The sequence below is a fragment of the Artemia franciscana genome, chromosome 15 (genome assembly GCF_032884065.1).
Source record: "Artemia franciscana chromosome 15, ASM3288406v1, whole genome shotgun sequence".
Taxonomy (NCBI): Eukaryota; Metazoa; Arthropoda; class Branchiopoda; order Anostraca; family Artemiidae; genus Artemia; species Artemia franciscana.
In genome coordinates, this window is record NC_088877.1 from 25,880,450 (window position 1) to 26,363,590 (window position 483,141).

At 35.3% G+C, this 483,141-nt stretch overlaps 2 protein-coding genes, 2 long non-coding RNA genes and 2 other non-coding genes across 19 annotated transcripts in view; 1 reads left to right on the forward strand and 5 right to left on the reverse strand.

Moving 5' to 3' along the window:
- LOC136036250 (probable ATP-dependent RNA helicase DDX46) overlaps positions 1-113,166 on the reverse strand; it is a 139,247-nt gene extending 26,081 nt beyond the window's left edge. Inside the window, exons 1-18 of the mRNA XM_065718367.1 lie at positions 112,976-113,166; positions 103,958-104,113; positions 95,540-95,726; positions 91,915-92,044; positions 87,741-87,839; positions 80,250-80,422; positions 76,536-76,724; positions 70,055-70,214; positions 69,552-69,668; positions 67,752-67,952; positions 66,212-66,294; positions 58,647-58,844; positions 53,651-53,845; positions 37,572-37,687; positions 20,684-20,834; positions 15,031-15,142; positions 13,187-13,324; positions 175-332 (exon numbers count right to left, since the gene is read on the reverse strand). Coding sequence (XP_065574439.1) covers positions 175-332; positions 13,187-13,324; positions 15,031-15,142; positions 20,684-20,834; positions 37,572-37,687; positions 53,651-53,845; positions 58,647-58,844; positions 66,212-66,294; positions 67,752-67,952; positions 69,552-69,668; positions 70,055-70,214; positions 76,536-76,724; positions 80,250-80,422; positions 87,741-87,839; positions 91,915-92,044; positions 95,540-95,726; positions 103,958-104,113; positions 112,976-112,995 — 2,583 coding nt within the window. The 5' untranslated portion in view covers positions 112,996-113,166. The remainder of the gene's footprint in view (positions 1-174; positions 333-13,186; positions 13,325-15,030; positions 15,143-20,683; positions 20,835-37,571; positions 37,688-53,650; positions 53,846-58,646; positions 58,845-66,211; positions 66,295-67,751; positions 67,953-69,551; positions 69,669-70,054; positions 70,215-76,535; positions 76,725-80,249; positions 80,423-87,740; positions 87,840-91,914; positions 92,045-95,539; positions 95,727-103,957; positions 104,114-112,975) is intronic.
- Positions 113,167-117,348: 4,182 nt separating this feature from the next.
- On the reverse strand, positions 117,349-475,453 carry LOC136036255 (uncharacterized). Of its 14 annotated transcripts, none has more exons than XM_065718380.1 (23): positions 475,338-475,453; positions 448,967-449,241; positions 334,023-334,174; positions 310,977-311,062; positions 277,076-277,153; positions 271,797-276,287; positions 260,305-260,352; positions 254,412-254,608; positions 194,887-195,094; positions 191,971-192,095; positions 188,354-188,426; positions 186,016-186,045; positions 178,263-178,534; positions 175,425-175,486; positions 172,332-172,510; positions 160,588-164,889; positions 148,055-148,310; positions 143,656-143,796; positions 142,785-142,899; positions 140,829-140,943; positions 134,075-134,200; positions 129,737-129,965; positions 117,349-120,796 (listed from the first exon to the last, which is right to left on the reverse strand). In XM_065718380.1, exons 2-23 carry the CDS (start codon positions 449,069-449,071, stop codon positions 120,628-120,630), a joined length of 11,559 nt encoding a protein of 3,852 aa, XP_065574452.1. In that variant the 5' UTR covers positions 449,072-449,241; positions 475,338-475,453; the 3' UTR covers positions 117,349-120,627. The 14 variants fall into 14 exon arrangements, with proteins under 14 accessions (XP_065574452.1, XP_065574453.1, XP_065574458.1 ...); XM_065718381.1 differs by lacking the exon at positions 475,338-475,453 and adding an exon at positions 457,436-457,504; XM_065718386.1 differs by lacking the exons at positions 448,967-449,241; positions 475,338-475,453 and adding exons at positions 315,406-315,652; positions 356,778-356,869.
- Positions 356,941-417,727, forward strand: LOC136036257 (uncharacterized). Its single transcript, XR_010619679.1, has 3 exons — positions 356,941-357,147; positions 414,194-414,281; positions 416,456-417,727. It is a non-coding gene; the product is annotated as an uncharacterized LOC136036257 (long non-coding RNA).
- Trnak-uuu (transfer RNA lysine (anticodon UUU)) lies at positions 374,461-374,533 on the reverse strand. The gene has a single exon. It is a non-coding gene; the product is annotated as a tRNA-Lys (tRNA).
- On the reverse strand, positions 393,456-433,168 carry LOC136036258 (uncharacterized). Its single transcript, XR_010619680.1, has 2 exons — positions 432,061-433,168; positions 393,456-394,107 (listed from the first exon to the last, which is right to left on the reverse strand). It is a non-coding gene; the product is annotated as an uncharacterized LOC136036258 (long non-coding RNA).
- Positions 428,827-428,908, reverse strand: Trnal-aag (transfer RNA leucine (anticodon AAG)). The gene has a single exon. It is a non-coding gene; the product is annotated as a tRNA-Leu (tRNA).
- Positions 475,454-483,141: the final 7,688 nt, after the last annotated feature.

Here is a 483,141-nt window from a genome sequence, read left to right on the forward strand (position 1 = left end):
AAACCCCAAACTACCCAGAGCTTTATCAAATGGTTGATTGCCATTCTAAAAATAAAATCCAGCAACTTATCTTCTGTTAAAATTTTTCTGTATTGTTTCTTGCATGAAATTAGCAATTTCAGCCTCTGACCAGTCTAAGATATGTTAAAAGTCATAAAAGAAAGCAAAACTTACCGAAATAAGTATTGGATTTGCAACTGCCTCAAACACATTTTTATTAGGAAGTGACATGGATGCTTCTTGCTTTGAAAGAGTGATCTTTGAGGCCAATTTTCTAGCCAATTCTAATTTGTCTACTGATGGTTTGGCTGCGGCGCCGGTTAACACTGAGCCTACAATTGAAAGTGCAATGATTTTCAAGTACTTTAGCTGTGGAACCATAATAGAAGTTAACTTTAACTAAGAGAAAGAATTTTTTTTTCGATCCATGATTTGGACTTCTACCCTTAGCGACTTATCACAATTTTTTATTTATAGTGAAGTTAAAGGGAATTACATCACTCCCACAGTAAAAATTAAAGCTTTTCACCGTCAAGGTTTCAAAAATTTGAAACGAAGGGGCGAATTACAATTGTACTTCCGGTGATTTTTCAACGATTTGCAACATCTGGGCTATGTTTTATGATAATATTTCACATAAGTTAAAAAAAAACCTTTATTTATCATACAATTTACCTTTAAATGTTGGTTTTTCGGAAAGAAATCAAAACCTTCCCTATTCCTTATCTATATATTAGCCTTTATGTTTCATTCTCATTTTCAATGTGCTGGAAAGGTTTCAACCCAGTGTTGTTCGGCTAGTATAGGCACTAACCTATATAGATAAACATCTTTCCATGTCTCTTTTTTTTAGTCTTACTGTATAAGGCATATTATTTACATTATAATAATTACGATTATATTGGAAAATATGACAGATGAATTAGGCAAATAAAATAAACGATAAAAGGAAAAACAAAAATCATTTTTTTCTTAAAAACAGTCAACTGCTAACATAAACAATAAGTAAATAAGTAGAAATAGCGCATAGTAAACACCACAGCTTGAATAATAGACAATATATATATATATATATATATATATATATATATATATATATATATATATATATATATATATATATATATATATATATATATATATATATATATATATATATATATATATATATATATATATATATATATATATATATACTAGAAAAACACGAAAACACTCCAATAAAGGGGATGATTTTTAGAAAATTATACCATGAATTTCAGCATATCAGATAGTCAGTCATACGACGAAGGTTCCAAGCCCCTATCTAGGAAAAGAAATTTTCGAAAAATTTGATTCTTTTGTCAAGAAGGATGCTTGATCATAGATGAGTTAGATGATGTGTTAGATGAGTTTTTCTGAGAGCCTTATCCATGGTTTTTGTGAGCCCTTTTGTCATCTTGTCCAGGTCCTGCTCAACTCTTCATGCTCTAATGTCAGATTTAGTAGCCCTTCGACTAGCATTTGTTTATAAGGGAACCAATTGGGTTCCTTTATGTCCCTCATAAGCTTCCTTTTGTGTTGGGATGTTTCGATTCTAAATCTGATTAGATAATGATCTGAGAATGACGGAGGATCAGTCGCGTGATCCTCGAATATATTTGAGCATCGTCTTTTTTGTGATAGCTATCGGAAAAAAGATATAAAAGTACTAATCAAACAATCCGAGTTAACAAACTCTAAGTAAAGAGCTACTACTACTATTACCACTACTACTACTAACAACTCACCGCAGCACCAAACTTCCTGAGGCCAACAAAGCTTACGCACGCTCCTCTACCATCCCAATCTATTCAAAGCCTCCCTCTTTACACCCTCCAAGGATGTTCCTATTTCCGTTAAATTTTTCTTTATGACATCCTCCCACCCCAACTGCGGCCGACCAACTTTTTGTTTAAACCTAGACGGTTGGCCAAAAAGGACACTCTTTGGCAATCTATCATCCTTCATCCGCAAAACGGGCCGTAGCCATCTCAAAATTTCTATTATTATTATAGACCTAGTAAGCGGGATTGAACCACACTTTTCGCACAGCCTAGTCTTTGAAATACAGTCAGTCATCCGGGTACCCAGAACAGGCAATTTTTCTAGAAAACATCTAGCAAATCTTCATCCGCTTTTCGGAGCGCCCAGGCTTCAGAGCCATATTTGACCACTGTCATCACTGTAGTTTCAAATATTCTAATCTCGGTTTGAAGGCTTATCTTCCTATTATTCTATGCTTTTTTTAACTGTGAAAGAACACTCTGAGCCTTGCCTATTCTGCTTTTAACATCTTCACTGCTCCCACCGTCTTTACTAATAATAACAGAAAGGTAAGTGAAGCTGCCACCTGATCAATCTTTCCGTTACCCAACGTCACCTTTTCATCTTCACTTATTCCTAAGCCTTAGTGAATTAGTCTTCTTAATATTAATTTTTAAACCTAATCCAAAACCCTGAACTCGCGGAACATCTATAAGTTCATTCATTTGTTCAAACTTTCTTTCCTCTGCTCTTTAAGACAAAGTCCATCAAAATGATGCATACACAGCTGGATAGAATACAACCCTGCTTAACTCCTGATTTAATACGAAACCAGCTGCAAACCTCATTTCCTACCTTAACCGCAGCAGTGTTATTCTCGTGCATAGCACTAATCACTTTCATGTATTTGTCTGGTATACCATTCAAGGATAAGACCTTCGCTAAAGCTCTTCTATCAACAGAATCAAAACGCTTGCTCATAATCTATAAAACTGAGGCTTTTGATATAAAGAGATACCTTAGGCATTTCTCAATTATTAACCTAAGAATGAAAATTTGGTCGACACATCCTCTATCTTTTCTAAAACCGCAGTGCCCTTTTCTTATAACATTGTCTATAGCATCTCTCAGTGTAAAAAGTGTCATATTACTAAGTAATTTGCAACCTATAGAGACCAGACTAATGCCTCGATAATTACTACACTCACTCTTATCACCTTTCTTATACAGTGGTGGCTTAATTAAAGCTTTCCTATGTTTGTTAGGTACTTCCCCTTTTTCGAAAATCATGTTCATAATCTCCAGTACCTTATTTCTAACCTAATAACCACCGTATTTAAGAAACTCATTTACCACGATTTCAGCACCTGGAGCCTTATCATTTTTCAATCCTTTCAGAACTGTCACTAATTTTTCCTCAGAAATAAATATTTCTTCAAAAACAAGGTATCACAGAGTTTTTAATTTTCCTCTATATCTTTTCCTGCAACTCTATCTCGGCTTAGCATATTCTCAAAATGTTCTGTCCAAGTCTCTTAACTGTTTCCTTATCACTAGTCGTGGCCCCGTTCCTATCTGGGACAAGTCCGGATTGACTAGTCCCTCTCAAACTATTAACATACCAGTACAATATTTTACTATTATGCCGTATAGCTGCGTCTTCCAGATCCTCGGCAATTTCATCCATGACCTCCACTTCACACCTCCTTAGTTCATATTGTAATGCTTTCTTACTTTTTTTTACATTCCCTTTCTTTTCCTATGATCTATCACTCAGGTAATTATTGTACTAGTCCCTTCTCCTGTCTATTAAACATAAACCTTTTTCACTAATATCCCTAGCTGCTATACCAACTTTTTTCCGTAAGACACCATCCGCAACCTCACAAATTATTTTCCTAAAATATTTCTATCCATCTTCCACATTGCCAATTTTTAAATTCTCTAGTTTAGTATTAACTGTTCCTGCAAAGTTTCTCCTAAATTAACCTTAGACACTACCAGATAATGTCTTTATTTTTAACATCAATAACAGCACTCCTTTATAACCTAGTATCTTGTATTGATCCTGCCAGTCTCCAGTTTACAATAACATAATCAATAAGGTTGGCTGTCTTACTAACACGTGAATACCATGTTAATTATGGCATTTTACGACCCAACACCGAATTGGTTATAGCTGGATTGTTATACCTATAAAATTGTAGCAGTCTGCAGCCATTACTGTTTCCTTTTCCTACACCAAATTTACCTAGGCTTGGATACCATCTATCTCTATTTCTACCGACCTTGGCGTTAAAATCTCCTAATAAAACACCATATTTCTACCTGGGACTTAGTCTATTTGCTCCCCTAACTGTAAGTAAAATTCATCTGAGTCAATAGCATCTCAGTCAGTCGGTTGGACAGGGGCATATACTACTATAACTGATACCCTGAGCTTTTTAGTCATGAAATTAGTGATTAATATTCTATTATTAACTTTACTAGCCTAAACAAGGCTTAGCAGCTTCCTTATTCATCATGAACCCTACTCTCTGTCTATGTACCCCATCCTTCCTGCTTGAGTAAATAAACTCTAAATTACCTAGTTTCATACTTCCTACCCATGGGATACGAGTTTCTGAAACCCCTAATATGTCCAGTTGGAATCGTCTGAATTCGCCAGTCAAAATGTCGATACGATAGTTATTTTTTAACGCCGCAACGTTCCAAGTTCCAATTTTCATATTTTTTTTTTAAATCATTGAAATCATTTTAGTCTTAGGACAAAAGCGACCCGGCTCAATAGTAACTGAAAGTCTAAAAATGGAATTTTGATACTATTAGATATATTAAAAAGAATTGGTTTATTATGCTGACTCCAAATACATTAGTTTCATTAAGTTTGGTCTTATCAAAGCCTGCGAGAGTGAGAAATTTTCGAAAAAAAGGGAGAAACTCCCTTAAAGTTATAGAATCTTAATGAAAAACAAACCATGAGATTCATTAGATCAAAGAATCCTACTGTAGAGGTTTCAAGCTCCTATTTGCATTTAAATAAAAAAAAAACAACAAGTTTTTCAACTGAAAATAAGGAGCGACATTAAAACTTAAAACGAACTTAAAAATATTCCCTATATGAAAGGGGTTGTCCCCTCCTCAATGCCCCGCTCTTTACGCTAAAATTTGACTCTTTCTCACAACTCTACGTTTTAAAACAATACAAAACTTTAGCGCAAAGAGAGAGGCGTTGAGGAGGGGACAACTCCTTCCATACACGGAATATTTTATGTTCGTTTTAAGTTTTAATGTTGTTCCTTACTTTCAATTGAAAAACTTGTTTTTTATTTAATTTCTGAACGTTTTAGAATTAGTGCATGTTTTGATTTTAGCTCACCGCACATGAATAATTAAAACAAAATTTGCATATTAATTTTTTGGGGGGTTAAATGGCTTTCTCATAGTTTTGATCGGGCGATTTTGATAAAAAGAAAGGGACAGGGGAAAAAGCCTAGCTGCCCTCCAATTTTTGGTTACTTAACAAGAGCTAAGAGCTCATATGGCACTTGTGACAAGGCGAGAAGAGCAAAGAGCCAAGAGATCATATGGTATGAGCTCTAACAAAATTCTATGAATCAATAGATTGATTTAAAAAGGAAAATAAGAGGCTTGATGCCGGTCAAGATTTAAAATAAGAGCTCTGAGTCACAAAGTTCTTCTAAATATCAAAATTTATTAAGATCCGATCACCCACTCGTAAGTTATAAATACCTAATTTTTTCTAATTTTTCCTCTCCCTTTTGCCCCCCAGATGGTCGAATCTGGGAAAACGACTTTATCAAGTCAAATTGTGCAGCTCCCTGACATGCCTACCAATTTTCATCGCCCTAGCACGTCCAGAAGCACCGAACTCGCCAAATCACTGAACCCTCCCCCCAACTCCCCCAAAGAGAGCGAATCCAGTACGATTCTGTCAATCACGTATCAAGGGCATTTGTTTATTCTATCCACCAAGCTTCATCCCGATTCCTACACTCCAAGTGTTTTTCCAAGATTTCCCCCTCCAACTCCCCCCAATGTCAAAAGATCTGGTCGGGATTTGAAATAAGAGCTCTGAGACATGAATTCCTTCTAAAAATCAAATTTCATTACGATCCGATCATCTATTCGTAAGATAAAAATACCCCAATTTTCATGTTTCCCAAGAATTCCGGTTTCCCCCTTTAACTCCCCCGAATGTCACAGGATCTGGTCGAAATTTGACATTAGAACTTTAAAGCACAAGATCCTTCTAAATATCAAATTTCATTAAGATCTGGTCACCCTTTCGTAAGTTACAAATACCTCAATTTTCAAAATACCTCCCCCCCCCCAATTCCACCAAAGAGAGCAGATCCGGTCCAGTTATGTCAGTCACGTATCTTAGACAGGTTTCTATTCTTCCCATCCAGTTTCATCCTGATCTCACCGCTTTAAGTGTTTTCTAAGATTTCCGGTCCCCTCAACTGCCCCCCCCCCCCAATTACGCTTGATCCGGTTGAAATTTAATGTAAGATATCTGAGTTACGAGGTCCTTCTAAATATGAAGTTTCATGAAGATCCGATCATTCCTTCGTAAGTTAAAAATACGTCATTTTTTCTTATTTTTTAGAATTACCACCCCCCCCCCAAATTGAGCGGATCCGTTCCAATTATGTAAATCACGTATGCAAGACTTCTGCTTATTTTTCCAACCAAGTTTCATCCCAATCCCTCCAATCTAAGCGTTTTCCATCATTTTAGGTTTCCCCACCCCAAACTTCCCCCAATGTCACCAGATCCGGTCAGGATTTAAAATAAGAGCTTTGAGACACGATATTCTTCTAAATATCAAATTTCATGGAGATCCAATCACCCGTTCGTAAGTTAAAAATACCTCATTTTTTCTAATTTTTCAGAATTAACCCCCCCCCCCAACTACCCCAAAGAGAGCGGATCCGTTCTGGTTATAAAATAAGAGCTCCAAGACACGATATCCTTCTAAACATCAAATTTCATTGAGATCCGATCACCCGTTCGTAAGTTGAAAATACCTCATTTTTCTAATTTTTAAGAATTACTCCCCCCCAACTACCCCAAAGAGAGCGAATCAGTTCCGATTATGTCAATCATGTATCTGGGACTTGCGCTTATTTTTCCCATCAAGTTTCATCCCGATCCCTCCACTCTAAGTGTTTTCCAAGATTTTAGGTTTTCCCCCTCCAAGTCCCCCCAATGTCATCCGATCCGGTCGGGATTTAAAATCAGAGCTCTGAGACACAATATCATTCCAAACATCAAATTTCATTAAGGTCCAATCACCCGCTCATAAGTTAAAAATACTTCATTTTTTCTATTTTTTCCGAATTAACCGGCCCCCCATTCCCCCCCAGATGTTCAAATCGGGAAAACGACTATTTCTAATTTAATCTGGTCCGGTCCCTGATACGCTTGCCAAATTTCATCGTCCTAGCTTACCTGGAAGTACCTAAAGTAGCAAAACCGGGACTTTAGGTTTCCCCCCTCCAATTCCCCCCCAATGTCATCAGATCCGGTCGGGACTTAAAATAATAGCTCTGAGACACAATATCATTCCAAATATCAAATTTCATTAAGATCCAATCACCCACTCATAAGTTAAAAATACTTCATTTTTTCTATTTTTTGCGAATTAACCGGCCCCCTACTCCCCCCAGATGGTCAAATCGGGAAAACGAATTAATCTGGTCCGGTCCCTGATACGCTTGCCAAATTTCATCGTCCTAGCTTACCTGGAAGTGCCTAAAGTAGCAAAACCGGGACCGACAGACAGACAGACAGACCGACAGACAGACAGACAGACCGACAGAATTGGCGATTGCTATATGTCACTTGGTTAATACCAAGTGCCATAAAAAGGCAACTAGAACTTCTTATTTTTTTAAGAACCTTTTTATTAGTAATAGATATACGTAACTTACGAATTAATTTACGAACTTCTATATTTTTGTTACATGTATGAGGGGGTTTGCCCCTTCATATACGTAATAAGCTTGAATTTTGTCTCAATTCTTTAAGAGTGACCCCTGATACACAAAGGTCGTAGAACAAATAGTTGAAATTACTAAAAATACTTTACCGTAAAGAGTTAAGTATTGAGAAAGAGATGAACCCCCTTATCTACGTAACAATTTCTGTTCGTTTAAGTTTTAATGCTGCTCCTTACTTCCAGTTGGGAAAACATCTTTTTATTTATTTTTTCGTTGTCTTTTTTTAATAATGCTAGAAAATCCTGCACCCTTCATAAAAATTCTCTTCCCTCATAATAAATTTCTCCATGAAAAGATCCTCTCACGTAGCCCCCTCTCCCCAACGTAAAAACAGTCCCCTGAAAACGTCTGTACACTTCCCAATAACCATTACTATATGTAAGCAATGGTCAAAGTTTGTCAATTGCAGCCTCTCCTCTGGGGACTATGGGCGATTCAATTGTTCCCAAAGACATAGTTATTAGGTTTTTCGACTATACTAAACAAAATAGCTATCTCGAAATTTTGATCTGGCGACTTCAGGAAAAAATGAGCGTGATAGGGGGTCTAGGTGCCCTCCAATTTTTTGATGACTCAAAAAGGGCACTAGAACTTTTAATTTACATTCGAATAAGCCCTCTGGCGACGTTCTAGGACCATTGGGTCGATACGATCACCCCTGGAAAAAAATAAAACAAACACGCATCCGTGATCTGTCTTCTAGCAAAAAATACAAAATTCCAAATTTTTGTAGATAGGAGCTTGAAACTAATACAAGGGGTTCTTGAATACGCTGAATCTGATGGTGTGATTTTCGTTAAGATTCTACGACTTCTAAAGGGCGTCTCTCCTTATTTTCTAAAATTAGACAAATATTCTCAGGCTCGTAACTTGTGATGGGTAAGACTAAACTTGATGAGACTTACATATTTAAAATCAGCATAAAAATACAATTCTTTTCATATAACTATCGTTATCAAAATTCAGTTTTTGTATAGTTTCGGTTACTATTGAGCCAGGTCGCTCCTTACCCAGGTCCTTCGTTACCAGGAACTGTTTGAAAATGTGGGATATTGTATTTTTGCCAGAAGAAAGATCACAGAAGCGTGTATAATTACTTTTTTCAGGGGTGATCGTATCGACCCAGTGGTCCTAGAATATCAGGAGAGAGCTAATTCGAACGGAAATTTAAAGTGTTAGTGCCATTTTTAAGTTACCAAAAAGATTTTAGGGCAGCTAGGCTCTCTCACATGCCCCCTTTTATCTCAAAATAGTCCGGTCAAAATTTTGAGATAGCCATTTTGTCGGGCATTGTTGAAAAGGCCGAATAACTATGCCTTTGGAGATAATACGACAACGCTTCTTCTACAAAATTTTTCTTATGTCTTGCTATTTCTTTGCCGACTCAGTTTTACGGGTGGAGATGTTGAGGGTAATTATCCGTGGTAAATTTTCACCAGGGTTGAATTATCTAGAGGATCTATCCGTGGGCAAGAGGAATTTTTCCGTGGAGGTGGAGCCAGATTTCCTGGCATTACATAAAAAACCATCAGAAATTAAATAAATAAATAAAAAATTCAACTGAAAGTAAGGACATACATTAAAACTTAAACCGTGTAAACTTTGAGTTTTTTTTATCATAGCCATCAAAAAAAGACAAAAAAACGAAATGCTAATCAATTCTACGGGAAACAACAAGCATTTTGTAGCATAGACATATTTCAAATAAATTTACTTCGACTATTTTAGATGGACAATCTTTCGGCAATATTTTACCATTTCAATTCAATTTCATTTAAAATTAAAGAAAGTCTCTATGTAAAACTTTAAAACGTCAATAGACAAGCAACTGCTGAGTCAATCTGTTTATTTTTCAGTAAAGCGGAAATAACGCTCCGGCCTTTAGAATGGTCCTACGCCGGCGGCAGCCTAAATCTTACTTGAAGTTTAACTGAACAATCCATTTTAATTTTGTGTCTTGTATCCATTTGTTCATTCAAAGTAGTTTCTGTTCGTTTTAACTTTAACTAATTATGTAGCTTTGTTTCTTTTTGTTTTAAGTTTTAATTTGACTAGACTCTTTTTTTTACATAACACAACAAAAATAGTATATTCCATTAAGCCTTATTTTCTACCCAACTTATTTTGAATGTTTGACAGGAATTATTATATGGTAATTTGTAGAAGCTAGAGCAAACAAAGAGATGAGAATACACTGCAAATGCGATTCTAAAATAGCACCGAAGTAATTTGAAGCATCCATCCTTTTCAGGGAACTCATTAAAATTAACATAAAAAGGCAATAGGAAATTTAGTAACAATATTATTGCTTTCCAAAGGCCCATTAAAGTCTGAACCGCGACTAACTTGCATGGACTGAAATAGAAAATTGTGATAGAATATTTGGTCATTTAGAAGTAGGAAGGTTTGTTTAACAAGGAGGAGAATTTAAAAGGTATTGAAAAGATTGAAAAATGTTGAGGCTACAGGCATTGACATTATGGTAAACTACTATACGGAATATGATGGTTCAAAATTAGATTTAGAAATAAAAAATTTTTGATCACGATTTTTTTTTTTATAAATTGCAGATACGAAGGATTTTAGAAAAGCATATTGACGAAGCATTAGTTTGGTTTCGGTAGGAAGAAAATTGCTTAACATAATGACACATATTGGACTAACAGGTACTGAAGACAATTTCCGAAGAGATGAAATAAAGGGAGAGAACGCGTCGACCAAATTTTCACACTTGAACTAGTTGCTGAGATGACCCTGAGCTATCAGACCGCTTTAGTCCAAAGCTTCCAAGATTTAACTAAGGTCGTAAAAAAGCTTTCGTGGAAGAATTGTCTTTGTATGGCACACCAGATACGTTAAAGTGATCGGTGTCATGTAAACAATAATACTGGTGGGGTCAAGGTAGGAATCATGGTTATCAGTTGGCGATTAATTGCCAACGTTATTGAAGGTGGTCAAGGATAAGTATTTACTCATGTGTTGAAATATGCCAACTAACAGTAGCACTTATGCGCCAAAAATGCTTTAAGTTAAATTAAGCCCACAAACTATAGATTTAGACCTTTTTCAAACAGCAGGTTACACTGAGGCAAGTAAGGAAGCTTTTATTTTCGTGTGCTACTGAGGAAGCCTTTAGCGTTTGCTTAAATCTCCAAACAGTCAATACCGCAACTGAACATCTTTACTTCAAAGCTGTCTGACAATTAAAATTTAATCAAGGGCTCTCCTTTGAGTCATTTTTTACTTTTAATGTCAAAAGATATACAGTTTCGTTGTGTACGATGTAAACCAATATTTAGTTCTAGTAAATAACCTAATCTAGCTTGGACAATCTCAAAACAATCATAAGCCTTTAATACCTTTGGATTTTCACTAGAACCTTGACGACTCCAAATATTTTTCCCAGTTTTGCACCTTAATGTTGCGACTGCCTTATATATTGCACATTTGTTCGACCGATGTTCCTGGTTACCAGAACATTTTGTCTTCCCGACTCTACCAGTTCCTTTGATTGTTTAAACATACTACATTGCTTCCAATTCAGGCATGGTGTTTCTTGCCGTATCCGTCTGTAGAATCGTTGAATTTAGAGATTAGGATTGGAGTAGATGTCTTGACAGTATTTTCCTGTTCTTTTACTAACCATACTTACATAATTCCTGCTATTTAGCTATCAAAAACCTGATTCAATACAATAGAAAAACAAAGCGATTTTAAGGAGAGTAGAAAATTTATAACACCCTCTTTGTATTTTTAGTTTCAAATATTCTGTCTTGGGATTGTTCAAACCGTTTATTAGTTACGTAAAAACATGTATAACACCTCGCTTTAAAAAAAGATACTGCGTGAAATTAAACCAAATGACAGATTCAATAGCCCTACGTCGAGCGTCTTGGTAGTGTCTTGACAACTCTGAATACCGATTGATGGACATTCCTAGCAATTTCCCGATCCTTCCAAAGCAATCATGAATAATTATGTTGCCGTGCGACAAAAATACATGAAAATCAAAACTATTTACCAATTTGTAGAGTGCGAAACAAGAGAAAAACAAGTTGCTTTGAAGTTGGCATTATTTCCTGTAACTTTCAAGTAACGAAATTTTTTCTGGCTTGCTAAACAGCACGAAAAAGAAACAAAACAAATTTGACTTGGCTTCCAAACTAAACTTCACTGGGACCGCTTAACAACAGATTCATGTTAAACATAAAATTATCCTTTAGAAGTTGAAATAAGCATGTATTTTTTTTTAATTACTAGAAAATAATGTTGAAAGACAATACAAAAAACCCCTAATTTTCTCTTTTTTTGCTTTTTAATGAAACTTCTGATCTTGATAAGATTTCTGGAAGATGCTGTTAAAGTAAAATTTAGGCTCGGATATAGATCGAATAACACCTGGCTGTTGTTACACTAACATGTGGGAAGAGAGTAGGAGGGTTTCCTGAAATTCTTTTCACCAGAATGTCTAACACAAGAGTTTTGCTGATATTATCCAACCTCAGCAACACTTGGTGGGAAGTAAGAACTAGCGTGCGAGTCGTGCTTTTCAGGGGTAAGGACCCAATACAACGTCTAAGGGGAGAGGGGAAGGGTCCGTAAATTCGTATCATCATGTAAACTACCACAAACGGTCTTCATAAGTTGACCAAACTTGGCTTGAAGCAAGAACAAAGAGGGTCTCTTTCTTGTCGGCAGGAAAACGGCCTGAAGAGAGTATCAGTTTTCAACCAAACTTGCAAGGAAGAGAAAGTCCCGTGTGGATCCTTACACAGTGCGACCTCTGTGGAGGGATTGAGCCCCTAAGTTTCAGCCATTATGATATCTAGCAAAAGGTTTAAGTATGGCATCTTATTTCAATTTTTTAACAAAATTCTCCTCTATTTTATTGGTCAATATCCAACTTTATTTCCCCCGGTAAAGAAACATACGCCTTCAAAATTCAATACTATAAACGCTGTTACGAACAAATAAATAAATGAAATAATAAGAGTCTTACGAGAAGAACGAATATTATTATGCATCAAACCTTTCAAACAAATACCGCATTTATTTTTCCATATTGAAGAAAAATTAGATAAAACCTTTTAAGAGAATTGTGTCTCAATATACTAGGGGAACTACTCCTTCCAAGAGAAAAGTTTCTAGCTACATCAGAGTAAGACACAGCATAACTTTTTCAACTAAAAGAATAAAAATCTGGCTGTTTAATTGTCTTATTTAGAGCACATAACAGCCCTAAGAGCTACAAATATCATTATTCAAAGGTAAAGGAAAGTAAAGCCAATAGTTTTTTTGTCTTGTGGTAAAAAAAAAAAGTAACAACAATTACTATTTTTCAGAGAAATAGGCTTAGTGAAAACATAACTCACCAGCAACTCCTGCAGGGGCTGGTTGACCGGCTGGGAGTCCAGTTTTGATTTCATGGACAGTCTTTTTCATAACCATCAACTTATCAATTTCTTTATCAATATTTGTTTCAATGTCTTCGTCATCTGAATCTTGAAGACCTTAAAAAAAGGAAGCTACAAATTTAAAATTCGAACAATATAACTGTCAATTCAGAAAGAGAGAGCAAGGGATAGAGAAAGAGCAAGAGAAAGAGAGAGAGAGGAAGGGAGAGAGAGAGAGAGAGAGAGAGAGAGAGAGAGAGAGAGAGAGAGATCAATCCTTGGCTCCTTACTATCTTTTACCTAGATAAAAAGTAAAAGATCGTAAAGCAGTAGATCTTTCGCAGCTTCATCATGTTAGAGGGAATCGAGATATTAGTTGTGCTTGTGATTCAACAACTCACGGGGGCCGGTAATCGCTTTATTCCTACTTTTTATGATATGTATACTTATAAATGGTCATAATCAAATTGCCTGACGGAACCATTACATAAATAGTCGTACCTATACGTCGTGCCGTAACGCAAGGTGCTCTTACAACCCCAATCACGTTTAATAGCTTTACTTTGGACGTACAATCCCAAGCGGTTTCGTCATGTATAACAGTAGGTATAAATTTATCTTATTGCGTATGCAGATGATGTCTTCAACCACAGCCGAACACTACTATCGTTTGAGAAAAGCTTTATCATTTTGAGTCGACAACATTCCAAGGTAATCTTAAATTTTAACACAAAAAAGTCAGACGTCGTATTAGGGTCCACTAGATCGGTAACTCTCTTAAATATACTAGCTAGCTCCTTATCCGGTATTACCAGCACCGGATGCGCGACACCTACGACAGCATGGTATCCAAAAGACTTCATTTTAATCGCAGAACTACTAGCTAAACTATATAACGCATGCGCGCTTCCAGGTTTCCCGTCCCTTGCGCCTTTTTGGCGTACTTGCCCGGCAGCGGAAACAAAACAACTCTAACAAATTTACAGCTGTAATGCATAGTATCTCTCCAAACTTCCATCTTTGGCAAGTAATTCCTGGTAACTAGGAGATACGGTATAAATAAACATACAAATGATCAGGATACGTCTCCCGTATTCTTGTTTGGAAAAACCAGCTCCCAAACTGTACCTTCAAGTACCCGAAATCTGAAACGGACAATTCTTGCCAAGTCTCCGAAAATGATTATTTTAGTTACCGAAAACTACATATAGTATTAACCATTAATGAAATTATACCAAAAGCATCACCTCAAACCTCGTAGGACTATTTATAAGAAACAGGAGACAGTCTATTCAAAGTAAGGCAACTAACACAGAAGTTTCTTCCTAAGCAAACATCACTTGAATTCTGCTTAAAATTTTTCAATGCTCACTGATCAGATTTACCTGACCTTTCCTGAGATCTCCATCTCAAAACCTCAGTTATTAGAGCCTTGTATCTGACATGTAGGCAGAAGGTTGGGCTTTCAGGCTAATACTCCCTCCCTTATCACTGGAATTTGAAAACTCAGACAACACTTTTTACTTGACTAGCCTTTCTATACAATTCACCAATTTTTGCACTTTTACAGTTTGCCCCCTCCCCTCCCCCAAAGAAAAAGTATCGGGGCGCGTACCTGCCTCATACCTTGGGTTGTTATTCTCAGCATATTTTCTACAATATCCATTTTGCAAAAATGTTGTAAATAAACTATTATTTTAGAGTGTTTGTGGATTTCTGGGTTTTAAGCTTCATATTATTTTTGTTGTTGCTTGAAATCAAACATCATACTCTCTCCGACAGCTTTTAAGTTTTTCGTAGCGTTTAATAAAAACAAAACTTACCCAGTGCAGCTTTTTGAATGTCCTTTTTACTTTTTGCCGCTTTTTCTTCTTCCACATCAAACCTGAAACCTTTGCCAGAAAATCCTCCACCAGTTCGAACTTTCTTTCCTTCCTAAAAATAAACCGAGTACGGAACAAAACCAGAATTTGCTTAAAAACAGTTTCCACAAAGGAAACTTTTCGCCAAAAAAGCTAACTAAGCAATATCTGATCCGCTTTCCAAAATTTCCCTATTACTTAAAAAAAAGGTTTGAGAATGAGCAGAATGAGAAAGATTTCACCCTTTTCACTCAATACGTATTTATGCTGGGGCTCACCTACAAATAAATATGTTTAAGCAGCAGAGCACGTTCGGGTAAATAACCAAAGTTCTCGACACCCACCAAAGAAATTTTGAAAATGGTTATTTCAACCGCTCAGAAAGAAGAGAAAGCTCTCAATAAAACTTTCGTCTAACTTCTCAAATCGACTTCTAACAAATTATTCAGCGCTTCCTTATTTTTCAATTTCAATTCTTATTTTCGGGGAATATCCTTGAGAATATATAAACATGGAATTCGACGAAGTGCTTTGATGGTGAAACCTTGATTTCTTTTTTTTCTATTCTTTTTCTTTTTGTACAGTGAGCAACACGGTTTCGAAACCCAATCTGGCTTTTCTCTAGGTTTTAAACTGCACTAGTTTGTACAAAGACAGACTGCAAAACATACAAAGCTGAAGTAATTAAAAAGGCTTTCGTAAAAAAATTAAGGTTTAAAAGGGAGTCGCAAAACTAAAACAAATATGTTATAGAAAATATATTTGTTGAAGGGAGGCTTTCGCAGGCATGCAAGAGAGGGCAAGAGCAGTTCCATTATTAAAACTGCATTTCCCAGTAGCTTTTGCGAGTCAAGATATTTAGAAACGGAAATTTAAATATCTTGAGAATAAATTAAGAATACAATGGAAAAAAATCAACCAAACAAACAAAGCATAGAGATAGATTGAAACAGATTGCTTAGTTTGAGGGTGTTGGTGTTGGCTACTAATCAAAGTTTTAAACAACATAAAAATAATACATTTCGAAATAGGACGGCCATTCATTTTTCAATGATATGGTATTACCTAAAAAACTCGATAATATAAGCCAAAGTACTAAAAATGCCAGTATATCCTCCGAAAGTGGAAGGTGGAAACATTAGCTTTTCAACTATCGCAAAGCAATTGACTATCTCAGACTGACCTAATTTTTCCCTAAAAGAAAAAATCATCATCTTGCTCCGTGGTCACTTATATTAATTAAAAAGGTTATTAGAGTATGAAATTTACAATAAAACTATCCTCCCTCCGATGCTCTAGGACTACCAGTTCTATACAGTGACCCCTTGAAAAAAAATGAACACGTTTATGACAAACAGGTAACTCTGTATTGGATTGTATTGTAAAATATGAGATTTGTATTTTTGAAAAGAAGAACTTGATACCTCGGCTACGGAAGTTTTTAGTCATGTTCATTTTCATTATGTTCGTTTTTCAAAATTAAACCCTTTCCTGGTGATACTTTCTTCAAATTTCTAGATTTATGCAAACTTTCTTTAGCTAGTAAATTTTTAAAAGTAACTTTAACCTGACTAAATTTTATATTCTTGGAATCACCATTAAAGTTTCATTTTTGAACTGTAGGTTAAATTTTGGTATCAAACTCTTTTATATATAGATTTCGGTTTCTATTAACACGAATTTGCATTCTACATTAATTAAAAAAAAGTTTTATAAAAAAGTAGTTTTCAAAGAAAAGTAAAGACCCATATTAAAACTTAAAACAAGCAGAAATAAAGTTGTTTTCTAATTCAAAGTTAATACAAAAAGAAATTACTATAAATAGGAAAATGAAACCCAGCACGACCAAAAATACAACGAATGATCAGATTAAAAATAGAGATAACAGATAACAACATACAAGCACTAAGTTCTGAAACGCTATTTGAAATGCTAAATATTGAAAACGACAAAATGATTTTGAAATTCGAAGTAAATGTTTAAGTAGACATCCCTAGCACCTTATCAATTATAGCAAAAGGCTGGAATTTCAAAAATATCTTTATTCTTGATTAAAAAGAGTGCCAGGGCCCATTTATATGGATAATTTATCCTCATTTTTATCCTTAATGTCGCTCTTTGCTATGAATAAAAAGAAACTTATTATTCCTGACATAAAAAAAAGAAAATGCGGTTTAAAAATCCAGACGAAGAAACTCAGCAACGCATCTGATTTGACGTAATTTTTCGTTTTGGAATTTGAGGTACAGGTTTGATCAGTACATTTATCCTTAATTGCAAACTCTATTACAAAATCCCGGTAGTCACAACCACACTAACATTGATTCTATACCTAGAGGCAAAAAATAACAGAAATCCATCTTAACTGACATCATTTAAACAAGTTTAATTCTGTCACTGCTCCACATTCTCCTACAGAACCAAGACAAGGCCATGGACATGGTAAAAAAAAAACAAGACAGTCCAGCAACCAGTGACAAAGATAAATTTGACAAGATAAAGGGAACATAGATTTTGTGGAAATTTTCTCCGCTTTCCTCAGCACAGATTATTAGTTTACTGAGGAGACAAAGAGTATCAGAGAAAAGTGTGCTCAGCAAAATATGACGTGCATTGGAGAACTATTGAATTGAAGAAGATTAAGCCTTCAAAATTGATTTCATGGTTACATCTTACTTTAAACCAACTCTATTGAGGATAAAGAGATTAATGATGTAGAGTTAGATTCATCAAGTTCTGACAGAATACTTAGAGAAATAAGATAATGTACAAAGAAGTGAATTCTCACTGAGATAACTTTTAAAAACTCGAAACTACGTCTTGATCTTGGTTTCAAAAGTCGTACACTGAAAAGCCCAACAATGAATACAAAGATTAAACGTGCAAAATTAGATTATTAGAGAGATGGCAAAAAACGAAAATTATCAAACAATATTAAAGCCAAGACTCTGCATGTACTGGCGTTACAATGCCAAAAAAGTGACTATAAAAGATCTAGAATACTTCAAAACGAGCTCCAAGAAAGATATTTTATACTTTGCCGACAAAGGAGACAAATGTAAATATAAATAATTTACAACGATAAATATAGTTCTTGGCTAGAAAAGTTTTATTGTACTGCTGAAATCAAGAATATAATCAGAACTTTCATCATTAAAATTTTTGCTCATCAATTTTTGTTGTTGATGTTACTACTTTAGCATTTCATTTTTTGGAGGGAAGAGAGGGGAACTTTTTTTTAACGGTGGATCCAAAAATATGCCTATTTTAACTTAATTCACAAAAGCAAAGACACGGTTCTTTCCCTTTTTTATTTGAATACAACTCAGACAAGATTACCCAACTATAAATGCCAAAAGTTCTGAAAAATCCGAAAAAAAACATAAAACTACATTTTTTATAGAAAAAAGTTATTCTAAACAAGAACAATGCAAATTAAAAAAAAGACAAAAAAGGAGAGAAATGGGGTGATTTAAGGTGAGCCAAAAATACGAAAAATATCCGTTAAAATATTCTAAAACATCAATATCGACTATAACCGCCAAGAGAAACGCAGTTCATAAATGGAATCCTTTGGAATATCACACGTAACTGCGTATATCACGAAGCTGAGATCAGATTACTTTACACCCACTGCTACCTACCAGACAAAAAGTTCAAACAATGCTAAAAAATTAAGCTTTAGGAATCTTTAAGAAAACCGCAGCCGCCCTGAAACCTCTGTATAAAGAATGAATTATACATAGTACAAAAAAGTAACAAAGCTAAAGCCAAGTTTGCTCTTTCTCAAGGAACTAGATTTAATAGCAAATTTACAAGTTCTACGAAAACTATAGACTTTCAAATTACGACAACTGACTTGGCAGCTTTCAATAGCTTTGCACGAAATTTTAGATAAAAAAGATCCACCATAAATTTTCAGACATTCTTGAGTTGTTTAAGCTTCAATATTGGGCATCTAAAATCCTTTCGGGAAACGTGATAGGTAAATCTTTTATACCTTTAAAGTGTAGAAATAGATAAATTTTTTTCCGTTTTTAAAGCACCCTGGTATTTCTAATTACTTTCTAATAAATTGGAGACATATTGAAGAATGACATATAAAGAGGATAAAATACACAATTATGAATAGAGAAACACCAGACCTGAGTTTAAAATTTAGACCTGAGACGAATTCGCCAAACATGGTTGGGTAATTGTCAGTTCACGACGGTAAGTTGCAGAACACGAGAGCAATATTTTTTTTTCTGAAATCCATAGCTCTGTTAAACTCAGATCATTTTGAAAATTTTCCACCAAGACCCCAGATTATTCTCCACTTAAGCAACCATAGAGGAAGTTCCCTCCTCCCTTCCCATTGTCTATTATGATTTGAAATTTACTGCAATAATGTTTTGCCCATTTTAATTTCTTTTTTTTACACATGTTGGGCCTTATTTAACGTTGGTGTTTCACGTTTTTTTGTTTCTTTTTAATGTATTTTTTATTTTTTCCATTATTTTCCCTCTTCCACCTTTTGTTCATTTTCCACCCCCTAATGTAGGATTGCTGTCGGTTAATAGCTTCTTTTTATCGCATCTCTTCTTTCACATTTTATCGTCTTTTAAATGCTTTTTGAATGCGTATGGATATTCCTTCCCTGCCCCTTCTCTCCAATTGCCCTTTTTATTACCTCTTCGTGTTATACTGGAGGATATGATAAGATACAGTCTAACCCTATAGCCCAATGATCCAAGGTTTAGAAAAAGAACAACAAAACGAAAACATTAATAAATTCCGTGAAACTACAATTCTATCCCATTAAACATAGATAGGCACTTATTCTGCATATCCTAAATCGTCCAAAAAACTCCCCCTGAGGTGCATTTTCTAGCTTACGTTTAGCTTTGCGATACTTAGATTTAAAAATTCATTGATTTTGCATTTATTTTATTGTTTTAACTTTTTTTTTCATTTTAATTACTCATCGTCATGTCTCATTCCCAAATTTGAATTTATTGCTTATTTCACACTGCTTTTCTTTTTTAATGTAAAATGTAAGTTCGACAGTTTTTCTGGTGAGCATTGTTTAGGAAATACAACCAACCTTACTTTGTTTTATAAGCCAAATAAAATACATATCAAAAAGTACATTTGGAAAACATTCATTGCTAAATCGGAACTCAAAACCACATCTTGGACCATTTCTTCGCTCTTGATGAAGTTAGAAGTTGATCGAACCCATGGAGACAGTCATTCAATTTTTTTTTCTTCTTTGTTTTCTCATTGGAAGATTTATTTTTGTTAGGTCTCTGCTATTTGGGCTAAAACTTTGTTTCTGACATAGTATTAAAAAATAAATAATAATAATCACAATTGTTTCTTCTTTAAAGACATTCTTACCTCTCTTTCATTTCTTTTTCATCTAGAGACATGGCCATATGATACCCCCAAAATTTCGAAACATTCTCAAAAATTTTTATACTCAAATGAGAACTCAGATAATTCTATTTTTCTTGCAGTGACGTTGTTTTGTTATCATTTAAAGCCCTTCATGATAAAAGCTGGCTTTTCCCCCATAATAAACGACCATTGCATGAACAAAAGAAAGAAAGAAAAGGCAAAGAGTGCTTACAGCTTCTTGCTTTGTCTTATAGTCCTCGAATAATTTCTTTAAATCTTCTGGCACTGGGGAACCAGACAGCTCAAGAGCTTTGATAATATCTCCAGCATTCCTTCCTTGATCTGGTTGGACAAATGTATAAGAATATCCTCGGTTTCCAGCACTGTAAAACATTTTACAATATAATATAGTCTTTGAACCAAAATAAATAATTGGAAGTCTAAAAAAGGTCTCTAGCAAGGTATAAAAGGTGTATGGCCTTTGGAAGGGTGGGGATCCAATCCACTTTCCTGTGAAAAAAATAAATGTATACTTAATTGCTTTCTGAAATTTCATCACTGAGAGCAGAGGCTGCAGCCAGAGATATAAGGCTTAATAAATTTAAAAAAATCTCGATGAGGACTGAGACAAGTATCCAGGCCCTACAAAAGCAGCTACTACTTCTCGACATAAAAGATGTAGTCTGAACCTTATTGTTCATGGTCAACCGAAAGAAGAGCCCAATAAAAAAGTTGTAAATAGCGTGATAAATCTAGTTAAAGAAAAGCTGGATGTAACTAGTGAATTGTCAATAAAAAAGAGCTACAGGATTGCTTCACGTGCGGGTAATATAACAAATAGGCGTGTCAAGCAAAATAATTGGCACGAGGAGTCCCCCGTATTTGTTTCCTTGAACTGAGAGAGTGATGTCCATGCGATAATGAACAACATTAATAAGCTAAAAGGTACTAGAGTAATAAGTTCTACAGACCTAGCCCCTGCTTCTAATACGATTCAAAATTCCCTACTCTTGAAAGAGAAATGAAACAAGCGCAACTAATCGTCTCATCTCGAGTGCATCATAAGGCTGTTAATGTGTGGCTAGAAGTTAAGAAAGTCAACTCTTCCTTTTGAGAAAAGATTGATTAGTTCGTTAGTATTATATATGCGGACAGTTATTCATTGGGTTTGTTTACAGATAAGTTGCCCGTGATCAAGGAATGAAACAAGTTGATTTTCATTGGTTTATGTCATGAATATGAAAATGACTACGAGTCAATGTCGGTGTTATTCTTTCCTGTCGATTTACGTAGTTCTTTTGTTTTTGTTTACTCTTTGTTTTCTTTTGGTTTATTTTACTGTGTTCTTTTTCTTTGTATTCTTGTGTCTCTTTTTACTTTCACCATCTTTCTTTTGTGTTTTTCATAGGCCTAAAAATCAGGTTCTGTTTTTGCACTGTTTATTTTTTTCAGTTGAAGATCTGATATTTCACGAGTCTTGTCGTTCTCTCCCATATCCAGGTTTGGTTAATGGTTTATCCCCACCTTACTGCAGAATCCCACCAGAAGGCTTGGTAAGTCCAAATGATCACGGTTGATTCTCTTGGTGATGGGACATCAAGTAGGTTGGAAGATTTTTAAAGAAACCCATTAGATTTATTAAAAATTTCGGCTGGTTGTGGTTTTTCAGATGATGATTATGATATTTTTAATAGGTCCCTCCCAGTTAACTAGTATTTACCCTCTAATGACATTTACGGCCGTGTTTATACTGGTAGCATAAGGCTGGCAAGTTCAAACTCTTGTAAGTCTGATGAGTAGCTTGGACCATTTATCTTCAGTCCTTCCTTACCACCGAGTGGGTATATTAGGTGTTTGTGAAACTTTTTTAGATGAGTCAACTAGTCATTTAGCAAATATTAATGGTTATAATTTTATTTCTAAGACTAGGAATGCTAGACCGAGAGGAGGGTTTTTTTTTATCTATAGTGATATTTCTTGTAGAATTATTTCAGATTTTGATTCCATATATGAAGGAATGGTGTTTGAATTTCTCATCGTTGAGCTGATTTCGGGACTGATCAAAGTTTTGTGTTTGTATAGTTTTGTATAGGTCACCTAGTTTTCTGGTGCAACATTTTATAAGTAAGCTGGATATATTTTCTTCTATCGCAATCGAGCAGAATCGAAAGATTATGTACATTGAGGATTTTAATATTGATATAAGTAATGCTAGTCATGCTCTTTCATCCACATATTATCCACCGTTGGCTGTTGATTTTTTGACACTTTGTCTTTTGCTGGGCCTTCTCCCAGCTTGGCGGATTCCAGCTCAAGTTGTAAGCTCGACAGCAATGATAATCAAAAATATTTTTCTTAATATTAAATTTGACTCATGTAATGTTATTGTCGATGAAACGTCAGACCACTTTATGCTTCTGATGGAGATTCATACGTGTCGGCAAGCGGTAACTCCGATCAAGACAACTAGAAGACTAGACACTGCATCTTTTCAGCGATTGAATGAATTGCTGCTTAAAATTGACCCCTCACCATGCTTAGACTGTAAGGATCCGGATCAAGCTTCACATTATTTTGTTCAAGAATTCATCAAAGCGCTCAATCTGGCTTGTCCCATGTCTTTAACCCGTTTAAGACGTTATACAACAGACCCACAAAGCCTTGGATTACAAGAGGACTACTAAGGTCAATCCAATTAAAGAACAGTCTGTATAAAAAGTATTTGTCTCATCCAGATGAGATAAATCAAGCTTCTTTTAAAGCAGAATCGCTTAATCAAAGCTCTAAGGTCTGCTAAACAGCAGTACTATTTGAAGGCATTCAAAAATGCGCATGTATCTTCTAAGAAGGTGTAGTCATTAATAAATAATTGTACCGGTAAAAAAAAAATTCTCTTCCAGATGAGATGATGACCCCGGATGGTAATAAAGTTGTTAAAGGAAAAATTAACGTTGCTAACATGCTTAATACTCACTTCGCTAAAATAGGTGAAAAGACGTCAGAAGAGTCATCACGAAATTTAGCATCAAATTCTGATGGCTTCAAAAGTTTTTTACCCCTCTCTACTCACCGATCCATATTCCTCCCCCAATGTCATCTGCTAAATTGATGATGGTACCTCATTAACTCAAAAATGAACAATCAGAAGGAACTGACGGATCGTCTACGAATTTACTGAAATCGATTACGCATAGTATAGTTAATTTTCTTGCGCATACAATTAATCTTTGTTTCAAGAATGGTGTCTTTCCTTCCAGCATGAAGTCCACTCATGTGATTGCACTGCATAAAGGGGGAGATGTAAGTGACCGTCTAACTGTAGGCCTATATCTACTCTATCAGCTTTTGGAAAGATTATTGAACATTGTTTGAATGTAAGAATGGTTGATTTCCTTGAAAAGAAAAGTTTTTTGTTTTTTTTTTGTAAGTCCCAATTCGGGTTTAGCAAAGGCCATTCCACAGAACATGCTACCTTGGGAATTGGTGTTTTAACTCCACTGCAGTTTTCTGCCACCGTATGTTTTCCGCCACCCAGGAAATCTTGCATCATCAAGAGGATTAGTTGGGTCAGAATAGACAGGTTAGGTTAGTCTATGTCTATGTCTATATATGTTTTTGTCTATATCTGTATCTATGTTTATTTCTATGTCTATGTCTGTTCTAATGTCTATGTCTATATCTATGTCTATTCTGACCTACCTGAATTAAAAGGTGGCAGAAAACCGCGGTGGCATCAAAACACTCCTACGCATCTTGGCAGTAACCCAGTTTATACATGAAGCCTTGGATAAGGATGAGATTCCAGCTACTATATTTGTAGAAATACGGAGAGCGTTTGATACTATAAGCCATATAATTTTTTATGAAAAACTGTCAAACTGTGGCATACGAGGTCCGGCTAATGCTTTAATAATGTCATATTATTAAATCTTTTATTGTCATAATTATTGTCATAATTATTAAATCATATTATCTTTTGTCATAATGTCAAAAGATAGAGTTCAGTGTATTGACGGGGACAATATTAAATCACTGTCTTCAAATCAGTCACATAATTATGGGGTACCTGAAGGTTCAATTCTAGGCCCTCTATTGTTTTTAATTTATGTTGATAATATTGGTAATTCAATTGCGGACCTGGGGCAGACCGCACTATTCGTTGATGACACAGCCTGTACTGTTTCTGGGGTTGATGAGGATAGTGTAAAACATAATTTAACTTTTGCATTTGATAGAGTAGTAGTACGGTTTACGACAACTAGGATAGCTTTAAATACTTCAAAACTAAATTTATAGTACATTCACGTACATCACGAGCCCTTCTAGATCTAAGTCTCCTGTGTCAAGTACAAAGATATCACATGTTGATATTTTTTGTTACCTACGCATACTGGTTGATTCGAATTTAAGTTGGAAGCCACATATTAATAGTCCATGATTGAAGCTTGGAAGGAATATAGGTATTATACACCGTATAAAATTCGTTTTGCCTCTGGAAGCTATGCATTCTATTTATTTTACTCTTGTTCGTTCTTATCTAAATTGCTGTCCACTTATTTACTTGAATTCTTTCAGATCCCATTTTATTCCGCTCCAAAGACAACCAAATAAGGCGCTTCTTATTTTAAAGGTTTTCTTCCTTACCCGGCATCTCTTCCAAGCAAGTGCTCTACAAAGAGTTTATATTCTTTATTCAATATTCTTCCTATTGAACTGCCAGTTACTTTTCATTCGTTATTATTATTTCAGAAGGTCCCGTTTTCTCTAAGACATAGTGTGGTTGCTGCATGGAACCAATACGAGTTTGTTTTTGATTGTCGTTAGGAATTTCAAAGAATAAGTTGAAGTCCTTCCTTTTGGATAGTTATTAGTTATTCTACTTTTATACTTATTATTTTTATTAATATGAAATTTTATTTTGTTTTTGGGTCTTTTCTCGGGTCTTAATTTTTCTCTCGTAGTCCCATTGCAACCCATTGGTTGAAAAAATAGTTTTTTTTTTTTTTTATCGTCGGGTGGGATGCCTGCTGTAGTTTTCCCTTTTTTCTTTCTTTTCTTCTTATTTTAATTAATCATCCATACATTTCGTTATTTATTACTTTAGTTGTGTTATCTGTGCAAAACGAGCTTGTCTTTCTGCCAGATATTGGTATGCTTAGCATGTTATGTATACACGATCGGAAAATAAATAAACCTGAACCTGATGGTATTTTTTAGTAAAGATGGTGGACGCAATTTAGATGTAAAAAGTAGAGTAGCCAAGGCCCAGTGTATTTTTTCAAAGTCGACACAATTATAGCAAATAGGAAGATAAGTCTGCAAACCAATATTAGAATATAGGAAGATACTGTAATGATAATATATGGTTTTGAAACGTGAGTGCCTCAAAAGGCAGGGGGAGATTTTTTAAATGTTTTACAGAGTTGTCTACAAATAGCTTTAAATACCTCTTTGACTGACAGCATGTCAAACAACATGTTGTAAAAAATGTTGTTATATCCCACTTTCTAGGGCTATAACAAACAAGAGCTAAGAGCTCATATGGCACTTGTAACAAGGTCAGAAGAGCCAAGAACTCATATGGTATGAGCTCTAGCATAATTCTAAGAATCAATAGAATGATTTAAAAGGAAAATCAGAGGCTCAATACCGGTCGGGATTTAAAATAAGAACTCTGGGACACGTCCTTCTAAATATCAAAATTCATTAAGATCTTATCACCAACTCGTAAGTAAAAACTACCTCCTTTTTCTAATTTTTCCTCTCCCTTCAGCCCCGCAGATGGTCGAATCGGGGAAAACCACTTTATCAAGTCAATTTGTGCAGGTCCCTGACACGCCTAACAATTTTCATCGTCCTAGCACGTTCAGAAGCACCGAACTCGCCAAAGCACTGGACCCCCCTCCAACACCCCCAAAGAGAACGGATCAAGTCCGGTCACGTCAATCATGTGTCTAAGACATTCGCTTATTCTACCCACCAAGTTTCATCCCGATCTCTCCAATCTAAGCGTTTTCCAAGATTTCCCATTTCCCCCTCCAGCTCCCAAAATATCACCGGACAGGGTCGGGATCCCCCCAACTCCCCCCTATGTCACCAGATCTGGTCGGGATTTAAAATAAGAGCTCTGAGACATCAGTTTCTTCTAAATATCAAATTTCAGAAAGATCTGGTCACCCGTTCTTAAGTTAAAAATACCTCAATTTTTCTAATTTTTCCGAATTACCCCCCCAACCCCCCAATTAGAGAATATTCAGTCCGGTTATGTCATCACGTATATAGGACTTGTGCTTATTCTTCCCACCAAGTTTCATCCCGATCTCTCCACTCTAAGCGTTTTCCAAGATTTTCTGTTTCCCCCTCCAGCTCCCACAATATCACCGGATACGGTAGGGATTTAAAATAAGAGCTCTGAGACACGAGGTCCATCTAAATATCAAATTTCATTACGATCCGATCACCCATTCGTAAGTTAAAAAAAAAACTCATTTTTATCAATTTTTCCTCTCCCTCCAGCCCCCCAGATGGTCGAATCAGGAAAAGGACTGTTATCAAATTAATTTGTGCAGGTCCCTGACACGCCCACCAATTTTCATCGTCCTAGCACGTCCAGATGCACCGAACTCGCCAAAGCACTAGAAATCCCCCCAACTCTCCCAAAGACAGCGGATCCGTTCCAATTATGTAAATCATGTATCTAGAACTTGTGCTTATTCTTCCCATCAAGTTTCATCCCGTTTTCTCCACTCTCAGCATTTTCCAAGATTTCCAGTTTCCAAGATTTCTGTTTCCCCCTCCAGCCCCCTACGTCCCCGGATCCGATTCGAATTGAAAATGGAGCATCTGAGACATAAGATCTTCCTATTTATATCAAGTTTCATTAAGATCCGATCGCCCATAAGATTAGGTGAGATAAAGATACCTTAATTTTCACGTTTTTCAAGATTTCCGGGATTTAAAATAGGAGATCTGAGTTACGAGATCCTTCTAAATATGAAATTTCATTAAGATCCGATTACTCCTTCGTAAGTTAAAAATACATTTTTTCTAATTATTCAGAATTACCCCCCCCCCCCAACCAACTCCCCCAAAGAGAACAGATCTGTTCCAGTTGTGTCGATCACGTATCTAAGACTTGTGCTTATTTTTCCCACCAAGTTTCATCCCGATCCCTCCACTCTAAGCGTTTTCCAAGATTTTAGGTTTTCCCCTCCAACTCCCCCCAATGTCACCGGATCCGGTCGGGATTGAAAATAAGAGCTCTGAGACATGATATCCTTCTAAATGTCAAATTTCATTAAGGCCCGATCACCCGTTCGTAAGTTAAAAATGCCTAATTTTTTCTAATTTTTCCAAATTAACCGTCCCCCACTCCCCCCCCCCCAGATGGTCGAATCAGGGACACGACAATTTATAATTGAATCTGGTCTGGTCCCTAATACGCCTGGCAGATTTCATCGTCCTAGCTTATCTAGAAATGCTGAAACTAGCAAAACCGGGACAGACAAACCGACAGACCGACAGAATTTGCGAACACTATGTCACTTGGTAAATACCAAGTGCCAAAAAAAAGATTGAGATAGATAGAACACGTTTTACAGATGAAACATGACAGATTGCAAAAGATTATTCTTTTTCGCCATCGATCTGGGACCAAACGAAAAGTAAGTCGTCCTTGCAAGGGGTGAGAACACGTCGTAAGGAAGGATTTGAGGGAAATTTAAACTTCATGAGAGTAGGTAGAAAGTGAATCTTTGACTAGTTTGGTATAGAGGAGGATGAGCTGTCTTAATGTTTGATCAGGGTGTCAGTTGGAGAGAGGGCATTTACCCCCTCCCCCCGTCCCCTATATTTTAAACGTTTTTTATATATTCATTGAAAAATAGAAAATTCCAGACCCATTACCACCAACACCCCCGTCAGACCACAAAATGCGGAATCACTTTGACGCAGGCAGATCCCTGAATATTTTGAATCACCGAACACCCAAGATCAGAACATGTCCTCCTTTTTCCACTATAAAGCCATCTGTAAATAACTGGCAATTTAAGTAATTACGGCACTTTTCCCCGGGAACTTCGCGGTTCATGTCATCCCCTAAGCATAAATATTGGACCTTCAACTATTTTAGAAAAAAACTCAAACTCCCCCCAATGTCACCAGATCCGGTTGGGATTGAAAATAAGAGCTCTGAGACACGATATCCTTCTAAATGTCAAATTTCATTAAGGCCCGATCACCCGTTCGTAAGTACTTTTCCCCGGCACTTTTCCCCGGGAACTTCGCGGTTCATGTCATCCCCTAAGCATAAATATTGGACCTTCAACTATTTTAGAAAAAAACCTCCAACTCCCCCCAATGTTACCGAATCCGGTCGGGATTGAAAATAAGATCTCTGAGACACGATATCTTTCTAAATGTCAAATTTCATTAAGGCCCAATCACCCGTTCGTGAGTTAAAAATGCCTCATTTTTTCTAATTTTTCCAAATTATGGCAAATACCATTACTTGGTAAATACCAAGTGCCAAAAAAAAGGATGAGATAGATAGAACACGTTTTACAGATGAAACATGACAGATTGCAAAAGATTATTCTTTTCCGCCATCGATCTGAGACCAAACGAAAAGTAGGTCGTCCCCGCAAGAGGTGAGAACACGTCGTAAGGAAGGATTTGAGGGAAATTTAAACTTCATGAGAGTAGGTAGAAAGTGAATCTTTGACTAGTTTGGTGTAGAGGAGGATGAGCTGTCTTAATGTTTGATCAGGGTGTCAATTGGAGGGAGGACATTTACCCCCTCCCCCCGCCCCCTATATTTTAAACGTTTTTTTATATCTTCATTGAAAAATAGAAAATTCCAGACCCATTACCACCAACACCCCCGTCAGACCACAAAATGCGGAATCACTTTGACGCAGGCAGATCCCTGAATATTTTGAATCACCGAACACCCAAGATCAGAACATGTCCTCCTTTTTCCACTATAAAGCCATCTGTAAATAACTGGCAATTTAAGTAATTACGGCACTTTTCCCCGGGAACTTCGCGGTTCATGTCATCCCCTAAGCATAAATATTGGACCTTCAACTATTTTAGAAAAAAATCTCAAGATTTTCTTAAGGTGTTTTATAAGGAGGGCTACGGGACCGGGTCGCCTAAAAAGGCAAAGGAAAGGGACTGGTTGCCCTCCAATAATTTTGATTCTTGGAAAAGGTACTAGAGCTTTCAATTCCTATTTAAATGAGCTACCCCCCCCCCCCTCCAAGTTTATACAACCATCATTTCGATTCAAATTGGCCAAGAAAAGAAGACAAACATTAAAATAAACAATACATGTTAGGCAAAAAGGTCTGGTGTAGATCTGCTGGATAATATATTATCGTTTCGATTTTTGAGGCAACAATCATTGTCTTTTGGACTAAGTGGGGTTACCATTTCCAGGAATGGTAATTGTTAGAGAGTAGATATACTTTTACTCCTGATAACTCACCGCAGCACCAAACTGTCTCTGTCAAATCCAGCTGAGTATATCCCCCCCCCCAACTCAAACTGTCCGAAGTTTCATTCTGTACTCCGTCCCGAGAATTTGATACGACCTATACATCATTTATTTTGACATCTCCCACCTCGTTTAAAGTTTCCTGCTTTTCGTTCGGCCCCAGCTAGATCCTCATAAAGGACAATTTTGGATTCCCTATCATACTTTTTATAACCTATAGCCACCAAATAGCCACCTTAACCTTTCTTTCACTAAGCCCTACACAGTAGAATCAAACCAAATTTTAAGCAAAAACTTTATATATATATATATATATTATATATATATATATATATATATATATATATATATACATATATATATATATATATATATATATATATATATATATATATATAAATAAGTTGTCTGTCTGTGTGTCTGTCTGTGGATCAGGTGACGTCATGTTTCTGTGTCGACTGACGTCATGAAGTTAGTTGTCGTCAGGTCGATGAAGCCGATGAAGATGCTCAGAGTCTATGCCAAAAAACTTGCTGCTGATAGAGAAAGTCAGAAAAGAAAGCGTGCCGAGGAATCAAAAGAACAGCAAGGAAACAGGCTTGAGGCTAAAGAACGCAAAACCGCGCAGTTAGATGAAGATCCACCTGGACAGCGAGAGTCAAAACATATCAAAACTGAAAATGACAGCGATGATGATTGGGTTTGGGATTTTGACTTGGATAAGGTCATCAATGCCTACCAGATTTTAGTTAAAAAAAACAAAGGTTCGGCGATATGTATTTCATAGTGAAGCTGAAAAATAAAGAAGAAAAAGAAAACTGAAAATAGAAAAAATGTAAAAAACTAAAAAATACTAAAAAGAAAAAACACTCAAAGAGAAATTACAGACCGGGACACAAATGACGACCGGAACAGAGGGAATATAAATAACGACCGGGACACTCAAAGAGAAATTACAGACTGGGATACCGGGATACAAGTGACGACCGGGACACAGGGAATATAAATGACGACCAGGACACAGGTATTTAAGAATATCGTTCAAAGACAAATTTTTAATTGTAAGAAGACCGTTGAAAGAGAAATTTCTAATTGTAAAATGACTGAAGAACCTACAATGGCAACACCCGAGGAAGCTGCTCAAAACGAATGTGTTCAAGCCGAAGTAGCTGAATTGGTAAAGCGTTATGTTTCAGGTTCTAGGTCCGAGAGGCTCTAGGTTTGAACCTTGGCTTTAGCATTAATACAAAAGAAGAAAAAAACTAAAAAAGGTAAAAACTAAAAAAAACTAAAAAGAAAATATATATATATATATATTTATATATCTATCTATATAAAAATAAGTTGTCTGTCTGTGGATCTGTCAGGTGACGTCATGTTTCTGTGTCGACTGACGTCATGTTTTCGAAAGACGAAATTACAGACCGGGACATCTGGACACAAATGACGACCGGGACACCGGCACATAGGGAATATAAATGACGACCGGGACACAAGGAATGTTCGATTAGCAATCACCATCAACAAAGCACCGGGACACAAATGACGACCGGGACACAGGGAGTATAAATGACGACCAGGACATTAGTAAAAAAAATTAAAAACTAGAAAAAAGGTAAAAACTACAAAAAAACTAAAAAGAAAAAAAAACCTAAAAACTAATAAAAAACTAAAAAAGCTAAAAAGCTAAAAAAAAATAAAAAATAAAATAAAATGAAAAAGGAAAAAAAAATGAAAAATAAAGGAGAAAAACAAAACTAAAAAAAAACTAAAAAAAGGTAAAAAACTAAAACCTAAAAAAAAAAACAATTCAAAAACGAATGTATATACAGACCGGGACACAAATGACGACCGGGACACCGGGACTTGACGACCGGGACACAGGGACACAACTACAACAGGGACGCCGGGGGGCTCAGGGGGATATATAAATGACGATGGCGACACAGGGAATCGTCGATTAGCAATCACCATCAACAAAGCTGAAGGGCAATCATTAGAATCATGAGGTATAGATCTGAATACGGATTGTTTTCCCATGGACCATTATATGTTGCATGTTCAAGAGTCGTTAAACCTGACATTCTATTTATATGCACAGACAATGGGACAGCAAAGAATGTTGTATATTCGCAAGTTTTACGTAGTTAAAAACATATATATATATATATATATATATATATATATATATATATATATATATATATATATATATATATATATATATATATATATATATATATATATATATATATATATATATATATATATATATATATATATATATATATATATATATATATATCTATATTCAAAGGTGGGACATAGGGACACAACTACAATGGCGCGTAACTAATATGGCGCGTAACGACTTACGCGCACGGGGGAACTTGGGGGGGGGGGGGGGCGAAGCGCCCCCACCAACTAGGTGTTGGGGTGGCGCGCGCCACCCCAACAGCTAGTATATATATATATATATATATATATATATATATATATATATATATATATATATATATATATATATATATATATATATCTATATATATATAAGTTGTTTGTCTGTGGGTTTGTCGAGTGACGTCACGTCATCATGTCGTCATGAAGTTAGTTGTCGTCATGTTTGTTATGACGATGACGTCATTAAAAGTATTTAAGAAAATCGTTCAAAGACAAATTTTTAATTGTAAGAAGATCGTGGACGGAAAAATGTTTAATTGTAAAATGACTGAAGAACCTACAATGGCAACAGCCGAGGAAGCAGCTCAAAGAGTCTATGCCAAAAAACTTGCGGCTGATAGAGAAAGTAAGAAAAGAAAGCGTGCCGAGGAATCACAAGAACAGCAAGAAAACAGGCTTGCGGCTAAAGAACGCAAAACCGCACAGTTAGATGAAAATCCACCTGGACAGCGAGAGTCAAAACATATCAAAACTGAAAATGATAGTGATGATGATTGGGTTTGGGATTTTGACTTGGATAAGGTCATCAATGCCTACCAGATTTTAGTTAAAAAAAACAAAGGTTCGACGATATGTATTTCATAGTGACGCTGAAAAATAAAGAAGAAAAAGAAAACTGAAAAAAGAAAAAAGGTAAAAAACTAAAAAGAAAAAACACTCAAGAGAAATTACAGACCGGGACACAAATGACGACCGGGACAGAGGGAATATAAATGACGACCGGGACACTCAAAGAGAAATTACAGACTGGGATACCGGGACACAAATGACGACCGGGACACAGGGAATATAAATGACGACCAGGACACAGGTATTTAAGAATATCGTTCAAAGACAAATTTTTAATTGTAAAGAGATCGTTGAAAGAGAAATTTCTAATTGTAAAATGACTGAAGAACCTACAATGGCAACACCCGAGGAAGCTGCTCAAAACGAATGTATTCAAGCCGAAGTAGCTGAATTGGTAAAGCGTTACGTTTCAGGTTCTAGGTCCGAGAGGCTCCAGAATTGAACCTTGGGTTTAGCATTAATACAAAAGAAGAAAAAAAAACTAAAAAAGGTAAAAACTACAAAAAAAACTAAAAAGAAAATACTAATAAACTAAAAAAGGTAAAAAACTAAAAAAACAAAAAAAAGGTAAAAAACTAAAAACTAAAAAAGAAAAAAAACTAAAAAAAAGGTAAAAACTACAAAAAAAAACTAAAAAGAAAAAAAACTAAAAACTAATAAAAAAAAACTAAAAACTGAAAAGAAAAAAAAACTAAAAAAAGGGAAAAAGCTGAAAAATAAAGGAGTAAAACAAAACTAAAAGCCAGGACACAGGGAATATAAATGACGACCGGGACACTAAAAGAGAAACTAGACCTCCGTTGCCTGTGCAACGGGAAGTGTTGCAGCAACTGTGCCCTACGGGACACAGTTGCGGAGCAACAGTCTCCATTATGTCCTTCAGAGGACATTTTTCTAATGCGGCTTCGATTGTTATCTTGAAGCATCTTTGATATGGTTTTATTTCGAGCTCCTACTAAACTGAGTTTGGTAAAATGTTTAGCTGATCCAGAAATAAACGAGAACAACTTGGTATAAAGAACACTTCACTTCATCTTGCATAACTTTCATAGCACTACTCGATAAAAATAAAATAGACTTCAAAATCGAAATTTAAGAAAATTTCAAAAAATCGGAACGAGATTGACTTTTCCGGAATTATTTCCGGGAAATCTGTAAGAGCTACGGAATTTCATGCTTCAGTTCTCGAAAACATCAATAAAAGTTCTATATGAGTTCATAATTATTTTATCTTTAAAACGTTTACTTCCGAAACTAGGGCCGTCTTAACTTGACGCCAATTCGAAGCATTATGTTTCGAGACGCACATTTCGGGAATTATTTCCAGGAAATCTGAAAGAGATACGGAAATAACGTCTTATAGTTTTCTGCTTAACTTTTGATGGTCTAAACTAGGAAAATATAAAACAAACCAAATTCACCAAAAAATTTAAATTGCCCCGAGGGCATGACAAAACTTCCAAATAGAAAAACCCAAAGAAGGAATTTTATTTCGGAGAAACTATTGTAAGCTCCAGTTGTTAGGAGATCGAGACCTGTCGAACCGCGTTGGAAAAAAAATTCTAGCTGGTCCAGAACAGAAGTTACCTCTAGAACGTCGAAACTTCGGAAATTATTTCTTAGAGAACGAAGCAACTTGGTATATAGAACACTTCACTTCTTCTTGCATACTTTTCATAGCACTACTCGATAAAAATATAAGAAACATCAAAATGGAAAATTTGAGAAAATTCCAAAAAAAATCGGAAAGAGATAGACTTTTCCAGAATTATTTCCGGGAAATCTGTAAGAGCTACGGAATTTTGTGCTCCGGTTCTCGAAGAGACAAATGAAAGTTCTACATGAGTTCAGCATAGCTGTATTTCTAACAAGTTTATTTCCGAAGCTAGGGTCGTCTTAACTTGACGCCAAACATCGAACGCAGAGTTTCTAAGGAAAAAACGGTTTTATTTTTTTTTTATGGAAAACTGTTAGAAATTTTAGGAACTTCTCTGGAACTTTTTTACTCTGTTTCACGTTTCCCTTCCCTCTGAAAAATCTCAAATTTTTAACTCTTACCACTTCGGAGCTACAGGTCGCTGATCACGGTGGAAAAAAAAAAAAAAAAAAAAAAAAAAAAAAAAAAAAAAAAAAAAAAAAAAAAAAAAACCTACAAAAAGCAGTAGTGTTGCTCCGCAACACAATTACAGACTGGGACACAAATAACGACCGGGAGATATAAATGACGACTGACAAAGATAAATTACAGACCGGGACACGGGGACACAAATGACGACCGCGACACAGGGAATATAAATGACGAACGGGACGCTCAAAGAGAAATTACAGACTGGGACACTGGGACACAAATGACGACCAGGATACTGGGAATATAAATGACGACCGGGACACAGGGAATGTTCGATTAGCAATCACCATTAACAAAGCTCAAGGGCAATCATTAGAATAATGAGGTATGTATATTCGCAAGTTTTACGTAGTTAAAAACATATATATATATATATATATATATATATATATATATATATATATATATATATATATATATATATATATATATATATATATATATATATATATATATTCACAGGTGGGACAAAGGGACACAACTACAATGGTGCGTAACTAATATGGCGCGTAACGACTTACGCGCGCGGGGGGCTTGGGGGGTGGGGGCACGAAACATCTAGTATAAATATATATACATATAAATATATATATATATATATATATATATATATATATGTGTGTGTGTGTGTGTGTGTGTGTGTTTATGTCACACACAACTTCTCAAAACACCTAAGTTTTCAAAGCACGCTTGACAATTGTTATAATTAGGACGTCTAGTATCTGATAATGATTTATCTTGTTATCCTTCCAAACAGTCCTTTAAAAGCAAAAATACATTATGTCACCTGACTATTCGACATTTTAAATCTTCACTACATCCATCTTCCTAATTAACAATAATAGCAACAAAGATAAAACTAATCAATCGATTAATTTTTGTTAAGCCTAATAATACTCTTATCCCCATTTATTCGAGGTAGTCTTGTTCCTGATTTAAGTCATATATTCGTCCGGTCAATCTTCCTAAATAATCCCTTCGTCCCAATTTACAATGTACTACAATATTAAATCAAATAAGTCTACAATAAGATTAATCACTGTTGATACTTTTGTCAAGATGTGACAAGAAAGCCAATTGGCTTTGTCTACACTTTGGCATTGGTAAAGCCTCTTGATTATCTAGGTTTTTCACATATCCAAAGTAAGCATGGACGACAAGGAACTTGATCGTTCTTCAACTTAGTTCCAACAGAGATATTACAAAAGATTCCAAGAGAGATTCGTAGATTTTTCCATGTTTTTCAAAACGAGAACTTTTCTAATAAGCAGAAACAGCCCACGCTGCAATCCTTTTTTGAGAAAAAGAGAAAAAATTAAATTCCGCTGGAGAAAACTTAACACATGTATGAAATGAGGAAAGACCAAATAATCGTCAGTTTGTTTGATACTTAAGTAGCGACAAGTATAGTATCTTTGTAAAATATTCGCGTGAAAGATTCAAGACAAAAATAGAATCACATCTAATATAGCATCTGGTAGCACAGTAGATTGATCTCTACCTGGCAAAACGAGGTCTGGGGTTCGACACCATCTTCCTATTTTTGCCACATTCTAAAATGTGATAAAAATCCTAAATAACATGATTTTAGCACAAAAGTTAATTAGGACTAAAACGTTAGGAAAGAACTGCAGAAGGTACCGTATATTCTTTTTTAAGGGAAATAAATTAATTATTACATCAAACATGATAAAGCCGACTTAGAACGTAATTAACAAAACGATATTATATGAGCTTTCCACTCACACTCATATAAAATATTAAAAGCGATCATGTTTGTTTGCAATCTTGCTAGTTCTCTCGTATGATTTTATAAAAGGTTAAATATTATGAGACCAAACAAAGATAATGAGGTTAAGAGTCAATTTCCACTGAGACAGACGATAGAGGGAATGAGAAAAGGAGAAGGGAGAGATGGAAAGAGAGTAAAAAAGAGAAAAAGGGAGCAAAAGAGAGCGAGAGAGAAAGAGAAAGAGAGAGAGAGAGAGAGAGAGAGAGAGAGAGAGAGAGAGAGAGAGAGAGAGAGAGAGAGAGAGAGAGAGAGAGAGAGAGAGAGAGAGAGAGAGAGAGAGAGAGAAGATCGGTTCCCCAGAAAACGCGACCCAAAAACAGGTAAAAAAAAAGTTTTTGTATTTAGGAAAAACCTTTTACCCCGATTAGCATCAAACTTTCAAGAATCTTTGCGTGAACAAAGGGGTAAAAATCTTTTGTTATGAGAAAAAAGGGTATTATGGGGCTTGCTGTCCCTGAAAAAGTCCTAAGTCTCTGAGTCAAGGAAATCTAATACAGGGTCATATTCAAATTTTCCCTTTACTTTTCCTTGAGGATCTTTTATTTTATTTCCATTATATCATAATTTTATAAGACCAACAGCGATACTGACTACAGCATACAGTGATACTGGAAGATAATGGTATTATTTTCTTACAACATCATGCGTCTAAATTGAAAAAAAGGAATTACCGGCCAGTTCTTCCAACCCGGTGCACATAGTCTTCATAGTGGTTGGGGCAATCATAGTTCACAACCAAAATTAGGTGTTTGACGTCTAATCCTCGTGCTGCAACTGATGTTGCCACCTATAAGTAACAATTGTCAATTATTAGACGTAGTTATCTTGTCCATTACAAGTCACAAATATCAAGGTCGGAATTCATATTAGGCGCCTTAGGTGATTTCTTTAAAGCTCAGGTGCAGCCTCTCAAGGACATTAAGGTTTATGTTCCATGTACAATCTTTAGTGTTTTATTGTTCTGTTCTCCCAAGACGACATATTTTATATCATTTTAAAGCTGAGATTCAGCTCTATCCATCTGTCGAATTATATTTATAAAATTTTGTGCACATGATTTTTTGGATTGAAAATACGTTGAAAATTGATCGAAAGTAGTTTAAAAAAGGACAATTTTCCTATTTATAAAGTCATTTTAGATTGTTCCCCAAGAACAAGTGGAAGTAACATCATAGTTCTGGTTCGTTGAATGGACAGATTTGAGACTAGTGAATCCAATGATATAGTTATCTTGTCCTTTTGATGCAAATTACAGCTGCGGGCTAGTCACAAAACTGTTTTGTTTTAGAGGGAACATTTATCTTAAATGACTTAACAAAAAGTAACCTCGAAGTACTTGTTAAAAAGATATCCCCAACAAACTTGTAAGGCTTTTTACCCGCCCAGACAATATTTATACATGTTGGTCAAACACATGAGGGAAAGCTTACATTTCTACATATTTCTGTTAAAATAGATTTACAACCGTCCCCCCTCCAAGTTTTCTCTTCCCTGGTTCTGAAAAGCGCCGTCTAGAACCTTAAGATCGTACGGAGGATGATTTAGAAACTTCCTAAAAATGTTGCCTTCTTTAAGTTTTTGGCGAAATTCAAAAAATTTAGACGAAAAATACAAGAATGTTTCATTTTTTAGAAGAATTCTTGATGACTATTATGGTTCTACTGAAACGAATTTGTCATATAACTACATTTAATGCAAATTCATATTATTGTACTTGAAATAACTTTCAGGTTTGTTCTTAAAAATCACAACATAAAAATATGTGAAATTGAAGTCAAGAAAACAGGTCAACAAAAATTGAGACAGAAGGATAGGGGAGGGATAGGTAGAAAGAGAAAAAAGAGGGGGAGATGTAGACAGACAAAGATAAAGAGATGTATTATATATATATATATATATATATATATATATATATATATATATATATATATATATATATATATATATATATATATATATAGAATGATCTCTCTGGATTATCATAAAGAAGCGATCAGATTTTATAAATTTCCATCTAACATTCAGATTTTCTCGCCTCTTTTTCGTAATAAGATAATTAACTACCTTAAGTTATCGTTCTGTTTAACATGAAGGGGTATATCTCATATTTTAATGATTTGCAGGAGAGAAAATAAGGTTCGGAAGGTTCTTGCAGCAGCAACTTCTTTTTTTTATTACAGGATTTTATTGTGGAAGAAAAACATATAAAAATTGCAACTTGTACCGAAATAATGGGGATTCGTTCTGTATATCTACATCTATTGATAAAATTGTAATAGCGGGACATGTGAATGAACATCCGCTGAGCCACTTTATTTTCCCGACTCGTTTTTAGAAGAAGTACCAGACACATCCCTTCATATTAGACATAACGACATTTCAGACATACTTAAAAGAAAGACAAAGGGACAGACATTGGCTTCGTAACACATTTTCTGGGCATGACATAATTAAAAAAAAAAAGGCCAATTCATTCATAAGTGCAAAGAAAACACAGCAAAGCGAAACTATTTTGGACATTACACTATAAAACCGTCAACATACTTAGTCGGCTATGTCATGCTATTTTAAAACAAAAGTTGGCTCGCTACAGGATTGTAATTATATTCATCATTCAATTCAGCATTGATCGCTAAAGGTTTGCGATAATAAAATTCGGACAACTTAAACATCTTTAATGCAGCCAAACTACGTCCTTATAATTGCAGATCGAGGTATATCTTTCTAACTGTCTTTTTTTTTAATTGTCAAAACACGTTTTTGAAGCGTGTCATTTATGTAAAACTTGCTCGACTTGGTTATGTAAAATAAATGCAAATTAAAAGTCAGGATCCACTTGATGAAGCTAAAAAGCGGAGAAACAAGTCATGCAATAATATAATATCAAACTTTTAATGAAAGTTCCTACTAGAAACCAGAGAAAACTTGGTAATTTAGCAATATTACAGCAGGAGAGCTAGCCAATAGAGGAGCACTAGAAAGGCAAGAGATAAAACCTGAAATTAAACCTCAGCTTTATACTAAAAAGTACGGTTGCAATTAGCATAAATGCTATTTTGAACATACACATATCATTGTCAATGGAATTTTAGATTAAATTGGGAAAAAAATATCACCTATATTTACCCTATTATTATACTATTTTTATCAGTGACCAATAATCGTGGATGTATGCATGTGTTCGAAAACGGATCCATATTTTTTCGGGAAAATTGGCGTCCTGGGTCTGGCTGATGTGTGGTAGAGGAAGCTTTCAATGTGAATTGTGGAGTGCCCCAAGGTTCAGTATTAGGACCTTTACTGTTTCTTGTATACGTGGATACAATGCGTTTTTACCTTCCTGATGCTGTAGTTACATCATTCGCAGAAGACACAGCGCCTACAGTGATTGGAAAATCTGTCGAGGATCTTATAGAGATAACTAATGTAGATCTGGAGAATTTATCTCAGTTCAAAATATTGAGAAGACTAATTATATGATTTTTAGTCGTATTGGTAAAGTTGTAAGTAATTGTCATCGTATTCTTTTGCAAGGTGTTTCCATTAGTCAGGTTTTTCAATGTAGATATCTAGGATTTTATTTTGATGTAAAAAAATTATGTTCATCCTTATTTAGTGTATGGTTGTTCATTGTATGCAAGCAATTTTTCTAGTCACGTGAAAAGGGTCCAGATTATGCAGAATAAAGCAATTAGAAGTTTGGGTGAGTATCTTGCATGTGGTAGTACTAGAGATTGTTTTAGAGATTTATATATTTTGAATATTTATTTTATTAAGTCTCAGTGGATTTTAATTTTTGTATACCAGGTTTTAAATGGAGTGTCTCCTAAGTATTTTAGAAGTTTTTATCGATATAATTCAAATTGTTACAGTTGACTAGTGAAATCAGGCATACAACGCGATCTGGGTTTATGATTAAACATGTAGATGTTGTTATTTGGAACTCAATTCCAGAGACTGTTAGGTCGTCTGATAACCTTGTGTTATTTAAAGTAAGAATAAGAAAATATTTTTTGAATAAATTGTAAATTATATTGGTTAAAAATTTAACCCTTTTTTTTCTTTTTTTTATGATGAGAGATGGCTGTTTAGAGATTAGATAGTGTTTCGTCTGTTTTTATGGCACTTGGTATTAACCAAGTGACATATAGCAATCGCAAATTCTGTCGGTCTGTCGATCTGTCTGTCGTTCCCGGTTTTGCTGCTTTAGGCACTTCCAGGTAAGCTAGGACGATGAAATTTGGCAAGCGTATCAGGGACCGGACCAGATTAAATTAGAAATAGTCGTTTTCCCGAATTGACCATCTGGGGGGGGGGGGGAGTGGGGGCCGGTTAATTCAGAAAAAAATAGAAAAAATGAAGTATTTTTAACTTATGAGCGGGTGATGGGATCTTAATGAAATTTGATGTTTGGAATGATATTGTGTCTCAGAGCTCTCATTTTAAATCCCGACCGGATCTGATGACATTGGGGGGAGTTGGAGGGGGGAAACCTAAAATCTTGGAAAACACTTAGAGTGGAGGGATCGGGATGAAACTTGATGGGAAAAATAAGCACAAGTCCCAGATACATGACTGACATATTTGGAACGGATCCACTCTCTTTGGGGTAGTTGGGGGGGGGGGGGGTGTAATTCTGAAAAATTAGAAAAAAATGAGGTATTTTTAACTTACGAACGGGTGACAGGATCTCAATGAAATTTGATGTTTAGAAGGATATCGTATCTTAGAGCTCTTATTTTAAATTCCGACCAGATCTGGTGACATTGGGGGGGGGGGGATTTGGGAGGGGAAACCTAAAACTTGGAAAACACTTAGAGTGGAGGGATCGGGATGAAACTTGGTGGGTAAAATAAACACAAGTCCTAGATACATGATTGACATAAACGGAACAGATCCGCTCTCTTTGGGATAGTTGGGGAGGGGGGGATTTCTGAAAAATTAGAAAAAATGAGGTATTTTTAACTTACGAACGGGTGATCGGATCTCAATGAAATTTGACATTTAGAAGGATATCGTGACCCAGAGCTCTTATTTTAAATCCCGACCGGATCTGGTGACATTGGGGGGAGTTGGGAGGGAGAAACCTAAAACTTGAAAAACACTTACGAGTGGAGGGATCGGGACGAAACTTGGTGGGAAAAATAAGCACAAGTCCTAGATACATGATTGACATAACCGGAACGGATCCGCTCTCTTTGGGGTAGTTGGGGGGAGGGGTTAATTCTGAAAAATAAGAAAAAATGAGGTATTTTTAACTTACGAACGGGTGATCGGATCTCAATGAAATTTGATATTTAGAAGGATATCGTGTCTCAAAGCTCTTATTTTAAATCCTGACCGGATCTGGTGGCATTGGGGGAAGTTTGGGGTGGGGGAGCCTGAAATCATGGAAAATGCTTAGATTGGAGGGATCGGGATGAAACTTGGTGGGAAAAATAAGCAGAAGTCTTACATACGTGATTTACATAATTGGAAAAAATCCGCTCTATTGGGGGGGGGGGTTAATTCTGAAAAATAAGAAAAAATTACGTATTTTTAACTTACGAAGGAGTGATCGGATCTTCATGAAACTTGAAGAATACATATTTACATATTTAGAAGGACCTCCTAACTCAGATCTTTTATTTTAAACGTCAACCGGATCAAGCGTAATTGGGGTGGGGGCAGTAGGGGGACCGGAAATCTTAGAAAATACTTAAAGCGGTGAGATCAGGATGAAACTGGATGGGAAGAATAGAAACCTGTCCAAGATACGTGACTGACATAACCGGACCGGATCTGCTCTCTTTGGTGGAATTGGGGGGCGGGGTGATTTTGAAAATTGAGGTATTTGTAACTTACGAAAGGGTGACCAGATCTTAATGAAATTTGATATTTAGAAGGATCTTGTGCTTTAAAGTTCTAATTTTAAATTCCAACCAGATCCTGTGACATTGGAGGGAGTTGGAGGGGAAAACCGGGAATTCTTGGAAAACGTGAAAATTGGTCGAGAATTAAAATAAGAAATCTGAGTTACAAGGTCCTTCTAAATATGAAATTTCATTAAGATTCGATCACTCCTTCGTAAGTTAAAAATACCTCATTTTATCTAATTTTTCAGAATTAACCCTCCCCCCAACTCCCCCAATGAGATCGAATCCGTTCCAGTTATGTCAATCACGTATTTAGGATTTGTGCTTATTTTTCCCTCCAAGTTTCATCCCGATCCCTCCACTCTAAGTCTTTTCCAAGATTTTAGGTTTCCCCCTCCAACTCCCCCCAATGTCACCAGATCCGGTCAGGATTTAAAATAAGAGCTCTGAGATACGATATCCTTCTAAATATCAAATTTCATTAAAGATCCAATCACCCGTTCGCAAGTTAAAAATACCTCATTTTTTCTAATTTTTCCGAATTAACCGTCCCCCCACTCCCCCCTCGAGATGGCCGAATCATGAAAATGACTATTTATAATTTAATCTAGTCTGGTCCCTGATACACCTGCGAAAGCTCATCGTTCTAGCTTATCTGGAAGTGCCTAAACTAGCAAAACCGGGACAGACAGACCGACAGACTGATCGACAGAATTTGCGATCGCTATATGTCACTTGGTCAATACCAAGTGCCATAAAAACCATCTAGATAGGTCAAAAGTTTGAGAAAATTCGTTAAAAGCATTAATTTTGAAAAAAAAAGAAATATTTATGTGAGTGAAGTCATTTCTATATACATCACTATTGAAATGACGTTGTCACACTTGTCACTCTTGTGTGGAAAAATTGAAGATTTTAAAGTTTATAAAGTGCTTAAAGAGCAAAAAACTGATAATTGCAAAAATATTTGTATATATTTGACCATGGATTACAAAAATTCAAAAACCTTAAAAAAGAAAACCAAAAGTTTGAAGCTTAGTAGAAATCTTTGTTAGAAATGTATCATTACCGAATTTCTTTTCTTATAAATATAAGCAACATCTTTTTAAGACATGAAAAAAAGTATGACTGTAGTATGAAAATACATTAAATTGCGTAAAGAGCAAAAAAACAATTCAAAAAAATGAAAATCTTTTTGAACGCAACCAGTTAGCCTATATAATATCAGTAGGAAGGCCAAAAAACGAAAATTTACAAATATTACACATAATGATTCTTTATTTTAACAAAAGATTATAACAATTCAAAAACCTTAAAAATGAAAAAACAAAAGTTTGATGCTTAGTACACATCCTTGTTAGAAATCGGACTAGCTTTAATAATCAAACATCTTTGAGCAGACCCTAGTATGAAAATATATTAATTTGCGTAAAGAACAAAAACTGGTGATTGCAAAAATTTTTCTATACATTTTAACAAGTTTGAAGCTTAGTAGAAATCGTTGTTAGAAATTAGACTTCCTTCAATAATCAAATATCTTTGAAAAGATACAGTATGAAAAGACGTTAAATTGCGTAAAGAGCAAAAAACTGGTAATTGCAAAAATATTTCTATAGATTTTAACAAAAGATTACAACAATTCAAAAACCTTAACCAAGAAAACCAAAAGTTTGAAGCTTAGTAGATATCGTTGTTAGAAATCGGACTTGCTTTTATAATCAAATATCTTTGAAGAGAAATAAGCAAATTGTCTCAAATTGTCTGCGGTTAGAAGACAAGAAACAATGAGGATTCATATAAACAAAACTGCCGCGTGCCAAGTGCCGGGGCCCGGCCCCCAGCACTCGGTACTATAATATATATTATAGCTCCCGGTACTATAATACATACTATAGCTCCCGGTACTTTAATATATGGTAGGTATTCCTGTCAGAAGTGGCTAATACATCGTTAGTCTTCTATCCAGTTTAATCATCGGGCTTTATGAATATATTGAAGTGAACCAAAGGTGGAAGGAGCCGATGGACGGCGTTGACGGTATGATACCCTTAGGCGATTGGTTTCAAATGAATACGTAGTGTAGAATAAATCTATTTTTAAACTGATCGATCCTATTCCTTCCATCATTCAGATGATCAGAAGGAGATGTGCGTCTACGTTTGTCGATCGTAATCCGTTAGTAGATAAAAACACCTTGCCGGGTGATTAACCCGGCAAGGCTTGGCCACTCTAGAGACAAACATTAAATACAGAAGATGAGGAGTGGCTAAAGGACCAAGTAACCATCCCCAGAAAGGATGACCCGAACCCCCTAAAAGAGTCTGGGTCTGACGGTTGACGGCACCTACCAAACTCATGTCCTGTCGGCAGTATTACCGCACCCAGTCTGGCTAATCGGGACCAGGTAAAGCAGTGTTATGAATAAAATGTTATAATTCCCGTCCAAACTGGAAAACAGTGTTGCTTACTGTAACATGAAGGGTGTTAAGTTACAAACCATGAAAATCGCAGCAGACCAAAAATAATAAAAACAATATTTGAGTTTAGAATATTGTTAATGACCCGTTGTTGTAAAAAAGGGAATTTTAGGCCTTCGGAACATGACAGTTTTCCTACTATAAGGTTCAGTTCCCAGTTGTTCCTGCAACAAAATGAGACTGAATCATTGTAGGGAAAATGAAAAATCTTTTACGTATCTTGATATTTAAGGTGTGTTTCCACCGTCCAAACAGAAACTTTAGTGACAATTTCTATCAACAATAGTGCTTTAGTAAATCGATAAAAAATTATTACAAGCAATTGTTGGTCAATTTCATCAACAAAAATATACATAGTTGGAGTTTTTAGTAAAGCAAGAAAAAGATTTGTATCATAAAAAAAATAGCATAAGTTTTTCATCTAAAAAATGAGAAAACGAAGAAAAAAGGAAAAACAAAAAGAAGGTTATACACAGCAAGTGAAAAAAGAAGAAAAATGCAAATATTTCGGCAGACCTCCACTCAACCATTCTTAGAGCAAAAAGAAGAATAAAACCTAGGTAAAAGTCCAGGGGACATTATAAAAAGATAAACCTAAAAAAAAAATTAAAAAAAATAAAACAGAAGCTGCCCTTTCTGAAGTAATGTAACGAGGCAACTAAATAAAAAACTTGATGCTAAATGGCAGATTTCAATTTCCTGTTGATAATTTATTTCGTAAAATGCCTTTCTTAACACCAATCTCTTTCTATGTTCAATATTATCCGAATTGGTGACTACGTGACTACCCTAACGGGAAACCTGAAACTAATTTCTGTAGAACATCTGCAACATATAAGCATAGAGAAAAAAAGGGCAATCTTTCAATTTGGCACGTATCCTACAACTTTCCAATAAGAGAGTTGAAAGAGTTTACGCAAAAAAGTACCTAATTGTCTTTGCCCACTCAATTTACCAGGACTATTATCCTCGCTGGAGCAAAAGCAGAATGTAATGGATGGCGTGATTCCCACTACTTAGAGCATTTCCATTTCACTGTTTTGTTTCCTTTTTTTAATATAACAAGGACCTTTTCGGGAAAACAATCAAAAGGAATAATAAAAAAAAAAAATAGAGAATCAAAAAGTATATAGAATTGATTTTTAATTCAATATACTTTAGTTTACAGAGTTAACCAACTTAACTGCCCCCATTTGAAAAATAAAAAATTAAGACATTTTAACATAAATACGAGTGTTTTTCAGGATGCGAGTATTGCTGGCAATTTGAATCAGTATCAGAAAAAAAAATCCTGATAGCAGTAACTTCTATAAAGCGAAGGGGATCAAAGAGAGGTTAATTCCACATCGAGCCTTACTTACAGTTACCAAAATGAATAGGAAGACTTAACGCTGAATTTATACCAGACATCGAACTAACATTAATAAGTTCAGATGATTTCTTTCGGTTCAAAAATGAGCTCTTTTGGTCACCTTTACTCAAACACCTTATATTACTAGCCTCAAGATGCCGGTCGAGTTCTATTGAAAAAATCCAATATAGTTTAGATTTCTTCATGGGAAGAATTATTTTGCTTTGTCTTACAGTCTACTACTGCTGCGTCAGAACTCAAAACACTTTTAAGAATTGTCACACATGAAGTGCAGTATGCTCACAAAGAAAAGATAAGAAGATTATTATAAGCAATAGCATGTCGGTCATTTTGTTACCAAATAAATGTCCCTATTCGGCTTTATATTTATCCGCTTTCAGTTGCTCTTTAAAATGTCCGTTTCTCTCACATGTTTGCTTTCTATGACTACTAATAAGTATTGCTTTTTCAAAGCTTTCAATCTGACTGAAAAATACTTCGGCTTTGCATTAATAAGTTCATGATGCCAGAGCGTGTTTTTAAAAGCTAGTGAATTGTTAATATGGTTAAATTTAGCCCATTCATTTCATCCTCCCCTAATTGGTCCATATCCCTTAGCCCAAGAGAGGTACTTGAATGTATTGGTACTTGAATACTAAAATGTGGTACTTGCTTTGTGTCTATAAGTTTTGACTTCATTTCATGTCAAGTTTATAGTCTTTTAAATTTGAATTTGAGTTACAATCTGGTAATTACGAGCGAGTTGTTTTCTATATACGCTTACTGCCTATTCGTTAACCTGATTTAGGTTGGTGGAAGATTATAAAGCTGAAGACGTTATCTATGTCGAAGATGATTCCTAAGGAGAGGGAGGAATATCATAGCAGTGGGTTTTTTTCCCAATGTGTGGCCAGCAATCGAAGGTTAATGATGGTTTGACCTATAAGGTGACAAAGTCTGGCAAGTTCCTAATATATGTTGAAATGTGGCACCCACAATTGTCAATCTTGGTGGCCTGTGGCCATACACCTTTAGTACTGATGCCTTTAGTATTTAGTATTCTAAGGTTTTTTCAGCACTAAAATTAAAAAAAAAACACGAAATTTTAATATAGAAGTAAAGAGCCATTAACGCTTCAAACGCGCAGAAACAATAAATGTAAGGAAGGTCAAAAAGGATAAGAAAAAATGGTCAATGCAAATCAATAATTTTATATTGATTCAAGTTACAAGCTTAGGGATGAAAAAGACACCACGTGGCAAAACGTTGCTCAAATTTTGAGATACGAAGTGAGGGTTTTCAAGAATTTCGAATTAACTTGCTTTTTCGATGCAAATTTGGCCCTTTTTGGGTCAGAATTATTGTCTTCCGGCATAAAATTTCGGAAAACAGCGATTTGATGTTGCGCGTTATATTCGATTTATGTGGTATCGTTTCATCAACCTTGTCTCATAGCGTCAATAAGCAAAATAAAGGTCATACTATTAAGTATATTTTTGTGTAAAATTATGAAAAGGCAAAGTTTTTCATTTGGGCGAATTTAAAGTATTTAGGACGGACGAAATTTAAGATAAACAAAATTTTGAAGTGATTCAAAAGTGTTTGTGCGGATTTTATAATAACTTTGTTTCCGTCATGGAAACGATGTTCCATGGCGGATGGGCACGCAAGAAAAAGGCTGGAAAGATGTTTGATAATGGTAATTGCTTGTAAAATATCCAAGAATTAAACCTGTTTTATTTTTAGCTGCATATATCTACAGAACTAGCACAAATAAACTGACTTTTGATATTTCCCTGTATTAGTAGAATTCTGAAAAATGAGCGTTTTAGAGCAAACTAAACTTTGTGGAGGTTTTTCAGAGAGCTTAAATTGTATAATAAAAGCTATATAGATATAATAGCCGGTGAAAGACAGTTGAGTCTTACAAGTCAATCTTTTATTTGCGGCGGGCTACCTAAAGACTTCTCTTTTATGTTTTCAGTAAAGCACAAGTTTTTCAGAATTTAACAAATACAGGAAAAATCCATTTCAGTTTACTTGAGCTAGTTTTCTAGGTACATATTACATAAACTGCAAAGCAGTTTCCGTTCATTGAACTAAAGAAATCTGAAACGTAAACAATGTTTTTAAACCTTCATAAGTAATTCAAATCGAAAATGCTTCAATTACTGTCACTCCTTTTTACATTAAAACTCTACTTCATGTCATTGAAGGGGAGTCTTCTTAGCCAAAACTAGCTACTTTAATTTCATCTCCTTTATCCGATTCCCTAAGGAATCGGTCTTCAGTTCAAGTCTTCAATTACGAGTTCTTTAACAAAAAATGATGACAGGAAAAGAGATGGTCTGATTTACTGGACTTGCAGAGCTTGCAAAAAAAATCTATAACAATGAAAGCTTGCTCACATTGAATCAAAATAGATTGGTGAACTCAACGTCCCATATATTATTCGCAAGACTTCTCAACTTAAAGACTGAGGTCTTTTTTTTACATGACATAAGATTGAAAACAGACCAAGGTTTAACAAAAAAAAAGTATTTCAGAAATTCCTGCCTCATATAAGGGCTATGAGCTTTTATGGGGATCAGCAGCCTGTAATAGTTTTCTGGTTTTGTTTATGAATACATCCTATCTAGATTATCCAGGAAAAGTAAGTTAACATTTACGCATGAATATATATGTTGAACGTAAATACTATTTCTTTAAATTTCTGTAAATACTAGAATCTCGTTTAGCACTGCCTCGAATTTCAAATAAGAAAGGGAATGAGGTTGGTAGCTGGTTTCGTAATAAACCAGGAGTTATGGAGGGTCGCGTTCTATTCCAGCTATATGGACATTTTGATGGACTTTGTCTTGAGGAGCACAGCAAAGGCAACATGAGAAGACGGAATCAAATGGGGAAATAAAAACTTTCTTGGACTTAGATTATTGTGATGATTTAAGTATGCCAGATGAAAGTCGTGCAAAAATGAATGAACTTTCAGAGTTTTTGCGAGTCGAGGGTGAAAGAATAGATTTGAAAATTAATGCTAAGAAGACTAAGTCTCAAAAGCTAGGAACAAGTGGAGATGAAAAGATGACGTTGGGTAACGAAAAGATGGCTCAAGTGGACAGCTTTACTTACCTAGGTAGAATTATTAGTAAAGACGGTGGGCGCGGTGAAGATATTAAAAGTAGAATAGCCAATGCCCAAGGTGTTTTTTGACAGAAAAAAAAAGTTTGGAACAATAGTAAGATAAATCTACGAACCAAGATTATAATATTGGAAGCTACAGTGATGACAATGGTCAACTATGGTTATGAAGCAAGGGTACTCCGAAAAACAGAAGAAGATTTGCTTGATGTTTTCCAGAGAAATTGCTTATCGATTGTTTTGGGTACCCGACTCACTGACCGTATCTCAAAAAGTATGTTGTACGAAAAGTGTGGTTCAATCACGCTTTCTAGGGGTAAAATGAGAGAAAGGCTCAGATGGCTATAGCACGTTCTGTAGATGAAGGATGACAGCTTACTAAAAAAAATTTCCTTTTCGACCAAACCGTCTAGGGTAAAACGAAGAGCAGATTATCCTAGGTTGGGGTTAGAACATGTTGAAAAGATGAAGGAAGGATTTAAAGGAAATGGGAACTTCCAAGGAGGGTGTAAAGTGGGAGACTTTTAACAGATTGGGATGGACGATGAGTGCGCGTGGCTGTGTTTGCCTCATTCAACCTGATGCAGAGGTGAGTTTTCAGTGATAGTACTAGTAGTAAAAGCAGTAGTATTTTCAGTTTCTAGAGTAAAATGCGAATTTCTATCACACGTGTTAAGGTGATCTGAAAAGTTCCTATGTTCATCTTCCCCAAAGTTCCAAAGTGATATTACATCATCCATGGAACGTCCCCAGTATATGTCGGTAAAAAAAAAAAAAAATTAAAACCCAATTTTAAAGATGTTCCACCTTAACTGCTGTTTCAAAACTTTCACTGTTTTAAATAGTTCCCCGCTATTTTACTTTTATTATTTGTAAGATCAAAGGCAGTTTGGTCTCCGTCGTTATTTAAAATGATTAAGTGCACCGCTTTATTCTGCACAGACTGTATCTATTTAAAATTCACAACAAAAAAAAATTTGAAAAGCGCATCACAAATATATTTTTATGCATTTTTATTACGGTTTTTCGAGTCGGGAAGATATTTCGGGAGATGGGGGGGGGGATAAAATCCCCATACCCTTCCCCCTGGATATAGCCTTGCCTGTGTACCAGGTTTAGATGAAATAAAGCACAATTTGTGCACGCAATTAACTAGTATTGACTTAGAAAAGTCTTACAGCCATCATTACGAAAGCGGTCAGAGTGGTTCAAACTCCTGACCAAAGAGGTTGAAAGTCAACATGACTTTAGTCTTCCCACTGGGCCATAAACGGAGCAAATGCACTATTTACAAAAGGTGGTTGGGCACAAAACATATACTGTTGGATAAAAGGGTTCAGAAATGGACCATGCGTATTGTCAAAGTTCTGGGTGCTTCTAATTCGAATTGTCAGATCATTTTTTATACATCCCTTCCAAGCAAATTTTTATGTATGTGTCTGTCTGGAATGGCCCCAGTAGGACACCCAATTTCACCACGAGTTATCTTCACTAATTCTGAATTCTAAGGGTGTTAAGAAGGTATCAATCGCCGGCATCATAACATTTACCAATGTTTTCGTCCACGTACGTATAAAAGAATTAGTTCCAGGAGGTGGGGCAATTACATTAGGACAGCGAAAAACAGCAATAAGACAAATGATGAATCAAACAATAAGGTTATGGAAGAAAAAAACTGAATACCACGTGGATGTGGAAATTTGAGAGGTGTTCAGTGACAATGACCAAAGGAGGCTGATGAAGGAGCGAAATAAGCGTCATCATATCACTTCTGGAGGGAAATTTTTGGACTTTTCAAGCATTTTGGTTAAAACAGTTATCTCAAATTTTAATGCGATTCCACTTGGAGCAGCGGGAAAGCCAGTCGACAAATGGAGCAATGGGGAAGTACCACGATGTTCTTCAATCAATCTTGGCTTCTATGAAAGGCACCAGACATTCTGTCTAGCGACCAAAAAAGCTCTTTCCCAAGCTACTGCGATCATAAGATCTATATAATTAGGTCCAGAAAACAATACATGGGTGACACGTCACTCTTTACTTAGTAAATATTACTACATTGACTAGGATATGCACCTAATTTGTTTTGATATGGGACATTCGTACTGCAATCTCAAGCAAAGGGGATGGAGACAGAGTATTCGTCCGTTTAGCAAGAGGGGTTGGAGAAAGGTCGCACACATGATTTACCCAAGGGGGGGTGTAGGAGACAGAATGCAAGCACAGTTCACCAGAGTGGGTAGAAGAGGAAGCATGCGCACTGTTGACCAAACAGTGTCGGAGAAGGGACGTATGAAGGTTGACTAAAGGGACTAAACAAAGAGAACAAGTGCCGTTGACTAAACGCGGACAGAGAGAGAGCGTAGTTATTACTGACTAGAGGGATTTGGAGAAGCATCATGCACATTATTTGTCAAGGAGAGTTGAAACGGAAAATGTTCACTGTTTACAAAAGGGGATCAGACGTTGAATGTATGGGAGGTTGGGCCTTTTAATCAAAGAGATTAAAAATCAGTGTATGACTCTGATTTCAACAAGGTATAATATGTCCACCTTTTTTTAAACGTATCTATGAAGCCTCTGTTTTATATAGGCTATATGTATAAGTCTGTCAGGTTGACCTTTGATCAGTTTTAACTCTCAAGAAAGGTACTAAAACTTCTAATTTGCGATAGAAAAAAAGTCTTTTTCAGGTTTCTACAACCATTCGTTGTATATGAAGCCGAAATCAGAATATATATGGGATAATTGGGAGAGAAATACTGTTTTAAAGTAGGACTTCGGGGGGAGGATATAAGGTGGGTCAGTTCGATAAGGGGTAATTTTATGCCTTTCGGTGAAAGAAGGAAGCATTTGGGGCCGATTAGGTGACAGAAGGGCCCGCATTTCTGCCCGATGCGCGGAAAAGACGAGGACTTCGAGCACTTTATGTGCAATTATAAGGAGTTGAAGGATTCGAGGGTAGAAACTAATGGGATTGGGGTAAATTGGAAAGATTGGATGGTCGGAATTTTAAAAAGTAAGTGTAAAGTGGATATTAAGAATGTGGGGAGGTACACGCGTGTAGCCATGCAGCACAGAGAGAGATTCTTTGAGGGTGGATGATAGGCTGGACAAGAGAAGAATGTTGAAAGTTACTTTATATGGTGTGCTTGAAGCATTTTTTTTTTTTTTTTTTTTTTTTTTTTGCAACCATGATCCATGTAGCTTTAAAACACTTTAAATATATTGATCATGTGTGTGACATTTTGTGTAACCACGTGAGTTTTATGGTATTATGTACCTTTTTTCGTGTTTTTTTTCAATTTTTATGCTTTTTAATAGTTATTATTATATAACCTGTTATGTGAGTTAGTATCATGTGGTATTGTTTTGCATTATTTGTTGTTTTTTGCCATGGCCCCTAAGTGGCTTTTGTTGCAATAAATATCTATCTATCTATCTATCCATAAGGGAGAAACATCTTTCATTATTAAGCTAGCGATATTACATTGATTAGGAAACAGATTCTGGTTGAATAGGAAACAGATCTGTGAAGTCAATAATCATAATTATGCAACAAAAGCTACAATTCTAGGAAAATCTCCAAGAAACATTTTTCGACATCCCGATTCTGTTCACAGACCTTGGACAGAATATGCCTTTGCAACTACAAAGTCGTAACTGAAATTACAGCACTGACAACTTAATTATTCTTATCAGAATTAGTAGCAACAACAGAGTAATCAAGTAATCAGACCAAGTAAAATCTTTCCTGCCAACTCACCAAGCCTAATCTGCACTCTAAAATAAAAATAGTTCTGTTTGGCCAAGAGCGGAGTTGCTTTTGTTTTAACAGTACATCTGTGAATATGTAAGTGATTAAACTTTGATAGACACAATTATATTCGATGGATTATGGACATACTAAACAATTGACTGAAACTCACCATTAGCTTGACGACTCCATTTTTGAAGTCAGTAATAGCTGAGTCTCTATCATACTGATCAACACCACCATGAAGTGCAATACAATCATACCCAGCTTTCATCAGGTCTTTTAATAAATCATCAGCTGCTTCCTGCTTATCCACAAATATAATTACGCTTCCTTGCTCGATGTAGAGGCCAAGAATTTCCAAAAGCTACAATGGAAACAAAACATTAAGAGGAAATACCTTATATTACAAGAAAGAAAATAACGATTATGCAAGCTATTTGCAGGTGTTGAGCTATAAGCAACATGCAAGAGAAATGGTATTCTTCAGCTTAAAAATGCTCTATTTTGAGGGCATATTGTAATATTCACTTATGGGTCTTCTGTCCCCTGAAGTTTCGGTGCCCGTTTCGGTTTCCATCCACGGTCAAGCTATCTTACCTTGGCTTTCTTTATGTACCCTCTCTGACCTTAGGAGTCTAGGAATATAAGATCTTTGATTGAAAATAAAACTAACAGAAATTGCAGAAAAGGCAGAAGTTTAGCATAGTAAGAGTTAACGTAACACTTTTTGGTACATAAAACTGTTGTTCTGCCATAACAGTTTAAAAGAATAGTATTAAGCAGTTATGTGCAATTATTCTGTGTTCTTATTTAAGGATAACCGTAAATGAAGAAAAATATAATAAAAGCATATAAATAAATGGGAATGAAAAACAAAAACAGAAAACATAATCTTACAAATATTTTGATCGTACCCTATAGTCTGCTCAACATCTGAAAAAAGGAATCAGCTTTTTAAAAAATGCGATACAAAGTAGCCTTTAAACGTCCGACAAAAATCATCCGAAATATCAGTCGAAGTATATTAAGAGACGCCTGGCGCTTGCCAACTCTAGCATTAAAGCTTTGATGCCTATCAAGAGAAACAAGAACTTGTTGACACAATTGAAAATAAGACTTTTCAACATAGTGATTGTTTTTATTGCCATATACGCTGTTATCATAGACGCTGTTATATACCATATAGACTGTTTAAAAGCTACAAGATTAAAAAACAACATAATTGATAAAATAAAACTACGACTACAAAATTACATCCAATGTATAGAAAATTCCTGTCTTCCGAAAATAGTATTCTATTATCACCTGCATGGTTCCCGTCACAGAGACCCCCCCCCCCGAAGAGATGGAAAGATAACTTCTCAACACACTACCTAGAGCAGCTTCTCAGCTTGGCTCAAGACAGATGCTCGTAGAGACGCAACATCAATAACATAGTAAATGAAGAGGCCCCAAAGCCACCTTCGAGGATGCATGGGACTTCAGTGAAGACTAAGAATTATTGTATTGTTCCAGAAAAAAAAATAGATTCCGAATCGGAGAAGCCTACCACTCAAATACTCAAGCTTTCGGAAACGGCGTATCCGCGTTTGTCACCTCACCACGGTTTGATCTGTTTGTTTTATTAATTTTATTATTTAATGTTGTTGTTGATTAATGTTATTGATAATTAATGCTATTGCTTAATGTTATTTTTGATTTTCATTTTTGTGTCACGTATTTTTTTTTTCTAAAGTGTTTACTCCAATACTTATCTTTTGATTTAAGTGGGTTATAAGTAAATATTGTTATTATACGGTATTATTAAATAACTTTGATTTCTTTTTTTAGAATGAATTCAAGGCTGCTATAAAAGCAGCAGAGTAGATAAGCATGTGGCACCGAAAGATCGAATTTGCCACTTGTATTATGTAGTTTTCTGCTAAATATAAAAATGAACACTAGGTTGAGGTAGAGGTAAGACCAAGATACTGAACTTGCAACACTCAAGTTTAACTTAACTTGAACTTGCAGCGAGTTTTGAGGCGATCGACGATATAAGATTAGTAAAAAAGTTGTCTTAAAAAGTTCAATATTATTACTTTTTTTGCAGACTTTTCGATAGAGATTGTTGATATTGGTTAAATAAATACCTCACGTCTTATTTTCCTTGTAAATTCCAAAAGTGATTTTTATGACTCGAAATCGTTTACGTTGGGGTCATGGAGGGAATGGAGTTACTTAGAGCTCAAAGTAAGATGCCCAACTACAGCTCGAAGTAAAATTTTCAGTTCCAGTGTTTCATACAAATTTGTCTGCAGTTTAAGCTTATAAGTATATCAAGTTTTAAAATGTAAAATATTTTTGTTGTATTTGTTAAGAAATCTTAGAAACTAAACAAATATTTCCTTTATTGAAAAAGAGAATATTAAGTGTTCAACTGAAAAAGAATGATAAAAATCTTCCTTTATACATAATTTTTCACACTTCGTAGGGGGAAGGGGGTAATATCCATCTCCCTCTTTCGTTCTTGGTATGGCCTAGTGAAGAATCCTTATACTGTTCTCTCAAGATATTGCTATACCAATCCTACAAACACGACTAATAGCAGACACGGCATAAGTAGTAGCAATACTAGTTTTAGGAGAGATAGTAAAAGTAAAGATACTGGTAGCAGTTCGAGCAGTAGTCACAATAGCGTAAGGAGTCAAGGTAGCAGCAGTCATGTCAGGAATAGTTAAAAACGAGACAACATAGAACAATGAAGAAAAACGAGGTAAATCTCGAGTAGTCTCAGGGGCCGGGGGGTAATAGTAGCAGAATCCTTGGTAGGAATAGCCATGTAGCAGTAGTCACAATAGCGTAAGGAGTCAAGGTAGCAGCAGTCATGTTAGGAATAGTTAAAAACGAGACAACATAGAACAATGAAGAAAAACGAGGTAAATCTCGAGTAGTCTCAGGGGCCGGGGGGTAATAGTAGCAGAATCCTTGGTAGGAATAGCCATGTAGCAGTAGTCACAATAGCGTAAGGAGTCAAGGTAGCAGCAGTCATGTTAGGAATAGTTAAAAACGAGACAACATAGAACAATGAAGAAAAACGAGGTAAATCTCGAGTAGTCTCAGGGGCCGGGGGGTAATAGTAGCAGAATCCTTGGTAGGAATAGCCATGTAGCAGCAGTCACTATGGTAGGAGTAATACCACGAGTAGGAACAGCCATTGTAGCAGTAGTTTGCTAGAAGTAGTTAGGGTAGAAACAGTCCCGATAGATGCAGTTGGGGCAAGAAAATTAGTGAAGAAATGATCATAGTATAGTTAGTGCTGGTAGATTCAACCGTGGTAGGATTCATTTTTGTAAGAGTGATCGTAGTTGAGGTTGTCATATGGTAGCAGAAGCAGAGGTAGTAGCGGTAGAACTCGTGGTAGGAGAAGTTGCAAACACAAGAAGAAAAAAAAGAAAAGAATAGCGACAGCAAAATTACAACTGACCAATAAATTAAAAGAATGTACAACAATTTGGCATCAAAAACCTAAAACGAATAGTCATTCGTTGAGGATTGGGTCAAAGTGTCATGCGATAAAATTGGTCAAAAAAAAAAGAAAGAAAGAAGAAAGAGGGAGAAAGTCATAGATATGTTAAAATATTAAAATACAATAAACCTACTAAGAATTACAGAGACCATAAGGTTAATAAAACGCTAAAACGGAGGAAAACGATGAAACGGGCACAAATAACAAAAATAGGGGAACTATCAGGCTGTTTTATTATTTTTCTGGTAACGTTGTGGGTCACAATTTTTTTCTTATCTGGAGATAAAACAGGGGCGAGAAAGAACCAAATATGGGAAAAGTCCGGATGAAGAGTGTCTTTCGGAGGAAGAGTTTTGAGTGCAAGGGTTTAGAATCGCATTTATTCAAAAACTGAGGAAGAAGAGGAGTTGTTGTAATCCCTTGTCAAAATAGAGGATCATCATTTGTAAAAATTGCATATTTTCGTTTTTTTAGGCCTTGCTACTGGCATTATATAACTGGTTGCGTTGAAAAGGTCTTCTTTTTTATGGCTTTTGATCTGTTGTAATTCTTTGTTAAATATATACAAATATTTTTGCAATTGCCAGATTTTTGCTCTTTATGGAATTTAATGTCTTTTCATACCAAATCTTTTCAAAGATATTTTATTATTAAAGGTTCCCCAATTTTTAACAACGATATGTTCTAAGCTTGAAACTTTTGGATTTCTTTTTTAAGGCTATTGAATCGTTTTAATTTCTTGTTAAAATATCGAATCATCATTTGTAATAATTGCAAATTTTAATTTTTTGGGCCTTCCTACTGACATTATATAACTGGTTGCGTTCAAACCTGTAAGCTTAATCAAGTAGTGAGCGGATTTTATCAAACAAAAAACAAATTAATTTAAAAATTTTAAGGCATTTATCTAGTTTGAATTAAAGTATTAAAATTATTGCTCAGGCATCGTAAACATTTTTGCAGTTTACATAATAACTTTGATAGATTCTGAATATAAGTTAAAAAAAAATTTCAACTTTTTTTTATGTCTAATAAAAGACATTGCTTATACTTGTAAGAAAAGAAATTCGGTAGCGATGTTTTTCTAACAACGATTTCTACTAAGCTTCAAACTTTTTTAAGGTTTTTGAATTGTCGTAATCCCTTGTTAAAATATATACAAGTATTTTTGCAATTACTAGTTTTTTGCTCTTTACGCCATTTAATGCCTTTTCATACTGAGGATATTCAAAGATATTTGATAGCTGCCTCAAGTCCGATTTCTGACAACAATTTCTACAAAGCTTCGAACTTTTTGTTTTCTTTTTTAAGGTTTTGAATTGTTGTAATACCTAGCCAAAATATATTCAAATATTTTTGCAAACACCAGGTTTTTGCTCTTTGAGCAATTTAATATAAACTTTTCCATACTTGAAAATCTTCTATTATTCCACAGAAGTGTGACAAGTGTCATGACCTCATTGCAATTTTTCTATATGACGTCATTTACAAAAAACAATATTAAGGCTTTTAACGAATTTTCTCAAAATTCTGACCTATCTAAATCGTTTTTTTAGACCAAAAAATATCAGGATGCCAATTTTCTCCAAAAAACATGGAGCCCTTTCCTTATTGTTCACTTATAAAGATAGTATGCTATTAACTGGCCCTATTTTACCTTCATGAACTTATTGTCATCTTCGATAATGAGGACGTGTTGTACAACTTCTTTGGCCACGACAGAACGACCACCAACCGTTATTTCCAAAGGTGTATGAAGAATATGCCTCGCTAAAGCTTCCATCTGCCGTGGGAAGGTAGCACTAAATAAAACAGTTTGCCGATCAGGTCGGGTGTTGTCCATGATTCTCATTACCTAGGGGGTAAAAGAAATATAAAGTTTTGAACAAAACTAACTTTGTTCAAGATAAAAACAACTCAATTTACTCAAAACGGGTGCTTTCTACATACATTTTACCAAAAGATTTGTTTCTGCATTAAAGCTAATTTTTAATCTTTCTTAGGTTTATCTGAGAAATTCAAACCAAAAAAAAACAACACAGAAATAGTGTATAGAACTAAGCTAATGAAGCAACATTTAAATATGCTGATGATCTAACCAAGCTAATTTCCACCATCGGGCGTCCATGCTTAACAAATTTACAACAGTTGACAAGAAAACCCTGATTCATTGTTGAAAAAGATAGCTTATAGTTCTCATAAGCTACTAAAACGCTGGGGGCAAATTTTATGTCTTTCTAGCTGATAAAATAAGGCATTCGGCGTTGCCTATAAAGAAAGATTGTCAAATTCCTTCATTAGGAGGAACCATAAAAAGCATGCAACATCAAGTCGCAAGGTATATTACAAAAAGGAAGAAACAAATTTCGCTTGAATGCTGTATCTAGAAGATTACACTGTATACTATGGTTCTAAACCTCAACAACTTGGCTTTCCATTTGCCGAAACCCCTATTCCGACTCTCGTGTACTCTCAAAGAGAGTATTTTCATGGCTTATATTTCTTTTCTTTTTGTTCAACTGACTCGCATAAATACAAGGGAAAACCATACTTAGGTTTCCTACTTCTGCTAAACCAAGAGTGAAGCTCTTTACCTTATAATTGGTCAAACCAATTTAGATTCTATTTATCAAGATTTTGCTTGACTAATCTGCTATTCATCATTGAATCCTTATGAAGCAATTTATAAATTTCTCGAAAATCAGAGCTGTAGTTAGGCATTGCAGCTTGCCAAAAGCCCGTTGAGGTACTTTGGCAAAGAAAAACTGTAAAACTTATAGAATAGGCTCACTAGAACGTTAGTTCAGCTACTGGTAAGAGAGTCTGGATGCCTAACTTGCAATACACGATCCATTCATTTAGACAAATATTGCGGACATAACTCCTGTTTCTCTTTGGTTAAACCATGTTCGGGAAAACTGATCTACATTTTCAACGTACAAATTTCTAACTTACAATATAAGACACCTTTTACCAAGACATCAGGAAACCTTAAAGGGAGAATCCACTGATATTCCTCTCAGATTGCGTATTAATTTTCTGGACTTTTAAAAATAGTCATTTCATCCGGCCATTTGAAATATCACTTCAAAGATTTAACCAGAAGTCAGCAAATTTCTTCTTTAAGGGGTAAATGACTATATCACTTCCTATACCCTTTAGAAATCCTGTGAACTAAGATAAAAGAGAATGGAGAACTTGTAAGGTTGTAATTACAGCCGCTGGATGAAAACTTTCTTATTGAGGAAAGTCACTTCAAAACAGGCAAGTGCCTTCTTTTCTGTACCATTAATTTAAAAAAAAACGTTCCGAAAAAGAAGTTTTCTAAAGAAAAGTAAAGGTCATATTAATCTTAAGATTAGGAGAAATAGAAACCTACAATAACTCAAACCCAAAACGACCAGAAATTAAATAAACAATCACAGCAAAAAAACATACATCAGGTACTAATATAAATGAACGAATAAATCTTACAACGAGTAATGCTTAAGTTGAATATGCAAATCAAGCTTAAAACAAAGAAAAATACTTTGCCATTGAAGCTAAAACGAAACCCAAAACGAACAGAAATTAAATAAACAATCATAGCAAACAAGCATAAAGTAGGTACTAATATAAATGAGCAAATAAATATTAAAACGAGTGACACTTAAATTGAATATGCAAATCAAGCTTGGGTTTTGCCTCCTTCTTTCACTGTAAAATTCTAAAACCTAATGCGTCATTGGCACTTTGCTGAAAACTATGTCTTAAGAGTCTTGGAAAGTAACAATAAAATAAAACTGAATTTTTGATTTATAATGCTATAAATTGCAGAAATATCATCAGTTCAAGATTTTATTTCATTGTAATTATATCTTAATTTTCAACGCTGCAATAACTGGAAAAGAAAATATTTGTAATATAATTCATTTTCAGTGAAGCACCAATAATATAGTAGGATTTTAGACTTTACAGTAAGGGAAGGGAGCAGCATCCAGACTCTTTTTTGTAGTGAAGCTATATTTGTCTTGAATAGCCATGGGAAGAATTAGTAATTTTAAACTGAATATTTGATATATATTGATATTAATTGCTGAAAATCATTAGTTCAAAATTGAATTTTACGGCAATTTTCATGTTTATTTTCAATTTTGTATTGAAGTACAAAAGAAAATATGTAATATAATTCGCTTGTTAAATGGCTTAATAATATGGCCTGATCTTAAGTTTATCATGGCCTATTCGTTAGAAAAATTCTTTTTTGGAGTTTTTTTAATTAATTTCTGTTCGTTTTTGGTTGCCAAAGTTTCAAGTTTTTCTAAATTCTCTTTCTCAAAATAATTTTTTATTCCAAAATAAATCAACAGTTTTGACAAGAATCAATAAAATTGAACTCAAAATTAGTTGCTGAAAGCTCACCAGCTCAAGATTTTATTTCACCCAGGGCCGGATTTAAAGCTTTGACGCTTCTAGGCCCAAGTGTTTTTGCTGCTCAGTTTTAGCGAGATTTTCGGGGAAATCCTCAAAATGTTAGAAATAAAAAAGCCGCGCGGCCTAGTGGGCCTATTGATGAATCCAGTTCAGGTTTCAATGCAATTTTCATTTCATTTTCAATGTTGTAACAAGTACAAAAGAAAATATTTATAATATAATTCGTTTTAGTAAAGAGCCAATACACAGTAGGCCTTATGATTTTACCGTTCAGGAAACGGTTAGTACACATACTCTTGTTTGTAGTGAAGAAAATATGTGTCTTGAACAATTTTGGAAAGAGCTAGTAAAATTAAACTGAATCCCTATGGTTTTTGGGATAGAATGTATATAATAAGTTTTTTTGGTAGGGAGTGGGGGGTGGGCATGGAGGAAGGGTCAGGGGTCAGCTCCCATGATTTTTGGAATAAAATATCGTTAATAAATTGTTGTTGTTTTTTTCTTTTTTTGGGGGGGGGGGGGGTCTGGACATGGAGGGAGGACTAGGGGTCAGTTCCCGTGATTTATCATTGATATTTTTTGGGGAAATAGGGGTCTTGGGCCATGGAGGACCAAGGGTTAGCTACTATAAGTTTTGGAACAAAATATTGCTTATAAGTTGTTGTTTTTTTTTGGGGGGGGAGGTCGCACCATGGAGGGACAGGGGTGATTTGCCATACTTACTGGAATAAAATATCGTTAAAAATTTGTTTGGGGGAGGGATAGGTCCATGCAGAGAAGGCCAGGCGTTAGCTCGCTTAAGTTTTGGAATAAAACATCATTCATAAGTTTTATGAGTGGGGTTGGGGGTTTGGTTTATCTGATCTTTCAAATACTTTCAAAATCCTCGTATAAGGACTTTATATGCCCCCTGGACATAGCATACAACACTTGCTCCAAGGCTCTGGGGCGTTGTGTTGACCCTGGAGTTTTTGTTATCCGATTTTTTGACTTTCTTAACAAAATGGCAATATTAAAAATCCGATCGGATGGATTTGGAATAAAAAGACAGGAGGGTTAGCAGCCCTCTGATCCGGGGTTAGTTGCCATCGAATCACTTTTGACTCTTAAAGAGGGAATTAGAACTTTCAATTTCTAATCATTTGAATCCCCTCCTATGTTTTTACTACCACTTCTTCCATAAAAACTTTATATGCCCCTAGAGCATAAGTTACAACCCAGGGCTCGGGAGGGGATGGGGGGGGCATTTTGAACCGAATATTTTTGTTATCTGATCGTTCAACTATTTCAAACAAACTGGTAAACTCAAAATTTGATCTGATAAATCTGGGGAAAAGAGGGAGTGTGTGTGTGGGGGGGAGGATGCCCTCCGATACCTTTTGACTCAAAAAAAGGTAAAAAGAACTTTCAATTTCAATGAGCCACATCTGAAGTTTATACGAACTCCCCTTACATAAAAAAGATATGCCCCCAGAGCAAAACTTAACACTTTGGGGAGGGGACTCTGGGTGTGTCCACCCCCAGAGTTTTTATTATCTGATTTTTGAACTATTTTTAACAAAACGGCTATCTTAGAATTTTTATCGGATGGGCGTGGGAAGGGAGGGGGCTAGTTACCCTCCAATCTCTGTTGACACTTAAAAAGTGAACTAGAACTTTCAATTTCAAACAAATGAGCCACCTCTGAGTTTATACGACGGCCCTTTTCATACGAAGTGCCTCTGGAAAAAAAAGTAGAACACTGGGGCCGTATGGCTTTTACTATAGACAACACTATCTGCCTTTGATTTCTGGTCGTTTTGAGTTTGACTTTTAACAGGTATTTGTATCTGCTGATCTTAAGTTTAACATGGCCTTTACTTTTCTTTGACAAACTTCTTTTTCAGAAAATTTAATTTTTAAATTAATTTTTGTTCGTTTTTGACTACAAAAAAAAGGATAAAGGATAAAGATCCTCCAGAGCCATTGCTGGCACATAGGGCGTCGAATCGACGTTTCAGTTGCTGGGTGTTTTTTACAGGGACAAGTAGCAAGCTTGTCGCCCAACCTTGCCGCGGCGGGGATCGAACCCTGCGCCCCATATTCCCAAGGAAAAACATCAATCCACTGTGCTCCAACAGGTTGATTTTGACTGCAAAAAGTTTCAGGTTAAAAAAAAAATCCTTATTTCAATACTAAATTTTTTTTTCAACATCTAACTTTCATCGAAGTATCAAAACTACTATTAAAGTAAAAATTTAAAAAAATAATGAAGTAAAGAAAACATCAAAGTAAACAAGGTACCAAAGTAACAATAAGCAATCTGCATAACTTACAGCCTTTGCACCGTAAATCGAAGTTGTCATGTAAATCACTAAATCCAAGTATCAATGTAACAATAAGCAAGTTCCGTAACTCAGAACCGTTTCTCCGGGTGGGGAGGGGTTCAACCCCGAAAGCAATTATTTGGCCTTTAAAGAATTTTGAAAATAATGGCTATCTCAAAATTTTGACCGGGGCCCTTTGGGGAACTGGGGCGTGGGGCAATTGATCACTTTTTAAAGAACTAGAAGTTTCAATTTCCAATTGAATGAGTCCTCTCCAAAGTTAATACGACCAGCCCTTACACAAAAACCTTATATTCTAATAATAGGAAACTTAGAAAAGTTAAAATCCTTGTCCCAGGGGCTATAAAGGATTTTTCAAACCTTAAGTTATAGAAACTTGAATTTTGGACTATTTTGAAAAAATGACCATTTCAAAATTTTGATAAGGCGCATTTGAAGAAAAGGGGCACAAGGGAGGAAGGGGACTTGTTACTTTTTGATTCTTAAAAAGGGCGAAATAAATTTTGAATCCCGGTCGAATGAACTCTCTCCAAAGTTTACATGACCACACCTTTCATAGGAGCTGTATAAGTTAACGAACCGAATTATGACTTTCAATTTCTAATCGTTCGAGTCCCCTCCGAGGTTTATACGATCACTTCTTCCATAACAAACTGTGAAAAAGTCAACTATAATTTTAATTTCCAACCATTTGAGCCCCCTCTGAAGTCTCTACGAGAATTCCCACCATAAAAACCATATAAGCCCCCAGGCCATAACTTACAATGCCTGCCCCGGCTCTGGGGGGTTGTGTCGACCGTAGAGTTTTTGTTATCTTATTTTTGAACTATTTCTAAAACAAATGGCTATCAAAAATTTTTATCAGATGCATCTGGGGAAAAAATGCACGAGAGGGTGAGGGCTAGTTGCCCTCTGATCATTTTTGAATCTTAAAAAGGGCACTAGAACTTCACATTTTCAATTGAATGATCCCCCTCCAAAGTTTATACGACCACTCCTTCCATACGAAGTGCCTGCAGAAAAAAATAATAAAACATTGAAGCCTTATGGCGGGGGGGGGGGGGGGCTAGTTGCCCTCGGCTCTCGTTCGTTTGCCTCTTAAAAAGTGAACTAGAAATTTTAATCTCCAATCAAATGAGCCCTCTCTGAAGTTTATGAGCATCCCTTCCATAAGCACCATATATGCCTAAAGGGCATAACTTAAAACGCCTGCTCCCGGACCCTGGGGGGTTGTGTCGATACCAGAGTTTTGGTTACCTGACCTTTGAACTATTTTTAACAAAATACTTATCTCGAAATTTTTATCTGATGCATTTGGGAGGAAAGGCGCGGGGGACCAGTTGCCCCCGATCACTTTTGAATCTCGAACACCGAAGCTTATACGACCAACCCTTCCATATGAAGTGCCTCTAGAAAAAAAAAAAATAATAAAACATTGGAGCCGTACAGCCTTTATTATAAGCAACGCTATAGCGTTGCCTCTGATAAAAAAAAAAGTGCTTAAAAATGTTAAAGAATTTTCCTAGTCCTTTTTCTTAACACCTTCTTTCTTTACACAAAATTCTGATAATGAATGTTAGTTCTTTCAGAGGGTGATTAACTTGCTATTAATTATATTAAATGCATGTTTCATTCTATTAAAGCTTGCCTAGGAGCACACGAAATATATTTTAAGTGAAATTTTATAGACAATTTCTGACTTAATTACAATGTTTAGTACAGTTTTCTTAATTTATTTTATTCTTCATGAAACTCCATTATTGGCAGTTTCAGCTTAAGATTAGAGATAATAAGTTCACATAAAGTTAAATTAGCTCAGTCGTCTTCGAGCCTTTATAGCTAACCGTAAATACCTAAATCTAATTTGAATACACGCCTGTATGTAGTAAATAAACGACAGAAGAGACTCGTCGGCATTCGGTATGAAATCGTTGACACGTTCCGGCCATTTCCCACAATTGAGACGGTAAATATTAATAACGAAAATCTTTCTCATTGTCTGGAATTCGAAGTTACTCTCAAAAAAGACAAAAAGCGCTATTAACTTAATCAGTAATATGATATGTCTTGCTCTAGCTTTCTAGAAACAGTCTTTATCAATGTACAAACGAAGGAGGATAATACATCTTTCTTGATAGCTTCACTAATTAATTAAGTCTAGGAGTTTTGCCCTGCTAATAATAAAGAATATCATAGAAATAAAAATGAATTATCATTATGAAACAAATTAAAAACAAAAAAACAAATTAGCTAAAAATCATGCTGGTGATTTAGAGCGTATATCATTATTCTTTTTACAACGGTCAACTTCCCCTGTTTCTCTCTCCCCTCAATCTCCTACTCGCTCTTTCTTTAGGTTTGTATAACTCTCTCTCTCTCCCTTTCTTCCAGCCTGTTTGAGGGTACCATAACGTTCAAAGGAGGGAGAACCAAATTTACTGCCCAACTGTTTTGTTACACAATTGAGGGATTAAAAACCAACCTGAGGTTCAAATCCCATGTCAAACATCCTATCTGCCTCATCAAGAACAATGTAAGTGACTCTTCTTAGATTGGTAACCCTTCCTAAAAGAAAAATAAAAAGTCAATCCCTGAAAGCAAAACTATTACGGACACAAACTCAGATCCATTTTTATAAAAACGAAGCAGAATGAACGGTCATCTATGAAAAAACAGGCTCAATAAGGATCCTTGAGGTACCTATTTGACTCTCAAACTACTTTGTAATTAATGGTAAGTAATAGAAACTGAATTAATAGATACTAACTTTTTAAATAAATATTTAAAAAGATTCTGCTTTTAATGCTGGTCCGATTATTAATTTCTTCAGAAATGTTTCACTTATAAATTCAAACAAAAATTTTTAAACATAAGTTTAAATTTGCATAGTTTCATAAATGGGGAGAAACACCGCCTGATCTTGTTGTAAATTACAATCTCAAATTCAATTAATTTCTTCAGAAATGTTTCACTTATAAATTCAAATAAAAAATTTCTAAACATAAGTTTAAATTTGCATAATTTCATAAATGGGGAGAAACACCGCCTGATCTTGTTATAGATTACGATCTCAAATTCAACAGCTGAGATTGCATATAACACATGAGACCATTTTTCTGTCACCAGAAATCTGATTGCAGTGAAGCTTGTGCAGTATCATCCTTAACAAACAGCTGCGTGGACCGTGTCATCATCAAAATGGTATAGAGGGTTATTGAAATTGTATTCAAAGTTCCGATTTGACAGGTACCGATTTAAGAGATAATGAAAGGTTGACAATTACAGCGTCTAATCAATAGCAAATTGACTGGACAAAACTGATGTTCCCATAATATTTTTGTTGGAGAAGGTGAACAAAGGTTGTTATAGCAGTTTGTGTTGCCTAGACAATATAAGTGCAACAAATCTAGTTTAACCTAATGTTCGAAGGCTTACAAGTTTTAAAAGAGAAGTTAAAAAAAAAATTAGACTAGATTTAGTTCTTTGACTACATAGATTACAAATATAAAAGAACTTACGAAAGTAGGAAATTGCACAGGATTTTTTTTTTTTTGTTCAAGTGAACGGACTTCCGAGATATTGGTGTGAGTGTATCCCTCTGTGTGAGACATCCTGTGGGTGAAAAATCAAGAGAAGACCGAACTTAGTTACGATAAAATAGTATCCTAGAAACAGTTTCCTTGGAGGATGGAAATTGTCTCCTCCGGGCATGTTCCTGTATTTCGCAGGGAGATCGGGACCGGACATACAGCCCTGAAATAAAATGTTCTCTCTAATTTCGGGGCATAAAAAATAAATGGTGTTTACTGTTATCACCATTCTCCCTCCCCTACCTTCTCAAATAAAAAGTCACGCACATGTGTCTGTATATGAGTTCAAAACTACCGTTATTTACTGTTGTTTGTCTGACCTGCATAAGTCGACTTCCATGGCAAGACAAGGAATGCCCCGATAATAAAATACCTGTAAACCAGTGTAATCATGTATATTCGATGAGGAACGAACTAAATATAATGACTTACCATTATTGGCAGCCAAAATTTCAATCATTCTCCCAGGTGTGCAAACAATAATTTCAGCACCACGTTTCAGTTCAGCAATTTGCTCAGATATCCCAGTGCCCCCATAAACACAAACGGTGTTTAATCCAATGCTTTTCCCAAATTTTTTGGATTCTTTTCCAATCTGCAAACACAGCTCACGAGTTGGTGCCATTATAAGAGCTAAAAAACAGAGTAAATGTTATTCAATGTGTTTGTTACAGTTAATGAAACCAGAACATAAGCCTACTTTTCCTTCGACGCTACAGGAGTACAAACAGTAGCACAGGGAACAAAATTTTTCATCAGTTTATATCTTTCAACGGAACTGCGATAAGGATTGAGGATTCTTCTGGACCAGAATTATTGTTAATTTAAAGATGTTTGCTCCATGGTTTCCAATCCCCCCCTTCCTACACTTCTGAAAAGAAGGAATTCAGGAGAGTTCAGGAGAGGAATTCAGGAATCACTGATTGTTTCATGGTTATACCCGAGAAAAAGAAGATACAATAGTTCCATTTGTAACAGCTTCAAGAGTAATAATTTACTTCTTTTTCACTCTAAGGCGATGAAAATTACATTTTTCGTCCTTCTACTTGAGACTTATAAGACTCCTAAGCCTAAGCATAAACTGTTTTTACGCGGCTAAATATAGATGAAGTTTTTAAATAAGTAATTTGTGTACATCATTCTGTCCAAAAACAGAAATTAGCTATATTTTTCTTTCGACAATATCAGCCTATTTGATTGCAATTGAAAGTATTACTTAATTTTCTTTAATATTACCTCACTTTACAAAACAGTGGCGACATATTCGAATGTAAAGTTAGCAGCCTGAAAATATTAACTAGAAGAGGTTCAAGTTCACGTTAAATGTTCATTTCAGATTTTCATATTTCTACTTGGTGTCATAAAATCTTCTATTAAATAAAGACGTATTACCTTTCTGATAAACAATTGAATGACAGAAATCTAGAATTGTGACTTGCATGTTATTATGTCTATGACAGGAGAGCCACGTAAAACATTAAAATATCGCACAAGACCTTCTCTGGATGAGTTGCAGAGGAGAAAAGAGTTTACCATCAACTAAATATTCAATTTTAAATATGCATTATTAGTTTGTTTGATCATTTGTTTAGCTAATTTGCAGAAATTTAGACATTACTATAAAACCATCTCACCAAAATTCTACTAATTATAATTCTACTACCAAAATCCAAATCTCCTAATTAATTTCTTTTTTTCTTATAAAGATTAATTTCTTTTTTTCATTAGTGTTGTCAGATGAAATGTAATTCCGATAATTGTCAATTGCTGTATCATCGTGTTATTAAGATGCTGTATACATTTTCCTTAATACAGTTTTCCAAGTAAAATCAAAGTCGGTGATGTGGGCGAGCTCCTAGATTCTCCTTCCGTAATTTATACCTATTAGCCTTTCGGTCTATATGAAATTCAATTTCCTCCAAATTGTTTGGATTTCTAGTGAATTTCTCAAAGAGGTGAAGATTCTAATTAGCTGAGGGAAGTCCACCTCTTCCGCAAAACATATGTTTATGGACACGATCATATTAATTAAATTAAAAAAGAGTGAATGCATTTTTTTTTTCCTATTTCACATATAGCATCTTCTTCCTGATTCTATCATACGAAAAGTATTTCTTTAATATTTTTTCGGGGGGTAAAAATAATATTAAGTATATAGCCACAAATATGAAGTTTAACAACATTAACAATTTTATTAACAAACTGAAGATAATAGAGTTTATAATCACTTACCTAGCGGACCATCACCTTCTTCAAGAGGTGGCTGATCTATGACGTGTCTAAACAGGGGAAGCAGGAAGGCCAATGTTTTCCCACTACCAGTCTTAGCAATTCCTATGATATCTCTACCTAGAAGATTGAAATTAAGGTTGTTTTAGTGCCATTAAGAAGTTAAGATTAATTTTCTCTCATCATCCTATTTTAATTTGCAGTCACCGATGCAATGAGATCAATTTCCGGAGAACCTAGATGTGAGTGTATTCAATATCCCAAAATGATTCCTTTTTTGGTTAAAAACAAGTCTTCAACGCAGTCGATTCCTCTCATAATTATCCCTCTAAGCTCTCTCTCTCTCTCTCTCTCTCTCTCTCTCTCTCTCTCTCTCTCTCTCTCTCTCTCTCTCTCTCTCTCTCTCTCTCTCTCTCTCTCTCTCTCTCTCTCTCTCTCTCTCTCTCTCACTCTCTCTCTCTCTCTCTTTTTTTTCTTTTAAACTCATTTGGGGTTAAGCAACTTACCAGACATGATTGCAGGTATTGCTTGTGCTTGAATAGGTGTAGGCTTTTCATAGTTCAATTTTTTAAGGACATCAAAGACTTTCTTGGATACACCACATTGTGCCCATGTTTTTATAGGCTTCGGACAATCTTTTCCCTTAATCTTGATACCTTCTAGTTCCTAGAAATAAAATTACTTTCTATTAAAACTTGCACAGAACACATCAACATCTCGAGTCTTCCTCTTTTTTATTGATTGATACTTGATTAAAATGGTACAAACGAGAAACCATTTGCGTAGCAAGAATGAGTTAGTAGACACATACGGATGAGACACTTGTGTGGAAGGAGAATCTGAGGATTTTGCGATAACTATTTGTCATTTTAGGGGAGAGCAGGGCCTTTCGGATTATTCCTATGAGGGAAATCATCCGTCCCCATGTGCAGGCATTGTAAGAATACTCCTGAGCCTTGTCTCTCAGTCGTTAAATTTTAAGCATAAAAATGAGCTGATGTGGGGCTTGTTACCTTTAATGCCGTACTAGGCGTTAAAGACATATCTAAATAATTTTTAAGACTTTCAAGAATTTCCTACCTTATAATTGTTAAAAGGATATTAGTTCTGTTCCCAAACATGAAATCCACAAGTCAAACAGCTCGTGGTAACGAACTGTAAGTAAGGAGCGACGCGGCTCTATATTAACCAAAACTCTAAAAAATGGATTTTTATTTTGATACCGACAGATATATCAAAAGATTCAGCTTATTGTGGTGATTTCGAATATGTAAGTTTCATTAAGTTTAGCGTAAAACGTCAAACGCTACGAGCCTGATGAAATTTGCCTGATTTTTCAAAAAAGGCGGGAAACATCAGAAGAGAGCTCATTCTAACCGAAATTAAAAGCTCTAATGCTCTTTTTAAGAGATAAAATATATTGGAGGGCAACTAGGCCCCCTCCTACGTCCCCTTTTTCCCCAAAATCGTCCGATCAAAATTTTGAGATAGCCATTTTGTTCATCATAGTTGACCATCCAGGGGGATGGTCTTCAAGTTATAAAATTTGCCCGTTGTTTACTCATAGTATTTATTATTGGGAAAAATGCATACATTTTTGGTTGGGGGGGATTTTTGTTGAGGTTTTTTCCAAGGGGAAATTTCCGATGGGAAGGGAAGTTTCTAGGGGTGAACTTGTCAGGGGGACATTTTACACTGGGGAAATTTGCCAGAATTCCTATGTAAAATTCTTTTTATATGTTCCGCCTCAATTTTACGCGTTGAGTTGTTAAGTGTAATGGTCTTTGGTAAATTTTTTCCGGGATTGAATTTTCTAGAGTATAAGGGGGATTTTTCCGTAGAGGTGGGGCCAGATTTCCTGGCATTATTTAAAAAACGATCAGAAATTAAATAAAGAAAACGATTTTTTTTCAATTGAAAGTAAGGAGCCCTCCCTTAGCACCACACTCTTTACGGTAAAGTTTGAATTTTGACCCAATTCTTAAGAACGATTCCTGAAACACAAGGACCGTTTAATTAGAACAATAAGAATTTTTTTAAAAGTACTAAAAAACTTCGGCGTAAAGAGCGAGATGTTGAGGAGGGGTCAACCCCCTTCATATATGTAACAATTTCTTTTCGTTTTAAGGTTTCATGTCTCTCTTTACTTTCAGTTGAGAAAAATTATTTTTGTTACTTAATTATCCAAAAGAATAAGGACAAAAAAAGAGGTACCAAAGGATTTGAAACCAAAATCGTTCTTATTTAGCCTATAAGCTGCCTACGTTTTTGACAGTTATCTGACAAGCCTTAATTATAATTGCACCGTTTTTAACTAAATGTTTGTAAGATGTGCCTACTGTACTAGAACAAATAGTTTTAGACTCGGGAACACTTCTTTGTGTTTTTATTCCAAGTTTTTACACCTTATTTAAATACCTACTGCACTACTAATTAAATTTTTCACAATAAATTTCCATCACCCATAGTTTTTGTTCAATGTTATTTTTAACTTTATCTCTTTAGAAAATTCAGATTGTATGTACATGTTATGAGTGTTTTAATTATTCTTATTTTAATCGATTATGCAAGCTTTTTTAAGTACCAAGGACATAAAAATAAATATTTTTTACCACCCACTTTCATCTTAGGTTCATTCATACCAAAAAACATAAATATTTTTAAAATTTTCTTTTGGTTGTTTGAAAATCATGATATTTTTATGACAGCACCACATTTTCTTTAGTATTGCAACATTGAACCGTGAATATAAATAATCAGAATTAATTATTTAAACTTGATTACACTTTTTTTCAATAAAATTCAATATTAGCACTGTTGATTCCAGAGATATATATACCTTCAAAGAGAAGCTATACCTTCAAAAGCTGTTTGGTGCATTATGCTTTTATCTTATTTATTGCAGACTTTTCACAAACATATTTTTTTTCTTAAATTTAGCAGCCTCTACAACCAAAAACTGCGTAAAATTTGGTCTATTTTTTTATGGAATTTTCTATTTTTCCTACTTTATTATGATGTGCGCGTACTTCTGTAAGTTTCAACTTAACCAATCCAGACACTCAGATTTCATTATCAGTGTACTTGTTATTTTGATGCAATTTTATATGCTGAAATAAATATTCAACAATAGTTCTTGATTATCTTATTTTATGCAATGAAGGTTGTTTTTTTTTCGAAAGATATCCGATGTTTCAGAAAAGAAGAAAATCAAAGAATCCTTACAACGAAACCGACGAAAATCAGTACGAAAAATTCAGAACGTATCCTGAAACAGAATCTGATGAATTCAACCAGCTTTCTCTATTTTAGCCCTGAAACAGACCTATAAAAGAGTTCTTTTTTTTCTTTTTTTTACTGAAATAAAACTTAATTGCTTAGGAAAAATTTGTGTAGTAGTTTTGCACAATTCAGATACTGCATATCACACATTACTTTTCAGAAATAGTTTTCAATTTTTTCTTTCAATTTCTGGTGTTTAATGGCCCGAAAACTAAGGGTGTAAAAAGTCGGAACTTTTTCTCGCCATTAAAGTTTTTCTTGTTAAATAATATATCTGTAAAACAAAACTCCAAGTCAGAACGCTCGAATTATAACCATTAAAAAGACCATTAAGCCAACTTTGTTGGAAAAAATTGGTTGTAATTTATTACAATCCAACTTTGGAAATTCTCTCGGCATTCTTGCATCTTTGCTCGGCATTCTTGCCGAGCTACTCAAAATCCGCAAGATGAGAGGAACAGTTCAATAAGTGTCCCAATGTTCAAGAAAGAAGACCAAATGGATTGTACGTAAAGTACCGAAGGATATCTTATATCCCACAAATTCAGAGAAACTAGAAAGAGCCAGACGCGACCAAACCAATTAGATGCCGTGACTAGATCCTTAGTTTGCAACAAATCCTTCATTACTGTTTTAAAAATCGTGTCATAAATAATGGGTAAAGGTGGCTTGAAATCAGGTACTTGTTAAATATTCCAATTCCAATCAAGAATTTTGATCTGTAAGATCTGAGAGAAACCGTTTTGTCTGTCTGCAGTAAGTTATAATTAGCTTAGTCTCATTGAGAAAAACTACGATGTAGGTATATTTTTATTAAATATTTAGTATTCAGAGATGAATAGGTTAGGTATTTAACATAATGTGTTCTGCGCAGCCTGCTTTCCATAATTCCCTGTTGTAGTTTCTATTGTTTCTACAGTATCATATTTTAAACGATTGGAAAATTCTGATTGCAATTTATTTAATAGGCATAAATAGTTTTCAGTTTAATATGTGAAACTTGTGCACATAAATTAAAAATAATCCCCTCTTTATTTAAACTATATAGTTGTTAAGAAACTGCAAAAAAATTTAAATCAAATAAACAACATATATTTCAAACATCAGTCGATCTGACGAATTCACCCAAAACCTTCCGACTAAAGTCACGGCCTCGTAACCAACGGTATTGAGCGGAACTTTAAATACGGCATGGTCGAAAAAAAAACATCTTTATATGGTGATATAAACAATGTTGTGTGTAGAAGTGGTCAGGTCTGGGTATTCAATCCGTGGATAATATCTAAAGTTATAAATTTGAGAATAAAGATTCATAAGAAAAAATTCGGATCTCTTTACATATGGCTTTGAGCGGCATCTTTATTTTTTTTATATCGCCCTCTATTCGGAGATATCCTTCTATATATTTTTCAAGACATTAGAAATCAACTTGAAGCAGGTTTCAGAAATTGACGGGCAAAACAATATACCAAGCCATTTAACTTTAACAGAGCAAGGTAATGAAAATGAATCAAGGTTTAGGGGGGATACAGAAAGTTTGCTCTTAAAACACAAAAATTGGCACTTATTCATGTTTATAGATAAGTCAATATCATCGAGTAGAGACGACAACTTACGCAAATTCTGAGCCAATTACAGAATTTAAGTTCACAATTAAGGGAAAATTATAAATACTTCGTCGGAAAAAGAATATTTAGGAGACAAAAATGTTTTTGCACTCTTATCAGTTTCTTTGAGCATAATACTTCGAGTTCCCTTGCCCTCCTCAGACGCAATCTAAAAGCACCGATTTGTCCTCAAAACGTCCTTATTGCAGGTATAAAATTTTGTTAACCTGGCAACACATATTTTATGTAGATTTCTAGATTTTAGAATCGTGTAGTATACACGATTAGTATATTAAAATAGTAGATTTCTAGAATTGTGAATAGATTCTAGATTCTGATTTCCGCAGTGCAAAAATATTCAAGCGGATTGGAGAAAATAATTTTAGTCCCTTTCCACTCCCCAGCACACAGTTTGAAGTCCGCTCTGTCCACCTCCCTTCCCCTATTTTCTTTCCACCAACAATTTTAGTCCCATCGCCCAAGCCTTTCCCGACATGTCGTATATTTGCTATTTCGATATTGATTTACCTCTGTCCCTTCTCCCATGTAAAAAAATTTGAACTCCATTCGGCCCCATTTTTTCCATCAGGTGTCTCTTAGCCCAAAAACTAAAAACAGCAAGCTTCATCAAGAACAAGAAGTTTTTTAGTCCATTTCCACACCCTCTAGCACCCTTCTCCCTACCAACAATATGAAAAGTTCCCTTAGCCCAAGCATAGATCCTTGGAAGTTTCAAGACAATCGTAACAAATTGTAAACTTGTGGAAGGCACGTGTCCTCGATAAAAGAAAAGACCGTTGAACCCTTATTCATGCAACATATTCGGGGAATCAAATTTTGTTTTGAGTTTTTTCTTGTGTAATGAGGTTCCTATGACTCAAGGAAATTTAGCCCTTTTTGGGACCTATTTTAGGGGCTCATACTTTAAACCATTCTTTTGTGTACAATACGGCCACTTTGGCCCAGGAATTTATAAATTTAAGTCTCAAGCCGTAAAAAAAAATTTCAAGTCGTTAAAATTTCAGACCCTTTTTTGGTCCTTTGCCTATTTTTCAGGGAGCAAATATTTTTACATTGTATTTTTCTTCTACATTGGGATCCTCTTAGGACTTCAAATTAGGACTTAAAGATAAGTTTCGCAGCAACCGGAATGAACGTATTGTCATCCCCGGAGATATATCGACTAGACTCAACTATTCTGAGGAAATTGGACACCTAACAATATTGATCACATGTCTTGGGGGTGTCAGGGGTTGGGTAGACTAAAAGGGACGCGAGACGAGGTATAGTTTCCCTCTGATTGCTTTTGACTCTTGAAAAGACACTATAGCTTTCGATATCCAATCATATGATGCCCATCCCAAATTTCTACGACCCTCCCTTCCACATAAAGTAGCCGGAAAGAAAAACAGATAGATAATACATTGAAGGGAAAAGGGTTTTTTTTACTATGGTAACACAGAGCGTTGGCTCTGATCATATTATCTAGGATTTCACACTTAACATTTATTTATAGAGTAAAAGCCAGATTCTAGAATACAGATGCTCACACGTGAAACAATATATTGAAGCCTACATATGAAATTCTTCGGAAAAGTTGCTTTTTCGGCTGAAAAATCTGGAATATTGAAAATTGAAATACATTCTTTCAGAGTAAGCCTATTCCGTAAGGGAAGGTCCTCAAAATACTAGATGGGATTCGGTCGGACTCACTTTATACAGATGAGCCTCAAAAGGTCATAACCAGTAAAAGGTCAAATCTTATGCAGTAGAATGCTGCATAAGGTTTGATAAGGAGATAAGCAAGCTGTAATCCGTAAATATCCATTCTTCCTGCATTGTAACTTGATTTTACCCTAAATTTTCAGGGAGGGGTCTTCTTATATTTCTTTTATTTAGAGGTGGAACTTTTTGTAATTGTATTTGTATATCTCGAAACTACACAACTCTCCGCTGTTCATAGAAGCAGTTGTGTTATTCAACTCTTCTTAATTCAGTCAAAACATAAACTGATTATATTTGTCTACATAATAACATAATTTGTCTACTTCAAAGATAGAAAGATCGCTTAGAAACACAAGGAAGAAAGTCAAGCTACCTGTCTGTATGCCTCAACTTCCTCTGGACTCATTCTTGCAATTTCTGGAACTTCAAGGTAAAACTTTTTTCTAAATGGCATGTATTCAATGTTTTGGTGATCGATTTTAGGAAGTTCTTTCTTCTTAGCTTGAAGTCCGGAGGCAATTTTTTCTAGTTCGTCCTCATCCCTTTCTTCTTCCGAAGAATACTGAAAATAAAATGTAATTTAGCACACAAAACATATTTAAAAGAGCAAGATCTATTACTTGGGACACAATATTGCAGCCTGGATTATAAATACAAACACTGAGACAGAAGGGGGTCCGAAGAAGAAGAAAGAAAGAGGATGCTCCAAAAAAAAAATGTTTTTAGGCAAAATAAAAATCGCATGTTCAATGCATACTAACATACTTTTCTTATTGATTGTTTTAAAAAAAAAAGGAATTAGGCTCAAAATTCTTATGTTCCCTTTTATGGCCTGACAAAAAAAACCTGAAATCTACTAATATCATTCTAACACAGATCTTAACATGTTGCAAAAGGATATCTTGGGGGCTTAAGACAAAAATCTTAGGGGGAAGATCCTCTACATCAGCTTTCATATAGGAAAGAATAGAACCACTCAGAAAATATTGCTTTTTATATTGTTTCTATTTGACCATTTTTCATCTCTATAGTTTTTTTTTATTTTTCAGAATAAAAAAAAAACGTTTGAAGCTCTGAAATTGGTGTGTACATCTTTTTTATTTTTAATTTGATCAGATGCTTCAAAAAACAAGACAACTTAAAGCCTTAAATAGAACCTTGGTCATGGGTCTGAAAGATCAAGATAGCGCTAGGAAACTTTCCTTTGCCAAAAAGTTGTGTTGCCAAGCATTTCCCACAACTATTATTTACACTGGTGGTCAGTGTCACCACTGCAACTGCAATAACATAATTTAGCAGCTAAAACTTACACATTACGAGGAGACGCTTAGACTTTCAATACACAAACTCATGCCACCTTTCTTTCTTTTCCAAATATGTTAGTTAAAAATATAAGCCCTCTAGGGGGTCCAAAGGGATCTATAGCCCCACCCAGAGTGGGTTTTAAGTAGATAATTCGTTAATGAGTAGATAATTCATTGTAACTTCTGTTCTTTTTATGGTTTCCCCGGCCACGCATTGCACCCCGGCCGAGGGCGGAGAATCAGGAGATCGGCACCTGCGCTACGCGAACCCCAATCGGTTTGCATGCGAAAGTTTGCTTTTTGTTTGCTTTCTGTTCTTTTTATGGTTTCCTTTACTTGTTCTAAACAATTTATGTATGGTTTACACTTAACTTGATTATTTATTTTCATTTCCGTTCGTTTCAGTTTCAAGTTCGTTTAGTTCAGTTTCAAGTTTCAGTTTAAAGTTTCAAGAGTTCTTTTTTAGTCTGAATAGTATATAGTTTTTTCTGATTCTGGAGCAAAAAAAGGTGGAGTTTCATCCCTCTACATTTTTAATATATGTTTGGCGGATTGTCTTCGTTTCTTTTCTAATCTAGGGGGTCGGGATGCCTCAATTATTACTTGCGGAAGACGTTATCTTACTTAGTCGCTCTAAAGACCAACATATGAAGCATAAGCCCAAATAGAGAATCAATAATTCCCAGTAATCAGCCTCGGAAATGTGACAGCGACGTGGCTAATAGTTTGTGAACCCCCCTTTCAGAAGTAGGGCTAAAATTATCGACATCTGTGAAGTACGAAAGAAGTGATGGTTTATTCCATAATTTTCTTTATGTTGAAGATATTCCTGGTTGAATATCCATTTATCTGCAACCAGTGAGATCACCTGAACTTGAGGATGCTTTGAAAAATACGAAAAAATATAGCTACGATGAAAGAAAGGTTGAGATAGCTAGGAGACATCCTGCGGCTGAAGGATTACATATTGTCAAATACTTTCCTTTTCGGCGAACCGTTTAGGGCTATACGGAAAGCAGGTCGTTCTCGGTTGGGGTGGGAGGATGTCGTAAGAAAAGACTTAAGGGAAATTGGAACTTCCGCGGAGAATGTAAAGATGGAGGCTTTAAATAGATTGGTATATAGGAGGAGGCCTCGGAGGCTTAGTGCTGCGGTGAGTTGTCAGTACCAGTAGTAGTATAGTTAAGGGAATTCCGACTTATAAAACTTTGAAATTTACCAGCGCATCGACCTAAAAACCTATCGGTCAAAAATTTATCTGAAAGCTATTAAACTGTATATATATGTCCATCGAGTTTCAAGCGGATCCAGGTTTTTTTTTTATCTTTGATTATTTCTTTGATCGTTTGATCCAGTGCTTAGAGCATGTGCTTCTTAAAATCCATCACCCAGATCCCCTACTCTCAAAGTCCTTGCTCCACAATATGCAAGCCAATCGAAGAAAACAAAACCTGCCAATGGTTCTGTTGAAAAGTTGACGGTGGAGATGGTGGTAATGAAGGAGCACCGTGCCTACAATTATGCAGGTTGAAAATCCCTATAAAACTTCTAATCCAACAAGGCATATGTTCTAATCCAACATTAACAAAATATATATTTTGCTAAAACTTAGCAGTGGGGTGAGATGTAGGAGGGACCAATTAACCATCTAGGTTCTCTAAAGAAACAAACTGAAAACTGATGCATGATTCCGATTCAGGAAATGCGTCACTGTCTATTCTGGTTCTCCAATCATACCTAGTGATAATCTTTCCGTGAATTCTTGTTCAAACAAGGCTCCACCTGCTTACCTTACTAGGGTGGTGTTAGAGGGACCACAGGCTAAGTATAATTCATCAATCACACAGATTCGATATAACTAAATGGTTTTGGTCCAAACAACGTGCAGTACACCTATCCTTCTGCTGAAGAGGTGGTGGTATGGGGTAGGAGTTGATGGGGGAGGGGGTTGGTAGGGCTAATTTACCACTTTGAATCTCAAAGTCTAAAAATTTAAAATCCTTGCATATTTACAGTTCAAACTAGAAGCAACATTTCCACTTGTTGATACATACTGGATCAGTACTCAAATTGGGTTTAAAACGTTTTCGCAATGACTTAGGACTTCAACCATTTTCACATCGAGTGTTCAAAATTCTGCTGCTAAGACTTAGGTCATTTATATGGCGAACGTAGGGTTAGTTCATTTTCACAACAGATCTGCACTTGCAATATTTTTTGTCAAGCCAGAACTCAACTGAACCTTGTGTCGTATCACCAAAATTTCATGAACAGAACTAAGCTGGTTTTACCACTGAGTCCATAGCTTGTTTGGCAATAAAATTTAAATCCTTGCATAATTCCAGTTTAAAGATTACTTTACCATACAGAAGATAATGGCAAAAATAGATCAAGCTTCAAGTGAAACTTACAATATCCAAGTATTTTGTTCTCAGTGTTGAATATGCTTATCTTCGAGCCACGGGCTCTTAGAAAAAGCAAAAATTATGTGCTAGATTCAGTTAAGGTGTTGAGAACATAACGTGATATTGTATTTGAATAAGCAGAAGATCCATTTGGAAATATATACAGAAGAGTAACTAGGTTATAGCAAAAAGAAAAATCAAACTTGAACAATAAGCTCATTCTAGCGCTACCAGAATCATTCACGTTGTTTATTACCAGTTTATAACAAACACAGAAGAGATTCGCGGTTCTAAATTAGGATATACCTATAGCTGAGTTATTTAGACAGATATTTTTCAGGCAGAAATCATAAAAGCAGCTACAGGGATTAATCTTACCTCAAGGGCGTCTTGATTTTGTTCCATTAATTCGCCTTTCTTTTTTGTCTCTGCTTTTTTAGCAACTCCAGATATTACCATGACCCCAGGCCCTTTTTTGTCGTTGCCGTGGACTTGTCTCTTCAATCTACGGGCCTCAGTTTGAACGTCCATCATATAGGCGTCAAGAGGATCTAGAAGAAAACGATCTGTACAACCATCTCGAATAACAAGTTGAATAGAATTATTTTTGACACTTTTGTCTAAAAGAAAACTCCCTAAAACAAGGAATTACAGAAAAAGAGCTATCAACCAAACGTTAAGTACTTCTGATAGCCAAATTTACTATGTCTAAAAATAAGATGTATTTGTGAATATTCTTCAATTTCATACACATAAGGAAACATATAAAAACAGTCTTGCATGTTTTCCCCTCAAAAGGTAGTCAAATCCAGACCAAAGTTGATATGAAGTATAAGCTAGTATCCTGGCATTGGGATATCCAGACGAATCTAAAGTCGTAGGGAGCAGAGATCCCTAAATTATTTTCTTCATGACATCTAACAGAAGTGGTTGTCAGATCTCAGCTAAACCTAGTTGAAGTAAAAACCAATATTAAAATTCAACTCCCTCAAGTTCCATTAATGACCCGACCACTTGGGGGGGGGGGGGTCCTTAAATACAAAATCGAGCAGAAGTTGTAATCGGATCATAATTAAGCTTTTTAGTATATAAGAGCAAGATGGAGCTTGGGTTGTCCAAACGAATTCTATTCTCTTTAAGGAAGGGGAAGGGGGTTACCTAAGTCTTCTTACTGGAACATCAGAAAGATGGTCGAGTCAAAACCAAACTTTTTTATTGTGTAAGTGCTAATGGCATACCTTATAATATATGCTATGCCTTTTAAAGACCTTATCTGACAATACCTTTGTGGGAAAGAGGATGGGAAGATCTCCCTGGGTTTTTGCGACCGGAACATCTATCAGAATGGGTTATCGGATCTCAACACACAAGATGCCGAAGGTAGAAGTAAGTGTCCCAGCAATGGCTTTTGAGAGTTGGTGCTCTTTCTGGACTTTAAAGGAGAAGAGAGTCCTTAAATTCTCATAATTACATGACCCACATAAACATATTGTTCTATTTCATCCGAACTTAGCACGAAGTCAGATATAAGTGTTCTAGTTGGGCTTTAGGAAAGTCTACCTAAACTGACTCGTTTACCCATATTCTTGTAAATAGAACGTACATTTGAAGGGATTACAATATCTTAAATGAATCTGGTGGGAAGTCAGAATTAATTTCCGAAGTATATCATTTTGGTATCAAGACATAATTCAGATTCTGTAGTAGAGGAAAGAGGAATTGTCCCTAAATGCATGTAGTCAGAATGATAACAATACGACTTTGTTAAATCTCAACCAAACTAAGTCGGATGCATAAAAAAAAGGTCTGCTCTTACTGCCTTTTTGAAGTCAGAAAAGGATTGAACCTCTGTGTGGGGGGTGGGGGTGATTCTAATCTGTCGTCGTCAAGAAATCTTTTAGAGAGGATTATCTGAACCAAACTCAGAGGGGAATAAGAGTAATTGTCCTGATTGTGCCTTTCGGGAGTTTGAACCCGTTTCAACATCTCTAGGGGATTGAACATAGGGCCCCACGATCATTCCCATTGCAACATCTACTAGAGAGGGATGCCAAATACCAGTCAACCATGGTGGTAAGTAATATTCACTGTTCTAGTTGTGTTTCTTGGGGCCTGGACGCAACCTTACTTCTGTAAAATGGGTATAAAGAATTGGTTGTTACATGTCAAACAAATTTGGCCGAAAGTCAGAGTATGCTAATTGGAAATCTATACCTGATCCAACATTCGTGGGGGAAGAAGGGGGCGTTTACTATATGGGATCTAACAAAATATCAGACGTAAATAAAAACAATGAAAAGTAAGAACTGCCATCTGATTTGCGCCTTTTCAGGTCCAGATCTCTTGGGATAACAGATGAGGGATAAAAAAGGATTTAAAGACCTCCAGAACCATTGCTGGCACATAGGTTGTCGAATGGATGTTTCAGTTAATTTCGTATAAGATGGACATTTCTCAGAAGGGGATGTCAAAAAAAAAATAGCAGAAAGGAAAAGGTATTTTTTATGCTGCCTCTTTCGTTCTCAAATTTTAGAAAATCTGCCCAAAACAAAGATTAAAACCTTTACTTAGTTTACGAATTTCATCAGCGTTCTCAAATTTTTGTAAATCTGACCAAACAAAGATTAAAACCTTTACTTAGTTTACCAATTTCATCAGCGTTCTCAAATTTTAGTAAATCTGCCAGACAAAGATTAAAACCTTTATTTAGATTACCAATTTCATCAATGTTTCAAATTTTAGTAAATCTGCCCAAACATAGATTAAAACCTTTACTTAGCTTACAAATTTAATCAGCGTTCTTAAAATTTTAGTAAATCTACCCAAACAAAAACTAAAACCTTTATTTAGCTTACCAATTTCATCAGCGTTCTCAAATTTTAGTAAATCTACCCAAAACAAAGATTAAAGCCTGTCACAAGGATTCCAGTTCCAAATTCTTCAATGTATCCTAGTTCTGAAACTAATGAACAAACAAAACAGGAAAGAACTATAATGCACAGCTATACCCCAAAACAGGTTAAGCTTCAAAACTAAGTCACTAATTGATAGGGTCTTTCTCTCTATTTAAATATACCAAGTCAATTAGATCTTTTCTAAATTTACTTAGAAAACTAGGCCGTTTTCGCCTGACTACCAGGAGGAAGAGACCATAGTAAGATTTCTCCTATGTTTAACTAGGGACAGAAAATTAGACTAACCCGATGGAGGGACCACACCTCCCGAACCATCAGGACCATCCAGTCTTAATAAACTCGACCTAGTTCATAGGATATATATATATACATATACTAGCTGTTGGGGTGGCGCTTCGCGCCACCCCAACACCTAGTTGGTGGGGGCGCTTCGCGCCCCCCCGCGCGCGTAAGTCGTTACGCGCCATAATAGTTACGCGCCATTGTAGTTGTGTCCCTATGTCCCACCTGTGAATATTTTGTTTTTCTCCTTTATTTTTTTCCTTTTTTTTCTTTTTTAGCTTATTTAGATTTTTAGATTTTTTAGTTTTTTTATTAGTTTTTAGTTTTTTTTTCTTTTTAGTTTTTTTGTCCCGGTCGTCATTTATATCCCCCTGTTTCCCCCGGTGTCCCCGTTGTAGTTGTGTCCCTGTGTCCCGGTCGTCATTTATATTCCCTGTGTCCCGGTCGTCATTTGTATCCCGGTGTACCGGTCTGTATATACATTCGTTTTTTAGTTTTGTTTTTCTCCTTTATTTTTTTCCTTTTTTTTTCTTTTTTAGTTTATTTAGATTTTTAGATTTTTTAGTTTTTTTATTAGTTTTTAGTTTTTTTTTTCTTTTTAGTTTTTTTGTAGTTTTTACCTTCTTTTTAGTTTTGTTAATTTTTTTTTTTACTTATGTCCTGGTCGTCATTTATACTCCCTGTGTCCCGGTGCTTTGTTGATTGCTAATCGAACATTCCTTTTGTCCTGGTCGCTTTCTCTTTGAGTGTCGTCATTTATTTTTTTCTTTTTTAGTTCTTTTAGTTTTTACCTTTTTTAGTTTTTTTTAGTTTTTTAGATGAAAATTTTTTTTAGTTTTTTCCTTTTTTTCTTTTTAGTTTTTTATTGGTTTTTACCTTTATGTTAGCTTATTTTTCAGTTTTTTCCTTTTTTTTTAGTTTTTTTTATTTTTTATTTTTTTTAGTTTTTTACCTTTTTTTAGTTTTTTTAGTTTTTTTAGTTTTTTTTTAGTTTTTTAGCTTTTTTACTTTTTTTATTAGTTTTTAGTTTTTTTGTAGTTTTTGCCTTTTTTTTAGTTTTTTCAGTTTTTTTTTTAGTTTTTTATTGGTTTTTACCTTTATTTTAGCTTATTTTTCAGTTTTTTTCCTTTTTTTTAGTTTTTTTTAGTTTTTAGTTTTTTTAGTTTTTTACCTTTTTTTAGTTTTTTTAGTTTTTTAGCTTTTTTAGCTTTTTTATTTTTTTTATTAGTTTTTAGTTTTTTTTGTAGTTTTTGCCTTTTCTTTAGTTTTTTTAGTTTTTTAGCTTTTTTATTAGTTTTTAGTTTTTTTGTAGTTTTTGCCTTTTTTTAGTTTTTTTAGTTTTTTAGCTTTTTTATTTTTTTTATTAGTTTTTAGTTTTTTTTGTAGTTTTTGCCTTTTTTTAGTTTTTTCAGTTTTGACGTCACCTGATCCAGTTTTTTCAGGTGACGTCACCTGATCCACGATCCACAGATCCACAGTTTTTTTTTTAGTTTTTTATTGGTTTTTACCTTTATTTTAGCTTATTTTTCAGTTTTTTCCTTTTTTTTAGTTTTTTTTTATTTTTTATTTTTTTTAGTTTTTTACCTTTTTTTAGTTTTTTTAGTTTTTTTAGTTTTTTAGCTTTTTTACTTTTTTTATTAGTTTTTAGTTTTTTTTTGTAGTTTTTGCCTTTTTTTAGTTTTTTCAGTTTTTTTTTTAGTTTTTTATTGGTTTTTACCTTTATTTTAGCTTATTTTTCAGTTTTTTCCTTTTTTTTTAGTTTTTTTTAGTTTTTAGTTTTTTTCGTTTTTTACCTTTTTTTAGTTTTTTTAGTTTTTTAGCTTTTTTATTTTTTTTATTAGTTTTTAGTTTTTTTTGTAGTTTTTGCCTTTTTTTAGTTTTTTTAGTTTTTTAGCTTTTTTATTAGTTTTTAGTTTTTTTTGTAGTTTTTGCCTTTTTTTAGTTTTTTTAGTTTTTTAGCTTTTTTATTTTTTTTATTAGTTTTTAGTTTTTTTTTGTAGTTTTTGCCTTTTTTTAGTTTTTTCAGTTTTGACGTCACCTGATCCAGTTTTTTCAGGTGACGTCACCTGACCCATCCACAGACAGACAACTTATTTTTATATATATAGAAGATATATCTATATATATAAAAATAAGTTGTCTGTCTGTGGATGTGTGGATCAGGTGACGTCACCTGAAAAAACTGGATCAGGTGACGTCAAAACTGAAAAAACTAAAAAAAGGCAAAAACTATAAAAAAAACTAAAAACTAATAAAAAAAATAAAAAAGCTAAAAAACTAAAAAAACTAAAAAAAGGCAAAAACTACAAAAAAAACTAAAAACTAATAAAAAAGCTAAAAAACTAAAAAAACTAAAAAAAGGCAAAAACTACAAAAAAAAACTAAAAACTAATAAAAAAAATAAAAAAGCTAAAAAACTAAAAAAACTAAAAAAACTAAAAAAAGGTAAAAAACTAAAAAAACTAAAAACTAAAAAAAAACTAAAAAAAAAGGAAAAAACTGAAAAATAAGCTAAAATAAAGGTAAAAACCAATAAAAAACTAAAAAAAAACTGAAAAAACTAAAAAAAGGCAAAAACTACAAAAAAAACTAAAAACTAATAAAAAAAGTAAAAAAGCTAAAAAACTAAAAAAACTAAAAAAACTAAAAAAACTAAAAAAAGGTAAAAAACAAAAAAAATAAAAAATAAAAAAAAAACTAAAAAAAAGGAAAAAACTGAAAAATAAGCTAAAATAAAGGTAAAAACCAATAAAAAACTAAAAAGAAAAAAAGGAAAAAACTGAAAAAAATTTTCATCTAAAAAACTAAAAAAAACTAAAAAAGGTAAAAACTAAAAGAACTAAAAAAGAAAAAAAATAAAAAAGCTAAAAAACTAAAAAAACTAAAAAAAGGTAAAAAACTAAAAAAACTAAAAACTAAAAAAAACTAAAAAAAAGGAAAAAACTGAAAAATAAGCTAAAATAAAGGTAAAAACCAATAAAAAACTAAAAAAAAACTGAAAAAACTAAAAAAAGGCAAAAACTACAAAAAAACTAAAAACTAATAAAAAAAAGTAAAAAACTAAAAAACTAAAAAACTAAAAAAACTAAAAAAAGGTAAAAAACTAAAAAAAATAAAAAATAAAAAAAAAAACTAAAAAAAAAGGAAAAAACTGAAAAATAAGCTAACATAAAGGTAAAAACCAATAAAAAACTAAAAAAAAAAAAAGGAAAAAACTAAAAAAAATTTTCATCTAAAAAACTAAAAAAAAATAAAAAAGGTAAAAACTAAAAGAACTAAAAAAGAAAAAAAATAAATGACGACACTCTCACCGGGACACAGGGAGTAAAAATGACGACCAGGACATAAGTAAAAAAAAAAATTAACAAAACTAAAAAGAAGGTAAAAACTACAAAAAAACTAAAAAGAAAAAAAAACTAAAAACTAATAAAAAAACTAAAAAATCTAAAAAAAAGAAAAAAAAACTAAAAACTAATAAAAAAACTAAAAAATCTAAAAATCTAAATAAACTAAAAAAGAAAAAAAAGGAAAAAAATAAAGGAGAAAAACAAAACTAAAAAACGAATGTATATACAGACCGGTACACCGGGATACAAATGACGACCGGGACACAGGGAATATAAATGACGACCGGGACACAGGGACACAACTACAACGGGGACACCGGGGGAAACAGGGGGATATAAATGACGACCGGGACAAAAAAACTAAAAAGAAAAAAAAACTAAAAACTAATAAAAAAACTAAAAAATCTAAAAATCTAAATAAGCTAAAAAAGAAAAAAAAAGGAAAAAAATAAAGGAGAAAAACAAAACTAAAAAACGAATGTATATACAGACCGGGACACCGGGATACAAATGACGACCGGGACACAGGGAATATAAATGACGACCGGGACACAGGGACACAACTACAACGGGGACACCGGGGGAAACAGGGGGATGTAAATGACGACCGGGACACCGGGACAGGGAATGGTCGATTAGCAATCACCATCAACAAAGCTCAAGGGCAATCATTAGAATCATGAGGTATAGATCTGAATACAGATTGTTTTCTCATGGACCATTATATGTTGCATGTTCAAGAGTCGGTAAACCTGACAATCTATTTATATGCAAAGACAATGGGACAGCAAAGAATGTTGTATATTCGCAAGTTTTACGTAGTTAAAACCATATATATATATATATATATATATATATATATAAATATATATATATATATATATATATATATATATATATATATATATATATATATATATATATATATATCTATCTATATTCACAGGTGGGACATAGGGACACAACTACAATGGCGCGTAACTATTATGGCGCGTAACGACTTACGCGCGCGGGGGGGCTTGGGGGGGGCGCGAAGCGCCCCCACCAACTAGGTGTTGGGGTGGCGCGAAGCGCCACCCCAACAGCTAGTATATATATATATATATATATATATATATATATATATATATATATATATATATATATATATATATATATATATATATATATATAACATTTAATCATATTCATTGTGTTTGGTTATAAAATAAATTAATTAATCAATTATAATTTGATTTTTTTTTAACTTCAAGAACGTTGTAGTGCTTTTTTAGAATGAGATTTAAATCTACTCAAACAAAGATTAAAACCTTTACTTATCTTACCAATTTCATCCGCGTTCTCAGACTTAATAGCCGTAGTTTCATCCTCCTCTTCTTCATCATCTTCCAATGACCACTTTTTACTGGGAAGTTTCAGTCCCTCTAGAATACAGAAACAAAAGTGTTTATCTTTCCCTACAAAAATGACATCTAAAACAAAAATAAGTTTCAGCGTTCAGGTAAACATTGTAAATGCATAAATATAAATATAAAGTAAGAAAAAGTTGTAAATTATGTACAAACAAATGTTTCATCCAGACAAGCGACATTAAATTTCAGTTTTCGAATTACGCAATAAAAGAGCATTACTTCATTTTATATTGTCAAATTTCCGGCTTCCCAGACATAAAACCACATCGTTCCTTTCTGTTTATAATATGAAAAAAACTTCGTTTTCTTAAAGAGTTAAAGAGGCTGCGTCTCAAAGTCGAACCTTAAAACGTACAGGAATTAGGAGAGGCAGTAGGGGGGCTGCCGCCCCCCAAACCACCACCCGCTTTTAAAGACTCTTTTGTACAGGTTTTTTGTTGTGGGGGGACTTCATTGTTACTAATTACTAGTTTCGGCGCAATGGTTCTCCTGTCCTCTTGTGTTTAACATTTTTCGAAGTTATTCCATTATTCATTCATTTCAATTTTTTGTTCATTAAAAGAGGGCCTTTCCGAAGCCAAGAGCGGGGGGTTAGGGGGCGGCAGCCCCCCACAACAAAAAACCTGTACAAAAGAGTCTTTAAAAGCGGGTGGTTTGGGGGGCGGCAGCCCCCCTACTGCCTCTCCTAATTCCTGTACGTTTTAAGGTTCGACTTTGAGACGCAGCCTCTTTAACTCTTTAAGAAAACGAAGTTTTTTTCATATTATTTCTGTACGTTTTTCTACAACCCATGGTGGATGTAATTTAATAATTCCTGTACTCCTCGTACAGGAATTAGGACTGCCTCTCCTAATTCCTGTACGTTTTAAGGTTCGACTTTGGGACGCAGCCTCTTTAACTCTTTAAGAAAACGAGGTTTTTTTCATATTTTGTGAAAAAAAAACCGCCCGATAGGGGACTTGTACCCTTGACCCGAGAATTAAAAGTCCCACGCTCTACCGACTGAGCTAACCACCTGCATGCGTGTAAATATAACTTTTAGATAACTTTTAAAAATTTCAAATTAACATGGGCTCTTATGGAGAAATGGGTTAATAAAGTGGCTAATGCGTGGTTTCTGGAAAACAGGGAAGGAGTTATCGGATCGAGCTGAAATTTCGCGGATAAGCTCCTGGGCCGTAGGGGACCTTAACTTGTGAATTTCAGCCCGATCGGACAACGTTAAAGGGGGGGGGTCGAAACTTTCGGGGGGTTAAGATTTTCCTACGAAACTTTCAAGGAAACTTACTCGGAGAATTCCGTCTCGAATGAGTCTTCGTACACCCAGATCCGATGTCGGCTGTGACCTGTAGGCGTGGCAGAAAAAAAAAGAATATGAAAATTAAGTGGCTATGCGTGGTTTCTGGAAAACAGGGAAGGAGTTATCGGATCGAGCTGAAATTTCGCGGATAAGCTCCTGGGCCCTAGGGGACCTTAACTTGTCAATTTCAGCCCGATCGGACAACGTTAAAGGGGGGCTGGGGTTGGTGGGTCGAAACTTTCAGCCAGATTTTCCCCATGAAGGAAAAGTCGGAGGGGGATGAAATTTGGCAGGTTTCTTAGTTGGAGCTCGGGCTATGAAATGCATCCCTCCCCATCCCTCTGCGACTACTGGAACCGAAGATCGCTTAACATTGTCGTGGTTCGCCTCTTTATAGAGGCATGAGTGTGCCTCCTTGACGAGTATATTTTCCAAATATACAAGATGACGTTTTTTTATCCATAATTATATGTTGGTTTCATGTCAAACACGTGCCAAAAAATCATTTTGAGCGTTTACAGAATAAAGATGTACCTTTTCAGTTATAATCAAAATGAAATGAAACTGTCATAACAGGAGGACCTTTAAGACGGCGAAAAGTTGATTTCTTTGTATAGCGTTTCTTCTACTGTTTAGTCTACTTTTTTTTCTTTTTTCTATTTATAAAGACTCCCAGAGATGAAGCGGAAATAAATTTTCATTTCATTTTAATTGCATATCCAGAATATAGATGGCGTATAATATGTTGGCGAAAGCACATTGATCACATCGGGATTTTTCGCGAGATCGTTTATGGTATGTTCAAAAAAAAAGGCGAAAATGATATCCAATCCTGTAAAACGGTTGCTTGACCAGAAATAATAGTTTTATTTTCTTATTTTTTTCAAGTAGAGAAAAGCTTAGTTGACCATTTTAAGTTATGTTTTTCATTCACGTATATTACTTCTTTTTTTTAAAGAAAGTTAAATTAAAAAAAAAAACAGAAACATGATTGTCTTTTGTAACATACCCGAGGGTATTAAACCCATAACCGTAGTAGAAAATAAAACTGCTTAAATGGCATGTCCCATTCTGATGTCAAATGTACCACAATTACAGTGAGCACTGTTTTTACATGATCCTTACACCAAGCTGAGGTAGTCTTTTCTAAATCGTCTTAAAACTACGGCACAAAAAGCAAACAATGTTTCTTATTTTGAAAAAAGTTAGACATAACATTTGTCCTCTTTTTCCTCAAATTCCGCGCAATGAGCAGCAATAGATTTGAGTCAGAGCTATCTTTAGATTGCAGAATTGCATTACAGCGCAAGCTTTGTCAGCAAATGAATATTTTTCTTAATCAAATAGTTTGATCGTAGCACAAAAGCGATTCGATCCAATCATAACCAAAATTATGGGAAAGAATTTATTGATGACAATTAATACATCAAGAGAACGGACATTCATGCTGATTCCAAATATATTTATATATATATATATAATTTAGTAAGTTTAATGTTACCTATTAGAAGCTAAGAGGCTGGAAAATGTGCCTAATTATAAAAAAAAGGGGGAAAACACCCCTGAGAGTCCAGCGATCTTAATAAAAATCATACCATCAGATACAGCATATTAGAAAACACTACTGTAGAGGTTTCAGGCTCCTATCAACAAAAAAGTCGATTTTTATATTTTGACAGAAAAAAAAATCATAGATACGTCTTTATTTATTCATTTTTTTTCAGAGCTAGTCGTATCGAACCAATTGCTATAGTAGATCAGAAGAGGGCTCATTCAAACAGAAATTAAAAGTTCTAGTGCATTTTTCAAGTTATCAAAAAGATTGGAGGACAACTAGCCCATATTCAAGCCCCCCCCCCCCCCCCCCCCGAAGACATCTGATCAAAATTTTGAGAGCCATTTGGTTCATCGTAGTTAGAATGTCCAACAACTATGCCTCCGGCGATATCACGACCCTCACAGTCCCTGGGTAAAAGGCTGTAAGTTACACAATTTTCCCATTAAATAAATATAGTATTTGTTGTTCGGACATGTAAAGAAATTATTGGAGGGGGGTCTCAGGTGGTAGAGGGGATTTCTGTGGTGGGGGGTGTTTCTACAGGAATAATTTTCTATGGGAAGGATATTTTTCACCGGGCAGGAAATCTTCCGGGTAAACTTTTTTCACACCCACAAGGGTGTGGGATGTCCAACATGATATGCAAAACAATCAGAATAAATAAAAACTTTTTTTTAATGAAAGAAAAGTATAATTTCCCAGTGTAATTTTTCAGGGTGAATTCAGCAAGGAAGGAATTGTCAGAGGAGTTTTTCGACAGGGACACATTTACATGTGAGAAATTTTCCATAGGCAAATTTCTCATGGGAGGAAATTTTCACCCCCCCCCCCCCCCCCATGGAGGGGAGGGGGTTTCCCGATGTGATTTTTAAAATAATCCAAATTAAATAAACAATTTAATTTTTTCAGCTCAAACAAAGGAGCAACATTAAAATTTAAAACGAACAGAGAATATTCCCCACATAATAGGGGCTGCCCATTCCTTATCCTACCTGAACCTACATGAGGCCTGGGAATCAAAGCGCAGAGAAGACCACCATGGATAATGAAATAAAAATTCAGAGGACATCGACTCCACGGAGGAAAAAAATAAGATAAGGAAGTTATAGTTCAAGAGAGCAGTAAAAAAATTTCACTGGACTGTTTAAGTAACTTTTGTGGAGTCAAATGATTTTCATCTCTAAAGGTACTCGACATTCATATGAGTGGCAAGAAAACAAGTCACTCACCTGTTAACGCTCCTTTTTCAACTTCCTTTTTAAATGCTTCTGCTTCTTTTTTCTTTCTTTCGGCTCGCCACTTCTCGATCCTCTCTTTTCTTTTACGCATCTCCGTTTCTAGTCTTTCTTGCTCAGCGTCCTAGAGTTATAATCATGTGTTCAAATTTAAAGTAAGATAGAAATAAAAATTGCACGAGCATTTATCAACTTGTAAAATAACTAATGCTATTCTATTGTTGAGTCTGAATAAATATGGCTTCTGGGGTAGAACTGATTCTCTTAGGCATTTAAGTAGAATAAATTATTCTTTTTATAGAGGGCTGGGAGTTATTTTGCATTTATAAGAACCTTGTCCAAAAACCTAAAACGGTAATTTTGAGACTACTAGAATAAGTTACCAGATTTCTACACACAAAATTACTGTTGCCTTTTCAAAACCCTAGACCAATTTGACCCCTTTACGCGTTTTTTATGCGAGAATATCCCAAGAAACAAATTTTATATATATGTATATATATATATATATATATATATATATATGTATATATATATATATATATATATATATATATATATATATATATATATATATATTTAGTAGTATTTTTTTTTAGTAGTATGAATTTATTAACCAAAGGAAATAACACAGACAAAATCGATCTGTAGCACACCAAAAACATTGCTTGCGAGGTTGTGTTACTAACAAAAAAGAACAAAAAATAGAAGAGAAAAAAAACAAAAAAAAAACAATGTGTTAATCTAAAATGAGCAGAAAGGTGAAACCGTGTACCGAGAAAAAAAATTACATAAATAATTCATACACAATCAAACAACATAATATCATGATCCCGAAGCAAAAAAAAGAAAACAAAAGAAAAACAAAAAAACAATGAACAATTATTTCCAATATTAAATCAATCAATCTCAATCTATTTCAAAGGTATACCTACCAAGAAACCCCAGACGCAGCACGGCTTTAAATTGATTAATGGGCAATTCTTTGATACTTGGAACAAGCTTATTCCATAGCTTAGCCCCTCTATAAATAATTGAAAAAGCAGTCCTACTTGAAACTAGGCGAGGAACCTCAATATCTCCACTTGTTCGAGTTCTGTAATCATGGATATTAGATCTATCCCGAAAAATTCCAGTAAAACATTCTGGAACGCACCCATAATGGTACTTATACACAAAAACCAGTGTATAAAAATCACGCAATCCGGTTGCAGGCATTATATTTATCATACTGTACATTGACCTGACCAAATCCCGGTTCGCTATTCCACAAAGTAATCTAATGACATTATTCTGCAGTACGCGGATTGGGCGAAGTATTGAGGGGAATGTCCCAAGCCATACAGACGAGCAATACAAAATATACGGATGAATCAGAGAAAAATATAATAACCGTATAACACTTGAAGGAAATAAATGTTTTAATTTACGGATAATCCCTAAATTCCGCGATAATATTCTACTTATAGCTTTTACATGGCACTTAAATGATAAAATTTCGTCAATAATAATCCCAAGGTACTTAACAGAATTTGACCGCTTAACAATCCCCTTCGGAGTAGCTATTTCCGTAATCCAAGGATAATAATTTGGGGACCGTGAAAAGATAACAAAATTTGACTTATTTATATTTAGGTCAAGCCAGTTTATCTTCAACCAAAGACATGTCATAGTCATTGCTGCATTAATTGTTGAGGTAAGTTGTTGTTCAGTTGAAGCAACACACATCAATGTCGCATCATCAGCAAATAAGGGTGTAGTGATCCTGGTTCCCGAAGGTGCAGGATCCACTATATCCCCTATCCTAGAAGTAGCTGCCACAGCATTTGGCAGATCATTGATAGAAATCAAAAGAGAGTAGGTCCTAACACAGAACCCTGGGGGATACCAAATTTAACAAGACTCTTACTTGAAGAAAATCCATTAATGTGAACATAATGCTCTCTGTTTTGGAGATAATCGCAAAGCTAAAGTAGCCCCTCTTAGTCCATAAAATTCACATTTTCGAAGTAGTAATTGGTGGTCAACAGTGTCAAATGCCTTAACCAAATCAAGAAACAGACCAGCTACTCTAAGCTTATTATCACGAGCTCCATTGATTGCCGAAGTTATATATGATAATGCCATCTCTGTGGTTCTCCCCCTCCTGAAGCCAAATTGAATTGGATATAACGGATTATGCAGTTCCAAATGATCATAAACTCTAGTGTTAATACACTTTTCTAGCACACGAGAAATAACAGGTAAGACTGAGATAGGCCGATAATTTCCAAGATCATTCTTATTACCGCCTTTAAAAACAGGGGTAATCTTAGCAATTTTCAAGCAATCAGGAAACGTTCCCCGTTTCAAGCACAAATTAATGAGGGAAGTAAGAATATCAGCAACATAAGGAAGCGCTATTTTTAACACCAGAAGATTGAGTGAATCACTACCTGCCGATGTATTTTCCATCCCAAAGATAATCTTCTCTACTTCATCACGAGAGAAGGGTCTCATATACATAGAAATATCAATTGGAGTCTTCATAAAAAACTCCAAGGGAGGATCATCATCAGAACATACTATACGGGAAGATAAATCTACGCCAATATTAGCAAAATGTTTGGAACAGCATTACAAATCTCTTCGGGTTTCTTCGTTGGTACGCCATTCTGCATTACTACTTTATCGGGAATAATAAAGTTCTCTGTCGATATCACACTTTTAATTATTTTTTATGTTTGTCTTTCTCATCCTCATTGCTTTTTTTCTATCATTAATACCTCTTTCAATACCTTTCGATTGCTAAAAATACTCTATCCACAAGTTCTGACAAGGTCTATTTGATAGGAGAACAGGTGTGAGTTAAATTGACAAAGTGGAACTTAATGTTTGATTACAACAACACTCTTGTCGCTTGATATTAATTTGAAGCTGTTCACAAACATTCGAGAAAAATTAAAACACAGCATGAGGCCCCTGATCCTAGTAATTGACACCTAATAGTTGTCACATAAGTATAGCATGATGTATGTAACTTATTAAAGCCTCACATGAACTAACTCAGCAAAATTAAGATTTAGAATGATATGCTTCTAAGAATACTAATAACATCCTTTAATAACACAGAAACATTTTTAAAGGATATTAATTTTTTTTTTAGTTTTAGATGGACCTAGTAGAGAACGAGCCCCAGGAAATTATGCAACAGAGTCACCCAAACATGATATCACACCCCACAGACATTAGCTTGCATATGGAGAAGCGGTTTTTGATAAAAATTGCATTTTATTTTAATATCATGCTTTTAATACTTCCAAAGGGCACTAGATATAACAATTTCCTTTCGAATGAACACTTAAACATCTCTCTATAATGTTTCAACGCCCCACTTGCGCCAAAAGAAAAAAAGGATAAGTCACTGCATCCCATGTGAAAAAGTGGCTGGGGGACTGTAATTCTCCTAGCTGGGGTCATCGGCTATGGTGATTCCAATGGTGCAGTTTTTATTTGGATCCGACACCATTTCAATGGGTTTCAAGGCTGTTTTTTGAAATTCTGAATTTTTTCGAAGCAGCCTTCAACCGCACAGCCAATTTTGAGTCGATTAACGATAAATAAAGTGTCGTTCATTTACCTTATCAAGTCTAGAAAAATCAAATTCTTCGACTTCTTTTTTCTCTTCTTTCTTTTCTTCTTGTCTTGGTTTACTACCACTTCTACTCCTTCTCTTTTTTTCAGCACTGGGGCTCTGGGACCTCCGTCGTTTCCTATCCCTTTCTCGACGATACCGGTCTCTAGACCGTGAACGGCTTCTTCTGTGTCTAAAGAGAAAAAGATTCAGAATTCAGCTGACAACTCGAATCATTGAAACAATTCAAAATGTCTTTTTAGCTACTCTTGAGATTTTCAGCTTAACAAATCAAAAAAGGTATCAAATTAATTAGGCCAATACACTAGCTTCACTTTCATTTTCATCAACTCACAGCAAATATTTGTAGCTAAGGGAATAAAATCAATACCAAATGGATGTCAATACACAGTTTACATTTGATCAAGTCAAAATCTTAAACAGCCAATCTACTTTCGTTAGTTACGTCCAGTCAGCTTGATTATTATGGCGGTTTATTTACTTTTTGTGTTTTTTTTGTCGATATTTTCATAAATAAAAATTACCTTGCTCAAAATAAAAAGCACAAGTGACACTCGAGCCATTTAGATGGCTTGGGAGGAAGAGGGAGTAGCACCACTCTTATGTCTTATTTATAAATCTTGATTAGCCTTGCAATATTACGATAAATTTTTGTGCTTGTGTTGTTGTTGCAATGACCAACAAAAAATACACTGTTCGATATGCAAATCGTTTTGACTGTATTTTTTGTGTTAATTTCTGTTCGTTTTGGGATTCCTTATTCATCAACAGCAGCATCTGTTATCTTTCTGTTTGATGTGATTATTTATTTTTATTTTCACTCGTTTTTGGTTTCATTTATTTATCGATAGTAATTTCTGTTGGTTATGAGTTCAAGTTACTATAGGACCTTATTTCTGTCCGTGTTAGGTTTAAATATGCCTATTTAATTTTCATTGAACAGTTTCTCCTTTTTTAATTATCTCTTGTTCATTTTTGACATAGTTTTATTGTTGGCTAACATCTCGAGTAATTGTAAAGTTTATTTGCTTAAGTGTTTTACTTCAATACACAGACGTGAGTAAATTCTAATTCCCATTGAGACTTAAAGCACAAAAATGTTCAGGTGGATCAAAAACACTAAATATTTCCCCCTCCCCTATAAAAAAAATCAGAAATTCCACTCCTCCTCTTCAATTCTTTTTCTTTTACAACATGAAAATTTCAAGTCCAACCCCAAAAAGCTAATGCAAAAGTGGTATTTTGATTGACTTGACGCTCTCAGTATCATTCCACATAATTTCACTGTCTCCTCCAAAATCAGAGTTCAATTTTTAGTTGCCCCTCACCTCCATCTACAATCCATGAAAAATTTCGATTCAATACATTTTGTTGTTCCCAAGCTGTCCAGTTGCACCATTTTGACAACTTGGCAGTAAATAGCGTCCTTTGATAGACTTCCGTAATAAACTATGCATGGGTATAAGTCCCATAGAATTTTATAAAGCGAAAAGGTTATGGTGAATCAGAGACAAAATTGTTTAGCTCCTTCAGCTACACCCAACTCAATATAAGAAGCCTCCTGGCCCAAACTCCTCCTTTCTTACCCAGTTACCTGAGAGTTTTCATTCTCAAGGCCGTTCATAAAATAAAGCAGATATGCTGTTTCAATGACCTCAACTTTATCGCGAAGCTGTTCCTGGGATTTCGTAAGGTTAAGTAATATGATAATTTAGATACAAATAAAAGCTTTTGATTTAGCTATACTCCTCCCCACGACACATCCCAACATCTGACGGTCTCTCCCACTCCTTTAACCCTTCTCGAAGTTTCAATCTGATACCCCTAAAGTTATGAGGGATTGCAAACATACTATTTTGACAGCCTAGAAAGGCACAGTTTTCTAGATACTTCGTTATGTAACTATGCAGATATCACGCCATAGATATGCAGATATAAGTTCCATAGAGGCTTACAGGACAAAAATGTATTAGTCGATTTGATATATAATCAAATATATATATCAAATAGATTGATATATAATCTACTCTCTTTTTCATCTTCAACAGAAAAATTTGAAATCCCTTGCCACAATCTCCCTCTTCATTTCCCCAATAGTACCTTAAAATTACAAATTCAAACTTCAAACTGTTCTTGGGATATTGCGGATACATGGTTTCAATGAAATGGATACAAAGTGACTTTTCATTTACATCTGTCCCGTCCCTGAATTCAAAATTTGAGGTCCAAACAGCCCCTCCTCTGCCCTAAAACTTCTTGAAAATTTCAGCCTGATTCCCAATCATTGATCAAAACACGATTTAACTTTATCTGTATGTTTCATTTTAACACCCTTGGTCGTTCCTAAGATATTGCGGATACGCCGTTTCAACGTCCTGTATACATAGCGTCATTTTAATTCCCCGAATATTCTCACCGAGTGGATGCACATTACTTTTTACTTAGTTATAATCTTTCCTTGACGACACAGCCTGACACTATTTCAACTTAATATCCTTAGCCGTGCTGACATATTGCAGATGCGCTACTTTCATAGCTTAGAGTCACGTAGAGTGTTTTAACTAGTTCAAAATTTCTCTCATCATTTCCTGAAAGTTATAAATCAATACCATTAGCCGTTCATGAGATATTGCAGATACACCATTTTGACAACCTGGATGCCATAGAGGCTTTTGTTTCATTTTGATACCCCCTCAGTGTTATCTGAAATTTTCAGCTTAATACCCTTAGCTGTTTCTGAGATATTGAACAACTGAGATATTGCAGAACGGCCATTTTGACAAAGTGTAAGCACAGATATTGAAGAACTGTCATTGAGAAACTGGAAGCATAAAAGTGTGTTTTTTTTTATTTATTTCAACAAAGTTTCAGCTTTCCCTTAGAAGTTCTTGAGGTATTGTGTATCCGCCCTTTTGATCTCCAGCGGGTAGAATACGTCTTTTGATTTAATTCAATATCTCCCTCTAAGGTTTTCTGAAATTTGATTTTAATATTCTTAGCCATTCCTGAGATATTTCAGACACGGCGTTTTGACAACTTGGGTAGCCTATATACAGTGTATTAGTTATGAGTAATTATAATCTTTTTATTTAGCTTAAAATCCCCTAAAAGTATCAAGTTTATACCTGAGTAGGGAATTTTAAGTGCCGCAACCCTATAGACAAATGTGTATCTCCTGATGAGCCCTTGTGTTGGGTTGTCCTCTGAATTATTTTTCCTTTTTATTTTTTAATATTTGGTAAATGGCGACTTATACTTACTTACGACACGATTGCCTGTCCATGGATTATTATTTAGAGTTCATTGTGTATGGCTATGCTGTTTGACCTATGTAATTGGATGGACGAGTAGGGTGAAGGCCTCATTCAAGTACTGATCTATATTAATTAATAAAGTAGGAAACCAGTCTTCCTTTCTCCTTCTGTCTTTTTTTTTCCTGGTGTATGTTCATTTCTGTGTTTGTGCTATTGCATTGGTGATTTATTTTTTTTATTCTAGTGTCGATATAGTGTCTTTTCATTAACTTCATTGCCCAACTCAATATTCCCTAGGAGTTCCAACTTAATATCCAGACAAACCAGATTCGCAAAATGTCTTTTGATTTAGTTCAAATTGCCCCTACTTCCAACTAAGTTTTACAAACAATTCCCTACCTAGAATAATTAAAAACAGAAACTTTACCGCGTAGTACCAGCAAAGATACCCATCAACAGCTATTAGCTTAATAACATTTTCGCAACTTTTTTTTAAGGAGGGAAATATTGCAAAACGGAGGCATTCTGGATAAAATACATTAAATCAAATTGAAAAGGCCTGAGAATCCTAAAGTGATGTTTCGAAAAAAAACTGTTTGCATAAATTTGAAAGCAATTATTTAAAACAAAATATCTTCTAGTTCAATTTCTAAATAAAAGAAAACACTTTTGGTTTTCTTTTATTTATAAATAAATTTTATTTAGAAGTGATAAAAACATTTTGCTACGGACGCATAGCGGAATACCTCTTTTTTTGCAGGTACCGGCACAGGAAAGGCTTTCATTTACAAAAGCCTTTCATGGCCGTAAAATATCATCCCCTAACTTTGTTAAATAAGGAGATGTAGCCCTATCTTTTTCCGATTCTGAATGAATGCTTCAACACTTTTGGCAGATAACCAAGAAAAGAAATGTTAGAAAAATGCTAATTAAAAGCAAATATAGAGTTCAATCAACATTTGCGCAAATACAAGTTATTTCAGGGGTGAATAAGGCTGGATAACCAGACTTTAAATGTTCAGATTGGGCCGTCTCAAAACTTCTCATTTAGCCTCTTCAATTTTGCATAAATACTTGTACACTTTTTTGGCTACGAACCAAATTAAGAGGCTTAAACAATCACTATTTGAAAATAAATCTTCAATTCGATAAACATTGGCTAACAAAACATCCGACCCAGTAGTGGCGAACATAAATTATTTCAGGACAGAATAGAGCTGAGGAAAAAATAGATCTAATATTTCGAATGTATAGTATTTAAAAACTTAAATTTCTTAAATCTAGCTCGAACCTTCTTATTTTTGTCAGTTCTCTTACTATATATATAAAAAAAGTAACTTTCAAAACTTATGAGTGTCATTACATCTACTTTTCCCCCTTAATTTTTAGTGCCTCCGGAAAATTCACTTCGTACTTCCCCTGTAAGATTGTACGGCCAGAAATGCATATAGAGAGGGAGAAAAGAAACAGTAAAATTAACAAGAGCTAAGAGCTCATATGGCACTTGTGACGAGGCAAGAAGAGCTAAGAGCCAAGAGCTCATATGATATGAGCTATGAAAAATTCTAAGAATCAATAGATTGATTTAAAAGGAAAATCAGAGGCTTAATACCGGTCAGGATTTAAAATAAGAGCTCTGAGTCACGATGTCCTTCTAAATATCAAAATTCATTAAGATCCGATCCCCCACTCGTATGTTATAAATACCTAATTTTTTCTAGTTTTTCCTCTCCCTTTAGCCCCCCAGATGGTCGAATCTGGGAAAACGACTTTATCAAGTCAATTTGTGCAGCTCCCTGACACGCCAACCAATTTTCATCGTCCTAGCACGTCCAGAAGCACCAAACTCGCCAAATCACTGAACCCCTCCCCCAACTCCCCCAAAGAGAGCGAATCCAGTACGGTTACGTTAATCATGTATCAAGAATATTTGCTTATTCTATCCACCATGCTTCATCCCGATTCCTCCACTCCAAGCGTTTTCCAAGATTCCCCCCTCCAACTCCCCCCAATGTCAACAGGTCTGGTCGGGATTTGAAATAAGAGCTCTGAGAAATGAATTCCTTATAAATATCAAATTTCATTAAGATCCGGTCACCCGTTCTTAAGTTAAAAATACCTCAATTTTTCTAATTTTTCCAAATTAACACCCCCCAGCTCCTCCAAAGAGAACAGACCCGTTCCAATTATGTCAATCACGTATCTACAACTTGTGCTTATTCTTCCCATCAAGTTTCATCCCGATCTCTCCGCTCTAAGCGTTTTCCAAGATTTATGTTTCCCTCCTCCATCCCCCTATGTCCCCGGATCCAATTCGAGTCAAAAATTGAGCATCAGAGACATAAGATCCTTCTACATATATCAAGTTTCATTAAGATCCAATCACCTAATCGTAAGATAAAAATACCCCAATTTACACGTTTTCCAAGAATTCCGGTTTCCCCCTCCAACTCCCCCCAATGTCACAAAATCTGGTCGGAATTTAAAATTAGAGCTTTAAAGCACAATATCCTTCTATATATCAAATTACACTAAGATCTGGTGACCCCAGATCTTAGGGTCTGGTGACCCCCCCCCCCAGTAGGTGGGGGTGAACCCCCCCCCCCCCCAACTACCCCAAAGAGAGCAGATCCGTTCCAATTAGGTCAATCATGTATCTAGGACTTGTGCTTATTTTTCCCACCAAGTTTCATCCCGATCCCTTCACTCTAATTGTTTTCCAAGATTTTAGGTTTCCCCCTCCCAACTCCCCCCCCCCAATGTCACCAGATCCGATCGGGATTTAAAATAATAGCTCTGAGACACGATATCCTTCCAAACATTAAATTTCATTAACATCTGGTCAACCGTTCGTAAGTTAAAAATACTTCATTTTTTCTATTTTTCCGAATTAACCGGCCCTCGACCCCCCCCCCCCCCCAGATGGTCAAATCGGGAAAACGACTGTTTATAATTTAATCTGGTCCAGTCCCTGATACGCCTGCCAAATTTCATCGTCCTAGCTTACCTGGAAGTGCCTAAAGTAGCAAAACCAAGTGCCATAAAAACGCACAAAAACAAAAGCATGGCAAACTATTGCCCGTCACTTATTACCCACCATAGCCAAGTTAGAGTGAAATGTCATGGCAATAAAAATTACCAATAACCGTTATTACCATGACCCAGAGACATAGACCCTAGGTGAACATGAAAAAAGTAAATAAATGACAGAAGACTATTAATACAACGAAAAAAAAGCTGAAGAAATAACTCAAAATATAAATGACAACAAAAGTTAATCTTTTCAGCTTTTTTTCTTTTTGAAGGTACAAAACTCTTTAGCGGATTTATGCAGAACATTTCAAGCAATATGAAAGACAGACAGCGGAGTGAAGTTGGCAAAAAATGTTACTTTAAATAAGAAGATGATTATGTGAAGATTAGTCAGCGATAAGACACAGAATAATTTGGGGGTCATACAACATCGCTATATATTTGAGAGAAACTGAAAGACACACCTGAGAAAAAATAAAACGACTTGAAATCAAGCAATGGTTTAGTAGCATAAAGATTTGCTTCCAGAATAAGGTTCATTGCTTTGTCGTATGCTTTTGAGAGCGATTTCTGATAGAAGGAAAAGGTTGGCATTCTTTTAGCAGGACAATAAGAAACGTGAGGCTGAATTATAAAATATAGCAGAATTTTTAAACTGGATAATGGGAAAATATTCCTAAGTTTACTAGGATCCCAGGAATCCAAGATATCACCATTTTAGTTCGACTATTGTGATGTATGAAAGAAAGATTTTCATCAAGAACCAAGAAACTACACCTAATGATCTCAAGTCTACAAAAAAAACCTACTACATGGATTCAACAGAGTTGAGGAAAAGTTTGAGATATCTGAGTGAACAATGACTCCAAGAATTACCCTCACAAACAAATTCACTTGTTTATACTTATCTTGGACTCTTGCAGTGCTGATTGTAATGTCGTTGGTGAAAGTAACTAGAAGGTCCCAAGGCATTGATGGCGGTCTAGATGAATTAATATTGAAAATTTTGGGATGATACCACAAACGACATAAAACTGTTGATATTTGGTTTACAATCGCAACAACAAGGTGATTAACATGAATCAAAATCAGAGCTGGCCATAAAACTGAGCCTTGCGGGCCTCAAAACAAAATTTCAGACAGTGAGCAGAAGACAGGATCCACAGAAATCCCCCTTCCATACAAATAAGAGCCAAACAAGGTGCAAACAGTCCCTCTTATATCAGAATGAGATCGTTTAAAACTTGGTATTTGGTGGGCGAACGATTCAAAGCCTTGTCGGACATCCAAAAATATAGCAGTAGGAATCAAACCAGAATTAAGCCAAATGTAAAAAATTCAAAAGAGCTGCATAGGCATGCTAAGTGGGAAGCTTCGCTTGAAGGACAAACTGGAAACCATGGAAAAAGCCGTTTATTTCTAAAATGGCAAGTAGACAGGAAAGCAAAGCCTTTTAGAAACATTTACTTAATCAGAAAGTAAAATATCGACTGACAATCAGTTGAATCACTCCTAGGTTCACCTTTATACAAAATAATCGCTCGAGCTCGCCTAAACGAACTGGGAAAGATCCCATTTTCAAAATAAACATTTACAAGTTTCATCATCAACAAAGTAATTGATGGAAGATCAATTTAGCCACCTTATTAAAGTAGAGAAAAGAGCTTTAGTTTACTTTACCTACTCAATCGTAGCTACAAAAAACGGTAGCTATTTACAAATATATCACTAAATCCCAACATGATAACATAAAATCCATAATAACATAACATGAAAATCACATAAAAATCCCAACATGATAACAATTGCTTATAGCAAAGAAAGAAGGACTCGGCACAATTGGTCATTTTTATATGAGTATATAAAAAATGACTAAATTCTATATCAAGTAAGCTAAAGCAAAAAAAAACATAGGTATTTACAAATATATCCCTAAATAACATAAAAATTCCAATATGATAATAATTGCGATAGCAAAGAAAGAAGGACTTGACATAATTGGCCATTTTTATACAAGTGAGGTAAGATTAATGTATTTCATAAATAATTATTTTGCTCGTAAATATTACTTTTTGGCCCCTAAATTCTAAAGTCGTAGAAATTTCCTTTTCCTTACCTATCTTTATCCCTATCTTTATCTCTACTGCGGTCTAAGTCTCTGTCTCTGCTGCGGTCTCGATCCTTGCTGCGATCATAGTCCTTTTCTCTGCTACGCTCTCTTCTTTTCCGTACAGGACTTTTGGATTTAGATCGACTTCTAGAACGTCGATATCTAAAAAGGAAATACAATCATAAAATATAAATAACACATTGTTCATCATCAAGTTATCTTTCCTAAATGTGGTTACTGTATTAAGAATTTCACATTTGTTGGAATCAACGTCCTAGCATTGACTTAGTAGAGAACAAAGTGTCTCCTATTTATTTATTTTTTCCCTTGCCACTTCATAAGGAAAGGGTGGTTATAGAAAATTGAAATTTGGATTAATCAATCGTAAAAGAAAATCTAATTCCAATTTTGAGGGCCAAGACTGATTGGAGGGCACATTGATCCTCCTCCGACATCAAATGTGCTCCTGTATACCCCAATGGCATCATACCAAAATTTTTAGACAACTATTTTGTTCATTATTGTTGCAAGATCTTAATTATTCCTCAAGGGTGGATATAATCACCAAAGTCCCAAGGGCATTGATCATAAATTATGTAAATTCTGTACTGTTCACACACTCTTTAGTACAAAAAGAGAACAAGGTTAGTCTCGTTGGTTCGTTTGGCCTAGAACTATATATATATATATATATATATATATATATATATATATATATATATATATATATATATATATATATATATATATATATATATATATATATATATATATATATACATATATATATATATATATATATATATATATATATATATATATATATATATATATATATATATATATATATATATATATATGTATATATATACATACATATATATATATATATATATATATATATATATATATATATACATATATATATTATTTATTTCAGTAGTCATAGTCAAACTCGCAAGTAACACAGTTGCAAGTTGTCGCTGTTGCAAGTATTCAAATGTAATCACACAGTTGTAGCCACAGGTATTTGCAGTTACAACTAGTTTTAGTTGTAAATTAATGTTGTTGTAGTAGCAGCAGTTGTAGAAGTAGTGGTAGCTGGATTAGTATTAGCAATAGAAGTTGCAAAAGTAGTAGTAATATTAGTTTGTACATAATGCCTTTTGGTTATTTCAGCACATCTTAATATAACTTGAAAGTTTCAACTTAATACTCTAAGGTGTTCCCAAGATATTGCTGATATGCCCTTTTGACAACCTGCATGCACATAGTGAGTTCTGATTTAGTTCAACATCCCATCAACGTTATCTGAAAGTTTCACCCTTATAACCTTAGCCTTAGTAGTAGTATTGTAGTAACAATGGTAGTAGTAATAGTAGCTAGAATTTCAGCTTCTTACTCTAAGATATTCCTGATATATTGCCCTTTTTTCATGAACTTTTTATAACCTATATGAATATAGTGCATTTTGATTTTGTTCAACACATCCCTCAAATTTCGTATGAGATTCATATTAATACCCTTAGTCCTAGAGTAGCAGAAGCACTAGTTGTAGTAACAGTAGTAAGCAATAGTGTGTTTTGGTCAGTTCAACATCTCAAAATGTCCTAAAAGACTTAATACCCTACCCTTTTTTAATACACTTTAGAGTGCAGTTTAATGTAGTTCAACATACCTCTCAACATTCCCTGGGACTTTTGCATTAATGCCCTTAACCTTAGAAGTAGTAGTAGGTGTAATTCTCAAGCTCCTGTAAAATCTCTAGCTCCCCCCCCCCCCCAACATTTTGGCTAGTAGCAACACTGGCACTGAGAGCACATTTTAAAGCTCCTATTTCTACTCCTTCTCTTTTTTGAAGACTTAGAAGAAAGCACAGAAGACCTATTAAATTTGGAAAAAAAAGCTTTACTTAATTTTTATTTGAGTCAACTTCTTGCTGAAAATCCCTCCTGAAATGTCTGTTAATACTGCGAAATTAGTGGGTGTTACCATCTCAAACGACTTAAAATGGGATTGCCATGTTAATGATTTCTTAAAGCATACAAATACAGCATTTTCTCTCCTCAAACTCCCTATGTCCTAAATCACATTATTTGAGGATTTTTCTCTCTTTTGTACGTCCTATCCTTGAATATAATTGTTCTGTTTGGCATCCTGGCATCTCCAACGAATCATCGGATAGAATAGAGGCAGTTCAAAAAAGGTGCCTAAGAATTATCTTCAATGAGGGTAAAGTCAAACTCGCAAGTAAACACAGTTGCAAGTTGTCGCTGTTGCAAGTATTCAAATGTAATCACACAGTTGTAGCCACAGGTATTTGCAGTTACAACTAGTTTTAGTTGTAAATTAATGTTGTTGTAGTAGCAGCAGTTGTAGAAGTAGTGGTAGCTGGATTAGTATTAGCAATAGAAGTTGCAAAAGTAGTAGTAATATTAGTTTGTACATAATGCCTTTTGGTTATTTCAGCACATCTTAATATAACTTGAAAGTTTCAACTTAATACTCTAAGGTGTTCCCAAGATATTGCTGATATGCCCTTTTGACAACCTGCATGCACATAGTGAGTTCTGATTTAGTTCAACATCCCATCAACGTTATCTGAAAGTTTCACCCTTATAACCTTAGCCTTAGTAGTAGTATTGTAGTAACAATGGTAGTAGTAATAGTAGCTAGAATTTCAGCTTCTTACTCTAAGATATTCCTGATATATTGCCCTTTTTTCATGAACTTTTTATAACCTATATGAATATAGTGCATTTTGATTTTGTTCAACACATCCTTCAAATTTTGTATGAGATTCATATTAATACCCTTAGTCCTAGAGTAGCAGAAGCAGTAGTTGTAGTAACAGTAGTAAGCAATAGTGTGTTTTGGTCAGTTCAACATCTCAAAATGTCCTAAAAGACTTAATACCCTACCCTTTTTTAATACACTTTAGAGTGCAGTTTAATGTAGTTCAACATACCTCTCAACATTCCCTGGGAGTTTTGCATTAATGCCCTTAACCTTAGAAGTAGTAGTAGGTGTAATTCTCAAGCTCCTGTAAAATCTCTAGCTCCCCCCCCAACATTTTGGCTAGTAGCAACACTGGCACTGAGAGCACATTTTAAAGCTCCTATTTCTACTCCTTCTCTTTTTTGAAGACTTAGAAGAAAGCACAGAAGACCTATTAAATTTGGAAAAAAAGCTTTACTTAATTTTTATTTGAGTCAACTTCTTGCTGAAAATCACTCCTGAAATGTCTGTTAATACTGCGAAATTAGTGGGTGTTACCATCTCAAACGACTTAAAATGGGATTGCCAAGTTAATGATTTCTTAAAGCATACAAATACAGCATTTTCTCTCCTCAAACTCCCTATGTCCTAAATCACATTATTTGAGGATTTTTCTCTCTTTTGTACGTCCTATCCTTGAATATACTTGTTCTGTTTGGCATCCTGGCATCTCCAACGAATCATCGGATAGAATAGAGGCAGTTCAAAAAAGGTGCCTAAGAATTATCTTCAATGAGGGTAAAGTGCCTAAGTTTCCCTTCTTCAGAAAGCAAATCTAGTCACCCTTAAGGAGAGGAGAGCACAAGTTTCCTTGTGTTTTGCCCACAATGACGTGCATAACCCTCGTATTACTTCTCTTTTCCCTGGTGATCTTAACCCCCCCGTACTCGCCCACCAACGTTTTGTTTGAAGAAAAATCCCCCTTCTTGCCCCAATAAGAGTTTCCACTGAAAGATATACAAAAACGTTGATCTCTCACATAGTTGAAATTTTAAATCAATACCCCCCCCCCCTTCTATTTCACTTTGACCTTGTCTTAGGCACAATCCTTTCATTAATTGTAAATGTTTCAATTTAACAGCTAATTTGACTTGATAATAAGTGGGTTTTTTTTGGTTTTTTTTTGGTTTTTTTACAGTATTTGAATTAGAATGCAAATTTGGCAATGTTTTCTTCTAGCCTGTGATTTTCTCCACCCTTTGTTTTTGTGATCCTCTACCCTTTCTGTTTTTGTTTTTGCCATTAATCTCATAAAGTTTATTTTATTTCTTGTACTTGGACTTTTTTTCTTTTTCATTTGCATTAATTTTTTTACCATTTTTATGCTTTATTGGTGTTTCTTCTACTTTTGTTCTGCTGTATTAGTTGTTTCTTTGTTTTGCTTTTTCCTTTTAGACATGTGAAGCAAATTTGGCTCTATTAGAGCTTGTGATAGTCTTTTGAAAATAAATATTATCTTATTAATTCTTGAAAGTTTTATTCACTTATCCAAACCAGCAAATTTAAAGTCATTTCAATTACTTTGCTAGGTATAAGGTGAATACACCACTCAGTGCATCTTTTTATGTGCTTGAAGTAACATCTTGCTCCTTATTATTTGCCAGTAGAGAATGGTTACCAAAAATTACATAAAGTGCTTTAAAACAAATATAATTACTATATACTATATACATATACTATATACATATATAGTATATATACTATATACTATATACACCCACACCCATTATATGCACCTATGCTACCTGGGTTACAGCATAAGCTAGCAACCTAGTAAGAGACCATCATGTCCAATACTAAGAAATGTAATAGCCCAAAACTCCTGAAAATAGTGCTGGATTAAATCAAGAAGCACACTATTAGGAACCATCTTTTCCAAAACCCCTATATAGAAAACTCACCATCCCTTGGCTTGAATAACAAAGAAAGTCTATTGACTTTAAAAACAAGATAAGTTCTTGGAACAGTGATATTCTGCATATATGGCATCTTTTTTTTTTCCTCCTCAGATAACTTGGCACTGGAACATTGTAAAGACTTGTTTAATGGCTGATTTTAAAGGAAATCGATATATCTTAAAAATCTTTTGTAATTAACAAAACTAATTTTTAAAATAAAATAATTTTTTTTTACAAAAACTGCCTTTTTGTTCAACACTGTAGTAGCAAATCATCTTGCATACAAAGATCAAAATAGGATTTTTACCATTATGCTAAGCATGTAAATATAGTTGATTAAAATACAATAATTTTTTTAGAGTTTTAACGAAAATCCACTTTGTCAATTGAAACAAGAATAATTCCTGAAAATTTTAAGTAAAATAATACACCAAAATTTTTTTTTGGCTCAACTCTGAAAATGAGCATCTCTTTTTGATAGAAAAAAAAATACAAAGTAAATCTTATTTTATTTCAGTTTTCAGTTCAGAATAAATAGTCTACATAACTACACAACAGTATTGTCATAACTTCTATTTATTATGTTTATTGCGATAAGCTTGAAAGCTTACCGTATTTGGTATTAATAAATAAATAGTCTATATTATAATGAAAAAGGCCTACATAAAGGACCAATACAGTTCATTAATAGTTTGGTTTATGTAAGTATCATCTGTATATCATGGTTGTAGAGTCAGCAGAGTTCAATAATAAAAGTGCAATGCCACATAACTCCAAAGAATGGAGTCAGATCAAAACCAGATGTACACTTTTAAAACCACCTTGTCTAAAATTCCTATAGAGGAAATATACTGTGCCTTGACTTGAACAACAAGGAAAATCTATTGGCATGAAAAACAAGAAAAGTGGGAAGAAATGTAAAACATTAATTTTCAAGTCAATCACGTTGAGGTATGCATAAAATTTTTGTGGAAAATTAAATAAAAAAGAATCATGCACTTTTAACTGAAACATGAAATAACAATATTTTGAGGTTCTTGCAAACAAAGAGCATGTTTGATATTCATCAATTATTTAAAGACCCCCTTGACCAAAAACAGTCCCTAAAAGTTTCAAATATCTTGTGTTTTAACTAAAGTTCTTTTAAAGTTATGCCTGAAGGTTTTTTCTGCCACCATCTAATTGTTAGCTTAACAGTTTTTGTTAGCATAGCAGACACAGAATTGTTAGCTAACAAGTCACAGAAATGTAATAAATTGGCAGGATATCCAAAAACACAAACAATAACTAGTTAGCTCATTCCACATTGTATTTAAATTCTATTTGTAGCTGACTATTTCAAGCTTCAGTGTATATATAATTGAGACCTTAATAGCCAACTAATTAGCTAATTCTATACTGCATCTACAACTCTATTGACAGCTGACTAGTTGTCTAATTTAAACTCAAGTTTATATATAAGTAGAATCTTAATAGCCAACAAGTTAGCTAATTCTATACTGCATCTACAACTCTATTGATAGCTGAGTAATTGGCTAATTTAAACTCAAGTTTATATATAAGAAGAATCTTAACAGCCAACTAGTTAAGTAATTTTATAGTTTATGTAGAACCTTACTGATACAGTAATTTAAGCTCAAGTTTACATATAAGTGGGATCTTAATAATCAACTATTCAGCTAATTCTGTTGTGCACACAGAACTCTACAGATATCTGGCTAGTTGGCTAATTTACTAGACTCAAACAAATAAAAACATTTATCCTCAGTTAATGACTTAACAAGTCTTTAGTACCAAGAGATATTGCAGATCATTTGTCTATTATTTTACTTGGTATTTTAATAGTATGTCCCTGACAAATATTTCATGTTTGATGCAGTTTATTTCAGGTTTTTGCCTAGGAATGCTTTTAAATATACCAACCATTTATATTTTTATATATTCTGTATAAGTGGTCACAGTTTTAACTGTGAAAATTGGCTCATGACACATATTAATTTTATTTATGACTTATTTTAATTTATTGACCTTGAAGCAGCACATTCTGCTATAATATTTTTGTGTTGCTATTTATTTGTTCTTTGTGTTTGATGCTTATTTTTTGTCTCTTTTTTTAATCACTGAACAAATATATTCTATTCTTATAAGATATGCAACCCTAATTAAATAACATTCATTACCTAAGTGTTATACAAAAAAGCAGTTTTTCAAAAAAAAAAGTAATTCTATTTAAAATTATTTTTTTGTTAATTACCAAAGCTTTTTAAATATATAAATTTTCTGTAAAATGAGCCATTAAACAATTCTCTATGATATTCCAGTGACCCACTAGCTGCAAAGAAAAAAAAAACATGAAAAAAGATGCCTTCAATGCACAATATTGTGGCTATAGCCACTTTTCTTGTTTTTCATGCCAATAGATTTTCCTTGTTGTTCAAGCCAAGGCATAGTCCACATCTTGTTCTTGAGCCTTAAACCCTCAAAAATGATATCATGGCAAAAGGGACATCATTTTTTAGGGGTTTCTAGCTCTTTTTAAAAATTTATGCAAATCTGTTTTAAATAACATTTTAACATCAACATTAAGGGTTATAATAACTACTATTCCTGAATCAGTTCGAAATGGCAATTTTTTCTTGCTAGGCCTAGCTAAGTTTTTTGAAATATACTTTCAAAATTTTGCTACTATGAGCTGTTTGGAGCCCTTTTAGGCCTTTAAGGGCTCAAAATGTGGTAAATTTATAGCAAACAGTATTACTGGCTTTTGTATAAAGTGAATATAACACTTGATGCCTTTTTTTATGCTCTTTACAAATATAATAATTTCTTCTACTGGAAATTCAGATTTAAGTACTTTTTGACCTCTTAAAAATGACCTAAATATGGGGTATAAAAAAGGCTTAAAACATTGGTCTCAAACTTTATAACATTGAATTCAAACTTACCATTTCATTATAAATCTATTTTTTTTAATGTTATATAATCCACAAGCACTGATTTTCCACAATTAAATTGGATAAATAAATTTTATCAATGTTATGGCATTTTCTTCTTCCTTGTTGCCAAAATTTCAATTAAAGCATGTGTTTTTGGTTGTTTTTTTACATAATAATAGGATATTTGAAATTGCAAATCTGTAATAGTTTAGAAACAAATTTAGGCTATATATTTGCACATCAGGGGGGTGGGGGTAAAGCATAGCATATATTAAATATGTAAACTAACCATTGCTGTATTTAATATAGTTGAATTTATAGCAAACAGTATAACTGGTGGTCATAATAGCTGGTTTTCATATTTTTGACCAAAAACGCATGCTTTTATTTAAAATTTGATGTCAAGGAAGAAAAAAACACCATAACATTGGTAAAATTTATTTATCCAATTTAATCATGGAAAATCAGTGCTTGTGGATAATATAACATTAAAAAAATGGATTTATAATGAAACAGTAAGTTTGAATCCAATGTTATAAAGTTTGAGACCAATGTTTTAAGCCTTTTTTATACCCCTATATTTAGGTCATTTTTAAGAGGTCAAAAAGTGCTTAAATCTAAATTTCTGGTAGAAGCAATTATTATATTTGTAAAGAGCATAAAAAAGGCATCAAGTGTTATATTCACTTTATACAAAAGCCAGTAATACTGTTTGCTATAAATTTACCACATTTTGAGCCCTTAAAGGCCTAAAAGGGCTCCAAACAGCTCATAGTAGCAAAATTTTGAAAGTATATTTCAAAAAACTTAGCTAGGCCTAGCAAGAAAAAATTGCCATTTCGAACTGATTCAGGAATAGTAGTTATTATAACCCTTAATGTTGATGTTAAAATGTTATTTAAAACAGATTTGCATAAATTTTTAAAAAGAGCTAGAAACCCCTAAAAAATGATGTCCCTTTTGCCATGATATCATTTTTGAGGGTTTAAGGCTCAAGAACAAGATGTGGACTATGCCTTGGCTTGAACAACAAGGAAAATCTATTGACATGAAAAACAAGAAAAGTGGCTATAGCCACAATATTGTGCATTGAAGGCATCTTTTTTCATGTTTTTTTTTTGCAGCTAGTGGGTCACTGGAATATCATAGAGCCAAGTGATTGGCTAGCTTAAATATGTCAGTCATATTAGCCACCTAGTTGGTTAGAAAGATTTTTTTCTATATAAAATTTTTGGCTATTGAGTTTTGCTCTATATAGGCCTAGCCTATAAACTACACAGTCTTATTTCACCAGTATGGTGGATATCCCTAGTAAGTACGCCAAGAAGAGTTTCACTGGAACTTTACCATTAATTTGGGTTCTGTATAGCCTAAACAGACACAGGCTAGTAAGATAACCTTCAAAACCTTACCTATCTTTATCTCTAGCCATTTATGTAACAATACCCCCCTTTCTTTCTGCTTAATGAATGTGTTTTTTCTTGATCACTAACTAATCCTTCTTTTTTCCTAGTTAAGCAGTGTATTATCTGATATTTATCACAGTTCAGCCAAAGCAGATTGCAAAAATATTTTAAATAACACTACGTGAAACTGTGCGGGGCTCTCTTTTTAAGTAAGTAAATGAATAATAAAGGTAGCGCTAAAACAGAAAACTCGGGAGTGAGAACGCAAGGCCATTTCCAACGTCCTACAAAAAGAAATATAGATTATTGTCAATGAATAGGCGATATCTAGCACAAACAGAAAACTAACATGAATAATTGAGTCAAACTTACCACAAGCAAAAGTAGGGTTAACACCCCTAAGCTCTCTTAAGGCCAGAATATCTGTTTCAATTTTTTAAAAACAGAATTAATTTTCCATTTGACAGCTTTATAAATCAAACATACTGATATTCCTAAAAATGAATATTACCTTAAATTGCAATTGCTAGCAATACTACGAATCCTATAAGGTGGGCTCCTATTTGGAGCCCACCTTAAAATTTACCAATGTTATGGCGTTTTTTCTTCCTTGACGTCAAATTTTAAATAAAAGCATGTGTTTTTGGTTGAAAAAAGCCATGTGGTTTAAGCCACATTAAGAGATATTTCTGGGAGATCTTAATGAAAGTGCATCGTTTCTATTGATCTACTAGAGGTACATGCAAGAAAAGAGATACATTTATGCATTCGGTCATTTCTGAGAGGTTATAACGAAAATGCTACGTTTCTTGTAGCCAAGACTATGCATATGCCACAGTAACAATATGTGGCCAGCCCGCTCTAGAGAGCATTTTCAGGGGGGTTATTATTAGAGGTAAATCCAAGTCGTATTAGGAGACATTTCCGAGATCTTTTAATAAAAATGCCTTGTTTCTTTGAGCAAAGACATCTTTCAGCCAACACTATGCATTCTTGGTTGACAAGCGCAAATTTCAACTATATTTTCTCTTCATATTTCGCATAATCTTGTTAGAGGTATATTTTAGCCATATCAAGAGATATTTTTGAGGGATTTTGATGAAAATACCTGGTTTCTTTGACTGGGAGTTAGATTTCAGCCCCCTTCGTCAAAAGAACCTTTTAGTACCCCCTGAGCTTTTTATGAAAATACCTAGGTTCTTTGAGCCAAGACCATGCATTCCTGATTGACAAGCACACATCTGAATAATACTTGTTCTTCGTTATTTTGAATAAACTCCATAGAGGTCAATTTAAGCCAAATTACATCAGAAAAAAATGACATCAAAAGCTCGTCTTTCCGCCCCATTACAGTCGCCACATCTTTATGTAAACTATTCGAGCTTCTATTCATTAATGAACTGGAAACTAAATGTTACACCCCGCCACGTCAATTCGGATTTAAGCGCCGCACTGGTTGTGCCGATGCCTTGACGGCTGTAGTGAGTGTGCTACTCGATGCGGATTTTTCTGGAGAGAGCATAGCCTTAGCCAGTCATGACACCAGCCATGCATTCGATTCACTCATACACGCTGCAAAGCTTCATAACGAGGTCTGAATCCCTGCATAGTTCGATCCCTACGTGATATGTACTCGAGGCTGTCCATTCGCCTAAAGCTTCCTCCCGACAAAAATTTGCCTCCCCGGCCTCATGAAAAATTGATCACCGTTTTGAAAGGTGCCCGCCAGGGAGCTGTCTTCTCCCCTCATTTGTTCAATAATTATGTTCTTCATGCACAAGATAAATGCCCAACCTCATGCATTCTTTCCTCTATAGACACCTCCTTAGTATGCTACGCCGACGACGTCTTGAACTTAAGTAGAACATTGCAAAAAGCTTCTGACATTTTTGAAACACTTAAAACCGAATATCTAAAACTTGGCCTCAGTTTTAACACTGAGAAAACCGAGATAGTTCGCTTCAATTGGCAAAAAACACCACACGTGCCTTCACTGCTTTTTGGTGAAAATCTCGTGAATACTACTGACCACATAAATTACCTTGGAGTCCCTATTGGCTCATCTCTAAGGCATACACGTTTTCTACTGATCAAACACCTCAATCGACGAATCTCCGGCTCGTATGCTTCCATAGTCTCTGCTAAATTCCGTTTTAGCCACCCCCTCCTTGCCAGCCTATATAACGCTACTGTTTTACCTCATATTCTGTACTTGGCACCATTTTGGAAACTATTCTCGAAGGCTGAACTGTCTAAACTCCGTGCGCCTTTTTTCCGTTTTGCTAAATACCTCCTACGTTTTCCACCCTGGTACAGAAACTCAATCCTCATTAAAAAGTATCACATAACCGACCCTCATGTTGCAGTTGAAAATTTAATCAAAAGACACAATATTAAAATAGTAGATCACGATTGGTATAATCTCCTTTTACAATAGATCTGTTTTCGTTTTATTCGTTTTAGTGCTATTTTGTTTGCCCTTTTATTAGTTGAGTCTCTTTCTAGTTATGTCTCTTCTGATATATTTTATATATATATTTTCTTATATTTATATGTTCGTGCTCCGTCTTTTTCATTTCGTATGATTGACGGGTTTTCAAATAAAGAAATAAAATAAATAAATTAAAGAGATATTCTTTGAGGGCTTACAATGAAAATACCCCGTTTATTTGACTGAGTGTTAGGTTTCAGTCCCCGTCAGTCAAATTCTTTTTCAATGCCTCCCAGCTTAACTTTAAACTGTAGAACCTGTTGCTCCGTGGTGATTATCGCCACTGTCGCATTATCTTAAGATAGATTAGCGCGGGATTTTAACCAAAATTAGACAGAAGAGATATGGATTTTTTCCCAAATCCAAAAACACACACACACACACATACATACACACACACACACACACACACACACACACACACACACACACACACACACACACACACACACACACACACACACACACACACACACACACACACACACACACACACACACACACACACACACACACACACACACACACACACACACACACACACACACACACACACGCACACACACACACACACACACACACACACACACACACACACACACGCACAAACACATACACACAGTCACACAAAGTCAGACACACAGGCACCCGCACAGTCAGACACACAGGCACAGAGAGAGAGAGACAAAAACAAACAGAGGGAAAAACAAACACACACACAACCACTTAAAGTCAGCAAGACATAATTATTAGGTTTTTCGACTATGCTAAACAAAATGGTTATCTCAGAATTTCGATCTGGTGACTTTGAGAAAAAATGAGCGTGGGAGGGGGCCTAGGTGTCTTCTGATTTTTTGGTCACTTAAAAAGGGCACTAGAACTTTTAATTTCCGTTAGAAGGAGCCCTCTCGCAACATTGTAGGAAAACTGGGTCGATGTGATCACCAATGGGAAAAAAAATAATAAATAAATAAACACGCATCCGTGATCTGTCTTCTGGCAAAAATTACAAAATTCCACATTTTTGTAGATAGAAGCTTGAAACTTCTTCAGTAGGATACTCTGATACGCTGAATTTGACGGTGTAATTTTCGTTAAGATCCAATGACTTTTAGGGGGTGTTTTCCCCTATTTTCTAAAAGAAGGCAAATTTTCTCAGGCTCGTAACTTTCGATGGGTAAGGCTAAACTTGATGAAACTTATATATTGAAAATCAACATAAAAATACAATTCTTTTGATGTAACTAATGGTACTATAATTCCGTTTTTTAGAGTTTTGGTTACTATTGAGCCGGGTCGCTCCTTACTACAGTTCGTTACCACGAACTGTTTGACAATAGATTGACATTTTGCCTTGTCTAAAGCTTCTTTCCTTTTCTGGTTTCTATTCCTTAAAAAGCTCTCAAGATCAACACAACACTCAAGATCAAATTCCTTTTAGACCCCCCTCTTTTGGGAAGTTTCTAGCAAAGACTAAAAAATGAGAATATCATAAAACTTCATTGGAGAACCCCATATAAAATATGAAGCAAGTTATTTTTCTAGATAGATAACTAGGTACAATCTGATAAATTTGAAAGAATTGTCCATAACAAGTAACGTTCAACTTGTAAAAAAAAAAAAAAAAAAAAAAAAAAAAAAAAAAAAAAAAAAAAAAAAAAAAAAAAAAAAAAAAATCCCACTTACTTTCAAATAATTTCAAGTCAGCTGCCATGGGGAGATATTTCCAGGGCAACAGTGTCCGCGCTTCCGTTTATATTGGGGAAATAGATCTTTCTATATTTTTATTTTGTCTTTTAATATTCTTTAATTGAAGGGTAAACTAAGCGCGCCATTTCTTTATCCTACCCTAATAAACTGTTTTCTTAAAGAAGATTGAAAGGCTATGAACTGTTTGCGCTGTATTTAAAATTCATGCAGAGGCATAGTAAATACCGTGAACTGATACATTTACACAAAAATACACTAAAGTATACCTATGCATAGATATAAAATCATCTAAATTAAACACACTGATCTAAGCTTAAAGGCACTCTGAAAAGGGTGCAACAAAAAGGTGACTAGATGCGAAGGTAGTGACCGCGCTGTGGTTAGAATCTTAGATATATAAGAGGTAGAATAAAAATAGTTGATCTTATGATACACTGAGTCAAATCCAAGTAAACCGAACATAAACATTTTCCTATTCATATAATTCCCAATCCAAGGAACAGATTATAACACCGACAATAAAGAACAGTTAATCTGACAAAAGAGAATTTTGTCAAATATACCTGTGCGTGTCGTACTATCTTAAAACATAATCAGGCTAGTATGTCTATCACTTTGAAAAAAAGCAACATAGTAGAACACTCTACTATGAAAACTTATCATTTTTGTTTGTATATGAAACATTGAAACTGCAGCTAAAACACAGATAACATCCTAGAAGAAGGATGTATTGATACTGAAAAACAACTTTAGGACTTGGTTATAGCAGATACAAACAATGTCTGTCATTTATTTTATCTTTTCTTCATAAATATTAAGCCAATAAACAGTAATCATTGTCCTAGATTCCTTTTCCGGACCGATGTACTATAGTAATAAAGGAGTAGCACAATTCAATACCGACTTCAACTTTCTTTACAAATACAATGGATGCACCAAGATTTTCTAATAAACAAAGTCCTAAGCCACTGTTCATAGCAAATTCAATGTAAATATGGATTTTAAAATTTGCTTGGCTCAATAGAATCACTGTCTCGGAAAATTCGTCAAAACCATAGCAAAGAAGTTACATGGTAACAACTAACGATATATACAGATTAACATAAAGCTCATAATATTAAAGCACTACCCTTCCTTAATAATAGTCAGAAACAGAAGTAAGTTTAAAGCTGAACTAGAAACTAAGGTACGACCACTACTTTGTGCATGTAAATAGTTTTGACCTTACGATTCGAGGTTTAAATTTTCCCCAACCCCTAAAATCTCATGACTCTTTCGCAATTTTACACCACATTTTATCAGGTATTTCAACCCCCCTCCCCACCCCAAATCAGCTAGTATCTACGCCTCTGTAACATTATTAAGATAGAAAATGGGTGACAACAAATCATCGTGCGATTCACTCATTTAGTTAATTCATAAGGTTAGAGACGAAAAAAAAAGAAAAAACTCAATAACGAATATTTGATATAAGGAAGCCAAATTAAGAAACAAAACTAAAAGCACTACAACATTTATTAGATTTAGCAGACACTTCTATTCTATCGTGAAAAATAGGAAGTTTTCCGAATCAAGCTGCTAGGAAGACTAAATTTGTAAACATCAGAACAAATTTAGAGTTCTGTCATATGAATAAGGCTCTTTTCGACATATATCCAGGTAATTACAGCACCATATCGTCTAAATGAATACACCAACTTTTCTTAAAAAAATAATGAGTTGATTATTTAATTTGAAAGCTTTGAAAATTTTATTGATTTACAGAAGACATCTTCAGAAATTTTTACTAAAAAATACTTACTAAATGGCATTTACTAAAAGATATTAAAAAAAAAGAAACAAGACATCTTCAGAGATACATCACAAAGTAATGTGTCTCTGTATCTTACTAATGTAACGTATTACTAAAAATAACAACATACGTTACTAAAAGTAATGTATCTGAATCTTACTAAAAGATTAAAAAGTTATCTATAACCTCGATAAATCAGATATGTAATTATAAAAGTGCCGCGAGTTAAGAAATAAAAAAAAATGGAAGATTGTGGACTCAAGCAATTTCCGTCACAATTAATGCAAGGGGCCTTAAAAAGGATGTTGTTTTTCCCAATTCTGAGCATAAAATGATAGTAGAGAGTGGCAGTTCAAACAACATTTTTTGTTCAAGCTTATACTCTTTTGTCATTTTGTTATAATTATTATATTCTATTTTGCATCTAGACTTTAAAGAATTGCCCTTTTTAAAAAGAATTTTGTGTTTTAATCTAATATAAACCTCTACTCATTTCCTGCTCGGATTGATATACAGTAGATAGGTATGAAGAATATCGACAATGAACAAAAGCAAAAGAGTTATTTTATCGTATATACTTGACTTGAAAATTGGTTGTGATTCATAACTTTTTATTATTTGTTATGGTTGATAATGGGTAACTTGCATTTTACAATTGTTTGGACCTTACCAAAACGTATACTAGCTAAAAAAAAACACTGCAAACGAAAGTTGCAATAGTAAAGAATAGTAATAATAATTACTCTAAATCTTTAGTCACATCAGTGTCTTAATCCGTGAACAATTAAAAGCATAAGCGTCTGACCAATTATTTTCGTCAATTCTTACCATCCTTATTATTTTTCTTTACTATGCTCTAGAGTTTTGAATAGATAAACCATATTTACATTTATTAATGCAAAACACGACATATTATAAACTCTATGCTGTAATAGCGACGAAAACCAAATACTCTAGTAGGTCTACTGACCTGTCTTTATCATTTTGTTAATTCTATTTCATTCACACTGTGATATTTAGTGCTCATGCATTTGTACAATGATACCTTAATATTGTTCACATACACTTACAGGCGCCATATACACATTTACCATAACCAGGGATGATAAACGACATAAAGACACTATCTATCAGTAAAATGAAGCATTAAAATTTATTTTCACCATGACAACCACCTTCAAATTAGTTTACTTTAGTGTTCCTATTTTGTATCAATCATCAAAGCCACTCACTACATCACAAAGGTAGCTACAATTTTATTTCAATCTAAACTCTTTTCGGGTTAAGGCGTAAATAAATAATATGACACAGAGCCTAAGGAACTTTAAAAATTTTACTGCCACCTATCATCTTATGAGATATCAAGGTAGTAACACACGGCCTCAGAATAAAATTGTTACGGGAAAAGAGTATATAATACTAAATTACTGCAACACGAAACATTGTATTCAACTATAATAATTTAAATAATAGGACTGACAGCTTTCCTTTTCCCATTTTAATTAAACCCATTAGTCACAAGAGTCCCGTAGGTTAGCTATTTTCATATTATTATTACGACAGAGCAAGTTTCAAATTTTATGTTTGTTTAGGTTGTAAGTTTTACGGAAAGATGACAGTTATAAACAATAACACCAATAAAAACAAATTACTAACGCAACGAGATTAAAGTCTTTCGACATAATTGCCAGGAAAGGTTCCAAAATGTCCAGACCTTTGGCTTGTACCAACATACCATCCGTCATCACACTTTTCTATGACACTGACTATATCCCCTTCAAGAAGCTCCAATTCGTCATCATTTTGCGGTTTGTAGGCATACATTGCTCTATATCTAAAAGGAAGTATATTAGTTTCACATTAGATCTACTTATTTAGTTTAACTTGTTCAATTATATCCTATTATATTAATGAGTTATATAACTAACTATAAGTATTGTTTTTGATACTGTTCTGCTTTAGCAAGGGGATACTGTTAATAAATGATTGAAATATTTGATTAAAAAACTTCATGGTGATACAGCTTTTTCATCATGAAACCATCAGCCAAAGAAAAAACAATGTTGGACCAAAAATTTTTTATCAATTACAGGAGAGAAATTCCTGTATACAGATAAAAAATTGATTGTGAAAGCTATTACAACTCGCACTTAGTGTTGTATTATATTATAAAGCTATTACAACACGCATTAGTTTTATAACATTGTTATAAAAATTCGACAGATTTTTTTCTGCAAATGATACCATTTACAAATCACCAAACTTCCCTCTTATGTGAATATTTCTCATATTTACATAAGAGGTCTGACACAGGGCTAGATTATCGATAAATTTTGATTCGAAGAAAGTATATGCTACACCTTTCTCTAAGCAATTTTTGAAGGAGGAATAAAAAATAAATTTAGTTAATAGTAATCACTTCTAGGACCTAAATTTCATGACTTATCTTACCTTAACTTATCTTACCTTAACTTACCGAATTATAGATCAAACTTTTTTACGTTTTCACATATTCAATATAAATTTTTTTCTATTAACATCGAATATGGGAAGTTAATACTAATCTGAAAATTTTCAGGATGTTCCAAAATATAGCCGGTCTGGGAACACCTTGTTTTTGTTAATCTACCTTATAGTCAGAGCGCCAGATTCTGTATCGTGCACCCATCCATGCCGGAAGGTACAAAAATTCTGAGGACAGATCCTAGGGTAGTCGACCATGCTGAAAACGAATATCATAGGGCGCATGTTTGCCGTTGGGGCGTTTCTGAGATATAGGCCAAAAACGCCAAATTTAGCCTATAACTAAGTGTGACGATTCAGGAATTTTTTTGCGACTGATTGGGTTGAGGAATCTGATGTAGTGTTATATAAATCGAAAGAAAAGATCTAGATCTACAAGAATATGATTTTTAAATTGAAAAAAAACACTAATTTTTTCTCTATTTACTGCAGTTTCAAAATAAGTGCTGTAAAATTCAACAAATATCTCAAAGAAAGGCTAAAAACTCGAAATTTCTTCAAGATAACAAATTTTTTTTCATATTCGAAAAGAAAGTGCATTCAATTTTGTACAATTTGAGCTATAAAAAATATTAACTATTTTTGTTTTTAAAAGGTCTGCGATTTTTTTTTTGTAGTCACTGAAATGATCACTAGCCGTATCGTGAAAAGGGACATATTTTATTTTTTTTTTCTTCAAAGGGTAGGAATACTTCAAACTTCATAACTGTTTAAAAAAATTTTAATTTTAATTAAAAATAAAAATAGGTTTAAAAAAAATGTTGACTAAAAAGTTTTTTTTTTTTTTTTTTTTTTTTTTTTTTTTTTTTTTTTTTTTTTTTTTTTTTTTTTTTAGAATGGACGAATATGTTTTCTGGTGTACTAAGGCGTCTGCAATTACCTTTTTGGGACCTGATTTGCCAGTAATACGACTGAGCTATTTACTACATAATAGAATTCTGCTTCACAGATGGATTCAGTCGGCGCATTGGAGTTGTCTTATTCGGCCTGCCCGTAAAATTGGGTAATAGTAACTGATTAGGGACCTGTTGTAATTAAAAGTAAAAGGTATCAAATAAAATTTTCACAAATATTCCTCATTTTCTTCTTCCGAGAATTCAGATGGGGCAAGGTCAGACTCCCTGCATACCCTCCTCGTTCTGCGGTAGGAGAATAAGCTGCAGCATCCTTTCATTTTTGAGCAGCTACAGTCTTTCCTGCATCTTCCACTTTTGCATCTGCAGTAAGATTCCTGGCTTGATGCTTCTTTACAGTTTGAGACGACCGCATCTACTCCCCCTTCAGCCATCTTCCATACAAGGAGAAGTGGATCTGGACTGCTCGGCCAAGTGTGTTCTGACGACAAGATTATCCATGTAGCGAATATGGCTCTTCGTATGCATGGCTCGAAGGTGTCGTCAGAAGGTGGAAGTCTTTTCACATCTTGTTTCTGGCACCGAATGTAAGCCCTTACACTGGCCAGTGAATTGAATCCGGCCTGTTTACCGTATTGTTTACAATGACCAGGAATTTTGATAGGTCGTAAAATTCTCTAAACGCGTCGACTGAAAGCTTCCCTTCTGCATCCTTGATCTGCTCCGTCACAGACACCATTTTTGAGGCAAAAGTTGGAAACACCGCGGTGTTTAAGAAAGAAGCTTTCCCGAATCCGAAGAAAAAGTTCGTCGTGTCACAACCTGGCAGATAGTGCACGAACGGTAATATAATCTGCTCCTCTTTGGACAAGTGGACTCCATCCGCCGGCTCGTGTACTGGGATAATGTAAGTCGGGAACTTCAAGAAAAGTTCACTCAGTCCTTCAGCTTGAAGCTCTTCAAAAAAATGAACACAGGCTACTGCCACGTCTGTGTCGTTGGCATGCACAACGATGCTACGATGCTACAAGCGTAACAGCTAGCGTACTTGGCATGTGTCATAAGGCGTTGGTCAGCCTCTTCGTGGCTAGGGGACAAGCATTCCTCGTAGTAACAGTGTTCTGGTCAAGTTGGACATCAGCCACGCTTGACCAGAGACACCTTGAATCTCTCCTTGAACCCACCTGAGAGAAAAAGGTTGAGTGCGTTCGGAAGCTGATCACTCATCTGCTCCCAGGTTTCATACAAAATTTCGAGGAGCCGGCTTTTAGACGCTGAGCTTGCAAGTACGGCATCCCATTCTTCAATTGTGCTAAGAGCGGAAATCTGGAGGTTTTTCCCTTTCCCTCGTCGGAGTCTGCATGCTGATTTCATAGAGATCCTCCGTGAGATTCCCAAACAGCCCGTTGTACCGATGTGCGACAATGTGGACTTCAGGAATACCCACTGGAAGATAATTCAGCAATGATAGAAGAAGTCTTTCCGCGAAGGATTTGACTGTTTCAAACCGGGCAGGCCGATATGACCTTATCTTGGACATTAGGTCAATGATGTGTACTGTAGCTGATGTTGTTTCTTTGGATTTCAAAGTGGCCGGCCAAGCTGAAAGTCCTCCTTTTTTTCTTAGCCAGTTCAACAGCACAGCTTTGTTCCCGCCCTCATTTTTCAGCCAGAGGATGTCTTGGCTGATTGTTGCAGAAGATTTTCAAAAATGAATGGAGGGAAAAGGAAGAATCTCTATTGTGAGAATCTTTGCAAGGGCTTTCTCCTTCTCTTCGCCGTAGCTCAACTGAGCAGCAATGATTCTCTTTAATGCTGTTACTTCAGAGCTCAGGAGATCGGTTTTAGGGACACCATTCACTTTCTGAGTTTTTCTCTCTGTAGGGAAAGTTCGGAGTACAACCTTTTTCACATCGTCTTTCCTGTTGCACAGAAAGTCCTCAACCACCTTTTTTCCTTTTTGTGGCTACACAAGTAACATCGGAAACAATCTTCTCATCGACCACAACTTCTGACGTCACAATATTCACTAGGTCGAAGTCCACTCTGCTGAACGGATTGCCACATGGAGTGAAAATGTCTCGAACTCTATCTCGTGAAAGTTGTAATCGCGTCGTCGTCGACTGATTGTCTTCGTGATATCGTGTCTCTGTGGATAAGTTGACTACTTGCAGGAAACCATTGCTGATGGCAGCGGAAATCGGTAAGGTAAGAATCCAAGCTTCAATCTGTCTCTCATCCATTTGTTCTCCTATTATTCCGGCCGTCGTCTTTGCATCCTTGTTCACTGTACATTCCAGTTTCTTGTCGGAACAGGTGGCAGTAAACCCGGTGTGCGTTCTCTTCACTGCGAAGTATCCTTTCATGAGCCTTCTGTGTACATCAGGAAAGGTTTGTGGCAAACTTCACATGTCATATAGGTACTGTATGAGAGATCCTGTATACTGAGGATGGTCAGCCACCACCAAGTATGGCAACATCCGAGCAGCTGCTGTCAAATGAGACTCCCAGTCACAGTTTCGTTCAGCATGATTGAATTGCATCGCTATTTCAAGTATTTCCAAGAACTACCGCCAGAAAGCAAACGTGGGTGACGCATTTCGAAGGGTTTCGAAGCCATTCATTATGGGAGCCAAATTGATTAAGGTATCGTTTGCCTTCTGAAGTACAATACGCGCGTTAGCACCGTTTGCCAATGAAGTCCTGAATAACTCAATGGCACTACCCAGCTGGTCCAGACGGGATAAGTCTTCTTGTGCTTCGGAGTAATACTCTTCCAAAGACTCCCTGTAGAGGGCTAGCAAGACCTCTTACAGTATGCAGTAGGCATTGATATCTTGGTAGTAGCCGAGCTAGTTGAGCAGGAGGTGGAAGCCTCCCATCCGTAGGATTACGTTTTTGAAGTCATCCGGGTATTTACTTTTCACTCCCTGTGCTAGTTGATAAATGAAGAGATCTTGCGTGACCACCGTATCGTCACATCCGACAGCTTTACTTATCGCCGTGAACGTTCGCAGAGATTTTTTGACTGTTGCATGGTTGTTTGGTGCTTCATGAAGGAAAAGCAAAATATTAGATTAAATATTGACAATTCAATTTCAAATCACAGATGTTCCATTTGACAAGCATTTTCACTAGAACTGGAAGTTCCAATACTAAATCTGATTGATCAATGTAACATGCCTTTTTATCAGTCCTTATAAATCTAAATTAGTCAGTATCACCTAGTTTCTTGTGATATTTAATTTGGTAAATTACTGTCATTAAGTCTCTTACTTCTGTAAAAAAAAATTTACACTCATTTTTCCAGCCAACTTTACAACACCAAAAGTGCTTTTAAAAATTCTATTTCTTTAAAAATTGTTTTTAGATCTTCCAAATTTGTGTCAGATTCTTCATTATCATCCATCAGCAAATCAGTATTTGCGTCAGAATCACATGTTGAATCAACCTGAAGTAACTGTTTTTTTTTTTTTATCTTGGCCTACCTGACTCACTTTTCTTTTTCATCTTCTGCTGATCAATTTCTTCTGCTTAGCTTATCAATCAACTTCCCGCTAGGTAGCAGGTTACTAAACAAAATTCATATTATCGGGTACACTCGCTAAAAAAGTTGCAGACCCCCCAGATATAATAATTTAAACTTTTATTCTTAGCTCAATGTGTTCGGGATTAAACGGGCTTTCTTTTTCAATCTAAAAAAGATACTTTATCTTGAAAAAATCTCGAGTTTTTAGCTTTTCTGTTAGAAATTCGTTGACAAAAATCTGACTTTTTTTTAAAACTGCAGTAAAAAGTGTACTATTTTTAATTTTTTTACAAACAAAAATCATATTCGTGTAGCCCCAAGTCTCTTCTTTCTATTGATGTAAGAGTACGCTGGATTTGACCAATCTTATCTGTAAAAAAAATTTAGAATCATCGAACCCCATTATAGGCCAAATTTGGTGTTTTTGGCCTATATCTCAGAAACGCCCCAACGGCGAACATGCACCCTACGATATTCGTTTTCAGCATAGTCGACTACCATGGGATCCACCCTTAACATTTTTGTACCTTCCGGCATGGGTACTAATCGAAATAAGCGAGATACAGAATCTGGCGCTCTGACTATTAGACTCGTCTTTATTTTATCCAAAATATTCAATTTTCTTGATTGTTGTGAAGAAAATAAGCCTAAACAGGCCCACGTGGTTAAAAGAGAAAGACAAAATTGTTCTCTCTATGTATATTAGAATTAGTATACACACATTAAATGTTATTCAGCTAAATTTTCTCTAATTTTCTCTAATAATACTCTAATTTTTCCAATTTCTAAGTGGAATTAACTGAAATAAATTTCGAGCTTCCTTCCACGTTGCTGATAAGGAAACAAGTCAATATGGTTAGAAAAGAAAGACAAAGTGACAAGATTCTTCTAAGCAAAAAAAGAAATGCAAAAAAGGATTATTTATTTGGTAGCTTTCTATCTAAAGTACAAACACCTCCCTACATAAATACATTTAATATTAGCCAGATAATTGTTTTCTCCGTTTTACGAGCTCAGTGAATTTCTAAGCGAAGTGAATAACTAATTTTCTTTCTCACTCTAAAAATTAAAAAACATCACAAGGTTAAAAAAAGAAAATCAAAATGCAAACGTTCTTTTTACCGAAGAATAAGAAAAAGGAATTTCTTAGTAAATTCCAAACTAAAGTACATGCTTCTCCCTATGTATATACGTTTAATGCTAACCAGGGCTATAAGAATTCTTCTTTGTTTTGCCTTTACTCCTTATGAATTAGCTTCATCTGACTTGGAAACAAGATATCTCAGAATTAACATAGACTTCGGACTGAAATGCCTACAGTCTGACTTTCACCATCACACTCTTCGTCCCTACTAAAACAGCTCAGTAACTAGGTCAAACAGTTCGTGGCAACGAACTGTAGTAAGGAGCGACCCGGCTCAATAGTAATCAAAACTCTAAAAAATGGGATTTTGATACCAATAGCTATATCAAAAGAATCGCATTTTAATTCTGATTTTAAATATATAAGTTTCATCAAGTTTAGTCTTACCCATCAACAGTTACGAGCCTGAGAAAATTTGCGTTATTTTAGAAAATAGGGGGAAACGCCCCCTAAAAGTCATAGAATCTTAACGAAAATCACACCATAAGATTTAGCGTATCAGAGAACCATACTGTAGAAGTTTCAAGCTCCTATCTACAAAAATATGGAATTTTGTATTTTTTGCCAGAATGCAGATCACGGATGCGTGTTTATTTTATTTTATTTTTTTTTTATTTTTTTTTTCCAGGGGTGATCGTATCGACCCAGTTGTCCTAGAATGTTGCGAGAGGGCTAATTCTAACGGAAATGAAAAGTAATAGTGCCCTTTCTAAGTGACCGAAAAATTGGAGGGCATCTAGGCCCCCTCCCACGCTAACTATTTTCCCAAAGTCAACGGATCAAAATTCTGAGATAGCCATTTTATTCAGCGGAGTCGAAAAACCTTATAACTATGTCTTTGGGGACGACTTTCTCCTCCACAGTCCCTGTGGGAGGGGCTACAAGTTACAAACTTTGACCAGTGCTTACATATAATAATGGTTATTGGGAAGTGTACAGGCGTTTTCAGGGGGATTTTTCGGTTGGGGGGAGGGGTTGGGATGAGGGGATATGCTGGGGGAACTTTCCACCGAGGAATTTGTCATAAGGGAAGAAAATTTCCATGAAGGGAGCGCAAGATTTACTAGCATTATTTAAAAAAAAACAATGAAAAAATAAATATGAAAAAGTTTTTTTCAGCTAGAAGTAAGGAGCAGCATTAAAACTTAAAACGAACAGAAATTATTACCCATATGAGGGGCTCATCTCCACCTAATGCCTCGCTCTTTACGCTAAAGTATTTTTAGTAATTTCAACTATTTATTCTACGGCTTTTGTAATTCAGGTGCCATTCTTAATGAACTGGGACAAAATTTAAGCTTTAGTATAAAGAGTGAGGTACTGACGAGAGGGCGAACCCCTCATATATGTAATAAAAATATGAGAATACAAAAGTTCTTTACGTAAGCTAATTTATAAGTTACTTATATCTTTTACTAATAAAAAGGTTCGTAAAAAATTGAAAGTTCTTGTTGCCTTTTTAATTACCAAAAAATCGGAAGGCAGCTAGGCTTCCTCCCCCGGTCTTTTTTTCTCAAAATCATTCGATCAAAATTATGAGAAAGCCATTTAGTCACAAAAAATAAATATGCAAACTTCGTTTTAATTATTCCTCTGCGGAGAGCCAAAATCAAAACATGCATTGATTCAAAAATGTTCAGAAATTAAATAAAAAAAAAACAAGTTTTTTGAACTAAAAGTAAGGAGCGACATTAAAACTTAAAAACGAACAGAAATTACTTCGTATATGAAAGTGGCTGCTTCCTCATAAACGCCCCGCTCTTTACGCTAAAGTTTTTTTTACTGTTTTAAAAGAAGAGTTAAGAGAAAGAGTCGACCTTTAGCGTAAAGAGTGGGGCGTTTATGAGGAAGCAGCCCCTTTCATATACGAAGTAATTTCTGTTCGTTTTAAGTTTTAATGTCGCTCCTTACTTTCAGTTAAAAAAAACTTGTTTTTTTTTTAATTTAATATCATGCTAGACTAACTAGAAAGAACTCCAATAGACATTTACTTCAACAGAATTTCATTTTGGCAAAGGAAAAACACTATAGATTTTTGGTGGGGAATTTTCTTCGTGTTTGATCAATTGAATTTATTGCTTGACTATTTCCTTATATCTCATCGTGTTGCCCATGAAATAGCAATCGCTTCTTAGGATTTCTGTAGGTGCTGTTTTTATGGCTTTTTTAACTAAATAATTCTACTTTTTCTTTTAGCATTGATAAGTTCATGTTAGCTAAAGCTATTTTAGCATATTGTAGTTGCAATTATTCTAAGAAAACTGCTACAGTTGTATAGATTCTCAGGATGTGTTAAGCATGAATTACAATGGGGGGATGGGCCAGAGGGACTGCATACATGGCATTTATGCAATATTTTCTGTGATGGATTAGGCCATGTTCATTCTAGATGGAACATGCTAAACGCTTTCAAGCATTCTTTGTTTTAACTGGGGTAGTAAAGAGTTGCAACTACGTGGCGTCTCCCTCACTGAAAAAAAATCAATTTTTCTAAGAAGTTTAACGAAAAGCTTAGAAACTCATTTATTAAATAAAGCTTAAACGTAATTGTAATTCCTTTAGGTTTGGTTTTGTATTGGCTTATAATTTAATAAAAGAACAGACGAATAAAAAATAATAATAACAAGAAAATAACTAATGATCGCGCAAGGTTTCCAATCTACTTTTACCTATTGAATCTTAACCCTTTTGTATCTTATTGCAAGCTGTTAAAATTGGACTTACGTCACTGGATTTTGCTCTGTTTCCTGATAGACAGTTTCAACAGGAGGTGGAGCTGGAGAAGACTCAACCGCCTTTGGTGTCCCTCCACGACGTAATGAGCCATAACTACCATAGTTATGCACTTGAGTAGAGACAGGTCTTAAGAGATGCTGGGATGGAGCATTTGGCCGGATTGTCTTGCTGTGAGTACTTGAAGTCGATAAACTTTGGGTGTATCTTTGGGGAACAACTGAAAGCGAAAGTCCTTAAGAGAAAAAGAAGCATATCTTCCCTAAAACAAAAATCTTCAGCCCCTGTTGACTGAGGGGTAAAAATTCTTACCCCTATGTATTGAAACTAGCATTGAATAATCAAGATATTTATTAGACACTGAAAGAGAGGCTTTAAAAACAATAATGGAGTTTACTAAAAAAAAGAAACTTATAATTAACAAAGGTAGCGCACGACAGCTCGTAAGGAAAGGCACAAAGCTATAAAAAATCGCTCATTTTATATAGAGGGATTCATAGATAAATCTTAGAAGTAAAGTAGGAAGAAAAGGGGGCTCTAATATGGCCTTCATTGTTGAACTTGAGACCTTATGGATATTCTGGTTAAGAATATTTTAGGTTCTTCAAAAGACATTTCAAGGAAACAGCACCTCATTTCTGAGAAATAGCAGTTTTAATGAATGAGCTTATCGGGTAAACCCAATTAATTACTTCCCAGCTTTTTTTTATGCACTATGTTAAATGGTTCCCAATCAAAAAGTCAACGTCGTGGTTCCATTATGCAACTATAATTGCAGAAAAAAATGGTAAACAATAAACGACCTTTTTCAATAGAAACTGGAATTTCGACCAGTAGTATTTTGACAGCAATGCATGCATTTAAAAATCTACTTTTTATGCTTATTCCAGAAAAAATAGTTCTTTGTCAAGATATTGTGTCTATCTTTATCCCTAAAATTACATTCGTGTTGGAGGTTTGTATAAACTTAGGAAATGGTAGGAAACTCTAAAAGAGCAATGATTTGAATGAAAATTTTGCATAAAATTCACAAAAATTAAGGGTGGTGCCGAGGTAGACTTTTTTCAAAATCTAGGGGAGAGCTATTTTTTTCAAGGAACATGCCAAAAAGGTATTTTTAATGAAAATGTAAAAAAAATATGGTTCAAAATCTGATGGAGGGGGAAGGCAAACAAATTTGCGAGCAGATTCCCCTCCCTCTCAATTAACACCAGTAAAAGGCATGAGAACTCTCTATGAATGCAAATATATATATATATATATATATATATATATATATATATATATATATATATATATATATATATATATATATATATATATATATATATACTAGCTGTTGGGGTGGCGCTTCGCGCCACCCCAACACCTAGTTGGTGGGGGCGCTTCGCGCCCCCCCCCCCAAGCCCCCCCGCGCGCGTAAGTCGTTACGCGCCATAATAGTTACGCGCCATTGTAGTTGTGTCCCTATGTCCCACCTGTGAATATAGATATATATATATATATATATATATATATATATATATATATATATATATATATATATATATATATATATATATATATATATATATATATATATATATATATATATATGGTTTTAACTACGTAAAACTTGCGAATATACAACATTCTTTGCTGTCCCATTGTCTTTGCATATAAATAGATTGTCAGGTTTACCGACTCTTGAACATGCAACATATAATGGTCCATGGGAAAACAATCTGTATTCAGATCTATACCTCATGATTCTAATGATTGCCCTTGAGCTTTGTTGATGGTGATTGCTAATCGACCATTCCCTGTCCCGGTGTCCCGGTCGTCATTTACATCCCCCTGTTTCCCCCAGTGTCCCCGTTGTAGTTGTGTCCCTGTGTCCCGGTCGTCATTTATATTCCCTGTGTCCCGGTCGTCATTTGTATCCCGGTGTCCCGGTCTGTATATACATTCGTTTTTTAGTTTTGTTTTTCTCCTTTATTTTTTTCCTTTTTTTTCTTTTTTAGCTTATTTAGATTTTTAGATTTTTTAGTTTTTTTATTAGTTTTTAGTTTTTTTTTCTTTTTAGTTTTTTTTGTCCCGGTTGTCATTTATATCCCCCTGTTTCCCCCGGTGTCCCCGTTGTAGTTGTGTCCCTGTGTCCCGGTCGTCATTTATATTCCCTGTGTCCCGGTCGTCATTTGTATCCCGGTGTACCGGTCTGTATATACATTCGTTTTTTAGTTTTGTTTTTCTCCTTTATTTTTTTCCTTTTTTTTTCTTTTTTAGTTTATTTAGATTTTTAGATTTTTTAGTTTTTTTATTAGTTTTTAGTTTTTTTTTTCTTTTTAGTTTTTTTGTAGTTTTTACCTTCTTTTTAGTTTTGTTAATTTTTTTTTACTTATGTCCTGGTCGTCATTTATACTCCCTGTGTCCCGGTGCTTTGTTGATTGCTAATCGAACATTCCTTTTGTCCTGGTCGCTTTCTCTTTGAGTGTCGTCATTTATTTTAGCTTATTTTTCAGTTTTTTCCTTTTTTTTAGTTTTTTTTTATTTTTTATTGTTTTTAGTTTTTTACCTTTTTTAGTTTTTTTAGTTTTTTTAGTTTTTTAGCTTTTTTACTTTTTTTATTAGTTTTTAGTTTTTTTGTAGTTTTTGCCTTTTTTTAGTTTTTTCAGTTTTTTTTTTAGTTTTTTATTGGTTTTTACCTTTATTTTGGCTTATTTTTCAGTCTTTTCCTTTTTTTTTAGTTTTTTTTAGTTTTTAGTTTTTTTAGTTTTTTACCTTTTTTTAGTTTTTTTAGTTTTTTAGTTTTTTAGCTTTTTTATTTTTTTTATTAGTTTTTAGTTTTTTTTGTAGTTTTTGCTTTTTTTTAGTTTTTTTAGTTTTTTAGCTTTTTTATTAGTTTTTAGTTTTTTTTGTAGTTTTTGCCTTTTTTTAGTTTTTTTAGTTTTTTAGCTTTTTTATTTTTTTTATTAGTTTTTAGTTTTTTTTGTAGTTTTTGCCTTTTTTTAGTTTTTTCAGTTTTGACGTCACCTGATCCAGTTTTTTCAGGTGACGTCACCTGACACATCCATCCATCCACAGACAGACAACTTATTTTTATATATATAGAAGATATATATATATATAAGAATCCAAGCTCATATCTACAAAAATTAAAAAAAAATTCCTATTTTACCAATCTCGTATTTTTTGTCGAGATTCTTTCACATTTTTGTTTTCTCACTGAAGCAGAAATCTTTAAATTACATCGATAACTGGCTAGCAAAAGGGTATGTTGTCAAAAATAAGCTTCACACTAGCTTTTGTAGTTTTCTAGATGAACAGTGAGTTTCACACGAGAGAAAATATATTAGTGAATATTTTAGATACATTGAAAAAAAGAAAGAAAGAAAAAAACATCGTCAAATGGCTTCAGGTATAGAGAAAACAGAAGATGCACGTGTCACTGGTGATGTGCGTCAGGAACAATAGTGGACATCTGTTATGAAAAATCACCAACATTACTTGCCCACCCATTATAATATATCATGTTAAGAGAAGACGGGCTCATTAATTGGCCCCGTTTTGTCTGGCCCTTGTTAAAAGACGCACCCAAATCTCCCCAACGTAAACAGTTTCCCACTCACTGTGAAAAAACCTATGGTACAAAATTGGGGTTTCCCAAAAATACAAATATAAGTTATAACCCTTTCAATTCCATTTAATCGATACACGCCTTGCTTCACTAAAAGCCTCAGTGGTCAGGCGCCTCCAAAAGACAATAAACTCCTTCCTTTGGAGGCGTCTTAGAGTGTAGAATAAGAAAGAAAAGGCAGAAAACTCACTTCTGATCTCTGGGATTATTAAATCGAGATTGCTCTATTAGTACAGCACATGACATTAAGACCTTAGGGTTATTCACACTGTTTCTCACTGAAGCCAGGAGAGAATAAAAATAGGCCTGCTGCTATCTGAGGAACGTCCCAAAGAGCTCTGAAAATTCATCCTCCAGCAATTACAAGAACAAGTAATTACCCATTGAGACCTTGGAACTTACTTAAACATACTACTTGAAGAATAAAAACGAGCACTCGAAAAATTTCAAATTTACGTATTATGACTTGTAGCAAAAACATAATTTTGTAAAGTACATCTGATATTTCATACCTAGCTGGATATTTTTAATGCTTTTCATATTTTCTAATGTTAAGGAAGACCCAAAGCCCTCCAAAAGAAGTATTGCATGATCGTATTTATCACATGGGTACAATTCTACATTCTTGCTTCATTCTTAAAGTCAAAAAATTATCCCAATGACTCATTTCTATAAAAAAAGCCCATAAGTAATACAATTTTAAAAGCATTTACCAAGTCTAAGCTCTTCAGGCTCATTAAATGGTTCGACGTAAGCTACAGGAAATATGCCCTTCCGTTGTCCAATTCTTCCTTCAAACCAATTATTGTCAACTTTTCGTATCACGATTACGGTTTCGCCTGGAAAATGATATATAGAAAGAAAACGGTACAGGGTGTACCACCCTAGAACTTGGAAGCAATCTTATATTTATTGAATTTGGAATTGCAGAGTAGCGAGCTAGAGAGGACGCTCGTGAATTATTGATGCATATATTTACACAGGGGAAGGATCGATAAATGATCAATTTGCCATTGATTAGTACAAAAGCTAATAAAATATTTTGAAAAGTGGAAAACCCTCTTTACGCTAAAATTTGACTCTTTCTCACAACTCTACTTTTAAAACAATAAAAATTTTAGCACAAAGAGCGGGGTGTTGAGGAGGGGACAGCCCCTTTCATATACGGAATAATTTTTGTTCGTTTTAAGTTTTAGTGTCGCTCCTTACTTTCAGTTAACAAACTTCTTTTTTTTTTATTTAGTCAGATAAAAAATGAAGTAGACTATTAGAACCGCCTGGTCTTAAACCCCTATATAGGAAACGTACAGTCCCTTGGCTTGTGCCATGTTGGCTTGAATGCCTTGGCCATGTTGGCTTGAAAATCAAGAAAAGTGGATGCAATCATGATATTCTTCATTTACGGCATCCTTTTTTTCCGCAGCTAGCATGGCACTGGAACATCGTAGAGAGTTGTTTAATGGCTCATTTTAAAGGAAATTGCTACATCTAGTGGCTTTTGCAATTAAAAACAAAATAGTTTTTAAAAAGAATGATTTTTTTTATCAAAACTCCATTTTTCTATAGCACTGTAGTAGCTTATGTTATTAACATCTTATTGCATCCGAAAATGAAACATATTTACATATTTATGTAAAATGCAGTAATTATAATAAAGAACGAACACTAGCCTATACTAACTGAGATGTTTGATATAGTATATCATAGAAGACTTATGAAATGTAAGTTACATATAAATGATAATAAATTCATTAATCCACTTAAAAAATTATATAAGGGATCGGTCTAGTTAATTATAAATGGGGATTATGCAAGTTTTATCGGTATCATGGCTGTAGATATGGCTGAAACCTAGTAAAGAACAAACTATGGAATATACTGGGCTTAGTTTGATGCTTCATTCTCTGAAGTTTGTCTCTAGCTATTCCAAATAAGAAAAAGCCAGCCATGGAGTTTTTTCCTGTTTGTAATTTTATGTACATGAAGGAACGATATAGTCCATTATAAATGGTGACTATGTAAGTTTTATCAGATACAGCTGAAACCTAGTAAAGAACAAACCACGGCACGTAATAACTAAAACTTAAGATAATACAAGCTTCTTTTGAGAAGTTTATAATAAAGAACGAACTCTTGACAAAAAAACTGAGCAATGTGGTTCATTCATATCACCTCCATTATTTTAACTAGGAGGTAACTGGAACGACTTTTATTTTTAAAATTTTAAATTTAGACTTACATAAAGAATCGATTAATAGCAGTTTTGATTAGACTTTAAATTGACCAATCTATAAAAATTGCCTGTGACAGGAAATTGCTACATCTAGCGCCTTTTGTAATTAAAAACAAAATAGTTTTTAAAAAAGAATCTTTTCTTACCAAAAACTCCATCTTCCTATAGCACTGTAGTAGCTTATGTTATTAACGTCTTATTGGCATACGAAAATGAAAATAGTATTTTTAATATTATAAAAGTATGTAGATATATTTATTTATTAAATAAAATTTTTTTTTTAACTGAAACTAAGGAGCGACATTAAAACTTTAAGCGACTAAACGACATTAAAACGAACAGAAATTGTTCCGTATATGAAAGAGGCTGTCTTCTCCTCAATGCCCCACTCTTTACGCAAAAGTGTTTTATTGTTTTTAAAAGTAGAGTTGTGAGGAAGAGTCAAACTTTAGCGTAAAGAGCGGGGCGTTGAGGAGGTCCTTTCATGTACGGAATAATTTCTGTTCGTTTTAAGTTTTAGTAATAAATATCTAATTTCTTTCCAAAGAAAAATTATTTAAGAAGTTCTCCGGTGACAAACCGCTCATTAATCAAACTTTAAGAGCGCTTAATTGAAAAGGAAATAAGTAATTCTACTTTAAGAATTAGGTTGAAGAGTTGTTTACCAACGAACCCAAAAATTGGTATTCAGAGGTAAAAAAGTTATGTGGCAGGAGTCTAGACGAGCTTGATCTCAACCTACCTGAATCCCAAGAAGTTAGGGCTAATAATCTTAACATGTTCCTCGCTTCCATCATCCAGAGCCTTTCGGCATTGTCTTATCAATTACCTACAGATGAACCTCCACCTGCATTCCCCTGCATATCTCCGTCTGAGATCGAACGAAGAATTGGGAAACTACGATAAGCAACTGCCCTTTAAATATCCTGTTTCCTTTTACAAGTGCTTTCAGTGACTTCCTTTCAAAGCCCTTGTCTGTTCTTTTCAATGAGATTACTGAGTCTGGCCAATATCCGCAAATTTGGAAAAAGGGTTTCATGAACCCCTTGAAAAAGAAAGACGGAAAACCTGGTTTTGAAGGTGTTCGTCCTATTTCAGTTACTCTTATGTTCCCTAAGCTATATAAAGGATTCTTTGCAGATTGGCTAAAACAATAAATCTTACCTCTTACTTAACTGAGACAATTCGGGAACCTCAAGTCCACTTCTACTTCCGATTACCTTGTTTTCTTATCGACACAATTGGGAAAATTCTCGAAAAACCTAATTGCTGGCCGAGTTTAATTTCCATTGACCTTCAAAAGCATTTGACCTTGTTAACTCAATATTTATTTTGAGAAACTTGTAATTGATTTCATTACTGATTCTTTCCTTGTTAAATTGGTTGCCTTCTTTTTATCAAATAGATGACAAGTAATCAATCAATCAAATATCTGAATGATTATTCCAGTCCCCTCCCTGTCCACAATGGAGTACCCCAAGGTACTCTCCTAGGTTCCCTCATTTTTTCTGTTACGATAAATAGCCTCGCTAAGTTCCCGACAGAGAGAAAAATGTGGATGACTTAACGGTTGTTGAAACTGCTACAGAAACTTATTAAGTAACCCGATGAGTATCCGAAATGATATTGCAGATGACGCTGCGAACTTAGACATGAAAGTAAACCACTCTAAACATATGATAATGCCAAAATGTTTCCTTAAACTTCACCCCTTTTCCTCAACTCTATCCCCCAGATATTTCTGTGTCATCCTTTAAATTACTTGGGGTTAAAATTTCCTCCAATTTAAAGTGGGATATCCATGTTAAAGCTATTGTCCATAGAGTTAATGTGTACATGTCTCTCTTTAAGCTCTTGAATAAATTTAACGTCTTCCCATCCTATCCTTTAAGGATCTATACTTCCTTTGTCCGCCCACATCTTAGATATTCTTGTCCAGTTTGGCATCCTGGCATCTCCCACGATGGATCAGAAAAAATCGAATCAATTCAAAGAAGAGCCCTGAGAATAATTTTTAAAGAAGCTAAGGCACCATAATCGGTTCTTCTAAAAAAGGACAAGCTGGAAAATCTTGAGCACAGGAGAGTAACGTTTTGCCTCCTTTTTGCAAAAAATGAAATAATAAACCTTCGCACAGAAAACGTTTTCCCCTAAAGACACTCCCCACCCAAACACCGCTTGCCAAGTGCTGTTTCTGAACCCGTTTCTATCTACTCCCGCATCCTCGCTTTACCTCCAGGTATGAAAAAACCTTTGTTCCCTTTATTACTCATAAAATAAACCGCTAGTCTTCCTCTTTCATTTTTTTTTGGTTCTGGTGATACCCAAGTTTTATGTTCGTTTGATTCTTTTGTCCCCCCTCCCTTTTTATATGTTCTCTTTTAAACCTTCTTAACATAAAATTTATTTCACTCCTTTTTAGTTTTTACCCTTCAGCTTTCTGACATTTTGCAGCTTAATATTTTTGACTAATGAATGCATTCAACATTCTGATATTGTTAATTTGGTACCGTTTTGCCAGTTTTTTAGTTGTTTGCTGTATTTTTTTTTTTTTTTTTTTTTTTTTTTTTTTTTTTTTTTTTTTTTTTTTTTTTTTTTTTTGTTTCATGACTCTGAAATACGAATTTGACCCTTTGGGGCTTGTGATTGACATTCTTTGAAATAAACATCTTATCTTATCGCCAATGATTCAGTTTTCATACATGATTCTGGTGCATCATGCCTACCTTTCAAACAGTTCGTGGTAACGACCTGTAGTAAGGAGTGACCCGGCTAAATAGTAACTGAAACTCTAAAAAACGGAATTTTGATACCAATTGTTACATCGAAAGTATCGAATTTTATTGCTGATTTCAAATATATAAGTTTCATCAAGTCTTACCCATCAAAAGTTACGAACCTGAGAAAGTTTGCCTTATTTTAGAAAATAAGGGGAAACGCCCCCCAAAAATCATATAATCTTAACAAAAATCACACGATCAGATTCAGCGTATCAGAGAAACCAACTGAAGAAGTTTCAAGCTCCTATCTATAAAAATGTGGAATTTTGTATTTTTTGTCAGAAGATTTTTTGTCACAGATGGGTGCTTATTTGTTTTTTTTTCCCCAGGGGTGATCGTATCGGCCAAGTGGTCCTAGAATGTTGCGAGTGAGATCATTCTAACGGTAATTAAAAGTTATAGTTCCCTTTCTAATTGACCAAAAAATTGGAGGGTACCTAGGCCCCCTCTCACGCACATTTTTTTCCCAAAGTCACCGGATCAAAATTTTGAGATAGCCATTCTGTTCAACTTAGTCAAAAACCTAATAACTATGTCTTTGGGGACGACTTCATCCCCCACAGTCCCCGGGGAGGGGCTGCAAGTTACAAACTTTGGTCATAGTTTACACACAGTAATGGTTATTATGAAGTGTACATACGTTTTCAGCGGGACGTTTTTCGCGTTTGGGTGGGGATGGGTCTGGTGAAGGGGGTTACATAGAAGGATCTTTCCATGGAGGAATTTATCATGAAGGAAGAGAATTTCCATGAAGGGGGCGCTGGATTTTCTAGCATTATTAAAAAAACAATGAGAAAATAAATATTTTTTTTTCAACTGGAAGTAATGAGCAGCATTAAAACTTAAAAACGAGCAGAAAATATTACGCGTATAAGGGGGTTCGTCTCTCCCACAATACCTTACCTTGCTCTTTAGGGTAAAGTAAAGTAATTTTTAGTAATGTCAACTATTTGTTCTATGGCCTTTGTGATTCAGGGGTCATTCTTAAGGGATTGGGACAAAATTCAAGTTCTAGTGTAAAGAGCAAGGTATTGACGAGGGGGCGAACCCCCTCATGTACGTAATAAAAATATACAAATTTAGAAGTTCATTACATAAGTTAATTCGTAAATTACGTATATTTATTAATAACAAAAATGTTTGTAAAAAAAATTAAAAATTCTAGTTGCAATTTTAAGTAACCAAAAATTAGAAGGCAACTAGGCCTCCTCCCCGACCCCTTTGTCTTATCAAAACATCCGATCAAAACGATGAGAAAGCTATTTAGCAAAGAAAAAAAAAAAATCAATGGTCAAATTTCGTTTTACATATTCATGTGCGGTGAGCCAAAATCAAAATATGAATTAATTCAAAAACGTTCAGAAATTAGATAAAAAGTAAGTTTTTTTTACTGCGAGTAAGGAGTGACATTAACTTAAAACGAACCGAAATTGTTCCGTATATGAAAGTGGTTGTCCCCTCCTCAACGCCTCGCTCTTTACGCTAAAGTTTTTTATTGTTTTAAAAAGTAGAGTTGTGATAAAGAGTCAAACTTTAGCGTAAAGAGCGAGGCGTTGAAGAGGGGACAACCCCTTTCACATACGGAACAATTTCTGTTCGTTTTAAGTTTTAATGTCACTCCTTACTTGCAGTTAAAAAAGCTTGTTCTTTTTATTTAATTAGCTAAAAAGCTGACGGTAAAGAGAAGCATGCTTTGTAGGCCTGTTGGGGACCATCTTTTACACCCATCTACACATAATTAGCTTCTCTGCGTGATTCCAGTTTTAACTAAAAGCAATGCGTTCACCTGTTCTACTAAAATGCATCAGTGAAGAATAGGCCAATCGAATAATCTGAGACCCTTTCCCTTGTGACTTTGTTGGTTATCCTCCCCCCCCCTCCTGGAATCTCATCTTTTGGATCATTCAACCATCTGAGCGAATTTACTATCCCAAAATTTGGTCCACTGACATGGAGGGTTATGGGGTGTCCGGGGGAAAATAGAACACGGGAGAGTATTGGGTTTTCTTCCAATGCATTTGCTTCTCAAAAGTGTCTAGAAATTTCAATGTCTTATCATACGTTCCCCTCCCAAAATTCTATGACCATTCCTTCTAAGCAAAGTAACGAAAATAAATAAATAAATAATAATACATAGTAGAAGGCTCATTTACTTAGTCAAAGTTGCTGTGTTAAATCTGAAAAGATAAAATTAGTTTAATAATTGTTCACAGAATTAGTTCTATAATTTTTATGCATAAGTTTTAACCTCTCCCGAATTTATACAAACATACCTTCAATGCAAAGGAGCCAGAGAAAAAAAAACGAACAAAATAAAATATCCCATCAACTCAGAAAGGACACAATTAGTCTTAAAATTGTTTACAGAAGTTTTTACAATATGGAGCACTTCTAACTGGAAGTATGTTCTACAAAATCCCAACATTAAAGTCAATTTATCAACATCTATTATACCTTTTATAAGTGACAGCTCCATTGGACTTTGAGCAACAAAGTTATATTTGACTTTAGCCCTGGTCTCCGTCGGTCTCTTATTAGCGGTGGCTCGAATACTATCATAAGGGATGATCTAGAAAAAAAAAAGTAATTAAGAACAATACTGCAGTATGCCCAAGCCGAACTATAGTGACATAGAGAAAAAAAGTAATTTTTATGGTTAACTAAACATAGTCAAGAATGGTTTAGAAGAAAGCCACTTTGTTGGCTTTAAGAAACTTACTGTGGTGATGAGCTGATATACTATGATTGTATTAAAGGCTGCAACCTAGTAAAGACTAAACCACAGCTCATAGTAGCTGGAACCTAAAAGCGTGCTTTGAAAGATTCTTACATATAAATTCAAGCGTCTGATTATGGACTAGGCTAGCAGAGGGTGGCAATATGAGGTTATAATAGTGAGCACCATAGGTTTGAGCCCAATATAGGGGAGGGACGAAGGTGTATGCAAGGCGAGGGAGGACAGCTACACGCACATGTGTATAACCTTTGTTTATTCATTTTTACTATGTAGATTTATTTGCAATTTACCTTGAAGTGTTAGTTACAATTTAGTACAGTCTCAGAGTTTTGCTTCTGACATAGTATTATGATAAACATTCTCAATTTTTCCAATTATCAAAACCTTCCAATTAATGTACAAATATTATATGGACCACGGAATCAAGTCCAACTTGTTCAGCATCTTATACATTACCAAAACAGTTCCAATAAATAAAAGCTTTCAAGAAAGGTACAAGTTAAATCAATATGTATCTTGGCCATTTAACGAATAGTCGTCCTCAGCAAAATAGAAGAAGTACTAAACAAGAATAACAACAATAGCCTGCTATCGAAAACTTTTCGTCAAAAATCGAATTAAAACTAAAAAGGAAAACAAAATTAAAAGAGGCTCAGCATGATTACAGAATCAGTATTTCTAAATTGAATAGATTAAAAGTTGCTCTTCTCCAAGTCTAACCTTGATTCTATAAATATACGCAGACAGAGATCATCCACAGTTGACCCAGCTCCAAATAGGTACCTCGACAAATCTGTGGGGGAAAAAGGAGAGTGTGGAATGATTTGCCCCCAACAACGCATTGCACTACCAGCCGAAGAGAGTGAATAAGAATATCGATACCTGTGCAACGCAGACTATTGGTCAGCATGCTGCAAAATTTTTCTTTTAGTTTGTTTGACGTAGGCATTCAGGAGGACTTGAAAAAATAAGCAAAAGGCAAGACTTTCAGGTTTTTTCTTGTATTTCAATTATTGAAACGTGAATACGTTAAAAACCAACACCCACCATTCATTACTTCAGCTGTCTCTGATATACCTCTTTTATCAAGGAAAACGATACAGATTACAGATCACATAAAACAGGACACAATATATTTTCTTTTTTACTTACAGCCCATTCATAATGAGCTTTTAGTAATACTGAGAATTAGCTAGCACTAATTTGAACCAATCAGATTTTTTCATAAAATTTGTAAGCCAATCAGATAATTCAACGAAAAATCTTGCTCCTATTGTGAATGGGCACTAGCCTAATTGCATTTCAACGCTTTGTTGGCGTTAAATAATAGCGACACAGTACTGAGTGAACGAATGAGTTTTAATCCAATAATTAATCCCCTAAATAACACCACTAAATCGGCAAGCAAAACAATGTCAAAACGACTATTGCCCCAAGATGCTAGCCCATTTTTGGGCTTCGCACCTAATTATGACTGTGACAAAATCAAAGGTCGTTTATAGTAGTAAAACGCACCAAAATGAACTCAGTTCACTGACATTCTCAAGGATTTATTAATTACGAAATGAATTTTCTGGATTATTAATACTCATCTTAAAATACTGCTTATATGCAGGGCGTAGCCCTCAACCTATAAAAGGAAATAACACTTGTAGTAGTCAAATTGAACTTACCTCAACATAATTTACAGGAAATATTCCAATAGCTGCGTTGTGATCTCCTTCGTACCAGTTTTTGTCTATCTGTCTTCTAATAATGACTATATCACCTTTCTGGAGGGCAAGCTCTCTAGAAAAAAAACGCATTAAATTATTCTTAAAGTTATCTTAAAGTCTCTTGAACCTGTTAAACTTATCTTAAAGTCTATTTACAGCCCTTATCAAAGGAATAAAAGGACGAAAGAAAAGAAATACAAAATTTATCTTTCATTACGAGACGCACTGACAACTCTCGAAGAAAGATATTTCATTCACCAAATACTTCATAAAGCTTTTATTCGAAATAGAACTGGTAATTATTTCTATAAAAAAATGTGTTAAAATACATCACAAGCCAGCTCATAGAAAATATCTCTCATTTTTCTTTCTTATTCTCTCAAGGGCTAGACAAAACCATTTATTTTTGGAGGGGCAAGGGTTCGTTACAATGTTGAATTAAACAGAGATATACTTCAAATAGCAATGAACAGCTTAAGAATTTGATTCCAGTTCTAGTTCAGATGATGTCTCTCATGTTTCATTTCTTACAAGCAATCAGCACATCTTTGGAACGGTGAAAAAAAAATGCAAAAAAAAAAATGTGGATAATATCGGACCCAGACATTTGGGGCGAGTTAAAAAAAAGAAATATTCAAATAAGATGGCCAAATGTCTGGCATTTCCATTTAACTTAACTCAACTCTCTCCCCTCCCCTTTTGTCTCTCTCTCTCATTCACTCCTCAGCTGTTACAGGTTTCTTTGCTACAAAATAAATATAAAAACGTATATCAATAAAATAATTAAATAAATTAGACTTCAATTGGATAACATAAAAAATTAGCTTACCTAGGACTTTGTGGGAAAAAATTGTATAATGCTCTGGCAACAACTTTTGGCTCTGGGGTTCTATCCCTTGACTTCCCTCTGGGCGAATCTTCCATGAAATTATCATAGCGGTTAAGAGGTACGGGAGACTTTTGGCTAGGTCTGAAAAATAAAAGAATGCAATATTCTTTTCATTATTTATCCTGGACATTTAAATATTTATCCAACCAAATTTTCATTCAAATAAATAAAAACAAGTTGAAGAACAAAAAAAAGAAAAGTTTTATTTCCATAATTGGAAAAAAAAAATCAAGATTTCATAACGGAACTTAATTGAGATGGCATATCACTAAGATCAAGTTAATTATCAATTCGATTTAGAAAAACTTACCAGATCCCAAGTCATTTTGAGAGACTCACCTCACTCTTTGATAAGAGAAAAAAACTATTTGTAGCAAAATCTCTTACTTTTAGACTATATCAGTTCATACTGTTATATAGATATAAATCAAGTTATATTCGTATGGTTTTAGGTGCATGCTGGGCATTGGGGGGGACAGCTGAAAGCAAAATTTTAAAGAGACACCAGTACCCTTATCTTAGAATATATATTCAATCCAACATTTTAGTTCTCAAGCAGAAAAGCTTAAATTAAGTTTACAAATATTTCTACAATTAAAACACGATGCTAGTATGTCAATTAAAAAAAAAAGAAATAGACTTAAGAGACATTTCACCAAAAATATTCAAAACGAGAGTAAACAGGACTATTGAACCTAAAACTAGCGGAAATATAGCCGTAATATAATATATATCAAAGCGAACAAAAATTATTACGAATGAATAAATAAAACTTGAAAGGAACAGAAATTAAATGAATAATCAGGTCGAGCTTAAAACGAATAGAAATTACCCCCAATAAGAGTAACGCTGCTACTCCCTCAAACCCCTAAGGGACAGAGTGTCATTTGCGCTGTATTGAAACCAAAAAGTATTTTGCAATTTTTCTTTATCATTATAACATAGAAACATTAAGCTTCCATAAACTTGTTTATTTAAATTCTTCAAAATTAAAAGGCTCTTACCTTTAGACAATTTGAAGGGGCAATAGTTGCGTTCTTAATGATGGTAGTTTCTGTCGATTTGAAGAGCATGAACTGACTATCTGTTTTCTGTTTAATTTCTCTTTGTTTTAGGTTAAGATTATTTATTCATAGTAATTTCTGCTCATTTGAGGTTTTAACTGTCGCTCTTTTCTTTTCTCAGAATTTTTTGGGGGAAACCATTTTTTTTTTAATTAACCCATAAAAATGTAGTCTTTACAGAACAGCTCTAATCCTGCTCCTAGAAGGACTAAAATTACAAACTAAATTACAAGGAAATCAAGAAATCTCACTTGTTAAAGTAACATTTGCGACGTATACAAATAAGCCACATAGTATTAATATCATATGAATAAAATAATCACTAAATATACCACAAGAATCACTAATTAACTCACATAGGGAATGGTTGAACGAACAAGGAAGTACAATATCCTTCATGTCCTAATTCTCCACCCCCCCCCCCACATCCCCCAAGAGCAATAAATGTAAGGTTTTGAGAATTAAGCATTTTTTGTCTGTCACAAAGTGTCGCTTGTTTCTCTGACCGAGAGAAATTGCACAAAAATATTCCCTAGTGGCCTCACCCCTCACAATAGTCATCCCATATTCACAGCTCCGCCCCTAGATTAAAAAAAAACACATTAACAAATTTTTCGTATCTTCATTTTAAGAAAATCGAAAAAAACTGGTCCTAGATTTTGAAAATAACTTTTTTGTATCTTCCGTAAAAAAAAGAAAAAAGTATATGCATCCACGCCCTGACAACATTTCCATGAATTGGTGGACTGCTTGGTACACTGCTTGGTGCAAAATAATAATAATAATAATATAAAAAAAAAAAATCAGAACTGAAATCTAATTTATTGGATTTCCAAGGCACCAAAATTAGAAAGCTGCTATCCTGACTTTACATGCCTTTGGGTTCCGGAATTAGCAAAGTACTACTCCGGATTTAGATTCAAAAGAGCACCAGCCCAGGTATCGAAGACCCAATTTTAGCGGTAGCCATCTAATGCAGGGCTTCTTAAGCTATGGGTCGCGACCCCATTTGGGGTCGTGTAGCAAAATTATGGGATCACGAGTGATAAAAAAACAATCTAAAAAAATGTTTTTTAACTTGTAAAATTATTGTTATAAAGAAAAATAACAATCATCGTAGATAAATATATCATAAAATCTTCTGGTTCGGAAAGACTGTTTATACCAGCATTTCTATTCCGATCACTATAATATCTTGTATAAATTTACTATGAATCAGAAGATGTTATAGAAATTTATAAAAAATGTAGATTTATTTTTGTCAATCTCTTAAAACCGAAATAATCCTGATAAATATTATCAACAAAATTTCTAAGTGTTATTTCGAAGAAACTATATAAACATTTCGTGTTATTTTCATTCAGCCATTATATGATTGTGAACGAAGTGCATTTTATTCCGAATTAGTTAGTTTAACCCTTTCGCGACCGACGGGACCTTACAGTCCCGGCATGTAAAAATCCTTTGGGCGCTTCTTAATTGATTGATGGCACCAGAATTGAACGATGTGCTTCAGGATGCTGTTAAGGTCATAAATTTTATTAAGAACCATGCTCTTAACAGTCGCTTATTTTCAAATATATGTAAGGATGCGGAATCCAACTACACAACTTTGTTATTACATGCAGAAGTAAGATGGCTGTCAAGACACCAAAATTTAAAAAGATTATTGTTATTAAAGGACAACATCGATATATTTTTAACTGAACGAAAATGTGAATTTGCTGCTTTTTTTCAAAATGACTTGTGGCTATCCAAGCTGTGTTATTTGTCAGATATTTTTGCGAAGTTAACCGATCTTAACTTGTCTCTTCAAGGAAAAAATTGCGATATATTTACTTCAAACGATAAAATTAAAAGTTTTTTTTAAGAAGATCAGCATTTGGAAAAGTAGGATCGAAAAAAATTCGTTTGAAATGTTTTCTAGTGTCAACAATTTTGTATTTGGGAAAATTCATCATAAAACTTTTATTGCAAAAACTATTGTAGATCACTTAAAAGCGCTAGATATACAGTTCCGAGCTCAGCTTTAACACACATTAAGTTCCAATATCGTGCAGTGATAAAAAATGTTGAAAAGGTCTTACGTTCAGCAGTTTCAAACATTACACCAAGATTTGATTTTTTTATGCAGTAAAAAACAGGCACATCGATCTCATTAAATTTTTAACGTAAACTTTAATTTAATATTTACCACGCAACTACTTGGATATATTCAAGAGATTTAAGACGATCAGAAACCACTTTTGTTTTTGAAACTATAATAAAAACATTTCTATAACATTTTGTGAAAATTTCAATTTCAGATTTTTATACGTTTCAAAACGAATTCTAAATTTATATATTTTCATATGCATATGTATATTGTTACATAATAAATATATCATCAAAAATATTAATTTATTTTCCTTTTATATTTGTTGGGGTCGTTAAGAAACTCGTAATCATAAATGGGGTCGGGAATTACACAAGTTTAAGAAGCTCTGATCTAATGGGTTCCATCTGACACTCGAATAGCCAGCCAGATATTAGCGTTTAGAGAGATTTTACACATGTAAAATCCAGTTCTTGGTTCTTGGTTCGCTTCAGTTCGAAAGTACCTCCCAGAAAAAAAACAAAGATGCTGTCTGAAGATACACTCCTTTAATTTTTGTCCATTACCTCTAAAAAGCCAGCCTTGTTTAAACCAATGTAGGTTAGTCCAACTAGACCTGAGAATAGACCTAGGTTTACACTCGTGAAATTTATGAGTCTCGCATTCTTGAAAGCTATAAGCTACACTGACACTAGAGGTCAAACAATAGTTTTTCTTTTTTTTCTGATTTTGAATAATAGACATAATAAAGAATCCTCATTCAAAAATAATAGTTTGCAAAGCAGAAATGATTATATACAAAACATTCTGTTCAATTGTTGACAAAAAATTGATAACTGCTGTTAAATAAGATGATTACAAGATTGACATATTTCGGTTATCAGAGTTTTATTTGTTTAAACTCAAATTTCATTTGTTGAAACATAAAAAATTATGATCAATTGTTGAAAAAAAAACTGACAAGTGTTGTTAAATAAGATGAATACAAGATTGACACATTTCGGTTCTAAGAGTTTTATTTGTTGAAACTCAAATTTCATTTGTTGAAACATAAGAAATTATGTTCAATTGTTGAAAAAAAATGACAAGTGTTGTTAAATAAGATGATTACAAGAATGTCACATTTCGGTTCTCAGAGTTTCATTTGTTTTTAAAGGAGAAAATGTTAACAATTACTCACAGGAGATTATCACCGTGTCGCCTCATTTCAATATCCTCCAATTCTTTCAAGTGTTTTTTTCGTTTGCTCTCTTCATAGACTCTCCTCATATGCTCTGCCTGTCTTTCTCTAAGCACCGCCTCCACTGCAGGGTCATCAGCATTGTCCCCGGGTAGATCACCGTATGGTCCTCCTTCTGTTGGGGTTCGTAGATTTCTGACTGCAGTTTTGTAACCAAGTGTAATTTCACGCTCATCAAAGTGGTAGTTACCTCCTGCTGAATGATCTTATATTAAATTCTTACTGTAGGATGAAAAACAAGTAAAAATAGCATAAAAAGTTTCAAATTAAAAGTGTTATTAAAACTCATAAACCATATCAAGAGAATGAGGGATGGAGCCAAGATTTTTTGCGAGGTACAATATATTAAAAAAAAAGATAACACTTAGATAAGTTGTCTTGGAAACAATGCGATAATTTACAAAAAAAGGAAGACAAGATTGGGCAGAGCAAATGAAGTGATATTAAAAATTTGTCTACAGATATCGGAGTTCCTCAATCTGAAAAAAAGTCCAACGTTGAAAAATTAGCTACTTTATGTCCAGTCAGATAAAATATCATTTTGAAAAACCACAAGAGTAAAACATAAACCAGAAAATACCATAGACCTAAGGTTTCTTTTTCTTTTAGCGTTTCGGCTTAAGTCAGACAAACACTAAAGTACCCTACGGTTTGGAATAGTGTGAAACAACAACTAGAAAAAATCAACTCTTACATATCAACAGATTGAAATATCAAAAAACAAGCTTTCGCATACTGTTCAATGAGCTCCGAGTATCTCAGGTGACGATCTCCTGATACTCTGTCTTCTCCCATCCGCTCCGGATAGGGCTGATGATTGAGTGCAAATCACCCGAGACTACATGTGTTTTCCCCTGGACACTTCTAGGTGCCCATTAGAGGCTTGACAGACTTTTGGATTGTCTTGACGTAGACACCACTTTAGACCTTGCCCAAACAATAACCACTATTGAGACTCAAACCAGCGATGCTTCGTTTGTGACTTTGGGGTGGTAACCACTTTAGTCAAGACTCATAGTAACTAAATATATCAAGAACTAGAAAATATCAAAATTCTTCCCTTATGGGCAAGAATTACTTATGTCAAAATTGATTGTCCAACAAACTGGGCATTTTCTTTTCATATCTTTACGGCTTTGTTTTCTTTAGTGAAATGTTGGCTAAAAAATGTTGGCTAAAAATATTATAAGATTTTCTGCTTTATATACTATTTTGACCTTGCCAGGGAGTATCAAGTTTTCATTGTAGAGCGTAAATCAATGGTCTCTACTTGAAAAACGTTTTCGAGCACAGACTGTAAGTTTCAAGACTTCCAACCGTCGGCATTATGCTAAGAAATTTGTTGAATTTCAAGATAACGCATAAAAACTAATGCTGAGCAAAAACGACGATACGAGTAAGAATTGTCTTAATTAATTAAAAGTTTCCCCTGTTTTTAAATATTTCTGTATAAGTTGCGCGATTTTGAGTAAAAAATAATGCGATTAGAAATCTAGAAAATTCTTACACCGATTTAGAACAAGTCCTGAATAATATTCCTCAAAAATATATCTTTCTTGAGATACTCAGATTATAAGGGTATACTCGTACAACATATCTCAAAGAATTAAAGTAATACCTGTGCCATACAGTGACAAGAAAACATTAGTAAATTATAAAGTTTTCAGTAATAAGGATCGGAAAAAGAGCCCTACCAACTTTTGTTATTTTAAATTGGGATTCAGTTTTAACTTTAATGGTAGGCTAATAAACAAGAGCTAAGAGCTCATATGGCACTTGTGACGAGGCGAGAAGAGCTAAGAGCCAAGAGATCATATGGTATGACCTCTAACAAAATTCTATGAATCAATAGATTGATTTAAAAAGGAAAATAAGAGGCTTAATGCCGGTCAAGGTTTAAAATAAGAGCTCTGAGTCACAAAGTCCTTCTAAATATTAAATTCATTAAGATCCGATCACCCACTTGTAAGTTATAAATCCCTAATTTTTTATAATTTTCCCTCTCCCTTTTGCCCCCCAGATGGTCGAATCTGGGAAAACGACTTTATCAAGTCAAATTGTGCAGCTCCCTGACACGCCTACCAATTTTCATCGCCCTAGCACGTCCAGAAGCACCGAACTCGCCAAATCACTGAACCCCTCCCCCCAGCTCCCCCAAAGAGAGTGAATCCAGTACGATTCTGTCAATCACGTATCAAGGACATTTGTTTATTCTTTCCACAAAGCTTCATCCCGATTCCTCCACTCCAAGTGTTTTTCCAAGATTTCCCCCTCCAACTCCCCCCAATGTCAAATGATCTTGTCGGGATTTGAAATAAGAGCTCTGAGACATGAATTTTTTCAAAAAATCAAATTTCATTACGATCCGATCATCTATTCGTAAGATAAAAATACCCCAATTTTCATGTTTTCCAAGAATTCCGGTTTCCCCCTCCAACTCCCCCGAATGTCACAGGATCTGGTCGGAATTTGAAATTACAACTTTAAAGCACAAGATACTTCTAAATATCAAATTTCATTAAGATCTGGTCACCCTTTCGTAAGTTACAAATACCTCAATTTTCAAAATTACCCCCCCCCCCAATTCCACCAAAGAGAGTAGACCCGATCCAGTTATGTCAGTCACGTATCTTAGACAGGTTTCTATTCTTCCCATCCAGTTTCATCCTGATCTCACCGCTTTAAGTATTTTCTAAGATTTCCGGTCCCCCCAACTGCCCCCCCCTAATTAAGCTTGATCCAGTTGAGATTTAAAATAAGATATCTGAGTTACGAGGTCCTTCTAAATATGAAGTGTCATGAAGATCCGATCACTCCTTCGTAAATTAAAAATACGTCATTTTTTCTTATTTTTCAGAATTACCCCCCCCCCAATTGAGCGGATCCGTTCCAATTATGTAAATCACGGATGCAAGACTTCTGCTTATTTTTCCAACCAAGTTTCATCCCAATCCTTTCAATCTAAGCGTTTTCCATCATTTTAGGTTTCCCCACCCCAAACTTCCCCCAATGTCACCAGATCCGGTCAGGATTTAAAATAAGAGCTTTGAGACACGATATCCTTCTAAATATCAAATTTCATGGAGATCCAATAACCCGTTCGTAAGTTAAAAATACCTTATTTTTTCTAATTTTTCAGAATTAACCCCCCCCCCCCAACTACCCCAAAGAGAGCGGATCCGTTCTGGTTATGTCAATCATCTATCTAGGATTCGTGTTTTTTTCCCACCGGGTTTAGAATAAGAGCTCTGAGCCACGATATCCGTCTAAATATCAAATTTCATTGAGATCTGATCACCCGTTCGTAAGTTAAACATACCTCATTTTTTTTAATTTTTCAGAAATACCCCCCCCCCCCCCCAACTACCCCAAAGAGAGCGAATCAATTCCGATTATGTCAATCATGTATCTTGGACTTGCGCTTATTTTTCCCATCAAGTTTCATCCCGATCCCTCCACTCTAAGTGTTTTCCAAGATTTTAGGTTCCCCCCCCCCTGCAACTCCCCTCAATGTCATCAGATCCGGTCGGGATTTAAAATAAGAACTCTGAGACACAATATCATTCCAAACATCAAATTTCATTAAGATCCAATCACCCACTCATAAGTTAAAAATACTTCATTTTTTCCGAATTAACCGGCCCCCCATTTCCCCCCCCCCCTTAGATGGTCAAATCGGGAAAACGACTATTTCTAATTTAATCTGGTCTGGTCCCGGATACGCTTGCCAAATTTCATCGTCCTAGCTTTCCTGGAAGTGCCTAAAGTAGCAAAACCGGGACTTTAGGTTTCCCCCTCCAACTCCCCCCAATTTCATCAGATCCGGTCGGAATTTAAAATAAGAGCTCTGAGACATAATATCATTCCAAGTATCAAATTTCATTAAGATCCACTCACCCGCTCATAAGTTAAAAATACTTCATTTTTTCTATTTTTTGCGAATTAACCGGCCCCCCACTCCCTCCCAGATGGTCAAATCGGGAAAACGACTGTTTCTAATTTAATCTGGTCCGGTTCCTGATACGCTTGCCAAATTTCATCGTCCTAGCTTACCTGGAAGTGCCTAAAGTAGCAAAACTGGGACTGACAGACCGACAGACAGACAGACCGACAGAATTGGCGATTGCTATATAAATAAAAAAAGAACAAACTACTGTAACAAAATCAGGAATATACTATATCTCGAAATCGAAATATGTAAAATATACTTCTGTAACAGCTAGTGATGGAAACAACTCCACCTGACATGGCTTTTCAACAGTTTTTTAAGTAAAGTCCCTATTGTAAAATATCTATTTTTTTTCTAAGGAAAAGAATTAAATTAGACAAATATGCAGTCATTACCACAACTGCTCCCTCCGATCTGGATTGACCAATGTTCATTTCCAAGCTTAAAATCGTAAAACTAACGCTCAGTTTTTCATTTACACGAAAAATTCTAACTTCGAGATGCAACAGTATAGTTTCTTCTTCTCTTGAGAAGCAAAATCAGCGTCTAGCTTAACCTTGCAGGGGCGTAGCTAGGGTAGGGGGCCAGAGAGTACACTTAACACTGTGCACTGCATCTCTTGGGGTATAACGTAAATAATATTTTGCTGTGTATTTATAACGTAAATAATATTTTGCTGTGTATTTAATGAGAGATAAGTCCACTTACTATGTTAGAAGAGGGAGGGAGAGAAAACTGATATTGCTCCTGACGCTGGAAAAATCTAGTTACACCTCTGTGGTCTTGATTCAACTTTTAGAAACATAATTATTTTGGCACTAGGAATTAACATGTATCAAGATCTATCATAATAGTTTGTTTCACCTGTTAAAATATTTTATTTCAATCCTTCCGGCTTATCAAATAATAAAATCTTGGCAATACTAAGACGGGAGGTTCCTGAAGGTGGGAATTTGGTGAAAATTACGTGAAAAAATGCTAAAAGTACGGAATTTTAAGAAGACCTAGCCAACTACTAAAAAGCTTTATATGATTAGGGCAGAGTACATAAAGTAGGTTACTTTTTTGAATGGTGATTGCCAAAGCTTTGTGATTAATTTAATCTTTAACCTATTCAGGGTGAACTTCAGCTGAGAAAAGGGATAAATTTTATAACTAGTGGGATCTGTCCTTAGTTCTAGGACAGAGAAATATACGTAATTCATTGTATTTACAAAAGTCCTACACGTGTAAGACAAAGCAACACGATTTCTCAATTTAGTTCTATCTAAATTACTCTTAAAGTCTAAATAAGCAATCATATTAAAGGGAAAATGACCCCCTCCCCCCATAAAAAAGATTTCTGCAATTTTTCAGTATTTTTGGGAGATTTTAATAGAGACTGTCTGTTTTGGGACGCTTCAAAAGCGAGGAGCAACTCAAGCAAATAGTAACCGAAACCCTCAAAAAACTAGATTTTCTAACAACATATAATTCAAAAAGTCCGCTTTTATGGTCATTTTACTAAATTAAAACTAAAGTTGTCCGAAACAAACTACGAGCTTGAGAAAATTTACCTGATTTTCTAAAAGGGAAGAAACATCTCTAAAAGAGGAAATGATCTTGACTAAAATCACTGCCATATCGAGCATATTAGAATACCCTAATGTAGAAGTTTTAAGTCCCTATCTGTACTAACTCAAAAATTATATTTTTTCTGTGAAGAATAATCACAGGGCCGTACTTATTTGTTCTTTTGTTTGTTCGCTTCTTCCTCAGGAGGGTTCATACCGAGCCAATGGTCCTAGAAAATTAAAAGAAAGTTCGTTTGGACAGAAATTAAAAGCTCTGGCACCCTATCGAAGAAGCAAAGCAGATTATGGCACACCGAAGTCCCTTTTTCTGTCATTTTGTGGCACAAAACAACAGTCTTGCTCGAAAGAAGGATAAAAAGATATCGATCGAAGACCCTTATATAGCCAACCAGTTTAAAATTATCGAAGAGTTACATATTGCGAAATTAATTTGCAACCTCACTTCATTCCCGGGAATATTTTTGACAAAAGCTGTAATAAGGGTGCTTCGGGGGGCTCCCAGTTTATTGTAGAACTTTGATTCTGTGTAAAATAAAAGACTACATTCTTATGCTTACTCCCACAAATGATGGACAAGGGGAATCCTGCGCACTATACCGTGATTTTTGTTCAAAAAATACCAATACAAAGCTTAGCCTGTCTACCAGGGAAAGGAGCATAAAGTAAAAAATACCTTATATAATGTAATACATATACCATGAACAACGCTAGGAATATTAAAGACCAAAGTGTAGCAAAAAAATCACTGAACGACCTTAACGTTTACTGGCACTTTCTCGCTGTTGTTTTCCGTTTCAGTGACGGGGCAATAGAGCGAAAACGAAAGAAAGGAAAAACCTAATCCAAATAGATATCCCACCTTTTAATGGTTGAGAGAATACGAATCTTGGGTTTATTATTCTATGCTCTTTGTTTTTAGAACAAAAACAACTAGCTCAGTTGAAGAAGGAATTGCACATAATTTTTCAAAATAGTTGTTGAGTCAAGTGTATTCTTGCTATGACAGCCGAAATATCTGCAGTGAAATCATTTACATTTAAGTTTCTAGAGTGCTGGAAAAACAATTTTATGCTATTATTTCTCGACCCTCCCACTTTACATAATTTGAAAGCCTCGGGGGGAATAACGGAGTCTATAAAACAACAACATTTCTTTCTCGGGATTCCGAAGAAATTTTTATACAAAGAAAATTGCTAACAAAAGAATAAAGAAGCTATTCCTGTTCAGACGCTTTTGAGTGAAGTATACTATGCTAAAGTCTGAAAATCGTGATTATGCCATTTTAGACCGTGTATTCTCTTACCTAAAACAGTTTCAACGCCGTTTACTTTTAACATTCAAGCGAATGAACGATACAAAGCTTGTAAGCATTTGCCCCCTCCTGACTAGACAAGATGATATTGCCAGAGCTCTAACCTTTTTTGGATTGATTTTCAGATGCTTCCTAGGACCCTATTTATGGCATAAAGCCATTTCAGAGCCAAGATTCAAGCACTGTCTGTAGTAAAGAGCCATAAGCCTTCAATTTGTTTTATTCCAGAACCACTTCATATAGACAAGCTTATCATAGAAACTTCAGATGGGATTCATCCGAATGAAAATGGAAATTTCTAGTGCCCTTTCTAAGAGTCAAAAGTGAAAAGAGAGAGGTAAGACCAGCCCATCTCACTTGCCCTTTTTGACAGACATGTTGTCAAAGGGTGTACCTGCAATATTTCAGGAACGATTAAGGGTAATTCTAATTAGATTGAAACTTTCAGAGAATGTTGAGTAGGAGGTTGGATTAAATCAAAACTGACATTAAAAATTTAAAATGTCATTAAAATCAAGCAGTTGCGGGCATCAAGCCATGGCTAATTGTAGAAAAAGACAAGACAGATAGTTCGGGTGAGAGGCAAATATGGCATAAGCCTTTTTTAGGATTGTATACAAATTATGTCATTTCACTTGTTGATAGATACGTCTATCATCCATCCGTCTACACAAAATTCCTAGGGCAGATGTAAGGTAGATAGTCATATAACTAAGGGTACCCCCCAGGTACAATAGAGAATTACCCGTTCCTGGTAAAAGAATAAGTAATCATTATTCCATGAAAATCAATAGTAGATCACATGATCTTCCTTTTTCCTGGGAAATAGCCGGACACCCTTTCTTTGTCATACTACTGAAATAACAAACCTTTGTCCCTAGAAAAATCAATAGATGTCTTGACTTTATCACAGTTCTGGTCCTAGAAATTGCGGGAAAATCCTTTGTTTGCAAACAGCAAAAGGCTACGTGTGTGAAGCACGAAAATATCGGGATTATGATGAATTTGGACCATGTCCTTACTTGAGTGGGCCCTGAAGTTTTTTCCTTGTCCTCTTACAAGTCCTATTACGTAACAACCAGAAAAATAATTTGTATAGGTAAACAAACCCTATTACGTAACAACCATGAGTAAACACTCTATTATGTAACATACAAGGTAAAAAATACCCTATAATGCAACAACCAAAAGTAAACAAACTCTATTACGTAATGTACAGGTGTACTATATCCTTACAAGTGCACTATAGTATTACTTAAGACCCAGGTGTGCGTAAAAGCATCTTGAAGAATTGGTTACTCCTATCGTATACCCCCTATCTGGCTGCTCAAAAGCAGAGAGGGGATACTACTAAGGCAGCTTTAGCCACTGATGAACAAGGCGATTGAAGAAAACCAGCGTGTAAGAACTCGTGTAGATAGACTATTTGTCAAAGAAAAATTGCTTATTTTTCAACCCTGTGAAAATTTCATCATAAAGCTCGCAGTTCCAAATAGGTCCGTAGGCAAAATGCGAGCTAATGTAAATAGAAACAGCTTAAACACTCCAAAACAAAAGGAAATAGAAGAAAACGTAGAAAATGGAACTGGAAGTCAGAGCGACAGTGGTTCACGTGTCAGCATAGTATGTAATTTCGGTGACCAGAAGAGAGAGCATGAATTTGGGGAAATCACTAGTGCAAATAAGCTACACATATCTGACGACAGAAATTTTGCCAGAAAAGGAGTAGCTTTTGGAAGAGTAACTCAGTGTGATGCCTCAACGAGAACTCGAGGACGGTGTTCGTTTACAAGTTCCTCTATCGAATCATATCCCTGCTTTAACAGGTCGAATCCACCGTCTTATGCTAGAAATAACTACTATCAAATAAATTACTCAAGCGTAGCCGATATACCAAGGGGGTCTTACCTAAAGAAGGCATAGGAGGAACTAAGTCACTTAAAAACGGTGTCGATAACTAAATGGAATGTGCAAGCTCAACAAAATAAAATAAAAGGTGCGTTTCAAGTAATTTTCACTAAGTGGGATGTAAAAGTTTGACAGACATTTGGTTTTGGAACAAGAAGATAACCAGGTACCTTGCATAAGAGAAAAATCGTTCGTTAAAGTAGTTAGTATACAAAGCAGTTCGGAAAATTTAGTACTGAACAAAGTGACTTGCCATGATGGTACGAGTGCAGTTATATTGTGTGCTTATATCTCCTCCCCCCCCCTCATATAGCTCCTATGCTAGTGAATATTCGTGGAGTATTCTAGAGTTTGAACTAGAAAGTGTAAAAACAAATTCCATCGTGATTATTTGATAGTTAAAGCTTATACGTTATTTATGCCGGAGCTGGTTGTTTCTCCATCTCTAGAATATGCTAGTGATACAAGAAGCATACAAAGAAGCTGCAAAGATGAGAAGAAAAAAGTTTAATGTTGGAAGGGAAAGCTCCGACTAAACAGAAAAGCAAGCAGGCCGTAGTTCAGATTGAAGTTGGGACTACAATCTAAAAGTATATGAGATTTGACAAGATTCAGTAGGCAAATTGCCGACATTTTCGAAGAATAATATACTGAAAAATTAAGAAATTAAAAGACATTAAAAGCCATTTCTGTTTGTGATTTTGGTTGTGTTTATGACGTCAATGTATGTGCTTAGGATTGAGACAGAGGCATGATATCACATATACATCCAAAGGCTTAACAGTTCTCATATTGATAAGGAAATTGGGGCCCAACTCTTTGCTGCTTTGTTTGTAGTGATATAAAAATTTAGCCCACAACAAGAAAATTACTTTTTGAACCATCGGGAGAACAATTTTTTTCTAGCTGTTTAATTCTCCTAGAAAAGCCAATGAAAGCATATTACAATAGTCTTTGCAAGAATAAAAGTCGTTCATGAGATGAATCATTTCGGAAATTTCGAGGAACCAACAACTTCTTTTGCTGTGGAACAAATTGGAAAAAATGCTGTGCTATTGACAGGATAATATTATAAAATCATCTTAATAGTAACTCTGAGCAAAAATGAGTTGGATCCAAAAGTCTGGACTGGATTCATTTGTCACATCCTAATTCGCTGTAAAGATCGCTGTCATATAGTAGACCCATATACCTCATATAATCCCCCCAGCTCCTCTCAAACGAAATTTAAGTGAAGTAGGGCAGATATTATGCACTTTGTTGAACCAATAACACTAAGATTTTCGATTTGTATGAATGGAGAACACGGGGCATCTTGGGTTTCACTTCGATTCAGTTTTTATGCTTATATTTTTGTTGGGCGGAGGGTAATAAATTTTTTCCAGGGAGCGACCAACCCTGGGAACTGATCTGGCCCTCTCAGTATTCTTATGGTAACTTTTTAGCAGAAAAAAAAAGGCATGTTAGACCTTGTTTGTGCTGGAATTACACAAAGAGTTTCAGTTGGTATAACTGAATAGTCGAAGGGGGTCACAGGCGATTCCAATTTCTCCGCATATATAGTTGCAAAGTAGAGGATGCTCCACGATATTTGAACTAAATTCCTGCCACAATTTTCAATTTCCATGATTGGAGGAATAAAGCGTTTCCAAGGCCCCTCCCAGCCTCACTTCTCCTAATTAGCTGTTAAATAGACACGTTGCACCTAGTTTGAAATAAATTCGCCTAACGGTATTCAAACGGTTACCAATGGAGATAGAGTTTCATACTTGGGCTTACCGCTATACCTTCATTCGTTTCCGTAACATTTTAGGATAAAAAAATATTGCCTCCTTGCAAGTGGTTATAAATAATAATTTAATGCAAAGGCTAGGCTTTGCAATTATCAGTGAAGTATTTTTGTCACAGCCACATGATAATAAACATAGCATAAAAACTGACCATTAAATATATTAGAAAAAAAGTAGTGGTTATTTTTTGAGACAAAGTGGCAGAGCCTTTGCTTGCAGGTTTACATAGCGCATTTTTTCAAATAGCAACTTACATTGTGTTAGGTTTTATGTGTTAGAACCAGGGTATTTTCTAGAGTTGGTGGTGCCCAGGTCAAAATTAACCACACCCCTTAAAGTGATAAAAACATATCGAACTCTGGGATTGTTTTAAAGGAACACGCCATCATTATATGCTGTTTAAAAAAAATGGCTGTAGTCTAATTCTACGTATTTTTCCACTTCTCAAAAAGATTCTGCTGATAATAGGACACAGAATTCTTGTGTATAAACCATAGGTTACATACATATTATCTACAATTCCTGATCGTAAATCATTCGTAGGGACGTTTGAACAGTTTGAGTTAAAACTTTTGTGGCAAACATAAATTTTAACGTAAACTCACATTGACCTTTCCTGTATTGTTATTTAATTTAGAAAAATAATTTTTTGTCAGGTTTATTGGGTATTTTGACAAAAAGAGGGTAAATATACACAAACGAGATTTGTTTTCTTAAATAGCGACATTGAAACCTGAAAACAGCAAAGATTGCGGCTTTTCAGCTTATGCAACAAATATCTATAAAATCAGCTAAAATAAAGTGAGGGGCGATATTTCCCTATATTTATAGAGTTAGGCAAAACTAGTGCGTTATTGAGAACGCACAATCGAAACACAAAAAAGAAGACTGTTTTTCTGAGAATCAAAAACCCACTAAGTAGCCCTCAGAAAATAACAGACTAATCTTAAAGGCTCTCAATATTCTTTCGCCGTCCAGAACATCAAAAATTTGGAATACAATTTGAACAATCTCAAGAAGTTCAACAAAAGAAGAAGTGTGACTTAAAGTAACCAAAAAATTATTAAGTAACATACAAAAGTAACAGACTTATAGAAGAAGATACTTACAGACTTACAAAAGAAGAAGTGTGACTTAAAGTAACCAAAAAATGATTAAGTAGCATACAAAAATAACAGACTTATAAGACTTGCTGGTTTCATCGGCGTACAATCAGGAGGTAGTGAAATTATAAACTGTAAGATCGAACTTTAGTATTATTTGAAATCAGAAACTAGTGAATCAAAACGTGAACTTTGGAAATCTATTTAACTCTTTAAGGTCAGTTAATTCTGTCAGGAACATACGCAGGGCCTTAGGCCCCCTCCCCATATACCCTAAATTTCCTAGCTCCCAGGGTATGTCTTATCCATTTCTTGTCTTATTGGATCCCCCTTAATAAAACTCCTGCGCGCGTGCCTGATTTCTGTTTAAATCACTTAGTACTTAAAGTTATAAAGCAAATTCCTGAAGTTGGTCTATTCTCCTAGCCGATAAGTATATTATCTTTCCGGGTGATTTTCTTGGGATTATTTTCCACAGTGGGGAGGAGGTATTTTCCATGTTAGGGGGTATTTTCTGGGGTTCGAACACCTATACCCCCTGAACATACAGACTGAAAAAATCGAGCTTAGCGTAAGTAGAGACAATGAGCTTATATTAGCTAAAGTAGAAATATTTGTAGCTTATATCACGAGGTAGTGTTACCTCGTGATATAAGCTACAAATGTGATAATAAAATACTAACAAGGATTTCAGACGTTGATATTAATTTACATTGGAACAACTTCATTTGCTTTAATATTGATTTTCTTGTAGCTTTCCTCACATATTGTGCAAAAAGTAGTTAATGTATTTTGCGAATAACAACGCTTTTTGAATTTGATTAAATTAATAATAACCTGCTTTAGAAGTGCTCCTTGCTGGAGGTCGTGGTCGAGCCGCATTCAGAAATGATTTGAACATTTCAGAGCATGGAATCACTTCTTCAAGTGGAAGAGGAGGCCTAGCAGGTATTTCAAACTCTGGAGGCTTTGGTGTATATCTGTACGCTGGTCGGTGAATAGTAGGGTCATAAGCATAGATTTTTGGGAGCTCCTCTTTTCTCGCCTTTTTCTTTGACCTGTGACAGCTATCAGATACTTTATTTTTTATTTTTTCCAGTTTCACGTCTATATTCGATACATATGATTTACATTTTTTTAATGTATCATCTAGTTGACCTCTCGTAGTAGAACTGAAAGGTTTTAATTTTTTCATAAGTGGTTGAAAACTCTCAAGTTCATTTATTGTTGGTGTAGAAGTAAATATTTGCCCCATCAAAGATAATTTTTGAGTCTTTTTTTCATAGTCCTGACAGAGCCTTTGTACTTCAGTCTTGCATAGAGTTTTTTGTATACTATCATCTAAAGATGGTGGGGCAGAGGCTGTCGAACCAATGATATCATTAGTTTTAGACTTAAATAATTGTTCTGCATTTACATGGCTAAGGCCCAGTTTACCTGGGATATAAAAGCCATTTGGAGTCAGTTTTTCAAGCTTAGTTCCGTTGCTTAAATTTTTAGCGCAGCTCCTGTCAGAGGATCTAGTTGCTTGATTTACCGCAATAGGACTTGGCTTGACTTTATCACCAGAAGATCTTCTTGCAATATCGATAGGAGTTGATTTTCCCGATGAAGGAGGAATTTGCGCAGAATCAACGTCATGCTGGCACTTGGCTTTGTTCTCAGAATTTTTCTTATCAATCCTACTTTTAATCCATTTGAGATCTGCTACTTCGTGATTTTTGATAACAACCTTCGAATAGGTTGTAGTCGACTTAGGCTCAATTATTTCTTCTTGAGCCTCTTTCATCGATGTATTAATTTTCATTCGGGGAAATGTGCCAAAATGAATAGGCCTTGAATCACTGAACTTATTTTTCAATTTCTCAACATCACCAACCTTGACTATATTTAGATAGGAGCGGTTGTACTTTGAGTCTTGGTAAGTGGAAGTGTTTCCCGGAGACATGCTTCTAGCTCGGCGACTTCGTGGAGAGAAGTTTCTTACTGGTGATGTCTTTCTGCTAGAAAGTGGAGTTACTTTCCTTGTTTCAGATGTGGGTGAAGAAAAAATTGTTCTATCTAACAGATCTACTGAAGAAACTGATTTTTCCGGAATATAATGAGGCTGAAATAAACCATCGATCGGAAAGGTTCTTACAGATGCATTAGCTACATATGTATTTTCTCCTGACTTTTTAGGTGAATTAATATCCTGTAGATGTTGAGATTTTGATTTACTTGAGCTTTCGTGATTATCCAGTTCTTTATGGGAACTTTGTTTTCGTAGAACATACCTTAGGTTTTGAATATTTGATACAGCCCTGGAGCCTCCGTATTTCATACTAAGTTTACGATTTAGCTCTTGGCTTAAAGATTTTGATAGCTCGTTTTTTTCAGCTTCCGTCATTTCAAAATTATTTGGAAAATAGTTAACAAACCCAGTACCTTGCTTACATTCTTTTTCAAGTACAAGCTGAAAGTTATTATGAAAATCTCTTAAAATATCCATTTCCCCTTTGTTCTTTGATGAATCATAGTCAACATTAGCACAACCAGGGATTTCAGAATCTTTTTGTTTTTTATCTGGCTTAAATGCATTTGAGTAAACTTCATTCAGTCGATCCTTTAAAGAAGACACCTGATCAGACGAGAGACTACTCCGCAGTCCAAACGAAGAGACGTACTTTGATTTTGTGATCGATTTCTCCAGCATACTACACACGTCCTTCAATTCATTCTTGCGCAAGGTTTTCGGCTCTAATCCTAAATAATTGGTTGGATTGGTTTCAAGCTGCTCTCTTAATTCAGAAACAGAATTGTCTTTCATGCGGAGCGATGAATCTCCTTTCCAGCGGAGTCTGTTGACATCTCTCGCAAAAACAAATATTTCTTTTTCATCTTGAGACTTCCAAATTTGTGTTTTAATGTCTTTGAGCTCATTTTCCGCCTTCTCTTTCTTTCGCATTCGGCTCCATGATTCAAAATCGATAATACCATCACTATTCAGGCAGTGCAAGTCGCTACAACTTGCTGCCTTTTCAAGATTACACATCTTCTCAAGATTTGAATACAGAGTCTGGAGCTTAGAAAATTTGTCATCTTTCCTCCCAGTCTGGCGTAGCTGAATGATATACTGCTTGTATTCTTCACTATTCTTTGGTAATGGAGAAACATTGGTACTGCATCTGCTTAGCAAACTGTAAAGAGAATCACGACGAGATGGTTTTACAACTGAAGTTGGGACGGTGTTGAACTTTTTTTTGCCGAAAGGAAATTCATTCCGAGCTGGAATGACCTTACTGTTTTTGCAAGGTGGGGAAGATTCAGTTTGAAGTACCATTTCTTTAACCCTGTTTTGTTCTTGATTTTTCTTGCCCAAATCGTTCGCAAACATTTTCGAAGATCTAAAATAATGAGGACTGAGAAAATCTTTACTTAGTTTTTCTGGTTCTATTCTATCTTGAATTATTTCAAAACCTTTTCTTGTTAATATCTCCTTGCCAGCTTCCGACCAGCTGTCACAATCTTTTTTTGAATTTTGAAATATGAAATCATCTTTCTGTTTTTCCTTCAACTCGTGGTTTGGTGCGTATTCGTGACTCTTAACGAAATTTTGGTTTCTTTCAAAAGGAATCTGCATGCGCACTTTGTGCTCGTAGGGTTCCTTTAGAGAATGATACAGTAATACTTTGTGTTTCATTGTTTCATCATTTTTAGGTTTACCATATTTCGAAATATGTATATCATCTTTAGTTTGAGCTTCCGAGTTTTTTGTTTTATCTTTGGTACATTTCTCTTCACGACTAGCTTTAGCTTGTAATTTTTTTATGACTAGCTCTAACTTTTTACTAACTCTCGCGGGAGATACATCTCTGGAGCTAGGTTGCTGTAAATTCTGGGCAGATGAGTCGTCTTTTGAGAAACTGTTACGAAGAAAAACAGATTCTGAAACTGGTTTTTTCCCCATAAGAAAAGAGTTTAAACATGGATCAGATTTTGCGTTTAATCTACCACTTTTTCCCAGTGGAAGATAAGATTTTACGAAAGTGCTTGGTGCATCTGATGTAGAATCTCTTACTTTAATATTTTTAATTGTCTCTTTTGTACCCTCTAGTTCAATGTATTCATGTTTTTCACCTTTTGAGATAGGGATTTCCGTCATAGAAGCCGCTATTACGGTCTTTGGCTTGTCTTCAAGATTTTCTAAATTGAAAATGTCGTCAATATTTGTCTCTATAAGCGTTGTACCTCTTTTGATATATTTTTGGTTGTCTGATACTTCTGGTTGTTTTTCCTTTTTTTCTGATTCCTCAAGCATCTCTCTAAACTCTTTGTCCAAAGTTTTACTATTAATTAGGTCATCAAAGCTTTTCGATGGTTTTAAAATGTTACTCTTCCCACACAAACTGTTGAGATTAGTTTCTTTTCCACGACCGAGTATTTCAGTAGCTTTTGGTGAATAGGTAACAATAATTTGTATTGTTTTCTTTTTTTCGTTTGGCCTGTCACACATACTTTCCTTTGATGATGACAATGGGGCATTAGTAGCAATTGTTATTTTCTGATCTTCATTATTATCTCTCACTTCCTGAATGCATTCTTGAATTTGTTGGCTAATTAAATCCAATTCTATTTTTTCTCGTCTCTTCTGAAGCATTATTTGGATTTCATCGTTTGAAACATGATTTATAGTTTTAGAATCTTTTGCTATTTCGTTTTTGGCTTCAGGTTTCAAGTTGTTGCCAAATACTAATATTGATTCCATGTTTCTACCATTAGGGGTTGTTTCACCCACACTTGAATTAAAAAAGATTTCTGGCTCACTTTCATCGATAAACGGTATATCAGGTATAATCGGGGAAAATGTTCTCTGTGGTAAATCCTTACCGAAGTCAGGGAAACTTAGACTAGGAGATGGAGATCTCCATTCACTACTTTCAGCCATTACAAACTGATTTTTTCTATTGTTGTAACGTCGAAAGGATTTTGAATATCTAACCAGCGACGGAGGAGCAGGTGGTGGATTTATATATGGAGGTGGCCGAGAGGGGTTTACAAAGAAGAGGGACGCTCTACTTCCAGGATAACTGGTATTATTTCGTCTGATAAATTCTCTTCGCTGCCTCACCAGTGACTCTTCACTTGAATAGGCCACTCCTATAAGATTTACAAACCAGGAATAAATGTTCGACTCAGTCATGGTGCTTGATGTGCCTCTTTCCACCAGAAAGTGATTATGCTGAGCAGAAACTTGATCACATGCTATATTTTACACGCAACCCATACAATAAGCGGAAAAAAGTGAATAACATGCCATCTCTAGTGTTCAATTCAATTCTAGTGCTCTACTGTGAAAATAAATATCCCTTAAAATCGTAAGATCCGAGTACAAAATATAATTGCATACGGGGATGCTTCACTTGGATCCGGCAAAAACTATATTTCAAAAATACATTTTACTCAGACTTATGATTTTAAAAACGTTTCATATAAAAAAATCGCTACTGTTTGCTAATGCATAGAACTTCCGTCTCTATACCAATTAAATAAAAAAAACATGTTTTTTTTTAACTGAAAGTAATGAGTAACATTAAAACTTAAAAAGAACAGAAATTATTCCGTATATGAAAGAGGCTGTCCCCTCCTCAACGTCCTGCTCTTTACGCTAAAGTTTTTTATTGTTTCAAAAAGTAGAGTTGTGAGAAAGAGTCAAACTTTAGCGTAAAGAGCGGGACGTTGAGGAGGGGATAGCCCCTTTCATATACGGGATAATTTCTTTTCGTTTTTAGTTTTAACGTCGCTCCTTACTTTCAGTTTAAAAAAAACCTTGTTTTTTTTATTTAATTTCTAAACGTTTTGAATTAATGCTGGTTTTGATTTTGGCTCACCGTACACGAATAATTAAAACAAAATTTGCATATTAATTTTCTTTTTATCGATAAATGTAATTATATATAATGTAATTATATAAATGTAATTATATATGTAATTATAGGTTATACGTAATTATACGTAATTAAGATTGTATAAAATGATGTTAGTTAATTTGTTAATTGACATGTCTATCTATTATCCGCACGTAATTCTGGAAAATCCAGCACCCCCATTAAGGAAGTTCTCTTCCCCCATGATAAATTCCTCCTTGGAAAGATCCCCCCACCACCAAAAAAATCCCCCCTGAAAACGTCTGTACACTTACCAATAACCAACACTATGGAAACAATGGGCAAAGTTCACACATTGCAGCCCATTCCCTGGGGACTGAGGGGGATTAAGTCGTTCTCAAAGACATAGTGATTTGATTTTTTGACTATGCTGAACAAAATAACTATCTAAAATTTTGGATCCGGTGACTTTGGGAAAAAATGAGCGTGGGAGGAGGTCTACTTGCACTCGAATTTTTTGGTCACTTAAAAAGGGCACTAGACTTTTAATTTCCATTAGAATGAACCGTCTCGTGACATTCTAAGACCACTGGGGTGATACGATCTCCTGGGAAAAAACGAACACAAATAAACGCACATCCATGGTCTTTCTTCTGGCAAAAAATATAAATTTCACATTTTTGCAGATAGGAGCTTGAAACCTCTACAATTGGATTGTCTGATACACTGAATCCGATGGTGTGATTTCCATTCAGATGCTATGACTTTTTGCGGGTGTTTCCCCTTTTTTAAAAATAAGGCAAATTTTCTCAGGCTCTTAAATTTTAATAGTAAGACTAAATTTGATGAAACTTGTATATTTAACATCATTATAAAAATCCGATTCTTTGGATGCATCTATTGTTATCAAAATTCCATTTTTAAAGTTTCGGTTGCTATTTAGCCGGGTTGCTCCTTACTGCAGTTGGTTGCCACGGACTGTTTGATATACATACTCGTATCTATGTACAAAAACAAGGAAATTTGATATTTGAGCTGTAATTCTCGCTATGAAATTGACAAATTAAGCTTAAAAGTTAAATTTGATAACAAAATGTAATTTGAGCAGTTGGACTATTATACTCAGAAAACCCCATGAATTGAAACACCGCTTGTGAAAGCTGTAATAAAATCTACAGGATAAGGCTTTTCAGAGAAATGACGAAGAAACTATCTGACTACACTGGAAATTAAGATTCCAGAAACATACATAAGGCATGCTATCGATTATGCTTGTTTAAAACATATAAATAGAAAATAAATTTGATTACAGGAAATAAAGAAATACAACAAAATCATAAGAAAGGAAACAAAATAACTGTATTGCATGCCAAATGTTATCAACTACCCTAACTTTCTCACAGCAACAAAGAAGAAAAATTTCGATTGGAAAAAGGGAGGCATAAAATTAGATTAATGTTGTTTTAGACGACATTTGGAAGATTGCAGTAATCACAATACGGTTTCATATTAGAACAGGAGGAAATCAACTATTCTTCTAATATTCAAATAGTAGGGTAGAAAATATTCTAAAACACGGACTACCGTGTTTTAGAACTGACGCATGATCGACAAGTCCCCTGGACTCGCAGGCGAACCAGGAAACTTATAATTTTCTAAGTGTTTTGATAAACGGCACGGGTAAAAGGCTGGAGTAGCTATGACTCTCTTATTGGAAAAATACTTGTGTATTAGCTTTTGGAGAGGCACGTCCGCCTAGAGTCTCAAGCAGTTCACCAAGTTTTAGAATTGATATTTTACCGTCAAGTGGAACTAAATCACTGGCAAACAAGCGTCCAATACAAACCCTAATAGGGCTCGCCTGCGATTCCAGGGGACTTGTCGGTCATTTGTCAATCCTAAAACACTTAGGTAGTCCGCCTGAGATTCCAAGCGGACAAGCCTATTAGGCTTAGGTCACTTGTTCGCCTGTGAGTCCAAGCAAATTCAGCCCCCCTTTTGCATACAAGTCCAGTGGAGATTGTTTGTCATGAGTCACCCCAAAAACATCGGTCATTCCTTAGTTCTATCACTATCTGTCTTAGTTCTGCCCTAGGATGGATGGTAGACTCTCAATAAACAAGCGAAAATAATATCATTTTTATAGAATCAGGAGAACGGCTTATGCCATATTTGCCTCTCACTCAGACCATCTGTCTTTGCTTTATTTCCAATAAACCATGGCTTGATGGCACTTAGATTTTAATTCAAAAATCAACGGACTTGATACTAGTAAGATTCTTCTAATTTCCAAATAGAAGGAGTAGACTTTGAATCGGCTTCCTTACGAGCATTTAATATTACATAGCATTAATAAGAAAAGAGAACACACACATAAATAAAGAAGAGGTTGTTGAAAATGATTAAATTTCGGACAAAGATAGTCATCTGATAGATAAGGTTAATTCTACTGTTAGTAAATATGCGTTTTCAAAAAGATTGTTCAAATGAATAAATCAACCATGCAGGTTGAAAAATGTGCTAAAACAAAAAAATTTTACATGAGATGAGAAAATAAGTATGTTTCTGGCTTTTTGACTGCTATTCAGAACCAGATGTTTGAATAAAAAATTAAATATCTAAAAATTAAATATCTATCTTTAATTAAAAAATTTTAATAAAAAATTAAATAAGAAATTTAATTTAAATTTAAGTATGTTTCTGGCTTTTTGACTGCTATTCAGAACCAGATGTTTGAATAAGTAATTAGTTGCCAATGATGCTAAAACTACTGCTACTGCTAATAAAAACTTACTCTAACACAGGGTATATAGAGGTAAACAGAGCTATACAGCTAGTTTTACAATTTCAAATAGCTAATTTTTGTCGTCATTGACTTTATGAAAGTCAAATTTTCAAATTATCAATTTAGAAGAGATCAATTTATATTTGAGGACAAGCCCTATAAGATCTAGAAAAAAGTTTATTGAACACGGCTAAAAAAATAACGTTTTTTTGCAAATCTTTGGAGCAAACATAGTTGATTTGGATCAATGCCTCGGATTTAGTGTAAGTGATAAAACCACTCTTTTGTATTTTGAACTTAAATAAAGTCTTCATGCAATAGTCTACTATTCTTACCCCCACCTTTTAGCTTCAACACGCTTGCAAGAAGCCTTTCGTCCCATAGTTACTTAAGGTATGGACCTCATATATCAGTAGCAAATACGCTGTCGCTGTGATTGGACCCGATGAAATAAAGCCCAAGCTAGCTATGGAGAAACAGCACACTCATCAAGCTTTTCAAGAAAGGAAATGCATTGAAGTGCAATAAATGGAAGGGAATCAGCCTCCTTTCTATCCCGGGGAAACCTTTCTCACAGATAATCGTCAGTCGCATCCAGACAGCGTTAGATAAGCACTTGAGATACGAACAACATTGCTTCCGCCCATCTCGCTCCTGCTCAGACCTGATACATGTCTTGCGCATGTTGCTTGATGAATGCAAAAAAAGTAGGCAAAAGATGTAGTGTCTTTGTGGATTTCGAAAAAGCCTTCGACTCAATACAGCCAGAGTCGCTGTGAAAAATCCTACAACACTGCGGCATTCAAGATAAACTGGTATCCCTGAGCATTGCCCTGTATGAAAATACAACGTACTACGTTCGGACAGGGTATTTCAGTATCATGTCTTGTGTCAAACAGGGATGTGTCCCCTCCCCTTTGCTTCTTGTCCTTGTTATCGACTATGCGTTCCGAGATTGCACAGGGTTTGGGATCTAAATATGCTATAATAAACGACTAGTAGATCTTGATTTCGCCGACGACATCACCCTGATTGAGGGAAACAAGGAAAGGCTCCATGAGCTTCTCGATGTCATACGAGAGAAAGCAAGTCTTTTGGAACTGAAGATTAGTTCGGACAAGACAAAAAGCATGGCAAAGAGCGACTCACCACTTGGCATAAAGTGCAAGGACAATTCAGTAGAGCAGGAAGTGGAATTCAGATACCTCGGAAGTATAGTCAAACGAACTGGATCTAGGATAAGACAAGCCAGTGGAGGTTTCAATCGACTAAAGCAAGTTTGGCGATCTAAAAAGTACTCCCTGAAACTAAAATTGAGGCTGTTCAAGAGTAACGTCCTCTCTACCCTCCTCTATAGCTGTGAATGTTGGAAACAAGACGATTCTCGTCTTGAAATGGAGAAAAGACGATTCTCACTTTCGAGAATAACTGTCTTCGCTGGATACTGAACATTAACTGGAGGGACCACATAACTAACCAGACAGTTCGCGCTAGCACGCATCAGCCCCTGATAACAGATATCATACGCCAACGAAGATGGCGCTACATGGGACACGTTATCCGTATGGTGGAAGATAGACTCCCCAGAACAGTAATCGAGTGGGAACCAGAGGGAACCTGAAGAAAAGGAAAGCCAAAAATACACTTCGTTGTACGTACCAGTGGGACCTGAAATTTATCAATTTGACAGTCCAACCCCAATGGGAAGACGTCTTGGCAGCAGCACATATGAAAGATGATTGGCAGTTCTTTTTGGATGCCCTGGATGCCTCTGGTGGCACAGGAGGAATTAAGGTAAGGTAAGATCTAAGGTAAGTGGTAAACTAAGCTTGTCCGGATATGGCATGCAGTTTGCGATATGTGAGATATTCATATATCGGAAAGAATATAGACCTATATTGAATATATATAGACATATATGGAATGAAGATAGACCTGCTATCTTCATTCCACATGCTATAACTGGTATGAGCCTAGATTTATATCTGGGACAATGGTACAATAAGAATCTAAATTTTCAAACTATTCCTGCAATAGAGAAAGGGTGATCTAGAACCTTGGCAAAACGTTTTCCAAACATCTTAAAGAGCTAAATTATATAAGGAATAGCAAATCAAACCTCAGGATCTCAAACTTAGAGCGTGTTGACTTTGATTTTGGATACAAATCTTGAATTTGAAAAAGATTCACATCATAATTTTGGAACTACCAAAGAAGAAGTATTAAGCTTTTTCTTTCATTAATCTCACAAGTAGCTATAATTTTAATAATAAATTTGAAAAATGAAAATACCCAACTTTCAGAAGGATCAGAGAAGAGTAACAGAAAACGATATAGGATTGTCAATAAAACAAAAAAATAATATTTTGGGAGGCAGTGGACCTTTCCTCAATATTTCACTTCAGTTCGCTACATATTTTCAAAGAGTTGTTTCGTCATGTTGAAGAAAGTTCGTTGAAGAATCAGAGCAGGTTATAAGCAGTGCATGTGTACAATCAAGAGCAGTGCAATAACACATATAGTTAGCAGCTGTGGAAAAGGAGCTTAGGTTTTCAATGTAAGAACAAAATAAAATAATTAATTTTAAGCTCTAAGAAGAAAAAAATGAAATCCAATTTGACATTTCTTATAGCACAGAATGTATTTATCTTTCCCTGCCTTTCCTTTTTATTTTTACCAATCTTGGTCACAGTATTCTAAACTTCACTATACCGTAAATTTTACCCCTTAAATAATACTGAAGCTCTCTCCCTTTTCTAGGCATTTAAATGCTGGCTTAAGATACAGGCTCCGGGCTATTTTTCTTTAGAATTACAAAATTCAACAATATAGGAACAAACCAAGAAAAATTCTCAAGAAAAATTTGTTTTTTCGAGCCTCCTTCCATATATAAAACTTGTACATCTTCTTGTCCATAATTAAGCTCAATTTGGCTTTTGGAGGGTGTATCCTCCCTTTTTTTGAAAATTAGGCAAATGTTTTCAGGCTCGTACAGAAACTAATACAATCAAGTGAACAATGAATTACGGGAACTGGGATTCAAGTTATCAATCGTTAAAAACAAGCATATACAACCATTGTTTGAACTTCGTACCGATTCTATTTGATTCCTTTTAAATAATGCATTCCAAGGGAGTTTAAATAGTATAGAAGGGATTACAATTTTCCGCAGAAGTTGAAATTTAATACACTCGCGTGTGTTTTTCTAAGGAGGGAGGAATATATTGTCTAATAAATAGTAAATCTCTATACAAATATTCAAATTATTAATTTCGTGCCCCCTTCTTGTTTATCAAATAGATGTAACAGGACTTCATACATTTGCGCTAGAAGAGGGATAATATGAAAGAAAAGTGAAAAACTGAAAAATATAATCCATTAAAAACTGCCAACTGAATCTATCTGGTAAAAAATGAAAAAGAAACATCACTGCTTTAGACATTAACGAACTAGCAGTATAGTGTAAGAAATGCATAAGATTTTCGGTCGTTATTTGGGTATTTGTTTGGTTATTCGAGTAAGGATAGACTACTTAAGAGTAGTCTAGTACGGTCTTAGTTAAATTGAGGCGAAAACAATTGTCTAGCATTCAACAGCCAAGATTTATGTTTAAATATTATGTTTCCTAATTTCCAAGGAAACGCACCATATGTTTTCAGCAGAATTAGTCCCTTTTTTATACAGGTTTGGTTTTAATATTACAGGATAGAAGATTTCTTATTTTCATCAGCTAAATTTTGGAATGAAACAGTATCTAAGCAAACTGAAAAGTACAATGAATATTTTTAGTTATAATGACGGTTAGGAAAAACAAACTCTAGCCCTTTTAGCATAATCTATATATTAGTTAAAACAAACTTTCTACTTTTGTTCATATTCAAGACTGTCAAATTGAATTTTCAAATTCATTAGGGTTAATAGACTCTCACCATGCTTTTCAGGAAGAGATTTTCTTAATCCGCATAAAGGGACTTCACCTCCTTTTTGAATTTCTTTATACAGGTATCGAGCTTCCTTGTTATCAGATGTAGGAGTTTGGATTCCACCGTCGTTACGCTTTCGAAAAAAGAGTTGAGAATCACTTTCGTAGCCCGACTCCTTCAAAGCACTGCAAACAATGTATTTATTATAAAAGTTTTGAAAAGAATATGCTTTGTAACACTGTCGTAACACTGAAGAAAGTCAAGAATACGTTTAGCTTCTATTACTATTAAATTTTAGAAAAAGAAGTTTTTTAAACGGAAAATAAAAAGCAAGGTAAAAACTTGAAACGAACCAAAATTACTACGTATGTGACGGGAATTTTCCCCTACTCAATACCTCGCTCTTTATGCTAAAGTTTGACATTTTGTTCCAATTACTTAAGAATGACTCCTGAAACACAAGGGTCGTTTAATTGGAATAGCAATCTTTCTTAAAAGTGAAAAAGAAACTTTATCGTAAAGAATGAGGTATGGGGAATGAGGTCTCTATTCGTCTTAAGTTTTCATGTTGCTCCTTACTTTCACTTGAAAACACTTGATTTAAAAAAAATTAATTTCTGATCCTATTTTTAATGGTACCGAGAAACCCAGCTGCCCCTTAATGAAAAATTCCCTTCCCCTATGAAAAAATTACCCCTCCCCCCGAAAAGTATCTGTATACTTCGAAGTAACCAATGCTATTCGTAAACAATACAAAAAAGTTTATAGCTTGAAGCTCATCCCTCGGGGGATGTGACCCCCTACATTCATCCTACAGTCATCCTCAAATACATAGTTATTAAAACTTTCGACTATGCTAAAAAAATGGCTATCCTAAAATATTGATCAAATGACTTTGAGAAATAAAAGGCGTGGGAGGGGGTCTAACTACCCTTCAATATTTTTGTTCAGTTAAAAAGTGCAATAGAATTTTTGATTTCTGAAAAAATGAGCCCTCTCCTGATCATCTAAGACCACTTGTTCAATACAATAACCCCTGGACAAAAAAAAATGAAAACGCATCCGTGATCTAGCTTCTGCTTAAAAAAAAAAATCACACATTTTCGTTTATAGGTGATTGAAACCTCTGCAGTAGGTTTTTCTCAAATGTGGAATCTGATGGTGACAATTTCATTAAGAACACTAACTGTTTTAGGGATGTCCACCATTTTTCTAAAATTTGACAAATTTTCTCAGCCTTATAACTTTTGATGGGTAACAAAGAGCTTGATGAACATTATCTATTTTGCATAAGCATCGAAATTCGATTCTTTTGATGTGTCCGTTGTTCTTAAAACTGTTTCTTAAGAGTTTCTGTTACTATTGAGCCGCACCGCTTCATACTCGCTGCTCGTTACCACGACCTGTTTGATTGGGACAGTTGTAAGGTAAATACACTAGCAAAATTCAGCGGAGTGTAGCAAAGACTTGTTGCATTTTATCGTGTGAGAGAGTTTTCACTTTAGTCACCAGTCACAGCACAAGGAACTCGAAGGATGGAGGGAGGGGGTACCAAAAATGCGAGACACGCTCCAAAAACATAAACATTATATAAACAAATATTAACCTTTCTACTATTCTCTTTTTTAAACCCTAGTTAATCATAGAAAATACGTAGGTAATAGTTATTATAGTTAGGGTTTTAAAAATACTTTTTTTAAACTCTAGTTAATAATAGCCCATAGAAAAGTGTCTTAAGAAAGAGCAATCCGTAAAGTAAAGTATTTTTCGTACCTATGGTTATCATGGACAATGTATAGTTGTAGAAAGTTGGGTAAGGGCTAATTTAATGGCAAAATATGAATTCCAATGCTCTTTATAGAATTACAACTGATTCCGTCTTCTTACACCTCCCCCCCCACGCATCAGGTATACCTAGTTTTATATCCCATAGAAACTAAAAATTCAAGATGCTCATTTTACTCAGGCAAATTGAAAGATCTAAAAAATATTCCCCGTAGGTCGACATGACAAGTGAAGCCCCGGATGAAGCCCCAACCTTCATATTACATTTTAATAGAAAGCTAGACATCTTACCTTCTTGTGGAGATCAGAATAATAAAAATAATCTACAATTTGTATGATTTAAGGTCCAAAATAGTCACAAATATGGCCATGAAACCTCCGAACCTCCCTCTTCTAGAATTCACGGGCACAAGGATGTTATGCCTATTTTGATTCACGATCACGAGGCCGAAGACCGAGACAAAGTCCGTTGACTTCTGATTACAATCAAGTAGTTGCGGGCATCAAGCCATGGTTCAGAGACCTTTTGGTTGATGGTGTATGCGCTTCGTTCAAAACTCCCTTAGCGTTTGATTTTCACCAAAACTGATATTTTGAGGCTATTGATTGTAAATCTGAGGCTAATATTGCAATATAAAAGTCCAAAATCAAGACACATAAGCAAATATCTGTTAAATTTTCGCTTGGGCTCAATGATTCCTGAGGGTGTTGGTTATATGTTATCTGGATTTTAGGTATACTTTAGCATTTAAAATTTTGACCCACATTACAGAATCCATATAGTAGTTGAACAACCTAAGTTCATACGTCAGCCAAAATTTAACGGATATCAATGGATTTTTCCGACTGAGGGCCGAAGAGAAGGAATTTACTCCAAATAAAAAAAATTCAATGATAAAATTAAAAAACAATCCCAGATTCAGAAAAATTATTAAATATTATTTAAGTTTTAAATAGTAAATGCTGTTATAATTTAAGTTTTATTGAGATCAACGTTACAGAGTTTTACGAAAATAAAAACGATATCTTTTATGTATTTATTAAAACAAAACAAAAGAGTAGAACATCTTAAAGAAACTAAACATTATGATTAAAAATATGACGTATTTAGTAGTTATTACATTTGGGCCCGTGACACTTCTCATAGTAATTCAGCCAATTATCTGAATGCCGGCTTTAGATAAATTAAAAAACTAATTTTCACAAAATAAGAATGCACACCCAACCTTTCATCCTCATCGACGATTATGTCATCTTATCCAAAGAATCTGGACTAAATTAGAAGCATAAATTTTAAATTAAAAGATTACTTACTAAGCAGTGAATGAATTTGAAGGAGGCTGGTATCTTCCACCTCTGTGAGCAGACGAAGGCGCCTGAAATTACAAAAAATATCTTAAATAGTTATTAAATATTAAGAGACATTTCAGAAACATTTCAGAAAAACAATAGTTCTCTGAGTGAGCAACTATAAGCAACTATAAAAAGAAAGCGTTTTCCTCTATTTTTAGAAAAATACAAAAAAAGCTTCACTAAGAAACAAAGAATCTCTTACCATCGCTTAAGTGAATAAATGGTTCATATATTGCTTTATATTAGGTTATATATATGGTTAAGCAAGCAAATCTAAGACGTGGAGGATAAAAAATTGCATAAGCTTACTGCAAAACTCTCATGGAGAGGGTCGTCCTGTAAATTTGTCAGTCTGATGCAAGTCTTGGAAATACCCCTTTACAAGTATTATTATTTACAACAGCGTTTTATTGAAACTTGAGCAAATAAACTGCGAAAAATGTAGGAATATCTTTTTAAGCAATATGTATTCCAAAATATTAATACCATATCGACTTTGAAAGCTATCTCAGTTTTGAGAGTTTCCATTAGCAAACCAGCAAATTGTCATGTGCGGTTTTTAGAAATTCTTCTTGAAAAAACCCTATTTTATAAGAATCATAATAATTTCGGTCAATAAAAGTTTTGGAGAATGTTTGCAATTCAAAGAAAACTGAAACAAGTTTCCTTTTTTGATTCCGAGACTCATTTTCTACTATTTCATGTCTACTATTGCCCAGTTACATAGATGTCAACCTTTACTTCTTTTCCTTGATTTCATATGTTTTACGGATAAAGCAAACATACTAACATTGAAATAGGTAAATCGGTAACCTTTACTTGATTTTATTTTAACTTATACGCTTTCTTGCACAGTTTTTACTTTTTTCTCTTCTCCATGGTTTTGCCTCAAATGGTCTCAAAGGTCCATAGATGTGCTTTTCTTTTTGTTTCAACTCAGTCCTTTCATTATCGCCGAAATATGTAGAACATTCAAATCCCTTTTGCTCCATCTCTAAGATTCGATATCTATTCTTTAATTGTATGTCACGTTGTTCGGAGCATATGTCTTGGCTCGGCTTATAGTTTCCACTCTTTTACCGCTAAAAGCAATTTTATAGGGTTCTGATTGATTAGTTTTTTACTTTTATCTTTTATTTTCTTGTGTTCTTCTTACTTATAGTGTTAAATTTATGGTATTTAATTTAAATTTATATATTTTCTTGCTCCTTCTTAGTATCTGCTATTTTGCCCTGACTTGCTGGGGATGATGCTGCAGAATATCTGTTTCGCATATTCCGTTGAATTAAAAAGAAACAAAAAAAACAGTAAGCGGTACTTGTTAATTATTCAGAACACACTCGAGAATTTTAATCTATAGATTTGTAATAACCAGTTTCATATTTCATAGCCGCAAGACTTATTAAGTTTGACAGAATGCATTAGACTTGTATGGTTCAGGTTATATATTTTCACATTAGGAGGGGGAGGGTAAAGTTTTTGGACAGCGTGAAGTTGGAAAACAATTCTTACTTCATAATATGTAGAATAATTGTAGCTAACACATTTTGCATGCAGACTCGTTATACTTTATACTACTCCCTTATACTATGGTTGCGATTTATAATCTTGGAAATTTTGTAAAAAGCTTTTTAATTTAAATGTGTATAATTACAACAAAGGAAACTAACTATAGTTTCCACCATTTAATGAATTACAGATTTTTTGTATCTAACATGATAATATAACGCCATGCCAGGCTCTATCTGGCCATACATTCGAAGGTGGCGATAGCTTCTCCTCTCAAATATGCAAGTACCTGCTCATCACAAATCCTGATTTGGGGTCACTAAAGAGCAGAGATTACCAGACCAACTTCTTTCGATAGGGTAAATAATTGATTTCACAGAGTAGCTGCATCCTGGGTATGAGTGCTACTGCCTCATACTAAGGCTAAAATTGCTTTGTCCGCATTTTGGGCATCACTATAAAAGGGTTTCAAGCAAAGGATAGTGCGATCAAGTTGAGAGTTGAGCAGGAACCTTCAATATACAGATCTATTTGCCGAACTTAATAGAGCTAAAATGCGATGGTCAATGTCAAGCTTCCCATCATAATTTTTAGAAAATTTTCGCAGTACAAAATTTAAATGTTTAATTCTTCACTTGATACGAAAAGATTACCCTTCGGGGATTCCATTTCCGGGATGACAAACCCACCAACCTTGATTCATCTTAAAAGTATTTACAAAAATTTTCACCTTGTTTGCTGCTTTGATTCTGTAGTTCAGGCTCGTCACAAAATGATTTTTCGAGAACTATTGAATGGAAAAGTAGGCAATCTTTTTTTTAGTGCTGGAGGGGAGCATTGTATCAGTAGTGTAAATTCTAGAAGCTATATTACTGATTTGTCTGTAAATCTTTTTCTCATTCTTTATCTTTGGCTTTTCATTTTAGTTTGATTAAATATTAGAAAAATTAACGCCCCAAAAACAATGATTTCCCTGAGCAGAGCTACCATAATAAATTCCTGGGGCATTTGAACCAAAGAAAAACTCATATGCGCCCTGTAAAATCCATAAATATTCAATCCTTATACTTCGCATAAGTGCAAAGTCGCCACACTCACGAGAGGTTGATTTTTATATTTGCATTTAAGGAGTGTAATGACATTTATATGCTTACAGTAGCTTATTATTACTTTTTTAGTAATAGAGGAAGAAAGGAGGGTGGGATATCGAACTCCCAACCACACCTTCTAATTACATAGTTTGAAAAGCCCCAATCACAGCCCCATCTGAAACACTCAAATCATGAATACCTGAAACCTTTGTTGTTCTAATTCTTTTTCAGAGACCGATGATTTTCCTGGAACGTAGTCTTCGATTCTTCCAGGCTGGTTCTTGTATATAGGACTAGTATTTCTCTGAATATCTACTTCTCTGCTTGCCCCACGTGAACGTCGCCTGTCAAGAGTTCCGTACCGGGATGATCCAGCGTCTGAGTCGTAGTCAACGTTCTGTAGCTCTGGCTCGGAAACGTATCCGTTTGATACTCCTCGACCACCACTTGGACGATAGGGATATCTATTTCCTGAGAAACGAAAATTTCAGTTGCTTTATAGATAATTTTATAATAATTCATTTGCATTGATACATTAATACATTTTAATAGACTTTTACACAGTATTTGTAACATTGACAAGTAAAAATGAACTTCCGTCCATCAAATAAAATAAATGAATATAAGTTTAATTCAAATTTAATGCGTAAACTTATAAGAAGACCAAATTGTAGCTAACTCCTCTTTCCCTTTATTTTCTACTCAAAGATACAGTTTATGAACATCTTATCCTAGATCTATTTCTACCGATTTCATTTTGTTTTAAGTGGACGCTATCTTTGATGACTAATGTTTGATAAAAGGAAGAAAGTATGATGTCTTCGACATCCAGCTAGGTCATTAATACTTATCATATATTAAGTTATTTTATTTTTATCTATTTTATTACTATTTGTTGGGGGTGGAGGGAGGGGTAAGGATGGCTGGTAGTGATTATATATGTAGGGTATTGTAAAGGGTGATTTTTATCAATTCAATTTTATAAACTTCGCGTCTGTTGTTAATATGTTTGTTTCTTTTACATGTTTTGTTAGAATCAGAGGCGGTTCAAACAACCAAGGCAGATAGCTCGCGCCTCATTGGGACAGATGTCTAGAAAATATTGGTAGCAGTATCGGAAAATGTTATTATTGGATTCTATGTATAAACAATTTGTAGCTTGTTTTGGAATTGCCTCTTTTCTGGATATAACTTTGACTTTCCAAAAAATAATAGGAGGCTTAATCATAGCGAGTTGATAACAAATGAAAAGGAATTTGGTAAGGGGAGCCTGTTAGCTGGAGACCTTAACTTAGAATGAGAGTAAAAATGGATTGTTGTTTTCCTTTTCTGTTTCTCAATTTCACTCTTCTTCTAGTCTGAACAGCAAGACATTGAGTCTTGCTACCTGAAGACAATTGATAATATTCCACGGAATATTTTATTTTCCTTATACTATTGCTGTATTTGTTAGTTTGTTGTTTATGATCTTTAATTTTGGTTTCATAAAATTATATTATGAAGAGTCAAATGAACGTTGTTCATACATTTCTAAATTAAAATATATGTCATAAAATCTTTTATAACGAAACAGTAATTCTCTTAACAGTAAAACTTTTGAGCCTTGCTAATCCTTTTGTTGCTTTAATTCTATCTTTAGTCTCAGGTACAGGTTATTTTTTTTCTTTTTTATTCTAAATATCTGTAATTTACTTAGCTATTTCTCCAGACTTTGTTTAAATCGCTATTGTCAGCAGTCATAACAATTCTAGGAATGCTAGCAAGGACCTAACATTCTAAGAATCCAGCACAGATGTCTCTTTTTTTGGCCTGATTCAGCAAGCGAAGGGAGTCCTTAATAAACTCAAAGAGAAGCTTTCAAAGATTCCATGTATTACAAATTCTGAATTTTATATTTTCCCTTGATCACCCATAGTTAAACAAACACAACGGACCTAAATAATGTCAAACAATATGTAATGAGAGACACGTCTTGTCTTTCAGTAATAAAGATATACAAATGCTTTTTTACCACTATGACTAGTAACTGAGTAACTGTCACTATCTTTTTTCAGAAATTGTGTACTAGTGAAACACTATTTAGCAGAAAGAGCGCGGGATTGCTTTCTTTTCTTGTTTTGTTTATATAAGACAACGACTAGTCATCACACGGGGTATCCAAATTTCTGTTCGAAGATTAACATCTCAATTACTGTTGTCTTGAGCCAAGTCCCCAGCGAATTGGAGTCAGCAGCTATCCCGTCATTTACCAAATCCACGAAAGCAGCCAATCAGATCAAGTCATTCTGAGCAGTATTCAATCAGTTTTCGTTTGACCGCTTGGTGGCATTGTCATTCTAACAGAAGGTTTAAAATAGAAGGTTTAATACAGAAGGTTTATCTATGTATATGATAAACGACCATTTGTATACCTCAACTACTCTTGAAGTTAACTAAATACTGTAGCAGCCGTGGTGCGTCACACTAATTGTGTTTTTGTCTGCATAACAGATTTGAAGAATGTTTCTTATTCAAGGGTACTGAAAAACTTCGGCACAATGAAGATGAGAGGCTTTGGAAGCGTGAATGAAACTCTTCGGGACGGATCTGCACTCTATACTGTGACACAGGAAGGTAAGAAAGGTCAGGCTAGCTTTAGAATCCGGTCCTCAATACTGGTAGCCCAGCTGAGGGAGATTCAACCTCTAAGCTAATCATGAATTAACTTTTGGAGCGTTTTTTTATGAAGAAATTTTAAAAATCTTAATAAGAGAACGACTATACGTAGAAATTTGACAACTAGTTCTGAAGAACTAATTCTGGCTGTAGATGCATTCCTGCAAGCTTTGTTTACATGTGAAGACTGGAAAACTACTCCTCGAGAAGCAGCTTTTCGTTATTATTGCCAAAAAAACTTATATATGTGGGAATATTGGATAAGTTCTTTTATGTCCAATTATAAATCTCTTTACTAAATCTGAGAAATAGAAAGGATAAAGTTTATCATGAAAGATTACACCACCAATGAAGAGAGTAAAATAAGCCATTCTGAGGCCAATTTGACCATATAAATTTAAGGGAGAACGGAAAAAGAACTTAAAAGAAAGACTCAATACCAACTCTTAGTTTCAATAAGCACTGAAGACCTATCAAGAATCTCATTTTCTGGCACAAAAAGCATTCTCTTGAGAGCGTTTTAGAAGAGACTTGCTCAAATTGGCTTCTAAAAATTACCAAGTGTTAGGGGTTAAAAAAGATTTTCGTCATTCATAGACGTTAATCCTTATGAAGGGTCTGTTTCTGTATAAGCGCAAGTAAGACGTCAACTTGTAGTTTTTAGCCATGAAATGCAAAGCATACAGTGCCATCTATATATATGAATTACAAGTAAACTGTCACCGTTACTTGGCGGAATTATTGGACATTTTTATTGTCGAACATTAAAAAGAAATACGGAAAACATGAGAAGAAAGTATTAGAAGCAATTGCTTGGGTAATGGGCAATGTTGAAACTAACAAAATTACTTTAATATTGCCATCACAGAAGCATTAGGCTGCGTTAATAAAAAAAGCACTAAGTTGCATAGTCGGCTTACAACCACCTCTGTTAAACTCAGCAGTTTAGTCAAATCCATTCTCTCAAATATATTTTAGTTGGTTCAGAATAACCATCTTCAAAATTCTGGTCTTCTTTCTTTCGGGATGTGGCTGAATAATAAAGATTGGTCTGATATTTTTAGTTTAAAAAATCTTGATGAGAAAATGGTTACGTTCCACAAAAAGCTAACTGATGAATATCAAATTTGTTTACCAGAAGAAAAGATACAAAAGGTGCTCCATTGATCAACCCTTTATTAACCAAACTTATAAATAAAAACACTAATTAAAACCAAATTGAAGCTTTTCAAAAATGATTGACTGGATGAAGCCAATAAACTAAGAAAATCATTCCAGCATTGTCTGACCAATTACTAACAGGAGTCCCATCCCCTTCTTTTCCCACTGTTTCCCGTCTGAGATAGAAAGAAGAATTGAAAAACTAAGAAAACAAGCATTTTTCCTTTGGATATCACTTTTCCTATTGCTAGTACCTTCAGTGACTTCTTTTCTAAGCCCTTGTCCTTCCTGTTAAACGAGATTACCGAGTCTGGGCGAATTCCAATAATTTGGAAACTGAGTTTCATAGCCCCTTTGACAAATAAAACTGGAAAGCCTGGTTTATCAGGCGTTCGTCCTTTTACTCTGACTCCTATTGTCTCAAAACTTCATGAAGGATTCCTTGCAGGTTGGGTAAAGGAAAAAATTCTACCTCTTACTGATCTGAGGCAATTCAGGAACCTAAAATCCACTTCTACTTCCCACTACCTCATTTCTCTTATTGACCAAATCAAAAAATCCTCGAAAAGCCTAATTCCTGGCTAAATTTAATTTCCGTTGACCTTCAGAAAGCATTTGACCTTGTGAACCACATTATTTTAATTAAGAAACTTGTTAACGAGTTCAATATTGATCCCTTACTGGTGAAATTGGTTGCCTCCTTCTTAACAAATAAATCGCAGGTTGTCAAACACTAGAATTATTATTCAAATCCTCTCCCTGCCCACAATGGCATACCCCAAGATGCTCTCCTAGGTCCCCTCCTTTTTTCAGTCATAATTAACAGCCTTGCGAACGAATCTCCTGACCGATGGAAATTTGTTGATGACCTAACGGTTGTTGAAACTTGCTTCAAAAATTTAGTAAGCGACCCTATGAGCATCCTCAATGAAAGTGGAGATTTGGCCTTGGACTTAGACGTGACAGTAAACCCCTCTAAGTCCATGGTAATGTCGATTTGTTTCCTCAAAACCTCGCCATACTTTCTTAATCCTATCCCTCCTAAAATTTCTGTGTCCTCATTTGAACTACTTGGCGTCACAATTTTTTCAAGTTTAAAGTGGGATATCCAAGTTAAAGACATCATCCATAGAACTAATGTGTATATCGCCCTCCTTAATGTCCTAAATAAATTTAGCGTCCCCCCTTCCTACTCCTTAAGGATTTACACGCCTTTTGACCGCCCGCATCTCGAATATGCTTGTCCAGTTTGGCACCCTGGTATCTCTCACGAAGAATCGGAAAAAAAAAATGAATCAATCCAAAACAGAGCCTTGCAAATAATTTTCAAAGAGGGCAAGGTGCCATACTCTCTGCTCCTAAAAAGGCTGGTTTGGAAACCTTTGAGTGAAGGAGGGTTCGGTTGTGCCTCCGTTTTACAAAAAATCCAATAACAAACCCTTGGACGATAAGTATTTTTCCCAAAGGTCACTCCCCATCCAGATTACGGATGCCTCAAGCTCTTTTTGAACCCATCCATAGTTTGTCCCCAATTCGTTGCGTTACTTCTAGACATGAAAAAAAAAAACTTTGTCCCCTTCATCAAAGATGAAATGAATAAAATATCAACTAGTTTCTCTCTTTTTTTTGTTGGCTGATGGTGCTGCCCAGGTTGTTGTACTTATTTGCTCTATTCTCCCCCCCCCTCTGTTTTGCTAGATTCCATTTTAATTTTTACATATTTTATATTTCGGTCTCTTTTTGTGTTTATTCACTTATTTCTGCCCCTCCCCCTCCTTTTGACCAGTTTTTATCTTTTCAACTCTTTTATTGACCTTATACAGTTAAATCATTGATACTTCTTAATGTCCCTTTTAATTTATCTATACATATTTATGTCTTGTTGTTTTTTGTATTTGTTTGCTTAGTTTGTCCCCTCCCCCTTTTTTATGTCCCTTTTAATTCTTTTTCTGACTCGTTTTTGTTTAAGTTTAGTTTGGCAAGTTTTTATCTTTTTAATTTTTAATTGACTTATTACAGTTTAATTATTGACTCATAAATAATTATTCGTTATTATTTTCTTTTTCATTGTTGTTTTTTGCATTTTTGCCAGTTTTAGTGCAACTACGTGATTTGTCGACTCTGAAGTCCAAAATCGGCGCTTTGTGGGTTTGTGATAAGGATTTTTTTGAAATAAATATCTTATCTTAGAAATAAATATCTTATCTTCTAGAAGATAATTACATGCTTCTGTTTTTTCGCTGTACTTTTTTCTTTTGCTGTACAAATTGCGTTGTCCTGTTGTGTGTACCCAGTACAAAGCAACAAAAAAACCTTGACTGGACAAAGAATCTTCCTTTCTAACAGCCAAAATAAAAACAAAAATTTAATTTCATTATTCTTCTATCATGATGAATTTATGCCCCAAAAGCATGATAGTTTCTGAATTATCACAGTCAAATTAAGTATAATTCCACTTGCATTATCAGCCGTACAGTCCAAAAAAAAAAAATCGAAATAAGCTGAATCAAGAAATTTAGAATTATATTTGTGCCTTGAACACCAGAAAGGAAATATATATACACACATTGAAGCTTCAAGCAATTAAAAAGAAAGAAATTCGCACCAGGAATGCAAAGTAGCAATTTCTCAGCTTTTTTCCAATTTTTCTTCTTAGTTTTACTGCTCGCCATTGTGTACAAACAAATAAGAAAACAATTTTCTATATTGTTAGCCTTTATCCTTTAAAAAATATTTCTTAGGGTAAATGAAAATGTTATTGCTTATATTTTGGACTTTTACCAGAGAAAATTTTTGAAGTAATCCAAACTCAGGGACGGAATGTAAAAAAAAGAAGAAAAAAACACGAAAAGTTTATGGGTCTAAAATATACGATTTTTAGCAACATAAAAAACTGAGCAAGTAAAAAAAGAGAAAGGCAATTTTCAGTTGAGACCGGTAGGGTGACATTTAAGCCTTAAAAAAAGGGATAGGGAGGGGTTACAAGATTTTCCTTAGTGGAACGAGAGGCGAAACAACAAATCAATACATTTTAAGGCCACCATTTCCCATTTTTTAGACTGGCATTCAGAAAAATTCGGAAGAGCTTCTCCCCCACTAATTCAGATAAGCATAAGAAGTTTGAAACTAAAACAACAAAAAGGACAGAAAAATAACATATACACATCAGGGCTTCATAGAATATGCCACATTCGCATTGATTTAAATTTAAGTAATATTAAATAAGTTCTTCAAGCATGCCCTGTTTTTAGGAAGTAATACTAAACTGTGGTGTCTATTACCATAGTTTGGGAATGGGATCATGAAATTTTAGATGAAACGTAGATTTTTTAGTCCCAAAAGAAGGGGACAATTTATTTTGTTTTTGAGATTGGGTGTCCCTTTGAACAACAGAGTGGTGACCACTCATTATTCGTCCTGCCCTGTTCAAGCTTTTTGCTTCAATTTCTTTTAAAGAAATCGTCAAAGGTGTCATTTTAATAGTCTCATCTCAGTCAAATTGTCCGAATACGATCTTTTTCAATAAAGAAGACATGTCCAGCCCTCCTAAGCCGGTTTTCAGATACACATACTGAAAGGAATAGAACCCCTTCGTTCGAAGGGAGCTACATTTGGCACTATTACCGCAATAATTACAATTTTCTTTTCACGATTGCGAAATGTGTGCCTGAAATGTAATAAAGATATCCCTTTACGTGAGGTAAAGGGCCGAGACATCATTAATTATAGCCGAGACACAGTTAGTTTAAGATTGTTTAGAACGGGAAGAGTAGAAACCTCACGTAACCTGATAAATCAAATGAATTTTACAGGCTTTGCGTAATGCTAATGTAACTACAACAGGTTTAAGCTTTTGGCGATGCTGTTTTCTTAATAGTTTTACCTTAATTTCATATGAGGTCACCCACAGGATAACCCAGAACATAATTAACCATGCTTACATTCGAATGAGTCCTGAATATAAGGGCAGGGTAGCCCACTCATGAGCATCCACCGAGAGAAACCGATCTTGCCAAGAATAACCCAACATTTACATGCACTGGTGTGAAACAATAGGACAGACGAAAGCTTATAACGTGACAGAGAAAGTTATGCGAAGATTTTAGGAAAGATTTAGCTAAACAATTTATGTATACCTCTTTTATATTTGACAATCACGTAGTCGTCTGAAAGAAAAATGAGTAACCACCATAAGCTAAAGATCAAACTTACAATATAAACAAGCTTTTAAGAGTAACTAAACATAACCTTAAAATTACAAATAACCTGTAATTGACAAATTCAAAATTTTCGAACGGTTAAGAACCCAAATACTACTATTTTTTCTGATCGTATTATGTTAGTTCTATCTAGGGTTTCGAACTCATTTTCGTTTTTTATCTGATCCTAATTCTCACTGATCTATTCCTCTGTTTATTAACTAATTAGTGTATCAGCAGGGCCACCAATCAATCCATCTATCTATTAGCTCGTTGTACACTCAGACATATTATATAGATGTTTATTCAGATAGAATAAGTCAATCATTAACAATAAAAGAAAATTTGTGTGTCCACGTATCTATCTATCAAGCTTTAACTTAACTTTCACCCTTTTTTTGTCATTAACAATGCCTTTGACTCTTAAAAAGCGCACCAGAACTTTCAGTTTCCAGTTGAATGAGCCCTTCCAAAGTTTCAACTAGCGCCTCTTCTAAACGATATGACCAGAAAAAATAATAGACAAGAGCCACGTCGCTCTTTACTAAGTGCCTCTAAATGGGGGCACTTGGTAAATCACTGCTTTTTTAAAGAATGCGTAAAAATTGTCATTTCAAATCTAATTTCGCAATAATTATTGCGTTTTTATGCAATAATTATGCAGTTTTTAAATTCCAGTAGACTCAAAAACAGTAATTATCCCTGCAAACAGTGGCAGTTCTAAGCCTAGCCAGGAGGGCTAGGCTTATCCTTTCAGTCTCTCTGTTTCTGTGAACCATTCCCAAAACGGGGAAAGGTAAATGACATGTGGTAATGCCACTGCTTTGTACAGTCTTGCCAAAATTTGTCGATTGTAAAAATACTGAAGGTAAGTTTGATTGTCTCAGATTGACCATATCGTTTCGCAGTGACTAATTTAGAGTTAACAGAGAGAATATCATCATCTGTTGTGGCAAGAGGCACAAACTTGGCGATCGCGAAGAGCTTTTCCTAACGAAAAGAAGCACTTATATCAGGGGAGGATTTGAGAAAGTTGGCAAGAGTAGCTGCCAACTTGGGGCTGTTCATGTAAGCAACCAGGCCGGATTTAGTCTGTTGGATATGATCAATGCCTCCATCACTAGCGTGTCTTTCGACAAACTGCTTCTGCTTGGAATAGGAATCTATTTCTAAGGTAGACACATTACTGATAAAAACCCAATGTAAAGATTTCTCGGGCTGAGGGACACGAGACCAATCATTCTGAGACGGAAAGATAGATTTACAGTGTTCCATAACACTGTCTATCTTATCCGTGCATTCGTTAACTTTCACGCACAAGGTCGTAAAAGAGTCTTGTGGAATTTACGGTACTTCGGATAATTTCCAGATGGTGAAGCGGGTCTTAAACTCAAGGAGTGAGCTCATTAATTTCACAGTATCATACATTTCACTGGCTAGGGTTTCTCTCGAAGCTTGACAACGTCTTTCCTTCACATACAGCTCACCAAACTATCAGCTCTTTCGTTCATTTTTTCGTGGTTTTCACGGATATCATCTCTCGTAGAAAACCTCACCGCATATTCACTGTTGCATCTTTTGTTACGCTGTCTTGTTATCGCAGCGCCGTTTCAATAAAGTTCAAAACCGGCACATAAATATAACTGTAGCCAGCCATGTTTGCGTTACTACCGTAACTATTCCGCTATCAGTTCGCTAGCAACACAAGTCGTTACCTGTAGGTCAGGTTAATAATAATCCAAGAATATTTATTTCAAGTGCACGTGTCGAGTGCTGAATGAATACTCAAATTGCTGAAATCACCCAGGAACAAGGGAAGCGTAAGGACCCCCTACTTGACAATATAGATGGCGAGCCAGTCTACTTGAAAAAATATGGCGCTAATAAAAATATCCAGAGCGAAAGACCTATTCTAGGGACTGGAGAAAATCTCTCAAACAATTTTAACAATTAATCTATCATTAGAGGGTATAAATCAATGTAAAAATAACCTCAAAGCAATGTAATAGCCTTATCCCATTAGCAGCAAACAAGCAAGCTCAGCTGCAACTGCAATAGATGGCGATGTCACCAAACATGATATGTTTGATGACATATGGCTTGAATTTTGTTTTATTAAAAAAGTTTTCCAAACTAATTTCTAAAATAGGGTCAGAAACTGAGATTTGAACTCGAATACTAAACTGTGAGATAGTACACATTAGGCGGGATTTTCACCGCTTCTCAATTTCTAGGAACTAAATTAAAATATCTTTGAACTCTGGAAAATGATTACCTTGTCTAGGCTGTTTGTGAAGGGTGTCATACATACGACGATACCATTGATGCTTGCTTTCGTCTTCAACGTTCTAAAAAATCAAAAAAATATGTAATGAAATGTTTTGTGTCTATTTTGGGTTGATGGACATGTAATATAGAACATTGTGACTTAATTGATAGTGACGAACTAACAAGATATGTTATTCGAAAAAGTGAAATGAGAATGACATAAAAAAGTTGTTTATAAATGTTAAAATAAAACATCAGTTTTGGGACACTCGACACTCATAATAAAGTGGAGAGGCATAGTCCACAACAGTTTTTAAACAAAACTAACCTATAGCTTCATTCTACTCTCTTGAGACATTAATACAGGTACATAACAGCAATTTTCATGGCTTGCACCTGCACTATTTAGGTTCAGACTTAGATGACAAATATTAACCATTCAGTTCTTCTTTCTTACAAAATTGAAACTTACAATTATTTTCACTAAAGACAGATCTATAGTACTCACACCTGCGTTAGATTTTACCATACAAGCCGCGTATTTGATTTTTATGACATTTAATATTAATGCGTTAGGACGCTTGAGACCTACAATATACGGTAGGCTCATAATGCTCGTGAAAAGATAAAAGCGAAAAGGCACTAAATTCTATCGTTTTTCACGCCGTATCTTGCACTGTTCGAAAATAAGTATCTTGCAAAAATATGAATCTTTTTCAAGTAGTAAACCTAAACTCATTGTCAATAATATTTTATATCAAGACATTCCATTTTACCACATATAGATTGGTGTTCCCACCTCCTCGGCATTGCCTGAGTATCATAAGTGCTTTATTGAAAACCAAATAAACAGCCTAATGTAAAGTATTATTTGCTCGGTAAATTCTTATAAAATTTACTACTACTACTACTACTAACAATTCACCGCAGCACCAAGCCGCCTGAGGCCAACAAAGCTACGCACGCTCTTCCTCCATCCCATCCATTCAGAGCCTCCCTCTTTACACCCTCGCAAAAAATCTCATTTCCTTTAAATATTTCTTTATGCCATCCTCCTACCCCAACTGAGGACGACCAGCTTTCCGTTTAGCCCTAGACAGTTGGCCGAAAAGGAGAATCTTCCAATGGCCATCCAAGGATGGCCATCTGCCATCCTTCATCCGCATAACATGCCCTAACCATCTCAACCTTTCTCTCATTAAAGTCCTAGAAAGCGGCATTGAACCACACTTTTCGCACAGCCTAGTGTTTGAAATACGATCAGTCAACCGGGTAACCAGAACAATCCGTAGGCAGTTTCTCTGGAAAACATCTAGTAAATCTTCATCCACTTTTTGGAGCGCCCATGCTTCATAGCCATATTTGACCACTGTAATCGCCGATATTGGTGTGATCACCAATACCATAATCTTGGTTTGCAGACTTATCTTCCTTGACTATTCTTCTTTTAACATCTTCACTACTCCCACCTTCTGTATTAATACTACCGAGGTAAGTAAAGCTGCCCACCTGATCAATCTTTTTGTTACCCAACGTCACCTTTTCATCTTCACTTATTCCTAGCCTTGGTGACTTAGTCTTCTTAACATTAATTTTCAAACCTATTCTAGCACTCTGAATTCGCAAAACCTCTAGGAGTTCATTCAGTTGATCACACTTTCATCTTGGATGTTTAGATCATCAGCATAATCTAAGTTCAGGAGAGTTTTTCCTCCCCATTTGATTCTGGGGTCTCCCTACCTTTCCTGTGCTCCTTAAGAAAAAGTCTATCAAAATAATCTATATAAAGGGGGATAGAACACAACCCTGCTTAACTCCTGATTTCATACAAAACCAGCTTTTAATATCATTTCCTACTTTAACTGCAGCAGTATTATTCTCGCATATAGCACTAATCACTTTAATGTATTTGTCTGGTATACCATATAAGGATAATAGCTTTGCTAAAGCTCTTCTATCTGCAGAATCGAATGCTTGCTCAAAATCTATAAAATTGAGGACCAAAGGTGTTTGACAACTAAGGCACTTCTTAATTATTAACCTAAGATCAAAAATTTGGTCGACATATCGTCTACCTTTTCTAAAACCGCACTGTTCTTGTCTTAAAACTTTGTCTACAGTATCTCTCAGACTATAAAGTATCATGCTACTAAGTAATTGGCTACCTACAGAGACCAGACTAATGCCTCAATAATTACGACACTCTTCTTATGCAGTTGCTTAATTAAGGTTTTCCTAAATTCGTTAGGTAATTCCCCTTTTCCAAAAATCATATTCATAATCTTCAATAACCTATTTCTAACCTCGGAGCCACCATATTTAAGAAGCTCATTTACCATAATATCATTACCAGGAGCCTTATTGTTTTTTAATCCTTTTATTGCTGTCGCTAATTCTTCCTAACAAAACAAATCTTCCTTCACATCCAAGGTATCACAAACTTTTTCATTTTCCTCTATATCTTTTCCTGCAACTGTATCTCGGTTTAGCGCATTATCAAAATGTTTCACCCATCTTTCTTTAGCTGTTTCCTTATCACTAATTGTGGCCCCGTTCCTATCTTTCACTGGGACAAGTCTGGATTGACTACTCCCTATCAATTTATTAACATGCCATTAGAGTAATTTGCTATTATGCCGTCTAGCTGCATCTTCCAGATCCTCGGCAATTTTATCTATGGCCTCCACTTCACGCGTCCTTGGTTTATATTTTAATCCTTAGTTCATATTTTAGTTTATATTATAAAATTTGAAAGGAAAAGAACACTCACGAAGTTTATTACATATTAGACTAAAAAAAAACTATACCGATTGTAAACAATCTACTGATATTGAAAAACGGAGTACTTGGAAGTCAAAACAGTGTTTAAATTTTTTTTAATTTATATTTAAAAATGTGTTCGTAATAAATTACGAACTCTTTTTTTTCAGAAAAATTTACATTTATATTTTATTGAAACAAGACAAGACCTGGAATGAAGGGTGTTTTAGAATTGTATGTCAATATGCATATATTAGAATTGTATATCAATATGCAAAAAAAAACAGCTAAATACTTATTTCAGGCACAACAGCTTGACTGTAGTTAAATATCTTTTCTAGAGACATGAACAATACTTAAACAACTCTTATGAGTACATTGTATTCCATATAACTGATTATGTATATGTTTATACAGTACAGTCTCTGAAATTAGGAAGCAACATGAATAAACTTTCGATAGTTGGATACTAAATGGTAAAAATCAGGATTTGTCCGTACCGCCATCTCGCATGCTACTTAAAAAGACCAATGTTGCTCCTAAATAGTTTTGTCAGAAAATTGTTTTCTAGATACTTTACAAGTCCTGATTCAACACATTTATTCCTAGTGAATAATGTATTTGTTTCGCATAGGACATGCAATATCAGGTTCTCGATGATGTTGATTCTGAAAGTTTAATATACAATAGTATTACCATCACTACACCCCCCCTTTCTGTAAATTAGGATTAAAATCAGATTATTTTAATACATTATCATCAAAAGTCCATCCTGGAGTTTTGTTTTCTATTGAAAAGAGTCCCTTCTCAATCCTCATGCTCTTTCCTCATTACCATGAGCGGTTTGATAAACAAAATACTTACATTGCGCAGAGCAACTGGAATACCCTCTCCAATGACTGGGCCAACACCTTGATACTTTTTCGGGGTAAGTTCGATGATTCGCTTTCCTTCTTCTTCGCTGTCGTACTCCCTTTTGATTGTATAAACTACAATAACACAAAAAATAACTTTCAAAGTTATTGTGATAAGATAGCTTTGTCTTAAATTTAAGAATTTAAAAGTTAAAAAAAAATGTTTGATTAAACAAAATAAAAGGGCGATATTAAGACTTACGAAGAATAAAAATTATCTTAGACATTACAGGCACCACCACCCCTTCAATCCTCACTTTTACTCTATATGTGACTAGTAGTACCTTGAAAGTATATCAGAGGGCAACAAATATAGTCAGTTGATAATTACTGGTAGACAATATATCAATTGGCTTTCAAAAGATTTGAACTGAAAAAAAATTACCTTTTAAGAAGACGCAAGAGTAGAAGTGTTTACAAATATAATTGTTATGGTGAAAGTACTGTGCAGTTTGATAATAGCTAGAATAATTAAAAAAAAATATTTCTTTTAAAGTGAGAAATAAAATATCAATCTGCTAGTTTCATTGTTAAAAATAAACGACATAGGAAATTACTGCAACACAATTATAATCTAAAAGTTTGATCTGTAAACAATAAGTTAATATTGAGCAGATTTAAATATAATTAAAAGTAATGTGTGAAACTTGTTGAATTTCTGCAAAACTTTTGTTCATTTTCAAAATCATTTTCAGGATTATCCCATAAAATGAGAGAGGAAGCTTCCCCCTTCAACCCAGTTCCATACTGTATGCACTATAGCTTCATTTTTGTGTCCAGTACTTTGAGAATAAGTGTTCGGTTAGTTTTGCTTGCTTTTCACAATAAAGTAGGATCAGACCTACCCTAAATACGAGACTGTTACTATCATTAAATTTCAGGTCTATACTTGTCAGGAACACACACGGAAGGGGAGGGAGAGCTTTGGCACATACTCCCCCATAATTTCGACATTTTACGATTGTTACTACATTTTTTGTATCTCCGAGCAATTCTCCAATTTTGGGCCATTTTTCAAAGTATTGACATTTCCTTTCCCTCCCCAGAGGGAAAATCCTCAGTAAGCTATCTGTTACTCATAACTACATATTTTTGATTGTTAATTTACTTATTTTTCTTATTATTCATTCAGCATTAAACAATTTTTCCCTTTTAATTTTTGTCATTATTTTCTTTAAAGTTTTGTTTTTAGTTTTTATATTTTTTTTAGCTTTCGTCTGACACCTCCCTGATCCTACACGCGAAATATTCATGTGGATATTCGTGTTTGCTTTCATTTTTTGGCTTTACTCACCTAAATTCCCGTTTTAGTTGCAGTTTGTATTTAATCAGCAGCAGAGCTTTTCGGAAGGCAGATGTAAAAAAGAAAGAAAAAACCACAGCAATACTCTTACGAGGATTGGAAAAATGGGAAATTCTCACTTTATAGGATGGTTCCAGTGACCAGTTGTGTAATATCACATGACTGTCTCGAGAGTCAAGGGTTTTGGACATTAGCCGATTACAGGTAGATGTAATTCTTGCGAAAAAAGGACATGGATGAAAATCTTCCAGGGCCAGTGATGGAGCACAGGGAGTCAAATTGACGTTTCAACTGCTGGGTTTATTTTACAGGAACAGGTATTAGGCCTGCCGCCCAACCTTACGGCAACGTGAATTTAAACCCGGGCCTACTATTACCAAGCAGAGAATCCATCCACTGTACTACCACAGGGTTAAGAAAAAAGGCATACTTGAAATAATTTTTTTTTATACATAAACTCATTAAAGTGTCTGCAAGGACCCAATGAGGCTATACTACTCAGATCTACAACAATCTTATTACGGCAACGAGAATTAAAACCCTGGCCCCGTTTTGCCATGCAGAGCAAAAAATTTTTTTAATACCTAAATTGATATAAAATTTCTGCAAGGGCCCAATGAGGCGATACCACTGGAATCTATAGCAATTTCATTACGACAACGAGAATTGAAACCGGGGCTCGTTTTGCCATGCAGAGAATCCATCCACTGTGCTACCACAGGGCTAGGGAAAAAGACTTACTTAAAAAAAATATATGCCTAAAATCATTAGAAATGTCAGCAAGAGCCCAATGAGGTGATACTACTCGGATCTATAACAATTTCATTACGGCAACGAGATTTAAAACCTGGACATCGTTTTACCATGCAGAGAGTCCATCCACTTTTCTACCACAGGATTAGGCAAAAATACATACTCAAAATAATTCTTTTTTATGCCAAACCTAATTTAAAGTTTCTGTAAGAGCCCAATAGGGTGATACCACTGGAGCTACAACAATGTTGTGTAAAATTCGTAAAGTGTGTTCATCTTCAGGCATTGATGGCTACAGACTTTTTGTAAATGTCTAAAAAAAATTATCTGAATTATTTGGGAAAAAAGTACGTGAGGGGGGGGGGGCTACTTGCCCTCTGATCATTTTGGCTCTAAAAAGTGAACTAGGGCTTTTAATTTCCAATCGAATGAGCCCCCTTTAAAGTTTACACGACGACTCCTTCTATATGAAGTGCCTCTGTGAAAAAAATTACTAAAACGTTGGAGCCGTGTGGCCTTTACTATAGGCAACGCTATAGCGTTGCATCATATATTGCAAAAAGCTAAACTTCACAATATTATATTCTCATTTTGTTGACTTTACAATGAAACTAGTTTTAGTTAGCAAGAAATACCCAGATATTTCTACTATGACAATTTGGAAAAAAGCTGGCCAGTATATTTTAGAACATCTTTACCTATGGTTTTTGTAAGCAGATTTGAGCCCCGGAACGCAATACCTATGTACAGACCCAATCCTTGTTGAAGAACCTAATAAGCAAGAAATAGATAGCACTAAAAATGGCTTACGAGGTTCAAAGTTATTTCTATATGGTGCAGAATCTTCCTTTTTTGGCTCAAGATAAGCAGCTCCTTTTGGCAATTGTCCTTCACGAGCCCTCTGAAGAAGGGTTACAGTCGGGTTTTGAGACCTTGGTAAGTGACTTGTTGGTGACGATGGTGTATTTGTACTTCTAATTGGAAAGCTTCCGCTAGACGGTGTTCCTGGCGAGAATTCCTAAAAAGGTTAAGGGAAGTTTATTATGAAGCATTAAGCTTGCATTTTTCATTATATGTGCTATATCAACTAACTTCCAGGAAACACAGAAACTATTTTTCTACTACTTCAGACGTAAAGGTTTTGGAAAAAAAAAAAAAAAAAAGCTTAAGGCAGGAAATTAAACCTGTTCCGATACACATACTCCATATATTACAGAAATTTCAACTGTTTTTTCCACTCAGGTGCTCAAATTGTTTTTCATCAATCCTATCAAGAATCCAAAAGAAATAAAGATTAAAGATGAATTCCTTAATGTAAAGAAGTTTTAGAGAAATTTTTACAACTGCAGTAAAACTACTTCTTAAAAGCATTGGGTTTTCCTTTTCAAGTTGATTTAAAAAGTTTTTCCACAAAACAAATTTTCAAAGAAAAGTGAAGAATGAGCAGATATAAAGTCAAATAGCCTTCCAAGCATAAAAATACTAAAAATCACCATTAATAAATAAATGAAAATAAAAACAAACTTAATTACAAGAAATCAACGAGCCTAACTCAAAACGAGCAAAACTTAACATGAGTAGAGCTGACAAACTCCACATATTCTCAAAACCCGAAAATAATTTGCACTTTACTGAAAAAAAATGACTGTAAATTGTCAGTTTAATAAACATTCACTGACATTTATCACTTAAAGTTTTGTTTTTTTTATTTATTAAAGTAAAAAATGAAAACATTTAAAATATATTTTGTTTTCTGTTAAGTAAAAATTATGTTCTGGCTAAAAAAAAGTTTAAGAGATACTTTTGTACTTTAAGTTTTATTTATTTTTTCTTCAACGCCCGAAGACTTAACTCAATTTAGGTACCTTGGGCCATGTGAAGTGTGGCAAGAAACTTTGATCCATTTCTTGGAACAATTGAAAGCTATAATAGGCAACCTCTTAAAACACTCAAAACTGTAAGTTCCAAAAAATAAATTTTGGCCCCCCCCCCAAAAAAAAATGGAGGACATATTGATTATAGAGCATCAAAATACGTTGCTTCTGCTTAAAATTAGCTTTATTCTGTGTTGCCTGAAACCAAATAAATGCTGTTAAACAAGGAGCACAGTGCACACAACAGTACACTAATGATTCTCTATTTTGACAAGGGATTTCAACAATTCAAAAACCTTAAAAAAGAAAACCAAAAGCTTCAAGCTTAGGAAACATCGTTGTTAGAAGTCAGACTAGCTTCGATAATTAAATATCTTTGAAAAGACTTTAGTATGAAAAGACATTAAATTACGGAAAGAGCCAAAACTGCTAATTGCAAAAATAGTTGCATATATTTTAACAAGGGATTACAACAATTCAAAAGCCTTAAAAAAGAAAAATCATTTTGAACTTGACCAGTTATATAATGGAAGTAGGAAAGCCCAGAAAATAAAAATTTGCGAAAATTACAGATGCTGATTCTCTATTTTGACAAGAGATTTTAACCAATTCAAAAACCTTAAGAAGAAAACCAAAAGTTGGAGGCTTAGTAGCAATCATTGTTAGAAATTGGATTTGCTTTAACAATCAAATATCTTTGAAAAGATACAGTATGAACAGTATGATACAGTATGAAAGATACAGATGCTAAATTGCGTGAAGAGTAAAAAAAAATGGTAATTGCAAAAATATTTGTATATATTTTAACAAGGGATTACAACAATTCCAAAACCTTGAAAAAGAAAACCAAAAGTTTGCAGCTTTGTAGATATTGCAGTTAGAAATCGGAGTTGAGAAGACTGCAATATGAAAAGACAGCAAATTGTCTGCGGTTAGAAGACAAGCGATAATGAGAATTCATAGATAGAAGCCTGCCGCGTGCCAAGTACCGGGGCCTGGCGGCTGGTAATTGTAAAAATATTTGTATTTATTTTAACAAGAGATTACAACAATTCAAAAACCTTAAAAAAGAAAACCAAAAGTTTGAAACTTAGTAGATATCGTTGTTAGAAATCGTACTTCTTTTAATAATCAAATATCTTTGAAAAGACTGTTGTAGGAAAAGACAGCAAATTGTCTCAAATTTTCTGCGGTTAGAAGACAAGAAACAATGAGAATCCATATACAGAAGCCTATCGCGTGCACTAAATGCATATATATATATATATATATATATATATATATATATATATATATATATATATATATATATATATATATATATATATATATATATATATATATATATATATAAAAATAAGTTGTCTGTCTGTCTGTGGATGGATCAGGTGACGTCACCTGAAAAAACTGGATCAGGCGACAAAACTGAAAACTGAAAAAACTAAAAAAAGGCAAAAACTACAAAAAAAACTAAAAACTAATAAAAAAAATAAAAAAGCTAAAAAACTAAAAAAACTAAAAAAAGGCAAAAACTACAAAAAAAACTAAAAACTAACAAAAAAGCTAAAAAACTAAAAAAACTAAAAAAAGGCAAAAACTACAAAAAAAACTAAAAACTAATAAAAAAAATTAAAAAGCTAAAAAACTAAAAAAACTAAAAAAACTAAAAAAAGGTAAAAAACTAAAAAAAACTAAAAACTAAAAAAAACTAAAAAAAAGGAAAAAACTGAAAAATAAGCTAAAATAAAGGTAAAAACCAATAAAAAACTAAAAAAAAACTGAAAAAACTAAAAAAAGGCAAAAACTACAAAAAAAACTAAAAACTAATAAAAAAAAGTAAAAAAGCTAAAAAACTAAAAAAACTAAAAAAACTAAAAAAAGGTAAAAAACTAAAAAAAATAAAAAATAAAAAAAAACTAAAAAAAAGGAAAAAACTGAAAAATAAGCTAAAATAAAGGTAAAAACCAATAAAAAACTAAAAAGAAAAAACTAAAAAAAATTTTCATCTAAAAACTAAAAAAAACTAAAAAAGGTAAAAACTAAAAGAACTAAAAAAGAAAAAAAATAAATGACGACACTCAAAGAGAAAGCGACCAGGACAAAAGGAATGTTCGATTAGCAATCAACAAAGCACCGGGACACAGGGAGTATAAATGACGACCAGGACATAAGTAAAAAAAAAACTAACAAAACTAAAAAGAAGGTAAAAACTACAAAAAAACTAAAAAGAAAAAAACTAAAAAAAGGCAAAAACTACAAAAAAAACTAAAAACTAATAAAAAAGCTAAAAAACTAAAAAAACTAAAAAAAGGCAAAAACTACAAAAAAAACTAAAAACTAATAAAAAAAATAAAAAAGCTATAAAACTAAAAAAACTAAAAAAACTAAAAAAAGGTAAAAAACTAAAAAAACTAAAAACTAAAAAAAAACTAAAAAAAAGGAAAAAACTGAAAAATAAGCTAAAATAAAGGTAAAAACCAATAAAAAACTAAAAAAAAAAACTGAAAAAACTAAAAAAAGGCAAAAACTACAAAAAAAACTAAAAACTAATAAAAAAAGTAAAAAAGCTAAAAAACTAAAAAAACTAAAAAAAGGTAAAAAACTAAAAAAAAATAAAAAATAAAAAAAAACTAAAAAAAAGGAAAAAACTCAAAAATAAGCTAAAATAAAGGTAAAAACCAATAAAAAACTAAAAAGAAAAAAGGAAAAAACTAAAAAAAATTTTCATCTAAAAAACTAAAAAAAAACTAAAAAAGGTAAAAACTAAAAGAACTAAAAAAGAAAAAAATAAATGACGACACTCAAAGAGAAAGCGACCAGGACAAAAGGAATGTTCGATTAGCAATCAACAAAGCACCGGGACACAGGGAGTATAAATGACGACCAGGACATAAGTAAAAAAAAAAACTAACAAAACTAAAAAGAAGGTAAAAACTACAAAAAAACTAAAAAGAAAAAAAAACTAAAAACTAATAAAAAAACTAAAAAATCTAAAAATCTAAATAAACTAAAAAAGAAAAAAAAAGGAAAAAAATAAAGGAGAAAAACAAAACTAAAAAACGAATGTATATACAGACCGGGACACCGGGATACAAATGACGACCGGGACAGAGGGAATATAAATTACGACCGGGACACAGGGACACAACTACAACGGGGACACCGGGGGAAACAGGGGGATATAAATGACGACCGGGACACCGGGACAGGGAATGGTCGATTAGCAATCACCATCAGCAAAGCTCAAGGGCAATCATTAGAATCATGAGGTATAGATCTGAATACAGATTGTTTTCCCATGGACCATTATATGTTGCATGTTCAAGAGTCGGTAAACCTGACAATCTATTTATATGCAAAGACAATGGGACAGCAAAGAATGTTGTATATTCGCAAGTTTTACGTAGTTAAAACCATATATATATATATATATATATATATATATATATATATATATATATATATATATATATATATATATATATATATATATATATATATATATATATATATATATATATATATATATATATATATTCACAGGTGGGACATAGGGACACAACTACAATGGCGCGTAACGACTTACGCGCGCGGGGGGGCTTGGGGGGGGCGCGAAGCGCCCCCACCAACTAGGTGTTGGGGTGGCGCGAAGCGCCACCCCAACAGCTAGTATATATCTATCTATATATATAAAAATAAGTTGTCTGTCTGTGGATGTGTGGATGGGTCAGGTGACGTCACCTGAAAAAACTGGATCAGGTGACGTCAAAACTGAAAAAACTAAAAAAAGGCAAAAACTACAAAAAAAAACTAAAAACTAATAAAAAAAATAAAAAAGCTAAAAAACTAAAAAAACTAAAAAAAAGGCAAAAACTACAAAAAAAACTAAAAACTAATAAAAAAGCTAAAAAACTAAAAAAACTAAAAAAAGGCAAAAACTACAAAAAAAACTAAAAACTAATAAAAAAAATAAAAAAGCTAAAAAACTAAAAAAACTAAAAAAACTAAAAAAAGGTAAAAAACTAAAAAAACTAAAAACTAAAAAAAACTAAAAAAAAGGAAAAAACTGAAAAATAAGCTAAAATAAAGGTAAAAACCAATAAAAAACTAAAAAAAAACTGAAAAAACTAAAAAAAGGCAAAAACTACAAAAAAAACTAAAAACTAATAAAAAAAAGTAAAAAAGCTAAAAAACTAAAAAAACTAAAAAAACTAAAAAAAGGTAAAAAACTAAAAAAAAATAAAAAAAAAAACTAAAAAAAAGGAAAAAACTGAAAAATAAGCTAAAATAAAGGTAAAAACCAATAAAAAACTAAAAAGAAAAAAAGGAAAAAACTAAAAAAAATTTTCATCTAAAAAACTAAAAAAAAACTAAAAAAGGTAAAAACTAAAAGAACTAAAAAAGAAAAAAATAAATGACGAAACTCAAAGAGAAAGCGACCAGGACAAAAGGAATGTTCGATTAGCAATCAACAAAGCACCGGGACACAGGGAGTATAAATGACGACCAGGACATAAGTAAAAAAAAAAAACTATCTATATATATAAAAATAAGTTGTCTGTGGATCTGTGGATCGTGGATCAGGTGACGTCACCTGAAAAAACTGGATCAGGTGACGTCAAAACTGAAAAAACTAAAAAAAGGCAAAAACTACAAAAAAAACTAAAAACTAATAAAAAAAATAAAAAAGCTAAAAAACTAAAAAAACTAAAAAAACGCAAAAACTACAAAAAAAACTAAAAACTAATAAAAAAGCTAAAAAACTAAAAAAACTAAAAAAAAGGCAAAAACTACAAAAAAAAACGAAAAACTAATAAAAAAAATAAAAAAGCTAAAAAAATAAAAAACTAAAAAAACTAAAAAAAGGTAAAAAACTAAAAAAACTAAAAACTAAAAAAAACTAAAAAAAGGAAAAAACTGAAAAATAAGCTAAAATAAAGGTAAAAACCAATAAAAAACTAAAAAAAAAAATGAAAAAACTAAAAAAAGGCAAAAACTACAAAAATGCTATGATACATGGAGCCGACGGCTATCACTTTAATATTAAATTGATGAATCCAGCCACTAACAAAGAAATGAATAAGAAATGCAGTGCAATGCATTATTATTCCTATAGACTAATGATTTGGCAGGATGAAGAAAATTATATTTTAAAATGCCGTGAATTGTTTTACCAATTCGTCGTTGATATGTATGCTAAAATTGAATCAGAACGTTTGCTATATATCCACCTTAATCAGACCAAGCTCCGCTCTGAACAATACATTCATTTGCGAGATGCAGTTACAAATGACGGTAATAACACAAACGTTGGAAGATTAACAATTTTACCTTCGTCATATGCTGGCAGTCCCCGTCCTATGCATGAATATGCTCAAGATGCTATTGCGTATGTTCGTCTCTATGGTCGTCCAGATTTATTTATTACATTTACACGTAATCAATCTTGGGACGAGATACTGCAGCTTTTACTTCAAGGACAATCGGCGGTTCATAGACATGACATTACGGCCCGTGTCTTCCGGCAAAAGTTGAAATCACTGATAAACTACATAGTAAAACTTGAAGTGTTTGGGTCAGTGCGATGCTGGATGTACTCAGTGGAATGGCAAAAACGAAGTTTGCCACACGCACATATACTAATCTGCCTACATAAAAAAATTACTTCGAACGAAATTGATGATGTGATTTCCGCTGAAATACATGATGAAAATGTCGATAAGAGGTTACATGATATTATTATAAAAAATATGATACATGGACCTTGCGGTGCACTGAACGAAAATTCACCATGCATGGCCAAAGGAAGGTGCACAAAGCAATATCCTCGACTTTTAGTATCCAACATAATTACTGGCAATGATGGTTACCCACAATATAGAAGAAGATCTACTGAAATGGCGGTAAAACAGCAATAATAAAGAAGCGTAACGGTACCACCTACTTCGAACGAAATTGATGATGTGATTTCCGCTGAAATACCTGATGAAAATGTCGATAAGGGGTTACATGATATTATTGTAAAAAGTATGATACATGGACCTTGCGGTGCACTGAACGAAAATTCACCATGCATGGCCAAAGGAAGGTGCACAAAGCAATATCCTCGACTTTTAGTATCCACAATTACTGGCAATGATGGTTACCCACAATATAGAAGAAGATCTACTGAAGATGGCGGTAAAACAGCAATAATAAGGAAGCGTAACGGTACCACCATCGAAGTAGATAACCAGTGGGTTGTTCCATATTCCCCATTATTATCAAAAACATTTAATGCACACATAAACGTTGAATACTGTAACTCCGTAAAGGCAATAAAATACATATGTAAATACGTCAACAAAGGCAGTGACATGGCAGTTTTTGGCTTGCAGCCCGAAATCAAAGATATCGACGAAATCGTAAAATATCAGGCTGGAAGATACATAAGCAGTAATGAAGCTGTTTGGTGAATTCTTTCATTTCCGATACATGAACGTAGTCCAGCTGCTGTTCACTTAGCGGTACGTTTACAGAATGGTCAACGTGTTTATTTCTCGGAAACCAACGTGCAACAAAGAGCCCTGAATCCATCGGATACAAAGTTAACCGCTTTCTTTTCGCTTTGCAAAAATGATTCTTTTGCAAAAGAATATACTGCTGTATACTGAAGTGCCTTCGTATTACACGTGGAATACTAAAAATAAAGTATTTGAACGTCGAAAACAGGGTATGTCAGTCGACGGCCAACCTACCATCTTCAAAGATACCAAGATAGGAAGACTCTACACCGTTCACCCCAATCAACATGAATGCTTCTTTCTACGCCTGCTTTTGGTGAATGTGCCCGGTCCGACATCCTTTGAGTATTTGAGAACTGTAAACGGTTCTATACATGACACTTACCGTAGTGCATGCCAAGCTCTGAATTTATTGGAGAATGACCAACACTGGGATACCTGCATCAATGACGCGTGCGAAACGTCAACCCCAAGTCAAATTCGTGCATTGTTTGGCATCATTTTAACAACTTGCTCTCCATCAGCTCCAACAGAGTTATGGGAAAAATATAAGTCAAAAATGTCCGAAGATATACATACAAATTAACTGCGTAAAACTTGCGAATATACAACATTCTTCGCTGTCCAATTGTCGCTGCATATAAATAGATTGTCAGGTTTACCGACCCTCGAACATGCAACGTACAATTGTCCATGGGAAAAACAATCAGTATTAAGATCTATACCACATTTTTCTAATGATTGACCTTGAGCTTTGTTAATGGTGATTGTAAATGCTAATCGAATTGGGAATTGCAATCTTTTAAATTGAAAAGGCAGATCCGTTGGAATCATGGGAATGCGAGGAATAAGAACAGCCTCACCCTCAAAAGGCCCTGTCAAGATTGTGGCCTCTATTAGGTTTTCCATTGTTTTTTTTTTACGGCAAGTCGCGTGTCATTGCAAAGCTTTGGTGGGTTGATATTTCTTAAAAGTATTATTGGTACGCCTATTTTTAGTTGTAGCACGTGTGGTGGAAACCCTGAAAGGTATATGGAATTTAAAAATTCAGATGGATAATTAACCGCTTCATTTGGTTCATAAACTGTGTCGACTGACTTTTAAAGGACTGCCTGGTCTCGAATCTTGGTCAAAACAATATTGTTGATTTCGTGGACGTCTATATTTTTGGGTGCGAGAATCGCTCTTTCACTTAGCCATTTATTATTTTTATAATTTTTTAGAATATTCGGAAATACTTTTTCAATCAATTCATTGTTGGACGTCACTAAATTACAGAAATCAGCAGGTAGTTGTATACGTCCTGAAATTGAGTCTACTGGGAGCTTTCCGTTTCCAATTGCCAGCAATTGATCTGAAAATGTTTGACCAGAGTCATCGTTTTGCAATCGGACACGCATATTTGTAGTTAATTTTAATATTTTTACGTGTGCCCATAAATTAGAATTTTTCAGGCAAGCATTCATTTCGTCTGCAGGAGTTGATCTAGGTATTATAGGTAATGTTTGCCTGAAATCCCCCGCAAGCAATATTAATGTGCTGCCAAAGGGTTTCGACTTCCCTCTCAAATCTTTTAAGCATTGATCCAGAGCCTCGAGCGATTTTTTGTGTGCCATTGTGCACTCATCCCAAATAATAAGTTTGCATTGCTAAAATACTTTACCCATCCCAGATAATTTGGAAGTATTGCACGTGGGAGTTTCAGTAGAATGCAAATTCAGAGGCAATTTCAAAGCGGAATGAGCAGTTCTTCCACCAGGCAGCAATGTTGCGGCTATTCCGGACGACGCAATTACCAACGCTATATCATTTTTTGATCGAATTGATGCCAGAATCAGTTTTATCACAAACGTTTTACCAGTACCTCCTGGCGCATCCAAAAAGAAAATTTCTCCAACGTTGTTATCGACACAATGCATTATCGTATCATAAATGTCTTTTTGTTCCGATGTTAACTTGGAAATGTTATTTTGTACATACAATAGATCACTCGTTGAGACTTTGTTCACGATCCAATTCTACACGTGTCGAAACAGCAGCGATACGGTTAGGTGAAGGCATTCCCAAATCCTGAAGAGGTTTGTTTGCCCTACGTACGCACAAATCTTCTGTAATAACTAAAGTGTAGTTATAAATTTCTGATGTAAAATCAAAAGTCATATCTGACGTCTCTAACTGTTTTCGATGGAGTATATCTTCGGACATTTTTGACTTATATTTTTCCCATAGCTCTGTAGGAGCTGATGGAGAGCAAGTTGTTAAAATGATGCCAAACGATGCACGAATTTGACTTGGGGTTGACGTTTCGCACACGCCATTGATGCAGTTATCCCAGTGTTGGTCATTCTCCAATAAATTCAGAGCTTGGCATGCACTACGGTAAGTGTCATGTATAGTACTGTTTACAGTTCTCAAATACTCAAAGGATGTCGGACCGGGTACATTCACCAAAAGCAGGCGTAGAAAGAAGCATTCATGTTGATTGGGGTGAACGGTGTAGAGTCTTCCTATCGTGGTATCTTTGAAGATGGTAGGTTGGATAAATTTGCCCCTTTACTTTGAAAGTAGACATAAATTGATCTGGATTTTCGATTTGGGCTCCAAACGACGTCATTTGGAAACATGAGTTGTATTTTCTGATTTTTGACAAAAAACGCTTAGATTCTGACGTAGTTCCAGTAAGGAAAGTCTTCAATGGCTCTGGTGGTGCAGCCAATAGAGGAAGTTTAACTTTTCCTGAAGCGCAACACATTCCCATTGTTTCACCATTGAATTTCAAGGCCTTGCAATAGGGACAAATCTTAGACATTGTCCCGATTTGAACACATCTAATCAAGCTATAATCATCGACTTTGCTGTACCTGAATGCCAGGCGATAACTTTCAGGTTGCTCTGATTCCTCGGCACGCTTTCTTTTCTTACTTTCTCTATCAGCAGCAAGCCTGATTTCTTGCTGTTCTTGTGATTCCTCGGTACGCTTTCTTTTCTTACTTTCTCTATCAGCAGCAAGCCTGATTTCTTGCTGTTCTTGTGATTCCTCGGCACGCATTCTTTTTTCACTTTCTCTTTTAGCAGCAAGTCTGCTTTCGCGTTGCTCTGGTAGTTCCTCAGCACGCTTTCTGTTCTTTCTTTCTCTATCAGCCTCAAGCCTGTTGACGACAACTAACTTCATGATTAAGTATCTTTAATGACGTCACCGTCATAGCAAAAATGACAACAACTAACTTCATGACGTCAGTCGACACAGAAACATGACGTCACCTGACAGACAGACACACAGACAGACAACTTATTTATATATATATATATATATATATATATATATATATATATATATATATATATATATATATATATATATATATATATATATAAATATATATATATATATATATACATATATATATATGTATATATATATATATATATATATATATATATATATATATATATATATATATATATATATATATATATATATATATATATATATATATATATATACTAGCTGTTGGGGTGGCGTCCAACACCTAGTTGGTGGGGGCGCTTTGCGCCCCCCCCCCAATCCCCCCGCGTGCGTAAGGCGTTACGCGCCATATTAGTTACGCGCCATTGTAGTTGTGTTCCTATGTCCCACCTGTGAATATATATATATATATATATATATATATATATATATATATATATATATATATATATATATATATATATATATATATATATATATATATATATATATATATATATATATATATATGTTTTTAACTACGTAAAACTTGCGAATATACGACATTCTTTGCTGTCCCATTGCCCTTGAGCTTTGTTGATGGTGATTGGTAATCGAACATTCCCTATGTCCCCGTCGTCATTTATATATCCCCCTGTGCCCCCCGGCGTCCCCGTTGTAGTTGTGTCCCTGTGTCCCGGTCGTCATTTATATTTTTTTTAGTTTTTTTTCTTTTTTCTTCCCTGTGTCCCGGTCGTCATTTGTGTCCCGGTGTCCCAGTCTGTAATCTCTCTTTGAGTGTCCCGGTCGTCATCTATATTCCCTGTGTCCCGGTCTGTATATACATTAGTTTTTGAATTGGTCTTTTTTTTAGTTTTTAGTTTTTTACCTTTTTTTTAGTTTTTTTTTAGTTATACCTCATGATTCTAATGATTGCCCTTGAGCTTTGATGGTGAGTTGATGGTGATTGCTAATCGATCATTCCCTGTGCCCCTGTCGTCATTTGGTTTTTACCTATTTTTAGTTTTTTTTCTGTTTTCTTTTTAGTTTTTTTTGTAGTTTTTACCTATTTAGTTTTTTTTTTTTAGTTTTGTTTTTCTCCTTTATTTTTCAGTTTTTTCCTTTTTTTCTTTTTTACTTTTTTTTATTTTTTTTTATTAGTTTTTAGTTTTTTTCTTTTTAGTTTTTTTTTGTAGTTTTTACCTTGTTTTAGTTTTTTTTTTAGTTTTTTTAGTTTTTTATTTTTATTTTTTTTTGTAGTTTCTCAGACCTAGAACCTGGAACATAACGCGTTACCAACTCAGCTACTCGGGTTTGAATACATTCGTTTTTTGAATTGGTTGATGAAATAAATTTTTGTTTTTAGTTTTTCTTTCTTTTATTATTTTTTTTTGTAGTTCCTTTTTTAGTTTTTTTCCTTCTTTTGTATTCAGGGTCGAACCTCTCAGATCTATAGCCTGAAACATAACGCTCTACCAATATTAGTTACGCGCCATTGTAGTTGTGTCCCTGTGTCTTTTAGCTTTATTATTGGTTTTTACCTTTTTTTTTAGCTTTTTTAGCATTTTTCTTTTTTCTTTTTAGTCTTTTTTCTTTTTCAGTTTTTAGTTTTTTTAATTTTTTTTATTAGTTTTTAGTTTTTCTTTCGTTTTAGTTTTTTTTCGTTTTTACCTTTTTGTAGTTTTTTTTAGGTATTAGTTTTGTAGTTTTTACCTTTTTTTAGTTTTTTTTCTTTTTTAGTTTTTAGTTTTTTAACTTTTATTAGTTTTTTTTTTTAGTATTCTAGTTTGTTAGTTTTTTTAGTTTTTTTCCTTTTTAGTTTTTTTAGTTTTTTAGCTTTTTTATTAGTTTTTAGTTTTTTTTGTAGTTTTTGCCTTTTTTTAGTTTTTTTAGTTTTTTAGCTTTTTTATTTTTTTTATTAGTTTTTAGTTTTTTTTGTAGTTTTTGTCTTTTTTTAGTTTTTTCAGTTTTGACGTCACCTGATCCAGTTTTTTCAGGTGACGTCACCTGATCCATCCACAGATCCACAGACAATCCCAGTTTGTATTTTCTCTTTGAGTGTCCCGGTCGTCATTTATATTCCCTGTGTCCCAGTGTCCCGGTCGTCATTTTTGTCCCGGTGTCCCAGTCTGTAATTTCTATTCAAACAATCCCTGTGTTTCAGTCGTCAATTATATATCCCGCCTGTGCCCCCGGCGTCCCCGTTGTAGTTGTGTCCCTGTGTCCCGGTTGTCATTTATATTCCCGGTCGTGATTTGTGTCCGGGTGTCCCAGTCTGTAATTTTTCTTTGAGGTTCCTGGTCGTCATTTATATTCCCTCTGTGTCGGTCGTCATTTGTGTCCCGGTCTGTAATTTATCTTTGAGTGTTTTTTATTTTTAGTTTTTTTAATTTTTTACATTTTTTCAGTTTTTTTTTCTTCTTTATTTTTCAGCGTCACTATGAAGTACATATCGCCGAACCTTTGTTTTTTAACTTAAATCTGGTAGGCATTGATGACCTTATCCAAGTCAAAATCCCAAACCCAATCATGTCTGTCTGTCAGGTGACGTCATGTTTCTGTGTCGACTGACGTCATGAAGTTAGTTGTCGTCATTTTTGCTATGACGGTGACGTCATTAAAGATATTTAAGACATATATGTTCACGTAGAAATCTATTAATGTTTAAGTTTAAAATGACTGATGAACTTACAATGGTAAAAGCCGATGAAGATGCTCAAAGAGTCTATGCCAAAAAACTTGCTTCTGATAGAGAAAGTCAGAAAAGAAAGCGTGCCGAGGAATCAAAAGAACAGCAGCGATACGGTTAGGTGAAGGCATTCCCAAATCCTGAAGAGGTTTGTTTGCCATACATATGCACAAATCTTCTATAATAACTAAAGTGTAGTTATAAATTTCTGATGTAAAATCAAAAGTCATATCTGACGTCTCTAACTGTTTTCGATGGAGTATATCTTCGGACATTTTTGACTTATATTTTTCCCATAGCTCTGTAGGAGCAAGTTTTTAAAATGATGCCAAAAAATCCACGAATTTGACTTGGAGTTGACGTTTCGCACGCGTGATCAAAAGATATGTGTAGAATTGGATCGTGAACAAAGTTACAGTACGAGTGATGTATTGTCGTATGTACAAAATAACATTTCCAAGTTAACGTCGGAACAAAAAGACATTTATGATACGATAATGCATTGTGTCGATAACAACGTTGGAGAATTTTTTTTTTGGATGCGCCAGGAGGTACTGGTAAAACGTTTGTGATAAAACTGATTCTTGCATCAATTCGATCAAAAAATGATATAGCGTTGGCAATTGCCTCGTCCGGAACAGCCGCAACATTGCTGCCTGTTGGAAGAACTGTTCATTCCGCTTTGAAATTGCCTCTGAATTTACATTCTACAGAAACTCCCACGTGCAATATTTCCAAATCATCTGGGATGGGTAAAGTATTGCAGTAATGCAAACTTATTATTTGGGATGAGTGCACAATGGCACACAAAAAATCGCTCGAGGCTCTGGATCAATGCTTGAAAAATTTGCGAGGGAAGTCGAAACCCTTTGGCAGCACATTAATATTGCTTGCGGGAGATTTCAGGCAAACATTACCTATAATACCTAGATCAACTCCTGCAGATGAAATGAATGCTTGCCTGAAAAATTCTAATTTATGGGCACACGTAAAAACATTAAAATTTAATTACAAATATGCGTGTCTGACTGCAAAACGATGACTCTGGCCAAACATTTTCAGATCAATTGCTGGCAATTGGAAACGAAAAGCGCCCAGTAGACTTAATTTCAGGACGTATACAACTACCTGCTGATTTCTGTAATTTAGTGACGTCCAAAAATGAATGGATTGAAAAAGTATTTTCGAATATTCTTAAAAATTATAAAAATAATAAATGGCTAAGTGAAAGAGCGATTCTCGCACCCAAAAATATAGAGGTCCACGAAATCAACAATATTGTTTTGACCAAGATTCGTGACCAGGCAGTCCTTTACAAGTCAGTCGACACAGTTTTGGAACCAAATGAAGCGGTTAATTATCCATCTGAATGTTTAAATTCCGTGGATCTTTCAGGGTTTCCACCACACGTGCTACAACTAAAAATAGGCGTACCAATAATACTTTTAAGAAATATCAACCCACCAAAGCTTTGCAATGGCACAAGACTTGCCGTAAAAAAAACAATGGATAACCTAATAGAGGCCACAATCTTGACAGGGCCTTTTGAGGGTGAGGCTGTTCTTATTCCTCGCATTCCCATGATTCCAACGGATCTGCCTTTTCAATTTAAAAGATTGCAATTCCCAATTCGATTAGCATTTGCAATCATCATTAACAAAGCTCAAGGTCAATCATTAGAAAAATGTGGTATAGATCTTAATACTGATTGTTTTTCCCATGGACAATTGTACGTTGCATGTTTGAGGGTCGGTAAACCTGACAATCTATTTATACGCAGCGACAATTGGACAGCGAAGAATGTTGTATATTCGCAAGTTTTACGTAGTTAATTTGTATTGTATCGATCTATCTATCTATCTATATAAAAACGAGTTGTGTGTATGCATGTTTGTTTGTTTGTAAAAAGAGCGTTTGCATATGACGTCATTATTAGTACATACGGCTTTGTATATGCACAGACAATGGGAAAGCCAAGAATGTCGTATATTCGCAATTTTTACGTAGTTTGAAACATATATATAAATCTATCTATATTCACAGGTGGGACACAGGGACACAACTACAATGGCCTGTAACTAATATGGCGCGTAACGACTTACGCGCGCGGGGGGGCTTGGGGGGGGGGTGGGGTTGCGAAGCGCCCCACCAACTAGGTGTTGGGGTGCCCCCCAAAAACTAGTATATATATATATATTTATACATATAAATATATATATATATATATATATATATATATATATATATATATATATATATATATATATATATATATATATATATATATATATATATATATATATATATATATATATATATATATATATATATATATATATATATATATATATATATATATATATATATATACTAGCTGTTGGGGTGGCGCTTCGCGCCACCCCAACATCTAGTTGGTGGGGCGCTGCGCGCCCCCCAAGCCCCCCCGCGCGTGTAAGTCGTTACGCGCCATATTAGTTACGCGCCATTGTAGTTGTGTCCCTGTGTCCCACCTGTGAATATAGATAGATTTATATATGTGTTTCAAACTACTTAAAAATTGCGAATATACAACATTTTTGGCTTTCCCACTACTGGGAGCTTTCCGTTTCCAATTGCCAGCAATTGATCTGAAAATGTTTGACCAGAGTCATCGTTTTGCAATCGGACACGCATATTTGTAGTTCATTTTAATATTTTTACGTGTGCCCATAAATTAGAATTTTTCAGGCAAGCATTCATTTCGTCTGCAGGAGTTAAACTACGTAAAAATTGCGAATATACAACATTCTTGGCTTTCCCATTGTCTATGCATATACAAAGCCGTATGCACTAATAATGACGTCATATACAAACGCTCTTTTCACAAACAAACAAACATGAAGATCTATACCACATTTTTCTAATGATTGACCTTGAGCTTTGTTAATGGAGATTGCAAATGCTAATCGAATTGGGAATTGCAATCTTTTAAATTGAAAAAGCAGATCCGTTGCAATCATGGGAATGCAAGGAAAAAGAACAGCCTCACCCTCAAAAGGTCCTGTCAAGATTGTGGCCTCTATTAGGTTTTCCATTGTTTTTTTTTAGGCAAGTCGCGTGCCATTGCAAAGCTTTGGTGGGTTGATATTTCTTAAAAGTATTATTGGTACGCCTATTTTTAGTTGTAGCACGTGTGGTGGAAACCCTGAAAGATCTATGGAATTTAAAAATTCAGATGGATAATTAACCGCTTCATTTGGTTCCAAAACTGTGTCGACTGACTTGCAAAGGACTGCCTGGTCTCGAATCTTGGTCAAAACAATATTGTTGATTTCGTGGACGTCTATATTTTTGGGTGCGAGAATCGCTCTTTCTCTTAGGCATTTATTATTTTTATAATTTTTTAGAATATTCGGAAATAATTTTTCAATCAATTCATTTTTGGACGTGACTAAATTACAGAAATCAGCAGGTAGTTGTATACGCCCTGAAATTTAGTCTATCGTATCATAAATGTCTTTTTGTTCCGACGTTAACTTGGAAATGTTATTTTGTACATACGACAATAGATCACTCGTACTGTAACTTTTTTCACGATCCAATTCTACACATGTCGAAACAGCAGCGGTACGGTTAGGTGAAGGCATTCCCAAATCCTGAAGAGGTTTGTTTGCCATACGTACGCATAAATCTTCTATAATAACTAAAGTGTAGTTATAAATTTCTGATGTAAAATCAAAAGTCATATATGACGTCTCTAACTGTTTTCGATGGAGTATATCTTCGGACATTTTTTACTTATATTTTTCCCATAACTCTGTAGGAGCTGATGGAGAGCAAGTGCACGAATTTGACTTGGGGTTGACGTTTCGCACGCGTCATTGATGCAGTTATCCCAGTGTTGGTCATTCTCCAATAAATTCAGAGCTTGGCATGCACTACGGTAAGTGTCATGTATAGTACCGTTTACAGTTCTCAAATACTCAAAGGATGTCGGACCGGGTACATTCACCAAAAGCAGGCGTAGAAAGAAGCATTCATGTTGATTGGGGTGAACGGTGTAGAGTCTTCCTATCGTGGTATCTTTGAAGATGGTAGGTTGGCCGTGGACTGACTTACCCTGTTTTCGACGTTCAAATACTTTATTTTTAGTATTCCACGTGTAATACGAAGGCACTTCAGTATACAGCAGTTTTTTTTTGCAAAAGAATCATTTTTGCAAAGCGAAAAAAAACTGTTAATGTTGTATCCGGTGGATTCAGGACTCTTTGTTGCACGTTGGTTTCCGTGAAATAAACGCGTTGACCATTCTGTAAATGTACCGCTAAGTGAACAACAGCTGGACTACGTTCATGTATCGGAAATGAAAGAATTCGCCAAACAGCTTCATTACTGCTTATGTATCTTCCAGCCTGATATTGTACGATTTCGTCGAAATCTTCGATTTCGGGCTGCAAGCCGAAAACTGCCATGTCACTGCCTTTGTTGACGTATTTACATATGTATATGATTGCCTTTACGGAGTTACAGTATTCAACGTTTATGTGTGCATTAAATGTTTTTGATAATAATGGGGAATATGGAACAAACCACTGGTTATCTACTTCGATGATGGTACCGTTACGCTTCTTTATTATTGCTGTTTTACCGCCATCTTCAGTAGATCTTCTTCTATATTGTGGGTAACCATCATTGCCAGTAATTGTGTTTGATACTAAAAGTCGAGGATAGCTGTTTCCTTGCTGTTCTTTTGATTCCTCGGCACGCTTTCTGTTCTTTCTTTCTCTATCAGCCTCAAGCCTGTTTCCTTGCTGTTCTTTTGATTCCTCGGCACGCTTTCTGTTCTTTCTTTCTCTATCAGCCTCAAGCCTGTTTCCTTGCTGTTCTTTTGATTCCTCAGTACGCTTTCTTTTCTGACTTTCTCTATCAGCAGCAAGTTTTTTGGCATAGACTCTTTGAGCATCTTCATCGGCTTTTGCCATTGTAAGTTCATCAGTCATTTTAAACTTAAACATTAATAGATTTCTACGTGAACATATGTCTTAAATATCTTGAATGACGTCACCGTCGTAGCAAAAATGACGACAACTAACTTGATGACGTCAGTCAACACAGAAACATGACGTCACCTGACAGACAGACAGACACACAGACAGACAACTTATATATATATATATATATATATATATATATATATATATATATATATATATATATATATATATATATATATATATATATATATCAACTTATTTTATATATATATATATATATATATATATATATATATATATATAGAAGATATAGATTTCTTATGGAGGAGATCAAATTTTGAGCCCCAAAAGGCTACACAGTTTAAAGGAACCTAAATTTTAAAACATTGTCCTAACAAAAACTTTTTAGTGAAATAAAATAGCCATCTATAACTAATTTTAATATTATTTCAAGTACTCTCAATATTGCAAATATATAATGAAAACAAATTTGTAGAAAGTTTAATGAACCAGAATCCCCTCAAGAATGATCTCAGTTTGACTCTGACTTCAATTTTGTTTTTTCGGTTTTATTCAATATAAACCTAAAAAATATTTTGTAATTCTATAATATTCGATGATGAAACAAGATTCCTTGCGACACGGAGGATTGAACCTGCTTCCATAGACTAGGTTACACAGTCTCATCCACTACGTTATCTCAAGGTATCATAAACAATGATTCTTTTATAACTTTATTAATTTACTTTAATCAGTAAAATTTTAATTGTTTATGCACATGTTTTAACTAGGATGAAATTGAATACGTAACATGGTGCCCTTTTTTTTATCTTCTTACGTAATTTAATAATTTCTTTTGGAGGAAATTAAATATTGAGCCCAAAATGCAAATTAGTTCATAGGAACCAGAATTTTTAAACATATTCCTAAGAACAACTGTGTAATGAGAAAAAATAATAATTTATAACCAATTTTATTATTATTTCAAGTGCTCTTAATTTTGTAAACTATAATCGAAACAAATTTAAAGAAATTTTAAAGAGCCAGAATCCTCTCAATAATGATTTCAGTTTGACTGTAACTTCAATTTTGTATTTCGTATTTTTTTTTCAATGAAAACCTAATAATATATTTTGAATTATAACTCATAACGGCATATTCCTTGCGACACGGATGATTCAACCTGCCGCCTTTTGTTCAAGATGCACAAACTTATCCACTTTGTCATCGCAAGGAATTATAGACAATATTTCCTTTGTAACTTTATTAATTTACTTTTATCAGTAAAATTTTAATGGGTTATGTACATGTTTTATCTAGGATGAAATTGAATGAGTAACATAGTGCCTTTTTTTTCTTTCGTAATTTAATAATTTCTTTCGCTGCAAATTAAATTTTGAACCCTAAAAGGCCAAATAGCTCATAGCAACCAAAATCTTAATAGATATTCCTAACAAAACTGTGTAGCGAGAAGAAATAACCATTTATAACCGATATATATATATATATATATATATATATATATATATATATATATATATATATATATATATATATATACTACGTAAAACTTGCGAATATACAACATTCTTGGCTGTCCCATTGTCTGTGCATATAAATAGATTGTCAGGTTTACCGACTCTTGAACATGCAACATATAATTGTTCATGGGAAAAACAATCTGTATCCAGATATATACCTCATTATTCTAATGATTGCCCTTGAGCTTTGTTGATGGTGATTGCTAATCGAACCTTCCCTGTGTCCCCGTCGTCATCTATATATCCTCCTGTGCCCCCGGCGTCCCCGTTGTTATTGTTTCCCTTTGTCCCGGTCGTCATTTATGTCCCAGTGTCCCAGTCTGTAATTTCTCTTTGAGTGTCGCGGTCGTCATTTATATTCCATGTGTCCCGGTGTCCCGGTCGTCATTTTTGTCAGGTCGTCGTTTGTGTTCCGGTGTTCCGGTCTGTAATTTCTCTTTGAGTGTCCTGGTTGTCATTTATATTCCCTGTGTCCCGATCGTCATTTGTGTCCCTGTGCTTTGTTGATGGTGATTGCTAATCGAACATTTCTTGTGTCCCGGTCGCTTTCTCTTTGATTGCCCCGGTCGTCATTTATATTCCCTATCTATATATATAAAAATAGGTTGTTTGTCTGTGTGTCTGTCTGTCAGGTGACGTCATGTTTCTGTGTCGACTGAAGTCATGAAGTTAGTTGTCGTCATTTTTGCTATGACGGTGACGTCATTAAAGATATTTAAGACATATATGTTCACGTACAAATCTATTAATGTTTAAGTTTAAAATGACTGATGAACTTACAATGGCAAAAGCCGATGAAGATGCTCAAAGAGTCTATGCCAAAAAACTTGCTGCTGATAGAGAAAGTCAGAAAAAAAAGCGTGCCGAGGAATCAAAAGAACAGCAAGGAAACAGGCTTGAGGTTAAAGAACGCAAAACCGCGCAGTTAGATGAAGATCCACCTGGACAGCGAGAGTCAAAACATATCAAAACTGAAAATGATAGCGATGATGATTGAGTTTGGGATTTTGACTTGGATAAGGTCATCAATGCCTACCAGATTTTAGTTAAAAAAACAAAGGTTCGGCGATATGTATTTCATAGTGAAGCCAGTCAGTCGACGGCCAACCTACCATGTTCAAAGATACCACGATAGGAAGACTCTACACCGTTCACCCCAATCAACATGAATGCTTCTTCTCTACACCGTTCACCCCAATCAACATGAATGCTTCTTTCTACGCCTGCTTTTGGTGAATGTACCCGGTCCGACATCCTTTGAGTATTTGAGATCTGTAAACGGTACTATACATGACACTTACCGTAGTGCATGCCAAGCTCTGAATTTATAGGAGAATGACCAACACTGAGATAACTGCATCAATGACGCGTGCGAAACGTCAACCCCAAGTCAAATTCGTGCATTGTTTGGCATCATTTTATTGTCGTCATTTTTGCTATGACGGTGACGTTATTAAAGATATTTAAGACATATATGTTCACGTAGAAATCTATTAATGTTTAAGTTTAAAATGACTGATGAACTTACAATGTCAAAAGCCGATGAAGATGCTCAGAGAGTCTATGCCAAAAAACTTGCTGCTGATAGAGAAAGTCAGAAAAGAAAGCGTGCCGAGGAATCAAAAGAACAGCAAGGAAACAGGCTTGAGGCTAAAGAACGCAAAACCGCGCAGTTAGATAAAGATCCACCTGGACAGTGAGAGTCAAAACATATCAAAACTGAAAATGATAGCGATGATGATTGGGTTTGGGATTTTGACTTAGATAAGGTCATCAATGCCTACCAGATTTTAGTTAAAAAAACAAAGGTTCGGCGATATGTATTTCATAGTGAAGCCAGTCAGTCGACGGCCAACCTACCATCTTCAAAGATACCACGATAGGAAGACTCTATACCGTTCACCCCAATCAACATGAATGCTTCTTTCTACGCCTGCTTTTGATGAATGTACCCGGTCCGACATCCTTTGAGTATTTGAGAACTGTAAACGGTACTATACATGAAACTTACCGTAGTGCATGCCAAGCTCTGAATTTATTGGAGAATGACCAACACTGGGATAACTGCATCAATGACGCGTGCGAAACATCAACCCCAAGTCAAATTCGTGCATTGTTTGGCATCATTTTAACAACTTGCTCTCTATCAGCTCCTACAGTTATGGGAAATATATAAGTCAAAAATGTCCGAAGATATACTCCATCGAAAACAGTTAGAGACGTCAGATATGACTTTTGATTTTAGATCAGAAATTTATAACTACACTTTAGTTATTATAGAAGATTTGTGCGTACGTATGGCAAACAAACCTTTTCAGGATTTGGGAATGCCTTCACCTAACCGTATCGCTGCTGTTTCGACATGTGTAGAATTGGATCGTGAACAAAGTTACAGTACGAGCGATCTATTGTCGTATTTACAAAATAACATTTCCAAGTTAACGTCAGAACAAAAAGACATTTATGATTCGATAATGCATTGTGTCGATAACAACGTTGGAGAAATTTTCATTTTGGATGCGCCAGGAGGTACTGGTAAAACGTTTGTGATAAAACTGATTCTGGCATCAATTCGATCAAAAAATAATATAGCGTTGGCAATTGCGTCGTCCGGAATAGCCGCAACATTGCTGCCTGGTGGAAGAACTGCTCATTCCGCTTTGAAATTGCCTCTGAATTTGCATTCTACAGAAACTCCCACGTGCAATATTTCCAAATCATCTGGGATGAGTAAAGTATTGCAGCAATGTAAACTTATTATTTGGGATGAGTGCACAATGGCACACAAAAAATCGCTCGAGGCTCTGGATCTATGCTTGAAAGATTTGAGAGGGAAGTCGAAACCCTTTGGCAGCACATTAATATTGCTTGTGGGAGATTTCAGGCAAACATTACCTATAGTACCTAGATCAACTCCTGCAGACGAAATGAATGCTTGCCTGAAAAATTCTAATTTATGGGCACACGTAAAAATATTAAAATTAACTACAAATATGCGTGTCCGATTGCAAAACTCTGGTCAAATATTTTCAGATCAATTGCTGGCAATTGGAAAAGGAAAGCTCCCAGTAGACTCAATTTCAGGACGTATACAACTACCTGCTGATTTCTGTAATTTAGTGACGTCTAAAAATGAATTGATTGAAAAAGTATTTCCGAATATTCTAAAAAATTATAAAAATAATAAATGGCTAAGTGAAAGACCGATTCTCGCACCCAAAAATATAGACGTCCACGAAATCAACAATATTGTTTTGACCAAGATTCGAGACCAGGCAGTCCTTTACAAGTCAGTCGACACAGTTTTGGAACCAAATGAAGCGGTTAATTATCCATCTGAAATTTTTAAATTCCATAGATCTTTCAGGGTTTCCACCACACATGCTACAACTAAAAATAGGCGTACCAATAATACTTTTAAGAAATATCAACCCACCAAAGCTTTGCAATGGCACGCGACTTGCCGTAAAAAAAAACAATGGAAAACCTAATAGAGGCCACAATCTTGACGGGGCTTTTGAGGGTGAGGCTGTTCTTATTCCTGGCATTCCCATGATTCCAACGGATCTGCCTTTTCAATTTAAAAGATTGCAATTCCCAATTCGATTAGCATTTGCAATCACTATTAACAAAGCTCAAGGTCAATAATTAGAAAAATGTGGTAGAGATCTTAATACTGATTGTTTTTCCCATGGACAATTGTACGTTGCATGTTCGAGGGTCGGTAAACCTGACAATCTATTTATATGCAGCGACAATTGGACAGCGAAGAATGTTGTATATTCGCAAGTTTTACGCAGTTAATTTGTATTGTATCTATCTATCTATCTATCTATCTATATAAAAACGAGTTGTGTGTATGCATGTTTGTTTGTTTGTAAAAAGAGCGTTTGCATATGACGTCATTATTAGTACATACGGCTTTGTATATGCACAGACAATGGGAAAGTCAAGAATGTTGTATATTCGCAATTTTTACGTAGTTTAACTCCTGCAGACGAAATGAATGCTTGCCTGCACACGAAATAGAATTTTTCAAAATTCTAATTTATGGGCACACGTAAAAACATTAAAATTAACTACAAATATGCGTGTCCGATTGCAAAACAATGACTCTGGTCAAACATTTTCAGATCAATTGCTGGCAATTGGAAACGGAAATCTCCCAGTAGTGGGAAAGCCAAGAATGTTGTATATTCGCAATTTTTACGTAGTTTGAAACACATATATAAATCTATCTATATTCACAGGTGGGACACAGGGACACAATTACAATGGCGCGTAACTAGTATGGCGCGTAACGACTTACGCGCGCGGGGAGGCTTGGGGGGGCGCGAAGCGCCCCACCAACAGCTAGTTATTTTTATATATATATATGTCCCAGTGTCCCGGTCAACATTTGTGTCCCGATGTCCTGGTCTGTAATTTTCGTCAGTCGACTGACGTCATGAAGTTAGTTGTCGTCATGTTTGTTATGACGATGACGTCATTAAAGGTATTTAAGACATTCGTTCACGGAAAAATGTTTAATTGTAAAATGACTGAAGAACCTACGATGGCAACAGCCGAGGAAGCTGCTCAAAGAGTCTATGCAAAAAAAACTTGCTGCTGATAGAGAAAGTAAGAAAAGAAAGCGTGCCGAAGAATCACAAGAACAGCAAGAAAACAGGCTTGCGGCTAAAAAACGCAAGACCGCGCAGTTAGATGAAAATCCACCTGGAGATCGAGAGTCAAAACATATGAAAACTGAAAATGATAGCGATGATGATTGGGTTTGGGATTTTAACTTGGATAAGGTCATCAATGCCTACAGCTTTAAGTTAAAAAAAACAAAATTTCGGCGATATGTACTTCATAGTGACGCTGAAAAATAAAGAAGAAAAAGAAAACTGAAAAAAGAAAAAAAGGTAAAAACTAAATAAAACTAAAAAGAAAAATCACTCAAAGAGAAATTACAGACCTGGACACAAATGACGACCGAGACAGAGGGAATATAAATGACGACCGGGAACCTCAAAGAGAAATTACAGACTGGGACACCCGGACACAAATGACGACCGGGACACAGGGAATATAAATGACGACCGGGACACAGGGATTGTTTGAATAGAAATTACAGACCGGGACACCGGGACACAAATGACGACCGGGACACTGGGACACAGGGAATATAAATGACGACCGGGACACTCAAAGAGAAATTACAAACTGGGACACCGGGACACAAATGACGACCGGGACACAGGGAATATAAATGACGACCGGGACAGAGGGACACATCATTAGAATAATGAGGTATAGATCTGAATACGGATTGTTTTTCCCATGGACAATTATATGTTGCATGTTCAAGAGTAAGTAAACCTGACAATCTATTCATATGCACAGACAATGGGACAGCGAAAAATGTTGTATATTCGCAGGTTTTACGTAGTTAAAACCATATATTTATATCTATCTCTATTCACAGGTGGGACACAGGGACACAACTACAATGGCGCGTAACTAATATGGCACGTAACGACTTACGCGCGCGGGGGGGGCTTGGGGGGCGCCCCAACAACTAGGTGTTGGTGTGGCGCGAAGCGCCACGCCAACAGCTAGTATATATATAAAAATAAGTTATCTGTGTGTGTGTGTGTCGAGTGACGTCATGTTTGTGTGTCGACTGACGTCATGTTTGTCAACTGACGTCATTATAAGGATTGACCTGTATGCGTCATGAAGTTGTTTGTCAACTGACGTCTAGTTTGTTGACTGACGAAATTACAGACCGGGATATCGGGACACAAATGACGACCGGGACACCGGGACATAGGAAATATAAATGACGACCGGGTCACTCAAAGAGAAAGCGACCGGGACACGGGACACAGGGAATATAAATGACGACCAGGACATAAGTAAAAAAAAACTACAAAAAACTAAAACAAGGGTGAAAACTACAAAAAAAAACAAAAAGGAAAAAAACTAAAAACTAATAAAAAACTAAAAACTGAAAAAAAAAACTAAAAAAGAAAAAAAAAGAAAAACAGGAAAAAACTGAAAAATAAAGGAGAAAAACAAAACTGAAAAAAAAAAAAAGGTAAAAACTACAAAAAAAAACTAAAAAAGAAAAGAGAAAAAAACTAAAAAAACTAAAAAACAAAACTAAAAAAAAATAAAAATAAAAACAAAAAAACTAAAAAAGTAAAAACCAAAAAAAAACTAAAAAGAAAAAAAAGGGGAAAAACACAAAAATTTATTTCATCATATACCAATTCAAAAACGAATGTATATACAGACCGGAACACCGGGGCACAAATGACGACCGGGACACAGGGAATATAAATGACGACTGGGACACAGGGACACAACTACAACGGGGACGCCGGGGGGGGGGGGCACAGGGGGATATATAAATGACGACGGGGACACAGGGAATGTTCGATTAGCAATCACCATCAACAAAGCTCAAGGGCAATCATTAGAATCATGAGGTATAACTAAAAAAAAACTAAAAAAAAAAAGTAAAAAACTAAAAACTAAAAAAAAAGACCAATTCAAAAACGAATGTATATACAGACCGGAACACTGGGATACAAATGACGACCGGGACACCGGGACACCGGGACACAAGGAATATAAATGACAACCGGGACACTCGAAGAGAAATTACAGACTGGGACACCGGGACACAAATGACGACCGCTACACAGGGAATATAAATGACGACCGGGACACAGAGACACAACTACATCGGGGACGCCGGGGGGCACAGGGGGATATATAAATGACAACGGCGACACAGGCAATGGTCGATTAGCAATCAACATCAACAAAGCTCAAGGGCACTCATTAAAATCATAAGATATAGATCTGAATACGGATTGTTTCCCCATGGACATGTTGCATGTTGCATGTATATGTTGCATGTCCAAGAGTCGGTAAACCTGACAATCTATTTATATGCACAGTTAATGGGACAGAGAAGAATGTTGTATATTCGCAAGTTTTACGTAGTTAAAAACATATATATATATATATATATATATATATATATATATATATATATATATATATATATATATATATATATATATATATATATATATATATATATATATATATATATATATATATATATATATATATATACATATATATATATATATATATATATATACATTCACAGGTGGGACACATAGACACAACTACAATGGCGCGTAACTAATATGGCGCGTAACGACTTACGCGCGCGGGGGGGCTTGGAGGGGGGCACGAAGCGCCCCCACCAACTAGGTGTTGGTGGGACTAGCGCCACTAGGAAGCGCCACCCCAACAGCTATTTATATATATATGGATATATATAGATATTTGTTATAATATATATATATATATATATATATATATATATATATATATATATATATATATATATATATATATATATATATATATATATATATCATGACGTCATTAAAGGTATTTAAGAAAATCGTTCAAAGACAAATTTTTAATTGTAAGAAGATCGTGAACGGAAAAATGTTTAATTGTAAAATGACTTAAGAATCTAAAATGGCAACAGCTGAGGAAGCTGATCAAAAGACAAATTTTTAATTGTAAGAAGATTGTGGACGGAAAAATGTTTAATTGCAAAATGACTGAAGAACCTACGTTGGCAACAGCCGAGGAAGCTACTCAAAGATTCTATGCCAAAAAACTTGTGGCTGATAGAGAAAGTAAGAAAAGAAAGCGTGCCGAGGAACAAATAAAAAAAGGAAAAAAACTGAAAAATAAAGGAGAAAAACAAAACTGAAAACTAAAAGGGTAAAAACTCCAAAAAAAACTAAAAAGGAAAAAAACTAAAAAAAAGGTAAAAACCAAAAAAAAAAAATAATAAAAAGAAAAAAAGGGGAAAACACAAAAATTTATTTCATCATAAACCAATTCAAAAACGAATGTATATACAGACCGGGACACCGGGATACAAATGACGACTGGGACACGGAATATAAATTCGACCGGGACACAGGGACACAACTACAACGGGGACGCCGGGGGCACAGGGGGATATATAAAGGACGACAGGGACACAGGCAATGTTCGATTAGGAATCACCATCAACAAAGCTCAAGGAAAATCATTAGAATCATGAGGTATAACTAAAAAAACTAAAAAAGGGTAAAAAACTAAAAACTAAAAAAAAGACCAATTCAAAACGAATGTATATACAGACCGGGCCACCGGGACACAAATGACGACCGGGATACCGGGACAGAGGGAATATAAATGACGACTGGGACACTCAAAGAGAAAATACAGACTGGGACACCGGGACACAAATGACGAACGGGACACAGGGCATATAAATGACGACCGGGACACAGGGACCCAAGTACAACGGGGACGCCGGGGGGCACAGGGGGCTATATAAATGACGACGGCGACACAGGGAATGTTCGATTAGCAATCACCATCAACAAAGCTCAAGCGCAATCATTAGAATAATGAGGTATAGAACTGAATACGGATTGTTTTTCCCATGGACAATTATATGTTTCATGTTTTTGAGTCGGTAAACCTGACAATCTATTTATATGCACAGACAATGGGACAGAGAAGAATGTTGTATATTCGCAAGTTTTACGTAGTTAAAAACCTATATATATATATATATATATATATATATATATATATATATATATATATATATATATATATATATATATATATATATATATATATATATATATGTATATATATATATATATATATAAATAAATTTTCTGTGTCTGTGTGGGTATGTCTGTCGGGTGACGTCATGTTTGTGTGTTGACTGACGTTATGAAGTTAGTTGTCATCATTTTTGTTATGACGGTGACGTCATTAAGACAATGGGACAGAGAAGAATGTTGTATATACGCAAGTTTGACGTAGTTAAAAACCTATATATATATACATATATATATATATATATATATATATATATATATATATATATATATATATATATATATATATATATATATATATATATATATATATAAAAATTGTCTGTGTCTGTGTGGGTCTGTCTGTCGGGTGACGTCATGTTTGTGTGTTGACTGACGTTATGAAGTTAGTTGTCATCATTTTTGTTATGACGGTGACGTCATTAAAGATATTTAAGACATGCGTTCACGTAGAAATCTATTAATGTTTAACTGTAAAATGACTGATGAACTTACAATGGCAACAGCCGAAGAAGATGCTCAAAGAGTCTATGCCAAAAATCTTGCTGCTGATAGAGAAAGTAAGAAAAGAAAGCGTTCCGAGGAATAAAAAGAACAGCAAGGAAACAGGCTTGAGGCTGATAGAGAAAGTAAGAAAAGAAAGCGTTCCGAGGAATCAAAAGAACAGCAAGGAAACGGTGCTGCTGATAGAGAAAGTAAGAAAAGAAAGCGTGCCGAGGAATCAGAGCAACCTGAAAGTTATCGCCTGGCATTCAGGTACAGCCAAGTCGATGATTATAGCTTGAGTAGATGTGTTCAAATCGGGACTATGTCTAAAATGTGTCCCTATTGCAAGGCCTTGAAATTCAATGGTGAAACAATGGGAGTATGTTGCGCCTCAGGAAAAGTTAAACTTCCTCTATTGGCTGTACCACCAGAGCCATTGAAAACTTTACTCACTGGAACTACGTCAGAATCTAAGCATTTTTTATTACAGATCAGAAAATAAAACTCATGTTTCCAAATGACGTCGTTTGGTGCCCAAATCGAAATCCAGATTAATTCATGCCTACTTTCAAAGTAAAAGGGCAAATTTATCATAAGGCAGGGTCCCTTCTACCATTCTCAGGCGAGAATCATAAATTTTTACAATTGTACTTCATCAGTGATAGAAATTCTGAATTGAATGCACCGTACGAAATTTCTCCCACCGTTGAAAGGACAATCGTTTCCCAATTGCAACATCTTTTCCACGAAAATAATAATTTAGTGCGTCTGTTCAAAACAGATATCGATTTGATGCCTACTGATACGCATAAAATTGTTATTTCCGCTGACAAAACGCCTCCCGGCCAACATGTGCGTAGATACAATGCTCCAACTATCAACGAAGAGGCAATCATTATGGTCAGTGATCAGTTTTTACCTCGAGATATTATTCTTCATAAGCGAAACGCTCAGTTGTTAAGAATTGCTGAAACTCATCGATGCTACGATGCCCTACAATATCCTATCATTTTTTGGGATGGAGCCGACGGCTATCACTTTAATATTAAATTGATGAATCCAGCCACTAACAAAGAAATGAATAAGAAATGCAGTGCAATGCATTATTATTCCTATAGACTAATGATTCGGCAGGATGAAGAAGATTATATTTTAAAATGCCGTCAATTGTTTCATCAATTCGTCGTTCATATGTATGCTAAAATTGAATCAGAACGTTTGCTATATATCCACCTGAGTCAGACCAAGCTCCGCTCTGAACAATAAATTCATTTGCGAGATGCAGTTATAAATGACGCTAATACCACAAACGTTGGAAGATTAACAATTTTACCTTCGTCATATGCTGGCAGTCCCCGTCATATGCATGAATATGCTCAAGATGCTATTGCGTATGTTCGTCTCTATGGTCGTCCAGATTTATTTATTACATTTACATGTAATCAATCTTGGGACGAGATACTGCAGCTTTTACTTCAAGGACAATCGGCGGTTCATAGTCATGACATTACGGCCCGTGTCTTCCGGCAAAAGTTGAAATCACATAGTAAATTTTGAAGTGTTTGGGTCAGTGCGATGCTGGATGTACTCAGTGGAATGGCAAAAACGAGGTTTGCCACACGCACATATACTAATCTGGCTACATAAAAAAATTACTTCGAACGAAATTGACGATGTGATTTCCGCTGAAATACCTGATGAAAATGTGGATAAGGGGTTACATGATATTATTGTAAAAAATATGATACATGGACCTTGCGGTGCACTGAACAAAAATTCACCATGCATGGCAAAAGGAAGGTGCACAAAGCAATATCCTCGACTTTTAGTATCCAACACAATTACTGGAAATGATGGTTACCCACAATATAGAAGAAGATCTACTGAAGATGGCGGTAAAATAGCAATAATAAAGAAGCGTAACGGTACCGCCATCGAAGTAGATAACCAGTGGGTTGTTCCATATTCCCCATTATTATCAAACACATTTAATGCACATATAAACGTTTAATACTGTAACTCCGTAAAGGTAATCAAATACATATGTAAATACGTCAACAAAGGCAGTGGCATGGCAGTTTTTGGCTTACAGCCCAAAATCAAAGATATCGAAGAAATAGTACAATATCAGGCTGGAAGATACATAAGCAGTAATGAAGCTGTTTGGCAATTTCTTTCATTTCCGATACATGAACGTAGTCCAGCTGTTGTTCACTTAGCGGTACATTTACAGAATGGTCAACGTGTTTATTTCTCGGAAATCAACGTGCAACAAAGAGCCCTGAATCCACCGGATACAAAGTTAACCGGTTTCTTTTCGCTTTGCAAAAATGAGTCATTGCAAAAAAACTACTGTATACTGAAGTGCCTTCGTATTACACGTGGAATACTAAAAATAAAGTATTTGAACGTCGAAAACAGGGTAAGTCAGTCGACGGCCAAAGAAAGCGTGCCGAGGAATCAAAAGAACAGCAAGAAATCAGGCTTGCTGCTGATAGAGAAAGTAAGAAAAGAAAGCGTGCCGAGGAATCAGAGCAACCTGAAAGTTATCGCCTGGCATTCAGGTACAGCAAAGTCGATGATTATAGCTTGATTAGATGTGTTCAAATCGGGACAATGTCTAAGACTTGTCCCTATTGCAAGGCCTTGAAATTCAATGGTGAAACAATGGGAATGTGTTGCGCTTCAGGAAAAGTTAAACTTCCTCTATTGGCTGCACCACCAGAGCCATTGAAGACTTTCCTTACTGGAACTACGTCAGAATCTAAGCGTTTTTTGTCAAAAATCAGAAAATACAACTCATGTTTCCAAATGACGTCGTTTGGAGCCCAAATCGAAAATCCAGATCAATTTATGTCTACTTTCAAAGTAAAGGGGCAAATTTATCCAACCTACCATCTTCAAAGATACCACGATAGGAAGACTCTACACCGTTCACCCCAATCAACATGAATGCTTCTTTCTACGCCTGCTTTTGGTGAATGTACCCGGTCCGACATCCTTTGAGTATTTGAGAACTGTAAACAGTACTATACATGACACTTACCGTAGTGCATGCCAAGCTCTGAATTTATTGGAGAATGACCAACACTGGGATAACTGCATCAATGACGTGTGCGAAACGTCAACCCCAAGTCAAATTCGTCCATTGTTTGGCCTCATTTTAACAACTTGCTCTCCATCAGCTCCTACAGAGCTATGGGAAAAATATAAGTCAAAAATGTCCGAAGATATACTCCATCGAAAACAGTTAGAGACGTCAGATATGACTTTTGATTTTACATCAGAAATTTATAACTACACTTTAGTTATTACAGAAGATTTGTGCGTACGTAGGGCAAATAAACCTCTTCAGGATTTGGGAATGCCTTCACCTAACCGTATCGCTGCTGTTTCGACACGTGTAGAATTGGATCGTGAACAAAGTCACAGTACGTTTGATCTATTGTCGTATGTACAAAATAACATTTCCAAGTTAACATCGGAACAAAAAGACATTTATGATACGATAATGCATTGTGTCGATAACAACGTTGGAGAAATTTTCTTTTTGGATGCGCCAGGAGGTACTGGTAAAACGTTTGTGATAAAACTGATTCTGGCATCAATTCGATCAAAAAATGATATAGCGTTGGCAATTACGTCGTCCGGAATAGCCGCAACATTGCTGCCTGGTGGAAGAAATGTTCATTCCGCTTTGAAATTGCCTCTGAATTTGCATTCTACAGAAACTCCCACGTGCAATATTTCCAAATCATCTGGGATGGGTAAAGTATTGCAGTAATGCAAACTTATTATTTGGGATGAGTGCACAATGGTACACAAAAAATCGCTCGAGGCTCTGGATCAATGCTTGAAAGATTTGCGAGGGAAGTCGAAACCCTTTGGCAGCACATCAATATTGCTTGCGGGAGATTTCAGGCAAACATTACCTATAATACCTAGATCAACCTGCAGACGAAATGAATGCTTGCCTGAAAAATTCTAATTTATGGGCACACGTAAAAACATTAAAATTAACTACAAATATGCGTGTCCGATTGCAAAACGATGACTCTGGTCAAACATTTTCAGATCAATTGCTGGCAATTGGAAACGGAAAGCTCCCAGTAGACTCAATTTCAGGACGTATACAACTACCTGCTGATTTCTGTAATTTAGTGACGACCAAAAATGAATTGATTGAAAAAGTATTTCCGAATATTCTAAACAATTATAAAAATAAAAAATGGCTATGTGAAAGAGCCATTCTTGCACCCAAAAACATAGACGTCCACGAAATCAACAATATTGTTTTGACCAAGATTCGAGACCAGGCAGTCCTTTACAAGTCAGTCGACACAGTTTTGGAACCAAATGAAGCGGTTAATTATCCATCTGAATTTTTAAATTCCGTGGATCTTTCAGGGTTTCCACCACACGTGCTACAATTAAAAATAGGCGTACCAATAATACTGTTAAGAAATACCAACCCACCAAAGCTTTGCAATGGCACGCGACTTGCCGTAAAAAAAAACAATGGAAAACTTAATAGAGGCCACAATATTGACAGGGCCTTTTGAGGGTGAGGCTGTTCTTATTCCTCGCATTCCCATGATTCCAACAGATCTGCCTTTTCAATTTAAAAGATTGCAATTCCCAATTCGATTAGCATTTGCAATCACCATTAACAAAGCTCAAGGTTAATCATTAGAAAAATGTGGTATAGATCTTAATACTGATTGTTTTTCCCATGGACAATTGTACGTTGCATGTTCGAAGGTCGGTAAACCTGACAATCTATTTATATGCAGCGACAATTGGACAGCGAAGAATGTTGTATATCCGCAAGTTTTACGCAGTTAATTTGTATTGTATCTATCTATCTATCTATCCATATAAAAACGAGCTGTGTGTATGCATGTTTGTTTGTTTGTAAAAAGAGCGTTTGCATATGACGTCATTATTAGTTCATAAGGCTTTGTATATGCACAGACAATGGGAAAGCCAAGAATGTTGTATATTCGCAAGTTTTACGTATTTTGAACATATATAAATCTATCTATATTCATAGGTGGTACACAGGGACACAACTACAATGGCGCGTAACTAATATGGCGCGTAACGACTTACGTGCGCGGGGGGGGGGGGCACGAAGCGCCCCCACCAACTAGGTGTTGGACACAGGGACAACTAGGTGTTGGCGCGAAGCGCCACCCCAACAGCTAGTATATATATATATATATATATATATATATATATATATATATATATATATATATATATATATATATATATATATATATATATATATATATATATATATATATATATATACTAGCTATTGGGGTGACACTTCGCGCCACCCCAACACCTAGTTGGTGGGGGCGCTTCGCGCCCCCCCAAGCCCCCCCGCGCGCGTAAGTCGTTACGCGCCATATTAGTTACGCGCCATTGTAGTTGTGTCCCTATGTCCCACCTGTGAATATAGATAGATATATATATATATATATATATATATATTTTATATATATATATATGTTTTTAACTACGTAAAACTTGCGAATATACAACATTCTTTGCTGTCCCATTGTCTGTGCATATAAATAGATTGTCAGGTTTACCGATTCTTGAACATGCAACATATAATGGTCCATGGGAAAACAATCCGTATTCAGATCTATACCTCATGATTCTAATGATTGCCCTTGAGCTTTGTTGATGGTGATTGCTAATCGACCATTCCCTGAGTCACCATCGTCATTTATATATCCCCCTGTGCACCCCGGCGTCCCCTTTGTAGTTATGTCCCTGTGTCCCGGTCGTCATTTATATTCCCTGTGTCCCGGTCGTCATTTGTGTCCCGATGTCCCAGTCTGTGATTTCTCTTTGAGTGTCCCGGGCGTCATTTATATTCCTTGTGTCCCGGTCGTCATTTATATCCCCCTGTGTCCCCCGGCGTCCCCTTTGTAGTTGTGTCCCTGTGTCCCGGTCGTCATTTATATTCCCGGTGTCCCGGTCTGTATATACATTCGTTTTTTAGTTTTGTTTTTCTCCTTTATTTTTTTCCTTTTTATTTTTTTTCTTTTTTAGTTTATTTAGATTTTTAGATTTTTTAGTTTTTTTTATTAGTTTTTAGTTGTTTTTTTCTTTTTAGTTTTTTTGTAGTTTTTACCTTCTTTTTAGTTTTTTTAGTTTTTTTTTTACTTATGTCCTGGTCGTCATTTATACTCCCTGTGTCCCGGTGCTTTGTTGATTGCTAATCGAACATTCCTTTTGTCCCGGTTGCTTTCTCTTTGAGTGTCGTCATTTATTTAGATTGTCAGGTTTACCGACTCTTGAACATGCAACATATAATTGTCCATGGGAAAAACAATCCATATTCAGATCTATACCTCATGATTCTAATGATTGCCATTGAGCTTTGTTGATGGTGATTGCTAATTTAGTTTTTTTTCGTTTTTTCTTTTTACTTTTTTTTTAGTTTTTATCTTTTTTATTTTTTTTTATTTTTATTCTTAATTTTATTAGTTTTCTTTTTCTCTTCTATTTTTCAGTTTTTTCCTTTTTTTTAAGATTTTTTTTTAGTTTTTAGTTTTTTTAGTTTTTTAGTTTTTTTATTAGTTTTCAGTTTTTTTTGTAGTTTTTGCCTTTTTTTAGTTTTTTCAGTTTTTTTTTTAGTTTTTAGTTTTTTACCTTTTTTAGCCTAACCAGGATTTGAGCCTGGGACCTTCATTCTCCGTTCTGACACCCTCTCTCATCGAGTGACTACTCCAGCATGTTCATTTTGGTGTTTTAAATGGTATATTATTAACCAAATTAATGTGTTTTACAATATACTAAGCATCGTCAAAGCAAAAATGACGACAACTAATTTCATGACTTCAGCCGAAACATGACGTCACCTGATCCACGATCCACAGATCCACAGACAACTTATTTTTATATATATATATATATATATATATATATATATATATATATATATATATATATATATATATATATATATATATATATGCTTATGTAAGATTTCTTTTAGTCCACTAGCCAGGTGTTTTTTATCCACTTGGCGTTTAACAATTTCACTTTTCCATAGGACTGTATTTCTTACATTTTCTTTCTTTTTTTTTATCGAAGTTTTTACAAAAGCAGCAATACAATCCTAAAAATTAATTAAAGTCAATAGGAAATCCATAGAGAGATTTGTCTTCCCCAAATGCCATGCAAGAAATTCCATTCAGACGCAGTAAAAACAAGCGCCGATACAGATTGAATGATGGGTAGAACCTTCTAAATTCTTTAGGACACTTCTGAGTAAATTACTGCTCATTTTGACATATCTTAAACACATTTAATGATATGGTTCTTTTCATTATTTGGCAAGAGCTACCTTTTTTAAGCTTTATTGGTTTGTTCTTACTTCCGTTAATGAGCAATAAATATTCAAAAGAAGACAGTATGGTTTTAAAAAGTTTATATCCCACCTGTAGCTTTCTAAGAGTTCTGAAATACATCAGCTTGATCGAACAACAGTTGGAGCATTAAAACCAATGCATTAAAACAACCATTTGCTCTTAGAAACAGCTATTAAATTACAGATATATTTTAGTTCTTTGTTTAACAACGGGAGGACTTCACACAAGAACAATCACACAAGAGACACCCAAAGGGGTAAGGAGCAGATCGTGAAATTACTTGGGCTCTAAGGTTAGAAGAGTCCCCAGAAATGTCTTCTTACGACATGACTACAGCCAATCTCGTAATTTACTTTAGAGCATGTCTGGGAAGAGATATAGCCAGGAAGGGGGCGGGGTACAGATAACCATCTTCAGGGAAAAGAGGCTGAGAGTGTAGTAAGAGGATCCCCAGAAAAAGAAAATATTAAATGAAAAGTTGAAATATGCAGTACAAATATAAATCAACATAAGAAAAGCTTGAAAAGAAGAAAAAACAAGGATGTTTACAGCCCGAGAAAATGAAAATTCTATGCAAAGATTTTGGCCGAAACCTCCGCTCGACCATCTTCAGAGCAAACAAAAAAAAGACCTTAAGAAAGCAACCACTAAAATAAATAAAAAACAATCCGTAAAAAAAACTAAAATAAAAGAACATTTCGAGTTTATTTTCTTTAATGCTTTTTTAAAAACAAATCGTTTACCAGACCTGGTATCATCCAGGTCTAGGCTGTTAGGCAACCTAGGAAAATGTTAGATGATGGCAGACTCTTAAAGAGCGATTGACTTTTAAAAAAGTATGAAATAAAATGAACTCAGATTTAATTTCTTGATTTGCAATTCATTGTTTGATCTTCATTTCAGTTATTGGCGCTAGGCGTGCATTTGACTCAATGGTACATGGAGCCATGCTCCTTTTTACGGCTAAAACAGGTGATCATTCCTCTGTTATTTGCACCTTGAGAAACTTATATTCGCGGCTCAAAGTAGGCATTAAAATTAAAAATCCATTTAAGTTGCCATTTTTCAATTCATATGATCTAACATGTGCTCCACGAAACAAACTTTCCTGTTCCAGTAGCCTACCGAATGATCTGAATTGTTTTGTTTCTGTTTATAAAGGTACACGTCAAGGTGCTATAACGTTACCTACTCTTTTTACCATCAGGGTCTTAGACACTCAATCAAAATGCATATTTTCGTCGCTATTTAAAATGCATATCCTCATGCATTGAGGAGGGAACAAACGTGACGCTAATTGTTCTGATAAACGTTGCGATGTCTTCTTTCTTCTTTTTTTCCTTTTCAAGAATGTTTCATTATAGAAGCTTCCCCGATTTCTAACAACCATCTGTACTAAGCATGAAACTTTTGTTGTTGTTTTTTTAAGGGTTTTGAATTATTTTAATCCCTTGTCAAAATGTCAAATCATAATTTGTAATAATTGCGGGAAGTTTCGTACTTGGGCTTTCCTACTGACATTATATAACTGGTTGCGGTCAAACCTGTACGCTTAATCATGTATCGAGTGGATTTTATTTAACAAAAAAAGAAACTAATTTCAAAATTTTCAGGCATTTTTCTAGCTTAAATTAAAATATTAAAATAATACTTTGGCATCGTAAATATTTTTGCAGTTCACATAATAACCTTAGCGATTCTGAACTGAACATTAAAAAAAATTCAACTTTTTTAAAGACATTGCATATGCTTGTAAGAACAGAAATTCGGTAATAATATTTTTCTAACAACGATTCCTACTAAGCTTCAAACTTTTAGTTTTCTTTTTTAAGGTTTTTGAATTGCTGCAATCCCTTATTAAAATATATACAAATGTTTTTGGAATTACCAGGTTTTTGCATCTCATAAACATTGTAACTCACGATTGGCTGATACCATGCAGAAAATTCTATGAGAAATTCTAAGCGCTTGCATGATCAAACAGTTCGTGGTAACGAACTGTAGTAAGGAGTGACCCGGCTCAATAATAACCAAAACTCTAAAACATGGAATTTTGGTACCAATAGCTGCATCAAAAGAATTACATTTTAATAATGATTTTAAATATATAAGTTTCATCAAGTTTAAGCTTACCCATCAAACGAGCCTGAGAAAATTTGCGTTATTTTAGAAAATAGGGGGAAACACCCCCTAAAAGTCACAAAATCTTAACGAAAATTGCACCATCAGATTCAGCGTATCAGAGAAACCTACTGTAGAAGTTTCAAGCTCCTATCTACAAAAATGTGGAACTTTATATTTTTTGCCAGAAGGCAGATCACGGATGCGTGTTTATTTGTTTTTTTGTTTTTTTTTGTTCTTTTTTTCCCAGGGGTGATCGTATCGACCCAGTTGTCCTAGAATGTTGCGAGAGGGCTCATTCTAACGGAAATGAAAAGTTCTAGTGCCCTTTTTAAGTGACCAAAAAAATTGGAGGGCACCTAGGCCTTCCAATTTGGGAAGTGTACAGGCGTTTTCAGGAGGATTTTTTGGTTGGAGGCAGGGGTTGAGAAGAGGGGGATATGCTGGGGGAACTTTCCATCGAGGAATTTGTTATGGGGGAAGAAAATTTCCATGAAGGGAGCGCAGGATTTGCTAGCATTACTTAAAAAAAAACAATGAAAAAATAAATATGAAAAAGTTTTTTTTCAGCTGGAAGTAAGCAGGAGAATTAAAACTTAAAACGAACAGAAATTATTACCCATATGAGGGGCTCACCTCCTCCTAATACCTCGCTCTTTACGCTAAAGTATTTTTAGTAATTTCAACTATTTATTATTCTGCGGCTTTTGTGATTCAGGGGTCATTCTTAATGAATTGGGACAAAATTTAAGTTTTAGTGTAAAGAGCAAGGTACTTACGAGGGGGCGAACCCCCTCATTTATGCAATAAAAACATGAGAATACAAAAGTTCTATACGTAAGCTAATTTATGAGTTACGTATATCTTTTACTTATAAAAAGATTCGTAAAAAATTAAAAGTTCAAGTTGCCTTTTTAATTAACCAAAAATCGGAGGGCAACTAGGCTTCCTCCCCCGCTCTTTTTTTCTCAAAATCATTCGATCAAAATTATGAAAAAGCCATTTAGCCAAAAAAAAATAAATATACAAATTTCGTTTTAATTATTCCTCTGCGGAGAGCCAAAATCATAACATGCATTGATTCAAAAACGTTCAGAAATTAAATAAAAAAACAAGTTTTTTAAATGAAAGTAAGGAGCTACATTAAAACTTCAAACGAACAGAAATTACTCCGTATATGAAAGGGGCTTTTCCTTCTCAAAGCCCGCTCTTTACGCTAAAGTTTTTTACTGTTTTAAAATGTAGAGTTAAGAGAAAGAGTCAAACTTTAGCTTAAAGAGCGGGGCGTTGAGAAGGAAAGCCCCTTTCATATTCGGAGTAATTTCTGTTCGTTTTAAGTTTTAATGTCGCTCCTTACTTTCATTTAAAAACTTGTTTTTTTTTTATTTAATGAAATAGAAGGTACAGGGTGGCACGCGAGCTCTGGCTAAGTCATAGATATCAAACAAGCGTAGGTAACTCTACATGGGACAGTTGAAATGTCTAACTAGGGCTCATATCCATGCATAAATTAATAAGTAGGGAGAGAGGAAACCTAGCTGGTAGTGCTACTATCCCTCTCTTCCTAAAAAGAATACAGAAACAAAAGCGTTTTTACTCCCTCACCTTTCCTCGTACAAAAAAAAAACTAAACATCAATGCAGCTATTCAAAACATAATCCGGGGAAAATTCTAGAGCGGTATTAAAAATTGAAATGGAAAGAAATAATCATGTATTTCAGAGGACTGTTATCAAGTCGAACTCCCTTTCAATGTGGCAACATGACTTGTATTTTGCTGGAAAACAAGCTACTTGGAAGACCTATACGTTTTACGGTTAATGTCCCTAAATCCATTGCAATGTTAACTTTCCTATGCTATCAAAATAAATCCTCTCTGTCCCGCCATGTCAGCAAAATGAATTTTTGCACAAGCGATCTTTGAAAAAAGATCTAAAATTTTGCCGATTTGTTTCTTTCTGATTTATTTCCCAGAAAAAAGAAAAAAAAATCTAAAGTTAAACCCTGTAGCTTTTTGGAAAAAGGTCGGGAGCGAAAGAAATGGAAAATTTGAAGAAATCAGAAGCACTATAAATTCAGAAAAAACTCTTAAAATGAATTGGCAGTTTTGAAAATTCCATATTTTTTCAATTTATTCCTCCAGGATTGTCTTTGTGTTTTTACATTTTGGACTCTTGTAGGGCATGAATAAAAGCTATAAAGTCAAATTTAAATTCAAATTGTAACTCTTTGTATTTGGTGTGTTCCAAACTTTTCAGCTTTCTAATCCGTTTCTTTTATTCTATATTTATTTATGAAACAAATTTAACCTTTACTTTATTTATGCTGTTCTACAAAGTTCCACTTTACACCCCTCCCCAGAAACATAACCAAGTTAGTACTATGTTTCAATGGGTGGAATATATCAGGCAAAAAAGGAAAATAATCGAAGCTTTTCTGGAAATCATGATTATGGTCCCAAGTGCTACAGACCTGATATGAGACAAGAGGAACTGGAAGTTGCAAAAGCCACATATACAGAAATATTTCTTAGCTATGATCAAGCTGCTTTGCGGCAGATCTATGAGAAGACAATAGGCTAATCTTCCACTGAACAATGGATTTATGAAAGAAACAAAAATTTCACAGGTACTTTTTTACATCGGATCACTTCTCGGAAAGAATTCATCAAGACCGGCCCCACTATAAGCGACAACTGGAATGGCAGCAGCAACTATGGCTCGGCTTGAATGGCAAAGGAAAGTCAATTAGAAGAAGTAGCTATTTCATTATACGAAAATAAAATCGACAAGCAGATTACTAAGGGTGTCGGACTTTTTGTCCACTCAACGTGCCAATATCTCGTCGCTTCTTTGGATAGAATATTCCCCGATGGAAGACCAACTGAAGTAAAGACAATGCATAACCTACCACAATAAAAACCTATAGAGGACGGAGCTCGCATGAAAGGCCTAATAAAGGGATTCCTTCTTCGGGCGACCAGTTCAGGGTCCATCTAAAAGAAAACCACAAAAACAACAGCCAAATTCAAGGCCAGCTTGAGATCACTAATCAAGAGCAATGTCATTTGCTGATCTACAATAGTCAAGAAGACTGGAAAATAATAATAGTTGAACGATCAAGGTAGTATTTGGCAAAAGAATTTCCAAAACTTGAGTGTTTTGGAATGATCGCCTGTTGCCAGAAATAGTTGATTCAAGAATGGATACGACCATAGAAATAAGAGAACTAGCATATGTCATAACAGCCATAGACCAAAAACAAGTAGCCATTTCTAATCTTAATGAAAAGCGAGCATCAGGTTCTGATAAGGCAATCAGCGAGAAACGGAAAAGTAACAAAGATTTGTCAGAAAATGAAGATTTGTCATTGATTAATTGGTTGGATTTGGACTCTGAACAAAAGAGTTTTATTTTTATTTGTTATTATAAAAGGATATATAAACATGATGAAAAATCTCGCTCTATTGAGTTATTTTTATATCTTATCAAAACTTCTCTGTTTCCTGGAGATATAATAACCGTTACTGCCGATTTTATTACCTCTGCTGAATGCGAGGATTTTTATGGCACTTGGTATTTACCAAGTGACATATACCGATCGCAAATTCTGTCGGTCTGTCCGTTTTGCAGGCGTATCAGGGACCAGACCAGACTAAATTAGAAACAGTCGTTTTCCCAATTCGACATCTGGGGAGGGGGGAGTGGAGGGACAGTCAATTCGGAAAAATTAGAAAAAAAGAGGTATTTTTAACTTACAAACGGGTGATCAGATCTCAATGAAATTTGATGTTTGGAAGGATATCTTCCTAACTTACGAACAGGTGCTACGAACAGTGTCTCAGAGCTCTTGTTTTAAATCGCAACCGGACCCGGTGACCTTGGGGGGGAGTTGGAGTGGGAAACCTAAAATCTTGGAAAACTCTTAGAGTGGAGGGATCGGGATGAAACTTGGTGGGAAACATAAGCACGTCGGAACGGAACGGATCGGAACGGATCCGCTCTCTTTGGGGGAGCTGGGGGGAGGGGTTAATTCTGAAAATTAGAAAAAATTGGGTATTTTTAACCTACGAAGGAGTGATCGGATCTTAATAAAATTTCATATTTAGAAGGACCTCGTAACTAAAATCTCTTATTTTAAATCCCGACCGGATCCAGTGTCATTGAAGGAGCTGGTGGGGTGGGGGCGGAAAAGGCTTAGAGTGGAGAGAACAGGATGAAAGATGGTGGGAAAGATAAGTGCAAGTCCAAGATACCTGACTGACATAAACGGACCGGATATGTTCTCTTTGTAGGAGTTGGGGGGGGGGGGTAATTTGGAAAATTAGAAAAAATGACGCATTTGTAACTTACGAACGGGTGATCAGACCTTAATGAAATTTGACATTTAGAAGGATTTTGTGCTTCAGAGCTTTTATTTTGAATTCCGACTAGATCTGGTGAAATTGGGGGGAGTTGGAGAGTGAAACTGGAAATCTTGGAAAACGTGAAAATTGAGGTATCTTTGTCTTACGAATGGATGATCGGATCATATGAAACTTGATATATTGAAAGATGTTATCTCTCAGCGTTTAACTAGAATATTAAGCTTTGTTTTATAATTCTAAAAAAAAATTTTAGCGTAAAGATCGAGGTCTTGAGGAAGAGGCAACCTTGATAATGCTCCTTACGTTCAGTAGAAAAAACTTTACTTTTTTAATATGATGTCCGATTGTCTTTAAAAAAAACACTGGGAAATCCAGCTCTCTCTCCATAAAATAAAAATCTGGTACTTGCGTATTATACGCCACTCACTCAAGTTTACGATGTGTAAAAATTGAGAACAAACCTGTTTCTTGGTTAGTTTCTTCGTTACTTTTTAAACAAATTTGGGCTATATATTTGAACATTAGGGGAGGGGTAAAGTATAGCGGATCTGCATGCAAAATGTGTTAGGTACAATTATTCTGCATATTATGTCAGCTATGAATTGTTTTCTTACTTCAAACCCTCCAAATACTTTACCCCCCCTCGCTGATGCGCAAATATATAGCCCAAATTACATGTTTTCCCATCTATTCTTCACTTGTCTTTGTCTTGTCTCACGCTAAGCTGAAAGAAACTAGCGAAGAAACCGATTTGTTCTCGAGTTTTACACAGCGTAAGCTTGAGTGAGTGACGTATAATACACAAGTACGAAAAATCCTTCCCCCTACGGAAAATAAAAAGAAAAAAGACTCAAATAAAATTTTCAAATTGGAAAGCCTTATTTTCGACGAGGGGATATTTACCGTGGTGGGGTATTTTCCTCGAGGGTCGTTTTCCTCAGGGGGTATTTTCCAGGGGGTGGGGTATTTTACGTGGAAGGGGAGGTTCCTTGGATGTGGGGGTATTTTCCACGAAGGGATATTTTTCGCAGGGGGTATTTTCTATGGGGTAAAGACCGGGGGTTAAAGCCTAGAATCGTTTTTCACAGTTGAAAAAAAATTTGGAAGATTGTGGTCAAGCATGGTTTTGGAACGTAGGGACTTTGAAAGAAGACAGAGAAATTTTTGTCAAATATTTTCCAGAGAAACAGTTTACAGATAATTTTAGATACCTGTTTGATTGACCACATGCCAAACAATAAGCTGCATGAAAATAGGGTTTGATCCAACATTCTACGAAAAAGGAAGAGATTTCAGATGGCTAGGACTGATTTTACGGGTGAAAGATGACATATAGCCAAAGATTAAATTTTTTGGCCATCCATCTGGGGCCAAACAAAAATTAGGTCATCCCCTAAAGGGATGGGAACAGGACATTAGGGAGGATTTGGAGGAAACTGAAACTTTATGAAAAGGGGTAAAGAATGAAGGTTTGAATAGATGGGAGGGATGGAGAAAAGGGCACAGCTGAATTAGCATTAGGTGGCTTTGTGCTGCAGGGACTTATTTGTAGTAGTAGTAATATTATGGGTGTTTTTCATTTTAACTATAGTATTTACAGGAAACCCGTCCATAATGATCGATATCTACTGTGATCCAGAAACAAATTTTGAGTGCGATAAAAACAGAACAGAGAACAAAAAAAAATAATTAAGAAAAAGACAAACTAAACGAGAGAATAGAACGAAAAGATAGACTCGATATTTCGGCAAAGACTTACTCAGTCTTCGCTGAAGACTGATGTCCTCAGTGCAAAAGAAAAACTAACCTAATGAAGTAACCAAAACAGATGGAAGAAAATGACCGAAGAAAAACAAGCAACAAATGGGAGATCATTCAAATATTTGATTGGGCATGAATTCTTTCCCGCAGTTAATGCAAAATGCATTAGCTAATTTAGGCTTTAACGATTCGTAACGCCTGAAAATTTGGCTCTGAAAGGCTCAAAAACTTACGGGACATGTGGACAGGGGCGGTTTGATTTGAGACAAAAAACACTTTGAAGTTTGAATGTATCGATATAAGACAATAAATCTGTTGTTTTTTATTGTTTTTTTTTTTAATTGGCTTAGACTTACAGGGTATGTAAACAGTGAATAGTGGACCTCAATGACTTAAAACCCAGGCTCAATTTTTATTCTGCCTAAGATCAGCTTGCAATTTACTGAGTATGCGCACTGGGTAAGACAAAAATAAAAGCAGAAAATATACTGAAAAAACAAATTGGTTGTATCGATCTTCGAGACTCCTAAAAAGGGAAAAAAATGTCCTTGTTCCTCTCTAAATGACCCTAAAATGTATTCACTGCATTAAGTTCTCTTCTCTCTTAAATTCTGTTTAGGTGACGCACATATCTTTAGGCTATCACCACCAGATCAAACCCAGGTCACCACAACTATCTTGTAGGGTAGCTGTTTTCCAAGTTTAATGTAATTTCTTCAGGCAGACATCTCAATGAAAAACTTTCAGTTAGATACCTCAGGCATACATCTCACTGAAACACTTTTAGTGAGAAACTCACTGATACCTAGCTCGTGAAACAGGCTCAAGGACACATCTGTGTGTTTACGTAAACACAATCTCTGGAATATTTGACGGATATCTTTTTCTTCACTGTAACACTGATGATGCCGATGAAAAAAAAAACCCAACTAGATGTGCTCAGTCCTAGATTGTTTAAATCGCGAAAATGTATAAACGTGCTCAGTCCGGGGAAGTAAGTTTGATTGAACTGAATACGTTTATGCTTAATTAAAAATGGATGAAATGGGACTAGGTACGTAAATACAAAATCTCTAGCTTCAATACTAATTGACTGAGAAATTTCTTAAATAGACCAAACGACGCAGAAAAATTAATACTAGATGGCACTCACAACTCCATTTCGCGTAGAACTTAATACGTTTATGCATGACAGTACGGAATTATAACAAAATAGAACACGAAAAGATTGTTTTAATAGAAATAAAATGGCAGATTGAGATTCAAGTATATCCAAGTCGTCTACGTGATGGCTTCCACTCCCTAAAAGACAAAAATTAGGCAGATATTTATTCCCCAAGACCGCCTCCCCTTCACATCCACTCAAAATGGTATAGTAAAACATTTTGAACTTTGCTGTAGAAACCAAGGGCTAATCGAACATTTTCCCAAAATCTTCAAATTTTGGTGACAATTTCGATTACAATGAAAAAATTTAGTTTTTAGCCTGAAAAGCAGAAAAAGTTCTGTCAATATACCTGCTTTTAAATAATAGCAAAAATATGTCAATATAAAACGAACAGAAATCAACTAAAATAATATTTTCCAAAAAAGTATTTTGAAGAAAAATCAAGAGCGATATTAAGCCTAAAACGAGCATGAATAAGGCAGTGTAATAACTATGACTTAAAACGACCCGAAATTATTATGAATCAATTAATGAAACACAAAGCGAAGACAAACTAAAATGAATAATAACATTAAACGCTAATGTCGCAGGTACTATAATGGATGTTTAGATGGATCCTAAAACAAACAGAAATCGAAATGAATAATCTATTGAAACTCAAAACGAACAGAAATTACAACTGAAGGCAAGAGCCTTCTTGGCGCATTATAAAAAACGAAACAAGTTTCAACAGTCCGTCTCTTGGCATTTTAATACTGAAAATAAAAGTTGCTGATGACTCTAGGAAGAAATCAAACAGTTCGTGGTAACGAACTGTTAGTAAGGAGCGACCCGGCTCAATAGTAACCAAATCTCCAAAAACAGAATTTTGATACCAATAGATACATCAAAACAATCGGATTTTTCTGCGGATTCCAAATATATAAGTTTAATCAAGTTTAATTGTACCAAGCCTGAGAAAATTTGTCTTTTTTTCAAAAAGGGTGAAGAGCCCCCTAAAAATCATAGAATCTTAATGAAAATCACACCATCAGATTCAGCGTATCAGAGAACCTTACCGTAGAGATTTCAAGCTCCTGTCTGCAAAAATATGTAATGTTGTATTTTTTCCAGAAGAAAGTTTATTGTTTCCAAATTCCAGAAGCGTGTTTATTTGTTATTTTTCCCAGGAGTAATTGTATCGACCCAGTGGTCCTAGAATATCGCGATAGGACTATTCCAATTGTAAATTAAAAGTTCTAGTGCCCTTTTTAAGTGACCAAAAAAAATTTGAGTTCAAAACCCTCCCACGCTCATTTTTTCAAAGTCACTCAACCAAATTTTGATATAGCCATTTGTTAAGAATAGTCGAAAAATCTAATAACAATGTCTTTGAGGATGACTTAATCCCCCATGGTCCCCGAAGGAAAGGCTGCAAGTAATGAACTTTGCCCATTGTTCACTTATAGTATTGCTTATTGGGAAGTATAGGGACATTTTCAGGGGGGATTTTTCTGGTTAGGAGGGGTTCGGGGCGGGGGTTACGTGGGAGGATCTTTCAATTTAGGAAGTTCTGATGGGGGAGGGGATTTTTCTATGAAGGGGGTGCCGGATTTCCGAGCATTATTTAAAAAAAGATGAAATTACAAGTTTTTCAACTGAAAGTAAGGAGCAACATTAAAACTTGAAGCAAACAGAAATTATTACGTATATGAGGGGATTCATTGACTAGGGGGTAACTAGGAGGTGAACCACCTCATATACGTAATAATTTATGTTCATTTTAAGTTTTAATGTTGCTCCTTATTTTTAGTTGAAAAAACTTGTTTTTTTACAATTTAATATTATCAGAGCGGGTGATCTAGCATTGCCTGTAGTAAAGAGCCATAAGAATTCAATGAATTATTCACTTTTATTTTTTCCCGAAGCTACTTCATATGAAAGAGGTAGTCGTAGAATCTTTGTAGTGGGTCATTGAAAAATTTAAAGTTCTAATTTCATTTAAGCTTCTAGTCAAATCCTTTTTAAGTCAAAAGTAACTTGAGAGCTACCCCTCCCCCTACGTCCTTTTTAGATACCCCCGCAACACGGAACACAATTTTGAGGTAGCCATTTTGTTCAAAGCAGTCAAAAGGTCCAATAACTATGTCCCCGGGTATCCCCCCAGAGCACCTTAGACATTGATCGTAAATCATTCAATTTACCCATTGATTACACATAATATTATTAGTGGGAAAGGGAGGAATGTTTGATCCTGGGTGTTTCCGAAAAGGCTAAGGGTATTGACCGTTTCTTTAGGGTAAGGGTAAGGCAAACCTCCATGAAAGGTTGAATTAAATAAAAAAAATATCCTGTCCATCCAGGTTATCCAAAGGACTTATTTGTAACATCTAAAGAATGGCTAAGGTTATTAAGTTCGAAATTATAGGGAATAATGAACAAAATCAAGAGACTCAATGTGCATCCAAGTGCTCAAAAAGTGTATCTGCTATATCTCAGGAATTGCTCAGGGTGTTAAATTGTAACTTTCAGATAATGTTAAGGGGAGATGTTCCACTAAATAAAAATACACTAAATGCATCCTGGTTATCAAGAGAGCGTATCTGGCTGACTCTAGTTTGATCTCAGGAAAAGATGTGTGTATTATTATAAGTTGAAATGTTCAGAAATTTTTAAGGGAATGCCAAACTAAATCAAAAGACATTTTTCACATTCAGCTTGTCAACACGGCATAATCTCAAGATAGGTCAAGATTATAAATTTGAAATTTCCCGAGAACGTTGATGGGGATATTGAACTAAATCAAAAGACACTATGGGTATCCTAGTTGCCAAAATGAGATATCTACAATATCTAAGGAATGGCTATCAGGTTGGTATCAGGTATTAATACAGGTTATATATCAGGTATCAATGGTATCAGGTTGAAACTTTCAGACACTGCTTAGGGAGACTTTGAACTAAATGAAAAGATACTACGCGTATCCGGGTTGTCAAAATGGCGAATGTAAAATTTCTTAAGAACAGCTAGGGTACAAAATTTGAACTCTCAGGGAATGATATGTGACCTAAGAAGTTGCGTAATATTGAATTTTTCAAAATGAATACATATTCGTAATATTAACCAGTAACAAAACTTTGGCAATCAAAAAGGAGCTAGGATTCTTTAAAAAAGAACTCCAAAAACAAGTTTTTCACGGAAAAGTAGTAAAGAGCCTTATTAAAACTTAAGACGAGCAGAAATAAAGTACTGTTGTAATTAAAACTTAAAGCGACCAGCAATTATGATCAAAGAATAACTGAAACGCAAAACAAATATAAATTAAAATAAATAATCATATCAAAAATCAAAATAACAGATGACAGATATCTGTTATAAAGATAACAAGATACTGATGAATAAATAAATCCTAAAAGAAGCTCCGCGGGCTTAAAAGGATTTTCTAGGATTCGTAGGAGGAATCCTAAAAACAAATAAAAATCACTATAAACAGTAGGTTGGCTACTGCTCTCCCCCTATCCGTAAACCCTCTAAAGTCTATTGCGTCATTTGTTCTTTAATGAAAAATGAATATATTTTTCAACATTTTTCCATAATATAACATTGACCAATAAAAAATGACTGTCCCATAAAATCTTGAATAGCAGAGATTTCCTTTCCAAAATACGTGTAGTTTTTAGAAAAAGCTAATGACGCAATACACTTTTGAAGGTTTACGGTTAGGCGATGGGGGGCATTCGCCAAATATCTTTTCGTAATAATTTCTGATTGCCTTAATTTTCATTTCAGTATTCATTTTGATTTTACTTGTTTTAGGATTTATATTCATCTATATGAGTATCTCTTATCTTTATATCCGATGTCATTATTTTAATTTCTTTCCGTTTAGGTTTCATTTATTCTTTGATAGTAATTGCTGGTTATTTCAAGCTTCAATTACAATGGGACTGTATTTTTGCTCGTCTTAAGTTTTACAGGGCTCTTTACTTTTCTTTGAAAAACTTATTTTTTGGAGTTTTTCCTTAAATAAATTATAATTGGATTAAATCCTGTTTTCTTAGCTGCTTTGCAGCAAATTCTCATCCATACTTTATATCTTATAGAATAAATTCCTTTCAAATATATAGAAAATCAAGTATTAAATAATTTATTGCTTCGTCAGTTCAAAGTACTGTATCAACTAACTAAATTGATTGCTTTAGAATTACCAATATAGATTCTAAAAGCTTTATGCAGGCATTAATTTTCAATTTATTTGTATGAAGTAAAATCGAAAGCAAAATTCTAATAAAAGGTGTCCTTTTAACACTGTATCCTTGAATTGAAAGCCCCTTATATATAAATTTTAAGAATATGTTTTCTTTCCTGCACTCTTGATCACGGTCATCTCTTTCTTTCTTGATGTTGATATTTTGATAAATAAAAACTATACTTTTTGAAAGAACATTGTTTTCAGTAATGCGCAAGTCACACCCAAGCCTTTTGTTATTTTTGACAGTGGGGGGTACTTCACCCTTGTTTGAGGTAGCTCTTATTTTATCTCTTGATTAGCCATAATCAAACACACTATTGAAAATAAGAATCGTTTTTAGCAAAGCAGAAATGACGCTCTGAACTTTGGAGGAGTTGGATGACCCTACTATTGTCTTTATATTTGATGTGATATCCCTTTTAATTTCTATTTTTCGGGGTTTTATTAATTCATTTATAGCCATTTCCATTTGTTTTCGCTTTTAAATTTGCCCTTAATTTTTTTTTTACTTTTTGAGTTTTTTTCAAATCAATTATTAACAAAGAAAGCGGGCACAGTTAAGATTAAAAGTAGAAATAGTCTAGAGGAGGGAAGGGATTCGACAGGAGAAAACTTTATTTTTGAAAAAAAGGAATATAATATTTAGATCTAGGATTAGGATACTACAGATCAAGGTAATTAAAGTGACACTTTTAGTGATTGCAACTTGGAAAATGACTGAACAATCGATGACACAAAAAGCCATGACACAACGCTTTAGTGGCAATCTGCCTGGACACTGAATGACATTGAATAAAAAAAAACAATTTTTTTTTAACTGAAAGTAAGGAGCGAAATTAAAACTTAAAACGAACAGAAATTACTTCGTATATGAAAGAGGCTGCTTCCTCATCAACGCCCCGCTCTTTACGCTTACAGTTTGACTCTTACTCTCAATTCTTCTTTTTAAAACAGTAAAAAACTTTAGCCTAAAGAGCGGGGCGTTGATGAGGAAGCAGCCTCTTTCATATACGAAGTAATTTCTGTTCGTTTTAAGTTTTAATGTCGCTCCTTACTTTCAGTTAAAAAAAAACTTGTTTTTTTTTATTTAATTTCTGAACGTTTTTGAATCAATGCATGTTTTGATTTTGGCTCTCCGCAGAGGAATAATTAAAACAAAATTTGCATTTTTTTTTGGGAAAAATGGCTTTCTCATAATTTTGATCGAATGATTTTGAGAAAAAAGAGCGGGGGAGGAAGCCTAGTTGCCCTCCGATTTTCTGGTTAATTAAAAAGGCAACTAGAACTTTAATTTTTTTACGAATATTTTTATTGGTAAAAGATTTACGTAACTTATAAATTAGCTTACGTAAAGAACTTTTGTATTCTAATATTTTTATTACATATATGAGGGGGTTCTCCCCCTTGTCAGATCCTCGCTCTTTACACTAAAGCTTAAATTTTGTCCCAATTCATTAAGAATGACCCCAGAATCACAAAAGCCGTAGAATAAATAGTTGAAATTACTAAAAATGCTTTAGCGTAAAGAGCGAGGTATTAGGAGGAGGTGAGCCCCTCATACGGGTAATAATTTCTGTTTGTTTTAAGTTTTAATGCTGTTTCCAGCATTAATTTTAATGCTGTTCATGCTTATTTCCAGCTGAAAGAACTTTTTCATATTTATTTTTTCATTGTTTTTTTTTAAATAATGCTAGTAAATCCTGCGCTCCCTTCATGGAGATTTTCTTCCCCCATGACAATTTATCGATGGAAAGTTCCCCCAGCATATCCCCCTCTTCTCAACCCCTCCTCCCAACCAAAAAAATCCTCCTGAAAACACCTGTACACTTCCCAATAACCATTACTATATGTAAGCACAGGTCAAAGTTTGTAACTTGTTGCCCCTCCCACGGGGATTGTGGGGGATTAAGTCGTCCCCAAAGACATAGTTATAAGGTTTTTCGACTACGCTGAATAAAATGGCTCCGAATTTTGATCCGTTGACTTTGGTAAAATAATTAGCGTGGGAGGGGGCCTAGGTGCCCTCCAATTTTTTTGGTCACTTAAAAAGGGCACTAGAACTTTTCATTTACGTTAGAATGAGCCCTCTTGTAACATTCTAGGACAACTGGGTCGATACGATCACTCCTGGAAAAAAAAAAACAAAACAAAAAAACAAATAAACACGCATCCGTGATCTGCCTTCTGTCAAAAAATACAAAATTCCACATTTTTGTAGATGGGAGCTTGAAACTTCTACAGTAGGGTTCTCTGATACGCTGAATCTGATGGTGTGATTTTTGTTAAGATTCTATGACTTTTAGGGGGTGTTTCCCCCTATTTTCTAAAATAGCGCAAATTTTCTCAGGCTCGTAACTTTTGATGGGTAAGACTAAACTTGATGAAACTTATATATTTAAAATCAGCATTAAAATGCGATTCTTTTGATGTAGGTATTGGTATCAAAATTCCATTTTTTTAGAGTTTTGGTTACTATTGAGCCGGGTCGCTCCTTACTACAGTTCGTTACCACGAACTGTTTGAAACATTGATTTTTACATGCTGGCAGGCGTAATATGAAGAAAAGGCCAAACAAAATGCAGGAGGTTCTCGAAAGGAGGGAGGAGGGGTCGCAAGAAAAGATTTACATTAAGCAGGAATTCCATAAGAAAAAGTTAAAACTGATGTCCTGATGGGATGGGAGGAAAAGGAGTGTAGCTGTGCTGGTCTCAGGCGGCTTCGTGATCCGGAGAGTTGCCAGTAGAAGTTGTACCAATAATTTAGTAGGTTATAAAATTAGAAAACTGCATATATATATTTATTTTTAAAATTATAAAAAAGGGGTGTTTATGTAATGTCAACGAAAGACACTTAACAGGCCAGTGAAAAGTGCGACTGGGATTTTTACATGTTTTGTGTTTGTCATTACCTTTTTCAGTTTGTCAACTGTCATGCTCAATTTCAGTGCTTTTTTATCGTTGCCATGATTAAGCATCCATTGTTTCAACCGACGCAAAATGTATGCGTGTGAAGAAATATGAAACATTCAGGGGTTGCAGGCTTTTTGTTTGCAATAGCTAGAGGATATTGTGTTTAGCAAATGGACTTTTTTTTCGTCGGCTCTAGTCTACTCTTTTGGCTAAGAAGCAAATCTATACATAGGCTACAAACAAAATAAAAAAGTCTTTTGAAGGACTATTCACCAAAAGAAGTTTTGTTAACTGAAAGTAAGGAGCGATATTAAAACTTAAAACGAACAGAAATTACACTGTATAAATAATGAAAGGGGCTGTTCCCTCCTCAATGCCTCGCTCTTTACGCTAAAGTTTGACTCTTTCAACTTTACTTTTAAAACAGTAAAAAACTTCTTGAAACTTCTACGGGAGGGTTCTCTGATACGCAGAATCTGATGGTATGATTTTCTTTAAGATATAATGACTTTTAGGGGGGTTCCCCCTTATTTTCAAAAATAAGGCAAATTTTCTAAGGCTCGTAACTTTTGATGGGTGAGTCTAAACTTGATGAAACATATATACTTAAAATCAGCATTAAAATGCAATTCATTTGATGTAACTATTGGTATCAAAATTCCGTTTTTTAGAGTTTCGGTAACTATTGAGCCGGGTCGCTCCTTACTACAGTTCGTTACCACAAACTGTTTGATAAGTACCGAATATGCTTTTGGGCTTAGATGGGCAATCAAGGAGTAAACTAACTTCTTTTTAAACAGATAAACCACACCTCGTTTATGCATGGTTCAAAGTATCAAGGACAGTAAAAATGAATTCTGATTTTTTGAATTTTTGGAAATGATTTTTGGAAACCTTCGCAACCATCTATATTTTAAAAGTTGGGAAAAATCTAGGAATGAATCTTTAATGAAAAAGACCTTCATATGCAATTTATAGTTCTTGATAATAGTGGGCACTAAATAAATAGAGAAGAAATGTGGATGAAAAATAAAAATAAAATGCGCTAAAAACATATGGCATCAAACATCTTAAGATGGTTTAGCTGTTCTTTGAAGGTGTAGTTGTCCTTTGGGGTTAATATTGTTAATAATTGAATTTTACCCTGGAAAAGCGTAATCCAATTGAATTAAATAGTTTTGCTCATTCGTTTTCGTGGTTCAGCGTTGCAATACTGACAAAAATATGGTACTGCCCGACAAAGAAAATGGAGATTTTCAGGTATGAATGTGTTTGGAATCCTTAAGATCTGTCCAGGGGGGGGGGGGAAAGCTTTTTTGATATCTTCGGTACTTTAAGACTACTTTCAAAATTGGAGTATCCTAATCACGATAAGCGAATGCGGATACGGAAGTTAAGTGTTAGATTAAAACTAATAACAGATTTCAAGCATTGGAAAATTGTTGTAAGTAAGTAAGTTTATTTGTAACCCGCAATGATATAAAATTAATGCAGAGTAAAAAACGAAAAAACAAAATAATATAATCCACAAGGAAATAAGAAGGAAAATACAACATAAATAACATAACAGTATCCACTGAATCACCAATCCGGAAAAAAATAAAAAAAAAATAAGTGAGAGGATCACTGGCAAATATCTTCTTCGTAGTATTAGTCCTCAGATTATTAGCCATTTTGTCAAGCAGCAGTAGAGTGTCGATAAGTCCAAAACAAGAAGTAATCCTGTGATTTTTATACCATCTTGATACATATAGCAAGAATTTACAGTATTTAAAATAGCCTCACTTTAGCTGAAGATGGTCTTTATCCCGCATTAGAGGCTGAAAACCGAGAAAAAAAAAAGAATTGTAGGAGAACAAAAACTATGGTAAAGTTGACATAAGCCTCGGTGGCCATGCCATCCTTTGTTAGCCAAGGTTTTACCATATGAGATGCGAATACGTTGCAGAGCACTAGCAACCAGAGACGAGCATGTAGTCGAAAGTGTACCCAAACCATTGCAACTTTGAGACACATTCGAGTAGCATTGTACCCACACGTAAAGGAGGAGCAGGGTTAGAAATATTAAAACACAGAAATTCGCATTTTGAAGAATTTACTAAAAGTCCAATCATACTCAAATCATTAATCAGAACATTTATATTCTTTGTGCGGCCTGACCTAGTATGACTAACTAGCAGTACGTCATCAGCATAGGCAATGTGACTAACAACAGCATTTTCTAAAAACACAATAGGAGACAGCATTCACAAACAGCCCGCGAGCACAGTTTTAAAAATACATGGAGACAGCACACCACCTTGCCTGACTACCTTCTTTACTAAGACAGGCTCATATGTATTAGACATTCGTTTTAACCGAACCAACGAATTGATTTTGAGCATTGACCCTAAAATTTGTCTTTTCTAATATGTTAATTTTTTGCTTTTAATGCGCTATCCATTAAAGTCAAATGTAAAAAGTTAATTTGTATAGATAATTTAGAATCAATGGTTTCTAGCACAAGAAGTCTGCGCATTCAAAATAGAAACGCTTGGGGGGTGGTGGAGGATTTTGGAAATTGGGGATTGTAGACCTTCGATGCAATTTTGGGACCATGAAAAATCTATCGGCTATCGCAGGAATTTTCACGAACAAGCAATTTGACTCAAAACTTTGTGTCATCTTGTTGCCATATCGAATTACACAATTGCTGAAAATTCTACTTTTCTGTGTGCGATATATTTCGTGACTTAAAAGAGGCTTAAAATTTTGAATTTACAGAACCCAAAATTTTAGTGGGAGTGCAGACAGCAAATATAAGTTTCAGTGTTTCGGCTTTTTTTTTGTTATTTTTCAGATATGATTCTAAATTTATTTAAAGTTTAAAGTTACTTTTCCAATGCTTAAGTATTGACGTTATCTTGTCACCTTGTCGTCAGTGTCACCAGAAGCCTTGTACGAAATAGTGTAGACAAAAAATGTGCCGTAAGCACCATTCTTTGAGTGAAAATGCGCCGAAGATCCAACTTTTCAAACACGATTCACAAAAACTAGGGCCTAGTGGGTCCCATCTAGAAGCACTGATTACCCCTATACCAGAGGCGTTCAATTAGGGGGGGGGGGGGCTCTGGTATAGCGGGGGGGGGGACTCTTGTATAAAATTATGTCCCCTCAGAATTTTATAATTACTTCTTATTAATATTTCACAGCTAATTCCTATTTTAGTTATGTACTACATTAAACCAGCGAAACTGGCTAACTGGTCGTTTTTATTTGTCGCCCCTATGCTTTGTTTTTTCACAGCTATTAAACAGCACTGTTACTTTCCGATGACCTTGTTTTGAAATGTCCCGTCTGTCCCGCTCTTGTGCCACCCTAATTCTACCAGTGGGAGACAACCTTGCTTTGAACGGCCTAAGAGCTCGTCTACGCTATTTTATTACCAAATCCTCGACCAGAAATGTGATTTCAAGTAGGTTCATTCAAAACTAAGTTTCAGCTGGTCTGTATTTCTTTATTGTAATCAAACTATGAGTAAAAAGTGACAGCAAACTTCAGATTTTTTGCGGTGAAAATACGGAAGAAAAATGAAGCAACTGGTAATAGTGTCAGCGCTCAAAGTGTTGGGCTAGTGGGGATAAATTCCCCCATCTGTGACAGTCTTTCGGGGACAAGCAGAACAATAAATGGCTCAGGTCAACATGAAAGTTCAGTCTGCCTCCCTGAACCCCTTGCGAGTTCCAGTAGCAGTAGCAGTCAAGACACATAACTATAAGATTTATGAATGGATTGAATGCTCACCAAAAAACTTGAATGTGTTTTGTTTTGCTTGCCACCATTTTTCTATGGGGACTCTAAGGGCTGGAGAAACTGCTGAAAAACGAGCTTTCATGTCAGCATGGACAGAATTTAAGGCAATTAGTACTGGTACTGCGAGATCTATAGCGAATACCTTAATTCAATCCAGATCTCAAGAGGTTCAGGAAAATATAGATCATGTGAAATACATTTTTCACGCTATTTGCTTTCTTGGCCGTCAGGGTTTTTCTTTGAGGGGTAATAACGAATCAGAAGCATCTGCAAACCGGGGAAATTTGTTGAACTGATGGAGGAAATGTCTAAAGGTGACGAAAAGTTGACGGTCAAGTTACAGCGCTAGTCACTATTGCAGTCATCAATACCGAAATGTCGCAGTTACATTGATAGGAAATGCCTTGCGCCAAGACATTATTTCAGAAGTGAAATATAGACGAGACAAAAGATGTTTCTAGAAAAAAACAATTAGCGATCCAGCTCAGGTACATATCAAATGGAAAAGTAGTGGAGCAACCAATCAGCTGCAACCACATGCACAAACCTCATACGTCGAAAGCTTATCCACTTCAATTTGTGAAACTATAGAAAAGCTTGGTTTAGATTTAATGCTGTGTATTGCCCAATGTTATGGCGGCAAATCTGTTATGAGTGGGGAATGTAACGGAGTTCAAGGAAAGTTTAGGGAGAAAGGGCCTAATGTAATTTATGTACACTGTCGTGCCCACAAATCAAACTTGGTTTTGACTGACTGCCTAAAAATATCAGCGACATTCGGAATTTTTCTCTGTGGTACAAAGACTGCATTCATATCATGCAGCAATACTCGACACGAGCTATTTGAGGAATCCCAGCGTATTAGCGGGGAAAAAGTCTTGGAGCTTGAGAGGACCATCCAGACTCGCTGGTTTTACGCAGTCCGCTCTATTTCGAAGGCGAAGGCAAGATTTGATTGTATTGTTGCTGTTCTTGCTGCAGTCTCTGATAGTTCCAACGGCGAGGCAGCATGTGAAACAATGCTGCCAATGATGGTCCAATTCGACCAATGATGGTCGAATACTGAACAAAATCAACCCTGTCTCTTTTATCTCAACTTTGCACATAATGGAAAAAGTATTAGTCATTGTAAATTGTTCATCAGGGCAACTTCAATCCGAAATTTTGTTGATTTATATGGCATTTGCACTGATTCCTGGGACATATAAGACACTCCAAAAGCTGAGAAACCATAACGAATGGAACAACTTAAGCAAAAACATATCCAAGTTCTTGGCTTTACAGGATATCCAGGAATACAAATCTCCACACTCTAAAACCAGCGCTCGATGAAAGAAAATTCGAGCCATTTCCATTTGTCTCAAAGACTTTCTTTCGAACTCAACAACCGGTAAACACAATACCAGTCAGCCAGTTCAATCAGACTCCGGTAAACTTCTATACTTTGAGGTAATAGAGCATTTCACGAGCGAGATGGACCAACGTTTCATACAAAATATGCCTCTGCTCGACGCTTTATCTGCCTTCGACCCCTCAAGTTCCGATTTTCTCGGACTTTCGAAAGTGCAAAGGCTTATGTGTATTAATCTCGACATTATGTCGAGATTAAGAGATTCTCGATGTCGATGACCATGCCATAGAATCCCAGCTTTATCTCACAAATCTTTCAAAAAGGATATTTCAAAATGCATCTTCTTCGAGCTATCAAAATCTTATCCAGCCTCCCAGTTGCCTATTCTGTAATGCTAAAACTGATGAAGCTAGTTGCTATTTTGCCTGTGACCTCTGCCAGTAATGAACGATTTTTCTCAGCATTAGGACGTGAGAAGGACTACCTGCGATCGATAATGGGAAACGACAGAAACACTGATCTCATGATAATGGCCGTTGAAAAAGAGGAGGTAAAGAATCTGGATTTGGATAGATTAGTCGACGATTTTGCTGAGCAGCGAAGTCGCCGCTACCCACTGTTTTAGGTATGTCTGTTCAATATTTTTTGGCATCTTCATTAAAAAAAATAATCCTCGCCCCCCCCCTATATTTTTGTGAATCGGCGCCACTGCCTTATACAGGCCACTTCAATTGTGCAGCAGCCGGTTGGGAACCGTGAAACATTTTCTTTGACAAATATATTTTTCTAAATCCATTCACTACAATGCATATAGTAAAATAATTGTCTAAATAAATTCTTTGAGTTTAAGTTTATTTAGTTATCAGTAAACTGTTGGTACTCTAGCCTTTCGGAATTTCGAAAAGGTTCAGCATCACCATTGTTTTGGTAATTCATGTTCGTTTTTAAGTTTGGTTTTATGGTTTAATGCAGTTTCCGTTCGTTTTACATTTTATCTCTTTATTCATAGTAGTTTCTGCTCTTTTAGGTTTGACTTCTTATAAAAGCTAATTTCTGTTAGTTTTGAATTTGCTCTTTAGAATTCATCTGAAAACTCTTTTTATTCAACATTTTATAATTAATCGTTAATATTACATATTTAAAAAAACATAACTAAAAGATAAATACAAACAACAAGTTTTCACAAGATTTAACAACAAGCTATTTACGTAAATAAGAGAAAACCACAACTTACAGTCGAACGTTGACGTGGTAGCGAGTTAGTGTCAAGTTTAACTGGTCTGAACTCTTTTCTTTCCAAAGAAGGGCTTCGGAGTCTTGATGGTGTCCAAACTGGCTCAATTGGGTCTTGTGTCTCGTTGCGTTTGTTATTTTGTTCTTCTGTTTTATTAGTGTCTGGTGGTGTGTGGGATTGTCCCGGTGACCACACACCTGAAAGATTTGATGCATAGAAAGTGAGGGATGCAGAAAAAAAAAGATTGACAGAGGACGTACACAAATCCATATGCAAAAATAGACATACACACTTTGGAGACTCCAAATTGGAGAACTTACACATAAAACTTATTAAAACAAAGTTTTTACTGATATAATTCATACACTATATTAGTTGGAACTCTAGAACACGCATAAAAACCAAATGAACGAAAACTTAGTTTGAAGGGGTGTGTGTGAATTCACCCAAAAAGCAATAAGCACACAAACATCACAGAAGACCCCCATTGTGGGGGATCAGTGTCACGTTGAACCCCACACAAGCGTCAGTTTTACGAACCAGCGATTTCCTGACTGTATAGTTTTGATCTCAGACAAGGCTGGATTAATATATTTTAAAAAAGACAGAATTTTCCTGACGGAAGTACGGAGACAAGTTGAAGCTTAAAACGAACAAAAAAGCTGAAAACCAAAACGCAATGAAATAAAATACTATGACAGTTTTTAAGAAAACTATCAAATAACAAACATCTCCCAGTCGCTGTTTACTTGGAGGCGGTACATTTTATTCATATTGAATTGAACAGTAAATCGAAGCTATGAAAAGAGTATTTACAGAATAAAAAGCACGCCATTGAAATCGTCATTGTCGAAAAGTAGAGGTTTATAGTCCCCATCTTGAACATTAGACAAGGGAAATCACATTTTTGCATGGCTAACAATAAGATTTCTAATTTTTCACTCCTTTTTTTTCTTTTTTCATCAGTGGTGAATCATCGAAGCAGTTGCCGCAGAAAATTTGGAGACGGCGTACTTAACCAGAGATACAAATATATTGTCTCTTTTTTAGGTGACGACGCAACTAGCGCCACAAAAAAGGAGTCTCTACCATTTTGTGCCGTAATGAATGCGAATTCTGAGATAGCCAATCGGTTTGTCTTGATTGGAAGCCCCAAAACGTAAGATTTACAGTCCCTATCTAGAAAACCACAAAAATACAAATGGAAATATAATACAAATTAGGAAAATCAGCGATTTTTTATAGGAACAGTGATAAACCTCGTGGTTTGTGCAGCTTTTGCTGCTAAATTAGTATTTTACTGATCAATTTGTTTAAAAAACTGGCGTAGTCAATACGTAAAGTGGGTTGTCTCTCCCAAAAATAAAATTTTCAATTCTCACATCCTCTCAACTGATTTCAATAAGCCTCGTTCAAAATTACTAATTTTTGAGCTTTGGACGAATTGGGCCTCCTCCCGAAAAAAGTTTAATCCGAACGAAACTAACAACAACGCTCCAAGGGACTGCAGATGTGAAGTCATGGTAAAAACGACATAAATGCCTTAAAACTGTTTTCCGTAACTTAAAACTGTAAAGCTTATATTAAAACAGTTCTCACAAAAATAGCCGTTATATGATTATTTAACAGCAACAACAACAAAAAAGCCACTAACGTGTATTAGCGCAAATCAATCATCAATCAGACAGTTCGTGGTAACGAATTGTAGTAAGGAGCGACCAGGCTCAATAGTAACCAAAACTCTAAAAAACGGAATTTTGATACCAATAGCTACATCAAAAGAATCGCATTTTAATGCTGAATTTAGATATTTAAGTTTCATCAAGTTTACATTTTTAAAAGTTTACAAGTTTTTTACTGTTTTAAAAAGTAGAGTTGAGAGAAAGAGTCAAACTTTAGCGTAAAGAGTGGGGCGTTGATGAGGGAGCAGCCCCTTTCATATACGAAGTAATTTCTGTTCGTTCTAAGTTTTAATGTCGCTCCCTACTTTCAGTTGAAAAAACTTGTTTTTCTTTTATTTAATTAATTATAAGAACTGAAGATCTTTTCATAAATAGCGACGAAGACAAGGTCAGAATCGCTTCCCGCTTAACTATTATTTGGCATTATGTACCAACTTTGATGGGATGGGACTCTTCCCGAGAACAATATTCGGGCTCGACAACATAATAGTCTACATTTCGGACGATACTGTGCTTGTATTCAAAATTGTGTTAAGAATAACCCCACATAAAAAGTGCAACGGTTTATCCTGCGTAACAGCAACTCAAGCTTAGGAACACAAATATACTTCTGTCCTTTCTCTGTTATGCGTGAACTGTCTACTATAAACAGGAGCGTTATTTGATGGGGCCAAAACACTGAATTTCATTTTTTATTTTTATTTTTAAGAAACTTGGCAGATAAGGACAAAACTATCCAAAAATGTAAGTTAAATGGAGATTTCTTTAGTTTTGGCTCCGAGCAGATACTTATTTCTTGCACCTACCCTACCCTTCCTCGAGAAAAATTTATCTTAAGTTTCTAGCAGCAGATTTACGTTCAATTGATTTTGTACCAAATTTAAGGAATAATCTAAAGACGGTCAGTAAACTAGGAAATACAATTACAATGAATTTAGGCTTCCTTAAGTTCCATTCCAAGGACATAAAAAATACTTCATGATTTAAGTCTCTCTTGAATAACAAATATTGGACGAATGGCTAAATAGTCTATACTTAATGTACAAATTTTACCGAAGACATATTCAAAGGCGCTTAATGCACTATCTACATTAAGCAAGTCTTTTAAGACTAAATTACGATCGAAGGTAATCATGCATCAACTAAAGCTATCAAACACACATCCCTTTCATGTGGTGTAACCTAATCCAGGCGCGTGCAGGGAATTAATCATGACTTGCCATTGCCGAAAAGAACAAACAACTGTCACATTATACTTGCAGTCTGGAATTTATTTATTACTTTGAATAGACGCTCAGATAAAAAAAAAATCTATTAAAAAACATGCCATCTAGCATTAATGATAAGTATAATAGGTAAATAAGTAGTATTTTAAATAACCACAGGAAAAAGAAGCTTTTATACAGTCGCAGGAATAGCTGCCAATTTTGATTAATGTGTTTCTTGTTAGCGTAGTCAAAAAGGGGGGAGGAGTAGGGGGTAAAGATATCACCTAGAGCTGGTTCAGTTAGGCCATTTCAAAAGTTGAGTAGCTTTACGACTTCCCACCCCCACAGAAAAAAAGTTGTTTGCAGTCAGAGTTCGATTTACACAAACTAGTGTCCATTTCAGATTCATAGAGTGAACGAAGTTTTGTGACAATAGTTTAAGATGAAGTATTTACATTTGAAGTACCGCACTGCGAATGAGATTTATTTGTTGAAAGTGGTTAAGTGGAAACTTAAACAACTATGCATATCTTTAAAAATTAGGAAATTCAATTTTAATGAAAAAGACGTCCATATGCAGTTACGCCGTTTTTGATATTAGGGAGCGCTAAATAAGAAAAAAAGAAACTTGGTGAAACCCACGTGCTTGAAAATCAAAATACATGTCACCAAAGAGCTTAAGAGGGTGTAGCTTTCCTTTGAAAGTGTAGTTGTTTTTTGGGAATTAATAGATTTATAATGTTTGTATTTTTACGGTCTAAAAGTCTTGTTAAATTTAGCTAGATGGTTTTGATTATTTGTTATCACAATGATTTGTTATCAATGTGGCAACAGTGACGAAAATATTATAGTGCCCTAGTAACTGTAGAGTTTTGGAAATTCGAAGGAAACGGCTGAGAAAATCGCTGTTTTTAGGTTGAATCGACCTAAGGCGAGTCCAATGGGTGCAAAAGTGTTTTTTATTTTTATACATTTGGTACTTCAAGGGATAGAATTTCCCTAACCTTGTCGGAATGGTCAGCTTCGTGGAATGTTTACTTTGCTAAATCCTAATTTAACAGCAAGAAAAGATATAAATCTTTTCTCTTTTAAATATATAAACCTTTTTCAAAGAAATAAATATAATAAACTTTGTCTAAAAAACAACCTTGTGAGGATTACTAAATGACTTGTAACCCGTTGGCATATTATAAATAGCCAAATAACTTTCAGTACTTTTAGATGAATTTTAAAAATGAAAACAAAATGAGATTTTCCCAAGTAGCATGTGCTCCCGTTAGAATTGAAGCTCAGATCCCAATCTCAGGCTGTTTAATGGTTTGCACGAAACTTCAAAAATAAAGATGACAAGTATTGATTCTATTCAACCAATTTAGTCTAATGCCTAAGGCACTCTTTAGCTACACCTATATAGCCACACACCTTCCTAGATTTATGATCAATCCTTTTTCTTCTTTAATTTCAATGTCACAATTGTGCTATAGAAGCAGAAACGTTAAATGGTGAGAACTTGGTTCGAAAAGCCTATATCAAGACTCAATTGTTCCTAAGCAATTTATTTTCGTTTATTTTTTTGGATTCAGTATACCAACTGTATTCAACGTTTCATTTTGTTCTAATTCAGGTAAAAATGCCTTACATTTTCTGATTGGTCAATCATAAAAACTGCAGATGAACCAAGCCCGTCTCACCGAATTCCTAACGGGATACGTCAGGCTAGTTTCTTTTCTGCTAAGATCTTGCTTTTCTGAGCTTTCGTCGCTCTGCTCAAATTTTCGTTTCTTCCTTAATCAAAGAGCTGAGATATTAGAGCTCGCTGATCGCAGTCAAAAGCGATTATATCTTTCTGGACAGGACATGCAACAAAGGACTTTGACGATGTGCTGGTCAAAGTTTTTAGACCACAAATCGGAGCAGAATGAACATCTATTTTCAGAAAAAACGGCCTGAGAAATAAGACCAGATTCCTCAGATTTTCCTTCCAAAAAATTGTTCTTTGTGAAAAGATGTCAAAAGTGAGCCTACTATACTATAGGCACCATATTCATACCTACTATTGCTTTCATTGACAATTGTGACTACAGTACGACTGTATTCACGTCACCATTTATGGAATAACAAGTTACTAAATAATCTGTAATTCCGAAGAACGATACATATGACGGAATGTAATAGCTATAATTGAAAATCGTAGATCGTGATTTCAGCAGGGGGAGCGTGGATAGCCCTATGCAGAGTAGATTTTCTATTAGAAAATCAATGCTTAGTGTACTGACTGCTCTAGATTAAAGGTACCTAAGAAGAAAACATCTTAATAAAAATAAAAATAGTAGGCTACCATTGGATTCTTTATTTTATGCTCTTTTCTGATATCATGCTCACGTTCGAAAAGAAAATAAAATAAGGATCTAATAATATAACTTTAGTTACGTTAAGATGGTTCCTTCCGGGGAGCCCTTAATCTAGAACGGTACTGCATGGTTTATATTACTTGAGAAATCGAGTATAAGACAGTATAACAGTTCTACGTCATAGAACTACGTCGTTAAGTATAAGTATCTAAGTCGAGTATAAGAATCTTCTCACCGTGGGTTGCCTCTTTCGGCCACCCAGTGTGTTTCTTGGAGCACCAAGTTTGCCGAAAAGTTTCACCATGTGTAGCATAGTCCCCGCAACACTTGGCACAGTTCCGCTAAGCATGGCATACTTTCGCCACCAGGAGGCAAAAGTCTGCCGGTACACGGTAGCAGCGTGGCACTTCCCATTTGGTGCACCTGATTTCCGAAAGTCGGTGACCCATCGTTCTTAGCCATGCACTTTCGTTTTGTTAGACAAAAGACGAATAGACTTACTAATTTGTAATCGAAAAGTTTATGGTATGATGAAAGGCTAGTGTACAATTTACCTGTGCTGTTCAATGCAGAATATCTACCATCCATATCTATCCAAAAATCACACCATGCGATAAAAAGTTCACACACAATATTTGTCACTAATTTTTACCTTTCCGTGACCTTCGTGACGTCAAAGGACTTGTTAATAATGTAGAGCCTGGAACGGGCATATTAACATATTAAAACACCGGAAGGAATGACAAAAAAAAGTTCATAGGTTTGCACACAAGTAGTACCACTGATGAAATTCTATTTAGGAACGCGGAATTCTGGAGTCAGGAGTATTTTGGCAAGAGGCGCTAGAGGCCATCTCTTTGGGACAGTTCCAATATCACGTTTCCGAATTTTCCATTCATTTCCAGGGAAGAAAAACTATAACCACAACTAGTAAGCCAATAGACATTAAGATGACATTAGTAGCCAGAATTTTGTTTTAGAGAAGACGTAACTTATTTTTGGAGGGAGTACAATCTTTTGCAAAATATTCATAATTACATATTCATTTGAAAGTATCTGGATCTCGTAGGAACGGTTTCGGTTACGTAACTGAAAAGTGGGATTTCTGCATTGTTCTTTTCTGTTATTAAGAAAGGGGAGTTCAAACCCTGGGCTCCCTCCTCACCAATGGATACAGGCCTCACTGAATTTTCATTATACGATCACTCAAAATGATGAACAAAATTGGTCCTAGGATTCATATCAACTAAGTAAGAGAAAACTGATTAAACTATAAGGCATAAGTAAATACTAAAACATTCTGGTGCAAGTTGAAAGAAGAAAACTAATATGACAATAACAGGGTCGTACCTAGGATTTTTGTCGGCTGGAGGAGGAGGAGAAGGGTTACAGAAAGTTTTTTTTGGGGGGGATACAAGAACTTTAAAAACACTTTAACAATTTGTTTATTTTCATTTTTGTTTCGTTTTTATGAGTCGGACAAACATTTGGGGGGTTCAAACCACCTACCCTCCACCCTGGATACGGCCTTGGACAATAACAGGAATAGATACGACCGTAGAGGGGTTGTTCGGTCCGCATCCCCCAGACATCTTCAGATTTTGCCACGATTTCCTTTTTTTACATAATTGATTATAAGAAATGTTTTTTTAGAAAAGTCAAAGAAAAATAAGAGCGATATTAAACCATAAAACGAATAGAATTTAAGCTACGTAATAAATCAAACTTAGAGCGAAAAGAAAAAAAAACTCTGAATGAATAAGCAAAACCTAAAACAAGAAAATATTAAAAAATAGTGACGCCAAACTTAGAATTACATGGGTGAGTAAATGGAACGTAAAACAAACATATATTAAAATGAAAATCGACCCAAACTTAAAACGAATAGAAATTACCACAGATAATAAAGAGGCTAACACCCCCCACATACTAACTAAAATTAAGAGGGCCATTTGTACTTTAATTAAAACGGTTTCTATTTAGAACAGTGTTTTTTTTTTCAAACGGTTCGTGGTTACGAGCTGTATGCAAGGAGAGACTCGGCTCAGTAGTAACCGAAACTCTAAAAAATGGAATTTTGATGCCGATAGATATATCAAAAGAATGAGCTTGTTATGCTGATTCCAAACATATAGGTTTCATTAAGCTTAGAGTTAAACATCAAAAGCTACGATTCTGATAAGATTTGCCTGATTTTCCAAAAAGGAGAGAAATATTCCCTAAAAACGAAAAATCTTAATGAAATTTGCGCCATCAGATTCAGCGTATTAGATAATCTTATTGCAGAGGTTACAACCTCCTATCTGGAAAAACGTTAATTTTCGTTTTTTTTTGTCGGAAGATAGATCACGGATGCGTGTTAATTTGTTTGTTTTTGTTTTTTTTTGTCCCAGGGATAATCGTATCGACCAAATGGTCCTAGAATATAGGGAGAGGGCTCATTCAAATGGAAATTAACGGTTTTAGTGCCCTTTTTAAGTAGCCAAAAAGATTGGAGGGTACCTAGGCTTCCTCCTCCACCCCCCTTTTCCCGAAATCGTCCGATAAAATGTTGAGATAGCTATTTTGTTCATCATAGTTGAAAGCCGCAATATCTATGCCTTTAGTTATAACATGACACCCCACAGCCCAAGGGAAAAGGTCTTTAAATTATAAAATTTACCCATTGTTTACGGATAGTATTTGCTATTAGGAAGTATGTATACATTTTCTTTTCCACGGGGGGAATTTGCCATGGGGAAGAAAGTTCCAGGAGATGAACTTGTCAGGAAAAATTTTACACTGGGTGAATTTGCGAGAATTCCTATACAAAATTCTTTTTACATGTCTTACTTTCTCTTTTCTGTCTCAATTTAACGCGTGGAGTTGTTAAGGGCGATTGTCCGGGGTAAATTTCCACCGGGATTGAATTATCTAGATCATATTTCTATGGGTAGGTGGATTTCTCCGTGGAGGTGAAGTCAAATTTCCTGGCATTATTAAAAAAAACGATCAGAAATTAAGTAAAAAACAAGTTTTTTCAACTCAAAGTAGTGTTTCAACTTAAAGTCAACATTAAAATTTAAAACAAACATAAATTATAATATGTATGAAGGGCTTAAAGTACTAAAAGACTTTAATGTAAAGAGTGCGGTGTTGAAGAGGGGGTAACCCAGTTCGTTTACATAATAGTTTCTTTTCGTTTGAAGTTTCAATGTTGTTCCCTACTTTCAGTCGAAAAAACTTGTTTTTTTTGTATTTAATTCAACAACTGCAACAAACAAGAAAATCACAATGCTGCTCAAAGTTTACAAATCAGAGCTTCCAAAAATCTATGTTTGGCTGCCAGTCCCTCAAAACCTCAAACAGGGGTAGGGTTATTTGCCCTTTAATGGAAAAGGTATGTATTTTCAACAGTTTGAATTTTATTAGTGAAAACATTAAGAAGAAAATTATAATTGTTAATCAAAGTTACGAGAACTAAAAATTAATATTTCTTAAAATAATTATATGTCTGATATCGAATTGAATTTTACTTTTTAAAAGATATTTTTCTCGTCAAAACTTTTGCTTTTTATTGCATATCATTCAACGGTATTTCATCATTGACGCCTAAATAAAACTTATAAAAGGAGTAGGGGCAATTTTTGAAGCAATTGGTTTCGTTTTTTTTTTGTTTTCTGAAGTATTTTTGAATTCGCTAATCGGTAAATGGTTCAACAATTTATTTTGTATATGCTTGAAGACAGTATTGAATTTACTACTTATCGGCATAATGGAACCTAATTGATTGGTTAAAATATAATGATATAAAAAAAGTAATTCTGAGAAGTCTGAATACTTTGTAGTTTTTAAATGTTGTACTAATATTAGAAAAACCGTTAAACCGATTAAACAGTACTCTATTTTAATAAACTGAAAATTACATCCTAGCCATTATGAATGCTTAAGGGGTGGTGGCTCTCTGCGTTTGTTTGTGGTTATTTATGTTTGTTAATTAATAAAATCCAAAATGAACAGAAATTAAAATGAATAATCACATCAAACGTAACGAAAATAGAGACTGCTACGGATGTGGCGTCCGGCTTATTCCCCCGGAAAATTCTCCCCATGGAAAATTCCTGCAGTGGGAAATCCTCGTGGAAAATTCCCTCTGACAAACTCCCCTCAAAAATTCTCCCCACATGCAAAATTCATCAGCCAAAGGAAAATTGAGATAAATAAAAAGAAGGAAGAAAAGAATGTATTCAGGAATACTCCAATGAACTGTGAGGAAGGGGCGATCTGGGCCAATAGTACCCAAAACTATTAAAAAAGTGAATTTTGATCACAATTGATGCACAAAAAAGTTTTTTTTATGCTGATTCTAAATATATAAGGTTCAAGAAATTTGATGTGATATATCAAAGGCTACGAGCCTGAGAACATTTCCTTGATGTTTTAAAAAAGGGAGAAAACACATCGAGAAAGGCAAGTGACCTTAAACAAAATCATACAATTAGATTCAGCATCTCAAATAACCCTACTATGAAGGTTTAAGGCTCCTATTGACGAAAATTTGGAATATTATAATTTTAACAGAAGAAACATCACGGGTGCATGTTCATTTGCTCACCTCAGCAAATGAAACACCTCAGTCTTTACGCTAAATTTTGACTTTTTGTCACAACTCTACTTTTTAAAACCATAAAAAAGCTTTAGCGTAAAGAGTGAGGTTTTGAGGAGAGGACAACCCCTTTACTATACGGAATAATTTCTGTTCGTTTTAAGTTTTAATGTCGCTCCTTACTTTCAGTTAAAAAACCTTGTTTTTTTATTCTATTTCTGAACGTTTGAATTAATGCATGTTTTCATTTTAACTCTCCGCTCATAAATAACTAAAAACTAAATTTGCATATTAATTTTTTTGGCGAGATGGCTTTCTCATAGTTTTAATCGGAAGATTTTGAGAAAAAAGTAGCGGGGGAGGAGGCCTAGTTGCCCTCCAATTTTTTGATTACTTAAAAAGGTAACTAGAACTTTTAATTTTTTACGAATGTTTTCATTAGTGAAAGATATACGTAACTTACGAATTGACTTACGTAGCGAACTCCTATATTCGTATGTTTTTATTACGTATATGAGGGGGTTCGCCGTAACTTACGAATTGACTTACGTAGCGAACTCCTATATTCGTATGTTTTTATTACGTATATGAGGGGGTTCACCCCTTCGTAGATACATTGCGTTTTACACTAAAATATAAATTTTGTCCCGATTCCTTAAGAATGACCCTTAAGTATATTCCTTAAGAATCACAAAGGCCGTAGAATAAATAGTTGAAATTACTAAAAATACTTTAGTGCAAAGAGCGAGGTATTACGAGGAGGTGAACCCCTCATATGCGTAATAATTTCTGTTCGTTTTAATTTTTAATGCTGCTTCTTACTTTCATTTGAAAAAGCTTTTCAAAGTTATTTTTCATTATTTTTTTAATAATACTAGAAAATCCTGCGCCCCTTTCATTGAAATTCTCTTCCCCCATGACACATTCCTCCATGGAAAGATCCTCCCACGTAACCCCCTTCAACTTCTCCCCCCCCAACCAAAAAAATCCCTGTGAAAACGTCTGTACACTTCCCAGTAACCATTACTATGTGTAAACACTAGTCGAGATTTGTAATTTGCAGCCCCTCCCACGGATACTGTGGGGGAGTGAGTCGGCTCCAAAGATATAGTCAATAGGTTTTTCGACTATGGTGAATAAAATGGCTATCTCAGAATTTTGATCCGGTGAGTTTGGGGAAAATTGAGCGTGGGAGGGGGCCTAAGTGCCCTCCAATTTTTTGGTCACTTAAAAAGGGCACTAGAACTTTTAATTTCCATTAGAATGAGCCCTCTCACGACATTCTAGGACCACTGAGTCGATACGACCAACCCTGAAAAAAAAAAAAAAAAAAAAAAACAAATAAACACGCATCCGTGATCTGTCGTCTGGCAAAAAATGCAAAATTCCACATTTTTGTAGATAGGAGCTTGAAACTTCTACAATAGGGTTTTCTGATACGCTGAATCTGATGGTGTGATTTTTGTTAAGATTGTATGACTTTTAGGGGTTTTTCCCCCCTATTTTCTAAAATATAGCAAATTTTCTAAGGCTTGTAACTTTTAATGGATAAGACTAAACTTGATGAAACTTATATATTTAAAATCAGCACTAAAATGCAATTCTTTTGATTTAAATATTGGTATCAAAATTCCATTTTTTAGATTTTCGGTTACTATTGAGCCGGGTCGCTCCTTTTGTTACCACTTGTTCGTTACCACAAACTATTTGAAAGAGTTCTGTTTCGTGTCTAAGAGGCTTCAGAAATTGTGAATCAATAAAACCAATTTTGGTCCGCCATATTCGGCCTTGGGGTTTACTGGGATTTATTTGGGTCCCTGTCTACACGTCCTCTAAGTATGAAAAAAAAATCGATGCTACCAAATTATTTCCTCACAATTGGATGTCCTCTTCGGCTGAGTCTACGTAAGTTGAAGTTTTAAGCCAATAAGAGGAAAAACAAGAGCTAAGAGCTCATATGGCACTTGTGACGAGGCGAGAAGAGCTAAGAGCCAAGAGATCATATGGTATGAGCTCTAACAAAATTCTATGAATCAATAGATTGATTTAAAAAGGAAAATAAGAGGCTTAATGCCGGTCAAGATTTAAAATAAGAGCTCTGAGTCACAAAGTCCTTCTAAATATCAAAATTCATTAAGATCCGATCACCCACTCGTAAGTTATAAATACCTAATTTTTTCTAATTTTTCCTCTCCCTTTTGCCCCCCAGATGGTCGAATCTGGGAAAACAACTTTATCAAGTCAAATTGTGCAGCTCCCTGACACGCCTACCAATTTTCATCGCCCTAGCACGTCCAGAAGCACCGAACTCGCAAAATCACTGAACCCCTCCCCCCAACTCCCCCAAAGAGAGCGAATCCAGTACGATTCTGTCAATCACGTATCAAGGACATTTGTTTATTCTATCCACCAAGCTTCATCCCGATTCCTACACTCCAAGTGTTTTTCCGAGATTTCCCCCTCCAAATCCCCACAATGTCAAAAGATCTGGTCGGGATTTGAAATAAGAGCTCTGAGACATGAATTCCTTCTAAAAATCAAATTTCATTACGATCCGATCATCTATTCGTAAGATATAAATACTCCAATTTTCATGTTTTCCAAGAATTCCGGTTCCCCCCTCCAACTCCCCCGAATGTCACAGGATCTGGTCGGAATTTGAAATTAGAACTTTAAAGCACAAGATCCTTCTAAATATCAAATTTCATTAAGATCTGGTCACCCTTTCGTAAGTTACAAATACCTCAATTTTCAATATTACCCCCCCCCCCCAATTCCACCTAAGAGAGCAGATCCGGTCCAGTTATGTCAGTCACGTATCTTAGACAGGTTTCTATTCTTCCCATCCAGTTTCATCCTGATCTCACCGCTTTAAGTTTATTCTAAGATTTCCGGTCCCCCCAACTGCCCCCCCCAATTACGCTTGATCCGGTTGAGATTTAAAATAAGATATCGGAGTTACGAGGTCCTTCTAAATATGAAGTTTCATGAAGATCCGATCACTCCTTCGTAAGTTAAAAATACGTCATTTTTCTTATTTTTCAGAATTACCCCCCCCCTCCCCCGCAATTGAGCGGATCCGTTCCAATTATGTAAATCACGTATGCAAGACTTCTGCTTATTTTTCCAACCAAGTTTCATCCCAATCCCTCCAATCTAAGCGTTTCCCATCATTTTAGGTTTCCCCACCCCAAACTTCCCCCAATGTCACCAGATCCGGTCAGGATTTAAAATAAGAGCTTGGAGACACGATATCTTTCTAAAAATCAAATTTCATGGAGATCCAATCACCCGTTCGTAAGTTAAAAATACCTCATTTTTTCTAATTTTTCAGAATTAACCCCCCCCCAACTACCCCAAAGAGAGCGGATCCGTTCTGGTTATGTTAATCAAGTAACTAGGACTCGTGTTTTTTTTCCACCAAGTTTCATCCCAATCCCTCCACTCCAAGTGTTTTCTAATTTTTAGGTTTCTCCCTCCCAACTCCCCCCCCCCAATGTCACCAGATCCGGTCGGGTTTAAAATAAGAGTTCTGAGCCACGATATCCTTCTAAATATCAAATTTCATTGAGATCCGATCACCCGTTCGTAAGTTAAAAATACCTCATTTTTTTTATTTTTCAGAAATACCCCCCCCCCCCAAACTACCCAAAAGAGAGCGGATCCGTTCCGTTTATGTCAATCATCTATCTAGTACTTGTGTTTATTTTTCCCACCATGTTTCATCCCGATCCCTCCACTGTGTTTTCCAAGTTTTAGGTTTCCCCCTCCCAACTCCCCGCCCCCATCACCAGATCCGGTCCTGATTTAAAATAAGAGCTTTAAGACACGATATCCTTCTAAACATCAAATTTCATTGAGATCCGATCACCCGTTCGTAAGTTGATAATACCTCATTTTTCTAATTTTTCAGAATTACCCACCCCCCCCCAACTACCCTAAAGAGAGCGGATCCGTTCTGGTTATGTCAATCATGTATCTAGGACTCGTGTTTTTTTTCCACCAAGTTTCATCCCAATCCCTCCACTCAAAGTGTTTTCCAATTTTTAGGTTTCTCCCTCCCAACTCCCCCCCCCCCAATGTCACCAGATCCGGTCGGGTTTAAAATAATAGCTCTGAGCCACGATATCCTTCTAAATATCAAATTTCATTGAGATCCGATCACCCGTTCGTAAGTTAAAAATACCTCTTTTTTTCAGAAATACCCCCCCCCCCAAACTACCCAAAAGAGAGCGGATCCGTTCCGTTTATGTCAATCATCTATCTAGGACTTGTGTTTATTTTTCCCACCATGTTTCATCCCGATCCCTCCACTCTAAGTGTTTTCCAAGTTTTAGGTTTCCCCCTCCCAAATCCCCGCCCCCATCACCAGATCCGGTCGGGATTTAAAATAAGAGCTCTAAGACACGATATCTTTCTAAACATCAAATTTCATTGAGATCCAATCACCCGTTCGTAAGTTGAAAATACCTCATTTTTCTAATTTTTAAGAATTACACCCCCCCCCCAACTACCCCAAAGAGAGCAAATCAGTTCCGATTATGTCAATCATGTATCTGGGACTTGCGCTTATTTTTCCCATCAAGTTTCATCCCGATCCCTCCACTCTAAGTGTTTTCCAAGATTTTAGGTTTCCCCCCTCCAACTCCCCCCAATGTCATCAGACCCAGTCGGGATTTAAAAAAGCTCTGAGACACAATATCATTCCAAACATCAAATTTCATTAAGATCCAATCACCCGCTCATAAGTTAAAAATACTTCATTTTTTCTATTTTTTTCGAACTAACCGGCCCCCACTCCCCGCCCCCAGATGGTCAAATCGGGAAAACGCCTATTTCTAATTTAATCTGGTCCGGTCCCTGATACGCTCGCCAAATTTCATCGTCCTAGCTTACCTGGAAGTGCCTAAAGTAGCAAAACCGGGACTTTAGGTTTTCCCCCTCCAACTCCCCCCAATGTCATCAGATCCGGTCGGGATTTAAAATAAGAATTCTGAGACACAATATCATTACAATCATCAAATTTCATTAAGATCCAATCACCCGCTGATAAGTTAAAAATACTTCATTTTTTCTATTTTTTTGCGAATTAACCAGGCCTCCACTCCCCCCCCCCCCAGATGGTCAAATCGGGAAAACGACTATTTCTAATTTAATCTGGTCCGGTCCCTGATACGCTTGCCAAATTGCATCGTCCTAGCTTACCTGGAAGTGCCTAAAGTAGCAAAACTGGGACCGACAGACAGACCGACAGACCGACAGAATTGGCGACTGCTATATGTCACTTGGTTAATACCAAGTGCCATAAAAAATGATCCTATTTTGAGACATTAAAAGTCGATACAACCAAATTGCTGTAGCTTTGCCCCAGGTCGCTTTTGCAGAATTTGAGACAAAAAATTCAGCAATATTTTGTTAAATATTCAAAGCCCAGTATCTATAAGTATATATACATCTATAAGTATCTATAAGTATATAAGCAAGTATTTTTTGGCCCATTTTTAGGTGAGCCAAATTTCTTTTGATCAACAAAATTTCGGGTGACCTAATTTTTTTTATACGAATTGGAGTCTTATTGGCCTAAGGACTTGCGAATACACGTTCTAAGCAAAAAAAAGCTTTTGGCCTACTTAAGGCCAAACATATAAATAATTAAAACAACAAACATTTGCGCCCCTTTTCGAGTCAGCATGATTTTTTTTGGTTTACTGAGGTCTATATATGTAATTCTCAAGCTAATCAAGCAAATTCTCGGCTCATTTTTGGACAGTGTTCTGGAATAAACCAATATTATTTTTCATTACCTTTTTTATGAATTGGAATCTTTATTTTCGTGGGCCTTGTGCCCCTCAACTTTATTTTTTTGTACGTGAAGGACGACACCTTAACCCAGGAGCCTACCGATGTAAGCTTCAAGCTAAAAGGGAAAAAGGTTGTTTCATACAATTTCGAGTCCGTTTTTCACCTTTCACCAGGGATAAAGAGACATTCTTTATCTCTATTTTTCCTGTACATTCTGATTTACTTGGCTTCAGGGACTTAAGTGTTAAGACTCGTACTCACGGATTTCGAGGTTATGTTACATGAATTCTCATTTTTGTCACGTATTCATGAAACTAAAAATCACAAACATAAGCCTTCGGACTTTGGGGCATGTATAATTTTAATTCGATATGCCACAGAACATGGGTTCTGCATGTTTTAAAGAAAAACCATTATTAGTTGATGATGTGTTTTGTATTTTTACGTAATTTTTATTAATTAATCCCTATTCTTAGGGACAATTTTTATGAAGGCACAAATTTATGAGTGACTAAGTATTTTGAAGTTCAAATCATAAAATATAAATAAAATAAGATATACTTGCAAAACGATTAGACAAATGAATGGTAAAGATCCCCACAACTGCTTACGACCCGTGAAAGAAAACTAGAGGCTGTGCTAGATTGATTCAACATATGGGTGATCTACACATAAGGAGAGATAAAATAAATCTTTAGAAACTTGGTTTTTCTAGCTTAATACTTGAACAAAACACAAGATATACACAGTTTCTCACTGACAAGCTTGTGTTAGTAATTAAAAAAAAAAAGCAAAATCAGCAGCCAAACAAGAACTGAGAATGTACAAAAGCACACACCTACAAACCTAACCTTGATTAAAACGTGCTCTTAGCTCAGAATCAATCTCATTCAATAGAAGACTAAAACTTGCTTCAATACCGAGTTCATACCCTGACATATCATCAATGAAGGAGGTAACACATTCCTCCACAGTCTCATCTGTAATTTAGATTTTTTTTAATATGTATAATGGACAAAATTAAAATGTCAATATTGCCACTTGTGCTTGTGTCATCACAGCTAATAGTAGTAGCTTTGGTAATATAGATATTTGGTTATTGTTCCCTTAATGGTTTATAATAAAGTAATTCAAAGCATTCTTCTGGTATATATTAATGATTATTTGAAGCTTAATATAATATTAAGATTCTAAATAAGCCATTTCGGAAGTCTGAGATAATTTCGAGTTTTGATTATACATTCCTAAGTTTTTCTGAACATGGCCGAAAAGAAGAGATTTTGAACTCCATAACCATATTGCTTTAATAATAACCATAGTAGAGATGTGTAAGTTGAGATATAATTTTAATAGTAGAATATCTCAAAATCTTCTAATAAACTCCCAAATGAAGCCCTGTTGTATAATTAGAAATCCTAGCACATTTACGAAAAAGGTATGGCAGTACTAACCTCTTTTTCTTTGCACTATAAGTTTACAAGAGCTATTTAAATTAGGGGAAACAATTAAAGAGTTGACATAGCTTAAAAAACCAATTTAACTCTCAGTTTTCATTCCCAACTGAGTGAATAAGCAAATCCGGTAAAATATCCCCTGTCCTGTTTCAAAAAATTGTCTTTCAGGCTCGAGAGATAAGTAATTTTCAATAGCGATCGTTTCTGGGGTAGCTAAAGTCAAGGAACAAGATGCAGCAAGGTTTTAGAATATACTCAAAGTTTGTCATTAGTTTAAATAGGCCCATGCAGACTCACCAATACCTGGTAACAACTTCTGTGCTTCTTGATCAAGTTCACTCAGGGTTAAATTAGTCTCCCATTCCTCCAAAGGTGTCAAGCAGTTAGTACTTCGAGGTAATTCACTATCAAATTTATTTACCTTATTTAAGTTTCTCTCAGAATTTGTTTTACATCTATAATCTTCGTAAAGAGATTGACGAATGGCTTCATCAGCTTCTAATGATACAGGTCTACTTTTACTACTTCCAGAAGATGTGGATAGGCGCATCTCTTGCTTAGTCGTCTTTAACCAATCCGAAAGCAGGGCCGCTTTAAGTCTGCTGTTTTCCTTTTTGTGTGTACGAGGAAGTGAGCCAAACATAGACCCTGATTCTGAAGAATCACTAGGAAAATTTGAACCGAAAAATATATTCTGAGGCAAAGAGCGCCTTGGTGGAGGAGGAGGTGATTTTAAAGCTGGATTCAAACCTCCAGATCTTAAAGGTGATATTCTCCCATCAGAGTAAAAGCTACCTTCTAATGTGGTGATACTTGATATGGATGTCTGTCTAGAATGTGCTGGCGTTCTTTGATTAATTATATCTTCAACAGGTGGTGGTGGTACTGGGGGAGGAATTTGAGTATAAATTTCTTCTCTTTCAAAATACTGCTGCGTTCCTATGAAACTTTGATTGATGTCTTCGCAAGTGATCCGTGAATTATGACGGGAATGATTATGACTGGAACTATTGAGATTTGTCACCGGTGAAAAATTTTGGCAAAGCCGATTGAATAAGATTAATTCCTTTTCGTCAGGGTCCGAAGAAGGAGAGTTTGGCCTAACGGGTGGTAATGGACTATTTTCAGCAGAAGAAAAATCCAAATCTGAGTAATAAATATTTTCAAATTCAAAGCATTTGTTTCCAATTCTGTCTTCTATTAAACCGTTGCTGGGTACACTTGGAGCAGAGGCATTCCTTTGCAGAGCAAAATTTCGTCTTCTTACAGCTGGTGGACTAAATGCACCAAAACGAAAACGTTTAATTACCTCAGTTGAACTTAGTCTGGGAGGAGGCTTAGGGATTTGACTATCACTAGAAAACTTCACTGTCTTACTAAAACTTTCTGACATTGATAAAGTTCTCCTATTCTCAGAGCTTAGATTAATGTTGCCAAAGTTATTTTCGGTTATAATGAAGCTGTCATTGCCAGAGTTTTGATTTGATACTTCAATCAATTCGCCATCTTTTATACTAGATTCTTTGTATTTGTCTGTCAATGTAGATGGTGTTTTAATTTCTTGTAAATTAAATGCGAAATTAGGATCAACATCTTGTACTTTGGAGCCAGAAGAAGCTGGTGCCAAGGCATTTGCTGCCAAAAGAAAATGTGACTCAGTATCGTGAAATTTTTTATAGTTGTTCAGAACAGGTGGAGGAACTTTAATTGAGTCTTCCCACTTCAGCTTAGTTTCTGGCTTTTTTAAGATTACCGCGCGTTCCTGCTCTTGCCAAAATTTCCGTAATTCACTCACAACATTCTTGTGTGATAAACAGTCCATTTTGTTGGATTTTTCAATATTTTCATTTTTAGTCATGTCATCAAAACTAGTAGGTTTCCTAACAGGCTGTGGACTCAAACTAGGATATGGGCTTCCGAAAGACTTACTTTTAGTTAAAGCAAAATTGCTTTGTTTAGCTTTTGAAAAAGTAGTAAATATTTTGGTTTCTTCTTGACCCTTCACGATTGGAACCTCAATTACCGTACAAGGTGTCATACTTCGCGAGTCAATACTCTCACAGCTTGCATCAATAAAACGTCTAGGAAGCTCTGTTGAAGGCTGATCTCTACACAGGGAAACTGGACTACTGTCCTTTGACGTATCCTGTAGACCTGGTAAATGATTCAGGGTATAAACATCTGCAGTACTGGTTTCCAACTTAGAATAATCAATGGAATGTTCATGAGTAGTGGTTTGCGTATCGTTTATTTTCTCTGATGGACAATATTCCTCTGTTTCATTATTTGACGGAAGGGTTGTTAAACTATTGCTTGCATTCCCAGGAGAATCAACAGCTACAGAGTGGCCATAAGCCAATTCTTTGGATTCTTGTGGAAATTGCAATTCATTAGGAATTTCCTTGAAAATTGTGCTGGTCTTTTGCTCTTCTTTTTCTTCATTTAATTTTTGGCAAAATTCACTTAATTGGTCTTTTGATTCTTTCGTATTGGAACTGAGTATCGTTTCTATTTCTTTATTTGCCTTGTCTTGGTGTAACGGTAATTCTCTTATAGACACTTCGTCAACTTCTTTGCCCAGAAAATTTCGTTTAAGAGCCTGCATTCGATTATATACTACCCTACAAGGATTAGTTGTGTTTTGCACATTTTGTCCAATATCTTTTTTATTATCATAGTCAGATTTTGAAATTTTGTCATTTTTATGGTCATTATCATTGTTGGGACCGGCATTTTCAAAATCAGGTTTTTCAATCACTTTGTTATTATCTCCACTTTGAGCTTCATTGCAAGAATTATTCTTGAACATTTTTGAAAACGAAAAAACAGAGCGCTCATTAGATTCTTTTATCTTGTCTTTGCCAAAATTAAATAGCTTAGTAAAACTTCTTCGATCCGAAGCTGAGGATTTCACCGGTTCATTTGGCAGTGACATATCGTCGTCAAATTGTTTTGTTTGTGACCTAATTATACCGCTCTCACCTTCGTCACCAATTCCAGTTTCTGAAGAGTCATTAGTTAAAGTGACGACAGGGAGAGGCAATAAAACATCTTCGCTATCTCTGTTAGAAACTATTCCCGCTTTCTCTTCGACGTCTTCGCGGAACCCAGATAGTTCAGCAACAGGCTTTGGAATTTCTGAGAGTAACAAGCTACGGCGATCGGGACCATTTTGGCAGAGTTTATCTAAATGAGTCATAAGGTCACTTGGACTAACATCATTAAATGTTTCAGAAGCAACAGAATAAGCATCTGATTCATCACTATTTTCAATTATAATTGGCTCAGCTCGTACAAAGCCAGACTTTGATGAAATGTCAATTGAATAGTTGTGTTCACTTTTTATATAAGAATCAAAAGCTTCTTTAAGCTTATTATAAGCTGTCGAACAGCAAGAACTGTTCGTGTCAATATCAAAAACTTCTTTATTTATTAGTGACAATCTTGGCTGAGGGGTTGGTTCATAGCGTGTTTTAATTTCTTCGATCGTAATTGTTTTTTCGTTCTCGTCTTCACTTGGATATTCTAAAGCATCAAAACTTGAACCAGCTTCACAATTTGAAATTTCTGATAAACGAATTGACTCTTCTTCAAATTGTATTGCATCACTTTCCCCTTCTGAAAGGAAAGATTTTGTAGGCGAAAACAGAGGTTTCCGAGTTTCTAAAAGGTGACCGTCTAAAGTTTCTTCGTCTTCCTCTGAAAGGGATTCAAGAGCAATACTACCTCTATTACTTAAAACATCAGATAATGTATCACTAAAATCACGACTACTTCGAATCTCAAAATCACTCACGTCGCTACCTTCTTCAGGTATAACATCCAAAAATCTCCTTGGAAAATATATTGGAGTTCTTTTTTTAGGAGCTGGACATTCTTCCTTGGATAAAACATTGTCGTATTCTTCAATATCAGATTTTTCAGTATCTTCATAGTTGCAGTGAATTTCTCTAGTCATATCTGTTTGACAAGTGCTGTTAGAATTTTCTATTTTTTGCTCGTCAGTTTCAGATTCTTGTTTAATAGAGTCCAATAGTTTTAAAAACTCAGTAAGTTCATCTATCGAAAGTCCATTTTGATTCCCTGATTTGGAAGAAACTTCACCCCCATCTGCCATACCCCTCTCACCTGTTTCAGAAGGGCTTTCAGAGGAACCAATGTCTTCTTTTTGCATAGGAGCAGAGATTGCAGGCATATGGGCTGGATACCATGCTGTTGGAGGCATTGGTGCAACAAACCGTTCCTGACATGTAGGTGGACAGAGAATAGATAACGGTTGTTGACCATATGGACATTGTTGGCACGAAAAATTGTGGGACGGTGCATACATTGGCAGTGGAGGAGGGACAAAGGCTGGAGCCATATGAGGAAGTGTGTAAAATCCCCTAGTAACACATTGGTACTGATGTGTGTTACAACATACTGGAATTGCAATGGCTGGCTGAGCTTGTTGTTTAATATCATCACTTCGTAACTGGGACTCTATGTCACTAAGTATATGGGAGATCCCTTCAGTTGTGGCTTGCAACTCAGTTCTACTTTTACCTTTTACCGGAGGATATTTCGGGATTAAATCATCGATATTTTTGCTTTTTTGAACGTTCTCATTAACAGCGTCTTGTGGAATAATATTCCTAGGCTTTATTTTAAGAGCTATGTGGATATCATCTTCCTCGGAGCTTTCAATTTCAACTTTGCCTAAACTCTTACGAAAAGTCACTTTTTTCGCTCGTGAATTTCGATCGATGCTCGACTCCCTTTGACCTTCAAGGTTAGCCAAACTCCCAAAAGAACCTAATTGAAAAAATGAAACTTTTCAAAACCACACAAATTTACAGTATTATTTTCCCTAATCAATTAAAATAGATTATTTTGTTGTTTATATAATTCTTCCTAGCCATCAGTTTGAGGTTTTAAATTTTCCTTTTATTCAGCTTCCGAATAAAATATTGAGAGACGAAATTCTTTAAATTATAAATGTCTTCAACGTAAGTTATGTTCAACATGACCATAGTTTATTTATGCGAAAACTACAACAAGTTGAAAAATCATTTTACTACACGAAAAAAAAACCGTTTTGATTAGTAATTCAAAAGAAAACTTCAGACGAAAAACGGTTTACATTGTCACATTGTCATGAATTTGACTATGTATATAATATAGGGGCAAAAAAAAGCCAAAATTAGTTTTAACGAATATTTGGGGCTTGGATGCTACCCAAACATCCCTTTTTTATTGACTCAAGGGAAGAAAAAAGCTCTATTTTTTTATTTATCAGAATGTTTTCAACAGTAAATATGGCTTATTTTTAGCTTTAACTCAGTCAAGAATCTTTCATAGCAAAACTAATACGACGCTAGCTTTCAATAAACAGTACAAGTTCGTGAATGAATGTGCAAATAAAGCGTAGCTAGCGAGGGGGAAACCCTGAACTTTTCAGAGAAAACCCCTTTCAGAAAAATGTGAAACTTTACGTCTCAGAATACGTTTTTTCAATCAGTTTTAAGGCCCCATATTCAAGATTGTGATTTTGTGCACCTCTATCTGCATAGCGATGAACAGCAAAAAAAAAACAAACTCACCCTCGATTAAATTATCTTTTGAATCATCTTGCAAACCCAATTCGTCTCTCTTTTGGATCTTTTCTTTTTCTTTGCTTTCTAGAAGAAAAAATAATAGTAATACACTTAGCTTATATGTTAGTAATCAAATAATTCATGGCAACAAACCGTAAGTACAGAATAATCTATACCAATAATAACCAAAGATCTAAAAATACGAAGTTTAGAAACTAATTGTAAATAAAAGTTTTCATTTTACACTCAGTTCAAATATCTAAAATCTGTAAAATTTACAAACACAGATTAAAATTTATTACCATAAATTTTTTTTGCCTAATTTTGGAGAAAGGAAGGCTAGAATACTCGAAAAAATGGCAGATTTTGATGATAATTGCACCATCCTTAGAGCCCTATTGGAAAATTTTTGGTCACAACCGAAGAGAAATTGTGACTGCTTTTTCGCTTTTTAAGATCTGCCTTATTCTTGGGTTTCATGCGAAGGGAAAATACTTAAATTAAGATTCAAGATACTTATGAAGATTCAGAAGTGAATGAAGGGCAGCTAGACCCCATTCCACACCCTTTCTCCCCCGACGTACATCTCAACTAAGCGTCAAACCCTGTCAAAATTTCAAGATAATCATCTAAATCAGAGAGGTGAACATACAATAAAAGGCTGTGAAGGTAACATCATTTAGGCGGCCCGCAGAGTAAAAAAGCTAAGTTATAAAGGTTTCCCCATTTATCTAAGGCATATGCCTTCATGTTTTTCTGAAAATGTCTTCAATATATCTTTTTCTGGCCACTTGGTACGTTTGGTGTCGTCTTAGAAACTGGAAAGTTATCAGCTAGGAAATCATAAATCATGTTAAAATGATAGGAGGCAGATAGGACAGAGGAGGGGCTAACAACGTTTTGTCTTCAGTTTGTTAAGCATTTTTGCACTAGTATCTCCACAGGAGCTTGTAATCTATGTGCGGTAAGTATTAAGGTAAATCAAAGTATTAGTACATGGAAACGAAAAGTCCCCAATATGTCTAGAAAGGGTTAGGCTATCATTTTGAAACTGACAAGGAGTGTTGAGCAGAAGACGGGGGAGAATATTAGACCTTGAATTGTGACAGGGGGAGGGAAGAGAGCTAAATCGGAAGACACAACGTGCATCCAGGTTATAAAAATAGCACATCTGCATAATATCAGGAATGGGAATCCAGGTAGAGTTGGTGACACTATGTTCACCCAGGCCAATCTACTTAGGGTAAAGTTACCTATCAACAGCTATTAGTATATGAACACAGCTACAAACCAAATTGAAAAATTTGAGAAGAAGTTCATATAAAAGCAAAGTAAATTCCAGAAGTAAATAAGGCTGGTTCAACAAACTTTGAAGTTTCCGATTATGCAAATCTAAAACCTTTTCTTTACAAAATTATGGCCCCTCAGTCCCTTGCCTTAGAAATATGCAGACTTTTCAAGTTGGCACAGATACTTGTAAACTTTCTTGGCTACAAACCAAATTAAGAAACTGAACCAAACGCTCATTTGAAGTAAGTAAATCTCCATTTTGAAAAACATTCGTGAACAAAATATAGATTGCGGAACCGTAATGGCAAATACCAATTATTTCAAAAATTAATAGAGCTAGATATTCAATAGATCTAGCATTTTAATATATAAAAACTATTATATTATCAGTTTCAAACTCCTTGCGTGTCGACTTTGGGTGAAAAAAACCCTCCTTTTTATTCTTGTGCTGCTTTTATAATAGCCAGTATAAGCTTAACAGTACCCTACAACTTTTTTAATATTAAATTATAAACGAACTAGCTGTTGGGGTGGCGCTTCGCGCCACCCCAACATCTAATTGGTGGGGGCGCCGCGCGCACAAGTCGTTACGCGCCATTGTAGTTGTGTCCCTGTGTCCCACCTGTGAATATAGATAGATATATATATATTTTTAACTACGTAAAACTTGCGAATGTACAACATTCTTGGCTGTCCCATTGTCTGTGCATATAAATAGATTGTCAGGTTTACCGGCTCTTGAACATGCAACATATAATTGTTCATGGGAAAAACAATCTGTATTCAGATCTATACCTCATTATTCTAATGATTGCCCTTGAGCTTTGTTGATGGTGATTGCTAATCGAACATTCCCTGTGTCCCTGTCGTCATTTATATATCCCCCTGTGCCCCCCGGCGTCCCCTTTGTTGTTGTTTTCCTGTGTCCCGGTCGTCATTTGTGTCCCGGTGTCCCAGTCTGTAATTTCTCTTTGAGTGTCGCGGTCGTCATTTATATTCCCTGTGTCCCGGTCGTCATTTTTGTCCCGGTCGTCATTTGTGTTCCGGTGTCCCGGTCTGTCGTCATTTATATTCCCTGTGTCCCGGTCGTCATTTGTGTCCCGGTGCCTTGTTGATGGTGATTGCTAATCGAACATTCCTTGTGTCCCGGTCGCTTTCTCTTTGAGTGTCCCGGTCGTTATTTATATTCCCTATGTCCCGGTGTCCCGGTCGTCATTTGTGTCCCGATGTCCCGGTGTGTAATTTCGTCAATCAACAAACATGTACCACCCCAACACCTAGTTGATGGGGGCGCTTCGCGCCAACCCCCCAAGCCCCCTCGCGCGCGCAAGTCGTTACGCGCCATATTAGTTACGCGCCATTGTAGTTGTGTCCCTGTGTCCCACCTGTGAATATAGATATATATATATATATATATATATATATATATATATATATATATATATATATATATATATATATATTTAACTACGTAAAACTTGCGAATGTACAACATTCTTGGTTGTCCCAATGTCTGTGCATATAAATAGATTGTCAGGTTTACCGGCTCTTGAACATGCAACATATAATTGTCCATGGGAAAAACAATCTGTATTCAGATCTATACCTCATTATATTCTAATGTTGCCCTTGAGCTTTGTTGATGGTGATTGCTAATCGAACATTCCCTGTGTCCCTGTCGTCATTTATATATCCCCCTGTGCCCCCCGGCGTCCCCGTTGTTGTTGTTTTCCTGTGTCGCGGTCGTCATTTGTGTCCCGGTGTCCCAGTCTGTAATTTCTCTTTGAGTGTCGCGGTCGTCATTTATATTCCTTGTGTCCCAGTGTCCCGGTCGTCATTTATATTCCCTGTGTCCCGGTGTCCCGGTCGTCATTTTTGTCCCGATGTCCCGGTGTGTAATTTCGTCAATCAACAAACATGACGTCAGTCGACACACAAACATGACGTCACTCGACACACACACACACACACACACACAGACAACTTATTTTTATATATAAACGAATATTTACTTTTATTTGATAAACTGTCTTCGGTAAAAAGGTAAAAGATAAATGATACGGCGTTAGACTTTACAGTCCCTACAGGCGGTGCTGATCTCCGTTTCTTGGCCCTTCACCCAGGAAGTGCAATGGGGGGTTGGGGACCAACCATCTTGGAGAATCAAAATCATATTGAGGAGTGGGGGGGGGTAGATGATGCTTAAACTTTTTCAAGGCTATACTACTGGTTACTAAGCCTTTTAAAGATATGAGTAGGATTACTACTGTTTTCTTTTTCAATCCATTTTTTGCTATTAGTCGAAACAACAGTATTCAGCATTAAAGTGAGTTAACGAAGTTCCAACACCAGGTTTCATAATATAAATTCCTAAATGAAGTAGCAAAATTAGACTATGTATTAAGATCGGTTAAATTTTGGATTTTAGTGTTTAATTTTCTATCAACAAAAAGAGCATTATAGATTCAGAGTAAATTTTGTGACAAAGGCTGAATTTGCTTTATCTTAACTCCCCTAAGAAGAAGAAAAAGTAAAGAAAAAAGAATCGACGATTTTGGTTTAAGAACATAATACTATTCTAAGTTGGCCTAAGAACAGAATATGTTCACCCCTCTAGACAAATCTTTACCTTTCAAACGGTTCGTGGTAACGAACTGTAAGCAAGGAGCGACCCGGCTCAATAGTAACCAAAAGTCTAAAAAATGGAATTTTGGTACCAATAGCTACATCAAAAGAATCGCATTTTAATGCTGATTTTAAATATATAAGTTTCATCAAGTTTAGTCTTACCCATCAAAAGTTACGAGCCTGAGAAAATTTGCGTTATTTTGGAAAATAGGGGGAAACACCCCCTAAAAGTCAGAATCTTAACGAAAATCACACCATCAGATTCGGCGTATCAGAGAACCCTACTGTAGAAGTTTCAAGCTCCTATCTACAAAAATGTGGAATTTTGTATTTTATGCCAGAAGGCAGATCACGGATGCGTGTTTATTTGTTGTTTTTTTTTTCAGGGGTGATCGTATCGACCCAGTTGTCCTAGAATGTTGCGAGAGGGCTCATTCTAACGGAAATGAAAATTTCTAGTGCCCTTTTTAAGTGACCAAAAAATTGGAGGGCACCTAGGCCCCCTCCCACGCCATTTATTTTCCCAAAGTCAACGGATCAAAATTCTGAGATAGCCATTTTATTCAGCGTAGTCGAAAAACCTTATAACTATGTCTTTGGGGACGAGTTACTCCCCCACAGTCCCCGTGGGAGGGGTTACAAGTTCAAAACTTTGACCAGTGTTTACATATAGTAATGGTTATTGGGAAGTGTACAGGCGTTTTCAGGAGGATTTTTTGGTTGGAGGCAGGGGTTGAGAAGAGGGGAATATGCTGGGGGAACTTTCCATCGAGGAATTTGTCATGGGGGAAGAAAATTTCCATGAAGGGAGCGCAGGATTTACTAGCATTACTTAAAAAAAGAATGAAAAAGTTTTTTTTCAGCTGGAAGTAAGCACCAGCATTAAAACTTAAAACGAACAGAAATTATTACCCATATGAGGGGCTCACCTCCTCCTAATACCTCGCTCTTTACGCCAAAGTATTTTTAGTAATTTCAACTATTTATTCTACGGCTTTTGTTATTCAGGGGTCATTCTTAATGAATTGGGACAAAATTTAAGCTTTAGTGTAAAGAGCGAGGTACTGACGAGGGGGCGAACCCCCTCATATATGTAATAAAAACATAAGAATACAAAAGTTCTTTACGTAAGCTAATTTATAAGTTACGTATATCTTTTACTTATAAAAAGATTCGTAAAAAATTAAAAGTTCTAGTTGCCTTTTTAATTAACCGAAAATCGGAAGGCAACTAGGCTTCCTCCCCCGCTCTTTTTTTCTCAAAACCATTCGATCAAAATTATGAGAAAGCCATTTAGCCAAAAAAAAATAAATATACAAATTTCGTTTTAATTATTCCTCTGCGGAGAGCCAAAATCAAAACATACATTGATTCAAAAACGTTCAGAAATTAAATAAAAAGAATAAGTTTTTTAAATGAAAGTAAGGAGCGACATTAAAATTTAAAACGAACAGAAATTACTCCGTATATGAAAGGGGCTTTTCCTTCTCAACGCCCCGCTTTTTACGCTAAAGTTTTTTACTGTTTTAACATGTAGAGTTAAGAGAAAGAGTCAAACTTTAGCGTAAAGAGCAGAGCGTTGAGAAGGAAAAGCCCCTTTCATATACGGAGTAATTTCTGTTCGTTTTAAGTTTTAATGTCGCTCCGTACTTTCATTTAAAAAACTTGTTTTTTTATTTAATTGTCCTAAGGATCAGAATTTTATTTGTCTACGTCTGATGACGACCATCAATTCAACAAACAGCAATTCTTAAAGAAAGATAAAAAAAAACAAGTTTCTTCAACTGAAAGATAGTAGCAATAAAATAACTTAACAGGAACAAAAATTATTCCCCATATAACGAGGCTTCCCCTCCCTCATCCTTCACTCTTTACGCTAAAGTCATAAATCTCTTTAAAAATACTTCTCATTCAAATTCAGTGGTCCCTGTGTTTCAGGAGTCGTTCTTAAGGAATTGGGTTAACATTTTAGCGTATAGAGCAGGGGATAAGGAAGGAGAAACCCCCTCATACGAGATAATTTCCGTACTCCTTACTTTCAGTTGAAAAAATTGTATTTTATTATTAAAATCTGACTGTTTCTCAAATCATACCAGAAAATAACCCCCAACCCCTCTGTAGAAATTACCCTGAAAAATTCCCCCGAAAAAATATACCACCCTTCCCCACGAAATTCTTCCCATGGAAGATCCTCTGTCTCTCGGACGAACAACTCCCGTATATTTCCCAATAGCATATAAATATGTAGACGATTAGAAAATTGCATAAATTGAAGCCTTTTCTCTAGTGACAGGGATGGGGGGTACATCATCCCCAAAAGCACAGTTATTGGACTTTTAAAGAATCTTGAACATAATGGCTATCTTAAAATTTTGATCGAATATCTGTGAGGGGAGCTTGGAAGGGGGGCTAGTTACCCTCGGATCTTTTCCGAATTTAGAAAAGGCATTGGAACCTAGAAATTCCGTTCAAATGAGAAGTCTTCTAATCTTCTAGGATCGTTGGCTCGATAGGAGAACCGAAACGCACACACACACACACACACACAAAAAAAAAAAAAAAAAAAAAAAAAAAAAAAAAAAAAAAAAAAAAAAAAAAAAAAAAAAAAAAAAAAACATCACGCATTCGTGATGTTTCTTCTTGCAAAAAATATAAGATTTCATACTTTTGTAGATAAGAGCTTCAAATCTCTACAGTAGAATTCTTTTATATACTGAATCTGATGGTGTGATTTTCATTAAGATGTGTTGACTTCTTGACGTTTCACCCCTTTTTGAAAATAAGCCCCCCCCCCCCGAAATGATTGCCTGACTTTTAAAAACCTAACAAAATGAATATAACTAAATTTTGTTGCGTTTCTAAAGTTTCTTTTTGTAAGCCCCCCCCCCTGCCGAAAAAATTCTTCAGTGAAAGACCCCTCCCCCAAAAAAAACAGGATCCGACCCTGGTTGCTAAACTCTTCAGCGTCCCGTTGTAAATATCACGACATGGTCAGCCCTAAAAATCAAGGGGTTTCGAATGCTTATTTTGATTCAATAATTCAAATTACTTCCCAAAATATTAAATAGACAAAACTGGGTTACCTGAAATAGGCTATGAGCTAATATTCTTTTCCTCAAATGAAATTTATAATACGCAACAGAAGCAGAGATAGAACTGATTTGAATTAAAAGGGTAAACATGCAATTTCATAATTTTATTCTTTCTTTAAAGGAGGAGTTTCATTTGATGGAAAACAAGATTAGCACTTTTTGTGGACGAGCAGCCAACCAAGCATACAGTTGACATTCGAGATAAATCCTAACTAGCCAGCGGAACCTAAACCCTGGATATCAGCTTAACCTCAAATTGTACCAAAGCAATAATTGCATAATAAAATCTCGTTTCTACTGCCAAGTAAATGCGAGATTTAAAGTTACGAAAGCGAGGAACAGCAAATAGTATAGTAAATTCATCATGATTTATTTTAAAATACGAGAAATGATGGGGACATTCGTGAAGGTCTAATGTTTAGGGTTGAGGATAATTTGATTCTTGGATCTTGCAATAGATTGCGCACAGTGGAGAAGCACAGTGCATTTCAGGTAAAAATTCGGACTTGTATGGCCTTAAAAAAAAAAGAATTAGCCCGACCAGCTGTGAATGCAAAAAGAAGACTTCTGGTCCACCAACTCCAGACACTAGATTTTCCCAATTATACCTGACATTCTTTACGTCCAAGAAAAAATACAGATGAGGTAGCTGTACTTTTCTTTGCATACCAATGCTCTGAAATTTTTTTTTTCAAAACCATAAATGAAATACTACTTATGATTGACTGCTAGAGTATATAAATGTAAAGATATAGACAAATGGAGGTAAATCAGAATGATCTAGATGTTAAATTCCTGGTAATATATAAAGGTATACATATGCTGTCTTAATAAGATTGAAGGTCTGAATGTTGTTTCGTATACATTCAGGGAAACTAAAGTCTATTTAAAGATAAAAAAAGGGCGTACATGAGCTTCAGTTTGCATACTTTAAGCTACTGTACCCGGCCCTGCGTGGAATTCCACTGAAGTCACATTTCTTGGACCCTTTTGGAGATTTTGAATGAAATAGCTATTTCCAAATTTGTATTTGATGCCCAAGAGGACTACAGGGGCTCCTAGGGGTAAAAGAGGAAATTAAAAGGGGCTGACTGCCTCAAATTTGTTTTGGGCATAAAACACCACAAGAAATTCCAATTTCGGATTGATTGATTCCCCTTCCGAGTTTTTAACAAAATTTATTTTTCAAAAGGTGACTGAGGTGAAAAATAATGCATGATAGACATGTCACTCAGTGGCCATAAATAGGGGAGGAGATAGTGCCCCCCCCCAAATTTTTGGCTCCAAGATCTGAAAATTCTTTTTTGAAGGGGGGAGAGATTTTAATGGGGATTTTTTTCAGATTTCCATTAAAAAATGGAAAAAAACAATTTACCGCACCCTAGATTCTCGTAAATTGACGTGGCTGAAACCGCTCTTTACTATGCCAACGTCAATGCATTGACTGACGAGGCGTGATATGAGCACCATCATCAAAATGATTAGGATTTTTTTATTATTATTGTAGTATTAACCTTAGTTTTGTAGTCAAAATATATATACCAGCTTTATTTAAAACCAAACACTATTTGTGAGAAATGCAATTAGTGTGATTGGCCATTGGACAATCGTACTTTTAATATTAATGGGTTGAATAATAGATTGTTAAATCATCCAGGATGATGCCCCTCCTAAACTACATACAACTACATTCTCTACACTGAGGTTTTAAAGTATTTTAAAATACTTCATATTCGATTGCAATGTATTCCAGTATTCCAATTAATGCTTTTTTCTTTAACTTTTCCTAAAAAATTTGCAATTTTGTTATAAACAGAGAAGCATGTTTTTTGTATGCTGATTAATTTTAATATTACATTTTATTACTAAAACCCTAGATATGGTGATTTCCTTTCAAATGAGCCCTCTCCCAACACCACCGGTTCAGAACGACCACTCATGGGGGAAAAATAGAAAAAAAGGAGACACATCACTGCTTCCCATGCGAAAAAAGTAATTTTCTTTGTTGGTCACGATCGAGGACCGTAATTCTTATATATGGGGGTAATACCAGAAAGAAATAAAAATAATATAGCATAAAATCAGCTTGCCTAAAGGCAAACAATGACATCATTCAACTTCATACTTGAAGAGAAGAGCCATAATAAAAAGGAAATTAGTCAACCAACAATCAGTCAGTATTGTTTACAACCGGCAATGCCAATGTATGAACCATAAAATAATGAACTATATTGTCTCATTTCACTGATTTTCTATAAAGCCTAGTGTTGTTTATGTAAAAACTTCACAAATGCCGGGAGTCCTCCCTTTCTAATATCCAGCGGAAACAAATTCCATCATCCATAAATGCGCGCTGTTTTATAGGAAGGTTAATTAATAACTGAGCTTCGAAATGCCATGTGATTCTGGAACGCCTCCTCATCAAAGGATGCTTTAAATATGAGAATTGAGAGGATACAAAAACAGAACAGAACTAAAATACTGATAAAAGGGGCCTTTCAAGCAAAAGAACCACACACAAAAAAAAGTTTTCAAATGTACGAGCAGGTTATCAAGTTCTGCATACTCGTTCTATAAAGCAGGCGAACAAGAGATTTACATGTTGTTGATGTATATTACATGTATGCTAGTAGCATTAATTTATATATTGCAGAAATTAAATTAATTTAAATATTGCAAAAACCCGCGAGGTCTATAAGTTCTAAAAAAGTTGAAATTAATAAAATATAAAGAACAACAATAAATGAAAGTTAAGGTATTTAGGCAAAAAGATTAACCTGCAAATAATATTAGCGTGATCACGAAAAGATAGATTCATCCACGAATTTTCTGATTAATTTTACCCATGATTCCTTGCATCCTAGGATTTATCAATAAACGCCGGTTATAAGTCCCAAACAAGCTAGTAAATGACAATAGATAGAATATTATCTAGTTCATAGCACCAACTTATAAACTTTTGTAGAGTAGAAACATAAAGTATTTTTTTACAGCATAAAAATTATGCATTTTATGACGCTTTTAAATACTTGAGTTCGTTTAATTTGTCAGACGTCCGTAAAATGATCTCCATCCAATGAATGGCTCTCTTTTCTGTTTTAATTAAATAAAAAAAACTAATTTTTTTAGCTGAAAGTAAGGAGCGACATTAAAACTTAAAACGAACAGAAATTACTCCGTATATGAAATGGGTTGTCGCCTCCGCAATACCTCGCTCTTTACGTTAAAGTTTTTAATTGTTTTAAAAAGTAGAATTGTGGCAAAGAGTCAAACTTTAGCGTAAAGAGCGAGGGATTGCGGAGGGGACAACTCATTTCATATACGGAGTAATTTCTGTTCGTTTTAAGTTTTAATGTCGCTCCTTACTTTCAGCTAAAAAAATTAGTTTTTTTTATTTAATTTCTGAACGTTTTTGAATTAATGCATGTTTGGTTTTGGCTCTCCGCACATACATTATTAAAATGAAATTTGTATATTAATTCTTTTTTTGGCTAAATGGCTTTCTCTTAGTTTTGATCAGACGATTTTGAGAAATAAGGGGTGGTGAAGGAGGCCTAGTTGCCCTCTAATTTTTCAGTTACTTAAAAAGGCAACTAGAACTTTTAATTTTTAACGAACGTTTTATTAGTAAAAAATATACGTAACTTAAGAATTAACTTACGTAACAAACTTTCATAGTCTTATATTTTTATTATGTATACGAGGGAGTTTGTACCCTCGTTAATACCTCGCTCTTTACACTAAATCGTAAGTTTTGTCCCAATTCTTTAAGAATGACCCCTGAATCAGAAAGGCCGTAGAATAAATAGTTGAAATTACTAAAAATACTTTAGCATAAAGAGCGAGGTATATATCTCCTCCTAAATACCTCGCTCTTTATGCTAAAGTATTTTTAGAACCTCTCATATGCGTAATAATCTCTGTTCGTTTTAAGTTTAAATGCTACTCCTTCCTTTCATTTGAAAAAACGTTTTCATGTTTATTTTTCATTATTTTCTTATAGTAATGCTAGAAAATCCTGTGCCCTTTTCATTAAATTTTTCTTCCCCCATGACAGATTCCTCCAAGGAAAGATCCTCCAACATAGCCCCCTCCCCTCAGCCCCACCCCCAAACAAAATAAAATCCCCCTGAAAACGTCTGTACACTTCCCAATAACCATTACTGTAAACACTGGTCAAAGTTTGTAACCGTTGACTTTGGGAAAAAAATGAGCGTGGAAGGGGGCCTAGATGCCCTCCAATTTTTTTGGTCACTTAAAAAGGGCACTAGAACTTTTCATTTTAGTTAGAATGAGCCCTCTTGCGACATTCTAGGACCACTTGGTCGATACGATGACCCCTGGGAAAAAGAAAAAAAAAACAAACAAATAAACACGCACCCGTGATTTGTCTTGTGGCAAAAAATACAAAATTCCACATTTTTGTAGATAGGAGCTTGAAACTTCTACAATAGGGTTCTCTGATACGCTGAATCTGATGGTGTCATTTTCGTTAAGATTCTGCGACTTTTAGGGGGCATTTCCCCCTATTTCCTTAAATAAGGCAAATTTTCTCAGGCTCGTAACTTTTGATGGGTAAGACTAAACTTGATGAAACTTATATATTTAAAATCAGCATTAAAATGCGATTCTTTTGATGTAGCTATTGATATCAAAATTCCATTTTTTAGAGTTTTGGTTACTATTGAGCCGGGTCGCTCCTTACTACAGTTTGTTACCACGAACTGTTCGATTAAAATGTATACATCATAAAGAATCAAACAGTTCGTGGTAATAAGCCGTAAGTAAGAAGTGACTCGGCTAATAGTTACGGTAACTCTAAAAAAAAAGAATTTCGATAATAATTAACACATCAAATTAGATTTTTTCTAAATGCTGGTCCGAAGTATATAAAATTTTTGAAGTAATAAGTTACCTATCAAATACTACGTCCCTAACAACTTCTAGATGACTCCTTCTTTCCTTGCAAAAAAGTGATCCGATCTTGATGAAAATTTCACTATCAAATATGGATGTTCAAGAGCTCTTTAATGTAATTTTCAATCCCCTAAATACAAAAGTGCGAAATTCCCTATCTTTTGGGACAAGGATATTTTTTCGGGTGAAAAACATCTGAGTGTTTTCATTTGACCAAAAATGACAAATTCTAGTGCTCTTTTTAAGAGCAAAAAGAGATTATAGGCCTAAAACTCTCCTCCTGAGCCAATTTCTCCCCCCTCCATCAGTCAAAACGGTCAAAACACAAATGAAATCTCCCTAAAACATATGTTACTTTCCCTATTCATAACATGAGCAAGGGCCCTTGTTATGAAGAATTGCTATTTTTTATATAATAAAAGATAAATAAATCTTAAATGAGAGGTGGGCTTTTTATACATTTTCGAACTTGAGATCTTATGGATGTCATTGGAAAGAGCATCTTAGGTTTTTCAAATACGTTTTGGAACAGCGGCCCAAACTTATGCAAATGACCTTTAAATGAAAACTTAATCAGTGAACGGCATTAGAAAGGTGAACATATTGCTGCAAGCTCGATTTCACAGAGAATTTATCTGAATAATCTTAATAGCCTGATGATTTTCCCGTTTTAAATTATGTGCCTTTTTCAGGATTAAGGGATAAACTTCGGAGAAAGGTGAAACACTGTAACATGTCGAACTGAACATCGAGAACAAATATATTCTCGCATGATTGAAAGGTTCCAAACCCTCTTCTCTCCTTATCTACCACAAATACTACGATAAAGATGGGTAGTCGAAGCAAACCAATGGTTGTAGAATATTGGGAGATGGCTCTTTCAACATGAATTACAAGGTCGTACGCACCTTTTATGCGCTGGAAGTGACTGAAGAATAGCAAGGCCATTCTCTTTCGCCTTTTTTTTTTTTTTTTTTTTTTTTTTTTTTTTTTTTTTTTTTTTTTTTTTTTTTTTTTTTTTTTTTTTTAGTGCAGTTCCATTGTAGCAGGAAACATGACATGAGATTGAAAGTCAAAACATTTGTTACCATGAGAAAGTACGAAATGTGTATATATTTTTTTTCTGGAGGCAAACTCTCTGAAATACTCAGATTATTATAGTAATAAAAATAGAGATTTAACTAAAGATAGATTGGTTTTTCACATGAAAGTAAAGAGCAACGCTAAACAAAGAAAAACTGCATATGAGTTGGAATTTTGAAACAGTAGGCCTCTTGAGATAGTTACATGAAACACAAAATAGAACCGTATGATAGGAAAGCAACCCCAAATACAATCAACTTAATAGCATTTTAGGATTCCTGAGAAAATAATTTAGTTTTGTTCCAAGTTGGGTGACTGTTCATGGGATTTTTCTTGGCAGACATTTGAAACAAAGGAGAAAATTAAACTCTAGCGTCATCGAGTGTTTCTGAATTTCAAACAGGTAGTTTTACTTACACAGAAAATTATGCTAGAAACTTAAGATTTGTACCTCAGCCTTAATAATTGTTTTTAAAATAAGTACAAGCGGATCGAGCTTCGCTCGTTGAAAACCAAACCAAAAGTAAAAATTTCCACGTCAGTAGAAAGATCTATATAAAAATAAAAAGTCCGAAGATATTATGGAACAACTTGTCTTATATACAAAAATCAGAATTTCGGTAATAACTACTTACTCTCTTCTTTGGTTGGTCGCCGTATTAGTTACGCGCCATTGTAGTTGTGTCCCTGTGTCCGAAAATTTGCATTTATATTTGTATAAATGAATTTATATAAATATATATTGAATTATTGCATTAGGTGCATTATATGTTTATACTAGCTGTTGGGGTGGCGCTTCGCACCACCCCAACACCTAGTTGGTGGGGGAACTTCGCGCCCCCCAAGCCCCCCCCCCCGTGTGCGTAAGTCGTTACGTGCCGTATTAGTTACGCGCCATTGTAGTTGTGTCCCTGTGTCCCACCTGTGAATATATATATATATATATATATATATATATATATATATATATATATATATATATATATATATATATATATATGTTTTTAACTACGTAAAACTTGCGAATATACAACATTCTTCGCTGTCCCATTCTCTGTGCATATAAATAGATCGTCAGGTTTACCGACTCTTGAACATGCAACATATAATTATCATTTATATATCCCCCCTGTGCCCCCGGCGTCCCCGTTGTAGTTGTGTCCCTGTGTCCCGGTCGTCATTTATATTCCCTGCGTCCCGGTCGTCATTTGTGTCCCGGTGTCCCGGTCTGTAATTTATCTTTGAGTGTCCCGGTCGTCATTTATATTCCCCGTGTCCCGGTGTCCCGGTCGTCATTTGTGTCCTGGTGTCCCGGTCTGTAATTTCTATTTGAGTGTCCCAGTCGCCATTTATATTCCCTGTGTCCCGGTCGTCATTTGTATCCCGATTGTCCATGGGAAAAACAATCCGTATTCAGATCTATACCTCATTATTCTAATGATTGCCCTTTAGCTTTGTTGATGGTGATTGCTAATCGAACATTCCCTGTCTCCCAGTCGTCATTTATATATCCCCCCTGTGACCCCCGACGTCCCCGTTGTAGTTGTGTCCCTGTGTCCCGGTCGTTATTTGTGTCCCGGTGTCCCAGTCTGTAATTTCTCTTTGAGTGTTTTCTCTTTGAGTGTCCCGGTCGTCATTTATATTCCCTGTGTCCCGGTCGTCATTTGTGATCTGGTGTCCCGGTCTGTAATTTCTCTTTGAGTGTCCCGGTCGTCATTTATATTCCCTGTGTCCCGGTCGTCATTTGAGTCCCGGTTGTCCATGGGAAAAACAATCCGTATTCAGATCTATACCTCATTATTCTAATGATTGCCCTTTAGCTTTGTTGATGGTGATTTCTAATCGAACATTCCCTGTGTCCCGGTCGTCATTTATATATCCCCCCTGTGCCCCCCAGGGCTCAAGTTTCAAAGTTTCACACAAATAGGTTTTGTTTTACTTTTTTGTTTTTGAACTGACTAAAGATTTCACTTTGTTCGATGACTCTAAATATGTAATTTTATTAAGTTTATGATTCCCTTCAGATTAATCTATGTAAATGAGATCTGTCAGGGAATCAATTCAAATCGCCAAAAAGTGTAAAATATGATCAGAAAAATTGGAAAAATTAAATCTTTTTCGTCAACTGAAATTTAAAAAACCAAAGGCCAGACAACAATTTATTTACATAGAAATATTAATTTTAGCATAAGTAAAAGAAAACCTCGTTCCAGAAGTACAGATTTAAAACCAGTTTATTTAAATTTATTTGACCTTCCTCCCCCCCCACAAAAAATAAAGGCACCATTTTGTTGTATTTTCTGTTCAGATAAGACTTCGAAACATCCAAAGTCCATTGAAAGTAGTTCAAAGAGCATGAATTTATTTTTCTTTCTTTTTGAATGGCTAGCAATATCAAGAAAAAAAAATTACAATGGAATATTTGATTAAATCTCTTTATATATAAAATCGAGTGTCTCTCTGTTTATTCTTGTATGCAAATGTGCTTGCACTGAAAAAATAGACAAACTGTTTAAGCTAAAAATGCCAAATTTTTCCAAAATATTCTTGAGCCAAGAGAATGTGTTTGAACCGCGGAAATCCATGAAAATTCATTTTGTTATGACACCATGTGAGGTTCGAAGGCCCGGGATGCTAGTCGCAGCGACTGAAGTGAGCTGAAGGAGTTGATAAAATGCCCGTAAAGCCCCCATTATGCAACGAAAGCTTTTTTGCAAGCAATTCATGTAATTGCACAGATTTTAGGATAGTTTCTGCCTGGATTTTGAATGTCTAGCGATGTTGAAAAAAAAACATTTTACTACCAAAAATTTTATAATATTCAACATTACTATTACCATCCGCATTCATTCTATCTAATCACACAGCTTTTACAATATTTTCTGTTCAAATTTTGGAAACATAGTGATGTAGAAAAAAGAAGATCAAAAGTAGAATAATAATATATATTATTTTGTTTTCAGCAAAGCACGAATAACGCTTGAGCTTTGAGAAGACTTAGGGGAGGGACACTAGCACTAGTCTTGTTCGTATGCCTGAACACACTACCTTCTATTGTTTATTGGCTTAGCTACTGAAAAAAGAAATCATCGTCATCTACCTTTTTGTGCATTAGTTGAAGAAATTGTAACGAGACCCTTAAGAATTCATTTCCTGAAGTATTGCTTTATTTCACTAACGGTGTTGGAAATAGTATTTCTTTAATAGCACAAAGAAAGTAGTTGAGCTAAGTAAATGGAACTTTTAGGAATCGAATCAAATATCGACTCTTAAAACTCTCTGAAACTTTATTCCCACGGATGAAGCTATTTCTTTTTCAAAATTCACAGAAAATTAACAAGGAAGTCCTTTTTACCCTACTTAGATGTGTCCAAAAAGTGGTTGTCTGATATTAGTAGCGATCAAGGAACAGCTTAACCAATAAATCAAGCACGTTCTTCGAGATATTCCATATTTTACTTACATATGCCTATGCCTTCATATAGAGAGTACTCCAATTTCCTAATGGCTAAGCCTACACAAAAAACTAGCCTATTTGTAAAAATCCACTTCTAATTCGATCTAAACAGGGAGTCCTCATTGATAATATAAGGAACTGACAGAGAAAAACAAGATGAATGTTTTATATACCCAAAAAACTCAAAATTCCATGAGGGTATAGGTACAAATTTGAGAATCATCAGTTCAGTTTCCGAAACTGGTCCTTTTTTAGACTAGTGCTACACAAATGTAATATTCGTGGGTTACACAAATGAGACTGGTGGATCCCATTCACCACCCTGATAATAAAGCTAATTTTTTTTTTGTCAAGTACCCTTTGCAAAAAGTTACTGATACCACCACAAATAGGCAATGACAGTGCTATCTTGGATTAATGCATACAATGATAGATCTATTAGTAAAAATAAAAATGAACTTGCCTACCCACCATTCTCCTCTGCACAAAGTGAGTCCCCATACAAAAGAAAATACAGGTGTACCTGAATGATTCTTTCCATGTGTTTTTCAGTGATTGTAACCAAAAGATCACCACTTTCAAAGACGTAAGTTTCTGTTTTTGATCATAGGGATTCCAGTGGTATACTTTTTATTTCGATCCGACTTGTTTTCAACATGATTAATTTCGGGTTACTATGGGCCGTGGTTCGGTCTTTACTATGTTGCAGCTACCACTGCAACTGCAATCATGTACACCGCATGACAAGCACTAGCCGTGGCAGTTCTTTGCCACGTGTTGCTTAAGTGGCTCACAGGTGGTGGAGCAAATGGCATTCCATTATGTACACCGGCTGTTAAAAAGTGGGTAGCTCCTTAGTTACAACTAGGAATAGTTGTGAACCAGCCTTGTGAATGCATCATGAAATTTGTGATGCATATATTCGCCTTTTTTTAAAAGTTTTATCGAATACGAAAAATATTGGAACTGCCGTCAACTAAATAGCGTTCTTGGCATAATTATTGAAGATGAGACCTGATTTAGGTTACCTCCCAGTTGATGGGAAAGACACGGATTTCGAAAGATATTTATGATAGATCATTAGTTCCGCTCCTAATCTGATCAACATAGCAAATGACAGAGATCCATCCAACAGAATTCGGGAAGTTCCAGTTGTTTGAGATTCTTCTCTCACTCGAATACCCACACAAAAAGTCATTTGATTACCGTTAACATAGCGTTATGTTTAGAACATAATTAATTAAAACAGTTTTTCTGATAAAAGTAAAGAGCAAAGTTGAAACTCAAAACGATTAAAAATAATAGCTTTGTATTTTATGCAACGTATATCTGCAAAACTGATGCAACAAACAAAACAAGATTAGGAGCAGAAAATTCCTTAAGTATCCTGCAGAAATAACAAACCCATTTATAAGGCTTTCAATAGTTTCTCACCTTCAGGGTTGCCAACTTGTTCACTTTTCGTATGAAATGGACTCTTTTTTACCTTAGAGGGGATGCAAAAGAGTCAAAATCACTCTTTTTGGGTGTTACCAACGTGAATTAACCTAAGGAAAAGGGCTACCAACTTGCACACTTTATGTTTGAAATGCACTCTTTTACACCTCAGAAGTGATGCGCAAGCAGCGGCAGCCGTGCGCATGCAAAGTTTTTGACTCGCACTCTTTTTGAGTAAAAATCACTCTTTCTCGGCCTTGGTTTGCACTATTTTTGGACATCAGCAGTTGGCAACCCTGCTCAGCGGCGAGAAATCAATAAATTTCTGTATACAAGCTAATATTCTATAAAACTTAAACAAGCTCAGTTTTCAGTAAAGTGTTAGTTTTCAAAGTTCAACAAATGTAGAAAATGTCCCCAGTCAGTTTGTTTCAGTCATTTTATTTCAGCCAGTGTTGCAGATGTATGTTGCACCAACTGCAAAGCAATAATTTTTATTCGTTTTAAGTTTCAACTTCACTCTTTGCTTTTATCAGAAAAACATTGTTTTCCTAAAGTAACTTTTTCTTCGTTTCAAAGTTTTTTGAATATACACAGTAAATCTTACAAGAAGATTTTCGTCTCACTTATGCGAAGAATCTAAGAAGTCAACAAGAGTTTTTGTTAAAGCAGGAGATTAAATATAGGGCTTATTTTACAACACTGTCAAATTTCCCACAAAAAAAGAATCCGCAAATTTGTCAAACAGTTCGTGGTAACGAACTGTAGTAAGGAGCGACCCGGCTCAATAGTAACCGAAACTCTAAAAAATGGAATTTTGATACCAATAGCTACATAAAAAAAATCGCATTTTAATGCTGATTTTAAATATATAACTTTCATCAAGATTAGTCTTACCTATCAAAAGTTACGAGCCTGAGAAAATGTGCCTCATTTTAGAAAATAGGGGAAAACACCCCCTAAAAGTCTTACAATCTTAACGAAAATCACACCATCAGATTCCTTGCGTATCAGAGAACCTTGTTGTAGAAGTTTCAAGCTCTTATCTACAAAAATGTGGAATTTCGCATTTTTTGCCAGAAGACAAATCACGGATGCGTGTTTATTTGTTTTTTGTTTTTTCTTTTGTTTTTTTGTTTGTTTTTTTCCCAGGGGTGATCGTATCGACCCAGTTGTCCTAGAATGTCGCAAGAGGGCTCACTTTAACGGAAATTAAAAGTTCTAGTGCCCTTTTTAAGCGACGTTTTCAGGGGGAGTTTTTTTGGTTTGGGAGGGAGAGTTGAGGTGGGGGGTTACGTGGGAAGGATCTTTCCATGGAAAACTTTTCATGGGGGACAAGACTTTCAATGAAGGGGGCGCAGGATTTTTTAGCATTATTTAAAAAAACAATGAAAAAATAAATATGGTAAGTTTTTTTCTACTGAAAGTGAGGAGCAGCATTAAAACTTAAAACGAGCAAAAATTATTGCGCATATGAGGGGTTTACCTCCTCGTAACACCTCGCTCTTTACGCTAAAGTATTTTTAGTAATTTCGTTCTGAGCCCATACTGGCTATGCATGACGTATGAAAACAAAGAAAGGGAATAAAAAATGAAAAAAGAAAAAAAAATATGTAAAAAAACGAGGATTTTATCAGCCAGTAGCTAAATATGAAAAACAAGCAAATATTTCGACAAGGACCTCCGCCAAGTCGTCCTCAGTGCTAAAAAAAAAGAAACACAGAAGAAAACAAACAGCAAAATCTAACCTTTATAAGTGAACTACACGAGAGGAAGAAAGACACTGACTCAAACAACAAAAATCAAGTTTAAATCAATGAAAGAGAAGTTTAAGTATCCTTAGATTGAATAAGTATCCTTTGCCTTGCAACATATTTCGCCTTTCTACAATTTCGGTTTTCATTAGATATGCGGACAGGTTGTCTTAAATTAGACTGGGCGAAAGTATTCATAGAGTCTTTTAATATTAAATTATTATAAATTGGGCTTAAGGAAATATCTCCCGTGTCTCTATTTATAGCCAAATTTCTATTTATACGCTTTTTTTTTTATCTCAATTGCCTCTTTAAAAGATTGCGGTAGACCATTTACGGTAGATATTAAAGTTGCCTCTTCAAAAAGAACTAAATGGTCAGGATTTTCGTATATATGCTGGGCCAGAGCTGAATCAAAGTTGTCATTTTTATTTTCCAATCTCAGGGACTTATCTATTGAAATTTTGTGTTCTTGCAATCGTTCCCCTAGTTGTTGATTGGTCCTTCCAATGTAAAATTTTCCACATGAACACGGGACTCTGTAGACACCACTACCTAGTATAGGGTTCGTTTTATCCTTTCCCGAGTTGAAAAAATGTTCAACTTTTTGTTCAGTTTTGAAAGAAACAGAGTTTGAATACAACAGTTTGAAATAATCTAAACAATTATAAAGGTTTAGATTTTGCTGTTGTTTTCTTCTTTGTTTCTTTTTGTTTTTGAGCACTGAGGACGACTTGGCGGAGGTCCTTGTCGAAATATTTGCTTGTTTTTCATATTTAGCTACTGGCTGATAAAATCCTCGTTTTTTTACCTATTTGTTTTTTCTCTTTTCATTTTTTATTCCCTTTCTTTGTTTTCATACGTTTAGTAATTTCAACTATTTATTCTACGGCCTTTGTGATTCAAGGGTCATTCTTAAGGAATTGGGACAGAATTTAAGCTTTAGAGTAAAGAGCGAGGTATCGACGAGGGGTGAACTCCCTCATATACGCAATACAAACATATGAATATAGAAGCTCGTTACGTAAGTTAATTCGTAAATTACGTATATTTTTTACTAACAAAAATGTTCGTAAAAAAATTAAAAGTTCTAGTTGCCTTTTTAAGTAATCAAAAAATTGGAGGGCAACTAGGCTTCCTCCCTCTCTCCTTTTTTCTCAAAATCTTCCGATTAAAACTATGAGAAAGCCATTTAGCCAAAAAAAAAATTAATATGCAAATTTCGTTTTAATTATTTATGTGCGGAGAGCCAAGATCAAAACATGCATTAATTAAAAAAGTCCAGAAATTAAATAAAAAAAAAACAGTTTTTTTTAAATGAAAGTAAGGAGCGACATTAAAACTTAAAACGAACAGAAATTACTCCGTATATGAAAGGAGATTTTCCTCCTCAACGCCCCGCTCTTTACGCTAAAGTTTTTTACTGTTTGAAGAAGTAGAGTTAAGAGAAAGAGTCAAACTTTAGCGTAAAGAGCGAGGCGTTGAGGAGGAAAAGCCCCTTTCATATACGGAGTAATTTCTGTTCGTTTTAAGTTTTAATGTCGCTTCTTACTTTCATTTGAAAAAAACTTGTTTTTTTTTATTTAATCACAGAGAGAGATCAAAGGGTTATATTACTTTCGGTATTTTTTGAAGAGTTGCAGTTAAAGAAATACAATTATTTATTAAATATGTAGAGATCTTTGAAAACTGAATGATATTAACAGAGTTTTAATATAGCCAACAAATACCGTAATTTACAGAAACCTTTGTTATTGTTGTTGAGGCAATTTTTCTGCCGTAATGCTAAAAAGAATTTTTGACTTCTCATATGAAATACAGGAAATCTGATCATTAAAATCAAACTGTTATAAAGAATAAAAAGTTTAATAAAATAAAATCCAAATTTAGGATGGAGCACTGCTCTCCCATTGCCTTCTACAACAGATCAGTGTGTGACGCCACAATCAATGACCAATCCATGCACATCTTGATGGCAGAGGGGGTGGGGGGTGAAACTCTTAGAGCTGTGGATTAAAATCGAACGGTTGTAGTATCAAGCCATGGCTAATTGTAGAAAAAGCCAAAACAGGAAGTCCGATTATGTGAGAGGCAAATCTGGCATTAACCCCCCCACCCCCCTTATTAGGATTGTATAAAAATGATGTTAGTTCATTTGTTAATAGATAAGTCTATGTGTTATCCGTCCATGCGTAATTCCTAGGGCAGAAGAATTAAGGTAGATAGTAATAGAATTAAGATAGTGATAGAACCTATAATTTTCCAAGTGTTTGGTTAAATGGCACAGGTATCCGAGTACTGCGATGTCCCAGTACTCTGCTTGCACCGGGGAAAAAATATAAGACATATTAGTGTTTCAAGTGCTTTTGCAGATTTCCTCAAAATGTGTTATCGTAATTTGCTTTCACTGTTGGAATAAACACAAATAGTATTTATTATTATTATTTTTGTATAAGCTTTGAATTTGAGTGAAAACATTTTTCGATTCAGGATTTTTTTTTCCAAAACGTGCTTTCTAACTTTTCCCTTACTATGAAGTCTGTGAGGAAAGCATTACAGAGGGGAATATTAAGCATTTGGTCAAGGATTTTTGGCCACGGTGGCTTTGATGGTAGTGTTTACATGTTTCCAAGCCTATCCATTCGGAAAATGACACAAAAATCCTATTTTTGAGGCTAAACGTCACTTTACGATGACACCGCCAAGCACATTCTTTTCAGGCGTAATATAGGCTAAGCATTAATTTTCAAATAAGGTTTTAAACAACTTTCTATGATGTTTTAGGTGCCCCACTAGCGGTGGAGTATTAAAACGAATAAATAAAAAATACAATAGAGTATTATGCTCTTCTTCTAAATTCCTGGAAAATTATTATCGTAATTCATTTTTACTGTTGAGGTAAACATAAATGGTAGTTTGTATTCCAAAATAAAAGGGCGTGCTTTATTTAGTTTTCACTTACTAAGTGGGCTGGGAGGGAAAGCCTACAAAAGGGATAGCCATAAACCTCCAATTAGAGGAATTCGACCATGGACGTCCATGGACCATGGACGACCATTCGACATTCGACGTTTTTTGCCTCATTTTCCTTATTTTTCAAAAAAACATTTTCAAAAAAAAATTTTTTTTCATCCATCAAAAATTTCCCTGTGATGTTGCAGTAGCCTGCTAACTCATGTACAAATAAAGAAGGAAAAACGAGACACATTAGTGCTGCTTATGTAAACAGGAGATCTTCGAAATTCACATAAATTTGTTTTCCAAAAAACTTGTATTACGATCATCCTAAATGACAGCTATCATAAATGAATTAGCAATTTTTTTCACTGAACAATTAGTTTCAAAATACATATTTAAGCTTTCAGTCACTATCAACCGTTGTCACTCTTCATTAGGCTGCAGCTATCACTGCGACCCCGATGAAAAATATGTCCCTATTCCAATTCGAAACATCAATGGAAGATCTTAATTAACTTGGGAATTGTCCTGCTCGTTAGATTTACTGAAAAATGCTTCCAACAAATCAATTTCTGATATTTGCCGCTGTTTTGAAAATTCAAATAATCTACTAGGAAAACTACCTTTCTTCATACTGCCTACTACTTTTCTTTTATGAAGAAACAATGTCAAATTCTAGAGGAATCCCAAAAAATAGAATGAAACCTTTACGTCAGAAAATTGTTGTCACAAATTCCAACATAGTCGTCCTCTGCAACAATAAAAAAATTCGTTTAACTCTATAAATGCATTTGAATGTGACATAATTCGCATAAAAAATATTTTTTTAAAATAAAGGCTCCAAAGTAAAGTCAGCCAAAGAGTGCACATCCTGCACTTGGCCCACCAAAATACTGTCAAGCACCACCGTTGGGTCATGTTGGGAGTTGCCCCACGTTGGGAGTCATAGCTATAGAGTATCAGTTACTATGGGGCCGAGTCGTTCTTTGCTTAAAGTTCATTACAACGAACTTTGTGTCTAAGCGACTGTTTGCTTGTCTCTCTCACTATGCCTGTGTGTCAGAGCGGGTGTTTGAATGTTTCCGTGTCTCTCTTTGTGTGTTTTTGTGTCTGACTCTGTTTGTTTGTAGGTGTTTTTGTCACTTTCTCTCTCTCTCTCTCTCTCTCTCTCTCTCTATTATGCCTGTGTGTCTGAGCGGCAGTTTGCCTCTCTCTCTTACTATGTCTATGTGTCTGAGCTGCTTTTTGCATGTTTCCGTGTCTCTCTTTGCGTGTTTTTGTGTGTGATTCTGTGTGTTTGCATGTGTTTTTTCTTTCTCTCTCTCACTATGCCTGTGTGTCTGAGCGGCTTTTTTCTTTTTCTCTCACTATGCCTTTGAGTTTGAGCAGATATTTGTATGTTTCCATGTCTATCTTTTGTGTTTGTGTATCTGACTGTGTATTTTTAGATGTTTTTATCCCTCTTTCTTTCACACTATGCCTATATGTCTGAGCGACTGTATCATTTTCTCTCTCATTATGTCTGTGTGTCTAAGCGGGTGTTTGCATGTTTTCGTATCTGTCTTTGTGTGCTTGTGTATCTGACTCTGTCTTTTTGTAGGTATTTTTTTCTCTCTCTCTCTCCCACTATGCTTGTGTTTCTGAGCAACTATTTGCTTGTCTGTCTGACTATGACTGTGTGTCTGAGCGGATGTTTGCATGCTTTCGTGTCTGTTTTTGTCCGTTTATGTATACGAATATGTTTATTGGTAGGTTTTTTTGTCTCTCTCTCACTATGCCTGGGTGTCTTAGCTGTTATTTGTTTGTCTCTCTCACTATGCCTGTGTGTCTGAGCGGGAAGTTTCATGTTCCAGTGTCTGTCGTTGTGTGTTTATGTCTCTGACTCTTCGTGTTGTTAGGTATTTTGGTCTCTCTCTCTCTTTCTCTCTCTCTCTCTCTCTCTCTCTCTCTCTCTCTCTCTCTCTCTCTCTCTCTCTCTCACTCCTGTGTGTCTGAGCGGATGTTTTCCTGTCTATCTAACTGTGCCCGTGTCTCTGAGTGGGTGCCTGCATGTTTCCGTGTCTGTCTTTTGCGTGTTTGTGTCTGAATGTGTGTGTTTGTATTTGTTTTTTCTCCCTCTCTCACAATGCCTATGGCTCTAAGAGGCTGTTTACTTGTCTCTCTCACTTTGCCTATATGTCTGAGCAGAAGTATGCATGTTTCCGTGTGTGTGTTTGTATGTCTGACTTATTAGGTTTAGATGTGTTTTTGCCTCTCTCTATCTCTCTCTCTCTCCCCCCCTCTCTCTCTCTCGTTATACCTGTGTGTCTGAGCGGCTGTTTGTATGTCTCGCTCACTATGCCCGTGTTTCTGAGCGGGTGTTTGCATGTTTCTGTTTCTGTCTTTGTGTGTTTGTGTGTCTGACTCTGTGTGTTTGTATGCGTTTTTTTTTCTTTCTCTCTCTCTCTCTCTGCCTCTCTCTCTCGCTATACCTGTGCGTCTGAGTGGCTGTTTGCCTATCTCTCTCACTATGCCTGTGTGTCCGAGTGGGTGTTTGCATGTTTCCGTTTCTGTCTTTGTGTGTTTGTGTGTCTTACTCTGTGCGTTTGTAGGTGTTTTGTCTCTCTCTCACTATACTTCTATGTCTCAGCTGCTGTTTGCTTGTCTCTCTCACTATGCCTGTGTGTCTGAGCAGGTGTTTGCATGTTTCTGTGTCTGTTTTTGTGGATTTGTGTGTCTCACTAAGTGTTTTTGTAGGTGTTTTTGTCTCTATCTCTTACTATGCTTGTTTGTCCGAGTGGCTGTTTGCTTCTCTCTCTCACTATGCCTATGAGTCTGAGCCGGTGGTATGCATGTTTCAGAGTTTGGGTTTGTTTTGTTTTTGTGTCTAACTTTGCCTGTTTGTAAGTGTTTGTCTCTCTCTCTCTCTCTCTCTCTCTCTCTCTTTCTCTCTCTCTCACTCTGCCTGTGTAACCGAGCGGCTGTTTGCCTGTCTCCCTAACTATACCTGTGTGTTTGAGTGGGTGTTTGCATGTTTCCATGTCAACCTTTACGTGTTTGTGTGTCTGAATCTGTGTGTTAGTATGTATTTTATCATCTCACTCTCTTTGCCTGTGTATCTGAGCGACTTTTTGTTTGTCTATCTTTATGAGCCTATGAGTCTGAGTGGGTGTTTGTATGTTTCCGTATCTGTCTTTGTGTGTTTGTGAGTCTGGCTCTGTGTGTTTATAGGTGTTTTTGTCTCTCTCTCATTATGCTTGTGTGTCAGCCAGTGTTTGCTTGTCTCCTTGTCTGTCTTTGGGTTTTTGTATTTGAATCTGTATGTTTGTGCGTGGTTTGTCTCTCTCACTCATTTTGCCTGTGTATGTGAGCGACTGTTTATTTGTCTATCTCTCTGTGCCTGTGCGTCTGAGCGGGTGTTGTATGTTTCCGTGTCTGTCTTTGTGTGTTTTTGTGTCTGACTCTGTGTGTTTTAAGTGTTTTTGTCTCTCTCTCTCTCACTATGTCTGTGTGTCTGAGCGGCTTTTTGCTTGCCTCTCTCACTATGCCTGTGTACCTGAGCTGTTTTTTGCATTTCTCTCTCACTCTCTATGCTTATGTGTCTCAGCGGGTGTTTTCTTGTCCATTTGTCTCTCTTTGTATGTTTTTATTTCTGAATCTGTGTTTTTTCAGGTGTTTTGTCTCTCTCTTTCTCACTATCCCTGTGTGTCTGAGTGGCTGTTCGCTTGATTCTCTCACTATGCCTGTGCATCTTAGTGGCAGTGGGTGTTTGTGGGGGTGCTTGTCTCTCTCTGTGCCTGTCTACTTGTTTGTGTGTCTCACTGTGTGCTTTTAAGTTTGGTAAAAAGCCCTGTTAACCTATTTAAGATTCTAATATACCCCTTTTTAGCCTGCTAGTAGTATCTATGTCTCTAAAAGTTTCTTTTTTTACACTTCCGAATTTTTAATAAACATTATAAGCGTTCGAGGTGCTAGCGTACCTAAAAATAATGAAAACATAACTCATTATAACATATATAATAATAGCTCTAACCAAATTCTATGAATCAATAGATTGATTTAAAAGGAAAATAAGAGGCTTAATGCCGGTCAGGATTTAAAATAAGAGCTCTGAATCACGATGTCCTTCTAAATATCAAAATTCATTAAGATCCGATCATCCATTCGTATGTTATAAATACCTAATTTTTCTAATTTTTCTTCTCCCTTTAGCCCCCCAGATGGTCGAATCTGAGAAAATGACTTTATCAAGTCAGTTTGTGCAGCTCCTGACACGCCTACCAATTTTCGTCGTCCTAGCACGTTCAGAAGCAGCAAATTCGCCAAATCACAGAACCCCTCCCCCAACTCCCCCAAAGAGATCGAATCCAGTACGGTTCTGTCAATCACGTATCAAGGGCATTTGCATATTCTATCCACCAAGCTTCATACCGATTTCTCCACTCAAAGTGTTTTCCAAGATTTCCCCCTCCAACTCCCCACAATGTCAATAGATCTGGTCGGGAGATGAAATAAGAGCTCTCAGACAAGAATTCCTTCTAAATATAAAATTGCATTAAGATCCGATTTCCTATTCGTAAGATAAAAATACCCCAATTTTCACGTTTTCCAAGAATTCCGGTTTCCCCCTCCAATCCCCCCAATGTCACAGGATCTGGTCGGAATTTAAAATTAGAGCTTTAAAGCACAAGATCCTTCTTAATATCAAATTTCATTAAGATCTGGTCACCCTTTCGTAAGTTACAAATAGGCCTACCTCAATTTTCAAAATTACCCCCCCCCCCCCCACACACACAATTCCACCAAAGAGAGCAGATCCGGTCCGGTTATGTCAGTCACGTATCTTAGACAGGTTTTTATTCTTCCCATCCAGTTTCATCCTGATCTCACCACTTTAAGTATTTTCAAAGATTTCCGGTACCCCTCAACTGCCTCCCCAATTACGCTGGATTCGGTTGAGATTTAAAACAAGATATCTGAGTTACGAGGTCCTTCTAAATATGAAATTTCATTAAGATCCGATCACTCCTTCGTAAGTTGAAAATACGTCATTTTTTCAATTTTTTTCCGAATTAACCCCCCCCCCCAAATAGAGCGGATCCGTTCCAACTATGTAAATCACGTATCTAAGACTTCTGCTTATTTTTTCCACCAAGTTTCATCCCGATCCCTCCAATCTAAGCGTTTTCCATCATTTTAGGTTCCCCCACCCCAAACTCCCCCTCCAGTGTTACCAGATCCGGTCGCAACTTAACATAAGAGCTTTGAGACACGATATCATTCTAAATAACAAATTTCATTGAGATCCGATCACCCGTTCGTAAGTTAAAAATACCTCATTTTTTCTAATTTTTCAGAATTAACCCCCCCTCCCAACTACCCCAAAGAGAGCAGATCCATTCCGGTTATTTCAATCATGTATCTAGGACTTGTGCTTATGTTTCCCACCAAGTTTCATCCCGATCCCTCCACTCTAAGTGTTTTCTAAGTTTTAGGTTTCCCGTTCCCAACTCCACCCTAATGTCACCAGATCCGGTCGGGACTTAAAATAAGAGCTCTGAGACACGATATTTTTCTAAATAACAAATTTCATTGAGATCTGATCACCTGTTCGTAAGTTAAAAATACCCGATTTTTTTTAGTTTTCCAGAATTAACCCCCCCCCCCCAACTACCCCAAAGAGAGCATATCTGGTTCGGTTATGTCAGTCACGTATCTTAGACAGGTTTTTATTCTTCCCATCCAGTTTCATCATGATCTCACCGCTTTATGTATTTTCTCAGATTTCCGGTTCCCCCCCCCCAACTGCCCCCCCCCCCCCCCAATTACGCTGGATCCGGTTGAGATTTAAAATAAGAAATCTGAGTTACGAGGTCCTTCTAAATAAGAAATTTCATGAAGATCCAATCACTTCTTCGTAAGTTAAAAATACGTCATTTTTTCTAATTTTTCAGAATTAACCCCCCCCCCCCAATAGATCCGTTCCAAATATGTAAATCCCGTATCTAAGACTTCTGCTTATTTTTTCCACACAGTTTCATCCCGATCCCTCCAATCTAAGCGTTTTCCATCATTTTAGGTTCCCCCACCCCAAACTCCCCCCAATGTCACCAGATCCAGTCGGGATTTAAAATAAGAGCTTTGAGACACGATATCCTTCTAAATATAAAATTTCGTAAGTTAAAAATACCTCATTTTTTCTAATTTTTCTGAATTAACCCCCCCCCCCCCAACTAACCCAAAGAGAGCGGATCCGTTCCGGTAATGTCAATCATATATCTAGGACTTTTGCCTATTTTTCTCACCAAGTTTCATCACGATCCCTCCACTCTAAGTGTTTTCCAAGATTTTAGGTTACCCCCTCCCAACTCCCCCCCCCAATATCACCAGATCCGGTCAGGATTTAAAATAACAGCTTTGAGACGCGATATCCTTCAAAACATCAAATTTGATTAAGATCTGATCAACCGTTCGTAAGTTAAAAATACTTCAATTTTTCTATTCTTTCCGAATTAACGGGCCCCCCACTCCCTCCTCTAGATGGTCAAATCGGGAAAACGACTATTTCAAATTTAATCTGGTCCGGTCCCTGATACGCCTGCCAAATTTCATCGTCATAGCTTACCTGGAAGTGCCTAAAGTAGCATAACCGGGACCGACGGACCGACAGAATTTGCGATTGCTATATGTCACTTGGTTAATACCAAGTGCCATAAAAATGAATGCTTTGAGTCCATTAAATAAAAAAACTAATTTTTTTAGCTGAAAGTAAGGAGCGACATTAAAACTTAAAACGAACAGAAATTACTCCGTATATGAAATGGGTTGTCCCCTCCGCAATCCCTCGCTCTTTACGCTAAAGCTTTTAATTTTTTTAAAAAGTAGAATTGTGGCAAAGAGTCAAACTTTAGCGTAAAGAGCGAGGGATTGCGGAGGGGACAACCCATTTCATATACGGAGTAATTTCTGTTCGTTTTAAGTTTTAATGTCGCTCCTTACTTTCAGCTAAAAAAATTAGTTTTTTTTTATTTAATTTCTGAACGTTTTTGAATTAATGCATGTTTGGTTTTGGCTCTCCGCACATAAATTATTAAAATGAAATTTGTATATTAATTCTTTTTTTGGCTAAATGGCTTTCTCTTAGTTTTGATCAGACGATTTTGAGAAATAAGGGGTGGAGAAGGAGGCCTAGTCGCCCTCCAATTTTTCGGTTACTTAAAAAGGCAACTAGAACTTTAAATTTTTAACGAACGTTTTTATTAGTAAAAAATATACGTAACTTAAGAATTAACTTACGTAACAAACTTTCATAGCCTTATGTTTTTATTATGTATACGAGGGGGTTTTTACCCTCGTTAAAACCTCGCTCTTTACACTAAATCGTAAGTTTTGTCCCAATTCTTTAAGAATGACCCCTGAATCAGAAAGGCCGTAGAACAAATAGTTGAAATTACTAAAAATACTTTTGCATTAAGAGCAAGGTATTTATCTCCTCCTAAATACCTCGCTCTTTATGCTTAAGTATTTTTAGAACCCCTCATATGCGTAATAATCTCTGTTCGTTTTAAGTTTCAATGCTACTTCTTCCTTTCATTTGAAAAAACGTTTTCATGTTTATTTTTCATTGTTTTCTTATAGTAATAATAGAAAACCTGCGCCCTTTTCATTGAATTTTTCTTCCCCCATGACAGATTCCTCCAAGGGAAGATCCTCCAACATAGCCCCCTCTCCTCAGCCCCACCGCCAAACAAAATAAAATCCTCCTGGAAACGTCTTTACACTTCCCAATAACCATTATTATATGTAAACACTGGTCAAAGTTTGTAACTTGCAGCCCCTCCCCCAGGGATTGTGGGGGAGTAAGTCATTCCGAAAGACATAGTTTTTATGGTTTTTGACTATGCTGAACAAAATGGCTATCTCATAATTTTGATCCGTTGACTTTCGGAAAACAATGAGCGTGGGAGGGGGAGTAGATGCCCTCCAATTTTTTTGGTCACTTAAAAAGGGCACTAGAACTTTTCATTTCCGTTAGAATGAGCCCACTTGCGACATTCTAGGACCACTTGGTCGATACGATGACCCCTGGGAAAAAAAAAAAAAAAAAAAAAAAACAAATAAACACGCATCCGTGATTTGTCTTCTGGCAAAAAATACAAAATTCCACATTTTTGTAGATAGGAGCTTGAAACTTCTACAGTAAGGTTCTCTGATACGCTGAATCTCATGGTGTCATTTTCGTTAAGATCCTACGACTTTTAGGGGGTGTTTCCCCTATTTTCCTAAATAAGGTAAATTTTCTCAGGCTCTAAACTTTTGATGGGTAAGACTAAACTTGATGAAACTTATATATTTAAAATCAGCATTAAAATGCGATTCTTTTGATGTAGCTATCGATATCAAAATTCCATTTTTTAGAGTTTTGGTTACTATTGAGCCGGGTCGCTCCTTCCTACAGTTCGTTACCACGAACTGTTTGATTACATAAAATTCTTCATTATGAATCTTAACATAGCATTTATTTCAAAAAATTTGAGCCCAAACAATGTGAAGTCCAAAAAATTCCAAGTCCGAAAAGTAGGGGAGCATGTGTTTGGGGGAGGAGCATTTGGCTCTTGGAGGTCTTAGGGTTATCAAATCATCGCTTATAATCTATACAACTTTATTAATTTCGACTTTACTCATTTTCCTAATACTAAGCAATATTTTCAAAAAGACAAAACATTTTTGGTTACTCATCTGGGAGTCAGGCCAAAAGCAGGAGGCCCTCCCATGGCTGTCCCTTCACCATACACACATGCACAAATAAAAAAACGTGCACATTTACGAAAATGCTGACTTTAAAAAGTTATTGAGCATTTCTAGGAGGGGGTGATTCCTTCCAAAACAAGAGCTAAGAGCTCATATGGCACTTGTGACGAGGCGCTAAGAGCTAAGAGCCAAGACATCATATGGTATGTGCTCTAACAAAATTCTATGAATCAATAGATTGATTTAAAAAGGAAAATAAGAGGATTAATGCCGGTCGGGATTTAAAATAAGAGTTCTGAGTCACGATGTCCTTCTAAATATCAAAATTCATTAAGATCCGATCACCCACTCGTTAGTTATAAATACCTAATTTTTTCTAATTTTTCCTCTCCCTTTAGCCCCCCATATGTTCGAATCTGGGAAAACGACTTTATCAAGTCAAATTGTGCAGCTCCCTGGCACGCCTACCAATTTTCATCGTCCTAGCACGTCCAGAAGCACCAAACTCGTCAAATCACTGAACCCTTCCCCCCAACTCCCCCAAAGAGAGCGAATCCAGTACAATTCTGTCAATCACGTATCAAGGACATTCATTTATTCTATCCACCAAGCTTCATCCCGATTCGTCCACTCCAAGTGTTTTTCCAAGATTTCCCCCTCCAACTCCCCCCAATGTCAAAATATCTGATCGGTATTTAAAATAAGAGCTCTGAGATATGAATTCCTTCTAAAAATCAAATTTCATTCAGATCCGATCATCTATTCGTAAGATAAAAATACCCCAATTTTCACGTTTTCCAAGAATTCCGGTTTCCCCCTCCAACTCCCCCCAATGTCACAGGATCTGGTCGGAATTTAAAATTAGAACTTAAAAGCACAAGATCCTTCTAAATATCAAATTTCATTAAGATCTGGTCACCCTTTCGTAAGTAACAAATACCTCAATTTTCAAAATTACCCCCCCCCCCAATTCCACCAAAGAGAGCAGATCTGGTCCGGTTATGTCAGTCATGTATCTCACCGGTTTTATTCTTCCCATCCAGTTTCATCCTGATCTCACCGCTTTAAGTATTTTCTAAGATATCCGGTCCCCCAGCTGCCCCTCCCCCAAATTACGCTTGATCCGGTTGAGATTTAAAATAAGAGATCTGAGTTACGAGGTCCTTCTAAATATGAAGTTTCATGAAGATCCGATCACTCCTTCGTAAGTTAAAAATACGTCATTTTTTCTTATATTTCAGAATTAACCCCCCTCCCCCCATAGAGCGGATCCGTTCCAATTATGTAAATCACGTATGTAAGACTTCTGCTTATTTTTCCCACCAAGTTTCATTCCGATCCCTGCAATCTAAGCGTTTTCCATGATTTTAGGTTCCCCCACCCCAAACTTCCCCCAATGTCACCAGATCCGGTCAGGATTTAAAATAGGAGCTTTGAGACACGATATCCTTCTAAATATCAAATTTCATTGAGATCCGATCACCCGTTCGCAAGTCAAAATTCCTCATTTTTTCTAATTTTTCAGAAATAACCCCCCCCCCAACTACCCCAAAGAGAGCCGATCCGTTCTATTTATGTCAATCATGTATCTAGGACTTGTGTTTATTTGTCCCACCAAGTTTCATCCCGATCTCTCCACTCTAAGTGTTTTCCAAGTTTAGGTTTCCCCCTCCCAACTCCTCCCCAACGTCACCAGATCCGGTCGGGATTTAAAATAAGAGCTCTAAGACACGATATCCTTCTAAACATCAAATTTCATTGAGATCCGATCACCCGTTCGTAAGTTAAAAATACCTCATTTTTCTAATTTTCAAAATTACCCCCCCAACTACCCCAAAGAGAGCGGATCCGTTCCGATTATGTCAATCATGTATCTGGGACTTGTCCTTATTTTTCCCACCAAGTTTCATCCCGATCCCTCCACTCTAAGTGTTTTCCAAGTTTTAGGTTTCCCCCCCTCCAACTCCCCCCAATGTCATCAGATTATTTAAAATAAGAGCTCTTATTTAAAATAAGAGCTCTGAGACACAAAATCATTCCAAACATCAAATTTCATTAAGATCCCATCACCCGCTCATAAGTTAAAAATACTTCATTTTTTTATTTTTTCTGAATTAGCCGGCCCCCCACTCCCCCCAGATGGTCAAATCGGGAAAGCGACTATTTCTAATTTAATTTGGTCCGGTCCCTGATGCGCTTGCCAAATTTCATCGTCTAGCTTACCTGGAGGTGCCAAAGTAGCAAAACCGGGACCGACAGACCGACAGACAGACTAACAGAATTTGCGATTGCTATATGTCACCTGGTTAATACCAAGTGCCACAAAAAAAAACTGATAGTATATTTGAACAAATCATAAAAAAAATTTGGTAGAATTATATTCTTCTTAAGCAAAAAAGCACAAGTTTCTTCCTCAGTGGTATGTCCTTGCTAATACAGACCAAAAAGTTTCCTAATACCCCCAATGAAAAAAAAATAAGCGTCATCGATTATAGTGAAAGCGTATTGCAAATTGTCGTTTTACAATTTAATACAGGATCAGCGAATGATAAACATCTTACCTTTCATTTCTGCAATATTTGAAACCTGATCATTTGAAGATTTTGTGATTCCTTTTTTCTGTGATTTCCGGGAAACTGAACCACCCCTGTAAAACAAAAACTTGCTTTTGCTTCTTATCGTTCAATCAAAACAATAACATATCAAACATGTGAAGAACCTCGGCAATCACATGAATCAATATTAATTACACCGATATACCTTATAATACTTGTATTGTTTCTGATTTAGCCAAAGGTCGTAACTTTAATTTCTCTTATTTTATTTTTCTGTTCTTTTTTAGTATAATTCTACTCCCACTTATAATAATTTTGTCGTTACTAGTTTCTGGCATGATATAAAAAAAAAGGACAGATGAAATAAATAAAAACAATATTTTTTTAACTGAATATAAGGAGCAATATCGAAACCTAAAACGAGTAGAATTATTATATGAGGGGGACTGCTTCTCCTCCCACCAATGCTTTTTACACTAAAGTTTGATATTTTATCACAATTATTTAAGAGCGACTATTGAAACATAATGAGAGGTTGAGTTTCCATCAGAACTATTTTCAAAGGACTTTAAGACTTTATTGTAAATAGCAAGGCTGAGGATGGGGCAGCCCCCTCATATGGCCCCCTCTGTTGTTTTCAAGTTTTAATGCGTCTCCTTGCTTTCAAAAACCTGTTGTTTTTATTTAGTGTTTTAAATTAATTATTATCTCTGAAAAATGTGGGTAAATCATTTTTTTTTCTTCGCTGGAAATTCACTGAAGTAGGCAAAAACTTAAAGTTTTAAAGACCGAACCTAAACATAAGAATGAAAATAATGTAAGCAGGAGTGAATAGATATAAACTCAAATTTTGAAATTACCTTGAAAATGGTAGGGTAACAGTATTTGGCAATAGAAAGCAATTTTTCAGATAAGGGATGCATTAATATGTCCAAAGAACTCAATCTCCGAGCATTTCGTTGCAGAAAAGGCAGTTTTTAAGGCTATGCATGCGGAGACAAAATGAGAAGCTAAGTAACAAATTTGACCATACTTATTTGAAATAATTAAAAAATGTGAGTTAATATGCTGGACAAATGAAGAGCAAGAATACCTATTGGTACCTAAATTTTACTAACACTTTTTATGTTGACATATATATTATTTTTAAATAAGAAGCTAAAATTTTTACCTGTGGAAAAATGATATATTACTCTCCATGAAAATGTACAAAATAATATATACGGCGCCTCAAAAAAGAAAAAAATATACTACTTTACGAGAAGTGTATCTTAAACATTACCAGAATTACGCATATCTACACTTCCCTCGGAAACGAGTTAGTTCTTGTGTTCTCGTCAACTGGGCTCATGCTCGAATTATTTTGCCATTGCTAGCCATATATTTGGTTTTTAATAATATTTCAACAAAATAAAAAGTTTCTAGCTTGAGTTGAATTGTTTAGCTGTTTATTTAATGCACATAGACAGGATTGGATAGACGGATTAGCACTAACTCTACAGAGTAATTCTTTTGGAAAGCCATAGTAGTCATATCAAAGAGGGGGCGATGTGACTGAAGTTAACACTTTAAAGGTCAAATGATTGGAAATGTTACAATTAAATTACTTTCAGTCACTACAAAAATGCCGTCCTAGCTGAGGGGGTTAGCTCGCTAGACTTGAAATCCTTTATCCGTGAGGACAGGGGTTCGAGTCTTAGTGTCGCTGGTTATTTGGTTTGGAATGGAGGTCAGTGGCGTGATTCCGTCAAAGCCGACCCAGCTCTTAATCGACACCTGGAAAAACCTGGGGAAGGTAAACAGAAAGGGTGTGCAAAAGCACAGGATGGCTGCCCCCCCCCATTGTACATCCTGACTGAAGGACCATGAAACGAAGATCAGCACCACGGGTAGGGACTCTATAGTTCATGTCGTATTCTTCATCTATTTTTACTATAGAAATGCGGTTCAATGAAGTTCTACATTTGTAACTTATACCCTAAAACAAATTACTGTCGATAAGGCTTGCTTTATTACTTATAGTGTGGTCATGTTTGTGTTAAGTAAATATTATGTTATTATGTTTCATTAAAGATAATTTTGTCTAATTATGTGGATATTATGGCACACCTCGCCAATTATAAACACAAAAACCAATCAAACCTTACAAGAGAAAAATGATACATTCCTCAAAAGGCTAATTAAAAACACTTTCTTTTATAAATTATGAGGAACAATACACGGCCTTTCCACTATACCCTCTTTAGAATTTGGCTAACTTTCTAAGATAATAGAATAAAGTACTAGGTAACACTGAATGTGTCAGTTATTTTACCAGTGATTGTCCTTAGTAGAGTTGGAAATTTTATGGAGTGTAAATATAAAATGAACTTGGAAACCACTTTTTATCGGTTTGTTTGAAGAAAACAAACAGGGTGTCACAGTCAACAAGAGTTAGCCGAGGAAGTGTGGTAGAAGGTTTTTATATTACAACTTTAGCCTTACATTTGCATTCATACCAACTTCGATTGAAAGGAAATGTCATTTGTGAAATATGTACACAATTTATTTTTATATACAAGGTCTATATACAACTTTAGCATTATTTTTATTATCATCAATATATAAATCCATAAAAACAAGCTTTGTTTTGAATCAAATATTATCTGCGAAAAGTATACTCAATCTGCTTCGATTTTTTAAAACATCAGCAAAGCTATGAAGCGGTATTTTGATTGGTTAGATAATTGCTATGAGGACAATAGTAAGAAGTTTAGATATTTTAAATTAATATAAAAAGTGGATTCATTTGATGTAAAAACAATGTTCAAACTTGTATTTTCCAGTTTTGGTTTGCTTTTGACAAGGGTTGCTCTTTGCTTTGTCATTAGTTCTAACTTCAATTGACAGGGGATAGGGGTGAATCTTCAGCATTATATTAGGGGGTGGGCAAGAGGGGTCAATATCCGGATAATCAAGGGTTATGAGATATATAAAAAGTTTTCCTCCACATTATTGGGGGAAGGCAACTGCCCCATCTCACCCCTCACCCAAACGACGCCCCTGACAGGGGACGCCCTTTGCTAAATTTTCATCACCATTTACGGTTTGAATGCAGTGGGATTCAAATCTTAAGGAACAAAGTCTCCTCGTTTATGTAATAAGGTTAGACTTCTTTAACATTCATGGATTTAAAGGGTCAAATTTAAGTACATTATTGGTAATAATAATCTCTGAGAGGTTATACCCCTCTGCCCAATTCCCCTTTAAGAATATTCTCTTATATGTAACCATTCCTTAAAATTATGGTTGTGAATATCTATGAATTTGGATAACGGAAACTATGAGTTTTATCATTTAAATACGGACAAGACCAGGGCTAATGTCACAAAATTATACGACTTACTAGATAACGGAGCATTTCTTAGTCACGTACGTAAGCACGCACGGGGAGGCACTTTCAATCCCTCTCCCTGTAGATATACGAAACATTTTGTAATTCTCTAATAATTTCGTATATTCAATTCAACTGTTTCCCCTGCAAAGTATTCCTGAACAATTGCCTGAGTGTAGTAGTAGTACTAGTATGTAGTTGAGTGTAGTTGCAACATTTACAACTGCATCAAGTAGAAACAATTATGTTGCGATTTAATAGAAACCGATGTAATTTTCTTTGGTCATTTCTCCCAATATTAAAATCGCAGCAGGTGAAAATTGCCCAAGAATATTTTTTTTAGAAATTGTGTTTACTCTATAATAGCCGTTTTCCAGTAGGCATGTCCGCAAGGAATGCGCTTAGATACGGAACCTCCCCCAACAAGAGAAACAACTATTTTTACCCCATTTTCACAACTATTATATGTTCCTTGCTGTAAGTCCCTCGTGCCCCAAAACACATATGCCTGTCTTCCATAGTCAAAGAGTGAGCCTATATTCAGGTTTCAAACGAAGAGTTCTACATTAATTATTCTCAATGGTGATCTAAGTTCCACGAATCTCCATTAGAATAATACCCAAATTCTGGTTGGACAACAAAATGATCGATATAAAGTTTTTTTAGAAAGTTCATAATAAAAGCAATAAAAATTGCATTTATTAGTTTCAAATTCGATATATCACTAAAAGATCAAAAGGAAAACGGTTCCAAAAAAAAAAAAAAACCAAAAGGAAAACTTACGGCGTTTAAATTGCTTATGAGGAGTAATCGTTTTCCTTAACAAAAATAACTTGTTATATTTCAAAATTTATTTCTTAAATTTGATAAGTAAACAAATGCATGTTTAAATATATAAATACACACTGGTTATTGACACATAACCTTCTTTTCTTGATCCTCATCGCCAAGTCTTCCAATTAATCATTAAACTTCCATGTACAAGCCCAACGGCTAATTTAAATATCAGAAAGATAAGATAATATGGAACAATAATTAGAAACTTAACATGCCCACACATACATATCTCAAAACAGTGACGTTACACATCCAATAATCCATGCCATGAATTTGATTATGTTAGATATTCCAACGAACGAGAGCATCCAAAAGAATAGTATTATCAACACTAAAGTTACTAGAACACCAGCGATTTTTTCCACAGATTTTTCATATAGAAGTGCTCCGAAGCGTCGCATTCCAGGGTAGAAATGTTAGAACAAATTCCAATTAGGAAGAGACCGGGTGAAACTTCACACAAGGTTTGCACCTGCGAACTAGAAAAAATTTAGATTTCTAAATTCCATGTGTGGAGATGTCAGAAGAAGAGTTTCCCCCTGTAACTAATTGCCTAGTTGAAAGATGGATTTTTCGTGTACATTTCGGAAATGGCGGAAACCCTAAACCTTTCAAGAATCAATCAATTAGTGAAATGCATAAACAAATGACATAAGCGTATATCAATCTCTATTTATGGAAAGATTCAAAAAATTTATGATAAGAATATTTACCTAATTTTTTCTCAAAATAAGAACATGACTTTTTACTGATCAAAATTATTGGCATTTTCTTACCTATTAGCAAAGACGAGTCCAGAAAACGAGCCATCATAAATAAACATTTGATAAAAACAAAAACTGAGGCTAGAACGCGAAGAAAATCTGTTAAAGGTAACTTGAGCATTGAGGCTCAATCAAAATATTAAATGAAAAACTATCCAATTTTGTATAATATAAATAAAAAAAACATTTTTTTTTTACTGAAAGTAAGGAGCGAAATTAAAACTTTCAACGAACAGAAATGATTCTGTTTATGAAAGGCACTGTTCCGTCCTTCACGCTCCACTCTTTACGCTAAAGTTTTTTATTAATTTAAAAAGCAGAGCTGTGAGAAAGAGTCAAACTTCAGCGTAAAGAGCGGGGCATTGAGGAGGGGGCAACCATTTTCATATCCGATATAATTTCTGCTCGTTTTAAGTTTTAATGTCGCTCTTTACTTTCAGTTAAAAAAAAATTCTTATTTAATTTCTAAACGTTTTTGAATTAATGCAGTTTATGGTTTTGGCTCACCGTACATGAAAAATTAAAATAACAATTTTACTTTATTAGATACAGTTTATATGCTATTTGCTTTTTCTTTCAGATGCTATTTTTTAGTTATTCGGCTCTGGCAGCTCACATTTCTCTGTTATGTTTTATACTTAGTTTTGGTTCACTTAATTACTTAACCCTCCCTGGACGATGCAAATAGCTTGTTTCATGTGATTTCCAAAAAGGAGGAGAAAACGGTCCTAGTGTGTCAAGAGTCATTCTTAAATGATTTGAACAATAAGTCAAACATTAGCGCAAAGAGTGAGGCACTGAGTAGGGGATAATCCCTTCATATACGTAATAATTTCTGTTCGTTTTAAGTTTTAGTGTTGTTCCTTACTTTCAGTTGGAAAAAAATTATTTTTTATTTAATAACAACCACAAGCCGAAGACACACAATATCTCTGGGTTACTATCACATAAAAATCATGGTTATGAAGCTGCTTGAGATAAAATTAAATACTAAGATTGGCCAAAAAATAACTCAAACAAATTATTGTTTTAACAAAATTCGAACTTTAGCGTAAAGAGCGAGGTATTGACGAGGGGGCGAACTTTCTCATATGCGTAATATGAGGGGGTTTGCCTTCTCGTCAATACCTTGCTCTTTACGCTAAAGTTTGAAATTTATTCCAATTCCTAAAGAATGACCCCTGAATCACAAAGGCCATTTAATTATGAGTAAATTGTCTTTTGAAATTACTAAAAATACTTTAGCATAAAGGGAGAGATATTTAGGAGTGGATGAACCCCGTCATATACGTAACAATTTCTGTTCGTTTTAAGTTTTAATATTACTCCTTACTTTCAGATGGGCCTTCTACTTACTACCTTACTATAGTACCTACCTTACTTTCAGATGAACCTCGATGAACCTTGTCGTCAATACCCCTCCTCAGAACCCTCTCCCCCCACCAGAAGAAATCCTCCTAAAATCGTCTATATACTTCCCAATAACCAATGCCATTTTTAAACAATGGGTAAAGTTCATAGCTTGCAGCCCTTCCCCCGGGTACTGTGGGGGATTAAGTTGTAAACAAAGACATAGTTATTAGATTCTTCGACTATGCTGAACAAAATGTCTCACAAAATTTTGATCCCAAAAACGGTTGCTATGTTTACAACATGAGATGTTTTTTGGGGATAATTTTACAATATGAGACGGCTATCTAAAAATTTTGAACCCAAAATTTTGATTGGAAAAATTTATTTTTTATTAAATAACAACTACAAGCCGAAGACACACAATATCTCTGGATTGATTGAGATGACTTTGGGGAAAAATGAATGTGGGGGGGCTCTAGTTATCCTCTAATTTTTTTGGCTACTTTGAAGAACACTAGAACTTTCAGTTTCTGTTCGAATCTGAGGGCGTGATTTTCATTGAGATTCTATTACATTTGGGTGTGTATCCCCATTTTTTCGAAAATAAGACGAATTTTCTGAGGCTCGTAACTTCTGATGGGTAAGACTAAAATCGATGGGGCTTTTATATTGAATATATATATATATATATATATATATATATATATATATATATATATATATATATATATATATATATATATATATATATATATATATATATAAAAGTAAGTTGTCTGTCTGTGTGTCTGTCTGTCAGGTGACGTCATGTTTCTGTGTCGACTGACGTCATGAAGTTAGTTGTCGTCATTTTTGCTATGACGGTGACGTCATTAAAGATATTTAAGACATATATGTTCACGTAGAAATCTATTAATGTTTAAGTTTAAAATGACTGATGAACTTACAATGGCAAAAGCCGATGAAGATGCTCAAAGAGTCTATGCCAAAAAACTTGCTGCTGATAGAGAAAGTCAGAAAAGAAAGCGTGCCGAGGAATCAACAGAACAGCAAGGAAACAGGCTTGAGGCTAAAGAACGCAAAACTGCGCAGTTAGATGAAGATCCACCTGGACAGCGAGAGTCAAAACATATCAAAACTGAAAATGATAGCGATGATGATTGGGTTTGGGATTTTGACTTGGATAAGGTCATCAATGCCTACCAGATTTTAGTTAAAAAAACAAAGGTTCGGCGATATGTATTTCATAGTGAAGCTGAAAAATAAAGAAGAAAAAGAAAACTGAAAAAAGAAAAAATGCAAAAAACTAAAAAATACTAAAAAGAAAAAACACTCAAAGAGAAATTACAGACCAGGACACAAATGACGACCGGGACAGAGGGAATATAAATAACCACCGGGACACTCAAAGAGAAATTACAGACTGGGATATCGGGACACAAATGACGACCGGGACACAGGGAATATAAATGACGACCAGGATACAGGTACTTAAGAATATCGTTAATTGTAAGAAGACCGTTGAAAGAGAAATTTCTAATGGTAAAATGACTGAAGAACCTACAATGGCAACACCCGAGGAAGCTGCTCAAAACGAATGTATTCAAGCCGAAGTAGCTGAGTTGGTAAAGCGTTATGTTTCAGGTTCTAGGTCCGAGAGGCTCCAGGTTTGAACCTTGGCTTTAGCATTAATACAAAAGAAGAAAAAAACTAAAAAAGGTAAAAACTACAAAAAAACTAAAAAGAAAATATATATATGACGATGGCGACACAGGGAATCGTCGATTAGCAATCACCATCAACAAAGCTCAAGGGCAATCATTAGAATCATGAGGTATAGATCTGAATACGGATTGTTTTCCCATGGACAATTATATGTTGCATGTTCAAGAGTCGTTAAACCTGACATTCTATTTATATGCACAGACAATGGGACAGCAAAGAATGTTGTATATTCGCAAGTTTTACGTAGTTAAAAACATATATATATATATATATATATATATATATATATATATATATATATATATATATATATATATATATATATATATATATATATATATATATATATATATATATATATATATATATATATATATATTCAAATATTTAACTCACTAATTTCCTGGCTTATTAATTTTACATTTCTTTCTTTACTTTTTTTGTCCAAACATTTTGTTATTATTGTTTTCGCAGGTTTTTGATTGGCTACTACGAGGGACAAAAGCAAAGAAAACTCAACTTCGGAAGGGCGAGTGTATGTTTCTCGTGAATTTACATGTGAAAAATGCTTATAGTCATAATTCTACTCAAGAGAGGGGAAGAGGCTAAAACGAATTATTTCTTTAAGATTGAGGTGGGAAAATTAAAGTGAAAATATTATGTACCCATCTCGAAGAACGTCTTCTGCTTCAGGTAGTTATTCTATTTGGAAACGCTTTACTATCCTTATAAGTCACCACTTTGTAAAATATGATCCTAAACTTAGATTCTTAACGTTCCTATATAAGCGAATTGATCAAACTAGTGCTTATAATCCTTGTCAAGGGGATCGAAAGTAATTCCTCCAAGATGCAGGATTGGAGTAGGTTAAAGAAAATCTTTTCTAAGTAAATATTGATTCCGTTTATAAGTATTTTCAGCCCTTCAGGTAAGAGAGGGCGGCTACCACGTCAAAGTCCCTAATGGACCCACTTGTGTCTTTCTAACTGGGACGCAACTGTCGAAACTTGAGACAGAAGAGCTAGGGTACCTTCAATTTAGTTTACCAGAGTTACGAGTATATCTCAAGCATAGGTATATTCTCTAAGCGATTCTTTAGCCTCAGAAGTCAAATTATAATGGCTATCAATACATATTATTTCCAACAGCTATCATGGATTCGATAGCTGTCTTAAATTTGGTTTACAAACTCTCAGAATGCACTTTAATTGTAAATGTGTTCTCCTTTCACTTGTATAGCCTTGGTAAAAAATAAAAATGAAATTAGTTAAATTATGAACAGTAAAATTAGTGCACTTATAACGGCAAACAGCCCCCTGCAACCCATTTCGACCCTTTCACCATTTATCAGAGCTAACAAAATAATTTCGTTCGAAACATCAAGATCTTGTATTATAACAAAATAGACGGTTGCATTTAACTAGAGATGCAAAAAAATTAAAAATTACTTACAGTTTTTCTATGAAGTTGTAAAAATCCAAACAATAAATCCTTTTATTTTTACAGAATAAACTGTGGATTCAGCCAATACACAGCATTGGAAAGTTAAAGATTGACATTTCTAGCACTAGCACGAACGAACAAGAAATATTTAGTAGGACCCCACGGATGGAATCTTAAGAGTAATTTTAGAATCAATCTCAGGAGAAACATGGACAGTTAGTCATCGGAGACATCTAACGGAGGCAAGATTGTAGCAAAATGTAATGGTAACTTTGTTCGTAGAGCTGAAATTATATTCTTAGCAGCGTGACCTCCCAATAACAACTTATGAAATTGGCGGCATATGAAAAACACATAAGAAAGATAAAATCAGGTTCAAAGTTTCCTATTGCAGTATATAGGGACTTGAAACTTTTGCTGTCGAGTCTCAAGCATATTTAATTTAGGAGCCGGCATTTACCCTTCGGAAAATAACCCTCCAGAAAATACCCCGTCCCCCAGCAGAAAACACTCCTGGGAATAAAAGCCCTCACGAAAAATACCCCCCCCCCATGTGAAAAATACCTAAAGCGGCTGTTTGGTCTCCAATAACTTTCAACTTATAAAAAGGGCTAGAAATTAGAATTTCTGACGTAATGAGCACCCTCTGAAGCTTCTGCGATCATGAGTCAGATGTGAAGACGAGGAAGGGGCAGTCCTCCTACTATACACAATGAATTCTGCTCATTTTGGAATTAAATGTTTCTTTTTACTTTCATAATGACAGCACAGACCGGAAATACTCCCTGAAGTCAACTGGCATTAAATGTCAATTTAACATTTTTGAGGTTTCTTACCACCCTTCCCCCAAAAAAGGTTCTGGATACGTGGCTGGGGATTATATTAATTTCTACCTCCACCCTCCCCTCATCTCTCCCTTGGAACTAATTCTGTATTAAATAGCGACGAAGACCACACTGGCTTTCCATCACAAATACCAAAAACAAGAAGAACAATAGGGAATTTTTCAAGACAGTGGGAAACAAATTAGAATGAATACTTCGACCCTATGACCAAGAGCCGTCCTCAGCAATAGAAAAATATATAAGAAGAAACAACTTAGAACAGGATAAAATCAATAAAACTAAAATGAAGAATTTTTCACAACAGTCCCAGCATCCTTACCTCAGCGAAGTTCAACCAGGACTGATGAATAAATTGTGATGAAACAAGGCAATTCATTGAAATGAAAGAGAATGATTTAAAAACACGTTTTTAATGCCAGCCTTGCTTTTTTTTGGCTGCTGATCTCATAGGTCTATTTATGTCAGGTTCTGTGTTAATATCTATTGTTTTTTTAAAATATTTTATAAGGTCATTTTTAATTAAATTTGCGTATAGAGTATTTTGAAATAAGACTTAAGATTAATAATAATATTTCCTTAAATAGGGACTTGGGAGAATATTCACTAAATGGTCTATACACAAATTTAATTAAAAATGACCTTACGAAATATTATAAAAAACCAATAGATATTAACACAGAACCTGTCACAAATAGACATATGAGATCAGCAGCCAAAAAAACAAGGCCGGCATTAAAAACGTGTTTTAAATCAGTCTCTTTCATTTCAATGAGTTGCCTCGTTTCATCACAATCAGTCCTGGTTGAACTTCGCTGAGGTAAAGATGCTGGGACTGTTTTGAAAAAAATTTCATTTTAAGTTTTATTGATTTTATCCTGTTGTAAGTTGTTTCTTCTTATATATTTGTGTATTGCTGAGGACCGCTCTTGGACATAGGGTCGAAATATTTATTCTAATTTGTTTCCCACTGTCTTGAAAACCTCCCTATTGTTCTTCCTGTTTTTGGTGTTTGTAATTCTGTATTTATCTGAAGGCTCAATGAGAATTGGAATGTTTTTGCATTAAATTACACCATTTGAGGCATCTCCCTCCATCCCTAACTACAAAACAATCAGGGAACCCCATTGTAGAGGTATAAATCCCTAATATGCAAAAGTTTGGGATTGTACAACAACAGGGCATTTTTCTAAGACAAAGAAATTTCTTTAGACCTTAAAATATTTCGGCTAGTTAGGGAGAGAGAGAGATACTTCAAAGGATTTACTTTAATGATGCAGAACTGCATATTATTTCTGCAACACCAACAGCATACACGTTCAGGGTTCTTCAGTTTCACTGTTGTTAAGAGACCTATGAAGATTTTCAAGCCGGAACCCAGCCTAATATCCAGTTTCCAGCTGCATTGACGGTAGTTGATGATTTGTGATCACAAGTCCTTGTTGTAATCTCCATATAAAATTTAGTCACGTTTTAGTCACGTGTTAATTCGTATAAGAAGTTAGACACTAAAGAAATTCCAAATCCTTATGCCACCATTCAATTTACAGCTTTTAAAATATACAATTTGGCAGCAAGGATTCAGGGGGTTGACAGGGGGTGGTAGTCGACATCACATCTTGGTTTGGACTGGACATTATCTCAAAAAAAGCTTAGAAATTAAATAGAAAAAAGTTTTTTTCAGCTGAAATTAAGGAGCAGCGTTAAAACTAAAAACAAAAGTTATTTCACATATGAAGGGGGCTCCCCCTCCTCAAACCTCAGTTCTTTACACTAATTGGGATAAGACTTTACAAAAAGCTTATTTTTTCAGTTAAATGGGCCTTGTGTTAAAGCAATCGTTCTTAAAAAATTGGGACAAAAATTGAAACTTTAGCATAAAAGCAGACGGTTGAAGAGGGGGTATCTCCCTCATACAGGGAATAATTTCTTTTTAATTTAAGTCTTAATATAGCTTTTTACTTTCTTTAAAAAAACTGCTTCTTTTAAAATTTAATCTGCTTTAAAGTTTCAGGCCAAGCAGACAGCTCAATTAATATTTCCGGACAACAGGAACTTCAATTGGGAGAAAATTCGTGTTCTATTGATTCTTAATATCCTTTTTCATTTGTTTATCAATTCTTATGCATCAAAAACAAAGCAGTTCTTAATTGCACACTTTACATTTCATCCAGACCAGACCTCGAAGGTCTGCTCTGGAAGTCTCAGGAAGTCGGAGCAGACATTCAGCCCCATCTATGGGGCTGAAGCCATCCTAATCCCATCTTAGGGATTCATCTTTAGATAAAAGGTTTATCTAAGCAAAGAAGCAGTTGCAACAAAATATACCACAATAAGATTCTTGTAATAAAACAGTGGGTCGATATTCGTCTATATTCAAGAGGAATAAGATGGGATTAGGATGGCTTCAGCCACATAGAAGATAAAAATTATATAGGCTTTGAATCCAGTCAAATAAAATTCCCCGTCCCTATCCAACTAAAATTCCATGCCAAAACTATTAAGTTTATTACACAAAGTTATTGCTATTCAATTTTTTTGCTCAGTATTCAAGTTCTGTCAAAATTGAAAAAGAAAGCCAAAGTTCAATTTTTAAGAAGAAAAAAAAAAAACAACTTATAAACATGTTCATGAATAGCTATTAAAAAGACTATCATAGGCAGCGCAATGGTGCTGCCTGCGTATAGAGACATGTGGGCATAATACATTATTTATTTGTTATTATCTGTTTTTTTAGACCAGGGCACTTCGTATTGAAGGAGTGGTTGTGGAGACTTTGAAAGGGGCTAATTCGATTGGAAATTGTAAGTCCTAGTGCCCTTTTTAGTAGAGGAAAGTGATTGGAGGGCAACCAGGCCCCCTCAAGCCCATCATTTACCCATAAGAATCCAATTAAAATTTTCAGATATCCATTTTGTTCAGAGTAGTTGAAAGGTCCAGTAATTCTGTCTTTGAAGAGGACAACCCCCTCAACTCTTAGGGCAAAGGTTTTAAATTATGCCTCGGGGACATATAAGGTTCTAATGGAATAGTGTGGTCGTATAAACTTCGAAAAGGGTTCATTCAATTGGAAATCGAAAGTTCCAGTACCCTTTTTAATAGTCAATCCAATCACAAAGTTGAGATAGCCTTTTTTTCAGTATAGTGGAAAGGTCCAGTAATTATGAATGTGAGGATAACAGCCCTCCCGTAGCCCTCGGGGCAGGGGCTGTTATTTATGCCCCAGGGACATAAAAGGCTTCTATGGAAAGGGTGGTCACATAAACTTTAGAGGGGGGTCATTGGATTGGAAATCAGAAATTGTAGCGGTTTTGTTAAAGAGTCAAAGTGATCGGAGGACAACTAGCCCCCCTCCCCTCACGTCCTGTTTTCCGAAAATGAATCTGATAGCAATTTTGAGATAGCCATTTTGTTCAAAATAGTCTCAAGATCATGAAACAAGGCCTTCAGGGTGGAAAAAACCCTCCGAACCTGAATCTGAGGGTACTAAGTTATGCTCCAGGGGCATTTAAGGTTTTTGTGGAAGTGGTTGTGTAAACTATAGAGGAGGCTCTTTTAGTCAGAAATTGAAAGTTCTAGTTCCCTTTAAAGAGTTAGAAGTAATGGAGGGCGACTGACCCCCCCCCCCGTCCAACATCCTCTTTTCCCCAAATACATCTGATAAAAATTGTGAGATGGCTATCTTCAAAAGTCCAAAGGACATATAAAAATGTCTCCAGGGTTGACACAACCTAAAAGATCCCTGGGGCAAAGGTTGTAAGTTATACGCTCGTGGCATATAAGGTTTTTACGGGGTAGGAGGTCATATAGACTTCAGATGAGGTATTTGATTGAAAATTGGAAATTTAGTTCCCTTTTTAAGAGTCAAAAGTGATTTGAGGGCAACAAGCCCCTCCCCCCGCGCCTGTCATTTCCTAAAATTAAAGATCTAATGAACATTTTTAGACATCTACTTTTTTTTAGCATTGTTGAAAGGTCCAGACATTGCCTTTGGGAATGTCAACCACCACGGCTCTCGGGACGAGGGCTGTAAGTTAGGCAATTTGTACATTGTCCACATATAGCATATGTTATTGACTTTCCATAAAGATTAATTTCCAAAAAGACAAATGGCATTCAGCTGAGCCTTTCAGAGTGTGTTGGAGGGAGTGTTGAACTATATCAAAAAACGTTATGTGTATGCGGGTTGTTAATAAGGCTTAACTAAGGAATGACTGAGTACATTAATTTGGAACTTTCATGAAATGACAAGGGGATGGTCAACGGACCAAAAAGGTAATATTTGCATACTATTACTACTACTACAACTACCACCACTAATACTGCTACCACTACTACTGCCACACTACTACATTTAAAATATTGAGGGGAAACTTGAACTAAATCAGAAGACACTGTGTGTATGTACATTGTCAAAAGAGCGCATCTCAAGAATGAATTTGTATATTAAGTTGGAATTTTCAGAGAATGCTTAAAGGAGTAGGTCAATTGACCAGAAGGCAATATGTGTACGTTACTACTAATATTACTACCACTACCACGCCATCGTTATGCAGGTTGTCAGAAGGGCGTGTGAGCAAAATTTCAGGGACAATCTGGTTGAAACTTACAGGGCTTGTTCGGGGAGATGTTGAACTAACCAAAAGATAATATTTACATTCTATTGCAACTGCTTCCACTCATACTGTGAATATTAACTTTCGAGTAATATTAAACAGCTCTCTACGGTATTCTAGCACTGATATTGTAGTGGAGAAATAAAACAAAAAAAGCGAGAGTTATCGTTCTTAGCCCTTTTTAAACATTCCCAGAAATTTGTTTCCGCAATAAACTTTTTATAATCAAGATTAATTAAAATAATATTCTTGATTCTAGAATCGTCATTCACGGCAAGTTTTTCTTGCAAGATACTTTTTTTCTAACGTGCTTTCACGATTTTGGCTACTATGGGCCGTGGTCTTTTCTGTACTAGAGTGCAACTATTGCGGCAGCCATAACCTTCAAATATGTTCGGGCCTTGGGTATGAAAATTTTCGCCAATTTTCAAACATATAGGACAGAACAATAAAACGTTCATTTTTTAGAGGAAAATGGAAAATTAGTTGAAGAGAGAAAATGGGCTGAATAATATTTCTAGTTCCTTTATTGATTTGAAAAGGGTCAAGATGAGTGCAGCAGATCTAAATGGGGTAAAGTCAGACAGGTTTTAGTTAAATGGGGGTCCGGATGAATGAAGGTTGAGTTAAATGAGGGTTGAATTGCACGGAAGTTGAGTTGAATGTTCGTTAAAATAAGTAGGAGGAGGTTGAGTTGAATGAGAGTTTAGTTACACGGCGGTAGAGTTGAAGAGTGTTGAGTTGAATGGTTTTGAGTTCCACGGACAATAAATTGAGATAGTGTTAGTAGGGCTCAGTTGGATTTGGGTTCAGTTGAATTGGGATTAAGTTGTACAAGAGCTTAGTTAAAAGGGCATTGAATTACAAGAGGGTTCAGTTAAATGGGCTGGAGCTGCTTGGGTTTTCAGTTGCACGAGGTTTCAGCTTCACGAGACTTCAATTAAACGGGGTCCGATTCCACGAGGAGTCAGTTGCACGAGGCTCAGTTGTACAGTGTTCATTTAAGCGAGGGTTCAATTGTACGGGAGTTGGGTTACTTGAGGGTTTAGTGGAACAAAGTCGAATCGCAGGGGCTTCAGCTGCATGAGGGTTCAGTTGCATGGGGGTTGAGTTACACGGTGTAAGTTCAGTTGTAATGGAAGCGCACAATAGTATTAAAATGACCTTAAACAGTGTATAAAAGAAGTTGAATTCTGCTAAAAATTTTCATTAGTATAACATATACCTAGAGAACGACCCAAAAAAGGTACTAAATTAATGGCCTTTTAAGCGTTCTTCAGGAGAATACCAGTAAAATTTTGAATAACAAAATTTAAATATCACAAGGAGGGAATCAGGATTTTAGAAATAACCAGCTGGGAAAATAAGGACACATATAATGATTTTCAATTTACTCACCCTTCCTCCAATTCAAAATTTGAAATACACTTGGCCCTACTCCAATACTCTCTCAAAGCTTTAATTTAATGACTATTTATTTAGTGAATTTCTATTCTAACTATATTGAAGGAATGGTATATTGGTAACCTGGAGTTCTTATGATTTAGTTCAATCTCCTCCTAAATATCCCCCAACGGAACAAATAACCATTCAAATGGGTATAGGTTAATTTATTTAGACAGCAAAAAAAGGTACAAAAGTCTAGATATTTCAATCACATGTACAGCTATAGTCATCAGTAGAAATAATAAAGTACAATAGAAGTTCCTAGTAGTGAGGCCTCACTGTTTTTAAAAGCACAGATAAAAGGTATGCTATTGGAGCTACTAACCCCTCAAGACGTCTCTACGTGCACCTGGGTCTTACACAACACTACAGTGCATCTATAATAGTATATTACCTCTGATTGTTACGTAATGGTAAATCGTTCACTTATGTTTTACTCATAATGTCTATTCATTAAATATTCAAATATTAAATCAAATATCAAATTGTCTATTCAAATAATGTTTTATTCAGGATGCTGTTGTATGTTATGTAATAGGGGATTGTTTAATTATGCAAATTGTTTCTTCACACATATCCCATCATTCCACGGCACACATAACCCTTCATTCCTACGATAGCCAGCAGGTGCTAGCACGCCTGTTTACTACATAATAATATAGTACACGTGTATTTTAAGAAACAGGAGATTGTTCCCTATATTAAGGATGACATATTCTCGCGGGACTTTAGAGGTCAGGGCTCTCCAGTCAAGTAGGCAATCCCCGGTTGTAAATGAAGACAGCACATAGATTGGATGTTACGTAATGCTTTAAGAGATGATTCATCTTCTTCAAGACTGTTTTGTTCTCTTCTGTCCACTTTAGAAATTAAAAGAGATTCCTCCCAACGAAACTGTGCACTAGACACTTAGACCAAGAAGTAATTGATGCTATATTGATTCAGGGAATACCTTCTAAAGACATGTTGTTTCCTTGCTTGGAGAATTCTCTGCATAGTTCCTAAAAAGATTAATTGGATCACGTGTTCCCTGATCATTATCACCGAGCCTTGAAACCATCCCAATGCTGCTGACTTCTTGTTTTATTAGACACACCTGCATGCTATATTCTATTAATTTAAATCTTGGTACAAGCAAAATCCCATTTTGAATGGTCCTTACGTGTTACACTTTATGCAGCAGAAGCCTCATTACTTACAATAGTAATAATAAAAAGATTCAACTTCACAAGACGTTTTCTAGCTAGTAAATGAAACGCGTAAACGAAGAAAACGAGACTTTTTTGGCATTTGGTTCAAGATGGTTTAAAAATTGTAAAATTCTTTTGCTAAATTCAAAATCTTTTGTGCTAGGTGAATAAGGTTCGATCAGGAATGGATTCAGAGTCTATGCTAGGGCCCAGGAAGGTGTTTTCAAGTACCAATTCCTTTATTCCAGAAGAGGTCGTTTTTTCTAAATTTGAAAGCTACTGTGCTAGGTGAATAAGGTATGCTCAGGAATGGATTTACAGCCTAAACTAGGATCTAGGAAGGTTTATCAAGCACCCATTCCCCTATTCCAGATGAGGACCTTTTTTTTAAATTCAAAATCTATTGTGGTAGGTGAATAAGGTGTGCTTAGGAATGGATTCTCACTCTAAACTAGGGCACAGGAAAATGTTTTCAAGTACAAATTCCTTTATTTCAGAGGAGGTCTTTTTAGCTAAATTCGATTGCTACTGTCCTAGTTGAATAAGGTGCCACACTATAACTAGCCCTCTGGCACCCTCTGGTAACTCTCATCATTTCTAAGACATTTTTCATGTGTTTTCTTGTTAAAAGTATGCTGTAAATCCATTGCTCCCTATTTTTGCAAGCCACCCTCAACGACGTACATTATGACAATTCACGCCACCGTGCCACGCTATAACTGGCTCTCTGGCACCATCTTTCATCCCTCGTCATTCTTAAGTCAATTTTCATATATTTTCTTGTTAAGAATCATGTTTAAATCCATTGGTTCGTGTTTTCGCAAGGCATTATAATTGTGATACACCATGTCAATTTACGCCACCAAGCCATGCTATGACTGGCCCTCTGGCACCCCTAATAATTCCTAAGATATTTTTCAGATGTTTTCTTGTTAAAAATCAAGCTTTAAATCCATTGGTTGTTGTTTTCACAAGCCGAAAATCTGTGATACATCATGTCAATTTACGCCACCGTGCCACACTATTACTTGCCCTTTGGCACCCCTCATCATTCTTATGACATTTTCCAGATATTTTCTTATGTAAAATTATACTTTAAATCCATTGGTTTGTGTTTTTGCAAGCCACCCTCAACGTTATACACCATGTCAATTCACGCCACTGTGCCACACTATAACTGCTCCTCTGGCAAAGTATGTCATACCTCATCACTCCTAAGACATTTTAGATTGTTTAAAAAAAATGATATACAATTATGCTTCCTCCCTTTTCTGCCCCCTCCTCCGGTTACCACGGTTCCACCTCCAAATCTGCTGGCTATCACCCCGGTTTAATCAGTTCCCGTCCCATGATGCCCGCTCCGACCCCAGTTCTAAATCTGGCTCCGGTTGCGTCAGTTCCAAATCCCCACTTCCACCCCCAACTCAATAGTTCTGATTCCACCGATTCTGCTCCTAGTACCGTCAATTTGAATATTGTGTATGCTGCATCCGCAGTAACCTAGCCATAGGTTACTCCGCAGCAACCTATGGCTGATCATCGACAATAGCTAGTTTATTATACTTTTTAGAACAGTGTTACTTGTACATTGGAAAGATAAACACTCATATCTTATTTTAAAAGGTGAAGATGAAATATTCCAAGAAAGTTTTTATACATGATAAAGTTATCGTTGCATTGAATGCTGACAAATATTTGAACCATAAAACAACTGCTAGTGGTAATACTATTAAAAATGTATGTGTGCGTTGTCATGACAGTGAGACGTTAGAATCCTTTGGATGACTGAAAAGAGTAAACTCTTATAATGGTGGATGTGGGAGAGCAACATTTCCAGAGGTGATGGTGCTGAAAGAGAATGCAAACATAAAACTTTTAGTTGATGACCTAGGCCAACTTTTTACTACTGTTAGTGGTAACATATTACCTATTAATAGATCTATTGCCATTTTTCTGGTATTAGCGTTCAAATGGAAGCAAAGGGAAAAAGAAAGGCGTACTGCTGCACTAAGGTCGTAACACATATCTTATCTATGTATCCAAAAACTCCAGCCTATTTAAAAATAATGTTGTAATACACAGTGAAATCATAAGAAAAATCAAAAAGGCACTGGCAGACAATATCACCAGGGAATATATAGATGTAATGATGAAAAACAAAGCGCCGGCAAACTTTGCTACTACCATCATGGGTTTACTAGCAGATACAGTCGATGAACCCCATTATATCAATGATAAAATGTGACATCCATTACTTTTTATGTTTCCATTATAGTTAGACACACACACAATCCCACAAAGAGAAACACTGAGAAAAGCAAACACACAGTCGGACATATAGGCACGATGAGAGAGAAAGAGAGACAAAACACACACGCAAACACACAGTCGAATATAAAGACACGGTGAGAGAGAGAGAGACAAAACACACACGCACACACAGAGAGTCGGACACTCAAATATACAAAGACAGACACAGAGACAGGGAAACACACAGTAAGACAAACAGGCATGGCGGGAGAGAGAGAGAAAACTAACTCAAAAACAGAGATTAAGACACCCAATCACACAAAGACAGATACAGAGACAAGCAAACATACCGGCAAGGTGAGAGAGAGGGGCGTTGACCACAGACGAGAGATAAGATGAGAGAGATGAGAACAGACGCTCAGACACAAAGACACAGTCAAAGAACTAGACAAAAATGCACAAAGACAGACACTTGACCACTGAAAGGTACCAGCCCCCCTCAGGACGAGGAGCCCAAAACCAACTTGAAACTAAACCTGGGTATCCACAACTAACTTGCAGCACCCCGGGTACCTGCAGCAGACCTTTTTAAACAGCTAGAAAAACAATATGGTTCATGTGGATATTTCATGCAAACTCACCCCGTTTTTAAGGATTCAGCCTTTTTCTTAAGTACTGCTAGGTTAGATTAATCTAACCTACTGTAGGCTATGTTAACTGTAGGTTTGATCAGGTTGGCTACAATTACCCAGGGTGCCTGCAGCCTGTCGGTTTCGTGTACCTGGAGCTAGTTATAAGTCGGTGGTATGTACCCGTGCTAAGGGGGATGGTACATTTAGTGGTCAAATCTCTGTCTTTGGGTGTTTTTGTGCTTTTGTCTCACTCTCTTACCGTCTCTATGTGTCTGAGCATCTGTTCTCACTCTCACCGTTTCTGTGTGTCTAACTGTGTGTTTTCTTGTATCTTTGTCTTTCTTTGTGTGTTTGTGTGTTTGACTCTGTGTGTTTGTGTTTCTCTCTCTCTCTCTCTCTCTCTCTCTCTCTCTCTCTCTCTCTCTCTCTCTCTCTCTCTCTCCCCCTCTCTCTCTCTCTCTCTCTCTCTTTCTCTCTCTCTCTCTCCCTATCTATCTCTTTCTCTCTCTATCGCCGTGGCTGTGTGTCTAACTGTGTTTTTATCAGTCTCTGTGTCTGTGTTTGTGTGTCAAACTCTGCATGTTTGCGTGTGCTTTTTGTCTCTCTATCTCATCGTGCCTGTATGTCTGACAGTGTGTTTGTTTGTCTCTGTGTCTCTCTTTGTTTGTTTGTGTGTCTGACTCGGTATGTTTTTGTGTATTTTGTATCTCTCCCTCACCGTGCCTGTGTGTCTGACTGTGTGTTTGCCTGTCTATGTGTTTGTCTTTGCGTGTACATTGTCTCTCTCCCTCTCTCTCACCGTGCCTGAGTGTCTGATTATGGTTTTGCCTTTCTCTGTGTCTTTCTTTGTGTTTTTGCTTTTTTGTGCGTGGACTTAGGAAAAAACTCCCGCCCGTCTCACTCAGACATCAGTAAAAAACCCTATTAACCTGTCTTAGACTCTAGTAGATCCTCCTATTAGCCTGGCAGTTGTACGTTTGTCTCTGAAAATTCTTTTTATTGTATATATGACTTTTGAATAAAAATTCTAAACGTTGGAGTTGTTAGTGTACCCTAAAAATAATGGAAATATAACGAAGTAATGCAATAAAATCTTTTTATTGAAATATTGTCATACGGAATAGCATCATTAAAAAGAAGTAATTCTTATAATCCATCCCAGAAAATATTCCTGAGGTGTCATATTTCTTCATTGATATTATGGGGTTCATGGACTGTATCTGCTGGTAAACCCATAATGGTAGTAGTAATGTTTGCCGGTGCTTTGTTTCTCTTGAATACATTTATATATTCCCTGGTGATATTGTCTGCTAATACCTTTTCGATTTTACTTGTGATTAAATTGTCCATTACGATATTTTTACTTTTTTTTCTTTGCTTTCGTTTGAATGTTAATAATAGATGGATGGTGATAGGGTCTATCAATAGGTAATTTTTTATCACCAGCAGTAGCAAGAAGTTGGACTTCCTAAAAAGTCAACTGTCAAAAACCAATTACAAAAAAAAAATTTTTGTCCCAAACCAGAGCAAGCGATCCCAACCATAAATCCACCACTACTTAGGGGGCACCAACCCCTGGATCTGTAGCTGCCTCCCACAGAAATTGTTTGATCCTTTTGACCCAGGTAGCGATCCCTGAAAGCTTAGAACCAATGGCACAGACAACATGAAACAAGCCCCGCTCTTCCATTAGAACATTTATGTTTCGGCAACTTGCACGAATTACAGCTCTTGCACCATGGCGTGTAGGGGGCTATTTCAACCTTAAGGGTATACTTATAGGACTTTTAAACTATTCTAAACAGAGTAGCTGTTTCAAAATTAATTTTGAAATCTATTAGATGTTTTAGAGATAAATTAACATAGCCTTGGCTTATCCATGCTTCGATTTTAGAAATATCAAAATGAATTATATAAGGTTTTATGCGCATAAGGCAAAATAATAAGCAGTAGCTTTCATACATTGTGTCTTCTAGAACGAGCAGTATCGACTGATTGACAGGATGTACAGATTAGAGCTGGTTGTAAGTATAATACGTGATTAAACGCATTCTTCAAGGAATATGTCATCATTTGTTTCGGTTTTTTGTGAAGGAAAAAATTTGTCTTGAGACATACCACTTTTAAAGCTTAGACGGCTGGACAGCTTTGCCACTCAATCAATTGCAATGGAAGAAACTTGAAGTGCACTCTCGCAAACCTGTCGTCAGTGAAGCCGACAGAATATTCTTGTAACATAAATGCAGTAACTTTTTGTTCTCTCTAATTGTGAATCCTCTAGCCCATACTCAGGAATAACCATATCCAATTCGTATTTGATCATGTGAGCTAGACAAGGGCAGCCAAAGAAGAAGATAAGGGAATAACCCTCCCCCTCATACACACACACATAGTAACGACCGAAAAACATTTGAAGAGCAAATACAAAAAATAACGTTTAGAAAATATATTGCACTTCCCCGGCAAAAACATCAGCAAATCTTTTCTAGACCTCCTACTCCTATGAAATATGTTGGAGCTCACCCCCCTAAGGATTTTGTAGACATCCTTGAGCTTAGCTTGTTAAAATAAAATAACTCACGTTAATAAGCCAAGTTTTAAAGAACTTCCAGACTCCCGAAGTAGGCTGTGCGCTTTTGAGTTTGTAATTCCTTCAGCTTTATAATCATTTATAGTTTTTACTAAATCACCTTCTCTTACGCCTTCTCGCTCAGCTTTGCTGCCAGGATTCACCTGTAAAATCATAATATAAAATTATATCTCAAGACGTCTAACAAATACACACTATTTTGATTTTTCACTTGAGGAGAGTCAAGATTTTCGCAAATTTTCACAATAGACGAGAGCAAAATTTAAGAAAATCATAATCGCATCACACTTTCAGGGAAGTTTTCCGTTTTGGTACGCATTTTATAATTCATTTCTCAACGTCGGGGAGGTCATGGCCGTCTAACCATGACTTGTAAATGAGGTCCCAGCACTAACATTAGTGGCGGTAAATAATTAATCTAAAAAGTAATTCCAGGTCGTTTTAATTTTGAATGGCTCTTTACTTTTCTTTGAAAAACTTTTCTTCAGAATTCTTCTGGTTTAAATTCTTAAGCTGCATAAACGATCCGAATTTTGTCTCTGATTTCATCAAATACAATTTCTGTATAGATTTCGTTCAATTTGAATGGAAAAGTGGTTATTCTGACAACCTGAATGCACATGATGTAGTTTAATTGGTTTCAACACCCCTCTAAAAATTTCATGAAAGTTCGAACTCAATGCCCTACTTGTCCTTCAAATATTTTATTTACACTCTTTTGATAACCTGGATACAATTATCGTCATTCTTTTTGTTTCAATATCTTCCTCAAAGTTCCCTGAAAAATATAACTTCATACAGTTCTAGTTCCAAAGATATTGCATAGAACATGTAACCACCCGGATACACACATTATCTTTTGTTCAGCATTTGTCTAAACATCTTCCTCAATATTCATTGAAACTTTCATCTAAGTACTACTAGCCGTTCCTTACATATTGCGAATAAGCACCTTAGACAACAGGGATCCATAGGCCCGTCCTGCACTGGTACCCATGGAGGCAAAGTGATTTCAATGATTTAAAGAACATGAAAATTGGAACTTGGAATGTTACGACGTTAAAAAATGACTATCGTATCGACATTCTGACTGAGGAATTCAGACGATTCAAACTGGACTTATTAGGGGTTTCAAAAACTCATTATATATATATATATATATATATATATATATATATATATATATATATATATATATATATATATATATATATATATATATATATATATATATATATATATATATATATATATACATATATATATATATATATATATATATATATATATATATATATATATATATATATATATATATATATATATATATATATATATATATATATATATATTATATATATATATATATATATATAATATATATATAATATATATATAGATATGATTATATATATATATATAATCATATCAGTTAGAATAACAAAAATGAAAACACCTCGAAACAAAAATAATAATATATAAACAAAAATAAAATATACATAATATATATGTTTCATCAATTATCAGTATTCAACTCCCCTCCCCCACCCTGCCCCGCCCTTCCAACTCCGCCTAGCCCCCTTGCCCACCCTAACAGGCAACGCTATGTTCTTGCCTGTAGTAAATAGCAATAAGACTTCAATGTTTATTTTTTTCTGCGGTTCTTCATATGGAAGGGGTGTTTTTATAATCCCTTGAGGGGGCTCATTCGGTCGGAAATGAAAGGGTTTTACTGCCCTTTTTAAGAGTCAAAAGTTATGCAAGGGCAACTAGCCCCCCCTGCCCTCTTTTCCCCAAATGCATCCGATCAATATTTTTAGATAGTTATTTCGTCCATTCAGTCCAAAGCCAAAAAACTATCCTTTCAAGGTTGACAAAACCCCCCAGAGCCCCTGAGGCAAGGAATTTAAGTTATGCAAGGTACCCATTGTTATCATATAAGGTGTTTATTCGGAGGTGGCTTATTCGATTGGAAACCGAAAGCATTGGAAATTGAAATTTACAGTTTCCCTTTTAAGAATAAAACGTGATCGGAGGGAAACAACCCCCACCCAAACCACCATTATTTCTTCAAATGCATCCAATCAAAGTTTTGAGATAGTCATTTTGTTTAAGATAGTCCAAAGGTCAAAAAGCTATGCCTCCAAGGTTGACTCCCCCCAGCCCCTGGTGCAAGGCCTGTAAGTTTTCAAGTTGTCATCGTCAACTTATGAGGTACTTCATCAAGAAAAGAGGGCATTTGATCCTGCGTCTTCGAAAAAGGTTAGAATATTGCTTTGAAACTTTAAGGAAAAGTAGAGAGGGATGCCAAACACAATCAAAACATACTTTTTCTTTGCTTGCTGTGAAAAGGGAATGTCAGCAATATCTAAGATATATATATATACACACACACACACATATATATATATATATATATATATATATATATATATATATATATATATATATATATATATATATATATATATATATATATATATATATATATATATAATATATATATATATATATGTCAGAATATCTAAGAGATATTGCTGAGGGATGTTGAAGAGAGATTGGAGGGCAAATAGTCCCCCGCCACCTTCTTGTCCTTTCTATGAGCCCTCTCTCCTCAAAAATGGTCAAAATTTTGTAACTATCATTTTTTTTCAAAATAGTCGAAAGGTATCATAGCTATGTCTCCAGGGATCCTATACCTCCCACAGCCCCGTGAAAAGGATCGAAAATTATTTTGTTTATCCATTCTAAGAACAGCAGATTCTTATTTTGTTTATCCAGAAATTATATTGTTTATCCAGGAATTATATTATTAGAAATTATTTTGTTTATCCATTCTAAGAACATCTTAAGTACAGCAGAAGGTATTATGTTTAAACTCTCAAGATGTGTTGAGGGGAGTGTTTTAAAGTGATTGTAGGGCTGCCAGTTCCTCTCCCATGCCCTCTATAACTACCTTTTCTCCAAAAACATACGATCAAGATTTTAAAATAGCCAATTTTCCAAAATCGTCTACGGGTCAAATAGGTATGCCTGTGGGAATTTCACAGCACTGCACAGCTTTGGGGAAGAATGCTGAACGCTATCAAAACATGCTATGTGTATGCTAGTTATCAAAAGGGCGTATCAACAATGTCTAAAGAATGGCTGAGGGTATCAAGTTAAAACTTACAGTGTATTTTGTGAAGGGGATGTTGAAAATGATTGGATGGCTACAAGGCCCCTTTTTGCACTTTCTCGTTGCTCCTCCCCTAAACACTGATCAAAATCTGGAACACAATTTGGTCGAAACAGGCAATAGGACTAGTAACTATGTCTACGGGGATGCAATGCTCCAAACCCCCAAATGTCATACTGCAAGGATTCTAAATTATATAATTAATCCCTTTCTAATTACAGGATTTATCGTAAGGAAAATGGGGAATGTTTGATTCTGAGTGTGTGGAAACAGTTGATGTGAATTAAGATGAAACTTCGAGGAATGTTGACGGGTAAGTTTAACTAAATCAAGAGATACTATAGGCGTCCAGTTATTCAAAAAGGTGTATCTGCAGTATTTCGAGAACGGCTTTGAGTATTAAGTTTTAAATTTTCAGGGCAAATTGAGGGGGATGTCGAAAAAACTGTCAGAGGGTAACTGGTTCCCCTCCAATGCCCTTTTTAGCTGAAATAACCACAAAGACACCTGATCAAAATTTTGGAATCGCAATCATGTTCAAAATAGTGAAAAAGTAAAAGAACTATGCTTCAAGGGATGGCAAAACCGTTACAGCCCCCGGGGCAAGTATTATTCGTTATATAAGTTGCCCGTTGTTTACATGTAGGATTGATTATTGAGAAAAGGGGCATGTTTGATCCCGAGTCTCCAAAAAGGCTAAGGGTATAAAGGTAAAACCTTTAGAAAATTTTCGGGGCGAATGTCAAACAAAATCGAAACACACTAAATAAAGGAGGGCAGTCAAAAGGGTACAAAAGCAATATCTACGGAATGGCTAAGCGTATTAAGTTGCAACTTTAAAATCATGTGGAGAGGGAATTAGAAAAAGGAGCGGCCAGCCCCCTCCTTTTACCCTTTAAATGCTCCTCCTTATATGAATAAAGAACTTAAAAATAATTTTAATCGAAATGGTTCTAAAGTCTAATAGCTATGCCTCCGGGGATTCCATGCGCCCATAACCCCGGGGAAGGATTGTAAATTATAAAATTTGTCCATTCATAAAATGCAGGATTTTTCATTGGGATAGGGGCAAAAGGTTTGATCCTGACTAGGTCCAAAAAGACTAAGAGTATTGAGGTGAAATGTCGGAAAACGTTTAGGGGTATGTTGAGGTATATTAAAAGATACACTATTTCCATCTACCTATCAATTATAATAAACTAAATGGCTATCTCAGAATTTCATTTGGATGTCTTTGGTGGAAAAAGGGGTATGGGAAGGGGGCTAAATGCACTCTATTCTGGTTGGTATCTTAAAAGGGCGCTTAAAGTTTTAATTTTTGTTTGAATGAACCCTCTCCAGATCTTCTAGAACCCTTGGTCTGATACAATCATCATCGGAAAAAAACAAGACCTACATGATCTTTAGATAACGATAAAGACCACACTGCCTCTCCATCATCAAAACTTTACTTTAATTTTTTAATTTCAATTTAAAAGATCTCATTTTATTGTAAGTTTTATTTCACATACGTATTTCATTTACATACCTAATTTGCTGAGGACATACAACCGTAGCTTGGACGCAGAACCGAAATATTTTTAAGGTCTGAACAAATTTCACTATCTTAGGTAAATCCCAGGTTGTTTTTACTTGTTGTTGTTTTTATCCATGATCATTCTTTGGAAAAAAAATACACAATTCGAAATAATGGTAGATGAAAGGTTGAAACCACTACAGTAGGGTTCTCTGATTGTTTTGTAGTTAGGGAAGGAGGGTAGACGCCCGAAATGGTGTATTTTAATGCCGAAATAACTCTCATTGAGCCTTCAAATAAATACATAGATAGTTCTAAGGAAGACGTGGAGAGGGGGTGTGGGTAAAATTCTGCATATAATCCCTCTTTATTTTCAGAAATGTTTTTGATCTGCACTATTATTATGAAAGTAAACAGTAACATTAAACCTTTAAAGGGGCAGAATTTATTCCGTATTGGAGGGCAACTGCCACTTCCTCATCCTAACCTCCCTCTTATGGTTGTAGAAACTCCTGAGGATGCTGAATTCGCTCGGAAATTGAGAGTTCTAGCTCTTTTTTTTAAAGTCAGAAGTGATTGGAGACTAAACAACCCGCGTCTAAGAGCCATTTTTGATATCGGGTCCTGTTGATACCCCTCAGGACTTCTGATCGACATTCTGAGGTAACTATTTTTACTTTCTCTGTGGCTGCTCAATTTTACTTTTGGGTGAACTTTCCATGGGAGAGGGGAATTATCCGGGACGAATTTCCAGTGGGAGGATTTTCCGAGGAGAATTTTCCATTGAGGAGATTTTCCGGGGAAAGGAATTTATCATGGGGATTTTCCATGGAAAATTGTCCATGGGGGAACTTTCCAGGGAGATTTTCCTTCGGGGAAGTTTACAAGGGGGGTATTTAACGGGGGTAATTTTCCTGTGGGGGGATTTTCGGAGGTGGGGTGGGGTAGAAGGCCGGATCTCTAAATATACAGCTAGAAAGACATCAAAATCCCTACAAATAGTGAAAAGCCATTAGAAGTGGAGAGGGGTGACCAGGGACATTATATGTAGGGAGAGGGGAATGCTTTGGAGGAGACACTACTACTTTTTATATTTTTGTTCAACAGGTACAGATAATTCGAGCCCATAAAATACGCCAGAAACACCAGGATTTTTACCAAAACTATAACTACAGCGATAGCTGCAATTTAGTAAAAAGCGAACCACTACCCATACAAACCAAAAAAAAAAAAAAACGCTTTTTGAAAGAAAAACCTTCTGGTGAAGGGAAATTGTAACTTATAGCTGATTTAGAAATATTAAACATTATTTTGATCGTTTTTAATTGTAAAATATTATTTAGAACTAAATTTATAGAAATTTTGAAGAGGAGCCTGCAATCCTTCAAAAATGGTATCGGATCAAAATGAAAAGTACACCATAGGGATTACCATTGTCAAAAATCCGATAAAGGTAAATTGCGACCCCCCCCCTCGATCACAAGGGTAATCACATTTACATGGATATTACTGATGTGTGTTCTTCTTTTTTTCTTTTTCTGCCCCCGCTCGCATGGCAATGGAAGATTATGGAGAGCTGTTTAAGGGCTCATTTGGAAGCTAATTCATATATATACAAGTTTTTAAATTTGATCTCATATCGCCATCATAAGGATATGGCTCCCCAAAACGACCCTTTGGTTGCCATTTCTGGGTTAGAACGGCCAGGAAGAATGAATAGGGCACAACCTTGATGCCCATGGTTAAAACCCTTCTTCAAGTTTTTCACCGATATAATAAAGTTCTAAGACTTGCTGTTGGTCTTGAAACAAAAATCTTGATGCACGATTTATTGTATATATTTTTAAAACCTAAAACAAACAAAATTTAATCAAAATTTTTTTTTGAGGGAAGTAAAGAGCAAAGATGAAAGTTAAAACGAAAAAAATTATTGCTTCGCGGTCTATGCAGCATATATCTGGAACATTGGTAAAAAAAAACTGACTCGGAATATTTCCCTAAATCTGTAGAATTCTAAAAAATTATCGCTTTACTGAAAGCTGATCTTACTTGAGGTTTTGAGAAAATTAAAGTTGTATGCTAAAATTTACTGATTTCATGGCCAGTGAAAGACTATTAATGAACTTATAAACTAGTCTTTTCTGCAGGCTACTTAATTTCTGTTTTGTTGAGTTAATTTTGTGTTTTCAGTGAAGTTCTAGATTTTTAGAATTCTACAAAGTTATGAAAACATTACGAGTCAGTTTTTGAACTAATGTTCCAGATATAAGTTACATAAAGCAACGAAGCAGTAATTTTTCGTCCTTTTAAGTTTCATCTTCAATGTTTACTTCCATCAAAAAAAAACTTTTTTTTTGTGTATATATGTGAAGATCTGTTAAAATGACTAGCCATTTGGAAAAATCCCTTTATTCTATCCCCTCTCCAAAAACAATGTTGTTTAGTTACGCCTCTTGTGTCAACTCTCATAAGAGGCAGTATGGCTTGTATAAAGTAATTACGGTTTACATAACGATTTTATGGTTCTTTATTTCCAATATATAACTGATTGCTTTTCTGCATTTATTAGCCTACAATTGCATCATGATAAAACATTTGCGCTATAATTTGCAAAAAATCAGTTTCAATGATTCTTTGGGGTAAAGTAATTTAAAAAAAAGTGTCATGAGAGTATTCTCATTAGAATACTGTGTCTAGATATAAGTTAGAAAATAGCCGATGCTTCTGTCCTGTGGAAGTGCATTAGGTGAAGTCCTCAAGAGTGACCTTGACTCTGACCGTGATTTCAAAATGTTTGCATTCTTAAATATATTCTTATATAAAATGTTTGCATTCTAAAAGCCCTTGGAAACTTTTTGTAAAATAAGCCCCTGTAATACTTACAAGCTACTCATGGTAAAATTGTGTGGTAGATCGCAAATAATTTTGGCAATTATTTAAGATTTGATGCTTGACTAGGTATTGCTTATTGTCCTTTACCCATTCTCCTTTTAGTGGGCACTGATCTTTGTTGTACAAGTAAATCCTTCAATTCAGATCTACAGCTAAATAATGCACTTGGAAGGTATTTTGAACCTTATACTTATGCCCAATGCCTATTATATGGTTTTAAATAATTGTAAGAAAATTTATCTTCCCCAAATTTATATACTGATAACCGTATGTATGTCTAGTTTAAGTGCGTATTTTGTCTTTTTTGTGGGTAGATAAATAAAAAAAAATCAAACCAAAAAAAAACTTGACTGCCAAAAAATCTAAATCCTATGAATAAAAGAAATTTATTGGCCCTTAAAACAAATTTCTAGATTAAAAATTAGAAATAATAAAAGGAAAGTTACATCATATCCTCGCCTTTTACCACGAGAGCAGAACTTGAGCATTCTTCATGCTCCAAAATAAATCCACTTGCTTGTTCACACCACTAAATTCACTCAAGCACAAAGTGTTGTCTGGAAATTCTGTTGGCCTGATGTCCAACACATTTCTTAAACGTAATGGTGATCAGAATAGTGTTGAACCTGTGATCTCTGAGCAAGATTGGGTGTCCCACTTTACTTCTGAGTTCTCTCCACCCGAACAAGATCTTGAAGATAAATATGAAGTCGAACTTGATAAGTTCATGGAATTGCCTAGTTCTGGTGTTGGCTACATAGTAACTGTTCCTAATCTGATTCGTGCAATTTCAAAATTAAAAAAGAAACAATCGAAAGGTGTCGACAAGTTGTGTGGGTTGCATCTTGTACATGGTACTGCTGGTCTCCTGAGTCATTTAGAGCTTCTATTCCAAATTATCTTTAATTCTGGTCTCGTTCCCGACGTTTTTGGTACTGGAGTAATTACACCTATTTTGAAAAAAGGGAAAAATCCGTCTGAATGCGTATCTTACCGCCCTATAACTGTTTCGCCGGTTTTATGTAAGCTTATGGAATTGCTAGTTATAGATCATATTGCTTTTCAATGTTCTACCCCCGATAATCAGTTCGGATTTAAAAAAGGTGTTGGTCGCGAGCACGTCCATTATATTCTTGCTAATATATTAATAGAAGCTGATGAACTGAATGAATCCCTTATTCTAGCGAGTCACGATGTTAGACGTGCTTTTGATTCTGGGATACATCCCCAGTTATTAGTGTCTGCTCATAAACGTGGTGTGGACCGATCGGTTATTTTGCCTTTTCGGGATATGTATAAGAAGCTTCGAGTCCAAGTTAAAGTCCCGTCTCCTAACGGGCCGATTGTATTACCAAATGCTATTCCGGTTAGAAAGGGCATTAGGCAGGGTGCAATTTCGTCACCCCGGTTGTATAATAATAGTGTTCTCGAGGCCCAAAAGTTAGTGCAAATGAGCTGCATTTTCCGAGGTTTGGATGTAACATTACTTAATTACGCAGATGATATTTTTAATTTAAGTAGATGTTTGTCTCGTATTGAAGAAAATTTTCAGATTCTAGATGATGCTTATAGAGAGATAGGCCTATCTTTTAATGCAAGTAAAAGCGAGATTGTTGCTTTCAATAGGAGAAATGCAGATTGTATAGATCTTGCTGTCAAATTTGGTGCTCAAGAGGTTCCACTGTCTGACTCCATAATGTACTTAGGAATGCCTATAGGTCATAACATGGCATCTACACGTGCTCGCCAAATAAGTAATTTCGCAGAAAAGGCACGTAAGGCTTACGGGGCGCTATCTTCAACTAAAGCGAAATATAATCGACAAATTCGAGCTAGGCTATATAATGCACTGGTGATCCCACACTTTCTGGCTTTATCACCGTTTTGGCATATATTTAGTGTTAGTGATAAAAGAAACCTTCGATCACTTTTTTACAAATATGCAAAGTTTCTTTTAAATACCCCACCGTGGGTTAAAAATTCCAAGATGTCTGCAAGGTTCGGTATCACAGATCCGATTGCTGCTGTGACGAAACGTCGTTCTGAATTTTTGGGGTCGCTTGGGCCTAGTAGTCTGGCAATTGCAATTCGTCCTTAGTGAGTTTTTGTAATAATGTTTTTATTTATTGGCGGTGTATCGTAACGTTTGTTTTTGTTTGTGCAGTTAAGTGTTTGTTTTTTTTTTTTTTTTTGTTTTTTTTTTCTTTTCTTCTTTGTACTCCATTCGTGCCATTTGTGGTTTTGTATCGAGTGGGTGAATAAAATTATCTATCTATCTATCTAGAAAGGCCTGCAACAGCAAGGCACTAACGGCTTTCTCAAGATCTCAAATTACAATTTGTGGGCGATAGGATTTTGACAGGATTGATCAAAACCACAAAACCTCCACGTCGCGTGCCAGAGCCTTTCAAAAAAGATCGGACGAAGCACTGATGTTCTAAGTGGTTAATTAATAGGTCACGAGATCTCATAATTTTGAAACGCTTCAAAGATTGTGGTGCAAACGGACAATGCCACAACGCAATGGCTTTTTCATTTCGAACTTAAATACCCTACTACTGTTTAAGCTATAAACATGATAGGGTCATTTTATGAACAGACAGTATTAACATCTTATTGGTCTAATCTGATTCAAAGGACAGTTTTTAGTGATTTGGACCCATTAAATTTGGATTTTTTTTCTTGGCGAATTTTGCTTTATGTAATTATCAAGTGCCTACAAGTCAGGTGAAGCTACAAAACAGGTAGCTAAAACCAATTATTGTCCAAATTGTCCAATACCTTGCAACAATTAAAGCCAATAGATCCAAAATAGGAAAGTGAACCCTATACCATATTAACTGAAAATTAATAACATCGTTTTTTTTTATAAAGTCTCAAATATAAGACAATCACAACTTGACAATGATTCAGGAATGATATCTATTCTTAGCATGATCTTCTAATGCTTACATGTCTTTGCTTTTGCAAATTCGTACTGCAAAAATTAAAAACAAAACAAAATTGAGGGAATTTTGGAAATTGGCTGAAAAACCTTCAAAAAGGTTCGCAAATCACCATAAAAGTTTACTACTGGAATCATTACGGTCGAAATCTTTAACCCGGAAATTAAATTGAAGAACATCACGTCATAAGCTTGGCAAAGAGCTGATGTTTTTTTTTGTTTTTTTTTCTCTGGTGCTAGTTGTGGTACTGGTGTGTGAAACCTCATTTTAAATTTATAGCTTTCAAATCCAAAATACAAGCATTATAATGCTTGTATCTCCTTGTATTTTTTTTATAGGTTCGTATTAATCTATATATATAAAAATAAGTTGTTTGTGTCTTGTGTGTTGACTGACGTCATGCATGTTTCTCGACTGACGTCATTATAAGGATTGAGCATTAAGCCGTCATGAAGTTGTTTGTCGACTCACGTCATGTTTGTCGACTGACAAAATTACAGACCGGGACACCGGGACACAACTCACGACCGGGAAACCGGGACACAGGGAATATAAATGACGACCGGGACACTCAAAGAGAAATTACAGACTGGGACACCAGGACACAAATAACGACCGGGACACAGGGAATATAAATGACGACCGGAACACAGGACACAACTACAACGGGGACCGGGACACAGGGAATGTTTGAATAGCAATCACCATCAACAAAGCTCTAGGACAATCATTAGAATAATGAGGTATAGATCTGAATATGGATTGTTTTTCCCATGGACAATTATATGTTGCATGTTCAAGAGTCGGTAAACCTGACAATCTATTTATATGCACAGACAATGGAACAGCGAAGAATGTTGTATATTCGCAAGTTTTACGTAGTTAAAAACATATATATATATATATATATATATATATATATATATATATATATATATATATATATATATATATATATATATATATATATATATATATATATATATATATATATATATATATATATATATATATATATATATATATATATAAAAATAAGTTGTCTGTGTGTGGATCTGTGGATGGATCAGGTGACGTCATGTTTCGGCTGACGTCATGAAATTAGTTGCCATCATTTTTGCTTTGAAGGTGACGTCATTCAAGTTATATAAGACATATGTTCGCCGTCATGTTTCGGCTGACGTCATGAAATTAGTTGCCATCATTTTTGCTTTGAAGGCAAAGAGAAAGTGAAAAAAGAAGGCGTGCCGAGGAATCAAAAGACCAGCAGGGAAACAGGCTTGCTGCTGATAGAGAAAGTAAGAAAAGAAAGCGTGCCGAGGAATCAGAGCAATCTGAAAGTTATCGCCTGGCATTCAGGTACAACCCAGTCGATGATTATAGCTTGAGTAGATGTGTTCAAATCGGGACAATGTCTAAAATTTGTCCCTATTGCAAGGCCTTGAAATTCAATGGTGAAACAATGGGAATGTGTTGCGCCTCAGGAAAAGTTAAACTTCCTCTATTGGCTGCACCACCAGAGCCATTGAAGACTTTCCTTACTGGAACTACGTCAGAATCTAAGCGTTTTTTGTCAAAAATCAGACAATACAACTCATGTTTCCAAATGACGACGTTTGGAGCCCAAATCGAAAATCCAGATCAATTTATGTCTACTTTCAAAGTAAAAGGGCAAATTTATCATAAAGCAGGGTCCCTTCTACCATTCTCAGGCGAGAATCATAAATTTTTACAATTGTACTTCATCAGTGATAGAAATTCTGAATTGAATGCACGTTGCGAAATTTCTCCCAACGTTGAAAGGACAATCGTTTCCCAATTGCAACATCTTTTCCACGAAAATAATAAGTTAGTGCGTCTGTTCAAAACAGCCATCGATTTGATGCCTACTGATACTCATAAAATTGTTATTTCCGCTGACAAAACGCCTCCTGGCCAACATGTGCGTAGATACAATGCTCCGACTATCGACGAAGTGGCAATCGTTATGGTCGGTGATCAGTTTTTACCTCGAGATATTATTCTACATAAGCGAAACGCTCAGTTGTTAAGAATTGCTGAAACTCATCGATGCTACGATGCCCTACAATATCCTATCATTTTTTGGGATGGAGCCGACGGCTATCAATTTAATATTAAATTGATGAATCCAGCCACTAACAAAGAAATGAATAAGAAATGCAGTGCAATGCATTATTATTCCTATAGACTAATGATTCGGCAGGATGAAGAAAATTATATTTTAAAATGCCGTGAATTGTTTCACCAATTTATGTTTGATATCTATGCTAAAATTGAATCAGAACGTTTGCTATATATCCGCCTGAATCAGACCAAGCTCCGCTCTGAACAATACATTCATTTGCGAGATGCAGTTATAAATGACGGTAATACCACAAACGTTGGAAGATTAACAATTTTACCTTCGTCACTGGCTACATAAAAAAATTACTTCAAACGAAATTGATGATGTAATTTCCGCTGAAATACCTGATAAAAATGTCGATAAGGGGTTACATGATATTATTGTAAAAAATATGATACATGGACCTTGCGGTGCACTGAACGAAAATTCACCATGCATGGCCAAAGGAAGGTGCACAAAGCAATATCCTCGACTTTTAGTACCCAAAACAATTACTGGCAATGATGGTTACCCACAATATAGAAGAAGATCTACTGAAGATGGCGGTAAAACAGCAATAATAAAGAAGCGTAACGGTACCACCATCGAAGTAGATAACCAGTGGGTTGTTCCATATTCCCCTTTATTATCAAAAACATTTAATGCACACATAAACGTTGAATACTGTAACTCCGTAAAGGCAATCAAATACATATGTAAATACGTCAACAAAGGCAGTGACATGGCAGTTTTTGGCTTGCAGTCCGAAATCAAAGATTTCGATGAAATCGTAGAATATCAGGCTGGAAGATACATAAGCAGTAATGAAGCTGTTTGGCGAATTCTTTCATTTCCGATACATGAACGTAGTCCAGCTGTTGTTCACTTAGCGGTACATTTACAGAATGGTCAACGTGTTTATTTCACGGAAACCAACGTGCAACAAAGAGTCCTGAATCCACCGGATACAACATTAACAGCTTTTTTTTCGCTTTGCAAAAATGATTCTTTTGCGAAAAAAACTGCTGTATACTGAAGTGCCTTCGTATTACACGTGGAATACTAAAAATAAAGTATTTGAACGTCGAAAACAGGGTAAGTCAGTCGACGGCCAACCTACCATCTTCAAAGATACCACGATAGGAAGACTCTACACCGTTCACCCCAATCAACATGAATGCTTCTTTCTACGCCTGCTTTTGGTGAATGTACCCGGTCCGACATCCTTTGAGTATTTGAGGACTGTAAATGGTACTATACATGACACTTACCGTAGTGCATGCCAAGCTCTGAATTTATTGGAGAATGACCAACACTGGGATAACTGCATCAATGACGCGTGCGAAACGTCAACCCCAAGTCAAATTCGTGCATTGTTTATTCTACAGAAACTCCCACGTGCAATATTTCCAAATCATCTGGGATGGGTAAAGTATTGCAGCAATGCAAACTTATTATTTGGGATGAGTGCACAATGGCACACAAAAAATCGCTCGAGGCTCTGGATCAATGCTTGAAAGATTTGCGAGGGAAGTCGAAACCCTTTGGCAGCACCTTAATATTGCTTGCGGGAGATTTCAGGCAAACATTACCTATAAAACCTAGATCAACTCCTGCAGACGAAATGAATGCTTGCCTGAAAAATTCTAATTTATGGGCACACGTAAAAACATTAAAATTAACTACAAATATGCGTGTCCGATTGCAAAACGATGACTCTGGTCAAACATTTTCAGATCAATTGCTGGCAATGGGAAACGGAAAGCTCCCAGTAGACTCAATTTCAGGACGTATACAACTACCTGCTGATTTTTGTAATTTAGTGACGTCCAAAAATGAATTGATTGAAAAAGTATTTCCGAATATTCTAAAAAATTATAAAAATAATAAATGGCTAAGTGAAAGAGCGATTCTCGCACCCAAAAATATAGACGTCCACGAAATCAACAATATTGTTTTGACCAAGATTCAAGACCAGGCAGTCCTTTACAAGTCAGTCGACACAGTTTTGGAACCAAATGAAGCGGTTAATTATCCATCTGAATTTTTAAATTCCTTAGATCTTTCAGGGTTTCCACCACACGTGCTACAACTAAAAATAGGCGTACCAATAATATTGTTACGTAACATAAACCCACCAAAGCTTTGCAATGGCACTCGACTTGCCGTAAAAAAAAACAATGGAAAACCTAATAGAGGCCACAATCCTGACAGGGCCTTTTGAAGGTGAGGCTGTTCTTATTCCTCGCATTCCCATGATTCCAACAGATCTGCCTTTTCAATTTAAAAGATTGCAATTCCCAATTCGATTAGCATTTGCAATCACCATTAACAAAGCTCAAGGTCAATCATTAGAAAAATGTGGTATTGATCTTAATACTGATTGTTTTTCCCATGGACAATTGTACGTTGCATGTTCGAGGGTCGGTAAACCTGACAATCTATTTATATGCAGCGAGAATTGGACAGCAAAGAATGTTGTATATTCGCAAGTTTTACGCAGTTAATTTGTATTTCGGAACCAAATGAAGCGGTTAATTATCCATCTGAATTTTTAAATTCCATAGATCCTTCAGGGTGTCCACCACACCTGCTACAACTAAAAATAGGCGTACCAATAATACTTTTAAGAAATATCAACCCACCAAAGCTTTGCAATGGCACGCGACTTGCCGTAAAAAAAAACAATGGAAAACCTAATAGATGCCACAATCTTGACAGGGCCTTATGAGGGTGAGGCTGTTCTTATTCCTCGCATTCCCATGATTCCAACGGATCTGCTTTTTCAATTTAAAAGATTGCAATTCCCAATTCGATTAGCATTTGCAACCACCATCAACAAAGCTCAAGGGCAATCACTAGAAAAATGCGGTATAGATCTTAATACAGATTGCTTTACCAATGTACAATTGTATGTTGCATCTTTGAGGGTCGGTAAACCTGACAATCTATTTATACGCACAGACAATGGGACAGCGAAGACTGTTGTATATTCACAAGTTTTACGTAGTTAATTTGTATTGTATCTATCTATCTATCTATCTATATAAAAACGAGTTGTGTGTATGCATGTTTGTTTGTTTGTAAAAAGAGCGTTTGCATATGACGTCATTATTAGTACATACGGCTTTGTATATGGACAGACAATGGGAAAGCCAAGAATGTTGTATATTCGCAATTTTTACGTAGTTTGAAACACATATATAAATCTATCTATATTCACAGGTGGGACACAGGGACACAACTACAATGGCGCGTAACTAATATGGCGCGTAACTAATATGGCGCGTAACGACTTACGCGCGCGGGGGGGCTTGGGGGGGTGCGAAGCGCCCCCACCAACTAGGTGTTGGGGTGGCGCGAAGCGCCACCCCAACAGCTAGTATATATATATATATATATATATATATATATATATATACTCACAGGTAGGACACAGGGACACAACTACAATGGCGCGTGACGACTTACGCGCGCGGGGGGGCTTGTGGGGAAGCGCCCCCACCACACCCCAACAGCTAGTAGCATTATAAAAGTAAGAAGCAATTTTTTTTTACAAAAAACTACTTTTTTGTGTCATTTCGGTGTACCAAAATAACGTCATATATGCCGTCAAAGCATCATGCTAAAATGCTCTATTTTGAGAGTGATTTCAGTAGGCTATTTTAGTTACATTTGTATGAGACAGCTCACGATAAGCTGTAAGTAAGGAGTCGATACAATAGTGGCCAAAACTCCAAAACAAAATTTTGATAGCAATTAATCAATCGAAAAAATTGGCTTTTTATACGGATTCCAAATATATAAAATTCATTTAATTTAATCTTACCCATTAAAAGCTACGAGCCTGAAAAGAACTTGCCTGATTTTAAAAGGGGAAAACAAGCTTCAAAAAATAAAGTTTTCAAAAAAAAATCTTCAAAAAAAAGCTGTTAAAGCTTCAAAAAAAAAAAACATCAGCTTTGGCCTATCAGAGAACCATACTGTGCAGAATTTCTTTCCTTGGATTTTTTTTTGTCAAAAGAGTTTTTTCTCTTAGAAGTCCAAGTTTCATAGGGTTAAGATGAGCTTTTGCAATAAAACTGTAACTGATAACCCAGTTTACATTTCTTCAAACTGCCAAATAAAATACTAGCCCAAAATTTCCCAGATATTCGAGTAAGATATAAGATATTTTTTCATACTGACTTCAGTGCTCATCATTGCACCTGACACAGGTAAGGTGGAAACAGGTTGTGCTTAATGATCTAAATAGCTTTCATGGGCACTAACAGCTTGTCGAAGCCTTAATCTTGACCGTGCTCCTTACAAACCATTTCCATTCATTCAAAGTAAATTCTCATGTATTCAACATTGACCATGCTGTAATTGTAGCCAATTTCGTCACTAATCAAGCATAAAAGTACAAATTCGCATTACCAGTTTATAGATAGAGATGTCAGGCAAAACAATCTTTTTCTTTAGCAGTAGCTCAGACAAGGCACCAGAAAAAAGAATCGCCACGTCATAGCTTAATTTATCAAAAGTCACGTTGCGTCAATCCAAATCTAGGCATCTAGAAGAGGTAGCTGTCTAGCCTACATTGTAAGAGGGGGGTTAGCGCAATTAAAAATGCCATAAATATCAGATTTTATCTTAGAGAGAGGAAGGCAAATAACAATTGGTTCAACCTTCTTTCGGATGTGTTCCAGGCAATTCCTTGATCTTGGCTAAGATACTGAGAAACTTGTATCACGAAGGTCCAATACACCTTATTAAAATATTGGGGATGAATAGTTCCATTATTAAACAGCTCGCGGTAACGAACTGTAAGAAAAGAGCGACCCGGCTCAATAGTAACCGAAACTCGAAGTAACCGAAAACATGAAATTTGATACCAATAGATATAAATAAAAAAATGGGCTTCTTATGCTGATTCCAAATATATACGTCTCAATAAGTTTGGTCCTTAATCATTAAAGGCTACGAGCCTGAGAAAATTTGTCTTATTTTCATAAAAGGGGAAAAATCAACCCCTAAAAGTCATACAACCTTAATGAAATTCAGCCATCAGATTCAGCGTATCAGAAAACCCTGCTGAAGAGCTTTTAAGCTCCTATCTGTGAAAGTGTGGAATTTTGTATTTTTTGCCTGAAGAAAGATCATGGTTGTGTGTTTTTTTCTTTTTTCTCCCCCAGGGTTATCACATCGATCCAGTGGTACTAGAATATCGTTAGAGGTCTTATTCAATTGAAAGTTAAAAATTCTAGTGCCCTTTTAAAGTACGGCAACTCGGCAACCTCCCCCGCCCCTTTTCCCCCAAAATCGTCCGATCGAGATTTTGAGATATTTATGTTGTTCATTATTGTTGAAAGGTCCAATAACTATACTTTCGGATAAATCATGACCGCCCCCCTCCCCAAACAGTCCCTCGGGAAAGGTCTTTAAGTTAAAAAATTTGTCCATTGATTAGGCGTGGAGATGTTAAGGGTAATTGTCCTAGGTAAATTTTCACAGTATAGAGGATATTTCTGTGGGGAGGGTATTTCTCCCTGGATGAGAGGCCAGATTCCCTGGCATTACTAAAAAAAATCAGAGATAAAATTAAAAAAAAACATTTTTTTTCAATTGAAAATAAGGAGCAACATTAAAACTTAAAACAACAATTGCTTAAGAACAACTCCTGAAACACAAGGGCCGTTTAATTAGAACAATAAGAAACTTCCTTAAAAGTGCTAAAAAAGTTTAGCGTAAAGAATGAGGTGTTGAAGAGGATGCAACCTCCTTCAGATACATATTTATTTCTGTTCATTTTAAGTTTTACTGCTACTACTTAATTTCAGTTGGAAGAACTTGTTTTTTTTTATTTAGCTCAACTTTCAGAAAAATTTAAAGAATTTATACTTACTCTTCCGTGCATATGCCACGGTTTGGCCTAGACAAGATACTTTATCATACAACCGAACTAAAATGTTACAGCTTTAAGCTAGACGGTCCTTTATCATCTCTATTCTGATAGTGCTTCCAAATGGATCATTTGCTCAAACATATAAAATCACCAGTTTGTTCATATCGCTAAAATTATAGGTGGGGAAATGAACTTAAAGATTGAATAAGTAATTTGTCGCCCATTCAAAAGGTCCACGAAAGTATTTTTATGACGAAATTTTACCATTGTCAGGAATCAGATAAGGCACTAAGTGATTTACTTCGACGACTGCTGCTACTAATAATAATAGCACACTTCAGCACAAAGCCGCCTGAGGCAAACAAAGCTACATATGCTCCTCCTACATCCCAATCTATTCAAAAACCTCTCTCTTTCTCTCTCTCTCTCTCTCTCTCTCGTGCCAAGGAATCCAGGGAAATTTCTTTTGGACGATTCCGCCTGAAAAAGTCTTCATAGTATACTTTCATTTGAAAATTACTTTAATTTCTGATCACTTTTCGTATCATGTTGGATATTCCTCTCCGTGGAATTTTTTTTTGGAAATCCCCGCACCTGCAGCAGAATGTTGCTTCCACGGAAAACTCCCCCATGGAGACTCCCTTGGATATTCCCACATGGACAATTTCTCCCCAAAAATTTCTCCCATGGAGAATCTCTCCCTGCAGAATATTCCCAAACACTGAAAATTCCTTTATACAATCCCGACCCTGCTGAAAATTTTCTCTGGGACATCTACACATGTCAAATTTAGATGGAAAGACAAAGTAAGACAAACAAAAGAATCTCGCAAGGGAGCTCTGACAAATTCTCGCATTGTAAAATTTCCCCTAGAAAGCTTACCTCCGAAAAGTTTCACCGTAGCCAATCTCATCAAGCAGAAAATTCCTCCCTCCCCCGCAAAAAAAGGTACCTGTTTGCTTCTCAATAGTGAATACTATACGTAAACAATGGGTAAATTTTGTAACTTACAGCTCTTTCCTCAGGGTCTGTTGGGGGAATGTTACCCTCAAAGGGATAGTCATTGAACCTTTCAACTACGCTGAAAAAATGAAAAATGGCGTGGGAGGGGAACTAGCTGTCCTCCAATCTTTTTGGTCACTTGAAAAGGGCACTAGAACTGTCAATTTAGACCGAGTAAGCCCTTTCCCGATCATCTATGATGACTGGTTCAATATGATCATCCCTGAGAAAAAAAAATGAAGCAAACAAACAAATAAATCTATCCGTGATCTTTTTTATGGCAAAAAAAATGCAAAATTCTACATTTTTGTATATAGGAGCTTGAAATATTTACAGTATGGTTCTCTGGTATGCTAAACATGATGGTTGGATTTTCATTAAGATTGCTTGAAGTTTTGGGAGTGTTTCTCCTCTTTTTAAGAAATTGGTCTAATTTCCTCGCTACAGTCTGGTATAGCATAGGATCTGACACCAAAATGCCTAAGCTTTAAAAAACCAAAACTGGAAGGTATTCTCTCATGAGCCCCAGTGATGCCCAAGGAATTGCGCCCATGAGTCATGAGTCATGAGTCAAGAGTGATGCTCCAGGTCTATAATCTGTCTTCAATTTCCACTCAATCGGGAACAGAGGGATGGTATTAATATCTTTCACAATCTAGGTATAAAGATCTTGAAGGTCTCCACTTCTATTGGTGCAAATCAGGTCCTTCGTGTAGCCTCAGGAAAAAATAAGAGCCAAGATCTCATATGGCACTCATGACGAGGTCGGAAGAGCCAAAAGCCAAGAACTTCTTCCCACTAAGTTTCATTACGATCAGTCTACTCTAAGTGTTTTCCAAGATTTCCGGTTTCTCCCTCCAACTCCCCCCAATGCCACCGGATCCGGTCGAGATTTAAAATGTCAGCTCTGAGACACAAGGTACCTTCTAAATATCAAATTTCATTAAGATCCTATAACCCATTCGTAATTTAAAAATACATCATCTTTTCTAACTTTTCCGAACTAACCGTCCTTCCACTCCCCCCAGATGGTCAAATCGGGAAAGTGACTATTTCTAATTTAGTCTGGTCGGGTCCCTGATACGCCTGTCAACTTTCAGCCATCGCTATATTGATCACGTATCTAGTTTCGGATCTTCTTCATGTTAAAATTGGTGTGGTCCGAGATTCAAACCTGAGACCTCTCGTACCCTAAGCATGAATCATACCCCAAGACCACAAGCCATACTTAAGAAGAACAATCATTTGTTTTATCGACAAATAAAATTCTTCTCAACAATCTTGTTCGCTCGCTCCTCCCTCCAGGTGGTCGAATCGAGGAAGGGACTATTTTTAGTTTAATCTAGTCTGGTCCCTGATAAGCCTGCCTACTTTCATCGTCCTGGCTTATCTGGAAGTGCCCGAAATACTAAATCCCCCAACTCCCCCAAAGAGAGCGGATCCGGTCCGGTTATGTCAATAACCTATCTAGGACATGTGCTTACTCTTCCCACCAAATTCCACCCCGATCTCTCCACTCTAAACGTATTCCAAGTTTTCCAGTTTCCTCTTCAACTCCCCCCCCCCCCCATTGTCATCAGATCCCTTCGATTTTTAAAATAAGACCTCTGAGACACGAAGTCCTTCAAAATATAAAATTTCATTAGGATCTGATCACCGGTTCGAAAATTAAAAATACATCATTTTTTCAAATTCTTCCGAATTACCCCCCCCCCCTCCGACTCACCCAAAGAGAGCTAATCTGGTCTGGTTATGTCAATGACGTATCTAGGACTTTTGCTTATTCTTTCCACCAAGTATCATCACGATCTCTCCACTCTAAGCATTTTCCAAGATTTCCAGTTTCCTTCTCCAACTCCCCCCAATGTCGCCAGATCCGGTCAGGATTTAAAATAAGAGCTCTGAGACACGAGGTTCTTCTAAATATTAAATTTCATTAAGATCCAATCACCCGTTCGTAAGTTAGAAATACTTCATTTTTCTATTTTTTCCCGATTACCGAATTAGGTGCCCCCCAACTCTCCCAAAGAGAGCAGATCCATTCCAGTTATGTCCATAACATATCTGGGACATTTGCTTATTTTCCCCACCAAATTTCATCCCGAACTCTCCACTGAATCCTGCCCCCCCCCCGACTCCTCCAAAGGACACTGGATCCGGCCGGGATTTAAAATAAGAGGTCTGAGTTACGAGGTCCTTCTAAATATAAAATTTTATTAAGATCCGATCACTCTTTCATAAGTTAAAAATACCTCATTTTTCTAATTTTTCCGAATTATCCCCCCTCCCCCAACTCCCCCAAAGAGAGCGGATCCGTTTTAGTTATTTCAATAACGTATCTAGGACATATGATTATTTTTGTCACCAGTTTCATCCCGATCCCTCCACTCTAAGCGTTTTCCAATATTTCAGGTTTCTCCCTCCAATTCCCCCAATGTCACCGGATCCGGTCGGGATTTAAAATGAGAGATCTGAGACACTATTTACTTCTAAGTTGAAAAACTCATTAAGATCCAATCACTCGTCTGTAAGTTAAAAATACTCCATTTTTTCTAATTTTCCCGAATTAACTGTCCCCAATCCCCTCCCCAGATGGTTGAATCGGGGAAACGACTATTTCCAATTTAATATGGTTTGGTCCTTGATAAGCCTGCTAAATTTCATCATCGTAACTTATCTTGAAGCGCCCAAACAAGCAAAACCGGGACAGACAGACAGACAGACCGACAGAATTTGCGATTGCTATATATCACTTGGTAAATACCAAGTGCCATAAAAACGATAATGCTACATCGCTGACATATATGCCCAAGCTCGGCAACCTGAAAATACTCCATCAGGACTTTTTGTTACGTTTTTTGCAACTCCCGTAGAGTGGAAAATTACAATTTTTTTTGTTCTTCATACAACTTTTATTCATGGATAAAAGTTTCTGAGCTTTATTTCTTTGATATAAGAACCAAAGAAATAGCAATGCATATCGGTGAAGTTACCATGTATATTTTTGTTTTCGCTTTAAAGAAACAGATCTAAGAATGGAGCAATGCGTATATAAAATGGACAAAAATTCGCTTATAAATAAAATCTCTGTTCCAATTTAACATGTAAACGCAAAAGAGGATTGATGTTACCTTTAGAAAAACTGTCTTTTGAGAAACATAGGTTTTATAATCCATTATGATTTCCAAAAAATACAGTTACCTTTTTTAAGATAAGGTATCACATTCAACTAGAGATGAAAGTAAGATATCAAAAACGCACTCCTATTGAAAGATAGATAAATCGCTTTTCTTATCGTTTATCTTGTACTGATTTAAAAAGTAAATTAAAAACTTTTTACTGTGACAGTCTGTCACCTATCTTTTCGGACATGTTCTTGTTTTTTTTTTGCAAAAGGTTAAATAATATGCTCTGATGATTTATGGTTAAAGCATTAGTAGCGAGTAATTGAAGGGTGGTACACGACTGTGAGGAGTGAATTTGAAGATTAAGGTTCGGGAAAAGGTGGATATTAAGAGAAACTGACAGCACAATTGTGATTAAGAAATTTTCTGATTGAAAAATATATAAGGTGAGGTCAACAACATAAATAAGCCATAAATCAGGAAACAACACAAGGAAGTCAGCTATTTCAAATCAAAGGTCATGCTTGTCTTCAGCACCATAACAGGGAAGAAATTGCGATAAAAGCAGAATAAGTATTAAACATATAAGTTAAACGTTTAACATTAGTTTTTTAATCATAATTCCATCATAATCTGTTTATCACTTCTTAATTTTTTCTTCTATACATTGTTTTTTCCCTATTTTTTATTTTTGTAAATTGTTTGCATAGTTCGTGGTTAACTGTACACATATATGCAGTATAATTTGGCTTATATGCAAATGCATTTACCTTACACCCTGTGCATTATGTTTTGGGCGAGATTTACCTGCGTCTAGGCGTTCCACCAAACATCAGCAATGGATCCCAATTTTGTTGAAATGTTGGACTCTTTCTGTACAAACATAGGCGCACAAAAGTATGGCCCTTCAGGAGTGTTGGTTTGTCATTTTTTGTCTTGAGGGACGGTATGGGGTAAAAAATATGGGAAGATCTATTTTAGGTTAGTAATTTCCGATTTTTTAGGAGGGGATCTATCTAAGAATTTCCGGAAGAGAGGAATGAGTACTATCATAATCCTCACAGTTGAAAATCTTAAGTTTGAGGTTTACAATCCCCTCCTCTATATTCCACCCCTCCAGCTCCTTAATATTTTTCATAAATCGCCAACTGACTAACAGAACTAGAAGGCTGTTGCAACATAATAAACAGTTGTTTCAAGTCTTATTTTAAAGCTAATTCTTATATCTAGGTCCTTTTTGTAAAATAATCTTAATAACACCGTCATGAAGTGCCATATGATACAACAACGACACTTATTGGTGCAATATCCGAGTGGAAAGGCTAGGAATTATTAAAGGGGTACCATAATAATTTCCATAGTAAAAACCTTAAACTTGAGTTTTGCCTTCCTTCCACGTGTATACTCTCCCTTCCATTCCCCTAGTATGTTTCCTAAACTGTTCGGCTGACATACAGAAGTAGTAGGCTACTTCAACATCGTAGAGAGATGCGTAATGGCTCATTTTAAACTTCTTGATCTTTTGAAGGTCAAGAAGTGCCATATAGCACCAACAATGAAGTTTTGGGTGTTATTACTGGAGTAGAAGTGCTGGGAAGCATGAACAGGGTGTAGTCAAACACAGTCGAAAAACAATAGCCAGAGACTTATAATCCCTCCTTTTTAGTTTTACCCCTTTCACCCCCTTTAATAACCTACTAAAGAGCAAACCAAAGCCCATATTAACCACAGGCTTAAAAAGGAATTTTAAAACAAAGCTAGGCCTAATGAGAAAAATGTACGTAAGTATTTTACCGCCAACACTCAAGTTCTTTATCAATTGACGCACTGTAAAACCGGCTTAGCGCGGGACAAGACAAAGACAAGTGATATAATAGATGGGAAGTATATAATTTGGGCTATATATTCGCACATTAAGAGTAATGGAGGTAAATTATTTGGACAGTGTGGAGTTGGAAAACAATTATTCATGCAGAATATGCAGAATAATTGTACCTAACACATTTTGCATGAAGACCCGCTATAGTTTACCCACATCCCCTCCTAATGTGAAAATATACTGTTTCTTGAATATTATATTCTTATCATATTCTGTGATATTTCGTTAATGTTCAGCGTAAAAAAACAGGTTCTTCTTAGATAAAGAACTTGGGCGTTGGCGGTATAATAGGCTACATAAGTACCGAGAAAATTGCCATTTGAAGCTGATTCAGAAACAGTGGATATTGTTTCGATTAATTATAGTTGTATTACAGTAGTAGAATTTTATTACAAAAATAATTTTACAGGAATTTCAAAAAAGTGCCTGAAACCACTCCAAAATACTTTTACCTTGAGCCTCTCTCATTGTATCTTCTTCTTTATCTCTGGTTCAACGCATCAACAGACTCATTTAAGGTAAAAATTTGAACCGTATTATAAGGCACAGATAAGAAAGCTTTCCAGCTAGTGAATTAAGGCCCTTGGTTGTAGCTTGCAACTATTAAATCTTGACTTTTTTTTCTCAGTTCGGTTTTTGTTTTTTCTTTATGCTTTTTTTAGCCAAATAATTTAACTTTTCCTAAAATGTTGAAGTCCATAAAAGCGAAAATAGCGAAAGTCTAATTTTTTATGAGAAGCTCCGAATATTTCGTAGTAATTCAGCATAAAATATACAATAGTAAAGACATGAAATTTTATCAATTATATTAACTAAATATCTAAAATTGGTTTACTATCCTTCAGTTTTCTAAAACCTCTATATATTTGAGAAAACTGAAAACAAATTATACTACAAATATTTTCTCTTGTACTTACTACAACATTTTTTTTTTAGTTTAACTTTATTAATTTTAAAATTAAGTTTTAATTTTATTAGCTTTTCCCAAGGCAGTTCAAGACTCGCATAGTTTTCACTAAAAACAGGAGTTTGGCTACTCCTCCCTTCCCTAACTGTAAAAGTCTAAAGCCTACTGTGTAATTGGCACTTTACTAAAAATGTTTTTTATATACTTTACAAAATTGAAAACAAAATGAAAAATAGAGTGAAATAAAAGCTTGAACTGACAAGGTTTCTGCAATTAATATATCAAATATTCAATTTAATTTTATAGTTCGTTTCCTATGATTGTTTATTTAATTTTCTCTTCGTTTTGGGTTTCATTTATTCTTTTAATAGTAACAGATTTTTCTTTGTTTTAAGCTTGATTTGTATATTTAATTAAGTTTTACTGGTTTTAAAATTTATTTATTGATTTATATCATAACCTGTTGTACGTTTGTTTGATATGATTGTTTATTTATTTTCTGTTCGCTTTCGGTTTCATTTGCCCGCAACAGTAATTTCTGGTCGTTTTGAGTTTGAATTACTAGGTTTTTATGGCACTTGGTATTAACCAAGTGACATATAGCAATCGCAAATTCTGTCGGTCTGTCGGTCCCGATTTTGCTACTTTAGGCACTTCCAGGTAAGCTAGGACGATGAAGTTTGGCAGGCGTATCAGGGACCGGACCAGATTAAATTAGAAATAGTCGTTTTCCCGACTTGAGCATCCGGGAGGGAGTGGGAGGATGGTTAACTTGGAAAAAAAGAAGTATTTTTAACTTACGAACAGTTCATCAGATCTTAATGAAATTTGATGTTTGGAAGGATACCGTGTCTCAAAGCTATTATTTTAAATCCCAACCGGATCTGGTAACATTAAGGGGGGGGAGTTGGGAGGGGAAAACCTAAAATCTTGGAAAACACTTAGAGTGAAGGGATCGGGATGAAATTTGGTGGGAAAAATAAGCACAAGTCCTAGATACATGATTGACCTAACCAGAACGGATCTGCTCTCTTTGGGGTAGTTGGGGGGGGGGGGGGGTTAATTCAGAAAAATTATGAAAAATGAGGTATTTTTAATTTACGAACGGGTGATCGAATCTCAATGAAATTTGATATTTAGAAGGATCTTTTGTTTCAAAGCTCTTATTTTAAATCCCGACTGGATCTGGTCATATTGGGGGAGTTTTGGGGGGAACCTAAAATCATGGAAAACGCTTAGATTGGAGGGATCGGGATGAAACTTGGTGGGAAAAATAAACAGAAGTCTTAGATACGTGATTGACATAATTGGAACGGATCCGCTCTATTGGCGGGGGAGGGTTAATTCTGAAAAATTAGAAAAAATGACGTATGTTTAACTTACGAAGGAGTGATCGGATCTTCATGGAACTTCATATTTAGAAGGGCCTCGTAACTCAGATCTCTTATTTTAAATCTCAACTGGATCCAGCGTCATTGGGGGGGGGGGTAGTTGGGGGGGCCAGAAATCTTAGAAAATACTTAAAGAGGAGAGATCAGGATGAAACTGGATGGGAAGAATAAAAAACCTGTCTAAGATGTGTGACTGACATAACCGGGCTGGATCTGCTTTCTTTGATGGAGTAGGGGGGGGGGGGGGGTAATTCGGAAAAACGACGTATTTGTAACTTACGAATGGGTCACCAGATCTTAATCAAATTTGATATTTAGAAGGATCTTCTGCTTTAAAGCTCTAATTTTAAATTCCGACCAGATTCTGTGACATTAGGGGAATTGGAGGGGGAAACCGGAATTCCCGGAAAACGTGAAAATTGGGGCATTTTTATCTTACGAATAGATGATCGGATCTTAAGGAAACTTGATATATATATATATATATATATATATATATATATATATATATATATATATATATATATATATATATATATATATATATATATATATATATATATATATATATATATATATATATATATATATGATCTTTTGTCTCAGATGCTTCATTTTGACTCGAATTGGATCCGGGGACATAGGGGGTTTGGAGGAGGGAAACAGAAATCTTGAAAAACGCTTAGAGTGGAGAGATCGGGATGAAACTTGATGGGGAGAATAAGCACAAGTTCTAGATACGTGATTGACATAATTGGAACGGATCGAAAAGTTGAGATATTTTTAACTTAAGAACGGACGACCGGATCTTAATGAAATTTGATCTTTAGAAGGAATCCATGTCTCAGAGCTGATTTCAAATCCCGACCAGATCTGTTGACATTGGGGGGAGTTGGAGGGGGAAATCTTGGAAACGCTTGGAGTGGAGGAATCGGGGTGAAGCTTGGTTGATAGAATAAGCAAATGTCCTTGATACGTGATTGACGTAACCGTACTGGATTCGCTCTCTTTGGGGGAGTTGGGGGGAGGGGTTCAGTGATTTGGCAAGTTTGGTGCTTCTGGACGTGCTAGGACGATGAAAATTGGTAGGCGTGTCAGGGAGCTGCACAAGTTGACTTGATAGTCATTTTCCCAAATTCAACCATCTGGGGGGCTAAAGGGAGAGGAAAAATTAGAAAAAATGAGGTATTTATAACTTACGAGTGGGTGATCGGATCTTAATGAATTTTGATATTTAGAAGGACATCGTGACTCATTGCTCTTATTTTAAATCCTAACCGGCATTAAGCCTCTGATTTTTCCTTTTAAATCAATCTATTGATTATTAGAATTTTCAGAGCTCGTGCGATATGAGCTCTCGGCTCTTAGCTCTTCTTGCCTCGTCACAAGTGCCATATGAGCTCTTGTTATTTCAGTTGATTATGAGTTTGATATGGCCTTTATGTTTCTTTGAAAAGCTACTTTTTTGGAAAGTTTTTTCTTAATTAATCTTTTTTCGTTGTTGTTGGCCAAAGCTTCAAGTTTTTCAAAATTCCTTTATCGAAGTAACAATAACCCACTTACCTAACTTACAGGCCTTGCCCCGTAAATCGAAGCTGCCCCGTAAAACTTCTTTTTCGATAAGTTTTTTTGAATTTATTTCTGTTCGTTTTGATTACCAAAGATTCAATTTTTTTTCAAGATTCCCTATTTCAAAATCAAATTCGTTTCAACATCAGATATTCATCAGACTAGCAAAACTAGTATCAAAGTAACAATATCAAAGCAACAAAGTATCAAAGTAAACAACATATCAAAGTAATAAACATCTTGCATAACTCGCGTCCCTTGCCCTGGGAACTAGGGGAGGGGGAGGGATTCAACCCCGGAAGCATAGTTATTTGGCCTTATAGTTGTTGGAGTATTTTGAACAAATGAATATCTAAAAAATTTTACTGTGTGCCTTTGGAGGAAACGGTGGGCGGAGGGGACTGGTTTCCCGATCACTTTTTATTCTTATAAAAAGGACTAGAAGCTTTATTTTTGGATCGAGTGAGCGCCCTCCAAAGCTAATATGACTATCCTTTCCACAAGAACCTTATATGTTAACAATGGGCATCGTGCTTAAGTCACAATCCTTACCCCGAAGACTATTGGGGATTTTTCAACCCATAAGTTATAGTTATTTAAATTTTGGACTATTTTAAACAGAGTAGCTATTTAAAAATTTCGATCGAATGTGTGATTTCCAACCAAATGAGGGATGTTGGCCTCATTTGGTAACATCCCTCATTTTGCCCTCCAGTCACTGTTGACTCTTAAAAAACTAGAACTTTCAATTTATAATCAAATGAACCCCTCCAAAGTTTATACAATCACTCCTTCCATGAAACCTTATATTACCCTGGAGCAGAACTTACAGCCCTTACCCACGAGCTCTGGAAGTCTGTGTCAACCCTGGGGTTTTATTTTTATGGTTCTTGGACTATTTTGAACAAAATGGACATCTCCAAATTTTGATCAAATGCATTTGGGAAAAAATGCATTGGGAATCTCGATTTCCAATCAAATTGGCCCTCTTCGAAATTTATACGAGCACTCCTTCCATACCCCCCCCCCCTGGGGCATAATTTAAAAACGCTTGCCCACGGATTTTGAGAGGTTATTTCGACCCTGGAGTTTTTGTTATCTGATCCTTGAACTATTTTGAACAAAGTAACAATCTCAAAAGTTTTATCAAATGCATTTGGCGAAAAGAGGGCGTGGAGGCGGCTAGTTCTCATCTGATCTCTTTTGGCTCTTGAAAAGTATATTAGAACTTCCCATTTCCAATCGAATGAGTCCCCTCAAAAGTTTATACGACCACCCCTTCCACACAAAATGCCTGCAGAAAAATAAATAATAAAACATTGGTGCCTCCTGTCCTTTACCATAGGCAACGCTATAGCGTTGTCTCTGATCACTACATCCAGAATAAACTGACGAGCGTAATAACGTCACTTATTTTTAATTACCTGTTTCTGTAAGCGGGAATACCCCGCCCCGCAAACTGGTTTAATTTCGTTAGTAGATATGTGTATTTTTGGCTAATAAAATTAGTATAAGCTGAAAAATAATTACCTATTCCAGCTTTAAAAAAGGAAAGAAAAATGGATATATTTTCTCAAACAAATTGAGTTTAGTTTGGACATAATTAATAGAAGGAAAGAGGGTTGTCCAAATCTTATTTATTTGTATCACAACGCCTTTCATTAATTTAAGGCATTGACATACGATAATCCAAATTATCAAAACCTACGATTATCCAAAAATATATCTATGATTAAGTGGCCTCTATAGAACAAAACTCTCGCAATATAGATAGCAGCATACTGGTTCTTCTTTGCGAGGATAAACATAACAAAAGTATTTAGGCTACCTTTTTCTAAAAAACAAGGAAGAAAAAAAAGGAAATCAGGAACTTCCACTTCTTTGACTAACATTAAACTAATTGATTACGATCTTGAACAAAACACTAGCGTAATTATGCCCATTTTTTGTGACTGTTGGCACAGTCAAATATGTGCCCACAAATACATGTGTGCACATATTATCTTTCAAATTAGTCAAAATCTAAGGTAAACTCCACACCGCCCCCTCCAAAAACTCACTAAAAGTTTCAATTTTATCCCCTAATTTCTTACCGCGAAAATTCGGGTATGTAATTTTGCTAACAAAGAATTGCAGTTGATTAATAATGGGTAATTAAATAAACAAAAAAAAACCTAATAAAACCTAAATAAAAGTATTTAGGTGGATTAGAAAATAATCATTTTTAGCCCATACCTTTTCTCAAGAAATAACCCGAAGTACCCCTCTTTTCCTTCTCGCAGCATATATCTGAAAGTTTCATTTCCGTTCCCAAACCATTCCCAAGATGTTCTATCTGTGCTATTTGATTACATGCATATACATAGGGACATCTGATTTGCCTATGTCACCTCCCCCAAGTTAAAATTTGAGGTGCACCTGTCCTTCCCCACATCTCCTAATTTATGGTGTGAAAACGTTTAAACGGAACATTTTATCCCTCAATCTATCTATGTCACGTTCCCCAAGTCTAAATTTGAAGTCAACATGACCTTCCCAAAACTACCTGAAAGTTCATTCTTGATCCCCTAATATATTACCCAGAAATTGCAGATAACATATTTTGAAAGTTTGAGTACATTTAGTCTTGATTTATTTAGATTCAAGTTGTCTTTTCTGGAGTGTATCTTTGGAAAACTCTGAGGAAATTTCGCCAAGCGAAATATCTCCTACTCTTTCCTGCTCTTTCCTATCTCCTACTCTTTCCTACCAAAACTTATCTATGGATAATCGATAATTTGCATTGTTTAGGAAAGTTAACCGTGGGAGTGTGACGAATGCGCCGACTCCGGGAGCAAACTCATTGTATCTTTCGACACTTCTGAACAAAATTTCTATCAAGAAAATTTCATCCGACAATATTTTTTACTGGGGTATCCAGGAGCAAAAAAATGCCTAGGAAAGGTGTTAATTTCCATTCAATCAATTTCAACCCGTAAAATGTACACTAGAACTTTCAATTACTGACTGAATTCACTCCTTCCCAAGCTTCTATGACCACGTATTCCCTTTAAACTACGAGGGAAAAACTACATTGAAGCCAGATTTCTCTTTACTAAGCAAACGATAGTATGTTGCCTCTCATATATTTGGTCCGTACGACTTTATTATTCAACAGTAATTGCACCCTATCATGGCCGCTTTACAATTATTTTTAATACAAAATACAAATGTAGGACCTACGGAATGTCTTGTGGTTGCTTGGTAGAGTTTGAGCTTTGGATTGGTGTGCGAGACCCAGTGATTGCCCATAAATTACGGACCTGGGAGTGCAATCATCTTTCAGAAAGGGGAAGCAGTTTCAGACTCAAGCAATTTTTGTGTCAATGACTCCCGGGATTATTGCTGAAATATAACGGTTATATTGGTGCTGGTTGGTGATAGCGCTCCTCATATTCTGCTCAATCCTATTTTCTATAACAATGTATATTATATTTACTTGTGAAGTAGAGACAAGCATAGTAGTTCCTGTCGCATTTGGCTGTCCCGCAATCGCAATCTCTATTTAGCTAATTTTAATGTTTGTGGGTGTTTTCTTTATTGGGAGTAGCGGGAGGTTAAGAATTGATAATACGAGGTATAGGGGAAAATCGTCACTGGGTGTAACAGGATAACGTGTGATTCATAACATGTTCTCTCTTTAAGACTTTGTAGCCCCTGACATTTCTTTCCAAGAAAGAATGTCCTAATTAATGAGCCCAGAAGACTAAACTAGACTATCACCTCTACTGCTACTAGCAGCTCACCACAGCACCAAGCCGCCTGAGGCCAACATAGCTACGCGCGCTGCTCTTTCATCGCAATCTATTCAAAACCTCTCTTTTTACACTCTCCCAGGAAGCTCCCATTTCCCTTCAATCTTTCTTAATGACATATTCCCACCCCAACTGCAGATGACCTGCTTTCCGTTAGCCTGCTTTCTAAAAAGGACAATCTTCAGCAATCTGTCATCCTTCATCCGCAGAACGCGCCCAAGCCATCTCAACCTTTCTCTCATTATAACCCTAGAAAGCGGGATTGAACTGCGCTTTTTATGCAGCCTACTGTTTGAAACACGGTCAGTCAGCCGGGTAACAACCTGTAGGCAATTTCTCTTGAAAACATTAGAAAAACTAATTAGAAAACCCAGGCTGGCTGGGTGATATTGTATTACATCTTGTTATTCAAAACTTTCAGACGTGTATTTGTAATTACCTTTGCAAAGAATATTCCAGACCCCTCATGAGAACGACTTACTTATGAATTTTCTAGACATCCCGGAAACCCCTCTGATAATTTTCTGGCCAACGGTCCTCATTCAATTACAATTTTATGATGGAGAAATTTCAAGGAGTCAACATGGCTCTGTCTTAAGGGTACTGACCTTTCTAGGGTTTCAGGCTGACCATGCTAATCAAATTTCTTTAGCTTAAGGTTTTTTGCTTATATTTTATCATTTGTAAGCTTTTTAACATTTTGTTTTCCGTTTGTTAAGGTTAACTACTTTTTTCTGTCATTTCATAATTTTAACCCTCAAATTTTTGTTTTTCAAGTTTTAGTCTTCTTGTTTCTTTATTCTTTTTAAATTGGTGTTTAAAATTTAGTTTTTTTCAAAATTTACTGTTTAAATTGTTTTTTTTTTCCTATTACAGTCTTTGTTCTTCAGAATATGTTTTGTTCATTATATATATTTTTTTCTAGCATTTTTTTTTTTTTGAACGGGCACGATAAGTCTTCGTCTTAGGAGCGCTGATCTTTCTAAGGTCTGGGGCTATTTTTTTTTTTTTTTGACTTTCTTTGATTTAAGTCTTTTTCTAATTTCTTGCTTTAGCATATTTATAATTATTTTTTGGATCGAACGGGTGTGATAAGAGTCCTTCCTATGGGCGCTGATATTTTTTAGGTATGAGGATGACCATACTGTTCAACTGTCTTTAATTTTCCTTTTTGCTTATATTTTATAATTTACAAGCTTCTTAACATTTAGTTTTTCTGTTTGTTAAGTTTAGTTAATTATTTTCTGTAATTTCATTATTTCACAATTCGAAATTTTTGTTTTTCAAGTTTTAGTATTCGTGTTTCTTTATTTATTCCAAATTTATTTTAAAATTTTGGTTTTTCAAAATTATTATTTAAATTTTGTTTTTGCTATTACATTCTCTTTTCTTCCGAATATATATATATTTTTTAATTTCAACCTTTATATTGGTTATTTTATTTTTTCCCAAATTTTAGCGTTTTGTTGGGGGAAGGGTATAAATATTGATTGGCATTTTTGAAACTCATAGCCCTGACCTTCCAGCGCCCTCGGCGGTCTTTTTCGCTCTATTTCAAGGGTTTTTTGGGGGCTTGTGGGACACCATCCTCTTTATATTTCTTGAATTTCTGTTTTTGCTTGTATTTTACAAGCACAATACACTTTGTATTTATTAAGTCTTAACTGCTTATTTTCAGAAATTTATGATTATAACAATTTATATTTTTAAGGGATGTCTCCATGTCCATGTCTTAGGGGTCCTGATTCCCTGTTTTATTTTTGTTTTTGTTAAGTTTTAACTGCCTATCTTTGTTTAAGCCTTTTTCATATTTTTATAATTTTCCGAATTGAACGGGCTTAGATTTTGGAGCTCAGTGTTAGGTGTTCATCCTTCTAGGGTTTTGAGGGTGACCATGCCTTTTGACTTTATTTTACTGCTCAATAACCTTGTTTTTTTTTACATTTTCGTATAACCTTTAACAATACTAGTTTTAGTTTTAGAGCCTTAAGTATCCTCATCGACCAAACCATATCAAACAGTTCGTGGTAACGAACTGCAGTAAGGAGCGACCCGGCTCAATAGTAACCAAAACTCTAAAAAATGGAATCTTGATACCAATAGCTACATCAAAAGAATTGTATTTTAATGCTGATTTTAAATATATAAGTTTCATCAAGTTTAGTCTTACCCATCAAAAGTTACGAGCCTGAGAAAATTTGTGTTATTTTAGAAAATAGGGGGAAACATCCCCTAAAAGTCATAGAATCTTAACGAAAATCACACCATCAGATTTAACGTATTAGAGAACCCTACTGTAGAAGTTTCAAGCTCCTATCTAGAAAAATGTGGATTTTTGCATTTTTTGCCAGAAGGCAGATCACGGATGCGTGTTTATTTGTTTTTTTGTTTTTTTGTTTGTTTTTTTTCCCCCAGGGGTGATCGTATCGACCCAGTTGTCGGAGAATGTTGCAAGAAGGCTCATTCTAACGGAAATGAAAAGTTCTAGTGCCCTTTTTAAGTGACCAAAAAAATTGGAGGGCACCTAGGCCCCCTCCACGCTAATTATTTTCCCAAAGTCAATAGATCAAAATTATGAGATAGCCATTTTATTAAGCGTAGTCAAAAAATTTATAACTATGTCTTTGGGGACGACTTATTCCCCCACAGTCCCCGTGGGAGGGGCAACAAGTTACAAATTTTGACCAGTGCTTACATATAGTAATGGTTATTGGGAAGTGTACAGGCGTTTTCAGGAGGATTTTTTTGGTTGGGGGAGGGGTTGAGAAGAGGGGGATATGCTGGGGGAACTTTCCATCGAGAATTTGTCATGGGAGAAGAAAATTTCCATAAAGGAAGAGCAGGATTTACTAGCATTATTTAAAAAAAATTAAAAAATAAATATGAAAATTTTTTTCAGCTGGAAGTAAGGACCAGCATTAAAACTTAAAACAAACAGAAATTATTACCCATATGAGGGGCTCACCTCCTTCTAATACCTCGCTCTTTACGCTAAAGTATTTTTAGTAATTTCAACTATTTATTCTACGGCTTTTGTGATTCAGGGGTCATTCTTAATGAATTGGGACAAAGTTTAAGCTTTAATGTAAAGAGCGAGGTACTGACGAGGGGGCGAACCCGCTCATATATGCAATAAAAACATGAGAATACAAAAGTTCTTTACGTAAGTTAATTTATAAGCTACGTAAATCTTTTACTAATACAAAGATTCGTAAAAAATTAAAAGTTCTAGTTGCCTTTTTAATAAACCAAAAAATCGGAGGGCAACTAGGCTTGCTCCCCCGCTCTTTTTTTCTCAAAATCATTTGATCAAAGTTATGAGAAAGCCATTTAGCCAAAACAAATAAATATACAAATTTCGTTTTAATTATTCCTCTGCGGAGAGCCAAAATCAAAACATGCATTGATTCAAAAACGTTCAGAAATTAAATAAAAAAAAAACAAGTTTTTTTAACTGAAAGTAAGGAGCGACATTAAAACTTAAAACGAACAGAAATTACTTCGTATATGAAAGAGGCTGCTTCCTCATCAACACCCCGCTCTTTACGCTAAAGTTTTTTACTGTTTTAAAAAGAAGAATTGAGAGAAAGAGTCAAACTTTAGCGTAAAGAGCGGGGCATTGATGAGGAAGCAGCCTCTTTCATATATGAAGTAATTTCTGTTCGTTTTAAGTTTTAATGTCGCTCCTTACTTTCAGTTAAAAAAAACTTTGTTTTTTTTATTTAATTACTCAAAAGACTATTTTATTAGCTTCAAACAGCCCTTTTTTTTCTTTTACTGCTCTCTAACCTTGTTTTTTTACATTTTTGTACACTCCTTTAATAGCCTTAAGCTTAGTTTTCAGATTTAAGTATACTTATACACCTAGGCATGTTAGTCTAAATACTTTATTTCATTAATTATAAACATCTTCTTTTTCTTGTACTACTCATTAACCTTGTTTTTTACATTTGAGGCTTTTATTTTACTAATTCCAAACAATATGGTTTTTTCTTTGACTGCCTATTAACGTTCATTTCTAAATTTTTGTGAACTCTTTTAATAATCCTAACCTTAATATCTCCACCTTTATGTATAATCATGCAAGAACTATATTTGTCAAAAGACCTGATTTTACTAATTCAAAACAACTTCTTTTTCTTTTACAGCTGGTAAACCTTGTCCTTTTTATATTTTCGTACGCACCTTTATTAGTTCTAATCTTTAAAATAAAAGAATCATAACAACGTAATGGAAAGTAAATTTTTTAATAAAACGGTTTCACATAAAATATTACATTTTATTGATATCATTGAACGACTTAGGATGTTTAGAATCCATTCGATAAAATAATTCATCATGTTCTTTCTCAACAGGGCACTTATACTCTTTTCTTAGTTTGCAACCAGTACAATTTTAATGATTCCATTTTGAGTCATATACAATATCCATTGAGTTTTTACGAATGATGCCTCCCTATTAGTCACTTTCGTGACCTCTCCTCCACCCCGAATGACATAAGTGTCAGAAATTAGACTATATTTTTTCAGTTCTAAATGTACTAGCATTCATTCAACCTATCAATTTCGGATAACCTATTTGCAATGGACACAAAAAATGGACAATGGACATTAAAAGAATTACAATAACATAATGGAAAAGAATATTTTGAATGAAACAATGTCACATATAGTATATATATAATATCATTGAATGTTTGACGATATTATTAATATCATTGAACAACTTTGAATGTTTAGAAGTCATTCGATAGAATAATTCATGATGGTCTGTCTTGACAGGGCACATATTCTAGTTTGTATTTCTAGTTTCTCTCTTGACAGGGCACTTATTCTAGTTTGTATTTCTTCTGGGGGGGGGGGGCACTTTTGAAAGAAGCTTCTTATTGTTCCAGTTCAAAGATCCTTGTTTTCAGGAGTCGTTCTTAAGGAATTGGGAAAAAATTCATATTTTAGTGTAAAGAGAAAGTTGTTGAGGAAGAGGCAACCCTCTTCATATAGGCAATACTCTCTGTTCGTTTAGTTTTAATGTTGCTCCTTACTTTCAGTTGAAAAAACTTGTTTCTTTAATTTAATTTATGATCTTTCTTTTAAATACTCCCAGGTAATCAGGCCCCAGCTCCACGGAGAAATACCTTTCCCATGGATATATCCTCTAGACAATTCAATCCCGGTGAAGATTTACCCACGACAATTACCCTTAACAACTCCATGCGTAAAATTGAGACGGAAAAGAGAAAGCAAGAAATATAAAAAGAATTTGTATAGGAATTCTGGCAAACTACCCAGTTATAATTTCCTCTGACAAGTTCACCCCCTGGAATCTTCCCTCTCTTTGGAAAGTTCCCCCGTGATAAAAAACAGTAGAAAATTCGTCTTTCCACCCTAAAATGAATGCATACTTTGCAATAACAACAACTATGTGTAAACAATGGGCGTTTTTTATTTATAAGTTAAAAACCTTTCCTCTGAGACTATGGGGATTATTTTATATCAAAAGACATAGTTATTGGACCTTTCAACTGTGATGAACAAAATGGCTAACTCAAAATTTTAATCGGATGCTTTTGGGAAAAAAGGGTGGGGAGGGGCCTAGTTGCCCTCCAATCTTTTGGTCACTTAAAAATGGCACTAGAACTTTTAATTACCGTTCAAATGAACCCTCTCACGATATTTTAGGATCATTGGGTCGATTCGAAACCTCTACAACAGGGATTTCTGATACGATGAAGCTAAAAATATGATTTTCAATAAGATTCTATTACTTTTAGGTGGTGTTTTTCCCTTTTTTCGAAAATAAGGCCAATTTCCTCGGGCTCTTAACCTTTTATGGGTAAGACTAAACCTAGTGAAACCTATATCTGAAATCAGCATATAAAATCGGAAATTTTTTTAATATATCTGTTGATATCAAAATTTCCGTTTTTTAGAGTTTTGGTTAGTAATGAACCGGAGAACTCTTTACTTACAGTTCGTTACCACGAACTGTTTGATAAAATTGAACATACCTTGAGGGAAGCAAACAAAAATTATTACTTTGCTTCATACCCATTATGAAAATATACATAATTCTGATCTACAAAATTAGTTCAAATAAACTGGCTTGCTATGTTTTTGATGTTTGTATAACTGAAAACTATTGCCTTACGGAAAATAGAGCTTGCTTGAGTTTTTTTTTTAAGAGAATTCTAATTTTATGCTAAAAGTTATCGACACCATGACGAAAGACTATTGAGAGCCTTATATATTAGTGTTTTGTTTTCCACAGACTACTTTTTGATTATTTCTGCTTCTAATAGAACATACAATTTATTTTCCAGACAGGTTTTGTGCTTTCAGTAAAGCGCTGGTTGTAGATATTCTGGTTGTAGATATATCTAAAGATATCGGAAAATTCGACAAGCCAGTCTATTTGACTTAGTTTTGAAAATATAACTTTAGAAAAAGCCCTGGTACCTAAAATAGCCTGGTATCATTTATGGGGATGAGAAGCTAGGATGCAGTACAAGCGCACCACTAAAATATCAATGGTTGATAAACCTTAAATGAGAGCCTATAATTCCCCGTCTTGCACACTTCGTCTACAGCCCCCTTAGTAAGTGAAAACTAAAATATATTTAAAAAAAAAACACTTATCTGGTCGAAATCCTCATTTGGAAGTTTAAAATCCCCCCTCTGGCACACTCCGCCTCTTAGGCCTCTTAGTGAATGAAAAAAAAAATTTGAAAAGAACTACTAATGAAAAATAAATAATTTAAATTTAAAACCAGGAATAACAGCTGATTGATAACAGCTGTTATCAATACTTATCCTAACACTAAAAGTTAACAACGTAAAAAAATTTCCTGATTTTCTCTGGTATCTTAACAGTCTTTTCAACTGCTGTACATCATATAATGCCATCGTACACCATGGCACCATGGCACCAACTGGGACTTGTGTAATTTCCGAAGTGGATAGGCTTAGAAGCATCAACAATGTACCACTGAAATTTCCATGGTTGAAAATCTTCAGTCTAACATTTATAACCCTCTCTTGAATGCTCTCCCTCCCAATCATTTAGAATGGCATTGAAATAGGTGGCAAAGTGAAATTTGTGTAATTAGAATTTTACTTCCTCCATTCTGTCACTGTGTGCGTGAATTGGGTGGCAGTTTTAATGCTATACGCAACCCATTATGTTGAAGTAGGTCCTTCGCTTTCGATTAGATTTTTTTTTCCGTTTAGTTTTATAGAAAAACTTTGAAATCTTCGTAATAATGTAATTTTAGCGATCATTTCTTCTAAATTGCTAAAGTTGAAGAATCTAAAACAACGAAAGTATACTACATTATGAGAAGTTCAATAGGCAGTAAAACTTATACTTAATGCTCTATCTTACTAAAAACTCATACAGTTTCATTGCCCATGATTTTTTTTAAGGTTATTGTATATACTTAAAAATCCTGAAAACGACCGGAAATTGATTTTAAAAACAAAGTTTTTCTGATGAAATAAAGAGCGAAGCTGAACGTCAAAACGAAAAATAGGCCTACTATTGCCGCGCCGTTTATTCAGCATATATCATTGTCACTAGACCGAACAAACTGACTCGTGGTGTTTTTTAATATCAATAGAAATCTCAAAACAAGAGCTTTAGTAAGAACTGAGTTTCATTGATTTTTTAGAGAATAATATGAAAAAAACTTCGTTTTCTTAAAGAGTTAAAGAGGCTGCGTCCCAAAGTCGAACCTTAAAACGTACAGGAATTAGGAGAGGCAGTTGGGGGGCTGCCGCCCCCCAAACCCCCCGCTTGTAAAGACTCTTTTGTACAGGTTTTTTGTTGTGGGGGGCTGCCGCCCCCCTAACCCCCTGCTCTTGGCTTCGGAAAGGCCCTCTTTTAATTAACAAAACAAAAAACCTGTACAAAAGAGTCTTTAAAAGCGGGGGGTTTCGGGGTCGGTAGCCCCCCAATTGCCTCTCCTAATTCCTGTACGTTTTAAGGTTCGACTTTGGGACGCAGCCTCTTTAACTCTTTAAGAAAACGAAGTTTTTTCATATTATTTCTGTACGTTTTTCTACAATCCATGGTGGATGTAATTTAATAATTCCTGTACTCCTCGTACAGGAATTAGGACTGCCTCTCCTAATTCCTGTACGTTTTAAGGTTCGACTTTGGGACGCAGCCTCTTTAACTCTTTAAGAAAACGAAGTTTTTTTCATATTTTGTGAAAAACAAACCGCCCGATAAGGGACTTGAACCCTTGACCTTGGGATTAAAAGTCCCACGCTCTACCGACTGAGCTAACCGGGCATGTTTGAAGTCGAAATACCTGCATGTGTATAAATATAAATTTTAAAATAACTTTTAAGAATTTCAAAAATTAACAATGGCTCTTATGGGGAAATGGGTTTTTCTAAGCTAGAAAATCGGAGGGTTAAGATTTTCCGACGAAACTTTTCAGGAAAATTACTCGGAGAATTCCGCGTCGGATGAGTCTTCGTACACCCAGATCCGATGTCGGCTGTGACCTGAAGGCGTGGCGAAAAAGAAACAAAAGGAGAACATGAACATTAAGTGGCTATGCGTGGTTTCTGGAAAACAGGGAAGGAGTTATCGCGGATAAGCTCCTGGGCCCTAGGGGACCTTAACTTGTGCATTTCAGCCCGATCGGACAACGTTAAAGGGGGTGGGGTTGGGGGGTCGAAACTTTCGGCCAGATTTTCCCCATGAAGGAAAAGTCGGAGGGGGATGAAATTTGGCAGGTTTCTTAGTTGGAGCTCGGGCTACGAAATGCATCCCTCCCCATCCCTCTGCGACCACTGGAACCGAAGATCGCTTAACATTGTCGTGGTTCGCCTCTTTAAAGAGGCACGAGTGTGCCTCCTTGATTACGATTGTGTACTAAAAATATCAATATCAGGCCGATGAAAGACTATTGAGAACTTTATAAGTTAGTTTTTTTTTATTCATTGCAGACAGCTTAAAGACTTTTCAGCTCCTAAGAGAACATTTTATTTTGCGTCGGTTCTGTGTTTTCAGTAAAACACTAGATTGTAGAATCCAAAAAATAAGAGGAAATAGCACGAGTCATTTCATTTGAGCTAGTTCTGCAAAATGCGATTTTCCTTGGTTCTCAAGATCAGGGGATCCGGAGGGGGTTGAAAACCACCCTTCAGATATAGTTGGCCATTAAAGATTGATTGGGTGTCTCATATATTCCGGCTTTTTTACCCTATATTTGAAGAACCTAATGTTTTACGAGATTGAAATGCAGCAACCGATATTATAAACGTCCAATTTGAGATTTTCAGCCTCAGTAATTTCAGTGTTGTAACTTTCTTTCGGTTTGAAGTCATATTTGAAAAGTTTCAGGCTCTTTTTCGTAGCTATGAAAATTTGTTTCAAAATCATATATATTATTATTAGAAATAGTATTAGTGAATAATAATAGTTCTTATTTCTGAATCGACTTTCATTGGCAATTTTTTTTCTATTAGAAAATTCTTATAGTTTTTTTTTCAACTTTCAGTTATTACAGGTCATGGTTCGCTAATTAATCGGCTGAAGATACTCCTGCAACCTGCAGTTACAGCTGCATTAGCGGTACCTCATTCCGAATAGCACGTTGCTGTATAAAATGTTAAAAGGTCGTCAGTTAAATATTCCTATGTCTAATACTCACGAAAATACATTTAAACTGAATAAGCCTTTTGGATCTATTTTTTTTCGGATTACATTGTTTCTAAGGCTAATTGTAATGGTTTTTTTTGGTGGTTTGTTTTTTAAGCCTTCTTTTATCTTGAGCGCGGAGTTCCAGTACAAAACAGTAGAAGTGTATTTCAATTGATACAGGAAGTTGGAATGGTGAGACATTTTCTGTTTGATCTTAACACTTTTTGGCATGGGCGTATAAAAATTTTTTTGGCAAGGGGATACAAACTGAAAAAGACCTTTTAAATCCCATTTTTATGCAACCGCCCCTCCTTATACATCCATAATCTATAAATTACAATGTTTATCTTTTTACGAGACTACCAGCTCCCTGCGCTCCATGGCTATGACACATTTTTTTTTTATGACTAAAAAAAATGCATATAGGAAGTTGGTTTTTCGGCATCAAAATTTTAATGGAAGCTTACAAAACTGAGCAGCCTAAGTAAAGAGTGACACAATGTATTTTTTTCGATAGTCCACTTCGTATTGAAGAAGTTGCCGCAGATGTGAGGTCATTCGATTGGGAATTCAAAGCTCTAGTGCCAATATTAAGAATCAAAAGTGATTGAAAGCTAACCAGCACTTTCATTTTAATTACAAAATGGGTATATGGCTAATGGTTTATAAAAATAAATACATTTTAAAGATTTTCTCTTTACCGATGTTGTTAAATCCAAAATTGCTGAGACTTCCATGAATGAATATTAATCTATATCAAACTACCTTTCTACATTCAGAAGTTGTTTTTTTTTTCAGTAATCTAGGTTATTAGAAAAATTTTGTTGCTTTTTTTTGTATGTTGTGACAAATAAAAACAGAGCTCAAACTAAAGCTTGTTTTCAGTAAAGCACGAATAACGTTCTGTTCTTTGGAAGGCTTAGGGGGCATTATTGCTCTCCTGTCTTTGGTAATTTCTGTTCGTTTTAAGTTTGACTTGATTATTTATGGTAATTTCGATTCGTCTTGGGTTTCATTTATTTACTGACTTTGGTTTAAATTACGATTAAATTGACTATTTGATTTTATTTCTAATCACCACTGGTCTGTTGTGGTAATTTATTTATCTTTGAAAAATTGTTTTCTGGAAAAGTTTTTTTTATTAATTGTCATAAAAAGATGCCGAAGGTGCCGTCCCAGCAGCAATTTCTTATCTTCTTTGAAATTTATTTAGGCTGATTCAGCGTTAAATAATCCCACCCTGAAAATAGTATGAGAGATCTTGGGAGTGATAGTAAACTCTAAGGTTCAAAATTTCAAAGAGTACCAGCAAAGAAGATCTTTTTTTCTCAAAATAGGGTAACGCAGGCCTTTGCTAGGCAAATCTTTGGATCCCTTACCCTTCTGCTAGAAAAAAAGACGTTCCCGACAGGAAGATTCCTGAAATCAGTTCTAGAATCATTCCAGGATGAAAAAATTTTAGGAACCTATTTTTAAAACTATTCAGTAAATCATAATTACAATTCTTCATTTGCGACTGGTCGTTTCCTCTTTACGAACAACACAGGTTATATCTTAATAGGAATATCTTTATTATTTCCTCTCTTTTGATTATTTTCATTAAGTTATTTATATATAATGTTATCTATACAAATTACTTGTACAAATGTTTTCTTTTATTTTCTTAATTCTATCGCTAAATACGTAATATGGATAAACAGATATCTTACCGTGATAAATACTGGCTCTTTAGTTTTCATCCACTGAGACAGTTTTAGCCGAGTATAAAACCTATTTGTTTTGTTGCTTAAAAACTCTGTACCGACAAAGAGTAACTCATCTTTAGAAATAGCCGGTGAAATCCGTTGGCCCTCCGGGGGGTTCTTATCTCCAATGTATTTTTCACATAGTTTTGTCAGGTATTCCAAATCTTTTGTGGAGAAAAAAGTTGCATCCTCAATTCCAGAATCTGATGAATTGCTTGAAATTCTCACTGTTTTATTTGGTCGGGTTAAACTATTGGTAAATTTCGGAAAATCATAATTGAGTCGATTACCCCTAGGAAGGGTCTTATTTTCACAACAAAGACTGTCTTTGAACATTTTGTTATAGATGTACCTTGCGTTTGTTTAATACTTCCATGTACTTGCCACAAGAACTATACAACTTTTTTTCGTACCACCAAAAAGAAAATTCTCCACGACAATCCTAGTAAGACGAAACCACTCTCTCACAGCTTCATAATTAAGATCCTCATAATTTTTGAACAGCGGAACTGAGAAGTCAAAAGTCAGGTGTTTTCAAACTTAAACATGCTTAATTATTGACTATTTTTCAGCATTCCCATGACTTTGTGTTATTTGAAAGGGCTAAAGGCTTGCCTTTTGCAAGCACGGATCCTGCGAGAAATATCTTAAACCTCACAATATCAGTAAAGCTATATTTAGTTCACCTAATAGTGCTTCAGGATTTTAAGCATGTTATTTAATTGCATTGCGCATATTTACATCTTCCTAATAACAATAAGTAATACACTTCACTAGGTGACACTTCTAAAACCAATTTAGTTCCTTATAGATTAGTTATATTTGACATTTCACAGTGTAAGGTTTCAATTTGGAATTTCCCTTTTTTCCTTCTTAATCACATAAGGATAAAAGTACAACTGGCAACTTCAAATTGTCTTAGGCTATTAACGCTGGTTTGGCAATGCACTTAAAGGGTATATTCGGGGTAGCTTCCAGGAGGGATTTTCAAAGCTCTTCACGGTTTAACTCTTAACCATCAATAATTTATCATTCACAATGCAAATTCTTTTCAACAACTATCTGATGTAGGTCCTATAATTTAGGGAGACAGAGAATAGAAAACAATTTTCCCAGGAATTTTTAGAACAATGGGAAAGAAAGATAACAAACCGCTTGAACAATAAACATGTGGTAAGATTTGCAACAAAACACAGGATATAATCTGTGTATCAGATCGCTTAATCTATTGGTCTGTAAAGTGAAGAGTTTACGGAGAATCCGGGATTTGACTGGAATTTCTGTAGACGTATTTAGGTTTTTAGTTTTCTACTTCAACTTAATATTAAATATAAAAAAAGAGTTTTTTTTTAACTGCAAGTAAGGCGCGACACTAAAACTTAAAACGAACGGAAATTATTTCGTATATGAAGGGGTTGTCCCCTCTGCAACGCCTCGCTCTTTACGCTAAAGTTTGACTCTTTCTCACAACTCTACTTTTTAAAACAATAAAAGACATTAGCGCAAAGAGCGAGGCGTTGCGGAGGGGACAACCCCTTCATATACGGAATAATTTCTGTTCGTTTTAAGTTTTAGTGTCGCTCCTTACTTGCAGTTAAAAAACTTGTTATTTTATTTAATTTCTGAACGTTTTTGAATTAATGCATGTTTTGTTTTTGGCTCACCGCAAATAAATAATTAAAATGAAATTTGCATATTTTTTTTTCGGCTAAATGGCTTTCTCATAGTTTTGATTAGAAGATTTTGATACAAAAAAGGGAGTGGGGGAGGAGGCCTAGTTGCCCTCCAGTTTTTAGTTACTTAAAAAGGCAACTAGAACTTTTTATTTTTTTACGAACTTTTTTATTAGTAATAAATATACTTAACTTAAGAATTAACTTACGTAACGAACTTCTATGTTCGTATATTTTTATTACGTATATGAGGGGTTTCGCCCCCTTGTCAATACCTTGCTCTTTACACTAAAGCTTGAATTTTGTCCCAATTCCTTGAGAATGACGCCTGAATTCCCAAGGCCGTATAGTTGAAATTACTAAAAATACTTTAACGTGAAGAACGACGTATTGTGGAGGAGATGAACCCCCTTATTTACGTAGTAATTTCTGTTCTTTTTAGGTTTTAATGCTGCTCCTTACGTCCAGCTGAAAATTGTTTGTATTTATTTTCTCATTGATTTCTTAAATAATGCTAGAAAATCCTGCAGCCCCTTCATGGAAGTTCTCTTCCCTCATGATAAATTCCTCCATGGAAAGATCCTCCCACGTAACCCCCTCCCCCTTCAACATGAAAAAGTCCCCCTGAAAACGTCTGTACACTTCCCAATAACCATTACTATATGTAAACAATGGTCAAAGTTTGTAACTTGCAGCCCCTCCCCCAGGGACGGAGGGGGATTAAGTCGTCCCAAAAGACATAATTATTCGGTTTTTTGACTATGCTGAACAAGAATTTTGATCCGATGACTTTGAGAAAAAATGAGCTTGGGAGGGGGCCTAGGTGCCCTCTGGTTTTTTGGTCACTTAAAAAGGACACTGGAACTTTTAATTTCCGTTAGAATGAGCCCTCTCGCGACATTGTAGGACAACTGGACCGATACGATCACCCCTGGAAAAAAATAAAATAAAAAATAAACACGCATCCGTGATCTGTCTTCTGGCAAAAATACAAAATTCCACATTTTTGTAGAAAGGAGCTTGAAACTTCTACAACAGGGTACTCTGATACGTTGAATTTGACGGTGTGATTTTCGTTAAGATCCAATGACTTTTAGATAGGTCAGAAGTCTGAGAAAATTCGTTAAGAGGTTTAATTTTTGTTTCTGCAAATGACGTCATGTACTGCGTTAGCACATCATAAAAGCATTTTCTAATACGACATCATGCATAGCATAAATAAGATTGTTGAGTTTTCAACGCATCAGTTATTTATATAATATAATGTTTGTTGGAAGGCCCAAAAAAATTTACAGTTGCAGTTATTATAAAGGATGATTTTTTGGAACCAATACCTAAACTATCAAACGTCGACAACCTGGACCATCAATTGCGACAACACCAATACGGGCAGCTAAAGCAAAGAGGATTGCTAAATTGTCTGAAGTAATATTATGTTCTTTGGAACCAATACCTAAACTATCAAACGTCGACAAAATGGACCATCAATTGCGAAGACACCAATACGGGCAGCTAAAGCAAAGAGCGTTGCCAAATTGTCTGAAGTAATTAAAATTCAAAAATGTGTCAAAAGTGAAAATGAAGAGCAAAGACTCGGGTGGTTAGAGGATGTGCGAAAACAACAATTAGAGAGTGTAAAAAATGAAAATAAAGAGCAAAGACACACGCGGTTAGAAAATATGTGACCCCCTAGCATGTAATCGAGTCAAAAATGAAAATCAAGAGCAAATACTCACGCGGTTAGAAGAACAGCGGTGGTATTTCAAAAATGAGAATGAATAGCAAAGACACACTCGGTTAGAAGACATGAGACACCAAACATGTGAGCGAGTCAATGAAAATCAACCTGGATAGCGAGAATCAAAATGTGTCAAAATTGAAAATGATAGCGATGATGATTGGGTTTGGGATTTTGAAATGGATAAAGTCATCAAGGCTTATCATACCTTTGGAAATCAAAATCCTGGACAAGAAAATCGTTGAATGAAAACGAAGTATTTGTCCCGCCACCTGAACGATTAAAAAAAACACAGATTCGGTGATATGTGTTTAATAATGACAAAAGACAAGCCGAGGCAAAAGAAGAAGTGTTTGTCCCACCACCTGAACACTTAAAAGAAACAGAAGTGGTCATCAATGCCTACCATACCTTTGAAAACAAAAAACCTGGACTAGATATATCGTTGAAAAAAAAAGAGGTGTATGTCCAACCACCTGAACAATTAAAGAAACAAAGGATTGGTGATATGTCTTTCATAATGACAAAATAAAAGCGGAGGCAAGGTTAAAGGTCCAAAAAAATAATTTTACAAAGGCACTACTTATAACTTAAGGTCCGTTTGGATGTCATGACATCAAGAAAAAGCTTAAATTGTCTGTGTTTTGAAGACAAGCGACAGTGATAAGCCGTATATTAAAGCCTGCCACGGGCCGAGTGCCAGGGCCCGGTGGTGAAGCCGCCAGACTACCGGCACTATATATATATATATATATATATATATATATATATATATATATATATATATATATATATATATATATATATATATATATATATATATATATATATATATATATATATATACATATATATATATATATATATATATATATATATATATATATATATATATATATATATATATATATATATATATATATTCCACGTTGTCTATAGCGGAGATTTTTCCATTTTGAATTTGGATTATATGCAAAAAAATTAAAGGATTACTTAATAATGACTGGAATCTGGTTAAATGCTAAAATTTGTCATTACTCTCCGAACTAGAGGATGACCGGGAATGCCAAGTCGGTCTACATTTATTTCTAAAACTGTCATGTTAGAAAATACTTGATTACGTTCTTATAACTTAGCTTTTTAAGTTTTACAAAGATTCTTGTTCTTGTTAATTATTCAGAACACACCAAAGAAGTGGTGTTAGGTTAATCCTAATGAAATATACCAAAATGATGAAATTATAATACTTTATTAACAAAATTTTAGGCACTACAAAAGAGAATTATGGAAAGCAGGCCGTCCAGAACACACTATCAACTATCTAACCTAACATCAACTTACCAAAATACCAGCTCTATGCATTAAATCTATATATATATATATATATATATATATATATATATATATATATATATATATATATATATATATATATATATATAAATAAGTTGTCTGTGGATGTGTGGGTCTGTCTGTCGGGTGACGTCATGTTTTTGTGTTGACTGACGTCATGAAGTTAGTTGTCGTCATTTTTGTTATGACGGTGACGTCATTAAAGATATTTAAGACGTGCGTTCACGTAGAAATCTATTAAGGTTTAACTGTAAAATGACTGATAAACTTACAATGGCAACAGCCGAGGAAGATGCTCAAAGAGTCTATGCCAAAAAAATTGCTGCTGATAGAGAAAGTAAGAAAGAAAGCGTTCCGATGAATCAAAAGAACAGCAAGGAAACAGGCTTGAGGCTGATAGAGAAAGTAAGAAAAGAAAGCGTGCCGAGGAATCAAAAGAAATATAAGGAAGCAGGCTTGAGGCTGATAGAGAAATAAAGAACAGAAAGCGTGCCGAGGAACTACCAGAGCAACGCGAAACCAGACTTGCTGCTAAAAGAGAAAGTGAAAAAAGAAGGCGTGCCGAGGAACTACCAGAGCAACATGAAACCAGACTTGCTGCTAAAAGAGAAAGTAAAAAAAGAAGGCATGCCGAGGAACTACCAGAGAAACATGAAACCAGACTTGCTGCGAAAAGAGAAAGTGACAAAAGAAGGCGTGCCGAGGAATCACAAGAACAGCAAGAAATCAGGCTTGCTGCTGATAGAGAAAGTAAGAAAAGAAAGCGTGCCGAGGAATCAGAGCAACCTGAAAGTTATTGCCTGGCATGCAGGTACAGCCCAGTCGATGATTATAGCTTGAGTAGATGTGTTCAAATCGGGACTATGTCTAAAATTTGTCCCTATTGCAAGGCCTTGAAATTCAATGGTGAAACAATGGGAATGTGTTGTGCCTCAGGAAAAGTTAAACTTCCTCTATTGGCTGCACTACCAGAGCCATTGAAGACTTTCCTTACTGGAACTACGTCAGAATCTAAGCGTTTTTTGTCACAAATCAGGAAATATAACTCATGTTTCCAAATGACGTCGTTTGGAGCCCAAATCGAAAATCCAGATCAATTTATGTCTACTTTCAAAGTAAAAGGGCAAATTTATCATAGGGCAGGGTCCCTTCTACCATTCTCAGGCGAGAATCATAAATTTTACAATTGTACTTCATCAGTGATAGAAATTCTGAATTGAATGCACGTTGCGAAATTTCTCCCAACGTTGAAAGGACAATCGTTTCCCAATTGCAACATCTTTTCCACGAAAATAATAATTTAGTGCGTCTGTTCAAAACAGCCATCGATTTGATGCCTACTGATACGCATAAAAGTGTTATTTCCGCTGAAAAAACGCCTCCTGGCCAACATGTGCGTAATTACAATGCTCCAACTATCGACGAAGTGGCAATCGTTATGGTCGGTGATCAGTTTTTACCTCGAGATATTATTCTTCATAAGCGAAATGCTCAGTTGTTAAGAATTGCTGAAACTCATCGATGCTACGATGCCCTACAATATCCTATCATTTTTTGGGATGGAGCCGACGGCTATCACTTTAATATTAAATTGATGAATCCAGCCACTAACAAAGAAATGAACAAGAAATGCAATGCAATGCATTATTATTCCTATAGACTAATGATTCGGCAGGATGAAGAAAATTATATTTTAAAATGCCGTCAATTGTTTCACCAATTCGTCGTTGATATGTATGCTAAAATTGAATCAGAACGTTTGCTATATATCCGCCTGAATCAGACCAAGCTTCGCTTTGAACAATACATTCATTTGCGAAATGCAGTTGTAAATGACGGTAATACCACAAACGTTGGAAGATTAACAATTTTACCTTCGTCATATGCTGGCAGTCCCCGTCATATGCTTGAATATGCTCTAGATACTATTGCGTATGTTCGTCTCTATGGTCGTCCAGATTTATTTATTACATTTACATGTAATCAATCTTGGGACGAGATACAGCAGCTTTTACTTCAAGGACAATCGGCGGTTCATAGACATGACATTACGGCCCGTGTCTTCCGGCAAAAGCTGAAATCACTGATAAACTACATAGTAAATTTTGAAGTGTTTGGGTCAGTGCGATGCTGGATGTACTCAGTAGAATGGCAAAAACCAGGTTTGCCACACGCACATAGACTAATCTGGCTACATAAGAAATTACTTCGAACGAAATTGATGATGTGATTTCCGCTGAAATACCTGATGAAAATGTCGATAAGGGGTTACATGATATTATTGTAAAAAATATGATACATGGACCTTGCGGTGCACTGAACGAAAATTCACCATGCATGGCCAAAGGAAGGTGCACAAAGCAATATCCTCGACTTTTAGTATCCAACACAATTACTGGCAATGATGGTTACCCACAATATAGAAGAAGATCTACTGAAGATGGCGGTAAAACAGCAATAATAAAGAAGCGTAACGGTACCACCATCGAAGTAGATAACCAGTGGGTTGTTCCATATTCCCCATTATTATCAAAAACATTTAATGCACACATAAACGTTGAATACTGTAGCTCCATAAAGGCAATCAAATACATATGTAAATACGTAAACAAAGGCATTGACATGGCAGTTTTTGGCTTGCAGCCCGAAATCAAAGATATCGACGAAATCGTACAATATCAGGCTGCAATATACATAAGCAGTAATGAAGCTGTTTGGCGAATTCTTTCATTTCCGATGCATGAACGTAGTCCAGCTGTTGTTCACTTAGCGGTACATTTACAGAATGGTCAACGTGTTTATTTCTCGGAAACCAACGTGCAACAAAGAGCCCTGAATCCACCGGATACAAAGTTAACCGGTTTCTTTTCGCTTTGCAAAAATGATTCTTTTGCAAAAAAACTGCTGTATACTGAAGTGCCTTCGTATTACACGTGGAATACTAAAAATAAAGTATTTGAACGTCGAAAACAGGGCAAGTCAGTCGACGGCCAACCTACCATCTTCAAAGATACCACGATAGGAAGACTCTACACCGTTCACCCCAATCAACATGAATTCTTCTTTCTACGCCTGCTTTTGGTGAATGTACCCGGTCCGACATCCTTTGAGTATTTGAGAACTGTAAACGGTACTATACATGACACTTACTGTAGTGCATGCCAAGCTCTGAATTTATTGGAGAATGGCCAACACTGGGATAACTGCATCAATGACGCGTGCGAAACGTCAACTCCAAGTCAAATTCGTACATTGTTTGGCATCATTTTAACAACTTGCTCTCCATTAGCTCCTACAGAGTTATGGGAAAAATATAAGTCAAAAATGTCCGAAGATTTACTCCATCGAAAACAGTTAGAGACGTCAGATATGACTTTTGATTTTACATCAGAAAATTATAACTACACTTTAGTTATTATAGAAGATTTGTGCGTACGTATGGCAAACAAACCTCTTCAGGATTTGGGAATGCCTTCAACTAACCATATCGCTGCTGTTTCGACATATGTAGAATTGGATCGTGAACAAAGTTACAACACGAGTTATCTATTGTCGTATGTACAAAATAAAATTTCCAAGTTAACGTCGGAACAAAAAGACATTTATGATACGATAATGCATTGTGTCGATAACAACGTTGGAGAAATTTTCTTTTTGGATGCGCCAGGAGGTACTGGTAAAACGTTTGTGATAAAACTGATTCTGGCATCAATTCGATCAAAAAATGATATAGCGTTGGCAATTGCGTCGTCCGGAATAGCCGCAACATTGCTGCCTGGTGGAAGAACTGTTCATTCCGCTTTGAAATTGCCTCTGAATTTGCATTCTACAGAAACTCCCACGTGCAATATTTCCAAATCATCTGGGATGGGTAAAGTATTGCAGCAATGCAAACTTATTATTTGGGATGAGTGCACAATGGCACACAAAAAATCGCTCGAGGCTCTGGATCAATGCTTGAAAGATTTGCGAGGGAAGTCCAAACCCTTTGGCAGCACATTAATATTGCTTGCGGGATATTTCAGGCAAACATTACCTATAATACCTAGATCAACTCCTGCAGACGAAATGAATGCTTGCCTGAAAAATTCTAATTTATGGGCACACGTAAAAACATTAAAATTAACTACAAATATGCGTGTCCGATTGCAAAACGATGACTCTGGTCAAACATTTTCAGATCAATTGCTGGCAATTGGAAACGGAAAGCTCCCAGTAGACTCAATTTCAGGACGTATACAACTACCTGCTGATTTCTGTAATTTAGTGACGTCCAAAAATGAATTGATTGAAAAAGTATTTCCGAATATTCTAAACAATCATAAAAACAATAAATGGCCAAGTGAAAGAGCGATTCTTGCACCCAAAAATATAGACGTCCACGAAATCAACAATATTGTTTTGACCAAGATTCGAGACCAGGCAGTCCTTTACAAGTCAGTAGACACAGTTTTGGAACCAAATGAAGCGGTTAATTATCCATCTGAATTTTTAAATTCCGTGGATCTTTCAGGGTTTCCACCACATGTGCTACAACTAAAAATAGGCGTATCAATAATACTTTTAAGAAATATCAACCCACCAAAGCTTTGCAATGGCACGCGACTTGCCGTAAAAAAAACAATGGAAAACCTAATAGAGGCCACAATCTTGGCAGTGCCTTTTGAGGGTGAGGCTGTTCTTATTCCTCACATTCCCATGATTCCAACGGATCTGCCTTTTCAATTTAAATGATTGCAATTCCCAATTCGATTAGCATTTGCAATCACCATTAACAAAGCTCAAGGTCAATCATTAGAAAAATGTGGTATAGATCTTAATACTGATTGTTTTTCCCATGGACAATTGTACGTTGCATGTTCGAGGGTTGGTAAACCTGACAATCTATTTATATGCAGCGATAATTGGACAGCGAAGAATGTTGTATATTCGCAAGTTTTACGCAGTTAATTTGTATTGTATCTATCTATCTATCTATCTACATAAAAACGAGTTGTGTGTATGCATGTTTGTTTGTTTGTAAAAAGAGCGTTTGCATATGACGTCATTATTAGTACATAAGGCTTTGTATATGCACAGACAATGGGAAAGCCAAGAATGTTGTATATTCGCAAGTTTTACGTAGTTTGAAACACATATATAAATCTATCTATATTCACAGGTGGGACACAGGGACACAACTACAATGGCGCGTAACTAATATGGCACGTAACGACTTACGCGCGCGGGGGGACTCGGGGGGGGGGGGCGAAGCGCCCCGCCAACTAGGTGTTGGGGTGGCGTGAAGCGCCACCCCAACAGCTAGTATTTAATAAAAATATAACTAAAGCAGTTTTTCCACTACCTAACCTAACAGTCTAACCTAACAGTCTCCGAATACAAAAAGCTAAACCATTTTTTTTTTTTTAGATCGTTTAGACCAAAATTCTTGAGCGTGTTATTAACAATTAACAAGTACCAGATTTTCTATTCAGTCGCCATATCAATTGGGTTTTGCATGACTTTTTTGAACTAAAGTGATGTACTTTTTTTTCTTGAAAGCTTGGGGGTCAGAGTTCTCATAGGTCCAAAATTCAACTTGCTGAATGATAGACCAATTCAACTTATAGCTTAACTTATTTTTAAGATGCTGTTTTAATCGCCATATCAACTTTGTATTATCAGACCTATTGTAGAATTAAATGATACCTCTTTGTTTTGGTGAGAGCTTGGAAGGCAGAGTCGCCACAGGTCTAAGATTCAATTTGTTGAATTTCGACTTACTGAACTGACTCAATTCAACTTATAATTTAACTTGTTTCTATCACAAAAATTTTCTTTTCAATCCTCATATAAATTGGATTTTATAAGACCTCTTAATGAATTAAATTGATACACCTTTGTTGTAGTGAAAGTTTGAAAAACAGAGTTGCCAGATTAACAAAATTCAACTTGTTTAATTTCGATGTTGAATTCAATAAAAAAAACAATTTTTTTTTAACTGAAGGCAAGGAGTGACTTTAAAACTTAAAACAATAAGAAATTATTCCACATACGATAGGGGCTGTCCCCTCAGCAATGCCCCGCTTCTTACGCTAAAGTTCGACTCTTTCTCTCAACTCTACTTCTTAAAACAATAAAAGCGTAAAGAGCGGGGTGTTGAGGAGGGGACAGCTCCTTTCATACACGGAATAATTTCTGTTCGTTTTAAGTTTTAATGTCGCTGCTTACTTTCAGTCATAAAATCTTGTTTTTTTACTTAATTTCTTAACATTTTTGAATTAATGCAGGTTCTGAAGATTGCTCACCGTACATGAATATTTAAAACGAAATTTACATATCAATTTTAATTATTTTTAACTGATAATAACCTTATGGTAACCTAAGTTTGATTTTTGTTCCTGTTATTTGGCCCTCTCCCTCTATGGGAAATTCCAGCTCTAATGTTTGATCTCATTGTGTACTAAGGAAGAATGAGCTTGAACGCAATTGCAACATCACTAAAGAATGTAGGCGTAGCCTACTATTTGTAGGCAACATTGCAAACATTTTTGCACCAAATAGTAAATAAGAGACCAGTAAAACCTACTGGAGCACTAAAGGCCGTTTAATTAGAATAATAAGTTCTTTTAAAAGTGCTAAGAAAAACTTTAGCGTGAAGATTGAGGTATTTATGAGGGGGTGACCCCCCTCATGTTCGTAATAATTTCTATTCGTTTTAAGTTTTAATGTTGCTCCTTACTTTCAGCTGAAAAAACTTGTTTTTTTTTTTTATTTAATTTCTGAGCGTGTTTGTGGATAATGCCGGGAAATCCGGCTCACCCTCTATGGAAAATTCCCTTCCCATATGAAAAATTTCTCCATCCTTCCCCCCTCCACCAGAAAATCCCCCTGAAAATGTCTAAATACTTCCCAATAACCAATACTATACAATGCAGTGGGCAAAGTTCGTAACTTGCAGCCCTTCCCTCGGGTGACTGTGGGGGGTCAAATCATGCTCAAAGACATAGTTATTAGACTATTCCACCATGCTGATGAAATGGCTATCTCAAAATTTTGATTAGGTGACTCTGGGGAACGGATGACTTTGGGAGGGGGGCTAGCTGCCCTCCAATATTTTTGGTCACTTAAAAATGACGCTAGAACTTTTGATTTCCGATCAAATTAGCCCTCTCCCGATCTTCTACGACCACTGGTTCAATTTGATCACCCCTGGGAAAAAAAAACAAATAAACACGCATCCGTGATCTTTCTTCTGGCAAAAAAAAAGCAAAATTCCACATTTTTGTACATATGAGTTTGAAAACTCTACAGAACGGTTCTCTGGTATGCTGAATCTGATGGTGTGGTTTTCATTAAGGCTAATTGATTTGTTGGGGGTGTTTATTCTTTTTTCCAAAATTTGGCAGATTTTCTCAGGCCCGTAACTTCTTATGGGTGCCATGAAATTTGGTACATTTTACATATTTTTTAATATATATAAGCATCAAAATTAATATATATAAGCATCAAAATTCGATTCTTTGATGCGCCTATTGTTATCTAGACTCTATCTCTTAAGGTTTCGGTTACTATTGAGCCACATAGCTCCTTACTTACATTTCGTTACCACGAACTGTGTGATGAAAGCGATTCATTTGTGTCTATCAGTTCATGGGAACGTACTGTAAATAGAAGTGAATCCGGCCAGTAGTAACTGTAACTATAAAGAAAATCAATTTTGAAAATAATTAATACATCTAAAGAATTGTATTTTTTTTGCTGATTCCAAATATATATATATATATATATATATATATATATATATATATATATATATATATATATATATATATATATATATATATATATATATACTAGCTGTTGGGGTGGCGCTTCGCGCCACCCCAACACCTAGTTGGTGGGGGCGCTTCGCGCCCCCCCCCAAGCCCCCCCGCGCGCGTAAGTCGTTACGCGCCATATTAGTTACGCGCCATTGTAGTTGTGTCCCTATGTCCCACCTGTGAATATAGATATATATATATATATATATATATATATATATATATATATATATATATATATATATATATATATATATATATATATATATATATATATATATATATATATATATATATATATATATATATATATATATATATATATATATATATATATATATATATATATATATATATATATATATATATATATGTTTTTAACTACGTAAAACTTGCGAATATACAACATTCTTTGCTGTCCCATTGTCTCTGCATATAAATAGATTTTCAGGTTTACCGACTCTTGAACATGCAACATATAATGGTCCATGGGAAAACAATCCGTATTCAGATCTATACCTCATGATTCTAATGATTGCCCTTGAGCTTTGTTGATGGTGATTGCTAATCGACCATTCCCTGAGTCGCCATCGTCATTTATATATCCCCCTGTGCACCCCGGCGTCCCCTTTGTAGTTATGTCCCTGTGTCCCGGTCGTCATTTATATTCCCTGTGTCCCGGTCGTCATTTGTGTCCCGGTGTTCCAGTCTGTGATTTCTCTTTGAGTGTCCCGGGCGTCATTTATATTCCTTGTGTCCCGGTGTCCCGGTCGTCATTTATATCCCCCTGTGCCCCCCGGCGTCCCCATTGTAGTTGTGTCCCTGTGTCCCGGTCGTCATTTATATTCCCTGTGTCCCGGTCGTCATTTGTATCCCGGTGTCCCGGTCTGTATATACATTCGTTTTTTAGTTTTGTTTTTCTCCTTTATTTTTTTCCTTTTTTCTTTTTTTTCTTTTTTAGTTTATTTAGATTTTTAGATTTTTTAGTTTTTTTATTAGTTTTTAGTTTTTTTGTAGTTTTTACCATTTTTTTTAGTTTTTTTAGTTTTTTTTTTTACTTATGTCCTGGTCGTCATTTATACTCCCTGTGTCCCGGTCGTCATTTGTGTCTCGGTGCTTTGTTGATTGCTAATTTATATTATATTTATATTTATATTTTTTATGTTTATTAATATTTTTTAGTTTTCTTTTTCTCTTATTTTTCAGTTTTTTCCTTTTTTTTAGTTTTTTCTTTTTTAGTTTTTAGTTTTTTTTTGTTTTTTACCTTTTTTTAGTTTTTTTAGTTTTTTTAGTTTTTTAGCTTTTTTAGTTTTTTTATTAGTTTTTAGTTTTTTTTTTAGTTTTTGCCTTTTTTTAGTTTTTTCAGTTTTTTTTAGTTTTTTAGCTTTTTTAGTTTTTTTTCTTTTTAGTTTTTTGTAGTTTTTACCTTTTTTAGTTTTTTTTTCTTCTTTTGTATTAGTGTGAAATAATTCAGACGTCATATGCGGACAAACACGACGTCACTCGACAGACAGACAGACAGACATAACCCACAGACAACTTATTTTTATATATATTTATTGATATTTTTTTAGTTTTCTTTTTCTCTTTTATTTTTCAGTTTTTTCCTTTTTTTAGTTTTTTTCTTTTTTAGTTTTTAGTTTTTTTTTAATTTTTTACCTTTTTTTAGTTTTTTTTAGTTTTTTTAGTTTTTTAGCTTTTTTAGTTTTTTTATTAGTTTTTATTTTTTTTGTAGTTTTTGCCTTTTTTTATTTTTTTCAGTTTTTTTTTAGTTATTAGATTTTTACCTTTTTTTAGTTTTTTTTAGTTTTTTAGCTTTTTTAGTTTTTTTTTCTTTTTAGTTTTTTTTGTAGTTTTTACCTTTTTTAGTTTTTTTCTTCTTTTGTATTAGTGCGAAATAATTTAGTGTGACGTCACCTGATCCACAGATCCACAGATCCACACACAGACAACTTATTTTTATATATATAGATTTTTTTTATTTATTAATATTTTTTGAGTTTTCTTTTATTCTTATTTTTCAGTTTTTTCCTTTTTTTTAGTTTTTTCTTTTTTAGTTTTTAGTTTTTTTTTTGTTTTTTACCTTTTTTTAGTTTTTTTAGTTTTTTGAGTTTTTTAGCTTTTTTAGTTTTTTTATTAGTTTTTAGTTTTTTTTTTAGTTTTTGCCTTTTTTTAGTTTTTTCAGTTTTTTTTAGTTTTTAGTTTTTTAACCTTTTTTTTAGTTTTTTTTTAGTTTTTTAGCTTTTTTAGTTTTTTTTCTTTTTAGTTTTTTTTTGTAGTTTTTACCTTTTTTAGTTTTTTTTCTTCTTTTGTATTAGTGTGAAATAATTCAGACGTCATATGCGGACAAACACGACGTCACTCGACAGACAGACAGACAGACATAACCCACAAACAACTTATTTTTATATATATTTATTCATATTTTTTTAGTTTTCTTTTTCTCTTTTATTTTTCAGTTTTTTCCTTTTTTTAGTTTTTTTCTTTTTTAGTTTTTAGTTTTTTTAGTTTTTTACCTTTTTTTAGTTTTTTTTAGTTTTTTTAGTTTTTTAGCTTTTTTAGTTTTTTTATTAGTTTTTATTTTTTTTGTAGTTTTTGCCTTTTTTCATTTTTTTCAGTTTTTTTTTAGTTATTAGATTTTTACCTTTTTTTAGTTTTTTTTAGTTTTTTAGCGTTTTTAGTTTTTTTTCTTTTTAGTTTTTTTTGTAGTTTTTACCTTTTTTAGTTTTTTTCTTCTTTTGTATTAGTGTGAAATAATTTAGTGTGACGTCACCTGATCCATCCACAGATCCACACACAGACAACTTATTTTTATATATATAGACTAGCTGTTGGATATCCACAGATCAGACCATCCACAGATCCACACACAAACAACTTATTTTTATATATATAGACTAGCTGTTGTATATATATATATATATATATATATATATATATATATATATATATATATATATATATATATATATATATATATATGGTTTTAACTACGTAAAACTTGCGAATATACAACATTCTTTGCTGTCCCATTGTCTTTGCATATAAATAGATTGTCAGGTTTACCGACTCTTGAACATGCAACATATAATGGTCCATGGGAAAACAATCTGTATTCAGATCTATACCTCATGATTCTAATGATTGCCCTTGAGCTTTGTTGATGGTGATTGCTAATCGACCATTCCCTGTCCCGGTGTCCCGGTCGTCATTTACATCCCCCTGTTTCCCCCGGTGTCCCCGTTGTAGTTGTGTCCCTGTGTCCTGGTCGTCATTTATATTCCCTGTGTCCCGGTCGTCATTTGTATCCCGGTGTCCCGGTCTGTATATACATTCGTTTTTTAGTTTTGTTTTTCTCCTTTATTTTTTTCCTTTTTTTTTCTTTTTTAGCTTATTTAGATTTTTAGATTTTTTAGTTTTTTTATTAGTTTTTAGTTTTTTTTTCTTTTTAGTTTTTTTGTCCCGGTCGTCATTTATATCCCCCTGTTTCCCCCGGTGTCCCCGTTGTAGTTGTGTCCCTGTGTCCCGGTCGTCATTTATATTCCCTGTGTCCCGGTCGTCATTTGTATCCCGGTGTACCGGTCTGTATATACATTCGTTTTTTAGTTTTGTTTTTCTCCTTTATTTTTTTCCTTTTTTTTTCTTTTTTAGTTTATTTAGATTTTTAGATTTTTTAGTTTTTTTATTAGTTTTTAGTTTTTTTTTCTTTTTAGTTTTTTTGTAGTTTTTACCTTCTTTTTAGTTTTGTTAATTTTTTTTTTACTTATGTCCTGGTCGTCATTTATACTCCCTGTGTCCCGGTGCTTTGTTGATTGCTAATCGAACATTCCTTTTGTCCTGGTCGCTTTCTCTTTGAGTGTCGTCATTTATTTTTTTCTTTTTTAGTTCTTTTAGTTTTTACCTTTTTTAGTTTTTTTTAGTTTTTTAGATGAAAATTTTTTTTAGTTTTTTCCTTTTTTTCTTTTTAGTTTTTTATTGGTTTTTACCTTTATGTTAGCTTATTTTTCAGTTTTTTCCTTTTTTTTTAGTTTTTTTTATTTTTTATTTTTTTTAGTTTTTTACCTTTTTTTAGTTTTTTTAGTTTTTTTAGTTTTTTTAGTTTTTTAGCTTTTTTACTTTTTTTATTAGTTTTTAGTTTTTTTGTAGTTTTTGCCTTTTTTTAGTTTTTTCAGTTTTTTTTTTAGTTTTTTATTGGTTTTTACCTTTATTTTAGCTTATTTTTCAGTTTTTTCCTTTTTTTTAGTTTTTTTAGTTTTTAGTTTTTTTAGTTTTTTACCTTTTTTTAGTTTTTTTAGTTTTTTTAGTTTTTTAGGTTTTTTATTTTTTTTATTAGTTTTTAGTTTTTTTTGTAGTTTTTGCCTTTTTTTTAGTTTTTTTAGTTTTTTAGCTTTTTTATTAGTTTTTAGTTTTTTTTTGTAGTTTTTGCCTTTTTTTAGTTTTTTTAGTTTTTTAGCTTTTTTATTTTTTTTATTAGTTTTTAGTTTTTTTTGTAGTTTTTGCCTTTTTTTAGTTTTTTCAGTTTTGACGTCACCTGATCCAGTTTTTTCAGGTGACGTCACCTGATCCACGATCCACAGATCCACAGACAACTTATTTTTATATATATAGATAGTTTTTTTTTTTACTTATGTCCTGGTCGTCATTTATACTCCCTGTGTCCCGGTGCTTTGTTGATTGCTAATCGAACATTCCTTTTGTCCTGGTCACTTTCTCTTTGAGTTTCGTCATTTATTTTTTTTCTTTTTTAGTTCTTTTAGTTTTTACCTTTTTTAGTTTTTTTTAGTTTTTTAGATGAAAATTTTTTTTAGTTTTTTCCTTTTTTTCTTTTTAGTTTTTTATTGGTTTTTACCTTTATTTTAGCTTATTTTTCAGTTTTTTCCTTTTTTTTAGTTTTTTTTTATTTTTTATTTTTTTTAGTTTTTTACCTTTTTTTAGTTTTTTTAGTTTTTTTAGTTTTTTAGCTTTTTTACTTTTTTTATTAGTTTTTAGTTTTTTTTGTAGTTTTTGCCTTTTTTTAGTTTTTTCAGTTTTTTTTGTAGTTTTTTATTGGTTTTTACCTTTATTTTAGCTTATTTTTCAGTTTTTTCCTTTTTTTTTAGTTTTTTTTAATTTTTAGTTTTTTTAGTTTTTTACCTTTTTTTAGTTTTTTTAGTTTTTTTTAGTTTTTTAGCTTTTTTATTTTTTTTATTAGTTTTTAGTTTTTTTTGTAGTTTTTGCCTTTTTTTAGTTTTTTTAGTTTTTTAGCTTTTTTATTAGTTTTTAGTTTTTTTTTGTAGTTTTTGCCTTTTTTTAGTTTTTTTAGTTTTTTAGCTTTTTTATTTTTTTTATTAGTTTTTAGTTTTTTTGTAGTTTTTGCCTTTTTTTAGTTTTTTCAGTTTTGACGTCACCTGATCCAGTTTTTTCAGGTGACGTCACCTGATCCATCCACAGACAGACAGACAACTTATTTATATATATATAGATATATATATATACTAGCTGTTGGGGTGGCGCTTCGCGCCACCCCAACACCTAGTTGGTGGGGCGCTTCGCGCCCCCCCAAGCCCCCCCGCGCGCGTAAGTCGTTACGCGCCATATTAGTTACGCGCCATTGTAGTTGTGTCCCTGTGTCCCACCTGTGAATATAGATAGATTTATATATGTGTTTCAAACTACGTAAAAATTGCGAATATACAACATTCTTGGCTTTCCCATTGTCTGTCCATATACAAAGCCGTATGTACTAATAATGACGTCATATGCAAACGCTCTTTTTACAAACAAACAAACATGCATACACACAACTCGTTTTTATATAGATAGATAGATAGATAGATACAATACAAATTAACTACGTAAAACTTGTGAATATACAACAGTCTTCGCTGTCCCATTGTCTGTGCGTATAAATAGATTGTCAGGTTTACCGACCCTCAAAGATGCAACATACAATTGTACATTGGTAAAGCAATCTGTATTAAGATCTATACCGCATTTTTCTAGTGATTGCCCTTGAGCTTTGTTGATGGTGGTTGCAAATGCTAATCGAATTGGGAATTGCAATCTTTTAAATTGAAAAAGCAGATCCGTTGGAATCATGGGAATGCGAGGAATAAGAACAGCCTCACCCTCATAAGGCCCTGTCAAGATTGTGGCATCTATTAGGTTTTCCATTTTTTTTTTTTTACGGCAAGTCGCGTGCCATTGCAAAGCTTTGGTGGGTTGATATTTCTTAAAAGTATTATTGGTACGCCTATTTTTAGTTGTAGCAGGTGTGGTGGACACCCTGAAGGATCTATGGAATTTAAAAATTCAGATGGATAATTAACCGCTTCATTTGGTTCCGAAATACAAATTAACTGCGTAAAACTTGCGAATATACAACATTCTTCGCTGTCCAATTCTCGCTGCATATAAATAGATTGTCAGGTTTACCGACCCTCGAACATGCAACGTACAATTGTCCATGGGAAAAACAATCAGTATTAAGATCAATACCACATTTTTCTAATGATTGACCTTGAGCTTTGTTAATGGTGATTGCAAATGCTAATCGAATTGGGAATTGCAATCTTTTAAATTGAAAAGGCAGATCAGTTGGAATCATGGGAATGCGAGGAATAAGAACAGCCTCACCCTCAAAAGGCCCTGTCAGGATTGTGGCCTCTATTAGGTTTTCCATTGTTTTTTTTACGGCAAGTCGAGTGCCATTGCAAAGCTTTGGTGGGTTTATGTTACGTAACAATATTATTGGTACGCCTATTTTTAGTTGTAGCACGTGTGGTGGAAACCCTGAAAGATCTATGGAATTTAAAAATTCAGATGGATAATTAACCGCTTCATTTGGTTCCAAAACTGTGTCGACTGACTTGTAAAGGACTGCCTGGTCTTGAATCTTGGTCAAAACAATATTGTTGATTTCGTGGACGTCTATATTTTTGGGTGCGAGAATCGCTCTTTCACTTAGCCATTTATTATTTTTATAATTTTTTAGAATATTCGGAAATATATTTTCAATCAATTCATTTTTGGACGTCACTAAATTACAGAAATCAGCAGGTAGTTGTATACGTCCTGAAATTGAGTCTACTGGGAGCTTTCCGTTTCCCATTGCTAGCAATTGATCTGAAAATGTTTGACCAGAGTCATCGTTTTGCAATCGGACACGCATATTTGTAGTTAATTTTAATGTTTTTACGTGTGCCCATAAATTAGAATTTTTCAGGCAAGCATTCATTTCGTCTGCAGGAGTTGATCTAGGTATTATAGGTAATGTTTGCCTGAAATCTCCTGCAAGCAATATTAATGTGCTGCCAAAGGGTTTCGAATTCCCTCTTAAATCTTTCAAGCATTGATCCAGAGCCTCGAGCGATTTTTTGTGTGCCATTGTGCACTCATCCCAAATAATAAGTTTGCATTGCTGCAATACTTTACCCATCCCAGATGATTTGGAAATATTGCACGTGGGAGTTTCTGTAGAATGCAAGTTCAGAGGCAATTTCAAAGCGGAATGAGCAGTTCTTCCACCAGGCAGCAATGTTGCGGCTATTTCGGACGACGCAATTGCCAACGCTATATCATTTTTAGATCGAATTGATGCCAGAATCAGTTTTATCACAAACGTTTTACCAGTACCTCCTGGCGCATCCAAAAAGAAAATTTCTCCAACGTTGTTATCGACACAATGCATTATCGTATCATAAATGTCTTTTTGTTCCGACGTTAACTTGGAAATGTTATTTTGTACATACGACAATAGATCACTCGTACTGTAACTTTGTTCACGATCCAATTCTACACATGTCGAAACAGCAGCGATACGGTTAGGTGAAGGCATTCCCAAACCCTGAAGAGGTTTGTTTGCCATACTTATGCAAATATCTTCTATAACAACTAAAGTGTAGTTATAAATTTCTGGTGTAAAATCAAAAGTCATGTCTGACGTCTCTAACTGTTTTCGATGAAGTATATCTTCGGACATTTTTGACTTATATTTTTCCCATAAATCTGTAGGAGCTGATGGAGAGCAAGTTGTTAAAATGATGCCAAACAATGCACGAATTTGACTTGGGGTTGACGTTTCGCACGCGTCATTGATGCAGTTATCCCAGTGTTGGTCATTCTCCAATAAATTCAGAGCTTGGCATGCACTACGGTAAGTGTCATGTATAGTACCATTTACAGTCCTCAAATACTCAAAGGATGTCGGACCGGGTACATTCACCAAAAGCAGGCGTAGAAAGAAGCATTCATGTTGATTGGGGTGAACGGTGTAGAGTCTTCCTATCGTGGTATCTTTGAAGATGGTAGGTTGGCCGTCGACTGACTTACCCTGTTTTCGACGTTCAAATACTTTATTTTTAGTATTCCACGTGTAATACGAAGGCACTTCAGTATACAGCAGTTTTTTCGCAAAAGAATCATTTTTGCAAAGCGAAAAAAAAGCTGTTAATGTTGTATCCGGTGGATTCAGGACTCTTTGTTGCACGTTGGTTTCCGTGAAATAAACACGTTGACCATTCTGTAAATGTACCGCTAAGTGAACAACAGCTGGACTACGTTCATGTATCGGAAATGAAAGAATTCGCCAAACAGCTTCATTACTGCTTATGTATCTTCCAGCCTTATATTCTACGATTTCATCGAAATCTTTGATTTCGGACTGCAAGCCAAAAACTGCCATGTCACTGCCTTTGTTGACGTATTTACATATATATTTTATTGACTTTACGGAGTTACAGTATTCAACGTTTATATGTGCATTAAATGTTTTAGATAATAAAGGGGAATATGGAACAACCCACTGGTTATCTACTTCGATGGTGGTACCGTTACGCTTCTTTATTATTGCTGTTTTACCGCCATCTTCAGTAGATCTTCTTCTATATTGTGGGTAACCATCATTGCCAGTAATTGTTTTGGGTACTAAAAGTCGAGGATATTGCTTTGTGCACCTTCCTTTGGCCATGCATGGTGAATTTTCGTTCAGTGCACCGCAAGGTCCATGTATCATATTTTTTACAATAATATCATGTAACCCCTTATCGACATTTTTATCAGGTATTTCAGCGGAAATCACATCATCAATTTCGTTTGAAGTAATTTTTTTATGTAGCCAGATTAGTATATGTGCGTGTGGCAAACCTCGTTTTTGCCATTCCACTGAGTACATCCAGCATCGCACTGACCCAAACACTTCATGTTTTACAAGGTAGTTTATCAGTGATTTCAACTTTTGCCGGAAGACACGTGCCGTAATGTCATGCCTATGAACCGCCGATTGTCCTTGAAGTAAAAGCTGCAGTATCTCGTCCCAAGATTGATTACATGTAAATGTAATAAATAAATCTGGACGACCATAGAGACGAACATACGCAATAGCATCTTGAGCATATTCATGCATATGACGGGGACTGCCAGCATATGACGAAGGTAAAATTGTTAATCTTCCAACGTTTGTGGTATTACCGTCATTTATAACTGCATCTCGCAAATGAATGTATTGTTCAGAGCGGAGCTTGGTCTGATTCAGGCGGATATATAGCAAACGTTCTGATTCAATTTTAGCATACATATCCACGACAAATTGGTGAAACAATTCACGGCATTTTAAAATATAATTTTCTTCATCCTGCCGAATCATTAGTCTATAGGAATAATAATGCATTGCACTGCATTTCTTATTCATTTCTTTGTTAGTGGCTGGATTCATCAATTTAATATTAAAGTGATAGCCGTCGGCTCCATCCCAAAAAATGATAGGATATTGTAGGGCATCGTAGCATCGATGAGTTTCAGCAATTCTTAACAACTGAGCGTTTCGCTTATGTAGAATAATATCTCGAGGTAAAAACTGATCACCGACCATAACGATTGCCACTTCGTCGATAGTCGGAGCATTGTATCTACGCACATGTTGGCCAGGAGGCGTTTTGTCAGCGGAAATAACAATTTTATGAGTATCAGTAGGCATCAAATCGATGGCTGTTTTGAACAGACGCACTAAATTATTATTTTCGTGGAAAAGATGTTGCAATTGGGAAACGATTGTCCTTTCAACGTTGGGAGAAATTTCGCAACGTGCATTCAATTCAGAATTTCTATCACTGATGAAGTACAATTGTAAAAATTTATGATTCTCGCCTAAGAATGGTAGAAGGGAACCTGCTTTATGATAAATTTGCCCTTTTACTTTGAAAGTAGACATAAATTGATCTGGATTTTCGATTTGGGCTCCAAACGACGTCATTTGGAAACATGAGTTGTATTGTCTGATTTTTGACAAAAAACGCTTAGATTCTGACGTAGTTCCAGTAAGGAAAGTCTTCAATGGCTCTGGTGGTGCAGCCAATAGAGGAAGTTTAACTTTTCCTGAGGCGCAACACATTCCCATTGTTTCACCATTGAATTTCAAGGCCTTGCAATAGGGACAAATTTTAGACATTGTCCCGATTTGAACACATCTACTCAAGCTATAATCATCGACTGGGTTGTACCTGAATGCCAGGCGATAACTTTCAGATTGCTCTGATTCCTCGGCACGCTTTCTTTTCTTACTTTCTCTATCAGCAGCAAGCCTGATTTCTTGCTGTTCTTGTAATTCCTCGGCACGCTTTCTTTTCTTACTTTCTCTATCAGCAGCAAGCCTGATTTCTTGCTGTTCTTGTAATTCCTCGGCACGCTTTCTTTTCTTACTTTCTCTATCAGCAGCAAGCCTGATTTCTTGCTGTTCTTGTAATTCCTCGGCCCGCCTTCTTTTTTCACATTCTCTTTTAGCAGCAAGTCTGCTTCTGCGTTGCTCTGGTAGTTCCTCGGCATGCTTTCTTTTTTCACTTTCTCTTTTAGCAGCAAGTCTGCTTTCGCGTTGCTCTGGTAGTTCCTCGGCACGCTTTCTTTTCTGACTTTCTCTATCAGCAGCAAGTTTTCTGGCATAGACTCTTTGAGCATCTTCATCAGTCATTATAAACTTAAGCATTAATAGAATTCTACGCGAACATACGTCTTATATAACTTGAATGACGTCACGCCTTCAAAGCAAAAATGATGGCAGCTAATTTCATGACGTCAGCCGAAACATGACGGCGAACATATGTCTTATATAACTTGAATGACGTCACCTTCAAAGCAAAAATGACGGCAACTAATTTCATGACGTCAGCCGAAACATGACGTCACCTGATCCATCCACAGACAGACAGACAACTTATTTTTATATATATAGATATATATATATATATATATATATATATATATATATATATATATATATATATATACATGTATATATATATAAAATCATTCAGTTTAAAGTTGCACATCAAAGCTATAGGCCTGTGAAAATCTGCCTGATTTTATAAAAAAGGGGGAAACATGCCCAAGAAGACAAGTAAATTAAATGAAAACAACACCATTAGATTCAGCATACAAGATAACCTAAACTGCAGAGGTTTCAAGCTCCTATCTGCAGAAATCTGGATTCTTTTCTAAAAGAAAGATCACAGATGTTTGTCTTTTTGTTTTTCTATTCAGGTAAACCAATAGTCCAAGAAATTGGAGAGAACAAAACTTAAAAGTCTAGTGCCCTTTTCAGTGACCTAAAAGATCGCCCCATGGAAAAGAGGCGTTTTCTGCCATTTGTGGCATCACACTATGATTTTGGCTCATGGAGGACCAGGTTGCTATCGAGTGACAGTCATAAGATAGCCAATTCATTTAAAAGGATCAAAACACTATATACTGCGCTTCCCAGTTGCACAGGAAGTAATGCTGCAAGGTGGTTCATTTGTTCCTAGAAAGTCACATGGTCCGTGCAAGATAAATAGTTAATATAAACAACCTTAATGCTTGATTTAACTAAATTAATTTACTTGATTTTTTATGAAATGTCTATATAAGGAACGTTGGGCCATTGCGTAGAGGGAGAACCGCCTTAAAGAGGGGAAATACAATACACGAATTGTCGAAGTCTCCATGAGTCTTGAAATATATATGGAAAGGGGAATGGGGGAGGGGGTAGTCTCTCATCTCCGTTCATTTAGACTAAGCCTGAATAAGGATCCTGCGATGTGATATTTCCCTTCTTATTGCAGATATATGTTTGCGACATTTATCTTAAAGCTTTATTTAACTGAACTGATTTCCTTCATTTTTCATAAAATTATGTAAAATGATGAGTAAGTACATATCAGCTACTATGAAAGAGGGGCGGTGGGTCATTTTTTAGGTGAGTGGGATGGGCAAACACCTCAAAGAATGCAGTTTTTGGCGCCAATTTTCTCAAGTCAAGCAAAAAACACAGCGAAAAATGAAAAATAAGCCATAGAGTACCATCAATGCAAATTTATACTAAAGAAAACCGATGTCTTTCTGTGGATGCTTGATTATGTGGGCCTACTTTAGTTTTAATAGGATTGTTGAAGACACTAAATTTCAGCTGGGGGGATGGGGTCTGGGGGAAGCTATCCCCGCCCCCATTCCCTGTTCTATAGCCAATTACATCCCTGTTCTCCACCCTCACTTTATAAATTAAAGTTTGAGTTTTTGCTCCAATTCATTAAGAACAACCGCTAAAACAGAAGGGCTGTTAGATTGGAATGAAAACTTTTGGAAGTGTCTTTGAACAGGAAACATGCTGCCTAACTTTAATGCAATACGGGTCAACCGGCTTATAGAATTTATGATGCTTTGTCTTGTGGAAATGGTAATAATAAAAAAAAAAAACTAGGTGTAAAAACACGAAAGTGGGTCTCGGGCGATTTTAATGTAGTAAAACGTATTTCTAAGAATATAAGAATTCATATACGCATTTATGAAGTGTTTAAAAGCAGTTCCTCTCGTGCAGTACTTCTGTAGAGCTCTACTTTTGTGTTTGTTTTCAAACCATGTATATAGACTTAGTAGAATAAATGAACAGTTTATAGTAAAGAGACTCTTCTTGTACCTCCTCCCACGTGAACCCTTAGCTCTAAGTAATCAGGCTATACGCTTACTAGTACACGCATGCCAAAATTAGATGTTCATCCATGTAAACCCAGACATCACCAGAATGTAGTAGTGAAGGATTTCAGGAATACCATGTTTAAAAAAAAACTAAAAGCTTTAGCGCAACGAATGAGGATCGAGGAAAAGTGGCCCTCCTCATTACAGATAATTTCTGTTCGTTTTAATTTTTGGTATTGCTCCTTTCTTTCGGTTGCAAAATTGTTTGTTTTGTTTATATTTAATTTTGTAAATTCTTCGACTAAAAAGTTGTCGCAGCTTCGAAATTCCTTTCGGTGTAAGTGGGCACTATATATTTTTATTTTAGAATAAATCTTTGGGCAAATACCATTTTCTAGCTCATATTAGCGGTGACTTTGTTATTTCTGCTATATAAAAAAAAAAATCAGAAACGACTAAACCAATTCCTACGAAGAGAATAGGCTTACAAAACAAGAAATAAGTAGCTTATTTTTGCCCAGATTCACCAGCATACTTCATTTTGTACCTGTCAGTATTGCCTTTTTTCTTTAGAACACTAGGTGAAATGTGCGGACACAACATGCGAAAGGAGACCAGATACACGTGACTTGAAGGACCGGGTCCCCCAAAAAGAGCTTAACAAATGTGCGACAAAGAGCTTTCCGCTTTTGCAGAAAAGGCCTTCAGAGATTTGCAAATACTTCGTGTTGGTACGTTGAAATTAACCAGAGGGAACCCCTAAGCTTCTCCAGAAAAATGAAAACTTTGTGCTTATGCTATAATTATTGACTGGGTTAGTCAGCCGTAAAAAAACAAGAAATCATTCCTTGAAAAAGGTAAGTTTGAGCAATTACGGTGGAGGAATATGGTAGTTGTGTTTTGAACAAGGATGCTTCCAAAACAAGACATCCACTGATTCGGTATATTCCACAAATCGAATCAGCAAGAATCAAGGTATCTCTCACTACCTTGAGACATAATTTGTACGGGGTATATTTGGATTTTAGGGATCTTAATGTTAGATGGAAATTGAAAACTAGAGTAGCAATTTATACCCTCTTATAATGTTGATAGATTTATTTCTACCCCCTGAGGTTTTACAGACCGCAAAAGGTTTAGTGTTCCTTCGTCTGACCCGGAAGAAATAAAACTGTATCCATAAATTTGACAATTTACATATTGTTCCTTCGAAAATGATGTCAACTACGAAGTCGAGTAAATGAAAAAAAAAATAATTTCTATAAATCAATATAGCATACATATTGAATAACAGACCAAATTCTCAAAAGAAATTGAAGAGTATTATTGAAGCTTAAAACGAACAGGAATTATCTTAAGTTTGAGGTGGATGACACCCACAAAACTCTTTTAGGCAGAGGTCTAGAATAGTGGCTTCTCAGAAGGGGACATAAAAGAAAAAAAAGACAATTTTAGTTTGTTAATTTTATGCTTATTTTGACGGTTTTGTTAGCGTTTTGACAATTTATTCTCAGCCCTAACAGTCTCATAGGGCTACATAGCGCTAGGCAATGCAAATAAAAACTAACGTAATAATTGATGAAAACGGATTAAAAAGCAGATAGATACGGGAAAATAGATTCATTTATGCTTGATTCTAAATATGGTTTATTTCAAAATTCATTATATTTTTGGTTAGATTTTCATACAGCATACGGCTACATGAGACCATTAGAGGGGGGCTGGAGATGAATTGTCAAGAAAGTGAACAAAACTATAAAAATGAGCATAAAATTATCAATCGGAAGATGTGATTCTTTTTTGTTCTAGCACACCTATCCTTTTGATGATCCACTATTTTAGACCTCTACCCTCTTTTTTTATGCTAAATCTGGGCTAAGACTTTCCTAAAAGTATTTAAGAACTCATCAAATGGAACCAGATGATAATTGCTTACGATAGCCTTACAAGTTTTAAAGTGTTTACTTTGGACAGCCTTTACTGACATTGTTTCCTTTAAATTATATGGAACCTGAGGTTGGGCCAAAATCCTACCGGAATAACCCTATTCCGGGAAGATATTTGCCTTATTTTCAAAAAAGGGGGAAAACACTCGCAATAAAGCAAGTAACCTTAATAAAAGTTTCACCATTACATTCGGCAGTTAATAGAAACCTATTGGAGTGTACAAAAATATAGAATTTTACATTTTTTGGGGGGAAGGACGATTCTAAATAAGTGTTAATTTGTGTATTTTTCCCTTGAGTGATCGTAACGAACAAATGGTCCTAGAATATCGGAAGAAGGCTCATTAGAAGGAAAGTGGAAGTCTTACTGGCTTCTTTAAACAGCAAAAAGGATTGTGCCGCAGCGATGTGATACTTTCCGCCACGGCGTAAAACGACGATTTTTGCCCAAAAGTTGGTCAAAATCTTTCGAGTGAAAATTCTGAAAACGCTAGTAGATTTGAAATTATTGAAAGCCTGTATATTGAGCAATGCAATTTAAGGTGGCGTATTTATTCCTAAAGATAAATATAGTCGATACAAAATGAGCGGCTAGCAAAAAGCGTGTATTTATGCTCAAATTTCCTAAGCCTCGGTGAACCTTCGATAAATATAGAAGGTTTGGGAGTCGGCTACAAATTAATTTCTTATTCTCTCTGATTCCCGGTAATATTCTTGGATGACACCTGAAAAATAAATCTTGGTGGGTAACAGAGCCCCTATTATTGTAACAATATTTTCCTATGTAGCACAAAAGTTTACACTCACATGCCTACCCGCAAGGTGGAGAGAAAAGGGAAAGTATATCACTAGCACCACCAGTAAATTTCTCAGCGGGGGAGAGGGGCAAGAAAAGCGTGTATTTATGCCAAAATTTCCTAAGCCTCGGTGAGCCTTCGATAAATATGGAAGGTTTGGGAAATCGGATACAAATTAATTTCTTATTCTCTCTGATTCCCGGTAATATTCTTGGATGACACCTGCAAAATAAGTGTTGGGGGGTAACAGAGCCCCTACTATTGCAACAATCTTTTTCTATGTAGCACAAAAGTTTACACTCACATGCCTACCCGCAAGGTGGAGAGAAAAGGAAAAGTATATCACTACCACCACCAGTAAATTTCTCAGCGGGGGGGGGGGCAAGACTAGGGCTTTCATGGATGAAGGCCCTTAATTTACACACACACACGCACACACACACACACACACACATACACACACACACACACACACATATATATATATATATATATATATATATATATATATATATATATATATATATATATATATATATATATATATATATATATATATATATATATATAAAAGGATAAAGCATAAAGTAAGGGGTCTGAGGGAACCCTCCTCATATTATCTGTGCCTCCAGAGGTATTTAGGGCATATTGCAGAGATGATAAATTATTTTAGATAATGATACTTTATTTCGAAAAGTAAATACACTAAATGAACTCTTTTTCTCGAAGCAGTAACTTTAGCTTAAATAGCGGGGATATGACAAGGGGGCAGTAACCTGGGTATGAAGAATAATTTCTGGCCGTTTTAAGTTTAATCAGTGCTGCAACAAGTACTCCAAATTTTTACTGAAGTATCAAGTATTAAGTACTCATTGTTTTTTTACTTAAATATCAAGTAATAAGTAATTCCCAAATTCTTACTTAAGTATCAAATATCAAGTACTTGCCAAAATTGTACTTAAGTATTACTTCAAGTACTACTTAAAGTATTTATTCTATATATATATATATATATATATATTGGGCTTGATATATTTCTGACATCAAGCCAATACTACCTTTTTTTAAAGTCATTCTGAAGGCATCTTAGCCCCTTCCCTTGCCTATAAAATGTCCCTGTCATTCCTGTCTTGGAAATCTTAATCAAGAACCAGAATTTCCATTTTATCGTTTTTAACCGTTTCCCTTATTCGGCTGGTACACACCCAATGAAGTCCAAGAAAATAATCTTAACCAATTTTCAACACATCGGCTTGAATGGAAAAGACTATCAAAACAATTAAGTGCAGTCAAAAAACTCTTGATTGGATCAGACATATCACATGACAGGATTAACACAGTGCACGTAGAGTTGAACCTCTGGCCATTAGTGTTCAATAAAATCTGGCACGTTTGAAAAAATACAGGGTTATTCTGAAACATGTGGGAATGATGGAAAAAATATTGAAAGTATTTTTTTCCATTGTTTGGCTCGTACACACCCAACGAAGTCCAAAAAGTAATCTGAACCAATTTTCAACACAACGGCTTGAAGGCAAAAGAATTTCAAAACAATTAAGTGCAGTCAAAAAACTCCTGATTGGATCAGACAGATCACATGACAGGATCAACACAGTTGAACTTCTGGTGATTAGTGTTCAGTCAAATCTGGCACGTTTGAAAGAATACAAGGTTATTCTGAAACATGTGGGAATGATAACAAAAATATTGAAAATATTTTTTCCCTTGTTTGGCTGGTAGACACCCAACGAAACCCAAAAAATAATCTCAACCAATTTTCAACACAACGACTTGAAAGAAAAAGACTATCAAAACAATTAAGTGCAGTCAAAAAACTTCTGATTGGATCAGCCAGATCACATGACAGGGTTAATACGGTGCACATAGAGTTGAACTTCTGGCGATTAGTGTTCAGTCAAATCTGGCACGTTTGAAAAAATACAGGGTTATTCTGAAACATGTCGGAATGGTGGAAAAAATATTGAAAATAGAAAAATAAACTTTGGATTGGCTTTAAAACGGAAAAAAGGTAATAAAGTAGTTCATTCTCTGATTCAATAAATAAAAACCTTAGCAGCAAAAAAAAACTCAGATTTAAATGTAAGGAGCCAAGTGAGTCAGTTGCAGACTTTTTTAATAAGAGAAATCAAAGCTCAATAAAAAGGAGCAGCAAAAATCCACACTTTTGGCAGCTAGCTGAAGGTCGCTGGCTGTCAGTGTGCTGAAAGAAAAGAAGAGCATGAAAATGAAGTCTTGATTCACACTTTAATGACATGTCTCGCTCTCGGCACCTTTACAAGAAAACTGCCTCAAGTTTTCAAGTTAAATGTCAGACACGCTATGAAAATGTATGGCACCTATATCCTTTGGCTGGTTTTCACTCAAGCAAGCTGTATGATGTGTAGTCAATTCAGATGGTCGGTAAAACTCCCTACAAACGTATATTATAAAATCACGGGCCTGGAGCAAGCCCGCTGATTCAGACGAATTCCATACGGCTGGTCAAAATGCAGAATGAATGAATGAACTTTATTATCCGTAAAAGTATAAAAAAAAACACAAAGTACGGAGTATTATAAATAAACAAAAACGAAACGATAAACAGCAAGAAAAAAATTCAAATTAACAAAAGACAACATGGACTAATTAACCAGTATCAATATGGAAAAAAGGCTGCAGATGGTCGTAAACGTGAATAGAGTAGATAGTCTTTTTACATAAATAATCACTGGAAGACCGAATCCAAGAAGCCATATCTATTAAACCAAATCGAGCAATTATTTTTCTGTCTTGGTGCCATCTAGGAAGCCGAAGGAGGAATTTGCAATATCTGAAATAAGCTGCACGTAGAGTATGGCGATTTTTCTTACGAAACAGATGCCTGATAAAAACAAAAGCACAGGGGCGCAATAAGGGTTATAAATCATGCACAAACCGTTGCGGTTATAACGGCTTTTGTTTGGGGATATTTTTCCGTAAACGACACCTAGGTTTTTCACGGCTTGATTCACTAGGGATGAAAAGGTAGTGGAAAGTGTTGGACCGAAACACAGACCAAACCAACTAACTAAAGAAGAACATGGCAGAATTGCAGTCCCAGCAACGGATGGAGCGACCGCATAAGGGCTATTAAAACAAATAAACTCGCATTTAGACGCATTAACTGACAATCCAATCTTAGATAGATCATTGGTTAAGATAGTAAAATTAGAAAGCAATCCACGGCGAGTCCGGGCAACAAGAAGAACGTCGTCTACATATGCAACAGAAGACAAACCAATATTACCGTAAGAAACAGAACTTTTAAGGGGACGCAGGCACAATGCAAGCACACACTTAAATATACTAGAAGACAATACGGCAGAAGTTGCATCCTATCTATTTCTAGCAGCAGTTTTCACACCATGAAGTGGCAAAAACCATGAGACTAAGTCGAAAATCTTCTGAGAAAAAAGGAATAAAACAAGAGCCAAGAGCTCATATGGCACTTGTGACGAGGTAGGAAGAGCCAAGAGCTCATATGGCACGAGCTCTAGCAAAAATTATAAGAAGCAATAGATTAATTTAAAAGAAAAATCAGAGGCTTAATGCCTGTCGGCATTTAAAATAGGAGCTCTGAGACACAAGGTCCTTTTAAATATAAAAATTCATTAAGATCCGATCACCCACTCACAAATTAAAATACCTCATTTTTCTAACTTTTCCTCTCCCTTCAGCCTCCCTAGATGGTTGAATCGGGGAAATCAACTTTATCAAGTCAATTTGTGCAGATCCCTGACACGCCTACCAATTTTCATTGTCCTAGCACGTCCAGAAGTACTGAACTCGCCAAAGCAATGGACTCCCCTAACTACCCCAAAGAGAGTGGATCCAGCCCGGTTTCGTCAATCACGTATCTACGACATTTACTTATTCTACCCACCAAGTTTCACCCCGATCTCTCCACTCTAAGCGTTTTACAATATTTCCGGTTTCCCCCTCCAACTATCCCCCAATGTCACCAGAACTGGTCGGGGTTAAAAATAAGAGATCTGAGACATGAGTTCCTTCTTAATATCAAATTCAAAAATACCTCAATTTTTGTAATTTTTCCGAATTAACACCCCCTCCAACTCCCCCAAAGAGAGCGAATCCATTTCGGTTATGTCAACCACGTATCTACGACTTGTGCTTATTCTTCCCACCAAGTTTCATCCTGATCACTCCACTCTAAGCGTTTTCCAAGATTTCCGATCCCCCCCAATCCCCCCAATGACATGGTCGGGATTTAAAACATGAGATCTGAGTTACGAGGTCCTACTAGATATACCTTATTTTTTCTAATTCTTCAGAATTAACCCTCACCCCAACTCCCCAAAGGAGAGTGAATTCGTTCTGTTTATGTCAATCACGTATCTAGGACTTGTGCTTATTTTTCCAACTAAGTTTCATCCCGATCCCTCCACTCTAAGCATTTTCCAAGATTTTAGGTTTCCCCCTCCAATGTCACCTGATCCGGTCGGAATTTAAAATAAGAGCTCTGAGACATGATATCCTTCTAAATATCAAATTCAATTAAGATCCGATCTAATTTTTCCAAATTAACCGTCCTCCTACGCCCCCCTCCCCAAATGGTCGAATCGGGGAAACAACTATTTCAAATTTAATCTGGTCTGGTCCCTGATACGCCTGCCAAATTTCATCGTCCTAGCTTATCTGGAAGTGCCTAAACTAGCGAGACCGGGACTGACAGACCGACAGACCGACAGAATTTGCGATCACTGTATGTCACTTGGTAAATACCAAGTGCCATACAAAGTAATTTTTCTCTGGGGATGGAATATTATGTTGAAGGTTGGCTTCAGTATGAATTATTTTCATCGATAATTTATTTTTATTATTTTATAATTATATTATTTTATAATATAATTATATATGATAATTATTTTATCGACTTTCTTAATACTTGAAACCCCCTCCCCCTCGCCCTATTTTAGATAGGGCTTGTAATATCAGAGCTCGATATGAGCCCTGATCCTAGTCATCTTTGGTCTAGCTTTCATTTGGATCCGTTGCTCCATTCGAAAGTTTTACTAAATTAAACTAAAAGCTTGACTTTTTTCAGCACTTAAAACCCACTCCCCCTCCTTCTATTTGAGCTAGGGTTTTCATCTCAAAACTTGATGCCTGTCACGGTCTTAGGCATCTTTGGTTCAATCTTCACTGAGATCCATCAATCTCTCGCAAGTTACACTGAATTAAATGAAAAACACTTTTTTTAGCACTTAAAGCTCCCTCCCCCTAATTAATCTAGGGTCTTCATCTTCAAACATTATGTATCTTATGGTTTTGGCATCTTTGGCTTGACTTTCATTGAGATCCATTACTTCATTCGCAAGTTAAACTGAGTCAAACAAAAACTTAACTTTTTAAGCACTTAAAGCCCCCTCCCCCTTGCCCTAATTAGGCTTGGGTCTCCATCCCAGAACTCAATGCATATCATACTCTTAGGCATCTTTATTCAATTTTCATCGAAATTCATCTCTCCATTTGCAAGTTACAGTGAATTAAATGAAAAACTCGATTTTTTTTTAACACTTAAAGCCCCATCGCCCTAATTAAGCTCAGTTTTAATCCAAATAGTTCAATTTTAATACAAATCTGACTGGCGGTTCTCCCGCTATACTCGATTGCACAGACGGGCGGACAGACAGACAGATCTCAAAAACCTATATGGATGGATATTTTCCACTATCCAAATAGGTGATGATGCCTGGATGATGATATGCTATTGTGTTCCATTTTTTGGATCCAATGAGCCAACATGTACCTAAGATGTTGCAAAATCCGTCCGTCTGTCTGTCTGTGTGTCCGTCCGTCTGTTTAATCACGTATAGGGGGAGAACCGCTGGTTGGATTTGGATGAAAATTTCGATGGCCAGATTTGGTGCCAAGGATCATGAGACACATCAAGTTGAAAGATGAAGACCCTAGCTAAAATAAAACAGGGGGGAGAGGGCTTTACCTGCTAAAAACAGTTTTTCGTTTAATTCAGAGTAACTTGCAACTGGAGTGATTGATCTGAATGAAAATTGAGCCAAAGAGCCCTAAGACCATGACACGTATCAAGTTTTGAGATAAAGACCCTAGCTCAAATTTAACAAGGGGGGTGGGTTTTAATTCCTGAAAAATTTAAGTTTTCTGTTTAATTTAGTATAACTTGCAAATGGAGTAACGGATCCGAATGAAAACTAGACCAAAGATGCCTAAGATCAGGGCTCATATCAAGTTTTGGTATCACAAACCCTATCTCAAATAGGGTGAGGGGGAGAGGGTGTCAAGTCTTAAGAAAGTTGAGTTTTCCTTTGATTTAGTAGGGCCTATAACTTATGAATGGAGTGACAAATCTGAAGTCAGATTCGTCTGAATACCTGAATCTGCTTGAACGTGTTTGACAAAATACCACTGCATTGGATCCAGCTAGAATTGCCTAGACTCGTTTATTGCAAACAACATTTAGATGGACAAAGATTCATAGCTTCAGTAGTTTTACCAATAATATGGTCCTGAAGATGATGAAATGGTAGAAACCTAGTTCAGTTGACGAGATGACAAAACTTGAACATTAATGTCAAAAATATAAGCCCAAATGGAGTAGAGTATGCAACATTTAGCACAAAACAAGGGATTTTAGCTCACTGTCAACCAGTGAATTGTGAAATAATTTCTGTTTTCTTTGTTATATAACTTTTAAACAAAAATTAAACCAAGTGCTAACCCTACTATAATTTTTTTTCGTAAAAAACAAATACCTTATTTCATATCCAAAAATAGGGTATGGAGCTAAAACTGAGTTTACTCTAAATCTAAAGGGTGATGTTTTCTTGTACATTGCCAAAGCACACACACACACACAAAAGCTGTATCTGATATTGCTCTAAATCTAAAGGTGAGGTTTCTTGTTCATTGCCAAAGCGCACACACACAAAATTTTCGTGTCAAAGGTAAAGTATTTGAAAAACAAGTACATTAAAAGTATCTTAAGTAATAAGTATTTTGTAATCTTACTTAAGTATCAAGTAATAAGTACACCCTAGAGTTTTTACTTAAGTACAAGTACAAGTAATGGAGAATTTTACTTAAGTAGTACTTCAAGTAAAAGTACTTCAAGTAAGTGGCAGCACTGGTTTTAATGTCACTCTTTAGCTTCATCTCAATAGTTTTTTCTTATTGAATTACGGGTATGATCGATGAGTTGCCTTCTAAATCAGTCTTTTATTTTTGTATTCTGTTTAATGAATATGCAGTTGCTAAATAATTTTTCCTTTTTTTTTGGGGTCTTAAAACTATTCTAACTGTATAATAGCGTTACCGTTATCATAGCTTGTGAAAGACAATTACAAGCCTTATAAAATAGCCTCTAGTTTTCTGCAGGCTTATGTAAGGACTTTTCGGCGTTTTTTTTTTTTTTTTTTTTTTTTTTTTTTTTTTTTTTTTTTTTTTTTTTTTTTAATGTCTTTTGTGTTTTATGTAAAGCACTAATTTTACACATTTGTGAAAATACAAGGAATTACTACGAGTTTATTTGAGCTGGTCAAGTAGACATGTTTTTACTTAAAGCAAAAATTTTTGCTCGTTTAGAATTTTAATTTCGCTCTTTACTTCCATGGCAAAAACCGTTTTTTTTAGTAAGTCTGTTTAGGGACTATTCAATCAAAACATGGTATCATAACCTCTGAAATTGGCAGGTTACATAAATAGATTCTCTGTAATTGAAGATAATTGGTTGTCTCAGAATTTTCTTTTGGTATCATTTTGGCCAAAAATGCTGTTTCCTGGCAGACAACGGTAAAAAAAAGATTATTTACGGCGGCGCGATTTATTTTGTAATTCGGAGAGGGCACTGAGAGTCAATGGGATTTGGTGAGAAAGAATCCAATATTTGGCTGGAAATTTCGTGTTTTGAACGTTTTAAGTTCCTTTTCTCCAAACTTAAAACTTGTATTTTTGTTTCTCATGTGATTTCTTCCGTTATAAAAATACCCGAATGCAGCCTTTTTAAATGAAATTAGCAGAGGTAACATTGGAATTGTTTAAGAACAGAACTTCATGCGAAATTATGATAATGAATGGATACCACAACCAAAGTTTTTCGCTTTAGCGTGATTTAGTCACTTAGAGACGCTAATCTGTGAAAATTAGAGGCATCTTCCCTATTATTACGGACGATGACTTAATTTATCATTAGACCTTTGCAAAATACCCAAGAAACCATAATTATTGCTTCGCGTGTGGCCCTACAAGCATTGAATATTAAACTTGTATGAAATAATAGCTCTATTTACAGGTTCAAAGGTTGTCTGGGGTGAAAAATGATTAATAGAAATCCATGCGAACGCTATAACACCAATGTCGCGCAGCAATGTCAAATAAAGGTAATATTGAATAATTCCCACCGTAAATTAGTTTTTCTTCTTTTAATGAAATTAAATAGCTTTTATTTCCAAATGAAAAGAGAATAGGGGCTGAATCCCTTCTCCCCATTTTGCAGCTTTCATGCAAAGTATGAAAGAGTGGGTTTGAAAAAAATGCACTTTTAGAGGCTTTGGGTATCTACCCCATCTCCCCCCCCGCAAAAAAATCCTCTCACATCCATTCTAAAAGTTGATAAGCAACTATGCGACACTCTTAAGCCAGGAAAATACGCAGGGGGAAGATATTCGGGACCCCCCTTAGTATTCAGAATACTAAATAAAACTAATTTTTAATTATTCCCCCCTATTGATATTTCTTTTGTTTCCCGCAAACGAATTCCTGCATAGAAGCCTGCATTTAATCACTAGCTTTACTGGATAAATAATCTACAATAACAGCTCATTATTTATGGACTGCATGTCAAACAATTCGCTGTAACGAACGTTAAGAAAAGAGCGACCCGTGCTAATATTATCCAAATCCTAGAAAAGAAATAGAAAATTCTTACAGCAACATCTATATAAAAAGAATTGGATTTGTAAGATGGTTCCAAATATATAAAAGTTATTAAGTTTAAATTACCCCTCAGGAACGACGAGCCTGAATTTATCAGTTCATAGGCAGCACAGTAGCCCTTACTAAGCAACAGCGAAGCGGCTTCCGCGATTTTTTTTTCTCTCCTAGCCATTTTGCATGGAAGGGGTGGCCTTAGAAACTTCGGAGGGGCTCATTTGATTTGAAACTGAAAGTTTATGCAACCATTTAATATCCCGAAGTCATGGGAGGGCAGCCAGCCCCCTTACATAAACTCTTTTGCAACCTGTCTTTGGCAAGACTGTGAATTATGCAGTTGGCCCACCTTTTACACGGATTTTATAATGGAAAAGGGGTATGTTTAATTCCTGGATTCCAGATTAGCTCGAAACTTTCAGAGATTCTTCTCTAGGACAAAAAAAATAATAATCTAGAAAACTAAGATTTCAGAGATAAAGGGATCGAGTTGAACAAATCGACGGAGTATCAGAGGAGAAGGTATTCAAATGAATTTGAAATTTTGACTGGAGGGAAAGTGGTAAATCAAAAGCTGCTATGTGAACCCAGGTCGTCAATTTCGGCCCTTTAGCAATATTTTAGAATTGCTTGGGGGATTGAGTTGAAAAATTCATGTACTGTTGGATAAAGGAAGTGGGGAGAAGAGAAAGTCAAAGTTAGCGGTTGTGGAGGGAGAGCGTCTAATGATAATTGTCTTTGAGAGGGGAAAGAACCAAATCAAAAGGCCATATGACCATCCCGGTTATAAAAAATATCTATAGTATCCTTGGGACGCGGTAGTTGGAGACTGAAAACTTTAGTCCTCTTTTTAGAGTTGAGAGTGTTTTGAAAGCAGCCATCCCCCCTCCTATGCCGTTTTAGCTACCCCCTGCAGTCCCAAATACATCTCATGAAAAATGAGGTATAACAAAATGTAAAACAATAAGATTCTTACAATAGAATTGTGGATAAATATTCATCTATATTGAAATTTGCTACAGGTTGGGGGGTCAGAATGGCATCAACCCTGAAGAAGGCAAAAAATTATGCAGATTCGCAAACCTTCTGATTAACACTCCCCCTTTGAATTCATCCAAAATTATATAGTAAAACGATTATTAAATTTGTTGCACAAAATTATTGTTACCAGAAGTTTTGACTGAATATCTTAATTTTTGTCCAAAACTTAAATGGTTGGCTAAAATCTTAATTCTTGAGAAAAGAAAAACAAACGATTTTGATAATACTCGAATTATTCACCAGTAAGAAAAATTTGTCAATTAAGAATGAACAAATTAATTAAAGAAAAAACGTGAAAATCTTTTCAAAGAAAAGTAAAGATCTATGTTGAAACCAATTATAAGCACAAATAAAGCCAATTAATGATATTTAAGCTAATTCTAAATATGCACGATTGACTAATTTTGAATTTGTTTAAAAAAAAAGTTACTAGCATTTGAAAATCGCAAAATTTTAGAAGAGTGGTTAAATATCTTCAAAAAGGCGTGTTATTTCAACGAAAATTATTCAATGAAATTTAACATAATATATGGAAAGCCTAAAGACACTATTTACTAAACTGCAAAATTTCCTATTTTTCCAGAAAACGACGGTCACAAAATCCTTCTCGCCTCGTTTCTCCAGAAGTGATCGCATTGGATCAGTAGCCATGGAATGTCAAAAAAGGAACATTAAACACTGAAATATCGATGTCTAGCCCCCGCCATAGGCCCCCAATCTGTCGTATGAAACCAACAAAGGAAATAATTAATGAAAAGAAAAATAATCAAATGGGTGAAAAAACGAGGATTTTGTCAGCTAGTAGCAAAATAGGAAGACGAAAATCAAGCAAATATTTCAACAAGGACCTACGCCAAGTCGCCCTCAGTGCTCAAAAAAAAAAGAAAGAAAAAAAACTACCCTTCTGAAAGTAAACTGCTGATTTCACTTCAGAAAGTTAGATTTTATTGTAGTTGTGTTTTTTTCTTTCTTTCTTTTTTTTGAGCAGTGAGGACGACAGAGTCCTCGTTTTTTCACCTATTTGATTTTTTCCCTTTCATTTATTATTTCCTTTCTTGGTTTTATGCGTCATGTATAGCCAGTATAGTCTCAGGACGTATTTACCCCTAATCTGTATTTTAAGTTTGACTTCACGACTGTACAACAACATCTTTTGTTTTTACTAAATAAAATACACATTTTCTGATTCTTTAGGGTAAACATTAGAACTTAAAAATGAACAGAAATTATGCTGTGCATACGCGGGAGTACCACTTCCTTACCCTCTCCTGCTCTTTACGCTGACATTATTACTTTACTGAAAGCATTTTTTAGCGCAACAAATGTAGTTAATGGGTAATTGCTAGTGTTTCATTTACGGATGCCTTCTAAAACTTATAAATGGAAAAACTGTATTGTTCGAAGTCAAATATGCATTAATGAATTATTACATTTTTTAGGCATTGTGAATAATATATGTGAATAATAATATATGACTCTGCATGATATATGCAGTATATCATGACTCGAATATGATAATATATATTCAATATATTATCATATATATTATATATATATCAATATATTATACATCTGCATAATATATAACTCGAACACCTTCTGAGTAGAAAATAAATAAACAATTTAAATGGGATGGCTTATTGATTTGTTTTTTAAGTGTTGTTGTTGTTTTTTTTTTCTTATTCTTTGTTTTCCTGTTGTTTTCTTTTTCCCACTTTTTTTGTTTCCTTTTTTTTGTTAATGTTGTTGGTATTGGTGCTCATTAATGTTTATCAGCCACTACTAACAAGTCTCTGACTTTCTAAAGTGGCTGATGTGGTTTTTTTTGTATATTGATGATATGTATAATAAAAAGTGTCTCTAAAAAAATATGAAGTTGAAGAACTTCGAAGGAATGTCGAGGGGGCAAGTGGGCATCGGGTTCTGATTTTAAGAAATACATAGAGATAAATCAAAAGAAACTATGCGCATCCAGGTTATCAAAATGATACATCTTTAATATTTGGGAACGGCAATTGGACGTTTACATGGGAATTGAATGTTCTAGTACACTTTCAAAGATCGAAAGTAATTGGAAGGTAACAAAACTCCCACTTTGGCCTTTTTCTGATCTACACCTTGCAACCACAGATACATCAAATATTAATTTTGGGATAGCCATTTTGTTCCGAGCATTAGAAATCTTAAACAAATAAGTCTCCGAGGGTAGCATGGCCCTCATATTCTCTGAGATTAGTGCCGTAAATCATGCAAATTGTTCATTGTTTACAAACAGAAATTATAAGTGAAAAGGAGGGCATGTAGGATCCTGGGTTTCCGATTAGCTTGAAAATTTCACAGATAATTTGCTAGGCCATGAAAACCTTACATTTTGTTAGAATTGGGAGGAAGAGGGTCTTAAAATTGACAAAAACTGTTTTCCCAACTAGCTGTATTTTGAGTGAGCTCTTACGGATCGTTTTCTAAGCCGAGATAATAAAGGGTGTTTATTTCACAAAATCCTTGTCACTAGCCCAGATGAGCCGAATTAATAATTCAGACAAAAAAAGAAAAAAAAAACGAAAAAAATGACAATAACATAAAAGAAGAAAAGATTTCTAGAGTTTCCCAAGAGTGTACACTGTAAAAGACACGTTTATTTGAGAAGATCCCAGGACAGTAGTACTCACGCTTTTCAAATAATTTACAATATCCTAGGAATGGCTAAAGAGATTGAGCTAAACCGTATATGGAGTACAGGAGGGTAGGAGGATCAAGAGGGATTATACTTTGAGTTGACGGGGGGGGATGCATCGAAAGACACCATGTGCATTCAGGACCTCAAAATAACATGTTCACTTCATCTATGAAATGGCTTGGCGGATTGATTTAAGACTCAGGCATTGTTTGAGAAAAGAAAAGGAAGGTTGGGGCAAAACAAAATTCAAATTCGGAAGCTGGGGTTGGAATATTATAAATCGTTTAAAGGGCTACCAGTCTCAGGGTTTTAAAGGTCAATTCTTCGAACAAACCTGTTTTGTATCAATGCTCCCAATTGACGCCGGTAGGGTAGGGGGTGACTCCCCCGGGAAACAAGTGAATTTTAAACATTTTCAAAATAAGAAATGAGGAATAATACCATTCAAACGTACTGAAAACAAAATTAATGGCAGCACTTGCCGAACCCATTTCCCCAGAATTTTTCTGGCAACACTCATGTTGCCCCTTCCTTTAATTGTTTTTTTTTTCTTACTTCTGTGCTTGTAGGCACGTAAGCTTAATCTCTTATGCCACGAAAAAGGTTGCCGTGACAGGAGGGGCGCCATTACCCTCCAGCGCCAATAATAAAGACTTTGACCAAAAACACTTCTAGGAATCAAAAGAGGTTATATAACACTTTCTATAATGCTGCAATACCCTTATTAAGCTTGGTCTAAATGAAAAGAGATCACCCTCCCCCCTGGCAGCCCTATGTGCAAGGGTTGTAAGTTATGCCATGGGGGCATGTAAGGTATATATAGAAAGGATGGTCGTATAAATTTTGAAGGGGGCTCACTGGATTGGTAATCAAAAGTTCCACTGCCATTTTTAAGATTTAGAGTGAGCGGAGGGAGGAAATCTTTCCACACCTTGTATTTTCCGGAAACGTATCTGATAGAAATTTTGAGATGGCCAATTGTTGTCTTAGAAACATCAAAAAGTGATCATTTGATTGAAAATTGAAAGGGCTAGCCCTTTTTATAAGTCAAAAGTGATTGGAGGACAGCTAACCCACCTCCCATGCCCGCCATTTCTTGAAACACATCCAATAAAAATTTCGAGATAGCCATTTTGTTCAACTTAGTTGAAAGGTCCAGAAATTATGTCTTTGAGGAATACAATCCCCCAGACCGTTCAGGAGCATATAAGGTACACATAGAAAGGCTGATCGTATAAATTTTGAAGGGGTTCATAGGATTTGTGATCAGAAGTTTTAGTGTATTTTTTTAAGAATCAGGGTGATCGGATGGTAGATACTGCGGCAAGGGTTTTAACTTATGCCATGGGGGCATATAAGGCACATATAGAATGGGTGATTGTATACATTTCGGAAGGGGCTCATTGGATTGGTAATCAGAAGTTCTATTGTATTTTTTAAAACTCAGGGTGATTGGAGGGTGGATGCCACCCCACACCTTATATTTTCCCGAAATGCATCGGATAGAAATTTGGAGATGGCCATTTGTTGCCGAAAAACTTCAAAAAGAGCTTATTCGATTGAAAATTAAAAGAGCCAGTTCCTTTTTTCATAGTCAAAAGGGATTGGAGGGCAATTAACCCCTTCCCATGCCCACCATTTCCCCAAACACATCCATTCAAAATTTTGATATGACAATTCTATTCGATTTAATTGAAAGGTTGGATACTATGTCTTTGAGGATGACACCTCCCCCCACCCCACAGCCTCAGGACAACGGTTATAAGGTATGCTCTGGGGTTATTTATGGTATATATAGAAAGTTTAGAGGGTGCTCATTGGATTGGTAATCAGAACTTCTAGTGCCCTTTTTAAGATTCAGAGTGATCGGAGGGTGGTTAGCCCCCCCCACAAACCTTTTATTCTCCCGAAATGCCTGGAATAGAAATTTTGAGATGGCCATTTGTTGTAGAAACCTAAAAAAACAGCTCATTTGATTGGAAATTGAAAGTGACAGTGCCCTTTTTAGTAGTCGAAAGTGATTTACGCTTTACTGAAAACAAAATACTTGAAATGTTTAAACCTTTGTTACTTTCATAAATGATAGATTACTAAAACCTTAAGGAACAAATTTCGGTGTAAATCAATTAGACTGACAAAAAACAATCACTTATTTGTTATTTTTATGGCACCTGGTATTTACCAAGTGACATATAGCGATCGCAAATTCTGTCGGTCCCGGTTATGCTAGTTTAGGCACTTCAAGATAAGCTAGGACGATAAAAATTTGACAGGCGTATCAGGAACCAAAACCAGAATAAATTATAAATAGTAGTTTTCCCAATTTGACCATCGGGGGGGGGGGGTGTGGGAACGGTTAGTTTGAAAAAATTAGAAAAAATAAGCTATTTTTAACTTACGAATGAGTGATCGCTTCTTAATGAAATTTGATATATAGAAGGGTATCGTGTCTCAGAGTTCTTATTTTAAATCCCGACTGGATCCGGTGACACTGCGGGGAGTTGCAGGGGGAAACCTAAAACTTGGACAACGCTTAGAGTGGAGGGATAGGGATGAAACTTGGTGGGAAAAATAAGCACAAGTCCTAGATACGTGATTGACATAACCGGAACGGATCTGCTCTCTCTGGGGGAGTTGGGGATGAGGGTTAATTCTGAAAAATTAGAAAAACTGAGGAATTTTTAACTTACGAAGGAGTGATCGGATCTTAATGAAATTTGATATTTAAAAGGATCTTGTGCTTCAGAGGTTAAATCCCGACCAGATCCGATGACGTTGAGATGAGTTGGAGGGGGAAACCGGAAATTTTGGAAAACGTGAAACTTGAGGTATCTTTATCTTACGAATAGGTGATCGGATCTTAATGAAACTTGATACATAGAAAGATCTTGTGTCTCAGATTTTCCATTTTCAGTTCGAATCGGATCCGGGTACATAGGGGGGTTGGAGGGGGGAAACAGACATCTTGGAAACCGGGAATCTTGGAAAATGCTGAGAGTGGAGAGATCGGGATGAAACTTAATGGGAGGAATAAACACAAGTTCTAGATGCGTGATTGACATCATTGGAATGGATCCGCTCTCTTTGGGGGAGAGGGGGGTGTTAATTCGGAAAAATTAGATAAATTGAGGTATTTTTAACTTAAGAACGGGTGACCGGATCTGAATGAAATTTGATGTTTCGAAGAAACTTGTGTCTCAGACCTCTCATTTTAAATCCTGACCAGATCTGGTTACATTGGGGGGAGTTGAAGGGGGAACCGGAAATCTTGGAAAACACTTAGAGTGGAGAGATCGGGATGAAACTTTGTGGGTAGAATAAGCAAATGTCGTAGATACGTGATTGACGTAAACGGACCGGATCTGCTCTCTTTGGAGGAGTTAGGGGGGTCCAGTGTTTTAACGAGTTTGGTGCTTCTGGACGTGCTAGTCCGATGAAAATTGGTAGGCGTGTTGGAACCTGCACACATTGACTTGATAAAGTCGTTTTCCCCGATTCGACGATCTGGGGGGCTGAAGGGAGAGGAAAAATTAGAAAAAATGAGGTATTTTTTACTTAGGAGTGCGTAATCGAATCTTAATGAATTTTGATATTTAGAAGGACCTCCTGTCTCAGAGCTCTTATTTTAAATCCCGACTGGCATTAAGCCTCTGATTTTCATTTCAAGCTATTCTATTAATTCTTAGAATTTTGCTAGAGCTCATGCCATATGAGCTCTTGGCTCTTCCGACCTCGTCACAAGTGCCATATGAACTCTTACCTTTCTTTTCGGTAAAGGGCAAATTGTGTTATGGTCTTCAGAAGGAGTGGGAGTTATCAGCCCTAATCATGTTAATTCTTTCTGGTTCGGATTTGACTCTGCTATTTAATTTTAATTTCTGTTTGTTCTGAGTTTCATTTATTTATTGATAGTGATTTGTGGTAGTTTTACGCTTGGAAGATTATTTAACTTAATTCTTACTCATTCTTGGCTTAATGAAGCTCTTTACTTTCCTTCGAAAAGCTCGTCTTGTGGAAAAAGTTTCTCAAATTTGTTTCTCCAAAAGGATGGTGCATACCTGTAATTTTTTCCAGGAAGAAGGGGGCAAAAATATTTAAAGTAAGGGTCTTCCGAATACCATCAACTATTATTTCTTTATCTTACATATCTTATTATTCCAGGGAAGGGGACAAATTCAAGGCGTAGGTTCTTTTGGAAGCTCCCGCGCTCACAGTTAAATTAATTCACTAATTCTATTGAACCTAGGGTGTTCTACCAAACAGATAAATGGAACAAAAAAAAATATGGGAGATCTTCTTTTGTGCACGGTGGATGGGAAGAAGGTATTCAACATCATATTCCCAATCATATTCCCAATGGTGCTATTTGTAAAAAAACAGCAACATAAAAATGAATTCTGTCCCAGATATGTCAATTATAATTGACAAGTTTATAGACCCTTGGATTGTCTCCGATGTACTTGCAGTTACAATTCTTATTGCGTATGCTTTATTAAGCACGCTTATTAAATTTGTTTGAGACCGCATGACTTATACAATTATATGAAAACATAAATAAATAATGAGATGCGATAATGGTACCTAATTATCAATTATTATTTAATGATTATCATAGCTAAAATAGCCAACATAGATATAAAGCGGATACCATTACAAAAACAGGTCTACGGGACAAAAGAGGTGAAGCTGTACTCAGGTAATCTAGAAGCCATAAGATCTTTAGCATAGTTTTTTCAATCAGGCAATTTCGTGGGATTTTTTTCAGGGGAGGGGTGCAATAATTTTGAGAAGTGCCCAGAAATTCAAAGACATTTTGGACATACCCCCCGCCCCACTCAGGTCTTAGGTCTAAGGCATGAATTTTAAGCATTGATAAAACCAGCTTACATTTTTAATGGAAGTAAGGAAACACGTCAACAATTAAAACGAAGAGACTGTATCCTATATTCTATGTTTTAACATCATATTCAGGGACCTTAAATATGAGGCGTTGAGGCTATAACCCTTCTAAACTTTCTGCTCATTCCGGAAAACTTTAACTTGTATACAATATTGCTTAAAATATATTGACTCTCTGAAGTATATTTGATTTGGATAATAAATGTGATTCTCCCAAATATTTGAGAGACTCACACCTGCTCCTAGCCCAACTCTTTACTCTAAGGTTCAACTTTTTTCATCACATTGGTTTGATACTAAAAACTTCTATTTTCGGTAGCAAACAGTTAGTAGCAACAAAATGAAAGTAAAGAAAGAAGAGATGGATTCCTGAGTTCCAATGAAGGGAAGGGGGCTTTACCCCCTTTTTCTTTAGAGGACACGACGAAGATGAACTTAAAAAAAGGCTTGAAGTGATGGAAATATTCATGACTTCAAAGAAGAAGGTACGAAAATGGTATTTTTCTAGTGTATGGTGGCAGAAACTTTTGAAATAATATCACTAAAAATGTACTATTCCTTCCATTTACCTCTTGGACAACAATTTTAGTGAGGCAAATATCTTTAAAACCAATATTGTGCCATGAAAGGTCTAAGTTTTTAACAAATTGACATTAGGAAGAGTCACCTTCTTGCTTTACTAATAAATTAATTGGATAAATAGTCTGAATGGACTATCTATTATATTGATTAGTATTTTCTGGAGCAAAGTACTTTACAATTTTGGAATTTACCGCAAAGATGTCCATTTTCTTCTCGTCTCTTCAAATATGCTCGCTAGAAAGCGAATCACCTTAAACACGAATACGAATGTTATGCTGCGAAGCATAATATAATTCTTTTATAATCTAGCATTAAGATTTATCACTTTCTGATTTATGAGTGACTGAGACTGGCAGTCAGTATGTCTTGAAGCGGTATAAATTATAAATTTAGCTTAAAAAAGCTGTTTTTTTCTTGTTTCCTTGCATGATACTTTTTTTTACATCTTCTCTTTTGAATGATCAAGATGGGTCCAAAACACCATAGGGGAGGTGGCCAGTTTTAAGTTGCCCTAGCACGGCCTCGCAATTTGACAGTCTCACGTACTGGTCAAAAATATGACCTTTCCCGGCAATACTTAAAAAGCCACAACAGCTTAAACAAGTTTTGAATTTGACAAACACACTAAGATGCAAAAGAAGCCTATAAGATAATAAGTATAAAATAAAATAATAATAATATAATAATAAATTTTATAAGATAAAAGTATTTCTGAAGTTTGGACCGTCTATCAGGTTAAGGAATATTATTTGTGTTAACCTTCCAGCCGAACACGAAAATGGAAAACAGCTCTAACGATTAAACTTGATGAAACTTATATATTTAAAACCAGCATTAAAATGCAATTCTTTCGATGTAACTATTGATATCAAAATTCAATATGACAATATGACGAAAAATTAGCAGTTTTCGTCAGAAAATGCTAATCTTTATATTGAACTATCTTATTCCATCATTAAAAATGTTCAGTTTATAAGATCTTTCAAGATATTAGAATGCATATTTTAAGGTTTGATATTGCTATTTACCTTCCGCTGAACAACCGAACTCGAAAAATGTATGGATTTAATTCAACATTCATCCCTTTAACAATCTCAGGAAATTTAATCTCGATAAGTGCATTCTAACTGTAGATATAAATAAATAAATAATTTATTTTTAACCCACTAAAATGTAAGACAAATGGAGTAAATAAAAGATAATAAAAGAAAAATAACACATTTATATGAGAGATAAAACATATGCAGCACAACCATAACTGAACAAACCAAAGAACCTCTCAAAGATAACACAACTATAAAACGATAACAGGTAAAAACTAACAGATAAATAACCGAACTAAGGGTTGGAAGGGGCCCAGAGAAAAAACATAATCCTTTCCCAATTTTGAGCCTGACTTCCGCAAAGAAGTAACACTGTCAGAAGCCCCTAAATACCGAATTATTTTCTTGTTCCTATAAGACCAGGGTAAATAAAGTAGAAACATACAATAGTGGAAATACAATATGCGCAATTCAGCCAGATCCTTTTTTTTCAGGATAGGTGAAATGCCAGAAAGGAAAAGTGTTGAATGTTCACAAAGCTGCTATATAGGAATGCAAGCACTTTTCAAGAATAATAACCACGATTAGCCACTATTTTACCATAACCCATTTTAAGTTTTTCTTTTAAATCCCGTACAATATTGGTCCTAAAAGTTATTAGATTCGAAGAAATATGAATGCCTGACCACTACAAGTCAGAGACACAATGGACGGAGAAAATAGAACACGGAAGACAAATGGGCATAGACTTTGCATTAAAGACTAGTTATTCACACTTATCAATATTCAATGAGAGGTCAACACTTTGGAAAAACTTTAAAATTGATGGTACGGAGTTCGAGAGGCTAGATCTAGAACGGCTTAAAATCTTCCGCATATCAAACAGTTCGTGGTTACGAACTGTAGTAAGGACCAACCAGGCTCAATGGTAACCAAAACTTTAAAAAACGGAATTTTGATACAATAGCTGCATCAAACGTATCACATTTTTATGCTGATTTTAAATATATGAGTTTCATCAAACAGCTCGTGGTAACGAACTGTAGTAAGGAGCTACCCGGCTCAATAGTAATCGAAACTCTAAAAATAGAATTTTGATATCAATAGTAACATCGAAAGAATTGCATTTTAATGCTGATTTTAAATATATAAGTTTCATCAAGTTTAATCGTATCCATCAAAACTTACGAGCTTGAGAAAATTTGCCTTATTTAAAAAATAGGGGGAAACACCCCCTAAAAGTCATAAAATCTTAACGAAAGTCACACCATCAGATTCACCGTATCAGAGAACCCAATTGTAGAAGTTTCAAGCTCCTATTTACAAAAAGGTGGAATTTCGCATTTTTTGCCAGAAGACAGATCACGGATGCATGTTTATTTGTTGTTTTGTTTGTTTGTTTTTTTCCCAGGGGTGATCGTATCGACTCAGTGTTCCTAGAATGTCGCAAGAGGGCTCGTTCTAACGGAAATTAAAATTTCTAGTGCCTTTTTTAAGTGACAAAAAATTGGAGGGCACCTAGACCCCCTCCCACGCTCATTTTCCCCCAAAGTCACCGGATCAAAATTCTGAGCTAGCCATTTCATTCACCATTGTCGAAAAACCTATTAACTGTGTCTTTGGGGACGACTTACTCCCCCACAGTCCCAATAGGAGGGGCTGCAAGCTACAAACTTCGACTAGTGTTTACATATAGTAATGGTTATTGTGAAGCTTTAGTGAAAATAGCGAGGTATTGACGAGGGGGTGAATCCCCTCATATACGTAATAAAAACATACGAAAAAAGAAGTTTGCTACGTAAGTCAATTCGTAAGTTACGTATATTTTTTACTAATGAAAACGTTCGTAAAAAATCGTAAGTTCTAGATGCCTTTTTAAATAATAAAAAGTTGGAGGGCAACTAGGCCCCCTCCCACGCTCATTTTCCCCAAGGTCACCGGATCAAAATTCTGAAATAGCTGTTTTATTCAGCATAGTCGAAAGACCTAATAACTATGTCTTTGCGGACGACTTACTCCCCCACAGTCCCGTGGGATGGGCTGCAAGTTACAAACTTTGACCAGTGTTTACATATAGTAATGTTTATTGGGAAGTGTACAGACATTTTCAGATTGTTTTTGGTTTGGGGTGAGGGCTAAGGGGAGGGTGTTACGTAGGAGAATCTTCCATGGGGGGATTGGTCATGGGGGAAGATAATTTAAATGAAGGGGGCGCAGGATTTTCTAGCATTATTTAAAAATCAATGAAAAAATAAATATGAAAAAGTTTTTCAACTGAAAGTAAGGAGCAGCATTAAGAATTTTAACACGAACAGAAATTGTTACGCATATGAGGGGTTTACCTCCAAAAAATTAAAGGGTAACTAGGCCACCCCTCACGCTCATTTGTTCCCAAGGTCACCAGATCAAAATTCTGAGATAGCCATTTTATTCAGCATTGTCGAAAGACCTAATAACTATGTCTTTGGGGACGACTTACTCCCCCACAGTCCCCGTGGGGGGATTGTGGAGGAGTACTGGGGGACTAGGCTTCCTCCCCCGCTCCTTTTTTTTTTTATCAAAATCGTCCGATCAAAACTATGAGAAAGCCTTTCAGCCAAAAAAAATTAATTTGCAAATTTTGTTTTTACTATTCATGTGCGGAGAGCCAAGACTAAAACGTGCATTAATTCAAAAACGTTCAGAAATTAAATAAAAAAACAAGTTTAGTAACTGAAAGTAAGGAGCGACATTAAAACTTAAAACGAACAGAAATTACTCCTTATATAAAAGGGGCTGTTCCCTTCCTAGTGCCCTGCTCTTTCCGCTAAAGTTTTTTTTTTACTGTTTTAAAAAGTAAAGTTGAGAGAAAGAGTCAAACTTTAGCGTAAAGAGCAGGGCACTGAGGAGGGAACAGTCCCTTTCATATACGGAGTAATTTCTGTTCGTTTTAAGTTTTAATGTCGGTCCTTACTTTCAGTTAAAAAAAAAAACTTGTTTTCTATTTAATGCAATATAAGAGAAATTTACCAAATCACAAATAAGAGAGGGCATAATTCAAAAAGACCTAAGAGTTTCCAGTTTCCACTTGATACCCTCAGCAGTTCCTAAAATATTGCTGACACTTCCTTTTGACAATATACATATACATGGTGTTTCTTGATGTAGTTTAACATCCACCTCATTATTCCTAAGAGTTTCGCCTTCATACGCTTAGCCTTTTTGGAGAGCCAGGATAGAACTTGCCCCCTTCTCCAATATCAGAACATATATGTAAACAATCGGTAACTTACATAACTTATAGTCCTTGCCCCATTGGCTATGATGTATCATATTTATCCCTTTAGGCATAGTTTTGGATCTTTCACCTATTTTTAACAAAAATTATCTCTCAGAATTTTGATCAGACGTCATTGGGAGCTGGGCAGCGAAAAGTGTGTGGGAGGGGGTCAGTTTTCTCTCCAATCACTTTTGACTCTTTAAATGGGCATTAGAACTTTTAATCGAGTGAGCCCCCTTCTAATTTTCTAGAGCTCCTTCTATACAGAGGGCATGCTGGAAATACTCATACATTGAAGCACTATTGCTTTTTACTAAGGCAGCGCTATTACGCTGTTTACGACTCTGTTGTCTCGATGTTTAATTTATAAACAAAAATTAATAAATCAACAACTCATTTGGTAGTTAGCGCTATTATAAAAGTGTACCGTCATTTTTATCTTACCGAAAATTTTTTTTATATATAATCCTTTCATACAAACAAAGCATAAAACATGGCAGCGGTGGGATTCGAACCCACGCCTCCGAAAAGACTGGTCCCTTAAACCAGCGCCTTAGACCGCTCGGCCACGCTACCCTGCCTATGCAATGACATTAAAAATATGTTATTTGAAGAATATTAGATGACAAAAAGGTTCTGAACACAAGACTACCGATCGAATTCAAGAAAAAACCTAAGAGCATCGAGAATACTATAGTCCAAGCTATGCCCACCCCTTCTGAAACCTCATTTTTTTTATTATTATTTATCGTATATGGTACTAATGCAAAAAACGGAAAGAAAAGCCCAGTCCGGTAGCAGGGTTGCCAAACGTAGCACTGTAGTGCTACAGGATAAAATGCCATGGGGGTTACCCCCGTCCTCTGGATCCACCAGTGTAGTGATACAATTTTTAGGTTGAAACAACTCGACTAAGTGTTAATTTCAAATTGTGATTGAGGTGTGGATAATTGTGATAAACGCCCGAAAGAAAAACCAGAGAGAATTCCAGTATCCAGGTATGAGTAGACTTAAGAAGGGGCCAGGGGAAGAAAATGTTTTCATTTTGATGTCCGTAGCATAAGAAACACTGCTTTTATAATGGAAAAGGGAACTTCAATCATTTTGGGCATGCAGATGGGTTCAAAACTCTCGGGAATCGGTCTCTTGGACCAAAAAAAAATGAAATTCCTATGAAAAGTGGAAACTTTTCCGTTGAAGGACTATTCTTACTTTTTCGAATTGTAGTCCTGTTAACTGACTACCAACGTTCTAGTTGCTGAAACAGTTGATTGAATTAATAAAATACATGCAAACAAAAATCTAACCTTTTTACAGCAATATAGTTTTGATAAGTAAAAAAACACAACCAGGCTTGGTATTACATTCATTTTCAGTTATAAGAATGTGCATTGTGGTAACGCGATTAAGTGTACTTGATTATAGCTGTGCCTGGACAGGGTTACCACAGGCACCTATCCTAAAGGTGCTACTATTTTCGGGAACAGGGCGTTACATGTCTAATGCACAACATTTTTACTAAATATGCAAATTTTGCCCAATGCTGCTTGCAGTTGCTCAATTAGCTATTATGTTTAGCGTAGATGGGCGGAGTTATGACGAAATCAATCACTCCGCACAGTAGTAACCGAAACTTTAAAAAAGTTTTGATAGCAGTTAATAAATAAAAAGGATTGTTTTCCCGCACAAATTTTCCTAATGTTACCCCTAAAAAGTCAAAAGATCCTAATGAAAATCAAACCATCAGATTCCTGCTCTTGGTACTTGAAGTAATTGGCAATTTTCATCTTTTACAACATTAGCCCTGGGAAAGTGAGGGTCAGGTTTTCTCTATAAGCGTAGATGTCTTGGTTGTCAAGGGAGGATATTTTGAACAAAAGTTTGGATGTCTTGGTAGGTTATGGGAGGCCAGGTAGCAAAAGGACGCTGGAGAAGGGCTGGTCCTCTCTAATCATCATTTGACTCTTAGAAAGGGCACTAGAACTTTCAATTCCCAATCGAATGAGCTCCCTCCAAAGTCTCTACGATCTCTCTTCTTCCATAGGAAGTATCCGGGGAAAAAATAATGCATTGCAGGCATATGGCACGTAACTACAGACATCGCTAGAGACTTGCCTCTGATTAACAAATTTACAAAATAGTAACTCGAAGAAATTAGCTTGGAAACTTTTGAATGTGATATAAAACTGAAGATAGTCTATGTTCTTTATTTAATTTGGCGAAATTTCGAAAGTCATATCAATGGCATTATAATTCTTTCTTGTTTCAATCTGAGATTTCGTTTCGCTAGGAACAAAAAATGTCGGCTTCTCAATCAATTTCTAACTTCCGGCGTCTATCGTCTGTTGGAATGGACTCACGTCATGGCATTGCAATTGAAAGTCTTCACCCATTTCTTTGAACGCTTGTTCTCCCAATTAGAATAGATGTCTCAATGATGTGATCTAAATTAATTCTGAAAGTCACCTTGCCGACTTGGCAAGGCAATTACCAGCCAGTAACCATATTACTGGCAGCGAATGGAGAAAAGGCTAACCCTCCCAGGTTTTTATCCCGTCCCTGCATCTTAAAAATACTTCTTTTTGTATTTCCACCGGGAAAAGTAAAAAACAAATTAAACCCTCAGAAAAATCATTTAGAAAAATTCACTCGTCACCCACCCCCAACGTTTTTGTGAAATGGTACTCTTTGACATTGCAACTATTCTAGCTCGTAAAATTACGTTTGAATTGATCAGTTCATACTTTACTAGTATATACATATATACATATATACATATATATATATATATATATATACTAGCTGTTGGGGTGGCGCTTCGCGCCACCCCAACACCTAGTTGGTGGGGGCGCTTCGCGCCCCCCCCAAGCCCCCCCGCGCGCGTAAGTCGTTACGCGCCATAATAGTTACGCGCCATTGTAGTTGTGTCCCTATGTCCCACCTGTGAATATAGATATATATATATATATATGGTTTTAACTACGTAAAACTTGCGAATATACAACATTCTTTGCTGTCCCATTGTCTTTGCATATAAATAGATTGTCAGGTTTACCGACTCTTGAACATGCAACATATAATGGTCCATGGGAAAACAATCTGTATTCAGATCTATACCTCATGATTCTAATGATTGCCCTTGAGCTTTGTTGATGGTGATTGCTAATCGACCATTCCCTGTCCCGGTGTCCCGGTCGTCATTTACATCCCCCTGTTTCCCCCGGTGTCCCCGTTGTAGTTGTGTCCCTGTGTCCCGGTCGTCATTTATATTCCCTGTGTCCCGGGTCCCGGTCATCATTTGTATCCCGGTGTCCCGGTCTGTATATACATTCGTTTTTTAGTTTTGTTTTTCTCCTTTATTTTTTTCCTTTTTTTTTCTTTTTTAGCTTATTTAGATTTTTAGATTTTTTAGTTTTTTTTATTAGTTTTTAGTTTTTATTTCTTTTTAGTTTTTTTGTCCCGGTCGTCATTTATATCCCCCTGTTTCCCCCGGTGTCCCCGTTGTAGTTGTGTCCCTGTGTCCCGGTCGTTATTTATATTCCCTGTGTCCCGGTCGTCATTTGTATCCCGGTGTACCGGTCTGTATATACATTCGTTTTTTAGTTTTGTTTTTCTCCTTTATTTTTTTCCTTTTTTTTTCTTTTTTAGTTTATTTAGATTTTTAGATTTTTTAGTTTTTTTATTAGTTTTTAGTTTTTTTTTCTTTTTAGTTTTTTTGTAGTTTTTACCTTCTTTTTAGTTTTGTTAATTTTTTTTTTTACTTGTGTCCTGGTCGTCATTTATACTCCCTGTGTCCCGGTGCTTTGTTGATTGCTAATCGAACATTCCTTTTGTCCTGGTCGCTTTCTCTTTGAGTGTCGTCATTTATTTTTTTCTTTTTTAGTTCTTTTAGTTTTTACCTTTTTTAGTTTTTTTTTAGTTTTTAGTTTTTTTAGTTTTTTACCTTTTTTTAGTTTTTTTAGTTTTTTTAGTTTTTTAGCTTTTTTATTTTTTTTATTAGTTTTTAGTTTTTTTGTAGTTTTTGCCTTTTTTTTAGTTTTTTTAGTTTTTTAGCTTTTTTATTAGTTTTTAGTTTTTTTTGTAGTTTTTGCCTTTTTTTAGTTTTTTTAGTTTTTTAGCTTTTTTATTTTTTTTATTAGTTTTTAGTTTTTTTTGTAGTTTTTGCCTTTTTTTAGTTTTTTCAGTTTTGACGTCACCTGATCCAGTTTTTTCAGGTGACGTCACCTGATCCACGATCCACAGATCCACAGACAACTTATTTTTATATATATAGATAGTTTTTTTTTTTTACTTATGTCCTGGTCGTCATTTATACTCCCTGTGTCCCGGTGCTTTGTTGATTGCTAATCGAACATTCCTTTTGTCCTGGTCGCTTTCTCTTTGAGTGTCGTCATTTATTAGTTTTTTCCTTTTTTTTTAGTTTTTTATTGGTTTTTACCTTTATTTTAGCTTATTTTTCAGTTTTTTCCTTTTTTTTAGTTTTTTTTTATTTTTTATTTTTTTTAGTTTTTTACCTTTTTTTAGTTTTTTTAGTTTTTTTAGTTTTTTAGCTTTTTTACTTTTTTTATTAGTTTTTAGTTTTTTTTTGTAGTTTTTGCCTTTTTTTAGTTTTTTCAGTTTTTTTTTTAGTTTTTTATTGGTTTTTACCTTTATAGTTTTTTTAGTTTTTTAGCTTTTTTATTTTTTTTATTAGTTTTTAGTTTTTTTGTAGTTTTTGCCTTTTTTTAGTTTTTTCAGTTTTGACGTCACCTAATCCAGTTTTTTCAGGTGACGTCACCTGACACATCCATCCATCCATCCACAGACAGACAACTTATTTTTATATATATAGATATATATATAAATATATATATATATATATATATATATATATATATATATATATATATATATATATATATATATATATATATATATATATATATACTAGCTGTTGGGGTGGCGCTTCGCGCCACCCCAACACCTAGTTGGTGGGGCGCTTCGCGCCCCCCCAAGCCCCCCCGCGCGCGTAAGTCGTTACGCGCCATTGTAGTTGTGTCCCTGTGTCCCACCTGTGAATAGAGATAGATATAAATATATGTTTTTAACTACGTAAAACATGCGAATATACAACATTCTTCGCTGTCCCATTGTCTATATAAATAGATTGTCAGGTTTACTGACTCTTGAACATGCAACATATAATTGTCCATGGGAAAAACAATCCGTATTCAGATCTATACCTCATTATTCTAATGATGTGTCCCTGTGTCCCGGTCGTCATTTATATTCCCTGTGTCTCGGTCGTCATTTGTGTCCCGGTGTCCCAGTTTGTAATTTCTCTTTGAGTGCCCCGGTCGTCATTTATATTCCCTGTGTCCCGGTGTCCCGGTCGTCATTTGTGTCCCGGTGTCCCGGCCTGTAATTTCTATTCGAACAATCCCTGTGTCCCGGTCGTCATTTATATATCCCGCCTGTGCCCCCGGCGTCCCCGTTGTAGTTGTGTCCCTGTGTCCCGGTCGTCATTTATATTCCCTGTGTCCCGGTCGTGATTTGTGTCCGGGTGTCCCAGTCTGTAATTTCTCTTTGAGGTTCCCGGTCGTCACTTATATTCCCTCTGTCTCGGTCGTCATTTGTGTCCCGGTCTGTAATTTCTCTTTGAGTGTTTTTTCTTTTTAGTTTTTTTTTTAGTTTTTTACCTTTTTTCTTTTTTCAGTTTTCTTTTTCTTCTTTATTTTTCAGCGTCACTATGAAGTACATATCGACGAACCTTTGTTTTTTTAACTTAAATCTGGTAAGCATTGATGACCTTATCCAAGTCAAAATCCCAAACCCAATCATCATCGCTATCATTTTCAGTTTTGATATGTTTTGACTCTCGCTGTCCAGGTGGATTTTCATCTAACTGCGCGGTTTTGCGTTCTTTAGCCGCAAGCCTGTTTTCTTGCTGTTCTTGTGATTCTCGGAACGCTTTCTTTTCTTACTTTCTCTATCAGCAGCAAGTTTTTTGGCATAAACTCTTTGAGCAGCTTCCTCGGCTGTTGCCATTGTAGGTTCTTCAGTCATTTTACAATTAAACATTTTTCCGTGAACAAATGTCTTAAATACCGTTAATGACGTCACCGTCAAAGCAAAAATGACGACAACTAATTTCATGACGTCAGTCAACACAGAAACATGACGTCACCTGATCCACAGACAGACAGACAACTTATTTTTATATATATAGATATATATATATATATATATATATATATATATATATATATATATATATATATATATATATATATATATATATATATATATATCATGAAAAGAGAAATCACCAATGCAACAGCACAAACACATAAAAAAAAAAAACAGACAGAAGGAGAAAAGGAAGACTGTTTTCCTAAACTAGTGATTAATATAGACCAGCACTTGAATGAGGCCTTAACCCTACTCATCCATACAATCACATAGGTCAAACAGCATAGCCAAACACAATCAACCATAAAGAATAATCCATGGACAGGCAGTCATGTCGTCAATAAGTATAAGTCGTCATTTACCAAACAATAGAAAAAATAATAAAGACAAATAATTCAGAGGCAACAACCCAACACAAGGGCTCATCAGGAGAATACACTGGCCTATAGGGTTTCGCCACTTTAAATTCTCTACCCAGCCAAGTGTTGTGGCTACCCCAGAATATCCATGGCATCCCCGTGTCCGGTATCACCCCCAAAATACATGCCTATGAAAAAAAACAGCAAATGTAAAACAACCAAGTAACACCAAAACAAGCTTATCCTGTTAATATATCCCTCTTTTTAGCAACAATTGGTAAACTAAATATGATAAAATTTACCAAATCACAAGTAATAACACATGGCAAAAAAAAAAAAATTAATGAACTAAACATTTATAGAACTCATCTTTACCATGTGGCTATTTTTTAAAAAAATCCGCTCTATTAGAAACACAATTCAAAATAAATGGCGCTGCATCATCATTTGTCATTATATATATATATATATATATATATATATATATATATATATATATATATATATATATATATATATATATATACTGATATTTATACCTTAGAGTCTTTTTAATTTTTTATTTATCAAAATGATGTCTCATTTATTTATCCATGGTGATTTGTGGTCGTTTATGCATGGAAAAATTATTTGACTTTATTTTGGCTCATTTTTGATTTAATGGAGCTCTTTACTTTTCATTAAAAAAAAATATTTTGGGAAAAAAAGTTTCCAAAATTAATCGTTGTTCGTTTTTTATTGACATAGCCTTTTTCATGGGAAAAAAAAATTATGATTTTTCGATTTGTTCTATAGGAATCCATAGCTTAGAGTGGTATTGCATGTTTGAAAAACTTTTTCAACAACTTTTAATCCTCACATAAATAGCAGTGTCCAATTTAGTTTTATGCCTCGTCAAGTTGACCAGAAAAATAAATTCTGTCTATACTCTATTTATGCTCTTTGATAACCTGTATACACTTACGCTCTTTTGATTTAGTTCAATTGTAAGAGCAGAATTAGTAATACTAGTAGCCGTGAAAGTTTCAAACTAATACCCCCTAATCGTTCTTGGGACATAGCTGATAGGCCTTACTGGCAACCAGCATACACACAGTGCCTTTTGTTTTAATTTTATAGCATTATTTAGTTTAAAGTATAAAGGGCCAATTTCATAAACTTGGGAGGTTGACATACATAATTTCCCTGGAGACATAGTTCCTGGACCGTTCTACTGTGCTGAACGAAATGGCGGTCTCAAAATTGTGATTGAATGATTTTGGAAAATGAATGGATTAGGAGGAGGGCTGATCACATTCTTTACCTGCAATGCAACCTTGGCCTGCAATGTTTTTGACGCTTAAAAAGGGAACTAGAACTTTTAGTTTTCGAATGAATTAGCTCTTTTAAAATTTTCGATGATAATAACAAGCTAATAAAGAGCGGGGCTGCCTATGATATTGCTTAAATGCCCATTTTAATGTATGCATATAGTTTGTTCGTTTAATTGAAACTTCCCCTAAATGTTCCCTAAGAGTTTCACTCAGTACCCTTAGCCTCATAAGTTACAGTGACTGTAGTGGTATTATTGATAGTATACACATATTACCTACTGGATTGCTCAAAATCAACCATAACTTACCTTAAAAAGTATAATTTAATGCTTGAGAAATTGCTTTGTCACCTTTTTGAAAATATACATGGCCAAAGCTCGTTTTGATGAGTTCAACATCTGCCTAAATATTTCTTGAAAGCTTTTCCTTAATACCCTTAGATTGTGTAGTAGCAATAGCTGTAGTAGTAGAAGTAGCATCAGTTATAGTATACGCATAACACCTTTGGTTTTCTTCAACATCCCGTTCAACACAGACTGAAAGTTAAAGGTTAATGCCATAAATCGTTCCTGAGGCATTGTTGATACGTCCTCTTGACAACCTGTGTTGGCATAGTGTGTTTTGATTTAGTTCCATACAGTTTCAAGATTTCCTATATTTTTCGCCTTAATACCCTTAGCTTTATTAGCAGTAGCAGAAATACCAGCAGTAATAGTAGGAGCAGTAGAATCAGTAGTAGTAGCTTTAGCAGCAGTACCAGTAATAGAAGTAATAGTAATAGTAAAGGTATGAGTAGAAGCAGTAGCAATAAGATGCAAATATTGTATTTTGGTTAGTTCAACACCCCCACAACAAGCCGTTTTAACTTCAACTTCATACACCAAACAGTTCCTAAGATGCTGTTGATACCCCCTTTTTTACAACCAGCATACAGACGGTGTTTGCCTTTTGGCTAGTTGAACATCCCATTCATTAAATCATGGAAGTTTCAGCTTAATACTATTAGCTATTGCTATAACATTGTCGATATGTCCTTTTGATAACCTGTATATTCGTACACTTCTTGAAACTTTCATCTTAATGCTCTTGGCCTCACAAGTAGCTGCAATAGAAATAGCAGTTGAATGAGTAGAAGCAGTAACAGTAGTAAATATATCAGTGGTAGTAGTATTAGTAGTAGTGTGCCTATAATGTATTTTGGTCAATTCATCTTCTCCTTTAAGCACTCTCTCAAAGTTCCAATTTAATATTCAAATCCATTATTAAGATAAGTTCTTCTGACAAACTGCAAGCACTTAGTGTCTTTGGCTTCAGTTCGAATTTCTCCTCAACATTCTCTCGAATTTTTGAACTTATTGACTTGGCCTTAACAGTACTACTACCATAGTAGAAGTGTTGGTAGTGGTAGTAATTGTGTTGCATTAGTTGTAGCACCAGCAAATATAGAAGCAGTATTAATAACAGTAGTAGCATGTTCATGTTACCTATTGATCAGCTTAATATTCCCTTCCTGATGCCTCGGAAGTTTCACCTTGATGCGGTAAGCCGTTCCAAAAATATTGCTGATATGCCCTTTTGATCCTTTTTTTGCACCTGTTTCATCTTAATACCCTTGGTCTTACATGTAGTTACAGTTAAAGTAGTAGTTGGAGTAGTTTAGTAGCAGTATCGGTAGTAGTAGTAGTAATAGCAGTAGCAGTAAAAGTTGCAGTGGTAGTATTGTTAGTAGTAGCATGCCCTTATTATCTTTTGGTCAATTGATTTTCCCCTTAAAGTATCCTTGGAAGATCCAATTTAATACCCAAATCAATTCTTTATAGATTTTTTTTGCCAATCAGTATGCAGACAGCGTATTTTCATTTAGTTCAAATACCCCCTCAATATTCTGTCAAATTTTGATTTTCATACACGAATCCTTAATAGTACTACTATCATAGCAGTAGTGGTAGTAGTAGGACCAGTAGTTACAGTAGTACTGTTGTACTGGTAGTTGTAGTAGCAATATTAGCAGTAGTTTTAATAGCAGTAATACAGATACACATTGCATTCTGTTCAGTCGAACATCTCATTAATGATGCCCAGTAGTCTCATCTCGACACGGCATGACGTTTCAAAAGTATGACTGAAACGCCTGTATGAGCAATCTGTATGCACGGAGTAAGTTTTGCTAGAGTTCAAGTTTAACCTCAACGTTTCCTCAGATGTTCATTTAAATATCTTCAACCTTGGTAGTACTCTTAAAAAGGTAAGTACTCCTAACTTTTGACTCTTAGAAAGGGCACTATAGCTTCTACTTTCCAATAAAAGAGCCCCATTAAAAGGGGTCCAGTAATGAGCCCCATTAAAGGTTAAAAGACTGCCTATTCCATAAAAACTCTAAATCCCCAAGGACATAACTTACAAACATTGTCCCAGGGCTGTGGAGGGTTGCATGAACCCTGAAGGCATTTTCATATGTCCTTTGGAGTATTTTGAACGAAGTGGCCATATCACAGCTTCAATAAAAATGTTATTTGTTAGTAACGGGTAACTACTATAACTTATAGCCCTTGCCCTGAAAGCTGTGTGTGGGAGGGGATGTCATCCCCAAAGACATAAAAACTAGACCTTTCAACTATGTTGAACAAAATGGCTACCTAAAAATTTTGATCAGAGGTATTTTGGGAAATGATGGGGGTGAGGGCTGGTTGAACTCTAATCACTTTCGACTTTTAAAAAGGGCACTAGAACTTAAAGGTTCCTGTCGAATAGGCTGGATAAAACGACAACTTTTTCAATACAAAGTACCCTGGTCAGAAAATATGAAAAAGTTTTAAGGCCGTGATTAAGTGAACTGATGGAACTCGAAAATCCCATGTTAAAATTGAAAATTTACATTAAAAAGTACTCAAGTATTCATTGGCGGAAGATACCGCTTTTAATATCAGGCCGTAGCACCTTAAAGATGCTAAAAAATGTTTGCAAGGATTTTGCTCTATTTGCTCTAATTGCTTAGAAATCTTGGAAAATGTTTAGCTCTTTTTCGCAAGTGTACTCTATGAAGGATATTGCTTTTAGCTAAAAATCGATACTATCATGAGCAGAAGACAATAACCTGTAAGATGATCGCAACCATTTTTCGATGTATTTTCCTGTTTTCGAACAGTCCCATAGAATATTATCAGCTACCTGAAATTTTTACAAGTTTTTTACCAGAAAGAATCGTTTCAGATGGCCCAAGACACCAAATTGACAAGCTGGTATAATTAACCTGCTATTTCCGCCAATGAAGAAGTGCTATTTGAAGGGTTTTTGACAATCGACAGTCTCTAGAGAATTGAGAGATAGAAGTCTACCCGAACTTCAATTTTGAAGCTCGATGTTATCAAGCTCACGGCCTTAATACATTGCGTCCACATAGCTCTTTATCATGTTCCAATAACTACAAAATCTATTAACTTCCGATACGGATGTATTTAAATACGGCAACTGATCTCTGTTGTCACACAATGGCCTTCAGAGAATTATATCAAGATCGATTGAATATTCAAGTACATGCGTAAATTCATTGCCATGGCTCTTCCTAGCTTATTGTTATTATCCTGGCTAAAAAGAAGTAATAAAAGTAGACTAATCGTTTAATATATATTTATATTGATTCCTAGAAATCTCCGTGATTTGCGACTCACTTATACTGTAATTATGAAAGATACAATGTACTAAATTTTTCCACTAGTCTTATATTTTAATATGGCTCTTTATTTTTCATTCTAAAACTTCTTTTTACTGAAACCATTTTTTTGATGTGCATGTGTTTAAACGTTTATATGTTTGTATCATACAATCCAAAATTCTAGGTCAGTTCTTATTCTCATAGATATATTGATTCTATCTTGCTGGCAATAATGTAACCTATCCATTAGCGTTTCTTCACGAGAGCTAAAAGAGAGAAGAGAGAAATAGCATGTGGAATAAAGCATCCCAACCGGTATTTAATAAATCACGATGGCATTATAAAAATGGGAACTGTTGGGTCTGGGTCACATGCCACACATGCCTCAAAAGGCAAAACTCGGCCAGTCAAATATAGCTTTCGAAATACTCAATCCAGATAAACTAAACCCCCCAAAAATACAGCCCAGCAAAACTCAATCCATGCAAAGCGAAACTCAACTCACTAAAAATTCAACATAGACAATTTTCAACCCAATAACAATCAATTTGCAAAATTGAAAAATAAAAATTGGACACAGTAAAATGCAACACGCAAAAAATCAAACCCAGCAAAACTCAGCCCACACAATTTTCAACCCGGGTAAAACCAACAGTCCCATCCCAAGCATAGCTCGACCCAGACAAACATACGTCCAGATAAAACTCTGTTGCCGGACAAACCGTCACGAGAAAATGGTGAAAGACGCTATTGGCTAATGGGGACAATTTGTCATGATAGAATGATGAAGGAGGCACCATCAAAGAGCAAGGGGTTGAAAGTTAGTAACACTTTAAGGGGGTATGTTTGAACTAGTTAGATGACGATAATTTAGACAATGACCTAAGCTGTGATATTTAAGATGACAGCAAAGACCTATAAGACAATGGTGATGGTAGTAAAGATGAACACGATGACAATGATTTTAGAAAGAAAGACAATGATCCTCAATGCTTGTTTTGTTGAATATCATTGCCGTCAATATCATCACTGACGTGACAATTAATAGCAACTCTCACCGCCGTTGTTTTCTAAATTGTTGATATCGTTGTCAGCATTTTCATTATCATTTCTGCCAAATTTTTACCTACTTATACCCCCTCAGTTCCTCCTGTGCTAGCTCCCTCAATCTATTATAAGGGGTTGCCGCAATGACGCGCTATCTCCATTAACTTTGCTTAGTTGATTTTTGCATATGTTGAATAATGCGTCGGTTTGATGTTGTTTGAGTTAATCGCCGCATGAATTAAGCTTTTGAGGGCTGAATTTTGCTTCAGGATGAGTTTAACAGACTGAATTTTGCTGAGCCGAGTTTTGAGAGGTTTAAATTTCGCTTGGGATGATTTTTACTACTTTGTGCTCATTTTAAGCTTCAGTAGTTCTTTGATTGTGGATAAACAAATAACATTTTAGTTGTTGTCGAAAATAAAAGGTTTTTTCGACGAGGTGAATTCACTGAAAGTACTTTTTTTTAGCACAAGCAGACCGCTCCTTTGGGGGGTTTACCCTACAAACTGAGGAAACTTTCCTAGGAAAATTATTTTTCACATGTATCTTCAACCTTGTTGATTTACATATTTGGAGTTAAGTTTACCCTCACCAATACTTCTCTGCACTTTCCCACATCTTTCAATTTTTACATTTTGCTTAATAAGGGACAGGAACAGCTCTTTCCTAAGTGGACACTAAACATCGTTTCTCAACCTGAGTCATGACTTCCAGGGAGGGTGGGTCGTTATCTCCTGCCACATGGGGGCCAAAGTCACACAGATGGAAAGACACAATTTTGCAAGAAATACGCTTTAAATTATTATTTAACGGATTGTAATTTTTAATTCATGTTATAAACTTCGACGAATTGTAAATGCAAATATATTAAAATGGGAAAATAATAGAATGAGACTGTATCACTAAATCGTCAATCAAATAATAAGGCTCTACTAGTAAAAAAAGAAGAAATTTGTTCAAATCCTAATTTATCATGAGGTTCAGGGTCACCACCCCTAGTGATTTATCACTATTTCTAGTGATCTCTTATGTTGCCAAGTGATTTTTTTTTATTGCTAGAGATTTATAGTAATTTCAGTTCTGAAACTAGAGTTTTACGATATAGCTCGTAGATTCAAAATTCAATCGAATAAATGATACAAGAAGCTAAATAATAAAAAATAAAAATGCAAAATAGTGATTCCCTAGAGTTCCAAATATTTTCCAGAATAGCATTTGGGAAAATATACAGCCTTTGAATTTTCCGATTTCCCACATCAGATATAAACCTCAGATTATTATCATAAAGATAATATTTGAACCTAGTTAATTGTAAAAAAGGTTATATACTTCCTATTTCACAACATTTGCTCGGGTCAAATTTTTGTCTTCATATTTATGCTTTTTTCACTATAATCTATCGGTTCTTTTTTTTTTTTTTTTTTTTTTTTTTTTTTTTTTTTTTTTTTTTTTAATCCTTTCAAAGTAGATTGAAAGCTGGAAGTGAATTAAATTAAAAAACAAGTTTTTTTTAACGGAAAGTAAGGAGCGACATTAAAACTTAAAACGAACAGAAATTACTTCGTATATGAAATGGGCTGCTTCCTCATCAACACCCCGCTCTTTACGCTAAAGTTTGATTCTTTCTCTTAACTCTACTTTTTTAAAACAGTAAAAAACTCTAGCGTAAAGAGCGGGGCGTTGATGAGGAAGCAGCCCCTTTCAAATACGAAGTAATTTCTGTTCGTTTTAAGTTTTAATGTCGCTCCATACTTTCCGTTAAAAAAACTTTTTTTTTATATTTAATTTCTGGACGTTTTTGAATCAATGCATGTTTTAATTTTGACTCTCCCCAGACGAATAATCAAAACGAAATTTGCATATTTATTTTTTTGGCTAATAAAAAGTAGCGGGGGAGGAGGCCTAGTTGCCCTCCGATTTTTTGGTTACTTGAAAAGGCAACTAGAACTTTTAGTTTTTTACCAATGTTTTTATTAATAAAAGATATACGTAACTTACAAATTATCTTACGTAACGAACTTCTGTATTTTCATGTCTTCATTACGTATATGAAGGGGTTCACCCCCTCGTCAGTACCTCGCTCTTTACACTAAAGCTTAAACTTTGTCCCAATTTCTTAAGAATAACCCCTGAATCACAAAAGCCGTAGAATAAAAAGTTGAAATTACTAAAAATATTTTAGCGTAAAGAGCGAGGTATTAGGGGGAGGTGAACCCATCATATGCGTAATAAATTCTGTTCGTTTTAAGTTTTAATGCTTCTCCTTACTTTCAGTTGAATGAACTTTTTCATATTTATTTTTTCATTGTTTTTTAAATAATGCTAGAAAATCCTGCGCTCCCTTCGTGAAACTTTTCTTCCCCCATGACAAATTCCTACAAGGAAAGTTCCCCCAACATATCCCCACCTTCTCAACCCCCCTCCCCAACCTAAGAATCCCCCAGAAAACGTTTGTACACTTCCAAATAACCATTACTATATGTAAGCACTGCTCAAAGTTTGTAACTGTGGCCCCTCCCACTGGGACTGTGGGGGAGTAAGTCGTCCCCAAAGACATAGTTATAAGGTTTTTTGACTACGCTAAATAAAATGGCTATCTCAGAATTTTAATCCGGTGACTGTGGGAAAATAATTAGCGTGGGAGGGGGCTTAGGTGCCCTGCAGTTTTTGGTCATTTAAAAAAGGCACTAGAACTTTTGATTTCCGTTAAAATGAGCCCTCTTGTAAGATTCTAAGACCACTGGGTCGATACGATCACCCCTTGGGATAGAAAAAAACAAAAAACAAACAAACAAACCAATAAACACCCATCCGTGATCTGCCTTCTGGCAAAAAATACAAAATTCCACATTTTTGTAGATAGGAGCTTGAAACTTCCACAAGAGGGTTCTCTGATACGGTGAATCTGATGGTGTGATTTTCGTTAAAATTATAAGACTTTTAGGGGTTGTTTCCCCCTATTCTCTAAAATAAGGCAAATTTTCTCAGGCTCGTAACTTTTGATGGGTAAGATTAGACTTGATGAAACTTTTATATATAAAATCAGCATTAAAATGCGATTCTTTTGATGTAGCTATTGGTATCAAAATTCCATTTTTTAGAGTTTTGGTTACTATTGAGCCGGGTCGTTCCTTACTACAGTTCGTTACCACGAACTGCTTGATACAACCTCGACATCTGCAAATAGAATAGTAATGGAGTCGTTGAAAATTAAGAAGGTAAATGTAAATTAAATTTAATTTTATAAATGAAAAAAGAAATAATTGAAAAAGAAAAAAAGTAGGACTTGGTGCTTTTTGTATTAGGATTTGTTTCATAACAACATAGATTAAATTGATTGTAGTTCGATGATTGAAGTTTGTTTGATTGGGAGTAAGGGGAAGGGTATATACTCTGGGATTTGTCTAATGACTTTTAATCTTTACTTTAAATATCTAATCAAAATTCAAATAATTCTCCACATTATCTGATTTGTAATTGAAAAACCTATTAGGCGTAGATAACGTCTTATTCTCTATGTTTTTTTATTTATGTGCTAACATTTCAAACAGTTTGCAATAACGATCTATAAGAATGGAGCAACAAGGCTCAGTAGTAACTAAAATTCTTGACACGGAATTTCAATCTCAATTGATATATACTCGCCTCATTATGTTGATTCCAAATATATAAGATTCATTAAGCTTAATTCTACCCATAAAAGGCTAGGAAACTGCAAAATATTGCCTGATTTTAAAAAGAAGATGAAAACACCCAATAAAAGTAAAAGATTTTAGTTAGAATCAAACCATAAGAATCGCCGTATGAGCAAGCACCGTTGAAGAGGTTTCACGCCCCTATCTGCAAAAATGTTGAACTTTGTATTATTTGCAAGAAAAAAATCACGAATGTGTCAATTTGTTTTTTTGTTTTTTCAGGGGCGATCGTATCGAACAAACGGTCATAGAACATAGGGAGAGGGCTCATTGAAACGGAAGTTAAAATTTATGGTGTCCACTTTATTTGATCAAAAATATCTAGCCCCCCTGCCACGTCCCTCTTTCTCCAAGAATTGTTCGATCAGAAGTTTGGAATAGCCATTTTGTTTAGCATAGTTGAAAGGTTCCAAAAACAATACCTTTAGATTCGAAATGAACCACGCAGCCCCTGAGGATATGTATGAGGATGAAATCATGCTAAGAATTACAAGAATAATGTACGATCTACGAAAACCAGTTTCACAGCCACAAAGACAAATAACGAGTGACAGAATGCATTGGACTTGTATACCTTGGGCTATATATTTGCACATTAGGGGGATGGAGGTAAGCTTAGGTCAGATTAATTTGCCCCCAAGCTATCCTAATGTGCAAATATATAGACAAAATTACACTATTATATAAAATAGTATTATATTTTCATCATGTTTTAGCATATTTCAGAAGGATTAACATAACTTTACTTTTTGGATGTCTTCCGTTTAATTATCCCTTTTTTAAAGTACCCCTTTTTAGATAAAAGAAGCAACAACACCAGTGTTTATCAAAATTTATGAAGAATGAGAGTAGTGTAGGCCCAATCTATTTGACCGCAGCCCTACCCCTTCGAATCCTAAACGGGATACTTTTTTAAACTTCTTCAAGACTCACGTGCACGTCATAGAGAATGTTTTCTAAGAGGTACAAGTGTCTGTTTAAAAACCCAAGGCTTCTTTACTCCAGGATTTCCTTGGTTGTTATGCTTAAAAAACCTAAGGGTGTAGGAAAACCTCGAAGGGCTTCTTTATCCCAGGATTTCATTGATTACTAAGTAACACTTTTTATTATTATTACGTAATAGGACGTGTTAGAGCCCACTTGTCAAGCGGGGGAATTTTATTAAGAATTTTTTCTTCAAGATGTTTCGAGACACCCCAAGACGTTTTTTAGACGTTTCTCTTCAAGACATTTCAAGGGTTTAAAGAAATTTCAAGACATTTTTAAAGATATTTCTCTTCAAGACATTTTCTTAAACATTTCTCGTCAAGACGTTTCAAGACATTCCAAGACGCTAGACATGCTAGACTTGGGGCTCGTGGGGAAACCCATGCTTGTAGCTGAAGAGCACACACAAGTGGGTGTTACGTAATGACGGTGCAAACGTAGGTGTAACGTAATGACTGTACTAATATTGGATGTGACGAAATCTTACGCGTGGGTGTTACGTAATGGCGGTGGGAAAATGTGGGTGTTACTTAATACAGCACAACCGTGGGATGCTATGTAATGACATAAAGATGCAGAAAGGCACTATTGAAATTCCAAGGGTAATTTTCGCTTGAGGAAAAACAAAGCATCAATCTAAAGGTATTTTTCCACGTCTAGGGAGCCAATTTTACTCCCTTTCTGTAGGTGCGCCTGTATAGAGCATGGTAAAGAAACAAAAGGATTATTAATGACAATGATAATGACTATTATAATTCTAGTGATTTCTAGTTAATAATCTAGTGATTTGTGTGTCGAAATAGTGATTTCTTTCAAGAATCTAGCCATTTTTTCATCAGGAGGCAACCCTGATTTGGATGCAGTTCATGAGGTGAGTTTGATTTTTACCAGCTTTGGGAGTTTCCGATGCTAAAAAAGTTGAAAAACGATGCACTAGTGGTTGAGCTCTGAACAAAAAAATATAGGTATTTTCCCGCGACTAGCCATGTTTAGTGCCAAAAAGGGACTAGTCGCAAAAAAACGATTGGAAGTGAAGCTGGTGTCTATGACTAAAAAAATTAAAAGAAATTGTTCCAGATAATCTTGAATAACGAGTAAAAAAGCAAGATATATAAAAATAGGGCCGGGCTTTCACTATCATAATCAATTTATGTATAAAGCAGTGTTGATAACTGGTCTCAGTCGTTATCTCGCAAGGTTTATAAAATTCTATTCATTTCATGAAGGAATTAATAATAAGATAAATAACAAAGTCAAAATCGGATGTGTTATCCAAGCGAACAAGTTCTTTCGAAAGAAAGTAAGGAGTAATATCAGAACTAAAAATGAACATAAATTATTCCTTATATGAAGGGTTTACCCTTCTAGCTTCCATCTGAAAATATGCGAAATTTTTTTAGTTTTGCCAGAAGAAAGATCACGGATGCGTGTTTATTTGTTTTGTTTTATTATTATTATTATTATCATTTTGCCAGGATTATTGTATGGAACTAATAGTCTAGTAAAATCGGGATAGAGCTCGCTCGAAAGGAGATTACAGCTCTAATCCTCATTTAGTGACCAAATCGATTGGATGGCAACTAGATTCCTCTCCCTTCTATGCTCCTTTTTTTTACCAAAGTCATCTGATCAAAATTCTGAGATAGCCATTTTGATCAGCATAGTTGAAAAGTCAAGCAGCATGCCTCTGGGGATGACACGAGTTGAAAGGTCAAGTATCATGCCTCTGGGGATGACTAAAGTCCGAGGAAAAAAGGGTTATAAGTTATGAAGTTTTTCTAGTGTTTACACATAGTTTTTATTATTGGGAGTTAAGCAGACATTTTTTGGGGAGAGTGAGTTTTGTGTGGGGCGGGAATTTCATGTGGGGGAAGGGACATTTTCCAAGGGGAGAATTTACCACGGGGAGGGAAATTTCCGAGGAAGAACTTTTAAAGGGAAACTGTAAACTGGGGAATTTACCAGAATTCTTATACAAAATTCTTATTATTTGATTTACTTTCTGTTTGCAGATTTAATTTTGCATGTGGAGATATTCTTGGAAAATTGCCCAGGGAAAACTTTCAAAGGAGTTGTGATTGTCTGGGGGATTTTTCAGCGGGGCTAGGGGAGATTTTTCGAACGAGAGATTCTTCATGGGGGAAATTTACGGCGACACAATTTCAATTGGGACATTGGGGGGGATTTCCAGGAAAATTTTCCACGGAGGAAATATTTCTGGCACGTTTTGAAAAACGGTTAGAAATTAGAAGAAACACACGTCTTTTTTTCAAACGAAAGTAGGCAAAAAATAATTAACCCGGCGGAATTATCCACAAGAAGTTTTTTGAGTAAAGTTTCAGCAGGAATGGAATTGCCATGGGGATGGAGTGTCTTACGCAAGAAAAATTTTACAAGGAGGAATTTTCTTGGGGGATTTCCATGGATAGAAAAGGAGAATTTCCTGGATTATTTCAAAAACGATCAGAAATTAAATGAAAAATTAATTTTTCAACTAAAACTAAGGAGCAATATTAAAACTTAAAACGAACATAAATTACCCCGCATATAAGGGTAAATTTCCCTCTTCAATACCTCGCTCTCTGCACTAATTTTACTTTTTGTCTCAATTATTTAAAAACACTCCTGAAAACCAAGAGCCGTGTAATTAGATTAGAGTAAGGAGATTGTTAAAATACAAGAAGAAACTTTGGCGTGAAGAGGAAGGTAATGTGGAGATGTTATAGCCCTTACAAATAGAACAATTTCTGTTATTTTAAGTTTTAGTGTTGCTTCTTACTTTCAGTTGACAAAAAAATATTTTAATTTATATAAGCACCGAAAGGCTGAACCACTGCTCAGTTGAAAATATTGATATGTTGCTGATTTGAATAGCGAAAATATCCAGTAGCTTATTTTTCTTGATCCTGAGCCCAATGAATTACAAATCAGGGTTATTGTAATAGCCGTTCACGTAATAGAAGTTTTTTCTACATTTTGTTGTAAATATGGAAAAATACTGTGCAAAGTTTTCTTTTCATTATTGAATTACTTTGTTATTAAATTTTACCAAGCCCTAAAAGTAATCTCAGCAAACAAAATTATAAGAAATATCGAAATTGATATATCGATTTTCAAATGTCGAAAGTAAAAATATCGATTCATCGTTTAGTCAAGTTATCGCCCAATACTACCTAGAATCGCTTCCAACTTTGAAAAAAGGCATTAGAACTTTCAACTTCCGATCCAGAAAATAAGACTCTGGTTTTCTTGCATGTTTTAGCCATTTAGTCTAAAATGTCTTATTACTTTTTATTGTGAGGGGGGGACTGATCAAGGGTTTTGGGTATGAAGCAAAACTATTCAAATATATATATATATATATATATATATATATATATACGTGCTCGACTCATAAAAAGAAAACGTACCCTTGCGATCCGTAGTGGGAAAACAGTATCCACTCCTCCTTGTATCCTGAAACCCCAAGGGAATCCATCTTGGAGATATACGTTACGTAGTTTTTCATCATTCATAATTAATCTTTCTAGATTTTTCTTATCGGTTCAGAAACATATTAAGCCATTGAGTCACAGGCTAAAACCTGGCTGGTTCTATGAACAGCAAACTATTCTTGATTACGTACGGAGGATCTGTTTTATAGGCCCACATTCTCCAGCTTAGCTGCCTTAATCGACAACATTTCCTAGAAAAATAAACATTTTAAGTGAATTCTTTGCCAATTCAAACAGGTCTGGAGTCGATTGTAAGATGTTTTTTTTTCTTTTTTTGCTGGAAACTGTATTTGCTTAGTTATAAAAAAGCAGATGGTAAAATTCTTATGTTCTTTTTTTTCATCTGAATATAAAAGAAGAAAAGAAAAAGCTCCGGCTTCTGATGTGCACATTTTTGAAGCTTAATTGATCTATGAGCTGTGTTTCCATGTTTTAGGAATAAATTGTCTTTAGTTTCAAAATTAACCTGAGTTTTCTTTAGTAATTCCACGCTACAAATTCCCTAGCAGAAAGCATTTTGTTGTGCATTCTTTCTGTGAAACGCTAACTAGTTTTAGACTCCCCATTTGTCTCAGTTGCATTTTTATAAGACGGTAAGATCCGGCAGCATCGCAAGTTTGAATAAATGCTGTCATTTTTAATACCTAAGATCAATGAAGATTTGAACCAACTAATGGTAATTTTTCCCAAATCAAATTTATTGCCCCAATAAATCTAAATCTTCTACAACGAGGCTACAAACATCAGATATCTTGTCAAAACTTGGTTTCTTAATTTTGCTAGTAAAAATTTTATTGTTTCATTGTTTTAAATTAAATTTTTATATATTCTTGGTGCTATATCTGGGACTATCAGGGTCGTTAGGTCGGTATTAAGTTTGGAAAGAAGTCTCCTATATGGAAAGAAGGCATAAAATAAGAAGTCATCTTTGTACTACTTTTACTTTTACTTTTTACTTTTACCAAAAGGAAATAATATTTACATATCCCTCAGTGCTATAAACCCTAATATCCACTATAATGGCACAATTAAGGCATAAAATAAGAAGTCATCTTTGTACTACTTTGCTTATAACCAACCATACAGAAATATTTTGTAAAGTAAAGACTGTCTCGTTTATTCTTCACTTAATGGACCCCAACTCCCTAATTTGCCAACGACGTTCCAAAAGCAACACTCGCTACCGATTAAACCTGTAGCTTTAAACTACGGGTTTAAGAGTTTTCCTCTTAAAAACTGACGTGTCCCTTTAAAGTGGTCTTGGGACTTACTGTTTCTACTTCAAACCAATTTAATTCTTTATTTAGTAAAACGCAACAAGCATTCAACATTAAAAATATACCCAACACACAAGCTAAGGGTATGTTAATTTGACCAAAAGCACAAACCTAATCCATCCGCGTTGTTATTTCTAAAATACAGCATGTAAAGGCTAAGGCTACGCTAATCAAACAGTTCGTGGTAATCAAACAGTTCGTGGTAACGAACTGTAGTAAGGAGCGACCCGGCTCAAAAGTAACCAACACTCTAAAAAACGGAATTTTGATACCAATAGTTACATCAAAAGAATTGCATTTTAATGCTGATTTTAAACATATAAGGTTCATCAAGTTTAGTCTTACGCATCAAAAGTTACGAGCCTGAGAAAATTTGCCTTATTTTAGAAAATAGGGGGAAACACCCCCTAAAAGTCTTAGAATCTTAACGAAAATCACGCCATCAGATTCAGCGTATCAGAGATCTTTACTGTACAAGTTCCAATCTCCTATCTACAAAAATGTGGAATTTTTTTTTTTTTACCAGAAGACAATTCACGGATGCGTGTTTATCTAAATTTTTTTTCTTTTTCCCAGGGATGATCGTATCGACCCAGTGGTCCTATAATTTTGCAAGAGGGCTCATTCGAATGGAAATGAAAAGTTCTAGTGCCCTTTTTAAGTGACCAAAAAAATTGAAGGGCACATAGGGGCCCTCCCACGCTCATTTTTTTCCCAAAGCCGTCGGATCAAAATTCTGAGATAGCCATTTTATTTAACATAGTCGAAAAACCTTAAAATATGCCTTTTGGGGCGACTTACTCCCCCACAGTCCCCGTGGGAGGGGCTGCAAGTTACAAACTTTGACCAGTGTTTGCATATAGTAAGGGTTATTGGGAAGTGTACAGACGTTTTCAGGGGATTTTTTGGTTGGAAAGAGGGGTTGAGAAGAGGGGGTTATGTGGGGGAAACTTTCCACGGAGAAATTTGTCACAGGGGAAGAAGATTCCCATGAAGAGGGGCAGCATTTTCTAGCATTATTTAAAAAATCAATGAAAAAATAAATATGAAAGTTTTTTCAACTGAAAGTAAGGAGGAGCATTAAAACTTAAAACGAACAGAAAATATTACGTATATAAGGTGATCATCTCCTCCTAATACCTCACTCTTTACGCTAAAGTATTTTTAATAATTTCAACTATTTATTCTACGGCATTTGTGATTCAGGGGACAAAATTTAAGCTTTAGCGTAAAGAGCGAGGTATTGACGAGTGGGCGAACCCTCTCATATACGTAATAAAAACATGCAAATATAGAAGATTGCTACGTAAGCTAATTCGTAAGTTACGTAAATCTTTTACTAATGAAAACGTTCGTAAGAAACTAAAAGTTCTAGTTACCTTTTTAAGTACCTAAGAAATTGGAGGGCAACTGGGCTTCCTCCCCTCCTTTTCCTCAAAATCCTTCTGTCAAAACTATGGGAAAGCCACATAGCCAAATAAATAAATATGCAAATTTCGCTTTAATTATTCATCTGCGGAGAGCCGAAATCAAAACATGGATTAACTAAAAAACGTTCAGAAATTAAATTAAAAAAAAAAGTTTTTTTTTTTACTGAAGTAAGTAGCGACATTAAAACTTGAAACGAACAGAAATTAACCCGTATATGAAAGGGGCTGTTCCCTCTCAAACGCCCTGCTCTTTACGCTAAAGTTTTTACTGTTTTATAAAGTAGAGTTGAGAGAGATTCAAACTTTAGCGCAAAGAGCAAGGCGTTGAAGAGGGAACAGCCCCTTTCATATACGGGGTAATTTCTATTCGTTTTAAGTTTTAATGTCGTTCCTTACTTTAAGTTAAAAAAATTGTTTTTTTAATTTTTATGTCAAACAGTTCGTGGTAACGAACTGTAGTAAGGAGCGACCCAGCTCAATAGTAACCAAAACTCTTAAAAATGGAATTTTGACACCAATAGCTACATCAAAAGAATCGCATTTTAATGCTGATTTTAAATATATAAGTTTCATCAAGTTTAGTTTACCCATTACATTACAAAGTTACGAGCCTGAGAAAGTTTGCCCTATTTTAGAAAATGGGAGAAACCCCCCCCCCCTAAAAGTAATCGAATCTTATCGAAAATCACACCATCAGATTCAGCGTATCAGAGAACCCCATTGAAGAAGTTTCCAGCTCCTACCTACCAAAATGTGGAATTTTGTGTTTTTGCCATAAGGCAGATCACGGATGCGTGTTTATTTGTTTGTTTGTTCTTTTTTTTTCCCAGGGGTGATCGCATCGACCCAGTGGGCCTAGAATGTTGCAAGAGGACTCATTCTATAGGAAATGAAAAGTTCTAGTGCCCTTTTCAAGTGACCAAAAAATTGAAGGGCACCTAGGCCCCCTCCCACGCTAATTATTTTCCCAAAGTCAACGGATCAAAATTCTGAGATAGCCATTTTATTTAGCATAGTCAAAAAACCTGATAACTATGTCTTTGGTGACCACATACTCCCCCACAGTCCCCGTGGGAGGGGCTACAAGTTACAAACTTCGACCAGTGCTTACATATAGTAATGGTTATTGGGAAGTGTACAGACGTTTTCAGGGGGATTTTTTGGTTGGGGGAGGGGTTGAGAAGAGGGGGATATATTGGGGGAACTTTCCATCGAGGTATTTGTCATGGGGAAGGAAAATTTCCATGAAGGGAGCGCAGGATTTTCTAGCATTATTAAAAACAACAATGAAAAAATAAATATGAAAAAGTTTTTTTCAACTGGAAGTAAGGAGCAGCATTAAAACTTAAAACGAACAGAAATTATTACGTATATAAGGGGCTCACCTCATCCTAATACTTCGCTCTTTACGCTAAAGTATTCTTAGTAAATTCAACTATATATTCTACGGCTTTTGTGATTCAGGGGTCATTTTCGATGAATTGGGACACAATTTAAGCTTTAGAGTAAAGAGCGAGGTACTGACGAGGGGGTGAACCCCTTCATATATGTAATAAAAACATGAGAATACAAAAGTTCGTTACGTAAGCTAATTTATAAGTTACGTATATCTTTTACTAATAAAAACATTCGTAAAAAATTACAGTTCTAGTTGCCTTTTTAAATAACCAAAAAAATCAGAGGGCAACTAGGCTTCCTCCCCCACAACTTTTTTTCTCAAAATCATTCGATCAAAATTATGAGAAAGCCATTTAGCCAAAAAAAATATGCAAATTTCGTTTTAATTATTCCTCTGCGGAGAGCCAAAATCAAAACATGCATTGATTCAAAAACGTTCAGAAATTAAATAAAAAAAACATTTTTTTTAACTGAAAGTAAGGAGCGACATAACGAACAGAAATTACTTCGTATATGAAAGGGGCTGCTTCCTCATCAACGTCCCGCTCTTTACGCTAAAGTTTTTTACTGTTTTAAAAAGTAGAGTTGAGAGAAAGAGTCGAACTTTCGCGTAACGAGCGGGGCGTTGATGAGGAAGCAGCCCCTTTCATATACGAAGTAATTTCTGTTCGTTTTAAGTTTTAATGTCGCTCCTTACTTTCAGTTAAAAAAACTTGTTTTTTTTTTTTATTTAATCTCAAAACATAAAGCCTATCATTTGTTTTTGATGCATTGACGCAAAGAGCAATTTGTTTTTATATCTATTACTAATCTACATTGAAGCACTTTCCTAAAATCATAGGAAGCGCCATAACGCTGCCTAAGTGAAGAATGATGTTGGCACAATGTTTTTTTTTTTGGTTTTAGGCAAGGGAACTTCATATCGAAGGAGTTGTCGTAGAAACTTCGAAAAGAGCTCATTCGATTGGAAATTGAAAGGGCAATTGCCCTCTTTAATAGTCTAAATTGATTTGAGAACAACTAAAACCCCTCTTACGCCCACCATTTCCCTAAGTACATCCAATCAAAATTTTAGATAGCCATTTGTTCAACGTAGTTGAAAGATCAGGAAATTATGACTTTGAGGATGACAACTCCCCCAGCGATCAGGGCAAGGGTTGTAAGTTATGCCCAGGGGGTGTGTAAGGTTTACATAGAAAGGATAATGGTATAAACTTCGGAGGGGGTTCATTCGATTGGTAATCAGAAGTTCTAGTGTCCTTTTCAAGATTCAGAGTGATTGGAGGGCAGCCTCCACCCCCACATATAAGTTGTAATGTCCCAAAATGCATCCAATTGAAATTTTAAGCTGTGATTTTATTTAAAATAGTCCAAAGATCATATAAAAAGGCTTTTGGAATTAAAACAAACCCCCAGAGTTTGAGGGCAAGGGCTGTAAGTTATGCCCCAGGAGTATGTAAAGTTTTTATGAAAAGGATGGTTCTATAAGCCTTGGAGGAGTCTCATTTTGCTGAAAATTGGAAGTTATAGTTCCCTTTTAAGAGTCAAAAGTGATAGAGGGCAACTAACCCCCCCTTAATACCCTTCTTTTCATAAAGTGCATCTGATTGGAATTGCGTTATAGTCATATTGTTCAAAATAGTCCAAAGAACATATGAAAATGCATCTAGGGTTGACACAACTCCCCAGAGCATAAGGCGCAAGGGTTGTTAATTTATGCCCTAGTGGTATATAAGGGTTTTAAGGTAATGGCTGATTGTATAAATTTCAGTTGGGGTTCGTTTAATTTGAAATTGGAAGTTATAATTCCCTTTTTAAGAGACAAAAGTGACTAGAGAACAACCACCCCCTCCCTCCAAGCCTATTATTCCCCCCAACACAACCAATCAAAATTTTTAGACAGTAATTTTTGTTAGCGTAGTTTAAGAGTCCAGACATTATATCTTTGAGGATGACAACCATCCCACAGCCCCGGGGCTATGGTTGCATTTAAGCCCTGGGAGTATACAAGGTTTTTATAGAAAAGGTGGTCGTATGTACTTCCGAAGGGTCTCATTGGAAAGATAATCAGAGTTTTATTGCTTTTTTAAGAGTCAAAGTAACCAAATGGCACCTTCCAATCCCCCCCCCAAATCGTCGTCTTTCCTCGACATGTAGACAGTAGAAGTTTTTAGATACCCATTTTATTCAAAATATCCCATAAGTCCTATAACAAGGTTTTTGGAGCTTTTACAAACCACCAGAGCCTGGGGGCAAGGGTTGTAGGTTATACCCCAGGGCTATTTCAGGTTTTTATGGAAGGGGTAGCTATATAAACTTTTGAAGTGGCTCATTTGTTTAAAAATTTTAAGTTCTAGATCCCCTTTAAGAGTCAAAAGTAATGGAGGTCAACTAGGCCCCCTTAACTACCCCTCTTCAATGAAACCCATCTGATTAAAATTTTGTGAGATATCTATTCTAAGACAAAATAGTCCAAAGAACATATAACAATACCCCGAGGGTTGACACAGCCCTCCGACTCTGGGGCAAGGACTATAAGCTATGCCCTTAGGACATATAAGGTTTTTCTGTTATGGACTGTCGTATAAACTTCAAACGGGACTCGGTTGATTTGAAATTAGAATTTATAATGCCCTTTTTAAGAGTCAAAAGAGATTTTAGAGCAGCCAGCCCCTCCCCCCACACCCATCATTTCCCAAAAACAAAGCATTATTGAAAAATCAGTAATTATGCGGTTGGGAATTTCAAACCCTCGGCCCCGAGGACTCAGGGCCAGGGTTGTAAGCTAGGTAATTTGTTCATTGTTTACACATAGTATATTTTATTGAGAAAAAATATGCATGTTTGACTACCATTTTCCTAAAATACGAGGGGTATTAAAGTGAGTCTTTCAAGGAATGTTGAACTAAATCAAAACATATTATGGGTTGTCAAAAGGGCGTAACTCAGGAATGACTGAGTATGTTATTTTGGAACAAGAACTAAATATTTGCACGCTACCATTACTGCAAATACCACTGCTTCTACTGCTACCACTGGTATTACTACCCCTACTATAACTAAAACTACTACTTCTGTAGTGGGTACTTCTAAGGCTGAGGATATTGCAATAAACATGTGAGGAAACGTTGAGGGGAAACGATGAACTAAACTAAAGCATATTATAAGCATACACATTGATAATACAGGCGTATAAGCGATTCCTAGAACAGATTATCGTATCAAGAGGAAACTTCAGGGTTATTATGATTAGGGTATGCAGTTGACCAAAGGTAAAATGAACCGGCTACTACTACTGTTACTACTAATAATAATACACTATTACTGCTACAACTGTTCCTACTACTACCACTACTATTATTATACTAGTACAATGAAGGCTAAGCGTATGAAGCTGAAAATTTGACAGAATATTGACGGGGAGTATAACCTAAATCAAAACACAATATGTAGCCTACATACAGATTGTCAAAAGGGCGTGTCTCAAGAATTGATTTGGGTATTAAGTTGGAGCTTTGAGAGAATACTTAAATGGGAAGACCAATTGACGAAAAGGTAAGACATGCATGCCACTACTAACACAACAACCACTGCTACTTTTACTAATTCTGCTACTGCTGCTAAACTACTCCAACTACTGCTTTAATTGCAAAAACTTGCAAGGCTTATAGTATTAACTTGAAAAGAGTGTAAAAAGGGTTCATAAGCGCAAATCGGCTTTTTTTTTGGAACAGGTTACCGTGCCAAGGTGAAACTTCCGGAGCGTCATGAAAGGGATGTTCAACCGATCAAAAGGTTCGATGTAGGCTACATACAACTGCTGCTACTACTGTTACGACTACTACTTATTCAACACTAACACTGCAAATACTTCTCCTACTACCCCCGCAACAACTGTGGTACTAGCACTATTAAGGAGAGAATATTGATAGCAAATTCAGATTAACAAAAGACACTATGTGAGTAGTGGGGCCATGGGGAGTGCTGAAGTAATTTCTTTATCATAATCGGTTACTATCACTACAACAGACCCGATGACCCCATAGTTGACATACTTAGATGAACATAAAATTAGAGCACGTTCTAGATAAGAGGAACGACCGCAACAAAAGTTGAAAAACCAGTTAATTTTTCTGTATATAAGCTTGGTCTCACAGATAGAAAATTATTAGCATTCATGCAGCACTTTAGTAGTTATGATGAACAGACGAACTGAAGATAAGGCTTTTTCTGCAAGTACTTTTCGAAGTCACAGTCAAATAGATTTACAGCACATTTACCTTCTGTAGTTTTATCCTTTAAGAAATGTCGGATTTTTCATTGTAGTAAATATGAATCCACTACCCTTTACTTTATACTTCCACAGACACCGAATGTAAATTGATATCTTTTTTGTATTTCAGTGTTCATTCAGTCTTTGACCTAAATGGATCAAAACCAGTTTATATTGGTTTGCCAATTTACAGAGGATTATTATTTGGATATTTATTTCATTGCGCAACTATTGAACTTGTGTACAATGCTGTATAGTGCTGTGAACAATTTGCTTTCGATAATTGGATAATTAAAATCGTGTACGTAACTATTGAAGTTGTGTAAAGTGCTGTATAGCGCTGTGAAAAATTTGCTTTGGATAATTGGATATTTTGGATAATTAAAATTGTGTACGCAACTATTGAAATTGTGTAAAGTGTTGTATAGCGCTGTGAACAATTTATTTTGGGTAATTGCACATTTTGGATTATTGAAGTTGCGTACAATACTCTATAGCGCTGTGAACATTTTGCTTTGGAAAATTGGATAATATTATCAAAAATTGGCGTGTTTTAATCCACTCGGATACTCTCGTGAGACTCAGCCCTCACTTTAAGACAAGTCTTTTGCTGTTTATTTTATTTCTGGTCCTAATCATGTCTTTCAACCAGTTTGATGTCGTTCTAGCGAAATTCAAGGATTATCCACTCTGACCAGTAAGAATCATCAAAGCTAGTAAAAATGCACAGGACAAGCCAGTTTATATTGTATTCTGCTATGGCTCTCACGATGAATTCCGTCTTATTGATGCAAATCTCCAAGTCTATGATTCTAGCGCTGGTAATTCAACTGCTCCTGCTACGAAAAAAGCTTTTGACGAGCTTGCTTCTGCGCCTGATATTTTTATGAGACTGTCTAAAACATACCTTGCGCTGAAAGGCAGTGATAAAGGCAAATCTAAAGGCTCGACATCCTTATCAACTAACAGCATTAGCCCGATGGAGCACTGCTCTCCCATTGCCTTCTACAACAGATTAAATAAAAAAAAAAAGTTTTTGTAACGGAATGTAAAGAGCGACATTAAAACTTGAAACGAACAGAAATTACTCCGTATATGAAAGGGGCTTTTCCTCCTCAACGCCTCGCTTTCTACGTTAAGGTTTGACTCTTTCTCTCAACTCAACTTTTTAAAACAGTAAAAAACTAGCGTAAAGAGCGGGACGTTGATGAGGAAGCAGCCCCTTTCATATACGAAGTAATTTCTGTTCGTTTTCAGTTTTAATGTCGCTCCTTACTTTCAGTTAAAAAACTTGTTTTTTTTATATTTAATTTCTGAACGTTTTTGAGTCAATGCATGTTTTGATTTTGGCTCTCCGCAAAGAAATAATTAAAACAAAATTTGCATATTTTTTTTTTTTGGCTCAATGGCTTTCTCATAATTTTGATCGAATAATTTTGAGAAAACAAGGAGTGGGGGAGGAAGCCTAGTTGCCCTACGATTTTTTGGTTACTTAAAAAGGCAACTAGAACTTTTAATTTTTACGAATGTTTTTATTAGTAAAAGATATACGTAACTTATAAACTAGCTTACGTAAGGAACTTTTGTATTCTCATGTTTTTATTAGATGTATGAGGGGTGTTCACCCTCTCGTCAGTACCTCGCTCTTTACACTAAAACTTAAATTTTGTCCCAATTCGTCAAGAATGACCCCTGAATCACAAAAGCCGTAGAATAAATAGTTGAAATTACTAAAAATAATTTAGCGTAAAGAGCGAAGTATTAGGAGGAGGTGAGCCCCTCATATACGTAATAATTTCTGTTCGTTTTAAGTTTTAATGCTGCTCCTTACTTCCAGTTGAAAAAAACTTTTTCATATTTATTTTTTCATTGTTTTTTTTTAATAATGCTAGAAAATTCTGCGCTCCCTTCATGGAAATTTTCCTTCCCCATGACAAATGGCTATCTCAGAATTTTGATCCATTGACTTTGGGAAAATAATTAGCATGAGAGAGGGCCTAGGTGCCCTCCAATTTTTTGGTCACTTGAAAAGGGCACTAGAACTTTTTATTTCCATTAGAATAAGCCCTCTCACAACATTCTAGGACCACTGGGTCGATACGATCACCCCTGGGGGAAAATTTTTTTTTGAAGCGATTCTTTTAATGTAGCTATTGGTATCAAAATTCGATTTTTTAGAGTTTTGGTTACTATTGAGCTGGGTCGCTCCCTACTACAGTTCGTTACCACGAACTGTTTGACAAATTAAATAAAATTTTAAACTAAATTTTTTAAAACTAAAAGTAAGGAGCGACATTAAAACTTAAAACGAACAGAAATTACCCCGCATATGAAAGGGGCTGTTCCCTCTTCAACGTTTTGCTCTTTGCGCTTAAATCTGAATCTTTCTCTCGACTCTACTTTTTAAAACAGTAAAAACTTTAGCGTAAAGAGCAGGGCGTTGAAGAGGGAACAGCCCCTTTCATATACGGAGTAATTTCTGTTCGTTTTAAGTTTTAATGTCACTCCTTACTTTCAGTTAAAAAAAAATTGTTTTTTTTAATTTAATTTCTGAACGTTTTTTAGTTAATCCATATTTTGACTTCGGCTCTCCGCAGATGAATAATTAAAGCGAAATTTACATATTTATTTATTTGGCTAAATGGCTTTCCCATAGTTTTGACAGAATGATTTTGAGAAAAAAGGAGGGGGAGGAAGCCCTATTGCCCTCCAATTTCTTAGGTACTTAAAAAGGTAACTAGAACTTTTAGTTTCTTACGAACGTTTACATTAGTAAAAGATATACGTAACTTACGAATTAGCTTACGAAACAAACTTCTATATTTGCATGTTTTTATTACGTATATGAGAGGGTTCGCCCACTCGTCAATACCTCGCTCTTTACGCTAAAGCTTAAATTTTGTCCTTTGAATCACAAAGGCCGTAGAATAAATTGTTGAAATTATTTAAAATACTTTATCGTAAAGAGTGAGGTATTAGGAGGAGGTGGTCCCCTTATATGCGTAATATTTTCTGTTCGTTTTAAATTTTAATGCTACTCCTTACTTTCAGCTGAAAAAACTTTTTCATATTTATTTTTTCATTGTTTTTTAAATAATGCTAGAAAATGCTGCCCCCCTTCATTGAAATCTTCTTCTCCCGTGACAAATTCCTCCATGGAATGTCTTCCCCACATAACCCCCTCTTCTCAACCCCTCCTCCCAACCACAACATCCCCCTGAAAACGTCTGTACACTTCCCAATAACTCTTACTATATGCAAACATTGGTCAAAGTTTGTAACTTGCAGCCCCTCCCACGGAGATTGTGGGGGAGTAAGTCGTCCCCAAATGCATATTTATAAGGTTTTTAGACTATGTTGAATAAAATGGCTATCTCAGAATTTTGATCCGACGGCTTTGGGAAAAAAATGAGCGTGGGAGGAGGCCTAGGTGCCCTCCAATTTTTTTGGTCACTTAAAAAGGGCACTAGAACTTTTCATTTCCGTTCGAATGAGCCCTCTTGCAAAATTCTAGGACCACTGGGTCGATACGATCACCCCTGGGAAAAAGAAAAAAAACAAATAAACACGCATCCGTGATTTATCTTCTGGCAAAAATACAAAATTCCACATTTTTGTAGATAGGAGATTGGAACTGGTACAGTAGGATTCTCTGATACGCTGAATCTGATGGTGTGATTTTCGTTAAGATTCGATGACTTTTAGGGGGTGTTTTCCCCTTTTTCTAAAATAAGGCAAATTTTCTCATGCTCGTAACTTTTGATGCGTAAGACTAAACTCCATTCAGAGCTTCTAGTGTCTTCAAATGTTTTTTATCGTATCTTCTTTTTGTTTAGCACTGGTTGAATTGTCAAGTTAATAGTTCGGATATCCAACTGTTATATATGATATATATCGTTTGTACTTTTTTTCTATAGCCTAAAAAATTAGGTATTAGCCTTTGTTACTTCTCAGAAAATACTGATGGACAATTTACTTAGCGAAACATGTGGTCAGTCTTAGCCAAGTCGTTGGTATACTGAACTCAGAAGCGAATGATAATTGGGTTGAGTCTCCCTGGGTCCTATTGTTTTGTTTGGAGTGATGGTTTTTTGGTATTTTTCTGTAAGGTAATTCAAATATCCACCTAATTTCAAACGGAGAGGGTATCTAGGGGAAAAACATAGCAAGTGGTGGTGGAAGATTTTATAGGCTTAAGTCAAGAGACAGGACTTTCAAGGTGACATTTTCAGGGGATTATAGATGGTGAAAGGAGATCTGGAAAACATTAGTTGGGGGATGTGGAGGGACGTTTAAGGGGGGCGCTACATACATTTCTTTTATATATTCATAAATATTGTTTTCTTTCTATGCATTCTACTTTCTTTCATCTACATAGACACTAGTAAAACATAAATGGCTGTTAAAACTATATTTATTATTTTAGACTAATGCAGATTCTTCACTTACAAAAAGATCTAAGAAAATCAGAATAGTGGAACTTAAAACACCACGAACAATAATTCCATAGTCAATATGGGGGAAGATAGCGGTGAAGATAGGGCTGAAGTTTGAAATTATTAGTCCAAACTTCACCGCTAGAAGGAAGCGTACAAGAGACTTTCAAAAAACATTAAATACTTGCTCCAATTAATATTTTTGGGTAATTTATGGAAGTTTGCTTTGCTTAAATCAGCTTTTAAGGCTAAAGTATTCTAATATTGTTTGTAAGTTTTGTATATTAATAAAAGTTTATATATGTATATAAAAAATAGTTTTGTTATAATTCAATTTGTTCGTGAAAGAATTTATACAATCCGGAACCCAGTGCTTGTGTAAACCTATGTTGGTAGAAGGGGTCATACCATACCTACGTTTATACAAGAGAATAAACTCAGATAGTTGATAAATTCTGTGTGTTTTGGTTGCATATTGAATGTCAGAAGCTTAATAAAGTCACATTTGAAGACACAAAATCACACAAAGACAGACTTAGAGACAAGCAAACCGCCTTTCAAACGCATAAGCATACAGAAAGAGAGAGAAAAACGCACACGAACACTCTGAGTCAGACACATACACACATACAGAGACAGGCACAAATGCAAGCAAACCGTCACTCAGTCAAACAGGCATACAGAAAGAGACAAAATGCATACAAACATACAGAGTCAGTCAATTAGAAACACAAAGACAGACACAGAGACATGAAAACAGACGCTCACACAAACGGGCACGGGGAGAGAGAGACAAAAAAGCACTAACAAAAACATAGTCAGACACGAAATCACACGAAGACAGACACAAACACAAACAAACCACCTTTCAGACACATAGAAATACAGAGAGAAGGGAAAACATAGAACAACACTGAGTCAGGCACAGAGACAAGCAAACAGTCACTCGGACACGTACGTATAAAAAAGAGAGAGGAAAGCTTAAAAACTAGCCAATTCAAATACAGACACACACACACATACACATAATACAAAACAACACGCTCACAGACAGAGACGAAGACAAGAAAACAGTCGCTGAGACGCTTAGGCATATATAGGAAGACAAAAATACATACAAATATGCAGAGTCGGACACACAAAGACAGACACAGAGACATGCAAACAGACGCTCAGTCAAACAGGCACGGGGAAGAGAGACAGAAAAAACATACACAAAAACACAGTCAGACAGACAATCACATAAAGACATACATAGAGACAAACAAACCACCTTTCATACACATAAGCATACAGAGAGAGAGAAAAAAAAACACATTCAAACACGCCAAGTCAGACAGATAGACAAGCAAACTGTCACTCAGACACAGACAGATAGACAAGCAAACTGTCACTCAGACACTCAGGCATACAGAGAGATAGAGAAAAGTATAAAAACAAGTGGAGTCAGATACACACATACGAACACATACAGACTCACAGAGAGAAAGACAAGCAAACTGCCACTCAGGTACACAGGTATACACAGAGAGACAAATATACATAAAAACAAGCAGAGTCAGAAACACAAAGGCAGACACAGATACATGCAAGCAGACACTCATTCACCCAGGCACGGGGGGATAGAGACAGACAAACAAACACAAAAACACAGTTGGACACACAAAACATAAAGACAGTTGAATACAGCAATTTCAGTTAGTTGGTAACTACTCCGTGTTTTATTTGCTGGCTGAGTAGCAAAAATTTAATAAAAGCACTTCTGAGTACTACAATCTAAGATATTCGAAAAATTCTTATTCTTTTAGTTACTGACTGGGTATTAAAATATAATGAAAGCACTTGTGAGTACAAAAGACTCAACTAGTTGATAATTTCCATGTTTTACTTGCTGGGTGAGTACCAAAAATTCAATATAAGGACTTCTGAATACAACAATCTGAACTAGTTGGTAAATACTGACTAATTTAGTTACCGACTAGATAACCAAAAAAATTAATAAAAATACTTTTGAGTAAAACAAACTCAGAAAATTGAAGCGATGATACGTCAGCCATATGAGAGAATTGATACAAGCTCAAACATTGTTAAATCTTCCTAGTTACTTAAGATGTATTTTTATATATAGAACGTCTTTTGAGACATGAAACTACACTTTTAGGTTTTAACAACATTAATAAAGTCGTAAATATTTTAAATGATGAAATGACAGCCCTATGAGGGAAGTGATATATGCTCTCAAGCGTTGTTGACTGATCCTAGTTACTTAAGACATATTTTAACTTTAGGGTACTGTTTAGGACATGAAGGCACTCAAATACTAGTTGTGTAACATATTTTGTTGTGATCCATGAACTACTACTTAATCAAAATTACGAAAGAAATTTTTTTACCTTGAGGAAAAGTATAAGTTTGATGAAGTACTTCTATTGTTAAATATTACATTAATAGCTTCCAAGATAATGACACTAAATTTATTGGTTTGAAAGAATCATTTTGTGGTGTTACAGTCGAGTATGTATTTTCTTATTGTTTGTGGAACATGAAGACAGTGACTGTTGTCACTAAAAAGTGAACTATAATATGTTCGAATATGATAAATCTTGTGGAGTACTTCACTACGCCATATGAATAGACTAGGATTCTATGACCCAGTGATTACAAAACTTAATAAAACTGTTACTGTTCAGGATGAAGTCCGAGAAATATGCAAATTTTCCAAAGTTGAAGCACTGTACGTAAAGGGTAATGTGCCTAGAGATAAAGTTCTGATTAAAAACTCTGACCTCAAAATTCCATTTTTCAATTTAGGAAAGTTGAACTGTCTTAGATTTGAAGGGTCTTATCATTTTCCTGAAGACGAGGTTAGATTCTTCGCGCGGTGGACACCAAGGGCCATACTTGATCGTGATAAGTGCATACAACACGGTAAAAAAAAAAGCATGCTACATCAAGGGAAGACCCGTTTGTGGTTGTTTAATAGTGAACTCTGACTATTATGTTTATGCAAATATGGGTTTTTGTTCGAAAAACCCTTTTGAAAAATTTTAAGCAATAAATAGCTTTAAGCTTAATCCATTTTATTTTATTAGAATGTGTGCAGCCCTGCTCTAGGTGTATCCCTCCCAATTACACCAGGAGTCTGAGATAAATGAATATAAATACAGTGTGTTTTAATGCTGAAATTCCAGATGGATACCAAGGAACATATCGGATCATGATATGTGCATCGAAACAGTAAAAAGTGTGATATATAATAGGACCCCGTTTTGCAGATGTGTGATAGTGAACTTTAAGCAATAAACATATTTAAGTTTGAACTGTCTTTAGTTTTAGACCTATTACCAGAAGAAATCGCATTGGTAGTTTCAAACAAACCTGTGATGGATGAAAATATTGAAATAGAAATATCTTTTTACTGCAAATGTAACATTTTTAACGGCAGTTATCATAATTTCACCAATTCTTAGGAGTCTAATGTAATCAATCTAGAGCATATGGATATTGGAATCAATGAAATGAATTGGGAAGAGATAAGGAAAAGATTGCATGAAATAAAATTAGCTGGAATGGGCAGAGGCTCAATTTTAGGATGGTCAAGTAAGAAACTAGTGGAAGATGGAGCGTCCTTGCCAATCCATAAAACTCAAAAACACAAAGATATCCTCGGAAGAGGGGGCATGGTATGTTAGAAGGGGATAACGAAGAGAAAAATAAAAATCAAGAAAAACAGAGTCTACCTGCAGAAATTCGTCATATTCATTGAGAAATAAAAGAGAAAATTCGTAAAAAAAATAGCGCACACAAGAATTCATCATCGTCCTTTCTAGAAGAACTACCACTCATCAATCTATGCAAATTTTCGTTACTGATAATACTTATGAGAAACTTTTTGCTTTTATATATATGCAGTAAATCTTCCCCTTTTTCTTATTAATTTGCTCTTAGATATTCATTGGAGCTAGGCTAAGGAGTATGTTTAAGCAATAATACAAAATACTTCAAAGGAATTAAAAAAAGACTACTACAAAATGAAAACAAGTGGATGTTTTTTCAAATTTTCAATGCAACATTCTAAACGTTGGAGTTTCTAGCGCACTCTAAAAATAATGAAAATATAACAAAGTAACACATAATTTTTTTCAATAAAGATGTGTAGAATAGCATAATAAAAATAAAAATGAATGCTTTGAATCCACTTCATAGAATACTTCAATATGTTTTTTCTTGACATGACACTTATTCCATTTTGGGATCATATAAGACTTTTAACATAGTTTCAGCTACAATTACATAACGCATTTCATCATTGACATTATTGGAATTCATTGAATATGTTTGTTGGAATACAATCAATGATAGTAATAGTGCTATACGCGCTTTGTTTGCTTTTTTTCCTCAATTTATCTTAGTACCTCGTTGTTATACTGTCTGCCAATCCCATTTTCAGTTTCCTTTCAATTTCACTGTCTATTAAGACATTATTTTTAAATAGTTTGCAGTTTCGGCATATAGAAAAGATATGCATTGTAACTTTAGTGCAGTAGTGGGCATTTCTTTTTCCCTTTGCAATTTTGAATGCTAATACCAGAAAGATAGCGATAGGATCTGTCAACGGCTGAAGTGTTACCAGAACCATAACCAAGAAATTGGGCCTAATCCTAAACTATTGGTTTATCTCCATTATTGCTTGTCTTATTGTTCAAATATTTGTCTGTAGCATGGTGGGCCACGCTAAGTGAACCTAAGTGACCCTAACTTGAAAGCAGTTAAATCAATTTAACCTAGCTTAATATACAGTTGTTCTGCCATCTTTAACTAGAGCTGAAAGGATGGCCATACTTGAGGCAGTTGAAAAGTGTCGCCATCTAGGTTTTTAAATGTAAAACTCACTGAAAGTTTTCGTTTTTTATGCGGCTGACTCCGTGGTAGTCTGTGGTTGGTCATCGAAAGCAGTTAGTTTATTGTGTGTTTTTGATCAATATTAATTGTGCACTGGAAGGATAAACGCATACGTATTATCTGAATGAAGTGAAGATTATGTATTCAATGAGAGTGTGTTCACATGATGAAGTTATCGTTGCATTGAACACTGACGTTGCGTGTGTGTTTTTTGTCTTCCCCTCCCCCCGTGCCTGTGTGACTAAGCGTCTTTTTGTATGTCTCTGTATCTGTCTTTGTGTTTCGTGTGTCTGACTCTGCATGCTTGTAAAAAAATTTATGTGTCTCCCTGTATCCCTAAATGTCTCAGTGACGATTTGTTTGTCTTTGTCTCTGTCTATTTACGTGTGTGAGTGCGTGTGAATCTGAATTGGCTTCTTTGTATGCTTTTCTCTGTCTTTCTGTATGTGTATGTGTCTGAGTGACTGTTTGCTTATCTCCGTGTCTGACTAGGTGTGTTTGTTGTTGTTTTTTTCTCTCTGTCTCTGTATGCTTATGTGTCTTAAAGGCGTTTTTTTGTCTTAGTGTCTCTCTTTGTGTTATTGTGTGTCTGAATGATTCTTGTTTTGTCTCTCCCCCCCCCCACACCGTGCCTGTGTGACTGAGCGTCTGTTGGCATGTCTCTGTGTCTGTCATTTTGTTTCTTTGTGTCTGACTTTGCACATTTGTATGTATTTTTTTTCTCTCTCCCTATATACCTTTGTACCTGAATGACGGTTTGCTTGTCTTTGTCTCTGTCTGTGCGTGTGTGTGTGTGCGTTTGTGTGTGTATCTGACTCGAGTTAATTTATTAGTTTCTCTCATTCTGTATGCATATGTGTCTGAGGGACTGTTTGCTTGTCTCTGTGTCTTACTCGGTGTTTTTTATGTGTTTTTTTCTATCTCTCTCTAAGCCTATGTGTCTGAGTGACGGTTTTCTTGTCTTTATTTCTGTGTGTGTATATGTGTGTATATTTGTGCGTGTGTGTGTGTCGGGCTCGGTGTGTTTTTGTCCGTTTTTCTCTCTCTCTCTGTATACCTATGTGTCTGAAAATTGGTGTGTGTGTGTGTAAGTTTTTGTGTCTGTATCTGACTTGGCTTTTATTCGTGTCTGTCTCTCTGTATGCATTTGTGTCTGAGCGACTGTTTGCTTGTCTCTGTGTCTGAATCGGTGTTTTTGTATGTGTTTTTTTCTATCTCTCTGCAAGCCTATGTGTCTGAGTGACGGTTTGCTTGTATTTTTGTCTGTCTATGTGTATCTGTCTGTGTGTGTGTGCGTTTGTGTGTGTGGGTCTGACTCGTTGTATTTTTATGCGTTTTTCTCTCTGTGTATGCCTATGTGTCTGAAAGGCGATTTGCTCATCTCTATGTTTGTCTTTGTGTGATTTTTGTGTCTTCAAAAGTGGTTTTATTACATTTCTGGCACTCAGCCTGCTTCTAAAACACGGAATTTATCAACTATCTAAATTTATTCTCTTGTATAAACGTAAGCATGATATGATCCCTTCTACCAACAAAGGAATATACAGGCATTGAGTTCTTGATTGTATGAATTCTGTCATGAACATGCAAATTGAATTATAAGAAAATAATTTTTAAATACATATATACATATTCATTAAGATACAGAATTTAAAAACAATGTTAGAATACTTTAATATTAAAAGCTTACTTAAGCAAAGCAAACTTCCGTAAATTGCCCAAATATATTACTTGATGTTTTTTTTATATCTTTTGAAAGTATCTTGCAGGTTTCCTTCCAGCAGTGAAGTTAAGACTAATAATTGAAGAACTCGATGTTTGCGGGTTCGATACATCGCACTGTCCTTTTTATTTGGAGGGGTATGATTAGTACACATCGTATCCAAATCGAATTGTTCAAAAGAATTAACCGAATCACTCAGAAACGACTCAATGATATCATTTTTGTTACCAGTCAACACATTAGTAGGAGCATTAGCGTGAAATGAGCTTGTTGTTTCAATATTCAATGAAGTTGAGTGATTAGTGCATATTGTATATAAATCAGACTCTTTAAAAAACATTATGAGATTTATTCAGAAATATTTGAATGAATTCATAAGTGACTTGTGGAACTATAATGGGTTGTTCTTGCATCGTAGAGTTTCTTGGGCTGGGGATATTCTCAATTATGTTGATAAGAGTATCCATAACTGCAGGATCTACAGTCTGGAGGGCAGTATCTCACCCCTATCTTCCCCAACATTGACTATGAGATTTATTCTTCGTGATGTCTCAAGTTCCACTATTCTGATTGTTCTGGAATAATTTTGATAGTGAACAATCTGCATTGGTCTAAAATTATAAATATGGTTTTAACAGTCATTTATGTTTTACTACTGCCTATGTAGTTGAAAAAAAGTAGAATGCACAGAAAGAAAGTAATATTTATCAATATTTAAAAAAAATGTATCTAACCCCCACTTAAATATCCCTCCATATCCCCCAACCCAAATTTTGCAGTTCTCCTTTCACAATCCATAACCCTTGAAAATCTCGGCTCGAAAGTCCTATCTCTTGACCTGAGCCTATAAAATCTTCCACCAGCATTTGCTACGTTTCCCCCCTAAATACCCTTCCTATTTGAAAGCAGGTGGACATTTGGATTACCTTACAGAAAAATACCACAAACCCATCGCCCCAAACAAAACAATTGGACCCAGGGAGACTCAAACAAGTTATCATTCCTTATTCAGTTCGGCATACTAACGACTTTACTAAGACAGACCACGCATTTCGCTAAGTAAATTATCCAATAGTATTTTCTGAAAAGTAACAAAGGCTAATAGCCAATTTTCTAGGCTACAGGAAACAGAGTATATACGATATACATGATGTATAGCAGTAGGGTTTCCGATCATATTCACTTGACAATCCACCTGGTGCAAAACAAAAAGAATATATCATATGAAAAAATTTGAAGACGCTAGGAGCTCTGAATAGGGTGGAATGAAGGAACGTACCCATGTACGTTCCTTATGAACGTTATTTGCATTATATTGGTTCGGTTTTCAAATATGTAAGGCTGCTTTTGCACAAGACTATGTGCCTGCTTTGTAGGAACTCAATTTCTCTATTCATAAACGACAGGGCTTATAAAATAACATAAAAAAGCCTTCTAGAAATTATAAAAATTTTTATAAGGCCTAAATCTTAAGACTCCATTAGGAAAAAATTGGGGGAAGGAGCATTGGGGACGCTTGGAGATGGGAACTTGGGGGCACAATCATGGATGCTTTCAAAGGCCCTGTTATAATATTAGCTAGTAAACATAGAAGGTCTTAAAACTTATGAAAAGGGCGGTTCGACTTTAATGTGACTTAGAATTCTATTAAGAAAAACTTCCAATCAAGATATTAAAAGCGTAAACAACGACTTTAATAGTATTTCACTTTTAAAATAGCATCGTTAAATTATATCATTCTCATAATACACTATATTTATCTGTCTCCATGTTAAGCATCAATTTAAAATTCAGCCCTTTCGATGGGGTCATAAGATAAAAGATTACAGTTCAATAAAGCTAAATACAAAAAAGACATCAGTTTACACTCGTTGTCTGTTGAAGTATGAAGTAAAGGATAGCGAACCTATATTTATTACTATAAAAAATCAGATATTTCCTAAAGGATAAAACTATAAAAGGTAAATGTTATAGATCTATTTCGTTATGAATTTGACAAGTACTTACAGAAAAAACCTTTTTTCCAATTTCTGTACTTACAGAAAAAGCCTTTTCTCCAATTTTTCTGTTCATTACGACTATTCAAGTGTTACATGAATGCTAATAATTTTCTATCTGTGAGACCAAGCTTAAATATAGTAAAAATTTACTGGTTTGTAGGGGCGGTTGTCCCTCTTAGCTAGAACTTGTTCTAATGGTATGTTCTTCTAAGTTTGTTAATTATGGTGTCTTTGGCCCTATAGTATTGATAGTAACCTGTTATGCTAATGAACTTACTTCAGTACTCTCTATGGCACCACAATTTATGGGCACTTACACTGTCAAAAGAGCGTATCTTAAGAGTTAATTGTGTAATAAGTTGAAACATCGGTTGTTGAAGGGGGTGTTAAAAAAAAGGAACATATGATATATGCATACTGCTACTAATGCTACTTCTGCCCCTACAACTTTTGCTACCACACAAGCTAAGTGTATTAAGATGATGCTTCTAAGCAATGTTTACGAAGGTGTTGAACTAAATCAAAATGAACTATGATCATGTAGATTGTATAAAGAGTGGCAAAGCAATACCACAATAAAAGCCTACGTTAATAAGTTAGACCTTTCAGGATAAATTCTAGTAGATTTTGAACTAGCCAGAAGACACTATGTGTAATTTTAATACTACTTCTTTAGTTACTTGCTTGAAGTCACTAAGAGCAATAAGTTGAAACTTATTGGGAACGTATAGGGTTTTTTGATTAAACGAAAAAAACTGTTTGCAAGCCTTCATTAAAAGGGCATATAAACAATATCGTAGGCAGCGCTGCTGCTAATAGCAGCGGAGAGCTAATTTGATTGGAAATTGAAAGTTCTAGTGCCTTTTTAAAGAGCCAAAAGTGATTGGAGGTTCTACAGCATTCCAATTTAGTTTCCTTTAAAAAGACTGTATAAATATAAAACAAACAAAAATAATTAAGAGAAAACTTTTTCCGCAAAATAAGTTTCTCAAGTAAAAGTAAAGAACTCTTTTAAACCAAAATTGAACCGAATAGAATCAAATAATTAACTAAGCGTAAGACTACCACAAATCAGCATCAATAAATAAATGAATTTCAAAACGAACAGAAATTACAATAAATAACAGAGTCAAGCTCAAAATGAGCGGAAATATACATGACTAGGGTACACAACCGCTATACCTTCTCAAGGTCTGAGCATAATTTGCACTTTACTGAAAAAATTAAATATTTTCACTTTTATTACTTTAATAAATCAAAAAATATTAAGATTTTAAGGAAATAATATGAGCATTTGTATATCGAACTGAAAATACACTTTCGTTTGTATTTTTATTCAGTAAAAATCAGTAAGAAAGTTTTTGAGTATGAAATTAAAATTATGTATGTATGATGGTGGTGATTTTTTTTTTTACTTTAGAAAAATGAAATATGCGTTAGTGTTGCTTAAAAACCCATTGTTTCTTAAAATGAGATGTAAATATACAAATGCATCATTTAAAATACCATATATTTTCTTCAAAATGTTTTGCTGCTTTATTTAAGATGAGAAAATATACGATAGTGTTGCTCAAAATATATTGTTTCTTCATTTAGGATGGAAATAAGCAAATGCATTATTTAAAATGTCAAATATTTTCTTCAAAATACTTTGATGTTTGAAATAAGATGTGGAAATTTTCGATGATGTTGCTTAAAATCTACTGTTTCTTGAAATAAGATGGAAATACGCCAACACGATATTCAAAATACCAAATATTTTCTTCAAAACGTTTTGCTGCTTGAAATAAGCTAAGAAAATATGTGATAGTGCTGCTCAAACTGTCATTGTGTCTTGAAATAATATCAAGAAATATGCGATGGTGTTGCTCGAAATGTATTGTTTCTCGAAATAAGGTGTGAATAAGCAAATATATTATTCAAAATATTAGACATTTTCATCAAATTATTTAGCAGCTTCAAAAATGAAATATGTCTTAGTGCTGCTTAAAATCCACTGTTACTTGAAATAACATGGAAACATGTAAAATCAAATTATCTTCAAAATATTTTGCTGCTTTGAATAAGATGAGAAAATATAAGATGGTGCTGATCAAAATGTGTAATTTCTTCAAACACGTTGGAAACAAGCTAATGCATTACTCAAAATACCAAGCAAATTATTTCTCTGCTTTAAATAAGATGAGAAAATATAAGATGGTGCTGATCAAAGGGGATGAAAGGTTGCACATAAAGAGAATTTGTTAAAATAAAAAAAGCAGGCAAATTATATCATGATCGTGGTTGCAGCGATAGCTGTAACCTAGTTATCCAGATAGTTATCTAGTTGTCTCAGTTATCTAGTTATCTAGATAGTTAGTCCAGATAGTGAAGCTGCAAACTGCATACCATACTTGGAAAAAACTCCCAATCGATGCTTATTTTTAAAAAAAAACGCTCACCCGTACTCTATTTCTTAATAAAAAAAAGCTATTTTATAGTATGAAATATAAAATACATCCTGTAAATAAGTATAAATTTTATAATAAACTATAGTAAACCCAGGCTAGAGACTGACTCGACACAAAAATGAAGTAAGTCCTGACTCGCTACAACAGCGAGCTAAGTTGTGACTAAGCCCAAAAACAAGTCCCAACTCGGCTATCAACATAAACTAACTTCAGAATCAGTGTTGATTTGTGTCTTAAGCCTCTCCCATTGCTAGCTATTTAGCTCAAAGGTGGCCATGCTGCTACTTATTTTAATGAGATTGGGAGAGATTATTTCCTCCCCAGCTTGTAACGCTGGATAAATAATAACTAAGGAGGATTATAGCCAGTATGTAGCCAACATTTTAACACTAGACCAGTGTAGCCTGGCATTAATCATTGACTTGCATATGCTAATCTGTGTAAGTTATATAGTAAATAAATTGGCAGTGATGATATAAAACCGACAATAATCAAGATTTATATATTTTTTAATTCAAGACTGAGCGAAATTTGGCATAAGATGTTGACGGCAAGAAATAAAGATTAGATTTAATAGATACTCAAGTATATATGAAGTGTCATTAGACGTGGTTCGCGGCTGAGATTCAGGAAACTTGAAAATTATCTCTGTTGGGCAGAAATTCTTACAAAATTATTGTAACTTTGGCAATCTAGTGTATTTTGTCTTTACTTTTGGTAATTGAAATATAAAATCTTAATAGTGAATATTTCTAAAAATTAATTCTTAAACATTCCCACACACATTAAAAAAAATGACAAAAACATCCTCTAGGCTATTATTCTTCAGGAATGAAGAGATTGGAAATACCCTAGTCTATGAAATGTTAAGTAAAAAATAAGTCTTAAAGATAAAACAAAAATTAACCAGTTATTCTACAATTTTGATTCCTTATTAATCAAAATAGGTAGTTGGTTACGCTATATTTCTAATAAAAGTAGTTGAAACGTACCACCAAAAATATTGTTCTTAAATATTCTTCAAGACTGGCCTTTTTATCAAAATTAATTTGGAAAATCCTTCAAAAGTTTTTCAAAAAACATATTCGAGCAGTAATAAACTCAAGCTCAAAATATACTGTTACTATTGTGAATGAATAAATGAAACTTAGAATAGATAGAAATTCAAATGATAAATAAAGTTAATCTGTACCCCCCCCCCCCAATTCCGAAATTATTATGTGTCGAAAGAGGTATAACAGTCAAAATATGGGGTTCAGCGAGGTCTGACAGAGGGTGTTTGAAGATGCGAAGCCCCATTAGCGAGGATTTTGGCCTCCAAATCCTAATGATTGAAAACCTACAGGATGGTACAAATTTCAGCCAGATGTAACATGCCAACTATTTACAAAATGTTTAATTAACCTTTATAAGGCACTACAGTCATACAGATTGTATGTTTATACAGGGATTGGCATTGCAAAAATAGCCAGTTGGTTCAAAATAGTCCTAAATTCAAATAGCTATTACCTATTATAGGGGTTGAAAAATCCTCCATAGACCCCGGGGTAAGGGTTGCAACTTATGCAAGTTGCCCATTGTTAACATATAAGGTTTTTGTGGAAGAGGTGGTCGTATTAACTTTGGAGGACACTGTTTCGATCGGAAATTGAAACTTCTAGTTCTTTTTTTTAAGAGTCAAAAGGTATCAAAGGACAACTAGAAGATGTAACGCTATAGCGTCTCCTTTTATTGACATTCAATTATTTCCGTGCATTCACTAAATAATCTCTAAATAACTCAAATCTCATAACCATAATCTCTAAATAACTCAATAACCAAGCACTAGAACTTATAATTACGATCAAATTAACTTTTATCCAGCTCCCTACGATCATTTTTTCTGCAGGAAGCAGAAAAAATGATCTTCCTTTTTTTGGTCCTCAGGGGACTTTCTTAAGAAACAGAAAAAAAACTGGGGTCTTATCAATTTTCACTACGTTGAAACTATTTATAAAGAAACTCTGGAGGCAGCTAGGAAGAACAAAGAGAGTCAATACTCTTTCCCCGATTAACTCGTTTCACCCCTAGACAAACACGCAAAGAAAAAACAAGCATAAACCCAAGTCCTGATAAGCGAGTTAAACTACCCCCCTCCCCAAAGAGCTATCTATTGCTACAGCCCTGAGCATTGATTTAGATCTCTGGTAGGTTTCATTGGTGCAGGGGAGGGGGAGTAGGGTTCTGAAATAGTAGAAGAAGTGACATTTCAGTTAGAAATAGTTTAATCTATGCCTATAATTAAATGTAACATTTTAAAGCTTTGGACCTAAGATACGTAAAGCCTTTGTACGCTTAAACAGAAACTCAAACGAATATGTACCTATTATAGAAAAAATGTTTTACGTTGAATACTTACTATTACTTTAACTGTTTGTTATTCCTGTCTAAATATCAAACATAGCTTGTCCTAAGCAAAAAAATAATTTGACACAGTGGAATTTCTCCGACAAACTATACTGACAGCTCAAGTATACTTCCCTGGAACAGGGAAAGAGGAGAAAGCGCATAGCACTTTTCCAGAGAAAAAAAAAAACATTTAAGCTTAATTACGTTTCTTAATTCAGAAGTTTTCAAACAGTTCGTGGTAACGAACTGTAGTAAGGAGCGACCCGGCTCAATAGTAACCGAAACTCTAAACTATGGAATTTTGATACCAATAGTTACATCAAAGGAATCGCATTTTAATGCTGATTTTAAATATATATAAGTTTCATCAAGATCAGTTATACCCATCAAAAGTTACGAGCCTGAGAAACTTTGCCTCATTTTGGAAAATAGGGGAAACATCCCCTAAAAGTCATACAATCTTAACGAAAATCACACCATCAGATTCAGCGTATCAGAGAACCTCATTGTAGAAGTTTCAAGCTCATATCTACAAAAATGTGGAATTTCGCATTTTTTGCCAGAAGACAGATCACGGATGCGTGTTTTTTTTTTTTTTTTTCAGGGGATCGGATCATCTGAGTAGTCCTAGAATGTCACGAGAGGGCTCATTCTAACGGAAATCAAAAGTTCTAGGGCCCCTTTTAAGTGACCAAAAAATTGGAGGGCACCTAGGCCCCCTCCCACGCTAATTTTTTCCAAAAAGTGAGCGAATCAAAATTCGGAGATAGCCATTTTATTCACCATAGTCGAAAAACCTAATAACTATGTCTTTAGGGACGACTTACTCCCCCACAGTCCCCGTGGGAGGGGCTGCAAGTTACAAACTTTGACCTGTGTTTACATATAGTAATGGTTACTAGGAAGTGTACAGACGTTTTCAGGGGGATTTTTTGGTTTAGGGGGGAGATTTGAGGGGAGGGGGTTACGTGGGAGGATATTACCATGGAGAAACTTCTAATGGGGGAAGAAAATTTCAATGAAGGGGGCGCAGGATTTTCTAGCATTATTTGAAAAAACAATGAAAAAATAAATATGAAAAGTTTTTTCTACTGAAAGTAAGGAGCAGCATTAAAACTTGAAACGAACAAAAATTATTACGCATATGAGAGGTTTACCTCCTCGTTATACCTCACTCTTTACGCTAAAGTATTTTTAGTAATTTCAACTATTTATTCTACGGCCTTTGTGATTCAGAGGTCATTCTTACGGAATTGGGACAAAATCTAAGCTTTAGGGTAAAGAGCGAGGTATCGACGAGGGTTGAACCCCCTCATATACGCAATAAAAACATACGAATATAGAAGTTCGTTATGTAAGTTATGTATATTCGTAAGTTACGTATATTTTTTCCCAATGAAAACGTTTGTAAAAAATTAAAAGTTCTAGTTGCTTTTTTAAGTAATCAAAAACTTGGAGGGCAACTAGGCCTCCTCCTCCGCTCCTTTTTTCTCAAAATCTTCCGATTAATTGCAGTAATTAATATGCAAATTTAGTTTTAATTATTAATGTGCGGAGAGCCAAGATCAAAACACGCATTAATTCAAAAACGTCCAGAAATTAAATAAAAAGAACAAGTTTTTTTAGATGAAAGTAAGGAGCAACACTAAAACTTAAAACGTAAGTTTCTTACTGTTTTAAAAATAGAGTTGAGAGAAAGAGTCAAACTTTAGCGTAAAGAGCGAGGCGTTGAGGAGGAAAAGCCCCTTTGATATACTGAGTAATTTCTGTTCGTTTTAAGTTTTAATGTTGCTCCTTACTTTCATTTAAAAAAACTTGTTTTTTTATTTAATCCTAGTTCCAGGTCTGAGTTACTTACTTTAAAAAATAATGGTTTAAAGGTAGCTTTAAGAGGTAGTAATACTTTGTTTAGTTTTTATGGCACTTAGTATTTACCAAGTCACATATGGTGAACGCAAATTCTGTCGGTTTGTCGGTCTGTCTGTCCCGATTTCGCTAGTTTAGGCACTTCCAGATAAGCTAGAACGATGAAATTTGGCAGGCGTATCAGGGACCAGATCAGATTAAATTAGAAATACTCCTTTCCTCGATTTGACCATCTGAGGGGAGGGGGAGTAGGGGACGGTTAATTCAAAAAAATTAGAAAAAATGAGGTATCTTTAACTTACGAACGGGTGATCAAATTTTAATGAAATTTGATATTTAGCAGGATATCGTGTCTCAGAGCTTTTGTTTTAAATCCAGACCAGATCCGGTGATATTGGGGGAATTGGAGGGGGAAGCCTAAAATCTTGGAAAACGCTTAGAGTGGAGGGATCGGGATGAAAATTGGTGGGAAAATATCCACGAGTCCTAGATACGGGATCGACAAGCCAGAACGGATCCGCTCTATTTGGAGGAGTTGGGGAGAAGGGATAGTTCTGGAAAATTAGAGAAAATTAGGTATTTTTAACTTATGAAGGAGTGATCGGATCTTAATGAAATTTCATACTTGGAAGGACCTCGCAACTCAGATGACTTATTTAAATTCCGACCAGATCCAGTGTCATTGGGGGGAAATGGGGGGACCGGAAATCTTGGAAAACGCCTAGAGTAGAGAAATCGGATGAAACTTGGTGGGAAGAATAAGCACAAGTCCAAGATACGTGACTGACATAACTGGACCGGATACACTTTCTTTGGGCGAGTTGGGGGGGGGGGTATTTCAGAAAAACTAAAAAACTATGAGGTATTTGTAACTTACGAACATGTGATAAGGTCTTAACAAAATTTGATATTTAGAAGGATCTTGTACTTCAGGGCTCTCATTTTAAATCCCGACCAGATCGGGTAAAATTGGGGGGAGTCGGAGGGGGAAACCGGAGATCTTGGAAAACATGAAAATTGAGGCATCTTTATCTGACGAATGGGCGATCGGATCTTAATAAAACTTGATATTTAGAAAGATCCTATGTCTCAGATGCTCCTTTTTCAATTCGAATCGAATCCGGGGACATAGAGGGTTGTAAACTTGATGGAAAGAATAAGCACAAGTTCTAGATACGTGATTGACATAATTGGAATGGATCCGCTCTCTTTGGGGGAGTGGGGGTCGGGGGGTTATTTCCAGTGCTTTGGCGAGTTCAGTGCTTCTGGGCCTGCTAGGACGATACAAATCGGTAAGTGTGTCACGGTCCTGCACAAATTGACTTGATAACAGTCGTTTCCCCGATTCGACCATCTGGGGGGCTGGAGGGAGAGAAAAAAAATGAGGATTGTTTAACTTACGAATGGGTAACGGGATCTTAATGAAATTTGATATTTAGAAGGACCTCGTGTCTCAGAGCTTTATTTTAAATCCCAACCGTATCTGGTCATATTGGGGGTATTGGGGGGGGGGAGACGGGAAATCTTGAAAAACGCTTTGGGTGGAGAGATCGAGATGAACCTTGGTGGGAAGAATAAGCAGAAGTCCTAGATACGTGATTGACATAACTGAACCTTATCTGCTCTCTTTGGGGGAGTTGGGAGGAGGTGTCTTAATTTGGAGAAATTTGATAAAAAAGAGGTATTTTTAAATTAAGAATGGGCGTCCAGATCTTAATGAAATTTGATAAGTAGAGGGAACTCATGTCTCAGAGCTCTTATTTTAAACCCCGACCAGATCTGGTGACATTGGAGGGAGTTGGAGGGGAAACCGGAAATCTTGGAAAACACTTAGAGTTGAGAGATCGGGATAAAACTTGGTGGGTAGAATAAGCAAATGTTGTAGATACGTGATTGACGCAACCGGAATGGATCTACTCTCTTTGGGGAGTTAGGGCGTCCAGTGCTTTGGCGAGTTCGGTGCTTCTGGACGTGCTAGGACGATGAAAATTTGTAGGCGTATCAGAGACCTGCACAAAATGACTTGATAAAGTCGTTTTCCCCGATTCGACTATTTAGGGGGCTGAAGGGAGAGGAAAAATTGGAAAAAATTAAGCATTTTTAACTTACGAGTGGGTGATCGGATCTTAATAAATTTTGATATTTAGAAGGACCTTGTGTTTCAAAGCTCTTATTTTAAATCCTGACTGGCAATAACCCTCTGATTTTCCTTTTAAATCAATCTATTGATTCTTAGAATTTTGCTATAGCTCATACCATATGAGCTCTTGGCTCTTCCGACCTCATCACAAGTGCCATATGAGCTATTAGCTCTTGTTTAAATTCTGGAAAGGATCGAACTTCCGTAGAGGAACAAAGTGGGGCTTACAATATCCCATGTACTTGTGGAAGCATTATACTTATATGGAACGTACTAACCAGAAGTTAAAAATGAGATTGCTAAAGCCTCATAATTCTATTTCATCACCCTTAAAGCAAAATTTTAAACCTGAAGATTTCACCTTGGCTCTATCGCAACATATTATAATCATCCAAATCATTATATTTTGTTTGAGAATGTTTCCTTTTATTTCTAGGGGCCAAAGTCTAAAGCAAATTTTCAGGGAAAGAATCAAAATTAAAAAAAAAAATAGTCAAGAATAATTCCATAAACAGAGATACGGGTGAATTTGGATTGAATTCAATTTGTCATAATTTACTGAAGTCAATTAAAGTAAATCTCATTTCACTTAAGAGCTTTGACCTCTTTCCACCTGATATATCAGGTAAATCTAATAAACTGAAACTGAAAAGGTCAAGGAGATTGGCTTCTGCTGTTGTATTGAGAAAAGAGCAGTAAACTATATGTAATTAGTTTATTGGGTATACATTTTGTTTGTTTTTATTAATGTCTTTTTGTTTACTGCTGATGATGGACAATGTATATGTGTCCAAAATATTAAGTTAAAAAATTATATATTTGTTTCACTCTCAATTAAAAGGTTTCATCCCTATTTTGAGCTGTTATATTTTCTTGCATTAATTTTATTCTTACTCAGTATATCAAATATTTATTTATTTATTCTATTTATGAGCAGCTGAGTAGTTATAACTACTGAATTTCTTTGTTTTACAATGTGTTCCCTGACCTTTATCTGTTGCTTATCTATACTAGGGTTTGACCAAATATTTGGAACTGCCTGTTTATATTAACGGATTACTTGGGTAATTTCTTGATTTCGGCTAGTGTTTGATAGGCAGATAGTGAGAGAATCAATACTGGTACACTGTTGAATCGATGTCTAATCTCTTGTGCCATCTTAGAGGCTGATTTTGAAAGTATTCGGATTTCTCACCGTCCCCTATCCTGAGAGGCAGAGATATCATTCCTCTGCAGAATATTCTGAACCCAGAATATGGTATGGTGCGGAGGTGAAGAGACTCATCCAATTCACTTATTATAAGCTTTACTTCTTTTTCTATTTTGATATATCTTCCCTGTCAAAAATTTATCTTGGATGTATAGCTTTCACAGAGTCTTGTTGACAAAGATTCCTTTTTTCTTTTATTTCAGTCATATTCCATCATAAAACGGAAATTAAAAATTGTTTTGGTTTTTTAGTAAACAGCCCTGTCATCTCATTTTAATTATCTAAAAGTGGTTATCAGAGAACAATGTACCAGCAGTCACAAAATTTTGTCAAAGACTGATACTACATGATATAAAATTTTGGGCAATCATCTATAATCCCCTAAAAATTGCCAAGAATTGCACGCAACTGCTCTGAAATATAAAAAATGGCGTGGTTTTGATTTTTTTTCAAAGTGGGGGATAAAGAAATGAGTTCAAAGTATTATTTCTAGTAACTTTCAGTGTGACTATTATTTGCAAAAAAAAAGAAAAATCAATAATTAACTTATTTTATATTAACAACATCGAGAATATACCATCAACGCTCATTTTTTTGAAGCTACTGCAGAAATACAGCCGTCTTTGCAGAATTTTACCAAATCCACAGCAAGTTCTTGCATGATGCACGAAATATACTGAGGATTCCCAGGCAAGTCTTATAGTATTTTTGCTTTTTATTTTGTATTCCTTGCGACATGTGTTTGAAAGAAATAAGAGTTCTGTTGTCACATGCTGATTGTGATTAATTTTTCAAAATTTAATTGTGATCGCATACAAAATTTTGCAAGGAAGTCAGTATTTTGTAGCCATTGAAAATTTTACACTGTAGTTGTATAAATTATAACTGGCGATAACTAACACAACGAAACCTGAAAGGGATTCTAATAGTCCTAGTTGTGGTAGTAGAAGAAGCAGTTGCATTTGCTTTCACAGTCACAAATGCAATAGTAGAAGTAGTAATAGTCACTGTTGCAAGTTGTCGCATTCGGAGTTGCATGTCGTCAAATTCGAAAGTAGTTCCAGCCAAAACTAATTGCATTTGTAGTCGTAGTCACAATTATTCACAGTCAAAAGTAGTTACACGTAAATGTAGCCACAAGTACTTGCAATCATAAGTAGTCGCAGTCGCAAGTTGTCAAAGTTACAAATAATCAGGTTCGCAAGTTTCTAAAAGGAATTTGTCGCAGTCACCAGTAGCTTTAGTCGCAAGTATTCACAGTCACATTCATAATTATCCTTAGTGACAGTCGTAGTCACGAATGGTCACAGTGGTGAATAGTCGGGATCACCAGTTCTAACAGGTGCAAATAGTCACAGTCGCAATCACTAATACCCTTAGTCACAGTTGCAGTCTCAAATAGTCGTTGTCACTATTAGTTGCAGTTACAAGTAGTTACCATTGCAAATTGTCACAGTCGCAAGTATTCACGGTCACAATTTGGTTTTAAGTTGATACTCTTAGCCTTTCCTAAGATATCGCCGATGAGCTCCTTTGGTAACCTGGATTCATATAGTGTATTCTGATTTAGTTCAACATTCCCCTAAGTTTCGCCTTAATAGCACCTATAGCCTTTTCAGACTCAACTAGGACCAAACGTTCTCCCCTTTCCCGGTGTTAAATCCTGTATGCAAACAGTGGACAAACGGCATAATTTATAACCCTTTTCCTGGGGCTGTGGGTGGCGGTACATTTCCAGAGGCATAGTAAGTAGACATTCTGACTATTTTGACTATAATAGCTTTTTCAGAATTTCAGTCAGATTTAAGAGAGGAAACACATGGAAACGACTAAGGGGACTGGTTTCCCTTTATTCACTTTTCAACACCCCCCTTAATATGCTCTAAGAGTTTCTGATTAATAATTCCAGTCATTCCTGTGATATTGTTAATACGCACTTTTGACAGCCAGTATGCTCACAGGGGTTTTGATTTGGTTCAACATCCCTCTCAAAATTTCCTGAAAGTGGTCTAGTAAAAGTAATCGCCAGCTGTCGCAATCATGGTCACAAGTAATGACAGTCACAAGTCATTTCAGTGGCAATTAGTCTTTGTCGAAGTTGCAAGTAGTTGCAATTACAAATATTTGCAGTTTTAGTCATAATAGCAGCAGCAGTTGCCTTGTTTTAAGGCGTTACCCTTAGCCATTTCTAAGACACTGTAAATGTACCCTTTTGATAACCTGGATTAAAATGGTGCCAAAACCTTCCTCAACATCTGAAGTTTAACCTTAATATCCTTAGCCTTTTCAGACACATACAGGATCAAATATTCTTCCACTTCACAATGATAAATCCTGTCCGTTAACAATAGGCAAATTGCTTAATCTCTAACCCTTACACAGGAAACCGTGGGGGACATTGTATTCCCGGTGGTATTGTTATTAGACCTTTGAATATTTTGAAAAAATGGCTATTCACAAAACTTACGAACAGCATTAAGGGGACATCTAAAAAAGGAGAAAGGGAAGGGCTGGTCACACTCCCATCATCTTTCAACGTCTCTTCAACATGCCATGAAATTATCAGTTCGAGGCGTTTACCCACTCAGAAGATATCCC

What these genes read in the sequence shown, in the direction of transcription:
- LOC136036255 (XM_065718376.1), bottom strand. Translation starts at nt 377,976, where the DNA reads ATGTTCAAAGACAGTCTTTGTTGTGAAAATAAGACCCTTCCTAGGGGT. An exon ending in AGCACAGAAGTTGTTACCAG is followed by an intron (nt 260,353 to 271,796) that starts GTATTGGTGAGT and finishes TGCCCGTTCCAG; the next exon opens with GCTCTACATTATTAACAAGT. An exon ending in ATCTCTTCCTGAAAAGCATG is followed by an intron (nt 164,890 to 172,331) that starts GTGAGAGTCTAT and finishes TAAATCTTATAG; the next exon opens with GAGTGGCCTATTCAAGTGAA.